Raw genomic sequence first — 576716 nt, forward strand, 5'->3', positions numbered from 1 at the left:
TTAATTTGTTGCTTAATTTGTTGCAAATGCATCACTGAAAACCTAAAAGGAAGCAGGACCCAGCTACAATTTGAGTATCTTTGGCCTTGAGAAGAAAAAGGAACTGCCATGTTTTTGAGTGACTCAATAGTTGGAGAATAGCTCTCTCAAATGTATTCTCTAGAAGAGCTAGTCTTCTTTCAGATTAGCTTACACGCAGAGGGAAAATTCTAGTTCCGGGTTTCAGATTTAGTCATAAGAACCCCACACCTTGCCACCAAACCTGCTCTGAAATGCTATCTGCATGGATAGATAGCTCTTCTGGAACAGTCTAGAAGTCACTAGTTTCCAGCATCCAGACATTATTACCCAGCAGAATTTACTTAGGTAAAGGTACAATATTTCTCATGAGGCTGTAAAAGTGACATCTTTGTGTACCTTAATGATGACAAGAATGAAAAGATAAGTGGGGATCCAGAAAGTAACTACTGGATTTATGTATAAAATCTCTCTGAATTCATTTCTCCTGAATACTCACTTTTGTGCTATTTATGGCTTTTCTACTACCTCTTTCTGGTTAGTATCCAGAAACACTGTGTGCTCAGCAACTGGTCACATCTGTGTAGGAGCTCAGGCTTCCCAGGAATATGCACCCTCTTGAGCACCACAGGAGACATTGTGTTACAAGGCCATGGTCAGTGAGTACCAAATAACAGGGGAATAATTCTGATGGGAGGTCTCCTGACTCTCCTCCTATTTTAACACCTATCCATGTGACAGAGCCTAAGACCCTCCATAACTACAAGCCTCATACCCCTTGTTTCTCAGACTTGTTTTTCCCTGTGAATGCTATTTCACACTAAGGACACACCCAGCTTTTATGTGGCCTCAAGTAAATGAAGAACAAGGTTGATGTTGCTCACAACCACTAAAACAGTTCCAACTCTCATCCAACAAGAGGGACACAGAATGGAGGATACTCATGGGAAAGTCACTCTCCTTGGAGACCAATTCCATCTTCTATCAGGAAAACCCATATGGAGAAGTGACCTATCCTGTCTAATAGGAGGGACTTACTGGAGATCACCTGACTATAAATTAGTGGGTATTCCTAGCATCTGAGTCTCAGGCTCAATGAAAATGCAAATATCCTTCTCTGATATTTTGGCCACAACCTAGACACCAAATATTTATTTCATGATATCATTCTGCTTTGAGGAAGTATTTGTAGTCCTGTTGTTTTTGATCCTTTGCCGCCTCCTCCTTTTTATGGCCACATACTCTTCCCTCCAGTCTCATGTTTGATGTGTCCGTTGAGCACAGTCGTCTGAATTTTTTTCACAACAATTTGCATTTTCCCTTCTGATTAACTGTAATTCCACTTCTCAACGAGTCTGCCTGGTCCAGCCTAGCCCCTGCAATGCCTGGTATTACCTCCTTATGGCAGATATTTTCACTCTGACTTGAAATAGAAACCACATATAAGAAACTAATATATGAGTCCACCATCCACTGTAAGGACAATAGCATCTTAACAATTTTCACCTCTTTTCCCCCTATAAAGTCCTGATCTAGTGACATTCAGGTTAAAGGTCTGTAGAGAGCAGAGTGAGAGAACACCTAAGGATGAACAATTTAGGATAGGGTACAGAAAAAAGACGTGTGCAATGCTGGTAAGTGTAGGAAGTTGTAATAATACATTTGTCATGCTCTGAGTTCTGGTCTCTGCATCTTATTACTTATGATTTCTATCTGTCCCTGACACTAACTTGTCTTCTCTTGGCTGGATTCATGAACCTTCAGGCTATCCTTCTTGGCTTTACCCCCTCCACTTGGCATTTTGATAATAGCCTTTATTGTCTCTCCCCAATTTGCTCCCCACCCTGATTTTCCAATAGGGGACACTAATGTCTTTCTCCATGAACTGGTTCAGTTCTCACTTGACTACTATGCTCCTTAATACCCCAGGTCCTCTTACCAGCAACAGAGTACTTAGAGTAGAGCCAATACCCTCTATGACAAATTTAGAAAGGTGGTTAAGTAATGGGATAAGAGAGTTAAGCAAAGAGAGGAAAAAGTAGGAAAAAGTGAAAATATCAGGGAAGAACCATGGAGGAAGAGGATGAATTATAAAGTTTAGATAATATTTTGGGGATAAGACCATTTGAAAGAATGAGGATGAACAGTCAATGGAGTTCCATGAAGAACAAAAATAGGTGAGAGCTGAAAATTGGGAAAGAGAAGGGCTATTCTGTTCAGAAGGGAGTTGTGTAATAGGTGAAGGTAGGAAAGATGGGATTCAGGGCCATTCTGAGACTAAATTATAAGATGGGCAATCAAAGCAATTAGCAAATGACTGCTATGAAGGGTGCTAAAATAGTTCATGCATCCAAGAATGGTATATTCTAAAAGATGGCTTATATAAGTACAACAAACATAAAGCAAGGTAGATCATGAATTATAACAAGAAAAGTACAAATAAAGGGTGGTGGGGATACACAAAAAGATATCACAACATGTGACACTTAGCACTCTGCTTTATACGGGTAGGTGCTCAAAGCCATCTCAGAAGAGAAGCGGACTTACAAAGCAAAGCACTGTAGTACATATGTGATTTTCAATTCCACTAGCCTTTAATTCTCTAATTTCAACATTGTATGCACCTTAGAATTCTTTGAGGAGCTTTTAAAACTACTGATGGCCTTACTTCCCCTTCAGCAACTCTAATGTAATTGGTTGGGAGTGAGGTGAACAGCCAGGGCTGAGAACCTCTGGTCTTTATGTTTTCCCCCGTTGGAAGGTGAGGAGCTTAGAAATCAAGGGAGGGCAGGAAATGTAAATCTGGAAATAGGAGGTACAAAGTCTAGATCTAACACCAGTGCCCATTAATAAATCTCCAATAATTTCTTCCCATCAATGCAATAAAAATGGCATTTAAACTCAGAGCAATACATTATTTTTACCTCTTATCTCCCTCAAGAATTTCAAGACTGAAATTTAGGGGGGTACTTTAGTAGGTAGTTAGTACATAAATGTGTTTAATTACCAAAAATATTCAGCAATCAAAAGAAAAATCATGTTATTTTAAATAATGGATTATATAATGTAAAGTCTACTTATGGTAATGAATTAATGCATTTTGACATAGTTTATCTCATTTGTTTCTGAATCTCGGCAGTTAAGTATTATCTTTGCAAATGACTGACTTAATAGCACACCTTCCTGTGTGACAAGCCATTTATTCCTCTTCTTTTTTTCAGTCTTTTGTATATTTCTAGATCATCGTTGGCATGCTAAAATCTGATATGATGAGTCAATATTATTATTTTAATGTAAGAAGTAAAAATCTCTGCTTTTATTTCCAAAAATAGCCTGAAGGTTCCTGGATCCTGCCTACTTTTAACCCATTGTTTAACTGACCTGATGATGGAACAGAAATAAAATATATGGAAGAACATAAATAAATATATGAGAAATTGGTCCTGGGCCTTGTTGCTTCTAAGGGGATGAAGAAGACATAGAATAGTAATAATGTAGTAAACTGCAGCTTCTAGCATCATAACTGATAAATAAATATCTATTGAAAGAATGAAAAAATGGATAAATGAATTATAAAACTGGAAAATGACTACAATGATCTATAAAATTATTTAATACTTACCATATACCAGGCACTGTTTTAGCCCTTTACGGATGTCATTTTTAATCAATACACTAATTCTATTACATAGGAACTATTTCTTGTTCTCCATTTTACAGATAAGAAACCGAAATTCAGAAAGATTAAGTAATTAATAGTACCAAGGCCCTGGCCCTTTTGTAGCACTGCAGCATATTCCTAATTTCATAGTCGTGGGGCAGGTTAACCTAATTTCATACCATAATAGCCACTCTTACCGAGCCAGCCAAGTGATCTGTTTGTCTTTTCTGTTTTTACTGCCACCTGCTGGTGATGGTATCTGCTTTTACACTATGATTGTCTCTTCCTACTCCTTTTATTTGTGACTTCTTATTCCAAAGGTTGTTGGCACCAATTGTCAGTGCACCTCCTCAGCCTTAACTTGGGATAAGAATAGATCAGAACAGGCTGTTGATTTCAAACACAACATCAGGACCAGTCCAGTGCTTCGGTTTCAGGCCTGTGAATTTCTGCCTGGATTCTCATCTCAGCTATCTTATCCTTGTAAGCAAAAGCAAAATCCTGCACATGTTCTGTCCAGCCAGTTTGCAGTTTATTAACATTATGGAAGCCTTCAGTTCAGAAATTCTAATATATTTGGTCTAATGTAAAAAGGTGTACCATTTTAAAAATTCACCACTAAGAAGAAAATAAACATACCCAGTTATAGTTCCATATCATCAATTGAAAGAGGTTTTACTGAAGTTAAAATGTAAACAAAACAAAACCCACCTTAAAATAGATGAAATATGGCATAAAAGGTGTCCTTATAGATGTTTCTAACATTTGGGGATGGGCATGGCTAGCTTTTCCCATGGGCATTACTGCTGCCAACTTGAGATGCTTTGTCCTTCCTCTTGGATGCTATGAACAGTAGCAGCTACTTTCACAAACATCACTCTTCTCCCCAAATTGGTGAAGTGTGTGTATTTTGGATCTGCTGGTTAGCACAGGACTATAGAATGGTAAAGATGCTAAAAAGTAGATACAGTACGAGGAATATGGAGTGTATCTGAGGACATAAAAGTTCAGTGTGTCTGGAAGTGTCTTTTCTACCACTTCATGATACAGTAATATTTTAATCTCCTTGTCCCCATCTCAAAAAAAAAAAAAAAAAAAAGAAAGACAGAAAGAAAAGCAACCCTTCATGCCCCTTTATAGTTAGTTCCCAGCCCAGGCCTCAGTTCCTGGTCATCCCTAATCTGCTTTCTATCACTATAGTGTCAATGCTTCTGGACCTTTAAATAAATCGAATCATGTTGTATACAGTATTTCGTGTCTGGAACATTTCACTTAGAATAATGTTTTGAGGCTTTTCCACTCAAATGGATGTCTTAGTTGTTCATTCCCTTTTATTATAGAATAGAATTCCTTTGGATTAATGATAATGCAATTTATTAATCCATTCATTAGTTGATACATATTTGGGTTTCTTTCGCCAGCGCAGTGGGGAACCAGTCTTTCACCATTAAATGTGATGTTATCTGTAGGTTTTTAAAATAATACTTTTTTTCCAATATGCTATGTATGGGCATATTGTTGTTTTTTTTTTAAGTGCGTTTTCTGCACATGTGGTCATGTGGGTTTTTTTTTTTCTTCAGCCTTTTGATATATTGGATTACACTGATTGACTTTTGAATGTTGAACAACCCTTGCATACCTGAAATAAAGCCCACATTTTCATAGTATAGAATTATTTTATACATTAATTCATTTTGCTAACATTTTTGTTGAAGACTTTTGTATCTAACTTCATGAGAATTATTGGCCTATAGTTTTCTTTTTCTAGTTCTGGTATTGTGGGAATGCTTGCCTCATAAAATGAGTTGGGAAGTGTTCTCTCTTCCATTTATTCCTATTTTCTGGAAGAAACTATGCAAAATTGGTGTTAAATGCTTATGTAAATATTTGGTAAGTTTTCTGGTGAAACTGTCAGGACCCGGAGATGTGTTTCCATTCCAGATTTCTATGTATTGTGTTTTTATTTTCATTCCACTTTCTAGTTTCTCTTATGATTTATTGGACTCTGAGGGTTATTTAGAAGTCTGTTGCTTATTTTACAAGTTGTTGGTAATTTTGTAGATATTTTTCTGCTACTAATTTCTAGTTTAACTCCATTGTTGTCAGACCACATTCCTTTAAATTTTGAGATTTGTTGAATATCCCAGAATGTTCTAACTGCATGTTCCAAATGAACTTTTTTAAAAAGAGTTATCTGTTCTGCTGTTTGGAGTTGAGCATTCTCAATTATTATCACATTGGTTGACAGTGTTCAAAGTTCCCATAACCTGACTATCTACTTGTCATATCAGTTACCTAACGATGAGTGGAAATCTATATCTGCAACTGTGAACTTGGTTACATCTCTATTCAGCTCTAACACTTTTTGCTGCATGTACTTTGATATTATGTTATTAAGTAAAGGCATATTGAGGTAGTTATGTCCTCTTGGTACACTGATATCTTTATCATTATGAAATATCCCTCTATAGGCAGGGGTTGTGACTCAGTGGTAGAGTGGATGCCTAGCATGTGTGAGGCACTGGGTTTGATTCTCAGCACCATAAATAAACAAATAGATAAATAAATAAATAAAGGTCCATTGATTCCCCCCCACCAAAAAAAAAAGAAAGAAAAGAAAGAAATATCCCTCTTTTTTCCTTTAGTAATATTCCTTACTTCGAAGTTTGCTTTGTCTTAGCAATAGCCATCCTCTATTTCTGTTATTGATACATGAGTGTATCCTTTCCCATCATTTTACCTTTAACTGGTTTCTTTTTATTTTAAGTGGGATTCTTATAGTTTGCATATAGTTGGTTGTCCATTTTAAAATTCCGTGTGAGAGCGGCCACCATCTTGGAGAGCTGAAGTATCCACCGCCACTCTCCGACAGACTGCAACAATAAAACAGGTCTGTGTCACTCAGCCCATCCCCCACACATCGGGGAATCCGCATAAAACCCCTCCTAGGCTTTCCGGGGGAGGGAGTATCAGAGTGAGCCCGCATAAAGACTAGGGGAAAACTAGAGACACCTGACCTTCAACTCCCCCTACCATCAGCAGCCAAAACGAAACCTGTCTAGCCAACGCTGGGGGAGGGGCAAGCAGAAAAAATCAAAACGATAGAGTGCCAGGGATCCCAATAGCCAATTGTGCGACCCCGGGGATCCAGGCTGACGGATTCGCCCGACCTTCCCCACGGCTACAGAAGGCGGGCGCCGCAGAGAAGTAATTAATTAGCAAGCAGGGAGAAAAGTGGCTGCAATTCTGTGGAATCCTGCTGGATGAGCCCGCACTGACCCCCGGGCTGAGTACGGGATTTCAGAGGGGGAAGGAAGCGGCACAGTTCTATCCCCCACAACGGGAACAAAACAATAGAGTGCCGGGGTCCCCAATAGACACCCTCCACACCCAACAAACGGCAGGTCCAGAGTACAGTTTGAACTGCCGAGAGCCATCACTCAGGGGAAATCTGGTCTAGCAGGAGAAACCAAGACTAGCAAGAGAAACTAGGGGACTAGAGGCCAGGCCCTCGCGACTGGGCGGCTGGAAACTGCAGGCCCGCCGGCGACAGTTCACCCACTGCCCGCGTAACTGGGCGGTAGGAGAACGCCCGCCCGCCGACTACCGACCGCAGGATGGGGTGCCTAGAGATCGCCCGCCCACCGGCGACAGCCGGCCCGCTGCCCGCGCGACTGGGCGGCTGAAGTCCACTCCCCCGCCGGCGACCGATCCCCGCCCGCTGCCTGAGATACTGGGCGGCTGCAGACTGCCCGCCTGAAACCAAACAGAGACAGTCCAGTCACACAGCCCCATTAGGACACCCCAGCAAGGAGCCTGGGGCCCGTCATAGCAGAGTAGTGACGTCACTGGAGCTCGGCCGTCGGAATTCCTTCCCAGCAGAATCCACGTTAGCAGGCACAGTTTAACAACACAAAGAAGAAACAACAGAGTAATACAGAACCAAAACAAATCTATAGAAGAGAGCAGAAACACGGCAATCAAATAGAGCTGGAAAGTAACGTGGACAACATGAGAAAACAAGGGAAAAAAGGAGTACAAACAATACAGGACAACTTAATTCTACAGGAGGACATAGAAACATCAGAAGCAGGGATAGGGAATGAACTCAAGGCCTACCTAACTCGAATGGAAAGGAATATTAGGGAAGACATGAGACAGCAAGTCCAAGCAATAAAAGTATATTTTGAAAACGAATTAAACAAACAAATTCAAATGGCAAAGAACGAGCTCTACCAGGAGATAGAGATCTTAAAAAAAATCAAACAATAATCCTAGAATTGCAGGAAAATATAAACCAAATTAAAAACTCAAACGAGAATATTACAAACAGACTTGATCAAGTAGAAGTCAGAACATCAGATAATGAAGACAAGGTTTATCAACTTGAAAAGAATATAGTCAACACAGAAAAGATGCTTAAATCCCATGAGCAATCTATTCAAGAGATATGGGATGTCATAAAAAAAAAACCAAATTTGAGGGTCATCGGAATAGGAGAAGGCACAGAGACTCAAACCAAAGGAATGGACAGCATATTAAATGAAATAATTCTAGAAAACTTCCCAGAGATGAAAGACGAAATGGATTGCCAAATCCTGGAAGCCTACAGGACCCCAAACATTCAAAACCATAATAGACCAACTCTAAGACATATAATTATGAAGATAGCCAACGTACAGAACATGGAGAGAATATTAAAAGCTACGAGAGAAAAGAGGCAGATTACATTCAGGGGTAAACCAATTAGGTTAATGACTGATTTCTCATCACAGACTTTGAAAGCGAGAAGATCCTGGAATGTATTTCAAACGCTGAAAAATAATGGATTCCAACCAAGAATACTGTATCCAGCAAAATTAAGCTTCAGATTTGACAATGAAATTAAAATTTTCAAGATAAACAAAAGCTAAAAGAATTCGCAGCAAGAAAACTAGCACTGCAAAGCATTTTGAGCAAAATACTACAAGAAGAGGAATTGAAAAATAGTGCCCAAAACTAACAGCAGGAGGTGTCTCAATAAAGGGGGAGGAAAATAACCAAAAAGTAAAACCAGCCAAACTAAAATAAATAAATAAAGAAGCATGACTGGAAGTACAAATCATATCTCAATTGTAACCTTAAATGTTAATGGCCTAAACTCACCAATCAAGAGACATAGGCTAGTAACCTGGATCAAAAAAACAAATCCAACAATATGCTGCCTTCAGGAGACTCATATGATAGGAAAAGATATACACAGGCTGAAGGTAAAAGGTTGGAAAAAATCATACCACTCACATGGCCCTCGGAAGCAAGCAGGAGTGGCCATACTCATATCGAATAAAATCAACTTTAAACCTAAGTTAATCAAGAAGGATAAAGAAGGACACTATATCCTGTTAAAAGGAACCATCCACCAAGAAGACATAACAATTATCAATTTGTATGCACCAAACAATGGAGCTGCAATGTTCATAAAACAAACTCTCCTCAAGTTCAAGAGTCAAATAGACCACAACACAATAATTATGGGTGACTTCAACACACCGCTCTCGCCATTAGACAGATCCTCTAGACAAAAACTGAATAAAGAAACTATAGAACTCAACAGCACAATCAATAACCTAGACTTAACCGACATATATAGAATATATCAACCATCATCAAGTGGATACACGTTCTTCTCAGCAGCACATGGATCCTACTCAAAGATAGACCATATATTATGCCATAAGGCAACGCTTAGTAAATATAAAGGCGTGGAGATAATACCATGCACCATATCTGATCACAATGGAATGAAATTGGAAATCAATGATAAAAGAAGGAAGGGAAAATCCTACATCACATGGAAAATGAACAATATGTTACTGAATGATCAATGGGTTACAGAAGACATAAAGGAGGAGATGAAAAAATTCTTAGAGACAAATGATAATACAGACACAACATACTGGAATCTATGGGACACAATGAAAGCAGTTTTAAGAGGAAAATTCATTTCTTGGAGTTCTTTCCTCAAAAAAAGAAATAACCAACAAATAAATGAACTCACACTACACCTCAAAAACCTAGAAAAGGAAGAGCAAAACAACAGCAAATGTAGTAGAAGACAAGAAATAATTAAAATTAGAGCAGAAATCAACGAAATTGAAACAAAAAAAAACATTGAAAAAATTGATAAAACTAAAAGTTGGTTCTTTGAAAAAATAAATAAGATAGACAGGCCCTTAGCCATGCTAACGAAGAGAAGAAGAGAGAGAACTCAAAATTACCAACATACGGGATGAAAAAGGCAATATCACAACAGACACTACAGAAATACAGAAGATAATTAGAAAGTATTTTGAAACCCTATATTCCAATAAAATAGAAGATAGTGAAGATATCGATAAATTTCTTAAGTCATATGATCTGCCCAGATTGAGACAGGAAGACACACACAATTTAAACACACCAATAACAAAGGAAGAAATAGAAGAAGCCATCAAAAGACTACCAACCAAGAAAAGCCCTGGACCGGATGGGTATACAGAGGAGTTTTACAAAACCTTCAAAGAAGAATTAATAGCAATACTTTTCAAGCTATTTCAAGAAATAGAAAAAGAAGGAGCTCTTCCAAATTCATTCTATGAGGCCAACATCACTCTGATCCCCAAACCAGACAAAGGCACTTCAAAGAAAGAAAACTACAGACCAATATCTCTAATGAACTTGGATGCAAAAATTCTCAATAAAATTCTGGCGAATCGAATACAAAAACATATAAAAAAACTTGTGCACCATGATCAAGTAGGATTCATCCCTGGGATGCAAGGCTGGTTCAATATACGGAAATCAATAAATGCTATTCACCACATCAACAGACTTAAAGACAAGAACCATATGATCATCTCGATAGATGCAGAAAAAGCATTTGACAAAGTACAGCATCCCTTTATTATCAAAACTCTAGAAAAACTAGGGATAACAGGAACTTACCTCAACATTGTAAAAGCTATATATGCTAAACCTCAGGCTAGCATCATCCTAAACAGAGAAAAACTGAAGGCATTCCCTCTAAAATCTGGAACAAGACAGGGATGCCCTCTATCACCACTTCTATTCAATTTACTTCTCGAAGTACTAGCCAGAGCAATTAGACAGACAAAAGAAATTAAAGGCATAAAAATAGGAAAAGAAGAAATTAAATTATCGCTATTTGCAGATGACATGATAATATACCTAACAGACCCAAAAGGGTCTACAAAGAAGCTGCTAGAGTTAATAAATGAATTCAGTAAAGTAGCAGGTTATAAAATCAACACACATAAATCAAAGGCATTCCTGTATATCAGCAACAAAACCTCTGAAATGGAAATAAGGAAAACCACTCCATTCACAATATCCTCAAAGAAAATAAGATACTTGGGAATCAACCTAACAAAAGAGGTGAAAGATTTATACAATGAAAACTACAGAACCCTAAAGAGAGAGATAGAAGAAGATCTCAGAAGATGGAAAAATGTACCCTGTTCATGGATAGGCAGAACTAACATCATCAAAATGGCGATATTACCCAAAGTTCTCTACAGGTTTAATGCGATGCCAATCAAAATCCCAACGGCATTTCTTGTTGAAATAGATAAAGCAATCATGAAATTCATATGGAAAGACAAAAGACCCAGAATAGCAAAAGCAATTCTAAGCAGGAAGAGTGAATCTGGAGGTATAGCGATACTAGAGTTCAAACTGTACTACAAAGCAATAGTAACAAAAACAGCATGGTACTGGTACCAAAACAGGCAGGTGGACCAATGGTACAGAATAGAGGACACAGAGACTAATCCACAATGTTACAACTATCTTATATTTGATAAAGGAGCTAAAAACATGCAATGGAGGAAGGATAGCATCTTCAACAAATGGTGCTGGGAAAATTGGAAATCCATATGCAACAAAATGAAATTGAATCCCTTTCTCTCGCCATCCACAAAAGTTAACTCAAAATGGATCAAGGAGCTAGATATCAAATTAGAGATGGTGCGTCTGATAGAAGAAAAAGTTGGCTCCGATCTACATATAGTGGGGTCAGGCTCCAATTTCCTTAATAGGACGCCCATAGCCCAAGAGTTAATAACAAGAATAAACAAATGGGACTTACTTAAACTAAAAAGTTTTTTCTCAGCAAGAGAAACAATAAAAGAGGTAAATAGAGAGCCTACATCATGGGAACAAATTTTTACCCCTCACACCTCAGATAGAGCCCTAATATCCAGAATGTACAAAGAACTCAAAAAATTAAACAATAAGATAACAAACAACCCAATCAACAAATGGGCCAAGGACCTGAACAGACACTTCTCAGAGGAGGACATACAATCAATCAACAAGTACATGAAAAAATGCTCACCATCTCTAGCAATCAGAGAAATGCAAATCAAAACCACCCTAAGATACCATCTCACTCCAGTAAGATTGGCAGCCATTATGAAGTCAAACAACAATAAGTGTTGGCGGGGATGTGGGGAAAAGGGTACACTTGTACACTGCTGGTGGGACTGCAAAATGGTGAGGCCAATTTGGAAAGCAGTATGGAGATTCCTGGGAAACCTGGGAATGGATCCACCATTCGACCCAGCTATCGCCCTTCTGGGACTATTCCCTGAGGACCTTAAAAGAGCGCACTATAGGGATACGGCCACATCAATGATTATAGCGGCACAATTCACAATAGCTAGACTGTGGAACCAACCTAGATGCCCTTCAATAGATGAATGGATAAAAAAATGTGGCATCTATACACAATGGAGTATTATGCAGCACTAAGAAATGACAAAATCATAGAATTTTCAGGGAAATGGATGGCATTAGAGCAGATTATGCTAAGTGAAGCTAGCCAAGCCCTAAAAAACAAATGCCAAATGTCTTCTTTGATATAAAGAGAGCAACTAAGAACAGAACAGGAAGGAAGAGCATGAGGAAAAGACTAATAGTAAACAAAGACGAATGGGGGGAGAGAAAGGGAGAGAGAAGGGAAAGCATATGGAAATGGTAGGAGACCTTCAATGATACACAAAATTATAAGAGGTTATGAGGGGCAAGGGGGAGGGGGGGGAAAGGGGAGAGAATTGAACAACAGCAGAGGAGGTAGAGAGGGAAGATGGGAGGGGAGGGGAGGGGGGATAGTAGGGGATAGGAAAGGTAGCAGAATACAACAGTCACTAATATGCCATTATGTAATAATGTGAGTATGTAACAGTTGTGATTCTGCAATCTGTACTTGGGGTAAAAATGGGAGTTCAAAACCCAATTGAGTCAAATGTATGAAAGATGATATATCATGAGCTCTGTAATGTTTTGAACAATCAATAAAAAAAATAAAATAAATAAAATAAAATTCCGTGTGATAAATTCTGCCTTCAATTGTATTATTTAGGCCATTTACATTTAATGCAAAGACTGTTCTAAATAGTCAATAATTTTCCAGATTAAAAGTTTAAAAAATTATTTTTATTCCATATGTTCAGCATTTGTGCATTCTTTTTTCCTTCTTCTTCCATTTGAAGAATGCTCATTAACATTTCTTGTAGTGAAGTTTTGTTAGTGATGAATTATCTCAGCCTTTGTCTGGGAAAAATATCTTTAGTTTATTATCCTTTTGATAGATATTTTATTGAGAACAGAATTGGAGGTTGATAGATTTTTACACCCATTTAGTACTTTAAAAATGTCATTCCTTTGATTTTTGACTTACATAGTTTTTGAAATAAAGCGTGTAGTCATTCTTTTTTTAATATGTATGCCTTTATTCTATTTATTTTAATTTATTTTTAAAAAATATTTATTCTTTAGTTGTAGTTGGACACAATACCCTCACTTCACTTATTTATTTTTATGTGTTGCTGAAGATCGAACCCAGGGTCTCACAAGGCAAGCACTCTACTGCTGAGGCACAACCCCAGCCCTCTATTTCTTTTTTAATGTGGTGCTGAGGATCAAACCCAGTGACTCACACATGCTAGGTAAGCACTACCGCTGAGCCCCAGCCCCAGCCCCAGCCCCACTTAGTCATCTTCATTCCTCTATATGTGATGGCCTTTGGGAGGCAGCTTTTTAACACACTTTGCTTCTCAGAAATGTGATTAAGATGTGCCTTAGTATAATTCTTTTTTTGTACTACAGTTGAATCCAGGGGTGCTTTACCACTGAGCTACATCCCCAGCCCTTTTTAGTTTTTATTTTAAGACAGTGTTTCGCTAAGTTTTCAATCTTTTTTTCTTTATTTCCTGTTTGGGATCATTTTTACTGTTATGTCTTCAAGTTAAATGGTATTTTCTTCTGCTATGTCTAATCTGTTGGGTATTTTTCATTTAAGATATTGTAGTTTTCATCTCTGGAAGTTCCAAATGAGTATTATTTCCTTTCCTTTCTTTATTTATTATGATTTTAGATTTTTTTCTTTTAAAATCTTTAATTGACATAAATTTATACATATTTATGAGGTTCTCTCTTCATTATGTTTATGTTTATCTACATTAAACATACAATCTTATGTTTTTGTTTAGCATTCATTATGTAGAGAATGTATCCCCTACATTCTTGAGCATGGGAACATATTTATAATAGCTATTGTAGCAGCTTTCCTATTTCATCTCTGTCATACCTAAGTTTCTTTCTATCGATTGATTAATTTTTTCCTTATTATGGATTCTGTTTCCCTGAATGTCTAGTAATTTTGTTTTGATCTCAGAAAATTGTGGATTTTTATTCTTTTTTTTTTTTTTTGGTAATAATTTAGATTTTTTTTTTTTTTTTTTTTGGTACTAGGGATTGAACCCAAGGGCACTAATCCACTGAGACACATCCCCAGCCCCTTTTTTGAATTTTATTTAGAGACAGGGTCTCGCTGAGTTGCTTAGGGCCTTCTAAGTTAGTGAGGCTAGTTATGAACTCACAATCCTCCTGCCTCAGCCTCCTGAGCTGCTGGGATTACAGGGGTGTGCCCAGCCTAGACTATTATAAAATTTATTTGTTCTTTTTAGTTATGCATGAGTTTTTTTTTTTATTTTTTAATGCTGGATTCTGTTGAATTACTTTAAAAATATTGCCCTTTGGTCTAAAATTGTGTTAAGTTACTTGGAGTCCATTTGATCCTTTAGAAGGTTGCTTTCAAGCTTTCTTAGGGTAAGAGCAGCTTTTAGGTTAAAGGTAATATAGCCCCCGTACTCAGATAATTTTCTTGTGAGGATTCTATCCTGTGCCTGGTGTTTATCTATCTGCATGTGATTTCTTGGATTGTATGGTGGTTCTCTACCCAGTCTTGGGAGTCTCACTGAAACACATGAAGATCAGGATTCAGCCAATGATTCAGCCTCAGTGCAGAACTCCAGAAATCTCACCCCATACACCCCTTTTGTTTAGTATTCTTTCCCATGAATGTTGCCTTCTCAATCTCCCAACCACAGTGTCTTTTGTCCTGAACTCATTGAGACAGCTTAGTTATGTTTAGATTTCCCCTACCTTTACTGTATACTGGAAATTGTTTCCAGGAAGTAATATAGAGTGAAGGCTGACTTTATTTCTCTTCTCTTAGGGATCACAGCCCCTGTTTTTTATATAATATCTAAAATAGTTCTTTCATATGATTATCTTTTTAAAAAATATTTATTTCTTAGGTGTAGATGGACACAACACAATGCCTTTATTTTTATGTGGTGCTGAGAATCCCAGGTCTACGCCGGTGCTAGACAGGCACTCTACCTCTGAGCCACAATCCCAGCCCTCATATGATGATCTGTTGTCATTGTTTTTTCCTCTTCTCCTCCTCCTTCAGCTAGTGTTTATGGCAAGAGAGCTGTTCTTACAGCAGTTAGTCCTCCATGGCAACTTACTAGGCTTTTTTAAAAATTTCAGGACTATTATTGGAAATTTATAATTCCATATAACTTTTAAAGTCTTATTATAAAACCCTATTTCATAAAATTGTAAGTGAAGATGGATTTTATTAATTTTGGAAAATTGATTTTATATTATTTTGCTTCCTTAGTCAAGAACATATTTTGTGCCAGGCACAGTGGTACATGCCTATAATCCCAGCTACTTGAGAGGCTGAGGCAGGAGGATCACAAGTTCAAGGCCTTTCCAGGAAATTAAGTGACACCTTGTCTGAAAATAGAAAATAAAATGGGCCAGGGATGTAGTTCAATTGTAGGGCATCCTTGGATTCAATTCCCAGTACTTCAAAAAAATTATTTATAATATAATATATACATATATTTGTTATTCCCTTTCTGGGGTCTTGCTCTACCTTCTTCAGCAACATGTTATAAATTTTCCCCCATACAATCTGGATTTGAGGATTTCAATTTATTTCTAAGATATTTTAGCTTTTGAATGCAACATTTTCCTGTTTCTATCTCTTATTACTGTATATGTAGAAAAAAAACATTCATTTAAAACTTATCTTGAGTTCTTTATTACCTGGAGATTAGTGCTCTTTCTGATGTGTGTGTGGCAAACATCTGCACCCAAAATGTAGGCTGTCTCTTCACCTCATTGATTATTTCTTTTTCTGAGAAGTTTTTAGTTTGAGTCCATCCCATTTATTAATTTTTGATTTTATTTCTTGTACTTTAGGAGTTTTGTTAAGGAAGTCAGGGCCTAATCTGACATGATGAAGATTTAGGCCTAGTTTTTCCTCTATTAGGCACAGGGTCTTTGGTCTAATACCTAGGTCCTTAATCCACTTTGAGTTTTGTGCATGGTGAGAAATAGGAGTTTATTTCATTTTGCTGCATATAGATTTCTAGTTCTCCCAGCACCATTTTTGAAGAGGTTATTTTCTCTGATATATGTTTTTGGCACCTTTGTCTAGTATGTCTCTGTGTCTTCTATTTTTGTACCATTGGTCAACATGTCTTTTTTGGTGCCAATACCATGCTGTTTTTGTTACTATAGCTTTGGTAGTATATGTAGTATATGTAGGTCTGGTATTTTGTTATCTCCTGCTTTACTCTTCTTGCTAAGGATTGCTTTGGCTGTTCTAGGTCTATTATTTTTCCAAATGAATTTCAAAGAACAAAGAAAACTTAACACCAAAATAACAAACAACCCAATCAATAAATGAGCTAAAGAACTGAACAGACACTCCTCAGAAGAAGATATACATTTGATCAACAAATATATGAAAAAAATGGCCAACACCTCTAGTAATTAGAGAAATGCAAATCAAAACTACTCTGATTTCATCTCACACCAGTCAGAATGGCAGTTATCAAGAATACAGACAACAATAAATGTTGGCACAGATGTGGAGGGAAAGGCACACTCATACATTGCTGGTGGGACTACAAATTGGTGCAACCAATCTGGAAAGCAGTGTGGCGATTCCTCAGAAAACTTGGAATGGAACCACTATTTGACCCAGCTATCGAACTCCTTGGTCTCTACCCAAAGGACTTAAAACCAGCATACCATAATAATGCAGCCACATCAAAGTATATAGCAGCTCAACTCACAATAGCTAAACTGTGGAAGCAACCTAGATGCCCTTCAATAGATGAATGAATAAATAAACTGTGGTGTGTATACACAATGGATATTACTCAGCATTAAAAGAGAATAAAATTATGGCATTTTCTGCTAAATGGAAGGGAGTTGGAGAATATCATGCTAAGTGAAGTAAGCCAATCCCCAGAAAACAAAGGCCAAATGTTCTCTTTGATAAATGGATGCTGATCGGTAAAATGGGGGTGGGCATTGGAAAAATGAAGGAATTTTGGTTGGGCAAAGGGGAGGGAGGAGCAGGAAAGGGGTATTGAGGACAGGAAAGATGGTGGAATGAGGTGGACATCATTATCTTAGGTACATGTATGACTGCACATATGGTACAACACTATATCATGTAAAAACCAGAGAAATTAAAAGTTATGCTGCAATTGTATACAATGAATCAAATGCATTCTGCTCTCATATATACCTAATTAAAATTAATTAATTAATAAAAAATGAAAATAACACTTATCTTGAGCCGGGTGCAGTGGCACATGCCTGTAATCCCAGCAGCAGGGGGAGGCTGAAGCAGGTGGATTGGAAGTTCAAAGTCAGCCTTAGTGAGGCCCTGAGTAACTTAGCAAAACCCTGGATCAAAATTTTTAAAAAGGCTGGGGATGTGGCTCAGTGGATTAGTGCCACTGGGTTCAGTCCCCTGTACAAAAAAAAAAAAAAAAAAAAAAAAAGAACAAAACAAACTTATCTTGAATATAGTTGTATTTCCACATTTTAAAATTAATTCTAGTACTTAGAAAGCCAACAGCTATAAAATTTTGTAGGACAATGATACAGTATCAGCAGAATGCAATAATTTTATCTCCTCTTTTTAAATATAGTATTTATATTTAGTTTTTATTTCTTTCATAGAATATCCAAAACAAGGTTGATTATGATGACAATGATGCTATCCATACCTTATTGTTTTAATATTTTACCATTTACAATGGTATATTTTCTTAAACATTGTTAAATAATCTTTATCATTTTTAAATAATTTACCTTCTATCTATTTTACTCAGAATTTTGTATGAAATGCCTTCTCAGGGTTTTAAAAATGTATAGTCATTTATTATTTGTCTTTTAATTTGTTGAATAATTAATTATTTAGATAGATTTCCTAAAAAATAAACCCTACTCAATGTACTTCTTGGTGCACTGCTAAATTCTATTTGCAAACATTTTAGGCACAACTTTTAAACCTATACTTATAAATACAGTTAGGATATATATATTTTTTGGACCTATATCAGATAAAAGTATTAAGATTATAATGGTCTCATAAAACACATTAAGAGCTTTCTTTTTTTTTTTTATAGTAGTCTGGAAGAGATTTCAGATCAGCAGTTTTCAAGGTGTGGTCCATTTAGGGAATTGGAGAGGTCTAAGCTATTTTTACAATAACAATCAGACCTCATTTGCCCTTTTCTCTATGTTGATGTTTACATTGCAGATTGAAAAGCAATAGTAAGTTTGCTACTTCCTCAGCGAGGGCCAAAGGACTGCCACCCAACTCTGCCAGCAGACTCTTCACTGTCATGTGTACACTTTAAAATATTCTTTAAAAAGCAGTGAAATGTATTAGTTTCATTAAATCTTGACACTCGAGTTGGCATCTTTTTAATATTCAGTGGACAAGACAGGAAGCACACGTGAAGCACTTTTTCAGCTTTAGGAAAAGCCTGGTGTGGTCGATTGACTTGCAAGCTAAATGAGCTCTTTTCATGGAACACTACTCTCTGAAAAGAATAACCTCCATAGCTTCTTGAACTTTGGGATTTGGCAGATGTTTTCTTGCAAACAAACAAAGTGAGCCTGTCACTGAAGGAAAACATCTGACAATATTTTTTACTAGTGCTAAAATGTGAAATTTCAGTAAGAAAAAGCATTTTGGAAAACTGTATCTGCTACCATGAACTTGATGTCTTCCCAATCACTAAAAGATTTTCTGATCAATTGGTGGGGATGATACTAATGAACATGATTTTTAAAATATTGTATAATCAAATGTGTCAACATTTAGAAGATCTGCACAAATCAGTGAACTTTTGTCTGATGTCACAAAATCATACATGAGTAACAGATTCATTCCAAGTGGACATTTAAGAAAAAGAGATGGGGATGGGGATGTGGCTCCATGATACAGCATCTGCCTGGCATGTTTGAGGACCTGGGTTTGATCCCCAGCGCTGCCAAAAAAAAAAAAAAAAAGCACAGGAGTTGTGTCAGCTGGTGTCTCAGCCTGGGTTTCACAAGGCTAATGATATTTGAAGATCCACCCATATGTAAGATCTGCTTCTTGACTTTTAATGACACAATACCTTTATTTTATTTATTTATTTTTATGTGGTGCTGAGGATAGAACCTAGGGCCTCGCACATGCTAGGCGAGTGCTCTGCCGCTGAGCCACAAATGCAGTCCAACATTTAACATTCTTAAATTCAATTCTGTTAATGTTGCCAGACATGGATCATGTTCTGAAATAATTCTCACTAACGATACTTTAAAAATGATCTGAAAACAAAAATGTCAATTTATTAATTTCCTACCAAATGGATCAGAATACCTATATCTATTGTCAGAGCACTTCTTTGCATTGCATGCAAAAAGTTGTAGTTCCTAGGGAGTGCTCTTAGAGATGTGTCTGTGGGGAAAGGAGGAAGGCAGGATTTGGCAGAGGGAAAAGGTTGTAAGATCTCCTATGATCCTGTATTAGTTACCTTTCTATCATTGTGACAAAATACCTGTGAAAAACAAGTTAAAGGAGAGAAGATTTATTTTGGCTCATGGTTAAGAAGTGTCAGTCTGTGGTCAGCTGGCTCTATTGCTTTCAGGCCTGTGGCAAGGCAGAAACATCATGCTAGAAGGGCATGGCAGAGGAAAGTTGCTTACATCGTGGCAGCCAGGAAATGGGAATTCTGGAGAAGGGGTTAGGGACAGGATATAGTCCCCAAGGGCATGTCCCCAAGGTCCCACATCCTTCAAATAGGTTTTACCTCCTACAGTTTGTACCACTTCCCAACAGTCCATTTGTCTATGACTCATAATCAGTTCCTTAATCCAAAGATGAGTATAGGCCTCCAATATCCAATCACCTTCCCAAAAGTCTCACTTCTGAACACTGTTGGGGATCATGCCTTTAACATATGAGCCTTGGGGAACATTCTAGATCCAAACTTTAACATTTTCTGTGGGAGCTTTGAAGCTAAAAGACCACTTAGGTTTGCCTCAAGTTGAGGCAATGAAGGGGGCCTTTGAATTTCTCTATCAGTCCATGGTTGGGGGTGCCCTTGGGAAGGGCTGCAACCTTGGCTGAGGCAGGTCCTGCAGGCTGGGGCTATGCCCAGGTGAGGGATGCAGATTTGTATCTTCAGCAGCCCCTACTCCTATAAGGTGGAGGTTACATAACACACCTGCGTTGTTCTGAAGAGAGTGGGCAGAATACCATAGCACTCGTGGTCGCACTGATTCCTTGCAAGGTGCATCCTGTATTAGGGAACATTAAAATGTAAAAAAGCGGGCTGGGATTATGGCTCAGTGGTAGAGCACTCGCCTAGCACGGGCAGACCTGGGTTTGATTCTCAGCACCACATAAAAATAAAAGCATTATGTTGTGTCCATCTACAAAAAAGATATTCTCTCTCTCTCTCTAAAAAAAATGTAAAAAGGGGGGGGGGGAAATCTTAAAAAAAGAAATGTTTTTTGAAACACCAATGTAAGTAATACTCCAGGAAGAACTAGAGAATTGGGAATCTAGGGGACTCCACGGATTGTTCTTCATTGTCTGTCATTCATGTTTCTTCCTGCAAACCTGTTTTACTCTTCTTTGTTGATACTAAAACTCTCTTTGAGTTACTAGAACAGTTTTCTAGTAACCAACCAATATGGGAAGTGGATAGTGGCCACAGCTAAGCTGATAAATGTTTATAAACTTGCTTTCTGTGAAAAAAGAATATATTACATATATAATTTTGTGGAGGACACAATTTATAAATAATAACTATACGGTACTCTTTATTGTAAATTCCATATATATAATTGATTCTCACAGAATACTTTGATTGATTTTTACAGAACTCTTGTATCCTGAGCTAATCTAAGGTTTCAACTGATAAACAAGCCCAGGTCTGACATGAATGCTAGCTTATATTTATGCTTAAATTAATGAATAAGACAAAAGTGGAACAATGAAGATGCATATCAGAACTTCATTTGTCAATGATGTTAGAGACTATTGAATCAAATAATAGTTTTCAAATACTAAAAGAATATTTCTTCAATGTCTTTCATTACTTACTAAGTAATGGCTACAGACACCACATTTCTTCATCTTATTTTGAGATTTTACTCCTCAGGGAACACTGGCAATATCCAGAGACATTTTGGATTGCCACAACTAGGGAAGTGGTACAATTGATCTATTAAGTGGAGCACCAAGACATCCTTCTCACAGCATAAATTTACCTGGCCCAAGATTGAGAAACCCTGCTCTGTATTATTAATATTTTCTTCACAAAAATTTAAAGCTGAGATCATCAATAAAATGTTAGATTAAGCCTTGATTTGTAGAGTTTGCCAATTTCTGTGATACCCGCACTGTGATGGTTAATTTTATTTGTCAACCTGACTAGCCTAGGGGATTCCCATATAACTGGTTATACATTATTGTTAGGTAGGTTTGTGAGCTTTTCTTGAGTCTCTTGTGTCCTTGGACACTGGAGCTCCTGTTTCTCAGGTCTTTGGACTCTAAGCCTTATACCAGCATCCCCCTTCTCTTTCCCACTCCTTTCTTAGGACTTTGGATTGAATTACACTATCATCTTTTCTAGTTTTCTAGCTTGCAGATGGCAGGCTGTGGGACATCCAAACCTCTATAGTTGTGTGAGCCAATTCTCCATATAAATATTTTATGTAGACAGTTCCCAACTTATGATTAGACTTACCATTTTTTAAAATGATGCAAAAGTAAAAAGCACTCAGTAGAAACCAAACTTGGAGTTTTTAATTTCTGTCTTTTCTGTAGGATAGTGATATGTGTGCTAAGATCCTCTGGGCAGCAGCAGTCAGTTACTTGATTGTGAGGGGAACAAGAATCAATTTTTTGCAGTGCACTGTGCTGCTGAGCTAGCATGTTCCACTGGTTAGGTGTAGTAAATGTATTCTTAACTTACAATATTTTCAACTTATGGTAGGCTTATCAGAACATAACATTGGTGTAAGTTGAGGAGCATCTGTATACCTATATATATCCTCATGGTTCTGTTTCTCTGGAGAAAACTGACTAATAGTCACCATTGCTGATTTCAAGCCACCAATGTGATGTCCTTGAGCATGGAATTGTTAAGAGTTATACAGAAACACACCATTATATAGCATATCCACCATGAAGATACAACTGACATAAAAAAAACCCAAGAACATACACAGTAGAAAAATAATTAATAGGTAGTAGGTTCTGTGTACTTATTACCTTTGCTTTATCACCATTTATTTTAAATAACTTATTTAATGTTTATTAATGGCTTAACAACTGATTCACAAAATATTTGAAAATTTAACATTCATTCCTTGTGGGTCAGTGTGGACCAGCCTGGCTTCAGTATAACACTAAAATGGCTATCTACCACTCTAAAATTCACATTTATATTTCCTGTGTGTTGGAAAGATGAACTCGATTTTTTTCTTTTTTTTAAAATCTGTGAACTTTTAATTTTTTACTTTATTTTTTATCGGTGCATTATTAATAGATATAATACTGAGTCCACTAATGAATATGGAGTCATTGTGCCTTATTCATGCATTCACATAACAATTTGATCAATCTCATTCCCCCTATAACTTCCCTTTTTCTTCCCTCCTCCCTCCCCTAATCTGCTGCCTCTACTAACTTCAGATTTTTTTTAAATATATGTTTTTAATACCTTTATTTAATTTATTTATTTTCATGTGGTGCTGGGGATCGAACCAGCACCTCACACACGCTAGGTGAACACTCTACTGCTGAGCCCACAATCCTAGCCCCTAACTTCAGAGTTTTAAAGAAGGGGTTCTGTCTCAGACTGGCTGAATTATCTGCCTATGATTGAGCTGTACAAAGCAATTGTGGTTGATCCAGAGGGAGTCTGCCTACTTCCCACAAAGAGATCCCCAGAAGCATCCCCACTGTGACTGGAGGGCACCCTAAGAGGTGCCCATGACAGTGCTGCAGACACACCGACACCACTCCCTCCTCTGCTTGGTCTTTCAAGACTACACAGAATGTGTTTCTGACTCACCTGCTCTTTCTCCCCAGAGAAATGACAAAATAAGGGCATCTGGGTTGGTTCCACAGTCTAGCTATTGTGAATTGTGCTGCTATGAACATCGATGTGGCAGTATCCCTGTAGCATGCTCTTTTAAGGTCTTCAGGGAATAGTCCGAGAAGGGCAATAGCAGGGTCAAATGGTGGTTCCATTCCCAGCTTTCCTAGGAATCTCCATACTGCTTTCCAAATTGGCCGCACCAATTTGCAGTCCCACCAGCAGTGTACAAGTGTACCCTTTTCTCCACATCCTCGCCAGCACTTGTTGTTGTTTGACTTCATAGTGGCTGCCAATCTTACTGGAGTGAGATGGTATCTTAGGGTGGTTTTGATTTGCATTTCTCTGACTGCTAGAGATGGTGAGCATTTTTTCATGTACTTGTTGATTGATTGTATGTCCTCCTCTGAGAAGTGTCTGTTCAGGTCCTTGGCCCATTTGTTGATTGGGTTATTTGTTATCTTATTGTCTAATTTTTTGAGTTCTTTGTATACTCTGGATATTAGGGCTCTATCTGAAGTGTGAGGAGTAAAAATTTGTTCCCAGGATGTAGGCTCCCTATTTACCTCTCTTATTGTTTCTCTTGCTGAGAAAAAACTTTTTAGTTTAAGTAAGTCCCATTTATTGATTCTTGTTATTAACTCTTGTGCTATGGGTGTCCTATTAAGGAATTTGGAGCCCGACCCCACAATATGTAGATCGGAGCCAACTTTTTCTTCTATCAGACGCAGATGCCCTTCAATAGATGAATGGATAAAAAAAAAATGTGGCATCTATACACAATGGAGTACTATGCAGCAATAAAAAATGATAAAATCATAGAATTTGCAGGGAAATGGATGGCACTAGAGCAGATTATGCTTAGTGAAGCTAGCCAATCCCTAAAAAACAAATACCAAATGTCTTCTGTGATATAATGAGAGCAACTATGAACAGAGCAGGGAGGAAGAGCAGGAAGAAAAGATTAACATTAAACAGAGACATGAGATGGGAGGGAAAGGGAGAGAAAAGGGAAATTGCATGGAAATGAAGGGAGACCCTCATTGCTATACAAAATTACATATAAGAGGTTGTGAGGGGAATGGGAAAATAAACAAGGAGAGAAATGAATTACAGTAGATGGGGTAGAGAGAGAAGATGGGAGGGGAGGGGAGGGGGGATAGTAGGGGATAGGAAAGGTAGCAGAATACAACAATTACTAATAGGGCATTATGTAAAATTGTGGATGTGTAACCGACGTGATTCTGCAATCTGCATTTGGGGTAAAATTGGGGGTTCATAACCCACTTCAATCTAATGTATGAAATGTGATATGTCAAGAGATTTGTAATGTTGTGAACAACCAATTAAAAACAATGGAAAAAAAAGAAATGACAAAATAATGTGTAAGTGTAGTCCTGGATCAGCAGAATCTGCATCACGTGGGAATTTGTTCAAAAAAGCAAAATTTTGGGCCCCACTCCAACTCCACTGAATGAGACATTCTGGAGATGGAGACCAGCAGTCTATGTTTCAAAAAGTTCTGCAGGTTATTCAGAGGTATGCTAAAGGTTGAGAGCCACTACATTAGGTTATATAGCTTGCCTTTTCTTTTTTTCTTTCTTTCTTTTTTTAGAAGTTATGTTTTATCCTTTAGGATAGCAACAAAACAAATACAGGTCGACCATCCTGATTAACTTTGATATTTTCCTCCAGTCCCCAGAAATGACAAATAATTTCTGAGGATGTATTTCTCCTACAGAGGAATAATCTCATCAATTGTATATTGATTTCTGGTATTTCTTCTTTTAGAAGATGACTGTTTTCTAATTTCTGTGAATATTATAGCCTCAGATACACTATTAAATCATGTATATCTAACATAATTTAACTTTTCAGGATATATTTCTCGATTTCCAAGCTTGCTGATGATCTCCTCATGGTAGAAGCTATATTTTGGCATTTGGTTTAAGTCACAGAATCTAATGTAGTACATAACTCATATAAGACATCCAAAAATTGGATTAGGTAATTATAAAGATTTTAAAAATATTCTAATCCTTTGCTTTCTTTTACAGGCATTATTTAAAATTTACTATGTAATTTCAAAAGTGGATATGCTGGAAAAACCTATAAATAATTTCAAATAATTAAATAACACAGAAAATGACAGATAACTGGATCACCCCCCCACCCCCCGCCAAAATTATGTAATTTGTACTAAATCCAGATGTAAAGAAGACGGTAAGAATCATCAGTCGTTGCTCTACTGCCTGAGTAACGACTCTGGCATGTTTCTTTTAATCATTTTTTCTGTTTGTTATAAAACAGAAACTGTATGCTACATTTATGGTTTCAATTTTCTACCTTTTTTTTTTCAGTGCTGGGGATCAAGCCCTGGATCTTCCATGTGGCAGGCAAGCACTCTCCCACTGAGCTATACCCCCAGCCCTCATTATTCTACTTTTTAAAGTAAGCATTACTTCATAGCATTCCCATATCTTTGAGTATATGTTTTTGTGTGGTTCCATGTTATCCATGTATGTATAACTATAATTTATTTCTCCCTTTCCATATTTAGGACCTTTCACTCTTTAAATTAATTGTCATAATTGACATTATTTCACTGTTTAAATTACAATTATGATGAAATGGGAACCCATATTTTTTAAATAAATACATTCTTTCAGAGGGAGTTTTGATTGTTTTTGCAGTGTTAATCTAAGCTCACCTGGCTCTCTTTCTCCCCTTCTGTTCTATGAGGTTTGCTCCCCAGTTTGCTCCTTCAAGTGTTTCTCTCTGTCACTCTTTGGTCTCAGGGCTTAATCATGGTTTAAGGCTTAACCCTGTTTGCATAAACATCAAAATCAATAAAAGTCTGAAATTCAAAAGGAGCTAGTGCCCTCTCTGTTTACACTGAGAGTCTCTAAACTGGACAGCTAGTCCTTGGGGGTTCTCTGTAAACTTCCTTTACTGCAACAATCATCTGTGTCAACACTTCAGGCGTTTGTGTTTTAAATCTCTAATCTCTAAATCAGGGGAATACTAATAAATATTTGCTTATTAAGTTCTAAATGACCCAAAAGACAGATATCCACGCAAAAATGTTACCATGTTTAAATCAGGGACTTTTTCTTTGTAAAATATCTTAAGCATTCAAAAGCTGTAAAAATCAGCAGATCATCTTGGGTCAAAAAGTGAATTAAATGGGCTGGGGATATAGCTCAGTTGGTAGAGTGATTGCCTTGCCTGCACAAGGCTCTGGATTCAATCCCCAGCACTACACACAAAAAAAGTGAATTAACTTCCTATGTTGGTTTATTTCTGGCAAAAGCCAGCTATCTTTTAGATGAAATAATTCACACACACACACACACACACCTTCCTAAATTGAAATGAACAATTCTCTGTTATTTTTATTTTGATAAACCATCCTTCCTATTATCAATTGACTGAACAGAATAATATTTCCTTTATTTTAGAATGGGGAAAACTAGCATGTCAAATATTGTTCAATTATGACAATTAAAAAAGTTTTATTTTACTGGGGATTGAACCCCAAGGGAATTTAACAACTGAGCTACAAACCCAGCCCTTTTTAATTTTTGCCCCAGCCCTTTTTTATTTTTATTTTGAGACAGGGTCTCACTGAGTTGGTTAGGGCCTCACTGGGTTGCTGAGGGTGGCTTTGAACTTGAGATCCTCCCACCTCAGCCTCCCAAATCACTGGGATTACAGGTGTGTGCCACTGTGCCAGGTCTAAAAATTTAAAGAAACACCTCCATGGCATAAAACTAAAAATAAATGCATTATAAATGGTTTTTAGGTTTTAAAAAAAACTGTCCAACACACTGCAGTCTCAGCCCTCAGAAGGCTGAGGTGGGAGAACTGCTTGAGCTCAGGAGTTCAAAACCAGTCTAGGCAACATAGTGAGACTTTGCCTCAAAATAAAAACGAAAACAATTCTCTGACATGTTATTTTTTTCTCCCCAATTTAATTTTTCTTCTTGAATTGGATTTAACTTTTTTCTGACTACATATCTGATCATGTCATTGAAAATCTTATTTGACATAATTCCTTGTATCTTACAGATAATAATGGAAGGAAATTAGAAATCAACACAATAAAACACTACAGAAACTATATAAACGCAGAGAGATTGAACAATACACATCTGAATGATGAATGGACGAGAAAGTAAATTGAGGGAGAAATTGAAGAATTCCTAGACTCAAATGAGAATAGTGACACAACATACCAGAACCTCTGGAACACCATGAAGGCAGTTCTAAGAGTAATGTCTATAGCTGTAAGTGCCTACATAAAATCTGAATCCTCCATAAACAATCTAATAAGCATGTTGAAGCCCTTTAAAAGAGGAACAAACCATTTGCAAACCAGTAGAAGGAAGGAAGGAAGGAAGATCAGAGCTGAAATCAATGAACTTGAGAGTAAAAACATAATACAAAGGGTCAATGGAACAATGAGCTGTCTCTTTGAAAAGATGAAATATATCCTTTAGCCAAACTAACCGAGAGCAAAAGAAGACTCAAATTAATAAAATTGAGATGAAAAAGGAGAAATCACTACAGACATCACAGAAATATAGTGGATTGTTAGGGACTATTTTGAAAACCTATTCTCTAATAAACTGGAAAACCTAGAAGAAATGCATACATTTCTAGAGACATGATCTGCCTTGATGTGTCCTCATCTGGTTTTGTTCCTCTTTTAAAGGGCTTCGACATGCTTATTAGGTTGTTTATGGAGGATTCAGATTTTATGTAGGCACTTATAGCTATAGACATTACTCTTAGAACTGCCTTCATGGTGTTCCAGAGGTTCTGGTATGTTGTGTCACTATTCTCATTTGAGTCTAGGAATTCTTCAATGATCTGCCAAAATTGAATCAAGAGGACACAGAAAACCTACACAGATCAATAACTTATAATGAGACAGAAGCAGTAATAAAAATCCTTGCAATAAAGAAAAGCCCAGAGCCAGTTGGATTCTTAGCCGAATTCTACCAGACCTTTAAAGAAGAACTATTGCCAGTACTCCTCAAATTATTCCATGAAGTGGAAAGGGATGGGACACTTCCAAATTCATCCTATGAAGCCAGTATCATACTCATAACAAAACCAGATGAGGACACATCAAGGAAAGAGAACTAAAGACCAATATCCCTGATGAACTTAGATGCAAAAATATTTAACAAAATATTAATAAATCATATTCAACAACATATTAATAAGATTGTACATCTTTACCAAGTTGGTTTTATTCCAGAGATGCAAGAATGTTTTAACGTTTGCAAATCAATAAATGTACCTAATCACATAAATAGAATTAAGGACAAAATCACTTAGTCATCTCAATAGATGCAGAGAATACTTTGGCAAAATTCAGCACCCATTCATGATAAAAGCACTGAAGAAACTGGGGATAGAAGGAACCTACTTTAACATCATAAAAGCTATATATGAAAAACCCAAAGCCAACTTCATAGTAAATGGGGGAAAATGAAAGCAATTCCTTTAACAAGACAAGGATGTCCATTCTCACCACTCCTATTTAATATACTGCTAGAAATTCTAGCCAGAGTAAATAAAATAGAAAAGGAAGAAATCAAATTATCACTGTCTGCAGATGATATGATCCTATACTTAGAAGATCAAAAAAAAAAAAAAAAACTCCACCAAAAGACTGCTAGAGCTAATAAACAAATTTGTCAAAGCATCAGGTTACAAAATCAGCATACAAAAATCAGCATCTTTCCTATATACCAATAGTGAATCTGCTGAAAAAGAAATCAGGAAAACAATTGTATTCACAATAAACTAAAAAAATATATCTAGGAGGGGCTGAGGTTGTGGCTCAGCGGTAGAGCCCTTACCTAGCATGTGTGAGGGCCTGGGTTCAATCCTCAGCACCACATAAAAGTAAATATAATAAAGGTACTGTGTCCAACTACAACTAAAAGATTTAAAATATATATCTAGGAATAAATCTAACTAAGGAGGTGAAAGACTTCTCCAATGAAAACTGAAAGCAGTGAAGAAAGAAATTGAAGAAGACACAAGAAGATGGAAATACCTCCTGTGTTAATACATAGGCAGAATTAATATTGTTAAAATGGCAATACTACCACAAGCAATATACAGATTTAATTCAGTCCCTATCAAAACACAAATGTCAAATGTCATTCTTCATAGAACTAGCAAAAAAAAAGTCCTAAAATTTATTTTGAAAAATAAAAGACCCAGAATAGACAAAGCAAATCTAAGTCAAAAAGCAATGCTGGAGGTATCACAATACCTGACTTCAAATTATATTATAGAATTATAGTAACAAAAACTGCATAGTACTGGCATAACAGACCAGCCCAATGGTATAGAGTAGAAGACACTGAGATAAGCCCACACATCTACAGTGTTCTAATCCTTAAGAAAGTTTCCAAAAGGAGAAAAGATAGCCTTTTAAATTTTTTTAAAAAACAGCATTTTAATAAATGGTGCTTGGAACACTAGTTAGCCTTATATCGAAGAATGAAACTAGACCCTAATGTACCCTGCACAAAAATCAACTTAAAATAGATCAAAGACCTAGGAATTAGACCAGACACTATGCCACTTCTAGAAGCAAACGTTAGGTTAACAATCCATCATATAGGCACAGGCAAAAACTTTTTCAGTAAAACTCCTAAAACTCAGGAAATAATGCCAAGAGTTAATGAAAGGGTTAATTTAATCAAAGTAAAAAGCTTCTGCATATCAAAGGAATTAAGAATGTGACAAGAGAATTTATAAGAATCAGAGAAAATCTTTGCTAGCAACTCTTGTGACAGATAATTAATATTCAGAATATATAAAGAACTGAAAACACTTTACACCAAAAAATCAAATAACCTAATGAACAAATAGGGAAATTAATTAAATAGGTACTTCTTAAAGAAGAAATATAAATGTACAACAAATATATGGGAAAAAAAGTTCAACATTATTAACAATTAGAGAAATGCAAATTAAAACTACACTGAGATTTCATCTCACTCCAGTTTGAATGGCAATCATCAAGAATATAAGCAATAATAAATGCTGGAGACAATGTGGAGAGAAAAGAACACTTTTACACTGCTGGTGGCACCATAAATGAGTACAAACAGTATGGAAATCAGCATGAAGATTCCGCAAAAGACTAGGTATGGGGCTGGGGTTGTGGCTCAGTGGTACAGCCCTCATCTAGCTCATGCGTGGCGCTGGGTTCTATCCTCAGCACCATATGAAAAATAAATAAATAAAACAAAATAAAAGCATATATATATATATATATATATATATATATATATATATATATATATATATATAAAGCCTAGGTATGGAACCATCATATGACCCAACTGTACCACTCTTCCATATTTGATGCCTACCCACGTTTATACCAAGTACCACAATTTACAGTATCCAAACTATGGAATCAGCCTAGATGTCCACGAATAGATGAATGAATAAAGAAAATGTGGTATATTTACACAATAGAGTTTAAGTCAATCATAAAGAAAAATAAAATCATGTCATTTGCAGGAAAATGGATGGAACTAGAGACCATTATAGTAAGTGAAATAAGTCTATCTCAGAAGGTCAAGGATTATATGTTTTCTCTCATGTGCAAAAGCTAGAGAGGAAAAAGGAAAAAAAAAAGGTGGGGGCAGATCACATGAAAGTCAAAGGGCGATCAGTAGAGGAAAGAGACCAGGAGTGGATAATAGTATTGAGGAAGGGGGTAAAGGGCTGGGGAGTGATAGTAGCCAAATTATATTGTTATAGTGTGTGCACATACGAATATGTAACAACAAAATCCCATCATTATGTATTATAATGAGCCAATAAAAATGTTGGAAAAAAAGACAAAAAAAAAATCTTGATTGCTGAATGCATGACAGAAAAAGATGATCTGTTAGCTTAAGGTAGATGTTGAATAATATTATCAAGCTATTAATGCAATGTAGAGTTGAGGGAGTAGAGAAATACTCTAGATGAAGATGTTTAACTCCACAGGACATTTAACCACCCTTTAACTCAACACCTATAAGCTAGTATTATTCAGGTTTTTCTCACTCCGTATCTAGTACATTAACCTTGGCAAGCCAGTAACTTGGGGAACACTAATAAGAACTTCTAGTAAAGATGGCATCTTAACATAACTGATGTGTTCTAGTAGGCTTTTGGACCTAACCAGCAGGTACAAATGTACAAGATGCGGCCTACTACCTCCTCACTCTTCAGAAGGCTTGGTTTTCAGTCCATTTTCACAGCGGGGATTGCGAGCGCGCTTCTGGAGGGTGCCGCCAGGCGGCGCTGTTCCAAAGCCGCTTCACTAACAAGCATCTCCGGCGCTTTTACCCTCCTCTCTCTTGTTCCAGCTTCCGCCGGAAGCAGACCCCGTCTGTTGTCCTCCGGTAGTTTGGGTTGTTTGTAGTGAGTGTACGGCGGCGGGCCGTCTAAGGTTAGCTCCCAGGGGGTGGAGAGGGGATCTGGAGCTTAACCCCGTGCAGCGAGATGGACATTTTGAGATCAGAGATTTCCCGGAAGCGGCAGCTGGTGGAAGAGAGAAACCTGTTGGTGGTAAGGGTCCTTGAGGTTGTGGGGGCTGAGGGTCGAAGAATGGTGTATTTGTGTGTCAGGGGATGCCGGGGTACGAGCATTTTGGGCAGACATGGGGCTGGGCGACAGTCCTGCCTCTGTCCCGGAAGGCCCTTTCTAGATCCATCCTTCGGTCCCTTTCTGGGGAATCTTCATGGATGGAAGTGTGAGAGTTGCAGGAAAACTCAAGGTGGTTTTTTTGTTGTTGTTTTTGTTGTTGTTGTTTCGACTTTCCCCTTTTTTCCTGCCTTCTTTTCCCTAGCAGTTTACTTAGGTAAACAACCCGCTCTGACCCACTCCCATCTGTCGATACTCTTTGGATCTACCTCAGTTCCTCAGTTCCGAGAGTTGACTTCTGTCGTTTAAGGGTTTGTGCCCAGCTGAAACAGGAAGGACGGTCTCAGATCCCATCTTCGAACGTTCCTTCCTATTAAACTCAATCTTTTTGTTTCCCCATCTTTCCTCTTCCCCAACACATACAAAGTTTATGGGTCTGCTCTTCATGGAATGGAAAGCTAAGATTTTTTTGGAGAGGTACTAAAAAAAAGGAGAAAGAACACCTAATTTAGGAACCTCCTTAAATTGTTCTCCTTTCCTTTATTGCATAACAGTAATTAGGTCACCAGTTTTCAAAGCTTTTGGTCTCAGGACCTCTTCATACTCTTTAAGTTATTGAGGACGCCAGCTTTTGTTGATGTATCATATCTATTAGTATTTACCAAATTTTAAAAGTAAAATTGAGAAACTTGACACATTTCATTACATAGCATAAAAGTTGTATTATTTAATATCTGCTGATCTAATGTGGTTTCTTTAAGCACTAGGAAACTGTCAAGCTCATGATGGCAGGCCCAAGTCCTCCACACTTTTAATTTTTGCTTGAAAGCTGGAATTTCATCACAGCCAACAAATACTACTAGTTTTTTTTTTTCTTAAAGTGATGGGTTCATGGTGTTCAGTTTTAGGAAGTTGTCTGACAAATATTCAAGTCTGGATAATTATGGCTTGTCAGTATTTGTGTATGACAAAATGGTATTAAGAAGAAGAACACTGATTTAGTCTACAGCTTGATTGTTTGATTGCTTTTCCACCAGATAACCATTATACTTCGGTAAAAAGGAAAAATTATTTTTGTATACTTTGTTTTGTCATACAGGATGTGAAAAAAAAGTCAAGGATTAATGCCTAGTAAAATTAAAAATTTTGCTGTAGGTTGAGCATTCTTAATCCTAAATCTGAAATCCTCCAGAATCCAACACTTTTTGAGCGCAGACATTGTGCCACAAGAGGAAAATTCCACACTTGACCTCAGTGGAATTTTCAAAGCATAGGCACACTAAAAACATCATATAAAATTACCTTCAGGTTTTATGTGTGAAGTGTGTATAAAACATACGTGAATTTTGTGTTTAAATTTGGGTTCCATCCCCAAGATACCTTGTTATGTATGTGCAAATATTCCAGAATTCAAAAAAATCTGAAATACAAAACACTTTCAAGTATTTAAATAAGAGATGTTCAACTTGTACTTCATCAAGGAGATTCAGAAGTAAAACTGGCTCCCTCTAAATACAAAAGTTTTGTGCCACTGCCTTGATTATTTCTAAGGCTGTGGCCAGCTTTACCATGCTTTTTACGTACAGTGCAGATGTCAACAGAGTAAATAGACTATTTTTTGGGGGTGGTGGTGGTGGTGGTACTGGGGATTGAACTGAGGGTCACTCTATCACTGAGCCACATCTTCAGCCCTAATTTTGTATTTTTTAAATTTTAAGACAAGTTCTCACTGAGTTGTTTAGCACCTTGCTTTTTTCTGAGGCTGGCTTTGAACTCTTGATCCTCCTGCCTCAGCCTCCCAAGCCACTGGGATTACAGTTGTGCTCTACTGTGCCTGGCCCTAACTATCTTTTGATCATAAAATCCAATTTGCCAGTTTGTTTGTTGGTTTGTTTGGGTCTTTTTGAAATGTAGTATTATTCTGTTGCCCAGACTGGTCTCAAACCCCTAGGCTTAAATGATCCTTGCACCTCAGCTTCCAGAGTTCTGGAACTATAGATGTATGCCACCACTCCAGGCTCTCCAATATGTTGGCTTATCATTTTTTGTGACTTGTCTGGGAATTTAAAATAATATAACCAGTTGGAAAACCATTTGGCAGTTTTTTGAGAATTAAACTTACACCTAATGATATCCTCCCACCATTCCACCTCCAAATACTCAAAGAGTAAATTGTAGAACTATCCCCTTATATCATCTTCTAAAAGTTTATAGTTTATCTTTTATTAAAAAAACTAGGAGTTTCTAAAAATTCTAGTCGGTTTTTTTTGTATGATGCAGAGTAGGGGTTGTAGTTTGCTGATTTTCTTATGGATATCCAGTTCACTATTTACTGAAAGTATTTTTCCCTTTGTATAGTTGTGGTATCTTTATCAAAAATCAGACAGTTGTGTAAGTGTGGCTTCATTCTGGGTGCTGTGTTCTTTTCCAGTGACATGTTTGCTGATCCTTATGCCTGTGCCACTCTCTGTGATCACTGTAGCATCCTGATAAGTCTTAAAGTCAGATAATGTAAATAATATCACCACTACTACTGGTTGTTATTCTCTCCCTTCTCTCCGTTTTCTTACCCTCCCTCAGCCCCTCTCTCACTGTTGCCCATCATTCTTATAATTCTTCTTATTTGTGGAATTTTATTTATTTTTTAAGCTTTGGCATTCTAAACACTATATGTCCTGGGTTTTGTTTTTGTTTTGGATGGGATGCTGGAGGTCCAACCCAGGTCCTTGTGCATGCTAGGCAAGCCCTATACCACAGAGTTACACCCTCAACCCACACTGTATGTAGAGTGTACAGTTGAGTTTTGACCTGTGTTCAGCGAAACTGTCTGCAGAATGAAGAGAGTGAACATACCAATCTCACCCAAAGGTCTCCTTATGCCTCTTCATAATCCCTCCTCCTTGTCTTTCCCTGCATTCTGTCACAGGCAGCCACTGACCTGCTTTTGGTTACTTCAGGTAGATTACATTTTTCTAGAATTTTATGTAAGCAGAATCATTTGGTTTGTTCTCTGCTTGGTTGTCTTCTTTTCTTGAACTTGTTTTATTTTTTATTTTCTCAAGATTTTTCACTGACATCACTGAAAAAATACATTGCATGGCTTATAGGATTTTCTAACACTTTATGATTCTTTCACTTTGAAAAGCATTGTGTCTCTTTAAATTGTATGCCCTCCTGTTTGATGTATTACTTCAGACTCTTAAGGTTTGTTTCACGCTAACAAGATGTTGACTTGCCTCATGGTTTGTGATCTCACACATACTGTTTTGCATTGGATATTAGGCTCTGTAGTTGTAAATCCTAGTGCCTTTTTCCTTTTTGCAGAGGTTTTTGTTTTTTGTTTTTTGTTTTTTGTTTTTTTTTTGGTACAGGATATTGAACCCAGGGGCACTTAACCACTGAGCCATAGCCTCAGCCCCCCCACCTTTTTTTTTAGTTGTAGTTGGACAAAATACCTCTATTTTTAAATTTTATTTTATTTTTAAAGTTTATTTGTTAGGTGTAGATGGACACAACACAATGCCTTTATTTTTATGTGGTGCTGAGAATCGAACCCAGGACCTCACCCATGCTAGGCGAGCGCTCCACCACTGAGCCACAACCCCAGCCCCCTCAGCCCTTTTTTATATTTTGTTTAGAGACAGGGTCTCACTGAGTTGCTTAGGGCCTTGCTAAGTTGCTGAGGCTCCTGCCTTAGCCTCCCAAGCCTCTGGGATTATAGGTATGCACCACCACACCTGGCTTTTACAGGGCTTTTGTTAATATTTGTATCCATTTATATAAACATGATTTTAACATAATTGGAGGGATGGTAATTCTAAATTCATGTTGTTTGCATATTATTTTTTACATTTGATAATCTTGTTTAGTGAAGACAGACATTTCAGGTGATGTGGTAGGAAGGTGTGTGCACTTTAACCTGTGAATCTTTAGTTTTATAATCCAAAAAGTACAACTCGGACAAAGTGCAAGAATCTTTGAAAAGCAGCAGGTAGGGGTCTATGGATGACTTTTTGAGACGTTCTAGTCTTAAGCTTTTGTTAGGGGTATTCAATGGAATGGAGACATGGTAGTCAGAGGTAACATAATTGGACTTGGGCTCTGGCCTTGGCATTCCTTTTATTTCTTCTATAGATATATCAACTCTTCCTGAAAGGATGCTAATAGGTGTCTGCCAGCTTACCTATTTGGAATGTAATATTTACATACTACATAGTTAAAAGGAACAATCTAAAATACTGAATTTTAAGAGGGACTAATTAGCTAGGAAAACTAGATAAGTACAAAGTATTTAAGGACCAGAGTTCTAGTCCTGGCTCTGTTACTCATCAGATCTATTAAGTTCTTGAAATGTTACAACCTTTCCTAATTCTCAACTTTCTCATCTCTAAAAGGGGATTAATATCATTTGCTCACATTTTTGTCATGGTAGTTTGATAATTAGATGATGTCATCAATTCCTTGCCACAGTAACATCTTCATCTTTGTGTCTGAAGGGGGTGTGCTTGGTGTATGGTAGGTAAGTGTGTTGGTGTTTATTGAGTTAATGAATGAACTTGTAAACTATTTAAACTTTCACAAAAATTGAATTGTATAATGAACTTGTATACCCTTCCCCTAGTACCTGTAACTCTAAAAATTAGACATATTTTTATATCACCAAAATATGATCACATCTAACAAAATTAAAATAGTTTCCTTAAGCTGTATCAAATTCATATTAACATATCCCCAGTCAAATTATATACATATATGTGTTTTTAACCATTGGTTTGTTCAAATGAGATCCACACAAATCTTGACTAATTGAATTCATTTATTGTGACTATTGGTTTCTTTTAATCGAGAATGTTTTTATTCCTCCAGCTGCTCTCCCTCCAACACTATTGACATATTGGAGAAAGGAGGACTAATTTTGTACACATCCTAGATTTGTTTGATTAATTACTGTTGTTACCATTTTGTTTACTTCTCTACTCCTACAGTAAGGGTAAAGAATATTTGATAGATGGTGCTGAGTACTTCTTGTGGTATCACATAGAGGTATATAATCTTTTACAAATGCCAAGCTTGATCAGTGGGTTCAAGTGTTGGCAGCCTGATCTTTCCATTGTCACCATTATAGCCTTCTAATATTTTAGTATCTACTGGTGGTAATTGCCTGAATGAATGAGCTTTTGAAACTAGAGGTGCTAAATACATGTGGAGAGGTATTATTGAGATTCTGTTATAATTACTATTAATAAAATGGGACAGTATCTGTAGTTGAGCAAAGTTATCATTACAGTAAAGATCCGGGAGGCAGAGGTGCAGATAGTAGTAAGATTACAAATTAGGCTGCAGTTTTCACAATGGAATATATGAAGAACTAATATCTTTTTAGCCACAGTAGATTTAGAGCTTATCTATTAGCATCAAAAAATTTAGACATTCTCTTGGAACCTTCTTGTTAGTGAGATTTTAGAAGTTGGGTATATATATGCCATAATTAGTGTTTGTTTCTGTTAAGTGAAAATAATTAAGACATACCATTTTCTGTGATTAATAATGAATCCATTTGTATACATTATCTTTGAATTTATATTTATCTTAGGAAATATTTTGTAATATTTTAGCAAATATTATAAAATATTTTAGAAAATTAAATTTTAAAACGGAACATTTGGAAAGTATTATTGATTTCTATGCTGTTGTACACACTTACTAAAATGACAATGCAAGAAAAATTTAAATATTCATCACATATCAATATCCAGAGAGGTAGCATGTTTCAGGGACTCAATGTGATCATATTGAGAACCAAAAAGTACTTTCAAATTCTTGAGCAACTGAAGAATATTTTTTAAAGTTTTCTAAAAGCACTTGATAACTGTGGAATATGAAATTTTGCTCAAGGATTTATTATTAACTTATTTTTTTCTTTGATAGGAAAATAAAAAATATTTCAGACGTAGTGAACTTGTGAAAAAAGAGGAGGAGGCATATTTTGAAAGATGCGGCTACAAGGTATGAATGTGAGCTTTTATATTAAATTGTAAATTTCTGCGTTTAAATTTATATAGCTATTGTTAAATGACAAAATTATTGATCTCTGTTCAATTTATCAATGTTACACATTAGCCTATAAGTGAGAAGCCATCTGGAGAGGTATGAGTTTTTGTTTTTGTTTTGCCTTTAAAAAAAAAAATTCTTGAATTTAGGAATATATATGCATGACTTTTGGCTCGGAATGGTTTGGCTTTTTGTGGACAGCATGAAGTGGCTTGAGATCAAAGCTTGACCTTTTTTTAAAAATTAAGTCCTGGATCTGATGCTGCCTTATTTTCCTCTCTACCACCACTTCTCTCCCTCACCTCTCCCAATAAAACTGTATCTCAGAAGAGTCCAGTTCATTTTATTCCTTCAGCAACAGTGATATTAGCAATGGCATTTCCCCTGCTTTCTCCTGCATATTTTCAGCCATTGATTATGTTTGCATTGTTAATAATTCCTTTTGGGCCCTTAGTAACTCTGCCTGAAATATAGCACCATGTATATGTATATGCTTTTATTGTAATAAGTTATAACATTTCAGATACTGTTTAGTTTATTGAATAGAAAATGTAACTTTGAAATATTGTTTAGAAACAAATGAGTTGTCTGAAAGACTTTATTTGTATGTTTTGGAAGCATGACTGAAACGATTTTCAGATTACCTATTGATAATGTGCTGGGGGTTTTATTGGGAGGGGTTAATGCTTATGAGGTGGAGAAATCGGGTTTAAGTTATTTTTTTTAACTCTATATCTTGTTTAATAATTTTAACTCAACAATTAAGAGATTCTATCAAAATACTATTTGAATCAACTTTTTGCTCATGAAACATCAATATAAAGTAATACTCTTGTGCATGTAATAGGGAAGGTTCTAGAAATTAGTTTATAAGGCATAGCCTTTCCAGAAGGAAGCATGAGGAATGCAAAATGTTATGTATATGCATTTGGCTTTATTTTGTAAGGTTGGAAAGGCACGTACTAAAGAAAAATATAGTTAATATTTTTAAAGGCTTTTTACATATAAAAGCTTATATTTGCATCTTGATCATTTCCTATAAAGATACTGATTTACTTTTAGTTTAGGAAATTAAGATAAGTTCTGTGTAAATAATTATTGTATCCAATTCAGAGATGATTTCTCAGTTCCCAGATCTCTAAATTTGAACTTTTTTAACTTCTTGATAAGGTAGGAAAAAAATTAAGAAAGTGGCAGTTTTTGCTTTGCATAGATTTTCTCAGTGCTGTGGGAGGGCTTTTTTGCTTACATAGAAGAAAGCAAGCACTGAAGTGAAATAAATACTGTAAAGATATTAGTTGTAACTTTGAGTCTAGTTGACAAAATGTCTTAACTCTTTTCCCCAGAGCTATAAATGGCCATTATATAATTTAAAATGCTTTTAGTCCTGAGGGTTTTGAAAAACACCTATTGATATGCTTAAGAAGAAATCACAGGTTTTTGTTTTTGAAGATATTTTTAATAGCTCCTTATTGGTATTAGTGACAATATAGTATCCATTGCTTTTTTTCCCTTTATAGAAACTAATTACAATTTTTTTAAGGCTTGGTCCTGATTTGTCCTGTGAAAATATGAAAGTTTAGTCTTTTACCTCAGTATCAACTAGGATGAGTCCAGCCTTTAGCCATAAACTACAAGATCATTTATTACATAATTAAAAAAATTTTTTGTGGGGGGTACTGGGGATTGAACTCAGGGGCTTTTGATCACTGAGCCCCAGCACCAGCTCTGTATTGTATTTTATTTAGAGACAGGGTCTCACTGAGTTGCTTAGTGCCTCACCATTGCTGAGGCTCGCTTTGAACTCGCAATCTTCCTGTCTCAGCCTCCCAAGCCACTGGGATTATATGTGTGTGCCACTGTGCCTGGCTATTACATAATTTTTTTACCATTAGAGCTTTTTAAAATTGAGTTTCTTTCTTAATAATTAATAATAATTGATGTTGATTTGCTTTTATGGTCCTTTGAATCTTACTCCCCCTTTCAGTATTTTAGATTTTCCTACAGACAGTGTTTTAGATTTGTCTTCTGGTTAGATAGGAAACCGTGTTTCAACAGACCACACAGTGGGGCTTCTAAATTGCTTAACTCAGTTTTCTCAGTGATTTGGGCAGTATATTTGAAAAAAATGTGAGATTCCTACCCCATTCCCCTTCAGGTTCATATGAACAAGAATGTCACTCTTTCCTTGGATGGCATGTATAAAATAGTGCCATTTTTCATTGTTTTTCTACAAGAATTTAGCTCAGTTTGTGGATCAGTTCTGCATCACCTTGGGAATTTTTCTACATGTCCAATAGTGATTTCTCTGCAGTTGGAATAATACCATTCAAAAGGCAAAATAGGAAAAAGCTAGAGCTTGAAGCTTCATAGTTTCTATTGGAGAGTAGTTCTCTTTAGTCTTCATTTTAAAGCTAAGCAACAATCAGGTAACTCTGTAGGACACTTTTCTCAAAGGTGAAGCAAATTGATTGTTATAAAGAAAAAAGTACTTTTTTTTAGAATTTGGAGAGTGTAAATTTCAGCAACATGAGTTTTGATTTTGCAAATCATTATGGTTATGTTAGTTTTTTATACTAAGAATGCTGTCTCCCGTGTGCATGCTTTCTACTTGTGTTCCTGACATGGATTTGTTTGATAAGCTCTTAAAAGCATGTACATTTATTATGACTTCTTTCCTCAGAGAAACACTTAGAAAACCTTCAGTACTGAAACTTATTTAATGTCCATGAATAGCTAAGATGATGGAATTATAAATATTAGCTGTGTTTTAAAAACTAAATTTCATCTCTTTTGGCTCTTAATATAGATACAGCCAAAAGAGGAGGACCAGAAACCACTAACTTCATCAAATCCAGTATTAGAACTTGAATTGGCAGAGGAAAAATTACCCATGACTCTTTCTAGGCAAGAGGTAAGTTTATATGAGTATTTTATGGGAACATTTTTTTCCACATGTTTACATGAGTTGTGTGTCATTATTTCTCATATAAGATGACTTACTGACCTAAAAGTCCTGTACAAGACAGTTTTCTTCATTAGATTGTAAATTAACCTCTGTTTCTTTTCTTAATAGTATTCTTACTTTTTTTAAAGAGCGTATCATAAACTTTGAATGATAAACACATTAAACATACTTATTAAGTTATAGCTGAATTCATGTTTTCTAAATAATTATACTTAAATTATTTTTTTGTCTAAATTACTTTATTAATTTGCTAACTGCCCTTACTTACTGGTACATCTTTCCAGGTTAAAATACAGTGATTTCTACAATTTTTAACGGCTTTGTAATTTCCCATTGTGTGCTTGCACAAAAATATTTTTAAAACAATTTCTTTCTTAATTGTCATTTTAGATTGCTTCAGCATTTCCCTATTATAAATAATACTGAAATGAACATTCTTGTACAGACATCATTGCAAGCATAATAATGTATGATTATTTCCTTTGGAAAAGTTTCTGGAAGCGTGATTTGTTTCTGAGGCAAAGACTGTATTTTAAGATTTTTTTTTATATACATGTTTATCAAATAGTTTTGTAGATGTTAGATGTGTTATGCCAGTATTTATATTCTACCTGTAGTGTTTGCCCATATCCTGGTCAATAGCAACTATTACTTTACTTACAGAATAGAGATATTTGGGTGATTTAAAGAATTCAACTATAGAGAAGGTATAAAACAAAAATGTCTTTTCTTCTTCCTATCTTCTATCTTTCATACCCCCCCTCCAATCTGTTCTCAGTCCTGCTAGAGTCATTCACTTATACAGTCATCAGTATGCAAGTGTATACTTTTTCTTCCCTTTCACACAAGTGAGATTATTTATATGCTTGTGTGCCTCGCTCTTTTCACTTAAAAATGTATTTTGAAGACTGTTGTATGTGTGCTTTTGTGTGTACACACTATATATGAAAGTTTTTACTTTGGGCAAGTTACTGAGACTTTCTGATTCCTTATTTTTCTTTCTTTTTTTTTGTGTTGGTGGTGGATACTGGAAGTTAAGTCCAGGTGAGCTACATCCCCAGTCCTTTTTTATTTTTTATTTTGAGACGCAGTATCACTAATTTGCTTAGGGGTGTTGCTAATTGGCTTTGAACTTGGGATCCTCCTGTCTTAACTTCTCATGTAGCTGATATCCCTTTTCGTGTCTGTGTCAAAAAATTTTTTTTGTATGTAAGTTTATTTAACAAATTAGAATAATAGAATTCTCACACTATCTTGAATTCAGATAGTTTATTACCTTTCCTTTAGGCAAAATCACTGTCATGTAATCCCACACAGATGAGAATTAGCCATGTAAATTGATATTTAGAAAAATATTGCATAATTCTCATAACTTGGTTCATTAATAGCCCTCAGTTTTACAGTGTTTTAAAGTAATAACTACCTCAAATTCTCTTTTTTTTTTTTTCTATTTAGGTTAATCTTTAATCTTTGTGAGTCCTCAGCAGTCTGTCCATGTTTTATGAGTGTCTGATTGTGGGTAGGGCTCAATATTAGTACAGAGTGTGGCACATAGATCAGAGGGTGGGTATTGTGCCTCTCACTAATACATTTGAGTTGAGGTTGTTAGTTCCTTATTCCATATTTTTATAGTGGGCATTACACAGAAGGAAACCTTCATAGGAATGATGACTAACTGTAGAAGTCACCATGTGAAAATAGGTAAAGGAATTTGGAATAGTTAGCTTAAAGAGAAGAATTAGTGGGCTGGGGATGTGGCTCAAGCGGTAGCGCACTCGCCTGGCATGTATGCGACCCAGGTTCGATCCTCAGCACCACATACAAAAAAGATGTTGTGTCTGCCAAAAACTAAAAAATAAATGTTAAAATTCTCTCTCTCTCTCTCTCTCTCTCTCTCTCTTCTCTCTCTCTCTTTAAAAAAAAGAGAAGAATTAGTAAATATATTTTTTAAATATCCATTGAATTTTGGCGAAATATTGAATATTCTCTGTGGTTTCTTAAAATAGAACTAGGCAATGGGAAGAAGTTTGAGGGATGCAGATTTCAGTTTTGAAAAGCAATGCATATCTGTCCGAAATTGGGGTGGGATATTTCTTTCTTTCTTTTTTTTTAAGATGTTGATGGACCTTCATTTTATCTATCTATCTATCTATCTATCTATCTATCTATCTATCTATTTATGGCACTGAGATCCAAAGCTCACACTTGAAGGCAAACGCTCTACCACTGAGCCACACCCCAGCCCTGGGGTGGGATATTTCATGAAGAGATATGATTATTCTCAGGGATCTGACAAGGACATTTTTGAGGGTTTTTTTTTTTTTTTCCCTGCTTTGATTGGCATTAGATGACCTCTTAAATTTCTGTTTTAATCCCAAACCTCAGTTAATACAAGGAAGTCCTTTTAGTGGTTTCTAGGTGTGTTTTACTGTTTATGTTCCCAGGTTAAGTTCTTGATGGCAGTGTTTTTTTTTTTATCAATTTTTCAATTATAAGTTTTCTTTTATCAGTTATTTTCTTAATTACATTTTTCTTTCTCCTTTTTTAAATGAAACATAATGTACACAAAGAGCATATAAAACATAGATGTAATATAATGGATAATTACATTACCCAAGTCATGAAATCGAGTATGGATCTGTACTTCCAAAGTCCTGTATGTGCCCCTTTTAGTCATCTCTCATTTTCTCTCCTTGAATTTTACTATAGTATTACAGTGCATCCTCTTTGCTATGATTATGGAGTCATTGTTTGACTCCAAGTTTTATTCTCTGTAGAACTGCCATTCTTCCCTCCTATCTTTAGTGTTTTTCTGTGTGTCTTACTGCACAGATTATCCTTCCTGCAACAGGCCAGCAGAGGACTGTTGTTCAAAAAGTGTGATGATAGCACAGCATATCTGTTCATGGAAGATTAAGGAAAGACAAATACAACTTACTTTTTACATCTACATTTCAAAACAGATGTTTGATCACCTAAAATACATGTTGGCAGAGGGTATTAGTATTGTCTTTTGATGTTTTTAAAAAGAGGACTGAGACACAGTTATGTAAATTGAGGACCAAAACTGTATCCCTTCTCTTATGTTCTTATAAGTAAGGAGCGTGTGTGTCTTGCAGAAAAATGAGTGGTCTATATTTGGGGCTTGCTTTAGGTTTGAATTATAGATTTGCATGTCAGACCACTTTCTAGGAGCTATTCAGTAATAAAATATTTTTAGCAATGACAATGAGTCAAAATAGACTTTTAACTAAGGTATTTTCTCTTTCATTCACCGACATCTTTTTTTAGTGTAGACAGATGATTAAAATATTTTATTTTTCACTCAGAAATATGTACTTAGATAATTCAATTCATTTTATTAAACACTGATTTCAATTTTAAGGTAAAATATGTAAATTGTTTTGAGGTATTTGGGTTTTTTTCCCATTTCACAAATTAAATGAATTACTAGGCTTTTGTTTTTTTATAGGTTATCAGAAGGTTAAGAGAAAGAGGAGAACCAATTAGACTATTTGGAGAAACTGATTATGATGCTTTTCAACGTTTAAGAAAAATAGAGATCCTCACACCAGAAGTTAATAAGGTAAGAAGTCAGAATAAAGTTAGAAAAATACAATTGACTAGAATAGTTTGGACTTTGACTAATTGTGTTACTATATGTAAAAAATTGAAAAATACCGTTGCTTCTGATGCTGTTTACTTTCATAAAAATGTATGTAACTTGCATACAGTTTAGTGCATTTTGACAAATACAAGTGTATAACCCTACCCTTATCGTGATATAGAATATTTCTATCACCTCAGAAAGTTCTCCAGTGCCCCTTCATAGCCAGTCCCCATATCTCTCCTCCACTTCCAGGAAGCCACCTTTTGAATTCTGTCACCTTTATTTATTTACTTGGTCTGGTGTCTCATATGGCTAACCTCAGTGTATATCTGGTTTATCTTGCTCAGTGTAACATTTTTTAGCTTCTCCCATGCTATTGCAGAATTCACTGATTTCCTTTCCATTGCCCAGTGATATTCAGTTATATAAATGTACTATAGTTCGTTTTGAGCTTTGGGCTATAATAAATAAAACTTCTGTGAACATTGATATCTGTATCATATTTGAGCCTATTATTTTTTCTCTTGAGTAAATATGTTTTGTTTCTTTGGGAAATACCTAGAAGTGGAATTGCTAAATAATAAAAATAGATACATGCTTAAGTAAGAAATGCCAGACATTTCTAAATATCATCCTATGGTATTGTTAGTCTTTTTAATTTTAACCATTCTCTTGTATGTATAGTAGTATCTCATTGTGATTTTATTCATATTTCCCTATTTACTAAGATGATGAATCTCTACTTTTTCATAGACATCCTTCATAGACTTTCTGTAGTATTAGTCATATTCATTGTTAAATTGGATTATCTTTTGAATTTGGGAGTTATTTGTATACTTATAAATTTTGTGACTATTTTCTCCTAGTCTGTATCTTGTTTTAATCTCTCAATGATGTCTTTGCTGAGCAGTTTAAATTTTGATGAAGTGAAATCTATTAGCTTTTCCTTTTATGGTTGTTGTTGTTTATGTTGTGCTTAGGAAATCTTTGCCTACCCCAAGGTCTCCTTCCTTTGTATTTTCTTTTGGAAGTTTAATAGTTTTAGATTTTGATGAAAGCTCTGATCGTGTTTCATGGCTCAATATGTGGTCCATTCCAGGGACTCTTGAAAAGAGTATGTTTTTTATTTTGTTATATATTTCTACAAGTGTCAATTATGATAGTGTTGTTCATATCTTTGTGGCCTCAATAACGTTTTATCAAATTTGCTCTATCAGTTCCTGAAAGATGGGTATGGTCATCTATGGCTGTGCAACAGACCATACCCAAACTTAGTCATGTAAAAGAATTTATTAATAGAAAATCTTTTGTTTATCTGTGAGTATAACAAATCACTTAGAAACCTGGTAGTTTAGATAATTTATCATCTCACAGTTTTGTAGTTTGATTGGGCTAGTTGTCTTTCGCTTGGGGTCTTCCATGTGATTGCATTTAGATAAGAGTCATCTGAAATCATCTAAAGACTCCTCTGGACTAGTCCTTATGTGCCTGGCATCTCAGATGGAAGGTGAGAATTGCTGGGGCCTAACTGGGCATCTCTTTCTTCATGTAGGTTTCTTTTTGCTAGCTTGGGCTTCATGACTGCTTTCCCTATTTGTTGCCAAACCACCTTCCTGCTTCACTTTTCAACATTGCCATGGCACAAACAGTTGCCTGAACACTTTCAGTCTCTGTCTATAATGATCATTTTTCCTGTGCCTTTTGTTTTTCTCTTGTATGCCTTGGTTGAAACCTTTTGTTTTTTCAGACAAAATTAAAGATTGTTTCTCTTCTTCTAATTAATTAATTAATTAATTAATTGAATTAATTAATTGCTTCCCTCTCTATGCTCCTGTAATAAACTTCTGTTAGTTCACTTACTGTGTTTCACTAATATTGGATTGTTGTACGTATTTATCTTTTCCTGGTTTAATTTTGTTTTCCAAGTCTAGTGTCTTGCTTATGTGGTTTTTAGGAAAGAGCATAGGAACAAAAACTCTGGATTCCATTCCTGATTTATAATTATTAATTATTGGGCCACTGACAAGTATTTAATTTACTTGAACCTTAGAGTCCTTATTTATAAATTGAAGGCAGTGATATCTGTTTCACAAGGATGTTGTGAGAATTCAGCAAGATAATCATTGGGTACTGGCCTTATGCATTTTACATAGGAAGTACTTGATGTTTGGTAAATTAAAGAGTTTTGAGTTGAATATTTCTCTTCTATGTTTATGAAAGAACAGTAGAAAATAATCAAATTGCTTGTGATAAACAAAAACTAATATTTGTTGGATACTTACTGTGCTCCAGTGACTGTTGAAAGTGCAGTGTACATTAATTTGCCTATTTATATAACTTGATATTTGCAAGGCTTTTGGAACAGTTCTAGTACATAGTAAATGTTAAAAAAAACAAAAAATATTTCTCATGACATCTACATAGTAGATGATATTGTTCTCATTTTATAGGTACAACAACTGAGGCATACGTGGGTAAAGTAAGTTGTCTAAGAGTAGTTAGCTACAAAGATTTGAAGCCTGATAGACTTCACAACTGTGGCTTTTACATCTCATGGCTGATTTTCATTCACATTGAGGAAACTGAGGCTTCCATTTTTTATTAAATAGTCACGCAGTGAATATGCGTGTAATGTGGAATTTGCCAGTTTGCTAGAAATGAAGTTGAGAACCTGACATATAGATGAGATACCAGCTTTATTCTAAATATTTGAGGAGTTCAGAGAAGTTGCAGTGAAGTTGGATGTTTTAAATGAATGGTGGGGACCCCAATGAAGATCTGGTCATTTTCACTAAGCCTTGTTAGAAAATTACAGCATTTATGAAGATTCTTATTTGAATTTGTTGCTCATGTCTGTTTTATTTTTCTAACCACCAGTTTGGCCATTGTGCATACATTCCTTTAAATATGTTTGTAAGAATTAACTTTGGAGAATAATGCTAATATTATGCATACTAGTTTTACCAAATTCTTAACTCCTTGTAGGGAGAAAAATGAAATGTACTTCTTATTACTGTAAAATTGAAGGTGAAACATCAGTGAAATTTCATAATGGGTATACTTCCTTTCTCCTCTTTAAAAATTTTTTTTGTCATATATATAATATATATTTTAATAAGAAATATATATTTTAATAAAAAATATATGTATGTATTTAGTTATTGATGGACCTTTATTTATATTTATTTACATGTGGTGCTGAGAATCAAATCCTCAAACATGCTCATCTATTACTGAGGTTATAACCCTAGCCCCCTTTTTCCTCTTTCTTAGGGCTTGAGGAATGATCTGAAAGCAGCTTTGGATAAGATTGATCAACAGTACCTCAATGAAATTGTGGGTGGTCAAGAACCTGGAGAGGAAGATACACAAAATGATTTGAAAGTTCATGAAGAAAACACGACAATTGAAGAGTTAGAGGTAATCTCCACTCCCAGCCCAGCTCATTCCCCATCACTTTTCCTCTGGAGCAGATGGCTAAGTTGATCAGTGTTTACTGAAAAGCCACTACCATCTTGGGTCAGTACAAAGGCCCTTCTTTTATTTCATGCTTTTATTCATTTATTCTTCTTTTGCTCGTTCTTTATTCATATTCCTCTACTTCCTAACCTCAAAAATTAGTCATTATAATATGTTTGACATGATCCTTGCATTTGTTTAGGTTCTTGTAAAATCTGCAGTGTACTATGTATATACATGCACATGCATGCACACGTACATATTTTGGGGGGGTTGACTCCAAGGCCTCATGTATGTAGGGAAGTGCTCTGTCACTAAGCTACATACCCAGGTCGTTTTTTTTTTTGTTTTGTTTTGTTTTTGGTACTGGGAATTGAACCCAGATGGACTTAAGCCACTGAGCTATCCCCAGGTTTTTTTTGTTTGTTTGTTTGTTTGTTTTTAAGAGATAGGGTCTTGCTGAGTTGCAGGGCCTAGATAAGTTGCTGATGCTGGCTGTGCCCAGCCCCTAGGCCTTTTTAAATTTTTATTTTGAGACAATTTCACTAAGTTGCCTAGGCTAGCCTTGAACTTGTGATCCTCCTGCCTTAGCCACCTGAGTGGCTGGGATTACAGGTATCTGACAACATGCCTGGCTATGTCCATATAATTTTTATTTTCATAAATAATATTGTGTAGTGATAGTCTTATTTTATTTTTTTACTTTTCTTTTTTTCACTTCATGTTGTTTTTGAGATCCATTCTTGATGCTTTAGGTACATTTAGACCTTTGCTTTTAATTGCTGCATATTATGGCAATATTTTACCTTATAATTGTGGATAGCTGGATTGTTCCCAGCTCCTTATTAATCACAAACAACTTTATGATAAGTAGTCTTTAGTACACCACTGTGTACTAAAACAGCATATAAAAAACATGGCTTAGCTTACAATTTTTTTAATTTTTAATAAGAAATAAACTGTTATTTTTCTGTTTCCTTTGTTTCTGGTTCTTGTACCTGTAGTGGTCTCTAAGAGTAAGATTGTAGTAAGATTGATTAAAATTGTCATTTTAATCACTTCTTCCCCATCACCTATGATGGTCCCTAAATTTTACTAAACAATTGATATAGGCAACCATTTGTTAGTTGGACTCACTTGTTCCTTCTTTCCTCCCACCCTCCTTCTTTATCTTTCTTTCTGTTTTGAAGAAAGCTTTATTGAGATATTCACATACTATATGATATACTCGTTTAAAGTATATAATTTAGGGGATTTTAATATATCCACTGGGTGGTACAACCATTATCACTATCTATTAGAACATTTTTGTTCCTTCCCAAAGAAATGTCATATCCATTAGGAGTCATTGTACTTACCCGTTGTCTTTTTTTTTGGCACTGGAGATTGAACTCAGGGACACTTAACCACTGAGCCATCATATCCCCAGCTCTTTTTTGTATTTTATTTAGAGATAGGGTCTCATTGAGTTGCTTAGGGCCTTGCTAAGTTGTTGAGACTGGCTTTGAACCTGTGATCCTCCTGCCTCAGCCTCCTGATCCAATGGATTACTGGCGTGCACCACCACATGTGATTCTGATTCTTTTTTCTCTCCCCCTGTCTTTGGAGTTATAAAAGATATTACAATTTCTCTGTAGAAATGGCAAATCAGTTTTGGGCTTCTTTTTTCTTTTTAACTAGAAATTCCAACAGATTTTTAAATAAAAATTACACAGAATATGTGATAAAGAGCATTGAATAATATGGTGTTGGTCACATATACACACACCACATTTGAATACATCCATGCAGTTTGCTCTGTTTATTAACAGAAGTATCATTTCTTTTTCTTTAGACACTGGGGGAGTCTTTAGGGAAAGGCGATGATCATAAGGACATGGACATCATCACCAAGTTCCTGAAGGTATGTATCATAGGTGAGGGAAAGAGGCATTCGGAATACTCAAGAACTGTTCTTCTATTTTTTGAGTATCAAAGGTTAAAGGCTAGATAGGGACATTCTCAAAAAACATGAGTGCTTGTGCTATGTTTATGACATCACTTTACACTTGTATATAGTGGTTAATGAAAGAAAAAGTGTATTTACTTTCTTTGTGATGCTTTTCTCAAAAGTTGACTAATTCATATAAACATACACAAAAGAATCCCAACAGTACAGTGAACAAGAAATTCGGAGGAATTGCTTATTTTTTTCTTAACGCCTAGGAAGGAGTGCAATGGCGGGGTTCCAGAAGCTTTTATGAGATATCTATGAAAGTAAAGAAAGGAAGGAAGTGGAAAGACATTGGCAATTCAAAAAGTAAACATATCTATAACCTTCCAGAGTGTTCATTTCTTCCCTTGTACATATAGTTGCCTATTATTTATTTATTTATTTAAATTTTTTTTTAAAGTTTTTTTTTAAGTTGCAGGTGGACATAATACTTTTATTTATTTATTTATTTTTTATTAGCTACACATGACAGTACAATGATCTTGACAATTCATACATTTGAATCAAATGGGGTATAATTTCTAATTTTTCTGATTGTACAGGTTGCAGAATCACATTGGTCATACAGTCACCTATATACATACAGCAATAATAATGTCTATTTTATTCTGCTGCTTTTCCTATCCCCCCTTCCTCTCCCCTCCCAACACTTCTCTCTACCCAATCTAATGTGACACACTTTTTTTTTTTCTCCTCACAACATCATACATGTATTCTGTATAACGATGAGGGTCTCCTTCCATCTTCCATGCAATTCCCCTTCTCCCTCCTTTTCCCTCCCACCTCTCTTCCCTATTTAGGGTAATATTCTTCTCATGCTCTTCCTCCCTATCCCATTTTGAGTCAACCCTCTTATATCAAAGAAGACATTCGGCATTTGTTTTTTAGGGATTGGCTAACTTCACTTAGCATAATCTACTCTAATGCCATCCATTTCCCTGCAGATGCCATGATCTTGTTATTTTTTTAGTGCTGAGTAATATTCCATTGTGTATAAATGCCACATTTTTTTTTATCCATTCATCTATTGAAGGGCATCTAGGTTGGTTCCACAGTCTAGCTATTGTGAATTGTGCTGCTATAAACATTGATGTGGCTGTGTCCCTGTAGTATGCTCTCTTTAGATCTTTTGAGTATAGTCCGAGAAGGGGAATAGCTGGGTCAAATGATGGTTCCATTCCCATCTTTCCAAGGAATCTCCATACTGCTTTCCAAATTGGCCGCACCAATTTGCAGTCCCACCAGCAATGTATAAGTATGCCTTTTTCCCCCGCATCCTCGCCACCACTTATTTTGTTTGACTTCATAATGGCTGCCATTCTTATTGGAGTGAGATGGTATCTTAGAGTAGTTTTAATTTGCATTTCTCTGATTGCTAGAGATGGTGAGCATTTTTTCATGTATTTGTTGATTGATTGTATATCCTCTTCTGAGAAGTGTCTATTCAGGTCCTTGGCCCATTTGTTGATTGGGTTATTTGGTTTTTTGTTGTTTAACTTTTTGAGTTCTTTTTATACTCTAGAGATTAGAGCTCTATCTGATGTTTTGAGGGGTAAAAATTTGTTCCCAGGATGTAGGCTCCCTATTCACATCACATATTATTTCTCTTGCTGAGAAAAAACTTTTAGTTTGAATTCGTCCCATTTGTTAATTCTTGGTTTTAATTCTTGTGCTATAGGTGTCTTATTAAGGATTTTGGGGCCTGCCCCAACGTGACGAAGATTAGGGCTAACTTTATCTTCTATTAGACGCAGAGTCTCTGGTTTGATTCCTAGTTCCTTGATCCATTTTCAGTTGACTTTTGTGCATGGTGAGAGAAAGGGATTCAATTTCATTTTGTTGCATATGGATTTCCAATTCTCCCAGCACCATTTGTTGAAGATGCTATCCTTTCTCCATTGCATGCTTCTAGCACCTTTGTCTAATATAAGGTGTTTGTTATTTTGTGGATTTGTCTCTGTGTCCTCTATTCTATACCATTGGTCTACCAGCCTGTTTTGGTGCCAGTACCATGCTGTTTTTGTTACTATTGCTCTGTAGTATAGTTTAAAATCTGGTATCGCAATACCACCAGTTTCACTCTTCCTGCTTAGAATTACTTTAGCTATTCTGGGTCTCTTATTTTTCCAGATGAACTTCATAATTGCCTTTTCTATTTCTGCAAGGAATGCCATTGGGATTTTGATGGGAATTGCATTGAATCTGTATAGTGCTTTTGGTAATATGGCTATTTTAATAATATTAATTCTGTCCATCCATGAGCAAGGTATATCCTTCCATCTTCTAAGGTCTTCTTCTATTTCTTTCTTTATGGTTCTGTAGTTTTCATTGTATAGATCTTTCACCTCTTTTGTTAGGTTGATTCCCAGGTATTTTATTTTATTTTTTGACACAATACCTTTATTTTCTTATATGGTGCTGAGTATAGAACCTAGTGCCTCACGCATGCTAGGCGAGCACTCTACCTCTGAGCCACAACCCCAGCCCCCGATTGCCTATTTTTTAATTGATTTGCTAATTATGTCTTTTTTTAATATATATTTTTTTTAGTTGTAGATAGATACAATTTTTATATGGTGCTGGGGATCAAACTCAGTGCCTTATGTGTGCCAGACAAATGCTGTACCACTGAGCTACAGCTCCAATCCCTTAATTCTATCTTTATTATAGGCGTTTCTAACTCTGGTTAAGCCTAGTTGTTTTTAATGTTTATTCACAAGCTGTTCAGTTGGAGATTTAAGTATAAAGAATGATTTTACTTGTATTTAGATTTTAAATATATTATTTTGGTCATAAAGATTCTAAAATATATGGAGGATAGGGCGTGGAACTAGTATGAACAAGTCTTTTATTTTGGAGTGATGGCCTCCCCTTTGTAGGTGTGCATAAAGGAGTATATCCCCCTCAGCCTTCACATTGCCTTGGAAGGAGTACCATGTATACGGTCAAACCCAGAGGGGACTAGGTTTGTTTCTGGGGGTGGAGGCAAGAAGTGGGAGGGATGGGTCACAGTCTGCTTTATTTTCATTTCTTTTTTTTTCTTCCTTCTTTAGTCAGGTGCTTTAGTGGGACTTTTTTTTTTTAATTGATTTATTGTCTGTACTGTATAAGTAGTTCAAATAATACAGCATACTTGGGAGACAGTATCATAGTGCATATGGTCTTATGGATGATTAATCCAACTTGGTCAAATTTTATGTGATAGGTACAATTTTTTGCAAATAAAGTAAAAGTTTATTCAAATAATTAAGAATTTTTTTTTTTTTTTTAATTTCGTACTGGATTGAATTCGGGGGTACTCAACCACTGAGCCACATCCTCAACTCTTTTTTGTATTTTATTTAGAGGTAAGGTCTCACTGAGTTGCTTAGCGCCTCCTTTTGTTGAGACTGGCTTTGAACTCTGGATCCTACTGCCTCAGCCTCAGGAGCCACTGGGATTATAGGCATATGTCACTGCTCCTGTCTAAGAAATTTGATAGTCCTTTTTTTTAAGCAAATGGGTTATCTTGAGCTAGGAATATGATACATAGATTAGGGATGTTTGTGACTCACTAAATATGATACTTTGAAACAAACATGACAAAAATAAGCAGAAATAGTTAAACTTTATTTGATAATATTTTAACTAACCAAGGCATTTACTTTAATGATAATGTATTGTTTTTTGTGTTATAGTGCTTTTAAACTCATTAAACCACTAGATGGCATTGTAGTCTCAATTTACTCCTTCTTTCAACAGTTTCTTCTTGGTGTTTGGGCTAAGGAATTGAATGCCAGAGAAGATTATGTGAAACGCAGTGTTCAGGGTAAACTGAACAGTGCTACTCAGAAGCAGACTGAGTCCTATCTCAGACCACTTTTCAGAAAGCTCCGGAAAAGGGTAAGGTTTCTCGGGAAATGCTTTTATTAACTGACTTTGAAAATTAGAAGATAGAGATTTAGAATAACTATTACTTGTTTTTCGCTAAATAGTAGCTGCTAAAATTAGTTATGCTTTTTTTCTTTTACAGAATCTTCCTGCTGACATTAAAGAATCAATAACAGATATTATTAAATTCATGTTGCAGAGGGAATATGTAAAGGTATATTATGCTGTCCATTGAAATTATTATGTACATAATGTTCATTTGGGATGGGGGGATTTTGCATAGTATGGTTTAGAATAAATGTGAAGTGAGCTAGTAGTAAAAATAGTTTGGTTTTCCATTGTTTTCTCAGCATTATTGTTAGACATCAAATAAACCACAGGCCACAAAATGTATATTCTCAGTCATTGTTAAAGTAGATTGAAAGGTTCTGCAGAGCATGAGTTTTGTATAGGCAGTGTTCATTTTATGAATGAGATTGTATTTCAAGGTTTATAAATGGGTCAATTGTTTGGAAGAATTTTTTTTTCCATAGAAACAATGTTTTATAGATTAGTTTCCCAGATCAGCTATAAAGGCCTATTTAATCTTTAATGTAGCTGAACTATTGTACTGATGATACAATGGAATTTAACTATTCTTTGTAATTATTTCTATGGGGAAATGGTCCGAAAAAAGCTGTCAGGATTCCTCTCTCTCATTTCAATAGTGCAACAATAGCCAACCTCTTGCAGAGGAAGGCAGTCTTCCTTCACAGCAATGTCTTTACTCCTGAATGGACTCTGGGAGGAAGTCATGGCAGGAAAGCACTTTGATGTGAGGGACTCCTGGGAGAGAATTAGAAGGGGAAAGTAGAGGGCAGTCAGTTGCAAGAAGGCAACAAGGAGAGAAAGGCCCTGTGCACTTGTACTGCGTATTGGAGATGTGACAGGTGTAAGGAGGGCTGCTTCTTGTGACTGCCTCCCAGGAGGCTAGGAGTAGAGGAGCAATCCCAGTAGTAATACCAGAGAACCGGAAAAGGAAAGAGGGGACTGCTGGTATTCCTGGGTGATTGGATGATTTTCTTTTTTAGAGCTTTAGACTAATAAGATAGTGTGGTAATTTTATTCCTTAAAAGAGCCAGTTCTCTCAAGAAAACTTTTTTTTGTGAGTTGTGGTTAGAAATTTCATTCTTAGTTTGTATCAGTTGCATGATTCCTACTAAGAATGATTTAATTGGAATGGATGGATAAGGTCAACATCATTGCAGAAAGTATTCATATCACCTGCTTGCTGAAGTGATGCCTTCATGTCTCTTGTTATCTTTTTCTCATGATTATATATCAGAACCAGGTAAAAACTTGTTTATTTAAACTACAGAAAGAATCAAGAAATTTTAATAATGTATTTGGACAGTTTTTTTTGTAACTTTAGGGAAACTGAGTATTGGAATTATCATCAATTAAGGTCCAGTGTTAAAATTTACACATGATTATCAGTGATAAATATGTGCATATGTGCCATTAAAATTAAGTTTTATAAAATCTATTTAGCAAAGCAAATTTGGATTTATCTTTATGGTCTTTAGTTAACCTATCTTATAGTACTTAATTTTTTAAAACTCAACTCTATATATAAATTACATAGATATTTGATTTTTGAAATTAAAATCTCTTTGAGGCCTGCTTAGAAATCCTCAGGGTTTTTTAGAATTTACTTGCTTTTGGCTTGATTTTTAAAAAAGAGCCATTTGCATTGGTTTCTAGCTTCACTTTTTATAGCTTTTATTTTAAGGTTCTTGGTAAGTGGGAGATTTGGGAGGCCAAAGAGATAAACCAATCTTTTCCTTCAGCTCTTTGACTTGAGGGCCAGAATTCAGACTCGGTTTACACAGAGTTATGGATCCTGAGTAGTCATCCCAGCATATGGAACACCCCTCTCCCTTCTGACAGTGTACAATGAATGCTGTGGAGTGATTAGGTATGATTTCAGGTGGGATAAGGAATAAGTTTTATCCATCAGTGGAGAGAACTAGGTCTAAGATCCAACCTAGAGTTTCTGTCAGTGCATCAAATTAGCTACCTGCTAATTCCAGATCTGAAATGTATTAAATTCCACTGCCAAAAGGCTGCAAAGGAGTGTTTGTTATTTTCTTTTTTTAAAAGGTACCAGGGATGGAACTTAGGAATATTCTACCACGGAACTACATCCCCACCCCTTTCTGTTTTTTATTTTGGTAATTTGCTGAGGTCTTGAACTTGGAATTCTCCTGCCTCAGCCTTCTAAGTTGCAGAGATTCTAGGCTGTGCCACCATGCCCCACCATTGGGTTTTTTTTTTTTTTTTTTTTTTTTTACAACCTTATCTTTGACTTCTGTTTTTTCATGAGCATTTGTGGTCCTGGGCAGGGCAGGCACTCACACCATATTTTAATCTCTTACACTTGGACAAGAGGAACATAATATTTTCAACATGTCTCAGGGCTGGCTGAGAATTAGTCATAAAAGGCTGTGAAATACTTGAAATAAGAATTTGGAATAAAAGAGAAAAAAATGATGGCATTTGCAGGAAATGGATGGAGTTAGAGAAGATAATGCTAAGTGAAGTTAGCCAATCCGAAAAAACCAAATGTCGAATGTTTTCTCTGATATAAGAAGGCTGATTCATAGTGGGGTAGTGAGAGGGAGCATGGGAGGAATAGATGAACTCTAGATTGGGCATATCCAAAGTACATGTATGAGACACGGATTGGTGTGAATATACTTTGTATACAACCAGAGATATGAAAAAATGTGCTCTAAAATGTAGTAAGAATTGTAATGCATTCCACTGTTATATATAAATTAAAAAAAAATATTAAAAAAGAATTTGAACCAATGCAACATTTCTGCCTTTCTGATCTCTTAAACTTCCTTTCAGGCAAATGATGCTTACCTTCAGATGGCCATTGGAAATGCTCCCTGGCCTATTGGTGTCACTATGGTTGGTATCCATGCCAGAACTGGCAGGGAAAAGATTTTTTCTAAGCATGTTGCACATGTTTTAAATGACGAAACTCAACGGAAATATATTCAGGTAAGCTGGATTCTGTAACATTCTTTAATTCCTCAAATTTAAAAGTCTTAAGAGCAAGAAAAAATTTGGAGTAGTACGGAGATATTTTCCAAGACCCCCATTGGTTTCCTGAAATCTCATGTAGTGTCGAAACCTGTGTTTACTAAGTTTTTTTGCTATACACACACACACACACACACACACACACACACACACACACACCCCTATAATAAAATTTGATCTATAAATTAGGGAGAGTAGAAATTAACAATAATAATAAAATGGAACAATTGATACCATGCTGTAATGAAAGTTATATGAATGTGGTCCCTGTCTGTCTCTCTCAAAATACTTTATTGGGCTCATTCTTCTTCCTGATGATATGAGAGGTGACATGCCTATGTGGTAAGATGAAGTGAGGTGGATGATGTAAGCATTGTGACTCAGCAGTAGGCTACTGTTGACCTTCTGACAATATTTCAGGATAATCTCAAGCCATAAAGATCCAGGTTGACTGTGGGCAGCTGGAACTGCAGAAAGCAACACTGCACATGAGGGAGGACTGCTGTGTACTAAATAGGACATAGCACAGCAGGATAGAAGTTCACACCTGACAACCACTAGTGGTTAAGGCCTTCACCTTCACTAAATAAATTGAAAACCTGCATATATTATGGAAGACAGGGTAAAGTGTCCGTTTTAATTGCCTTATCACTGAAATCTAATTATTGCAGATAGCTTTTTTTTTAAAGACTACTTTTTATAAGTTTAACTTATAAGCAAGTTAAATGAGCTCATCAGATAAATTTATGAATTTAGTAGAAAGCAGCAAATTTATAGTATTTTATACTAAATCCTGCTTTGTTTCTTTTAAAATGGATATACTATCTACTAGGTTGAAGTGATATGGAGAATATGGACTTGGCTTTAATGCATAGAATCATTTTTAAGTAGCATAGAAAGATGCTTCCATAATTGTGTGACAAGATCTAAAGTGTTCTAGTTATTTTAAAGTTATACATGCTTCATATAAACTTGTTTGCTTTGTAGTTGGGCTAAACTTTTCTCTTTGGGAAAAAAAAATCAATTTAATCTAGCTTTGCCAAATTGTCATAAATCGCAGATTGTGTCTGTATAATGATTTGTGCGGATGGAAATTCTAAAACTTGAAGTTGATACTGTGAAAATTTACTTAAAATTTAAAGTTCACTTAAAATGCATAAAATGCTTTCAGATTTTATGCCAGAGAGGTTATTACCATATTCATGAATTAGCTTATTGTTTGTATTTCAGTTCCAAGTGCTGAAATTTAATTTGTGTGTCATGCTTTATGCCTTATTCACATATATTAGCATTTTAAAAAATGATCTCAACCTAACTCTTGAATGTGAATTGTAGACTTTATAAAGTTCAAATATACTTGTGCAAATTCAAGCACATTTCTGTTTCTTAATAACCACCAGTGACAGGATTAAAGGCAAAATTTTTTAGTTAAAAAAGAAGTTGTTTGGTTTTAACAATAGAATACAGTTTCAAGGATTAAATTTGCTAATTGTGTTCATCTGGACTGTGGTTAGAGCTGTAATGTTATAAATGTTTATGTAATTAGATAAATTGTTTTAAGGACAGCATATTCTTTTTGTATCCAATGGTATAATTTTCACTTTAAAAATATACCTAGCATTTAAGAATATTTCTGTTTTATTTTGGAATCTGTGAAATTACCTGTCCTCCTGCCATTTTTTTCTTTTTAAATTAATGTTCTTAGGTATTTGTATTGAAGACACCTCCATTGAATAAAATAAAACCTTATGATTTTCATGTATGATGGAAGACAAGGTGAAGTGTTTTACTTTAATTACTTTGGCGCTGAAATAAAACTGTTATAGCTTCTTTTTTTTTTAAAGACATATATAAAATATTTTTTAAGAATCTTTTTTCCCTAAGGTGATTGGGGGAAAGTGGGTGAGCACACTGTATCTGAAATTTAGCAAGGCATAATGTAGACCCAGTAATACTCGTGATGACACAGTCAGATGGACTGATAGCTTGTTGAGTGAGGTAAGTCTAGAACACTAAATAGTAGATCCATGTCTCCTTGGGCACCTGCTGGTAACATGTCACAGAGTTCTTGGAAACCTTAATACAGGTAAGCATTGTTATGACTGAGTTGGATTACTATATAGAGGCGTAGATTTATCAGATTTGCTGACAACAGAAAATTAGAAGATATAGGGAGTGTGTTAGGTAGAAAAGAAATTAATATTCCAGAAATTCTTGACAGATTGGAGAGAACGGTGGATTCTAAAATTTGGATTCAATAATCCATTTGCTTAAGTATACAGTTTAAGTAGTGAATATAAGAAAAAAACTGAGAGTTTAGTGGACTAAAGTTTGTACAGTAAATTAGTAGTATGATATGGCCACCAAAAAGGCTAATAGTAGCTTATGCTGTAGGTTCCACAGGTTTACATGGTAACCTGAGTCTAGAACAGTACCTAATTAATAATGGGCACTCAAAAAATATTTGCTGATTGAATGAGAACTGTAGAACAAGAGAGTTGATCGTCTTGTTCATTTTCTAGTACTTGAGGAAGGTGACTTGGTAAAAATCTCTGTACAAGATTCATGGTAACCATCTGGTAGAAGAGGATTAAGCTTCTCCTTACAGCTAAAAACCAATTAAGTTATACAAAGACAGATGTTTACTTAGTATAAACAGCTTTTAAAAAAAATTTGTTTTGAAATAATTGTAGACTCAAAGAAGTTGCAACAGTAGTATGAAGAAGATTTTTAACAGGCAGAATTGCCCCACAGTGGGAGTAGGGCTGTGTAGAAGATAGGGGAGATTTCTGCCACTTGATGTTTGCAAGCATTGAATTAATTGTTGGCTCGTTTGAACCTTCTGGCTCTTACAACTCTCTTGATTTTTCTCTGCCATTTTCCCTGGAGGCTGGCGCTTAAGCCTATGCTTGTAACTCAGTGCGAACAATAGTCAGGCAGCAAGGGAGCTGAGGGTTAAGAAGCCCCTGGACCTCTGCCTAGTTTCTATTTTTCTCTTTTTGTATAGGCACATATAGAAGCAATATTGTATTTCTCATTCAACTCTGCTAGAAGAATATGGACTGTGCAAGTTCAGTGCTAAGTCAGTTGATGCTGAGCTTCTCTGTTCCTGTTTATATGTCACCTTATAAGAATATGATTCTAATATTGTTAGGTATTTGTTTTCTTTCTAATGAGAAGATGAAATTTTGGATTTTTACAAAGTGCAGTCTCCTATTTTTGAAATGTTGGCAGATTTTAAAAAATGCAAATTGTATAAAACTTAACAGAATGCTAACTTGTGATCAGGGTCTTAAACTCATAGTGCAGGTCAAGCAAAAGGGTGCTGCGCCCCTATGGCCTCTGTTAACTAAGCACTTTATTAAGATGTCTCGTTGATCTTCCTCTTGATACTTTGTATTCATGTGAGGTTGATCTTAATTATCCTACAAAAGGGACAATTTAGATACATCAGTTGAATCTTAAATTTGAGTTTGGCAAACTTTTTTATAAAGGATCAGAGAGTAAATATCTTAGTTGTTGTGCTTCCTAAGGTCTCTTGTTGCAACTATTGAATGCTGCAGCTATAATGCAAAAAGAGCCAGTGGCTGTTGTAGTTTAAAAGAGTTGAATGGCAATGTGTGGATAAAAATTGCTGACTCCTAGTAAATGCATAAATTCAAATCTCTTTTGTTAAGATATTTGCTAAAGAGGTCATTGTGAAAATCATTTTAATAGAATAATTATTTCTTTTAAGTTGAGACATATCTGAACAAATACTGTAGTGCTTAAAATGAACTCACCTAAATTTTTTAGCCCAATGAGTCTTGATATATGTGTAAATATGTACCAAATAAAACAAGACAGTTCCAGAACATTTCCAGCAGCATTCAGCAGGTTTCCTTCAGCCTCAGCCTGCTTCTGCTCATCAGAAGGTAGTTGCTATTCTGACTTGTGTCATTATTGGTAAGTTTCATCTATTCTTGGACATCATGTAAATGGAAACTTGGAATGTGTAGAATAATTATTTTTATTTGAAATACTAGTAATATCCATTTTATGGAATACAGTAGGAAACAATTTAGAAACTCTCACTGGAACCTGATTTCATCTATCGTTCTTATGCAGATCTCTACAGTTTAAACTGTGGGTGTTTGAAGTGTTCGCTTCCTCACAAAAATTGATTGCACAACAGAGACGGTTTTCTTATTATGCAGATTGAAGGAAAGTTGTGTAGCTTATTAGCTCACCTGAAGGCTAGGGTTACATTTAAATAGGTGGTAATAATTTCAAGACTTATGGCTCAGATTTGGGGAGAACTTGTTTTTCATAGATTATAAGATGATTTTGATGATTTAGAGATTATAATTCAGTCATTTCTAGACATCTCCTTTGGTCACTGAAGAAGAGAAGGAAGATAAACAGGAAAAGAAATGTAAGGTAGATGCAGACCAAAGGGCTTGTGGCTCTTCAGAACCCCCTGCTCCCATCCTTGCCTTGTTCCCTGCCCTGGAAACCTGACTTTATGAATATTGACATACTCCCTTGCTGTCTGCCTTCTGATTGGAGCAAGCAGTGAAAAGAGACTGGAAGGTTATTTTGTAGTGGGAGAATGAGTTTGAGGTATCTTTTTCCTTGGTTTTTCTCTGTAGAGTTGCCTGTAGAGGTGCCTATATTGCCCTCTGTCCAAGGCCATTACTTCTCTTAGGTCTGTCTCTGTATGATGACCCTGTCTGGGTTTTAGTAATCACTCACTTCCCTTGCCCCTTTAGAATTCAGGCTGGCTACAGCTTCTTAAGATGACCAGCTCTGGAGTTCTATACTATCCCTTGTTGACCCTAAGTCCTATCCACTCCTTTGTAAAGTCCTTGGAACGACATCCATCAAATTAACCAGTTTCAGTGTACCCTTTGTTTCCTGCCAGTGTCTTCTCTGATATATATAAATGTGCACTGTGTTATATACAGATTCGTGTTGGGGATTAGAATATTAAGGAATAATGTTCATTCCAAATAATTTTATTAAATTTTTGCCTATAGGAAAAAAAATACCTCTAATATTTTTCTCTGGCAGGTTGTTTTCAGTTACCTTAAATTTGTACATTCCCTAGTAGAGTCAGTATTCTAACATTTTCTGTCAGTTATTTCAACCCATATCTCTAGTTTTGGCATATTTCATCTCTACTAATATTTGCTGACTTTATTTGTCCATGAAACATTACAAATTTCTAATATGGATTTGCCAAAATTAGTATAAAAGAAACATTTATATACTGCAAAAGTGATCACAGCTTGGTCTATACATTATGTATGTAACATTATGGTTATTAGTAAATGTTCACCAGGCATGGGTATCCAGATTATATATCACACATTTGTAGGTCAAGTGACTGCATGCTATAGCCTGGGATTCTTGGCTGTGGTAAATCATTTTCTAATGGTGAGCCTTTGTTTAATAAGAACCATCTACCCATTTGATGCTTTCTGGAGTATTAAAACAATATTTTTTAGAGAAGAGGATTGCTAGTATTTATCTTCCACATAACACCACCTTTTAAAATCATGGGACATTAGTGTGTTGTATAATTACATTTGAACAATGCTGATCTAAACTGTGCCATAATTTTTCTTAGACTGCCAGCAACCACATGCTTGAAATACCAAAAAGATAGATCACCTCTACTATAAAAAGCCTGGTGGTCAAATAAATGAAATTTTTCTTTAAATTAGAGAAAAGATCCTTATAAAGACTCTGCAATTAAAATGCCATCATACCTCTTATTAGCAGTGCTCAGACTAGAAGATAGTATAGAGATAGTATAATTTCAAATATAACAACAGAAATGATTTCTAAGAACTCTCTTCCTGTCTGAACCATCAATAAGGGTAAATTTGTGACAGGTATAGTCTCAAAATATGACCTCGGGTACACATTTTGGAATCACCATCACTACTAAGAGTTATATAGTGCTTATATACACATCTAAAAGCATACTCTTTTCCACCTCAGAGCTCTCTTTCCATCTGAACCATCAGTTGACACTTTATGGCAGCAAAATGGATACTACTATTTCCTGTTTTACAAGTAGAGAAACTTGAGTCATAGAGTAACAAGTTCTCAAGGTCACATAGATAGTAAGTGTAGAATTGGGCACCAAACTTGGACAGTCTTAACTTCCTTATGGTATGCTGCTTCCCTTAAAGATGTCCTCTACCACAATGAGGGAAATTGATCAAAAGGTCCAGGAATTAAGATCCAGCTCAGAGCAAAGTGAAAGGAATTCCAAGGTCAAAGGTAAATGGATGCTCCAGGATGGTAGCAGTACAAAGAGGTCCAGATTGGAGCAAGCAGATAGAAACTCAAGGGTGGAAATGGAAGATTATGTTACCTGTGATGTTGGCTGATATTGAAAGTAGCCCAACTGGTAGAAAATGGATTTGAAAGGCCAAAAAAATTGTGTGTGAGTGTGTGTGTGTGTGTGTGTGTGTGTGTGTGTGTGTAAAACCTATGCAAGGAGAGGTCCTCAAAATGCACTATTTGAAGGATATTTGTATAGCCTTTGTGAGGTCAATTCTGAATGTTGATTTTATTCAGAATTGTGGTTTGGGGAGAAGAGACCATGCCTTTAGTTGTGTGCATACATATGTAAAGCTAATGGACAATGTGTGAGCCAATTAAATTCTCCCACTTCATAATCAAAAGACAGTGGGTAATTTTTGAACTGGAAAAGTCCAGTGCTATCAGTATAGAATTAGAAAATGGCAGTGAACACCAAAAGAGAGTCTTAAAAAATATGGAAGTGATTGCCTCTGAGGAGCTGGAATTAGGGAATGGAAGGAATCAGACAATTGACTATTATTTGATATAAAAACTGTAGGGTTTTTTTTGTTGTTGTTGTTTTTAAAACGACATACACATGTACCCTGGAATTATCCTTAGTTTTTCTCTGTCAATGCCCACATCCTATCTTTCCTTAAATCTTGATTGCTAGATATTCAGAGTAGATCAGTAACCTAATCCCTTCTCACTGTCTCCATTGCTGCCATCCAGGTCCAGCCTACCAGTGGCTGGATTCTTGCAGTGCCTCCTCTCTGGTCCCTGAACTTCTATCATTGCCTTTCTTCAGTCTTTCATCAGCACAGCACCCAGACTGATCCAGTTAAGATGGTCAGATTATGTTGCTGTCTTATTCAGGTGTTTTATTATTTCATTGTATAACTATAGCCATGCATTCTGTTCCTCCCACTGGGTCACAGAGTTTTGTTTGTTTTGGTAAGGGATTGAACTCAGAGGCACTCCACCAACTGAGCCATATCCCCAGCCCTATTTTGTATTTTATTTAGAGACAGGGTCTCACTGAGTTGCTTAGCACCTCGCTTTTTTGAGTCTGGCTTTGAACTAGATATCCTGCCTCAGCCTCTCAAGCCGCTGGGATTACAGCTGTGCACCTGGGGCTGGCCTGTTTTTGGTTTTTGTTTTAAAAGCAGGTAAAACCTCAATGGACATATTGAGGGAAGAAAGTGAATTTGGGGAAATTGCTAGTTAAGTATCAGGCAATGGGCCACATATATTTTCATATTCAATATTTAATATTATTTTAGGCCTAAGCATAGCATTTGGCCTCAGGGCAGGACTTCATTGTTTTTCTTATTGTAATGGGAACTGGATGGTCATTAATTTTGTGAATAAAAGGCTAGAAACCTTAAAATAATTTGTGCTAAAAATTACTTGGCGGGGGGAGGGGTCATTAAAATTTTTTTTTTTGCGATGGGGAGGTACCAGGGATTGAACTCCGGGGCATTTGGCCACTGAGCCACATCCCCAGCCTGATTTTGTATTTTATTTTGAGACAGGGTTTCACTGAGTTGCTTAGTAGCACCTCACTTTGCCGAGGCTAACTTTGAACTCACAATCCTCCTGCCTCAGCCTCCCAAGCCGCTAGGATTATAGGTGTGCGCCACCACGCCTGGCCTGTTGTTGTTTTTAAAAAACTAATATTACTATAGATACATAGATTTCAATAAGACATTTGAGAGTTTCTCCTTATAAACAGGTAAAATTATAGTTTAATCGGCTTTCCATTGCTGACAAAATGCCTGAGAAAATCAACTTAGAGGGGGAAAGATTTATTTTGGATCATGGCTTTAGAGGTTTCAGACCAAGGTTGGTTGTCTCCATTGCTTTGGTTGTGAGGTAAGGCAGTGAGAGCTTGTGGCAAAGGCTGCTCACCTCATAGCTGCCTTGAAGGGAGTGGGGAGAGCGCATTGCCATGCACTGGGGACAAGGTTAATACCCTTCAAAGGCACACCCTCTTAGCTAGGCCCTACCTTGAAAAGTTTCCATCACTTCCCTATAACACCACCAGCTGGGGACCACTCCTTCAACACATGAGCCTTTGGAGGTCATCCTAGATCCAGCCTATAACAGATAGATTCTTTGCTGATTGCAAATTCCTCTCAATCAAAGGTGTTCTGTAGAGAGCTCTAAAGTAGCATGTTACAGATTTTTGCCCTTGTCCTTGACTTGTTTGTAAAGGATACTAAGAATTTGAGTAATGACTTGGAAGACATTGTTTACTTGGTGCTGGGTAAGAAAGCTGTAAAAACAAAACAAAACCACTTAAAAACTAAATGTCAACTAAGGGGTTTTAAAGATCAGACTGAAGGATGGGTTCAGAGAGACTGAATAACTGTGGTGCTAGGGACCAAACACAGGGAGGGCCTTAGGCATGCTAGGCAAGTGCCTGAGAATGACATTTAATAATGATTGTTCTTGTATCAGTTAAAAAAAAATCATTATAAAGTTGCACACTGGAGAAGAACTGGCCAAATTGTGAAAGAGACACAAAGTACTTGAATTTTTTGAGATTAATGGATATTAGCTGAGTTTATTATAGTTGTCTAAAAAGAGCTCCAGGCCATGGTAACAGATGCCAAAGGGACAGAACAAAGGCCATGCAGTGACTGCTTTTACTAAATTCTGCAGGATTGGTCAGGTCACATTTAAGATATTGTGTTCAGACCTTACTGTTATATTGAAAATATTTTTATCATGTATTATTTTGATGTATAAGAAAGAATACATGTAAAGTATAAATCACAAAGTAAATAATAAAATGACAATTTAAAGATTTTATTCCCAGTTTAAGAATTAGAATATTCTGAGGTCTGGGGATGTGGGTCAAGCGGTAGCACGCTCACCTGGCATGTGTGCGGCCTGGGTTCGATCCTCAGCACCACATACAAACAAAGATGTTGTGTCCGCCGAAAACTAAAAAATAAATATTAAAAAAAATTCTCTCTCTCTCTCACTCTCTCTCACTCTTTCTTTAAAAAAAAAAAAAATTAGAATATTCTGAAGACCATTGAATCTGTATTTTCTTCCTCTGCCCAAGTAGTAGTCTTAAATTTTTTTGTTATTTTCTTGCTTTCAAGATAATTCTTCCATGTTATATGTATATTTCTACCTATACCTTTTTTACTTGTTTTTGAATTGTATTAAAGTGGTATTATGTTGTATGTAGCCTTCTGCCACTTGCTTTTATATTTGTTGTTGTTTTCTGAGATTGATGTACCTTGGTCTTTTCCAGCCAGAGGTCCTCATTCAGACCACAGAACAAGGAAATTATTTGAGTGGCTACATTCTTAATTTTCCAAGGATGTTCTATAAGTAGTACACTAAATGTTAGATGTGTTGGAGAGAAGTTGTCTCATTACCTTCAAGATTACTTTAGACTGGATGATTGATTGCAGCTTTATTTTCTTTTGGAACCTGGTTGAGAAAGTCTGACTTGTTACATGTAGCTAGAGTTAATTCATTTTACTGCTGTAAAATATTCCATTTGTGAGTATATTAAAACTTATTCATATATTCTTATTTGAAAGGAAATTTGGCTTGCTTCTTGTCAAGATGATGTGCTGTGATGAACAATCTTGCACATATCTCTGAGTACACAAGATAAATATTAGTTATACTTCAAAGTGGAGTTGCTGGGGACTGCTGCATTCTATTGGGGACATAACTAAAGTGAGACCAGAGGACGCAATTAGGACTGGTTCTACAATATCATAACCAACATTTATTTCCTTTGTGTTCTTAGGGATTGAAGAGGTTAATGACTATTTGCCAGAAACACTTTCCTACAGATCCATCAAAATGTGTGGAGTACAATGCACTGTGAGACCTACGTTCGATGTGTAAAAAACAGTGAGAAACTTAAGGAAGCAGGGTATGGACTCCTGGCATTACCAGCAAGATTGAAGGAAGAAGAAAATGGGAGTTTCTGGTCTCTGAGTTTACCTGATACAATTTGTGATCAGTTTTAAAAACTGTGTTGGCTTTTATATCATGTCTGACTGTAAACTGATTTTTCTGTCTTATTTTTATTTTAAAAAGTTGAAAAATTAGCTGGGCATGGTGTGCACTTCAGTAATCCCACTGCTGTGGGAGGCTGAGGCAGGAGGATTGCAAGTTCAAAGGTAGCCTCAGCAACTTAATGAGGCCCTAAGCAACTTAGTGAGATCCTGTCTCAAAATAAAAAATAAAAAGGGCTGGGGATGTGGCTCTGTATTTAAGTGCTGCTGGGTTAAATTCCCAGCACCCCCCCCCAAAAAAAAAAAAGTTGAAAAATTTGAATTCTATAAAGTTTTCCCCATCATTTAAATGCATAGGCAGCAGTTACATAAGGGGTTTAAAAATGACCTTTTCCTACTAGACCTGAAAATTGTAGTTAGATAATTTAAAAAAAAAATTGAGGATGGACTTAATTTTTCTGTATAATATGATAATTTGCACATTATCTTTTATGTGTGTTATAGAAAATATTTTATATATTTCATTAAAAATATTAGACCATTCAATGAACTGTTAAAGGTTTCTGAACTTTTGTCATCTTGCAATAGAATATGAATGTAAATGTTCTTACTGTTAACTAAAGTGTTATTTTTCTTGTGTTTCAAAGCTTGCTTTTATTTTCTAAGGAGTATACTTTTGTCATTTTTCAGTGCAGCTAGAATTAATAGGAAGTATGAGTTAAAAAACAGTGATAATATATCTTACTAACATAAATGTAAGAAGACAATGCCCATGAGCCAAGGTTCAGGGTGAGGGAAAACAGATAACGAAGCCAGCCAAGAGTTGGACTGTGTTCCCAGCTGTGCCCAACCAAACAGGAAGAAGGTGCCAAAACTGAACTCACTGCCTTAGCTCTGGTCTTCTACAAAGTGAGGACTTGTTCTAGGTCTTGCACAGTATTATACTTTCATCATTGCAACTGATCATCTGCTTTAGAGTTTAGAGTACCAAATTAATGAAATAATGTGAGTAAATAGAACGTTACGTAACAGGTGAAATGGATAATGGATAGTGTAAGAATGGGAGTCCCCAAAGTCAGAGCTTCCCAGAATCTCAGCTCTGCCTACTAATAATATGACTTTGGTTAAGTGACTTAATCTTTTTTTTTTTTTTTTAAAGAGAGAGAGAAAGAGAATTTTATTTATTTTTTTAGTTTTTTGGCGGACACAACATCTTTCTTCGTATGTGGTGCTGAGGATAGAACCCAGGCTGCACGCACGCCAGGCAAGCGCGCTACTGCTTGAGCCACATCCCCAGCCTTAAGTGACTTAATCTTGCTAAGCCTCAGCTTCCTTATCTTACAGTGATGGTAATAATAGTACATACTTCATTTTCATTATTATTGTCTTAAAGTAAAATAAAATGCTTAGAATACTGCCTGGCAAATAATAAGAGCTCAGTAAATATTAGCTGTTGTGTCATTATTATTGTTATTATGTTGTTATTAGAGGGCAGCTTATGTACCTTCACAAACTCTTTGGTTAGGGGCTGTGTGTACTCATGTCATAGTAATAATGATGGTGTTAACAATAGCAGCAGTAATAATGGAGCCATTGATTAAGTTTTTTCCTGTGTCTGAGCTCCATGGCTGATTTTCAGCCAGTTTCTGAATTTAAAGTCAGAGGATGAAACCTAGAGGCCACCGGGTTGATGTTAGATTCATATCATTTATTCTGGCCTGCTCTTGAGAAAGATCAAAAGTTGGTTTTGGCCCATTGTGGTCCATGGCTGTGCCTAGACAGGATTGTTTCTGCTGGTTACTTGCCTGGTGATGGTTAAGTCTGCTGTCCTAAGTCAGGGCTGTTTACCCCATCCCCCTGCCTCTTACTTTGGAAGCCTTTTCTTATTATTAAATTAGGTAGAGCTTATGGGAACTTAATAGCACAAGTGAGAAACAGACTTCTGAGAAGGTTTCAACTTTTTGTATAAGGACTTAACTTAAAAATATTGTTGATGAATACTGCTTAAATTATTTTTTCTTCATTCACAGTTATGCAATAGCTTGGCAGTCACTTAATTTATTATTGTTGTTCTTTTTCTGATAGTTAATTAAAAAGAAACTAATGTGACACCTATACTTCCTAAAACTGATCAGTGTGGGTAGTTTGGGAAAAAAAGGTAACATATTCTACAGGCTGTGACTTAACCATTTTGAATATGTTGGAGGATGTTTCAGGGTACTGTCACTGTCCAGCAACAAGAGAGAAGATCCTACTGTGCCGGGTTTCTGTTCTCACGACTAAAAGGCTCAGGGGTCACTCTAGTTAAACTGGGCTAACTGGGCTGCATGAAATAACCACATAAGAGATACAAATACCTTTTTCTTTGGGGTTGCTGTGACGGCTCCTCTGACCTTAAGGGTCCGCAGAAAGAGAGCGAGAGCACGTGCTGACCCCTTTTATTGAGGAGAAGCTATTCAAATAAGGCAAGGGGTCAGGTTTCAGGGGCTGAGTCTATCTTCATGATGGCCACTGTCAGCAGGTTGACTGACACCTGGGTAGGCCACACCCAAGGGCACAGTAAGAGGAGGGGACACACACAAGGCACTTCCATGGAAGATTCTATCCTAAAGAGGGCAAGGGGTTATATTACAAAGGAACAGGTGAGCATAGCTTCACCCATGGGGCTGTAGCAAGACACACCCATTTCTGTGACTGAGCGCCTCAGCACCCAGCTGGGGAGTGTAACTCAGTCACCCATAAGGTTGGCCTCCCACACTACTGCAAATGGTTGGCCTGGAAAAAGATCCAAATTCAGATTCAAATTATGGTTTCTACTGAATGCTTATTGCTTTTACACACTGGTAAAATTGAAAAACTGTTAAGTCAAACCATTATAAGTCAGGGACCATCTGTATTGAGTTTCCTTAGGAGTGTCATTGTCATTGAAGACAACAGTATTTTTCAGCACTGGAACAGAGAGACTTCAGCAATCTGGAAGTCATAGATATAATTTCAGTCTTGGGGGGAAATTAGGAAAGTAAAGCTGAGGCCAAAGAATTGACACAGAGGGAGAGACTCAGGATAGTCCGGATCTTGTAGGAAGGAAGGAAAGGCCCTGAGAGACCAGAGTGAAGCAAGCAGTTATCACTAATAACAGAATTTCTTGTTGTGGGCCCTGAATGCTCAGGGAGAACCTGGAGGACTGGGAAATAGGATTGATAGTAGTATGACTCCTTGTTGTTAAGCTCATCCTTCTGTTGATTTCCTGATATACTCCAGTACCTTAAGCACTCTGGGTTTTGATCTCAGTAAGTAACTTAGAAATGCAATTGTCTTTTTTGTTGTTTTGGAGACAAAGGAAACGGCTTGGAAGAGATTAAAAAAAGTGTTTCAGGGTCTTTGGAATTTTTGAATTTGGAGATTCATGTCACTGGCTCTTTTCCGGCCACAGTACCCCCGTTAGTGCTCCTTACCAAGAAGAGTAGTAGTGCTAAGTGGGGCTGTTTGAATGAAGGAGTTGAGTTTTAAGTTTCTTTTGTCTGAATATCTCCAGGAGCACAACTGGAGATATGCCTCCTCCCTGCCCCAGTATACTCCCATGAAGTCCAGAAAGCATAACTTTATCCCATAGAAATTTCTGGTATGGTATCATATTTGGAGTCTTGAGCCGAAAAGCACTTTCTCACAGCATATTGATGTAAGAGTTTCCAGCTGTCCAGTGAGCCAGAGCCAACACTGGTCCCCAGGGAGTCGCTATGGGAACACTGTTATGGCAACTGGTTTTCATCACAGACTGCAGTTCCATTGGCTGAATTATAACCACATGCTAGTACTTTAATGGTTAACAGTAACCTTAAAATCTTTTGAAATTTAAAAATAAGTTCTGGTGATGTGGAATAACTAGGGGATGCACTGTGTCTGGCAGCAGCAGCTGTGGTATGAGCTGGCTCCATTCAAGGTTTTGGAACCATGCCCATTTAAAAAAAAAAAATGTTTTTTACATCAGCCAAAGTTATTTATTATGAAATCATTGACTATTTATTTATTTTTCCCCATTATAAACCAGAGTAGCTTATACAACATGCTTAAATTAATCCTTGCATTGCTGATACTGGTAACTATGTATAACTAGGCCACTTCCTTTTGTTTAGTTTCTTGCCTATCCTTAAGTACTAACTTTGAATTAATTGTCAGACTTGTCAACTTTTTCTTACAGCATTTGACCTTAACATATAACTTCACCATGGACAGTAGCTCAGAAGTTTTTTGAGTCTTCTGCTGAGCTCAGATTCACTCACCAAGCGTCTTGTGTCATTGTCGAGTCATTCCCATAATCTGCCCTCCTGTCCTTTCTGAACTCCAGTTTTGCAGCCTGCCAAAATCAAATCCCCTTTGCCCTCAAACTATGCTTCCTTTAAGACTTAGGAAACATTATGAGCCATGAATGTTGCAGTCTGAGCCTGGATTGAACTTTCTGTTCTCCTGTGACACAGGGGAGTTAGAGTTGTAGCTCTTGAGATTTTTTTGACCATAACTCACAGTAGTCAATAGTGATGGAGGCGTAGTATCCCATATACACGTACATACGTAACTGAAACAAAAGCACTTTCCACCATGTGTGAGGCATTCTTGTACTTTTTTATTCTTGTACTTTTCTATTTGCTGTTTGTAAACCTCTAAATCAGTTTACAACCTTTTAATGCATCATGACCAGCAGTTAAAAAACCACTGATTAGGGCTGGGGATGTGGCTCAAGCGGTAGCACGCTCGCCTGGCATGTGTGGGGCCCGGGTTCGATCCTCAGCACCACATACAAAACAAAGATGTTGTGTCTGCCGAAAACTGAAAAATAAATATTAAAATTCTCTCTCTCGGGGCTGGAGATGTGGCTCAAGCGGTAGCACACTCGTCTGGCGTGCGTGTGGCCCGGGTTCGATCCTCAGCACCACATACAAACAACGATGTTGTGTCCGCCAATAACTAAAAAATAAATATTAAAAAAAAATTCTCTCTCTCTCTCTCTCTCCAAAAAAAAAAAAAAAACACTGATTAAGAGGAAGTATCAGCAAAGTTAAGGAAGGAAATTACTTGTTAGATGAATACAGGTAAAAATAAAAGGGATTCTTTTTTAAAAATAAAAAGGACTCTTTTTTAACTCTTTAGTACAGAAATAACACTTGTCTCTTAAGGCTAGTGTGAAATTTAGCAGATGATAAAACCTTGAGTACTCCAAATACTAAGAACTTCTGAAGCAGTAATTCTTAAGTCTAAATTGAGAAGACTTGTCCATAGAATAACAAAGGCAGCTAATAAGCCATCTGTGGGGGATAGACAGCATAGTTGAGCTGTTGGGTAAAGCAGGATTAAACAAAATATGAATAAAGTGGAGGCCAGTTAAAGTGTAAGAGGACTGAGGTGGAGATAGATACAAAGAATCTAGCATGATGCCTTTTGAGAGGAAAGTGGTTTGTTCATCCCTTTAAAAATTATTTCCCAAGCTGAGCATTGTGGCATTGGAAGCTCAGTGGCTCAGGAGGCTTGAGAATCCCAAGTTCAAAGCCAGCCTCAGCAATTTAGTTAAACTGTTTCAAAATAAAACATAAAAACGGCTGGGGATGTGGCTCAGTGGGTAAGCCTCCCCGGCTCAATCCTTGATCCTAAATAGATAGATAGATAGATAGATAGATAGATAGATAGATAGATAAAAATAATCCCGAGACCTAGTTAGCACTAGATTACATTTCTTTTTTTAAATTAATTTTTTAATTTATATATGACAGTGGAATGCATTACAATTCATATTATACATTTATTTTTTTTTATTTTTTTCATATTATACATTTAGAGTACAAATTTTTCATCTCTATACAAAGCATATTTACATTAATTCGTGTCTTCATACATGTACTTTGGATATGAGGTCCATCACATTCCACCATCATTTCTAACCCCATGCCACCTCCCTTTCTCTCCCACCCCTCTGTCCTATCTAGAGTTTGTCTATTCCTCCTACACTCCCCTTACCTACCCCACTATGAATCAGCCTCCTTATATCAGAGAAAACATTCGGCATTTGTTTTTTGGGGGATTAGCTAACTTCACTTAGCATTATCTTCTCCAACTCCATCCATTTACCTGTCTGCCATGATTTTATTCTCTTTAATTACTGAATAATATTCCATTGTGTATATATGCCACATTTTTTTTAATCTATTCATCTACTGAAGGGCATCTAGGTTGGTTCCACAGTTTAGCTATTATGAATTGTACTGCTATAAACATTGATGTGGCTGTACCCCTGTAGTATGCTGTTTTTAAGTCCTTTTGGGTATAGACTGAGGAGAGGGATAACTAGTCAAATGTGGTTCCATTCCAAGTTTTCCAAGGAATCTCCATACTGCTTTCCATATTGGCTGCACCGATTTGCAGTCCCACCAGCAGAGTATGAGTGTACCTTTTCCCCCACATCCTCACCAACACTTATTGTTGTTTGTATGCATAATAGCTGCCATTCTGACTGGAGTGAGATGAAATCTTAGAGTAATTTTGATTTGCATTTCTCTAATTATTAGTGATGATGAACATTTTTTCATATATTTTTTGATTGTATATTGTCTTCTGAGAAGTGTCTGTTCAGGTCCTAGGCCCATTTATTGATTGGGTTGTTTTTTTTGGTGTCTAGCTTTTTGAGTTCTTTATATACCCTAGAGATTAGTGCTGTGTCTGATGTGTGAGGGGTAAAAATTTGCTCTCAAGATGTAGACTCTCTATTCACCTCACAGATTGTTTCTTTTGCTGAGAAGAAACTTTTTAGTTTGAATCCATTCCATTTATTGATCCTTGATTTTAATTCTTGTGCTATAGGAGTCTTATTAAGGAAGTTGGGGTCTAATCGCACATGATGGAGATTAGGGCCTACTTTTTCTTCTGTTACACGCATGGTCTAATAAATAAATAAATAAGTAAAAATAATCCCAAAACCTAGGTAGCACTAGATTACATTTCTTAATATAAATTTTTAATTCAAGTATAACATGTAAGAGTACCAAAGTAAACTCTCAAAAGTAACCAGTACCCAAATGAGAAAAGATGTTATCAAATCCCCAGAAATCTCTTCTGCCCCTTTCTAATCAATCAGCCATGGACTTGATTTCTAACATCATAATTTAAAAATCTTTATTGCTATGTAATTCACATGCCATAATTTTTACCCACTTAAAGCATTCAGTGGCTTTTTGGTAATATTCACAGAGTTGTAGTACTATGGTCACAGTCTTAAGTTTAGAACATTTTTGTCACAAAGAAATCTAATTCCTATTAGTAGCCACTCACTGGGTAAGTTAGTTTTGCCTGTTTTAAAAATTTGCATGTTGACTAAAATTCAAACAAATTAATAAATGGGCAAAAGAACTATTAACAGACACCTTTAAAAAGAAGAAATACAAACAACCAACAAATACATGAAAAACATTCAACATTTCTAGCAAGCAAAAAAATGCAAAACCAAACTACATTGAGATTTCATCCTGCTTCAGTCAGAATGACAATTATTGTGAATATGAATAATAGTAAATGCCAGTGAGGGTGTGGGGGAAAAGGTACACTCATACATTGTTGGCGGCTCTGCAAATTAATGCAACTACTCTGGAAAGCAGCATGGAGAGTCCTCAAAAAACTAGGACTGGAACCACCATATAATTCAGCTATCTCACTCCTTGGCATTTATCTTGAAGAGCTAAAATCAACATACTATAGTGATAAAGGCACATCATTGCTCATAGCAGTGCAGTTCACAATAGCTAGGTTATGGAATCAGCCAAAATGTCCATCAGTGGATGAATAGATAAAGAAAATATATGTATACACAGTAGAGTTTTACTCAGCCATGAAGGAGATTATGACATTAGCTGGTATGTGAGTGGAACCGGAGAACATAGTGAAATAAACCAGACCCAGAAAGTCAAGAGTCAAATGTTTTCTCTTTTGTGCAGGAATTAGAGCAAAATAAAGAAGAAAAAAAAAGGAGGGAGAATCCCATGAAAACACAAGAGAGATCAGTGGAGTAGAGGAAGAGAATTGAGGGGAGAGAAGGACTAGAAAAGGGAGAAAAGGTGGAATGAAAATGACCAAACTATCTTATGTATAAATGTGAATATATATCACAGGGAACTCCACTTTCATGTATATCTGTAATGCACTACTTAAAAAAAAAAAACAAGCAAACAACAACAAAACAAACAGAAGACCAGTACAGAAGAGGAAAGGGAATAAAGGGAATGAGCAGGAGGAAGGAAAGGGAACAGGGACTGAATTGGAGCAAATTATACTCCATGCTGGTATAATTATGTCAAAATAAACCCCAATATTATGTATAACTATAATGCACTAATGAAAAAATGAAAAAAAAGTTTGTAAATGGAATCAGACTATAAACTTGATTTTTTGTTTGTTTGTTTAATTTCTTTGGTTCAGTTCAGGGTTTCTTGATCTTTATCCTTTTGTATATAGTTGTGGTTTTCATACTCATTGTGATAGCTCACAATTTATCTGTTCTGTTGATGGACATGTGAGTTGTTTCCTTTTTTGCATGAACATTTGTACACTTTTTTTAACAAATATAAGTATTTATAGATTATATACTAAGGTATGAAACTTTTGAGGTATACAGTAGAATATATTCAGCTATAGAAGACATTGTTAAAGAATTTTCTAAAGGTCTTACACCAATTTACACTCCCATCAGCAGGATTTGAGAATTTGTTATTCTCCATCTGGCCACACTTGATACATCTGTTGTTTCCATCTTAGCCCTTCTGGTGGGTTATAATGGTATCACATTGAGGATTTAATTTGCATTTTCTTGATTATTAATAAAGTTGAGTACCTTTTTCATGTTTAATGATTGTATAAAATCTTTTGTGAAGTTCCTATTTTCAAATCAGGTGAATTTTGGCACCGTTTGCTAAATTTTAGTTTTATAAGATGATTATTTCATTGAAGATTGACTGTTTTTGTTTTTCTTTTGGTGTTCAGATTATATGCCATATAGGTATGGTGTAGACATCACTAGTTGCCATATTTTCATTCTCTTTAATAACAGAACCTTAGTTTATTCAAAGAGTAAGAGACTTAGCAGACACACACATTCCATTCTTCCCCTGCAGTTTTGATGCAGTGCTTGGCAGCCATCCTGAGAGAGATGTGGTAAAAATGGCAGAGCTGAAGATAAAGCCTTTTTCTTTGATGGCATCATGGAATCAATGTACAAAACTTGTATTAGGATTCTCCAGAAATCAGAACCAATAGGAGATATATACATAGAATATGCATATGTGTGTATGAAAAAGAGAGAAGGAATTGGCTCATGCAATCATGGAGGCTGAGAAGTCCAGTTATCTGCCATCTGCATTCTAGAGACTGATAATTCCAGCCTGGATCCAGTGATATGAAGACCAAGGGCCAAGAGAGCCAATGGTATAAGTTCCTAAATCCAAAGACTTGAAGACCAAGAGAGCTGATGGCTTAAGTTCTAGCCCAAAGGCAGGAGAGGACTGATATCGTAGCTCAAGCATAACCCCACTTTTTGTGTTATTTAGGCCTCCAGCACACTAGATGATACCCATCCACACTACCAATCCAAATCTAAATCTCACCTTCATGGATACACACAGAATAATGTTTAACCAAATATCTGGATACCCCAAGTCCTAGTCAAATTGACACATAAAATGAACCATCACAATTGCCGCAGTCTGGCTGGGCACAAAATCACGAGCCACTCAAGCAGGAACAAACTTTATTTTTGAAACTGCTGCCAATGCCCCGTACGCTCCCGGGAAAAAGCTGCCGACTGACACACGAGGCCGTGTTCTCCCAGACCCCAACAGGAAGTCCCTCCTCCGGAATTCCCTCCTACTGCACTTCCCCAACCAATGGGAACTCTCCAGGAGTCCCTTAGCAGGCCGAGGTGGACAGCAGGGGTCTAATATCCATAAGAATGCAGATCTTAACATAATCATATCATCTCAATGGCTTGCTGGCTTCACCTATCAACCAAATATGCCATGCATCATAGTACTTGGCTATGGCTCTTAGCACACAATTGCTTTCTGAGCCTCATGAACAATATTGGATAAACTACAGATGAGTTTCCCCATTTTATTTGTTTAATTCAGTCCCTAAAGCTATATACACATATAAATTCAAATGTCTTAGCCTTCAGACTCAATGAGACTTTTGTCAAATGTGTTATGTTCTGAGGTCATATCTATCTAAAATTGGAAAAAATCCAACTGTGCGTCATCCTCCTCAGATATAACTAAGCATTCACTTGAGTTGGTTCTGTGGATATTGGTACAACATGATTTTAGTTACAGAAAAGCCACAAATGAAACATAATAAAGGCAGTTCAAAGACAACCAGGTATGGAGCACATGCCAAAAGGAGTTCTGGCCTGTTATCAAGATTCTTAGTCGCTCATGTTTTTGGACAGAAGCACCTAGCTCTTGTGTACTTTTCAAATCTCCATTAGAGCTCAGTGGTTCTCCCGCTTGCCTATCAAATCTCTTTTTGCCGGGTTTTGTTCGCAACTAAAACACTCAGGGATCACTCCAGGGGAACTGGGCTGTGGGAAATAACCACACAAGAGGCAGAAATACCTTTTTCTTTGGAGTTGCTGTGACAGCTTCTCTGACCTTAAGGGTCCGCAGAAAGAGAGAGAACGCATACACGTGCTGACCCCTTTTATTGAGGAGAAGCCATTCAAATGAGGCAAGGGGTCAGGTTTCAGAGGCCTGAGTCTATCTTCATGATGTCTGCTGTCAACAGGTTGACATCTAGGTAGGCCGCACCCAAGGGTAAGTAAGAGGACACACAGAGGATGTTTTCATGGAACATTCTATCCCAAACAGGGCAAGGGGTAATATTACAAAGGAACAGGTGAGCATAGCTTCACCCAAGGGGCTGGAGGAAGACACACCCATGCACAAAGATACCATCACTTGAACCCAAAAAGGGCGGAGCAGTCTAGCTTACGGCTGCTGCCTAAAGCCTCAATCACCCAGCCTGGGAGTGACTCAGTCACATGTAAGGTTGGTCTCCCACAGAAAATGACTTTCTTAGTCTAAGAGGAATAAACTGTCTTCTGAGTATCTGTTGGGGATGTGAACGGTATTTAAAGAAATGCATGTTTCTGATTTCTCATTTTGGGAAAGTCAATTTGATATGCTTTGACTTGTTCTTACTACAGTTCCTTGGAAGAAACTAAAGTTACACTTAACATGGGCCCAAAAATACATGTATTTTTTTTGTCCTTTATATAATTTATTTAATTGAAAATTAGCGTAGATTTTAGAGGTCTCTATGAAATTCTAGAGCCTTCTTGCTCACCTTTGATTAGGAACTTTATATTCGACCAGTTGTGTCTTATGAGAGGAGGGCCAGATCTGGTCATGTGCTGATTGTGAAGCTGCTGTCTCAGCTCCAAACACACTCTCATACTCTGCTTTGTCAGGAGACTGCAAACCACTTCTCTCCTTTGCTGGCTGCAATAGGAGTGAAAAAGACTGGAACCAGGAGGAGAGGAGAAGGAATCTGCTCCTTCCTGTTTGCTCCCTATTCCTAAGGATGGCACCACAGATAGCAGTGACAGTTCATTCCTGAAAGAACAGTGGCTTCCAATGTGCAGCTTCATTGTGTCACTCAAGAGATCATAGCACCTGCTGGGGTGCCCCTCCTCAGGTTTGCATCTCAGCTATGCAGATGCTTGCAAAGCTTCTGAGGTACCTGCTGAATGGTGTCCACTCCTGAGAGGTTTGACCGCAGTGCCTTGAGGTGCCTTCTTGAAGCTTCTAAATTGGAATAATCTTTTACTTTTGTCTTTATTTCCAGTGCTCACATTTTGTCTTCTCACCTCTTCACTGTCTGGTTAACATTCATATTCGATTATCTCTGTTAAAATAATTGGTTTGGTCTTGGTGTCCTGATATAATCAGATTTTTAGCTCCCGAAAATGGTCCTAAGATCCAGGTTCCCTTCCAACCCATCTCAGGCTTAGATGGATTTTCCACTAGCATTCATCAACACATTGTCTGGCCCTTTTCCCTAAATTATGTGGCCCCACCTCTTTGGGGATAACTGGAAGATTATGGGAAACTTAGGTTCTACCTACTCTCTGGTTATGAAGTCCTACCCTTGCTCCCTCTTATCCCCCCTACTGCTTTTCCTCAGGCTCCTTGAGCCATTTTGTCCATTCATTCCTTTTGCTTCCTTTGTCAGTACCTTCTTAGATTCTCTTTTCTCTCCAGTTGGCCTGCATTCCTTTATTACCATTTTAGTCTTACTAGCACTTTCTACTCATGTCCACTTCTTTCGGACATACCTCACAATACAACCCAAGCAGAGATCATTCCAAAGTCCCTCTCCTCTTGTACCCTGGCTTGTAAGCACCACTAGAGGGACCCCACAACCAAGTGTCCAGTGTCAACTGGCCTCTCTCTGATGGCTCTTCCAGTGCTTCATGACTCTGCTCTATCCTGAACCAACCCAACTACCTCTTTCCCATCTCACTTTGATGTGGCTTCCCCTACTTTTTCTCACTCCAGGTTGAATATGGAGGCAATCTCAAGTGCTAGTTCTACCTCAAACTCACCACCATCTTTTCTTGCCTGACTTGGAGGAAAAGTTGTTCCTCCTTCTGTCATAGGCTAAATATCCCACTGTTCCTGCTTTCTTATCACTTCCTTATATACCTACTTTTTATTTTCTCCCTCCTTTTCCTCCCCGTGTAATATAAGTCTCCCAAGGGCAAGGAACACACGTCTCTTTTGTTTGCTGCAGTGTAAAGTGTGGAGGAAAGAGCACTCATGGTTGATTCCAAGCTCTTTGGCCTGAGCACTGGAAAGTTGGTGTGTGAGTCAGCATTTTGTCAGTGTGACCAAAACACCCAACAAGAAAAACTTAGGGGAGGAAAAGTTTATTTTGGCTCACAGTTTCAGAGGTTTATTCCATGATCAGTCAACTCCCAAAATGAGGTGGCACATCATGGGAAGGGCGTGGCAGAGGGAAGCTTCTCACCTCATGGTGGCCAGGAAGCAGAGAGAGGGTAGAGGGAAGGAGTTATAGGGAAGATGAACCTTCCAGGGCACACCACCAGTGACCCACTTACTCTAGCCACCCCCCACCTGCCTATAGTTACCATCCAGTTAGTTAAGGCAGGGTGGGCTGATTAGGTTATAGCTGTTGCAATCCCATCATTTTACTTCTGAACATTTGTGCATCAACACAGGAGTTATTTGGAGGGATACCTCATATCCAAACCACATCAGTTGGAGTTGCCCATCACTGAGCTGAGGAGGAGTTTGGCAGAAAAGGTCAGGAGTTCAGTGCGGACATGTTGGCATGATAGACATCCATGTGGAAATGCTGAGTAGGGAGAAAGATGTGCAAGACTGAGAGAAGGGAGATCCAGTGGAGGTATCATCACCTTATAGATGGCATAGAAAACCTTGAGACTAGATGGAAGTGAGCTACAAAAGAGTAATTGTCAATAATGAAGAGTCCAAGGACAGAGCCCTGGGACACTCCAAGGTCAGGGAAGTGAAGAAAAACTCAAGGAGGTTGAAAAGGAGACCTGACTGTGCTAGGAGGAGAACCTAGTGTCCTGGAGTCCAAGTTTCAATGAAGCAAGGGACATTAACTTCAACTAATGCTGCTGGTAGTTAACATAAAATGACAACAAATAATTACTTTTGAATTTGGCATTTCAGGAATTGACCTTAACATGAGTGAGTTTGGTGGAGTGGAGGGAATAAAAGCATGGTTGGAGAGAAAATGAGTGGATGAAGAAATAAAAGGAATCTACTAGTTTATGGGGATACAGTCTTAGGAAGAGAAAAATGGGTTTCTGCTAGAAACCAAACTCCGTGCAGTCTTCAACCTCTGGGTCCCATCAGTTGCCCTCTGCATTGTTTATTCTGGCGCATCACAGTTCAGGCCCTTCAGCTCTTGCTTGACTCAGTGACTGCTGCGATTGTGGCTTTGCGCAAGGCAGAGAGGTCATCCTTCTTCAGGCTCTCTACCCGTCCCCACCCTCCCTGACCTGTGAAAGCCCCTGTCTGCGCACTCGAGATCTGTTATCTTGAGAATCATTCTGCCTTCTCCTGTCTGTTTGATAACCGTGGCCTTTCCCTTTACATGATAACTGGGTGCCTGTTTTTCTCATCCAGGAGCAGTAAGCTTGAGGACCAGGACTACACTGAGTGCACACAGCAGGGGCTCTGACAGAGGCACCAGCCTACTTGCTAGCCCTCCACAGTGGCTCCTCATACTCCTCTTAGAATTTTATACAAGAGCTTTCTTGAGCTGATATTCCAAGCCAAAGTCAGGAGCTGGCTATTTTTAACCCTTTCTAGTTATTAGTATTCTCTAATAATCCACATAGTAACTGTTTGAAATTACCTTGTTGGCACTATGTAAGGTGACAAAGGAGAAAGGAGGAGAGAGGGAGTGACAGGGAGAAAAGGAGAGAGGGCAAGGCTTGTGGAAAGGTAGGAAGCAGTGGGAAAATGGCAGCAGTCTTGTCTTTCTGTGTGCTGGCTACTTCCATGTGGCTTGTCAGAGCTGAAGGAGTCCAGATTTACTTGCTGAGCTGTGACACATTTACATCAAAAGACAGCCATAATTCCCTTCTGGGTGTGGACTCTTGCAATATACTGTTTACTTCCTGGGAAGGAGGTATCAGACTCTTCCTTGGGCAGCTAGAAGACCTTGGGAAGAAGAAAACGCTCTTCCACTCACTTCCAGACAGATCCAGAGTCTCAGTAGATTGTTTTCTTTTAGGCAGGGGTCAGCTGCACTAGTGACCGGTAGTCTAGCTTTCCATCCAGGGTGTTCCTAGAGTCCATACTCCCTGTTTTCCTGTTAGTGAAGAGATGCCTGTAGGTTTAGGGCCAGGGATGCCGTTGCAGCAGTCTTTATTGAAGTCAGCCTGTAACCATTCTCCATAGGTTGGGGCTTTTTGTCCCTGGGGGCCAGATGGGCCCATTGCATCCTGCTCCAAACTGGGGCAACATGGAGACAGACTAAAAATGATCCCCCAAAGGCTCCCCATCCAAGTTTGTTGTGCCATGGACTACGCTGGGGGTGGGGGTGGGGGACAGTACACATGGCAGTGTTCATTACACACAGGGAGCTCTTTGTGGTAAACAGTAATACAAATATTGAAATAGTGTCCTGACAGAGTGATCACTAATGTCACATGATTTACTACATTACCTTGTATAATTTATAGGAGGAAATGAGTAAGAGGGAATTCACCTTTTCTAAACCAATAAGCTGGTCTTTATCATTCAGTAAGCCAACAAGAATACCTCACATAAACTGAGGTTTAAAAAGGAGCCCACTGGCACCTGCATTCCACGCTTCTGGATCATGATTAAGCATGTCTCACTTAGAAACAAAATCTCCAAGAGGCAACTGGGGTCTTTTCATTTTGAAAATGCTTTAATAAGTGTTGACAACACTGGTTTGCAAAATGTAAAGGTACTATACAAATTCTTAATACAAAAAGAATAAATTAAAAGCAGATTTCTCTTTAATTCTGCAACTTTGTCTACAACATACATCTTTTTCATTGATTACAGTTGAACAGAATCCAGTAAAATCATTTTACATGCTCTACAGTCAGTTTCAGGAGCAACCTAATCTTTCCCCTCATTATTAAACTAGAGTCCATTTTACACAACTTGTAATAAACTATTGACATTAATGTATATGTAAAACTTTACACCTAGTTAACTAAGCAGTAATTGGTCGTCTGATAGCACCTGGATGAGGTTTGCTATATTTAGAACTAAACTAATACTGAATGAAAACAAATTGGAATTTTAACAGTTTCAACACTCACCTGCATATAACAAAATTAAAACAAAACAAAACAAAAAAACAACCTGGCTCACAACGTAGTCTGGTTTATGTGTCTTCACCAGTCTTCTGGCTGAAACAGGCAATTTCTTACATGTATCCAAAAAATCCAATAGGGGCTTTTATCAGACCAGGGACTTTGATTTCATCATATTTTGTTTTAAAGAAATAGGGATATGTAAAGAGTTTCCAAGTGCTTGCATATAATCACTACAGCGTTTCCCACCACACTGACCATTATCATGTCAGTCTCAAAGGACTAACAGTTATGTACATTTTGTATCAACTGAACACAGCTAAACAGTAAAACCTGTTTTACTTAATCTGTCTTTACTACCAGACTCTCAGGATGTTTGCTAGAACTGTAATTCTGTTCCCACTCCATTCCTCTTTGCCCCCCCCCAAATCTAAATGTAACCCAAGTTTTTTGGAAGAAACCTTGATCCAATTTACTTCAGACCTGATTTCAAACCACGGTCCAAGTTATATCACCTGTAACCTTGCTACCTCGTCCCCTTTTCCATTTCCCTTTTGACTTTTCCTGTTGCACAGAATTCAGTCTGATTATTCATCTATCTTGTGGGAAAAATAAAAAATGACCCAATGAATGCTTTCAAATAGGGAATGTGGGGGGGACTTAAAAAAAAACACGCTGTCTGTAGCTCTAACTGTCAAAACAAAAACAATTGAAATACCTCCTTCCCACCCAGTCAAGCCCCAGATTCATTCAGTAACTTCCTAACTAGTTTCTATTTATCCTGCAGTTTTATCCCTAAGTGTTCTGAAAATAGCAATCCCTTCTGCAAACTGGTATCACCAACCTAGCTATGCACAGTGGGCTCTGGGGCCCTGAATCGTGCACAAAGAAATGGAAGAGGCTGTGGCCTGATGCTCCCACTTGACTTCCAGTTTTCCCCAGTGGCAGAGGGAGCAGTTCATTTTGGTGTCCATTCTTACCCTCCCTGGTCTGGTAGAGTCTATTGTTATTCTTGGATTACATATACATGAAAAACGAAGATTTTTTTTTTCTTTTGACACTACAGCTAATTTTAGTTCTGCTTTCCCAAAAAACCACCCCCACCCTGGCTCCTGTCCCTGGCTGTCAAATGCCTTTCCAATAGGAAATCGTTACAAAGAAGAACACGCCACCCCCACCCCACCCCCACTTGGCGCCAACAAGCACAGCATACCACCTCTGTGATCTTTTTGTGCCATCTTGAGTAACCCAACTAAGATTGTGCACTTGTTAGTTATTATAAAAGTATTTTTTTGAGGCCTTTGAAGATTGATGGCTTTCTGGTTGTGTATTAAGCATAGCTCAAAACACATGTAAACGGGCAGCTCCCATCTGTTATTTTTCTTCCTCTTTTGGTATCTGCAGACAAAGGTGGTGCTTCATGGTAACTGATTCTGCAGTAGGTTACAGGTCCTTTGGGAGCTGATTTTTTTTTTTTTCAACCCTGCTCTGCCTGCTGGCTAGTAGACACTGTGGAAAATCTTTCTACCTAAGGGCATAGTTGGGTTCTTTGAATAAGTGACACATAGGAGAAGTCAAATCTGAGCTGTTTGTCACACAAGTGCTAACATAAAATGAGCCACAACAGTTAAACACTTGAATGGACTGCAATGTGCTTTTCCCTTGGTTTCCCATAAAAAAAAAGAAAAGAAAAAATGAAACACCTTGTGCAAAAAAATAGGTTACACTTTTACTGGTCGTTTTAATGAGAGAGAACCACTTTTGGCAATTATCACCTTATGTTTACTACAAATCCCCAAAGGAAAGCAGCTTTGGGTCTCAGGCTTCGGCTGAGCCCCCTTCACAGACCAGGCTAATTGTACACTCTGCTCCTCCCCGAGGGTCTGTTTTCCTTCATGTCCAGACTGATGGAGATTCTGAGTCAGGGAGGCCAGCCAAGACTCCCTGATCTTCACCCTGCCATTGGGTTAGGGTTCCAGGCTCTCACGGAGGAAGAAGTGGACTGTCAAGGGTGATGGATCAGAGGACACGGTTTACAAATGGTTGACTTACACTGTGGTGTGCAGAAGCAGTTTAGATTCTAAAAGAAATTTCATTGCAGAAAGAATGTCTTCCGCTTGGCCCCTCTTATTTCTGTTTGCATGTAATTATTTTATTTGTTTCTCTTTGGCAGCGTAGAACTGATTGTGATCCTCTGGTGCATCTCGGGGTGTTAACCTTCCTCACTTCTTCTCCCCGCAGACACTCCCTCCCCCAAGCTCTATTAGGAATATTTCAGGTGTCAACTGAATATCCCCACGAGGTACCCTCTCCTTGAAGTGCTTGGTTGGCCTACAGGCGGCAGGCTGGACGCAGCTTCATAGTCCTTCTGTGGGTAAATCTTCCTGTTCTCTGCCAATGCTACTTGTCCGCAGGAATTTCATGCCAGCCGGCTTCCCTGACAGTTCCTGGCCTGGGGGCTGTCAAGGCGGGGGAAGCCACCAAGGTGCCATTGAGGATTGCTGATTAGCTCTCTGTGGGCAAGAGAGCCAGGGGACACACAGTGGGACCGGAACCTTCCAGAATGTCTCCTCAGTCAGGTTTTGAGGGTGAAGGGGTTGCGGAGACAGGAGAAAAAAAGTGCTGAGGACCGAAGCTGGTGCAGGTGACAGTGCGTCTGGGTAAGGCAAATGAGAGGCAGTGAGGTGACTCAGAATGGCATCGAGGCGGTCAGATCAGGCCGGGGCTGTCTCACACGAGGGTCCCGGGCTTGGCTTTTTCCTGCCCATACCACTGGACGTCAGCTAGTTCTGGGTAGGGGGAGGAATCCAGGAAGCAGCTGTCATTGCAGCCCCTGTGGGGTCCAAGAAGGGATATGAGATGGTTAGAGAGGAGTGGCACCCAGGCCTGCATCAGGGTATGTGTCCACTGATGGAGGCCCTCGACTGATTGTCAGTCTTCCCTGTTTAGAAGAAGTGAGGCCTGATACACTCAACAGAGCTGAGTATATAGAAAGCACTTAGACCAAAAGGGTCCAAGTGACCTCCTGACACTTGACATCTGAGAAAGAGGAAAATGCAAGCGAATGAATACTTAACATGGTAGTTTCCAAGCCTGGCTGCACCCTGGAATCACCAGGGACCCCAAAGTACTCCTGCCTGACCCCACCCGGAGCTGCTAGAATTGGTCTGGTTGTGAGTGAGTGATGGGGGCTTTAGAGGCTCCCCCAGGTGATTCTCCGGTGCAGCCAAGGCCCAGAACCCCTTGGGCCATATTCCTCAAGATGACTCTTCCTGCATGATAGTCATGGGGTTATCTTCCATTGGGCTTGGGGTGGAGGTGGGGGTGGGGTAACCAGATTTCACTGGGAGAATTTTATACTGACCTGGAAGGTCAATGGAAATGCCAGGTTTCCCTGTAGTGAGATTAAGGTGGTACTCTAAATTGAGTTTTAAATGTCTCTTTTAAAATCAGTGCTGTTTATTCTGAATATCATCTATTTTTTTGTGATTATTAAAAAAGTACTCACTTATAATATATAGTAGAAGCTGGGCATGTAGCTCAGAGGTAGAGAGCATACTTAGCATCCCTGGGTTTGATTCCCCAGCACCAAAGATAAACAAAATATATAGGAAAGTATATAGAAGAAATAAAAGGTTTCCAAAAAAGTTTGTCAGGTAGGCATTACTATTTAAGTTGGGTAGAAATGATTCTTAACTGTTAAGAAGAGATCACACAGATATGTTTGACACCCATGGTCATTTCTAGGGATCATTATTAGGGAAAAGCCCCTCTCCAGATCTCCTAAACTAGCTTTTCAATTCCTCTCCTTTGGCTCATCTTCCCATGCCCAGTTCTAGGGGTATAGTGTGGATGGGTGACAGGAAGAGACCTCAACCTGATATAGTTCAAAGGAAAGTGAATTTAAAAAGTATCTTTTTTTTTTTTTTTTTTTTTTAGGTGGTGGTGGTAGTGCTGGGAAGTGAACTCAGGCCTTGAACATGCTAGGTAAGTGCTCTGTCACTGAGTTGCATCCCCAACCCCTTTTATGTTTTTAGATAGGATCTTGGCAAGTTGCCAAGGTTGGCTTCAAACTTGAAATCCTCCTGTCTCAGCCTGCCAAGTAGCTGGGATTACAGGCATGTTATTAAGGATATCTTACTAACAAAGTGCCTCATTAACCAGTTTACACTGAGAATAACCAGTCATTCCCATTTTTCTGTTTCATTTCCCAACTTCTCTAGGAACAAATGGAAGAAAGCATTCTATGCATTATAAATTTTTCTCATTTGGTCTTTAAGAAAAGAAAAATGCATCAAAGCTAGAAAAATCCCAAGTCATCCGTGAGCATTCTGGTGCACTTTCACGTGTCTTGTGCTTTGGAGCTCTGGAAATACACCAGGTTAATTCTGTTTAACTGTGGGCCCTGCAGGGGACGTGTGCTGCTCCTTGGGGGACAATCCATCTCTTACACATGACACCACCACCCCCACTCCTACCAGGGGTGGGCATATGACAGGTCTGCCAGTTAGAGCCCTCCAACTAATTACTGGTTCATAGATGGCCAAGCAAGGATGAGCAGCTTTGAAACTATGAGGATGTCAACTTCCTCCTATGAATGAAAGTAACAGGAGCAGGAAGCAGAGTTATAGAGGGAAAAAGAGCTTGTGAGCCCTGGCTCCATCCCACCTTCATCTTCCTGTACATCAGCCAGCATACACTCTTATTTACTTGTTGCATTGTTTTTTTTTTTTTTTCAAATGAACTAATTAATACTGGCACTTACATAGTTTCTTAAACTCTTGACAGAAATTTGTTTCTGATAAAAATGTGATCTTAATCTCTTGAGGACAAAATTTTCCTTAGTGGCTTCATAGGATATAAGGAATCACCTCAGCCAGTTTTTTTCAAAGTAGACTTGTGTCATGCTCTAAGGAAATAAAAGGTTCCCTGGAAAAATAAATTTGGGGACTCAGCCTTTTAGAGAACTGCAATGTACGTGGACACATATTAAAAGCTCTGAGAAGTTCTGCATTACTTTGTTTCACCCAGAATTTCCCAAACAGTATTGCCTATTAACAAAAGTATAAAATGTGTTTGAATCTCTTGTATGTTGGCTCCTACATAGTTTCTGGTTGAAACTGTTACAGTTAAAATTTTTTGAGTAATAACTGTATCACAATACAAAGGACCTTTGTCACAATTTAATCTGCTTCAGAGGAACTAAATGTCCTTTTTATATTGATCGTAAGACTCAAGGAAAGACCACTGAGTTCAAAGCAGGTTGTTAAGGGCTCCTTCAGGGGTTTATTCTGTCTGTGAAGATACAGTCTAACTCTTGGATGGACCACATTACTCTCCTGTGGCTTCCAGGAAGGCTCCTACATCATAGCGTTCCGTTCCACGTGGGAGGTCATCAGATGTTCTAAGTTCTTTTTTTTTTTTATTGGTTGTTCAAAACATTACAGAGCTCATGATATATCATCTTTCATACATTAGACTCAATTGGGTTTTGAACTCCCATTTTTACCCCAAATACAGATTGCAGAATCACAACTGTTACATACTCACATTATTACATAATGGCATATTAGTGACTGTTGTATTCTGCTACCTTTCCTATCCCCTACTATCCCCCCTCCCCTCCCCTCCCCTCCCATCTTCCCTCTCTACCTCCTCTGCTGTTGTTCAATTCTCTCCCCTTTTTCCCCCCTCCCCCTTGCCCCTCATAACCTCTTATAATTTTGTGTATCATTGAAGGTCTCCTACCATTTCCATATGCTTTCCTTTCTCTCTCCCTTTCTCTCCCCCCATTCGTCTTTGTTTACTGTTAGTCTTTTCCTCATGCTCTTCCTTCCTGTTCTGTTCTTATTTGCTCTCTTTATATCAAAGAAGACATTTGGCATTTGTTTTTTAGGGCTTGGCTAGCTTCACTTAGCATAATCTGCTCTAATGCCATCCATTTCCCTGCAAATTCTATGATGTTCTAAGTTCTGTGGGGTTTGTATCTTTTAAAATTGTAGGATCCTTCTGCTTAGCTAATTAGCTCATTAGAAACCCAATGCATAAAACAGACCAAGCAACATTTGAATGATGGGTGGTGGGATGGGAGAAGCTGGGTAGGAGCCCACCATTTGATTGGTGGTTTGGTCCCCACATAGCCCCCAAAGTGCCACAATAAGCAAATGACTGGCCTGTCCTATGCCTGCTCTTGAGAAGGGTGGAACTTAATAATATCCCAGAAAAGGTTGACTGTGACTGGTCTGAAATGAACATTTTCTTTTCAGATTAAAATTTATTTACTAAAAGAATAAAAGAGAGAACAAGATAAAATAAAGCTGGAAGAAAAAAAATACCATCCATCCCTTAGATATTTTACTTAGATTATTTCTTAGTGACTCCCCCATCATTACTGAATTATCTAGTAGGTGGTTTTAAAAGCTACAAATATTGCTTAATGTCTTGGTATCTTTTCCTCATGTAACTGAGAAAAGACTTGGTCCTGGGAGCTCAGACAAGCCCATGCTTCTCATTCAGTACAGATTCAGTTTTAAGCGAATAGTCAAGAAATACCACATGCCAAGAAAGCACAACACAAAACAGACTTTTAGAAAGCAGCTATTTTTCACAAGTAATACAACAGGCAGTCACTAAATAGGTCTCCCTGGTAAATTTAGTGAGTCATTCATGATCCTAGGGGATCTTTCTAATGTCACGCAGGAGAATAGCCTAGACCTGCACACACCCTTGGCCACCAAGGGTCTTGGGAGTGGTGACTCTTGAGTCTGCTGATGGCCACCACTGCCCTCTGCCCAAGGGGGCTTTCCACTGCAAAAATGCCCTTTCCCAGTGGTTAAACTCAAGAGACACACAGGGATGCATGACCCACCAGGGGCTGGCTAAGTCAAGGCTTCCATTACAAGGAAGTTGTTGAATTCACGAGCCTCCATTACCCACATCTCAATGGAGTCTGTGCCTATAACTGCTTGATATAGGGAGGTGTGTGTGGGGAGGTATTGTACAGAATCTTGTGGGGAGGAATTTCACTCAGCAAAATGACTTTTATACATTTTATAGATAGATGTTATAAAAGTACATTTCAACAATGGCTTATCTTCATCTCTTACCAAGTGTTGAGCAATGCTTTATCTCCATAGTTTTCTAACAAATGAGGAATATGATTAACTTATGGAACCAACTGGCAGTACACACTTGGGCTGCTGAACAGTGCTACAGGTGATTACAAAGCCAGGGTGAAGAGGCCTTCTAGAGCCATCCCTGTCTTACTTGGCCTGGGCATGTGCTGAGGCTCAGAATTTTCTTTTCTTTTTTTTTTTTTTTTAATATCATTTCAAGCTGACACATCACACTTCCACAGCAGCCTTCCAGTCCTATTTAATTCTCAAGTTCTCCTGCCATTCCCATCTCTATCACTGTGGCAAATGGTTTTGTCCCTCTAGTATTGAAGGAATGTTGCTCTTATGACATCATTCATTCACTCTTTCAGTTTCTTCTCTGGCACCAGAGGAAAAGGTGCCCACCTTCCTCTGAGGAGCAAAGCGCCTGCTTTCCTAATCCCTCATCTCTCAACTGTAAAAACTGTTCCACATTTCTCTCTTGACTTTGTTCATGATCTTGTCCTAACCTACTTTTCAGGCAGAAGTTCTTGTTTTCTGCAGCAAAATGAGACTCTCTGTTGTTCCCCAAATAGACCCTCTTGTTTCTGCACCTGGGTTTGTGTCCTTGGGATGGCCTCCCTCTGCTTCCAGCTGGCTAAGCCCCCTCTACCTATTGCAATCTGGGCTCATAGAGCATCCCCATTTGCTCAAAACTGATCCCTCTCCTCCATGAATCCTTTTAGCATTTTAACTTTTAGAACACTTACTATGTGAGTGTGGCAGTTTCTTATTCCTTATCTCCTAATAGATTTTCAAACTGTGATTTGTAACTTGAATTTCTGGAACTGTAGGATCCTGGAATATGGTCCACATTCTTTTTTTTTTAATTTAATAAACTTAAATTTTTTTGTTCACTTCTGCATGGAGTTCTTATATTTTTAATTATCACTTGAAATGATATTTAATTTCAAAGATGTGCAATTAATTAGAATTTAAGGTCCCCAGGTCTAGGGATAGGTTCAGGTGTCACTGTCTACCTGATGTCCACAGTGGCAGCGCTTTGCAAATTTCAACAGGCATTTGATTTGGTAGTCCAGTGGTGCTCAGAGACCTTTCTAATGAGCTTCCACATAGTGATAATCATGATGCTAATTTCTGGATTACATTTTGAAAAGCAGGACGCTACAGCATCTGATACAGCACTCAGCTGTCACTCAAGAATGCTGGGATGCAATTATGGGTGATGTTTAGGTGCTTCTGGATCAGCTCACTCTGCCCTTGGTGATTTAAACTTAAATCACAGTGACATTGTTCTCCTACACGCTGACTACTAAGGAAGTACAAACCTCTGCAGATCTTTGTATGTACTTAGAGCCTGGGAAGGTCTAAAACATACTGTGGGGGTCTTTTCTGGGAAGTAGCATTGGGAATGCCCAACATCTGACATAAAAACAAACATATAAACAAATAGTTCCACATGTAATTAGAAATAAGACATAAAAACAATGGCTTCCACACCACTCAGATGTTTCCTTCTGGGAAAATCTGACATGTGTGAAGACAGCACAGAGGCAGTACATCTGGGATCATGAACTCACGGGCAGTAAGAACAAAACGTCCCCTTACGATACCTCTATTCATCAGTACTTTGGTGAGGTGGAGACTCAGACCCATCCATAATGGGCGAGTTTTCTGTTGCTTCTCTGAACAAAGGAAAGCAGAAGGAGGAAGAGAAGAGAGGTCATGTTAAAGGGAGGAATCGACACGCACATGATTAGTAGCTTATTAATACCTTGGAAAGACCCGCTGATTGTACACCCCAGTGTTAGTAAGGAGTCATGCAGAACTTTCAGTCCCCATAATTTTAGTTGTGTTAGGAAGGCAGGCATTGGTACATTTTACCCATGGTCTCATTTTCACATCATTAGTGATATGTTATTGTCCATTATTGATATTGTTCATTAATGATAATTCAGTTCAATCTGGCAAAATGGTTTATTTCAGGACCAAAATATCTTTTTGTTTCCAATTTCCTTGAGTCCTCACTAGCTATATATGGTGAATCAGGCACATTTCAAGACCAACTTACATGAGTAGGTATGTGAGAGTGCTCATGAATTTCAGAGCCTGTTGTCAAAATAATATAATATATTTGGAAGAGGTGAGACTGGGCATGATCCAGAAACTTTGGAGGATCCAGAGAGGCATACTGAGATCTGAAGCTCTCTATCTGAATGAGGTGGTTTAGCCACTGGAGGCATGTATACAGTATGTCATTCTTTCATGAATTAATCTTGGGGACATGCTTGCACTCTCAGCCCTGTGATGGCTGTCTAGATACAGGCTAGAGCTGGGCTGAATATGTCATGGAAGTGAATGTTAGTGATCAGTAATTAAGATGGGGTAGCTACTGCCAAAAGGCTGATAAGTAGGAATGGTCACAAGAACACTGTAATTGGGATTATAGAGTCTCTTAATTCCAAAGGAATAAGAGGCAGCATGGGATAGCAGTGGGTGTCAAACTTGAGTATGCTTCAGAACACCTGGAATGCTTGTTAAAACACAGTCTCTAGAGCCCACCCCAGAGTTTCCAGTTCAGCAAGCTCCCCTTGAGCCCAAGAATGTGCATTTCTGACAAATCAGAGGAGGCTTACGCTGCTGGTCTAGAGGGTCCACATTTTCAGACAATTTTCCATTTTCCACCACTGGCATTGTGGAGAAAAGACAGGATTTGGGGGTCACAGCTGCAGCTGTGTGACTTTGGGCCAAGCACTTCTTTTCTCTGAGCCTAGTCTGTAAAATCAATAGATCCAGATCTTCTCCTTGCCAGGGTGCAGCACATAAACGTTAGAAGAAGCTCCCAGCTTTTGAGTACACAGCAAGCACTCAATAAGTGTTAGCTCCGCCTTTCCACATCAAAACCAAGGCTCCAGGAAGCCTGGCATAAAATCATTACAGATAAACAGGCAGCAACAAAAATGCCAACCACAGGGATCTGAGATTTGGCCACCAGAGCCAATGGCAAGACTGGTTTTCTTGCGATTCAGCTCACAGATGATGGTCAAATTTTTCCAGATATCCTCACCAATGCTCTAGCAAACCAGAAACTGTGGATTAAGCTGGACATGGGATCCCCTTGCTCCTCTAACCAACAAATATTAAGAGACAATGGCTTAGGAGACAGGGGAGACAGCAGGTGAAGGACAAAGCAGGTTACCTGTACCTGTGGGACCTCTGGTAGATAATGACAGCTTTACTGGCTACAGATTGTAGCACTCTAGGCCTATGTTTAAAGCTACAAAAGGAACTGAATTCTGGTTGCATGTATTTTGCCGTGGGCAGTTTCTATTTAAAGGTTTCAAGGTACCCAATCACCTTTGTTGTCCAGTGTTTGGCCTGGACAGAAGCCTGTTTCTTAAGATGCATCCTGTTATTAAGATAGTGAATACACTGAGAAGCATGTGAAACACCTGGCCTGGTATTTACCATAGGGCCTTCTCTAACTCTTCTTCTCCCCCACCCTCTTTTTTTTTTTTTTTTTTGTGGCACTGGAGATTGAAGCCAGGTGTACTCAATCACTGAGCTACATCCTCAACCCTTTTTATTTTTCCTTTTGAGACAGTGTCTTGCTAAATTCCCATCTGATCTCAATCTTGTGATCCTCCTATCTCAGCCTCCTGAGTTGGTAGGAAAACAGACATGTACCACTGCACCTGGCTCTCCTCTGACATTTTTGCCTGGCATTTTGAGTCATCCTGGGTATCAACTAAACCCAAATCAAATCTTGTCTGGAATCCTGACCAAAGAAATACAATCCTACTTGCTTCCACCTCCCCATGTCCTGGGGATCACTACCTACTTTAAAAGAGACCATACTGACTTCACTCCTAAAAGAGGGCCATGAAGTAGGGTAGAAGGTGACAGCAAGTCATGGGGCTTCTTTGGCAAGGAAGCAGTTTCCCAGTAATGCGCTCCCATCATTGGTTGATGATATAGCTTTATGTCACTAAGACTTTACACAGATGACAAATCTTCCTAGCTGACAAGTCAGGAACCTGGAAGAAGAACCAGGTTAAAGGACTGGAGGGAGAACTCACCCAGTCTGCCAGGTTAGGATGTGGTGGGGACTGCTTGGGGGGGTGGCTCCGATTTCACTTGACGGTGTTGAGCTTCTCTGGCTTTGAGGTAAGGCAGCTGTATGTGGGTGACATGGGAAAGACGGAGAAGATGGGTCAGACCTGATAAGGGTGCTTAGGACTCATTGGACTATGCAACCTCAATGGTTAGGGGTCACAATTAGCAGGGATGCAGGACGTGACCCCACAGTGGGGTCTCAGTGACCCAATGGCAGTCACAGTGGGGAAACATCTCTGTCGCCCCCACTCCTGCATCCCCCTGCTGCATTTTCTCCCCTAAACCATGCATTTCCATTCTGACTCAGGCTGACCTGGTATCCTAGGTCCCAACCTCAGACTCCTTCAGTCTTTTGAGGGAGAACTGGGCAAGGCTAGTGCAGAAAGAGCTGATTTCTCTGGAGAGCAGAGAGATACAGCTCAGAGCATTCTCAGATGGGGCCCCAGTGTAAAGATGATGCTCCCCTCTATGACAGAACCTCCAGAAAGTTCTCTGAGCCTGCTCTCTCTGCTGTTTCAGGCTCACCATTTGCTATTTTAGTACCCTTCAAAACAGGCAGAACTTTTACTCATCCATACCTGACTACTGAGAGTTTGTTGATGTGGACAACACAAGTCTAGTTGGGAGAATTCAGCAGGAGTAAATCCTACTTAGATGCATCCTTTGCTTTCCTGGGAATGGAATCCTTTTCTTCAGTCAACCTTAGATACAGCTTGTTATGGTTTAGATATGAGGCGTCCCCTGCCCCCTCCCCCTCCCCCCCAAGGCTCAAGTGTGGAACAATGCAAGAAAGCTTAGAGATGAAATGATTGGGTTATGAGAGTCTTAATCTAATCAGCAGATTAATCCCCTGATAGGGATTAATTGAGTTGTGAGTGTAGGTAGGTAGGTTGTGGCTGGAGGAGGAGGGTCACTGGGGGTGTTCTTGGGGTATATATTGTATAAACTGAGCTTAGACCATCTCTTTACTTCCTGGTGCCATGTCCTGAGCTGCTTTCCTCAACCACACCATTCTGTCATGATGCTTTGCCATGGTTTGGGCCCAGAGCAATGGAATTGGCCATCTATGAACCAAGACTTCTGAAACTCTGAGCCCCCAAATAAACTTTTATTCTTCTAAAATTGTTCCAGTCAAGTCTTTTGGTCTCAGTTTTGAAAAAAGCTAAAACACAGCTTCCTAAAAGTTTTCAGCCTAAAATATGTTCCAAAAGATCTACCTAATCTCTTTAAGTAAAGCAGATCTACTAGATGAGCACTACATTTTTGATATAAAACATAAGCACTCCTACCCATTGACATTTACAAAAGGCCAGAACTAAGGGTCACAGACAATCATGCCCTAAATAGTACATGTAATGTGTCCATTGCCAAAACTTGCCTAGGAAGTCAATGGTAAATTTCACTGGGTCAATTTTACAGACCAAGGAACATGAAGAAAGTTGTAGGATGTTGGAATCCACGGGACGCTCGTGATTACTGCAATCATTTTTATTCTGGTCTCTGAAGTTTGTCATATGACCAATGTACCCTAATAACTGAGCCACTGGGAGGGATGTGGAAGTAGAATGCAGAAGCCTGGCATACCTGAACAGCCAATTCTTCCACTTTGCCCTGGTCTCTTCCAGGCTCCAAGAATCTCCTTCAGTCCCCAAAGATGATCCTCCCCACTATTATCCTACTTAAGCAAGTCAATCCTTGACTTGGAGCTCTCCTCCTGTTTGTGCTCTCATTTTACTCTTGCAGTGTTTATCACTTCTGTCTCAAAATCCTCTTCCACTTTCTTTGCCTACAAGTTAGGGGGAGGCAGAACCTCTTGTCACCCTGTTTATGAGTGGTGCAAGTATGCAAACAAGTACATGACCAACGAGGCACATGGTCACAGATGGACCAGTGGTGGTTATTATCACCATTATTATTTCTTTAATTTTTTTTTTAGTCATAGGTGAACACAATATCTTTATTTTTATGTGGTGCTAGGATTGAACCCAGTGCTTCACATGTGCTAAGCAAGTGCTCTACCAGAGTCACAACCCCAGCCCTCACCATTATTATTTCTTAGAGTAACTTCTGAAACTTGTTAAAGGAAAGAATGGTTTCTTCCATTTTTACTCCATTCAGTACTGCTCAATGCTCTGAGTACAAAAATATAAAGCAAACCTTGGTTTATGGAAATTTTCAGTAGCACTATAAAGGGGACTGAGAGCACTTTATAAAAATTACTTTGCAGCTATATCATAACATAGAAATGGGAAAGCCAGAAGCAGTCGAGAGGTATTCATTTAGATATCTATATCAAATTCAGAGCACAGAGCACTTCTTTCCTAAGCCAATTTATCCCCACCTGGGAGGCACTAGCAGGAATCTCTAGGCTGCAAGACCCAAGTCCATCCCCCACCCAACTTTCCTTTGTAGGGGTATAAAGAGGTGCCTTGGCTGGATAAACTCTGAGAAACCACGTCACATAACTTTCTCAGATGTCTGTCCTTACAAGAAAGTGCCTGGAGGAATGATTTGCCCCTCAGCTAAGGAAGCAGAGAGAAAGTAGATCCAGTTCACTATGGAAGGTCAGATTTCCTTTACTCTGCAAGACCAGGGTTAGAATGGGAGAGTCCCGCAGACTGTAGGTCTCCTACATCTGACAGCAAGGTGACCAGAATTAATGATTCCTTCCCCACTGTGAGGTCTAAGGAGACCTCCTGGTAGTTGGCACCCAGATCCACCCTGCTGTCCCTCTCACCTGACGTGGCCTTGCACATCTGGGGCATCCTGGTGACCCTGCTGTGCGCCACAAAGGTGCTCTGGGAGGAGGTGCTGTACTGCGAGCCGCTGTCGGATGAGGTGGAGCTGGTGTGCGACAGGCGGCTGTGCTCCTTGTGCGAGGCTGTGGAACGCTGGTACCACTGGCGCAGCTCATCCGACACGGCGGACCGGCCCGCGCCCTTGTCGTGGGAGCCCTCGCGGCCCAGTGACGGAGTCCTTAAGATCTGCGAGCGCGACGGCGTCAGGCGGCCCGCGTCGCCCTCATCTCCGCCACCGCGCCAGCTCTCCTTGAACAGGCCACCGGCCGTGTAGGAGTTGGAGGTCTTAAATTGCGCCTTGACGCTGTAGTGGCCCTCCTGGTCGCTCTCCAGGCTGCGCACCACCACGGGCGTGGCGCTGCCCTCGATGTACAGTGGGTACTCCTTGATGCGGTACTGCGAGCTGGGCTGGCTCTGGCTGTGCAGGTACACGCCACCGCCCGCGCCCGCGCCCCCCGGCCCCACAGCGCCACCGCGCGCGGCCAGGTTGGGCATGCTGCCCGAGCTCGCCGAGCCCAGCGCGCCCGCCGCCCGCTGCCGCTGCCGCTGCCGCTGGCGCGCCTTGGACGGCGAGTCCTCTGCCAGCGTCGAGTAGTTGGCATTCATCTGCGCCGGGTAGTAGTGCTCCGAGCTCGAGTGGCTGGTGCACGATGAACAGTCGTCCATGGGGTCTGAGCCATTGCTGCTACGAGTCCGCGGGGTGTAGAAGTCGGGGCTCCCCGTGTCGTTCTCCGAGCCCAGGAGCTTGCCCTGGGACTCCAAGCTGGAGCTCCGGTGCCTAAAGTGCAATGCGAGGCTGTGCAGTCGCGTGGGGCTGATGTCCACGGACCTGCAGGGAGACGCGGGCTTGGTCTGGGGGTCTCTAGAGGAAAGGGTGCCAAGGAGGCCGCTCCACTCATTGTACTTAGGAGGCACAAAGCATACGCAGGCTCAGAGGGCCCAGCAAAGGGAGTCTAGGAAATTGGGATTCTAGGCAGGGTTGCCCTAGAAATCCACATGCTTCTCCAGTTTGCACCTGAATAGGGAACTGCTGATACCGGGAGGTGGGGCTAGGAATCAGCTTTGAATTCCCAGTGGGAGGTGGGACTGGGCTAGGACTCACACAAGGGCTTCCTCCAACGTTCTGAGCTTTAAAACATTTTTATTTTTTAAAGGTCGGAAAGGATTCTGTAGATACAGGCAATACCAAAGAATCACTATTTTAAGTATTATGTTGAACTCTATAAACCCTCTTGTTGGTTAAAAAAAAAAGTCCAACAGAAGCCCTTTCATGTGGTTTAACCAAATGTTACCATGAAACTCACATAAATGGATATTCATTTCCTGTGAAGATGCTAAAGTGGAGGATCCATGGAACACCAAAACCCTTAAAAATGTAAGATGCAAATTATACTATTACTTTGTCTATGATTCATTCTGCTTATTTGAGTTCACACTATAATTATCCATCAGTATCACTGGGCAAATGATGGGATTTACAGGTGAAATTTCACCTTGGCCGTGTACAGGCAGAGGTGAGCTCTTGTTCTGTCACTATGGTAGAACCGGAAGCCTCCACCAAGTGGCTTTTCCACAATTTTTAGAAAATGAATGTGTGATTCATGAAAGCCTAATTTTTGCCTGTTTCTTTTGCTCTTCACAAATTTACATTTTGAGGCCTTAAAGGAAGTACCAAATAAATTTAGGGCTTGGCAAAAAGATACATGAGGATTATCAAATGAAGAACTTCCATCAGTACACAGTTGTTCTGGTCCCTGCTCTTCCTAGGCCACCCTGGCTATCTTGTCCTTCCTCTGCTTCCACTGATAAAGCTCAGTCCTCCTTGACTGTCTCCAGGAGCCTGGGGACTCTCCAGTAGTCTCCACATGTTACTGCGTGTGGACAATGGGCTCTAACTTCAGTTACACTAAAGTAAGCTCACTGCTGCCAGCTGTTTATTCTGCTTCATTTAGAGAGAACCTGCCTAACCGTTTCCGGCCTTATTCTACCTCACCTGGCATTTGGGCTAATTGGGCCAGGGATGCTTTATTGTACGAAGGAAGGGCTGGTCCAGGAAGGTGAGTGGACTGAAAGCCCAATGGACTCACCTTGTGGAATGGACGTAGTGGGGGCTTCGGACGCGCAGGTCTGGTGTGGATGGCATGCTAGACTGGGAGTTCCAGTGCGGGAGGCCGCGGATAGGACTGTTCTGTAAGGAGCTGCTTCCTCCTCCTGCTTCAGCGCAGCTTCCTGTGCTGGGGAAGCGCTTGTGGCTACTGAAAAACAAAGGAAGCCATGCTGATCCTTCCAGACTGCAGCACCTTTCCCCAGCAGTCTTAACTAGCTTGGGACATGGATCTTGGTGTGGGGAGAGTTTGCCAGGACTCCTGGCCTTGCTCCTACAGGTCTCTACTGTGGTCTCCAGCCTTTCCTCAAGCAGTGGGTGGGGGGCCTTGTCCCTGCTCCCCACACCTGCAGGCAATGTGAAATGAACACTCTCCTTCACCTTCTCTGTAATAGGTATAGTGTGACAATTCTGTCAAGCCCCTCTCCTTATGGTTTTGGTTTTCCAAGAGACAATTACCTGTTGGAGCACCCACTTGGAGCTTTATAGGGTGTAATTAAGGGAAATGAGAAAAACAGAGAAGTGGACCAAAAATGCCTTCCAAAAAAGAAAAAAAAAACCCTCTTTACAATATTAGCCAAGTAATGAGCTGATAATATTCAGCTCAGATTACAGCTGTTTGGCTCCAGAATTCTGTTGGAAGATGGTTTAGGGTTCTGAACCACTTTGGGATTCCTATGAGTGGTCTCTCATTTGCCATTTTTTTTTTTTTTTTGGAAGAGTGCTGCCTAAGATTTCCTAATTAATTCCTGTGGAATTTAACAACATTAGAGCCATCTGCCAACACATTGAGCTTGAGCCAAACCCTTTGGATAACATATCTGCACCTCAGGAGGGTCAGCAGCAGAGGGCGCTGTGAGAATAGCAAACCCTGGAAGGAGGAACTAGGTTGTGTTTTGGGATTTGTGGGTGCTATTTGGAATAGCCCTTGGATTCTCTCCAGATGTGGACAGTGACTTTATTTTGGGTTTCACTACCCGACTCACCTGGAATGACTGTGAGAGGAGCGTTTCTTGACCTTCTCATAAGGCTCATCCAAAGAGGACTCACTCCACATTTTGGGCTTTATGGGTGACTTGTCATAGTCGTTGCGGTGATAGTGCATCTGCCTGAGTCCCTCCAGGGACTGGGGAGGAGGAGGCCTGTTGTGCGATGGTGGCCGAGGAGGAAGTCCCTTGTGAGGAGACTGTAAGGGGGATATTGTGCTGGTGACCTGAGAGTCTTCTGCACAGAGAAAAGACAGAGGAACTGAGCATGGATCATCCCTTCCACAAACTCTGAACCAGAGTCGCCACCCCAGTGCCACCCACATCAGCACCTGGGAGGTGCACAAGCAAATAACACCTTTGATTCTCCCAGGCTGGCCTCATCACTCTCCCCCAGTTTCCAAGACAATGAGGCCAAGTCAAGCCAAACCAGAGTCAACCAAGCCTAAACTTCAAACAAAATTAAATGGGAAGAGAGGTGTCATTTTTATTAGACACGAATTTTATTCAAGACCATTAACAGATGTTTGCTTTATACCAAACAGCATAATGCAGTTATCACTTATTATATTGCAACTTTTTCTCTCTCTCTTTTTTTTTTTTTTTGATATTAGGGATCAAACCCAGGGCTTACACAATTGCTAGGCATGTGCTGTACTACTGAGCTAAATCCTGGGACCTGTTACTTTTCTTTCACAAAACATTAAGTGTCTGATAGGCTTTGAAGCAATTGGAGCTCCATGAAAATTTTGTTGGCTCTGTTCACTGCTAAGTCCTTAGGGCCATGAATGACAGCTGACACACAGTAAGTACTCAATAAGCAGTTGTTGGAGATTTAAAAATGTATGTAAATATATCTATCAAGTGTAATTATATACTGTGGATCTGGGTATCTACTATCTGCTTTTTATCCCCCCTGAATTACCTATATTCTCTTTTAATTTGTTCTGAGGAAACTGGTGGGGGGGGGAGTTAAACCCATAGATGTTCTACCATTGAACTACATCCCTAGTGTTTTCTGATTTTTACTTTGAGACAGGATCTTGCTAAGTTGCCCAGGCTGGCCTCGAACATGTGATCTTCTTGCCTCAGCCTCTCAAGTAGCTGGAATCACAGGTGTGCACCACTGTACCTGGTATGTTCTGATTACTTTGAATGTTGGAACTGCTTTGAATTTTCTTGGAAGGGGAGGGGATAAATTTTTCCAAGCCTTCAGGGAGTAATAACACTGTGCTAGAAGAGTTTTGGAGAATGCAGATATGGTTGGGGAGGAACTGCTGGAAGGGAACCGGGCAGTGGACAGGTGGTGGACGGACAGAGGAGGAAGGAAAGAACTTGAGCTAAGGCGTGGGTGCAAGCACAGTGGGTGCGAGCAGCAGGGGCCACCCAGGGGCAGCAGCAACTGGTGAGAAGAGCAAAGGGAGCAAGGGAGGCAATCTGGGAGGTATAGCAGACCCACTGTGTGAATATACCCACTGTGGACACACCACAATGAGCATCGAGCCCGGCTGTGGGGGCCTTGAGTTTCAAAGGTGCTGGGATTTGGTCTGCAAGCCACCAGAAACCTTTTCGACATCTTGAGCACAGATGTGTCAGGGTGAAGATACTACTTTAGAACTATTCACCTGGCAGGTTCGGCCTCAGGAAAGGCAGGATGAGGGACTTGGAAGGACCACTGAAGAGGTCTGGTGATGAGAACCTGGGGCAGGGTGGCATTGAGAGGGGAGGGGAGGAGCTGCTCTGCAGTTGCTGGGAAGGGAGGGGAACTGGAGGGGGAACCCCAGCAACCTTTTGTGCACCCCTTACATCCACTTTGAACTATTCATCTTTTTATAGCTTAATTCTCAACCTCTCAACCTTGAAGCCTGGATGTCTGTGATGTTTCCATTCTTTCTATGTCCCTCCATTCAGAGCAGGAAGAGTCCCTAGAAAGGAAGAGCCTGCAATGGGAGCAGGAGGCAGCAAGGGAGGCAATGACACCCCTCAGGAAGTCCAAAGTTCTGAGACATGGGGAAGAAACTATAATCATAGATGATATCTCCGAATTTTTCTAGCAACATTGTCTATTGCTCTGGCAATATTACAAATTACAATATTACAAAGGGTTTTCACTAACTCACTCTTGCTCCCTCCCCAGGAGTTTCTGGTATATCAGGTATCAACAACAGGATTGGGGTCTCTGATATTCAAAACAAGCCTCCCTGCTCCCTAAGAGCCCTGTGTCCTCCACACCCATATAATGAAGCAGACAATAAAAATATTATAATCTGATTCCTAATAGCAGGGCCAAGACAACTGGGTAAATAACTCACCAGACTCTCCCCACATCAAGAGCCATCATTATTATTATTGCAATTATCATTATTACTACCACTGGGTAGGCCTTTTATGTTTTCCATCTGAATAGCCACTTATCACTGCCCGCCTGAGATTTTCCTAAAGGGCAAGAGAATTAACTGCCACTTAATATATTTCCATATAATTAAGGCCCTTGCCTTCCAACATTTTGGTCTTAAATCCACAAGAACATTCTCAGACATGGTCCTGTGTTTGGATTTCTTATTTCCAATGGAGATGGTGGTGGTGGTGGTGGTGGTGGTGGTGGTGGTGGTGTAGGTTTGGGGATACAGCTCTGTTTTTCTAAGAATTGTCCAAGGAAATGTCCTGGTAACCAGCAGGATTGAAGAGTTCCATGGGAAATAATGAGGCAACTTGCAAGGTTGGCCAGGGGTCTGAAGGAGAATCAGGCCTCTGATTTTTACTACGGTCTCAGGAAGAGACAGAAGTTTGGTTTATTCTTTCCTTTTAGCCCCAGATTTTCCCTGTGGGGTCACCCTCTAATTTGTGCTCCAACTCAATCTCCTCCATATATTATGAACATTCAAAAAGAAACTAGGCACAGGTTGTAGATTCTGTTTAGTTAAAAATGTGGTTTTGGCTGCTACAAAAGTGAAGCATCATTCACTGAATATCACCTCAAATCTCAGATCTGGGCCCCCAGAAATACTAAAATTCCAATAAACGTGTTTATGTAGCACCTTCGAGTCCCGACCAAATAGTGACTATCAAATGAGACAACTTGCAGGGAATCTGGCTGCCACCTCCACCTGGCAAGAGCCTCCATACAAGGCTGTGCCCACATGCATACACATTAATCCCAGCTTAATCTGTGCTCCACCTTTTAAGGCAGGAAACAGAAAACCTACCGTCTTCAAGAACAAGGGCATCAGAGAGGGAGCTATCTTCACTGGCAATGTTTCCATCTGCAAGACAAAATAACAAAAGTCTATGATGTTAGCACATTCCCGAAACAAAGCCCTATCTGTAAGAGCAGAGTGTTTGCCACCCCCATATCCTCTTTCTAATCTGAAAGGACATGTACAATGTAATAAAAATGCTGTCGGGCATTTCTTTTGATAATTCCCATGGTGGGTCAATAGCTTATCCTCCCCACCCCTGACAATGCAATGTACTTCTATCTTTGTGTATTTTCGCTCTTGTTCCCGGGATACTGTGGTGCAGAGCAGCTTAATATCTAATACAAAGGCTGCCCAGCCTGGTTAAGCCACATCATTGTCCCAGCACAAACGCAGGGCATGTACCGACTAAACCAAAGGAAGTCAACTGCTATTTATTCCACAAATGTGAAACTAGGGTAGGAAACTTAACTTTGCTCGCATGGCAATAAATGGCTTCTCAATAAACTCCTGAAGTCATTAGCAAAGAAAACAAGCATGCTAAATACAGACTCCATCTCTCTAGACACCATTCAATTAAGAACACACCCAAGAGGGAGACAGTAAAATAATCCTCCCTCTTTCACCACTGGGGAAACTGAGGTGCACCCAGGAAGGGGGGGGTTTGTCTGAAGTTTCTCTGATCTCCTGGCAAAGTGAGACCTCTCCCAGGTCTTCAGATTTCAAGTTTAGTGTTTTATCTCTTGAAATAAAAAAAAACAAGCTAAGAAGCTATGCAGAACCATATTTATGCCTAACTTAAGTGGGCCTTTGTGATGAGGGCCTAATTTCAACACACAAAAAAGTAGATTCTTGAGCAATTAAAAAAAGAAAAAAAAAAAGCACGGAGTATAGCTTAGTGGTAGAGCCATTTCCTAGCATGTGCCAAGGCTTGGATTCAGTCCTCGGCACTAGGGAAATTATCTTGCTAGGAGCAAGAAATTATCTTGCTAGGTGCCCATGGAATGTACCTATACATCCAGCAACTTGGGAGGCTGAGACAGGAGGATTGCAAATTCTAGGCCAACCTGGACAAGTCAGTGAGACACATTCTCAAAATAATATAAAAAATAGAAAGGACCAGGGTTATAGTCCAGTGGCAGAATATGCCTGAGTTTAATCCTCAGTACTGTGGGGGGGGGGGCGAAAAAAAAACAAAAACAAAACCCAAAGCTGAGGTGTGGACAGAAGGATACAGGAGTTGGCACAGATAATGATTTAAAAAGCAATTCTGTCAGCAGAACCAACAGAATAGCCCTCATTCAGGCAGACCTAAGAGTAGGCTTTCCTGTGGCCACCCAGCAAGATGGTCATTCCTGAACTGCCCTACCCAGTTGGGGCTCTGGATGCTTCTGTTGAGTTGGAACACCCCAAGTGCCTTCAGGGGGGCAGAAGGAAGTCTCAAAGGAAGCCTGAGACAGAGAAGGGCTGGCTAATTGCAGCTCTGTTGGGAGCAGGGAGTTACATGGTCCTGGCCAAGGAAGCAGGGTAAGGTAGGGAAGGATGGGCATTTCGAGATTCCCAGGGCAGAAAGAGTTCTTATAGCCAGCTCCTCCCTCCTCTCCCACTGGGAAGTCATTGTTTTCATATTCTTTGACAGATGTGAACAGCTAGGACTTTGGCCTTCTGTCATCTCAAGTATATCACTGCTTCCCTAGTAAGCCCACAGTTTTAGGTTGAAGATATATATATATTTGTGATAAAATGTAAGTTGCATTGGATTCACCATTTTAATTGTTCAGTAAGTGGCATTAAGTGCATTCACACTGTTGTGTGACATCACTGCCAGTCATCTTCTGATTGGGTAACATTTTAATTCTCCAAACTGAAACCCAGTACCCATTAAGCAGTAACTCCTCCTTCCCCTCAGCTCCTGGGAGCCTCTATTCTTCTTTCTAGAACCAGAAGCACTGCATTATTATTATTATTTTTTTAATTTTTATTTTTTGGTACTGGGGATTGAACTCAGAGGCACTTAACCACCGAGCCACACCCCCCAACCAGTTTTCATATTTTACTTAGAGAAAGGGCCTCACTAAGTTTCATATTCATCTGTCAAAGAATACGAAAACAATGACTTCCTAGTAGGAGAGGAGGGAGGTGCTGGCTATAAGAACTCTTTCTGCCCTAGGAATTTAGAAATGCCCATTCTTCCCTACCTTACCCTGCTTCCTTGGCCAGGACCATGTTAACTTCCCGCTCCCAATAGGGCTGCCGTTAGTCAGCCCTTCTCTGTCTCAGACTTCCTTTGAGACTTCCTTCTGCCCCCTTGAAGGCACTTGGGGGTGTTCCAGCTCAATTAAGTTGCTGAGGCTGGCTGTGAATTCACCATCCTCCTGCCTCAGCCTCCCCAGCCACTGGGATTACAGGTATGAGCCACTGTGCCTGGAAAGCAGAAGTATTTTAAACATACATACACTAAGAAAGAATATTTAACATACATTTTTAAAAATTTGCTGATTTTTTTTTTTTAAAGAACTGTTACAGCTAGGGAGACTTGATGTTTGTTGATGGGTTTTTCTGGGTATGTCGTTTTAGAATTTACCAAACATTGTCACCTAAACTCCCAATCCTGATTGGACTTCAAGGCAATCTGAGGGGACAAGTCCAGTCCTCCCAAATCATAGCTCTTTTGATAGCAACAGAATCAGCTTGATGGGGGCAAAGAATTGGCAGGGGGAGGTGGCCTGCAGGGCCTGGTTGAATACAGGAGACCCTGCTGCTGGGTACAGCCCATCCACCTTGCCTTTCACACTTGGGGAAGGTGATCAGGTCTCTCAGAATGGCAGAGCCTGAGCTAGCTCTAGGCTAGGTTGGACTAGCACAGCTAGCTCTAGGCTAGGTTGGACTCAGCTCCTGCTGAGGGCTGCAGTGTTGCCTTATGGCTGCAGGCTCCCCCAGGGAGCCATCAATAGTTGGGAATGAGGCTGCTTGTATAATGCTGTTCATCTGTGGAGCTAGATGTACTTTTTCACAGTGACTTGGTGTCACATCATTTCACAGGTGGACAATAAGGCACAGGATGGTGAAGCAGCCACTTAGGCCATGCAGGGAGCTGAGCCTAGGACCATGAACAGATCTGCTGTCTGGTTCAGACAGGCCTAGTGCGGGAGTGGGGCAGGGGCAACCTGGATGGCACTGACCGTCTATGACCAGAGAAGCCCTCTGGGTGGGTTTTTTCCCAGACTTGATGCGGTTCTCATTGATTGCATTTTCAATCTCCTGCAGCTTCTTCAGTGCATTCAGATAAGAGGTTTTTCTTTGTTTCTTCAGTTTTTTGCTGACATTGGGGTCACTGGCAAGGCGGCGGGCAGCCTCCGTAATCTGGGACTGAATTGCAAACTCTCGTTCCAGTCGTTCCAACTCGGCTTCCTGTGGGAGGGAAAGCTGTGGTTGACACTTGTTGGAGATGCTGAGCAGAGAGCCACCCATCCTCCCCATCTCTTGCCCAGGACACCCCCCCCCCCCGGCAAGGCTTGCTTGGTTTTATTTCACTGCCTCCAATAAGGTTCATGAACAGCAAGCCTTCGTGCCTATCTGGCTATCATTTCCTTCCCATTGGGGGCATAGGATGCAGCGTTATTTCTAGAATCTTCTATGATTCTTCTCAGGTTTGCTTATATTGGTGCATCTCTTCCACTCACCCACATGTGCCTCTGTCTAACATATTTGTGCCTCACCCAAGTTGGGACATACCCCACTAACCTATGTATTTGTAAACCCCTGTTGTCCCTCTCAGACCTATCTATTCATGGAAGCCCTGCTCAGGCTATGACATGACCCTCCATGAGGCACAGACAGTGAGTGATGGTGGAGCAAGTTTCCCCCCAGCTCCTTGGATGAGTTTCAGGGTCTCCTCCTTCCTTCCCTCTTGGTTGGCTCCCTCCCACCTCTATCTCTTTCCCCCCAGAGTTCTAGTCCTGGGAGAAATGAAGTCCTGCATGTCAGATATAGCTGGAGGACCCAAACATGCTGTTCCCTGGATGGAGTGTTTGCTGCTGGCCTCTCTGGACAAGTCATCTCCTCTGCTGATGTACGTACACCAGCTGCTGAGGGAACAGGGAGGAGGCTGCTCATACATGTATTGTGAGCATTTGGGGGTAATGCACAATCCCTCCCAAAGTGTCAGTTTGTCTGTTTTTCTATTTCCCCTCTTTCCCAGTGAATCCCCTTCAACCAAAGCTAGCTCTAAGCAGCACATGTTCAGGCTCAGATCTGGAACTGTGGGCTGCTTGCTGTCTCACTGGTCCAGGGTCCAGCAGCCTGGGCAGTACTCAGGCCTGCAAGAGAGGTGGGGTGGACTCTCTGACCCCATAGCTTATAAAACCCATGACCAAGGCCTCAGTGGCTCCTCCAAATACCCACAGGTGGCCAGGAGAGACCACTAATCTTGCCATAGGCAATCTGCAAAGTCTGACAAGAACTGATCTAACCAAGTAGGAGGAGATGGCCATGTTTGCTGGAATCAACAGATTTTTCTATTGCTTCTGGGCAAAATGTGCCAGGCTGGAGGCCTCACCAAAGACAACATTCCTCCTCTGATTTCATTTACTTTTGAGCACTGAAGCCTCAAGGGAGCAGGAACCAGGAGTAAGAGGAAAAGGTGAAGGCCAAACGGAACTATTTAGGAGATAATAAACTCCTTCCAAAGCTGGCTGGGAGGATATAGACATGGACTCCTGCCCGGGGCCTTGAAATGGGGACAAAGACCATTCTGTGACATTGGGCTCCACCAAGCAGCTGTTCCCAGGTGGTTACAATAGTCCTGGCCCAAGATACTGACCCTGAGTTTTGTGGGAGTCCAGGACAAATTTCAATACTAAGACAAGTACAAGGCTGCACGCCCACTCTGTGCAAATGGTTATATGAACAGGAAAGCAGAACACATTTCTAGGAGAAACTGAAGCAGTGAGAGCCAAGAGAGGTCTCTTCCTTCCCAGGGTAACTTTCCAGAGTTATCCTTTTATGCACTTAGGAAAGACAGTGAGCAGGGACAGGTAAGGGAGATGTGAGGCACATGGAGTTCTCAGGGCACAGAAGTCAGCTTCCACTGACAAGCAGAAACCACAGTGGAACCACAGGATGCCCAATGGGGTATGGAGCATTCACTAAAAATGGGGGTACTTTTTAAAGTTTAAGTGCCAGGTATCTGCTCTGTACCAAGGGGAGGTGAAGTTCTTGAGGCAAGTCTAAAGACCACTAGAATTTAAAATACACCTGGTCAGATGGCCTCCTAAGTGACACCTTTCCTCTGGCATTTCATCTCCATTTTGATCAACTGATTTTGGATGAGCATCAAGCAGACATTTGAGTACTCAGTGCCATGTTTTTCATATACGATCTCATTTAATCCTAGTAATAACCCAAGGATTTCGGCATCATGAATGTCATTTCACAGAAAAGGGAAGAGGCCTGGGTGAGTTTTCATTCTAGATGAAGCACTCAGGTGTGTGCACCAGGTCTCCAGGGATCTGAAACTGCATGTCTCAGGAGTGTCTTCAACATTGGCACCAGGGCACTTGGTCCCTCTCAGGGTTATATTCAGAATAAACTTGGGAAGACACTTCCTGAACATGATCCTGAGCCTTGAAGGTAAAACCTGGCTTTTCACTTCTCTTGGACTGAACCTAGATACTTACTGGCTACTTTTTTAATTTCGTTATTTGTTTTCTCCCTAATTCTGAATTCTCCACCCCTGCCTCCATCAGTGTTCAGCTCCAAGAGGATAAAAACCTGTACTGAAATGAGGCTTCTCCAAACACAGGCAAGTGAGGCCAGGGCAGGGCAAGCAACTTGTTTATGTTTTTGTGGGGATTTTCGCAACCAAGCGAATTAGGGTCACATGAAGCATGCCCTCATTGCTCTTCCCTGGCTCATGAACTCCTTGCAATAGTAGACACTGCCTGTTTCCCTTCCTCTTTGGTGTTTTCTTCCACAGAGCACATGAGGCATGGCTCTGAGCAACAAAAGGCTGGGAGAACATTGAAAAGACAAGTATACATTCATGTATACTTGTTTGAGCCACTTTCAAAAGGTCTATAGTGTTCAAACTTATTTAAGCCACTTTCAAAAGGTCTATAGTGTTCAGCAAACAACTTTAACAGAAATCCGATGTTTAAAGGCAAGCAAATTCATCCTACCTCAGGAAGCCACATAGCCACTAACCAGCTCACTCAAGGTAAAAGGGAAGATGCTGGCCTTGGATAGCAATGAATTAAACAGTTACTGAGAACCTGGGAGCCCCTGGCTACTGGGAAAAATAAGACCAACACCAGCAAGGAAGAACACACCTCTCCTTTGGGCAGGACTTTCTGTTCATCCAACTTGAAGGCTGTGCCAATCCTTCTTCGAACAATGGGTGGTTCCTCCCCTGGATCCAGGGGATATTCAACTGGCAGCTTGCCGGTGAGCTCCTGCATATGTGAAATGGCATGTGGAGTGATTAGAAGCCAGAGTGGAGCACAGGCTTGTTTCCTTTCCAGGACACGCACACACACGCACACACTGCAACGCACAGATCACAAACATGAGCATTAAGCACTATGCCAAACAAGGGCTCATGAAATGAAATTCCATCTCTTTGAATGTCTTTGCGAGTCCTCCTTCCTTTACAGAATAGATGCACTTTGTGAAGTTTTTTTCCCCCAAATCAATTTCTGTCAAGTAAACAAAAGTTCTATTGACTTTTGAAATGTTCTAATTTCATTAATTTGCTGATCTCATGAGCATCTTCTACGATACTCTTCTACTCTAAGCCCTGTGTTCCTTCCACTGTGTCAAACATTTCCTTTCAGATCTAAGTTTAAAATTTCTTTCAAATGAGTTGTTGTTGTTTCTTTTTAAAAGAGGAACAGTATCTATATGGAAAATTCCAGAAAAGTGAATTATTACATAATTTAAAGGCTAACCTTGAAGAATAATTATTCTACTCAGGCCAGATACTCAAGAAACAGGCTAAGACACTAACCTGTATTCCATTAAGAGTTTTAGTAGAAACTGAAAATCTAAACTATTTTATTAGGCTACTAACTGAATCTATTGTGTATGTATTTTGGGCTCTGGAAATCTAACTATTGTGGGTACAATGACAGTGAATTTAGTTACCAGTCCCTCATAGTGACAGGGATCCTGGGTCAAGGCTGGGGGTCTGAGGCACAGTTCGGGATTAGAATTAGGCTCTGTTTTTTAATTTCTTTCTTTCTTTTTTTTTTTTTTTTTTAGAGAGAGAGTGAGAGAGGGGGGGGGAGAGAGAGAGAGAGAGAATTTTTAATATTTATTTTTTAGTTCTCGGCGGACACAACATCTTTGTTGGTATGTGGTGCTGAGGATCGAACCCGGGCTGCACGCATGCCAGGCGAGCGCGCTACCGCTTGAGCCACATCCCCAGCCCTAGAATTAGGCTCTGTTAGTGTGCTACACCTGGGCTGAATAGAGATCAGCTGGAGTCAGCAATGGACCCATGCAATGGAGGCTAGGCAGAAGCTTTAAGAAGTCACTTCCAGAGATTGGAGAAGGCTGGGAGAACCACTGCATTCCTTCGATGGCAAAATGGGCACATCCAGGCAAAGCCCAGCTCTGGCTTTGCAGCCCCAAATCAATGTAGATGCTGCACAAAGGCTCAGGGTGCTGTTGGATAAAGAGGAGCCCAGAAGTGACTTGGATAAAGAGGAGCCCAGGCCTGATGGTCCAATGGCGGGAAAACCCAAATCCACCCCCAGACTCTTTCTTCCTCATTGTAAGCATTTTGGAGCACAGTGGCGATCATTTGAGTATGAACCACTGTGCAATGTTCTCCCCTGTTCTTTTCTTTCTTTTTACAAAATATGGTTCAAATATCTCCCAAGTAGTTATGTGTTTATTCAGCAACTTTTTTCATCTGTTCCCCTCAAAGTCTGCCTATAAATAATACAACCTTCTGCAGGATTTATATTGTTAGGACTTTCTTCTTAGTACCTTGAAATTTACAAAAGGGAGGGGGAGGTTGTTAACATTGCCATGGATTTATAACTCTAAAGTGTTTGTGGTTTTAAAATATATTTTAAAAATGAGGCTACTGATTTCTCACCATCTGCTTGAAGGTACAGGACTCAAGGTCTTGATTCTCCAGATATTTAATCTCATTTCATCCGTAACCAGAGCCGCATGGCAGAGCAGTAATTTAAGGCACTGCTATGGGGCCTCCGCTTGGTTCCTTTCTTTATATTCTGCCAAAAGCTCCCTGTCTACTTCATTCTGGCTGCCCTGCTCCTGAGGGTCAAACAGTTCCTCCCTAGTCTTGAGCTGAGGGGGAGCCCTGTGTGAGTCCAGGAACCCAGCAGGAAACCCCAAGCCCTTTGTTACAGATGCATCAAGAGACTGGTGTGGTGGCTGAAGGAACAGACACTGACTTCTTGTTGGGTCCTTTCTTCTGCTTGAGTTCTGTTTTTTTTTTTTTTTTTAAAAAAAAAAACAACAAAAACATAAAAAGCGGAAGCTTTGTTTTCCTTATTTTGCTTGTTTTTTTTTAGGAGAAACAGTGAGACCTTAATAGCTCAAGAACCTCGCCCTGATACTTTCTTACATTTTTGAATGTGGACTCCCTGCTGGGCTGAGGGATTTTTCCTTTTTTAAAAAGTTTTTTTTAAAAAACAAAACAAGACTTTACAAATTATTGAAGGCAGACACCAAAGCCCATATTTTTCAATCCTTCAAGCATATTCTTTATAAAAATGTTGCTAATATTAACGGTATCACATAGCACATTCCCCCAAGGAGGCCAAGTGCTTTCCTAAGATTTGCAATGGATTTGTGCTAATGTGGTTCTGCTTTGAGCAGGCTCCGGTTTAAATCAATCCAGACCATAATTAAGCCAAGTTGAAGTGTAATGTGATCTCACTCTGTGGCCCTTGTTTCATTCTTCCTGCTGCAAAGCATTATTATTTGGGGGAGGGGAACACTAAGTCTCTCAGACTTCATTTGGGAGCCTCTTTTCTACTTCCTGTTCTGAACTGTTTACCAACAGAGCTCTTTGTCAAGTTATGTGGAGCACAAGCAGCCCCCACACTGTGTCCACGTACAAGCCTTTGCACACACACGTGCCCAGCAATGTGTATTATCCTCAAAAATGAGCTCTCAAACCCTGCTAGCAGAGAGTCATGACTAACAATCTTTACCATCTCTTAAGGTAGAGATGGACACTTCAACAAACACAGAAGTGGCCTGCAAGAGACTACAGGCTTCTGAAAATTGAGACTAGCATAGATACAGGTTTGAGGGGACATTGCTTTACATAGGATTTAAACATATCACTAGACTAAAATTTGATTATTATTATTATTTTTTAAATAAAAGAGTTAAAGAAACAGCAGATCATGGGGTTTCAAGAGGACTACTGAACATCTGAAGGGACATCCTGGTTTCCCTGTTGACCCCCAATGATGCTTCATGATGTCCAAAGACAAACTGAAATATCCTCAAGGGAAGCATAAGGTGCCTGGATAATAAATCCAAGCACAACCTTTTGGGAAGGCGGTGGCAAGTCATTCTGTTCAATAAGGTAATGTCACGTAAGGAAGCACTTTATAAACTGAGGTGTACCATGCGTGGATAAGGGACTATTAGCATGACTTTCCACTTGGCCCCTGGTGGGGTCAGTCAACACCAACCTGACCTGCTGACAGTGTCCCCTGCACATGCTCCAGCTGTTTCTGACAAAGCTCATCATGGGGGTGTGGATGTTTTTAACTTTTGCAAGAACCCTCCCTGGGAGGCGCTCTGCATGGTCCCCACCCTTGCCTTTTGTCCATACTTAGGAGCAATAATGTCCCAGACAACACAGATTTAACTCTTACAGCTTCCCGGAGACATAGCCTCTTCAGTTCCTCCAGCCTCTGGCGCAGGGTTTCCTCCAGAGCCTCCTGCCTGGATTTCAAGGCGGCCAGCATGTCCTTCTTGGCTGACTGAGAGCTATCTGATTCCTGGGAACCTGTTAATAAACAGCAGGGTTACTGGGGCAGCCAACAGGGGGACACACATCTGGACCACTAATGAATTTAACTGGAGCCCATGCCGTGGATATGGGATTTACCCCAGGAATCAGGGGAGTCGGAAATAAAACAGGTGCTTGGAGTTTTCCACGTCTCAGGAGTAGATACCAGCAATGCATGGAATATAGAACTCGTCAGAGGCCTGCCAGGAAAGTCAACTCCATGAAAAAGAAGTCTGTCTTTCTCAATTATCTTGAGATAGCTCACACACCTGTTTTAATCTTATTAGCAAATTTTAATACACTTTGCACAATGAAGGGGGAAAGTAAAGTTTAAGTCATTACTTTTATGTTTAAAATTTTCTTTTGTTCACTTAAAAACGCTGATTTTAATTTGTTGTTATTTATTTACTTTTGGCTTAGTGTGATGATCATTCCTATTTATCATAAAAATTTTGAAAATGTGGACAGGTATAAAAAAATAGCCAGTAAGCTAATCAGCCAGAGATTAAACACTGTTATGCATTCTCTTTTGACGTTTTTTTAAAGCACATATATCTAAAAAATAAAACTAAAATTTTATCTTTATTTTTTAACTTAATACTGTGTCATGAGCAAATTCCTTCCTAATAGAAGTTATACATGTTTTTATAAGCTTTCCTGGATGGAGTAGCTGTGTGATGATTCAAAGAGCAGGCTGCTAGATACGAAACCTTTATAGAAGGCAAACTGTGAACCAAACAAAAGGAAAATAAGTTAAAATGCCAACCAGAGAATTTAGTTAGACCAAAAGAATAATTTCTGGTCTACAATGTTTGGGTCCTGAAATTGGTTTCCTGCAGTGAAGATATTAGACCTTTTCTACTTTGGAAAAGAATAAACTGATGAATATTCTTCCTCTTCTGCCCAGGGTGAGCAGAACTATTAGAAATGGGCTCGTGTCACTGGGTATGAATTTAACGGTTCAGATCATGCTTTTGACAATAGCATCCAACCACCTCAAATGCTTAGACATTAACCTAATTAAAAATGAGAGCCACCTCTCAAGTGAAAATTATAATACACTACTGGGAAAAAAATGGAGACCTAAATATATATATATATATATATATATATATATATATATATATATTGTGGTCATGGATTGGAAGGTTGACATTTTAAAGATGTCAATTTGTCATGAACTAAAAAATATAATCAATGCAATCCCAGCAGGATTTGGAGTGGGGGAGTAGGAATTATATGTCCATAGGAAACAACAGAATTTTTGGATAGTTCAGTGAACAGATGACAGATTTGAGATGGTCCAATCAGAATTTCCAGAATTAATGACTGCTTTGGTTTGGTTTCTTCCAATGTTAAAATAAGGAGGTGCAGAATCCTAAGGCTAGGAAGGACTTCTATGCTTTTGCATTAAATAGCATTGCTAATCAAACCGTTCCCCTAAAATATACTAACTCTTTTAAATAAAAGTCCCTGTGTAGGAAACTCATCCATATTCCCCCAATTAAACACGCTTCTAGACTCTTGCATTCCTAAGAATGAAGAACACTCAATGTCTAAGTATATTTTGACTCTAACCTGCTATTATTGTCCTTTTCCTTCTCCCAGCCCTTTTGAGCTTGAAATTGAGAAGATCTATCACTATAGCTGTTGCTATATAAAGATATATCCCATCTTTATTGCTCTACAAAAGCAAATAAATATGTTTGACTGAATAAGCATATAAACATTGTCTACCATATACTTGGGTGCTATACTTAAATTGTGACCCATCTTAGTTAAAAAAAGAAAAGAAAGAGTGCCAGTAAGTTGTCCCTTTAGTGAAGCTTCTTTCCAAGCTTTGAATTACCTATGTACCCCACTCCTGGATTTTGACATGCTTCAGTTGCACGTTCCCACAGTCAATAGCAAACTCAAGCAAAAGCTGATCCTCACTGAGTGAGGCTCCATTACCTCATGGTTCCCAGCCACTAAATCCACATGGTGTCATGCTCATGTAACCCCTCACTGGATACTATTGCAGTCTCCCTGTTTGAAATGGGTCTGTTTTTCTACCTTCATAAGTCAACTGGCCTGTGCTTATCAGCACTAAACTCTCTCCAGTCTACGTCCACCTAAAGCAACAGGCCTAAATCATTATAAATCTTAATCTGGTTCTCTCAGTAAGAGTCACCAATCCCATCTGAAGACACAGGAAGATTTAATGAGGTACTCTCTGTTCTATCATCTAAAAAAAATATTAAGAATGTAAAATAATACTGGGAAGGAAGTCAGATTTCAAATTTAAAAAACAGGCCTGGGGAAACTTGGGTCCAAGAAGATTAAAGGATTTCTAGCTCAAGTGAAAAATTCATTGTTTTCCCTTTCACCCCTGCCTCACCTCTCAATAGGAAATGATGATTTATTAAGTCAAATCTAAGAATTAACTGTGTTCAGGAATGGCAAAAATCGTAACAACATTAAACTCTGGGAAGGAAAGCACACAAATTTTGGATGATTGGGTTTCTAGTTATGGGATTAGTTATAAATTGGCCTTGAGTTACAGGGCTCATTAATGCTACCTAGATTGTTATTATTTATAATGATCAACCTCAATACCAAACCCACAGAAGATGGGCAAGAGAGCCTTGGCAGGCTAAGTGGTCCCAGAGTCCTGCTCTGTACATAGCTGGCAGCACTAATGCTGGCTGGCTCTGTTGTACACCTTTAGCCTGGAAATTCCTTCAGGAGGGATACAGAGCCTGAGTACTAAGTGAAATCCCTGTGAAGCAACTGAGCCAGCCTTCCCTGGTCCTGAAGGTTTTGATTTTGGTGGTTACTGGATAGCTGAGTAGAGGGTAAAACAGGTCCGGGCTCGATGAAGTCTAAACTGTTCACTAGATGTGTGACCCTTCAGCAAGTTACCTGCCCTCCTGAATTTGCAGTAAAGAGAAAATAAGATAATAGCTATGTAGCTCTTAGCACTCTGCTTGGGATAGGGAAACCCTCCAACTAGTGTACATTAAGCACACACCTCACACACACACCCTTAGTAGAATGGGAGAAATCATTGAAACTATTTTTCCCTGTTGCTCAAGGAGGGACTGGTCAAAGAAAAGGACTTTACTGCAATTCAGTGGAAGACTTGGGCTCCAGAGCTCAGCTGTAGAAAGATGTAATCTAGGTGTAAGCAGTATTTTTAAATTATGTTTCTGGAGCCCCTGGGTTTGCAGATATGCCTCTGGGGCTGCGGCAGATAAAGGTGGGGATGGAGTCAAGGAGATTTAGGGGTTCTTGGGGACTCTACACTTAAGAAGCTAGAGCAGCTCCACATTAGTGTGTCTCAGGAGTGGGCTGTCAGAATGCATTTGCAAAGATATCTCATTACCTTTTGTCTTGAAAGGAAATCTACTATTCTGGGACAAGGACTCTGAGGGCTCACCAGTACTCTATGTCAGAGTCTGTGTCATCTGAGCCTGTGGGCGGTGGCCTGCCATTAGGCACACATGGCCACCATGAGGAGAAGTGGCCAATTGCCCAGGAAGGATTCCACAGAAAGAGTTCAAAGGGCATCCAGAGAAGCCCACACTGCTCTGTAATGCTGTCCAGGTTTCCTCCTCCTCCACAGAGGCCTCCTAGGCCTCCCTGAATGAGACTGTTGGTCTAACAGGAAGAAGAAAGGAAGCCAGCAAGTTAGGGAGGACCTAGAGGGCAGAATCCCTCTGTGGCTGGTCACCTTAGTCCCCTCGACTGACAGACAGCTCAGGAAGAAACTGAGAGAGAAGCCTCAGGGCTCAAGTCAATGGGAGTCTCACAAGGGAAAAGTTCAAGAGCACACAGCAAATGGTTCTAGATGCCATTTCAAATCAGACCTGGACTCGGGGAACGGAAGGAAGCTCTGCGTCCCTGTGCTCCATCCACTGCCAGTTACTGGAACACGTGCATGCGCCCTCCCCAAGGTGCTATATTAACTCCTTAGAAATGGCACAAGGATTTAAATCTGATCTCTTTGAGAGGGGCAGTGACTTGTAGAGCAGACAGCTGGATTTTTTACCATGTAACTGCTAGTAAACATTGTAAAGTCTTGTGGTTACTGACTTCTCAGGGCCACGATGTTAATTTCCAAGATTCACTCAAACATGAAGAACCTACTACTTAATAAAAAACTTACTCAGGAGTCCCCTCATGACATTAGCCATTTTACTTTGCCACACAAACTTCTAGGAAAGACAAACATTCTGCCAACTCTGTTCTCATTTCAGTTCCTGCTATAGCCTCCAGGGGCATGTGTAATTATCAACCAGTGCCTAAAGGATTTACTTCCTCTTATCAACCGGCCAAAGCAAATATTTGTAAACTTGAATGCTAAACAGAGTTTAATCTGAGTTGTCTTTAATATTAATGAAGGGCTGGGGATGTAGCTAAGTGGTAGAGTGCTTAGCTACTTGGCTACCAGTAGCCAAGAGCTGCTTGGAAAGGTCTGACCAAGTTGGTACAGAAGCCCAAAGAAAAACAGGAGACAGGAATGTTTTTGAAAAACACACCTAATGCATGAGAACTTAGCATCAAGCAATACTCAAATTCATAGGAAAGAGTCCTGAATATTCTTTGGAAAACACGAACTGGCATTGTACCCTCCTAAGGCAGAAGTCTGCAGTCTGTGGCTTAGTTAGGGTTAACAGTTTTGAGTGTGTGTTCAGGTGCTGTGACTCACTAGCTCCAGGATTTGAGAAGGTTGCATGACCTCTCTAAGTCCCAATTTCCTTCCAGGTAAGATGGAGAAGAAAACAGGAATTAAAAAAAAAAAAGTTGGGAGAATTAAAAAATAATGCTTGGAAGATGCTTAAAATAGAGTTCAGAACATAGGGCTGGGGTTGTGGCTCAGTGGTAAAGCGCTCGCTCACCTACCACCTTCAAGGCCCTGGGTTTGATCCTCAGCACCACATAAAAATAAATGAACAAAATAAAGGTATCGTGTAAAATTTAAAAATAAATATTAAAAAAGAACATATTAAGTGCTACATGGATAGTAGCTGTTATTTTTATTAAAAAGTGTTCCTGGCTTTTATGAGCAGTTGGTACTCCAATTCCCAGAGAGCCCCATAATGTAAAAGGGGAAAAAACACTGGGTGGACAAGCAAGAAAATGTGGAAAGCTGACATACAACCACTGTGTCCCTATCAATTTGGGAAGCTCAGGAGGAGCTTTTCAGAACTCCTAAGCAAGAGCTTCCTACATGCAACACTCCATTGAGCATCACAGAAACATTGTTCTCCTGCTCAAAGAAGAGGTCAGGGAGGAAACAGGGAGGCAGAACCAGGATTTCAGTTTGTCTGTGTGGTGTGTTTTGTCCCTCCAATGGAAACTCCATGAGGGTGGCTTTCTGCTTTGGTCACTGCTGGATTGCCATGGTAACTTGAGGTAGGAAGCCAGCACATCTGCTTCCTGAACCTAATTCTTTCCGTAGTACTGCATGGACCAAGATGTAGAAGGAAGGAGAAGGTGGAGCCAAGGTGCTCTTCAGATCTGTTGATAAAGCACAGAAATCTCTGGAGCACCTTCATGTACAGAAGGTATGGGGAGCCAGGAAGAGCAGCCATGCTTCCAACTCTCACAATTGCCCACCAGGAGGGGGCAGAAGACAAGCAAAGCTGCATGCCATTGCCAGGAACCCTGAGCCATCTGCATGATCGGCCTGGATTGCAGATTGCACCCACTCTCTGATATGAGGCCTCTATGGGGATTTGTGGTCAGGGAAACTGATATTGGATTAGAGCAGCAAATTTTTCCTCCGTTAGTCCTCTGTAAAAATCTAATCGAATGATGATAGACTGAAAAATATCATGTTTTGACTTTGACTATTTTATGATCACATTTCAATCCTAATCCAAAGGATTTTATTGAAATAATCTGGCCAATGGGGAAGAGAAAGAGAGCCGACCATAAAGAAGAGAACTGCTATCCACACAGGGTCAGAGAGAGAGAGAGAGACTAAGTGATTTGGTCAAAGTCAGAAAGTCATTTTCAGAGAGAATCTGGAAATCTTTGAGAGAACTAGCCAACACTACAACCTTATTGGACACCTTAGAGTCACTGACTGTGTCACTGTTGGTTTTCATTTTCCAGCTGGGAACCCCAGAGGTCAGGCTACTGGACAGCTGCATATGGAAGGGCCAGATGTGGAGGGACACCAGCAGAAACAGCAGCTTTCTTTTTGGTGGCCAACTCATGTAAGGGTCTCCTCATTTAGCTGAAATGGAGAATCTGATCCAATCATTCTAACTATCCCAGGTGGGCAACTCAGCACCGGATATGAGTGCGCATCCTGCCGAGGAGGCCACAATCAGGAACTGGTTCATATGTTTTTTAGACGGGATGCTGATGACCAGCCTGCTGATTCCAGAGAGCAGAAGGGGTGTTTTCCTCTCTGGAAGGAGGGGAAATTTGAAACAAACAGTGCCTCCCTCCCCCCAAAACCAAGAAATCTGTTATCCTCAAAATAAGAGGATAAATGACAACCTCTTTGTTTAGGCTTTTCGGGTAAAAAAATTTAAAAACAAAATGAAACAAAACAAAAAAACACGACAAAGACAGCAAGAATATTCCCAGCAGATCCCTAAAAGCTGTAAGGGAAAGTTTTGGCGGATACCCAGGAATAAATATGAGGAAAAGGTTTGAACTCTCCTTTATGATAAAGAGATATTTATTTCCCTGACAAATCCTCAAGGATCAATCCCTTACATCAAAGATTCCCAAGAGACCCTGTGAAATAAGGCCACATTGCAGATGGCAGGATCCACGGAGGTATCTCTGGGGACTGTCTCGGTGAATTCAATGTGATTTTTCACATGAAAAAATGCATGCCTGGAAAACTTTCCATCCGACTTAGGCATTTTCGAAATAAAATAGTTCAGAGAGTGCTGCAATTGAAGCTCTTTCAAAGGCAAGCCCATTTTGATGGCAGCTGGCAGTCTCTGGGAGAGCTTTATTCTCCAGGGAGAATCCACGCCTCGGTGGCACTTCACCAAAGGGTAAAGAGTACAAATGTCATTTAAAAGGACAGTTGGGGGAGCAGGGGGAGTGGGAGGCAGAGACAGAGAGACAGGCACCAAGAATTAAATAGTCAATTTAAAAAATTAACAGTATCAAGTCGAATATCTACCTGAAATAACTATTTGCAGCTTACACAGTTTCCATTTCTCACACTGGAAAATGAAGAGCTGACCTTTCTGACTTCAGAATTGTTATTCTATTACATTATACACTGCAAATATCAGCGATACTTATTCTCTCCTCCCAGCAAAGGGGAACTCAAACAGAAAACATGCTTCAATGGGAACAGAGAAATGCCTCTGAGGTGAGAGTGGGATTTCTTCTCCCCTGTTTAAAATCTCTTCATCAGAAAGTTGTTCGTTTAGATTACATACTGTCATTCTGTCCCAGTTCTTCTGAGTAGACAAAAAAATTCCTTTACTAGTAGTACCTCGGGGCATAAATACAGCTGTATAAGTGACCTTATTAGCTTTTAATTTTTTTTTTCTCAAATAGGAGAAGAGACAACTGTTCTGTCTCCTCAGTTTAACTCAGGCCAGTCCTGCTCAAATGAGTCCAGAAACATCCATTCCACAGAAAGAGCTTCCCCAGGCCTCACTGTTACGCAGTCCAGCATAAACACACACTGGCAGCCGAATTCCTTTGGCACTGCCTGGTGGGCTGTGCCTACTGGCAGAGCTGAGGTCATGACCAAAATTAAGGCCCCTGGAATCCTGTTCATTGTTAGATCTTAAAGAAGAGGCAACAGGCCGCTGGTGCTAGGAGCACTTTAAAAGAGCAGAAAAAGACACAGGAAGGAGACAGAGCAGGAGCAAGAAGAAAAACAAAACAAAAGCCATCGTGTGATTTACACCAGTACCGGGCAAGTGCATTTTGAGCTATGAGCACAAAGCTGGCAGACGCCGATCAGATCACCTCCCTGTGTGGAGAGATGTCAGATAGCTGGCATCCTCATTGTTACGCTGGTTATTAATAAACTGTCTGACAATGGAAGGAAGTGCTTATATTCAGAGAACGAGAATGTGTGAATAGTTGAGTAATGAACATGGACTGGTCCCAGGCGAGGCTGGGGCCTGTGCTGAGCACGTTTTCTCCCAGAACGGAAAGTGTTGGAGCAGGACAGACTGCAGTTCTTTTCTTTTCTTTTAAAACCAAAGATTCATCACCACATGGGTCCATCTACCCTTCATAATCCTGCTGGTCACAAGGAAGATGATGATTTAAGGGTCATCTCACTGACCACACAGTCAAACGTCTATTTATAAACACAACATGTTGCTTTGTTTTGTAGGTGGGAACTTTATACCTCTATATTTCTATTCGAGAAGCCAACAGTGGTCTCAGCCTCCCGCTTAAGAGAGGAGGATGCACAGTAACACTTCTGGTTGGGTTGGTTAATGCATCAAGTCTCAGGGCCCTGCAGAACACTGGATAGTTCCTAAGCAGGTTTTCTTTAAATGGCCTGAGAGCAAAAACACAGCTTGGTGGGCCCCTACACAGTTACTGAAGTCCCCTTGTTCTGGGAGGCAAATCCCTGAAACAATACTCAGAGCAAATCCCAGACTCTCCCACTCTCAGATGAGCTCTGCTACCCAGACAAAGGCAGCTTGTTTGGTTCCTCCTTCTCTCCCCTCCTGTCTTTTCTGAGATTTCAAGTAATGGGGGAAGGGAAGGAGCAAGAAGCCCTCTAAAGATCTCATGAAAAGGATCTCAGGTCCTTTAAAAGCAAAATCTCTGAAACCATAGTGTGAATTCATCCTTGTCCTCTCACTCTGTGTTTGAACCTTCTCAAAATTTGTTACCTGGATCATATATGAGGGAAAGCAGGGGACAGAAGCAGCTACAAAGGTGGAAGAATTATCTAGGCTCTGCCCCCTGCTTTCTCCCCTTCCCGGTGTCAACAGGCAGATTTACTGAGCCCTACACAAGTGCATCCATCCCATCACAGGCTCATAGCTGAGACTCAGTTGGATTACCACCCCTGTGGCCCTCTGCTGGGACACAGGCCTGCAGGTATCCATCCCACAGGAGAGCCCTACATCTACAACCACAGGACTCGGAGTGTCCCAGCCCCAAACTTAATTAATCATTCAACTATGTTGACATTTTCTTTTTGAAATCGCTAGCCCATGGTTCAGGGTTCAAGATAGCAATGATGGTATCAAACTAAAAAGCTTCTTCACAGCAAAGGAAATAACCAAAAATGTGAAGGAAAAAGCCAAAGAATCTGAAAAAAATCTTTGCTACCTGCACCTCAGATAAAGCATTGATCTCCAGGATATATAAAGAGCTCAAAAAACTTAACATCAAATCAAACTAAACCAAACCAAAACAAAAAACAACAAATAATCCCATCATTAATGGGCAAAGGAACCAAACAGGCACAGCACAGAAGAAGAAATACAAGGGGTCAACAAACATAGGGAAAACATTTTCAATATATCTAGCAATTATAGAAATGCAAATTAAAGCTATACTGAGATTCTATCTCCGGTCAGAATAGCAATTATCATGAATACAAGTAACAATAAATTTTGGTAAGGATGTGGGGAAAAAACGTACACTCATATATTGCTGCTTATACTGAAAATGGATGCAACTACTCTGGAAAGCAGTGCAGAGATTCCTCAGAAAACCTGGAATGGAACCACCATTTGACTCAGTTATCCCACTCCTCAGTATATACCCAAAGGACTTAAAATCAGCATACTATAGTGACATGGCTACATCAATGTTTAAAGCAGTTCAATTCACAATAGTTAAGATGTGGAACCAACCTAGGTGCACTTCAACAGATGAATGGATAAAGAAAATATGGTGTATATATACACAATAGAATATTACTCAGCCATAAAAAAGAATGGCTTTATGACTTTTGCCAGTAAACGAATGGGCTGAAGACTCTCATGCGTAAGTGAAATAAGCCAGTCGCCAAAACCAAGACCAAATGATCTTTCTGATATGTGGATGCTGACACACAATAAGTGGGGAAAAGAGGAAGAACAGAAGTCCATTGGAGTAGACAATGAGTAATGAAATGAAGGAATAGGGGATAGAAATAGAAAAGACAGTAGAATGAATAAAAATAAGTAAATACATGATAGCAATGATATTTCTTCATTTCTGTAGCATGTGAGGCCTCAGACACCAAGGACTGGACTTCCCAGGAATTTTAAAGGTAATTACATATCTTTAAATAGGAAGATGGCTTTTCACATTTCTAGTAGTATGGAAATACGTTCTCTGTTTTGCATCCATCAGCAGTATGTACCCTCCTTGGCAGGGAGGGCTTGCAACTTTTTAAATGCTGTGTACAATACCTAGCATAGTTGGGAGCTGGAGAAAAATGTTTATATCATAGAAATCTTACAAGGTTGTTCCCTGGCTCTGTTAGTTACTCATAGTCTGGTAAAGGAAAGGGATGCACAGAAGAGGACAAGGGTGGGTGCTACTGCAACAGGAGCCTGATCTGACCAGAGCAAACCTGAGAGGTCTAAGAGCCTCTGGCAAAGGCCCAAGGCAGAGGGGAGAGAGAATGTTGGTGGCAGGTCATAGAACAGCCCTCAGCAAGGCAGACACCATGCCCTCTGGGCACATGGAGACTCTTAGCACACACAGCCGTAGGACTCTCAATGGTCTCCAACATCTCATTTCAAGAACTGTATCTTTTTCTTTTTAATATTTATTTTTTAGCTGGGTACAATATCTTTATTTTATTTATTTTTATGTGGTGCTGAGGATCGAACCCAGGGCCTCACACATGCTAGGCAAGTGCTCTACCGCTGAGCTACAACCCCAGCCCCAAGAACTGTATCTTGAGCACCTCCTGGCAGTTGCTCCCTAGGGTGGGCTAGGAAAGAGGAGTTTCAAATGGTGACTAGGTTCTCAACCTGCTTTTATGGAACAATTATTAGATACCATTTAATTAGGAGGGGAAGGAGAAGGGACAGTTTATCAGTTTGGATACTGGATAGTCTGTGTGTAATTTCCTGAAGGAAGCAATGGGAGGTCAGGCGAGTACTAAAAATCAGGGCCATCCTTCCAGGGAAAGCATGTGAGGCTGTCCTGTCTGTGGGACCACATTGTGGGCAAGAGGACAGACAGGACAGAAAGCCAGGGAGGGGCAGGAGCCCAGCCAGCCTCCTGGATTCTCAGGCCAGGGATTGGATTTCCCCACTGTGGGGGACCTGAAGTTGGTCCCTTCCAGATGAGACTGCCAAAGGCTCTCCACAGGGCAGGCTTCCTCCTCCCAGCAGGGAAAGCAGGAGGGGCTGCAGGACTGGCAGCAGCCACAGCATGAGGGAGGACAGGATGGAGAAATCCCCTTTGTGAGTGGATGGACTGCTTCCTGTTTGTGGTCCCTCCCTCCATTGTCCCAAGTGTTTCTCTTAAGTCATGGAGGTGGTGGTGGGTGTGGGGCATCCCCAATGAGCCTTGGCATTAAAGGAAAGTTTTCAGGCTTGAACTTGCAGTGCTGAGAAGAGGCTGACATGCTCCCTGGCCTAATGGGGCCTTCTCCTCACCTGGTGTTTCTTCTTGCTTTGCTGGGCAGCATCAGAAAGGGGACGGGGGCGAAAGGCAGACCAGAGCTAACCTGCTGTCCACTCTTAAATGACCTCGCGTGGGGCCCCTCCACTATAATATTAAACATTTGAAACTCACTTTAATATCTTGGGAGAAACATGCTTATGTATTAGGTGTAGGAGTGGATTTGGCAGGGAGATGTTTTTGTAACTTCTTTTCAATCCCACAGAATTGATTATAAATGGCAACCTGATGGCAGTAATAGAGATTTATTGCCTGGTGCTTAGATTTCATTCCTGGTGGTTCTGTAATGTCAGCTTCATCTTAGGATGTGGAGCTTTTGGCACAACCTCATGGAGAGCTGCTAGCATGTGTTGCTTGGTGCCTCTGGAGGTTGCCCAATAGATATGAGGGGCTCAGGAAGATGGACCAGGACACACAGGCTGCAAGTGGGGGGACGTGGAACAAGCAGCACACTCACCTCCAGCTTTTTATCTCTTCTTCAGCAAGAAGAGTGGCCCTCAAAGTTTCAACCCTGGACCAACAGCATCGGCATCACCAGGCAATTTGTTGGAGAGACACTCAACTCAGTCTTACCCAGACCTGCAGAGGCTCTGGAGGGAGGCCTGGCAGTCTGTTTCCATACCTCCTCTGATGTGGTTCTGATGTTTGCCTAAGAACCATGGAGCTGGAAGAATCCAGGCTGGATCAGGGCTGGGTTCCCTATGACTAGATAAGGAGGCAGGTGAGCTGACAAACCCAGGTTCTGATCTGAGACTGTGGGTTTTAACAGGGTTAGGAAAACTATTGTACGCTGTGTCTAAAAGACAAAGTGTGGGCTTTGGTTCTACCCTTTGCCTTTCAGCGGGAGCCTGGGTGTGGCTGTAATTCCAGGCAGGGGGCTTAGGTTGAACAGCCTTCTCTCTGATAAAAGAAAACAATGTTCCCTAAGGACCTTCCTTACAAACTTCCAAGTCTCAGAAACAATGACCATTTGACACATCTTTTGCATGAAACCATTCTGAAGGCTCCCAGGGAGGGAAAAGGTTAGTGTGAACCCTGAGATGGTCAGGCAGACACAGATCCAGGTTTCGCAGGGCCTAAAGCTTATGCAATACTGGTAGCTCTGTTTAGGTAGCTCTGTTTAAGACAATACAGTAGATTTTACAAAACATACTAGCATGTGAACATACCGTCAGGGCCCTGCCTGGGCCTCAACCCGTCCACCCAGAAGCCCTGGGTTTATTGCTCCCGCAGCTGCACAGTAAAGCCACCTCTCTGTGCAGGAAGGGGGTGCATCCTCTCCCTGGTTCTTCAGTTTTAAACTTTTTCCCAGCTCTGATTGGACAACACCAGTCCAGAAGCTAACTGGACAGCTTTTAGCTCCCCTTCCTCTCCCATCTTTTCCTTTTCTAATGTGTCGTTGCAGTCACTATCTATAGTTATAGAATGACCCTGGGAGATGAGGTAGGATGAAAACATCTTGCTTTATTTTCCTGACTCCCCAGATCAATCAGGTTTTAACCATGTGGCCTTGGGAGTAACCTTCATTAGTCACTTCTCTCACATTTCCAAGTAACCATTGCCCTCTTCTCTCTCTGCCCTCCTCTAACTCAACTTCTTCCTGTCCTTTCAGCAGAGGGCACCCTGCTCTTGAAGTCAGCCTGATCTGGGAGTTCAGAGCTCTTCTGTCCCCTCAACATTTAATGGCAAAACGATCAGCCCAAGGCTCCCAGAAAAAGGAGAACCAGGTCTCCTGACCTTTGGAGAGGACAGGTGCTTATCTTTCTGTCACGGCCGGTGGTGGTGGCCAGTTTCTCCTTACCTACCTGAGCTAGAGTAACCTACACCTTTTAAAGACTGGAGGAGGCGCCTTGGGAAGAGAGTGTGTGTCTCAGCACCATGACCCTGGCCTCCACCTCTCCTCAGTGTGCAATCCTCCCTTGAAGACGCAGAGCAAACTTCACTTTCTGTCCTGGCAGTTGATATTCCTGAAGGTCGACTTGACCATCAGGACAGTCAGTATTTTGAAAGGCTCTGGAGATTCTTGAAGAGACCTGAGTGTGACCAGAAGTTTGTCCTACATAGATGTGGATACAGTGGTTCTCCCTCCACCACCTTGGATGCTTTGGGGCATTTTCTTCAGATTCCCATTTGGACCCAACCTTGGTGGGACACAAAGCCAGCTTCTGTTGAGCATGCCAGGTGGCCTGCTGTGTCGTGGCTGATCCCGGGCTTCTCAGAGCCTACCCAAGGGTGGAGACCCATGACAGGGAGGCCTTCTCTCACACTCTCCAGAAGGTTCTTTGCAGGCCAGCCTTACCTGAGGATAGTAGGCTCCCGCTGCTGCCGCTGATAATCTTCCCCTTGCTCCCCATGTTGGCCAACTTTGAGGTCTTCAGCGTCCCAGTCTCGGTCAGGTCAATGGCAATCTCGCTCAGACTTCGTGCCGCATGGATCTTGGACTGGAACAGAAGGATAAGTGGGTCATGGAAGGTCATTCCTCTCAAAGAGGGGACAGAAGTCACTCGCCTACTCGGTGTCCTGAAATTAGCAAAGTGACTCATTCCAGGATCTGCAGCCTCTTGAGGTTTGGATCCCTCAGCCCTATCACTAATCACCAACACTGTGTGAAGGAGCAGAGGAGGCTCAGAGGTACACAAATGATGGAATATCGCAGGCCAGGATCCTGTAGGCTGAACTGAAGTCTGGATGTGGGGAAAATTACTTAATCTCATGAGCCTCATTATTCCCAACTATAAACTACCACACCAGGAGGTGAGGCGACCCTCCCCTCTCCTCCCTTCCCCTCCTCCCCCTTTCTCTCTGCCTGACACAGCAATCAATAAAAAGTAGTGACTATGACTATGTTGAACTTAAACATGGAGGAAAAAATAATTTTCAGCTTTCTAAATGACATGAGACAGGTGAAACAAATTCAAGAAATACCCATAAATTATGCAATTATGAAGACCTCTTCAATTCTCATCCATGTGACCTTGGAAAGTTTGCCTGAAGGTCAGTGCCCTATTCCTGCAACCTCAGTGTGTGTGGTGAGAAGCCTCTGGAACAACTGTTCATGGAGACACTTGGGCACTACTCAAAACTTCTGGCACATGCTTGGCTTCTATTTTGATACCTACATATATGTTCCGGAGTCTTCATATTATAGCTCAAATTTCACTCAATCCACCTGTTCATTAGCCCCATTTGGCTAAAGGACTCAGTAATCGAGAGTAATTAGAAAAAGATTCTGTATTCACAGTTGCATCCCTAAAAGTGATTGATTTTAGGAAGGCTGTCTGGGTCCAGGGGCCTGCATTTGTCCTGCAAAAGCAGTCTGGGACTCTGAGGCCATGTCCTTCCTTTGGCCTCAGTGTTTGTCCACACTGGTGAATGACCACAACTTCCGGCCTCGGGCACTTTCCTCCTGTTAGCAAGACAAACGTCTATGAGCCAGAGGAAACTCTTGAGGCTTTTGCTTGTTTTGTTCACCTGGTGTGAACCGGTCTTCCTTTTCTCTCTCCCCACTGGTCCTTCCTCAACCTAGACTTAAGTCTTCTTTCTAACTTAGACTTTTTGCCTTGCATTTAGAACCAGGTCAGCATCCTCAGGTTAGGGTCCCCTTATTCATAAAACAATCCCAGCTGAGAGCCTTCGCAGGGTTTTGGCTTGCAGCAGAAAGCAGGAAAGGCCTTGGCCCGGCCTATCAGCGGCACCCATCTGGTAGTGCTTTATCCTCAAGCGAGCACAACCCATGACTTCCTTTCTTTCTGCACTACTCTATTATCAAGACCCATGTTTTAATAAAAAGGAGCCCACACTTAACCAGTTGTGTAATAATAACTCAGGATGACCTAGACTACTGCCGCATGGTACTAAAGGCTTGGGGCTTGAAGCCACAGAGAGCGGGGTTAGAATCCCAAAGCTTCCCAGTTAATCTCTAGTGGACCTTGACCCTTGAACTCTCTGACCCTCAGATTCTTGTTTGTAACATGGAAATCTGAGAGTCCACATTACAGAGGTGGGATGAGGGCTAAGTTAGATAATATATGTCAAGGCCACTGCAATAGGAAAAGGATATAAATTAAGGCCTGGAAATAATTTCCTAAATGAGGTTAGACTGATGGTTCCACCTGGCATTTTAGGGATCTCAATAATCACATGTAAAACCTGTCTTCTACTCAGGCCCTCCGCTCCTGCCACACATCAGTCTGGAAAACAAAAATATGGAAAGGGAATACCAGCTGTCCTTTATAAGGGAGACCAGATTCTTAGAAGCTTTAGAAACTTTCTGGAATGGAAATATCACAATGACCCAACAGTCTTAGTGAGAGAGAGAACTAAGAGGAAATGAGCACTGTTGGGGACATCTTCTCCTTGCCGAGGCAAGTCCCTGTGCCAACCTGGAAGAGTCTCTATGTGAAAATCTTGCCCTATAAACATTATTCAGTTTAAAGGAGGATTTTCTGTGAGCAAGATTTAATTTTTCCTACCATGTTGTCTCTCTGCTTTTGATTCCAGATGAAATAAAGAAAGCAAACTGGACTTTAAAAAGGAAAAGAAAAAGAGTAAGGAGGAAAGACATTTGCATTGGGGGTCAATTCCAGAAGACCTGGCTCTAAATTCAGAGGAAAAAGTGTCTGATGTTTCATCTAAACAATTTGATGAAATTGTTTCAAATATTTTCAAATATTTTCCTCCCAAGTCCACAAGACATTCCTTGGCTCCAGGCTGCTGAGGTTGTTGGGATCTCACTGACAACATTTCTGATCTTTGGGGTCAGCATATAGAAGTTACCAGTTGTAATTAGTGACTGCCTAGCTTCTCATACTGAATGGGCTACGGAAAACCAACTAGTACAGTCTCCCTCCACCCTAACTTAGAAGGTGCAAGGTTCTCTTTATGCACATGTGTGCAGGGGAGCTGACAGGGCGTGCAGAGGGAAAGAAAGAGGAGAGGAGGGAGAGAGAGAGAGAGAGACAGACAGAAGACACTCATGACGCCCCTTAAAGAAGGAAATACCCGAGTGTGAGGAAAGAACATGAGAATCTTGGCCACCCCCCCTTGCTGACTCAAACCACTAGACCACCCTTGTCTCTCTGGAGTTGATAAACATCACTTGGGAGGCCTGGGCTCTGCTGAAGCACTTCAGAGAAAGGAATGGTTGGCACGGCCCTATACAGTAGAGTGGGAAGCCCTGCCAGCTGCCAGCCCACACAGGCTGGCCAGAAATATTTGAAGCTTTTCATTGGAAGGCCTGTCAGCCATCACTCACTCAGAACTTGTGCTGCCCACCAGAGACGGATCTGTTCTATAAAGAATGACCTTCCAGAAATGAAAGGTGCTGCAATTCCTATGGGGAGTTTCATCACCTCTGATTTAACTTGGGGACCTTTTAGAGAATTTAAACTTGACACACGCATTGGCCAGGAGAATAGTATGTTAGCTTAATAATGATGTTAACAAGAGACAGCACATACTTCCTGAAGCCATTTCACCAACATTGTGTCATTTGACCAATTACTAATTTAGGTCAGGAATTTCCTTTTCTGTTCTCTAATTGGGGAGAGCAAAGCGCATGTGATGAAAGACCAGTCCAAGGTCACGGTTCTGAAAAACAGAGTTCTCCCACTTCCAAATAGGGGAACTTTCCCTCACCTGTTTCTGGGGTTTGAGGAGTTTGTCCCTAAGGGGAAGTGAAAGGGCTTTGGGACATTTGTGAGTATGTGAGGCTTTCTGGGACAAAATTCTATTCCTCCCGGGGAGTGTGGGCTTTTTCTTCTGTTCCTCGGGGTTACTGAGAAGGTCAGCCAAGTTCTTCCTAATGCTGTGGGCATTTGGTTTTGCCTCTTAAAAGATGCCCTTGTTAGTCAGTGATCTGTGACCATTCTTTCCTGAGGCTCACTCTCTGCATCATGGCTGGCCTGAAACCTGCTGAGCAGCCTTCCCATGTGCAGGGTAGGACCACCTTTGAGAACAGTCACACTGAGGCCACCTGCTGAAGCCATCCAGGAGACTCTATGCAAAAAAGAGGACAGAGAGGGGACCTCAAACAGCCACGATGCACAATCCATTGGGTGAAATGTGCTATTTCTTTTTCCATTTCAAAACTCTAGTACCAGTGTGTGGGTGGTCTGCCCTCGAAAGAAACTGGCAGTGAGGTCCAGGAGACTTGCCCAACCCTCTACTCCTCATCATCCCATGACTGAACAGTACCCATGTTTGAAGGTGTTGCAAGGTGTTGACCTCCAACTTTTGCCACGGGAGAGCAAATCATTGGCATCTGCTGGCCATGTCAATGTGCAGCATGAGTCAAAACCTTTTGGCCCTGTTTCTTTTGATCTAAGTGAGCTTCAAATTCCTGTGTTAAGGCCTGTCAACACCTGGAGAGCTCTGGAAGGCTCATGACTCCTCACTACAAAAATGCTCCTCCCTTGACTCAGTCACCCCAGAAAGTGATCCAAAAATAAAGACTAGGAAGAAGATTTAGACAAGGGAACAGTGCTTTACAAAGGAGAAAGTGAACCTGGACATAGTGGCACATGCCTGCAATCCCAGCGACTTGGGAGGCTGAGGCAGGAGGATCTGAACAAGTTCAAGGACAGCCTCAGAAACACAGAGAGACTCTGTCTCAAAAAAAAAGAGAGGCTGGGGTTGTGGTTCATCAGTAGAGTGCTCGCCTAGCATGTGGGAGGCACTGGGTTTGATCCTCAGCACCATGTAAAAATAAATAAAAAATAAAGGTATTGTGTCCAACTACAACTAAAAAAAAAGAAATTAAAAAAAAGAGAAAGGGCTGGGGCTATGGCTCAGTGGTTAAATGCCTCTGGATTCAGACCCCAGGAACATCAACAAAAAAGGTGGTGTGTGTGTGTGTGTGTGTGTGTGTGCACACGCGTGCGCAAGCGCACGCCTGTGCTATAGGCCCTGATTTAAAACTAAATTAGGACTGAAGGGGTAGCTTCATTTCTTCCTGTACTATCTCTTATCTCCCACTCAATCCCAACTTTCTCCCCCAGGAAACAGAAACCCACAATAAGTGAAAATAGACAAAAGAGAAAGAGCCCCAGCAGGTCCCAATCCAGTGATCAGAGTCCTGCCTCCTCCTGAGAAGTCAGTGGAGAGAAGCCCCCTTGGGTAGTGGAGCCCACTTGCCCAGGGGCTGCGGCTGTTCTTGCTCTGTATGTAAAACACCCCAAGCCACTGGATCCTGGGAAAAGTCCAGGACCCATCTTGGCACGGCCTTTGCCTGAGGGTACCAGAGACCTGATGGAGGATGAGGGAGCAGAGTGTTGATAGAAGCTGTGTGTGAACCAAGGACACGTCATTCTCCCACCCACCAGAAAACACAGCGGCAAGTCTGGGTTGGGGGTGGAGAATCTCCCTGGACAGATGACTGTTTACTAAGCCCGAGGCTCTGGGTCCACCTTAGGGAAACAGACTTGTTGCTGAAGCTTTTTTTTTTTTTTTTTTCACTTTTCCAGTTTTGCATTTTTAAAAATGGAGTTGGCAGTTGGAAAAGCCTGCGGGGGTTTTTCACAGCAATTACTCTAAACAGTTAGATGGTGTCTATTAGTTGAGCACTGTTCCTTTTTTTTTTTTTTTTTTAACTCTTCAAAATATAAAACATGTCACTGTTTAAACACCAAAAAGGGCTGGACTACTTGTTCCTGGGAGAGTCTCCTGAGGTCCAAAAGCACGTTCAGAATTCCTCAGAAGGGCCCTATCTGGCTCTAGTGGCTCTTGAGCAGTTGATGGTGGCTGGGCCTCTCTTAACCAAACTGCATAGTCTTAAAGAACTAGTCTCATTCCTCCCACCTGTAGCCCTGAGAGGCAAGTCCACACCTGTGTGAGTCTTGGACCAAGGACACCGGTCCTCCCCCACTCATCCATTCCCATCTCTAAACTGCTGCCTCGAGGCCAGCTCATGGCTTGGTGAAAGGCCTGGTCACTTACCTTACTCTGCTTTCTGTCCAGATAGAACTGGTGTTGGCTAATAGCCATAGCCCAAATGGACTTGATTAATGCTGGACACGCATACCAGGTGTGCACTGCAATGCCACTGTGCCCAAATGTCCTCCTTGTCACCGAAGCCCTGGGAAAGCAAGAATCACAAGTTCAACCTTGTTTATGAGGAGAGAAGCCATTTATCAATCAACGGCTTTTAGTAAGAATACATCGGGACCTAAAAACTCTGGCATGAAGATGACAGATGAGCTCACACACAAACATAGGCGTGTGCAGGAACACACACACACACACACACACACACACACACACACAGGCACCCCTGGTTGTAGGTAGGGAAACTGACTCCTCAGGGCTCAGGATTCAGCTAACCTTCTGTCTTGTCAGGGATAAGATGGGTCATTTTAGGTCACTGGATGGTCCTGTCTGATCTTCCCCTCTTGGCACTGGGCCAAGACAAACCTCAGAGACAGGAAAAACCTTCAGTGGTGCTCTTTACTAACCAGGCAATGCTGCCCATGGTGAAGAGGAACACGTTCCTTCCTCATGGCCACAGGCCACAGCACTGGAGGGAAACAGGACTACAGCACTCCTACAGCACTCCAGCTCAAAGCTCCTTGAAAGATCTGGTTATCAATTTCAAATACATCCAGAGAGCAGGAGGCCATAAAGAATCAGGAGAGGAAAGGCAGGGAAGAATGAGCCAGCTGATCCTCCAACCTCCTTGTAAACGAGACAAACCCACATGGAGTACGTATGGTGCAGAGAGGAGGAATCGACCTTAAAAATCAAAATGGGGTTGGGCTGGAGATGTGGCTCAAGTGGTAGCACGCTTGCCTGGCATGCGCAGGTACTGGATTCCATCCTCAGCACCACATAAAAATAAAATAAAGATGTTGTGTCCACTGAAAACTAAAAAATAAATATTAAAAAATTCTCTCTCTCTCTCTCAAAAAATCAAAATGGGAAAGATTAATCTCAATCAACATGGTCTAGAAGGTAATGGAGTTTGGGGAAGAAAAAAGTCACATGGTCATGTTCTCAATGATATTTGCTTTACAAGACAGGCAGATTAAAACAGAACAAGTGAAATTTGAGAACATGTGTTTGAATATACATCCTTATGAGGGGTTTGGGGGGGTGGAATTTAACCTGTACATCAGAAGAAAACCGTCCAAGACTACGATATCTAATTTAGAAGAAATGTGGGGTCATTAGGATTTGAATAGCACTTCCTCCCATGTGGCCAATTTTGCCTGGAAGAAAACTTAAAGCTGCTCCTATCACGTGACTCTGGAGGCTAAAGATTTAACAGTGGGTCTTCTTCATACCAACTTGTAAGGAGAAATTCAAGTCTGGTGGTTAGAAATCTGATTCTAGGCAGGTTTTTCCTCCTTTTGGTTCAAACCAAAGTTAAGGGGGAAAAAAGTTGCCAGAGCATGAAACAGCACACAGTTGAAAGTAACTGAACAGGAGGCAGTGATGGAGGAGAAGGAGACCCCACGGGTCTCTGCAGATTTGAAAAGAAACTGTGACCTGAGCTCCCCGTTTGGCTTCCATGATAATTGCTGAACGGTTACTCCTGAGAGTAAACAAACAACAACAAAGTCAAAGTAGAGAGGAAAAATAACTTGATGGGTATTTTCATCAAGGTAGTAAGAGCTGCTTTTCAGATAAGGTAAAGGAGGAAGAATCCATGCCTCCGTGGAAGCATCTAAATCAGAGTTTTTATCTGGCTCTAACATTAATTTTATCTCCTCTACTCATCTCTCCTCTCAGGCCCTTCCCACCCCACTGACTTTTCTATTTTCCCCAAACCTTAGAACTGAAATAGTATCTGCAAACCTATAGAATGGCAGAAAGAAAGGCAAGTAGGAGGCTGTATGGGGGTTTGCAGTTCACTGCATGTCCTGTGTCCTGAGGGGAAGGACAAACCATGGGATCCCACCTATCCTGATCAACTCAGAAAGTACACCTTGGCCCTGCGTGATGTCCCTGTCGCCCCAGTTTCCCACAAAGGACATCTTTGTTATATGATTTTATCTGGCACTTCCCATCCTATCAACTTGATTCCCACTCCCTTCCTGGCCTGGGGGAGGAGTTGACCCTGAACACCACGATAAGGTGAGGGCATTTTGATGAACCTTCTCTGCTCCAAATAAGCAAGGCAACAAGCAACAGGAGGACATGTCTAACCTAAACTGCTACTTCAGGCTGTGGGGAGGGGACCACCAGCTGAGGCAGAAGGCCTGGCAGCAGCACTGCCTCTGCCCCTGAGGTAGCCAACCCGAAGCAATTCCCTTTCCTTAGGCATCTGGAGAATGGGTCTTTCCAGCTGAAGACAAAATGAGCTTTTACCTCCCTGGGCCTCTTTCCTTGCCTCCCTTGACCATCCTGCTCACTTTTTTAAAATTTTTTTTTATTAATACCAGAGAGTGAACTCAGGGGCACTTGACCACTGAGCCACATCTCCAGCCCTATTTTGTATTTTATTTAGAGACAGAGTCTCACTGAGTTGCTTAGCACCTTGATTTTGCTGAGGCTGGCTTTGAACTGAAGATCATCCTGTCTCAGGCTCCTGAGCCACTGGGATTACAGGCATGTGCCACCATGCCTGGCCATCCTGCTCACTTCTAGAAAAACATAGTGGACTCCGGGCTACTTTTCCAGAGTTCACACTCCAAGCCCAGGCTGCTACCTGTGGGCTCCTTCACCTCCTTCTTCTGTGTACACCAGGCCCTCCCTCTCTCACATCATTTTCTCAGTTGAGGAACATCCATCTGACCCCTTAGCCTCCTATGGGCCCACCTCAGGGCCTCCACATTAGTTACCCTTCCAGGTTCCACTCAGGTCTCCCTCCTTAGGAAGGCTCTCCTGAGCAACTGGGCCCTCATCATCAGCCTCATTCAGCATTTATGTTCTGTGCCATTTGGCACTTGGCACCCCTACTTTGTGTATAATGTAGCAAAAAGAACATGAGCTTTGGCCCCAGACTTCCTGGTTCAAACCCTGCCTGTACCACATAGTAGCTATTTGTAACCTTAGAACTGAAATAGTATCTTAGAACTGAAATTGTAACCAGAGCAAGTCACTTCATTCCTGTGCCTCTCACACAGAACAAGACCAACAATAGGACCTACTTCCTGGGTTGCAGTGAGAGGATGTAGACATGCCATAACCTCCTCACGTGTCCACTCATTCTTCTGCCTGTCCCCACAACTATGCCAGAAGTTATAAGGAAGAGGACCCCATCTCAATGTACATGGGATTGATCCCTTCTGTTGAATAGGCTCAAGATCACTTAATGGTGATATGTGAGGTTTGGACCCTTTCCGATAGCCTTGGACTTTGGAAAGGGGATTTAGTATTATATCACTGATAGGATGATGGATGTAGAGAGAACACGTGCGCCCCCCCTGCAACACACACATGGTTAATGGATTTGTCCAAGATGACCCTGAGTTAGCAGAATTCCCAATAGAACATTGGCATAGAGAATCTGTCACTCTCCTATGCACAGCCCCTTAGATTATCCAATTTTTATTTAATTTTTACTGTCAAGCATCCTTTTTCTGCATCTGACCCATGGTGGCAGAATTCATTTCGCCCTTTTTAACACTTGTTTCCCCTCCTCTCATCTGCCTAGAAATCTGGTCCAATACAGTTCACCTGAAAAAATAATAGCGCGTTTCTTCTTGGCTGGATTCTATTTTTGGTATCCATCGCTCCCTCCTTGGCCTGCACTGATGCATATGTGTGCTCTGCAGAGGAGCGTTTTAGAACATGAAACCAGTCCCAGGACCCTGCGAAATGCTGAACAAGCTGTCCTTCTGCTGATGATAACATCTGACCTGACTGCAGAGACTTGGAAGCTTTCGAAGGGTTTCCAGCTTCTAGAACTGTAGTAACTGTGGGGCAGGGAGAAGCTCTCACCTATGCATGAGGCTGCTTCAAGCAGATTAAATGGCAAAGTGAGCAGTGCATGAGTCCTGATGGCTTATCATGCAGCAGGAACTCAGGCTACTGCACAAGCCTCAGCTCTCTCACTATGGGCATCATCTCAGCGTCCGGAGGGCAGCTTGTCTCCTATGCCAGAAGCCCTGTGCCATCTCCTCTGGAGTCCAGAGCTAGGTGTCAATAGCACCTCAAATCCGCTGAGTGTCTGATCTCTTTCCTACTTTCCCAGGGCTATCTTCTTGTTGTCCATGTTTTCAGACCTGAGTAAAGTGATTTATTCTTATGTGTCAGGCCTGATTCTAGGAAATTCTACTGCTGCTTATGGGCTGCCTACAACTTTAGGACTGCCAGCAGACAAAGAAAAAGCAGAGGGCAGAAGCGCCTTGACCCCTTGTACGCCAGTTCACTGCAGTCCTTACTGGGCCCTTATTGTCTGGCTTCTACTTGGAGCAAGGATCTTTTATCCTGGTGCTCTCTGGGGTACAGTGTGGGGTGGAGGGAGAAATAATTGTATTTCTTTCATATCCGCCCACAATGCTAACATTCTAAAATTATAGCTCCTGGAATAAAACAGTTGAGCACAACTGCTTTAGTGACAGATTCCTTTTGATTGTCCTGCCTGAACCCACTCACTCTCAACTGCTCTGACAAGGGAGCCTTCGGCCTCTTCTCTGGCAAAAGCTTCCTAAAGGGACTTGGGCCACTGCTGGGGTTTAACTCTGTGTTTGTTACAGAGTGCCACAAAGCTTCCCTCCAGCTCTGTGGTGTGCAACACACACACACACACACACACACACACAGACGAGACAGTCTTGAAATTGCTAATTTCACACATTCTCTCACACACACATACACATACTCTCACACATGCGCTTGAACCTACCACATTTACCAATAAAGCTTTCCATTCTGATTTGTACCCTTTCTCCATGATTCACCATCCTCTCCCCCCACCCCAAAATAAACACAAACAATGACAGCCCCAAAATAATAATATAAATAATATTTCAGGCATTCAGCAGAAAAGGGCTTTTCAAGCTTACCTGCGGGGGTCATGAACTTCCACAGAAAACTTCTTTTCTCTGAAATACAGGTTTTCCAATTGCCTCCATTGGAATATCTGGACAGAAAACAGTGTAGTTTAAACTTAGGAGAGCTGCCTTCCCAGCGTTATTGTCCCGTCTTTGCCCGGTTAACTTTCCACAGCTGGCAGTTTCCTTATCAAAGCAGAGACGGTGCAGTTGTTTGTGTTCCTCCGCTGGTGCCTGAAACCACACACACACACACACACACACACACACACACACACACACAGCAGCTCTCCGTTTAAAACCAAGCACCGTGGGTGTGGATTTTCCTGCAGGTTTCTAAACGGGAACAAAACAAGTTCTTTTCCACTTGCTCCCCTTGGGTTCGCCTTTGTTGGATTCTCAAGACAGTTCCCAGCTCTGCAGACTTTTCCCTCCAAAGACGGGGGGGGGGGGGGGGGGGGGGGGAAGGGAGCGCAGAGAGGAGGGAGGGAGAGGAGGCCGAGAGAGCACCGGGCGCTCAGAGGGGAGCGGGAGCCATCTGTGCCTGCAGAGTGCAGTGCCGAGCCGCGCTTCCTCCCCTCAAGTGCTGAAATGGGAAGGCGTTCAAATTCCCAGCCTCCCATCGGGACTCCACTTCCTGCCGGCTAATATGCAAGAGCCTCCGACGCACTCGCAAAGGGCGGAGGCTGCTGGGACCTTAGTTAGGGGCAGGCGACTCCAGATCACAATATGAGACTGTCATGCCCATTCTTTCTCGGTGGCACAAAGAAAAGCAAGAGTTGTATCCCTAGAGGGACACTGCAGCCAGAGCCCTTCCAGCAACAGAAGGAAGCAGAGAGCTCCCCTTAACTAGAAATCTGATGGTAATGCTGGGAAGCAATTAGGGCTGCATGGAATTGCTCTAGGAACCGGGTTCCTTTCACTGGATGAAAATGAAAGTTGCTTCACCCTCTGGGAAATGTCAGGAGGATAAAGTCAAGCGCCCACATGTTTGCATTTATATTGACGGATGTTGTATCCCCTTCCATAAACTTAGGATGTGACTTTATTTTGCTGAAATAGAGCAGAAATCCTGTTCTCATCCTTCCTCTTGGAGATGGCTGATTCTTCCCTGGGATCCCCCTTTTTCTGCCCACTAAGTTGGGACATATGCTTTGAAAGTCTCATTCCAGACCCAGAGTCCTCTGACTGGAGGCTCCTGGCCCATTCTGACTTGCTCTGTTTCCTCCACCTTAAAAGATGTGAAGGCCATTTCTCTGCATCAGATCACCCTGTCAGATCCTGAGTCAGGCTCAGGATGCTAGTGGTCAGTGCTTGGCCAATCAGTTCACCATCCACATAGAGATGAGCTGGTATAAAACCGTTTTCTAGGATGGGTTCATCTTTTATCTTTACAGTCTCCTCTCTGAAATTTTAAAATTATTTTGTCTCTGTAGGTAATAAGATGGGAGACATCAACTGCCTCTCCCTACAGAGCTCCCTCTTCCATGAGCAGCTCAGAGTGCAATGTACTCTGAAACCCAAGGAAACTATACTTTTCTCTCTCTTTAAGGGTCAATTTCAATTCCAAGTGGATGGAGAGACATTTGAAGGAAAGGAGGAGGCTCTAAAGCCATGCTCTGGCTCAGACAGCTTTGTGTTCACCTGCCTTAGCAGTGTCTTTACTATTCAAATATCACATCAAGGGCTCTCCTTGGATGCTTTGCCACTGTGAATCCCTCAATGGAAACACCCAGAGTTCTCTCTGATCCCTGGTTGCTAGGTTTTTATGGAGTTTTCACCCAAATTTCATCATAGTCAAAAAAATAAAATAAAATAAAGCCCAGAACTAATAGGTTCTATGACATTGGCCTTTTCACCTGCAGGTCACACATAGAGTGACAAGGCCAGGCACCAAGGCTTTGGAATTTAACTAAGACATTTGGAATCTGCTCCCATACTTCCAAGTTGCTAGACCTTGGGCAAGTTGTGGCATTTCCTTTAGCCTCAGTTTCCCCATTCATAAAATGGCAAGAAAGGGCCCCCAAGATGGATCTTAGCTGCAGCAGCTCCTTAGCACCGTATTGGCACAAAGTAAGTACTCTCCACACCTGGATCTTGCTGATTCCTAGTTGTTCTCACTTCCCCCCAATACTGGCAAATAAATAACTGCAGGCTTTTAAAAAAATTTCCTAATGAAGCCCCCTGACTTGGGGTTTAAGGGGAATTGTATTATTTGAAAGCTGGAAAATTTTAAGTATAAAGATTTATTTTCTCACCCTATTATCTGTCCTCTTTCCTCTGAAAAAAAGGAGATGGATCATTGATGGCTGATGGTCACTCAGCCCATGCTCTTGTACCCACCTTGACCAGGCAAAGTGGGATCTTGGATGGGACTGGCTTCATGGGTGTGTGACCTGAAGGACCCCCACTCAGAAAGACCCTGTGCTTGGATGAATCCTATGTTGTTGTCATCTTGAAATTCTTAATAAGTTTTCATCAAGGGGCCCTCATTTCCATCTTGCACTGGCCTTGCCAATTATGCAGCTGATCTGGCTCTGGTGCTGGTGCCGGGGTGCTGACAGGCTCTGTCCAGGACTCAGCAGCACAGTTGGGGCGGGGGTAAGGTAGTAGGAGGACCCAGGGAGGCTGGATTCTCCCATCCCCTACAAGGAGAAAAGGTAGCCACACCTGGAGTGATCATATGTGAGAAAACCCCACTTGTGCCTTTTCATTTGAAGCCCCCAGATAAAGAACCCAGAGCAGAATGCTCAGAGGGTTGGTTCCCTGGCAACCCCTCCTTCCCCCACTCCTTGCAAAATAAAACACAGACCATGCCTTTGCTCTAAGTGGTCCCTCATGCTGTTCAGCGTGGAGATCCTCGCATCTGCCAACGGGACCAAACAAAACCATCTGGGCTTGCTGCAGCCCCTCTGTCTGCGGCCACTGTGGCTGCCCCTGGGACAGCTTCTGCCTCTGGCTGCTGTTCTCAGCAGTGAAACCTGGAGTTCTGACTCCCAGGCATGTCTCTAAGATGATGTACTGTCTGTAGAAACAAATGTAACAGGGTGCAGCACAATGGATTTCCCTGCTTTAAGCACTTTATAGATGTGTTTTTTATCTTACAAATGGAATATTGGGAGGGGTAGGTGGAAGTGAGATGAATGAATGACAGGGTAGTTTTTCAGGATGGCATTGTTGCGCTGGGCATGAGAAGGGTGGATGAGGATCCTTTTCTCCTCACTTAGAGGAGGGGGCAGAGATGGGGAGCTGGGCACACTGGTGAGTTGAAGTATGGAGACAGCAGGGATAGAGGGCAGGGATAGCTGCTATTAGAGGCCAGGGGCAGCTGTCACTGGGCTCTTCCTGGGGCCTGGAGTATTTCTGCTCACGTGCCCTGTGCCCATGGTTCGGAGCCCCTGTCTGCTCAACACTCTGCTCTGTGGCTGGCAGAGCAAAAACAATAAGCAAACAAAAGATGCTTGATCCTGTCTCCCTCTTACCGACAAGGAAAGGCGGCTCTGACTGTGCTGGTTCCAGGGCAGCCCCTCATCGTCTGAGCCACTCCAGGGGAGCCTCCTTTTCTTGGCTATCCAAGCAACCATCATATGCCAGCCACCACTTAAAGATGTCGCTGCGCTTTGCAGCTCCACATAAAGACCTATGGGACACTCATAATGATCATCCTTAGGCCTGGGCTAGTTCCCTTAGGATTATGTGTCACTCCTATGCCAGTTATGCCTGTGGAGCTAATTAAAAGCTCAACTGTGTAGTTCTATCAATAATCAAAGGATTTGTTAATTAAAACCTACGAAATCAAGGCCATTCTAATGCCTTCATCTAGGCATCTTTAAAAAAGCTCTGCAGATGTCATTTTTGTTTGTTTGTTTGTTTTTGATCATTTAGGATCCCTGGAGAAGAGTGGCTGGGAAATTTTCTTGGGGAAAATGAGGCCCAGAGAAATGAGGGGAAATAGCCTAGGGCCACACAGCAAGTTAGTGAAGGAACCAGAAATAGAAGTCAAGGGCACCTGGTCCATTACCCCAACCTCTAACTATGTTGCTTTCCCCTTGAGTCCACCAATTAGTGGGAACAGTTCCTAGTCACTAATGGGTGGTTAACTTTACAAGTGGAATGATTTTCACAAATGAGCAACAATGTGTCTGGCAAGGAAGGAGGATGTATAAAACCAAATCGTTTTAGCCCTACACAATGGCTTTGCCTTCTCTTTATACCATAAATGATAACAAGTATTACTTTCTTTTCTTGGAGACCTGACTTCCTCTAATTTCCCACATTGCAATCACCTCACTATTCAGTAGCTTTCGATCAAGGACTAAGAAACAACAATAATCATGATTAAGAACAGCCTCAATGATTTGGGCTTGCATAGAAAAGAAACTTAGAGGAATCATCAGGGAGTTGCTGGGTGTAGTGGCGCACACCTGCAATCCCAGCAACTGAGGAGGCTGAAGCAGGAGGACCTCAAGTTCAAGGCCAGCCTGGGCAACTCAGTGAGACCCTTTGTAACTTAACAAGACCCTGTCACAAAATAAAAAGGACTGGGGATGCTCAGTGGCTTAAAAAAAAGGAAGTGGTTTCACCAAAATAGGGTTTGTCACCATTGTTGAGACCCTGGGCCTAGATGTGGGTTCTTAGTTTCTGACCTCAACATGCTGTGATTCCCAATGTAGTCACAAACCTTCTACTTGGTTTTAATGTACTCATGTATAAAACAGAAGATGAGGGACATTTATCCACAAAGAGCAAACGAGTAGCTAATAATACTGCTTTTGAGCCCTGAGTGCAACAGGGTGTACTATAAATCCTTAATGAGCCAGGGCCTAGGTACTGGTTCCTATTAGCTAGTCTGCTGGATTCGAATTCCCACATCCTGTGTATGGCTGAAGGCTGGGGCAGAGGAAAGGGCCTCGGCTCCACTGGACTTCCTCTGTAGCCAGGGTTTACCGAGCGCTGGGATAGCATGTGGCATGGTGGGCAAGCATTCAGGATGATGTGGAAATATGGGCTTGGGAGGAAGCTCTGTCTGGTGGCTCTTATTCTTGATCAGGACTTCAGGGAGCCTTGTCTTCCTCCGGTTCTGAGGCTGAGTCACCAAGCCTCTTAATGATGTCCCTATGAGTAACTTCCTGCTTCATCCAGAGGGGCCATTATACAGAATCACAGCAGCAATCTGCTCTAACCCCTCCTTTCACAGATGAATCGTCCCCAGTGAGAGGGGTTAAGGGACGGGCAGAGGTTAAATAAGTCATCGATGTTGAGAGGCACATCTTGTGACTTCCCATCCTGGGCTCTTTCTAATACTCCACAAGGGGCTCTGACGATGAATGAGAACAAAGATGTTTCAAGCTCTGGCTAAATAAATTGTCGCTTCTTCAAATGATCAGGATTTGGCAGTCTAAACGAAGCTGCATACTTTCCAAACTCCAGCAAGGAGTCCTCTAATAAGAAGAATCAGACTCCAAGCTCAGGATGAGACATCCAAACTAAAACTCCACTTCCTTCTTTCACTTCTGCCCTTTCTACTTTCTACATGCAGAAAGCCTCTCACAAGCCTCTGGGTTTATTTACACACTCAGCAAATCAAAATGAGTTGCTGTCCATCTGCAGGACAAAAGGAGGAAGCAGCTGAACCTGAGCTGCCTGGAATTTAAGATGTGAGTTGTCACAGAGGCCCCAAGCCTGGGCTAGGAGATTTTTGTCACATGCACCCTGGTAGGGTTCTGCTATGGCGGCACAATCATTTTTAGGGAGCAAAAAAAAAAGCAGGTGTACAAAAGCAGGATGAAGCCATAGGTTGAAACCGTATGTCAGCTTTATATCAGTCCCACAGGCATTCAAAATATTTTACTTTATTTGTTAAGAAAAGAGAAACAAAGCCCTTGGGTATTAGGCATCATCTAATATCCATCCTTTTCTACTGATTTGGTAGCGGGTATCTTCTGTGCACTGGCCTATGCTAATGGGCAGAAATGTGCCCAGCACATGTTTATCAGCTAGCCCTCCACATCCATGGAGTCTGCACCTGACTCAACCAATGAGGGATCAAAAATACCTGGAAAAAGAAAATCCTGTCTGCAACACAATGCAGAAACACATGCAGACTTTTTTTCTCGTCATCATTCCCTAAACACAGTACAATAACTATTTACATCACATTAGATATTATAAGTATCCTAGAGATGACTTAAAGTATACAGGAGGGTACTCACAGGTTCTATGTAAATACCACACTGTTTTGTACTAGAGGCTTGAGCATCGGTGAATTGTGGTATCCAAGTAGGGTCCTAGAGCCAACCCGCACAGGGATAGAGGGATGACTGTTCTTTTAAGGAATTTAGGATCTAGCTGGGAAGACAAGACTTTTACTAAGAATAGAGTGAAGCACGTTCTGGTGGTTACTTCCATGGTAGAGCTGAAAACCATCTCTGGTTTCTGTACCACACCAGCCTTTTAAAACTCTATGGAGATGCTGTGCACCTCATCAAGTTAGGGCTCACGCTTTTGTCCCAAATAATCAGTACTTATGACTGTCACTCATTCTTGAGTGCTTTGCTTCATCATTTTCAAGAGCAAGAACTCCAGCTGGGAGGCCCATGCCTGATGTCCACCCTTATCTTAGCATCCTCGTTTCTAGGACATCAGGGTGCCCAGGTGTTACTAAATCCAAGGATGCCCCATAGCTGTTCTCTTGAATTAAAAAAAATTGAGTATTTTGTTTTAAACTTTTCCTACGTATAAGACTTCATGCAGACTAGTACTGGCTAAAAGCATAGTTTTCAAAGTCATATTTTCTTCCACATATTGGCTGTATATATTTGGCAACTTAATTGCATCTTTAATTTTTTTTTAATGTGGTGCTAAGGATCGAACCCAGGTCTTGCCCGTGCTAGGCAAGCGCGCTACTGCTGATCCACAATCCCAGCCCAATGACTTTAATTTTTTCATGTTCAAAATACTGCTACTGATAACAACACTACTCGTAGGTTGCTATATTAATGAAAAGTGCTTAAAATAGTATCTAGTACACAGTAAGCACTCAATAAAGTTGCTACATTAATGAAAAGTGCTTGAAATGGTATCTAATACACAGTGAGCACTCAATAAATATTAGAAACCACTATGTCCATTCTCCTTCATTGTTTACATGCCAGTATTAGTCTTAATGTAAAACTTCCGAGTACTCTGAGCACCTATCAGTCCAAAGTACAGGTTTGTGTGATTTTCTTTTCTTTGAAAGACGACCAATATGGTGCCAGGGGTGTCTAAAAATATGTTTTCTGTTGGATTTTTTTTTTTTTTTTTTTGATACAAGCCTAAATCTCACCAAGGGTTCTTGATCAGATCATCCCGTTTGAGCTGCAGATTGCTGTATTCTCTTTGGGCTGGTTCATTCTAGTCTTCTCCAGCCAATTCCCACATCTGCAGAAATTGTGATTATAGTTCATTCTGACCACTTTCTGCCTGTGACTTCTAATATCAAAAATGTTTGCCCTGAGAAGCAAGTATCCTGTTATAATAAGCCTTGATATTAACCACAGCAGAATGGCCTATCACCAAAACCAAATTAGGCCTTCCAAACTTTGCAGACCACGAACATGGGTGATTGTGTGTCTCACATTAACCTGTGTGCAAGAGGGCTCCCTGGCATCTCTTTATCTCTTTTCTACAGAGATGGCTCCACACCCAGTAAACAAAACAATGGTTAATATTTCTCCACAGCCAGACCTAATGGAATCAAGATGTTCCCCCAGCCAGTTGCCTCCTCTGTCAGACAACGCGAGCTCCAAATTGATTTGGTTAATCGGGTGACAGATGCCCAGCACACCAGTCCTTGACCCTTTAATGGATGGCCTCTTTTTAACCCATCAAAAACCCTTTTAGCTTCCTTTGGCTTAAGAATCTTTAGAAAGGGAAAAGAGAAAGAGGTTAACGAGTACTTAACAAGTTGATGGAGAAACAGGCCAGTTTATTTCCCCCCATTGGATTAGATTTTCTTTTATTTTTCTCCCCAGAGGGCTTTTCTCTATATTATTTTCTTGTGTGTACTTTGGCTTTTCTTGCAGAAAGACTCTACCATAAGGCTTTGGAGAATGTAAATACTTTAAAGGCAAGCCGAGTTTTTCCTTCCTTATCCTCTGCCTCCTGATGTAATTTCTTGCCCCCCTCCCTCAGAATATGCCTCTGGGGATCAATGAGGGATAATGTCTGAAGGTCAGATGCCCAAGGATATGGAGCATCTGAGCCTAACTTTGGCTTTTCTTGCAATGAGCACTGTGGCCCAGTGGTGTGTAGCCTAACGTCTCTGTCCCTCAGACCTTCCTTGAAAAGGACCTACCTCAATTTTGAATGCCTCAAAGGGTGGAATTAATCTGTTTGAGAAGCACTGGGTGCATCTGGGGAGAAAATCTGGACGGGCCATTTCACCAGTTTTGGAAAAGAGTAGTTTATGGACTACTATAAAGTGTTATTTTTAAAGCAGGGCTTTACTACTTTGGAGGGCAGACTTTGGAGGTGGGGGGAGCTGTAGTTTTCTATTTGGGGGAATTTATCAGTTCTCCCACACCTGGTAACTCTATACAAAGATGTGGTGCATTAGAAACATCCCAGTGCCCTTTGTGGAGGTCATATGACCCTTAGGGAGACAGAGATGGGATGGCAGAGAGTGGGTTGGCCACCAGCTCTCCAGGGAAATTCAGGTATACCCCTCATAACCAAAAGGTGTCAAGCTTTAAACAGATAAAATGACAATACTCTTCCCTGGTGTCATTTATGCAAGAAAAGGAGGAGGGGAGGAGGAGGAGGAAGAGGAAAAGGAGGAAAGAAAAGGAAAGGAAAGAAAAAAAAAAGGCAAATCAGCAAGCACTGCTCAGGAATCATTTTTCAACAGCAGCTTGTTTGTGTGCTCAAATCTCTGGTGCTTCAAGAACCAGCCCTTCCTTCTGGGGAGGGGTAAGGTCACAGTCCTCAGGTTGGTGGGCATAGGAGGGAGGTGCACTGTGTACTCTGAAATATCAGGTGCAAGTTCCAGGATCCCTTAGTTGAAGAGTGAGCCAGGGAGCTAGGCAGGGGACTTGGCAGCCAGCTAGACATTTGCAGCTTGCTTTTCAAACCAGACTCTGCTGGGTATCTCTCTTGGTCCTGCAGGCTGCTCTGCAATTGCGGCTGCAGCCAGCAGGGGGCGAGGTGGTGGGCCTGCCTCCCTTTACTCCCAGCTTTGTGTCCAAGGTTCTGAGTTTGGCTTTCCCCTAAGGCAGACAGAGGCCATTTCTGCACTCTGACCCTTATTGATGTTAGTGCTCTCCCTCTCTGGATCCTCCTTCTGGAATGCCATCTCAGAGAGAAGAGAGGTGAGGGGATATTTTCTAGGGACAAGAACTTCAAGTCTAAATTCCCTGTCTTTCTAGAAGGGCTGGCTCTATTTAAAGCTCTGATTCTCCCCCCAGAATTCTAAAGTTGGCAGGTCAACTGGAGGAACCGTGAATTTGAGGGAGGGAGAGAAGTGACAGCAGAAGAGGAAATTGAAATTTTTTAGCAATCTGCCCTGAACTACTTTCTTTTCACCAGAAGGGTCCCCAGCCCTCCACACTTCCCAATCCCAGTCTGGGCTGGGCTGGTTCTCCCATATATTCATGTGCAGCCCTCTATGACAATGATTATCATCCTGTGTTATGAATGTCTTTTTTACTCAAATATCTTCTCCATCAGACTTAAGGTCTGGGATGTTATTTTTCTAGCCCTGAGCACAATTCTTGAGACATATTAGATACTCAATAACTGCTTGTTGAATGAATGAATGAATGAATAGAAAACTTTATGAGGTAGGTATTATGGCAACCCAAGTTCAGAGAGGTTAAGTTACTTTCTCAACGTCACACAGATGATACAGCATGGGAGCAGGTATTCAAACTCTCTTCTTTCTGCTTGAATTCAGGCTACTTTCCTGAGGTAAGGAATCTCCAGTGATTGAGCCCAGACATTTTGTTAAAAATGCATTTTTTCAACTGTAAGGGATGTAGCAACAGAGAATTGGTGATTGCAGCCAGCCACAGAGGGATTTCTGCCTCAACCAAGAAGCCACAGTCCTCCTTCTGGTAGCTCTATCCGAACTCAACTCTAGTCCAGAGAGAACTGGGGACATCTACAATCCCAGGAGCTTATGGTCTCCAACTAGAATCCTGGAGAGAATTGTCACAACTCATCTTGCCTGGAAACATCTTTCTCTGCTCCAGGCTCTTTGTTAGGGTGGGGGCAGGTTGGAAGCTGTATGGTGCAGTCTACTGACCCCATCAGCAGGTGCTGACTCTTGAGTCCCAGGATCGTAGGCAGAGTTGGGGACAACAGGTTCTGGCTGTGCTGGGGCTTGGTGCTAAACAGGTTTAACAGTTTCAGGAAGGTCAATTCAGCTTGGGTTTCCCCCTTTGAATCATACACAATATGAGAAGAAAAAAAAAAAAAACCAACCTCACATAACTCAGAACTCCCTAAGTACTGTATGGTTCAGCAGAAACAAGCGGCTACGGTCTAAGACAAAGAGGTTACTAGAATTCAACAAGCAGGCTTCCCAACCTAATGCTTCCTGATTCTAAGAAAGAAAAGGAGCCCAGATTAGCTGGAATTGTTCAAGGGTCTGCAGGGCTCCAGCTACATGCTCTGGGTATCTACTTACTATTAGCTCTCAGCTTCCTTTTGGTTCAATGGGCAAAAAAATGAAATCAAAGGAGAGCCCAGATGGGAGCAATTCTTAATGCTTTTCATTTTTTTCATCTACAAAGCGAAGCTGTAGAAAGCTACAGAACCTCTCTGTTCTCCTCCTCGCCCATACAGATGTCTTACTCTTTACGTGGAGGGAGCTCTCACAAACCCTTCCTTACACGAGTTGTCCTATTTATAATTAAATCTGAGGCCACTGGACAAATACATATGGAGAGTCTTCACAATTAGTGGTGGTTGGCAACAGGCTATTAAATATTTTGCCCCCATACTTTAATCCATTCAGCCATTTGTGGAGTGTACGGTGTGTGAGACGCTGAGGGTCCCCCAGGATACGGCAGTGAATAAAACTGCCCTGGACATCTTATGAGGAGAGGGGTAAAGAGATAAATAAGAAATAAATAAGAAAACCAGAGGGAACAGAGAGTCCAAGGGTAACAGGTGGCAAGAACAAATGTAGAACAGGTAAGGTGACTAGGACAGGGTCATTGTTGTTAAGAAGGTAGTCGGGGCGGGTCTCATGAAGATGACATCTGAGTGAATATCAGAAAGAAATCAAGTGCATAACTGTGCAGCTGTATACCACAGCAGGTACAGGGGTCTGGGACGCCATTTGTGTGTGTGTGTGTGTGTGTGTGTGTGTGTGTGTGCGCGCGCGCGCGCATGTTATGTTGGTGCGGAAAAAATGGTGAAGTAACTATCAAAGGATACTAGTATATTACTGTGCCATAAAAAGGAAATGAAGATCAATCCATGTCACAACATGAAGGAACCCTTGGAAACATTATTCTAAGTGAAACATGCTAGTCACAAAAGACCACAAATTATTTATTTATTTTTTAGAGTCCAGAATAGATGGATCCAGAGAGAAACAAAGTAGATTGGGGGTACCTAGGGCTGGGGATTAGGAAGAAAGGGGAGTGACAAGAAGGTTCTTTGTGGCCTTCTGCTGGTTTGGCCAGTAAATCCTAGACTGGATTCCTCAGGGATCAGTGATAATCTTTGATTAAAACTCAGTCAAAGTCCTCAAAAGTAGCGGTAGTCCAGGATAAAAACACGGCCCCCTAATCCTCAGAGTATCCCTTTCCAAAGGAAGCTTGCTCACCCTTGTCAGACAGTTCCCCAGCCAGCACCCCTTCTCCTCTGCCGTGGGGGCCTCCACTGTGGCGACTCACTCCCCTGCCCGTCAGCACCAGGGCAGTGGGGCAGCGGGGCAGAGGCCCTGACAGCACGCTATTCTCCTCTTGCTGCTCTGCTGCTGGTGAAAATCCGGCCAGTGACCAGATTTTATGAGTCTTCAAACCTCAAACATAAACTCAATTATGTATTTAAAAATACACATGCACACACAGAAATTCACTCAGCTGGGATTTCTAATGCTTACTGAAGGTAGGGCTGGGTTTTGAATGCCAGTTAAACTTGAGTACCCCGAGGTTGGAACCTACAGCCCCTCTGGCTCTTTGCCCTCCTGTTAAAAGCCAGAATAGGAACATTCATTACAAGTAGCTGAGCACATTACAGGGGGCACAGAGACCCCATGGGCTATATTAGATGGCCATATGTGACTTCCCGAGTGTTCTCAGGACCAGTGAAGGGATGCACAAAACCCCACGTAGCCATCAGAAACATCTGTTGGACATGCCAGAGAAAAAGAATTAGTGGTGGGACAGTCTACATCACTGCCCAGGGCTCTCTGGAATCTCCATCCACTGACCCCACACAGGCTTGCTGTGAGTTATGCTGTCTGCAGGTAACTTTGCCTCTGTGTCACTAGAGCCAAGGATGGTAAAATGGAAGACCTGGGTGAGACCTTGAGATGAGCTACACCTTGAAAGAAAATTGGGAGCAGACCTTCCAGAAGGAAGAAAAGAGCAGGAACCAAGAGCCAGTTAGGAAGTCTACCTGGCTGTTAGATGGGTCAACACGTGCCGTTGCTTGCCTGTAGCAGCCCTGGTTTGAATGACATCCTGGCACAATCGATAAGCCTCTTTTCTTTTTATTTATTTATTTATTTATTTATTTTTTAGTTTTCGGCGGACACAACATCTTTGTTTGTATGTGGTGCTGAGGATCGAACCCGGGCTGCACACATGCCAGGCGAGCGCGCTACCGCTTGAGCCAAATCCCCAGCCCCCCCACCCCTAAAAGTGGCCTAGTTTAGATATTAAAACTCGATGGTCTGCGGCTAGGGTGGTGCACACCTACAATCCCAGTGACTTGGGAGGCTGGAGTAGGAAGATCACAAGTTCAAAGCCAGCCTTAGCAACTTAGCGAGTCCCTAAGCAACTTAGTGAGATTCTGTCTCAAAATGAAAAATAAAAAGGAGTGGAGATATGGCTCAATGGTAAAGTGCCCCTGGGTTCAATCCTGGTACCCGCCCCCCCCAAAAAATAGATCAAAAAACAAAACAAAAATCCTTTAGGCTGGGAATGGGGTTCAGGGGTAGAGTGCCCTGGATTCAATCTCCCATACCAAAAAACAAAACAACAACAAATCAACAAATGAAACCCATGGGCACAAAAAGACAAATACTTTGGTTGCATTTATCTGAATATCTAGAATAGTCAAAGAATAGAAACAGAAAGTGGAATTGTGGCTGCCAGAGGCTCAGTGAGGAGGAAATGGGAAATCATTGTTTATTGGTTACAAAGTGTCTGCAAGACGAAAACAGTTCTGGAGGTGCGTCACACAACACCGTGAATACACTTAACACTACCGAACTGTACGCTGAAAAGTGGTTGAGGGGAAATCTTAGGTTGTATGAATTTTATCACAATTAAAAAATAAAATAAAACAAACAACAACAAAAAAAAACAAACCTCAGATGACTCTGAAATCCCTCACCCACAGCTGGAGTATGAAAGGTTTAGGAGGGTGGAAAGCCAGAGAGCTCTATTAGAGGAGGTGTCTTTGGGAGAGGGATGTGCTGTGCACTCACCACTCCCCAGAGAGGAAAGGTGGCATCAAAGATGATGCCTACTGTCCCCCTCCACCTACTGGAACAGGGTGCATTGGGTCATTGAGAGAGCTCGACAGGTGCCCTTGAGGTCACATGAGCTGGAGGAGAGGTAGAGTCCAACTGGGAGATGGGAGAAGATCTAACTTTAAATCAAACTGGGAGCTGCTATAGTTTAGGTCTTAAATGTCTCCCAAAGGCCCCAAAATTAAAGTCTTGGTCCCCAGGGGAGTGCCATTGGGAGGTGATAGAACCTTTCAGTGGGGTCTAGTGGGAGCATCTCAGGTCATAGGGTGTGTTCCTGAAGGGAATTTTATTTTCTTTACTTTTATGTGGTGCTAAGGATTGAACCCAGTGCCTCACATGTGCTAGGCAAGTGCTCTACCCCTGAACCACCACAGCCCCCTGAAGAGGATTTGAAGACTCCAATTCTTGCCTCTTCTGTCTTTTGCTTTGGTGATGAAATGAGTGGTTTTTCTCTACCACTTGCTCCTGCCAGGTTAGCACAGGCCCCAAAGCAAAACAGAACTAGATAAGGAACTAGAAGCACCAAAGCTGCAAGCCAAAATAATGCTTTTGTCCATATAAATTGATTATCTCAGGAAGTTTATTATAGGCAGAAATCTGACACAGGAGCTTTCCTAAAGGACTGGACATTCTGATTTTTAAGAAAAGCTTATTTTGCTATTTAAAGGGACTGCATAACTTGATATTTAATGTAGGAGTGATCAGAAAAGTCACGCACTGCCCTGTGGTTTTATCAAGAGACAAGGGAAGAACACATTTCAAGGAGTAACATGAGATAAAAGAGATTTGCCCTTGAGACCCTGTGGTCAATGTTCTTGCTGTACTCTGCAAAGTCTTTGGTTTACAAGCCAGAAACACCAAAGCTATTCATAAGCTACTACTGGAGTGCATGAGGCTAGTGGATGCTCTTCTGCAGTGAGTTGGGATCCAACAATAGCATTTGGTTTTGATTTGCTTCTTCAAATTACAGCCAAGGTCAATGGGGCCTTCAGGAGTGGGAATCTGCATCTGCAGAGTTATTTAGAAGCTTGTCAGTCTCGAGGGAGCCACTGTGTTGTCCGGCTGTGTGTTTATTTGCATGTTATAAATACCTAGTGTCGTGTTTGACTTCTCTTGTCCACACAATCAACGTGGCTATTTATGTGGCCTTTCTTGGGGCTGGTGCGCGTGCCTATGTAGGGGCAGGGAGGACAAGAAGTCTAGGTGACCAGGCATTGGCGTGGGAATCAGAGGAGTCCTAGGAGACCACATACCACAAAAGGCATATCAGCTGGGGGAGAGAAGCTACTCTTGGTCATTTAATAAGCTCTAGCTTGGGCTCTGGCTCATCTGGAGAACAAAGACACAGAAACTGGCATTTCCCCCTTCTACCACCTTCTCCTGGAAAAATGCTAATTTTCATTCTTTCTTTTATTCATTACTCCCCCCTGGCTTTAAAATGAGCTTGCCTCTTGTTTTATTCCTCTTCCTGAATATTCTCTCAATCTCAAGACTCCTTATCAGCTACATCGACCTTGTTGAGGAGGAACTCAGGCCCAGGGAAGTGATTCATCTAGCAGAAATGGAGGTAGAATGGTCTTGACTACTGGCCCAGGTACGTGGCCAAATGCGTGAGGCGGAAGAAGGTACATACCTCCCCGAAGGTTTGTGAAGCCGAAAGACTGGCCCCAGTGACCATAAGGAGGATCTTCAGAGCTTGAATGTACTTCCTCCAAGAGGTGCCTCTGAGCATGTCACCCTGGGAGAGAAGTGGACCCCCTCTCCTTAAGGGATAATTGCATAACTCTTCCTGTACTTTTTCAGGGAAATTCTCTCATATCTCACATAATAGCTTTGAAGAATTACCCACCTGGATGAGGCAATGCCTTTTTACCTGCACAAAGACAGATTAACCTTCCTCAAATGTCAAAGTCTGACACCAGCATGAGTTTCAACAAGAATACAAGCTGGTGCTCTTGGAAGCTTGGCTTACTCAGGACTGGAGTCAAAATGGTCTCCAGAGGAACCTGTGGGAACTAAGGGACTGTGGATTCCCAGATCCAAGGACCAAGGGGAAAAAAATCAATTATTTTAACAAAGAGATGTTGTTTACTCTGAGGAGACCCTGACTTTCATCAGTATAAAAAATGACTGGAACGATATTTTGCTATGTCAAGGGCAAGAGTGCTTTTATCTTGGGGAATGGGAAACTGTTTGAGAGGCAAACTTATTCAAGATGGAGAAAATTAGACTACATTCATCCTGCATCTTAAGAGTCACCATTTCACAGATTGAAACAAGGAGACACAGAGAAGTTCTGTAATGACTTTTTCTGAATATCCTGAAATTGAGTTAATAGTACCCAAGTTCTTTGGTGGAGATTTACTTTGGATCTTTGAGTGGATGTGGAGATCACTGGCTTACAAAACCTTTTTTTTTTTTTTTAAGGTGCAACTGTTCTAGGAAGGAATTTGATTTTAACAGACTAAAACATCTTTTCAACAAAAAAAGAGATAATTACATAAATTGGATAAAGTAGAATCATAGATAAAGATTCTCCTTAATTGCCTATATGTAGAAGAGTATTCCTCAAACTTTATAGCATGTATTCAAATCACCTTGAGGGCCTGGGGAGGCAGATTATAAGTTCCTCCATGGGTAAGTCCCAGTGGGGAAACCAAGTTTGCATTTCTACCATGTTCTCAGGTGATATGGATGCTGCTGATCCAAGGACCATAGTTTGAGAACCATTGTGGTCAAAACACTGTGCTGTGTTGACTGGTCTCTCTTCTCAGAGTTCCTCTTTTAGAATCCCCCTCAGCTGGAGAGAGTCACTTTCCCAAGGTCAAGCCCCGCTCTATGCAGGTCACCTAGACCTAATGATTGGTTGATGCTGGGGGCCAAGGCTTGGCCCCTAGCCTCATGGCGATGATTCTGAGGACTTCAGCTTCAGAACATCACTCTAGGTTGAGTGATGCCAAGTCAGGATTGTATAGGAGCTTAGCTTCTCTCTCTGCTTTGTCCCGCTGACTTCCCATTTTCCTAATCTGGGAGATCTCCCCATTACACTTACTGCATGCAAGGCCATCTTACCCTGTCCTTCCCAGGGAACCTGAGGTACAGAGTCACTTAAATGCTCCCTGCTCAGAGACTACTCCTGACCACATATGAGTTCTGAGTCTCTTGCTTTATTGCCTTCATAAGGTTTAATATTTGGACCCTCTGTATTATAGATTTATTTACTGCTGTCATTTGACTGCCTTTCCCACTAGACTGTGGGCTCTGGGAGGGCAGGGAGCTTGTCTCCCCCTGCCCTGACTGCAGAGCTGAGAGCGAAGCTCTGGCACATGATAAGCACTTGGACAACATTTAACGAACAAGTGAATGAACTTCCAGAAGGAAGAGCCATATATCCTCACCACATCCAACAACTCCAAGGGTTGTAGTGACCTAGGAAGTCTGGGAAAATGGAAGGTGCTTTCAAAAGTGTTGTATTAGGACTTGAATTTACTTATTATTTCAGTGTTTTTTTTTTTAAGCAGTTCATTCAATGTTTAGAGCAAGCTCATTTTGCTATATGAGCAAGATCAGGTTTCTTTCAAGCACTAGAAGACAAATGGGAATTGGTGAGGCAGGGTGACTTGCTCAGCCAGAGTGGTCTAGTAAAAAGGACCCACCAGAAATGTTGGGTCCTGCTTCTTGACCCCAGGATCTTGCCTCCATATATCATCATCAGAAGCGAGCTCAGGTCAGTTCCCCCGGAGCCTGACTGTTAAGTCTGAATTCCCTTCAGAAACCCTCATATAGGCGCCATTTTAGTGGTGGGTTCTTCATTGTTGCATGCTCTGCAGTGAACTTTTAACACTCTATCTCAACATGCTCAGATGATCATAATACTTGTATTGGAGAAGAGACAGGGGTTTCTTTGCAACACAGGTAACACTGCACGTCTGATAGTGGTTTGAGAAGGGCCATGTTCAGGACTGTTGTCTGCCAAATGAGATCTCATCATGATGTCATATATATATATATATAAATATATATATTAAATCAAAACACTATATTATACCTCATCAATATGTACAAACGGGGGCTGGGGATGTGGCTCAAGCTGTAGAGTGCTTGCCTGGATGTGTGTGGCCTGGGTTCGATCCTCAGCACCACATACAAAGATGTTGTGTCCGCCAAAAACTAAAAAAATAAATATTAAAATCTCTCTCTCCTTTCTCTCTCTCTCTCTAAAAATATGTACAAACGTATCATAGAAAATGTTTCTTCATATCAGAACGAGATCATGATTTTCTCATAACCCTACTGTCTTTTTTTTTTTTTCTTTTCTTTGTTGAAGGTTTATTTTTAAATGGAGTTTTTGGTAACTCCCTATGTCCCCTTCCCCTCCCCCAGGTCTGCTGCTCAGCTTTGAGGATGCCCTTCCTGATGACCCACGGTCAGGGCCTTTCACCCACAGGCACTAAACTCTTCCAGGTCCACTCAGGCCTTCACAGAGATCTGAAGGACTGATAAGAGGCAAATGGAGGAGGCCCTTTGATCCTGCACTGTGAATGAGCAGCGGCTGCAAAATGCTAAGAATGCTAAACGCATTAAGTGTAGCTTTTCTCCCAGGAGTACACAGGGTGTGGTTTCCGAGGGGAACACAGATGCTAGAATGAAGGAGCCACCCGTTCAGGGCCAGCCAAGTCAGAGGGCTTAGCAATCAGCAAATGAGTCAAGCACATCCAAAGAGAAGCTGAAAATGAAGTCAGCAGTTCTTATCATACTGAATAATTTAGCAGGGCCATGCTGCTGGGAGCCAGCTCATAGTTAATGGAATATTTCCTGTAAATATTATCTTCCCTTCCTGTCTCATCATCTTATACAGTTCAAAAGTCTTTACTAATCTGAGGAGGTGACAGTAATTCATCAATTCCCAGAGCCAACTCCCCCACTTCTGAAATACTCTTTGGAATCATAGGAAGCCATACTGGCTGCTCAGGGACAAGGGGCAGGCTAATTACTCTGGTTCCTTCTCCTAATGCCTCAGATGGGACCCCATAATGCTTCTAATTGTGCATCTAAGTGTACATAAAAGCCCCCCTAATTGCACATCAAATAAACAAGTAAATGCTGTCTGCTAAGTATGTAACAAGGACCGATGTCACCATTCTTTCCCAATGGAGAGTTTTCATCGAACGCGGCTGGTGAATTGGCTAAATCTGGGACGGATGATCTACAGATATTGAGTATTCCTTCTTGGATGGGTCTTAGGAATCACATGCTTCACACTATCTGCTGTCTGACGCTTCTAGCCTCAGATACAGCACGAGGGATCTTTAACTCTCTTAGTGTCCCATTCAGATGGAATTTTCTGCTTTAATTTATAACAGCCTCTGATGACCAGACGCTCTGCCTACAGCTGTAAAGAGTACAAAACACAGGGATTCTTCTGAGAAGAGGGATCAGCCTGGCGCTGGTGATGCTGTGAGTCTTTGGTGCAAAACAGCCTGACTTCACACTACTGGGACTAATGCCGCTTTGCCCTCAAAGCGGGTAGATTGTCCCAGAGATTAGAGTTTATCACACTTCTCCAGGCTTTGATCTAAGGACGTGGAGGACCTCCTCCTCCATAGATGAAGCCCCAGGTAAGAATCTGCCCCATGAAATCCAGGTTCTGCAAAAGTTAATAAATAAGGCCTCTTCGATATGTTTCATTTACTTCTCAAAGGTTTTGGGAAAGAAAGGAAATACGCTTACTTGTACCAAAGCAACTGGCAAAACCCACGGGACAGTCAGTGTCACTGTTGATGGTCATTTTTCTGTTTTTGATGGCCTGGGTCTCTATACTTCACCATAAATGTACACTAAGATGAAGCTCAAGATTGATCTCAAGGGCCCAAGGGCCAGTCAGACACTATTTCAGTTGTTCCCTGACAGGACCTTTACTTTGAAATGCTCACTCAGGCAGCATTTATTTTCAAACAGGCATGCACATGTTAAAAATAGGATTCTGTAACAAGGATAAAATAGGGTAAAATAATCTATAGAGCTGAAAGTTTTTGTTTATTTGCTTGCCACTGTAACTCTCTGACCTCTGTTACCCCTGCTAAATGGAGACTGTTGGGCGTGTAGACATGCGGCTCTCATGCTCTGACACTACACCGTGAAGGGAAAGAGTTGCAGTATTCAAAAGGGATGTTTCCAAGAGTCACATGGCATGTGAATATGACAAGAGTTCAGAAGTGGGGAGGCAGATTGAGGGTGAAAGGGAAAATCATTGGCTGAAGGGCAGAAAGCAAGATTTCCTAAGAGCCTATGTGGGGCTATTTAATGGCTTATAAACATTTCTGCAAATGTGGGGAGGATCATGAACTGAATCCAATTCCATGCATGCATGATGAGTTTAGATGATGAACCCAACTACTATGTGTAACTATTTAGCTCTAAAAATAAAAGTAAAATAAAAAAATGTAATGGAAAGATTTAAAAATAAAAAATAAAAAAATAAAAAAATAAAAAAAAACTTAAAAATTACTTGCACCAGCAATTCACTTTTAAAAAAGATATTTTAACATAAAAAATCAGAAATTTAGGAATTATACAATTTTAAAATAAAGGTGATTTCTTAAAAATAATAATAGCAACTCTGCAACCTATCTACAGATATGGTTGGGGTTTTGCCTGAGTTTTTAAAAAACAACTCACCTAAGCAAGGACCATTGCTCTGGGGAATGCGATTATATTGTAGATTTCAAACACTTAGACTTGTTTACCACTTTTTAGGGCATTTGTGGGCTATTCTTCTGCATGTTGTCCCCAAATATGAGGGATGTGGTCTTCAGAAGTTCACATTTCTGAACTCTTCTGAACACATCCAAAAGGCAAAATCCAGTCTGTGAAATGTTCCCACATGTCTAGTATTTCCTGACACAACATGTGCCCCAAAGGCCATTTTTTGTTTGTTGGCTTTTAAACATTTTAAACAAAACTCGGCAGCTTGAAGATCCAGGCAGCAGATAATAGGGCACAATCAGGAGGGAGCAGCATGCTCTCTCTCTCTCCTCTATTCCACCTGTGAGGTTCTTCTGTACCAAAGCCAAAGCCACTAAACTTCATAATGAAGATTCAGTGACATAAGGTAGACTCTGGAGCTAGAATGTCAAACTGCATCTCAGTCAGACAACTAGGACCAGACTACAGCAGCCCTGCCCATTTCTGGACAGCCATCAGCTACCCCTCCTCAGTGGTTTTTGGGGGCATTTCTCAGGGGCTTATTTGGCTATGCAGGAGCAGATTCTCACAGGCAGCTGCTGAACTCCTCTGGCTGTGCTAATGGTTTCCTGTGCACATCAGAGGATGCCTTCAGGACCTTCAAAGGGAAGCAGCAGGCTCAGCTCTGACGCTGCCTCTACTTGAATGTTGGCTCTTAGTATTGTAGTGCCATGTGACAGAGCCGCTATAACTGGGTCAGAGTATCAGCAAAGGTCTATCTGCCCCTGGGCGAGAGCAGCTTCCTGGGCTACAGATGCAGCTGTTACCACAGACTTCTCTCCAGGTGCTCAAAACTGGGTGCTACCAATTCCCGAGGATCCCCGAAGGCTGGAGGTGGCCTGGCCCCTGTGCCAGGAGGGAGTGGTGACACCTGGAGGGCATCCTTCACATGCAGCTCATTAAGCGTCCCTCACAAGCAGCTTACTAAGCCTCAAATCTATGCTTGGGAACTTGCCAGCTCTCAGTGTGCAGGACACTGGAGCCACACCTTCTGAGCTTAGCTGACTTTCCCCAAGTCTGAGTGTGCAAAGGAAGCATGGGTGGCCATGAGTGATGGTCCCCGTCTCCAGCTGCACACCAGAATCACTGGGAGGAGGCTTTCTACCTTCTCTGCTGTAGGGTCAGAGGTGAGTGGACAAGACTGGAGGAGGCAACCAGACACTAGAGCAGTCTCCCATGAACTGCTGACATAACCACAATCTGGAGGCACCAGATAGAGTGTGGTGCTTCCTGGGAGAAAGTGCATCGCTATTCCTCACTATGTGCCTCCTTAAAGTCCAGTTCTGGAACCAGGCTTCATGCCCTATGGGTTCAGAGCCTCTCATGTGTCCTATATAACAGCTATGGTCTTTTAATGATGGTGATGATGTTGGGTGTGAGAAGAGGAAAAAGATATGGTGCCCAGCTCTTCTTGCAGCTGCTATTTCATAACTATGGCTCTGGTTGAGTCTTTGGTTTTAAGTGGCATCCATGTGTTAGCAGAGGTGGGGTACTCCTTGAAACTAATGAAGCTGGGACTTCCTTTTAAGGGCCTTTCAAAGTCCTGATTTAACTTGATTATAGATTTGTTTCTCAAAAAGGGCCCCCTGCTAATGTGCAAGCTTCAGGACCCACACAATCAAGATCTGCCTCTCTGTCTCCCAGGGATCATCATGACAAGGGGATAAAATCTTTAATGCACAGTCAATGGTGAATTTTCAGGGGTGGGAGTGACTGCTCCTACTTTTCCTCTCCCTGTTCAGTCTCTGGTTCAACAATGCTTTGGAAATTCTTGAGTCTCCTGAGCTCCAAGTGAATACCTGACCCTGATGGCCTGCCTGTTAAGCCTCAAACTGTGCATATTCTAGCTGCATCCATCCACCACTCCCAGGTCTCCCTCCCTCAAGGTCCCATGCCTTGGCTGACTAAGAAGCCTAACAGTCCCTGTAGGTTGCCCTCTTCTCTTACTGCCATCTCTCCCTCCAGAGTTAACCATAACATCTGCCTTCTAGAATCTCCTTTGAATCTTTCCTCCTCGATCCCTATTATTGAGAGTCAACCCTAGTCCCCAACTTCAAAGTAGTCCTGCCTTCCAAGTCCTGTGTTCCTCCAAGCCATCCTCCACACAGCAGATGGGCACTTCTATATCAGTGAAAATCTGATATGGTATTCTCCTCGGCTCCACATACTATTCTGTGGCTCCTGCTGCTGAGAGAGGGTGAAGTTGTCTTAGCAAAACCTTTGAGGCCTCCAGAACTGGCCACTGCAGGCTCTCAGCCTCCCCTCCAGCTTCTTCCTCAGCTTGTGTTCCAGCTCTGTGTGTGCTCTGGACTCCCTTGTACCCTGATGCCCCCCACTGAGTGTCCCTACATACTGGCCACTCTCTCACACCCCCTCCCCAGTCCTATTGTCCATCTGCAAAACACTCACAGCCCTTTAAGATCCAGCTCACCTTTGCTTCTTCTGTGAAGGCTATTCTCTCTCCTTACACCCAAGTGGATACTCTCTTAATTTACCACCCACCTCACACAGGCTTCTATATGGCACCAAGACATTGCTATGTTATGAAGAAGGTCCTTCAAGGATTCATATGTTGAAATACCTCACCCCACTGTGAGGTATTAAGAGGGCAGAAACTTATGACTATGGTGTTTAGAGGTCACATTTGGGAAATGGCTAGGATCACATAACATTATCAAGGTGAAGTCCCCATGATTGCATTCTGGTAGCTTTATAAGAAGAGGGAGATACCAGAACACACACACACACACACACACACACACACACACACACACACACCCTCATGCATGCATTTGCATATGCACACACATTCCTTATCTCTTGCCATGTGAGGATGCCCCGTGCTGCCCAGGGACGCTGCTAATAAGAAGGGCTTCACTGCATGTAGCTCTTGACCTTGGACCTCCAGAACTATGAGCCAAAATAAACCTCTTTTCTTTGTAAAGTTATCCAGTTCCTGGTATTGTGTTACTAGTAACAGCAAACAGACTAACAGTCACTGGCTCAATTATCACATGGCTCTCTCCTTGATACACTGGGCAGGACTGGAAGACTGGATTTGTGTCTTCTCTGGTTCCGTGCTTGGCATGCAAGAGGTAGGTATGCAGACCATTCTTGAATGAATGAATGAATGGCTCTGAAAGCTCCATAGCTCAGTTTTCCTTCAACTAGTAATAGGCTTGAAATTTCCAATTTCTTCCTCAAAGGCCACAGAAACATAAGTTATGTCAAATAACAATTCAGTCTGAGTTGGAGCCAACGCCCTGGAAAAATACGTTGACCTTTTAATATTTTTAAATCATTGACCTGAGAAAGCGTCTTAAGTTATTGTAAATTCTCTTATTCAGTGGCTGATTATTTATACCTTTGGTCTCCTATCTCAAAATCTGTTTTCCACTCTTACACTAATAGTTACGATTTATCGAACCTTTGCTATGTGTTCCACCTTGTGTTTGACATGTATCAAGTGCTCTTTCACTACATTTTCAATCTTCATTAGAAACATAATTAGAAAAACAGGTGGTGACGCATGCCTGTAATCCCAGCGGCTTGGGAGGTTGAGGTAGGAAGATGGCAAGTTCAAAGCCAGCCTCAGCAATTTAGTGAGACGCTAAGCAACTCAGTGAGACCTTGTCTCTAAATAAAATACAAACTAGGGCTGGGGATGTGGCTCAGGGGTCAAATGCCCCATTAGTTCAATCCCTCTCCCCATAATTAGAAAAATAAAGAGCATTTAAACATATTCATACATTGAATAGAACAAGTCTGAATACTTGTTAGTATGTCTTTCAAAAGCTTTGAGGGAGAGACTCCAACCGCTAGGTTTTAATGAACTCTGCTGTGGATCCCAATTATCCATGTTGGCTTTGGTCTTCCAATGTGGGCAGAAGAAAGGTGCATACGCTATGCAAGCAGGACTTCGTTAAGGCCCTGAGAGTGTTCTTAGCTTTTGCAAGCAGAAAATCAGTCAGGCAAGTTGGAGAGGGAGGAAGAAGCAAAGAGGAAATTAGACAAGAAAAAGCACATAAAATTATAAAGGCCACGTTGTAACAAGCACAGAGAAACAGAAATACAGACCCTGTGAATGAAAAAAAAAAAAGAGGAAAAACATAGGAACAAAGGGGATAGTCTGTTTTGCACAAATAGACGGAAGCAGAGGCTTTAGAGGTAGCCACAAAACAACATATCCCCCTGAATAATTCCTCCATCCCTTCTCAGGATCTTACTTAGAACTTCAGGGAATTACTGATCAATTGAGTAAAAATCCTCCCCAACCCAGGACCATTTTCCCTATTTAATTTAACAAAGTTGGTAAGGACAGACATCGTTAACCTGGCTTGGGTATGATAAGCTCAGATGTGTAGTGTGGGTTTCAATCCTATTTGTGGATTGTCATTCAAACCACAATGACATAATGGACCAATCCTGCTCTTGTGTTCTCTCTCTTTTTCTGTCTTTCAGAGCAAGTGTGGTTTTGATAGATTTTTAATACTGTATTTCAGGGTTAGAACTAAATACCATCTCTCTATCATTCTCTGCTAGAGATTCTGAATGACAGCACTTGCCTCAAAGATATTTTTCCATTATAATTTTTCAATTTGTTCTGGTCTAAAAAATGTGTGTAAATGAAAACAGACAATTCAAATATGGTGCCCCTCGCAGGGCTCTGCCTTGTGTTTCTAAGGACTTTGCAGACCTTTCTCTGTTTCCCTTTCTTTCTCTTCTGGCAAATAACCTTATTTTCTGACCACTTCCTCTAAGCCCCAGGAGATCCTCTGGATTCTCAGGACCTCCTCTGGCTCATCTCTTTATTCACCTCTTCCTTACCTGAGACCAGCGGGGGTTTTTAGTACATCCACTTTCCTCTACCTTGACTTAAAAATCTTTGAGAGAACTCAGATTGTCCTCAGGATTTAAAATAGACGGACTTTTGTTTATTCAGAGTATACAGCCCCAAGACAGTAAGGAACACAACAGTCTCCCATCTGCTCTGGGAGAACTGAGCCAGGCATCTTACCTTAAATAATTATAACAGCTTAGGTTTCCTTAGAGACAGGGAGAAAAAAATATTTACCCAGGGAACTCAGGATTATTGTGGAGTAATTTGTATACACTTAAATTAGCAAGGGATTGGCAAGCCTGTGGGCCACACGTTGTTAGCATTTTAACTCACTTTTACCCTGGTTTCTCTCTCAAAATGAGAGCCTTTAAGCCAACAAAGAAGACCACCCTTACCTTCCTTGGCTTCACTTTATCATGGTAGTCATACTGGAAGATTCCTTTGTAGCTTAGTCCCAGCCACCATGGTATCCCCTGCTTGTCCTAGGACATCAAAGAGTACAGGTAAATATGGGCTGCAAAAGATACACAGATCAAGAGGAGATTCTCCCAGCTCAGCTGAAAACAAGGGAAAAGGCAATTTCCTTGGAAGTTAACAGATGTGTCCCTCATAGCAAGATGCTCAGTTTTACAAACAGGGTGATGGGAGCCCTGGGCTGGGGAATTGGCTCTGTTTCTAACCTGCAGTACATCTCTACCAGCATCTCTCCCCTTATCTTTAAGGAGCAAATGCTCTGTTCTTTTTTTTTTTTTTCTTCTAAGACTGTAGGTCTTCCATGCTGGGCCCCTCATTCACCAAACAGAAAAAAAAACCTGAGAGATGTGGAACATTCCAGTAAAGTGAACAATCTTCTGAAGCAGAGAAACTGTCATCGACCATCAGCTAGAGACTATGAAAGGGACTCCTCTCTTTTTTAAGGATTAAGAAATCAAAGCAGCTGGGGACAGTGGCGCATGCCTGTAATCCCAGCGGCTCAGGAGGCTGAGGCAGGAGGATCCTGAGTTCGAAGCCAGCCTCAGAAAAAGTGAAGCGCTAAGCAACTTAGTGAGACCTTGTCTCTAAATAAAATACAGAATAGGGCTGGGGATATGGCTCAGGGGTCAAGTGCCCTGAGTTTAATCCCCAGTCCAAAAAAAAAAAAAAAAAAAATCAAATAGGGAGTTGGCTCAGTTTTACTCAGGACCCTCCCCAGCCCCAGCCAGCCAACAGCAGCACAGGCCAGAAAGTGTCACCTCTAATGTCCTGCTCCCCTATGAGGACACCTGGGTGCCAGACAGGGTCTTAGGACTGGCACTGTTGGACAGGGTAGCAAAACTGAAGCTGAAACATTCTCAAGGTAAATAACTAAATCAGAAACATCAAGTCTGTTTATTTCATTTTAAAGAGAGCTCTTGTCACCTCGGTGGCCGTTGCAATTCTATATTCAAATAGGGATGATTCTGAGTTGCTATGGAATGTTCCCAAATGCTAGTGTCTTATGGTGGGCATGCCAGGAGCTCTCCCCCAAGATTTATCCTATTTGTCACATCTCTGGAAAAACCCAGCACACTTCCACTGTGTCTTGAAAACTTAAAATCAGAATGATGGCTTTCTAGTACTTGTGGGGCATGAGGTACTTCAAGTCTAATCATAAAGATAAAAGGAACAAGAAATGTTGAAATTTTATTTAAAGCTTCAGGGGTATGTAGGTTTTTTTTTCTTTTTTACCTTTTTCCGTGCTGGGGATGGGACCCAGGGCCTCATACATGCTAGGCACATGCCCTACCATCGAGCTACACCCCTAGCTGAAAAATTTAAAGGTAGAATAAGATGCTTGACTTAAACCCACCCCTCTGGGAATACTTGTGCACAACCATAGTTTCAAAAAATAGAACAAGAAGAAACTGAATGCCCCCTGCCACCTCACATAAGTGTTATCATTATACCATAATCAGGCATCAGGGAGATCACATGGCCACCAAACAGGGAGCATGCATTACATCTGCTTGGGCAGAGGTGCTGCCCTGATAAACCACAGAGCAATCTGCTTATGCTCTGAGATTTCAGAAGCCAAACACCTGTACTCTTTTAACACTTTGAAAATTGTGTGCCCTGCTTCTAGTCTGAAAAAAGAGCACAAATCTAAAGTTTTATGGAAGGTAGAAAGCTTATATAGGGCTGGGGATGTGGCTCAAGTGGTAGCGCGCTCGCCTGGCATGCGTGCGGCCCGGGTTCGATCCTCAGCACCACATACAAACAAAGATGTTGTGTCCGCTGATAACTAAAAAAAATAAATATTAAAAATTCTCTCTCTCTCTCTCTCTCTCTCTCTCTCTCTCTCTCTCTCTCTCCTATCTTTAAAAAAAGAGAAAGCTTATATATCAGAGGCAGCCTTTTTGTTAGGTTCTAGAACCAACAAAAATGAACTCCGGATGGAAACCAGTCTGAAGACGCAATGAACCTCCCTGAATCTCAGTTTTCCAATATTTGGAAGACTTTTATGGGGGTAGTTGACGTGGTAAGTGTCTTAACTTCTTTTAATGATAGGAGAGAAAACTGAGCTCAAACTTAGAACAGACAGCAAGCCAGGGAACACATGACACAGGAATTCCTAAATTCCTGGTTCCTGTTCTGGAATGCAGATGCCACTGCTGTAAATCAACATGGAATATTCCTACAGCTGAGAAATCCTCATGGATCAACTCCTATGAAATGCGTCTGATCATCATGTGGGGAACTATTGAATTCATGTGTCTCCTCTATGGTAACAAGATGGTAAAATGGAAGTGGACTCCGCAGCGCTCACTAGTGTGGTCAACATCAACACCACTGAAGCCTCTTTTCACAAACCCTTGAATTTCCTTGTGGGGAACTGATCACCCATGACTTGAGAAAGGCAGGGCTGGATGTGCTTGCCGGTCACATGAGCTCTGGAAGGATAATGAAGAGGGGCTAAGCACTCCCATTGGTGGGAAGAATCTTGGTAGGACATCAGGAAGAATTTAACTACTTCAGGCTTTAAGAGATCCTGAGAGAAACTGTTGGGTGGGAATGAGGTCCCCACAGGTACCTCATAGTTCTATGCTCCACAACGGTAGTTCTAACACTTGTTCCCATTATGGAATTGCAGACATCCAACCACCAACTCAATTCTCAATATGTTTCCTCAGTAAATATTTGCTGAGCATCTATCATGGGCCAGGTGCTGTGCTTGGTTCTGGGAATGTTAACAGAATATAATATAGTCTTTACCATCAATTATCTGCAGTTTAGGAGAAGATATGGGCAGTTCTGTGCATAGCAATGACTTACAAAGTGTTATGTGAGTTGCTAAAGGTAACACATAATGAAGGAAATATGGCACATAGTGTAGTCTAAAGAAATTAAAAATATTGTAGGATGGAAACACTAAGAAAGACACTGGTAAAACAGCAAGAGGAGCTCTGATTGGCTGGTGGGACTGTCTGTGGATTAGAAGTGTTTTCTTCTCTTTTTAGCTGAACTTTGGGCAATGATTCAGCTAAACATTTTAGGTAGGAGTAAATGAAAAGAGGAGGAGGAGGGAACTTTTTCTTCTTTGTGGTCTCATGAGGGACATCTTTATTATTTCAAAGAAGAGATCCTACTCTGGCACATTATGGAAATTAAAATTAAAAAGAATTTAGAATGGAGTCAATACCCATTGGACTTGCCATTAGAATATTCAAGAAAACAGATCTTATTTTCTTAAAGGGTCACATACACCATTTGTCAGCCTACAATCCCAGTCTACCTCTTAGAAAGCTAACTATGTAGCACTTGACCACCAAAAAAAAACCACAAGATTCTGCTGAAAGTTTCTGTTCCCTACAGTTCCTTATATTGGATAGAGTTTTCCCACTAAGATACCCCTATCCTGGTCTCTTGGGATTCCTGTGAGACCAAAAGGAACTAGAGACTTATTATACTGCTTCCAAAAGGGAAAATGAGTTTTTGAGAGAAACCATATCAAGTCTTACTATCCTAGGGGTAAAAATTCATGCCAATTTCCTGTGGCATCTGGTCTTTCTGGGCAAGTCTTCCCTTACCAACTCCTAGCCCTCTAAGAGTCTCCAGGAAGATTTTTAAAAAGAAAAAGAATGTTTTGTTGTTGTTTGCTTTTTGTTTTTGGGCAGGATAGGCAATCTTCACCAAATGAGTTCACTTACCTTCACTGCATAATAGTGAACCCCGTAGGTTGGGAGAGACTCCACGATGCTCATGTAGCTGGGAAGACAACACACACAAACACACACACACAAACATGCACACAAGGGTGGTTATTCGGCAGAACTGGTACAATATACATACTTCTTTGGCATGTGTGATAAAGTTCTGAGAGTGATTATTTACTTGACAATTCAATTGAAACATTGTCCCCCCAGAGATAACATCTTTCTGAGCAGAAGTGAACAATCTTGACATGTGATATATTAACACACACAAACACAATCTCCGTGAGTGCTGTAAGGGCCACTTACTTCACGATTGCTTGACCTCTCGTCTGGCCATTCAGCTTCTTGTAGTGCTCAATTACTCTGTCTTCACTAGAATTAGAAGAAAAGTGTTCTGTTATTAGAGGCCGAGTATCCTGCTCACTGAGATACTTCTGAGCTTGACCAACTGCATGAGGCACTTCAAGGAGCCATCAACTCCTGGGAAAATGACTTGTCATTTAGAAGTGACATTTCCAAACTCAGCCCAAATGAAATCTTTGGGCTATAAATTTACCAAAAAAAAAAAAAAAAAAAAAAAAAAAAAAAAAAAAAGTCACAGTCTGGTTTTTCTTTTTTCCCCTCAGAGGACTTCTATTCTCTTTATCTTTATCTTGAACTTCTAATCAGTGAAATGAGATTATCCTACAGGCTTGGGGGTAGGCTTCTTGCAAGAAACAATTGTATGGAAGAAATGAGCAGTGGGCTGAGGCCTCTCATGGATCATGATTAAACTCCTCAGGTCCCACTTCTGACTCTCCTTGTCTTTACAGTCCTGTCTACACAGGGCCTAACGGGGAAGGACAGGCACTGGCCCCATCCAGGGCTCCTGGTCCACCTCTGAGTGAGCAGTCAGGGATTCAGTGCATCTAAGGAGGACAGAAAGGAGGAAAATTGGAGAGACAACAAATGAGCTACTGGAATTAGACTGGCACTGCCTTTATCTTTTGAAACCTTAGTTCTAAAATAACAAAGAGATTAGTTGGCTCCTTGGTGACAATAGCCAGCCAAACTTTTCTTTGACAGAGTAAAGGGCAGGTCCAGGAAGCAGCACAGCTTTTTTTTTTTTTTTTTTTTTTAAGAGAGAGAGAGAGAGAATTTTAATATTTATTATTTTTTTTTTTAGTTTTCAGCGGACACAACATCTTTGTATGTGGCGCTGAGGATTGAACCCGGGCCGCACGCATGCCAGGCGAGCGCGCTGTGGCTTGAGCCACATCCCCAGCCCCTCAGCACAGCCTTCTTAAAGAAGTGACTCTGACACCCAGTGAGGTGGGACCAATGGCTGCTCCCACTGCGGCCTTGGGAAATCACAGAGCCAGCCTAGGGAATCATGGCGGGTGGGAGGCATCTGTGGGGGCAGGATGGTCATAGGCAGAAGGCCTCAAATCCCATCTGATGAGAATTCCCAAAACTCAGACTCCATGATCTGGCCACATGGTTGGAGACCTTGAGTTCTTACTTTCCACCTTGTCCTTCCCCAACCACAGGAAAAGAGACCCCTTCCTGCCTTCCATAATAGCTCCATAATTGGGGGGTGATCCCAGGGATGTGCCCTCAAGTAATTATTGATTGATATTTATTATTCATTATTATTTTATTATCCCAGAATTTATCAAAAGTCTTCTTTTCCTCACCTTTTTCTATTTTAATTTTGGTTAGGTCATCTTTGGGGGTAACACATTCTGTGTGTTTATGACCAAGTCCTTGAGTAATTTACTGATTTTTCAATTACTGTTTTTTGTTTTTTGTTGTTTTTTTTTTTTTTTTTTTTTTGGTGGTGCTACTGGTTATTGAACTCAGGGCACTCTACCACTGAGCTTTTTCCCTATCTCTTTTTTATTTTTGGAGTCTTTCTAACTCAGACAAGCTGGTCTTGAACTTGTAATCCTCCTGCCTCAGCCTCCTGAGAAGCTGGGTCTATCATATCTCACTTCAACTCCTATCTTAATCTTTAATTAATATCATTTGATTTTTGTATTCTGAAATGTGATGAAGGTGATAAAGTCAGAACTCCTCACAAGAAAGCACCTAGAATGAGGATAGGTCAGCTATAAGGGAGAGACCTTAGTTTAGCTGGAGAGTCATTTCTTTGAGATCTAGGCACCTGCTTTTCAGAAGGGAGCAAACTTGACCATATTTCTTCTCCGCTCCCACACTGTGTAAGTTCTGGTTCTTAGGTGACAAAGTCTCCAGTCAGACGGTTCCCATGGGGCATCCTCTCCAGGAATGGACCCCGGCCTCACTAAACCTTCAGAGTTATGTCAGGAGGCTCCAGGGTTATCTTGGCTTCCTTCCTGCCACCCTCTAAAGCAACAGCTGGGTTGGCACGTTTCCTACCACATGACCTGGGATTTGGTGAGGTCAATCCTTGCATCCAGGGTCAAGCAACTCAATGTAGATAGGAGCCCATTGCTTTTGTAGCTCTGCAACAGAGTGTCCCTGGGGAAAGGTGAAGTAATGCAAGTCCATACAGTGCTGTAGCTGAGAACATAAGCATGGCTCAGGAAAACATCAATGAAACAAAGTCCAAAACACTGTCAGGCAGCTGTTCAGCTGTTTACCAACTAAATGGCCTGACATGGGGTCTCACAGTGCCTGCCTGACAGCTGCAGAAACTGTTGCCCTCCCCCACTCGCCCTGTGTCTCCTGCTGGCTGGGGCCATCTGTGAAGCCACCAATAGCTTCCTTCTCCTGTCTCCACTTTTTCCAGATCCTTTCTTCCCATTTAAACCATGAATCTATCACACACTCAACATGGGCTGAGGACCCATCCTGCCCCACCACTGCCCTCCCACTTTTTTCAGGAACCCACAAAGGGGCTGGGTGCTCTGATGTCCAGAGACTGTTTCCCCAATACCCAGATCTGTGGTAGGGACTTGTTAGTCATAGGAAATGACTTTAAGAACCTGTGAACCAGAGGAGACCAAATCCCAAAGTACTATCTGGAGGACACCATGGAAGAAAAAAGCCCTTGACCAAGGCTGACTGTGACCTGCCACAGGCTGGACTGTGTCCTTTAGTTAAATGGCCTCTCTGCAGACTGTGGCATGCAGGAAATGCACGGATGGTGGAAGGAAGAATGGTGACAGTGATGTTCCTTGTCTCTCAGGGGAGGTGTCAGCTAACAGTTTCAGTGTCCCTGGTACACACTGTAGAGATGTAGGTCGGTGGGTTAATTCTATTTTACAGATGGAGAAACTGAAGCAGCAGAGAAGTAATGAAAGTAACCGAGATAATCAGGACCTTGCAGTTCAGAGACTCCACTGTGACTCTCAAAACTGTTCATCTGTATTCATCCTGCCCTGGCCTGTGCAGATGGGCTCCAGGTGAAGGTTGCCCTCTGCATCTGTGAAAGCCGGCAGGAGCAGCACTCAGAAGCACAGTGAATGTACGTCCTTAGTTCAGGAATGATCAGGGCAGCCTGAGACAGTATGGCCGTGGGGAGCAGGAAAAGGTCTCCTCCACCCATGAGGGGTCATGGTCAATCTTACTGATGCTAATGCTGATGCAGAAAAGGGAAAACTTGGATAAGCTTGCTTTACTAGCTCTGTCTCTACTTTTGTTCTGTGTCTATAGGCCTCATGAATGGCATTTTCCTTCTCATTTTTAGATATTTATATTCATATAAATAGGATGATGCTTTCGCCAACCACAACATGCTACTGACACAAGCTGGACTGTGAAGCTGAGGTCACTTAGCTTCCCCCATTCTGCCACCCTCTCAGTGTGTTTGGACAGTAGTCTGAGTGCTTATGGATCTGAACGAAGCCCTTTATGGTCACAGAGATAAGGGATGTACTGGCAAGTCAGTTAAAGGGGTGGATCCAAGGGTAGGTGTTCTTGTTGACAAAAGACAGAAAGCATGTGCATGAAGGAAGGCATTAAATGTAATAATATGTGAGCAAAGAGCAGCTGGTGGAGGCAGAAAAGAAAAATCCCGAAAGAGGATGAAGGAGAAGTTCATAGATCTGAAATGTGCATCAAGATGTAACAGTGTTTGGAAGCAAATGAAGAAAAAGATGATGGAGGGATGGACGAGGTCAAGGGCAATGAGCAATTCTGACTCCAGACAAGCCACTAGCGTTAACAGCTCTCAGTGAGAAATCCATCTCTTTCTGTAAGAACGAGTAGTCTCTAGAATCACCTTCTTGCATCCCTACTTCCTTCATCATGGGTTTTCCAGAAGTGAACAGCTAGATGGATGTAGATGATAAAGCCCAGAGACACAAGGAGTTGGAAATAGGGCAAAATAGTTTTGGGAACCAAGAAATGAGAACACAGGTTTCTGGTGTTCATATACACAGACTGAAAGATCAGTTTAGATACATGCAAAATTCCTGCAGATTAAACAGAATTTGCTTTTGGGGCACAGATTATAATAGAAGTCTTGTTATTTACCTGCATCTATGTTGCTGAAAGAAGAGTGACAGCAGATCAGTTCAGAGAGATGAAATTTGGGACACCAGTACCCTGAAGAGAGTTCTCGGGGCCTTGAATCCTGCTCCCAGATTGCTCAGACATAATGAGCTCTGCATCCTAAGAGAAGATTGCTCAAAGCCACTGAATGGCTGATCAAGTTGACTGCTTAGAAATGTACAGGCAACATGAAATGCAGGAATCTGAGTGTTTCAGGAAGCACATACAGAAGAAGCACATGGTGAGTCACAAGCCCTACCTTATTAGGATCAACTCATTCTGGGTTTTTCTTTTACTGTTTCAATCTATAAGAAATTGCTTTGATTTCTGTGAAGGCGTCAGAAGGAACATCAGAGAAGCAGTGCCGTCCTTAGGGGCAGTGGTCAGGACATAAGCTCCCACTAGGATTTCAACACACTACCCAGGAATGCAAGCCCTGCTTAACTGTGGCCCAAACCGCAATCTGGGAACCTTTCAGATTCCTGAATAACCCAAGCTCAGTCATTTAGGTCCCAACAGATGAACTTGGGCATAATGTTACAAAGCGGCTAAACCAAAAGATGTGAAACATGGAGGAGGCTAAAGGAAAGAATCAGTTTCTCATGGGTTGAAAACCCTGTACTTCTCCCCAAACCTCATCTCCTGTCATGGAATGACATAGTTCCAACAGAAAACTCTACCAGCACACATGAGGCGTCAAGACGACACTTCTAAAGCAAAATTTTAGGTTTCATAGATGCAGATAAATAACAAGGAGAGCTCTCCTATACAACATAACATTTAAATAAATGCAGAAAGTAGTTTCTGAAGACATAAATTACTTAATACAGAGGGAGGCCAGGAGACCCACAAAGGCTCAGTTGTCTGAGCCTTGTGCAACTCCTGGGGGGACCTGCTCCTAAGAAGACTCAGAGGTCTTACCAGTAGGCCAGGGAGGGGTGCTCCTTCAGAGCTTGGGTGGGAAGGGCTGGCAGCTTCTTCAGGTCACTCCTCACGACCTCATTGCTGAAAGAGAGAAGGCCAATAAACACACTCAACCTCCATGAAAATAATTGAACTATTTGATAGGACTGAGCCTGCTGCCATGTCTGGGAGCCCCACGGGTGTTCCCTTTTTAATGGAAGTGGTGGCAGGAAGGGAGCTTTCTTTATATTTATTTTCTTACATAGATGGAAAAGAAAGCAAGACAACTGAGCTGAGTGACCACCTCTTCCAGCACAGGACCAGGACAGAACCAGGACAGAGCATTAATGGGACCCAGTTGCCTTTTCAAACCTTGTCCTCACAGAGGGATTTCTGAGGTTCCTTGACCAGTCCCTGGTATGAATCCATGGAAAGGACCCTGGGGTGCCACCAGGGTGGATCCCAGGATAAACTTTCTGGGTATCATCACAGTTTCCCTGGGAGCACTGATAGCCTAACACAATTCTGGTTTTATTTGTGTTTTGTTTTGCTTAGATTGACCACACACTGGAAACTGCAGAAATACAACAAATAAATAAACTTGGCTTTTGACAATGCCCAGAAACTACTTAGGAAGTGGGAAGTGAATTGCTCTTGCTATTGGGAGGTTTCACACATCTGATTCTCAAACCAGAATGTCTTTTTCCCATAGACTCAATTATGCTGAGGTGTGGAAGACACTTTAAACTCCCCTAATTCAACCAACCTTCTTCAGATGCCTAACTCCTCTACAGACACTCAACAGATTTGCATTCCCTCTGAGTTGGGCTTTCTGGGATGATCACACCCACTCTACCCCTAGACCCATTCACAGCATCCAACTTGTGGATGGTTCTGGTATTGAAAGAGTGTCTACACCGGCCAAGAAGCTGGGGTGCAAGGGCTTATCTCATGAAGTTCTATGGATCCCATGATCCATAATTTTGATCTGTGCTGTTAGCAGTTTTTGTGGCATTCATACAAAGCAAGGCAAAGACTGTCCACCAAGATACCAGGTAGTAGCATCCCAAAAGCAAGGAGATAGGAGATGGATAAGTGAATATGAAAAAGGAAGGAACACCCTAGGCACAGGTGGGGAGATCCTGGGGCATTTAGATAGCAAACAGCCCAACACTCACGCTGCTAACTGGAGGAAACAAGGGAATAATGTTTATAAATCCTAGCTTTGAACAACCAATCAGAACGAAAAGCTACACTTGTGATTGTTTGAATCAATATATCCACATACTTGGATTGTTACAATCTGAGTAGCAAGGCAAGAACTTTCACTTAATAGTCAATAATGTAAACGTATTCACGAAGCCCACACCATTATGTGGAGAGTACTGCAAGGGACCCCAAAGGATGAGCCAGGGTTCTTATCCAAAAAATAAGGACAATTTAGCTTGGGAGGCAAGAGGTACACATAGAAAAATAACTGAACAGGTCTTTTTGGTGGAAATGCTGGCTTTGGGGAAACGAGCATGAAAAAAAGGGCAAGAACATTTTTCCCTTTGGTGGAGCACATCTAAGTCACGAAGGCCATCTAACTTGAACTGAAGAGATCAGCTGGACCGAGTTTAAACAAACATTCACAGCGGCAGAATTCTAGATTTCTCTCCCCATTTTACTGTAAGTTCCCTGAGCACAGGGATTTGATTCATTGGTTCATTACTGTCTAGAGAGGTGCCTCAAACCTGTAGCAGGCAAACTTTTATTGCATGAAATTGTGAGAAAAGTAATTAGTTGCTCCTTTATTGAGCTGGAACTTGAGTTTAGATCTATCTATCACATTTGGGGAAGGAAGGAACTAAGGGAGGAAGGGATCATTTTACCCACCAAACACTCATTTGTTGGCAAACAAGTTTCCGTGATGACAGCCACAGGCTTGACTTCCTTGCTGAAACTTGCAGTGGATCTTCTAGTTCTCCTCCAGGGCAAGGTTACACAAAAAATATAACAAGAAATCACCAGGGCATGAAGCCCATCCATATCCATTACATTCTGGAAGGAATCCATGGCTTCTAATCCTTCCCAAAGGACAATAATGTAGAAATGTTCTGTTTGCCTTTCTGCTGTTTATAAACATTTCTAGTGACTTAGAGGTGTCCAGCCCCGTCCATCCAGCCAGACTCTGCGCTGGGAAATTAGAAAGCCGTCCTGATGGAAAAGGGGTCACTCCACCCTCAGAGACTTGTGCTGTTATAGCCTAACAAATGTGCTAGAAGTTCCTCTCGATGACTTTCACTCTGATGTTTCCCCGGCAGAGTTCCGTGCCCTTGGTAAATGCTAACTTACAACACACCTTAAAAGTTCATTGTGGTCATATTCTATTTTCAGAAGAAACCATAAAAGTCTCTTAGAGTCTGTTGCTAAACTGAAAATAAAATTTCATTCTTTTTATTCTTTATATTAACCAGATTTTTTTTCAAAACTTTTAAGTAGTTATCAATGTTGCCAGCATAAAAATGGTTATGTCAGTGCCATGCTAGTTTTTCATGGGACGGAGAGCCGACATGACCTGCTTGTCTTCTACTGCCTAAAACACGGGAATTTTGAAAGATGTACTAAGGGAAAAAACAAAAACTTCTAGCAATACATCAAATAGAAAATTTCCCAAATCAACAAAACAACAACGACAAATTTAACCTAGACACCATAAAATCAAAGGTGATCAAAATTAAACTTGAGGAAATGATTAGCAAAACCCATCATTTTTTTTCCTTTAAAAAATTAGGAAATAATGTTTCCAGGAAACTTCTTATGGATCAAATGAGATACCTGTAACTTGTAGGAGAAACCCGGGGACCACAGAATATGCTGGGTGTATAAACCAGTTGTTTTGATCTACATTGCTATAAAAACAACAGAGCACTAAATCCACAAAGTTTTTGCTAGTGTAACATAAGAGTAGAGCCTGAAACTCAGAAATGCTGCCATTATGCCAACACCAGATCAACTCTTTCATATTTTGTGAGTGTATCATAAAGGAAAAGTCTTCCAGGGAAAAGTAGTTTCAAAACAAAATAAGAATATGTCAAGACTTCAATCCGTTATCCACAATTCCCAAACCCAAAATACTCCAAGAAATACACTTTTCTTATCCCATTTTGTGGCAAAAGGCAAATCCATTTTTTTACCTAAGGCAAAATTTGACCTATATCTCTCCTCTGTGGTATGAACATCCATCCATGCATTGATGTAGGAGTGATGATGTGTTTTGATCCCAGGTGCCACCCCAATCTCTGCCCCAGGTGTGCAGGAACACAGGGTACCAGCACCAAATCACAGGTCTCAAACCCAAGAAATTCTGGATTCCAAGCATTTATATCCTAAAGTTTCAGATACACTGTGGATTTATATTCCTGTCCATTGCACAAGGGACCTAGAAAACTCTAAGGCAGATTAATAAGTTACAGATTTTTGTTTTCTGCTGATCTTTAAAAGGTATGCAGAAAACAATCTCTTCTTTCACTTCCTCCTTGCCTGCCTTTTATTTGTGAACCAAGGAAAAGTTGGTAACAATGAATAAAGTGGCAAATTGTCTATCATACACTTTCCCCCAGGTGTGCAGGGGAGACTCAGTGCAGCTGATGGCTCCACAGATGTTGCAGGAGTCATGTGGAACTGTACCCACTGTCTGTGAAACTTCAGTCACTGCCTTTGACATCTGCAGATCAAGGGAAGCACCTGGGGACCCGGAAAGATTTTCCCAGCATGAGATTCTGGAGTCTGGGCATGTGTCAAGGATAAATAGGTCACACTAACTTACCAATCTTGTGTAGGGGCGATGTTACAAATACTTTTTATGAATTACATGTCTTTCCTTCTGATGCTAACTGTTCAATTATATATAAGGATTTCTTTTTTAACTAATGAGTCTGGTTTTCCTCGGTTGAAAGAAAAGCTTTGTGAAATTTCTAATTCAGTTGTAAATGTGTAAAATTTAATCCAAGTTAAAAAATGTTTCTAAAGTTCACAATTTCAAATAATTTTACTCGAATTGCTGAGAAGAAAAACTCCCTAATTTTCTACACTGTTACCCTTTAGCTTGAGAATCTCAACTCTGAAAAACTGTCACAGTGCCAGAATCATGAACCTTTTTACTATTCAGAGTTCACTCAAAATATGATAGTGAGATTAAATAAATGCTTAACAAAAGAGATAAGCTGTCATAATACAATATTTCCTTTTTACTTTATATCTTAACAATTCTCATAAGATTTGAAGAATATCATTCTGCAAATAGCCATATCCAAATACTATTTTATGCTTTGAAAATGTGAATTACACACTTAAAAGCAGTCAAATGGACTTTTGTGCACAAAACAAAGCTCTCTGTAACAATTCATAACTTTTCCACTTGAACATTTTGCTTTAAATTTTCATAGATTCTATTTCTTTCAAAAGCTCTTGCTGGCAAGAAAGATTCCAGCTGCTTCTCAATTACTCATGGTCCTCAAGGTCATTTATAAATCATGGGAAAGCTCTACACATCCCTCTTTCTTCTTCTTAAAAATAAATTGATATTTGATAATTATATTAATTTCGATTCTTCCCACAAAAAGTCTTCTTTGGGCTGAAAGGTATGTTTCAAGTTGGAAAGATAATGTTTTTCATTGGAAGTTTCCAATAGGAAAATGGTATGACAGATACTATCAGCTTCTGTAAGTTGTATTCCAAATGTTAACTATTCCCAACAAAACTAAGTATTTTTTCACTATCTAAAAGCCTCACCAAATTTACTTCTATTACCATATGATCAATGACAGCTGTTTTCTCTCTAGTGGCAATTAAACAATTGTAGGAAAATATACCCCAAATGATCAAAAGGTGTAATATTATGTAAAACTGAGCTTGTTTAATTAGATTTGTATTAGTAAAACTACTTATATAAGTGCATAGTAATGACATTAGTAAGCTAGGAGTTGTTGTTTACAGACTGTTGCTTTAATCCACTTTTTTTAATATTTAGTTTTTAGTTTCAAGTGCACACAATATCTTTATTTTACATTTATGTGGTGCTGAGGATCGAACTCAATGCCTCAAGCAGGCTAGGCAAGCACTCTACCCCTGAGCCACAACCCCAGCCCCTTTAACCAACTCTCAATATTGTCAGCTGGACAAGAAAATAACTGTCATCTTTTAAAGATAGCAATCTATACAAAGGTTTTCAAAGTACTAAAAAAAGTTTTAAAGAAGAAAATTAGCTCATTATCTTTTTCTCCTGTTGATCTAAAATTCTTGCTTTGACCTATGATTTGCATCCTCTGGCCTGACCAAAAAGTCTTACGAACCAGGAATTTTCAGAGACTAGTAAGCCAACTTTAGTTTACATTATTCACTTATTCACAAATGCATTTCAAAATAGGGCAGACAAGGGAAGGGAGGGAGTATGGGGGTGGAATGAGATGGTCATCATTATCCTAAGTACATGTATGAAGACACAAATGATGTGAATATACTTTGTGTACAGCCAGAGATATGAAAAATTGTGCTCTGTATGTGTAATATGAATTATAATGCACTCTGCTGTCATATATAACAAATCAGAATAAATTAAAAAAAGCAGTCAAGATTAAAAGAGAAAATCAAGCGGGAACCTTGGCAGGGGGTCACAAAAGTTTCTTTCTCTTCATACTAGTGACCACACAGTCCCACAGTTTATAGAGGACAAAATATTAGAAGATCTTTACACTTTTTGTCTCTAATTGCTCTCCCAGGGACCTATAAACATGTGGTCTCTGGAAATAAATGGGAATTTTTCAGCACAAATAAATACTCCAACTCCTTTTCTAAAATGAGGTGAAAATCAATTTCCTTTGTTAGTGAAGAATTGCTTTTTGTTTTTATTGATCGAGTGAAGCATTGCTCTATTTCTGAAAGTGGGAATTTTTTTTTTTAATAAAAAACTTGCAGATTGATCTCTCAGAGACACAAGATTTCATACTGACCCCTGAACTCTAATAAGCTGATACTCTCAGCAGAGCCATATTTAACTTTGTATGGACATCATATAAACTGAAACCCAAATATCCAATCAAAACCACACTTCCCCTTAGGTCGCTCGCTGTGCTTGGAAGCAGAGCCTGTGACTGCTGGGCTTCTCTCTGAAGCATGTGACGGGCTCAGCCCTAAAGGACTCCACCAGGGATGCTGAAAGTAGTCCAAGGATCTTTATGTGGAATTTCCTTAATGTCAGTCTTTTTCAGGTGTTATTGGCTGATGGGTCCTAGTAAATCTCTTGCTGGGAGATTTCTGTTTTAGTGATTACCATCAATACATCCGGTCCTCTGAAACAAAGATATTTCCAGGTCCCAGTAGACAGCCCAAACCTATGGAGCTCACTGATCTGGTTTCAATAAATCTTGTTAAGAAAAAATTCTGCATAGCAGATGGTTTTTACTAGTCCCTATTTATGTATAGCTGATTCTTTATATCAAGGGGAGTGTGATTTCGGCATTTATGATTTTTGGTGTTCAGCATAAAACTGTTTAAAAATGTTTCAATTTTTAAAAATTGTTTAAAAATTATTTTTTAAATGTATATCACATTTCTAGAAATAGCAGAAGGACTGACAGATGCTGACAAGTGAGGTGATTCTCAAGATTAGGATAAGGAGGGTTTTCCTCTTAGTGGGGGAAAATCAAGTTCTTATATCTAATTCCTTACTGAGCACAGTGCAGCAATGAATCTTCTATTAAGTTAAATTAGAACATAACTAGAAAATTTGAATGTCTTGTCAGTAGATTAAATGGGGCTTTTGGTATTGACCTTTGTATGGAAAAAAATTATTTTTCTAAAATAACTCAAGAGTCTAAAAAGAAGTTTTAGAAATAAATGTCAGTGTGAGGCACATAAACGCTACGGCATTTGTGACAAAGCTGTACAATCACAGGTAATGTCTGTTGGTTTAATAGTGTTCAAGGGTGATTATTAATGAGAGCCTCTGTTTTTAAACTGTGTTGGCTCTTCTCCACCTAATATTGGTTCCTAGAATTGCCTTGATTAACGACTCAGAAGCTATTGACATGTTTTTACATAGAGCTGCCAACTCTACTGATTTCCTGAACACTGACAGATATGAGAATTTAAAAAAAAATTTTTTTTTACATGTACACACACCAGGAAATGAAACAAGACTACCCCCATGCTGTGTTGTGGAAAATAATAGAAGTGAGAAAACATTATTTTTAGATAAGACTATTTCCTAACCCTTTAATGATCGAGTCCAAATCTGTCCACTGTAGGTCAGAATACACATGGATGGCATGGATTTCTTCCTCTCATAGGCGATACCATGAATCTATCCCTCAGTCATTTTCTTTCATCAATGCTAAACCCAACATTTCACTGTCAAGTGTAGTAAGACAAGGAAGTCAATATTTCTGTTAACTGGAAGGACAAGAGTTACGTAAGAGGGATCTGCTGAACAAAACGAGAAGACCAAAAAAAGAAAGACAAGAGCCTGCAAGTTTCCTAGGAAAGCAGTTATGGTTCTGGGTTATCCTTCTTTAGTTCTCTTTCTGCTGAAGTATATCAGCACTTTTGACTTCTCTCATTTCTCTCTTTTATTCTCTGGTACTTCAGGGAATTTGTTCCCATAATTTATAGATTTTTAATAGTCATTTAAGCTGAATGCTATCTGTATACAGTCACTGAAATGGAAGTGTATAAATAATAGCATCCTAGGCAAAATAAGCCTTTTAGGAAGTTTTAGATTCAAGACCCCCTCAGGCTCTGAAAGAGTTAATTTGCCTTTTGTGTGTGACCATTAATCCAAAAGGTTATTTGTTCATCTAGCTAAGCCTATCTTAGAATTAGGACCTGAGCCTTGTGTGTTTTGTAGATACAAAATCCCTCCTCAAGTATTTCTGACAGACATCTTTTACAGGGTACGTTTCCAAGTCAAAAACACTGTTCTATACAACTAAGGTTTAGAGTCACACATTAATGACAGCAAAACTCCCTTTCTACAAAACTAACTTATGAAATGGGACATCTAAAATGCCTAATGTTCAGCCACCAAACCAAACAAACGTGGTCAGCTTCAATGTTCTGGGGATTGTCCCAGAAGTTGATGGGAAGAGGCGCACACAAGGAATTCAAAGTGACTTCTCTTATTTCAGACCACTCAAGCACACTATTTTCTCTGGACTTCTGAAGAGATTCTTATTCACTGTGGACCTGCTCCAGAAAACTGTGTGTATCAGGGACCCCAATGTAACAGATCATCTCCAACTTCTACAGGGTGGGTTTTAGGTGATGAGATAAACTGACCTTTAGATAAGGTGTCCAACCTTCCCCTCCCCTGACAGCTATTTTTCTCCTCAGACAGCTGCAGCTACAAACAAACCTCTAGACAGCACTCTGACAAATGAAGCTCAACCAGGATTCTTTGTTTCTCTGAATTCAGCCAACTAGCTGGCATTCCACAGCTCATTAGGGGGCCATGAAAGACTGCACAGGCCAGGCCTGCACTTCCTCCTCTCTGGCAACCCCTGTGGCCACGTTCCCATAATCCATGGGGCCAGATGAGGCTGTTCCCAGTTCACATTCCATCCTGTCAGGGTACTCTCAAAAATAAATAATATTTATAGCAGAGTGCAGAGCAGGCAAACCAAAAAGTACCTTCAGAGTAAGTAGACTGGGCACTGGAATCCATTGGATTTCTGTTTTTTAAACCATTATTCACAAGACTCCAGAAATCTTTGTAAGTAGATATGGATTTACACTGATCAAAAGCCCAAATTCCAATACCAAATTAAGGTCAGAAGAAAGTAACAAAGAAAAGAAATGTTATAAACTAGTTACCATGACCCAAAATGGTTCATTCAACAAATTCAGTAGATGGTGACTGGCCACCTATCATGTTCAAGGTCCCCAGCTAAGTTTCTTTACAATCATTATTCATTTAAAATATGACTACTTTTTTTTTTTCTACTAAGGACTTGGGAAACCTAAGTAAAGGGGGCCTGAGGTCTTCTTAAGCAAATATTCAAATGGAGTTGAGGGAATCCCTTCATTTTAGCCTGGAGTCAGCAATCTACAGCCCACTGGCCAAACCCAGCCCTCCACTTGTTTCCATTTTTAAAAGAGAAGGAAGAGGAGCAACATTTGTCTTTGAGCAGAGAATTCTGTTAGGGTGGACAGCTACCACCCTCTGCTGTGGGAAGGTTTGGGTAAGGATCAGGAGAGACTGTAGGGCGATTTCAGCCAAGTTGGTCAATGAGTGGAGCTTATGGAATGAATGACAAGGTTCAGGTTTGCAGTACTACAGGGAAGCCGTTCCCAGGTTCCCAGTAGTTATGTCTGTTTATTTTTTCTACAATGCAGTATCTTGACATAGAAGGACAGTTGAAGTGGGATATTTATGCTGTCTATGAAAGACATCTTCCTAAGGGACAGCATTTTGCCCCTGGAGGATTAGGGACTAAATTGAGAGAAAAAAGACACCCACATACTTGTTAGGGCTGTCATGTTACCTGCAACCATATTAACACCTGAGTAGTAATTCCAGGCTTCACAGAGACTCGGGAACAACCCATCAAACCCCAGAATAATGACCACAGGTGACACTGAGCTCTGAACTTGGCATAACCTGAGGACTTCTCACTTAGGATGGACTCAGCCCAGGACTATCTTTCCTCTTTCTGATCTATCTGCTTCAATTGACAAGCTGAGAATTGAGATCTCACCGCTAACATACAATATTAATAAACTGTCCTCCTACAGAGGACAGGCAGGATAGTTTCTTTTAATAGAAAGGCAATCAAATACTTTTTTTTAAATATACTTTTTAGTTGTTGATGGACCTTTATTTTACTTATTTATTTATATGTAGTGCTGAGAATCGAACCCAGTGTCTCACACATGCTAGGAAAGCGCTCTACCACTAAGCCACAACCCCAGCCCTTAAATACATTTAAAAAAATTTTTTAGTTGTAGATGGACACAGTACCTTTTTTTTATTTAATTTTGTAATGTGGTGCTGGAGATCGAACTCAGTGCCTCACACATGCTAGGCAAGTGCTCTACCACTGAGCCACAACCCCAGCCCTTGAATAGATTTTTTTTAAGCCAAAAAATAGTTTGTAAACTCACCTAGAAAAATCCCCCTTTGCCTCCTGTGGAAGAAAAAAAATGCAACATCAGTGAGACATATAAATTCAGCAATAGACTTTAAAATACATTATTATTATCCAATTTGCTATAGGAATACCATGAGGAAGAAGTTCCTTTGCTCCCTGAATAGAGACACCAGGCCAAACTGTAGAAGGTAAAATATAAAGAACATGACTCATAATGACAAAAGGCAAGTTTCCAAAGCTTGGTCCTGGTCTCACTTGTTCAGGTTTAAAGTTTCTGAAACTTCACACCTGTCTGGATAGAACTACTTCCTATGTCACTTTTTGTTCCATTTGGTGTTGAGGACTATTTCTCCATCACACAAAGACTTAGAGGCAGGAGCCATGGAAACTTAACAGTGTTCTAGATATATTTGTTGATGGAATAACTTCATGATATCAATTTCAACTCACCTTGTCATCATTATAGCTAATACTTTCAAAGCCATATCTCTCTTTTTACATAAGCTAAAGATTTTTCCGTCTTTCCAGGGGGATGGGCGAGTCTTTGGCAATTAATTCTAGCTATTCTCTTGGCTTTCTCCATGGATGAAGAGTGTTACCAAACTTCAAAGAAAAAAAAATAGGGTCATTGAATGACCTCAGTTTCTCCCAGGCTCATAAACACGCAGCTTCCTTTACAGTGATAGAGTTGGCTAACGCTTCTGGAATAGTAGAAACTGCTATTTACTGCCATGGGATCAGTATTCCTAATGGCTTCTTCCAGCTTCTAGCTAGAAAAACTTAGGAAACAGTATTGCCTGTGAGTGGTCAGTCTTATTTCCTCTTCCTTTCTTGTAGAGCAACTTACCTGTAAAATATAGGAAGCCAATTCAAACACCACTTCACTGTCGACATCAATAAGCTCCTGAAAAAGAATCCCAACAGGGAAGGTAAGTTTGGTACTTAACAATGACTTCTTTCTGACATCTCTCTAAAAAAGAGACCTGGTCTATTTGAGGATTTTCCAGAATCTCAAATACTCATAGACTATCTTTAGTCCCCAAGATCCCTGGTCTGAATTACTGGTCTCCATCACTCCCTGACTGTGTTTTTTTCAGCTTTGAGCCAGAAGGGACCAGTGTTCCTGGGCCTATATGGTCACCTCAAAGGCTTCATCTTTAAATCTTGATGAGACATTAATGGATGGTCCACCTGTTCATCTGATTAGTCACTGGAATGTGGTGGCATGATGACGAATTGAATTCCCTTTGTAAATTTTACTTCAGAACTAGGAGCAAGGCTTTGTTGAAAGAAATGCTGTACTGGGATAGCATTAACTCTTTATGTTAAGATTAAAGTTAGACAAAATTAAAAATACAGTTCCTTAGTTGCACTAGCCACATTTCTTTCATGGCCTCATGGTTCAGTGTCGCCAGTGGCTATCATGTTTTAGCAGAGATACGGAACATTTCTCTCATAGTTCTATCGGGCAGAGCTATTATAGAGTCTAGTTTAAATATGCTTCTGCCCTATTAATTCTTCTTCCAAATATTTAATTGTGATCAAGGGACATGGTCTTTAAAAACAACATAAACTTCTGGGTTTTTAAAAAAATCCGGTGTGTGTTTATACATATATGTGCATATATATTCAAAATGTGCATAAAGTTAAACACTATATGTTTTGGTCAATAGTGGATCACATATACGATGGTGATTTCATAAAATTTTATGGCCTAATGATGTCACAGCCGTCAGAGTTTGTGTAAGAACAATTTGATGTTTGTACAGTAAAAAAAAAATCACTTAATAGTGTATTTATCAGAATATATCCCTGTCATTAAGTGACACATGAGTATAACTATAGTCCCACCTTTTTTAACAGCTTTATTGAGGTATAATAAACACATATGAAAACTATACATACTTAACATGTGCATACATCTGTGCTACCATCAATGTGATCAAGGCAATGAACATGTCCATTATCTTCAAAGATGTTTTGGTGTGTGTGGTAAAACACTTAACATGACCTACCCTCTTAATTAACTTCTCAGTGCACAATACTGTATTGTTATATAGAGTTCGTATGTTAGATGCAAAGGGAAACCTGGATTCCACTGGCGTGTAACAATAATAAAAACGTTAATCAATGTCAAGATTAAGTAGAAATATCTATCTTGATTTTTTTCTTTCCCAAATATCGCCAGATCCTATAGTGAGTGACAGGATGACAGAGTTAGACATAGGAGAGATTTAGAGACCAAGCTCAGTCCCATGCTTTATTGAGAATGGAAATCCAAAATCATGAAGGAGCTTACCCAAGGTCACAAGCTCCAATTATGGAACTGGAAACAAACTCTTAACTTCTTTCTTTCAGTACTGGGGATTGAACTCAGGGTGCTCTACCACATCCCTTTTTAGTTTTTATTTTGGAACAGGGTCTCCCCAGGTTGCCCCGACTGGCCTCAGATGTGTGATCCTCCTACCTCAGTTAGGATTACAGACATTTGCCACTGCATCTGGAAACAAATGTTTAACTCTCTATACAATACGTGACCTTGCCTGGGATCTGCATTCCCCCACATCAATAAGGACTCAGTCTTAGCCAACATATTCTCAGAACAGTATCTATAATTGAAGTTATCTTTAGATTTACTCTCCACTTGAATTATAAATCAAACTCTGATCCATGGATTTTCCAGTTTGGGGAGGGAGTCTACAATTGGCCCATGGAACCCAAAACAATGTATTCAAGCAATCCTGTATCTTTTGAAGGAAGGATATCCTCAGGCTCTTTCAAGTCTAGGAATTTCAAAGTTGGATAATAATATTTGCTACTGAACCACCCCAGAAATGTGGACTAAGAGACTAATAAGCATGTGGAAGAATGGGGGACAATAATTCTTTAGGTTGAACCAGCTGAAAGAGCTTTATGGCTGCTGTAATTGATATAGACCGTCAGTGCTGGGAAGTGGAGGAATGTTTGGAATTGCAGTTCTGGGATTACCAGGTCCCATCAGAATGTAAATCATTTAACAGCGTACAAATGATTTAGCAGAAACTCTGTCCACGGTTTCCATAATAGATCATTTCTACTCTTACTATGTCCATTTCCTTTCCCACCGATTGGCTTCCTAACTTGTTCTGGGGACTTGTTTGCATTCTGCTGTGTGTGTGTGCTCTTCTGTCAAACATTTACACCTACATTGCGACTAATGATCAGTGAGTTAATGGTTAACATCCACTGGAAGCTCATCAAATGTGCAACTAACTCACAACCAACCATCAGAAAACAACCCTAAAGTTTAAGCACAGCTTTCAGTTCACCATTTGACTCACCTGCTAAATGAAAATGTCTCTAGCTGTGGTGGGAGGGAGGATGGGTGTGAAAGAGGGGGAAGGCCGTCTCTTTAACACAGCCATTAGGCAGTGCCAGGAGGCTCTGTGGGTGAATATTAACTGCAGACTATCCACAGTAAAGCTTCTAACAGTATATCAGTTAATGGTCCAACCTAGTTAATGCAAGTTCTCTCTCACCTTGGCTGTCTCTCTCCCCTTGGCTTTAACTGGGGTAAGTTTTCTTTCACCTTCTCTGACCTTGACCATCTCTCAGCAAAGGCAATACAAAGGGTGAGAGTCAAAATGTACCCAATAAGAGAAAAGTATTGAAGAACTAAGTGTTCTGACTGGAAAACCTGGTGGACAGGAGAGCTGCTGCATTACTATTACCCATTTCTATTTAGTATCAACTGAGTTCAAGACTCATCTCTTTGGATGTCTTCAGGTGCATCCACACAGAGACCTAAAGGGTGTGTCTAAGAACCTATCTAGGAATCGTGGTGAGACATGTTCCTGATTGTTAAAAAAAGACTTTCATATTCTGGCACTTTCTGCCCGGGTCCCTGCTGTAGTTTGTTCACATGCCCCCCACCCCACTCCCATGGTTACTCCCCCTGGTCTTTACACCTCACCCTCCCAGGTGGTTTTAGCTGAAGATTCCCTGATGGAACAAAGCCCTAGACTTTCTGCTCACTCCATAAATTTCCCATTGTATTGCAAAACCTGCAAGCCAACTTCCCCACAGAGGAGTTAACAGGAGTTTCCAGGGGTCTTCCTGTCAGAAATGGGCTGCCATTTAACATTCAAAAGACTGGCTCTACCTTTTTCTCCTCTGACTTCCCTGGCAACCCAGAAATGGCTTCTTTCATGTGTTTCTGCTCAAGCAGAGGAAATAAACTGAATGAGACAATAAAGAGTATGTGCAAAGATCCCTGCTTGCCTGAGGCTCTGAGATTTCCCTTGAGGAAGGATAAAATGCGGAAGTGGGACGGGAGGCAGGAGACTCTTCAAGAAAGATCTATAGGCAGCCTCCACCTGGCCATATTCAGAGGCTGGGCTTGTTCAATCCACATCTTTGTGCTGTGGCCTCCCCGGTGCTCTCAAGCATCCTCTGAAGAGGGCTTTCTGCAGGGTTGTTTTCTGAGCTAGAATCCTGCCTGGAATCCAGTGCAGTGGCAAACGTGACAATTTTATCTTGGTACTAGTAAAGGGACAGGCTGGTAAAGAATGCAATGTCTTTTGGTTACTGGGGCCATTTTGTGTGCACTTTCGGCATCTGTTTTCCTTACTATTGAATAATGTGTGCCACATTCTTTGATCTTTGGAAAATGGTATGGAATGATAAAACCTGACCAGGTGTGTATGCGTATGCCCCGGGTAAGGTGGGCTGATGGTCCACTTCCTGTCACTGAGCATTGTTTCATCTTAGGTGAGGAAGAAGCTAAATGAAGAGGCCTGAGACCATTTATCACACCAGGGTGGCTAGCAATGATCTTAGGAAGATTTCCGTCACAGGGTCTCCAGGTGTTCCAAAGGGTCCCAGGAGAACCCCATGAGGAAGATATGGTGGATGTTTGTCAATCATTCTGGGCAACTGAGTTCTTCCCAATCCTTTGTTTGTGGGAAGTATTTGGTGGTGGTCTTTATACGCCCCCAAGAAGCCTGATGGAAAGCATACCCCCATGGTCAGGTATTATAGAAATTCCAACTTTCATGAAGATTAATGAGATAATTATAATGTGAAATATAATTAACAACCACATGGTAGGTTGAGATGATGTAAGTGAGCATGACTCCTGTAAAGTCTGCTCAGAACCCCTTGCAAGGCTGGTCCAAGGCTTTCCTAATCCATCCTCACCTGCAGATGCCATCTTTACTCTCTCATCCACAAAACACCTAAAAAGTCCTCACAAAGCTCTATGTTCTAGTCCCAACCCAACAGCTCAGGTATATCAAATAAATCACCTCTTTGAGTTTCATTTTCCTTATCAGTCAAATGGGGAGAACAGCTTCTTTTCTGCTTATTTTACTGGTTTTGATGAGACATAAAGCTGATTTAGAAACTAGAGAACACTCTAGAAATGTCATGGCTTTTTACTTATTTCCATTCACTGGCATCTATACATAACCCAAACTCTATAGTTTTGCCACATTAGTGTGCCTAAAGGAATCTTTAGTAAGATTTTTTTTTTTTTTTTTAAAAAGAGATGGGCAGCATGGGGTGTGTGTGTGTGTGTGTGTGTGTGTGTGTGTGTGTGTGTGTATACTGGTTACCATATATATAAGGGTTAATTTAGTGTATCAACTTGACTATCTATGAGGTGCCCAGATTAAACATAATGTGCCTGTGGGGGGATTCTTGGATGAGCTTTGTGTTTGAATCAGTGGACTCAGGAGATGACCCTCTCTAATGTGAGTGGGCATCATCCAATTCCTTAAGGACCTAAATCGAACCAAAGGTGGAGGAAAGGAGAATTTACTCCTTTTTTCTCATCCCTCGCCATTAGAACTGAGACAGCTCATCTCATCTCCTGCTCTTGGGCTGGTATTTACCCTACTGGCAACCCTTGGTTCTTAGCCTTTGAGGTTGGACTGAGTCACACCCCCAGTTTTCCTGGGACTCCAGCTTGCAGATGGCAGATCATGGACTTAGCCTGCAGTCACATGTGCCAACCCCACATGATAAATGTCTTTCACCGTATCCATGTGTATGTTATTGTTCTGTTTCTGTAGAGGACCCTGACAAAACAGTGTAAACGGTTAAAGTGGGTCACCAAGCCCGCATTTAGCTCAGCTTGCTATCTTCTTCTTCCTTCTCATGTTTGTGAAGCTGCCATGCCTCATTGCACAACTCATAATGCTACACAAAGTTGCCCCTGGGCAAACACGGGCTGTGGTGCAGGATAAGACTACTGCGCTCTTGCACAATCCCTCCTTCTCAGCCCTTTGCCAGCTCTTCAGCAGTCAAGTCACTTCATGTTTGTCTCATGATCCATGGGAGGACATGTCATTCCTGCTGAGCCACGACTCTAATTCTGTGCCACTGAGATTTCTCATGCTGGTTTCTGCAGACAGCCCCATGTTATGATCCCAAGGAATCCCTCTTTTAGAAGTCTGGACACAGCCAAGATGACAGGTCTATGGGGGTTTGTTTCTAGAGAACTGAAAAAGAAAAGTCTCTCCCTGTCCATCTTTATTTCTGCTCCCTGTCATACAAATACATGCACCAAATATGCATCAATCAAAGGTAAAGATAAGGACCAGGGTTCTATAAGTCTGAGGCTAATATTTATGTTAGCTTCTCCATCCTGTAGGACTTGATTCTGGGCTTCGTTTCTCTCACCTACAGATGATATGATGTCATCTGTTCATTAGCAAAGCTCTTGTAGGATCTTCAACAAAAGACCATTTATTTCATTATCAACAAGAGTGATAACATAAGCTTAAGTAGCAAATATAGCCCAAGGATAATTATTTAAACTCCAATAATAAGTGAAACTCCCAAACCAATGCAGACTTTTCAGAAAGGAAGGCTGGGCGAGATCCTCAGCACACTCAAAATAGGATTTTAAGCTTTTCCTTCTCTGTCATGATCTGCTCTCAGTGCATGTCTGTAGGCTCAGATCATAATACCCCAAGAAATGTGCAAATCCTTGCTCCCCAGGTTCAGAAAGCAATGAATTAAAACACTTTTCTGATCCTTGTCTGTGTGCTTAGTCCAGGGATAGGTTGTGGAAGCTGACCACAAAAATCCACTCAGAAAATGTTCATGCCAACTTTTCCTCCAGCCCAAGGGAGTGTATTTCAGTCCACCTTCAGATGACAACTATGGGTCTTGTTCTTTGGTTATCCTTGTTGGACAGGATAAGCATTGAGATTGAGCATAATTTAAGTGCAGTGAATATGCTTAAGGAGTGGAATGCTATATGATTAAAATACGAGATTCAATGATAGGGATTAACTGGTGGTAACTGAAGGCAGGTGGGCTATGGCTGGAGGAGGTGGTCATAGGGGTATGCCTTTGGGGTTTCTATTTTGTCCACAGTGAGGGGAGCTGTCTTGTTCTCTCTCTGTTTCCTGGTACCATGTCCTGAGCTGCTTTCTTCTGCCACACCCTTCTGCCATGATGTTCTGCCTCACCTTGGGTCCTGAGGAATGGAGCCAGCTGTCTGTGGACTGAGACCTATGAGCCCCTGAGCCCCAGATAAACCTTTCCTCCTCTAAAATTGTTCTTCTCAGGTCCTTTGGTCACAGCAGTAAAAGAGCTGACTAAAACACCTAGCATTTATCATTTGCAAGAGTTCTGGAGGTTACTGTGACAGCAATTTCACTCTCTCACTGTGGAACTCAGAGCCAGTGGACTTCAATCCAGCAGCCAGGACACAGGGGAAGAGTTTGGAGTTCACATGAATCTAGTCACTCTGTCTAGAGTGACAAGCACTGCCTGCAACAGGGGCTGACTGATGGGCCTCTTTAGTTGGCCTAGGAGAGGGGAGGGTGGGGAAGGTTTGCCAAGATGCTTCTGGGGTCTCCTAAGCCTCTTCCCAGTGAACACGAGCATCCCAGGCCAGGCTGAATTCCCATGTAAGTTTTCCATGGAACTGGACACATATTTCTATCAAATGAGTTTTATCCATTCCTTGGTCATACGTTTTCTTTCCATTGCTCACCTGTCAGCTTGGTGACTTAAAACACATCAGAAATGTTGTAGGGCCACGTGGGTGTCAATAAACCCACCCACACTCCTTCCTTTTCCACTTAAAACAGACCTTTACAGCCCCACTTTCACAGACATATTTTAAATTTCTGTGACTTATAGATTATGATTATCTCGCCCTACTCTTTTGTAGACAATAGGGAGAGGTGAGGGAAGAGAAAATGAGAGAGAGAGAGAGAGAGAGTGAGAGAGAGAGAGAGAGAGAGAGAGAGAGAGAGAGAGAGAGAGAGAGAGAGAGAGATTCTCTTGGTTTTTCTGCCTCCTGTGTAGAGAGGCAGGTGGGGAGATGGTATATATAGTTTGGGAAAAATAATAAAATGAAATGAAGCAAAATGAAACACCTCTTCTTGTCTGGCTGCTGTTGAACAGATCAAAAATTCAGTTCTCTAGAGAGGATGAACAGGAAGCTGTTGTTAAAAGGAAGTCTATATCTGGAGCACAGTCTACTCCCTCCTCTCAAATCCTGGATATAATAGAATATATGCCAGGTGGGAATGGGAAGGGGCATCTCTAGAGGAATTAAGAGCCAAGGAGAAAAGATATCAGATGCTGGTATCCAAGGTTCCCCAAGAAAAAACCAGCTTGCCCCTGGACCACTCCACAGGGACAGCACTAGGACCCCGGCCCCTCACCGCATTCAGGTAGTTTTTAAGCTCCTCACTCTTGAATTTGAGTGGAAACACCAGGATCCTCAGACAACTGAGAAAAACCTCCTACAGGGAAGACAGAGATCAAAACAAACAGCCAAAGAAAGAACTGGATGGAAGCAGCGAGGACACGGAGTGTATGCATTATAAATAGAATAATAAGAGCGATAGGAGAGGTGCTGTTCCTGAGACAATAACAGAACAATATAGAAAACGGAAAGATCAGATACACAAAGGAACTCTTGGAAATTAAGGAAAAAATGACAGCAAAGGTTAAAAAGTCTATAGAAGAGATTGATACTGACAAAAGTCTCCCAGAAAGTAGGGCAAAGAGACAGAGATGATCAGTTGGGGAGGTGAGAAATAAGGGCAGGAGGCTATACTCAGCACTGGAAGCACAGCGGTTCCAAAAAGAGAGGACAACAGGTGGGAGAAGATAGTAAAGAAACAATACAAACATGACCCCCCAGAAATGAAGACTGCAAATCTCCTTGTACAAGGACAGGTATATATAGAATATCCTGACTAAGACTAAAAGTGTCCATGAATTCCCAGCATTATGCCCCACAACAGGCACACTTCTGAAATTTCAGGTCGAGAGAAATAGAGGAGATCCTGAAAGATCTCATTGTGTGTTTGTGTGTGTGTGTGTGTGCACGTGCGCTGGGATGGGAAAACCACTTATAATGGATAGGACGGTTGACTTCTGCAGAACAGCACTTGATAGAGACGTGACCATTCTATATTCCTGCATCCAAACTATTCATTAGATATGAGGGTAAGACATTTTCAGATTCACAAGGACCTGGATATTTTATACAAATGACACTACATAATATACATGCTTTCTCAGGATTTACTGGTGAATGTTCTCCAAAAGAAAAAAAAAAAGGAAAAAAGGATCCAAGAGGCAGAGGAAATGATACAATGTAGGGGTGGGAAAGACAGGGGACTGGGGGCGCTCTTGGGTGAGAGCTGTGAAGGAGGCCAGGTTCAGCTGGAGCAGAAGGGCTGAGGATTCCCAAGGGCAGGTCCCGGGAAAATCAACAGCAGCAGCAGCAGCAGCCAAAATCAAACCAAAGAGAGAACTGGGGAATTACCTTTGTATTGGAAATTAATATTGGAATGCATTTGGGAATCTGTAGGATTTCTGTGTATCCTGTATCTGTTTCTGTGTATCCTCTGGAGGGGGGAGGGGAAATAAAGGATACAGAGAAACTCAACAAGTAAAAGCAAGGCAATTAACCCCTCTAGGTACAACAACTGATTGTCTAAGAATGGATACTATTTGGATTAGTCATCACAATGGCATGCTGATGACTGTAGCTTTATCCCAGAATTATATTATTGCCCTATTGAGAAATGGGAAGAGGGGAAAGTGTGGGTGGTTGTATGGGACACCCTAATCCTCGTCTATCTTAAAAAGAATTCACCACCTAAAATGGACAAATCAGGAACAAAAGGGCCATTTATTTAGAAATAGAAGTAAGCTCTAGAAGAAACAATTACCATCTTGACAGTCCTAGGACCTGGGTCAGAAAGGAGGTGGGCACATTTGCATCAGAAGCCTCTTAGAAACATCTAACTTCAAAACTATGCCGCATATTATTTTGATAAAACTAAACCTTCTGGGCTGGGGATGTGGCTCAAGCAGTAGCGCACTCGCCTGGCATGCGTGGGGCGCTGGGTTCGATCATCAGCACCACATAAAAATAAAATAAAGATGTTGTGTCCACTGAAAACTGAAAAATAAATATTAAAAATTCTCTCTCTCTCTCTCTCTCTCTCTCTCTCTTAAAAACAACAACAACAACAAAAAACAAAAACAAAAACAAAAAAACCCCTAAAACTTCTTTTCTTTAGTGTTAGGGAATCAAAGCCAGGACCTCACATAGGCTAGGTGAGAGTTCTACCACTGAGCTGCACCCCAGCCCCTAGAAAAAAATAAATCTTTATATTTTAAAATGTGAGTGAAGTAGGTCTTTGAGGAAGCAGGGATAGCAGTTAATTTCACCTGAACAACTTTGATTCTAATATGCTGTGGGAATCGGTCCCCAAGAGACAGGGTGGGAGCTGATGATGTTAAGCTGCTGGGTAAACAGAAGCCTGGGGTAGCTGTGACAGGCCAGGAGGCTGACCCTGTCTCCTGGGCTCTCCAAAGCCTCAGAAGGCCGGGTGGCCATGTGGATGGACAGCCAACAGAAACTCCTCAGGGCTGAATCCAAGTGGCTAACCGTGCTAAGTACTTCCAAGAAGGTGTGCATATAGGGCCTTGCAATATCTCTGTTCAAAGAGAAAAACCAAACTTGGAGACATTGCAGAAGGTGTTCACATTTAGTGCATTCCCTAAGTGACAGAGCTGGGAAGGGAAACCGAGTCTGTCCCAGCAAAAGCTAAACTCCTAATCACTCTGCTTCTCGGCTTCCTATTTCTTTACATGTTCACAACTGCTGGAATCAGGGCACCGCCTGTCAAATGGCTTCCAGGTTCTTTCTCTTGGAGTCCATCACTTGAGCTCTCACCAGCTTCCATCTCTGAGAAGTTAATCATTCCTGCTCTACCCCCTCACAGGTTAGGAGGAAACAACTGTATGCAAAAAACATTTTGTAAGCCAGGTACAGTGGCGTATGTCTGTAATTCCAGCAGTTCCAGAGAATGAGGCAGGAGGATTGTGAGTTTGAAACCCATCTCAGCAACCTAGTAAGATCCTAAGCACGGTCTATACCCAAAGGACTTAAAAACAGCATACTACAGGGACACAGCCACATCAATGTTTATAGCAGTACAATTCACAATAGCTAAACTGTGGAACCAACCTAGATGCCTTTCAGTAGATGAATGGATTTAAAAAAAGTGGCATATATACACAATGGAATATTACTCAGCAATAAAAGAGAATAAAATCATGGCATTTGCAGATAAATAGATGGTGTTGGAGAAGATAATGCTAAGTAAAGCTAGTCAATCCAAAACAACAACAACAACAACAAAAACAAATGCTGAATGTTTTCTCTGGTATAAGGTGACTGACTCATAGTGGGGTAGGGAAGGGGAGCATGAGAGAAGTAGACGAAATAGAAAAACTCTAGATAGGGCAGAGGCATGGGAGGGGAAGGGAGAGGGCAGGGGGTTAGCAAGGATGGTGGAATGTGATGGACATCATTATCCAAATTACGTGTATGAAGACATGAATTGGTGTGAACACACTTTATATACAACCAGAGATACGAAATATTGTGCTCTATATGTGTAACAAGAATTGTAATGCATTCTGCTGTCATTTATTTAAAATAATAATAATACCCTAAGCAACTTAGTGAGACCCTGTCTCAAAATAAACCATAAAATAAGGTGAGGGGGCTGGGTATGTAGATCAGTAAGTAGGTAAACGCCCCTGGGTTCAATCCCCGGTACAAACAACATCAACCATAAAACAAACAAAACATTTTGTAAACCTTTTTATGCAAATGGAACTATTACTTTGACCAGGGGAGGGAGATGGGGGGGGGGTCTTGGGATGCTGTTTGGTCTCTGGGATAAACTTTAGAGAAGCCAATCCTGGGTCATTTGTGGTCTCTTACTTGACGGACCAAACTCAAATGAGGATTTTTGAGAAGAGAGTTCTGGGATTCCCGAATGGTGTTCACCCCCCACTCAGCAACAGGGATGATGCTGTGGCACTGTGACTTTAAATGTGGCTGGCTCAGCAGGCATTACCACCTCCACTTGGGAAACCTGAGGATTTCTTCTTTTTAAAAATTGTCAAGAATTCCAGAGTTGGTTCCAGCTCAGGATCTGTGACCTGACAGAACAGAACAGCTCCAAACCCGAAAATGTTTCCTCTCACTTTGACCCAGGTGTCTACCACCTACCATTGGGGCAATTTTCTACTTGCGCAACTTGGGAGTGATTTCCTGACTTCAGCGGCTCCCCAGTCATTTCTTTAGCTCAAGTCTGCCACCTGGTGGACAGTGCTCACTTTTTTATTTCTCAACTTTTAAAAAATGTTTTCACATTTAAAAAACCATCAGGTGCTTTTACAATCTGTGAGGTATCTACATGGTATTATTATTTCCACTTTATAATGAGAAAATGAGAAGAGAGGAAGGAATTTGCAAGTACCCAGAGCTGCAATTAGTGTCTTTTTCCTTCATTTAGAAAAACCCAAAAATACTATCCTCTGAGTGTGCTGGGTTGGAGCCCAGTGTTAAGTCCCGGCTCAGCAACTGCCACCAAGTGAGGTGTTTGCACAGAATTGAATCTGATCACTGCCAGGCCCTCTGTCACACTGAACATTTGCACTTGCTGGAACTACTCTGTGCAATGAATGTGCTGATTTATTTCCAGAAGGGGAAGCCAAAGCTGGTACCTTTAAAACTCTTGGGTTTTAAAGTTTGGTGGGTGTTGCAACTCCCCAAACCTGAGTAAGTTACATACAAAAATACAGGCTGCAGGATCTCCTTGGAATCCTTCGAATAACTCCTGTGACCACCTCGCCAACAGCCACACTTGGATTTGAAGTTCTTTGTGCTGCTTGGGTGCTCTCTACTGCAAGGACAGGGTGTCCTGAAGGGCACAGCATGGTCCTGGCTGAGCTGTGACCTGGCCAGTTCAACAGACTGACTGGTGTTGAGGTAGTGAAACTTTTAAGAGGTGGGGCCTACTGGATAGGAATTAGGTCACAGGGATATGTGAAGGATGAATGAATTGACATTGGTCTTGCAGAATGGGTTGGATCTCATAAGGGTGAAGCAGACCTTATGAGTGCTGGTTCTTATAAAGTGAGGCCATCCTACATGCTTGAACTCTTCTGTATGTATCACTCACCACTCTATCATACATTTCCACCACTGTGATGCCATCTGCCATGAGGTCCTCATCAGAGCTGAGCAGAAGTCAGCACCATGCTCTTGAATACCCAGAACTGTGAGCTAAATAAACCTCTCTACTTTATAAGTTACACAGTCTCAGGTATTTTATGATAGCAAGGGAAAATGAATGAAGACAATGTGCACGTTGGGGGCAACCAGCGGAATGGGTGTTTACTCTAAACACGTTCTCTCAGTAGTTCTTAACCCAGGTGGGGTCTGTAAGAGAGGGCGTGTGCCAGAAAGGTGGTGGGCCTTTGGGGTTATCCAATGAAAAGAAACATTACCAGTGTAGGGGGGAACTGGATGCAGTGCAAGGATTGTCCCACTTAATTACAAGTGTCTCTTGAGTAGACATTTCTCTAAAGATGTACAAATGGGCAATAAGCATGTGAAAAGATGCTCATTATCACGTTTTTAGGGAGATGCAAATCAAAATCACAAAATATCACTGCTTTCCATAAGGATGGCTATTATTTAAGACACCCCACTCCCACACATACACACCAGAAAACAACAAGTATTGGTGGGATATGGAGAAACTTGAACACTTGTGCAATGTAGGTGGGAATGTAAACTGGTATACCTTCTATGGAAACTAGTATGACTGCTCCTCAAAAGATGGTAAATATAGTTAAGAAATTTTATTTCTGGTGTTTACCTGCTCCCCAAATTTTAAACAGGGTCTAGGGGAGATATTTGTATACCTGTGTTCATAGCAACATTGTTTGTGATAGCCAAAGGGTGGAAGCAACCCATACATCTATGGACAAAGGATGATGAATTAAGTGTGGTCTCTACGTGCAATGGGACATTATTTACCCTTAATGGATGAATCTTAAGGACCTATGCAAAGTGAAAAAAAAGTCAGTCACAAAAGGATAAATACTGTATGATTCTACATATATGAAGTCCCTAGAGTGGTCAAATCCATAGAAATGGAAAGCAGAGTGGGGGCTATCAGGGGCAAATGAGAGGGGTAATGGGTCTAGAATAAAGGTATTTTAATACCCTGAAATGGTTACCATGGGCTGAGGGTGGAGCTCTGTAGTTGAGCACTGCCTAGCATCTGTGAGGCCCTGGGTTCCATCACCAGTATACCACACAGGCGCGCGCGCGCGCACACACACACACACACACACACACACCCCACACTCCAAGGTTGTGTTGGTGTATATGGCTTCAAGAAAAGAGAAGAATTGTCTCATGTAAAGTGCTGTAGCATCCTTTTGGGAGATAAGCTAATCATCAAAAAATAGTCAAACATACATGTATTTGGTTGTAAGTTTGTTCATACTTCTGAGAGCCAAGTTCAATACCACATTTGTCCTACTCATCTAGGTTCTCCTTTGTCTCCATCAATAAGAAGACCTTCAACATCTGGTCGAGGTTAAGGGACACCTTCACGGAGGAGCCAGGGATGGCAATGGGATGAGAAGGGGTCACGTTATTTAGCCAACGGCATTCATTCCATGAAGCTCTCACTTATTTATAGTCACTGACATATAAGCTACATCTCTGAATCCATAAAGTCACCTGAGGGGCAGCAGCTTGGTATCTCTAGCTTTGAATGAGGCTTTCAGGTTTTGGGAGGAAAGCTGCGGGAAGAGTGTTCCTACCTTGTAGATGCAGGACTTGGCATTCAGGAAGAAGAGCTCAATGGTGGCATTGTCCTTCAGGTAGGAGATGCTTTCTATGTAGAACCTGAAAGAGGAGAATGGCACATGAGCCACAGGGGGACCACAAACCCTCGGTTCTCTTGAGCTACTGGAGTTGAGGTGAGGACTGGAGATCCCAATGTTAAATGAAGGCGCAGAAATGGTATTGAGTGTTTTTCTCTGATTCTTTTTTGCGGGCAGTATTTTTCATGTCTGTTCCTAGCAGGTCAGATGGGTCAGGCCTGAGGGCCTCCCCAGAGACTAACAATGGGCTCCCTTGCCATCCCTCCCTAGGAGCAGACTGAGTCTCCTTCCACTTTGCCTTCCTTACCCGCTTTCCAATTCTTCATGCTATTTGATTTCATTATATTTTTTTGACCTAATCACCATCGCGATGGATTTTTAAAAAGACAGTGTCTTCTGCTTAATCAAACAAGGTGTGTGTTTCTCTTTGAAATGCTCCTTATGTGCTTTCCCAAGGGTGGTGAAGTGTGACTTGATTTCTGCACACGCAGAGCACCGTGGTAAGTGTCCTTAGCACTGACATATTAATGCATATTAAGCCAAATGAGAATTGAATTCCTATCAGGATGGAGCCTATGGATTTGGTCAAGATTGAAACATGCTGACATTATTTAAGTTTACATTAAATGTGCCTTTGCACATCGACTTTGGAGTTTATTAAATTCTTTAATTAGATAATGTGCTTGTACTATCTAAAGATCGCGTGCTGAGCATACAGGAGCTGGGATGGCGAATGATTTAAATGCAGTGTTATCAGAGGGAAAAAGAGTCTCAGTGGGTGCGACAACCCTCAGACTAGACTGGGAAGGCAAGACTGGGACCAAAAGAGGTAGGGGGTGAAGGAACTAGAACGAGAAGAACAACCTCTCTGGTCTTCTAGAACAGTGTTACAATTTGATGACAAGAATTCTAGGGAGGGGACCAAAGACCAGGAATCTAGTCCCTGCTTTGTATACTTAGGACAAGTCACACAATCTCTCTGAGCTTTTCTTCTCCAGGCTAAAAGAAGAGAGTGGGACTCAGTGGATGCTTCTCCATCTGAGTTGTCTCCTGGTTTTAAAATATTGGACACTAATACAAAGTAAGACCACAATAAAACGGCAGCAGCAAAACCAACAAGCCAACATCGTAAAAGGCAAACAAAACATATCCATAGGTTAGGTCAAGACACGCCCACCAGACGAAACCTCTTGTGTATACCCTAAGTGAACGCTGTCTTCTCTCAGTTTTCAAATGTGTGCGGGGGTTGCTGTGATGAATACAGTATAGATTCACTTAAATGTGTGAGTGGATCTAGAGTAACTTCAGGTATTAGTAGATCCTCTCAGTCAGTAGACATGAGTAGCATGATTACCATCATGTCAGGGACTGCAGAATTTCAGAGGATTACAAAATGATCCTCATGCTTGCAAAGCCCGGGAAGGAGAAGACTGACTGATCTTTGGCCACATCCCCTCTGGCCCCCAAAGCAGCTGTCTACGGGGCCCTGAATATTAGAGTCTGCAATCGTCTCAGAGGAATCCTCAAGTTGTACAACTTTCAGTTCTCGAATAATGCAGAACTGAAATGCAGTGGCAAATTTTACATCTCAAAGCAAAATACGTTCAATTGGATTTAATTATCAAAAATAAACCTATATCCTTTACAAAGGGCTCTTGACAAGGGGTAGTTAAAATAATAAATTAAGTGGAAAGAAAAAGGAAGGAAAGAGGAAGAACTCAGGGGAGGGATTAAAAACATAGGGCACTGCTTTGAAAATTAAGTTATCACAGATCCTTGAAATTTAGAGTCAAGATTATTATGGTCTACTCCCATGCTCCCAGGACATCAGGATGGTCTGCCTCACACTCTGCCCATGGTCTGGTCATCTTCTGATGACTAGGGTGCCTTCTCACTGGGCTGCCAACTCCTTCAGGGCTGGAGCCAAGTCTTGTTCATTTTTTTATCTCAAGCCCAAATACAGAGCCTGGCACAAATATGGACTTAGTAAGTGGCCGTCAACAAAGACTTTTTCCCCTCTCCATTCTCCCTTTGTTTGGAGTTCCTATTGGACAGTGAAAAGGGTGATGAAGATAATAAGGAGGGAGAAGAAATAACAAGTGTCTTCCAAGTGGTGAGGAGCTTTACACCCCAGACAGACAGTCATGACCCCACTGTCCTGGCTCTCACTGGTGACAGAGAAAGTGGTTACAACAGCTACTGAGTTAACGTGTCCTAATACCAGAACAGCAGCAGTAGCCTCCCGAGGCTGACAGCAACCTTACTATGATAATAGCATTGAGTTTAAATCTGTATGGTCTGAAACAACTTAATTTCCAAAGCAATTCCATTTATCCCATTTGTTTGATTTTGAGAATTCAGTCCTGATGACATTCTGTGCACACACTCCCAGCCTCAATTTTCTCTTGAATAGTAGTTTATGAAAACATAACACTTGTCTTCTCCTTTCAACTCTTAAACAATGGAAAACTCAAACAAGGAGGCCCCGTTGATGTCTCTGGAGACAGCACTCACTTCCACCGACCTCCTGCCATCTGGTTTTGAGAGGCAGAGAAGGAAGAGGAAATAGCAAGCATATTCTGAGATATAGGGAAAAAAACCCTCCTCTTGACAGGAAGTGGAAAGAGCTTTCCTGTTAACTTTATCACCAAGACAACCGCTGAGAAAACCCTGGTAGCAACGGACCTGTCATACTCTTATTCAGTAACCTTGGACATTTAACTCATCCTGAACTTTCCATCTGCTCCAGGAAACTGTGGAGGGAAAAAAATAAAAACTTTGAGAAAAAAAGAAGAAAAGGTCAGAGATGTCTCCATTCACACACAAGCAGGCACCAGGGAGAGGAGACTTCTGGGCAAATGGGGAGCGTTCACGGTTTGGATGCAACGGTTTTTGTAAAAATGTGGTTCTTTTGCACACTTTCAGGAGAGCTTTGTCCTTGATCCCTGTCTTCGACAGTAGGTGGCGATGTTGCACTTCCTTTTCTTGGGCGGGGACAGGCCAGAGGCTTCCTCAAGAAGCAGGCTCACAAAGAAAAATCTGGGTCTTTGGGTAAACCCAGGGAATTGAAGGCTGGGTCTTAGATGCAGAGGGTCTGCATGCACGGTTTCAAGTCCACTGTGGATTAGCCACATCTTTATGATGCTTTGACATCTGGGACCTTGCTGACTCTGGAGGGGCCGCCCCTCAAAGGGTCTGCCACTTCTTATAGACAATAAGAACTGCGACTCTCATGCAACCCACCAAACCACAGTCCACACCTCCCACCAGCCCCATCGGCTTCACAGCCGGGGCCATTATTCGCCTGCCCTGACTACTCCAGGGACATGCCACATATAACTAGGGACAATCCCAGAGCCCACTGAACTTGTTCATACTAGCCAAACCTAAACCTAAACCTGCTTACCCCCCTCACCTGTTCCTTCCCACAGAAGCCTCAATAAAGCCTCTTACCCACATTTTCCTTTCTTTCCCTACCCCCAACTACAGGCCCTGGTACTTCCCCATGGGGCCCTGCGTGTCGTGATGGAGCATGCCCCCCTCCTCTTGGGAGCTGTGACAAACTACTTTTTCAACATCAGTTACCTCCTGATCTGTTGTCCTCATTGTACCTGATAAACAACAAAACCTTCATCGTAATGTTGGTTCTTTGATGCATGTAGCAGCACCGAGCCTTGGGGCTTCCTTTTGAGTTGAAGGGAGCAACCCCCTCAACACCAGGGCAAACCCAGCACCATATGATCCCTGAGCCCCATGAGGCATGTCACACCCTTGCTAGCTCAGATGATCCCCGCCAGAGAACATTTGATCATAGTCTGATGCAGAGAGAAGTCCGTGTTCTTTGTCCACGGGTTCAAGCGTATTAAACACCCCACAGGCTCTGCAGCCTTGGGGAGTCTCAGCACCTTGTTCAACTCCTGGAAGCTTCTGATTGTGATGGCTGATCTCTGTCTAGCTAGCTGACATCAGCCAGGTCTCCCCTGCTGTCCCTGCTCCTCCCCTCCCCTCTCACAGCCACCCCTTGGCATTTGGGAATCATTGAATATTTACAGCAAGTGTTAATTAAATGGCCCAGTGATTTCATTGCATAATGAACACAAATGTCATATTTGGAATGCTAACTTGGGGTAGCAGAAAAGAGCAAATGAAAAGCTGTGAACTTCTACAGCTGAGGACTCTTGGTGTTTAGACTTGCAATGGCCTTTAATATTAACTGGGACACTCAGCAAGTTCTAGTTAACAGCCTCTTCATTTTAGATCTATGCCATCACTATTTTTGTGAGGGACAGGAAGTAGCTACTGCTGTAGCTAGGAGGACATCAGCAAGGGGGACACTGACAAGTCAAATCCACAGTGCCTATAAAATCCTCTCTTTCAGATAAAAGCTTCCTGGACTCTCCTCTCAGTCTTTCTTTGCTGTTGCTCACTTTGGTTTATTCCTTGTGAAATCAAAGTTGAGGAGGCAAATCTAATCTGTTAATTTTTCTACAAACATTGTAGATGACCAGGACTTCAGGGATACTTGCTAAAGAGCACATGATTAAAGGAACAGCCCTGACATGTGGGAATCATTCTGAGCACAAAATTTGTGCCTACCGAAAGTCATACACAGATTTCCTTGTGTGGGTACCTCTATTTTACTTATTTTTTTCTTTGTCTATTACTTAAGCTTGCCTGGTCAATATGAGAGTCATTTTCTCCCATTTTGAGAATTGTCTTATAGCACTAAACAATGGCTATGGGTGAAGGTGTTCTTGGTCATGTATGGGCTGAGGTGACACAAGGGAGCAATGAGGCTGGACAGCTGAGAAGAAGTCAGACTGGACAGGGCTTGCTAAGGCCATGCCCCCCCCCCCAAGGATAATGGGAAGCCAGAAAAAAATTGTGAGCAAGGATCAGATGAGCATTCTAGAAAGATGTGCTGGGGAGACTAGGCAGGACCCAAGAGCAGAAGCAAAGCTGAGCAAGGAAAGTTGAAATCCAGGAGAAATTTATGAGGCCCCAATTGCAGCTGAGAGGGTGTGCACGGGGCACAATGGAGGGATATAAGAGCTCTCTGAGATGCAGAATAACAGGAAATTGTGAGCAGAGCAAAGGGCAAAGGTGAGACAGGATGGGGAAAGTTGAGGAAAAGTACCCGATGGGGGCAGAAGCTCTTTTATGGACTCAAATCTACTCCAAGGTCTGGGACTTTGATGAAGATAGTTTACCTTATCACTCCTTTGGAAGAAACACGTGTGGGCAGCCCTAGACAGGAACCAAGTTACAAACAGAGAATTTTTCTCAGGCTGAAAATCAAGGTCAAACTGGAGAATATATACACCCAGATGGAGAATCTGGCTCCTCTGGCAGAAAACAGACAATTGGTGTTTGGTTGTACTGCTGCTCAGAGAGGTGAAGAATGGGAACTCAGGACAGTGAGGGGGCCAGGATCCTCTGGCCAGTACCAAGGGGCCAGCTGTCCGGGGGCAGCAGATGAAAGCCTCAGAACAGGCAGTGAGGAGGGATGGACAGAGGACAGGGCAGAGGAAGATTCTGGAAGCAGAACAGAGAGTTCGAGTATGTAAGAATTGACAGAAGAGGAGCAAGGGAAGGAGCACCTACAGTCTACTCGAGGCAGTGAACAATGACGCCACAGATCTCCGGGGACCACAGAAGATTTGGGGAAAAGAGAGGAGGAGTGGGCTGGTAATGACATTGGCTTTGGACGGCTAAATCGGAAGAACTCAGGTGAAGTGGTCTAGGAGGGAACCAGACGTAGAAACCTGAGACCTTCTAGAAAGATCAATTGTTAGACAAAGAGGAGCAGTAATCTGCCAGGAGGTGGTAGAAAGAAATAGCAGAGAACAACCATCCTCAAAGGGGATTTGGAGATGTTTTTCTGATGAGTGTTCTGTGAGGTTCCTACTGGCCAATTAAAAACATGAGTGGCCCATGGCAAGAGTGTCATTTCTGGCCGGGGATCAGATAAAATATTTGAGTCTTGTGGTCGCCCTGCTTCCTAGTTCTGTCTTTTGCAAGCAACTGTGTCCCACTGTGTCCTCTGGTTTGACTTGAAACAATCTGTACTACCTGGGGGACCAACACCTCTGTCACCAATCTCAGTGTCCCAGGCTGTCCTGCAAGGATCTGGTTCCCCAAACCCACCAAGGACTCACCTCTTTTCAGACACTTGGGAATAAATATACCTAACATGCAACAAAGCCCAGTATTTTCTTGACTAACACTGAAGAAAAGTACCAGAAAGAGAAACTTTTTTTTTTTTCTAAGAAGGAGGGAACCCCACTTCATTCCATTGTTTAGTATAAATGACTTTTTTTTTTAAGAGGTGAAATCATTTGCTGGTTGTTTATTTTCTGGTACAAGGCAGAAAACAGTGGGACTTTACAGAAGGCTTCAGTTGCCCTGGCTTATCATGGCATTGGTTAAGACTAGTTTTACATCCTGTAATAGAAAGCAAACCAAAGGGCAATTTGGAGTCACAGCTGTACATTCAACCCATTTTAAACATTTTAAATTTGAATCCCATGTTATTTTTTTTGTTTTGTTTTTTGTTGTTGTTTTGTAGAATTGTTTCTAAGGAGAAACTTTCCATGATCCTTGACCAGTCAGGACTATGTGCCCTCTGTAAAAGTTTACAGTGATACCAGTTTTAAAAAACAACAACAACAATAAATAAACATAAGGAATATTAATAAAGTAAAGAAAGAAGAATAAAAGAGGGAAGAGAGGATGGAAAGAGTAAGGACTGGGGACTGAAATGGGGCAAATTAAACCCCATACATGTATGATTATGTTAAAAAAACCCCACTAGTATGTATAATCAAAATGCACTAATAAAAACATTAAAAAATTTTTTTTAATTGTATTTGAACATAATACCTTTGTTTTTATGTGGTGCTGAGGATGGAACCCAGTGCCTTGCATGTGCTAGGTGAGTGTTCTACCACGGAGCCACAACCCCAGCCCTAATAAAAGCATATTTTACAAGTTTATGGTAGCCTGGTTCTCCTAATGATTTTGTTAACGTGATGTGAAAGGTTAAAAACTTGAATATTTTCTGTACATGGTATTAAGTCGTGAGCTGGTGGGACTTATGTGACAGCTTATCAGCATCTGAACATACTGGTACTTGCTATCCTGCTAATGAAAATTTGCCTCTGGATTTGAAGCTAAAAAATTCCTGGAATAACTATTGAAAAAAAAAAGAATCAAAATATGTGGCTTTTTAGATTTGCACTTCCTATGTTAAGAATCATGTGCAAATTGAAATGTCTGTGTTCACCGTCTGATGTTCAATACAACCTTTATGGAAATTATGGAAAAAACAGTACCAGGAGGATGGGGGAGGCTGATGCACAGTTAGAGTTATTTATCCCCCTTGCATTACAGGTTAATGAACTGCTTCAATTCAACTCCAGTCTTGCCCACCACCACCTGCCCCCTCCCGGCGGAACTGTTAAAGTCTTTGCTTTCTATGGTTACTTTTCCGTTAATCTGAGAAACTGTAGACACCACTAAAGAGAATATGGCATTGAAATCATTCCCGTCAGCAATGGAAATGGCTAAGATTAGCTCTGATATGTCCACAGCTGTTAAACAAATCAAAAAGGCATTAAATGCAAGTTTGAATTGACTCTGCCAGCTGAGGTAAAGTCATCCACTTCAGTCTGTTAAATGGACCCTTTAACTCTTGGGCTCTTGAAATGCCCGTTTGTGGATTCAGGGTGGTTATATGGAAAACTGCAATCCTGACCCAGTTCTTTAGGAGGAAACGAACTGCAAATCGTTTGTATCCTCCTTGTGAATGTCTGTTAGCATAGAACAGAACACAGATTCAGTGTCCTGGGTGGAAGAGATGGTATCTGAAAACCGGGGGTGTGGCTTATTTGTACAAAACTTGTCTGGCATGTGGGAGGCCCTGGGCTGGAGCCCCAGCACAAGAAAACCAAACCAAACCAAAAAAACCTCTCAGTGCTTCTGCAATACTGTTGCCACGTTCTAGACAGAAAGGACTTGGTGGCTCCACAGACTGGGTAGCTCAGAGCTGCTGGTCTGGGAGCTTGGAGTCAGACTTTGCCCCCTGGTAGCTTCCCACAGCCTACTGCAAACAGAAGCATCAGTCCTGACTGCTGCAAATGTTAACTCTGAAAGCACTGTACCACAAAAAACCCGTTTCCTCTGCAGTCATTTGCAGTCATTAAATGAAATGTCTTAGATTAGTGAATGGAAAATGCAAACCATTTCTGACACACCATTGTGCTTTCTCCTCCCTTGCCACAACATACACTGACCTGTGTTTTGCTGCTGGATTTTAATTAGTCCTCTTTGGGATAGAGAAAAAAAAAATTCAAGAGGCCTTTTGTGATAGAAGGGAAGAAAACCAAGGCTTTTATTATGGAGCTCCTAACTGCCACCAAAAGAGTTCCAGGCAGGTGCTGTGAGGGACTCGGTTTAGTATGAGATATCCGACCCACTTCCCACGCCCCTGAAAAACGACAAAAGAAAACTTTGATCTTTATTCCACAAATGCATCCTAGTGCAAGAATGCCAATACCTGTGTCCACGCGCAGTGACACACGCCTTGCACACTCACGCCTGTGTTTCCATCCGCTGAGAACGGAGCTGCACTACAACCTTTATCCCTAGCAACGCACAAGGCAAACTTACAATCGCCCTCCTTTGAGCCACTTCATCCTTCCAGACTTTTCTGACAAAGACAGAGAAGCCAAAGTGTGAATACCAGGTGTACATACCTGACACAAAAGTACAAAACCACGGGTCCTGACTTTTTAGGGAAGTCGTGCTCCAGTACTCTTCGATCTAGTTGAAGCCAGTTTAAGTGTCCCCTGAGGAAAACAGAGACAAGTTGGTTAGGGCTCCGAATTTGGCAGCAGTGGTCTGGGTGAGGGTGCAAGTGGCGCACATAGGGTGGGCAGTCCCCTCGCTGCTAGCACCTAAGTAATGGAAGCACCAAAGGAGTTACCCGGGTGGTAGTGCATCTGGGACCTGACAGGGCGACCAGATCCGGGCGGGGCGAGGCAGTGGGAGGCGGGGCCACAGGTAAGGGGCGGGGCGAAGTAGTGAGAGGCGGGGCCACAGGTAAGGGGCGGGACTTGCTGCCTGCAGCCTCTTTCTGGTCCTGATTTCCTCTTCCCCACTGCCTTTGTTCCTGGAGAACTCAAAGCTCACTTGAGAGCTTTGAGCGATCCTCACATATCCTGGGATTAAAAGTGCTCTGTAGATTGTTTATTAAAAAATGAAACTTACATCTACCATTGGAGCTCTTGCCATGCCACACCTTGATATTCATCCCAAATGAAAGCATTTGCCCATCAAAATAAGTGCCTTATGCAAATGTTCAGAGACTTAACAGTCACTTCAAAGACATCACATTTGAAGGGATACTAAAACAGTCCCAAACTCAAAACAACCGCATGTTTGTCAAAAAGGGAGTGTGTAGATGAATCATGATACACTCACATGATGGAATACTATGCAACAATGAAGAGCGAGTTATTGCTACATGCAGCTACATGGGTGAAACTCAAAATAATTATGCTGAGTGAAAGAAGCCTGATTTTTAAAAAGTGTAGACTCTATGATTCCATGTATGTAAAACTCTAGAAAACACAAACTAATTGGCGGTGATCATAGTGGTTGCCTGGGGGTGGTACTGAAGGGTACATTTTGGGAGTGAATGACATGTTCACTACCTTCCTGGTGGGGACAGTTCCATGGATGTGGACATACGTCTAAACTTATTTAATTGTATACTTTAATATATGTAGTTTATTGTATGTCAGTTGTAATTCATTAAAGCTATTTAAAAAGTGAACCACAGAGATACATGGTGATACATAGATCCTTTTGAGACAGACATTCAATGACTCATTCCATAATTAATTATGTAATTACTATTAGCAGTAAGACCATGCATTATGAGAACATATATATAGTCCGGGGATTGGAGGAACACTTCCTGATTTTTGAGCTAACATTGGAAGAAAGAGCATAAGTGGCCTGGTGAAGGGGAAGGGAAATCACTTTCTAGGCTGAGGGACTAACATGTGCAAAGGCCCTGAGGTGGGAAGGAACCAGTATCTGTCATGTGAGTTGTAAGGGGTGAGATTGAGAGGTCCTTGGAAGCATGATGTGAAGGTTGGTCTTTGGACTCCCTCTTTTAATTAAGCCAACACCTGTGGTATTGGGGATGCCATTTGGATCTGCCACAAAGTAGAGTCCACCTGTGGGACTCTGTCTCTTCCTAGGAATGTCTATTTGGGGAAGAAAACAAAACAAAACAAAAACTTCCCATTAATTAGGACTAGAAGAAGGGTCAGGCTGACCTCTGGCCTCCATGACTGTGCTTTCCAGTCTACATTCCTTTTCCCTAACAGAACTCTTACATCTGAAAAAATTCAGGAAACCTATCACAGAAGGTCAAGAGCATGTCTGATCAACTGGAAGATGTCAGGAAAATTATCTGAGGAGGATAAGCTACAGCCACTCACTTCCTGCCTCTGAAAATGTCCCCCAGACTCTCAGGGTCTTCTTCTCTCAGGGTCGTGCTGAGCCTCTGGTGAGTGGCCATGGGTGTATTTGAGGCCAGCTTCTTCTCCTGACTGGAGCTGGAGACTCTCCCTTCATCCTCTTAAATCCACATGTTAACCACAATTCAAGCCTGAGTTCAGTCTTCCTTTTAGTGAAGACTTCATTGATAGTCTGTTATGGTTTGGATCTTAAATGCCGCCCAAAGTCTCATGCTCTACAGGTGTGGTCACCTGGAGAGGTCATTTGGGAGGAAGCGGAAGCTTTAAGAGGTGGGGCTTAGGGGAAGGAAGTTAGGTTCTGAGGGGGTGTTGTGGAAGGGGATCCTCTGATCCCTGTTCTTTCCTCTCTTTCTTAGCTTCCTTCCTGGCTCCCATGAGGTGAGCAGCTGTGCTGTATCATATGCTCCCTGTACCATGATGTTCTGCCTCACCACAGGCCCAAGGCAGCAAGGTCCAACAACCATGGACCAAAACCTCTGAAACTGTGAGCCAAAATAAACCTTTCCTCCTTTTATGTTGTCTTTGTCACAGTGACAGAAAGCTGATTAACATGTTGCCTAAGCCCAGGGTTCTTTTTAAACTTCTCCAGAGCTTTTGGTTTGTGTCATCTACAAGGCATTTAGCTTACTCTTGAATAATTAGATATGCTAAAAAATACAACTTGACTCTCCAACTAGGTTCTAAGTTTTCCCCATTTAAAAAAAAAAAAAACTCACCCAAAACCTAGCATACTGCCTGGTGAATATTTGGGTCTCTAAAGATGTATTTGCTCATTAACTGAAGGACTCCTTACAAGAACAATTCCTTCAATGTCTGTGTCATCTCACAGATTTCTTTTTTGTTGTTATTGTTGTTGTATGATATCACTTGTATTATCACAGATTTCTTGATGGAGGGTCTAGTGGGAATAGCCTTTGCATGAGCCTCACAAGAGAAATCTTGGCCTCACCCTTGGACTAGAATGATACAGAAGCACAGTGACTTTTCTCTAGCACACAACTCAAGGCAGAAGGAAGACCTGGGGACAGAAAATTCCACACACGCCTTTGAGACCAGCCAATGGTCCAGACTTGGGAAATCCTCACCACACCCACAGCACATTACTGACCACATAGGTTGCCAGGGACTAGACAGGGATGTCTGGGGACTGCCGTTCACAAGGCAAAGAACCTCAAGGTGGGGATGTGTGGCCTGAGGAACCAGAGACCCAGGTGTCATTGGATACCACCCTGTTGGTTTTGCTCACTGCTCATCCTTCATTTGTGTTAACAGAGGACAAAGACACAGATTCCCCTGCTAAGATTTTATTCCTCACATTAAACTCTTTAAAAGATTGACTTTTTTAGCAATGAATTTATTTACTGAAAATTCCTTTGTTCCTGACTGTGGATTGGTTTAGAATTTATGAAGCAATTAAATGACCAAAAAGTAACACACACACACACACACACACACACACACACACACAAAAAAAAAGGATACAAAAAAAAAAAAAAGAGAACAAAGGGGTGGGAATCACCCTAAAGTGAACAGTTAATATCTGAGGAAAAAAATTGAGCAAATTGTGTTGTGTGCATGTTTGATATTTAACAAACAATGAATTCCCATTCATCATTGATTGTGATGCACCAATAAAAAAAAATGACCTTCCTTTCTCCACTTCCAGTATTTCAACTCTCCAACCTCAATTCTGGGAGGGATAGTAGGTCACACATACCTTCCAGCTCAGGTAGCGGATGGAGAGGCCACTTCCTCACACCCATCTTTGGAGCCTCGGGAGGAAGTAAGTCGGCCCCCTCTGTGAAAGTCTGTAAAAGTCTCTCTGATGATACCCTTGATAAAGGGAAAGACTGAGGGACAAGTGGACTCACTAAGGTCCTTTAGGGTGATTGTCCACTATTTGGAAAAAGCTAAAAGATGTGTTAGAAAGTAATGCAGAGACCATAATTCTGGGGCCACTGGTTTTGATGGCTGTAAGACTTGTTAAAATACTGTTTTTCTGCTCATTCTATTGTGTATGAAGTCTCAATTCCTACACCGTGGAGGGCTGCTGTTTCCTCCCTGGAGAGGGCTTTTTCTGTCCTATTGAACAGCTTCCAGTCCGATATCTAGGGCTTCCTTCAAATCCCCGTTTTGTTTCCCTTTGAGTTAGGGTGGGGGATGAAGAACAAAGAGGCAAAGAGGGTACTTCCTCTGCACAGTTTAACTAAGAGACTCTGGATGGCTTGGTTTTCATGATTCCCATTGATTTTTTCATCTGAGAATGCCCATTAGTGTCTTTGCCAATAACAAAACAAAAAAATAAAATAAAAATAAAATATAAAAGGTGCCCCCAGCAGACGCTCAAAGCATTTTTGCTATCACCTCATTGATAACGATCTTCAAAGTGATCAAGTTATTGTTCATTTAGTTTATGGCTATCGTAAGTCAAACTATTGGGTCAGTAATAAATATGCAATTGCTTCCGGGCAATAGAAATTGGACGCATTTATTTAACAGATTGCTTTTAGCTACTACCTATAATACAAATAGATTTTTAGGTCAAGTGCTGACACCTTCAATAAAGATGGCCTCGGGGAGTTGTGTTTATAGAGTTTCTGGAGGGTGGAGGTGCGTGATAAGTCTGTCTGCACCAATCCCTTCTCGGGACCTGGGGGGAGAATGCTTCTGTGCACTTTTTAGTAGTTTTCATTGTAGAAAGGTTATTTCATGTAGAATGAGCTTCTACAGAAAGACAAAGCAAGGATGTGAAATTCTTAACAATGACACTGGATGGAGGTGGGGTGGGGTGCCCCTCAAATGCAAGAATGTTTAGCTGTTTATGTCATTAAGGACAGCCCAGGGATACCAATTTAGCTAGAAATCCTCAAATAACAGAGGAATATCAAAGTAGAATGTGTTCTGGGGAGACCAGATTACTAAATCACGGACTCCTGGTTTAATTGGAATTTCTGGCATAATTTTTTATTTATTGAGGAATTGTTGGCTTCATTATGTTGTCTTAAGGCTGTTTTAAACGTTCTCTATAACATTTCTTACACTGTGTGTTATTGATTTACCTCTTAAACTACAAACAGGCTCAACAAAGGCCAGTTATGTCTGTCTCTCCAGGGGTTAATAGTGAAAGTTAAAGTTAAATTTAAGAACTCAAATGCAGGGTTGGGGTTGTGCGCTCACCTAGCACGGCGGAGGCCCTGGGTTCGATCCTCAGCACCACATAAAAATAAATTAATTAGTTAAAGATCTTGTGTTCAGCTACAACTAAAAAAATAAATATTTTTTAAAAAAGAAGACGAATGCAGCTTTACATTATGCCCCACAGATCCATATTCTTATAGGTTCAGCGACTGCCACCAGGTATAGACACTGCTTCTGCCCTGAAGAAATGGTTGCATATGAAGAACTCTGGGCTCACCGGGCCTAGGCCCCAGGCTACTCAATATCATCTTTACTGAGAAAAAAACATGAGGAGAAAGCTGGGGTCCTTGAGCCCTTCTCGGATTGACCATTGTTCTTTATTTTTCTTGGGTATAAACAGAAAGAATCACGCTCAAGTATTTCTCTGATTACAAAATACATTTTGCTGCTGTTTGCTGTAGTATCTGACAGCTCAGCGCTGTTCTCGGAGGTAGTCATGAATGCTGAATGTCAAGTTCCCAGAGTAGCTATTGCAACCCAGGTATGGAGGCTGCAGCCATTGACTGTCTCCTGTCCCACCACACAGGAGTTAATGAATGGAAACCTCAAACCCATTTCTAAATAAATTACATTCCCAGAGACGCTGCTGCTCATTCTTTCTTCCACAATTGGAAAATTGCTTTTGTACTTTATTTTTAAATTGTAGATAAGCTTGTGGCCAGGGATGCTCATCAACTAGAACCTTTGTGGATACCCTGGCCAATGCCAATCATGGTTCCATTTAAGCAGAGACAAAGACGTAAGGGCAATGCACAATAGGCACGCTCCCAGGAACCGGCATTCCCGGCATTGAGTCTACAGATGCATTTCCAACAAGTTAGTTCATTTTAGATCTCGATATCTGGGTAAATTTCACCCCCCCCCACCCCCGAACAGTACCAATCAGGTGATTCCATTAACTGAGATATAAGATGCAAAAAAAAAAAAAAAAAGAAAAAGAAAAAGAAAAAGAAATCCTGAATTGATTACCTTAGAGGTTCTTAAACTAGGCTCCTGGCTTCAGGGTGTCTGTGACCCTTCTTAAAATTTAAGCCAAAATTTCTTGCATAAACTTTTGTGGAGAGAAAGAATGTGACTTCTTAACAAATTTCAAAGGGATCTGTGATGAAATAGTAGGTTAGGAACTATTCATTTTCTTAATTGGCATGTGAAAATGTATTCTAACTGTACTTGGCTTTTAGGATATACAATAATAGCTAACCAAGTTTTTCTCTTTCCCCCTCAAATTTCTAAATACCCCTTAAAGTGTTTTGGGTTTTATTTTATTTTTTTTTTTGCATAGATACTTATCACATTAAGTGAGCAATTCATGCATTTATGACTGGAGATTAAATTAAAACATATTATGTCAATCAGTACTTCAACTTGGGGTGTGTTTGAGTATTTCTGCTAACTATTCTAAAAGTCATTTTAGTTATAAAGTCTGTCCTCCTCCACAAGGCAATTTCAAAATAAATAAATAAATAAATCAAACAAACATGAGTGTTAAAGCAGCAATGGATATACTTCAAAAATAAAATGTAAAAATGACTTTCTCTAAATGATGCACAGCTATGTTTGATCAATGAGAATCTCAGTTTTGCCATTTGTATGCATGGGAACGCTGAATCTGAACGTTAGAGCTGGTTCTCAAACGTTTAGGAATGGAGCCTTAGAAGGAAGATGGTCTACAACTTTGCAGGCCCCTAGGATATTGGCCCCCAGGACTCAAAGTTGAAGTAGAATCATCTTCTCTTCTTGGATCTGGATGAAGGCAGAGGAGGAGGAAATAGACTCTCTCTTTAGAACAGGGGTTTTAAATTTGGCGGCACATTAGAAACAACACTCAGGCCAGGCCCAGACCCATTAAATCAGAATGGCTGGGGCTAGTTTCAGGAATTGGTATTTTGTCAAAAGTCCTAGGTACTCCCCATGTGTTGCCAGCCAAGGTTGAGAACCATGACTCAAGCAATATATAAATAAGTATTTTAAGACTGATTTTACACAAAGCTCTTTGTTTTTGTTTTGTTTTGTTTTTCCCACATTTTTTATTGGTGCATTACAGTTGTATATACTGATGGGATTTGCTGTTCTGTATTGGTCCATACACACAATTCACAATATCACAATAGAATTTGGCCAATATCACTCCCCAGCACTTTCCCCTTCCCCCACCATCTCCTATCTCCTTGTTTCTTTCTTCTACTCATCTCCCTTTGACTTGCATGAGATCCATCTCCATCTTTCTTTACCTGTTTCCTGTCTAGTTTCTGCATATATGAGAAAACATATGACCCTTAACCTTAGGAATCTGACTCACTTAACATAATGGTCCCCAGTTCCATCTATTTTTCCTGCAAATAACATAATTTCATTTTTCTTTGTGGCCGAATAAAACTCCATTGTGTGTGTGTGTGTGTGTATCACATTTTCCTTATCCATTCATCCACTGATGGACACCTAGGCTGGTTCCATAGTTTGGCTATTATGAATTGTGCTGCTATAAACATGGGTATGCATATATCACAGTAGTAAGATGACTTACTTTTTTTTTCCCCAGGGTAATTATTGAGAAGTGGTATACCTGGATCATATGGTGTTCCCATGTGTAGTGTTTTGAGAAAAATCCACACTGATTTCCACAGTGTTAATACTAATTTACAATCCCATCAACAGTTGTACCAGGCTCTTTGTTTCAGAATGCTTTAAAGGCTGCCCAATGTACTGTGTGTACATCATCACAGCTCAGAACATTAACAGATGACCACCAGAACCTCTGTTTATTGAGACAGAGTTAATAAAAATAAAAGGAGGCTAAATGCAATTGAATCCTAGAACAATAAAAGAAATTCATGGAAAAACTGGTAAATCTGAATATCTGTGTTTTATTAACAATATTTAATTCCTTAGCTTTGATAGGTTAAACAAGTAACATGATTGAAAAGATGCCAACACACGGGAAAAGTGGGTGAAGGGTATACAGGAATGTCCTGTACTACATTTTGCAACTCTTCTATAAGACTAATTATTACAAAGTAAAAAATACAAAATCATAGTAAAAAAGAGAAGGTAGAGCTAGTATTAATTAATGCTGCAAAATTGCTGATTCCTAACATCACTAAACATTTATGGGTATAAAGTCTTTCACCATGTACTCAGACACTTCGTTAATGAATATAACTTGTGGGGTGAGAGAAGCTTAAAGGAACTTCCAATTTCCTGTCTGTGTTCTGTTTTATGCATCTTTCCTCAGGTCCCATCCCTTCTATAAAACGTCATCAAGAGCAGTTAATATTGAAAGAATCACTGACAATATTTGGTCAGAGTCACATATTCCACTAGAAATCCTACTCTGAGGAATGAAAATGCTGCAGCTAATGCTATCTTGCATTTGTTCAGTATTTTACAGTTTGCAAGCCCTTTCCAAGTGTTAACCTTGCTTGATTTGCATGGGAACATGGCAAATACATGAGGCACACCACAGCTGTCACAAAGGACCACACTTCTGTTGCATTTTATTATGAAAACAGAGTGTAGTCTGCTCATAAATCACACATGCACACACACGCACACACACCTCATGGTCCACATGCACAGTCTGAAAACAGCATTAAAAGATCTCATGTTAGCCTTGCGTGGCACGTGGAGGGCGGGCTGGGGACATACTCTCAGACTAGCCCTTCCTGACATAGGCATCACCAGCCCAGACCAGGTCACACACACAGGCACAATTTTGTGGGGGCAGCTTTTGTTTTTCTCTTTCCTACCAGGAAAAGGGGAAAAGTTCACATCAACAAAGAGGCCCGAGAGGGGTGTGTGGGCCGAGGCATTGTCAGGCATGATGGACTGTGCCTGAGTCAGGGCTGTCCCCCGGACCCATGAGTTCCGTCTCCCTGTGCCAGCCCCTCAGAGGTGCTGCTTCTCCATTTCCTCTGGGTTTCTTGACACTTGCCCTTTCTCCTCTAGTGCATCAGGCGACCCTGCTAGTTCCTGTTTAGGAACCATCTGCCAGCTCGGCCTCTTTCCAGCTGATCCTCTGTGGGCTGCCTGCGGCCACTCTTGCCATTGCTGGAGTGGCCCACTCAGATTTGGTGGGATGGGATATAGGTGGCTGCATCTTCTCTAGACTCTGCCGGAAGGATGGCTTCCACCCTCTGCCAGCTATGCACTAGAGGGAGTGCAAGTCTTTTCTCAAGCCTGGCCTACACACATGCGTGCGCCACACACACACACTCAGGGCTAACATAGACAACTAGGAGAGCTCAGCTTCAGAGCCCACAGGGTCAGCTAGATGGTCAAGGGGACTTGGCAACATGCATCTCCTGTCTGTGATATGTGGCTTTTGTGCTCTTGTCTCTGCTGGGAGAAAGAAGAGTGACATTCCACTTTCCAGCTGATGCTATTGGGGCAGTGGTCTGAAACATTCAGCTGACCACTTCTAACTCTTTGGCCAAGAGCACATGCTCATTCTTTGATTCTTATTGACTCAAAAGGTTAGTCTGATTGGGACTTATCTAGAGTTCATGGAATCTTTGAGTAAACTTACTTGGGAAATGGGAACAATGGGGATATGATTAATTGAAATTTAGGATTTCCTTCTAATCAGTGAACAGTATGAAAAGCAATTTAAGGGGCTTAATGTGATTCTCAAGAGAAACGGGGAGAAAACATTTGCATTTGTGAAAGTAATTGTTTTAGAGGTGTAGTTGCTTAAAAGCATATATTCTAGTTTTTTTTTCTTTTTTAAATTACCTGTTGGCTGCTCTTTTGCACAGGCCTTGCTTTCTCACAGCTGCGCTTACTTGGCTAGGGCATTTCCTCTAGACCAGGGCTACCTTCCTTCCTGACTCATTCCCTATAGGCTCCAGGATTAGGGGTGGTCTTTGTTCCTTTTGTGAGGAAGATGTGGCTTTGCTCCTGTTCCAAGCACACTATTGCCCCAAATATCACTAATTTATAGGGATATGCATTCTAGTTTGCCCAATATGGTCCCAATTTGCATTCCTTTTTATTCCCAGTGTCTGAACTTGGATAATAAATCATATGGTTATCTTGTCCACCTGTGGATCCCTGAGGCTCCATGCATCCCCATGCAGAGGAGTATGGTCACCTCTTGATTAGCCAATGTAGACTCACCAGTTCTTGTTTCAGAACCAGTCCTGGGGCCTGGGCCCTCTGTAAAGTCTTGTCCAGCCACTATCCTTACCCTGATGTGGGCATCGTGGGGAATCATCCTCATAATTTAAAGATGCAGAGGAGTGTGCATGTATGTATACTTGGATACACACAGAGGAAAGAGAACTATGAAACACCTGCTTAGAATAAAAATAACATTTTTTTGTGTGTGTGGGAATTCAGGCAAGTATCCACTGCACTCTTTAAACAGTACACTGAGAAGAAGATTGTAAAGTTATTCCTTCCTTAGATTGCAAAACACCACTTCACGGAGCTAAACTGAAAGACTGTTGAAAGCAAATGTTCTTTTCATCCGATGAGTGATCTGAATTTTTAATTTTTATATTCTGTTTCAGCTCAGTGAAACTGCTCAGATATTCTTCCTTTTGAATTTATCATCATATTTACTTCCTGTTATTTTTATTCCAATACAAGAGAGAAATGTTTAATTTACAAAAGTTTTCACTTAACTTTCATGAAAACCATACAGATATACTTTTTTAAAAGTAAGCTTTTTTTTTTTTAAAGTAAACATTTTGGTCTGAACACAAACCTGCTTAATTATAAGATCGAGTTTACCTAATAACTTGGTAATATTGGCACCACCCTAATTATATTCCTTGACTGTTCCTGGCACGATCACAAGGCTTTTGAAATTCAGATGATGAACTTGGATTGACCCCAGACCACGGGACCCAAGCATCTTGCCTCTGATTTCACTGCTCACCGCTGGGGCTGGCAATGTCAGGTTCTGACCCTTTCCTCTGGGTTGTGGGGACTCAGGGCGGCACTTACGTCTCATCCGTGAATGCTATCCCAAAGTATTCCTTCTCCTTCAGGTTGAAGTGAGATGCCACGAGATCAAGAAGCTCCTTGGCCAAAAGCTTGGGCTGGGGGGAAGAATACAAAAGGAAAAGGGTTAAGTGACCCAGGACGAGACGACTTTTCCTAAAGCATACAACCTCAGATTTCTAACATTCATTTTCAACAGCATGTCTCAAAGCTCAAGCCCTGTAAATAAATGCGAATGGTCTTTACAAAACCCAAAGGAAGAGACAATGAGGATTCTGTTGAGCAGACAGCTAAATGAAGGGTCCTCATGAGATGGAGATTCTGTCCTGTTTCCTAGTAGTTTTGTGCTATTGACGAATAGCAATTGTGCTTTGGCTGGATTGTCAAACCTAGTGACTTGCCTTTCCCACATTTTATGCTGAACTGGTAGGAAGATGCTTTATTAGAAAAGAGCATTATATTTAACAAACATTTATCTACAGATGCCTCTTTACTTATGGTGAGGTTACTTTCTAATAAACCCATCATAAGTGGAAAATATTAAGTCAGAAATACATTTACAACACCTACCCTATTAAGCATCAGAGCTCAGCAACACAGCGCACTGTGAGCGCTGGAGATTGTTCCCCCCATGATCATGTGGCTGACTGGGAGCTGCCACTGCCCAGTGACCTGAGAGGGGACCTCATCTCACCAGCCTGGGGAAAAAGATCCAAATTCAAAATTCAAAGTGCAGTTTCTGCTGAATGCATATTGCTTTCGTACCATTGTGAAGTCCCTGAATCACAAATTGAGTCATCCTAAGTCAGACTGTCTGCACTTGCTAGGTGGCAGGCACTATTCTAAGCACTGTAGAATTACCAGTGGCTTCAATCCTCATCACAGCCTGTGACATCATCCATCGCACACAGAGAAAATGGCCCCCAGAGATTAAGTCAGGATGTTTGTCTCTTTGCTGCCTTCCTCCACCACCCTCAATGGCCATCAGTTCGCCAGTGAAAACCATTGAACTGATCAGTGTGGGTTTGAAGCTCTGGTGGTGCTTCCTTCCCAGAAGACAGAAATCAGCAGGAGAATCCATCCTGATAAATCAACACCCGATAGTATTTAATACTTCTGTTCCCTCTCCATTTTGGAAAAGTGAAAGAGCAATCTCTGAACCAATAGGGAATTAAAGGTTTTACGTCAGGCCCTCCTTTATTTATAGAAAAAATCCTCTCCTGGGGGAATACAGAGGGACATGCATGGCACATCTCAGAATATCACTGATGAATTACAAAGTAAATGCAAGATGGGAACTCTTGAAGCTTCCAACAAACGCTGTGTGCTGTGGGCTGCTGCTGACTCTGCTGCCAACATTGTTCGCTCCCAGAAGGTGTTTGGTTGCCCAGTTTCAAAGCATTTAATATTTCAGTTGTGAGCCAGGCTTGGTGGCACACGTCTGTAATCCCAGCTGCTCAGGGGACTGAGGCAGGAAGATAGCAAGTTCAAAGCCAGCTTCAGCAATTTAGCAAGACCCTAAGCAATTTAGCAAGTTCCTGTCTCAAAATAAAAATTAAAAAGGGCTAGGAATGTGGCTCAGTGGTTGAGCCCCCCTGGGCTCAATGCCCAGTAACTGAGGCAGTGTGGCTGCTTTTAAAATGGTGGAACCAGATGGACATCATTACCCTAGGTACATGTGTGACTGTACACGCGGTGCAACGCTACATGGTAGACAACCAGAGAAATGAAAGGTCGTGCTGCAATTGTGTGCAATGAATCAAAATGCATTCTGCTGTCATATATACCTAATATTAATTAAATAATTAATTAATTAAAAATTGCAATGTACTACGATTTACATGTCCAAGTCATTGTCATCCCTTTCAAGGGAGTCACAGCATGTGCATGACGGCTGCTCTTTCTTAAAACACTTTTTATAATCTTTTGGGTTTGTCCTTCAAGCATGCATCACACCGTATCCTCATCTGTGATAGATTTTCTTGCACTTAAATGGATTTGCTGTTTTGCAAATGTCAAAAATCACCTGGAGTCAAGTTTAGTGAATGGGACTAGAGGAGGAGTGGGTGAACATGCTGGGGTGACCTCATATTATAAAATGAGGTGTGACTACAGAGTAAATTTTTGTGGGTTCTTGCAGATTGTGGTGAGAGATCCAGCCCAATCTTGGAAATGACAGAAGTAAGATTTCTTTCTCTTTGGGATAGGAGGGGCAGTTTGGGAAGCAGAGGAGATGAACCCAGAAACCGGACCTTAGGCAACAGGCATTGAGTACTTGGGTCCTTTATTCAGTCAAAGTCTCTTAATGGCAAAAATGGAGACCCAGGTCTACTTCAGCAGATCCTGTTACACTTAGCTATCCTGTTGCTAATTTTGTGCCTTCCAAGGGACTCGCTAAGGCATTACTACATCCTGGATGTGATGCTGAGAACCCCTTATCTGAGCTCATCACTATCTAACATACAGGTTATCATCCTTTGCCCATCAAAACTCTGAGAATGGGAGACATCGGCAGGCTATCCTCAGTCTTGCAGCAAAGCCAAAATTTAAAACAAGGTCTGAGTATACACAATGGAATATTATTTAGCCTCAAAAAGGAATAAAATCCTGACCCATGTGACAACATGGATGAGCCCAGAAAATATTATGCTAAGGGACAGAGCCAAACACAAAAAGACAAAGATTGTATATTGTCTCATTCCACTTATAGGAAGTAACTAAAATAGGCAATTTCACAGAGGTTACCTGGGGCTGGTGGAGGAGAGGATGAGGAGTTATTGCTTAATGGTTGCAGAATTTCTGTTTGACATGACAACAAATTTTAGAAATACTGGTTATTATTACATAAAATTATGAATGTATTCAATGCCCCTGAATTGCATACCTGAAAAGTGGTTAAAATGATAAATTTTATTATATATATTTTACCTTCTTCTGCCCAATCCCCCAGAAAAAGATAGAAAATAATCAGAAATCAAGCTCTGGCTGGCCTCAAAACCCACATGGGTAAGTTCCCTCTGCTATTCTGCTGACCTCACTACTTCCTGGGTGAGAGGTCAAGAATCATGTTCCCTGAGGGTCTTGTCTGAATGCAGGTGATACTTCTCAGTTGAAACCAATACACTGATATCATGAATTTATACATTTGGTTAATGGGAGTCTTGCCCTGGGAGTGTGAAAGTCAGATTTCTGAGCCTACAAAGTTAAAGAGATGACTCAAGAGACTGAAGAAGTCACTAGAGGGATGAATGCCACCTTGGGAGCCTTGTGAAGAGTGACTTGTGGCCTCTGCATGGTGACATGTCCTTCTGATTTTGCTTGTTGCCACAATCCTTTTTATACTGAAACTTCTAAAAGAAAAAAAAAGCTTTTCTGGTGACATATAAATGGAAGGCAACTATAAGACTCTGAGCTGTAGTGGCATCATGGATAAACTTCATGCTTTCAAATGAACTCTTTTTCAAGGGTCTTACCTATGTGGTTGGGTGTTTGGATGGGTATCTTTTATTTAAAAAATTTAAAAAGGCCAGTCTCCTTACTGTGTTCAACAGTTATTATAGATCAGATGTACCACTCTTAAGGAAGAAAGATTTACCTTTGTCACCCATAATTTATAGATGGAGAAATTAAGGCAGGGAAGTGGAGGTTACAACTCCCAGGTTTTTACTCCTGATAAAAGCCACGTGCTATTTTCCATCGTGACTGGCAGCAACCCAGATGGTGGATGCTCCCACGAGTGAGAGTAAGGGCTGCCCCTGACACCGGAAGGGCGAGTAGTGTGGGAAGCAAATTCACTGTTAAAGCCATGGAGACTTCAGGGGTCATTTGTCATTGCAGCATGACTTTGCCCATCCTGATTGACTCAGGAACTGAATCTCTCAGTCTCTGTAAGGCTGGTCAAACCTCTCGAACATCAGCATCTTGATTTCCTGATCTTGCAAGAGACGATGTACCACCTTGACATGATGGTGATTAATGAACTACATCTTTCTGAAAGTTCCTTGAACTCATTTAGAGCAAGTTGCTGGGTAGGCAGAAAGCTCTCTGCTATTATGTACTTTGAAGGGATGTTTACAGAATCCTGCTGATTATAATTGCTAATTACTCGTCCTATAAACATTTGTGGGGCTTTGCAGGATTCAGGCTGGGAGTGAGGCCAGAAAAAGGCAGCCTGTAGCCCCATTGAGTTGTGCAGGACACACTGGGCAGAGGCCTAACCACCCCCGCGAGCAAGGCAAGCCCTGCATGTCCTGGGTACATCAGAAACAGCCTCTCTGGGTCCTCATTGTCCTGGGCCTGTGAGGTCCATGTGTTTAAGACTGACTTGCTCTCAGCCCTTAATTAATGTCATTCAAACTCAATTGATTCTCTCTTTTCCTTTTTCTATCTCAAATTCTCTTGCCTTTGTCCTTCTAAGCTAGTGTTTCTTCTGGCAAATGAAATCTTACAAATGTCCCCTTCAATATGCTAACTGGATGGCCTAACCAATGCTCCATGAGCTTGGTGACCTGCGTTCCCGCCACGGGATGTAGGGAGGAAAGCAGAGCAGCTGATTGTCTTTGCTGTTTTGACTCCACCACCAGATCTGAGTTCCAAGGCCTCTCTGCCTGGCTCCATCTGGAAACTGTGCATTTACCTAGCATATTCCAGTATTTTGGATTAGGCCCCGCCTACTTCTTCTAGGTGAGACACAGACAACTGTTATGCTCAAAACCACACCGCACATGTGTGTGACAGGTACTGTCTACATGACCGTGATCCTTCCAGGTGACGGATAAGAGGTGGCACCCCAACACCTCCCAATTCTTCGCTGAATATATTTGCTACCTTATATTACTCCACCACTTCAAACTCGACAGGTGTACATCTAGGTAGATGATCTCAAACAAACTATATAATCTCTCTGGGCCTCGGTTTTCTCATCTGTAAAATGATCAACTAGAATCAAGGGGATAGATATTCTAAAATATTATTCTTCTTTATGTTCTTATTAAGTTTATAACTTCTTTTCCTAAAAACTCCCTAGCCTATTCAAAGATTTTATTCACTCATCCTAAAAACCTTAAAACCACCTGATTCCTCCCTGATTTCTTAATTCCAGTCTGTTGACATGGCTGGCCTTTCTTAGTTATCTAGGGTAAGTAACTGAACCTCCCAAGCTTCAGTTTCCCTTGTTGCAAAATGGTGATAATGACTACGCCCATGTCTACGGGTGGCCGTGAGGATGAGTGAACCCCCATAAATGAGGGAGTAAGGATTTATACTAAGTGCTGAGAACAGCTGGGCCCTAAGTGCCATTACATGTCTTTTTATAAAAGAGTGACGGAGGGACTTTTGACACAGCCACACCAAGAAGACCCAGGCAGACAGAGGTGGAGACTGGGGAGATGGAGACACAGATGGAGGAACATGCCAGCAGCCGCCGCTAGAAGCTGAAAGAGGCCTGAGATGAGGGCCTTCTCCAGCAAGCCTACAGGACTGCCAGAGAATACCTTCCTGACACTTTCAGCCACCGAGTTTGGGGGGTTATTTGTTCTGGAAGCCACGGAAAATCATACGCATCCTCAGATTAAGACCCCAAAGATTTTATAGTCTCTATTCCCAGACAGTTACTAGGAGTGGGAAACTCAGTACTGGCTGGGCGTTTGCCACACGAGTGATTTCCAAGCACCCTCCTGGCACAAGTGCTCTTCCTTGCCAGTGCCCAGGCCACCCTGGGCAGGAGGCAGGGCAGGCAGCCTTGGTCTCAGAGCCAAGCCTGAGCCAGGGGTTAAAGGGGTTCCACTCAGTGAGAGCCATCCCCCTTCGAGCCTCTTCTTGTTAGTCACTATTTCCTTGTGACATGGCACATATTCCAAATCAAAGCAATTGCCACTTCTGAGTTAACTGCACTAAAACACACACACACACACACACACACACACACACACAAAATAAAACATCAAACAGTAACTATCAAACAGCTCCCATATGTGCTTTGGGAGGAATCAGGGCTGTCGGAAGCCTGACCCTCTCAACTCCCTCCAGCCTGAGGATGGTCTTGACAATTCCCTTGTCACTGCAAAATGCACTGTGACTGCTAGGGTGACAGAGGGCAGGCCACGTTCATCTTGGTGGCACAGCTACAGGTGCCCTGTGCCCTGCACTTCCTACCCATCTGCTGTACATGGGACTCTGTGACCAGATGGATGGGTCACTCCTGCCTTTTAGGAGTGGCCACAGATGTGAGATGGGCAGTTCAGGAGTGGGTAGAAAGCACAGGCATTCTGCCCTAGACTGGACGGGAGGGGCTGGCCTGAATGCTCCTGGAAACCGGGTCGGGGGTGGTGTTGAATAAATGATGGCTGAATGGCTGCCTGTCATTTTGTCCCCTCACCCTCACCCTGGGGGCTTTGCAGTGAGCCCAGCATGGGCGCATTAGCTATGCACATGGCTGCTCTTTATTCCTGGGGAGGGAGGCCATGCTGGAGGGGAGGCATGAGGCCATTCTGTGTATTTCTACCGGAAGGATGTGCTGCAGGCCCTAGCAGCTCCTCCTCCCCTTGTCTCCTAAGGATGCTCAGCTGATCAGCAGAAGAGGCTGATTTCCTTCCATGTCTCTCAGCACAGCCTGATTCTGTGGCAGAGAGCAAAGGGAGACCAGTTTCTATGTGAAGATTGGTATGAAGAACATGGGGTCTGCACCCTTCTCAGCTCCTGAGCACTCAGAACAGGTAGGGAAATTCCAAAGAACTTCTACCAGGCAGCAAGCGGGTCCCACTGGAGGCAGTATTTCTCCATCACAGATATCCCTTGCCATCCCGAACCTGACTCCTTAGTGCACATGGGACAAATCCTTTAGCTCCAGTTTAGGGGCCCACAGCAGTATATCATCACAGCAAAGCTGGCTGGGAGCAGAGCAGCTAAGTTAACAGTGCCATTCCTGAAGCACAGCACCTGCCGTCCAGCCTGCGCTGGGACTCCCCTGAATCTGCTCCGACAGGGCTAGAGATCGGAAGCCTCTGGAGGAGATGCCAGGAGTATCCCTTCAACAGAGGAGAGAACCAAAACCAAGAGAGAGAGGTCCCTTGCCAAATGTTCACAGCTAATACGTGGCAGGTCTCAACCACTACAGCAAGGTGGGCGTAGGTCACCTGGGGACAAGAGCTGATAAAAAGAGCCAGAGACCTTCTACTAAGCACTCTAGTTACAGGGGAGGAAGTCAAGGCCCAGAGATATCCATGAGGACGTCCAAGGACAAGGAGGCCTCCTTAGTTGTCAGCAATGGCCACCTGTTCTGTGCCAAGTGCCTGACCCCAGCTCTGGCTCCTCTAATCGTCCTCTATATTGCCCCATGTTTTCTTCTATATTTTTCTAAGGTCACAAAGTGCTGAAATGGGAAGGAAAGGAAACCAAAGTGCACTTTGCTGGGGATGTGGCTCCAAGGCAGAGTGGTAGGTTCCACCCCCCCAGCTCTGCAAAACAAACAACAAAAGCAAACAAGAGTACATGAATGAAAAAAGGGGCTCAAGGCAGGAAACAGGCAGCTCCTAGCAAAAGCGAATGACCTCAAGTCTAGACTTCCTGGGGTCTCAGGTGGAGCCGCTTGGTGGACTGCCCTGGCTACCCAGCACTGGCATCTCCCCCTGGCTCTGGCCCTCAAGCTTACTTACATCATCTCAATCTTCAGAGCCACTCTGCAATGGCTTATGGGTGAGGACACTGGGGGCACAGAAATGCTGAACAGTGTGCCCAAGATCTCAACCCCCAACAGACTCAAGGGCTTACAAAAGCTAAGGCTCACTTCAAAGCCAAGCATTGAATTTCATGTAATTTTTACCTATTCATGTTTTTAGAAAAAGTGACAAATATTGCATGTGCTGTATTTGTGGTGTACAACATAATGTTTCGATTGGACTAAATCAATCTGATTAATATATCCATCTCCTCACATGCTTTTTTTTCCCATGGGAAGAAAATTTAAAAATCAACTGTTAGCAATTTTCAAGTCTGCAGGACGTTGTTATGAACTGCGGTCACTCCGGTGAACAATGGAGCTCCTGAACGGGGCTTTGTTTTGAACACTGGTGTAGAGATCCAGCCAGCCTCGGGCTCCTCTGACATCCAAGCCCTTCTGAGCTGCTTTTGCAAAAGGCAATAGAATTTTGTCAATTTTGTGAGTTAAATCCCACGATGATGAGCTGTATTTTATTAATATTTGTAGCTCTACTGCTAATGCAGTACCTGCCACACAGTAGGTGCATAATAAAGGCTTCTTATTGGTAGCCAGGACAGACTAAAGAGTGGAGTGTTTACTGTTAGACCAGCCCAGCAGGGAAGCAGACCTCAGGAGGGGATGCCACCTGGACATTCTCTGGGCACTGGTGTGAAGCAGAGAATTATGAGGCAGACGGTGGTGACGCACACCAATAGAAGGGACCAGATGTCACATGCTCAGTGTTTCAAGAGAGTCGCCAGGTCTCATATCATGAGCCTGCAGGCACCATTACTTGCGTACCCCCAAAAGGATGTCTGCGCCCCATTCTTAACTGTGCTTCCTTCTTCAGTACTGACTTCTTGGGCAGTCCAACAGCCACAGTTGACTGCTTTAATTGCCTCCTTCGTCTCCGTCCATCCCTCTCCCCTTCCAAGGGACTCTGCCATTCAACCCTGGGGTGGGGACTCCTTGGGAACAATCTTTTAAAGTTTCCCAGCTGTTTCACCTTTCCCTTCCCTTTTTACATTATTTCCTTGATCCTTTCCTCTTATTTCCACATGGTTTCTTCCATATTTTTCTAAAGTACAGCCTGGTCTCAGCTTTCTTGGAAGAGCTGGGGCCATGACAGTCTGGGAGAAAGTCTTTCTCATCTGTGCATTTGAATGATGCCCAACGGGAAGACTTTGACAGGCGTACATAATTATTGCTTCTCTAGAAAGGCAAGTGCTCCCCAGACGGCTGGGGAGTCTGCTTTATTCAGTCCCCCTCTGGGGACTCTGGGAGGCGGGCAGGTGTTCATTAGGTTGTGCCTCCTGATTAACAGAGCAACCCCCAGACTCCATCCTGCTCAGGGCAAGTCGCTAGGACTGTTAATGCAGCCCCCGTCACATTAATGAAACAATAGCTTCTGCTTTGGGGAGAGGAAACACAAAAAGGCCCACGTAGTACTCAACTTGCCCAACCACACAGGGCTGCCAGGTCCACAGCCCAAATTCTGAGCTATTTCTAGTGATCCTGGGGATGCTAGACTAGGCTTCAACTTGAGATTTCCAAGCTTAATTTCCCATGCCATCTTGTCTATCACTGCCATTTCTTTTCTTTAAAAAAAGATGCCTGCTTTGCATATTTGACTTCAACCCCATCTTGTCCTGCAGGGAGTAACAACCTACTCTTTTGGATGTAAACTGCCTATTCATTCACTGGGAGATGAAGGACATTTTCCAAGATCAAACAACAGATTGGCAGATTGGTCACCATCCCAGTGGGCCAAACAGCAACAGGACCAATTCAAGTTGGAAGTCCTTGTGACACTGCACACTGAATTATTCCATTTGCTTGATTAAGATTAGGGAAGAGCAAAGAAGGACACTGTTCAACCATGCAAGGAACAGCCACAGAAATTGGAGTTTTGGAAAGGGCTCTCTGTGGGACACACAGAGGTCAGGAAGCCTTACATGGGGCTCAGTCATTTGAATTGTCAATTTCGTCATCATCACAGCTAGAAACTTGTGAGAGTTCATTATTAAAGGTCTTGTACAGCCGGGAAGAAGAGTAGGGGTCGGGTGATTTTCAGGTGTTTGCTATCTCTCCAATGGGATGGACAGCAAGGGTGGCCCCATGACACATGCTGTCCTTTGTCTAGGACATGGTCAGTGTTCAAAGAATGTGGCTTGAAGGTATGGAACCAACCCAGCTACCCATCAACAGGTGAGTGGATGAAGAAAATGTGGGATCTACGCAATGGCGTTTTACTCAGGCATAAAGAAGAATGAAATAATGGCATTTGCTGGTAGTTTATCATGCTATGCAACATAAGGCAGACTCAGAAAGCCAAAGGTTGAGTGTTTTCTCCCATATGTGGGAGCTAGAATAAAATGAGAAAAAAATAGAGAGCAGGCAGATCCCACAAAAATAGAGGGGAGATAAGAGGAGCAGAAGTAAGGGACTGAGGGGTGGGAGGAGCGGTGGGGGAAAGCAGAGAACTGAGGAATGAAATTGATGAAATTATATATATATATGAACATACCCCAGAGGATCCCAACTTTAGGTATATTCATAAAGTGCCAATTAAAAAAATGAACAAATCAAAGGAACATCAGTAGAGGAAGGGGAACAGAGGGAGAAAGGAGGGGAGGGAAAGGAGAAGTACTTGAGACTGAAATGGAGCAAATTCTACTTCATGCATGTACCATTATGTCAAAACAAACTATTGGCCTTAGCTAGAATACACTAGTAAAAAACACTAAAGAAAAAAAAAATGTTTGTGGCTTCATTGCTGCCATGTTGGAAAGAGAAACTGGCCTTGGGGTATCATGGTAGAGCTGGAGGTTCTGAGGGAGTTAAAAATAACACAGGACTGGGATGTCTCATAAAATGGAAGCCTCCTGTCATAACCCATCATACAACCTGGGCAGTGAGTTTGTAATCAGCCCCCAGAGCTTTGAAATTCTTCACCTAGAAGTGATGGGACAGTAATGTCTACTTCCCAGTGTTGTAAGGATTCAATAAATGATCATTTATAAAGTATACGGTAAGTGCTCAATAAATGTGGGTCCCCTTTCTCCTTCTACCAGTAACCAAATCCCCATAAAATTATTCAACCCACCCCCTACTTTGATAAGGACCTTCTCTGATCAGAATTGGAATTCTCTTCTGAATGAAATGTCATCCTTTATCTTAGGAGCCATGAATAAATCATGCTGCAGAGTAAGGAGAACAGAAAGCAGACGACTTCCTTTGGATTTAACTTCCCTGGGTAGTCTCAGTCCTAAATAGCACACCTCATGTCCCAGTGTCTGCTCAGTAACACCTGCTCCATTCACAAGAAGAATGCACCTCTTGCCTTTCTGACTTATTGCTTCTTTAGGGCTAAAATGATATTTATTGGCTGGAAGAAAAAGAAATCCCCCTCTGGCTCCAGCTATATGCCTGGAGACATGGCACTGGCTTTTCAATGCTTATCAGCATTTTAATTTGGAAGTTCCCCAAGTGCCCGCCCCTAGGATCCTCCCTGTGGGTAGCTCTGGCAGACATGCAAGAGAGATACATTTTGATCTACTGATGATGTGCTTTTTAATACAATTAAAATACAGTCTTATGGGGGTAAGGGTGTAATAAAAAAAAAAAGCACAGGTACTGGAGTCCCAGTTGGCTGAAGAGGGAAGACCAGATTTTGGCTGAAACATATCTATTCCTAGAGAGCAGTTTCATGAAAGTCAGACAAGCAGCAAAGGGAAGGCCATAGGGACTCCCTCTCTTCCAATATGCTAATTACATGGATGCAAACAGCTGCCGGTCCAAGGAAAAACTACATCCCACCTACTTCCAAAAGGTTGCGAGGAGGCCTGCAGAATTTTAAGTAGTATAAACTAGGGAGATTAAGCGCATCAATAAGACTGAATCCATTGAAGAGGATCGGCATCTAAGACATACTGCCGTCATCTCTCTGCCCCCACGGTTGGTTCTACTTTTTGTGGTTTCAGTTATGCACAGTCAACCATGGTCTGAGAATATTAATATGAATTCTATTAATAAAATATTAATGCCAATAATATGAATAAAATATTAATATTTGTCTCAACTCAAAAGATCCACGTAACTTTTATTACAGTATGTCATTATAACAGTTCTATTTTATTATTAATTAATCTTTTACTGTATCTAATTTATAAACTTCATCATAGGTGTGCGTATATAGAAAATTATGAGCATATGTGGAGTTTGGCACTATCAGTAGGTTCAGGCACCTCGTGAGGAGCTTGGAACATTTCCCCCACAGATAAAGGAGACTACTGTAATTCCCACTGCTGGGTCCAGAGTTTGAGTTGGTGAATAGAAACCTACTAGTTACATGAGCTTTATTAGCAGACAGAAGAAGGAGGTGAAGTTCATGAATAGAGGCAGGACTTTCCCCACAATAACCCTCAAGAAGAGCACAGAGGGGCATCGGACAGCATGTCTTCAACACAGTTTCTGGGGGAAAACAGAAATGTAGCCGACAAGAACAGCCCAGCACACAGGCCCTCCACACCATTCCCATAGCTCAGAGCACATTTTAAAACAATCTCCTGAAACTTGACAGGATATTCTGGGTGAGACCTGACGTTAGATATTTACATAAGTGAATTTGGCCAGAAAATTTGGAGGCAATATTTTATTAGGTTTTAAACAAATGCTCATGTCAGTCATTATTAGGCAGCTTGGCATTGACATTTCGTTTTGATTCTGAAGCCAAACCACATAAGAATTACGAAGTCAGCCCCAATCCAGGCAAAGCGAAACAGCCTCCTGCAAACTGATAAGGCAAGAAGAAGGAATGTTCAAAAAATCACGTTTGAAAAAGCCAACGCAGATGAACTGAACCCTGTGCCCTTGGATCTGAGAGATGGATCGGAGGTGCTGGTGCAGTCTGCCAGGAAGCAGGGAATGGCTTTGAGCCATGTTTCCACTTTGGCAGGTCTGCGAGCACACTCGAGGAGAGGGGAGGTGAGGCCTGGACATCAGGGGCTCCCTCTGCTCCCACATGCTTCTGAGGTCCTTGCCCTTCCATGCTGCACTCTGTCACTGCACAACTGCTCCCTTAATCTTGATACCCTTCCTTTCTCTATGGCCCAAACTACTCTTGATTCAAGACCCTGTACCATTGCCTCTGGGGAGAGAGTTGCCTTGATGGTGCTCCCTGTATTTGGTGACAATTTGAACCCACCCAACAGCTCTAAGGCTTTCAGAGAAGTGCAGAAGTCACGCCCATGGCATGCAACCCAAGGCCCTGCCATCTTGGTTCATAACTCCATTTTCTTTACAAGATGAGTTCTGGAGAGCAGAACAGTATCTTATACATCTTCATTTCCGCAGAGCCTGGCCCAAATCGTCAATATTTAAATGACAGCATGGATGGGTCAGTGAATGAACAAATAAATGAGGAGGTGGGGACAGGAGTTTTGCAAGAGGCACCTTCATATGGATAATGATGTTCCCCCAAGTTCTGTCCCTACATCAAAGCCCATCTCAGTGAGCCTTCACTGGACTCATGTGACCTCCTGGTTCTAACCTCCAAGTCAAGTTCCTCCCAAATCTTTTAGGGCCTCTTTCTTAGAAGACTTTCCAGAAGGATCTTCAACTGCTAGAAATCTCTACTTGTTAATTAGGACTCTTCTAGCTATGAGTCCAGTTTAGATCCAACACCTACTCTTCTGTGCATGATCTTGTTGGCCCCCATGACCCTTCAAAGTGAAACTGAGGCTGCATGGCAAGAGGAACATGGGTAGAAATGAAGGAGAAGCAGGATAAGGCGCATTCCGGTCTTTTCTCGTGTCACCTGCCTGTTTCTTCTTGTCCAAAGTGTTTCATCAAAATACATCAGGAGCCTGCAAGGCCCTCTGAAACATTTAACTTGGAGAATCTTAATAAGTCAATTCACATGCAATGCATCAGCCCCTCTGACCCCTTTCTGTGCTGGCACTGGAGCCTGGCAATGACCTCATCTGGGGTTTGATCATGTGCTTCTTCAGCTGGTCCTTGCTCTCGCTCACTTGAGGCCTTATATTCTCCTTCTGGAGTAGAGTTAATAGGCTTTACAATCAAAATAGCATGCCATTTTGTTTAAGAGAATTCATCGCAGGCTGTGACCCTGTGGTAGCAAGTGTCATTGGCTGCCCAGAGGAGTGTCTCTCAGGCAGGGAGCTGTCACTCCTCACCCCTTTCCTTTCATTTGCAGGAGGAAGGGTCAAACCCTGACCCAGGTCATAAGCACAGGGGGAGATTTTGCTGTCTGTGTGGCTGCCTTTCATAGACTCTGGATCAGCCTCTTTAGCATGGAATGATGATAACAACAGAATGAGAAGGTAAATAGGATAAGGAAAATATGTCTTCCTCTAGAGTCTCTCCAAAGCCATAGTGAGATTTTAAAATAGTCCTGGTCCAAGGGCAGAGATCAAGGCTCTTGTCTTGACCCTGGTGGCCACAGAATTCTATGGATTGATGTGCAGAAAATCTGGGAGCTGTAGTCCACTTCCAACCCCTTCATTTAACCTTGTATGACCCTTGTGGAGCTGGCAAGGGTCATTTTTGACCCTTGACCCTGAGGTGCTCACAGTAACGCAACCACACAAGCAATCTGTAGTCTTCAGATCAATGTGATCCCAGCACTGCTGTCTGACACTTTGAGAGCCTGCTCTTCTTACCAGGGAAAGCAAAACATAACCCTGAAAGAAACAGGAAGTCAGACCTTGTGCATTCATGTTCAAGGTCACACAGTACGAGTGTGCATTTGTAGGTGTGTGTGCATGTGATCACGCATGTATATATTTAGAATCCTATGTTTTGATTTAAAAACTTTGCACACAGGCCTTTGTACCAGTGTCAATCTTTCCATCTGATGCATAGCTGGACAGAGAGGCACAGAGAAAGGTGAGAAGGGTGACATCATTTCCATAGTCCCTCCTGAGCTTTTAGACCAAACACTCTTCTCCAGGTTGCTCTGGATGCCATCAACTGTCCTGGTTGCCATGTGGGGACCTGGGCATCACATCAGAGCCCTGGGAACCCAGGATCACTGTTAGAAAACAGGACACTTTCAAAATCCGAGACCTGGCCTGGAGTCATTGCTTCAGAAGGATTTGTGGGATTAAGGCCAAATCCATGTCTCAGCAACATTGCAAGAGATTAACTGAGACAAGATATGCAAAATATCCTTCAGCTCTTGCCACGATTGTTTCTTCACGTTTGTTACTTTTCCCATACTTTCCCTCTGCCTCTGCATTTTCCCTTCATATTCCAACCTCCTATCAACTTCCTTATTCTATGTTTCCCGTCTTTGTGTGGAAGGACACCCTGGCATTCACTAGGGACAGATGTTTATCACACTGGGTAGACTCCTACCTTTATTTAAATTCATCAAGTACAAGAGTTTGGGACTTTTTTAGCCAAATTGGTAAGCAAAAATCTCTTGGCACATGATCTTCCAGATCCTTCCTAGACACTGGAGAGAAAATCTCAAACAACAAAAGAAGAACAAAAACTCTGCCCTGGGATTACAATCCAATGGGAATGAGGTGGGCTCTGGTTTTGAATTAGACTGGAAAAAGGAGGACCCAGCTGCCTGGCTCCTGTGAATGTGGGTGAGGTCGGGAGTGGGGCTTGGGACACATTTTCAGTGCACATTCAGTACTTTCTTTCAGCATCTTTTCCAAGACACATTTCACACTGTCCTCTATGCAGTTGGCTGAAGTGCCCTCCTGGTGAACCAACAGCTAGCACAATGTCAAGGACTGTCCACTGCACTTGACACTGACCCTTGAGCTTTGTTCAGAGTTTGAGGTTCCAGAACAGGAAGTAGGGGTTCTGTGCAAAAATAACACTCAGATATTGTCCTCAGTTAGTGATCAGGTTCTGCTTGGCTGTGCATTCAGATCAGCTGGTAAATTTAAAAAGCTAGAGATGGCCAGGCATGGTACTGCACAATCCAGCAAGATGGGAGGCTGAGGCAAGAGGATGAGTTCAAGATCAGCCTCAGCAACTGAGTAAAATCCCATCTCAAAATAAAAAAATAAAAAATAAAAAGGACTGGGATATAGTTCAATGGTGGACTACCCCTGCGTTCAATCCCCTGTACCTGCCCCATAGACACACATATAAACAGGCCAGAGACACCTAAGTCCCTTAGGGTTTCTAACTTAATCAGTCTTGGGTGGGCCCAGGAATCATTGATTCTAACAAGTAACTCAGGCTAGAATCTATTTTAAAAGAAGCTGGAAACTTCCTCAGAGAAAGCCAAATGCTTCACTGTGGGGGAAAACATTTACTTGTGATATTTTTAGAATTTTGATGTCTACAGACTGTCATCAAGCCGAGTCTTTCTGGATGCAATACAGTATTTACAGAGCACCTACTGTGTGCCAGGTGGTATTCAGGGTGCCAGGGATACACCACAGGGAATTTTGACCCTTCACATTGAGGTCCTCACTATAATGCAACCTCACAAACATCCACATGTATGGAGACACTTGCCCAACTTATGCCAGGGGGTGAACAGCCCCCATTAGAAAGCTACTTTCTGGCTGTGTGGGCTCAGGCAAGTTGGATGAAACCTGTCAACCAAGTAAGATGACCTATCTCACCAGAGTGCCATGAGGACTGAACTTCCTATAATAGTTCCTTGCAGCCAGTGAGGTCTTTACATGCACCCAATGACACAAAAGATATTGTAGTTGAACTTCTCAACAACCTCAGGAGGTGAGCACTAGGTTTATTATTACTCCCACTTGAAGTGTCACGAAGTGCTGAGAAACCCAGGCAGCTCAACCCTACTTTTTTTTTTTTTTTTTTTTTTTTTTTTTTTTTTTTGGTGGTGCTGGAGACTGAACCCAGGGCCTTGTGCATGCAAGGCAAGCACTCTACCAACTGAGCTATATCCCAGCCCTCACCCTACATTTTGTGCATTTAACCACAAGGATATAACTCCTCATTTCTGATACTGCTCTGGTGAAAGAAAGAATATCAAAACAGAAAAACCACACCAGATTTCAGGCACTATCTGAGGGCTATAACAGAAGCAGGGTGGGCACGGCTCATTAAAATTTGGGTGGGTGAATGGTGTCACATCTGAAGGGGTGTGGGGACCCCAGGGATGGTGCTGGGAAGGAGGATAACAGACCCTTGCATCCTGTTACAAAGATGAAATTGATCCTACAGGATTTGGTTGGGGGAAGAGGGATATGACCACACATGACCACTACAATTACAAGGAACTCAAGAAACATATTATTATTGCCCCAATTCTATACCTGGAGAGATTGAGGCTTTAAGACTTCAGAGATTACTTGGGGTCACAGAGCTAGCAAGAGGAACAGTTTAAAACCAAACCCAGCTCTAGTCACATTCTGACTAGGTGGTCAGTAGGCTGGGTGTTAGCTCAAGGCCAAAGTCCTAGCTTTCTATCAGGAGTAGAATGTTCCAGAAAACCAGAGGGCATCACCCTTCCTGGAACCTGCCAGGTTCTCATCTTCCATACTTTGTGGAGGGAGAGCAAAAGTGGGTGGGAGGAGGTGGGCAAGGGGGCAGCCTCTAACACACAGCCTTATTGCCCTGTCTCTGCTGGAAGATCCACCTGGCTATTCTCCTATACTGGCAATCAGTTTGCCTGCAAGAGTGAGGGTTCATCACATCTGGATTTCATATCTGGATTTCTTTCTTTCTCCAGGGAGCACCTTCAGAGCAGGGGCATGTCAAGAAGAAAGACAGTCTGAGCAAGAATGGAGGAGAGAGGATGTCTCAGAACCTGTAGGATTCTCTGTTTGAGAACGAAGTGGTTCAGAGAATGCTCAGCAAGGTTCCTCATTAAGTTCTCCCTCCCCATTTTTTTTACATTTTTTTTTACAAAAAAGCACATTTTACAGGCAATGTTAAGCACTTCTTTACTTCTTTCTGCTAAACAGGCTCCAGTGTGAGAAATTCTGTGGGTGAAGCTTGTGGGAGAGCACTTGTTTAGCATATGCACCAGGCCTGGGTTGCACCCCCAGCACTGCATGAAACAAACAAACAAATAAAAACAAAATAAAACTGAAAACATCAATTCCCTCACTAAAGAAGGATTTGGCTGCCCAAAAAATGCTTTCCAGGAAGACAACCAAATACCAGGCCAGGTACATTTTAAAAATTTGTATGTAAAATATATACTTTAACATATACCATCTTACCCATTTTTAAGTGTATAATTAAGAAGGGTTGAGTATAAGCACATTGTTGGGCCACAGATTTCCAGAACTCTTTTTATTTGGCAAAAGAGACACTCTATACCTATTAAAGAGACACTTCATACCTATTAAACAAGATACAAAATATATTTTGAGGAAAAATTAAATTTGCATGTCTTCAAAACTGAGCATGTATGGTCTAAAAGGAGGAAAGGGGACTAAAATATCATATTCCTGGGCCTTTTTTAATACCTTGAGCCCAGAATTCCATCATTTATTACCATTTCCATTTCCTGAACCTCCACGCCAATGTTTCATGACTATAGCATGTTAAAAATGCAAGAAATAAAGACTCTGAATGTATATACATGTGCAGTGAGACAGAAAACACAGGAATTCACCAAGAATCTGACCCAAGAGTACCTACTCCATTCACAGACCACCAGCATCTGGAAAAAGAGACCTACACATTTTATGCAAAGTAAAGCTTTAGATTTCTTTTAAATCAAAATTCCCTCTCTCTCTCTCTCTCTCTCTCTCTCTCTCTCTCTCTCTCTCTCTCCCCCCCAGGAATTGAACCAGGGGTGCTCTACCACTAAAGCCACATCCCTAGCCCATTTTTATATTTTATTTAGAGACAGGATCTCACTGTGTTGTATAGGACCTTGCTAAGTTGCTGAGGCTGGCTTTGAACTCACAGTTTCCTGCCACAGCCTCTTGAGCGGCTGGGATTACAGATGTGTGCCACCATGCCCGTCTAAATCTCTTTGAAAAGAACAGTCCTGGAAGGAATATTTTAGTGACCTGAGATACGGCTCATTTCCGCCTGGTCTGGATTGAGGTCAATGTCATGTGTTCTACTTTTCGTGCATGCCGACACCATTTGTTTTCCCATTTTAATGACAGAGGACTATGGAAAGGGTCTATTTCCCTTTAACCATTCCCCTCTGAATATATCACCAGCAGGCTACAGAACAGGTAGCCTTACAAGGGTCACAGGGAGTGGAGTGGCCTGAGGTATCACCAACAGGGCACCTGGTCCCATGGGAATTATGACAGGAAGACACGTAAGGTGGAGTTGCATATTTACAAAGTTGTCGACACTCAGCAAAGCCACAGGACTATTCATCACTACAGTCAAACCATGGAAAAAGACATCTGGTGTCTTCTGCTTGTGGTACTTTGTACTTGGATTTCAAATAACTGCCTTTGTATGGGAGCCAGAGACATCAATGAGGTGGATGTGTTTGAAATGAAACTTTTAAAACTCAACCTCTGAAAAAGAACCAAACCTGGGTAACTTTTGCTTGCTTTGGTTCACTTGTTTGCACACCTGGGGTGATCACAAGGCACTTTCTTCAGAGTTCAAAGGGCAATATGAAGTGTTTCCCAAACACCAAGAGAAAGAGAGGAAAGGGGGACGATCCCAGAGCTACCCTAGGGGTCATGGCAGGTCAAACTCCTGTGTGGACACTTGTTGTGGTGTCCACCCTGCTAATCTCCAGCCTGCCCCTCCCCATCAGTGCCTGTTCTCAGCGTTATTTGCAGGTTCAGTTCCTGTAGAAAAGCCCCGTTCCTAGCATTCTTCCTGCCCAGTCTTCCTGTCTTGTTGCCCAAGAAGAAGTGAAACTTTCCATCCATGCTGAGTGTGCCTAAGGGCCTGGCTCACCAGAGAACAACAATTCATGGCTCCCCCTCACAGTTCCTGTGGGGCTTTCAGGGCCAGGACAATGTGCTGTGTTATTATGTTCATGACCCAGAGCAGATCAGCTCAGAGTCTGCAGGGAAAGGTGTGGAGAAGAAAAATATGAACAACCAAAAAATGCTTGACTTTCCTTCTAAGTGCCCCCGAAAGATTCCTACTGTGTTAAAAGCCCATGGACACCGTGTGACAAACTGTTGGCCCAGCCATCTGTGGGCCACACTGTAGCCTCTTGTGACCAGCAACTTGAACCAAAAGGGGCACTGAGCAGCTGGGAGTCCCAGATGGGCTCAGAAAAGGCAGACCTGTTAGCTCTGTCTGTAGAACTAGCTAGAGACAATCTGATGGCTTCACAGGTATCTGTATGTCAGAATGACCAAACTGCAGTTTTAAATACATGTAATTTAATGCAGGTTAATTATATTTCAACATGGTGGTTACTCATAAATGGTTTTTCAACAGAAAGGAGGTAAAAGATTGTGCTAATAATTTAAACATTAAAAGGTATCTGCAGTGATGAGTCCCACTCTTGGCCCTGGCCATCACAGCCTCAGTTCTTTAGACAGATGCTCTGTGACACACAGTGGGTGAGCCCAACAGGACACACAGAAGAAGGAAAGTTCTCTTCCGTGAGGATGCATCAGCTGGCTTGAAAAAGACCAAGTGTCCGGGTACAGCCAGTTCTCTTCAGACACCAGTCTCTGGACACAAATTGGTTCAGACTTCCCTAAAATATAGCCCTGCCTGCAAACATGAGTTCTATCCTTGCCCTCGTCTGGAAGAGGAAGAAAAATGGGAAAAAATCAGGTTCCCTACCTCTGAAGCTCCTTTTAGGTCCTCCAAGTATTATTATTATTATTTTGTGTGTGTGTGTGTGTGTGTGTGTGTGTGTGTGTGGTGGGTGGAAGGGGGCAGGTGCTAGAGATTGAACTCAGGGACACTCGACCATTGAGCCACATCCTCAACGCTATTTTATATTTTATTTAGGGGCAGAGTCTCACTTAGTTGTTTAGCACCTTGCTTTTGCTGAGGCTGGCTTTGAACTTGTGATCTTCCTGACTCAGCTTCCTGAGCTGCTGGGATTACAGTCAGGTGCCATAGGGCCCGTCCAAGTATCAATTTCTGAATAGTCAAAAGGTACCAGAATTTGAAAACCTAATATTAGAACAAACACTTCTGAAGAGACTTGTCTTCATCCCCCTGGGCATAGGAAATGCTAAATTGATGTCCCCAAAATGACTGGCCCAGGACAGTTTTCAGGATGACAAAGCACATCTACAGAAAAAGGGATGGAGTGCAGGCCCGTGTGGACACAGGACTTGTTCCTAGGAAGGCTGCTCAGAGTGGTGATTTAAATGAGCTGGAGACAGAGCCAAAAGGCCTCCCTCCCTCTTTATTTATTTATTTTTATTTGGTGCTGAGGATCAAACCCAGTTCCTCACACGTGCGAGGCAGGTGCTCTACCACTGAGCCATAGCCGCAGCCCTCCAAAAGGCTTTTTAACCTGATAGGGTTAACATGTCCCCCTGCCCCCCAACTGACTACACGGAATCTCATTCTTACCTCTGAAATTCTTTTCTGCTCAATGTTTTCCTCAGTCCCACTCTGGCAAACAGACACCCAGAAATCATATGATTCCCCGTGTTGGAAATGTGCCTGGAACATGTCACTACTGTGTCATCTATCTGAGGCCACAGAGTCAGGCTGCCAAAGGGCACCTGTGAGGAGGCCATTAGGATGTACTGCAAAGAACATACATCTTTTGCCTTTTCAAAAGGCATTCGTTCAGCACACAGCAAACACAATGTCAAGAGCAGGCTCTGACATCAGACAGACCTGGGTGTGAGCCTCCACCAAGAAGGTGTGTGGCTCAGCAACTCAACTCCTTATGCCTGTTTCTTCCACAATAGAATGGATGTAACAACTGCTTCTCCTGGACTGTTAGAAAAAACCACTAAAACCATACAAAAGTATGTACAGCATGCCTTGTAAATATTTGGAATTTTATATTCTTTTTATACACAGTTGCAGACTTTTGTATTATTATTTTTACTTAAAAAAAATTTTTTGAGGTGTTGGGGATCAAACCTAGGGACTTGCACATGCTAGGCAAGCACTCTACCATTGAGCTACATCCCAGCCCACAGATTCTTATTCGTATTCACTAATTCACTAAACATCTGGAGTGCCTACTAGGGGTACAACATTACATGGCTCAGCACAACATTGACAGTTTTAGTTTCCCTATAAGAAACTGGCAGCAGCGTGTCAAGGAAGGAACTCATGACATCCACCTCACATTCTGGTAGCACCACAACTGCCCAATGCAGCACCCTAGCTCAAAGCAATCTTATGTCATTTCTTCCATCTTGGTGGCTTTCCTGGGAAGGAAGGAGGGGTGGTTTAGATGGGAAACCTGAGTCCCAGAGAGGCACAAATCTAAGATATCTACCCCACAAGTGAAGCTGATCTAGGACATCTGTAGAGTCAGAAGTGGCATTTCCCAGAATGCACTGCACAGCCCCCTGGTTCCTGTGAACTGTAAGGAGCAGTACCCCCCCAAATAAGTTCATGGTCTAGGAGGGAGGGTTTTTCATGATGAGGGAGGCCTCAGGAGCCTGGCTGACCAGGGATCTTCACTGCCAAGTTCTTTTATAGACAAATGTATCACCTGTATCTTGGGTGGAAAGTATGAGAAAGCATTTCTCCAACTTCCTTGACATAGACCCTCTCCAGCCACTCTTGGAAATACGGGTTCCGGGAACGGTGTCCTCAGGGGGTAGTCCAAAATTACAGGCACAAGTTTAAAACAACCTAACTGCCACCTTCCTCTCTCCCCTAATGTGGTCACTGAGCTGGGGAAAAAAAAAACAAAAACCTTTTCTCAAGAGCTCTGACACTAGGGGTCTGGAGTCCCGACAGGCCTCTGAGTCATGGTTTCTCCTGTGACCAAGAAGCCAAGAATTCCAGCCAAGATTCCTGACCTGGTTTAATGAACCAGCTTAGAACAGCCCATAGATCATAAATTGGTGTGGGAATGTACGACGGTTACAAGGGACCACAGAGGCCATGTTTCCAGCCAGTGTACTTTTGTAACAGTTGGACAGAATGGGCAGCTCCTGATTTCTTATCAGCTTGAGCAGCTTTAAGACTCAAGGCCCATCTCATCTCCAGGTTGGCACCAGGATGTTGCCCAGGGGCCTGACTCTGACAGTAAGAAACAACGTGGTCTGCTCCTCTTCAGCAAGGTGTCTTCTTTCTCCAGCTACAGAGAACCCCCGAGGAGCCCCCATATCTTCCCTTCACTTCCTCACACTCTTCTCTCTGCTTCATGTTCCTACAATACTTGAACAGTCCCAAATCTGAAGTTCTCTACAGCATCCTTCCTTCCCAGTGAGTAATTTGAAGAAGACAGAAGACTAGACTTGGCTTCTCTAGAAACCACCCTTTCCATGAAAGATAATAGGGCCTCCCTTTTCTTCTCTAACCACTCTTCTGTTTCACACATCCCGAGAAAGATCTCTAAATCAGGACCCACAGACAAAGGTGACCCTTGTTGCTGCTGTCCTTGGTTGGCTGGGTTGCTTCCTCTCTGGGTGGTTCACATACCTGGCTCTAATGAGCTCCCGTCTTTAGACTGCCCACTCCAGGGAGATGGAGACATTGCTGTTTTCCTTTACTCTGGAGTCTAAAATACCAAGCGTAACCATGACATTGAATAAAAGCCTTCCGATGATGATTGAGATAAACCATGATTAAGTGCCATCAGGGCTGGGCTAGAAGAATCACCATTTCTAGAGGCATTTGGGGGAGGTCACCACTTATTTGGTCCTTCATCTGGACAGAATACTAAGGAAATTGTGGATGAGGAAATAATTTTTGAATGACCCTTTTCAGTGGTAACCTCAGTCAATAGGATTCCAGCCACAGAATGCCCACCAAAATACCCCAGAGGGACTCTAGGTGAAGCTGTAAAGTTCTAGAGCTTTTGGTGAGGCTCCAGTGAATTTGGCATCCATGTTGGTCCTTCTTCCTGTAAGCTCATGGAGCGCTGACAGCTTTCACAGATTTCTATGTGGCTATGTCAGACACCTGTCTTGGCTCAAGTTTTTTTCCAGCCCCAGGTCCACAGCATCACTTGGTGCATTCAGAAGAGGAGGGGAAAGTCACAGTGGCTGTGATTAGGGAGTGGCAGAAACTCAATGCCAGAGAGATGACTCAGACCTGGGCCAGCAAGCATTGACCCCACTAGAGGCCTGGCTTCCTCTGAGGCACTGAGTCTGAAGGCTACTGCTGTCTGCAGAGCCACAGTGAAGCAGACCAGCCCTGGGAAACAGTGACTTCCCTGGGTGGAGAAACTGGTGTCTCATCCCAGGCAGACAACTAGTACATTCCTGTAAAGTGGATGGTGTAAGGCCTGCTATGTTATCTGGGGACAGCTTCCCATGCCTACCAAACACTATCGCTGTGGATCATTATCCATTTTTTTCTTTCTCCTTTCTTACTTTCTTTAAAAAAAGATAGATTCTAAGGCTTTAAAAGGCCATTTTTGAGTCACCATTATCGACTGAATTGTGTTCTTTCAAATTCATCGCTGAAATCCTAATCCTAGAGACAGCCTGACATGGTAGCTGATAAAAACTGATGTAGTAGTAGATAAAAAGTGGTTTAAGGTCAAAGTTCATGCTTCGAGCTGTAGAGACTTCATGCTTTAACTTTGGTCTTGTTCTAAAAATCCTAGGCGAAGGCTTAAGATCTAGATGCCTATATTTTTATGTTTTTTTTTTAAAGAGAGAGAGAGAGAGAGGATTTTTTAATATTTATTTTTCAGTTTTCGGTGGACACAACATCTTTATTTTATTTTTATGTGGTGCTGAGGATCGAACCCAGCGCCCCGTGCATGCCAGGCGAGCCCGTTACCGCTTGAGCCACATTCCCAGCCCATGTTGTTTTATAATAAAAAATTAGTTGGCTTTTATCCCTGGCTTCTGGGAGGTTGATACTAAATCCTTGGGACATTCCAAGTAATAGGAATGTTTTGTTATTTATGAGCCTGAGTTTATGCTAAGGAAATAGAAGCTTCTTTCTGGAAGCTTCTAACCAGAAAGAACCACCATGTGATTAGAGGGCTAGGCTTTTGAGCCACGTGTTACCCACCTGTCTACCTGACCCCCAAGAGGGGAAGAGGCTAAAGACTGGATTCAATTACATGTCAGAAAGTCAATCACTCACTGCTACCTAAGAAACTCCAATAAAAACTCTTAGACACAAAGGCTCAGTGGAGCTCCCTGCCTGGTGAACACATTGATGTGAAGGGAGGGTAACGTGCCCTGTTTCCCTAAGGAGACAGTGCTGAAGCTCTGCACCAGGGACCTTCCCAGAATTCACCCTCTGTGGCTCTTCATTTGGTCCTGAGTTGCATCCTTTGTATCAAAATTATCCTAAGTATCGCACTTCCTGAGTTCTGTGAGTCATTCTAGTGAATAATCAAGGAAACCCAGGGTGTCATGGAGCTTCCAAATTTGCATCCAGGTGATGAGAAGCAGGTGGTCTGAGTTCCCTGAGCTCACAGCTGGCATCTGGAATGAGGGCCACCTTCCTGGGGACTGTGCTCTTAAACCCATGCTAACTCCAGGTGACCAGTGCCAGAACTATACTACTGTACCGTAGCCATACTTCCTTCTTACCCATTCAGTGAGTGACAGTGTGTTGCCTGTGCCTTTCACAACCAGAGGCTTTGTGAGTCAGAGCGACTATTCTGCAGCTGAGTGCTTGAAGGCAGAGGTACTCTGGAGCCTAAGAACTCCAATGTTGATGGAATTTTAGGAATTCAAATGACTACCCCCAGGGTGGGCTTGTGGCCCATTCCTAGGTTCCTCTTCCAGATTCTTGCATACCATCTGGTCTATGTGCTTGGAGTCAATGAAAACTAGTTCACTTGTCTGTTTTGTTCCAAATGAAGACAAAGGTTATAAGCTGAAGAAATACATTTTTTTTTACTTTACTAGCTATTCATTGATTTGCTTATTCATTCAATAACACTGATGTTATTTTTGATGGTATCAGCCACCATGTCAGGAACATCTTGTTCCAGGGACTAGGTATTCAATTCCATTATCTCTAATTCTCATCCAAATCCTTCAGGGTAATCATTCCCATTTTTATCCCAGCAATGAAAAAGCTGAGCTTCATAAAGGTCAACACTTCCTAAGGCCACACACCATTCACGGGAAAAGGCAGCCAGGGTTCCAACTTGGATCTGACTTTATCCAGAGCATGAGCTTCCCCCACATGGCCGGCTGCTCAGCTTGAGCCCACTTTCCATGGGGTAGCGGTGAGAGGAGAAATGTAAGACAGACGCATATCAACTTTAAACATATGCTATTCCAAAGACTGTCCTTCATTCTGACTTCATATCTTTTATGGTGTGTTTTTTATCTTTTTATTATACATATGAAGATTAAAGTAGATTGCATGTTTGGAATTTTCTCATACCTTTACTTGGGGGAAAAAAAAAAAGCTATTCCAGGGGTAGGGGTGGAGCTCACTGGCCAGGCACTTGTCTTGCATTAGCAAGGCCCTGGGTTCCAACCCCAGCACCAAAGAGAGGAGAGAGAGAAAAACAAGAGAGAGGAAAAACTATTCCAGTCCCACTTTCTTTTCATCTTTAACTTTCTGGACCTTTAAATCTGCTGCATTTCACTGCCTCTGTGCACACTGTCTGCAGACAGTCCACGCTCTCCTGTGGCCATCTTGCAGCCTCAACACACCACGGGGTGGGTAAGCACACCAGCCTCTGTGGCAGTTTGCACTGGGTCAGATTCTGGTTGCCACTGAGCCCTGCTCCCAGGCTCCAATTCAGTAACAGATAGCTACTGAGAAGATGCAATTCTAAATTGTCCCCAAGTAAGGCTGATGCTGTTCCTCCAGGACCATACTTTGAGAACTACTGATTTCAACCAGTCACAATGATTCTGTTCCCTTTACCACTGACCAGTTGAGATTGGGAATGTGAACCACTATGGTTTGGGATGGAGGAAGGAATTGAAGAGTTTTGTGTTTTACAACTATAATAGTGCTCCACAGCACCTCAGTACTGGGAGGGACATCTGGGAGGCTTTTTCCTCCGTAACAAATAATGTTAGGTGGAGAAACTCCCTTTCCTGCTTCAGGATGTTGTCCTGTGAGGGTGTGGTGCTTGGGGCTACTGGAGTCATCCTGTGCCCTGTGTAACCATTGCTGGTGGGAAGAACATAGGCCAAGGGCCTGCAGAACATACCTGAATTAGCTGCACCCAGCTTCATGACACTCAAAGTGAAACTGTATGCAAATTTTTGTCTTGTTCCTGAGTGCAATTTAGTGATAATACTATTGTTGAACTAAGAATTGAATGGCAATGAGGAATTCAAATGAATTCTCGGCTCTCTCAGATATATACAGTGCATGTGTCTATGTGTATGCATATGTGTGTGTTATGTGAATGTATGTGTACATGTATGAGTGTGCATGTGTACACACATGCATGTTAAGATCGTGTGTGTGCACTCATGTGAGTATAGGCAAATGAGTGTGTATATACGTGAGTTTGTATATGTTAGTGTGTTTGAGCATTTGTGCAAGTGTATGCATGGGAGTGCATGAATGTATGTGTATGTGTGCTTGATGGACCCAACTTAACACTGAAGGCATTTCCATATCACAGTATTCATTAGTGTGCATGTCATTTTATTAATGTCCAAAAGGGAGTGAAAGGTAGTGATTTACCCATGGGTCTCAGTGCTACTCACAAGTGATAACGTGAAATGGAAATACTGAGGTGCTGTGGAGCACTATTACAGTTGTAAAACACATTCGTATGAAATATAAAGATATTAGTCTACTGATACTCTTTTTGCTATTTTATAAATCACTGACACTACTATAAGTAAGGAAGGCCAAAGTAGAGGAATGCTCATAAAGGATTTTATAATACCAACATCTGGCACACTTTATCATAGCAATATATCTTTTTAGGTGTAGATGGACAGAACACAATGCCTTTATTTTTATGTGGTGCTGAGGATCGAACCCGGGTCCCGCCCGTGCTAGATGAGCGCTTTAACGCTGAGCCACAATCTCAGCCCGTAGCAATATATCTTAAGATCTAGCAACAATTTAAAACTTAAGAATTATTGTATCACCCTTAAAGGGTTTCACGTGAAATTTTAAAACCTCCTTTCCTAAAAGGGGGAAAAAATAGCCTCTTGATCATTTTGGACGAGCAGTTAGGCATTCCTCAGAGAATATATTCACCCAGGAATCAGACACATTGATGGGATTCCATCAGCCTTAGTCACGGGAGGTTCTGAACCTGCCAATAGAGAAGAAAACCTCTGAATGCTCCAAAAGGACCCACTGTGCACTACCAAGTGGGGCTAGCACACTGCAACTGCTGGGAAAGATATAGGCCCTATTGAGAAAACTTGATTAAACTTGTTAATACATGAACTTGTGGTAACCTGAGTTTGTGGGTAATGGGCTGAGAAATCCAATCACTACTCTGCTTACAAGAGATAGTACTTGCTTTCCAGTTTTACAACCCATTTGCATATCATTGTGCTTCAGTATAATTTTAACGTAAAGCATTAAGGATGAGGTCACTTATAAAATGCTGTGATGCAACCATCCAAATAATGTTTTGTCTATTTTACGCAAGAATGATGAGTGATTGACATGCTTTGACATAATTGGAGCGCAAAACGTAATCCACTTCTCTAGATGGTTACCTGGACTCTGCACAAATACTGTACATAAATACCCTGCCTGACACCCCATGACCTTGTCATATGAGTTACAGATGTCATTGGAAGGATGAGCAGTGATAACCAGTGTTCATGAAAAGACCAGGAGATGATGGTTGGCAGTTGAGACATATTTTTGATGGACTGTCAACTCGTCACTTGTCAAGTGAACTCAGGCTGAACTCTATAAATACACTAACCAGCCCTGTGCACAATCATTTGGAAGCCCAAAGTATCGAAATTAATAGCACTACAAATTAAGTAGCATTTCAGGGTCTCCTAAACGTTTGCCCCACAGCCAAGGTAGTTAATATTCCTGTTGTACAGATAAAGGCATCAAGGGCAAATGGCTTCCCAGGTTAGCAGAGCTACTAAGTGGTCCAGCCTGAGCCTCAGATTCTTTTCTTTCTTTTACTAAAGAACCCCGTGAGGTGTCAGGGAGTCTCATGTTCTATATCATTTCATCCTAATGACATGGGTATCACAGGTACTAGCATCAATTTACAGGCAGAAATAGAACAAGTAAGGATGATGGCAGTATTGTTCCCTGTGTGTAGAGGAAGCCACTGTAGGCTATGCAATTGGCCAAGGTCATGGAGCAGCTAAATGTCAGAGTCACGTTTTGAAGCCAAGCCATCTGGCCCCAGAGCCTGGACTCTCCACATACTTCAGCATGCTCTTCTTACACTGGAACCAGGTGGCCTGGTTTTTAATCGGGCCTCTACCCTTTACTAGCTGTGCAACTCTGGATAAAGTACTTAACCTTTCTGTGCTCCCATTTCCTTAATGAAAAAAAGCAAAACGTTACCTACTTCATATAGTTATGGGGCTGATTACATGACTCGGCACATATTAAGCTCTTAGAACAGAGTTTGGTACAAAACAAAGTGTTCAATTAGTTATGTGATGATTAATCACTTAAGCTGTAAGATTTCCAAAAGCATTTAAAATATGATTCATATGAGTAAAGCTCAATTTACATTGCACTACTCAGGAATGTACGTAGATGCATAAAAGACAGTTGTATTTTCTATCATCTGGTGTCTATCTAGAATAGCGATATACAAACCTACAGGGGTCTGCTAAGGTCCTAGGCTGCTTGCCTCCCTGTTAAAAAGTGGTAGGGCCCAGACCACCTCTGTTTCACATGATACCAGACAAAGGATTTTTCAGCTAGAAGAAATTTGAGAACCGTTGGTCTGGAAGACTATAGCAGGGTCATATGGTTGCTTTTCTCTGTTTCTATAAATGCTACTCCCTGAATGGAGTTGCTCTGCTGAGTCCACTGTGGCAACTCACTGCCACAGGACCCTCTCAGGGAGTGGCCATGTTGGGCAAAACTACATTTTCTTCACCTCTTTGATATTCTCCCTCTCTCTCTCTCTCTCTTTTTTTAAAGATATTATAACAGTTATATTTCAATAACTCTCTCTAAAATGTTTGCTTTTTTAAGTTTTAAATTTTATTTTATTTTTATTTATTTATTTGTTTTAATTAGTTACACATGACAGTACAATGATCTTGACAATTCATACATTTGAATCAAATGGGGTATAATTTCTCATTTTTCTGAGTGTATAGCTTGCAGAATCACATTGGTCATACAGACACCTATATACATACAGCAATACTAGTGTCTATTTTATTCTGCTGCCCTTCCTACCCGCCCCTTCCCCTCCCCTCCCCTCCCCTCCCATCACTTCTCTCTACCCAATCTAATGTGACACACTTCTTTTTTCCCCCCTCACATCATCATACATGTATTCTGTATAACAATGAGGGTCTCCTTCCTTCTTCTGTGCAATTCCTCTCCTCTCTCTCTTTCCCTCCCACCTCTCTTCCCTATTTAGTGGTAATCTTCTTCTCATGCTCTTCCTCCCTATCCCATTTTGAGTTACCCCCCTTATATCAGAGAAGACATTCAGCCTTTGTTTTTCAGGGATTAGCTAACTTCACTTAGCATAATCTGCTCTAATGCTATCCATTTCCCTGCAGATGCCATGATCTTGTTATTTTTTTTAGTGCTGAGTAATATTTCATTGTGTATAAATGCCACATTTTTTTATAATATGCAAATTGTAGAGGAACATGAGAGTCAAATCGGAATTCAACTGGGATAAGCTATTGGTGGCTTTTGAGCAGAGATGCTGTAAAGCAGCCCTTCCTGAAGAATAATCTGGTTGCACTGTGTAGGATCCAGTGGAATGGCCTAGGGAAACATGGACCTAGGGAAGTCCATAAGAAGCTGCTTCAGGACTCCAAACAAACAGCAGGGACGAGACACCTGCAGGGGCTGTCGAGTCCAGGTGGTAAACATCTACACTGGGGCAGCCTTTGAGTGGTGTATGTGGGGGAAAAATAACTGGTAAGATGTAAAGGTGAGATGGCATTGAAGAATAGTAAAAAGGAGCATGGGTTCTAAAGCCTGGCTGGTTTGGAGACTCGGGGCTCAATTTCAAAGTGGGTGCAAGAGGAAAATGGCCTGGATTTGATGAGAAGCAGGGATAAGGTGCGTGGGTGAATGTGTGGAGTGGGGAGGTAGCGGGAGGGGTGGGACGGGAACTTGAGCAAGATTTGGAAATCTTCCACGCTTCTCTGACAGTTACATTGTTAGCTCTGTGCTGAGTGAGGAAACGGAAAAGAGCAACTCAAGGGCTATGGGGATGGTTCATGGCGGGGGGGGGGGGGGGGGGGGAGATTCTGGGGAAGCCACAGAGCAGTTTGATTCCCTCCAACTTTCCTTGCCTGCCTCCAACACCTGTGCGACACGACAACACTATTTCTCTCCTGGGAACAAGACTTCCTTCCCTTTTTTCTGGCTAGCCGGGACAAGTCACAGCAGAAGCTGCAGAATGAATATATCTGCCTCCCCACATCCCTCCAGTTTCCTCCGGATGAGACAGGATAGGATCCATGGGTAGAAATGCATGAAGAAATGCTCTATAATGTCCCTGCCACTATAAAGCAGGCAGCACTGATACTCTTCCCATTTTAGGAAGAGGAAGAACCCGTCACCGGACCTGCAAAGAGTGTGCAGCCCAAAAACACTCAGTTATCACTTCCAGACACAGACCCAGCTCAAAGGGAGGGGCATTGGATCTGCACAACGTGGTGGTAGAGACTCAGATACTTTTTCCAAATAAGCTAGTATGTGAATTGGGCAATGTGCCAAAATCAATAATAATTAAAACAGCAACAAACCAGTGTCCATCCCTAAATGTGTTAGCTCCCTGGTTGCTATCACCCTGGGCCAGGGCCAGTTTTCTTTTCATTTCCAAACCCTCCTCTGGGGGAAGGTGTGTGTTTGTGTGCCTTCCCCTGTTGATACCATGACCCACGCACGTTTTGCTCAACTGCACTGTGTGTTCATTCAAATTTCCCCCTTCCCTTTCTTGCCCCTTTAGCAGAAAGACAGAAACAAGGAGCAAATAGTTCCACGGTCACCTCCTGAGGTTCTTTATCTGCACAAATCTAGAGGACCACTGGGAAATGGTTTTGCAAAGATATCATAAAAATGGACCTATCAATAAAACAAAAGCAAAATCAAAACCAGAGAAAGCAACTTTCTGTAACACTACCCATTCCAAGAAGGGTGGGTGCCACGCTACACCTTCTCTTCCCTTTCTTCCATCTCCCTTCACGTTTGATTTGAGCCACATGAGATTGTCCTTTTTGGAGGAGAAAGTTGGCCAAATATTGGCAGTTTCAAATGGTTACGATGATTGCATTTAAAAACAGGTTAAGGGGCTGCGGATGTAGCTCAGTGCTAGAGCGCTCGCCTAGCATGCATAAGGTACTGGGTTTGATCCTCGGCCCCACATAAAAATAAATAAATAAAACAAAGGTATTGTATCCATCTACATCTGGTTAAAATTAGCATCAAGAGGGAAATGGGGTGCAAAAAAAAAAAAAAAAAGAGGAGGAGGTGGGGGAGGGGACAAAAGAAGGAGGGTTGCTAGGCAACCAGCAGCCTGGACCCGGTCAGTCTGGGAGCAGGAGATTCGGAGATGGCTTCTCTCCTCCCTCGCCCTGCACCTGGCTGGGCTGTCTGGCTCTGGAGCTGGGTGTGTGTGTGTGTTGGGGTAGGGGCAGAGAGGCCCAAACAGTGGCATCAATCTGCAGCATTCTGACACTTGGCCTTCTTTAATGTCCCCCCAGGGAGATGGAGATTTGCCTTTGTTCTCAACTATCTCAGAAAGAGAGCTCACCAACTTTTCTATAAAGGTTCTGGCTGGAGAAGGGAGATGTACAGAGCTCCCTTCCTCTTCCTCAAGGGGAAACTATTTCTCTGTTTGTCCCTGCCCCAACTGGTATACATTATGAATTTTTTTTTTATTCCTCCATACCACTAAATGAAGCTTTGGTTATATGTGGAGTTATCATTACATAATCCATCTATGCTTCGTATCTTAACATTTATTTGCTTTGCATAGTATTTAAAATGTTAAATATTATCAACCACCCCCAGAGGCTAGAAAGACATCTGTTTTGCTCATTTGGTGATGTGCCCAGCTTTGCAGAGAGGAGCCTAATAAATGATGATGGCAATCATGCTGAAGTTTGAGGTCAGCCCATCGCAGTGCTGCTTGACTCCCCTTCGGCTCTTGTTTGATGAGGTGGTCTGGTGGCCTGGGAGGTCCCGGACAGAAGGTCCATAACACTGAGCCCCTCTGTCTGCTCCCAGCCTCTGAGCACAGCGCCTTAGTCCTTGGCTGAGACAGTAACTTGGTGAATTCAGCACAGACAGGAGCAGATGGTAGACATGGATCACGCTTCAATAGATGACCCAGCCAACAAATCAGGCCGAGCCCACCTGCCCACCCTGCTCAGTTGAGAAGATAGGGAATCAACTCATTTTTTTTTTTTTTTTTTGCAACATGTGCTTTGGGGAAATTCTTGGTTTACTTAGTAGAAAATAATTCTTTTGTAGCTTTACAGAAGAAGATTATTCAGCTCGGAAGTGGCTCAGGAGGCAGGGTGAAAGTGCGTGTGTATGAAGGTGTGTGCCCACATGGACAGAGCCCAAGTCTTTTAATTTATTCTATGCAGCACTATTAGAGTTCTATATTTTTTCAAAAGTCATATATGCTTTTTTTTCCCTAGCCCTGGTAGGCCAGAATATTTACTTTGTCCTCAGTGCTACTTTGTTAAGAGCCCACGGGATATGATCTCAGCCTACGGGATAACCACAGTATCACTCTCAGAGAAGAGTGAAGGGAAGGATACAGTTATATCATCTACTGCCCTAGAAGGTTCTTCACACCTGCCAGTCTGAGGCTCACACATGATGCGAAAATCCTTTGTCCTGTGCATCGTGTGTCTAAATCTTCCCTGGATATGAGGAACTGAGTTCAAAGGAATGAGATGAGCCTGTGTACATTCATCTTCAGTTATAGACCTGAGATGATAAGTTCAAAGTCTTTTAATTCCTATCACTAGGCGGTAGGAGCCAGCCAAGCACCCACAGGTGAATTGCATTGTGAATTATGAATTACAGGTGAATTGCAGGTGCTCAGTGTATAAACCTGTTGTGGTGCTGGGACAAGAAAACTAGAAGCCACAAGCTCAAGATGCACATTTTAGTTACTATGTGATCTTGAGCAAGTTATTTAACCTCTGTGATTTTGTTTGCTTATCTGAGATAGCACCTACTTCACCCAGTTATTGTAAGGATTTAATCAGATATACTCCAAATAAACTCTAAAAACAATTATAAAATGTAGTTAGTACTGTGCTGGACATCCAATATAAAATCTGGGCAACCTTAATGATTCTATTATGTTCATAATTTTTTCTCTTGTTTAGATTATTTTCTCTATCCTTCAGTGATCATCATTCGACAGAAACATAATGTGAGCCACAAAGTGAGCCCAATATACAATTTTAATTTTTTGATGGCAATATTGAAGAAGGAAAAGAAAACAGGTGAGATTAATTTAAGCATATATTTTCTTTAAGTATAGATCTTCTAATGTATCCAAAATACTAGCATTTCAACATGGAATCAACAATAAAAAATTACTAATAAGGCATTTTACTTTTTGATATGAAGTCTTTAAAATCTGGGGTGTTTTTTGTACTTACAACACATCTTGATCTGTGCTCGTCAAATCTGGAGCATTTGGTGGACACCTGTGGCTGGTGGCTAGTGTCCCACACAACCCAGCTTTAGACCTTTCCTAATGCTTCTGTCCCGGAGGCTTTTTAAGGACTAGAAAGAACATGTGATATTTTGCAGCTATCTAGATGTTATCATTAATTCTCTTAAAAACAATGCCAGTTAAGAGTTTGCTCCATTTCTCAGAATCCCGGGGACACTTTGTTCCTCTATAATACTAGATGTGGCAGTTATAAACGTCCTGCCAGTGGCCACTGAGAGACTGGGTCAGAGGGGAGAGACACAGTTATCTTCAGGCAACTTGGAACTAGAACACAATCTCACATTATAGAGAAGCTTCTTACACAGACTGGCAGACTGTGGGATGGGGAGGATTCTGGTGTGTGAAGTTTTATCATGAAAATAAAGAAATTTGGCCAATGGAGCATAATATCTACTCACTTAAAGTGACAGACAAAGCAATAAAACAAGAGAGTCTAAAGGGAAGAAGGCAAGTGCTTCTTTTCTTGTACTGGCCTGTTTTCCTAAAAGACAGGATGTCATACAGTATCCTAAGCCTCCAGGGAACCTAATAAGGAAGGGCCATACCTCAGCCATCCCATTCTAGTGAAAAATCCATCTTATTTTTTAGAAACTCAGGAGAAAGAGTCCAGAACCCTCCCTAGGGACAGCTTCCGGTGGTCCACCTATTGACTCTGTCTGCAAGTTCTTCTCAAAGTCTTCCTTAAATCATTTTTAGTACAGCTAAAGCACATCACCCTTTGTTTATTTTCAAAATGCTCCTCCAAATACACATTCATATAAAAAATTAAGAAAAACATTTTAAAGGAGCAACGATAGGAAGACAAGATTTGAGAATTTGAGTTTAACACTAAACCCACCCGGCACCTCTTTTTCTGGCTACGTAAGACTCAGGAAGAGGTAAACTCAGAGACATGGATGACACTGGCCTCTCGCATTTTGGTCAAGGCTTTTTGAGATAAATTTTGAACTGGGGAAATAATTTCAGATGACACAGCAAAAGACTGCAAACTGAACTTAAGGGCGACCTGGCTGTGTGATCTGCCACCCACCCACGGCCTGCTCCTGAACAGTCACCCCATCCTTACAGCTGCTCTCAGTGGAATTTAAGGACATAAGGAGTTACATGGCAAAGACACAGGTGTCAGAAAATTGCCTGTGGATTAAGGATTAATTCCTAGTATGTGCACTGTTGACCTTCTGCCCTCCCCCATTATAGGCAATGTACAATTTGCTGGGGACAATCAGGGCTTTGGGAGCACAGATTACACATAGTAACCTCAAAGTGCTGTCGAGAATAAACATTAAATACTAGAATTACTGCTTTTTTTTCTGTAACCTAGAGAAAGGAAATTGTTATGCTCAGAGTGGTCAGGATTACACCACGGCATGACATTATCTTCGAGGCTGGCTGGTTCCCAGAATCCTCCGGAAGGCAAGCAACTCTTGACAGTGGCCAGCTAGGGAGTGAGCTGCTGATGCCATGGTATTTGCCCTGGAGGCAGGCTCCTGCTTCTGAAGAGCTGCGTGCAGGCGTGAATGAGTCTCCTTGCCTGCTAGCTAGGAGCTACAAACTATACCTGGCACCTCTGCCACTTCCTACAAATGTCTTTCGATCATTCACCTTGTATAAATGCAGTCACCTTGTTGGAAACTCTGCTTCTCTGTGGGAGACAAATACTTCCTCCAAACCTGCCCCTCTACCTTACAAAGCTTGGTAGGAAAATTAAGGTCCCTTTTCCAACTCTCCCCACCCCTACCAGGCCAAAAGGTCTCAAAAGGCACCGCTTAGTCCAAGGCTCACAACAAAAATCCTGAAATCATTCTTAACAACACTTTCTTTTTTTAATTTTTTAAATTTTTTTATTTTTCAGCAGACACAACATCTTTGTTTGTATGTGGTGCTGAGGATCGAACCCAGGCCGCACGCATGCCAGGGGATCACTTTACCACTTGAGCCACATCCCCAGCCCCAACAACACTTTCAATATTTAATACATTTTGGCGACCAAAGTAGAACTGACTCTGAAAGTTATCACCCTACAAACATAAAATACCAAAATGTTCTGTGCTATTAAAAACCCAAAAAAGGGGCTGGGATTGTGGCTCAGTGGTAGAGCGCTTGCCTCGCACGTGTGAGACCCTGGATTCGATCCTCATCACCACATAAAAATAAATTAAAAAAAATAAAGACATTGTGCCCATATATAACTAAAAGAACAAACAAACAAAACAAAACAAACAAAAAACAAAACTCAAAAAATGGTCCAAGTAAATTTCAGAATAGGGACTGGCCTGAGAAAAGATTCTGCCTTTTATTGCTGGACAACAGAACTTTATAGAGGAGAAATAAAATTCATGTATTTTAGTTTTTGTCCATCAGTTTTAATCTTATGTCTCCAAGTTTTGCTAAAGCCCACTCTACAATGGACCTTAGAATCTTTCCATAAACACACACACACACACACACACACACACACACACACACACAATTAAAAAAAAAAAAAGAACAACAACTATTTCTTCCTCCCTCCTGCCCTCTCTCTCTCTTTCTTTTAGAGACAGGTCTTGCCGAGTTGGTGAGGGATTCACTAAGTTGCTGAGGCAGGCTTTGAACTTTCGATCCTCCTGCCTCAGCCTCCCAAACCACCGGGACTACAGGTGTGTGCCACTGCACTTACCTAGCTACAGATAATGTTTCATCTGTGCTAAACAAGTCCCCTGCCAAGCAGTTGGTACTATGGCAAGAAGTCCTTAAAGGAGGTAATAGGGAGGTACCTGAAGGTTCATACATTCTTTCATTCAATCAGAGTTTATTTAGTGACATCAGGTGACAGGCATTGGCCTGGGTACTGGGGACTCTAGATGCAGACCCAAGCCTCAAATTGCTGGGGGCTCTGGGAAATAGGGAAAAGTTAACAAGCAATGGTGACAAGGCTTGATCCCATTGGGGTAAAAAAAAAAAAGAAAAAAACCCACAGGGCAGCAGTAGCTAAAACCCAGATGTGAGGAGGGTGGTGGGAGGCTCAGGGAAAGCCTTTGGGGTGGGGTGGGGGAGTGTCCAGAATGGAAACTAGCCAGGCTGAGGGGAGGGGTGTGAAGGAAAGCATTCTGGGAAGAGGGAATTCCATGCAGAAAGTATTCCATCCAAGGGCAGCAAAAGCCCAGTTCCTCTTGCTTAACCTAGTTCAACATCTTCTTGATTTTGCAGGGTTGAGGACAACTCTTCCCAAATGTGCACATCAGTAACTAAACATGTTTTCTGTGACTCAAGTCCACCCTGGCTGCCCCCATTCAGATTTTCCCAGGGCCAAGGCACAGTAACTGGACTGCTCGAGGTCTCATTTCCTGCCCCAGAATATGGCCCCCTTCTAAGGCCCTAAGCAGGGATTTAGGAAAAGCCTATAAAACACACCAGAGAGAGCACTCACACACCTATAAACTCTTCATCTAATTCCTGACAATACAAAGCATCTGATGTGGGTCATAGAGAGATTCTACTAATTGAAAATGTCTTGCTCAACTTAATAGGTTTCCTTTATTGCTGCATTCACCCCAATCCAAACACAAGTCTGACTTTTAACAAGACTAGAGGCCATAGAATCTAACCTGATAAGGACATAATCTAAGATAGGGGATAACTCTATGCACAGGCATAAATTCATCACAGCATTTATCTGCAATAGTGGAAAAATAATTTTTTAAAAATACTTAAAAGTGCTCAAATGGATGAATGGTTAGATAATAACATTATATCCTTTCTGGAATTTTTGCAACTTTTAACAAAGATGACAACTTATAATGTGCTGGGAAATGTTAGCAAAGGACAATATTAAGTGGAAAGAGAAAATATATAGAATCATACAACTATTATGCTTACAACCATGCAAAAAATATAAATATGAAAAATGCTGGAAAGACATGCACCAAAATGAGAACAGTATTTGAATTAGTGTGATGTGATTATGAATCTTTCTCTAGTTTGTCTAGTTCCTTTACTGCATTTATAATACTTTTCAAATCAACTTTTTAAAAAAATCATTTATTTTTTTTAGTTGTAGTTGGACACAATACCTTTATTTTATTTACTTATTTTTATGTGGTGCTGAGGACCAGACCCAGGGCCTTGCATATGCTAAGTGAGTGCTCTACCGCTGAGCCACAACCCCAGCCCTAGAATCAACTCTTAAAAGTTTTCAAGCTCAAAGCACCAACTCTTAAAGTTTGCAGTCTGAACATTTTTAAATCCAAGCAGCATGAACAAGACACCAGAGACTGCATGTGGATCTCCCCTCTGCAATGCACTATTTCTCTGAGAACGAGCCAGTGGGCATCATTCCAGCCCTCTGATGAACTGTAGCATCTTTATGACAAAATGTCCTGGGGGACAAGACGCAACCCCCTCAGAACCTGAGACAGACATTTGAGAACATCAGCCAAGGGGGGGGGGGTTATAAAAGTTGAAGATGAACAATGGATTTTAAAGCTCTTTAAATCAGGTTCAGAAACATCACCATTCTTTCGACTCTGGGAAAAAACAACAACAATGCTCTTTTCAAAGACAAGGTGAACAAGACCAGGGTCTGTGATGGCTAATGACTTCTCTGACCCCAATGTGTTCTCAGTTTGGGGAGAAATTGGCTGATTTCCTGTGTCTCAGCTTCTCCAGATGTTCACCAGTGATGGTGACGTCCACCCAGGGGATGGGGGAAGGAAGGGGGCCACTTAGCCCTTAGAGGGAAGACAGAGCACAGAGACTGTTTCTCTTTCTTCACAACTACAAGAGCTCAACTTAAAAAGAATGAACTGTTTTCTATCCCCTCTGAGCAAGGGAGTCTAAATCAGTTTTAGTTACAGCAAGAGTTATTACTTAGGTTCCATTACAGTTAACTCTTTCTGAGAAGAGAGAATAGCTAATGGCAGTTGTGGAATTTCCTCTTCTAGAGATTGGAACAATAGGTTAGATATACATCTGGCCTTGAATGCCCAAGGCACAGCATCCACAGAAACAGACTGAACAAAAATAGCACACATACAAAACTTGAGGTGTGTCCCTGCCATTCTCCTACCGATTTTAATAGAGATTTAAAACCAGTTGACATAGTCCCCCTCTATCCCCTGCTGAAGCAACCTCTGGATCTCATTAAATTCAGAAGAAACATTGAAGGTTGACCAGAAAAGATTTACCTGAACTAGGAGTTCCAGCTTCCTGTCATCAAGAAGATGGACTTGACATCGACGGCCCTCCGTCATCTACAAGGAAAAAGAAATGGTGGTCACTGAGAGTCTAGAGAATCACACAAAGGGTCAGAGGGTCCCAAGCTGGAGGGATTGCTTCATTCATTGGTTCATGCATTTGAAAATCTTTATTGAGCACTTCCTATATACATACAGGGTGCTGTTCTGGGAGCTGGGTGTACAGTGGCATACAAGGAAAGGTCTCTGACCTTGTGGAACTTACATTCTCACAGAGAAAACATGAAATAAATCGGCAAATACAAATAGGACATACACCAAGTGGTGGTGTTAGTCATTCTTCCTTTCTTCTTCTATTCAATAACCATATTGCCATAAGTGAGGTCATCTCCAGGGAGCAGATGGCCACCCAATGGCAACTGAGTTTGATTTCTGTGTTAGCTAAGCATCTCCTCTCCTCATGTATGACCTGAGTCCCTGCAGTGCTGTCATCAATTACAGGACAGCCCTGGAGATAATGTCCATAGATAACCCTGACTCCTGTCCCTTATGCCTTCCAGGACTGCTATCTCTTAGCAATACACCAGAAAGGCAGGGCACTGAGACCAGCACCAGGAGACCCAAGGGTAGGCATGGCTCTGATGGTTCCCAGCTGCAGGATTTTATTCATCTCTGCACCCCAGGCTCATATACAGAAACAAATGGGCTGGGCCTGATGACACACTGGTGAAGGTTTCAACTATATTTCTAGAAGGATGGAGCCCTGATCTGTAGCATTTTCTGGAGCCCTGGCAGCATCCTCAAAAATAAAAACAAGGGGCTGAGGGTGTGGCTCAAGCGGTAGCGCGCTCGCCTGGCATGCGTGCGGCCCGGGTTCGATCCTCAGCACCACGTACCAACAAAGATGTTGTGTCCGCCGAGAACTAAAAATAAATATTAAAAATTTAAAAATAAAAATAAAAATAAAAAATAAAAACAAAAAAACAATCCTCTGAAGAGCAAGGCCCCTCACATGTCAGGTGGCCATGGCTCTAACCCATAAACTGACATGCTGCACAACAAATACCTTCACTACATCTGATGTCAGCTTACTGTTATGACAAAGAATTGACAGTTATCCAACATCAGATAAATAATCTCGAGAGTGCTGATAATGGCAAAGTGTAGTAAAATAATCCAGACATCATGCCCTTTGAATATGACCTGGGCTTTTAAAATAATGCATTTAATTATGAATTTATACAATTTAATTTTAATAATGGCTATGCTTGACAACTGGCACCCCGTTGTCATTCTGAAAATGTAGCAATTAGCTCCCACAAAGTGGTGTGAGTTGTTCCAACACCACAGTGTAGGTCAGATGACCCATAAGGTTCCTTCCTGCCCCTCCTCCCCAGTATTTTACATGACTCAACAGTGCTCTTGAAGGACACCTTTCCCCCAGTGACCAGTCACCTTAAGCAAATCAAAAGAAAGGATGCACATAAGCAGATCCTGACACTGTTCCATTACATGGCCATAAGTTCTCATGAGCACTCTCTCCAGGGAAGGTGGAAAAAGCATTGTATTCAACAGGAATAGTTCTCTGACCATGAGCATGTCCGAAGTTCTCCTAGAGCCCTAGGAGAAAATCCCCTTATTCCCTCCTCAAAGCAGTCAGTCCACCATGCTCCCATCAATTCTAAGTTCCCCAGTTAAAGGGTCTTGATCAAAATAGACGGAACTGGACACTATCATGCTAAGTGAAATAAGCCAATCCCCCCAAACCAAAGCCCCAAATGTTCTCTATGATATGCGGATGCTAACACACAATAAAGGAAAAGGAAAATAAAAGTTCATTGGATTAGACTAAGGGGAATGAAGGGAAGGGGAGGGGGTTGGGAATAGGAAAGACAGTAGAATGGATTTGCTATAATTTTCCAAATGTTCATATGTGAATACACGACCAGTGAAACTCCACATCATGTACAACACAAGAATGGGAAGTTATACTCCATGGATGTACAACTTGTCAAAATACATTCTACTGTCACATACTTCTAAAAAGAAACATAAAAATTAAAAAAAAAAAGAAAAAGAACAAAACAGCATGGTCTGCTTGGATAAGTCTAATCTCAAATGCTTCTTGATTTTAGGCTATAACAACTCAGCAGTAAAACTTCACAGGCACTCTAACAAAAAGACTTAACTGGGCTAAAAATGAGGTAAAATTTCAGCCCAAAGGCTCACCAGTTTGCACAAACAAGCCAGAACACTCAGCTATGGACATGAGATGGGTTCTATGCAAAGTTCTTTGTACACAAGGTTGGGTGTTAATTGCTTCAGTTGAAAAACAGGTTCAAAATTCTATTAGAATTCATCAACCTTGCACATAGTAGGCGTCCTAATTGAGTGACTTAATTTGAAAAAAAAAATTACTTCTTTTCAATCAATCCACTACCAAGTCCAATGAAAGTCGTTACAATTTTAAATTAAACCAAAATCTGTGCTGCAATGCCAATATGTACAAACAATTCATTAAAAAAAAAAGACAACAAAGTGAAAAATGCTGATTTCAAATTTCAGTTGGGTAATTAATAGCAACTGCGTAGCTACTCTGGATAAAATTCTGGAGTCACAGAAATTCAGCTCTCACTGGAAAATTTAATAGAGTGGAAGTTCTAGGAAGGAAAGTGGTTCCACTGTTCTATGTATTATTTTGAAATTTAAAAAAGATATATTTATCACAGGTTTGAGATAATTCCCCAAAGCTCAAGGATTAGAAGAGTTTTATGCAAGAAAGGCTGCTTGTCTTTCACATCTTCCAAACACAAAGTTTTGAGCTTCATTAGGTTGTAAAAGTTTGAGTGTATACACATGCTTTCAAATGATTTGTTCAGGTTCTACCAAATTTTATGAAAACAATTTGGTATCTGAAAGACATTACTCCATTAAATAAAGTTTTAATCACAGTGATTAAAAAAATGGGTAGTACAATCACTTTCTCAAAATATTTCCAAGCACGTAAAGTTTACACTTAAAACTTTTACCCCAAGGGTCTTATTTTCATCTAAAAAAATAAAATTTTCATTAAGTTAAATAATGTCACTTTATGTGCTGTGTGTATGGAGATGTTAGTATCTAGTCTTTGGGATTTCGCAAGCATGCTCCAGATTTTAATGCCTCCCTTGTCGAAAGCAAAATCTACCTGCAAGAAACTGGTACAGAGGAATAAGCTGAAACAGAAACTTGGGTTTGAATCATGATGTTTTTCAAGGTACGACCTTCTTTTGACAGAATGGCTGGGGTTTGTTTCTCAAAGTGCACTGTTTGCTCTTCCATTCTCCAGTAAGACTGGAATTCCCTGTTTTCATCAGAGGTTCAGAAAAGGTTCATCCTCGTGGGTGTGGACAGAGAAAGAGGAGACATCTGTAGCTTTGTTTGCCTTGCCAGGCACAGTGAAAATTTCTTCTGAATACTAACAATTGTAAAATAATATTGCTTTTTTTTTTTCTTCCCCTTTCATTTTCAGCTGCTCAGGCACAATCGGAGTCCTGGCATCACCCTCAAAGGAAATCCTTTGGAGAACAAGGCTTCGCAGAGACGTCAGCTGGCTACCATCCCAACCATAAATCATATTCTGCAAAAAAGTTCTATACCAAGCACAGGCCTGCCAAGTGCTCTGTGCCTCTAAGGGATATATGGAAAAGAGTAATTTTGAAAGTGAGGTGTCCACCTCGATTTATCCAACTTTGCTGTTAACTCACACTCCTAATCATCAAGACTGCATCAGTAAGGGAAGACACATATGATTCTAACCTAAGTGGGCATAGCAGAACATGAAACAATATGTGTGCTATGAAGCAGCCAATAAAATTGTCATGAAAATGGATGGGGATTAGAAGGCAAAATCAAAATAGTTGATGTACTAGGGTAGAGACTCCTGGGTGGCTCCTCTTCACCCCCCACCCCCACCCAAATATTATTTCTCAACTTGTTCCTTTTCTCCACCGCCCACCCCCCACCCCCAGTTAAAAGAGTCCTGAAAAAGAAACTTTATCTAGAAAGATGAATGAGATTGTTTGAAGTCAGGCATAGGAAATGGGGCCTGACAAGATTCTTACTCAGCCAATTCACTTAGATGGCTTCTATTTTTAACATGTAAAATCAAGTTTATGAATTTAAAAATGAGAATTAAAGTTGTCACACAATCCAAATACTCAAGACTGAATGTCTGACACATTCTCTGTCTGTAGAGAATTAATAGGTAGCCAACTGTGACTGGAAGTGATTCCTGGAGTACAAAAGCTGGGAAGAGGGGGTTCATAAATACCCATGTCTGAGGGTGTCTGTCTATGACAGCCTGATACAATCCCAATGGTGAAGGGACTATTGCTCAGATGTGATAGGGAAGTCTCCTCTTTGGGGCATGACTTAAAGAAAAAAATCAACAAATAACTAGTGAAAATAGCAAATAAATAAACAGGAATGACTAAATGGTGACTTCAGAATACTCTGTAGGGAGAGGTGCAGGGTGCCCAGTTCAGGGATTTGCTTTTTCTTGTTGAGGTTCAGATTTGCAACAGCCATAGCACAGCAACTTTGAAAGCACTCTGCCCACATCACGCAGGGATATGGAAGGCAATGGAAATCAATATTTGGCCAACTTTTTCTTGAAGACACTATAAACATTCTGAGAAAACCTCAGATATGTTTTATTAAGAATATTTTCTCGGGCTGGGGATATGGCTCAAGCCGTAGCGCACTCGCCTGGCATGCGTGCGGCCCGGGTTCGATCCTCAGCACCACATACCAACAAAGATGTTGTGTCCGCCGATAACTAAAAAATAAATATTAAAAAAAAATTATCTCTCTCTCTCTCTCTTCCTCTATCACTCTCTCTTTAAAAAAAAAAGAATATTTTCTCTTCTAATATAAAGCCAAGTCCATCCCATTTTCATGTGCTTCTTATTATCACTTTTTTCTCCATACCACATACTTTTTCTCTGTCTTAAGGTTTAGTGACTGCTTAGATGTCCTCTCTTCCTCCTTTCTTGCTCCCCACCAAACATTTTACATATCATGGTATACATATATGCAGGAAGAGCTTCAAAGAAACAATCCTAGTTTTGCTATTAATTGTATTTTTGTAGAAACGTAATGCAAGTATACAAATGGTAACACATCCATTTGAAGGTATCAGATTCTTAACTCAAAAAAAAAGCATCGTTTAAAATCAAAACTAAGCCAGGCACAATGCAGCATGCCTGCAATCTCAGCTACTTGGGGGTCTGAGGCAGGAGGATCTCAAGTTCAAGGCTAACCTGGGCTAAGGATGTAGCTCAGTGGTAAAGTGCTAGCCTAGCATGTGTGAGGACCTGGGTTCCATCCCCAGTACTGCAAATAAATAAATAAATAAAAACTGAAACAAATAGTCAATTGACTATTGCTATTCTATTTTCTCAGTGAGGCTAATTTACACTGCAACTGTTATGGTGAAGATGCTGGAGGCAAGGGATGGGGAAGGGGTTGGGCAATTTGGATAGCTCTGTAAGGTAATGCCCACAGGCCTGCAAAAAAAGTTTTAACTTAGTTACCACATGCCTACTTGTATGTTTCTGTGCAAAAGAAGTTTCTGAGTTGTAACTCACATTTATTTTTCTGACAATAAATTTATGAGATGATAAAATAAAAAAATATTAATGACTCAGGATGATACAAAATGAAGAATGAACATTTTCAAGACATGTTTTGTTTAGGAAAATTACCAATAGTCTCTAAATAACCCCAAATGCCATCTTTGAAACTTTATTATCAAAGCAAAAATTCAGAGCTCAAAAGCATCCAAGCCAAGCCCAAACATGGAGAACTGCTTCTTGTGGCAATCCTTCCCGCATAGGGTTCCTTACACTGCAGGCTATCCTAAGGACGCCGGATGCATTACAACAGCACCTCACAATCTGCCCTTTGACCCAGGCTGTTTTGTGGCTCTGAAGGAAATTCCAAGGCTATGACTACAACTTCCAAGTACAAGTCATTGTTGGAGCCCAGCTTTCTGGGTCACCTCAAAAGTGTCACAGTCCTCTCTCCGCTCTGAAAAATGAAGGCCTGAGGACCATCTAGGTACCCAAAAGCTGCAAGATCACGGAATCTCAATAATCATGGGCATTTCCTACCTAGGAGGAAATGAATGAGGAGTTTCTCATTTACTGCAACTCCAGGAATTCCAGCTGATGGAAAATATGCAGATAAGGAGGACTTTGGGCCATTTACAATTTGTTAGAAATATTCAACTCATTCCCTTTTCACTCTGAATTTGCACCCTGTCCATAAGAGGTTAACTGTAGTGGGTACAAAGACCTCTGTTCAGAACCATTAACGTTTAAATGGATAGGGCCATTTTTATGATACATTTTATCTTGGCCTGATTTATCTCAAACATTTTTTTTAAATGCTATCATTTAAAAATCAGATAATAGTGGAAGGAAAGGAAGAACACATGCTGCACATCAGAAGTCTCATTCAGAGAAACTGACCTTGTCCCTATCTTGTTCCATGACCTTTGCCAAATTTTTCTACCTCTGTCATTATGCTGACTCCTCCGCACTCAGAACACACACAGGAGTGCCTCTGAGGCTGGCTGAAAATAGCTGTAAGTTTATAAAACCCAGATGAAAATTCTTGAGTGGCCCTGTTAGAAACAAATTCACATGAAAATGCAAAGTAACATAAAGGTTGAATGGGCAACGCTCTCTCCCAAGCTCAACCTGCTGTGTGCGCCTTGGATGAGGTTGGAACTGGCTGGGGACAGTGCTGTAATGGAGGATCTTTGGTAAAGGTACTCTAGTGATTCAGCTGCTGCTTGGGCTTCTCTTTGCCTTCAGCCAAAGAAAATTTGATCTAGCAAAAAAGAGAAGCTATGCTGTCATGGGCTGTGCTCAGGGCACCAGGACAGTGGAGGGCTACTGCATTTAAGGGGCCCTGATGCCACTAATAGGAGGACCTCATAGCTTGCATGCTTTCAAGCCACAATTCCTGTAAGACAATCAATTTCATCCTCCCACATGACACTGCTTGGCCAAGTGTCAGAAAACATTAATAATCAGTCTCTGGCGTAAAGTTTAGAAGACAAGACATGGACCCAGGCAGGTAAGAGGGGAGGACAACCAGGAGGCCTCACTGATGGTCTCTGGGTGATCCCTCAGGTGGGAAACCCTGACCTAAAGCTCAGCTGTGGGAGATGGGGGAGGAAGGGATGCTTCCCATCTCCCAATCAAACATCCTATTGAGGACAAGCTATTGGCACCCTGGGCAGGTACATCTCAGGTATGGAAGGCCAAGGCCTGGATGATGTGTACTGATCCAGAGGCCAGAGTGGACAACTGCCCTCTCTGTGTCTGGCAACCAACACTCTGACTAAATGGTCAGGAGGAAATGGACACTGGGAGATCCAAATACATAGGTCAGAGAGTGGTGCCATGCACCTGAATGCCACCTCGGGGAGCACAGAGCAGTAAAGCCACCGGTGGGTGCTGACTGTCTCCAGGTTCCTGATGGGCTGCAGAGGAGGCCTAAAGAACAGCCACTTGATTGTACCACCTGGGTTCTGCCTCTGCCTGCCCCAAATGGACACACTCATTAAAATACATTCACCTTGATACAACACAACAGCAGGCTTTCATTTCAACCCTGGCCTGGGTTCTGCAATTATGGAAACCAGAGTCTCTGATGATAGACTTAATCCTACTCAACACAGTACTGCATTATTATTATTACTATTATTATTTGAAGAGGGATGGGGGAAAGGAATAGAGACCGGGGTTTGAATCAGAGAGGGTGTGCTGTGCAATCTGAACAGAGGCTGGCAGGACAGCAAAGGTAGGAAGAGTAGCTGGAGACTCCTGAGTGGAATGGACAGGAGCCTGGGTGAACAGAGGCCCTCAGAGGGACCCTTGATGGGGCTGTAAAAACCATTCCTTCTTTCTTTGTGTCTTGTCACTAGCGTCTGTGAAAGATGACTGTCTCAACAGGGGTGAGAAGCCCTCTGAGACCTGGCCTCACCTCACCAGATCCAGTGTTCTCAACTGTTCTTCCCCCGACCCCCACAATCCTAAGACTAAATTCTGTTTCTCTGAAGGCCACCTTCTCCCAGGCTCATGGCCTTTCCCGTGCTTTTTGCTGTGTCTGGAAATACCTTACTTCATCCCTGCAGTGAGAGGACCAATCTTTACGCTGGGGACACAGGTGACCTGAAGATCACGGCCCCAGCTTCATGGCAGTCACTGGCTTGAAGGAACAAAGCACATGAACTTTTGTGCACCTTCAGCCTTGATCCAACACTTTCTTCTTACCACAGGGGAACAGTCCCAGCCCCGTGTGGCAGCCATTCTAGGACATGATGTCCTCTTTCTCCCTGCCCCTCCTGCTGGGACTCAAACAGAGCCCTATCAGTGGGTGCAGTCTTTTACAAAAGATTGGAGAAACCAGACTCTGCTAGGTGTTTTGTGGCTTGCAGGGGGCACAGGGTGCAGGACGAAGCTAAGGGCAAACAGCCCATCCCAGTCTCCAAATACTGGGCCTAGTTTAAGGTCCTTCCCAGGCTGTGCTGCTGGGTCCACTTAGCCTGGCTTCATCTCTTGCTAATGAGTGTGACATCTATAAGTTCCATCAGCAACTTAGGCTTTGCTCTGTAATCTATAAAACAGAGATGGCAGAACCCACCTGATGGGGACTGCTGTGAGAACAAAAGTACTAATTTAAATAAAGAGCATGGATCTCTGAATCTTGTGCCCCAGCCAGCTTGGCAGGATGGAGGCAGGTTCTCATCAATGCTGTATCGCCTACCACCACCACCCATGGTGCGGACCAGGTAAGGCTGCCCCTTTCTGGCCACTCACACTGAGTTTTCCACTACTGTGGTAGGCTGGGTGAGGAGACTGCTTCTGGGCAGGTGGCATCTGGGCAGCTGTCCCCAGTGACTAAGCAAGTTCCAGGTCTTCACAGAGCTTTGGGTGCATATACATGGGGAGTTGGGGGCCTGTCCTTATTCCCCAGCAACAGTGGCTCCAAGGGTCTCCTTGGGCTGACATCAACAGAGAGCTGATGCTGGAGTTGGCCTAAGAAAGGAGGCTTAGGAATTACAATGTGTGGTGTGTGGGGAAACGCCCGGGTGCTATTGTTACATACATGCACCTGTGTGCACCCGCACACCCATGTGATTCTTATTACCAGCACATGTCTCCATCCAGGACATCCTGGATGACCGAGTGATGTATGAACTCCAGTGAAAAAGAACATACAAAGAAGTAGCAAGAGTCTAACATCCCACTGTTTTCTCAAAGCAAGAAAAGATGAAAGAAAACAGCACCTGTCCTTTGCCATAAGAGTTCTGGCTTCAGAATCTAAGTGACAAAGGGTTTTCTGATTTTGTTTGGTTTTTGTTTTTAGTGAATAAAAGAGACTTCTTGCAAAGAAAGAGGAAGCTATGTACCCTTTCTTTTGTTTTGGTGACTGTACTTGGAATTTTTAGAGTAGAAAAGGAGAGTTAGACAGGGACACTGATCAAGAAGAGTTGTGTTTTATTTTTTAAAGTCCAAAAAAAAAAAATAAGATTGAAAAAAAAGAAGATGAGGTTGATTCTATGGATCTAAAAAAAAATAATAATGTTTATAGGAAATGGAAACTTTGTATAAATTAAAATATAGGCTGGGGTGCAGTTTGCTTGCTTAACATGTATGAAGCAGATTCGTTATAAAACAAACAAACAAGCAAGAGTTAAAATTTTATAACAGGGAAATAAAATTAAATGAGAAAGCAAATGTTGAGACATCCAAAGAATACAAAGAATCTTCATGGAGAACTCCCAAAGGATTCAGCTGTGACATTTACAACGTATCAAACGCACATCATTTATGAGGAATATTTTTCAGCACACCACAAACTTACACAGACAGAGCTGGAAACCTGAGGCTGATACATAATATGAAGAAAGTCTGATCACAATAAAAGATCCTTTAATGAGGGCTGGGCTTGTGGCTCAGTGGTAGACTACTTGCCTAGCATGTGTGAGGCACTGGGTTCGATTTTCAGCACTGCATATAAGTAAATAAAATAAAATTCATTTACAACTAAAAAATATTTTTAAAAAATAGAGCGATTGAAAAAAATCCTTTAATGATATATTCAAAGCAAGGAAAGGAATGGATTCACTGTGTACAGCAAGTGAATTTTTGGGCGAGAATGAACTACTGACCTACTCTATTCCTGTTTTGTTTCAAACTTCTCAATCAAGAAAGGGTTTGGGAGGGTTGATAATGAAAATATAAACCAACTGCAGTATTTTCGCCAAGATAAATCCCAGATGGTCATAAAGTTAAGAGCAGGTAGGTGATTATTTATTAGGCTTTTCTAAGCATGAAAGCTACAGGCAAAATTACCACTTGATTACATTAAAGATAAATTTAAAAATAGTGATTCTGTTTCACAGAAAGAGCAAATGCAAAGTTGGGGCATGATAACGATAATGAGGGGTTTAATATTCTAACGATAAAATTATTGAATTAGCAGACAGTTACAACTTAATTAGAAGACCACTAACACCCTACAGGAAACAATACTAGAATGCAAATAGCTAAAAGGTTCACTTCTTTCAGTTTGTCATTTCTCTTCTAGAAATTTCATCTAATAAAATAAGAGAAAAAGAGTTAAGGTATATGTTCACTGTGTTCTTATGGCACACTTATTATGTGCCAAGTATTTTATTAGACACACAGTGATGAACCTGATCATGTTCTAATACTTAGGAAGATTCTATATCTTCTATAGGTAAAGGAAATACCTGGATTAACTGGCAATTACAGGGCAATCAGTATGACAGAGTGGTGGGTGTAAGGTGCATGGGGTGGAGGTAATGGGACCCTAACTCACCTCTAGAGGATGGATTGATACTCTGGTGAAGAAGTGTTATCTGAACAACTGCTGTCTGGCAGAGACCACGTGATTGATATAAGAAGCCCTAGAATGAAAGGGAATGGGGGTTGGGGTTTGGCTTAGTGGTAGAACGCTTGCCTAGCATGTGGGAGGCACTGGGTTCAATTCTCAGCACCACATTAAATAAATAAACAAATAAAATATACTTTTTTAAAAAAAGAAAGGGAATGTGGCATGTTCTGGAAAGATCTACATGTAGGAGTGTGGTGGATGAGGAGCAGTGAGAACTAGGGCAGAGTACCCTGTAAAGAAGGAGGGTTCAACATCTGAGGATGGCTAAATCGCTATGAATTTGTACATTGTTTCCAAATCAATTTTGTTGTTAAGTGAGCAGAAATGAGGGGAGTCTGAAAAGAGGACTCCAACTGCAAATGCTGAGGCTCTGTGCCTAACGAGACACACAAGCACTTGGAAAACTGTAAAGTGATACTAAAATATAAGCTGTCTTTCTCAATATATGTTATTTCCTCCAGTGAAATGTAAACAGACACAGAAGGCACGCTTATCAAATTTACAGATGACGAAGAGGTTTGGATGGTAGCTTCAAAATTTAAAAATTGGGATCACATTGCTTATGTTTTGGTGTCTTGCTCATTGCTCACATGCCAAAAGCACAACGCTGGAATAAGGAAATTAAGAGGCACTCTGTACTATGATTAAATCATTTCTGGGAATCTGTGTTCAATTCTGGGTACCACATTTTACATAAGAAATGAAAGAAACTGGAGAAACTAGGGAAAGTTCCAGAAATCACAACCTCCTAGGACAGTTAGGAAACATGGCACAAGTAGCCTAAATATCAAAGAGTTCCAGTACCATACCAAGATAGTTCTGTGACTGCAAAGGAAGGGTCTTAAGAAGTGCTTGCTTGGAGAGAACAGGTATGAAATTGGCCTGCCCTGGGCAGAGCTTGATGTGAGAACTTGGTCTGGTGTGCACAATGAGAAAGGAAAATGAGTGAGTTCCAGAAGGCATATTCAAATTCAATAGAAGAAAAAAATTTTAAACAGACATCAGGGTTCAAAATAGAACCTTGTTATCACCGCAAGTGATCAGAAGAGACCAGGAGATCATTAGCCAGGGAAGTCACAGAAGGGATTACTGAACTCAGGAGGAAAGTGGAACAGATACACTCCAAAATCCCTTACCCGAATTCCAGCAAGCTGTGACGTCCAAGACAAGATATGTGCACACCAATATGCAGGAATTTCAAGACAGTGCATGCATTTTAATAGTGACTTATTTATTTGTAATGTTTCCTGTTACAAAGTTACCTGGCTTGATGAAACAAATATTCACCACATTCATTTACTGCTTTGGAAGGCTTTTTTTAAAACTTCACTGAACACTGATAGGTATGAGCACCTTTTTTCTAGTTTCTTATGCTGTCAATTTCCCTTGGATAAATGTTCGATCAAATATCCTTTATTTAAAATGTCAAGTTGGGCCCAGGGATGTAGCTTAGTGGTAGAGCACCTGGTTAGCATGACTTAGGGTCTGGGTTCAATTTCCAGCAACAACAACAAAAAAATAATAATAAAATAAAATCTAATATAATTTGCAACAGTTATATGTGCATACTGCTATTTTGGTGGACTATTCGTATGTTTGATAATAAAAAATTTCATTGACATTTAGTAACATGAAATTACCCACCTTGCTCCAATGTCTAATTCAATCTGTCATTTTAAGTCTAAATTTATTTTTCTTATGTTGTGATCAATGGGAAGTGACATAACACTGTGTAAACTCAGAGTTGTAAAACTCTGTTATTATACAATAAGTTATCACAGTTGGGTTATAAATACTTTATTGACATTAAAATGACAATACATGCATGACTGAACTAGAATTACATGACTGCCATAATAGAATTTGTATGAGATGTCTTTTCATCACTGTGACCAAAATACCTGACAAGAACACTGGAGGAGGAAAAGTTTATTTTGGGCTCATGGTTTTAGTCCATGGTTGGCCAGCTCCATTACTCTGAGCCTGAGATGAGGTAGAACATCATGGCAGAGGAGTGTGGTGAAGCAAAGCCAATAAGTTAATGTCAGCTGGGAAGCAGAGAGGAAAGAAAGTGTCCAGGGATAAATATCCACCTGCCTGGAGTTACTACCCCCACAGTAATCCATTCAAATTATTAACCTATCAAATGGATTAATCCACTGATGAGGTTACAGCTCATAATTAATTTCATAATTTCATAATTTCATAATTAATTTCACCTCTGAGCATTCCTGCATTGCCTGATACACAAGCTTTTCAGAGGCTATTAAAGATCCAAACCAAACGCCTTCAATAAATATTTTTACATGAATTAGTAAATATATATTTAAATAGCATATACCTTTGTCTACCGACTCAAGTACAATTATATGATACAGGTACTATACAAATTAACTTGCATTCAATGCGATAGGTTTTAATTTGCTTATACTATAAAAATATACTCCAAACTCAGACTCAGAAACACATGCACTCTTTGTAGTCCATATACCCACATGACCACACATCAAGCAGAATCAACATCAATCTACCATGTGGGGCAGGCAGTGAATCTTGCCACACAGGTAAGAGAGTTTGGAAATGAGCCCTCCTTCCCTAAATGATCCTTTGTGTGTTACTGAAGTAACAACTCCATTGTACCCAGGGGATGTTTGGGACGGAAAATAATATTCTAGGCCATCTGCAAGCTTTTCAGATTCCATTCTTGGGTCCTTGGTGACTCTTGAAGCAGAGTGTCAGAAGAGCCACTTAAGGAATTGGCATGGCCACCAGGCCACCTGCTTTGGCAGAACCTGCACTGGATAAATAAAGTAGCCACTCCTGTCCCAGGAGCTTGAATGCTCAGGTGCCAAGTCTGCCATGTCTGGCAAGAAGCACTCCGTCGTAACAGCTTAGCCCAGTGACACCTCAGACCAAATTTCCAGAGCTCCAGGAGTGGAAAACCACCAGTTCTGCAGGGTGGTCACTGGTTCCCAACTCTGGGAGGTGGAAAGCTAGCCCCACTCTCTGCAATAAAAAGCACAGGGCGAGCTTAGGCATCCAGAGTGCTTCCATTAAGGGAAATTTTGACAGCAACTTTGACATCTGTATGGGGCAGTCCATCTGGGCTGGAGGCTGCCACCTCGATGTTTACATAACTGAGTTCTTTGGAAAGGATTCTGCTAGAATGTCGTTGGCAGGAACTTCTCACTTTTGCACAAGCTGCCCTGGCAGATCCTCTCTCCATTCATCTCATGGGAGATTTCAACACTGTCTGGCTGCCCCCACAAACCACCCCAGACCTGCTTCTGGGGTGCCTGAGTGTCCTGCAGCAGCTCCAGAGAGACAGCAAGTTCCAGAGCTGTTCCCCTTTGTCACCTAATGCCATTTGACAATTTGGGAAACAGGCTAGGAAAAGGAGAAAAACTGGGAGGGGTGGAAAGGAGCAGGGAGAGGACTCCAAAAATGAAAGGTCCCCCATCCCACCTTCTGGCTCCACGGTCTACCAAAGCCTCTGGGTACAAACACTGTCAAAGAGATAATACAAGTGCCTTAAAATGCAGTGCCCATGGCAAACGGGACTTCTAAAAATATCCGGGGTGCACAGCATTAGGAAGCAGTTACAGAAATAAAGATGTTCTGTTGTATCTGTTATTCAAATCAAAAATTCTAATTGGATACAGAACAATTTCTGAAAGCTTTCGGCAGGAGGTAATTATTGTGTTGACTACACGTAGAAAAAAAGACTGCCAGTGAGCCTACTGTTTGGGCTGTTTCCACATTAGAATGAAGAGGGGTGTGTTTTTGCCTGGATGGGAGCTGATTAAAAGATGGCAGGGTTTCTGCCCGCTGCTCCTTCCTGATTTAAAACAGTGATGCTGATGGCAAACAAGTTCACCATGTCACTCCAAGCCCCCTGGAAACCAAGCTTTAGCATGTTTTCAGGAGAGCTTTCAGAAAAGTTCTGGAAATGAGGGTGTGATTAGATAGTGGTACCAGGAAAGCCAGAATTTTAAATCAGGACAAACGCAGGAGGCAGGGGCAGTGGCTCAGGAAGGATGACTGATTAAAAGTCCAGAGGTGTAATTCTGGATTGTGGTGGTGTTTCACGGGTGTAGACATATGTCAAAATTCATCTAGCAGTATACTTTAAATATGTGCAGTATACTGTATGTCAATGATGCATCAATAAATCCACCAAAACATGACAGTTATTTCTTTTGTATATCAAAAAGAGACCATCAGAAGGAAGATGTGGAGGCTCAATGTATGCAACAACACATCTCAACAGTTTTTTATCCCTTGGGGAATTATATCATTTTTTTTTTAAATGTAGCATATCCTTTTCATGGGCAGTTTGGTGCTGAGAACTTTTCTCAGTCATACTCAGAACTGAGCAAATGAAGTTAGCTGTCTTTTGTGTTTTAAATATGTTTTATCGATACACGGATGAGTCCTACTTTGCTTCTCTAGCCTGGTGTCCCTTACCCAGGCTTGCACAGAATCACATAGAACACTGACCTCTCAAGAAATGCCACTTGGGTGTGCGTTAAGCATCTCAAACTAAGTGAGTCCCTATGGAATTCTGAATCTATGTCTGCCCCACACCATGGCTTTCCTCTCCCTTGAAAGGGCAACTCCATCTTATCTTTATTTTCTGTTCTTTAGCTCCCACGTGTTGGAACCCTCTTTATCTCATATCCCAAATACAGTATGCCAGAAAATCCTGTTAGTTCGGTCTTTAAAATATCCATAACTGACATGCTTTTCACCACCATCACTTCATCACTTACTGCAAAGTCACCCAGCTGCACCCTGCTTGTACCTCTGCCCCCCTGCAGTCTTGCCCCACACAACACCCAAACCACCCCTACACAGCCTCAGCTGGCTGGGGACTCCCCAGCTCCATACTGTCTCCAGTGCAGCAGCTTTCAAAGCCCACATGACTTCCACTGCTCCTCAGCCTTCACTGCCCTTCCATCACAATTAGCCCCTTTCTGTGCCCTACCTGTCACACTTCAGTCTCAGGGTCTTTGCTGAGCTCCTCCAATGTCCTGGAATGCTCTCCCCTTGACACCCACGTGGCTTCCCTCTTCACAGCCTCTAAATCTTTGCTGAGTATAACCTTTTGTAAAGTCTACTCTGACATATGTGTATGTGAGCATACACACACACACACACACACACACACACACACACACTGCAGTGCTGGGGATCAAATCCAGGGCCTTGTGCACGCTAGGCAAGCACTCTACCACTGAGCTAAATCCTTAGCCCCTACTCTTTTATTTAAAGTAGTAGCCCCAGCCCATTTCCTTTCCTCTGCTTTATTTTTCTTCATAACAATCACCACCTTCTGGCATCCTATGTAATTTGCTCATTGATTGTATTTCTTGTCTGCCCCTTTCTTTTCCAACACAAGCCCTCCAAGAGCAAGAATTTCTGTCAGTTTTCTGACTGACACATTCTGGAAAGTAGGCAGTATACCCGCAGGTTTGCACTGGGTGGCTGGCTGAAGGCGTGGAAGAAGGCACTGTGGGGCTTGCATGCTTTCTTCACGTCACCAGGCTCTCAAGTTGATCCACTCATTCAAAGACAAGGGTTACATTCCACCATCCTGATGCTCTATCCTTTGACAAAGAATCACACAGAGAAGGATGGGCTGTGTGGCAGAGAAAAGAGTCACCTGCCCCACGAGAGTCCTATGCGTAAGCAGGAAAAAAAGATAATTGTAGATATAGCAAAGGAGTGAGGAAATGTGAGACTGTACAGTGACAATTAAAAATTTATTTATGCTTTTGAGCACCTACCAAGTGCCAGGCATGCTGGAGGTGAAACAGAATCAACAATAAATAAGGCATGGTCCTGCCCTTAGAAAGCAGGTAGGTGACGGGTATAGACTGGTCATCACAGTTATGAGATCACTCTGGAGCAGCATTCTGGGAAAGATGGTTGGAGAAAATAAAGGAGGGAGACACACTCTGGAGGAACAAGCAGAAGCAACACTGGAGGTTCTAAAGAGTGAAGAGCTGTGTCCCAGTTAGAGAAGTGATGTGGGGGCATCTCGATGTGAAGGAGGAGCAATGGCAGAAATAGCAGCCTGGAGAAGGTCAGAGACCAAGCCAGGTGTGTGTGTGTGTGTGTGTGTGTGTGTGTGTGTGTGTGAGAGAGAGAGAGAGAGAGAGAGAGAGAGAGAGAGAGAATGGAAGAAAGAAGTTTAAGACAAGCAGCTGCTAGGTTGCAATGGGCCATTTATCCCACACTGAGTGTGGTCTCCAGGGAACACAGAGGGGAAGGGGGCTGAGGAGGGGTGGAGTGGGGGGTGCATGCAGGAGGTGGGGGCAGGAAGGTGGTAGAGGGATGGGTTGTGATAATTTTATGACCACTCAGGAAAGAGAAGGGGCCCTGATATGACATGGCAATCGGCCCCTCACCCTAAAAGACTCTGAAGTAAATGTATGCTCAAGGCATAAGAGAAAATGAACATAAAAGGCCCACTGCAGAAAGGCTGGGTCCTAGTAACCCAACCAGAGGAAGTGGGAGGCAGAGGCGGTGAGTCAGCCATCACAGGACCATGATGATTCTCAAGTTGTAGGAGGAAGAGGAAGAGGAGTAATCAGAAAACCCCAGGTGGGACTCCCAGTAACAATGGGACAGCAGCAAAGCCTGGTGAACTCTGAACACTCTGGGAGGGAGGTGGGGGAGGGAATTCAGGGAAAACTGGTGAGTGGCCAAACCAAGCATCAGCAATTTCAAAGCCAGTCTGGCAGGCCCAAAACCTCAGGCAACAGGACCCGATGAGGGACGCAAGGCAAATGCTGTGGCTGTCTGTGTGCTGGCCTTGAAGCTAACCAGGCAGGACCCTGAGCTCCTCCATCCCTATTTTCCTACAAATCAGAAGCACGATGCTCACAATCTGATTTTTTTCTGTGTCCCATATAAAAACCTAAAGTTGCAATAAAACTTATGGCTTACGGAATTTTTCGGTTGAGCTTTATTGGTTCTCTAGCAGTGTGGTCAGTTCTACTGGCAAGAAGAAAAGAAGAATCGAGCTCCATGAGAAACAAAGGACTGTGTTTTGGGATATTATTCTCTGAATATTTGGATATCTTTCCAAGTTGGAAGTTGTAGATCTCTGTATCAAAAATAGCACAAAAATCTCTACCGACTAAGTTACAACCTTAGGAATAGGAAGGGAGACAAAACTAAATTGTTGTGGACTACAAAAACCATATTTTCCACAATAAAAAAAGGAAGGAACCACAAACAAATACCAGCTTATAATTTTTCCATGAAATGACAGACACACTCCACCCTGTCTAGGCAAAAGATGGCCATAAGCTGTCCCTAGGGGTTCACCTAAAATATATCCTAGTCTTGGATGCACATATAATGTTCTATAAATACTTCCCCTGTTTGTACATTTGTTTAATGTTTTCATTCTGCTGTCCATGTGTGTCTGTTTAATCAGTCACCAGAAGACAGATCACCTCTCATTCTGATTTAGTTTACTTAACACCTACAAGGTTAAGTACTTCAATAATTTTATGGAATATTATGCAAATTGTATGTTGATTTCTTATATTACAAGAAAACTACCCCTGTATTTTCAGTGTGATTGAGTGATTGGTGCAATGGGAAAAAAAAAGAAAAAGGAAAATAAAAAATTTTCAAGCATCCAACCATCTGAGTCAAAGCTGATTTCTCCCATTAACTCACTGCATTAATTACTTGTGAAAAACATAATACACAGGAGTTGAACATCTTCCCAATTTAAGGCAATAAATGGGAAGTAACCAAAGATTATTACGCAGTGATTGGATTTTTGCCTTTGGTGCTAAGAAAAGGATGGCACTGCCACTAACTGGGGCATAATCTTATTTGTACTCTGCAAATTTAGTAATTCTCATTTATACTCTGGATTTTTTTTTAAAGGTAAAAGCCCTAAGAGCTTTCTGATCCTTTTTGAGAAATTTTAGAAAGGTAGGTTAATATAATCCATTAGTACAAAGGCAAAATCATCTTTCTTCTCTTCCTCGGCCCGGCCCCCCCATCTTCATGCTCCTGGACTCACAGGAGAGCTGGATGCAGCAGAAGCGCCCTTGGGCTCCCTCTTTACTGCTTTGTTATCCGCCCTCATCCTTTCCTCACCTCAGAGGTGCTGTTCCATAGGACCCCTAGTGATCTTCATGAACTTTCTCTGTTCCTAGTAATGATTGCCAAGGTCATGTCTTCACCTGCAGAGCCCTTTCTAAAGGCTGGGTTTATGAAATATCAGAGCTAACGTCTATTCCGCTTATATACGTTTTCTCTATAAAATCTCAGTATTGAAGTGACAATGGGCACTAGCAGTGTGGTCAGTGGCAAGAAGAAAAGGAGAATTGATCTACAAGAGAAGCAAAGGACTGCATTTTGGAATACCATCCTCTGAGTGTTGGGTATCTTTCCAAGTTGGAAGTTGTAGATCTACGTATCAAAAATCGCACAATGTGCACTTAGAATACTGAAATTTTATAGAGAAAAGGTCCATAATTCAGTAATATCTCCACTTCCACAATCAGCTGTCTTTTTAATACCCACTGTGCTCTAAATCCCCTCAAAGTTAGCACTGTTGAGTCTTTCAAATAGAGGACAGCGGAAAAGACAAAATTTCCTATGCTAAGAGCCTTCCATATTTTTTGAGTGTTAGGATTTTATCTCATTTGATCCTTTGAATGTAACTTTTTTTTTTTTTTTATAAATAAGACAACCTAGGCTCAGGGAGTATCAGTAACTCATTCAATCCCTCAGAGCTAGAGAGTAGCAGAGCTGGCTAGAGGATCAGACCCAGGGCAGATGACGACACTGTCTGCTCTGAGTTTGCCATACCACAATGTGTGGTGTAAATCCATGTCCTGAAGTGGGAACTTAAGTCCTGGCATAGTAGCTAAGACCCTGGCAAGGGCCCTCACTGCCTATAAGCTCTTATTGATTTGCAAAAATGACCTATTCATCCCTTTCATTCCTAAAATGCTCTATCTAAAATATTTGATTGTCAATCTCCAAATCACACATGCACATGCTTTGCAGGCTGCAGTGAGCATTCAATGCACCATGCAGCCCTCTCAATCCGTGCTGCAGCCCTTGCAACTATTGCCTTCTGCACATGTCTCTTCCCTCCTGCCAAGACCTGCAGGCGACATCTGTGCTACTGGTCACTCTATAGTTCTTCTGTTACAAAACACTCAACCAGCCCAATAAAAGGGGATTGAAAAGCAGAACACTGCACTCCATTGTGCTAGCTCCATGTCTGCTTCATGTCCTCACCACCCTCCTCTCTTTTCTGCTCTCTCTCTGAGCAACACAGAAATAAATATTGGATATTTATTGGGGGTAGCCAGAAGAAGCCAGGAAATGGGGAAGCCAGCGCTGTCCTCCAAAGCTATTTGTAGGCGTGTCACCCAGCTCCAGATGGCTCCACACTATTTGGGTTGCTAGTTTGGGTTTGTCACATCTATATACTTCTTCTCAGGCATTTGGTGAGAGCGTAATTGTGAATTTTATGGTTATGAATGGCACAGCTTGGCAACTCTCTGAATATTATTTCCATTCGCTGTCATGCATTATCAATCTAATTCCCCATTACACGCCATTTTTTCATGCATTCCTCATACAGCAAGGACAAAGAAAGGCAAAAGCCCCACAAAAAAGATAGCAACACCAGGACAGGCTAATTCTGATGGAAATTGTGGAGTTATATAGTCTTAAGTTTGGAGTCACAGATTCTAGTTCATCTAAAGTGAAAATAATATTAGAAGTTTAGTTATATTTTCATCAGGACCTGGCCCCGATGTTGGCAATAGATTGCTTACAACCACCACAGTGCAAATTGAGAACAGATTGGACACAGGAGGACCTGACGAACTATATTTTCCTTAAGACTCTGGAGTTTCCCAGGTTTCTAATGAAGCCTACACAGATCAGTGTTGGAGGGTGTGATGAATTTGCATGGTGATATGCTATAGAGTGTGCTCATCCTGAGTGGTGGGTTAAAAATAGTGAGCATTATGTGAACAAAATGTTTGCAATATTGCCATGGACAATAGAAAAAAAAAGTATGCTGCTGCTCTAGATTGGCAAAGAATCACTAATGAGAAGAACAAGAAGAAGCACACAAATGTGGTTGGAGTGGAGGTCAAGGGTATGTATGTGTTAATGCTCTTGAGCATGGATAATAAGTTTCTCCTCATACTGCATCATGGAATGGTTGAAGCTCCACTTTTAAAACCTTCCAACCAACCAACCAACCAACAAACAAACAGAAAATGCTGCACATGATAGAGACCGTTGCCTAAGCAAGCTAGGTCCTTCAACCAACGTCTCTGAATTAGTCAGGCTCATGTTGCTGGAGGGAGGTTACTCATTCAGTCCAGAGGGAGGCCACCAGCTCATCTCTTGGTTCTTTGTATTAAGAACTCTGAACTTCTGTAGTAATTAGAGAAATGCAAATCAAAACTGCTCTAAGACTTCATCTCACTCCAGTCAGAATGGCAATTATCAAGAATATAAACAATAATAAGTGTTGGCAAGGATGTGGGGGAAAAGGCATGCTCATACATTGCTGGTGGCGCTGCAAATTGGTGCCACCACTACGGAAAGCAGTATGGAGAATCCTTAGAAAACTTGGAATGGAACCACCATTTGACCCAGCTATCTCACTCATTATTCTATACCCCAAAGACTTAAAATCAGCATACTATAGCGACACAGCCCGTCAATGTTCATAGCAGTTCAATCCACAATAGCTAAACTGTGGAACCAACCTACATACCCTTCAACAGATGAATAGATAAAGAAACTGTGGTACATATGCACAGTGAAATATTGCACAACATTAAAAGGAATAAAATTATGGCATTTGCAGATAAATGGATGGAGTTGCTAAGCGAAGTAAGCCAATCCTCCCCAAAACAAAGGCTGAATGTTCTCTCTGATAAGTGGATGCTGACCCATAATGGGGAGGAGACATTGGGATAGGAAACATGGTGGAATGAGATGAACACCATTACCCTAGGTACATGAATGACTGCACCTGTGGTGCGAATCTACATCACGTACAACCAGAAAAATATAAAGTTGTGCTTCATTTGTGTACAATGAAGCAAGATGAATTCTGCTATCATGTATAACTAATTAGAATTTTAAAAAAACAACAACACGGAACTGAAACAGATCCCTACTGTTCTCTATTACTTTCCAACAACCATAGTTTTCATGCTTAGCAGTGATTTCCATCAGCGAAGAGAAGGGTATTTCTCTTTGGAGTGGGGGGATACTCAGTTTTCACTAACACAATTAAGAATTGCAAACACACACACTCATGAGCACTCAAAATAAGCCTCAGTGCAATTTACTAAACAATAATAATAGCTCTAATCACCATCTCTAGGAGATGGTAGGCACCTGGGATCCATATGGTCTGGGACAATGCCACTAGTGGTGGAACTACTCACCCTCCCTGTCAGGGTGTGTCTACATTACTCCTTGTAAAAGAAAGTCATGCTGATCCTAAGGGACAGAGGACTGGGTAGCAGCTGATGGTTTAGGGAACTCAAAGGAAATTGCTGTGGAGAGAGTTGGATTTATGCTGATTCAGAAAACTTGTCTCAGAAAAGAGCAGTGGGGCCATCTGGACTTTGTGTGCAATAGTGACTGTGAAGTATACAGTTCTAAGAGCCACTAGACCTGCTCTTGAGATGAACCATGCTGGGGAAAGCAAAAACAAAAACAGGAAAATACTCCCAGTGTTCTTTAGTGTGACTGCAGTTAGAATGAACACTGAGGTCAAGACCCAAATCTTTGCCCTTCCCCAGCAGGTCAGATTTTCAGTAGTCACTTTCCCCAAATTTCCGAAGACATTTTGATTTTGCTTACAGTAGGAAAAGTTTGTGTAACTGTAGGTCCTACACATAGGATGGAATGATTCCTTCTCTTGCTTTTCTCAATGCAATGCCTCCCTTTCTAGAGACATCCAGTATCTTCTTTGTTTTTTTTTTTTCATGACATTTGCAGAGAGCAATGGACAGCACAGAATCAGATCAGGGCAAAGTGGAGAAATAAAAGGATGAACACAGGAGGCAGACCCTGGGAATGTCACAAGGGAGTGCAGGTTTGAGTTGCCTGAGGGGCCTAGAAAGGTCAGAGAGCTCCTCTCTTGCTCCTTTAGGTCAAGAGGAATATAACTTTTAGGATTTAGATTGGATAATCCTGAGAAGGCTCCAGAAGTCACTTCTAGTTGAGGTGCTAAATTATTTCACAACCAATAAACCTAAAAAGAGAATTTCTCCCACAAATTTTAATGACACATCTGATAACACTCAAAAAGAAAAAAAAAAGAAGAATTAAAGTCAGTCGTGAAGTCAGACTTAAACATTCTGACACTGTATATAATGTTGTTTAAAATAATTTTCAAAAGCTAGTTAGCTGTTAGCATGTCTATTTCTCACTTAGACTTATTTAACTACAATTTCTCCAGAAATTATATTTCTCCTTTATTTTTGGAGGACATATTTACTCATGCAAAAATATCATAGAACAAAGGTTTAAAGTGTAAATTACACCATCCCATTTTCAGTCATCAGGTTAAATGCAATAAGGGATAAGTAGATATTTTTAAGGGATAAGAATATGGCTTGTAGGATACATGTGAACAGAGCTATACCATTCTGCATAACACACACACATACAGGCATAAACAACGTGAGCACAGATGGTATTTTTTTGTAGCAAAGTCAATAATGATCTTTGAAGGTGAGTTCACCACTCACTTAAAGACTAAAGTAGCCTAACACATTTCCTCAATAGTTTTCCTGAACTTTCCACTCTTTATCACAAAGTAACCTCACTTTTTCATCCATTCAGCAAGGTTGATCCAAGAATCTTTTCTTTGATAACTATTGCATATCTATTCCACAAAGCTTTTGCCCAAGTTCTAGCATCCAAGCAAGAACTTATTTTTTGTCTTTTTCTCTGACCTCAGGCTGTAACTTTGCCGTGACAATTAAAGTGACACTGTATACATCTGGGATGTCTTTCTCCTGGATTAGGAAATCAGCAACTCACTGAACCTCAAGGGGTCTCAGTTTCCCCAATGACAAGATCATACTAATGGCACTAGCCACCTGCCAGGCTAGCAAGGGACTTGGCAACCATGTCTACAAATTACAAAGAGGCTCTGGGCTATAAATAACAAGTCTTATTAATAAAATTAGTTCAGGACAAATGCCAAAAAAGAATATAGCAATAGCAGCACAAATCACACTTGATCAGAACAAAAGAGGGTGGAGAGATTTTCTGATTCTCATTCCTACTAAAACTATCCCATTTTAATGCAAGGAGAGGTTTGGGGTTTTGTTGTTTGTATGTTTGTTGTAAAAGACAACACACAACTTTGCACATTAGGCATTACTTCTTTTCAAGTTATGTGGACACAACTTTCTATTCATTGCTGGACAATGTAATGTAGGTTTCAAAGCATGTCCAAATATTGCCCCCAATTAAGTTAATTGTATCTATGTAACCTCTGAGGATTAAATGGATTCTAATCTAATTGCCTCAGGACCCTCATTCTTCTTGTGCTATAGACAAACCCAAACTTCACTGGCAGAAGAATGGATCCCTCTGCCAACAGAAGACAATGTCCAAGTTGGCTCATCTCCTGATACTTGAGGTTGCAAAAGACAAGTAACACTTCAGAATCAAAACCAGATTTCTGCTGATCTGAGGCTCTGTCTGGCTTATGGGGGTCAAACACTATGAATGGGCTTGATGCAATTTAAAGACTAGAAACAAAACAATGAAATGTGTTCCCTTCTCACATCCCCTCCCCCCAAAAAGCATTTTGCTACACATTTTGGGGATGACATACATAGCAAAATTCCATGAAGTCTAAGAGACAGATTATTGCATCGAACTCCTGAAGTACTTTCTCCATTCCGTAGTGGCTGCCCTGAATGAAATCAGCAGTTTCAATAGAGCTCTCTGACTGGTGCTTTCCCACATATCAATCACAGGTTTGGAAAAGGAGGAGACTTAGGGATGCAGAGGTGGAAGCGGGTAAGGAGCAGTTGAACTCTCAAGCAGGTAAATGCAGATGTCAATCCAAAATTGAATATGGACCTGCTCAAATTTAGAAATGTGCCTATCTGGATTTTCTGAGAATCCCTCTCATCAGAATCTGTGAGGATTCAAACTGAAATTAGCCTGAAACGACAGCCTCAGCCTCTGTTGGGATGTTCCATTCATAGGGGAGGCAGAGCCTCATCCATTCATGGTGGGGTCAGGGAGTCCTTTACCAGCATTGGATCTAGTCTCTGCAAGCTGCGCTTCCCAGGGGGCTGGCATGGCTGCATCATTCAGAACCAGGGTGTCTATTAAGGAGCCACCACCAGAGTTATTATTAGAACAGCCATTCCTTAGAAATTTTGCAGAATTTGTCTGAATTCACTGAGCAGTTACTCTGCTACAAGGGATTGGAGAAAGGCACCGAGTTGCTGGGTTACACACAGGCAGCCCCCACAGCTTTCAAAGTGCAGGACTGGGTAATCTTTTCTGAATTCAACATGCACCAACATCTGGGCGGCTGCCTACAATACTGAAGCACTGCCACAAGCCATTTCTGAATGAACAGGTACTAAAGGGGATTCCCGCCTGTTCTCCTCCCCTTCCCAGTTCCCGGTTCTCTCTGCATCAAACTTGCTGCAGCCATCTGGAATGGAAAAGAACAGTCCATCTTAGCAGACTCCAGCAGTCCATGCTCAGATGCCGGCCTCTGAGCCACCTTGTCTAAAGCGTTCTCCCTGGCACCGAAAGGACAAGAGTCCCCAGTCATGTCCTGAAAATGCGGCGCTTTTAAATACATACATACATACATACATACATACATAAATGGAATCCCACCTATATCTGCTTACTGCTGTGTCTTGTCTTTTCTCCCTTGGCAAAATCAGATAGTGTGGGACTGCGGTGCCAAAGGAAAGTGTGAGTGTAGGGGGGGAGGGTAGCAGAAGGGAGTATAGTATGTGCCCCACGTGGGGCTTGCATTTTAAAAATATAACATACGCGAATAAAAGACGCTAAACCTCCAGTAAAGAAGTGGCACGTTCCTGTGGCCCAGCTCAGCATGAAAAAAAAAAAAATGGAAAGAGAAGTGCTGCATAATCAATCGCCCCCCTGCCATCGCGACTGGGAAACAAAGACACATTACCTTTTATTTTTTGCGCTTCCAAGAGAGCCGAGGAACTTCGGGTCGGAAGCGGCTGTTCCACAGAAACCGGCGTCCCATTCGCCCCGGGGCGCAGGCCCGTGGCCTACCAGGCGGCCTCCGCGCCCGGCGCCGCCTCCTCCTCCTCCTCCACGGCGCCCGCAGCCGCCCCGCCGGTGCTGGCGCGCCCGGTCCCCGCCCCCGCCGCCACCCCAGCCCCCGCCGCCGCCCGCCGCGGGCCCTTGGTCAGCCCATAGCCCGCTCGCTCCTCTCACGCCGAGCCTGGCCGCGCGCCAGGGCGCACCGCCGCCGGCCCGCCCCTCTCCGGGCCCGCTGCATGCTGCCCCGCGCTCCGGGCCGAGGCCGGCGGGCCGCCAGGTCGTGCGCTAGGCAGGGACCGCGCCCGCCGCAGGGCCTCGGAGCGCAGCCGGATCTCGGGACAACAATGAGCGCCCCGGCGCCCGCGCCCTGCCAAGACGGGGACGCCCAACTCGCCCCCCGAGCTGGCTCAGCCTCCCAGCTCCTCTCCGCTACACCCGCAAGGCAAGACAAAGTTAGCTCCCGACCTAAGAGGCTGCGCGCATCGAAAGCGCGCGGAGATGCTGAGGACGCCGATCCCCAACCCGAGGCCCCCTCCCCCACGCCCCACGAAAATTCACCGTGCGGGGGCCCTCGCCTACCCTGCAGCCCGGAGAAGGCGGCTCCCTTGGCCGAAGGCGCAGCTCTTACCCCTCGATCTAGTCCAATTGTCTTGGATTTTAATCTCCCCTCAACTCTTTGGTAATGGAAGTTGCTGCAAGAGAACCTAGTCATGGGGCTATTGTCAAGGATTTGCGACATGCCCGGGAAAGGGAGACTTCCATTTCAAGAGACCTGGGGGAGGGAAAGGGACTGGCATGTCCTCTTAACAGAAAAAGAGAAAAGGAACTGTGATGAAGTCCCCACCAAGAACAATAACTCAATTCACACTGTATGTCTAAATGTTTATTGCTTAAGGATCTCAATTTGCTTTAGACGACTTTTTTTTTTTCATGAATTGTCAAAAGACAGTTGATAAAGGGGGAAGGAGGCACCCAAGCACCCACTTAGCAAAAGCCAACCTTTTTTGGGGGTGGGGATCTCTCCTGAGAACCCCTGGTCTCTAAAATTCCCAGCATGTGTCCAATCCACACTTCAGGCTGGTGGTAGATTTTTGAACCCATCATGTGGAAGGAGAGTCTGGTAGGTCTGGTACCTTTCTTCTCTGGACATAGGCAGTCAGTGAAGACTTAGAAACTATCATGAAAAGAAATCTCACACATCCTCTCTTTTGGATGGCTGGATATTAACCTTTACAAATGCTGGTCTTGTATTCTATTCTATTCTAGAGATGACTGGGAGAATTCCTGACAATTCAAGAGATCTCAAAACCAATAAAAGAGAAACTGCACAGTTCTCACTGTTGGGGAGAAAAAAAAAGTGAATACCAGCATTAAGGGCTGATCATATTTCAGGCTGTTCTGATCACACACTCAAGACTGGGGACTTGACTCAACCATCTAAAGCTAATTAATGGAAGCTGAGTTTAAATCGGATTTTTCTGTACTTTTGGAGTCCTTGAGGATGGTTCTAATGCAAAGACTGATTTGTTCACAAGGTGATTGAAGCCCATCTCCTTGTGTTCTGGGATCTTCAGAGGGATTTTTTATTATTATTATTATTATTATTATTCTTTTTCTTTTTGCTTTTGGTGCTGGAGATTGATCCCAAGGCCTCACACATGCTAAAAGGGAATATTATTTCACCGGATGCAGACTATTTCCAGTTCTGATTTGTTTTGATTACAACACTGAGGAAATGTCCAGGCCTATTATATTTCTCTTTGAATATTTAGTTCCCATCATTAGGAGAGTCAGACTCCATCTACCTCTACCAGGGGCTTGACTGTTGTAGTTTTCAATATGTCATAAACTGTCCCCTGCTGCAGCAAACATCCCTCACCCCAAAGCCAGAATCAGGGACAGAAGTCTCTCATCTATTTCCTTTCTCTCATTCATTATGATCATTGATCAACAAACCTGAACTCACAGATCCCTCTTAGTAGTTTCTGGAGAGCAGTCCCTTGTCTGACTTAATCCAACAGTGCCTGGTCTTGAATGAGTAATGGCTGTACCCTGCCTTCTGCACTCCATATCACCTGTCACCCACATCACAAGCAGCCTCATGAACAGCTCCCACCCATCTGGTCTCCCACATGCATGCTCCATACCAATTTGCAATAACTCTTCTAAAACTTAGATCAGGTCCTTGTAACTTCTATGCTTAAATTCCCTCTCAGGGCTTTCCTGTCTCTTAGGAAAAAAGACTACACTCCTTTCCCTGGGCTCGAGGATCAGGCACCCTTTGACCCATCAGCCTTATCTTTTGCTACCTGACCCCACCAGAGTCCCTACTTTCCTCTTCCAGATCCTGCAGGTCCCCATATATGCTTGGTGCTCATTCATCCCCTTGCCACCCAGCAGCCAGGACTTTAGAAATCATCCTGGGTCATGTCACAACTCTGCTTAAGGACTGTGATGGCTTCCTACTGCTCTCAACCATGGTCTCCATTTTCCCATATTATTGCTCCTCCACCCCCACTGCTTTGTCACACAAGTTGCCTTGCCCTTGGACCACTCTTGCCCTCTCTTGACTTTCTCATTTCCTGGTCCTCCTGCTGAGAAGGTCCATCCACTCTGCCCATGCCATGCATGCATGGCTGCATCTTTGTCATCCTCCAGGTCTCGGCTCCACACTGCCTCCGGGATGACCTTTCCTGGGCAGTGGCCTCCTTGAGGTGCTCTTGGCAGAAGCATCCTGTTCATTCCCCTCTTAGCACTTGCCACACTCCAGAATGTGCCACCTGGAAATATAATTCTCTCATTTCTTTGACATATTTTGAAATAGCAATTCAGGGAAGCTGCAGAGGGCTGCAAAACTGCCCATTTATAAGAGAAATTCACATCTGTCTGCATTAGTGGGGTGGACAGCAGATGCCAAGGGAGGCTTTGTTGCTAAAACTGTTTCCTGGCAAGAAATCACAGGAAGAAAGAGGTCAGAGATCTCTCCAGGCAGATAGTCTACCCCAGGCTACCAGCTATTCTGTGGACTGCTACTTGAGACCTAACGTGCATGACCAGACAGCCCTGACTTGCCTCCGCCTTCCCTCCCTTAACCTGTGGCCACCTTCCTCCAAGAACCCCACATTTCTTTCCATGCAGTATGTAAACTTCAGCAATCCAGCCCTCCTTTGAATTTCACACTGTATGATTATATCTCCTGTGTATGGATACATAATAAAATTTGTATGTCTTTTTCCTGTTAATCTGTTTATTGCCAGTTTATTAGACTTAAATTGATCTAAACTTGTAGGGAACAGAGAAAAATTAAAATTTCCCTACACATCAAATGATGGGTTTTGTTCATGGCCTTGTGTTAAAGACAGATCATTGCCAGATTGCTTGTGTTTGAATTTTGCCTCTTTGTCACCTACTAGCTGTTCAACTTCAGACAAGTTTCTTAACCTCTCTGTGTCTGTTTTTCCTCTAGGAAATGGGGGTAATAGTACTGCCTACCTCTGAGTGTTGTTAGGAGGAGTAAATAAATTTGTGTATGTAAAGCACTTAGAACAGGGCCTGGCAATGTAAGCATAAGCTCTGTGATGGTCTTTATTTGGCCTGGTCTCACTGTTTCTCTATGGGCTGGACTAACACCTGACATGAGATCTCTTTACCACTAGTCTTTTGTGCTTGAAGGATGGATGGGGAATGGATAAGAATGTGGGAAGAAACACTGTATTTGAAAATGTTGAAGTCCTAAGAGAAATTTTATTTAAATGAAATGAAATTCAAACTAGGGTTACCTGAAAGGTAGTAAAAACATGAAAAAAAAATTTTCTGTTTTGCTTGTGTTTATCCTTGGAATTGACAGATAAAAAGCTTTGCCAGTTAAAACTCTGTAATGGTCTGTTCCCCAAAGAGTAGCCAATTCCACCAGCAAGACCCAGGGCCTTCCTTGCAAAGTCACATTTAAAATGGGCTTACTAATAGCATTTATCTTCAGCCTTAGGAGCACTTTGGGTCCAACACATATTCTTATTTCTTTCCAAAGCCGTGCACCGGATATAACAGTGGGGGTCTAGGAGTGTAGCTCAGAGTTAGGGCATGTGGCTAGAACACGTGACAACCTGGGATTAATCCCCAGCACCAAAAATAAAATAAAAATAAATAGCTAACGGTACTATTTAGTACTGTACCAGGCACAGTGCCAAGAACTTTCCAAACATGAGTTAATTCAATCATCACAGGATTCATGGGAGACGAAAACTGCTCTATCCCTCTTCTACAGATAAGGAACCAGGGGCTTAAAGAGATGCAGCAATGTGCCTGGGGTGCCTCTGCTACTCGTATCTGAATCCAGGCCAACTTTTTGAGACAAGCTCTTATCATCCACACGGGACTGTTACCTATCCTCATAATGAAATATATCAGAATCACAGATCTACTTTATAGACACTATTAATTACAGCTTGAACCATGGATGGTGTTAAATGGCACCCGGCAGTTGATTGGCACATCTGGCCTCATCGGTTCCTAACAGTACATGTGGATACAACATTACCTTCCAGTTTCTGCATTTCTAGAGAATAATGAGGGCCCCTTTTCCTTTCATATTTCAACCAGGTTTCAAGGATAGAGAAAGACCCCTCTGGGGCAGGTTAAAGTGCTTGGTGGGTTTCAAGTGAAGCCTATTATATTTTTTAATACCCAATCCTTTTTCTTCTCACTTCCAGGTCAATTAAAGGCCAATTCTGAACCACTTCAATCTAAAAGAAAGAATTCCATCTCCTCTCATGATCTGTGATCAAGTGCTTAAAACTGTGGTCCCTGGGGTATATGAAGAATTATCTAATAGCTGTGTTTTATTTCATTATTTTTAAAAATAGTGATGTCATTTTTAATAGCTATGTTTTATAATCCTGTGTTCTCATGACATGAGATAGATGCTTATTATTTTTTTCCTGGTTGGGAATCAGAGTTTAGAGGTCCTCAACTCATGGCAACAAAAATCCAGGGCAGGTCTTTCTGAAACACAGATGAGAATCAATCAAAACATCACGAGCTAATTAATGTAACTTGGAGCCCCAGGGAGCAGCTGTATTACAGTGAGTACCACAGTATAAAATTGTTTAACACTAGAAGGACTCTCAAGTACCTGAGGTTAGCTTTCTAACCAGATGCTTTCTGCTTTCTGTTTAACTACTAAGAAATATATATATATATATATATATATATATATATATATATATATATACACACACACACACACACACACACACACAAATATATATTAATAACAATAGTTAATGCTTACCAAGTGCCAGGTACTGATTATGTGACTTATATATACCAATTCAAACTTATTAACAGTCTAATGAGATGAGCACAATTGTTAGTTCTATTTATAGATGGGAGAATTTAGGCTCAGAGAAGTTTGGTGAGCTACCTCAGGTCCTACAGAGAGCAAGTAGACCACAGTGATTACCAAACTTGGGCGGTCTGCTGCAGAGTTGATTTTTTTTTTTTTTTTTTTGGTACTGGGAATTAAACCCAGGGACACTTAACCACTGAGCCACATCCCCAGCCCTTTTTGGTATTTTATTTAGAGACAGGGTCTGGCTGAGTTCTTTAGGGCCTCGCTAAATTGCTGAGGCTGGCTTTGAACTCGAGATCCTCCTGCCTCAGCTTCCAGAGTCTCTGGGATTACAGGCAGGCGCCACCACGCCCAGCTCACCTCAGTCACCTCTCAGTGGCCAAGTATTTGGAAGCTCTGCGTCCCTGAGAGTGCTCTTCCTGGTGCCCATCAGTGGGAATTCAGTAGTTCTGGGTTGTTTCCAATGTCTCACTACAACAGGCAGTTAAGGCAGAAATACTTGTGGAATTGAATGGGAAAGATTCTCAGCAAATATTCCTTTTTCAGTTGTAACTTCTAATATTGCACAGGTGACATCAGCCAATCAATCTCTCAGGCAGCTGTAAGAAAGTACTGAAAGGATGGGCAGAGCCAGAAGCAGAGCCCCAGGGCTTCAGAGAAAGCATACCTTGGCCTCAGGGGGAAAAGGGCGAGTCAATCTCTCAGAGTTCAGGTAGGGCTGAAAACTGCCATCAAGTGTCACTTGGAAGGTGATGGTTTCCCCCTGCCACCCAGTAAAAAATCAGACCGTATTTATAATGGCAGATCATTTGTTGATAAAAAATGATGCAAGTTCAGGTTAGCAATATCCCTGGATTCTGACCACCAGATGGGGAGACAGTGAAGGGGCTTTGTTGAGATGGGTTTGGGCATAGAGTGTTAGAACAGAAAAGGGACAACTGGAGGGCAAAGAACAAAGGCTGGAGATGCCTATATATGAGAAGCTTTAAAAATCTATGAAATCATTTAGGCAAAAGGAGAGAGAGGGGGAGGGGAGGGAGGGAGGAAAGAGGAGGAGGAAGGAGGAAGAGGAGGAGGAGGAGGAAGAGGAGGAGGAGGAGGAGGGGAGGAGGAAGAGGGGGAGGAGGAGGAGGAAGGAAGAGAGAAGGAAAGAAATGCTCAGACCATAGCTCTAAGGCAGTGGTTCTCAGAAACAAGACAAAAGAATAATCACCTGGAAAACTAGATTCCTGTTTGTGCTCACCCCTTATGCAGAAACCTCAGTGTTTCAGATTCCCAGATCAAGGTCAGAGTATAATGATTTGCTTTTCTAACAATTCCCAATGATGCTGGTACTGCTGGCTGGTTTGGGTCTTCACTCAGCACCACTCATCTGCCACTGTCCAGTGTGTTCCAGACACCCTAGCATCTTTAGGCTAGCCCCAGGGCCTTTGCACTTCCTTCTGCTTGGAATTCACTTCCCTGGATACCCATAGGAATCAAGTTCTCACCATTTTCAGGTCCCTACTTATGTGTCATTTTATTAATTAAATCTTTTCTAACCAACTTTTTCTTCCCCCACCCACCCATCCTGGAGATTGGACCTAGGGTTTTTGCATATGCTCAGCTTTTGCACATGCTACCCCTAACCACTTTTCTTAAAAATAGCAACTCCCCATCCACTCTCCCGCAGCTACCCTTCTCCCTAACCACTTCTCTGTTTTATTTTTCTCCATTGTTTATATCACTTTCTAACAAACTATACAATTTATTACTTAGGCGTTCCGGTTGTTATCTGTCCCTCTACACGAGCAGGAATTTATGCCTATTTTGTGTCTTGCTCAGTCTTCTGAGCCTAGGACAGTCCCTGGCACATATTAAATGTTCAATAAATATTTGGGTTTGGTTTTGTTTGTTTGGGTACAAAAAATTGAACCCCCTTAGCCTCTGAGTCACATCCCAGGGTCTTGCTAAGTTGCTTAGAGTCTCACTAAATTGCTGCCCAATGCTTCGTTTATATTTGAAGAATGTTATTGAATCTGCAATCCTCCTGCCTCAGCCTCCTGAGCCTCTAGGATTACCATACGTGCCACTGCGTCCAGCCTCTCAAGTATTTGTTGAACAGGTGGATAAAATGAAAGGATGAACATTCTTGGACAGAGCATTGTGGTTTTAAGAATTTCTCACTGTTTGCCTCCACATCTAAAATGAAATGTGGCCCTGTTGCTCTGCTTCTGAAACATGGCCCTCTTGCACCCTGGTGAAGCCAAAGCTTCTTGGCATCTATTCACAATAGGCACTGGCTGGGGCTGGGATGCCGCGGAGGCTGGACTCCAAGGAAGACATGCAGCACTGCCAGCGGTCCCCATTGGTTTCTGAGAGACACCTTGCAGTTTCACATGGACTGAGACCCTCTCTGGTTTACAGCCTGGTTGCAAACAGGGCTCACCTACCCATCCTTGGCATTTCCTGTCCCAGCCCACTTGCAACTCCTGGAAGTCCCCCATCGTGTCTCGCCCTCTTGCACTGTTCACCCTTTGTTTTCCTAACACTGAACGGACTCCCACTCATTCCTCAAAGTCAGAGCAGATGCCCACTCTCCAGGAAAGCCTCCCTGAGCTCCCGGCTCCTGGGTTCTGAGTGGCCTGGACACATCTCTTACCTTCTCTCCTCGCTCCCTTTGCATGTGCCTATGTTCCAAGCCCAGTGCTTCGTTTATATTTTAAGAATGGTACTGTTAGTCCACGTCCTCAAAATTCGTTGCTCTGTACACTGTGTGTTTAATTTGGCTTTTTCACTTTCTTTTGGCCTAGTGTTGGGATCGCTTTTATAATTAGACCCAATTGATTTTTATAATTAAATTTATCCAAGCTAATAAAAACCAAGAGAAGACACTGAGGTAGTAGAAAACAGCCTTTGACCAATGTTTCTATGCAATATTTTTTTTAATTGTTGCTTTAATAAAGTGGGCAGGGAGCCTCTGTCTCTCATTAGTGAACTGGGACCAGGTGCACCATCACAATACCCAAGCCAAAATTGCACTTTTCCAAGAAAACTTGAAATATCCCAGAGATTCTTAGCAGTGTTTGTGGGGGTCTAATATAAAAACTTTATAACTGAGTAGGTGTGATTTCTTTTTCTTTTTTTGGCAGTACTAGGGAGGGACCCAGGGCCTCACACATACTTAGGAAGTGCTCTACCACTGAGCTATATCCCCAGCCCATAATTTCTATCATAAAACGGACATCCTTACCTTTCTCCTTAGTAAACCCTAAGTTATTTTGTTGTATGTTTTCAGAGGTCTAAGTTTCTTCCTTTGTTTATATTTTCTAATTCTCAGTGTGGTTTTGGGAAGGCCTTCACAGGTCTTTTCTCAAAAAAAGAAACTGGGTTCTCCATGGAAGAGGAAATACACAGTGGAGAAAAAGGAAAGTAATTTACAAATCTTCAGAAAAGGCCTCTTGCACTCATTCCAAAGAAAATTCCCTTGGGCTGGGTGTGGTGGCGGGTGCCTGTAATCCCAGTAGTTTAGGAGGCTGAGGCAGGAGGTTCATGAGTTCAAAGCCAGCCTCAGCAATTTAGCAAGGCCTTAAGCAACTTAGTGAAACCCTGTTTCCAAATAACAAATGAAAAGGGCTGGGGATGTTAAGTGCCCCAGGTTCAATCCCTGGTACAAAAAAAAAAAATTCCCCTTGGAAATGGTTATAACCTAAACTGGGATTTGCCATCAATAATAATTATGATAATATCTATTATTTATTGAGAGGTATGAGGCACACAGTGTGCATTATTTACAACCTTTGCAGCAATACCACATAGTAGGTAGTATTAATTCTCATCATATAGGTCCAGAAATCGAAGTTCAGAATTACAAAGAAATGTGCCAGACATCTACAGCCAGAAGGAGGCATGTTTGAATCCAAGTCTGACCCCAGGACCTCCAAAGCACACAGTGAGAAGAGTCTCCATCCCCAGGAAGCCTGGGGAAGGGATGGGCATTGGGAAGTGCTAGAGATAATATTCAGCTGTGTAATGTTTGTGCCAATAGTGGCCCCAACTGGCTTGGGAACCAGAACTTTGCAGACTCCTGGAGGTGTTCTGCAGCAACAGGGCTGAGTTCAATGGCAAAATTCAATGGCAGGGGTAGGCTGAGCCACTGCTGGCACCAATTGGGACTCAGACCTATCTCTTGAGTTGCGTATGGATTCTGATTGCCTGAAAAATCCTAGTTGTTATCACAGTCAAATCTTCTCTCCTTCCTGTAGGGCTTTAGGTAGGTTCATTCAAATCTTCCAGCATGACCTTTCTTACCTGTCTACGCAGTAGGTTGGAATTGGTGGTATAACCCACTTTACTTCCCGAAAGATGCAGAGAGCAATTCTGCAGTGGTTAGGAATGCAGGCTAAGGTAAAAGACTACCTGGGTCAAATCACAGACCAATAACTTACTAGTTGTATAATCTTAGACTACCAAGTTCTAAATTTAGTCTCTGTTTCCTGGGTAGGATCGCTACAAGGATTACACTGTAAAGTACATACAGGGATTTGTTTTTGGCACAGGGGATGTGTTTAATAAAAGATATGCTATTAGTATTCTTATTTGCATATCTATGTCAACAAAGGGCACAGAATCTGGCAAGCTTTGTCTTTGTACAGTATTCTGTTATCCACCGTGGTAGATGTCGATTCTTGGCGTGAGTCCTATATGTATGTGTTGTGAGCTCTAATGAGACCCCAGGTGAGTTAAGTCCTGTAAATAAATCATAGAAAATATCTTTGGCCTAAATCAACGTGCCCTAAATTCCATCCCTTTCTTCTCAATGGGTTGTGTGCTCTCTTTTTTGTAGAGAACATTCTGCCAACTCATCTGTGACTGACTTAGAAAAGAAACCCATTGAAGTGGTCCTGGATTTTGTTCAGCAATTGGGGGTCCACTGTGTGCTTTCAGTGGATGCCCTCTGGTAATGACAATCAGTCACAGAAAGGTGCTGGCTCTGAACTTCAGCGTTTAGTTCTAAAGTGTAGCCATATCCTGCCCTCAGCTGTATTGTGCACCATATCTACACCCACACGTGAACTTCTGGTTCCTTCTACCTGCCCAGATGCTTGCAGCCATAGGTCACTTGGCAAGCCAGCAACAATGGTATCACCAGGAGCTCGCTCCAACAGGAAGTAACCTAGGAGCTTGCAAACATCTGATCCAGCAAGGATCTTGCGCCCAGACTGGCAGGTGACAGCTATTGTTGAGGAGTGCTCATCGCTGCTGTCTATTTGCATTTGGAACATCCCACAAATGCAAAACAAAAGGGATGCAGCACCCCAATGTTTTATTGGAGTTGGAACTAAATTCTATTTCACATGAGAATGAGCCTGACTGAAGTTCGGGTGGTTCCAGATCAGAGGCAATGGAATCCCATCACTCCCATCACCATTCATTCTCACGATGCTGGTGGTGCCTGCGCCATTTTTGTCTGATTCATTATTCCCAGTACTGCTCTGAGGGCCAAGGGCTCCTGTCATCGCCTCCACCTGACAGATGAGAAAATGACCCTCCCAGGGAATTTGTGGGACATTCAGAGTGAGAATAGACAGCTTCCCCTTCTAAGCCAGGAGCACCTTCTGTTTCTTTAAGTTTGATGTCATTCTTTCAAAAGTATTTCAAATAATGAGATTGTCAAGCATTCAGAAAAGCACAGAGCATGTATTAGGCTGTTGTGTAACGACTAGAACTTCTACCATTAGGGGTAGACACTGCCTGACAAGTTCTAAGCTCTCACTGGTACCGTCATCCGGGGCCTTCATTCCATTTGCCTCCTCTGTCCATCACTCTTGCCTCCCACTCGCCCATCCACCCAGCAACCTTCTTACCACCTCCCTGATTGGCTTCCTTATTCCTTTAGGTTTTTACTTAGTCGTTATTTAGACTGCCAAATAAAAATACAGGACATCCAGTTAAACTTGATTTGCAGATAAACAACGAATAAGCATATTAAGTATAAATATGTCCTACATATAGTATGGGATAGAGGTACCTGAACAAAAAAATTCACCAATTCTCTAGAATTTAAGTAGGTGGCTTATTTTTTATTTGCTAATTCTAATTCTAATGATCACATTTGCAGTGAGGCTGTCCCTGTACATCTTATTTAAGTTTTTAACTTCCTCCCTCATTCTTTTGTTCTCTTTTATTTTTTTTTTCATGGCACTTATCATCAGTTTACCTGAAAAAAAAATATATATATATAGTTGTTGATGGACTTTTATTTTTATTTATTTGTATGTGGTTCTGAGAATCGAACCCAGTGCTTCACACATGCTAGGCACGTGCACTACCACTGAGCCACAGCCCCAGCCCCATGAAATATATTTTTAGTAACATATTTTGCTTATTTTCTGCCTGCCTTCTTTAGAATGCAAACTCTTTGAAGGCAAGGTTTTTGTTTCCTTTGTCCTCTGTTCTACCCATAATCCCTGGAATAGGGTGTGAGATTTAGTAGAGGCTCAATAAATATTGGCTGAGTGACTGAATAAATGAATAAAAGAATGCAATGACCACCTTCTTCTCTGTCTTTTGAGCTGTATCAGAATTTCTCTCTAAGATAAAAAAAAATTGGAAATGGAATTCCGTTTTGTTGTGTATATGTCTTGCCAATTCATTTTTCAAACTGATTGAAGTAATTTCCATGTCCCTCAACAACATTTAAAGGTCCCTATTTCTTCCACATCCATATCTTTATTTATTTACCTTAGAAAATGGAATACTTTTAATTTTTAAAGCAACAGTTAAAACCAGCAGGAAAACACAAAACCGCTTGTAAACCACAGTTTGTGAATTCCCTAATAGATAGTAATTGTTCATCCAAGCAGTTGTTCATCCAAGGGGTGTAGGAAATTCTTAGGCATTTATTTAAAAGATGGGTTGATTATTACAGATGTGCAAATAGTTCTAAGCCATGATGTTTCATGTGTAAGAAAACAAACAAAAATTGTACAAACTCATCACAGTTGCATTGTCACTTAAAAGTCTGTGGTACAAAGTTACAACTATCTTATATTTGATAAAGGGGCTAAAAGCATGCAATGGAGGAAGGATAGCATCTTCAACAAATGGTGTTGGGAAAACTGGAAATCCATATGCAACAAAATGAAACTGAATCCCTTTCTCTCGCCATGCACAAAAGTTAACTCAAAATGGATCAAGGAGCTTGATATCAAATCAGAGACTCTGCGTCTGATAGAAGAAAAAGTTGGCTCCGATCTACATATTGTGGGGTCGGGCTCCAAATTCCTTAATAGGACACCCATAGCACAAGAGTTAATAACAAGAATCAACAAATGGGACTTCCTTAAACTGAAAAGTTTTTTCTCAGCAAGAGAAACAATAAGAGAGGTAAATAGGGAGCCTACATCCTGGGAACAAATTTTTACTCCTCACACTTCAGATAGAGCCCTAATATCCAGAGTATACAAAGAACTCAAAAAATTAGACAATAAGATAACAAATAACCCAATCAACAAATGGGCCAAGGACCTGAACAGACACTTCTCAGAGGAGGATATACAATCAATCAACAAGTACATGAAAAAATGCTCACCATCTCTAGCAGTCAGAGAAATGCAAATCAAAACCACCTTAAGATACCATCTCACTCCAGTAAGATTGGCAGCCACTATGAAGTCAAACAACAACAAGTGCTGGCGAGGATGTGGAGAAAAGGGTACACTTGTACATTGCTGGTGGGACTGCAAATTGGTGCGGCCAATTTGGAAAGCAGTTTGGAGATTCCTGGGAAAGCTGGCAATGGAACCACCATTTGACCCTGCTATTGCCCTTCTCGGACTATTCCCTGAAGACCTTAAAAGAGCATGCTACAGGGATACTGCCACATCGATGTTCATAGCAGCACAATTCACAATAGCTAGACTGTGGAACCAACCCAGATGCCCTTCAATAGATGAATTGATAAAAAAAATGTGGCATCTATACACAATGGAGTACTATGCAGCAATAAAAAATGACAAATCATAGAATTTGCAGGGAAATGGATGGCACTAGAGCAGATTATGCTTAGTGAAGCTAGCCAATCCCTAAAAAACAAATACCAAATATCTTCTTTGATATAATGAGAGCAACTATGAACAGAGCAGGGAGGAAGAGCAGGAAGAAAAGAGTAACATTAAACAGAGATATGAGATGGGAGGGAAAGGGAGAGAAAAGGGAAATTGCATGGAAATGAAGGGAGACCCTCATTGCTATACAAAATTACATATGAGGTTGTGAGGGGAATGGGAAAATAAACAAGGAGAGAAATGAATTACAGTAGATGGGGTAGAGAGAGAAGATGGGAGGGGAGGGGAGGGGGGATAGTAGGGGATAGGAAAGGTAGCAGAATACAACAATTACTAATAGGGCATTATGTAAAATTGTGGATGTGTAACCGACGTGATTCTGCAATCTGCATTTGGGGTAAAATTGGGGGTTCATAACCCACTTCAATCTAATGTATGAAATATGATATGTCAAGAGCTTTGTAATGTTATGAACAACCAATAAAAATAAATAAAATTAAAAAAGTCTGTGGTAAAAATCGTGAGGAAATCCCATCTATTCATTTATTTAGTTTTTCAACTAAAAAAGGAGTAAATCTTGACTAAGAGCAATAAAATGAACACACATGTATTGTACGACATGATATAGGGTCAGCTTCAGGGCTGAGTGTGTGGCTCAATAGTAGAGGAACCTTCATGAGGCCCTGGGTTCCATCCTCAGCACCACAGAAAGAAAAAATAAAGAAGGGAAAGAAAAAGGTCAACTTCAGAATTGCCAAAAACATGGAATTTTGGTCAAAAGAGAAAATTTCATAAAGTCCTTTGTTATAGATATGATCCAAAGGTTCAAAAGAGAAACATAAGCTACACAGCATATATAACAACAACAACAAACCCTGTAATCAAAGGCTACAACAAAATGACATATTTTGATGGTTTTCAATATATTCTTGGATAGTCACAAAACAGACTGTGGGACATTGCAAGAGTGTCCATAATCCCCATTCCTCCCTGCATGTCTGCTTTTGTAATGTGGCTGCAAAAATGATATGTAGAAATAAAGTCTATTTTTCCCTTGTCTTAAAGATGGACCTACCTTGGCCAATATAATGCAGAAGTCACAAAATGCCAGTTCAAAACTTGGGCCTCTAGAGGTCTTCTATGTTTCTGTCTGCTCTCTTGGAACACCACCTAGCTGCCACATGAGGATGTCTGGACTAGCTGGCTGGAAGGTGAAGACACCAAATGGACCAGAAGGGAATCAGACTGTTTGTCCCAGCCGAGGCAAGAGAGCCCAGCCAAGATCAGCAAAGCTGCCGATTTGACTCACAGCTGAACACAGATGCACCAAGGCGGCCAGAAGAACTATCTTGCTGAGCCCAGGCTAAATTACCTACTTGCACAATCATATGCTAAATAAAAGCTGGTTATTTTGAGTCACTACCTTTTGCAATCATTTGCTATATGGTAATGGTTAACTGGGACACAGACTAACTTTGTCCTTCATCCTACAGAGGACAGAGCTGTTGATTTTTTTCTTTCTTTCTTTTGCTATATTTATACTGATGAAACTCGTGGTTATATTTTGATCTGCAAAGAACTCGATGGAAAAATAACAGATGAATTTATTCTCAATAAAATGTATTAGTGTTTTATGGAGCACAGTGTCATCTGGAACCAATAAAGAATCATGTGCACAGCTGGGCACCCATCTCTGACAGATGCACAGCTGCATCAAGCCGTTTCACCCTCTGCATGCACCAGCAACAACTGCATCATTTGCCAAGAACATTGGACTTGTAAGCCTCTGGGAGGGTCATGAAAAAAAAATCTAATGGTTGAAAAGCTTGTCTTTTTAAGGAAATAACTAAAAATGAAAACTTCCTCTGAAATTTGACTTTAAAAAAACAGCATTCTGAATATGTTTTTCCCTCACCCAGGGGCAAGTGCCAGTTGGACATTTTAAACTCAGGGATGAATTGTGAGTTAGTTTCCCTCATGGAAAACAAATACAGACAAGCTAAAAATACAACAACAGTTTTGAAAAACCCAAATAAAAAGCATTAAGTACGAGGAGTGGTTCAAGAAGACTTTTTTTTCCCCCAAAGTTGAACTTTCACAGTTAACTAGTACAAAGCAAAGCTATGAATACTTCTTCCTGCACATGGCAAGATCTCTTCCTAAAAAGTAAAGCTCTACAGATGAATGTAAATGGTTGGTAGGGAACAATTAGCCTGGTAACTTTCAGTTTGGTTCATGTTACACAAACCACAGTGCTAGGATTCAGAACAAAGAAAAGTACATTCATTCATATAGTTTCACCTAAATAAGTCCCCGAGAATTTAAAATTAGAGATTGACTAATGGACCAGAATTCAGCTCATCATATGCAAGAAGATGAACTTTCAGACATTTTTATCTACAGAAGCCTAAAGATACCACTGTTGCGTAGCATCCCCCCAAATCTCTTGCTGAAACTGGCTTTGAACTTGCAATTCTCCTGCCTCAGTCTCTGGAGCTACTAGTATTATAGGCATGCACCACTGCACCTGACAAGAAATTTCTTTAATGATACTACTGGCCCAGCGTATAAAGCAAGGAGGGAGCCACTGCACTTAGTATCCACATATTCATGGGAATCCAGGTCCTCAAAGATGCTGAGGCAACAAAACAAAGAAAAGAAACTCTAGACACTTAATATGGAAAGCTTATTTTTCTTTAATGCAGCTCAGTTTCCCAAAAGGAATAAGCACAATTTAAATGTTTCCCAGTTTTATTTTTCCTGATGATAAATAATTGAATGCAATGAAAGAATCCTTTAAGTTCTGGAAAAGAATGCAAAATTTATAAGGAAAGTAAGATAAACAGTGAGATTTTTAGAGAAGCACTTTACAGCAGCAGGTTGGGGAGAATGAGGAGAAATGAGGACTCTCAGATATTGCCAGTGAGATATGATAATGGTAAGATGGTGAAGTTCCTCAAAATGCATAGAATGACCATATGGCCCACATTTAAGTATATAAACCAATGGAAATGAAAACACCCACACAAAAACTAGAACATGAATGCTCACAGTAATTATTCACGATAGGCAAAAGTAGAACAATCTCATATCAGTTGATAAATGGATCCACAACATGTGATCTGGTATAATTGAATATTATTCAGCTACAAGAAAAAAAAATTAAGTACTGATACATGCTCCAACATGGATGAGCCTTGAATACATTGTGCTAAATGAAAGAAAGCAGTTACAAAGGACCCCATAGGATTTTCTTTATAAGAAGAATGCAGAATGAAACCAAGCTCTATATGGAGAAGGTAAATTAATGTTTTCCTGAAGGGATAGGGCCAGAGTGTGTGTGTGTGTGTGTGTGTGTGTGTGTGTGTGTGTGTGTGTGTAGTAGTAGTAGTAGTAGTAATAGTAGTAGTAGTAGTAGTAGTAGTAGTAGTAGTTGTAGTAGTAGTAGTGATGATAGTGGAAATGGCTAATGATATGAGGATTTGGGAGGAAGTAATAAAAATGGTCCAAAATTGATTGTGGTGGTAATTGCATGACTATGAATATATCAACAATCCCATACTTGCATACTTCAATGGTATGTGAATAATATCTCAAGAATGGTTAACAAACACCTGCTTTCAGAAGGCCACTGCCCTCAGGCTCTGGTGCGCCTGCTCTTCTCTGCCATCAAGGTCTTTGATGCTTGGAGGAATTCGATAGTAGGAACGAAGTCCTGGAATGGAAGTCTAGCCAAATAACCTTAAGCACGTCATCCCTGTTCATTGATTTTACAAGTTCAGTCTCATGGGCTACATTTATTGAGACCCTACAGCACAACAGGCACTGGTCTCAGCATTGAGGATGCAATTAGAGAACCAAATGCACCCCACGAGTCCCTGTCTCCTAAAGGGGACACCCTCAGGGAGGTCCAGATAATGAACAAATGTCAATACCATATTAGCCAGGAATGAACTGGGGAGGAGGGAGTGAAAAGCAGAGGCCCCTGCAGGACAGCCATTGTACATGGGTGAAGAGAGGAGGAGGGCGCTTGTTTGGGAGATGAGGCTTGACCAGATATCTGAAGTCCCAGCACCCTCCCACCGGCCTGGGCAACCTTTGCATCCTGCAAAGGGAATAACAGAGGTCAAGAAAAAGGGCCCGACAGGTATCTCAGTGGCAGCTTCTCTCTGCTCAGAAAGAGTCTAGAAGACACTCTCTATTGTCTGAAGCTGGGGATGGGCACTGGCTTTGCTGTCTTTCTAGGACTGTTGGTTTCAGTGAAAGAGTTTGCAACGTTTTTTTTTTTTTATTATATATAAAATCCTTAGGAATAAGGTAAAAAAAATATTCCCTGAACATATACAGATTTTATCACTGGCAAAATCATTATATACAAAGAATATCCATTAATAAAATAATTTAGTAGCTAATGACTAATGTATTCAATATGCACATGCAAGTACCGATAATCATGATATTACCAACAGTATAGCAAAATAATATTGTTTTTTAAAATACTTTTTTAGTTGTAAGTGGACACAATATCTTTTTATGTATTTATTTTTATGTGGTGCTGAGGATTGAATCCAGTGCGTCACACGTGTGAGGTAAGTGCTTTACCACTGAGCTCCAGCTCCAGCCCTAAACTAATATTGTTGATGAATAATGCCAACAATTGGCATTTGATAAAATTAATAATGATAATAGATATCATATGATAAGGACCTCTCTGGTCTCTGGGTGTAGGCCACAAGGCCTATACCTGTTTATGTTCTGGTAAATAATTTTATTAATCCCTTGGCCAAATTTAGGAAATCAACCTTTCAAAATGACAAAAAAAAAATTAAAGAAAGAGCTAAAAAAGCAGGATTGCAAAAGGTAGAGGAGAGAGAATCATGGACTTGATAACATGAAACGGAAGTTTAACTAAACTAACCTATATATTAAGGATAAGCAAAGCAGTCAATATTAAACAACAAAAAACTCACGACCTGAATTTCATTGACAACAAACTAAATAGAATTCTGATGTGTGATGTGATAGACCCCAAAGCCGACGCAATACGAGTGTATAAAACAAACCTGTTTTCTTCATAGTGTGCTAAAAGGCCTGATATATTCGGATCATGTATAGAGTGCTGTGTTCAGTCTCATAGGCTACATTTAAAGAGGGAGCTGTGTAAATTCAGCTATGTCAAGGTGACAGTAACTTCCCAAGGATGGGAAGTTACCCAGAGCCAACTTCAATGATGGAAAGAAATGGCGATATTTGGTCCCCAAAAGAATAGCTTAAATAGAGGGAAGGCCAACCCTAGCTACCTGTCAGTTGTTCTCTGAGAGATGCCAGGTGTGACCCATGACAGTAGGTTCCCTACAGAGTGGGCTGGTGAGCAGGGCTCTTGGAGATCAGATTTGACAGTAACTGTGAGGAGGGCTTTGTGGGACTCAAAGCTACTCCCTGATGGAATGGCTTCCTGTGAGGCGATAGAGGACCTCCAGTGCCTGGGAGTGCCCCTGCAGAGGCCAAGTGTCACCTGTGATCCCGCTGTGGTGGGAACCCCTGGTTCCCCGTGGGCGGTTGGACTCCGGACCTCGGAGGTCCCTGCTGGCTTGTGGAGTCAGGGAGCAGGCATCCAAAACAAAGAGCTCCAGTTGGGTGGTTGGCTCCGGCACTGTGGTTTCCCAACACTGGTAATTTGTATTCAGAGAACAAACACAACATTGTCCGAATTTAGGCACTGCTAAAGGCATGGACTTGGAGAAGTAGCCGTTTTCTAGAATGACGCTGACTGCAGGTCAATTAGAAACGCAACATCGTTCCAAGATGGAAGCCAGATTTTCCTTTATGGAGCCCCCCACAATCTATGGCTGCCTGACTGGGCTTGGCCCTAGCCATGGCTTTGGCAAAGTCTTTTAGAAGATTTCATCTCATGTCCCCTCCCCAGTGGGCCCTGTCTCAGGGATTCCCCACTCAACTCTGTCATCTGGATCTCCCACTCTCATTTGCCTGGACTTCACTGCAGACTGTATACCTTGGATTCGCTCTTTGCCTTCCTCCTTGGGTCCTCTGGACAGTCCTTGCTCCCAGAGTCTTCTCAGTCTGCATTTGCCTCCAGGTTTGCTCTTATGACCCAACCCTGCCCACCCCTCTGGATTTAGCCTTTGTTGCCCAGCAGGCTCACAGTTGCCTCTCCCTGGCCTGACAATAGTGCTGTTTAGGGATGAGCTCATATGTGACAATATTTAGTCTACATTTCATGCCATCCCTATAATGGCATTCTGGAGCAGTTTTTATATCCATTTTACAGAAGAGAAACCTAAGGTTCAGTAGCTTGCTGAGGTTGTTCAATTGGTTGTAGAGCTAGAATTCCAACCTCTTATCTGTTTCCAAAATCACCACTTTCTCTAGTGTACAATGCTTATTCCACTGTTTGGATCAGCACCTCACTGAACCTATGCCAGATTTTCAGGAAGTGGTTGTTGTTTATTTATTTATTTTTGTTTGCTTGATTGTGTTTAGTAGATGAAGACAAATATTCCACTCATTTTCAATAAGCAGGCAATGATCTTCCATGGCTTTCAACACACATCATGATGGATTGCATTTCAAATGAAAATTCTGACTCTGACACATCCGCTTGGAGCTTTTATTCTTGGATCATTCCAAGTGGGAAAAGAATCGTCTCCTTGGGCCCAAGGAAGTCATGGTTCTCAAAGTAGTTAAAAAAAAATCAGTACAGCAGGATGATTTGATCTTCTCATCACCAAGATCTGTGTCTTTTGCCTGGTGAGTACCAAGTTGGGAGATGGAATGACCCAAAGGACAGGTGTGTGCAGCACCCTGTAATAGAAAGACCTGCTCCTCAACTAGTGCACCATTCAACATTGGAGACTGGGGATGGGTGGGCACACTGAGGCTGTCATGGTGGGGAGATTTTCCAGTTTCACCCAGTTCTTCTCTCCTGTTGTATTAGAATGCTAGTCACAGTTCTTATTTAATAATAAACATACACTGTACTTTTATTTCCCCCTAGGGAGAAAACAAAAACTAACCAGGAACTGTAAATACCAAACTTCACAAAGCAGCGACTCCAAGCAGGAGACAAACACAATGACACAGGCTTCATCACCCACCTGCTGGGAGGGTTGACACTGCCAGGCAGAGGGGACAGGAAATCAGAACCATGACCAGGCACCAGTGCTCACCGGGCTTATGGCTTTGGCCAAGCAGTTAAATCAATTTCAGTCCTTCAGTTTGATCTCTGATCAAGTGGGGACCACAGGTACCTCACCGTGACCAGAGAACCTGCAGTGTGAATTGGAAAGCACTCTACAGTGACTGCCGCTACATCGGATGGCAGACCTTCCCCAGTGGGAGAGTTGGACTGCTCTGCTGTTACAAAGGAGATGCCCTGGCTACAGTTGGCCCCCACTTTCTCTTCTGCACTCCTGGCTTTTTTTTTCTTTTTTTTTTTTATCACTTCCTACTATGCCATATGTTTTCTTTATTGGTCTGCTCTATGCTTCTCTGGATGGGACTGTGTTTCCCATGAAGGCATGGCTTTTGTCTGTGTTGATCTCTGTTGTTCCCCAGAGCCTTGAACAGTATGAGGCACATACTGGGCTCAATCAATCCTCGTTGCACGAGTGAATGCCGCATGGTATCTCTCATCTAAATAATCCCCCTTCTAGCCCCTCAGCCCACTATTGTCAATAAGCAGTCACAGCATCAGAGGATTTCAGAAACTTGAGCTTTGAGAACAGCATTCGAGAGTGGTTTATTCCTCTACTCATTCATTCCCTTAGCTGATTGCAACTGCGTATCTACTATCTGTGCAAAGCTCTGGGTTCTGCTAAGTGTCTGTCATGAATATCAGATGAGAATATTGTAAAAAGAAACAAACAAACAAAAAAAAAAAGAAAAATGGGCTTTGTAAAAATATATTTTAAATACATAAACATTTATTAAATATTTATTTGTTTATTTTGGTACTGAAGACTGAACTCAAGGGTGCTTTACCACTCACTGAGTCATATCTCCAGTCCTTTTTATTTTTTATTTTGAGTTTGGGGGGGGTCCCACTAAGTTGCCAAGGCTGGCCTTGAACTTGCTATCTTCAGTCTCTGGGATTACGGACGTGCAACATTATGCATGGCTCAAATAAATATTTAGATGTGTTGTCCTAATCCTCTATTTATTCCTGAATCATCCAATGTGGTGTCTTTGTTTGTGATGCTGGTGACTGAACCCAGGGCCTCATGCTTGTTAAGCAAATGATCTGCTGTTGAACCACCTCCCCAGGCAACCGGACATTTGCTTTTGGAAGTTTCTTTTTAAAAGAGGGTTGTCCTAATTTTCAAAGTGACATCTAGTTAGATACTGAGGGCAAGGTGCTGTGTTGTCCATCTTCTGACATACTTGTTTCTAAACTCGCTGCAAAGATGGCAGGAGTGGAGAGGACAGTGGAGAGAGGAGTCTCTTAGCAAAAAAGGTTAAACAAAAAAATCCCTGTTCTAACATGATGAGCTTTAAATGAGCCAGTTGCCTGTGACTTTTTTTATACTGCAGTTGGGTATCGTTTTACTTAGAGAGCTATTCATTCATCATCCCGCTAATGAGTTAATAAGTAACTAGACGCCTGTATTTTCCAATTATGTGCCCTCCTTTATTTGTGTCCTCAAGTACAAACAACTTGAATGGAAAGGTCCAAGAGAGAAAAAATTCAGAAATACCTTACAAACTTTAGAAAAATGTTTGTAGTATTTCTGCCTTAAAGAGTCATATCTTATCACTGGACTTAAATGTAGAAGATTCTTTAAAAGATATAGGTATATAGAGAGATATAATATTTTACCTAAATAAGAAAATATAACAATTATTTGAAGAATATCTATCCTATTTCAAAATCTTAATTTTTAAAAACTTTGGATTGAAACTATACCCCTTCATATACATCTGATCTATTTAAAAAAAACATAATAGGGATCATCAAAGAAGCTAATGAAAATTCTGAGAGTCATTTCACTTCTATGGTCCCAAATCTCTCCTTTCTCTCAGCAAGGGAGCAGGCCTTTTAAAGTAATAAAATGTTTACAGCAACTGAGTGGTGGGGGGGCATCAAATGTAATCATGGAGCCACACAAAATCTTTATGAAGCCAGTTAGATGGGGGGAAAAAAGATGGGGTATTTTAACCTAAGTATTTCTCTTGAAAAATAAATTTTCCCCACATTTTTTATTGGTGCATTTTAGTTACACATACAGATGGGATTTATTGTTACATATTCATACATGCATATAGTACACAATATAACAATATAATTTGGCCTATATCCTCCAACACTTTCCCCACATTTTTCTTTTTTTATGCGGTCTTGCTACACTTTCTAGGCTGGCCCTGAACTCCTGGAATCAGGAGATTCTTCTGCCTCAGCCTCCTTAGTAGCAGGGACTATAGGCAGGTACCACTGTGCCCAGCTAATGTAGAGTCCATATATGTTGAAAGCAAATCTTTGGAGCTACGGGATCAATGCTGTCTTTCTTATCCCAATGTTTTGGTCTGTGAGGAAAAATTTTGCAATACTGATGGATGATCATATAGGTCAAGTGCAGGGCACTTTTATGAAAAAGAATGCTCTCGCAGGAGAAACCAGCATTTAATTTCTGACATCCTAGTAATGACTGGGAAATACTCTTTAGAGACGTACACTTTTGTTTAGGCCTGGAAGTCAAGTAACTTGTGCTTAATAAATGCTCATTGTGTTTCAGGCACTGTGCCAAGCATGTAACCCTTATATCACCCCCATTCTACAGATGCCTGCTCCTTTTATTAGATAGAAGCTTGGGGACTGCAAGATAGCAGAGACAGGGAATTAGAAAGAAGCCACCGGAGGACCAGAGAAGGATATGAGCCCCGTCTCTGTTTACAATAAATCTATCATCATGATAACTCCTGTCACTGAGGACTTATCACCATAAAAACTTCAGCCACAGGTTCAAATTTTAAAATGACCCATGGGGATAAAGTGGGCAGTATTCTAATTAGGTTTTCTAAAATAACCAATGGGGGGAAAATATTCTAATCAGGTATCATAAGATAATTGATTGGAGAAAGTGAGGTAAAGTATCGGGAAGAGAAAGCCCCACAGTTCAGGATGTAAGACCCTAACTTCCAGACATTGGGGCTTTGAGCCTCCCTCTCTCACTTGGCCCACTCCATTCTACCTAACAGAGTGCTACTTCACCGTCAATAAATCTGTACTTTATCTGTTACTTCTGTGAGTCTCACTCAGTTCTTGGTTTGTGGCACCAAGGACCTGGACTTCAACTGGACAGCTCATCAGCAACACACTTAGGCTGCCACAATAAAATACCACAGACTGGGTGGCTTGTGAAGAACAATTTATTTCTCACAGTTCTGGAGGCTGGAATTCTGAGATCAGGGTACAACATGGTTGGGTTCTGGTAAGGGCTCTCCTCTGGTTTGCAGATGGCTACCTTCTCAACATATGCTCACATGGTGGAAGGGGCTCTTGCTTGGGCCTCTTTTTTAAGAGCTTGATCTCATTCATAAAGGGCTAGGGTCTCAACATATAAATTTGAAAGGGACACAGTTCGGTCCCTATGGGTTACCAGGGAAAATTTCTAAATTCTTAACATGTAAGAAGGCAGAGGTTGCTGTAAGAAACTGTACAGAACAATGTAAGGGCACTGGAGCCCCACTGTAGGATTGAATTCCAGATCCACCACTCAGTAGATGTACAATTCTATTTCTTATCTGCTGTTGTGGTCTGAATGTTTGTGTTGCCTCAAAATTCCTACATTGAAATCTAACTCTCCTTACTGTGAGGAGGTAGGCCCTTTGGAGAGATAATTAGGTTTACATGAGGGTAGATCGCCCCAGGCCCTCCCCCATAGAATTAGTGTCCTTTTGAGAAGACAAAGAGAAACCACAGCTTGGCTTCTCCACTAGGAGAGGATAGAGCCAAAAGCCACCTGAATGCAAGCCAGGAAAAGAGCCTTCACTAGAAGCCTAACCTGCTGGCACCTTGATCTTGGTCTCCCAGCCTCTAGAGCAGTGAAAAATAAGTGTCTGTTGGTAAAACCACTCAACCTGTTTGTTTTAGCAGCTGAAGCTGACTAACAAGATGATATATTGATGATATGCAGTCAAAAAAAAACAAACAATAAACAAATTAAGGTACTATGAAAATCAACAGTCAGGCGATGGTCTTAAAGCTCAATGCCAATAAACGTTTCATAGTAGATTACCAATCTCCCAGAGCTAGGGAGAAAACAGGTGGTTCAATCCTGTAATTTTAAAAGGAAGGTTAATGACATGATCAGGGTCACACAGAAACACAAACAGTAAGCAGGTAGTTATTTACTTTGTGGACTAGAGAAGATTGTTTTCTATCTCTAAGGTAAATGGACTCTGTTCTAAAAATAAAAAAAAACTCTCATCCTCCTCAAGCCTTGAGCAGAAGTAGAAGTTATTTTTCTAATGACAAGATCACCCTGCTTCTGACTAAGAAAAACAAAACAAAACAAAACAAATGATGAGATGAAGTTGGCATCTTATGAACCCAGTTAAGAGTTACACTTAGAAACCAACAAGCTGGGTGCTTGGTTATCCCCGCAACCATGCAGTTAGTAGACCTGAATCACTACGACGAGGTAGGTGACAGAAATGTTGACTCTCCTGTCATGTCTGCCTATTTATGACTTCTTCATACTTCAGTAATTGACAGCAATAAATAGACTGTATTCAAACAGCAGGATTGATTGGCCACTCAGTATTAGAGCCAACTGTGAGTAGCTCATTCTTCGGTTAAATTATGCTCATAGGAAGTGAGACAAAAAATACACTCAATCTGTCAGGATAACCTAGGGTGATCACGTATTTTCCTGAAAGAAACAGCAAGTAAACTCGCACATAGTAAATAGCAGGGTGGGAGACCCTAAAGTCGGATGGAAGTTCTGTGTCAAGTGAGGTTTCCCAGAGGGGGATTTCATTTCAAAAATCTCTGTCTCTTTGATGGAATTTTAGATGCATCCATACAGATTTCTTTGAAAATGATATTTTTTTAATTCTTTTTTTATTATTAGTTGTTCAAAACATTACAAAGCTCTTGACATATCATATTTCATACATTTGATTCAAGCAGATTATGAACTCCCATTTTTACCCCGTATACATATTGCAGATTCACATGGGTTCCACATCCACTTTTTTACATTCAGGCTTTCCTTTCATCTTAGGATAATCTACATGTACATAGAAGTAAATGGCTTTCTTCTGCAGATGTTGACAAAACCTTAGGCTAAGTTTTAATGTCAAGGAACACAGAGCACCTAGCCTCCACCTGGGTGTTCCTGGATGTTCCTGGATGTGACATTTTCTGCTTCCAAACTATTGGCACCATGGCTTCCTATTTAGGCCACACTAGCTGGGATTTAATTCTGATGAAATGGAAGATGATGTCTCTGCTCACACTTGTGCACACACAAATATATGCACCCATCCTAACCAGGAATGTTTTTGTTTTGTTTTTGTTTTAACATTTATTGTTTTAGTTGTAATTGAAACAATACCTTTATTTTATTTATTTATTTATTTTTATGTGGTGCTGAGGATTGAACCCAGGGCCTCGCACGTGCTAGACGAGCGCTCTACCGCTGAGCCACAACTGCAGCCTCAAACCAGGCATGTTAATAAAATACCACACGATCCTTTTGTTCCCATCAGCAAGGTGCCCAAACTTGTAGACCGTAAGACTTTATTAATTTTTCTTTTCCTTTTGCAGTATTGAGTATTGAACTCAGGGGCACTTTACCACTGAACTAAATCCTAGCCTTTTTTATTTTTATATTTTGAGATTTTTTTTTATATTTTGAGAACTTACAATCCTCCTACCTCAGTTGTTAGGTTACTGGGATTACAGGCATTGAAGGGAATTCTTCATATAATGTCTGTATTTCTCTATTTCTCTGTTTTCCCTCTGTATTCTACTGTGCCCAGCTATTCACTTTTTTTTAAAAAAGCAATTATATCACACTTAGGCCTTACCCTGAGTCTAAGGTCTGATCAAAATCAGATTATTTTATAAAATTTAACCTGAACTGTTGTAAAGGTAGGCTTTGTCTATCTTATACCTATGTGGTGGATTTTTAGTATATTTATCTAATAGTGCTGATCTGTCCTAATAGATTGCCAGTGTGCCAGCCCTGGGCAACAGAGAGGCAATATAAGCTACTACCCTGTTTTAAAGATTGGTGCCGGGTTGAAGAGGAGGCAGACAACTGTATCTGCAAGTCACAGGGTCATGGGAAAACAGAGGGGGCCTATGGCAAACATTAATGAAAAACCCTATGGGATGAACCATTAGTTGGGTAGGAGATATAGGAGATTGCTATTTAACTAGCTGTTGAAAATTAGTAAGAGCTCTTTGAGATCTTAGATTGCTATTTCCTCAGTATTATATTATTTGCAGATCTCATGAACAAGCTACCAACATTGTCCAGTTGGGGAATGGCTGAAAAGGGCTTGAGCTACAGGGCCTGGCCTCCTATAGCTGCCCATCCATGCATCCTTTAAAGTCATAGGCCGGATCACACAAGCCTCAGTTCAAATCCCTCTAACAATTTTCCTTCTACTTAAAAGTAAAATCCAGAGTGCACGCAGCAGCCTGAGAAACACCAACACGTGTGGCCCCCTCCTCCTTACCCCATCTCCTCCCACTTCTCCCCTCTCTCCTTTCCTTTATTCTACTCATTGAACAAGCCATGGTTCCCTCTTCAGGCCACTCACTGGCTGTCCCCTCTGCATGGAGCTCTCTTTCCTGAGCTAGGGTCTCTTGGTGTATTAGGTCATTTCTTAAAGAGATGCCCTCCCTGGCCACCCTGTCTAAACAAACTCCTCTCTGCCCAGTTCTCTTTATCCTCTCGACTGTTCTATTTTTTCTTTATGGTATCACCCATCAACTGACATGGTACAGATTTGTATTTGTTTCTTTTCTGTCTGTCCTGGGTCCTTTCAAAATGAAACTTTTTAAAATGTAAAATGTAAGAGTGCCTTATCCCCTGTGACACAGAGTGGGGGCTCCATAGACATTGGTTGAAAGAATGACCTAATAGAGAATGCTCCTGAACCATCACCTCACTAGCATAGGCTGTGAGCCTGATTGGCTCAGGTGGCAAAGACTGCACAAATACTTCTCTCAAGACAGAGAAATTGCTGGGCTAGCTGACTCATCCCATCGCTGGTGAGGATTCAGCTTTAATCACTGCACACCAATGATGGGACTTGAACTTCCCTGGAGCAAAATAGAGGAACACAGACATCATATGAAGAATTCCCTCCAATCACAATTTTTATTGTCAACCAAAAGTGCCTGTGTGTTTATTTTCTGAGTACAAAAACTCTGCCTCACGAATCTGATCACTTCCCAAGTTCTGCTCTTGGTTATCCAGATCATTTTCCCAGGAAAGTTAATTTGGGCAAGAAGCAGAATGCCAATGCTCTTTAATTTCAGTCTTTCTCCTTTCCTTATAACCCATTTTTGGTATAACACTATAATGTTCAGTACTACCCTGTTTTAACTTTAACTGAAGCAACACTATAATGTTCAATGAAATGTTTCATTGTAGTAAAAGTTCTTGTGTTTTCTTTTAAAGGTTCCCTTTCCCCTTTGCAATTTCATGCTCCCAATCAGCACCTTTATTTGATTGATTGAATAGGATATGTGGTAAAGTGTGCCACTCAAAGAAATCAACTTTTCATTTTTCCTTTTAGGTGTCTGTTCATTGTGTGTGGTTCCAAGAAGAAATTCTTGGCTGTGGAGACTTAGAAACCACAATGCAGGGGAATATTTTCAACCCAATTTGGACCCTTTTCTGCTCTTGTGTATTGAGCATTAACTACAAGTGATGTGAAGAAATGGAACAGAGGAGTAAGTGAGGCTTTTGATCGGGAACAATTGTCAACAAGTCCTAGAAGACCCTGCATACCGCTCCCCACGGAGCCAGAGAAAACATGACTGTTGAGGTCATTTACTGTCACACTGGTTCAGATACAGTTGTCCCTTGGTATCTGTGAGAGACTGGTTCCATGAATCCCCTCAGATATCAAAATCTATGGATGGCACAATATTTGCATACAACCTACATATATCCTCCCATATAGTTTAAATCATCTCTAGACTACATGAAATATCTATGCAAATGGTTGTTTATACTGTGTTTTTTTTTTAGGGTTTAATGGCAAGAAAACAGTCTATGTGTTTAGAACAAATGCAGTTTTCAAATAATTTTAATACACCTCACCTTATTGATGCAAATCAATCCTAACAGATTGCTAAAGAATTCACTGAATCAAAGAAGTGTGGTTGGTTGAGTCACAATGCAGAACCCAAGAATAAGGAGTTCGGATGGTACTTGAGATTTGACTGTAGAAAGTCATCCTGTCTGGGTCCCTGCAGACATGTGAAAGGAGAGGTAATGATGATCTCAGAGACTGCTCCCTCTTGCAGGGGTATTGATTAATGCCAAGGCAACACCTAGAGCAGCTCCAGTTCTTAAAACAAGGTAACACAACAATCAGCCAGCAATTTAGAAGTCAAAGGTAAAGCTCAGAAGCCTGGATATTTATTTGCAGGTTTCCTAATGCCATCTCCTTAAAACACTAGCATGCAGCACAGTGTTTCCTTTGTGACTCATCAATTGCTGATGAAATTGAATTTTGACCGTAGCAGTCAGAAGGGAAGCTTCTCTGGCTCAGAGCTCATTGAGCATGCCTATCTTCATGTATCCCCCTTCAACTTAGACAGTTTCCTTCCAGGAGCAAGTAAAAATGTGCTCTAGGTGAGAATGTTACCCACTGAATGGAATAAGGATGCCCAGAGGTACCATCCGGCCCCAGATACCTTTAGAGTAGAGAAATAAAGAGCCGCTGCAGGTCATTTCTGCAATTTTCATCTTTGTTCCCACTTACAGAATCTCCATCTTTCTCAAGAAGGTTACATGGCTATGTTCTTCCCAGGAGTCCAACATATGTGTCCATTTAAGATTTCTATTTAGAATGAAACTCAGTGCCATTGTCCCCTCTCCTAACATAGAAAACCATCCATTCAGAAAGACTTGACTCTTCTATGATGGAAATATTTGGCTTACCCTAAATTCATGTCTGCACATGAATTTCTGCCTGAAGACTTTTTTTTTCTGATATTGGGGATTGAACTCAGGGATGCTTTAACAACTGAATCACATCCCCAATCCTGTTTATTTTTTATTTTGAAACAAGGTCTCGCTAAGTTGCTTAAGTTACTGAGGCTGGCCTTGAATTTGTAATCCTCCTGCCTCAGCCTCCTGAGCAGCTAAAGACTAATTTTTTAGACGTTACTGAGTCACATGTTGGTATCTAATTTTTCTCGTAACATTCAAGAAGTAAGAATTTTGTATTTCCACTAGGTTCAGGTAGAGTCTTCCTTTTCTTTGCATATAGGTTCTATGCGGAACTGGGAGATAATTTTTAAAAGCCAAAAACTATCCTCTGCCTGAGGAAAACATCAGAGATCTAGTTATTGTCATCAGGATGTCCTTTTGGAAAAGTGAAGAAGCTGATTTTAAATCCTCTCTAAATTCCATACATGTCACGTGTGGTGGGTGTGAGCTAATTTCATAGCAACATATGGAAAGAGAACACAGTTTGGTCTTTAGATTCTATGAAATTGGCAGTGATGAAAGTTCAAGAGATTTAAATTCTTTCAGAACATGTCAATTAAGCTGGAGATATTAAGAGATATAGCTGATTCTCTCCCCCACCCATCCTTATAACATTTTTAGAGTCCATTTTCAGAATTGTACTGAATTGAATGCACAATTTAAAATTACAGCTCAATGATCTATTTTAAAAAGCAGACGTTCAGCTGGAAAAGGATGATTATATTTAATATATCTTTAGCTGATGTCACGAGTTTGTTTTTCTCTTCTACCAAAAAAAAGGTCTGAATTTTATTCAATGAAAATAAAAATTATTTGCAAAATAGTTAAAAAATTAAATTATTTGGATTGACATTCATCTCCAGGCAAATGTCTAAATGCACATTAAAAAAAATTGTGGGATTAAAAACTAAAAATCCTTCCCTGGGAGACAAGCTGTTGCTTTTTTATTTTAGTGGCTCTGTTTCATTTCCCTTTACATTCGGTGATAAATGATGATTATATATTCTCCTTAATGGCCTGTTCTGTGATTTCACACAGTGCTGAGGCTGGCTGGGGAGACTCTGGGGAGTGTGGAGGTGTCCATGGGCAGCAGAGGGGACACTGCAGAGGATTATGTGCTATCCCGCCATTCCATCAGCTCCAGTGCTAAGGGCAGACAGGACCACTCGCTGAGCCAGCACCGGTGGCCTGGTGGGGACAAGTCAGGGGGCACTTTCTCCAGAGTGAAGGAAACTCTTCTTCCTGCCTGTTCAGAGACATGCAAGAGAATAATGAGAACTAGGAGGCCTACTGGGAATAACATCACGTGGAGTTTTAATTGAACAGTGGCTCCGATTTGCTCGAAACATGATTGAGCACTTGGTGGCTTATTAGAAATTGGTCCAAAAGTACTGGGACATGCTTGGCTTTTCTTCCTGTGCCAAGCCATTTTGTTATCCTCACATTTTATTTTATTATTATTTGTAGGAGTGTTTGGCTGCCCAGCAGGCTACAAATTATTTGTGAGATTTCAGCCTGCAAAAATTTTTAAAATTTTTGAATTAAGTTACCCCTTGACATACAAAAATGTAAATTTTTATGTAATCATAAAATCAGTGATTCAGCCCCCATGGTTCACAATTAGTCCAGTTCGTTCTCTTTCCATATGGAAGCATTGGCAGGCAGTCTGGAGGGCCTCTTCAGTAGGCTCCAGGCTGAGCGCTAGCTGGACAGCACCCTGAGCCACAGGTGCAGCCTGCCACCAGAAGCACTGACATGCAAGATAGGAACTGCGCAGAAGCAGCCCCTTCCTCCCAGGTTGGATCACCGGTCATAGGAGTGAGGTACCTTGAAGATTTTCAGTGGTGAAGTCTGGTGGAAGACTAGAGTCTTCATTTCCAGAGTAAACACCAGTTCACAAAGCTGACAACTGGCCTCTCTAGGAGAACCCTGAACACCTGTGTGACCCTTCTCCGTGAAGTGTTGATAATGCTGGTCTATGCCTGGGTAACCACAGGCTTGACTTGCTCTGGGTGAGCCTTCCAAGGAAGCAGAAAGACTCTGTCAGTTGCACAGCCCTGTGATACCCAGGGAGGTTTGGCAACATGGCACCAGGATTGTGTTCCAGAAAGGTAAGAAAACATTCTTGGATGGAAAGAACGCGTAAATAGAAACATAACAGTGCAGAATTAAAACTGAGAAGAGAAATGAGACTTCAGGTGATGCAGAATACCAGAGCATCAGTTCTTATTGAAATCGTACTTTTCTCTGGAACACTTTCTAAAATTTTAACCTTAGGCCCAAGGTGTGATGGAGTTATATGAAGGTCGGGGTGGGGAGAGAGGAGCTTAGAGACAAACCAGTCTTCCAATACATTGCTAGGAAAGGATGCTGACTCTGGAGAGATGTGGTGAGGTGCTCAAAGACCCTGAGCTAAATGGAGGCCATGGTAGGACTAGAATCCAGATCAGTTGGCCTTTGGTTCCAGGCCTTTCATATGCCTGTCTACCTACTCCTTCTGGACTGGATGCTCTAGCCAAGGAACAAGGATATATTACTGCTGTCCTAATACTGATGAAATCCACTCTCTCTTTCTGGCCTTGCCACATTATCGTGCTCAGAGGACCCTCGTAGCAATGACCCTGGTCACTGGTGTGTTCCTCTGCCTCCTCACATATCAGCAGGGGACTTCACCACATCAACTCCCCAAGAAAATTTTCTCTGGCCCCCAGTGGGTGGGATGCTCATTCCCTGTACTCCTGAGGCCCCCTCAAGTCTCAGATTACTGCACATCTCACAATGGGATACAAGGCTTCTTCTTCGTGAGGGAGTTTTCAAGAAAAAACAAAACCAAACCCAGTGAAATAGGAACATAGAGGTGCAGAATTAAAAAACAAGAAGGCAAATGGCCTCTTTTTATTTCCACAGAATTGTGGAGAAGTAATCTATTACACTGTAGCCTAGGAAAACCTTTCTGTCTGGATCTACTAACTAACTAGGTTTAGCAAAAGTGGTAGCCAGATATGCTCCTTTGCTCTTGGTTTCCAGGGCACTAATACAGCAAGTGGCACACAGAAATGTCTGTTCTATGAAAGATCAATGAATGCCCTGATTTTAACTAAGAATTGATCATGATCTCCCAATGTTTGTTGATGTTGTTGTTGTTATTGTTGCTTTTCCTTCAAGCTAAATATTCCGCCTCTCATAAGACATAGTTCCTAGATTATTCATCCCTTGATGGTGTCCTCTGGGTGAGCCACAGGTCCTCATTGTTCTGTTTAGCTGGTGACACTGCAAATGCTATTGTGGGACCTTTATGAAGAAGTTTGGGCAGCCTGATTGCAAATAGTGCTTAAGATTGTGTTGTCTATCTTAACTCAGTTCATTTCAAATCTGTACCTATCCAAGATCACGATATATTACATTTTATTATTATTATTGTTTTATTTTATGCAATACTGAGGATCCAATCCAAGGCTTCATGCTAGGCAGGAGCTGGGGAGGTAGCTCCTCTACTGAGCTACCTCCCCATCTCCTACCAGTTATTTTCAAAAGGAAGTTATAGTTCTTCTGATAGGCTGAAAGTCTATCTGCAGAAATCAAGAACAATACCCCTTAAATAAAATGGATAACAGCTAATATGTTCTGCTATATTGGTATATGAGGCTCAAACAAGTAACTGACTTCATTCATTGTAATTTTTTATTTCTGATGATGTTTAAAGAATGAAGGTTTTTGTTTGTTTGTTTGATTGGTTTTCATCCTTGCCTTTCTTTCTCTCTCTCTTTCTTTTCTTTTCTTTTCTTTTCTTTTCTTTTCTTTTTTTCTTTCTTTCTTTCTTTCCCAGGGATTGAATCCAGGGGTGGTTAACTACTGACCCACATCCTTAGAACTTTTTGTATTTTATTTAGAGACAGGGTCTCAGTTGCTTAGGGCCTCATCAAGTTGCTGAGTCTGGCTTTGAACTTTCGATCCTCCTGCCTCAGCCTCCTGAGTCACTGGGATTATAGGCATGCATCCCAGCACCTGGCCAGAATGAAGAGTTTTTAAAATGATGCATATAATGGGAGTCACTCAATTACACAGACATGTTACTAGTACAGAGCTTGTCCATAGAGGAACTGGATGTGTTTTAAAGTCGTATTTGTCTACATTTAAAATTTTCTCTTCCAAGTTTTCAATATAATAAGAAGTTTTGGTGTTTGGGTTTATATTTTGGTCAATCATGGCCACTGTAGGTTGCCTCCCTCCTGTATCTCTTCCCCTGGTGGCCCCAAAGAACAGATGGAAAGGACTTGGTATCCCCTAAGGACTTGGGCAAGACAAACAGGCCAGGGAGTGGGAGGCAGGTTGTGGGACACACACAGGGGAGAAGCTTGTTTCTAGGGATCAGTATACCTGTGTGGGAATAAACAGCATTCCTTCTAGCTCTATAACTACATGGCAAAAATTAGAAGCAGCCAGAATCAACTAAGGTGGTAAAGAAACATTAAAACTATTATATCTGAAGACTTGAGAGACATGATCGAAAAAGAGTGCTACAGGATTTGGCAAGCATCCTTATTTGCGATTAAGAAGTTTTTATACTCTGGAAAAAAATGTAAGAGTTCTATGCTGAGATGCATTGACCAGGATAACATTAAGTGTGGTGAGCAACATTCAAGGCCTGAAAAGAGTTCCAAAGAGCTTAGTTTTAGGGACATGTTGATCTCCTTTCTTATACCTAAGTTTCACAACTGCTAGAACAAGAAACAGATTCTAGGCGGACATAGACAATTTAGTGTCTATTTGCGCTAGCCAGCAGAACAGAAAGAACTATTTTTCCCAAGATGCAGATGCCAGAATTTGGAGAAAAGTCTGAACTCTTTCCTTCAACAAATACCTAGGGATACACTTTATTTATTAAGTTTCTGGGTAGATGGATCTAATTTTATAGGTAGGAAAACAAAGTTTAAAAGTATCCTTGATGTTTATTTAAAGATACTATTTAAAAATTGAAGATGTTGGGCTGGGGATGTGGCTCAGTGGTAGAGTGCTTGCCTAGTATGCATGAGACCGTGGGTTTTATCCCTAGGACTGCAAGAACAAAAATGAAAGAGAGAGGGGAGAGAGAGAAAGAAAGAGAGAGTTTCCAATTCATTGACTAAAAGGGTGGAGCGAAGCAAGCTGCAGTGTGGTCCTACTGAAATCTGTGTTGACTAAGATGAAAGTCCTGAACTTTTGTGCTCCTTGTCTGTTGCAATAAAATGGCCAGCCATTAGCTGTCAATCTCTTGCAGGACATTTTGATATATATAATATTAGGTTAGAATGCTAACTCATATTTTAGTTTTGTTCCAGACCAACTAGAAAGATAATTACCCTAAAAAATTTTTGATATCAGGTTATGAAGAGAAGAGTGTGGTCTTCGTCCTTTTAGGCTATATAACTAAATACCTTAGTCTGGGAGGGTTAATAACCACAGTAATTTATTGCTCACAGTTCTGGAGGCTGGGAAGCTCAAGGCCAAGGTGTGGGCAGATTCAGTATCTGGTGAGGGTTTTGTCTGTCTTACTATCTTGCTCTGTGCTTGCATGGTCGGAGGGCAAGGCAGCTTTCTGGAGTCTCCTGTAAGAGACCTTATGATTTAATTACTACCTAAAGTCCCTACCTTCTAATACTCTCCACTTGGTGATTAGGTTTTAGCATATAAATTCTAGGGGGACACAAACATTCAGACCACAGCACCAAGTACATTCAAGACTAGTGTAACAGCCCTCATTTTAGAAGTCATACCAAATGATCAATGATCTTCCAAAACATCCCAGGACAATCCCAGTAAGCACTGTATTAGAGAATATTGTTGTCTCAAGTACACCATATTTTCCAGAAGATGGATAAAGACAAATTTATCATCTCTTGACATTTATTTTTCAGCAATAAAATGAAGCAAGGTCCTGGAAGCAGAGAATGGCCACTTTGCTGAGCACCTGCTGGGTCACGGCTATGTCCTGTTCTTATCACCACATTGCATTCCAGCCCAGCCTGGCAGCTGCAGCTCAGGCATTGCTATCCTTCCCACTGATGAGAATCCGAAGCACAGGAAGTCCTACCATTCCTGAAAGGCGTGCACCCTGTATATTGGGAAACTAGACTCAAAACCAAGTCTGCCTAATCCTTGAGTCCACATGCTCTTCATCACCCCAGGTTGTCCTGGAGAGAAGGTTTCTCCCTCCTTGCCCTCTTGTGGTTACCATGGACGATTTGCATAAATAAAGAGAAATATGTTTAAATGGGAAATATTTCTTTAGATTCCTCTTTACCTATGCCATGGAGTAACACATGGACTCCATTATATTGAACAACATATAAGATCTTATATTGAACAAGATAGAAGCAAGCAGATCTAATTCCTACCCAGAAGATGCAGGCACTATAAGACAGATGTGAGTAACCTAGGAAGGCTGCAAGGAGGGGACAGCACATTAGCTTAGGAGAATAAAGAGCTTCTGCTGTCCCTCTTGTTCCATGTGGGACAGTGGTCATCATTTTAAGTCACCAACAGGTGGTGGAGTGGCCAAATGTCCCAGAGTCATTGTGATTGCAGTTCTGCCACCAAACTGGGTTACGCGGCCTGTCTCTTTCCCATTTGGGATACAACTGAGAAAGAAGAACAACTCTTTGTGCTAGACTCAATATTTGCACACACCCCAGACCCTCAGATTCAGATGTTGGAATCCTAACTTCCAAGGTGATGGTATCAGGAGGTGCACACTTTGGGAGTTTGCCAGGTCAGGAGGGGGGAGCCCTCATAAAAGAATTACTGCCCCCCTAAAGAGACTTCAGAGAGAGTCCTCACCCCTTCTGTCGCATGAGGGCACAGTGAGAAGATGGCTGCCCATGGACCAGGAAGCAGGCCCTAGCAGACACTGAGGCGTCTTGACCTTGGACTTCCAGTCTCCAGAATGTGAGCAACAATTTTTTGTTTGGCAATCATGCAGTATATGATGTTCTTTCTGTTACAGCAGCCTGAGCCAACTAGGACATCTTTTGCTGTGAGTGAGGGGCTGACCTAAGGTTGCTTTGTGTCCCCAAAACCTGAGATTCCAGGCACTGTGTGGACAAAGGAAACCTTTCTCATTTTGTAATGCTTTCACCACGTGCATCGTGTTAACCAGGCTTTCCCCCCAAAATGACTTGTTCTGGCATTTTTTTTTTTTTTACTCCATCTGGCCCACTTCATAGATGCTGTGCACATCTTCACTGCCAACCACCAGACGGGCACTGGTGGCACTTCTGGGGCACTGACCAAGGGAACTTTAGTCCTCATGGAGGTGGGAAGACTGGGGATGGTGAAGGGGTGGCATTCTCTGGGGGTGGCATCTCTACAAACCTTTCTGCAGGTAACCGGCTTTATTCCTGGAAAGCATCAAGCCCTTCCCATCCCGGAGGCTCTGTGTCTTTGGCAAGAGGAAAGAACATGCATTTGATAACAACAAACCTCCAGTGGGAGGCAAAGGAGCTTATCCTCTGATTACACAGGCGCTTCCCAAAGGATCAGAAATAATTGCCCCAGGGAGCACAGGCCCAGTGAAGCAGAAAGGGAGAGGGAAAACAGCATGATCTAAAAAACAACAAGGGTTTGTTAGAGAGAGTTAAGAACTACTGATGCTTCGAAGGTCAAAGCTACAGCTCCTCTCACCAACCATGTGCCGGGCACCTTTGAACAGTCTATTTGTATTTATAGTGTTGCTCCCAAATGTGGTCACAGATAAAGAGGGGTGTCTTTTAGGTGTAGACTCACCTCCAATCAAGTAGCACATCTTTAGTGTTCTGGTTAGTAATAAGTGAGCACCCTGAGGCTCCTCGGGCATCGGCACTCATGAATAATGATTTATGGTGAAGATTAATAAAACTGAAATTTATAAAAGGACTTAAAATTAAAATTTTAAAAAGCTCTTCAATCTGTAAATCCCTTTCCAGAGGAAGGGATGGAAGAGCAGTTAGTACCACGTGTGTTCAAAACCCATTTATCAGTTAGGCAAATCTCTTAATTGTAATCATTATATTATGAATGATCCACTAATCTCTCGATTTCATTCTCCACTGTTTCTCATTTCAGCGCATTCTTGTATTTTTTTCCCTCTATGCCCAGCTCTTCAGTTAAAGAAGGGGGAAAAAAAAAACGTCTCTTGTGAAATAATGAAACAATTTGCTTTTCCTTTGTATTTTTGTCCATCCACATGTCTTCCTGTTTGTCTTTTTTGTTAAATTGGAAAGAAATCAAACACCAAGTCTGAAAAAAGGACTTTAAGAGAATTCTGTTCTATTTATTTGCCCCCTAAACCACCCCCTACAGATAATCTTCTAATCTAATTTTTACAGAATTTCAAAGAACAGCACCAAATATATTTCATTATTAACTATCCTCTCTACTAGAAAAGCTTTTCTTGTATCCAGAAATCACTTTGTTGTGATTTGAATTTGCTACTCTTCGCTCTGTTCTTATATTGCCTTAATAGACCATAATATCATATATTCATCCAGCATTAAGCTTGGGTTGAGCCTTGGCAGAGCTTTGTACTGGCTATAGAGAGGCTGACAGTGATTCTCATCTGGGGCAGATTTTGCTCTTCCTTAAGGGACCTTTGGTGATGCCTGGAGATATGTTTGGTTGCCCAAAACACATCTGGGGGAAATTCCTGGTGTCTGATGGGTACAGATCAGGAATGGGGTTAAATATCCTACAATGTACAGGACAGCCCTCCTGCCCCCACTCCAAAGAATTATCTGGCCCCAAACCACCAATAGTACCAGGGTTGAGAAACCCTGGGTTAGGAGAAGGCCAACCACATGGGAAGGCAAAAACCAATGGAACAGCTGTGGAGAATACAATTTGGTACAAATCATGTGGTTCAACTTGCTCCGTCCCATGGGATTAATCAATGTAGGGCGAGATTAAGGAGAGAAACTAACCTGGAGATCATTTGAGGTTTTGAAAAATTGTTAACAACATGATTTTAGTTATATTTTGGATGTACTTCTTATTTTATCCTGAGATTACCGACCCAATTTGTCTCCAGTTTTCAGAAGGTAACAGCTGTAATGTGTTATTTGGGAATTCTAATTTTTCAGGAAACATTTTAGCTTGGCCAGCTTAACTGTCAACCCTTGACATGCTTCCCTGGCATCCTGAGTGGGATTTATTTGTAATATAAACTTCTGGCTGGTTAGTTCCTGGCTCCAACTTTAGAAACTGCCACATTTTTGAGGACTGTACTTTCCCAACATTAATGTGAAAGTTTGAATTTTTTCCCCCTCCAGAAAAATGTCCATATGTCAAAGGTCACTGATATAAAAGTATTCCTAATTTAACAACAGGCATGACTAAATATAGAATGGAACAAAACCCTGGAATTACTTTGTGGGGCCAAGAACAACAAGAATAATCAACGGCCATGCACAGTGACTTTCCTTTCTGGTCAAACGTGTCACATTTCTTTTCAACACGGTGCTCACAAGGGAAGTGGACACAGAGCCCACGTTAAGTCATACTTCCCATTCTGGCAGCAAAAAAATTTTCCCATCTCATCACCTTGGTTGGAAAACAAAATTCAATATCCTGATAGTTGAAGAACTTTGTAAACTGCAAAGGGATACATACTTGTAAGGCTTATCAAGGTATGAGTTCCCGATTATCTGGCTAAGCAAACAGTGCAGCTCCTCGATTGAACTAAATACAAGAAAACAATACTTGCTTAAGTCCTGTCCACCAAGAGCCATTTGGCTCTACAAATTAGAAGGTGAGAAATATGAGGACACTCCAGTGCACTTAGTGAAATGCAAAGGATTTGTGCTGTGTCCTGGGGGTCTGATGTTGCTTCACGCATAGTAATATCCATCAAGGCCAAGTTCATGACTTGACTTCTGCCATGGGCAGCCCAGCATCTTCAGGTCTGATGGCCCAAGCCAGCCCACCTGGCCCTTTCTCACTGTCTTTAGGAGTATGTGAAGTGCTGTAGCAGGAAGGAGCACAAATGTGGGGTCTTCCTTCACTCCCAAGAGTGGACATCTCTCAATAGAGCATTTATTTCATGATCAAAAGATGAGAGATATTAAGTTTAATTTGATACTACATGTCATCATTTTTGCTTTTAAAAGCATGTGTGTTAAAAAAGTATGTGTCCTCAAGTTAAAATTAGATTTCTGGCTAGGCATGGTGGAACATGCCTATAATCCCAGTGGTTCAGGAGGCTGAGGCAGGAAGATCACAAGTTAAAGCCAGCCTCAGCATCTTAGCAAGGCCCTAAGCAACTCAGCCAGACCCTGTCTCTAAATTAAAAAAAAAAAAGGTGGGAGTGGGGTGGGGGTGGGGTGGGGGTGTGGATGGCTCACTGGTCATGCATCCTTGGGTTTAATCCCCAGCACACAAGTAAGTAAGTAAGTAAGTAAGTAAGTAAATAAATATTTTTGCACTGTCCATCTACTGGCCTGGGGATATTTCTTTCTCAGCCTGCAGGCTGTGAGTATGGAACAGGAATGGCTCCATTTCTGCTTCTTCACATCATGTTAACTTTTGCACTTGGTGAATTCTGAAACGACTGAGGAGTGGAGGGGGACCTGGGTAAGGATGGGGCAAGGATGCCAAGAGGGAGAGGGCTGGTTGCAACCTTAAGAAGACAACGATAGCTAATGCATTTGGCCCTTCAAGCAACCTGATCCTGGGCCTTATCCACTGCCTGTGGAAGTGGCTTAGAAATGTCTTTATGGTTTTCTAATCCAATCCTTTAGTCAACTGTGGCCAGAGTGGCTAAGCATGCCCAGGATCACACAGAGGCCAGGCTGGGATCATTTCACTACTGTGCAGACACAGACTGTAAAGCAAGGAAACAGAAAGGGCGGATCCTAATGGAACTCACCAGGAGGATGGAGGAGACCAAGGCCTTGAAATTCCAGAATTCAAGAACCACAGGTTTCAAGAGTCCAAATTAGTTCAACAGAAAGTTGGTGTTGTACAGTAAACACAAGGAAAAAAAAAAAATGCATCCTAAGGAAATATGAAGGCAAAGGGAACAAAGGCAGGAGAAGAATCTTAGGTGGTAGATGCCTGGCAGGCTGACTAGGGGAGCTTCCTTGGTACCTGGAGACTCAAGCTGGTAGAATTATAGCCAGGATTTTTGCTTGTTCTTGGAGGGAGGTGACCGCAACCTTATAACTTTCCCTGGATTGGAGTGAGACTTCTCTTTCCTACTTTACTAGTGGGATCAATTTTTCCTTAACCCTGTGTCCAGGAGGTATCCACATAAGAAGTGCACACAGTGGACAAAGAATCATAACAGAAAAGCCTACGGTCCTCCATAGTAGGAACTCCAGCCCCTCAGGGGTGTCCCTTGCAGACACCATTCCCAGTCCGAGGTCCATCTGTGGGTTGATGATACTTGAGACAGAGCAGAACAGAGAGATCACAGGCAGGGGCAAGACAGGAGCCCTGCCCACACGCACCCTGGGCTTCTTGTCCAGGTGAGCTCTGAAAGGTGCTGCTGGGAGCCCACAAAGCTACGGGCAGATGCCCAGGGGTCTGGCCAGCACTCTGACTGCTGCCCCAGGTGGTGTTAAGTTTTCATGGCAGTCTCTTTGTGACAAAACGGCCCCATCTTTTCTGGTACCAGTTACTTGCTCTGAGAGCTACTCTATGACAGGGTAAATGAGTCAGAAAGTTTCTGATTCAGCCACAAATGAAACTGGAGAAGGCTCATTAAAGGCACTAACGGAGCTTTCCCTTTCACCTCATGCTGTCTGGACTTTCTCCTGCACTTCAGCTGCCATAGTGGGCCCTGTGCTCCTCATGTGAGAGCTGTAAGGTGGACCCACTGAGGCTGAGCACATGAAGAAAGGAAGCCTTCTTTAAAGAATCCACCCTGAAGGCCCTGGAGATGACCCAGCCATGGACTACCACAGTTTCAGCAGTGTAGGAGCCAGAGGGCCGAGAGCCTACCAGGGCGAGAAGAGCAAACCAGACATGTGGCTTGGGTATTATTGACAAAGACACCCAGAAAAGGTGAAGGACTGATACTAATTTTACAAAGATTCTCAATTTTGTGCAAAACCAGAAAGACTTCTCTAAGATGGCAAAGAAATCAGAGAGAGAGAGAGAGAGAGAGAGAGAGAGAGAGAGAGAGGACATTGAAAGACATGCCTACTGTTTTTGTTTTCCTTGAGAGAAACAAGATGTGTTGTGGTTTATACCCTAAAAATCTCTGATCATGCAAAAGTGGGGGGCATTTCACGAATTATAAAATGCTGTTTGAGTCATTCTAAAACCATGTGCTGTACTTTTGCATTGCAGAATTCTATTACCTTTGTGTTTTCTTACACTGTCAAATATCCAGGACAAAGACACAAAATCTGGCTGCAACTTTTGATCTAAATAAATAACTTAATAAAAACAAACACAAATCAAAGATATCCTATGTGTAACTATAAAGCAAATAATTTCCATCTTTTTAGACAGTATGTCTTCAAAAATTCCTGCTGTGGAATAGCCTGGTGTGTTGGGTGAAGTTCTGTCAAAAGTCCCACTCAAAGTGGACTGGCTCTGCTCATGTGGGAAGAAAGGTACCATCAAGGTGACAGTGTAAGGGAGAACATGAATGACATGAGTTATCTCTAAGAGTACTTACTTACAATGTCTCTTCCACCTTGAGAAAACAGAAAGAGAGCTGGACAAATCAAGAGAAATTCTTTCTAGGACCTCTCTTCAGACAGGTGAATATGAACGCCAGCAGAGCTGTCCATGTATATCAGAGGGATCTTTTATGATACAGGACCACAGAATTTTTAGCACAGTGTTACAGGTCTGTATAAGATTCAAAGTGACCCTGGCATTAGATGGAAAAATCCTCCTGTCCACATAATTGTAGGTATTTCTGCAGATTCAGCTGCCTCAGTTGCTAGTTGCTGAATAATTGTTCTGGAAGCCCCTTTTGTAAAACCAGGCAGCTTAAGAAAAGCATTCTGATGAAGTGCCTTCTCTGCCCATGTACACAGCAACAAATGGAAAGTGATCTCTTGTCCTGCCAATAAGGAGTAGGGAGTATCTGAATCAGTATCTGAGTCTTTGCCAGAGCCAGTCTGATGAGAACCCTGTGGTGTGGCCCTCAACATGGAGAGGTCAGCATTATCAGATTGAGCCATGTGTATGTGATATCACTTGGCCAGAGATTAGCACTGGCTTGGCTTGGGCATCTCAGTCTTCTCAGAGGCCATCCCTTGACTCTCTACCAGCAACAGTTCCATGGGAGCAACAGGGAAATAGACCTGAGCCTGGAGGGAGGGTGGAAAGTCACCAAGCCAACCAAGCCAGGCCAAACCTAGAATCAAGAGGGAAGGAGGAGCTCAGTGACCAGCAGGGAGAAAAGAAAGGAATTTCTTTAGTTGGTATGATGAAACCAGCCCAAGCCAGTGTCTTAAATATTTTCTCTCCAAGTAAAATTTTAATCTGTTACCTTAGAAAAAGTTCTGTATGGTTAGCCTCCTTCTAAACACGGGTCCAGATGCTTGGTTTGGTCATGTGATCTTTTAAAAAGTAATAGTGAATTTTTTTAATAGGTTCCTTTCTTTTCTTTCTCCTCAACAGACTTGGGAAAGGAACTTAAAACCAGAATGCTATCAAATCCTTTATGAAACATTTGGGGCTAATTACCCTTGCTGGAAGTCTCCGGATTTTTTTCCCTTGCCTCCCCCCACCTCATTTTAATAGAACACAGTTCAAGTCTCATAAATGCTTAAATATGTTATCGTAAAGTTTGAGATGTCTCATGGGCACCGCTGTCTGCAAATCTGCCAGGCAGAGCTCTGTAGGGATTCGAATTCGAACTGGTTTCCTGCCTTTCAAACAGTGTGTTCTAGCAGTCGGGCTGGGAGACTTTACATGCTCCATGTAACAAATCATTTCATAAAGCTTGCTCGATTATGTAGCCAGGGTCACCCCAGGAAATCTTGCCACCTTCCCATTTAAGTAGGGAAAGGAAACTATGCATGTTACTTCCTCCTTATCCAGCTAACCCCAGCAACTGATCCTTCATTTCCTTTCTCATTACTCCAGACTTCGAGGAAGAAGCCAGACCAGGCCAGGGTCAGAGGCCCCAGCTTCACCTTCATTTGTCTGAAAACAAAGCCATAAATCAGAGCCCAAGCATTATTTACTCATCCCCCAGGATCTGTCTTTTCTCTCAGAGTAACTGACACTCTACCAAATGGTTAGGGAGGTAGAAAAGAGGATTGCCCCCATGTGGAATAATTTTGGGTCCACAACAATGAGTTGAGATTAAAATGAACAAAGACACAAAATTTGCTTATAATCTTTCCCTGACCCAGCAGGCCTGGGTTTGGCCAGTGAATTCAAAGGCACATGCAAATGCTTCTGGGACCTAAGAGCAAGAATGAATTCAGCTGGACTTCCTAGGCAGACCCTTCCCTAAACGCAGTGAAGCTTTCTGATGGATGGAGGGCTGAGGTGTGGTGTTTACCCCAAATCCCTGTGACTACCTCCCGCCATCTTGTCAACAAGTCAGTGAATGCCAGAGACCTCGGGAGGAGGTTCACATACCCTAAAAAAGATCTTGGGTGTTTCTGTGTAATCGACACATATTTATTTACTTAATTCAATTTCCCTGAGTCACATGATGTGACTTTTATTTACTGAACACATTTCATTTCCCTCAGGCCTACAAATTCTGGTGGCCACTGATTCACTTTTTAGTGGTACTTTACCATGGAATTAGAATCCAGTCTTTCTTTTATCTCATCTTCTCTTTCACACACTTCAACTTCTGTTCTTTTCCTAGGCTTTTCTTTACTAAACAATGAAATGATTAATTGTTCAAAAATCATCTTGGGCCACTACTGTGTTCATGTGAAAAGAACAGAAAGAGTAGGGTACATGCCAAATGAGCGACCTGTTCAATAGACCAGTGTCTGTCTGTGTATCTATCTATCTACTTATCTATCTACTTATCTATCTATCATCTATCTATCATCTATCTATCTATCTATCTTTCTATCTATCCATCCATCCACCCATCCATCTATTCATCCATCATCTATGGATGTCTGTCCTGTACCTGACCTTGTGCTCTGTGCTAGAGAGAGAGCAATAAACAGTAGAAACATGGCCTTACTTTATGGAAAGGAGGAAGGCTGATGTTAGATAAATGATTACAAACAAGAGGAGTGCTTGTATGGGGAAACTTAAGGGATTTCAGGAATGTATATGAGCTGTAGAACTGGAGGAGGGAAGATTATTATGGGTTCTGCCATGCCATCACAGAAGCCTTCAATGAAGGTACGCCTTAAACAGTGGGTAGAAGGACTGCAGCCATTGCAAAGGAAAGGAGGGATTATGTCATCCCTAAGCATGCCAGGCTATGGAAACTTCGGGATGAAAAGCAGAGATCACAGTGTGCCGGCAGCTCAGGGAACTATGAATAGAGGATTTGACTGAAGTGGAGATTGTGTTTTCATAGAAGGAGATGAAATAGTAGCATTGTCTATGTGCATTGTTCGGTATGCTTGACCTTCACCATTCTGTCTTTATCTCCAATGAAACAGTTGAGGAAACTGAGACACAGAGGTCTCACGATTGCCCAAGGTCTCACATGCAGGAAATTATCAAGTTGGACCTTAACTCTGGAAGGCTAATTTCAGAGTTGACTTCCTTAAAACCACTGTGTTACCATCTTCACACTAAGAATGGAGTGGAGTTGGGAAGGTCTTGAATGATCAAATCAAACCAGATCCATGGATATATGAGATGCCAGAGGGAGTGCATAAAGCTGGATTTATTTTTTGTTAAACACACTCACACACACACACTATTTAAAAACTACAGCAGATACCATATTTAACATTTCACTTAAACAAGTGCTCCAGCACAGCAGACCAATGGTGTTGATCTCTGCTATTGGTCTAGCATGGCTTGATGCAGAACTTGGACCAGAGCTCCTTCTGCTATCACTCAGTCCATTTGAAATTTTTGCAAGTGCCTCTTTGGTTATTTTCCATGTCATTAAGGGTCAACAAAAGAAACTGTACTGGCCTTTCCAAATACTCAGGTTTTTGCATGTTCATGCACATATAGCAATAACTTATGAGAGTGTTTTGGGATTTTCCTGTTATTGTCCAACACAATATGGTTCCCATTGAATGTCTTTGCAGTGAATAAATGCTGTACATTTATGCTGTTAAAATATCATTTTCTAATCCATGTTATATTTTGTATCTTTAGCATATGATTCCACATAAAAAAGAGTTTTGCTGCTAAAGATTTGGCCCGAAAATAGATAATTGGGACCCATTAACAGTATCGATATCTTAGTGGACAAATGATTTGTCCAGTGTGGCTAAAAATGACTGACGAATCAGACAGTGGGGTGAAGTGTGTGTGTGGGGGGTGGTTAGGAGCAATGAGGAGGCAGCTCAAAGTGTCAGGATGGGCAAAAAGGGTCTGAAGAAAGCAGGTGGTGGAGATGAAGAAAAAGTAGCAACCGGATAGCTAAACCCACGGTTAGCTAAGTGCAGATGCAAATCATTTATTTGATCATTCAAAAGCCATTGTGACATTTGCAATGAATGTTCAAGCTTCCCTGAAGTATGACTATTTTCTAGAGCTTAGTAACCAGAATGTGTTCATTTTTAGTACTAATCAAATCTTATGCAATTGAAAACAAGCCATCCGATGGTTTTGGATTACTATGCAACCATTTGTAAAGGCCTTTCGCTTTCAAAATTCATGAACTCAGTAAAGCCAGGTCTCCTGTTGATGCCCAGATAAAAGAAGCAGTTGACCCTGGCACAGGGGAATTTGTGAAAGAAGCTAATGTCAGGTTCTAGTGATAAAATGCCACAGGGTAAGCGAGAAGACTTCTGCCTGCATTCTTTAAAACTATGCTTTTTAAGTACAGCTTTGCTTACTTGCACAGCAATTTGGTTCACATGGGAATTAGTACATGACTTCAAGTTGAGTTTCCTTTGTGCAATCATTCCCTCCGGGGTTGGGAAATACAGCTTACGTCCTAGGAGCTCCTGTCTGGGGCCAGCCTTAATCAAAAGGAACTCTGAGAATATGTTGTTCTTGCAGCTCTGTATAATTAAGATAAGAATTGAAATTGCCAAAGTTTTCCAAAAGCCTCAAACTTAAGTTTCATAAGATGCTTTATGACTTACAAAACAATTTCAAATCAAGCCTATTAGATATATTTTATAAATCCTTATTTTGTAGATAAGAACTCTGCTACAGTTTGGATTTGGAACGTTCTCTAAAGGACCCATGTGTTCAAGGCTTGGTCTCCAGGTTGGTGCTGTTGGGAGGTGATGGAACTGGAGGTGGAGCCTACTGGGAGGTCTTTAGGTCTTTGGGAACTGTCCTTGAAGGGAACTGTGAGACACCATTTCCTTCTTTTTTTTTTCTTCCTTGCCATGAGGTGAGAGCTTTTACTCCCCAAAATGGTTCCACCATGATGTGATGCTTTGTCATTAGCCCAAAGCAACAAGGCCAACCAATCATGGGCTGAAATCTCTAAAACCATCATCCAAAATAAACCTTTTATTTTTGTAAATTGATGATTTCAGGCATTTGTTCTAGTAATGGAAAGCTGCCCAACATAAAGCCTGAAGCTTGGAGTGGGCAAGTGACATCCCATGCCACACAGTCAAGCAATGCCACCACATGGATACTTGAGCCCAGGTTTTCTGACTCCCAGCTGCACCCTTAAATGCAAAGATCCCTCAGGCTCTGGTTTCAGAAGCCATGGGTATGAAAAGCAGACACTCACATCTGTGTGTTTCCCCTCTGTGGAATGCACGAAATAAGATGCTAGTCATTTCCTGTGTCATCAGGAGTCAACGCTTCTTGTGACAGATCACAGCACCTCTGAAAATATTTCTTTAATTAGCAGCAGGACTGGCTTTGCAGCGTGTGGTATGTTTCCCCAGGAAAGTCTTCTGGGTTCAGTCCGACCTTAGTCTGTGTCAGGAATTCTCCAGCCACAGCTGGCCTGGTGGAGATGCAAAACATGCACCCGCCCTGCAATCCTGTCCCAGATGAGAGGCTTCAGGGGAGCTAAACTCCCAGGCAGGCGGAGGCAGAAAAGAGTGAGACACTTGTTTTAGTTGTTGTGACCAAAGTTTACTGATGTTTCTGCATGATGTTATTTCTGGCAGCATCTATCTTGGTGAGTGACTCAAAGATGGTTTTAACTTGAGAATGTCTGAGTCTTCACAGATAGCGCTTGTCTTCTGTTGCCTCCTTCACACATGTAATAGTGTATTGGTCTAGCACTTTAGGGGATAGAAGGTGAGGTGTACCCCATCTTTTCACTTGAGGTGTCTGCAGGATGGGAGGAGGTAGAAGACATGATGTAAGAATGCCATTGTAAGGCGGAAGGGGCCCTGTGTGATAACAGAGATACTACATGAGGAGGGGATTAAAGCTCATGGCTTCATACCTTTCTGGCCTCTACCCTCCCCTTGTTCAATAGGCTATAACCATCCTCTCTTCTCTCTTTCTGCATCAGGCCACATTTGTTTCTGCCTCAGGACCCTTTCATATGCTCTTCCCTTTGCCTTCTGTTTTGTTTTTCCTAAAACTTGGTTTGGTTCATTTTTTTTTTTTATTGTTTGAATTTTAGCTTGGACATCATCCTTCCAAAAGACCTATTTGTTTGTTTATTTGTTTACTTATAATTTCTCTTGCCCAGTAGAATGTAAGCTTTCCTTATATTTGGAAGCCACAGACAAACGATGCCAAGAACAGAATGGTAGGCAACACATACTGAGACTCAAAAGGAGTAAGGTGACAAAACATACTGAGACTCAAAAGGAAAAAGAGTAAGATGAAGACTTGATCTTTAGGTTTATCTGGGTTTAGGTGGAATGAGGAGCAAAAGAGACCCAAAATAGAACTGAGAAGGGTCAGAGAAGGAGGAGCTGGTGCAGGGAGATGGAGCTCCAGGTGCTGAGTACTATAAGCCATACAAGGTGGGGAGATGGGAAAATGGCCCTGGGTGTGACCACTGCATGTCCATGGTGGTCTTTGAGGGAAGCAGGGCAGAGGCCTTACCTGTGAGCACTGAAGGAGTATGTGCTAGGATGTGGGGGCTCCAGGAATGGCGTATTCCAGAGATGACTCATAGGGAGGGAAGGCGGGAGAGTGCACTTTTGAGAGTGTAGCAGGCTTGACAGAATGTATCTTTTCGGGAGCTGTGGGAAGATCTGAGTTCGAAGGCAGACTGAGAGGAAAACCCCAGCAGGGAGGCGTCAAAGATGTAAGGTGTCGGGAGAGTTCACGAGAAAGCTCTGAATGAGTAGAGAAGGGCTGCAGAGGACAGGGGAGGGATTCCTCCAGCCCAGAGCATGGAAGGGGTCATCATGGTGATTAGAAGAGCATTACGGATGCTCAGGTTTTAGGATCTCAAATTTTATGGGGAAGTGGCAGATGTGAGTATCTGTTCTTTGCTTTCCTCTGTTTTAGAGTTCTTAACCTGTTCTTTAAGAAATCCATCTGAAGAAGTGGCTTGTTTCAGAGCTAGGCAAATCTGGTTTAATTTAATATCTCCAAGATAAAGCAAGTGTGATTTTTTTGGGGGGTGGGGGGTACTGGGGATTGAACTCAGGGGCACTCGACCACTGAGCCACATCTCCAGCCCTGTTTTGTATTTTATTTAGAGACAGGGTCTCACTGAGTTATTTAGTGCCTCACTGTTGCTGAGGCTGGCTTTGAACTTTCCATCCTCCTGCCTCAGCCTCCTGGGCCACTGAGATTACAGGTATGTGCCACCGTACCCGGCAAGTGTGATGTTTTTACACTGTGAATTTCCCTCCCTTTTCTGTTTCCTGATTTTTCAAGTAAAATAGGCTTGTTGTAAAAGAACAATGGATGGCACAGAAAAGTGAAAAGAAGTTTAAAAACACTTGTAGCTCCACTACCCAGAAATAACTGCTGTTTCAGTGTAGCAACAAAGAGCATGAATTCTAGAAGCAGCTGCAGTGGTTTTAACCTGGCTCTGTCGCTTCTTATGAGATGGTTGCAGGTTATGTCACACAGTGCAAGGGATGAATCATAAGGCTTCGCACGTTAGGTAAGTGTTGCCACTGAGCGAAATCCCCAGCCCCAATCCTATGAACTTTAAGGTGTGGATGTCCTCAGCTGTAAGATGAAAAGGTGACAAGGCTGTGGTGAGATTAGATTACACTTACAGCTTCACCCTTGGGACATGGGAAGTGCTACAAGGTCCTTGCTTGCATGATGCCATTTGCCTTGCAGGCTCTTCCATAGAGACTGTAATACTTCCTATGAGTGGTTTCGTGTCCCACTTTTGGTTCCCATCTACTGTTAACTTGTGGAAATTTTCTTGTATGTTCCCTACATCTCTCTTCATTCTAAAAGGAGTGATGGTATGGTTCACCCACGGAATGGATAAAAATGCATCTTGGCATCACCCATGCCCTATCCAATATGTCTACCCTTTTGAAAGTTCAAGAACTCAGCACAATTCTAATCACACCAGAAGTTCATTTTAGAAAGACTACAGGGCAGCGGCCAGTCCTTATTTGTCCTTTACAAAACACTGCAAAAGCAATGTGAGTGGTCCAGTCCGGTGCAAGGACATCAGAGAAGAAACCATTGAAACTATGTGTAGTTTTCAATTCTCTGCTCAGGCTTTGTTGCTTGTCTTCGATTTGGGAGGTTGTGCTTGCACTGAAATAAAAGGGGAATCCATTTCTACTCAGCCTTTCCCATTGTGTTCAGTGGCATCAGCTAACCAAGTACTGGGGCGGGGAGTCAAGAGGAGAAGCTGGGCCACAGCGCCATCAGGTCCCCCAGACTCAGGTTCCTCAGTACATGGTGATGGCATTTCCCCCGTGCTGCTGTTGGCTGCCTTTGTGAGTTGTTGGGGGTCATTGGCAGAACTCTGCCAAGGGGGCACCTGGGCCTTATCAAAGATGCACAGCTCTGGGTCCAAAAGCCGGCCCCCGACACTTTCACAGTGTCCATGCACAGGCTGGGGCTTGACACCTACCTGACATCTTTGTTTCACCTGTGATGCGTTAGGTTGTAGGAGGCTAGAAATAGTCAGCACATTGTCATTAAAAGCAATTTGAACTTTCTTGTAATAGAGCACATTGAATTCAATTCTTTTAGCCACAACACAATTTTCTTTCTTAGACAGGACCCATTTTTCAAATGTCACAAGATCTTAACAATGCATACATCATATTCAATTGTGTAAAGTCATTATCCAACCTGTTTTTAATAATCCTGCCCTTAAATGCCCAGGTGATGAGTGATCCATTCTATTTCTTACCCAAGATACTGAAATATAAATGCCAAGAGAGGATCTGGAGGCTGCTGAGGTTCCAGATGCAGCAGGGTGAAGAAGGCTCCTCTGGCTCAAGACAACTCTGTTCTGCAGAGGAGCTGATATATTGGCCCACAGGCCTTTTGCTTAGGAAAGGCTGCAGCTCCTTCCCTAATTCAAAGCACACTGTAATACCCGAGGTGGCGCCTGATGGCAGGCTTATTTGCCAACGCGGAGCCAGTGCCCTGCCGGGGTCTACTTTGTTTTGGAATTTCAAGCATACAGACCTTACAGAGAAACTTTGTTCCATATGCGGAGATACCCAGCCTTCCAGACAAACTAGGCGAGGGAGGAGGAGGCTGGTTATCAGTCAGTGCTGGGAGCAGGACATTAGTGTCACATTTAAAGCAGTGTGCATGAACACTCCTGTGTTTTCTGGGCTCTCTCATTCTTGGTTCACAGTATTCACGTGGTTTTTATTTTAACCACTTTCAAATTCATCTCTTACGTTGTTGCAAAGGGCCTCCTGGGGGGAATCCTAGATTCCCAGGAGAGCTTAAATGATGCATAAAGGATTAATAAGGAAACAATGGCCAGTTACTAAACATCTTGTGTTGAGTGCTTTACATAGGCTGCCTCAACCTCAAACAATCCCATATGATATTAATTTTGACCCCATTTTACAGAAGGCATGTTGAGGCTCAGGACAACTTGCTTGCTAAATTCATGCAGCAGGTAAATCGTGGATTTGGGATTAAGACACTTGGCTCGATTCCAGTGTCACCCAAGTCCATCTCCAGTAGGCCATGATGGAAAAAGAGAATAAGTGTGGATGTATGGTTGTGTATTTTTTCTCAGTGGCAAAGAAACTCATTAACTGACTAGGAGATTTAGCAGTAAGTTTTAAGATTCAAAATGAATTGACTTGAATTTTTCGGCAGTATTACACTTTTGTATTGCAATTTTGTAGAACAGCAGGAGTTTGGATGTACAAACAAAACACACACGCTATTCCCAACCGTTGGCTTTTAGCGAATGTCTGGGAGGGGCAGACAGCAGAGATTTTGGGCATTTTTGAAAACAAATTCACAATGAGTTCCAGGTTCAGTTCTGATCCTCCGTCCAGCCCCCGCCCGGGGCACTTCCTCAAGGCCTGAGAACGGAGCCTCTGCTTGTCCAGAACATTCTTGTTAAATCACTGGCTTAGAAAGTTGTGAAAGGAGTCAGAAGTCCCTGCAATGACTGGGTAGCCCAAAGAGTTGATTGAGAACAAGGCCAACACTCTCTCCGGTGGATGGCTCTGACTTGGTACAGATGTGTGTGGGAAGGCGGTGTCTGTCTGAAAGCCCAAAGAAGAACCAAATACGCAGATACCTTTGATAAGCCATGCTGCCTCTCTGTGTTTATGAATTCTACCCCTCTTTTTTGGTTAATATTTTGGCATAAGCAAAGTCCAAGGAAAAAGCTCAAAGTGTAAATTGTGCCTCACCAGGGAAAGCTCAGGATCTCTAAGATTTAGAACCAGGAATCCTTGGTGTTATTTCTGCCTGCAGTATTAATTCATAGGGTCGAGCAAATTGCTAGCCTCTTTCTGCCTTCAATTCCCTGTTGCATTCATTCCTTCTTGTGTCCTGGTATCTTTCTGGCCCCCAAGATTCTCCCTGTCTGTTTCTGCAAGCCACTTAGAAAGATGGTTGTGTATGGAAACTCTGAGCCCAGCATTTTTTGCTTCCCTCTGCTTGCACAGTTTTGCCTATTTGGATCCCCTCCTTGCCCTTATAGCCTATATCAATGTAAAACAGTGATATAAACAGTAATGTAAAACAGTAATATAAACCACAGCAGTGGCTAACTTCTATGGAATGCTTAATGTCTAGCAGAAAGATGCTAAGAGCTTTCCATGCATTTGTTACTATAAAATATTGAGGTCTTATTATCCCCATTTTGCAATGGAGGAAACTGATGTGAAATTGCAAGATAATTATCACATTATTTAAAGATGCTAAACCTGAGATTCAGCCCAGAGGCATGACTACCACCCCACCTTGCCCTAATCAAGAAATCCTTGACGATTGATTAAAACAACAATGAAATGAGGCAGGGATATTCAAAGTTACGATGAACATGCTGTAGAAATGGTGAGCAAGTTATGCTGAAGGAAAGAGAGATGTGAGAAAGAGATGTGCTATTTCTATGGAAATAACAATACAGTGGCAGATTGTACCAGATTGTACCTACTCATCCTCCAGAATGGGCCATTGACTTACAATTTTGAACACTGGCTCTCAAGTGAAAAAGATTGGCTTTAAATCCTGGCTCTATCACTCATTAGCTGTGTGGTCATGAGCCAGTGACTGAAAGCTCCTTGTGATAAATGGATAAAGAAATGTGGTATGTATACACAATGGAATATTACTCAGCTATAAAGAAGAATAAGTTTATGACATTTATTGATAAGTGAATTGATCTGGAGACTATCATGCTAAGTGAAATAAGCCAATCCAAAATAACCAAAGATTGAATGTTCTCTCTGATATGTGAATGCTAACACACAACAAGGTGTGGGGAGGGAAGGGAAAGAATTGAAGCTCAGTGGATTAGACAAAAGGGAAATGAAGGGAAGGGAAGAGGAATAGAAATAGGAAAGACAGTGGAATTAACTTTATGGATAAAATTATGGATATAACTTTCCCATAGTTACTGAACACAGTGATTCAGAGCTGGCTCCATATGGCCTCTGATGGCCACTTACTAGCTGTGTGCCTTAGGGTCTTATGACCAAACCTTTATTTTATGACCTGTGGAATGGGGCAATTAGTCAAAGTAGCTCCCTCATAAGATCAGTGGGAAAATTATTGTGTATCTATAAAGCACCCTAACATAACTAAATAAATACTATTATTTTTTGTTTTGTTTGAACTTTTTGCAGTTTTAACCAGTCTGGACAAGTTGTTTCATTGGATGGATGCGCTCTATCCTCAGTAGAAGAGATCACACTGGACCAAGTTCACTGGACTCCACAGCACTCTGTTATTCTATGAAGTGGCTTAAGTACAGGAATCTTACTGGACTGCATTGGCGGGATTCTCAGCAATGAGCACTCTCTGGTGAGAATCACTTCTCATAAGGATTCTCTCTTCTCCCAACAATGAGAACCAGAAAATGTCTATCCACATTTGAACACATATTTTTTTTTTTGATTTGATATCATCAGGTGATATGCTGAATATTCTTCAGACTTGCTTGAAACAGACATTTCAGACAATGGCTTGTATTACAAGAGATGAGTTAATTGTTCCAAGGGTTTATCCTGCGCTTCATGATCATGGAGGCCAACTAAATATAACATAGACATAGACTGAGGCCATGCCAACTTCCACCATGCCCTTGATTCCCATCCCCGAGCACACAGCCAGAACTGGCAATTCATGCCCTTCCATTGCCATTGCTGGAGCAGAGCCCTGAAACATGGCGTCAACTGCAATTTGCCTCCCAGGGCTGAGTTTCAACAAGCACTTCCCCTTTTTCAGAAAATGCTCAGGGTGTCCTGCACTCTTTATTTGGCCGAGAGAGAGTGCAGACTGTAGGTTACTTGGCCCAGCCTGTAAATAACAGTACATTCATGGAAAAGTCACAGCAGCTGCCCTAGAACAGGCAAATCGAAAACAAAACTCTGGCCTGGGGAAGCACAAACAAAGCTGCGTGGTGTGGGAGAGGCAGCCCCCACACTTGGATTCAGGCAGAAGTGGGGAGAGAACAGAGGGCTCTTTGGACTTCTAGGAACGTTGGTGACCTTCATTTCACTGAGTCCCCAGCAGGCCTCTTCTACTGTAGGTACCAAAATTGCCTGCCTAGTCTCTTTGGTTGAGCCTATTTTCTGGCATAATTGTGGGTCAAAAAACATTTTTGAATGTCCCCTGTAAACTTCAAAGTGGCTCACTATAGCTATGATAATGATAGCAATCAGCCTATACTTATTTTGGAGATTGAAGTTTGTTTGGTTTTGGTACTTAAGAATTATTTATATCCCCACTCATCATTTCTCAGATGAGATGATAAGAATGGATCAGGTTCTTTTAATTTGCTTTTATTTTGTAGCAAATGAGTAAATTGATAATTATAACTTACAATCAATAAGTGTGTGTTGCTTATCAGTCTTGGTCTGAGCACTTGACACACAACATCACATTCAATTCTAAGGGTACCACCCTGTAGTAAATAGTGTTGCTGTTTCCATTTTACAGATGAGAGGATCTGAGCTTTAAAGGGTGAGTGATGTGTCCTTAGACCCACCTTCTGGAACTGGGACTTATTTTAGTCAGCCCTGATCCCTAGTTTTGCTTTTCCTGACTTAGTTACCTGTAGTCAACCATGATCCCAAACTATGAAGTGGAAAATTCCAGAAATAAGAAATTCATAAGTTTTAAAATGTGCACAGTTCTGAGTAGTGTTATGAAATCTTTCACCATCTCCCTCCCTCCCTCTTGGACCTTAATCACCTTTTTTCCAACGTATCTATGCTGTATACACTACCTGCCCATTAGTCACTGTCCTGGTATTACAGTGCTTGTGTTTAAGTAACCTTTATTTTATTTAATAATGAACTTAAAGTGCAAGAGGAGTGGTGCTAGCAATTTGGATATGCTAAGGAGAAGTCATAAAATGGTTCCTTTAAGTGAGAAGGTGAAAGTACTACCTTTTGAGAGAGACATCACCTTCACATAACTTTTATTACAGTATATTGTCATAATTGCTCTATTTTATTGTTATTGTTTTAAATCTTGTACTGTGTCTAATTTGTAAATTAAAATCCATCAGAGGTTTGCATAGGCATGAAAAATCATAAAGTTTTCAGAACTCTCGGATGTTCCAGGCATCCACTAGGGGTCTTAGAATATATCTCCTGTGGATAAAAAGGAATTACTGTATGTCTAATTCACTGACTCTGGGGCACATGCCCTTAACCTCAGGCAAAGTTGACTCCCTGGGATAAGTTAACCAGCTGACTACCCACTTGTATCTGGAGGTTGGATGTAGTCATGTGACTTGAGTTCTGGCCAATGAGAAGTGCATAGAAGAGATGAGCCCCACTTCTAGGACTGACTCATAGAAGTCTCTCACTGACACTCTTCCATTCTCTGCTTTCCTTTGCCAGCTAAATGAAGTGACACTGAGACCCTGGAGGAGGACAGAGTCACAATATGACACTGAACAAACCCGTGGAAGTTTCAACCAGAGTATGTTTATGTTTGTTAGTATGAGAAATAAATTTCTATCTCACCAAGTCACTGAGAGTTCCTAGTTATCTGCTGCAGAGTCTAAAGTTACTTTAGCGGATGTATCATATGATAAAAATGGATTGATTGTGCACAGTAAAATGTTACTGTCAGTGGACTCTTATACCAGAATTGCCACTTAGTTTTAACTTGATTTTTTTTTTTCTCAATCTTCAGGGGATGTGGCCATAACTGGGATATTTTCCTCTAACTTACAAAGATAATAAAGAGAGCCCATATCCTGTTTCCATCTTTCAAAGGGAATTAGCATGACATGAAAATAATCAGATTGCACCATAATCATTCATTGGAAACCCATCTGGTGTGGTGATGAGCTCATACCCCTGAGAACGAAGAAAATTTCCATCTGAGGCTGGATGGGGTGGCTTCCAAAACAGGACAGCTGGCTTTCAAAAGGTCCAGGGGTGGGGGAGGGGAACATTGCTTAGTAGAGTGTCCGGTGGTCAAGTAGCATGGTCAAAGTTACTGTACAAATAATTTAAAACTATTATTACACGTGTTAAATAAGGATGCGTGACTGTTAGGCCTAAGAAGTTCAGTGCTCTCTTCCCACATGTGCAGCAACTCTGGGTTGGTACATAGTGTTATTCTCACCCATCTTTGTCTCACCTGCTCCTCCTGGTGAATGGCCACTTGTCTTTAAGATCTCTGCTCAAACATGACGCCCTCAGGAAGTCTTCTCTGACATATCAGAGAAGGGAAGCTTTCCCTGTTATTTCCTCTTAGGCCATCAGGCACCTTGTCCTCTAAGCGTTGACATCCCATTTTGTCATTATTTGAGTTTAAAAATTCTTGTATGAACACTGTTGAGTGATTAGCGATTGTCAGATCTGTACTGAATGCAACCTTTATAAAAATATGCACTTTTGTTTTGTTCACTATCCCATCTCCAGACACCTAGCATGCCAACTGGCACATTGCAGGTGTTCATTAATGATTTGTCAGATGAATAAACAAAAACACATGAACAAATGAATGAATGAATGAATGAACAAATCTTCATTTAATTAATAGAGAACTTGAGGCAGAAGAAATGGAATATTTTGCCATACCTGGATTCAATGTAAAAGCTTTAGAATTTAGGATGCTTGACTTGGCTGCTAGCCATCTTCTCCCAAATGGCTTTAGTGAAACCGACTACTCCAAATAAACCATCACTTCCATAGCTGATGAAGGCCCAGAACCAATGACTACATTGTAGCTGCTGAGATGCTTTCCCAACCTCTAAAACCTCTGAGCCTTGAAAATACTCCATAAATTACCAAAGACATGCATGTATAGTTTTCTTGAAGTTAGAACACGTGAACACTAGTCTCTCAAATGATGACATTTTGAAAAGACACTCACTTGTGAAGAATGGAACATTTTGAGGCTGTAAATAAACTCTCCATCCAATTAAATAATCATTTTTTCAAGGCCATGGTAGAACAATTAGATTCCCTGCCATCTTCATTAGCTCCACTCAAGAGATCCCAACCAAACATACAATTTAAATAAAAAACTGGCTATGCCTCTTCCTATGGGATTACTCTCCCTGAGTTCCACCAAAGCAGAACTTGAGAAGCCTTGACTGTTTAAAGGCGACTGGATGTTAATCAAGAGCTAAAAGTTGATTTCTGCATTGCTTTGGCAATGGATTAGCCAACACTGGGTGGGACAAACCCAAACTGTGCAGTGGCCAATGTAGTAACTAGAGGCTAATACTAAATCTCCAAATGAAGTATTATTTTCTCATTGGAGCAGACAAAGTGCCTTCCAGGAGGAGGAAAACATCCCCTTATCAGATTAAAAAAATACTTAATGAACAAAGTAAAAACTGAGCTAGTTCCTATATCAAGGAAGAATTAAAAAATCCAAGAATAAGAGTTTTGCCTTTGTTCCTACTGCAAAGATGATTCCATGTCAATATAAAAAAAAAACACTGCTGCAAAAGACAGGGTACATGAAAGTCAAGCACACTGGTGCAGATACAACACATCATCCTTTACTGCCAGGCACTTAATGAGTGGCTGAAAACATTAAAACAAACAAATGCTGGCTTGGCAAAGAAATCCAACACATGAGCTAATTGTTCCCTTCTAAACAAGTGTTTTTGTCCTTTAAGCACAGCACGTGCTGCAGATCATCAGAGAAGACCCCAGGCCCAAGCCATGTGCAGGCATTATATATTACAAAGGATATCGCCCTTTGAAAACATACATAGCCATAACACAATGATGAAAGGGGAACAGCAAAAATAGCAAATTGAGAATCAAAGCTCCACTTTCCACATGTGGAAACATTTTCTTGAATCATAGCCTACTCCATCAGTCCTGATCGGTTGCTTTCGTTATTTTGGGAGATACGTAGGAAGCATTGAAAACCCAGGCTCATTTTAGAGGACTCGCTGGTCCTTGGGAGGGCTGACCACTGACAGCAACAGAACTAATCATGGAGGCAGTTGATAAGGTCACATTTGCAAACCGACTCTTTTTTCTAGAAGTCTCAGTTTTGGAAGTGCGCCTTCTACTTGGGAGGAAACACATTCTGTGACTACAAACCCCAATCCAGGTTGATAAGGTGATCTCACATGTTTGTTTTTCTTGCTGTTGTAGGAATGTGGTGTCTGTAGGTCACTGCAGGCCTAGTGTTGTGAGGGCCGGTGTAGGAGCACTGGCTAAAAACTCTATATAGATTAAAAGGGAGAAAAAACATGGGGGGGCTCTCTCAAATTCCTAAGGCTTGAGTGGTCACTGTAGCCACTGGTCCATATTTCCTTCTAGAAGAAGCAGTGCTTACAACTTTTGAACACCCAAGTGTACCCAAATAATATTTCTTAGAAGAAGATGGGGTGTGCCCTGTGACCTCCAATGCAGCCTACCTCCTAAAGCCAGGAGGAGAAGAGGACCAGGCATGTTGACTGGTGTGTTTGACAGGCAATAGAAAACAAAAACCAGAAACGTAGTTTACAACTCTTATGAAGAGAGTGGGGGAGAGAGAGAGAGAGAGAGAGAGAGAGAGAGAGAGAGAGAGAGAGAGAACACCAAACTAATGGCATCCAACTTTAAGAAAGAATAATCTAAAACAGGCTTGCATATGCCATACATATGTGTCCTACATCTCTGAGGCCAGAAGAAAATTACAGTGTGCCAAAATTTAGACTGTTCATCTTATTTTTATTATACTTTTGCACTGTACAGCCAGGAGCAAGGTGGGTTTGGGAGAGTGGCAGAGGGTACAGAGGAAGATTCATCTGGAAGCTTAAACTTCAAGGATTCTCATTTGAGGTATCTCTGTTATCTCTGGGCTGATTCCTAGCAATGGGTTCATATAGCCATTTTTGCGAAAGTGTCATTAGTTATGACTAATTTCCTTTTCCACTTTGACTTCCCCTGTGTTAAACATCCCTGCTTGATCTAGGAGCATTGAAATGTCCGTGCGCATTTTGAGCGAGGACACATTTCATTTGTGATAAGAGGGAAATATGTATGAGGTTAACAGTCATTCCATCAAGTTCAAATTCCTATGAACCGCATCAGTCTAGGCACAGCTTCTAGCAGCAGCCCTTGGCCCCAGGTGCTGACTCACCCTGTGCTGCCCGTGGACGGCTGGAGACCTTAGCCGCCAGAGAACTGCATCTTATAGCACTTGGATGTGGTCAGAGCAGAAGGGAAAGAAGTGTGAAGCACTGAGATCCAAAAGCCAGTCCATGGGGAATTCTTCAATCATTAGACTGGTAAAGTTATAAAGACAGCTTAGTTCTCATAAGCCCTTGCCAAAGGTAACAGTTTTTTTCCTGCCAGGAGTATATATAACAGACTGCACACCCATTTGTAAAAGTGACATATAATTTTTTCTTTGTTGAAGAAAATAGAGAATAATTGGATTTTCCCATAGTTTCTGTGTCTAGAGGGCATATGCCTCTAGTTTGACACTAAACAGAAAGTATGGCTGGCAGTAGATCATAGATAAAAGAAATTTAAGAAGATTCTTCCCAAATTCTTCAACAGTTTTTGAAATCAGCACATTCCCAGTGAAAAATTGTGAATCTGAAGTCACCCTTCTAAACTCTTGGTAGCAAAAGGAGAAATTTCGATCCTTCTTGGTAGAAGAAGACTGACATACCTTTCTATTCCTTCTAAGGAATATAATACAAATTCACAGTCTCATGAAGAAGAGATCAAAGGGTAGGCAGCAAAAAGACACAGGGATAAGAAGACAATAGGCATGATTAGCGGCTTAATTAAGAAATTTGCATTTTTCTTCTGGATTTTGTGATGCTTCTAACATTTGCAGCTTTCTTCCATTTGAAACTTGTGATTTTCCTTTTTCCTTTCACGTCTGTTTGTACAATTTTAAATGATTTTTTTCTTTTAAAGCTCCCTGATTATGGATGCTTGGGGACCTACAATTAACCCTTGCTTGGGAGAGTAATGAGATAAAGAAGGAGTATGGAAAAGACACTTTGAGACACTCTGTTGAGATGCTGCCCATCTGAGCTGCTGCACGTCCCAGCCACTGTTTGGGAAGCAAAATGGACACTGGGATGTGAAGGAAGGACCCCTGGAGCTGAAGCCAAGTGTGCTGTAAAAAAGGGCACGGCTCTGCCCAAGAATAAACCTGACCCTCTTCTTCTTTCTGCGGTGGCCACAGGTGACCACATTCCTTCTTGTGGTAATAAAGGTAGCTCATGTTTACTGAATACTTTGCCTCCTGTCAACCTTGGGCATAAACTAAGTGATTGGAGTTAGTCCTCAGGATCATCCTCTTCAGGCATTGCTTATGACCCTCATTTTTAGGTGCTATATAATACTCTATCCTCTAACAGATACTTCACAGCTGATGATGGGTTTACATCCTGATCAACCCCTCATTGGTTGAGAATAGTAAGGCAAACTTGTGTTAGTTCACCTAACCTATGGAACATCATAGTTTAGCAACACAGCACACTGTAGAGTGCTGGTGGTTTACCCAGGTGATCTCATGACTGATGGATCTGCAGCTCAATGCCCAAGGCAGACAAGGCAAGAAAGACTCCTATTGCATATTGCCAGTGTGGGGAAATATCAAAATTTAAAGTATAGTTTCTACTGGAAGTGTACTGATCCACTGTAAGCCAAACAATTGTTAAGTGGAGCTGTCGTAAGTTGGGGACCATCTATATTAGTGATTCCCACAAAAGATACTAGGAATTGCTTGTTAGGAAAACTGATTGCCAACCTCTACCTCCAGATGTGATAATTCTTTAAGTCTAAGATGGGGCTCATGACATTATGTATATATTTTTAAAGTGTACCCACCTCCAGTGATCTGATGCTGTTTGTTTGTTTGGTACCAGGGATTCAACTCAGGGGCACTGGACTACTGAGCCACATCCCCAGCCTTATTTTGTATTTTATTTAGAGAGAGGGTCTCACCGAGTTGTTCAGTACCTGGTTTTTGCTGGGGCTGGCTTTGAACTCTTAATCCTCCTGCCTCAGCCTCCTCAGCTGCTGGGCTTACCGGCGTGCAGCACAGTGCCTAGCCCTCTGTTGGGCTTTTGTAAGCATTTACTTATTCGCTAATGTGAGATGAGGCTCCTTCAGCCCTGGCTATTCAGCTGGAGTGTGTACATGAAAACCACTGAAAAGCTTTTAAAACATCCCAGCGCTCAGGCCCCAGATCAATTAAATCAGAATCTCTGGAAGTCAGGTCTGGCTGGAGCAGGGTGTTTGTTAGAGCTCCCCAGATGAATCTAAAATTCATCCAGGAATTGGCAACCATCACTTTAGCCAATGAACAGGCTGTGAACCACAAAAACATTGCTTAAGCAAAATACATCAAAAAAGGCCATCAATCACTGTATTTCTAATAAATAAATGCACTGTTGCTGAATTTTTCCCAAGATAAATTACAGTAAGAATACAGTCTATTAAACAACAATAGCATTTCACATCTGTAGATTCTTCAGTCTTTGCTACATATTTTTACATATATCCCCTTATTTAAATATTAAAACACTATGAAGCTATATCCTCATTCAGTAATGGAGAAAGTGAAGACCAGGAGACTTAGACTTTTTGTCTAAGTTTTCCTTGAACAAATTATTCTCTGCTTTTCTCTCAAAGCCTCTATATGTTGAAATGCAATTATTTGTGTTCTTGACTCTTCCCCATAAAGCTATGAGCAATTGAAGATGGGTCAGAATATTATTTTGAATATCCCTTTAATCCAGCCATGCTGGCCAGTAGACAGCAGGGCTGGGAGCAGGTAGACGCTTCCCGGGACTCGGGAAGTCCTGTCTGGATTGCATTCAGACCACCCCTGGTCAGTACAGCTGCATTCTGCTTTTGGCTTCCCAACCGTTTCCCGGCCCCCTCAACTTGGCTCTGAAGACTGGTAACCCAGCAGCCCTGTAGTTAACCTGGCCTCTGGGGCTGGGGAACTAGTTTAGACCTGCTACCTTGGCTTTCCTCTTAGCAACTGCTTTCCAGATCCCCTGTGGAATTACCTCCCAGCTGCAAAGGGCTGTGTGGGTGAGAGGCACTTGTTACCTTTGGGCCAAGCAGCCCAGGTTGGCCAGAGTCTGATCATGGACAAGTCTGAGGACTCATCAGCCTATGAGTCTCAATTGCCCCTGACAGACGCAGGCACAACACTGGCTCAATGGAATTGTGGTTGGGTGGGAATAAAAAAATTTTTCCAGGCCTGGTTGCTAATAATTCGATGCTCTTTTCGGTATACTTAAGATGTAAATAAAAATCGTAAGGAAGCCCCCTGAGGGGGGCTGGCCCACCCTGCTTACTTGATTTTGAAGCTCAGTTTTTATGTAACTTGATGAGACAAGAGGGAAGACAAATCTGGAGATGAAAAGAAAGTGGGAGGTGGAGGCAAGGAGCCAGGCCCTCAAACACTCCTATAACCACAGAAATGACTGAAAAAGATGGAATGATCTTGATTAAGTAATTACCCCAAATACCAAACTGGGGGACATTTGACTCTGAACTAAGGTTTTAGAAAAGCTTCAAATGAACACACCAATCTTCTTCTTTCTTGAATCTCCCAGCTAGTAGGTTGTTTTCCAAAATTCTTTCCTATTCACAACTTGTCATTGGAATAATTTTATGTAAAATTTTCAAATGGTTGTCAAACTTGGGAAGATTTTCCTTAAGCTTCTTTTATATATGATCTATTGGAAACACAGTTGCTGTGGTATATACCTTTCAAGCATAGGAATTCTGGAGAAATGTCATCTCCAGAAACCCTGTCTGCCCGTGGGAAAATGAAGCCCAAGACAGGAATCTGCAAGTGTCTGGTCCCCTTGGGTAAGGCTTCCAAGAAGCTGTCCCTTCAAAGCAAGGCCAGAAATTTCATGAGTTGGGGAGGGGAATAGAGGGCGGGACAGCTACAGGGTCCAGAGTTGTTTAGACATTACACACAATTTCTTAAGGGATTATGCACCACCAAGCAAACCTAAAAATACAAAGGCCAGCTGTGCCCGCCTGGTGGCAAACAGTGAGGTGAGCCAGCAAGCAAAAAGAGACTGCCAAAGCCACTCAAGTTGATTTAATGAAACAAACCTTATTACCAAAAAACCCATCTGCCAAGCCAGAGTGACACTGAGTGACACCTTCTTCCAGAGCCAGGTGAGGGGAAGTGCTCCCACTGTCTACTTTGCCTCCTTCCCTTCTTCCTGCCCAACCAGGCTGAGTCCTCTCACAATGGGCTGGGGCTGTCAGGACTGACATCTCCATGGCAAGCAGGGATATAGCCTAATGCCACCAATCTAGACTGATGGTAGGAGAAGGCAGATACTGTTGTCTCCCCTTTTTGAAGTATTCTGTATCCCTAGCCAGCTGACTCAGAAGTGCTACCTTCTTTCAGAAAATGCCCTCCCCAGGCTGAGGTATAACTTAAGAAGAACATTTGCTTTGTATGCATGAAGCCTTGGGTTTGATCCACAGCATTGCAAAAAATAAATAATAAAATAAAAAAATATATAAAATGTTCTTTTTCTCAGATTTGGATGTAGGCTCTGTACAAGTGCCAGAGGTCCCTGTGTAAACCACCAAATGGAGAGGGAGGTGAAGAAAAGAGATCATATTGCTGCTTGGTGCTCTTGCTCCTGTCCCCCATAACCACACTTCCTTTACCAGCTGGTCACCCCTGCCCCTCCAAATGGCCCACAGACACTGAGTAAGCATCATCTATTGTGAGGGAAATACGAATTAGTGCAAAGAGCAGCCTTTGTCTTTGCAGCCAGAAGAACCGAGGTTTTAATCACACGGCTCTGTCATTTACTTGCTGGGTGACTTTGCACAACCCACATCCTTCTCCAAGTTTCAACAGCATCATCTGTTAAATGGAGACATGTGCACCCCCTTCAAAGGGCGGCCTTGAAAATGCTCATGGCACACCTCACAGGGCGCCTGGCACCTCAAGAAAGATGCTAGATTAATGTTAACCGGTTCCCTGTTGATTGTAACATGCTCCAGAGTCCTAAGCACAAGTGACAATAGCTCACTCCTCTCCCCCTTATTCCCCATCACTGCCTCACACTGCAAAGAAAAGTAAGAGGAGGTTGGTCCCACCTGGTAGACGGCCCTGGAGATGCACCATGGCTTCAACATCAGCAGCAGGACCCGAAAGTGTCCCCCTCGGCAAGTCCTCAGTGCCTGGCAAGTGAGGTCCCAGCTGCATGGCATGTCCTCAGAGCCCGGCAGCCCCGCCGCCATGCCAGCTCCTGGGCCTCCTGCCTTTGCCCTTCCGCTCTCGGGCCCCACATACAGGGCTGTGTTCTTTCAGAAACACAGATTCCAATGCCACTAAGATTTAATCAGGCAAGGAAAAAATTCAGTCAAAATAACCCTGCTTCCTCTTGCTCTCCTCTCCCCCTACCTACCCTCACCACGCCCCTCACTAATCTTCAGAGACTGTTTTCCCTCAAGGATTAGCAGAAGGCTCCTAAATCAAAATGTTTTCTCCTTGTCTCTGGGGACTCACCAGGCACCAGGGAAAAATAAACCCCAGTGTGCAGATAATCACACATCCCTGCCTCTTGGTGGACTGTCCTGTAGACTGAAGCTGGCTCTTTAGTGAACAGTGCAAATCCAGAGACATTCCAGGGTGAGAAAGTGAAGCGAAGACTTGCAGCCTCCCCTGCCAACATTCCCAAGACATTCCATCTATTTTCTTAACTCTTTAAAACTTGGAAAACCCAAGAGTTCCTGCAGGGTGAAACAAAAAAGTCCAATTTTATATCCACACTGGAGAGATTGCTATTTCTGTGGGCAACTTGTAAAAAAACTGGACGTTTTCTTTGGAAGTATCCCAGATTTAAGTTAGGATCAACAGAACTGCCAGGAAGCTTATCTGATACAGATAATATCCACATTCATGATTTTGGAGGAAAATGGATAAAGGAGGTCAAGGCAACCTATTCTGTTTTTCTCTCCAGAGTTTATAGAAAATCTCTGGCTATTTTATGGATAAATGACATGTGGAACTTAACCCCAAGCACAGATATGCAGTTAGATGTGTCACAACTGCTTGTCATTTCACTCAAGACCCTTTGATTGTTGATTATTTTTTTAACCATGTTTCAAAAGGACATATGCATATTAATTTAACATATTTTTATATTAAGAGGTGAGATCCCAAAGCTGGAAGGGGAGGTAAAGGATAAAGGAGGATACAGTCACAATACACAGCAGGATTCCTACAATTAAGAGAAGGGGTAAGTTTAATCTGTTTTTTTTCTTTTCTTTCTTTCTTTCTTTCTTTCTTTCTTTCTTTCTTTCTTTCTTTCTTTCTTTCTTTCTTTCTTTCTTTCCTTCCTTCCTTCCTCCCTCCCTCCCTCCCTCCCTTCCTTCCTTCCTTCCTTCCTTCCTTCAAGATAGGGTCTTGCTACGTTGCTTAGAGCTCCCTGAAGGTTCTGGGACTGGCCTCAAACTTGTGATCTCCTCCTTCAGCCTCCTGATCATTGGGATTAAAGGCATGTGCCACCATGTTTGGCTAAATTTGATCTTAATATCATTTTGGTTGCATAGTTCAGAAAACCATGGCTACTATCAGCACATATTTCTCTTCTGCACATTTATTTATTTATTAACTTATTTATTTATCTCTGCTTCAACTCTATCCTTTATCTCATCAGAGCAAAACCTACTAGCCTACTGGAGTATCCTGGAGTCAGACACACCTGAGCTTGAACTTGGCCCTACTAATTCTTGCATGACCTTACACAAATTGATTAATTTCTTTGATAATCTTTGGAATGGAAAATAATAATGGAAATGGAAATAATATCCACCTCATTGGGTTGTAGTAAAGATAGTAATATATTTAAAATGAATAATCTGGTGTGTGATATTTTTAAAGCACTCATTATAATCTGCTAATTCAAGGATTCACCTATCACTGATAAAGCTCTTGAGATAATTTCAAAATTTGTTTTTCTCTAAATCATCTTCTCTTAGTTCCCTTTCTTCTTTTGCAAGGATCTATTGCATTCATTTAGTTTAAACATTTTTTTTTTTGCTGTTGAGTTTTATCATTTTCCATGAATGATTCTCAGTAAACCACTATACATGATTTTATTCCTGTATATAATTGCTTTATCTCTATATTCCTTTAATAAAAGTGCAGGTGTTGGGAGGGGGACAGGACAAAAAAAAATCTTGGCTTTCTACAAATACCTCATCAACAGGATCAGTTTTATTTAAAAGGGGGAGGAAAGAAGGAGAAAGAAAACTAAAAACAGTATGCAGAAAATAATGGTTCCATCATCATTAGCTAACTGACTTGGCATTTTCGAGAAAAAACCTAATGCAAGATATATGCTAGTCACTTCTGCATAGGCTCCCTAAAGCTCTCCATGCTTGGGGAATTTGGCTGTGAACCAGACTCTTATCCAAAGCATGCAATTATGGAACAGATAGGGAACTTCTAAAGGCATTGTTTTATTCTATAATTAAATAATATGACTTTAAATAATTTTTAAAAAGTTAAATATATATTTAGCTTATGGTCTGGGAATTTAAGTATAAAGGGGCCATAATAAATTTTCTAAAACCCATGACTGAATATAAACATATGAATTCCTGAGAACAGCTAGACCTACTCACATTGTCCTGAAATTTTACCATTGGTGGGGACCAGTGGATATCCTCCAAGGAGGCTTGCTCTGGGGTATAGAATCTGAGCCTGGTGATACTGGCCTGAGTCTGAGTCCATCTAAGTGTGGGGTGACAGACTGCTTGTGCCCAAGCACAGGTCGGGCATCCTGCTGGATTTCACTGCCAGACTCTTCATCTGTCTCCCTGACTCTGACCTAGACTTTAGGTAATTGACTCAAACAATCACAAGGATATTCAAAGAATTGCAAATGTGATGCTACTACTGTATTATATCCTGAGCTTTTAAAAAGAATTTAGAATCTGCAAAGCAATTAGATACACACATTTGTGTGTCCGTCTCTGTGTGCATGTATGAGAGTGCTTGTTTGTGTACATGGGCATCTGTGTGAGCATGTGTGTATGCATATGTGTTTGTTTGTGTGAGTGTGTGTATGTACACACTTTGATCTTGCAGAGGAGAAAATCATAGTGCAGAGGTCCAGAGTGACCTGCCTGCCACAGTAATGTTGTGATGGAGCCAGATCGTGATACCAGGGCTAATGACCTGAATTTATCTTCCTAACCCCCAACTTTTTTCATCGTTTTATTTTTTTTCTTTGAAAATAACAGAAAATAAGGGTTTTTCTGGGCAGTTTTCCATTTACATAGAAGATAAAAATAATTATGAAGTAAAAGAGCAGGACAGAGTGATCTCTGAAGGGCGAGGAGCACTTTAGACTAGAAAGAAAGAATTAGAAGCTAGAAACTAGAAAGAAAGGAACATCACAGTATCACCTCCCCTCCTGTGAGACTTTTTGGCTAATGTTTGGGATGAAAAGAGTCAAAGCATGGAGTGAGTTGGCCCCATTTGGTTCATCACTGAGTGGCTGCCTATTATATTCCTTGGGGAACATTACCAGGAGCAGCTGAAGTCTTGGGCCCAGGGTTTCACATTTGGGAAGGGATCCAAGGCTGAGAACCCAACAATCATGGCTAATTGGGGAGGGAGGCAGGCATTGCTAAAGCCACTGGTTACTACCTGGGGACAGAGCAGGAGACACAGAGGGGAATGGCACAGAGGACCACGGCCAGCACTCACTGACCCTCATCCCAGGTGCCTTGCTCACAGGTCCCACCTGGATCCAGTTCATTTTTATCTTTCCTGTCTCAGCTCCTCTGTGTTTTCTGCTCCAGCTCTCAGATCCTTCTTCCCTGTTTTTGTTAAGACAGAGGAATGAATGAATGCTTTGCCTGATTCTGGGGATGTTTTTAAGACATAATTACTGCCTTGAAAAAATACTTGGGAAAACTAAGTTGGAAGTCATGTGTAGCATAATTATGAACAAAATTCGCAAATACTCAGGAAATAGCACATGCACAGAAAAGGATATTTATAGCAACCAGAGAAATATTTTAGGAAATGCTATCCAATGTAACACATCATCATTCAGTGTTTATGACTGGCATTTATTTGATAAAACATCAGCTCCAAGATTGGCTGGGGTATTTCTTTATGCCAGGTCAAAATCAACCGCTGGGAGGTGAAAACAGCATTTTTGTTTTTAAAATTAATTAATTAATTTAAAAAAAAATTTTGGCACTGGGAACCCAAGGGTGCATAACCACTGAGAAACATCCCCCAGCAAATGGCATTTTTAAAAAAAGACACTCTTGGATGTGATTTATTATCTTTTCCTGATACGATCTGGAGGTAAAGGCTGGTAACTCCCACTTCAAAGCCCAGTTCATGGGTGGTCCCGCATCAAGAAACCTCAGTCGGGAATGAAGACACAAGCCAGATCCATTCTCTTGGAAGAACTCAAGAAGATCCACAGGTGACTTATTCTAAACCAAAGCTAAGAAAGGTAATAGGAAAACATCAGAAGAAAGACAGGGTTTTCCACAGAAATGTCCATTGACCAATTTCAAGTTTTGAAGAAAGCCCATTTTGAGGGGAGGTGGGTGTTGTGTGCTGTTGACTGACAATTCATGAATTTCTTCAGCTCCGAGCTACTAATGCTCATTTGAATCTGGCATTCTTATGCCTCCTAACATAGGACCCAAACCAAGACTTCATCTTAGTGTACATTTCTTTCTTTCTTTCCTGCCAAGTTATGTTTTTGTCATGAATTCTCCATGTATAATCACAATTCCCAGTGGAGACAGAGCTGAAGCTTTGTTCTTTAAATGAAGGTGGCCCATAACTCTTTGTTAATGTTCTTAAATACACACACACACACACACACACACACACACAAACAAAACTCATTGAGATACAATTTATATGCCATGCACTTTACTCATTCAGAGTATACCATTCAATGATTTTGCGTATCTACAGGACTGTACCACCATCACCTCTACCTAATTTTAAAATATTTTCATCACTCCAAACAGAAACCCTGTACCTGTGAGTTGTGATGGTTACTTCCCATTTCTCCTTGCTCCCTCCCCCAGCTTCTGACTATCTTCTTCCTATCTCTACAGTTTTGTCTATCCTGAGCATTTTATATCCATGGGGTCCTTGTTGTCTGGTTCCTTTCACTTAGCATAATGCTTTCTAGGGTCACGCATTACAGCATGCATCAGTATTTTATTTCTTTTTCTTTTTTTTTGTTTTCTAGGATGTCTTTCTTTTTTTAAATATTTTTTATTGGTTGTTCAAAACATTACAGAGCTCATGATATATCATCTTTCATACATCTCACTCAATTGGGTTATGAACTCCCATTTTTACCCCAAATACAAATTGCAGAATCACATCGGTTACACACTCACATTTTTACATAATGGCATATTAGTGACTGTTGTATTATGCTACCTTTCCTATCCCCTACTATCCCTCCTCCCCTCCCCTCCCGTCATCCCTCTCTACCTCATCTGCTGTTGTTCAATTCTCTCCCTTGTTTTCCCCCCCTTTCCCCTCACATCCTCTTCTATGTAATTTTGTGTAACATTGAGGGTCTCCTACCATTTCCATATGCTTTCCCTTCTCTCTCCATTTCTCTCCCCCCACTCATCTTTGTTTAATGTTAATCTTTTCCTCATGCTCTTCCTCCCTGTTCTGTTCTTAGTTGCTCTCTTTATATCAAAGAAGACATTTGGCATTTGTTTATTAAGGATTGGCTAGCTTCGCTTAGCATAATCTGCTCTAATGCCATCCATTTCCCTGCAAATTCTATGATTTTGTCATTTTTAATTGCTGCGTAGTACTCCATTGTGTATAGATGCCACATTTTTTTAATCCATTCATCTATTGAAGGGCATCTAGGTTGGTTCCACAGTCTAGCTATTGTGAATTGTGCTGCTATGATCATTGATGTGGCAGTATCCCTATAGTACGCTCTTTTAAGATCCTCAGGGAATAGTCCGAGGAGGGCGATAGCTGGGTCAAATGGTGGATCCATTCCCAGCTTTCCCAGGTATCTCCATACTGCTTTCCAAATTGGCCTTACCAATTTGCAGTCCCACCAGCAGTGTACAAGTGTACCCTTTTCCCCACATCCTCGCCAACACTTATTGTTGTTTGACTTCATAATGGCTGCCAATCTTACTGGAGTGAGATGGTATCTTAGGGTGGTTTTGATTTGCATTTCTCTGACTGCTAGAGATGGTGAGCATTTTTTCATGTACTTGTTGATTGATTGTATGTCCTCCTCTGTGAAGTGTCTGTTCAGGTCCTTGGCCCATTTGTTGATAACCACTCCATTCACAATATCCTCAAAGAAAATAAAATACTTGGGAATCAACCTAGCAAAAGAGGTGAAAGATTTATACAATGAAAACTACAGAACCCTAAAGAGAGAGATAGAAGAAGATCTTAGAAGATGGAAAAATGTACCCTGTTCATGGATAGGCAGAACTAACATCATCAAAATGGCGATATTACCAAAAGTTCTCTACAGGTTTAATGTGATGCCAATTAAAATCCCAATGGCATTTCTTGTAGAAATAGATAAAGCAATCATGAAATTCATATGGAAAAACAAAAGACCCAGAATAGCAAAAGCAATTCTAAGCAGGAAGTGTGAATCTGGAGGTATAGCGATACCAGAGTTCAAACTGTACTACAAAGCAATAGTAACAAAAACAGCGTGGTACTGGTACCAAAACAGGCAGGTGGACCAATGGTACAGAATAGAGGACACAGAAACCAATCCACAAAGTTACAACTTTCTTATATTTGATAAAGGGGCTAAAAGCATGCAATGGAGGAAGGATAGCATCTTCAACAAATGGTGCTGGGAAAATTGGAAATCCATATGCAACAAAATGAAACTGAATCCCTTTCTCTCTCCATGCACAAAAGTTAACTCAAAATGGATCAAGGAGCTAGATATCAAATCAGAGACACTGCGTCTGATAGAAGAAAAAGTTGGCTACGATCTACATACTGTGGGGTCGGGCTCCAAATTCTTTAATAGGACGCCCATAGCCCAAGAGTTAATAACAAGAATAAATAAATGGGACTTACTTAAACTAAAAAGTTTTTTTCTCAGCAAGAGAAACAATAAGAGAGGTAAATAGAGAGCCTACATCCTGGGAACAAATTTTTACCCCTCACACTTCAGATAGAGCCCTAATATCCAGAATATACAAAGAACTCAAAAAATTAAGCAATAAGATAACAAATAACCCAATTATTTCTTTTTCTTGCTGAATAAATATTCCTTATATGAATAGATCACATTTTTTTTTTTTTTGCTTTTCTATTTATCAGTTGATGAGCGTTTGGGTTGTTCAAGTTTGGGGCTATTCTGAATAATGCTATGAGTGTCTGCATATGGGTTTTGGTGTAGATGTATGTTTTCCATTTCTCCTGGGTATATATACCGAGGGAGTGGAATTGCTAGGTCTATGGTAACTCTAACCTTTCCAGGAACTTCCAGCCATATCATTTCACATCCCCAGCAGCTATCTAGGAGGGCTCTGATTTCCTCCAGATCCTAATTGCACTTGTTATTGCCCAACTTTTTGATTCTAGCCATATATTGGGTGGAAAATGGTGGCATTCTTGCTTTCCTTACTAAATCCCATGTCTTGGTCTTTGGGTAGGTGGCTGTAGGCAACCAGCAGAAAGGACTGCTTTTAAGGGGCTAGGCCACTGTTCCTCCTGCCTTATCCCTTGGGCATGTGCAGCTCATAGACTCTGGGGAAATAGAGACTGACAGCCGAAAGGTCCAGAATTTCCTCTCCCTTCTGCATCAGCTCCTCCCCCAGCCCATTCTGCTCCTGACACTCTCACACCCACCATCTGGGGCAAAAGTCCAAATACTGCTGGAAGTTACCATTTGTCACTTTATAATCCCTGTTCCAACTCTTTGGAAAAAGGATATTTAGAAATAGCTCTTGCCTGTTTAAGTGAGTGGGCGATGTGCAAAACCCAAACAGTCTTTTGAAATCCGGAGGCATTTCAGGACTGCTCACTCACACATTTAATCCCATATTTGGATCTGGAAAGTATCCCAGCTCTGACAAAGAGTCATCATTGCATCACCATGTCTCAACCTAAGAACCCCAAAGACCCATTTATATAAATGCTTGGGAACTCACTATGTTCATTTGAGGGGGTTGGGAGAATAATTTTTTTAAAAATGCTTGGCTGTGTATATAAAAATATTTTGGGTCCCTGGGAAAGTACAAGAGAGACAGGAGCTGCCCTCTGGTTTAAGCACTCTGGGGCAGCCAAGAGCTAAGTTTAGAAATATTCCCCCATGCTCTACAAACCACCATGCTAGTCATCCTATAGCCACAAGAGTTATGTCATCTATCAGTTACCCGGTCAGAAAAGTAAGCTCTCATATACACCCCAGACCCCCACAGAAGTTAAATCAGTGCAAGCTCTGAATAAATAATTAAATGCCCTCAGCTCCCATAATTTCATCCTACTTGGTTTCCATGGAACTCAATGGCCAAGGATGATACTTAAGTGTATATTTTGCAACATATGTTTACACAATCACAGCCTTAAGTGGAAAAAAAAAGAGGGTTTTTGTTTTGCTTAGGGGTTAGAAACATTCAAAAGAGCAATGGCTGGAATCTGCCAATATTTGAGTTTTTTTTTTTTTTTTGTACCAAGTATTATACTCAGGGGTGCTTATCCAGTGAGCCACATCTCCAGCCCTTTTTTGGATTTTGTTTAGAGACAAGGTCTCACTGAGTTGCTTATGGCCTCACTAATTTGCTGAGGCTGGCTTTGAACTGGTGGTCTTCCTGCCTTAGCCTCCTGAGCCAGTGGGATTACAAGCATGTGCCACCATGGTTGAGTTGTAAAGTGAAACTTCTAGTCACACAAAAAAAGGAGGGTCTGGTTGCTTGAGAACCATCTCTACAGCCCAGAGCCTCTTTCTTTCCACAGGGGAAGATGGAGCTGAGTTAATGTGCATGGGAGAGTTACCTGGGGGGATAATTAACACTTTCCCTCCAAGAGGAGCTGAGACAGATTAGTAGACTGGTGACTAGAAGCTGTGAGGAGGTTTGAGGACAGCTCAAAGAGGAGAAAGTTCATGTCTCATGGTGTAGAAGAGGACAAGTGGAATTTATAAGCCTCTTCCTCCTCCTGGTGCTGAAGGTTGAGCCTCATGCATGTCAGGCAAGTGCTCTATCAATGAGCTACCTGCACAGCCCCTCTATATCTTCTAATTGGCAATCTTACTTTCCTTTTATCCTGAGTGTCTTAGACTTAATGGGAATGCAGAGACCATTGAATGAATGAAAATGTGTATTTTCTTGTGGTGCTGGGGATGGAACCCAGGACCTCCCATATGCTAGGCAAAGGGTTTAGCACTGAGAGGCATCCCCAGCTCTGAAGTGCGTCTTGTCTTGGAAAGCACAGGAAGTGCCTTTTCCTGCTGCTTTTGGGCGACCACACCTACACATGCTCTGCCCTGGTGTGGCCTAAACACCCCAACCTGCAGAATGGCTGTTTCTCTCATTTCAGCTTCTGAAAAAAGCAGGATCATGATGGTCAGTCTTACATCTCCTTTCTCATTCAAAAGTGAAAATGTCACACACATGGTAAAGACAAGGTTGGAAGCTTGATGAGTGGGACTGGAAAGGCCCTCTAATGTAGTCGCTGTAGGTTGGATGCACCTTTGCTGAGCTAATGACTCTGGGAAGCCATTTTCTAGATTACATTTTTCCCCCTCACATTCTTAGAATGCTTTTCTCAAGGGGAAAAGGAAAGCAGAGCTGGCCATATCCAGCTGGGAAATTGTCTATGAGTGTGACATGGCCCCACCCCAGAGCTCTGTGTCACAGCATCACTGAGTCCAGAAGTTGGGACTCCTCCAAGCTCTTAACTGTGCCTGGTGTATAGAGGACTACATTCCCACATGGCTGCACTGAAACCTCTTTTATTGTATTTCATCACATATGCTATAGAATTAGCCCTCCATATTTGTGGACCACACAACTGTAGATTCAACCAACTACAGATTGAAAATGGATTTTTATAAAATTGCATCCAGGCATGATGGTGCATGTCTGTCATGCCAGCTATATGGAAAGTTGGAGCAGGAGGATTGCAAATGTGAGGCCAGCCTTGGCAACTTAGCAAGACCCTCTGTCAAAATAAAACATAAAAGGGGCTGGGGATATGGCTCAGTGGTAGGGTACTCCTGGGTGCAATCCCTATACCCACCCTTAAACACATCTGTACTAAACATATCTGTACAAGACATTTTTTCTTATCATTATTCCTAAACAATAAAGTAAAACAGCTATTTACAGAACATTTGTGTTGTATTGGATATTATAAGTCATCTAGAGATGATTTATAGTATACAGGAGGATATGCAAGGATTCTAAGAAAATATCACATCATTTTATATAAATGACTTGAGCATCCAGGGATTTTGGTAGCTGCATGGTGTCCAAGGGATGACAGTTCATGCTAGGGAAATCTGGAACCTTCTGTGAAGGGATTTATAGGTGATAGGTTAAATTAAAAAAATATATTTTTTTATTATTTTAACAAAATTCCCTTTTTGAAATAACACTCAAAACATAAATGACAGAAAAAGCCAAATAATACAACTGAAATGGACTTTTGTATTATATATTCAAAGTAAGCCAAAAAATGAATCCTTTGCTGTGCACAAAATCAGTCCGGTTTTAGGATAAGCTTATTAATTTAGTGAGCTGCTTAGACGTCTGTTGAATAACTCAAGCTGTAATTTCTCATTAAGATCATTTACAGATAAAAATATTTATTTGGAGAGCTGTCTTTTGGAACCATTTAAATTAGCCCAACCATAGGTGGTGTTGTCTGCTTTGTATCTTTGGTTGACTGAGAATAGTAGATATGGGTTAGGATTTGATGACAGACACTGAAAACATCAAGAACTAACAATTATCTTGGGGTAGGAGGTCTAGGTAAATTGGAAATCAGGAGAGTGGCATAGGCATCCAGAGTCATCCAGAATTTAAAGGTTAAGATGAATCTTTGAGTTCAAGAAAATTATTAAAAAGTATCTGTGAATGATGAATCCCGAGTTCAGGTCAACTCGGGGGAGGTGAATCAAAAGCAAAACAGGCTGAAAATATACAGGAAGAGGCAACCCCAGTGACAGAGACTTAAAGCGGAGCCAGATAGGTCAGGCCCTCATCCATCTGCCTGAGCCAGGGGATTTTGACATCCTACTGTCGGGGCAGAGGACTAGCTGCCTATAGGGCACCAAGGACCTGCAGGTGGAAGTAGATGGAGAGGAAGTCAGGCCAGGTTACCTGCCCTGCTACCTGTATCAGTCTTCAAAGAATTCCTTCTATTTGCATCCTATGTCCTGCCAATTTCTGCTGGACCCTAGAAGTGAAATATTTACTTAATCCTTCATGCAGTGTGTCCCTCAATTTGCAAGAGGTCCTTTTCCTTATTTGGAATAAAGAGAAACTTCATCCTTCCTAAGCTGAGGTAACTCTGAAATGGAAGAGCCAGGAGGGCCTGATAAATACCCAATGGAAAGAAATGGAATGCCCTTTAATGATTTGAGAAAGAAAATGTAATTACACCTGCCAGGGGATGAAAATATCTGAAAATTTATAAGGGAAAGTAGTTTAGACTTTATTTTTTTTGATGAACTGTAAAAGAAAAAAAGTAGAATGAATCCCCTCCCCCACTTTTTTGTGGCACTGGAGATGGAACCCAAGGGTGCTTTACCTCTGAGCTACATCCCCAGACTTTTTAATTTATTTTGAGACAGGGTCTCATTAAGTTGCCAAATCTAGCCTTAAATTGTTATTCTCCTGCCTCAGCCTCCCAGGTTGCTAGGATTACAGGCAGACAGCACTGTGCCTGGCTGGTATTGATATTTTTCAGTATTCAGAGTCTCTAATGTCCAGCCAAGTTCCCACCCTCGTGGGTCTTGGCTAGTGGCTCCCTCACATTAGCCTGCTTCAGAATTTTCTGGAAGGGATGCTAAAACATATCTCTGGGCCTAATGTGTGTTTGTGACTCAGTAGATCTACCAGAGGGTTCAAGGATTTGCATTAACAAGTTTCCAAGTGAGACAAGTGTCCTGGCCTTGGGGCCATGTTGAGAGCCCTGGGTCTAGGCCCACTATTCTCCTTTATTCTTGGACTTAGGATGATTGAAAGAAATAGAAGCCATCTGTGTCCTTTGCTGTTTTGACTGTCCACAGCTTCATTTCTTGACACAGCTTCAAAAGACCACCTCCTACCTTTGAAGTATCACAGGATGGATGCTGTAGCAGAGTAGACAGCCTACCGAAGGAGTTAATAAATAATCCTTTGTCCATACTCAAAATGGAAAATCTACATGTAATAACTTGTCACCCAACTTTTTCCTGCCTCTTCCATATGAAAATTAAACAGTTAAAATATTTTGTTAAAAGCAATAGAATTTTGAGGGCTATGTCATAAGAGCCCATGTATTGCCTAGGTATTAGGAAGATGCATTTATTCCTAAACTAAACTTTCCTCTTAATGATATGATACTTTGGTACACGAGATCCCCACTATCAGGAATAAGCCTTGAAACCAAGATTCTGAATCATTCACTTCTTTGTCTCTGGGGACCAGAGTCCAGAACATTCAGAGGTTACACTCTGCATCCAACAAAGAGCATTTAGACTCTTGTTTTAGAAATGAGTGACTCATCCCTGGGTCATTTATTAGTCTCTCTCTCCCCTCCCTGACCACCAGGAAACTGCAGGCGACACACTCAGTTTGCATCATCTGGAAGCATAAAGGATATAAACGTTGCTGATCTGGGAACCTGACTTCCTGTTATTAAGGAGGACATCCTACAATTTAACTGAGCAAGATTTCTAACCTAAGTCGAAAACCTAATGATTTCAGAGTTTGCTTCCCACCTAAAATGAACTAGGTCCCAGCTGTAAGGGAGGAGAAGACAAAATGAAATCACTCCAAAGCAGGAGTGAGTGCCACATTTGACGTGGAATGCCACGTCAAACATGCTTTCTTTTTTAAAAGAAGGAACTCTCAATTGAAGAGAAAGGAACACATTTGAGATAGTATAGAAAATAATAACAAAAAAAATCTGATCAGACAGTAGGCTACGGAGGTGTCTCAGATCTACTTATTGATATTTATACAAACAGAGAAGGAAATGAAAATGACTTCCTTCATGTCCAAAGACCACAATATGCCTCTAATCTGTGCAGGGGACTTTAGAATTACATACAATCCATTTAATCATGAAAAGGTTACAGATTTCTTAAGGCCCTGGACTGTTCAGGTCGGCAGGGCTTCCAAATCTGGAGAATGTGAAATTCTCATAATAGATTCTTTGACCTTGGTGGGGCATCAGGGAGAGACAGCCCCTTGCAGAATGGGTCTTACTTTTAATGTTTTCAGTGTAGAAGAAAGGAATGCATTTCAGGAAGGAATCCAGATGTGCTGTCTAGTGCTTTCTGTCTTATTACCCCCTGAGCCACGGGAATTTCATTTCTCACTGAGTGGGTTGGACAGTCACTACTGATCTTGCCTGAATGTCCCTGTAAACTATTTATGGTAAAGATGACAGGTAGAGATTTAACAGGGCAATGTGCATCTGTCTGTCTCTGAATCAAATGAGAAAGGACAATCATCCATTCTTAGAGATCTCCCAAGGACACTTGAGAACCTTGACCATGAAGCATCCTCCCTGGAACCTAGCACCAGTAACCAATCCAGAGCTTGTCAGACATGTGGGTTGAATCTGTATTATTATTATTATTATTATTTTCTTGTGTACCAGGGATTAAACTCAGGGCCACTCAACCACTGAGCCACATCCCCAGCCCTATTTTGGGGTTTTATCTAGAGACAGGGTCTCATTGAGTTGCTTAGTGCCTCACTTTTGCTGAGGCTGGCTTTGACCTCTCGATCCTCCTGCCTCACCCTCCCAAGCTGCTGGGATTTCAGGTGTGCGCCACCTCGCCTGGCTTGAATCTGCATTTGACAAGATCTGCAAGTGATTCCTTAATACATTGAAGTTTGAGAAGCACTGCTTAACACAGCAACCTAGAAGAGTGATCTTTAGTTCTTTCTTTTTATTTTTTTCAGTCATGAAAACCTTTTCCCAAATGAAATCTTCATTGGAAACATGAGAAATATTTTAGAAACACAACTCCTCTGGTTGAGATACGGGTGAAGACTTGAAGTCTTTCCAGGCCCCTAGTGGTAAGGGCTCCACACATACCCCCCCACCCCACCCCACTCCACTTCTTTGCAATAGCTGTCTCTGCTTCTATGGGAGTGACAGAGATCATTAGTGCCTGAAAGTGGTGACCCTAACACCTGGGAAACAAAGGCCCCCACTGTGAACCTTCTGAATAAACAAGCCCTGGCACAGTACGGGTTCTCCAGCAATATTCAGTGATTAACAGCTTAACTTTCTTTTGGTGCTGGGAATCGAACTCAGGGCCATGAGTATGCTAGGCAAGTGCTCTATCATTGAGCTACATCCTCCGCAGCAACTGATCTTAAAGCAATAAAATATGGGGCTGGGGGTGTGACTCAGTGGTAAGGGGCTTGCCAGGCATGCGTGAGGCTCTGGGTTTGATCCCTAGCACCCAAACAAAACAAAACAAAAACAACAAACAAAACCCCAAATAAACAAAAACCCAAACCAAACCAAACTTTTGGTTACAAGAAAATGTGGGGAAGTAGAGCTTAGAAATTCCAGGGATGATGGATGTAGGAGGAGAAGGGAGATGGTACACTTCAGTTTCAACCCCAACCAGCTTTCCTCTGGAGAGTTCTCTGAATTCAGACTGTCTGGATTCAAACCCAAGTTCTGCCATTGCTGGCTGCCTAATCCTGGGTGAATGATTCCATCTCTGTCTTCTGCTTTTCTCTTCTGTGAAGTGGGGACACAAAGACAGGCCAGTCTCAAAGAACTGGTCAGGCGATCAAGGGAGAACAGATCCGCGGAAGGGAGCAGTGAACATAGTAAGAGCTCATTAAACAAACTTTCCATTCTTGTCTGTCCAGGTGAGGTCAGTAACTTTCTTTGTGTGTGAATCTACTCCTGGTCATTTTCTTGAAGACATGAGACCCATCCAAAGGGGAACAGGGAACATTGGAGGTGTGGGAAGAAGAGGAAATGGTAAGCATTGAGACAGGTGCTTTCCTCTCCTTTCCAAAGGCCCAGCCTGGCCTAGCTGTCTGCAGAGTGCACTCCCCTCCTCACCTTCCCAGTGGCCATGTCTGGGCTGGGGAAGGAGGAGGGAAAATGTGTATCTTGATAGGCGCTCCTTGACCCTGGCGGTCCCAGTTAACTCAATCCAGGGATGAAGTGCGGCCAGCTCAGGAGACCTCCCTTGGCCAGAGCATCTTGGCCTGCAGGGAGACAAATCTTGCTTCCTGGCACTTAACTGAGCAACTGTATCCCCACTATGCAGGCAAGGTGGATAAGCCCTAGAAGGTGACAGCTCACATCTCCAGGTCAGAGGTTTTCGGAAACCGCTAAGATCCAGAATGAGCATTTGGGAATGTATCAGTTTGAACTCTTGGGTAAACCTGACTCACCACAGAAGCCTTGTAGTCCCTCACCTTTTGTTCTCTCTCTCCATGAACAAACAAAATCATGGTACTAGGTTCCTGTAATAGGTGGTTCTTAAAATTAAACAAAAATGAAAGCCAAGGTATCTGGGGTGCGTGGGACTCAAAAGTTCTCTTGGAAGAGATATTGAGGCCGGGTTCAGGGAGGGATTCTGAGCCAGCGTCCCTAATGGAATTGAACCATTGTCCCGAAACTGCTGTCTGAATGCTGCAGTTTTCCTAAGTGTTCTCAGCTTTCCTACTCTCCTTGGCTCTGGCCCAGGGCCGGCAGCAGCAAATCTTTCCCCCTGGAAGCTATTGTTGTTTGTGCATCTGATAGTGGACGCTCGAGAACACGGACAGTAACATTTCAAAAGGAAAAAAAAATAGAAGTATAGAACGAAAAGGAGAGAAAGAGGCTTCCAGAATCCTAATGGGAATCAAAAAGTTGAAAACACCTCCTTTCCAACCCTCCGGACTCTGTGTTTGGATTCTGCACAACAGTCATCCTCAGACATTGGTGCTAAAGGTGGGAGATGCAGGAAGATGCAGAATTAGAACATGCCCCTCTTGCCTCCTGCTAGGGATCCCCTCGTGGTGTATTCTCTGTGCCTCTTCAACTAAGGGATATGCCAAGTTCCCAGGGACCTCAGCACACAATGGGGTGAAATGGAGTGTCCCTGTCAGGGACTACCATTTCAAATGAATTCACCGTTTCAAATGAACTGCCCTGTCCAGAGCATCGTGTTCCCATGTCTCAGCTTACCTGAAAGCGTCTTTGATGCACCCCCCTGACAATTAGTCCTGCCAAAAAGAAGGGAAGTTGCATACTTTGTTCTATTTTTAACTCTCGATTGACTATATTTCCACTGTTCTGGTTTCCCTCACAGAAACTAACACAAATGAAACAGAAAGTTATAGGATTGTACACTGCTTGGCAAAATATAAGCACATGATGTAGTGGAAATACATGGGACCTAAGGATTCAGTGGGAAATTAGGGATAATATCCAATATTTTTAAAAAGGAGAAAGTGAGTTAAAAGTAAATGTGAAAAGACGTCATTTTTCACTTGCTCATAGAATGGGTGAGTTACTGGGGTTGGGGGCTCACATAAACTTTTGAGTTTCCTGGCAGCAAAAGTAAAACAGGTAAGCACATGAAATCACATACGTTTGATCATCTCTTAAAAGGAATTAACAGGGTGGGATTGTTGAAAGGGAACTGAGTATCAGAAGGAACAGTGATCATTTGGAGAAAGCTTCAGAAGCATTTTTAGTGACTTTCTGAGCAAGATGGCAATTTACCTGCGCCACCCTTCCACACCTCAGAATGTGCCCAGACTTTCCTGTAGCTAGGCTAGTAGTTCATGTGGCTCCTCCAGACTCTCTCTCCTATCGCTGCTTTGAATCAGCTGCTTCCCGGACATCTCTGGTCTCCATCTGTTTCATTCTCAGCTTCTCCAGTCACATCTAACACTATGAGACTCGTAACTCGTTAGCCTGTCTATGAGCCCTGCTTTAGGGATCTGTGTTTCCATCAAACTCTTGTGGATTACCTTGGTTTCATGTTCTGTCAGTGCTGCCCATGTCCTGCCTAAGTCCCCAGTCACTTAGTTGACTCCAGTTCAGGGCTGGAATGAATTGCTCCATGCTGTGATTTGAGTCTAGAATGTCCCCCAAAAGCTCATGTGCTGAATATTCTTGATCCCCTATTCTGCAGTGTTCAGAGGTGGGGCTTTTAAAAAGTGATTGGATCAGGAGGGCTCTAATGTCACCAATGGATGGACTGATCCACTGACAGAGTAATAGCTGAATGGACTCTTGGGAATAGGAAGTGGTTGAAGGGAGAGGACCTTTGGGGGGTGTGCCCTTGGGGACTATATCTTGTCCCTGGCCCCTTCCTCCATCTCACTCTGCTTCCAGGGACATCATGAAATGCGCATCTCTTCTCCACCATTCCCGCTCCACCATGATGTTCCGCCTCACCACAGAACAATTAATACATAGGAGTCAGTGGACCATGGACTGAGACCATGAGCCCAAATAAACCTTTTTTCCTTTAAATTGATTTTTTTCAGGTATTTCGTTGAAGTGATAAAAAGCTGATTAATACTCTTCCCATCTTAAAAAAAAGTACACTAAACAACAGCCCTCAAAAAAAAAAATGAATTAAATCTTAACTCCATAAAATAATTTCACTGGGGGATTGAGAAAACACAGCCCAGGTATATTGATATTTACTGTTGAATTTACTGAGGCTATAGTGTCGAGGCATTAAAGTAATGAATGGCCAACTTTGTCATTGATCTGCTTCTCCTGGGTGTCAGATGTTCCCAGGAAGCTTTTGGTCAAGGGTTAGAAGGTAGTCATTTCACAGTTGCCTCATCCGGCAGAAAGCACACCAGTGAGGACATTGTGAGATTAAAATTAAAGAGATAAATCACTGCTGTGGATGTGACAAGTGCTGTGGATATTTAGAAGGGCCATTTGAGAGGTCTGACTTGCAGTCTCACCCAGCTGAAGCATCATTTCACTTTGACATCACGGTGAGATGAAGCGTTCCTGTGGGTTCAGCCCATGTTTTAATCAGGAAAAGGAGCTGTGAATATTTTCATGTTCTTGCTCAAGGACTTGGCTAAAACCCCAGAATTCTACTCCATCTACATGAAAGAAATGATTCAGAACAAGAAGGTTTTAGTTGAGCCGTTACCAGTCAAGCACCTTGATCAAAAAGAACACCAGTTGAGTTCTTGTGGTGTCAAGTAGGACCACACACTGGTGGTCTACAAATTTGACTGAGCAGCAAAATACACCTCTAGGTGGTGGTGCGATTGCTTCATTGGATCTAATTGTTTGATATGGTTCATGGTCACAATGGGGAAGACATGCCCCAAACAAAAGGATGTGGCTGATGAGAAGAAGCCCTATCTGGCAATAATTAGACAGAGGTTCAGCTGCCTCTGAAGTTCTAGTCCTGTTGCTGGGGAAGAGAGCCTTGGGTACACTCTTCCCATAGCTGGAGGACATGTATTCAATTTATTCAAATGTATTTTAAATTTTGCATTTGACCTGTCAAAAGAGTTTTTAAAAAAATAATAATGTTCTGATTTAGCATAGGATTATGATGCTAGCGGGAGGGCCTGAAGATCTATTCCAAGGTTAGGTTTTTGATATAAAAGTGTCTTCTTTTTTGTGAAATCCAAAACTGGGGGAGAGAGAATACATAAATATTTGGGGAAACAGTGCAATTTTCTTGTGGAAGTTAGAAACCAGCATCTTATAGGCCAAATGTGGCTTGCAAACATGCTTTGTTTAGCATGTAATTTTTTTCTTTAAAGTGGAATTCAATGCCAACATATAAAAATTCAGATATTTTATGTCTTTCTCAGTCTCATACATATACATTTTTCCTAAATATAAGAAATATGCATAAAGATTTTTCTTTTGGAAGATCAGAATGTCAGCCCTAGCATCCCTGTGGAAAGCTGAATTCAAGTCCTGGCCTCATTTGCTAAGGGTCCTGTTTGTAAGTCATCCCTTATTTATTGTTCTACATTTATTTTCCCTGCCTGTTTTCAGTAGGCATTTGAGTTTATAATGCCTGTATGGGGTCCTATTTCATGGAATGACGAGGGCAAATAGAGGCACAGCCCCAGGAGCTAAGATGAAGGATTAGGCCCTAATGGCATCATAGAGGTGGAAATAAACTCTCAAAAATGGCCCATTTCTGATCAGTGGGTCTCAAAGGATAGAGCTTTTCTTGCTTTGCACAGGCCCTATTCTAAGACACATTATTTTTGTTTCTCTCATGCCACCTTAAGGCCATATGGCAGAAGGGAAAAGGAGGTCACAGAATCCCAAAGATATTTTTGTTTAATTTCGGGCATGTTTGGTCCAGTACTGCTACAGGATGAAACACATGTACGGGGATTCTGCTAGAAATAAAGGGCGGTGAAGATGATCTGCAAATGAACCCTGGGTCTGAGAACCAATGCCACATGCCCGAGAGGTCATGTTAAACTGGATTGACATGTGGCTTGGGGAGCCTGGCTCCTGCTGGTGGGGCATGAGACCAGTGGAGTCTGACTACCCAGCAGGCTGGTGTGAGCATATCATTCTGTGTTGCTGATTTCAAATCAACAAATGCCCTTGTGTGTTTCCAGAGGATTCTTTTTGAAAGTAGCTTCATTCTTTTTTTTTTTTTTGAGAGAGAGAGAGAGAGAATATTTTTAATATTTAATTTTAGTTTTCAGTGGACACAACATCTTTATTTTATTTTATGTGGTGCTGAGGATTGAACCCAGCACCCCATGCATGCCAGGCAAGCGTGCTACTGCTTGAGCCACATCCCCCACCCCTTAGCTTCATTCTTTAAATGTTTTGCTACTTGAAAACCAGAACTGGAGCCTGACAGACGAAGACAGTGGCCTCTCCTTTCCTTCCCTTTGAGTATTATGTCTTAGCTTATTCTGGCTGTTAGGACAAAATACCATATATTGGATTATTTGTAACCAAGAAAAACTTATTTCTCATAGTTCTGGAGGTTGAAATGTCTAATATCAGCAGGCAGATTTGGTATCTGGTCATAGATGGCACCTTTATGGTGTGGCCTCACATGATGGAAGGTACAACATAGTTCTCTGGGGTGTTTTAAGTCTTTTGTTTTTTGGCATTAATCCAATCATGAAGGTAAAGGCCCCACCTCCTAATGCTATTTTCTAGAATAGGACAAAATCCTTAAGACCAAGGTTGGAATCTTTATTTATTTTTTTAAAAATCTCTTGACCTTTTTTATTTTAATTTTTTTTAGATATTGATGGACCTTTATTTTATTCATTTATGTATATGTGGTGCTGAGACTCAGTGCCTCACACATGCCAGGCAAGTGCTCTACCACTGATCCACAACCCCAGCCTCAAGGTTGGCATATTAATGAGAGTGATTCCAGAAGTTACCACCTGTAGCACTCTCTGCAGGGATGGACCTAGCCATGGCCCATAGCAGTGCAAAGTAAGACTTTTCCACATCTGCAAAAGGGGAGCACTCTGGAAGCCCTAGGACCTGTTCATCCACACTCAGACCTGGAGACTCCACGTGGGTACAAAGTGCACTAATTCACAAACATCAGCACTGAAGGAGGGAGTCACACCAAGTGTCCAAAATTTTTTTTTTTTTTTTTTTTTTTTTTTTTTTTTTTTAGTGAGAGAGGGGAGAGAGAGAGAGAGAGAGAGAGAGAGAGAGAGAGAGAGAGAGAGAGAGAGAGAATTTTTAATATTTATTTTTAGTTCTCCACGGACACAACATCTTTGTTGGTATGTGGTGATGAGGATTGAACCCGGGCCACATGTATGCCAGGCGAGCACGCTACCGCTTGAGCCACATCCCCAGCTCCCAAGTGTCCAATTTTAAACTTCTCTTTCACAGATTTGAATTTCATGTGCCTCAGGAACCCTCTTACCTAAGAGGAAAATGAAAAGGGGTAAGGAAGGAAAACTATTCAAATTATTACCTGGGGGACGCCAAGGGAAAAAAAAAGCCTCCATGGGGATATCTACACAGGGGACGATGTGGGCTGACTTTCTTTGAATCCAATTGGCAGAATCAAAAAAATTTTTTTTTTGTAAGAACTCTAGGAAGAACCAGTAAAAACAGACCCTCATATCAAAAACCTGATTTCTTTCAGTTCAGTTCAAATCCATTTTCTTTTACAGAATAGTTCTAAATCCTCAAACACAGGGTTCAAATTAGGACTTGCTCATTTTGGACATTTGATGGCTGACTTGACCCTAAATTATACTTTCTAAATATATTCTGGGACTCAGCTGGATTATGAAGCCCTGACACGTTATTACATCAAGATATTGAATTTTTTTTTTACAGGCAAAAAAAAAAAAAAACACCCTCCCCCCAAAACAAAACAAAACAAAACAAAAACAGGTTTTCCTTTGGCTAGATCTCAGGAATGCTAAGCTCCAGGGTGGGTTGCTGGCTTTTGACATAGGTGACCAACATAAAAGAATGAAATCGGTCTTCCAGCCTCTTTCTTGACAAGGAAGACAAGCTAAGATCAAGTTTGTCGTTAAGACAAGCTGCCTGTGCACTTTTCTGAGATGGTGGTTTAAGGAGTGTTTAAAATAAGAGCCCTGGTTTCCATGGTTCTGGGGGGAGGAAGGTTCACTGCTGCCTTTGTTGTCACAGTCTTCCCCACCAGTCCTGTCATGGTCTCCCATGGCACTGCCCAGAACTGACTTCAGGATAGGTAAAACTTGTCCTGAGAGCATGTCACTTCTTCTGTCAGCATTATTTCCCCTTTCTGTTCTGTGCTCTTTTCTGTACCCCACTGGTTCCTATTTCCAGAAAACTATCTATTAAGGTACAGCTTCTCAAACTTTGGTCTACCTTATATGCTCCTGAGAATGAGACTCAGGACATCTGCGGTGGAAGCCATGATCCGCGTGTTTACAAACACCCAGGTGGTGCTGATGTACGCCAGCTGTGCAGTTTTTTTTTTTTGGTGATCCCTGTAATCAGGTGACTTCTTAGTCCTTGTCTTACTTGACTGTCAGCATCATTCCAAGATCCATCATCCCACCATCCCCTTCTGGAACTTTGTCTTCAATCCCTCCCGCCCTTCCTCACTGGCCACTCCTTGTTAGTCTTGTTTGCTGGTTCCTCCTCATAGGACTGGTCTCTATACTTTAGAGTGTACTAGGGTCCAAGTCCTCTGATGTGTCCTTGTGTCCATCCACATATAACCCCCAGGCCCCAATCACTTAGTCCTGTGGCTGTGAACCATCCTCCAGGGACGCACTGGTCCCTGTTTAACCATTGGTTGTTGAGGGGGGAAAGAGCCCTGATTTATACTTGGTGAATTTCTGTGATGTATCTTCTCCCTCCACAGCCCATTTCAGGTCCTCATGTGTCGTCAGTGTTGTGGAGCTGGGAAGAAATGCACATCATCCTTACAGACCAGCTCTGGCCACCCTGATAATGTTCACACGCTCTCCCGGCCAGACCTTGCACATAATGGCAGAACTTGTGTTTTTAACATCCTATTAAATATCTCCATTCTGATTTTTACTCATCATCTCAAGTTTAATGCATCTGAAAAAGAACTCTAAGACTCCCCCATCCCAGATGGTTCTTCTCACAGCAGCTCTCCTCCTAGTAAGTGTCAGCTTTGTTCTGTAGCGGCTCCAGACCACTCCTGACTCCTGTCTCCCCTCTTTCCACACCCCATCCATCAGCAAATCCTGTCTGCTCTCCCTTCTAGACAAATCCAGAATCCATTCACCTCTCACCACCTCCAGGGTATCCTCTAGTCTAAACCATTATCGTTGCTCACTGCGATCACTGCACTAATGGCCTGATGGGTCAAACTGCTTCCACCCTTGTTTCAATAAAATGACCAAGTGTCAGCTACGGTCACCCTTCATCCCCAAACCCTCACTGATCTTTTCATCTCTCTCTCACAGTAAAACCCAACGTTTATTATCATGGCTCACATAACACTGTGTCATCTGGGCTGCAAATGCCTCTCTGCCCCTTCTTCTCATCAGTAGCCCCCACCCCTTCCTTCTCCTCCAGCTCCAGTCCCCCTTGCCAGCCCTCAAGTTCATCAAGGGCACTCTGGCCTCACACCGGCTTCCTCTGCCTGGGAGGTTCTTTTCGGCCGTGACTGCATGGCTTGCTCCCTACATGTCTCTTCTTGAAAACCATCTCAACAGAGAACCAACTCGGATAGAAAGTGCTTCATCTCCACTCACTCCTTGCTAGGCTTTACTTTCCATTAGAGACCTTATACCCACCTAACACACTGCCATCTGTTCATGAAAGCAAAGACTTTGTTATATAGCTCGTGGGCCCAGAACACTGTCCAGCATGTAGTAGATATTAAATAAGATAATATGTAGTAGATATTAAGTAACAATAACATATTGTTTTATGTTTATAAATAAGACAGTGTTGGGTCCTAGCTATTGTATTCCTATGGCCATCTGTATTCTGAGGCTGTTGTTGTTTGGTTGGATTGGGACAACATTTCTGGGGTCAATAAACTTCTAAGGCTTTCTGGCTTCCCTCATTAAGCTCCAATACAAACATTGGGGGGACCATTTGGAAGCAATCTGTGCATGTGAAAATGTAACCTTGGCATTATTGAGAAAAGTCAGAAAGCAACATAGGAAAATGATTAGAGGCTTATTTACAATGTATCTCAAAATATCCCATACCCAGGTTCTGATTGAGAAAGAAACAGAATATCCACACACTCAAAGGTATTAAATTGTGTAGTCAGGTTTGAAGAGCCTTTATATACATAACCAAAGTCTCTACTACAATGAACTACCATTCTAAAATAAGTCGCTTTGTTAGGATTGATGATGAAATGGATACTTATGTGCTTAGGAAAAGAAGGCACATTGCAATCCTATTTCTTGGAGGACACTTTTGTTTTATGAAAGCATTGACTTTATAATCAGGAAGGTATTCTTTTTATTCACCTATTCAATATTCATTCAGTGAATATTCATTTTTCCTATCTATATGCCAGGCACTGCCCAGGACTCTGGGGCCTTGGGAAAAAACTGATCAGTCCTTTGAAGCAGTTAGTTAATTGAGTAAACAGTAAGGGAATAAATAAATAAATACACAAATGAACAAATTAATAAATAATAATCAACCCACAGATGTGGTTCCTTCACTCCCAGATCAAAGAGCAAACATCCATGTCATATGTTATTCCATATTGTTTTATGTATACAAGATAATATTATTGTCAAAGGTTTATTAATGAATCCATACAAAATAAAGTGGATTTTTTTCAACCATTTGGTTAAAGAAACTTTTTTTAAAAAATATTTATTTTAGTTGTAGACAGAATATCTTTATTTTATTTATTTATTTTTATGTGGTGCTGAGGATTGAACCCAGTGACTCCCATGTGCCAGGCAAGTGCTCTACCATTGAACCACAACCTCAGCCCACTGGTCAAAGAAACTTTTCTATTACATAGGTGGAGAGTATTCCTTTTGTTAGAGTGATTTGTAGGAGATCTCTTTTTAAAACACTGATAAGAAGTTCCCTAAGAACACATAATTGATTTTTCGAACATGTCTGCAATATGGAGGATTGAAATACACCAGAAGGGTCTGATTCCAGGCTTCAGTGGAGAAAAGCAGCCTGCAGGAGTAGCTGGATTGGGAAAGAAGTCCTGTGTACGAGGTTCTGTACTTCAGAAGGCTGCATTCTCCTATCCTGAGAGTGGTCTCAGTGTGCAGGGCACCACATAGGATGTCCCAGGAACATAAACCCAGCTCCCAGGGAGCTTAAATATTTGTTTTCTAGTATTGAGAATGACACTGTAAACCAAAAAAAAAAAAAAAAAAAAAAAAAAAAAAAAAAAAAAAAAAAATCTAACACCATCCTCCCATTTCTCCCTCTTTCATGTGAAGACATCAGAAAATACAAGAAGTAGCTAATTTCCTTAAGCCAGCAGCTTGCCTGGACAATTTATCTTGGCAGTCACATTACCTTGGGGGCAGTTGTTCTCAATGCTGCCTGCTCAGGAGGATCATGAGGAGATTTCAATACCCATGGAGCCTATTCCCAGAGATTTTGATATACAACTGGTCTGGGGCACAGGCTGAGCCATGGGAGTTTTCAAAGCTTCTCAAATCTTTCTACCAAAGCAAAGCCAAGGTGGAAAAGGGACACTCTGGGTAAGTCATGGCATTTGACTCAGGACACTATGGGAGTCATGAGAAAAGAGAAAAGACAAGTGGTCTGCAGAGGGAACCACTGTCCCAGTTTCCTGCTTAGCTCAACACCCATCTCTTGGAGCAGGATGCTGAAGCTCCTGGGAATCCTGACCATCTGAACAAAGATTTTCAATCCTGCTTCCTATACCAGTTTGAGGAATGAAAACTCCTGAATGGAATCGGTAAGGATTGCTTGTCATTCCCAACCCTGAGCCAACAAGCAATCACATTCTGCCCAAGAGGAGGAGTCCTGCATTTAACGTGACAATATGCTGCTGTGAGAAATAAAATTAATTTTGATTGACCAAGTAAGTTTAGGTCACTTAAAATTGCTTGGGAATAACCAACATGGGGAAAATGACCTTCAGTGTATTCTGTGAACCAGAGAATTAGAGCCCCTAAGAGTCCATGTTCTTGTTCTCTAGAGAGGCATATATTTATAGAAGGAACAAAACTGTATGCAGGATGAGGGGGGTGGATAATAATATGTGTGAATGCACTGATGTGTCTGAACAGTTCTTGGCTGTCTGCTTTCAATGGTAATAAATATCCACTAAAAGCTGTCTGCTGTATGTGTTTTTGGTAACGTCTCACACTTCCCTGCATGAATACATTCAGAATGTAAGCACCATACACACACACACACACCCGACTATAGAGAGGCTCTTGTATTCTGAATTCTTAAGTTACGCAGCTTAGCAGCTGTGATAATGTAATGGTTTGCAAAATAATAGACTGGCAATACATCAACCTGGAATAACACACCCATTAATGAATGATGTGGGTGCAGAGAGGTTTAATTTATGCTGTGTTAAAAATACTGCTCCGGAAATATCGCGCCATTTCAGTCTTTCCAAGACAAAAAAAAAAAAAAAAAAAAGAGAGAGAGAGAGAGAGAGAGAGAGCGAGAGAGAGAGCGCGCGAGAGAGACCCTTTTCACCTAAAATATTTGAATAATTATGGTAAAAGAGAACACTTTCTTGTTTCATTTTTTTTCCCTCAATAAAACTGTCAAATTTACGCTACTTTGTAAAGAGACATATAATTTGAGTCTGGTTGATTGGTCACACTTTGTTCCACTTAGAGATGTATGCTCGGCTCTTAGAGTTTAGAATAAATAAAACAGGAGCATTCTTTTTCTCAGTTTGTGTTAACATGGAAGAGTGAATACACTGTCCACCAGAGACGCTAGGACTTGTGGTCAGCTAGCTTGGAAATCGAGGCTATTCCTGTTTATGCCTTAATTCTGATCTTCTTCCCAAGTTCTCTCACTGAGGGAAGTTCATGATACAAGAACTTCCAGATCTCGTTCCTTCTCATATTTGCTGCACTCCTGTTATGAACCAGGGGCCAAGAGCTACTCCTAGTCCTCGAGAGCCTCATCATCATGTGGAGTGTGAACAGAGTGGAAACTTCCAGTTACAATGAAGGGGTCTATTGTGAGAGAAGCTCAGGAAGAGCGCTTGTTTAGACTTGGGGAGGGCAGGGGTGCTTGGAAAGCCTTCCCACTGGATACCTTTACTATAAAGGATGCAAATAGGAAATTAAGGGGGTGGAGAGTGACGCCACAAGGGTTGGGCAGAAGAAAGCATGTGCAAAGGCCCCAAGGCAAGAGAGAGCATGGTAGTTTGGAAGCATGCTCAGGTGGTGAGTACAGCACACCCAGGGTAAAGCTTGGGAAGAGGTGAGCTGGGGCGGTTCACAGGGTCCAGATTACTCAGGGCCTTGCGGTTTCATTCAGGCATTCATCCTTATCCCAGGGCAGGGGATCTCTGAAGGGCTTTAGGTAGACAAGAGGTATGCACTCCTCATTTTTAGAAAGGCTGAAGTGACTGTAGCACAGAGGGTGGACAAAGGGTACAAGTTGGGCCACTGTGAGAAAGTAATGGGCAGGCAAAAGATGATGGCGGTCTGACTATGGGAATGGGGAGGAGCAGCAAGAGTGAGAGATGGCTAGAAATGACAGCATGTGGTGATAGTTCAGGAGACAGTGGAAGCGGGGCAGAAGATGCCTGGGTTCTAGTTTGGGTACAGTCACAGGCCTCATAATGATGTTTCTGTCAACAACAGACCATGTATACTAAGTCTTATAAGATTACAGTGGAGATGCTAGAAATGCAGCCATCACAATGTTACAGTGTAATGTGTCGCTCTTGGTCTGCTCCATGCTGGTACACACAAACATCATTGCCAGTCATACAACAGTATAGCACGTTCAGTTACATACAGTACATCATACTTGATAGTGGTCATAAATGACTGTTCCTGGTTTGTATATTCACTATACTTTTTAATGTCATTTTAGAGTACGTTCTTACTTGCTAAAAAAAAAAAATAGTAAACTGTGAAAGAGTATGTCATGTTACACTAGCAGCAGCCTGCCATCTCACATTAACTACTTCTCTTGGTTGCTTAATTTTTTCTTGTGGTTGATTGAATCTGGCACTATTTTGTTCATCACAGTTCCAGAAGCAATAGACTGTGCTGTATATATGGTGCATAGGAGGCTTAGGTGTGTAGTAGGCTGTCCTATCTAGGTCTGTGTAAGTACACTGTGTGATGGTCACATGACAATGTATTTACAGACTGTATTTCTCAGAATGGCTCCTGGTTGCTGAGTGATGCATGATTACACGTGGGCAGCTGGTGTTGGAGGAGGGGCAGGATGGGGTGCAGAGATGATGAAATCCATTCTGGACATGTTGGAATTGGAGGTATGGAGATCATCAAGAGAGTGAAGATGCCCCATCCACCCTAGGATCTAGGTGGATCTGGGTGTCAGGATAAATCAATGGGAGATGAAAGTCCTTAATAAATGCAGGAAATCGTGTGCCTATTTAAAGAGATCTTACAGCTAGGAAACCAATGGGCGAAAACAGAAATGTTGCTGGTGCTCAGTCCTTGCACAAACAGTTCAGAGACTACACAGGGCAGCATCTCAGGGTGTGGAGAAATATACATTTCTCAGCTTCCTGAGCACAAACCGGAGCAGAGGATACTGACAACAGCCCAGCAGATTCTACATTGATTTAAAATCACAAACTAAAACCTCAAGAGGTGCAGAAAAGATTTGCTCACTAGTTCTTATGTGTTGTAGTCTATGCAGATAATCTGCAACACCCAAACTTCCAGAAAAAAAAGTACACATTTTCTCTTTCCTTAGCTCATTTACATCACCTACTCTTACATTTTTTTTTTTTAGAAATTTCCATGAAGTTCATTTTGTCTTGACCTCTGGAATAAAGACACCTGCTTTGGAAGGAAGAAACAAAAAGGAGTCTTGGGCTCCAGTAAGTTGCCGGCATGGTTATGCAATGAGCACCTTTTATAAACTTGGGAGTCCAAGGGAAGTTGTCATCACAGAGTACTCCTTGTCTGGCTGTATCAGAGCCTCTTCAGGTGACAGTGAGGTGTGACTAAGTGCCACAAGCCATCAGTTATTAAAAACACACCTCTCATGGGGGTTGGGAAGACAGTGGAATGAGATGGACATCATTACCCTAAGTACATGTATGAAGACACGAATGGTGTGAATATACTTTGTATACAACCAAAGATATGAAACATTTTTCTCTGTATGTGTAATATGAATTGCAGTGCATTCTGCTGTCATATAACAAATCAAAATAAAAAAATTCAAAAAAGAAATACCAAGAGCTCACAGATTCTTTAGCAAATTATGCTGCATTTCCTTACCTTCAGATATTCTTTTGCAACTGTAATAATTGTCGCTATCTATGTACTAACTATGTAACTATTTGATTTATTCACAATTGTGTAATAAGTATATCAATTTCAAAGGAAACATTGTAGCACTACAATCAGTGAAAACCCACATCATTTATATTAGAGCTAGAAAATAAATACATATTTTTAAAGTAAAAAAAAAAAAACCTGAAACCAAAAATTCACACCTCTCCCACACAAAGATGGGCACCTTAAAAACATGCTTGTCATTACTGGTTGCATTTTGATTCCTAGTATTGTGTTAGGTCCTTCATATGTTACTGCTAATCCTTAACAACTACCCTCGTGGGATAACAGGCAGAATAGGCAGATGAACAAACTAAAGTGGAGAAAGTCTGATACTTGGTCAAGGTCGTGTAACCAGTACACAGTGAGGCTGCTGGTTCTTGGGACAGTGTGGCTCCAAACTCTGCCAGCACCTTTGCTGTTTTCTGTTGTACCTGGATTGTCTGGATTACTTTATTCTAACCTATACTATATTGACTTAAAATTGTTTCATTTCAACCTTGCATGCCTAGTCTTTCCTATCAGACCAAACTCAGTATGTTCTATTTCTCCTCTTTTTCTCCACCCTATCCAGCTAGCACAGGGATGAGCTCATGGTAATCTGCAAAAAAAAAAAAAAAAAAAAAAACAAAAACAAAAACAAAACAAAAAAAAAACTTTGAACAAGAACTAAGTCTTTGAGAGACTGAGTTTCTGGAATCAGGATTTGAGGAGTCTTAAGTGGCACTGTTAAAAAATGGCAATTTCTTTCTTTGAACTCAACTTCTGGGCAGTTGGAAATCAGGCAGCAATTGTTGAGTCTTGGACATCCTTAGGTGTCAGTGGCACATGGATTCCACTGTTCTCCTGGTACTAGGTTCTCTGACTTTGGTATGTCTTCTACAGTCTCTTTCATGTGGCGAGAAGTTGGTGATAACCCTTATCTCACAGTCAGACCACCTGTCAGACAGACTCCAGAGAGCAAAGGTAATGAAGTACACATAGCCGTCTGGCATGGATGGGCAATGCCAGGTCCCTGGATTTAGGTTCTGCCCTATTGTTGACTGAATGTCCCTGGAAAGGATGAACATTCTCCATGATTTGGTTTTCTTCTTCATACAGACAAAGGGAAGAGCCCTTGCTCTCTGGCTCATTAGCCATTCATAATGGTTAAAGTGAGGTACATGATGTGAAGTCCCCCGGAGCACAGGCATTCTGGAAATACCAGGAGTTCATATCCAGAGACAACTGGAACCAACTCGAACATCTGTCATGCAAGGCTGCTGATGTAACCAAGAAAGCTGTTGTTGGTTTTAACTCAGGGAGTCCCCTGGAGAGAGTACGGTCCTTAGGGTCCGTCCTGACAGCAGAGGCCATTTCTCACCCTCCTTGCCCTTCCTTTATATAAATATATGACTCTGATTCTGGAAAGTGTCACAGACTCACCCACGTATAAGATGTCCAATTGAACTTGACAGGCCACCATGTATTCTAATCAGAGTCACCTGTGTCGTGGTGCTGATGGGGTGAGGTGCAGGCCCTGGGGGATGTCCAAGCTCTATGGATGCTCTGAGGGGCCCAGAGCTCTCAGACCTGGCTTCTAAGACCTGAATAACTATGGCCTGTGCTCAAGGGCAGGAAACAGGTCTGTGTGTTTTGAATGTAATGCTGTGTGTCACACACGACCGGCGACAGATTGTGACACCCGGCGACAGATTGTGACACCACATTCCTGTGTTGTCGGTGACTTAATTGGTAAACAATGCCATGAGAATACCCATTCCCATAGAGTATTGGTGAACAAACATCTTAATCACATATATTTAGTTACCATATAGGCCAAAGCGACCTCATCATAACCTAAAATCACATCCAGTAAATAATTTGTAAATGTTGCTAATCACCCGTGTTCCTATGCTTCAAAGCTATAAAAAGGAGCACACAACTAAGCATTTAATACACAGTCATTGATGATCCTGATATTGAGCACAGAAATATATTTCAAGATCTCAAGATAAATAGCTACATATAACCAGAATAGGAAAGTTTTTTGTTTTTTTTTTTTTAAATTTTAATTCAAATGGCAGAAAAAAAAATGTGACTCATCAGAGTTTGGAAATCAACCTTGCCTTGTAGAATACTCTACACAGCTCCTCATATGCTTAAACCTTTAATTAGGTTTCCTTAAAATTGAAAAAAATCCCTGAGAAGGAAGTGTACCGGCCAGAAAAAGTCACTTAAAGTCTGTCCCCTTTATGGGCCTCAGCAGGTTCCTGACCTCCCTCACTTTTTTGCTGTTTGCTTTATTATTACGCTTTTGCAGCACCTTAGCTTAAGATGTCTGTGTAGACACCAGTAGTTGCCACCATTCCCGCGGGGCTTCTGAGATGCAGCAACCCATCAGTCTCTCTGTGAGTGCAGCACTGTCCCCGCACGGCCAGCTCTGTATCAACTGCGTTCCTGACCCAGAGAAGGACTAACTCTCACTACTGCTTTATAGGATCTTCTCTGCCAGGGTTACCATGAAGTAAGTATGCTTTTAGGAAATGAACAGGGCAATGGAGCCAAAGTCCATAATATTAACAACAAACAAAGCCATAGAGATACATTTGAAAGAAAAACAACAACAACCAGAACAACAATGACCAGGTGTGTTTGCTCAACGGACTGTGTAAGTCAAACCTCCAGAGCTCCCGTGCTACCATCACCTCCTTTTGAGACACTGTCACCAGAGAGAGGAAATGTGCAGCCCTGCTGCTCTCCTGAGTATGTTTCAGTAAGCAGAAGAAATCAGGTTGGTAGCCCGGGTTTCTCACGAGCTCTCCTGGCTTCACACCCGATCCAGGGGGCAGTCCCCATCCCAAACTTCCCCCTCATGTTTTATCTCTAAGTGCTCTCACACTCACAGCTGACAAAAGTTCCTATTTCAGACTTTTCATCAGTATCTGTTCATAAAAATACATTACACACCACATAGCATTCTATTCACAGTCCCAAGGACTTGAATTTGCTCAAGAAAATATTTGCACAGAAGCAACATGATGCACAATGAAAACGAATAGCTCGCTTTCTTTGGAGCAATCGCTCAGTGAGAAACAAACGACCCGCCACGTAGCTTACCCTCTCCACGCTGCGCCTTCTCAGAGATCCATAAGGTATTTTCAGTAAAAGTCTTTGAGATCTATTCGGAGCTACTGCAGCCTGAACCACCATGGTGTACAGCTGTGGTGTGTGTGTGTGTGTGTGTGTGTGTGTGTGTGTGTGTGTGTTCCTTCCCAGCAAGGCAGAGATGGAAGCTTGCTCAAAACTCAGTTATGATCTCCTGGAAGTTTCCCAAATATCAAATAACTGAAAGAGTTTTTTTTCTTTCAACCATATGAGTCAAGATGTGGTTTGTCGGGAGGTGGGGGGATGGGAAAAGGAAAACAGCTCAAGTCCTGTAACTTCAGTTTGCATGAAGCAGCACCTCCAGCTTCCTTTGGGCGGTCCCTGTGTGCTGGCTCACTGAGACCGCTGTCCCAGGAGTGGGCAAGTGTGCTTCCGGGGAGAGTGATCCAGAAATGTCAACTTTGCTTCTTGGGGCTGCGGATGGTAACCAGGTCAGCTGTCTAATCAAAGCTCTATCAGACGTATTATTCATTCCACCACGTGACTCCCAAGCCCCTGGGCTGTACAGTAGGTCACATGCTCATCTTAAAAGGACTATTTAGAATATCCCCATCTGGAGCAGAGATTAATGTGAAATCCTACATGCTGATTTCACTCTCTTCTAAATGCAGGAAAAATATTTGAAGACCAGTGACATCACATTGGAGACAGGAGGGAGTCTTTTTTCAATCATAAATGATCTTTAGGAAACTGAGCGTCAGACATGTGTATCTGCTTTTTTTCCTTTCTGCTTTCTGATACATAGAAAATAATGTGTGCATATGATTAATTAGGTGAATGCAATCCACAAAGTGTGGGGGGAGGAAGGAAAAAATGTTTGCATTTTTTAATCCAACCAGATAGAACAGGCTTACATTTGCCCCTCCTGGTGTGAATGTTTGTGTTTTAGAATGTGTATTTTTATGTGTGCCAGTAAAAGGAAAAAGTCATTTTACAGGGCTATGGAAGCTCAGATTCATCCATCACACTTGCTGATTTTTTTCTGATCATGGTGTAATCACAAATCAGATGTTGTTCTCAGACGAATGGTATAAATAGACCCAATTTTTAAATTTTCTGTAATATTTGTAGCTGAGACATTGCTCCCTGGCCTCTCCTGTCACTATGGCTCCCTGCATCTGCTTATTCCTACAGCAGAGAAAATTACTGTAAAGAAAAACAAGCCAAGAGCTTCCAGGATTGGAGGTATTTGGGCTTTCTTCTTTCTAGCGTATCCTCTGCACTCGGCAATTCCATGTCCTGGTTTTTTTTGGAAGGGAATGGACACTTCCTCTGTAGTAATCCCATGCCTTTTGGTCAGTCTCATATTACTCATCTGCTTTGGGAACCAGCCTTTATTTACTCTCCACAGACCCTCACTTAGTTTATTGAAAATGATGGAAAAGAAAGTTCTGTTTATTCAAACAAATCTAATAGGAAATGAGGGGAGGGGTGCGAAGGGAAGAAGTGGAGTTCTGCGCTACTAGAAAATGAATCAGGAAAATGATGCTCAGAGGAGCGGGGCGCTGGGGCTGGGTGCTGGGCGGCTGGAGTCGTGGGCACGGCCATCCCATGCAGACACACATTAAGAGGCAGTTAAAGAAACCATCAAGTTGATGTGGGAAATTCCAAATATACAACAATCGGGCTTTGTTCATAATTGGTTCCAGATGTGCAGTTGGAGAGTCAGTGAGGGGCTGGGAGCAGGGCAGGAGGGGAGGTTGGAGCTCCCCTCACCGCCGCTCTCCGAGTGTCTTTGGCGAGGTGGTGTAGGTTACATCTCTTTATCCCCATTTTCTTGCTTCCTGCCTGCACCTCAAAGTGTTGAGGGTGGGGTGGGGCTCGGGAATAAGTCTGGGACAATGCCCAATTATGTAGCTAAATCAATAGGACCTCTTTCCTTTCTAAAAGTGCATGTTAAGTGTCGCAGTTCTGAACAAAGGATGGACACATTTTCGAAACACTTATCTGTCTAGAGCCATGGGATTGTACCCTTCCAGCTCAGTTTGTAGATCAGATCCACAGCGAAGCCACTGCCTCCTCTCTGACCTGGGCCAGGGCAAAGCCCCTGAGAGCTGAGTTTATTTATATTTAACTAAATGCAACTTCCTGTTTCCCAGGGGTATTAATGAGTGTTTCACAAAGAGCTTATGGCTTCATGGCATAGTTCAGATCATGAGGGACACTTTGATGAACTAAGTGCAAATAAAACAAAAACACATGCATTTGATTAAGGCTAAAATACATATAGAAGAGAATGTTAATGGAAACAAAAATAACCCTGGGCCAGACTCCCACACATTTGAGTCCCACACATTCCACCCCTTCCCCAGGGGGGCTGGAGCAGGATCACTTTTCATATCGGTGCTAGAGCCTCCTCCCGCTAACAGCCCCGAAGAGATTCTGTAGAGTAGGTGTCTGCCTTCTCAGAATGAATTGGAAGCTCTCAAAAGTCCTTCAACTTGTTCAAAAATATCTTTTTGATTATCTTACTGTGAAGTTTCAAGGTTCACACATTTAAAATTAATCATTGAATCTAAAGTATTTATGTCTGGTATTTATTTTCATTGTTACATCAACAACTGTTCTCAGGAGGGGACAGGCACACATGCTTTAGATGGTGTGACCACTTTTGGGGAAGTGAGGGAATGGATGTTTATTGACCCAGTGATTGCCAGACAACAGAATGAGAGGTTGCCAAAGACAATCTCCATGAAAAAAAAACCCAACCAACCAACCAAAAAAAAAAAAAAAAAAACTCCAAAAAAATGAGTTTCAATTTCCATATTTTACAGATAAAGAAACTGGGGCTAATCCTAGCACCACAACTAAACGTGTCAGAGCTAAGAGTCAACTTGTATGATTTCAGGGCCCAATGTCATCTGCTCAGCTCTCACCTATCACAGAACCCTTTGCGGTTTACAGCAGTTTCAAAATCTAGAAAGGCCATCAACACACTGGACTCAACAGGGAAATGAAAAACTCTGTCTTAGAAGAGAAGAGAATGTCAGTATAGGAGTTCATGTTAGAGCAAGCAACTCTGGGGTCTCTGGTCTTTTATGTCCATGGAAGCTGCTGCTTTCATGTCCTTTGGTGCTGGGCTGAGCACTGGTGCAAGAAGAGCCTAACAGCCCACAGGAGCCAGGAAGGCCAGCAGGACCCAGGCCTGAGGGGTCCATCTAGGAGCTGAGTTACCAGAGCCCAGGGCCAGGGTCCCGTGATGGGACTGGACCCTCCAAGATATCTACCCTGCAGGATGCAGCCAGGGCTGGGGCCATCATCCTAGCCCACAGGGTGGAGAACAGGGGCTTCTCTCTTGCCACTGCCTCCTATTCTCACCAGCTGCGGAAATAGCTATATAGGCAGGACAAAGGGCAGGTAAGGGATGGACAAGAGCATAAATGGGATCAGAGGAGGGAGAGGATGGATCGAAGGGCTGGAAATGGTGAATTCAGGGGTCACTAAGATAGTGGAGGGCAAGGAAAAATCATTTGTAACAGAGTTATTCTCAGAGAACAGGTCTCTACCGGGATGGTGGATGACGGGGTTCCCTGAGCATCAGGGAACAGCCTAGTGGTCACTGGGGAAATGAGAAGATGCCCAGGGGCTGGGAGGCAATGAGCTGTGTAGAGATGGAGAAGGAAAAACACACTTTAGGTCTACAGTCCTGCAAGCTGCAGCTTTTGATTGCCTTGCGGAGCAGAGCACTTAAGGCAGAAGGAGTTTTTGTTTGTTTATTTCGAACATTTCCTTCCAGTCTCAATGAAAACACTTACATTAAAACTCAGGAATGAAAATGCACAGGAAACAAAAGAGCCCTATTTTCAGAAAATCAATAGGTTCAACACGCCAACGCGTGATGCATCAAATCAAATGCGTATTCTAGGTCATGAACAGCAGAGCTTGAAAGGGGTTACTAGGGATGATGGCCTGTCAGAGAGAAAGTATTTTGCAACACTTTGTTAGTAGCAGGATGCAAGCAGGAGAAAGAGCCACCTGGCCAAAGTGTGTGTGTGTGTGTGTGTGTGTGTGTGTGTGTACATGTGTGTGCACAGGCCAGTGTGCATGTACACTTGCAAGAGGGGACTCCAAATGATGAGCATGTTACAAGCTGTGCCGAGGGAGAGGCATCCTGATGGGGCCCTGGGCCTGGCACTGAAGTGCAACCCTCCAACCAGGTGAGCCTGAGTCTATCCAATGGTTCGCCCAGTGCAGGAAATGACCACGGATGGGGCTAATCTTCCAGTTCCCCTGGGAGTCCACAGCCATGATTATCTTACCTCTGAGTTGGCACATGCTGACTCTAAGAAAGCTTATTTGCACTGCTTTACTCAGTTTATTGGACAGAAGACTAAAAGAGGGGGTCCTAGGACAGTGAGATTTCGTGGGAGGGAGGTGCCAAAAGGAAGTTCCTTGGGCAGAGGCCCAGCTGAGGCAGAGGACAGTGAGTTGAGGGAAGGTGGAAAAAATGTGAACTTTCAGGTGTCTATTATTCTTTCTGTTGTAAAATGTGAAATACTGCTCACATGAAGGAAACAACTCAAAGCTGACCTGCAGATAAGCCTCTCTGACGCCCATCCTGAGCCATTATTGCTTGTAACATCTTCCAGGATGTTTAAAGCCTTCTTCTCAGTGTTGGGAGGTCTCAAGAAAAGAGCTGCAACTGTCCCCACCTATTTGCACATTCCATTGAGGGCTAGCAGGATTTGCAAAGGGGATGTCCCAGGACCAGGTGAGGCATCCTAAGTTGGCCTCACCCTCCGGCTTTTAGAAGAGGAGGAGGAGGGGGAGAGAGGAAGGGTGGGAGACACTGATCCTTGCCTCTTGCCTATGAGAGGGGCTTCAAGGGCCCACTGTGGGGCACACAGTGAGCTGTTTAAAGGGAAGTGAGTGACAGTAGAGGGATGATAGGAAAAGTGTCTGAGGAGGCACTTGCATCTTATGTCTTGCTTCAGGTCTGGGTAGCCTAAGAGAGTCATCTTGGGAGCTCATCATAGGTGCTTATGACAGCTCAGGCAAGCAAGGCCCCACTTAGAACTTTCATTCCACCCACATCAATCCTGGAAGTGCATGGGGCAGCTCAGTGAGTGGAGACAGAGGGAGACACGCAGGGGAGGGACACAGGGAAGGAGCCCACACACCCGCCTTCCCCTAAACCATCCATTGATGGCACCCAGCCATCGCCCCAAATCACCCATAGGCTGGGGATCCGGGACACTGGAGCTCTCTGTGAAGTTTGGGTTTTAAGTATTGTCAAGGCAAATAGGGAAGAGTATAAATGTAGGATGAAATCAAGCCAGACGCGCATGAGGAAAACATATTCCTAACAAATCTGGAAAATTCCTAGAGTCTAAGGAGGGATTCTGGTGGATCCTATGTTTCTTCAACATTCCAGCACCATCCCTTTTGTTCCTAACCTAGCCAACCTGGGCAGTTCCTGTCTCATGTTGTTAGTGGATGCCATGACTGGAGTTGTACCAGCAGAATCACCGTAATTTTCTCTTTGAAAAGTGGTCAAAAATTAAGGTCAAACATGGAACCTCAAAACATCAAGCAACACTCTGATGTCTAAACCCCCTTCAATTCCCTTCCATTTTCTTCCCTTTCACCTTTCTTTTCAAATTTTTATTTATTTATTGTTTTGAGACAGCGTCTCACTGATTTTCAGGCTAGCCTCCAACTCCTAGGCTCAAGTGATCCTCCTGCTTCAGCTTCCCAAGTAGCTGGGACTACAGGTGTGTGCCACCTCACCCCGCTGAATAAGTTTTGTTTTGTTCCTTCAACTCAGATCCTCTCCATGATAACATGAAAAACCACTAGCCTCTGACCCAAGTCTGCCTTTGGAAAGGCATAGGACCCCCGACCAACAGGAAGAAACGAAAGACTCTTTGTGGAAGTTGTTTGTAACCGATGCACACAGGCACACATATATTACTTGCTTCCACTCTCAATTCTGGATGCTGCTATCCTGTGGCCTCAGTTACCACAACAGCCTTCCTGGCCCCACATCTAGCTCTCTCTTTCTCCAGGTATGTTCTGTGCTGAGGGATTACTTTCATTCATCTGGATTCCTTAAGGGTCAGCTAGCTTAGAGACTTCTTCCTGGACTCCCTGTTTGTAGGTTTCATTTGAGTGGGTGGGAGTAGACAATGAAATCACCTAGAAAAAGACCCGGGGCCACCCATCCTCTGAGGGGAAGGGGCAAAGGACAAAAATAAGCATCCCATCACCCATGAAGCTAGACTGCACACAATTCCAGGGATGGGAAGAGATGCAGCTTGCACTGCATGGAAACTGCATGTGCTAATCAGTTCTCCCGATGTCTCCTTCTATCTTTCTGGCAATGGTCAAGCCATAAAGAATGTCAAGTGGTGGGCTGGGGTTGTGGCTCAGCGGTGGAGCACTCGCCTAGCATGTGCAAGGCCCTGGGATCGATCCTCAGCACCACATAAAAGTAAATAAAATGAAGATATTGTGTCCCACTGCAACTAAAAAATAAATATTAAAAAAATTAAGAATGTCAATTGGGACATACTAATGATCCATTTGAAGGAGTAGTCAATATTCCATTTTAGCATGCCTCGCTTCATGGGGAGTTCAAACACATGGCTCACCCGCAAGCTGGCAGAATTGTTCAACTCTTCACCCACAGAAAGCAAACAGGCAGAGGTCTCACTTGCAAGCAGCAGACGGAGTTTTTCCCTTCACTCCAATGTCCTTCATGTCTGGCCTTGAATATGATGTGCTACCATCAGAGCTCCACTTGCCCTTCCTACGTGAGGCCAACTCAGACAATCAATGGCGGCAGCCTGGGTTAATGGCCATTCTGCATGCTGGTAATGCTTTATCACATGTGCTATTAGGAGTGATGTCATGTCCAGGGTCTGAGGAATCAATAAGATTGCCAGGATGCCTGAGTGATTAAGCAAGTAATAAGCTGACCTCGGTGGGGCTGGCCGTGTAGACGGACTTTCGAGATCATTTTGCAAAGCCCTTTTTCATGTGCTGTCGGTTGAAGATGGATTTTGATAACGAGCATTGATTTGCCATGTTTATGAAGTGCACTTTGCACAGGGTAAACTGTGTAATTGCACCTGGAATGGCAAAATAAATAACGTCCTTATCTATGGTATTGACTACCCAGAATTAGCTGAATATATATAGTATACTTCCAAGCAGAGCCAGAGCATGCTGATTTTTTATTTTCACTGGCTTAGCTCTCAAATTCCAGGTGTCTTAGATAAGCACAGGGTGACGAATGATCAATTTTAAATCTGTTTTGAATTTCTGTGCTTTCTTCCTCTAGGAGGAGATCTTGCACATGTAATTTTCTTCCATGGGAGAAGAGTTCATCGTGGTTTACACAATCCCTCCACTGCAACAGAGGATGGTGGCTTTCTTTTGGGCAACCAGATTGCTTTCTCTCCTGTGCCCAGGAACATGTTACTTCCAAGGGCAAATTACCATTTCCAAGAGGCCTCTTGGATAAGCCACATGGTCTTTACGCTTCCAAAAAGGAAAGAAAGCATCTTGAATCTGTTAGACTGGTGCCTCAAAGTCTCATCTTGTGGGAGGATGGTTTGTCTCAAGTGCGCCCTGGAGGTCATCCTCAGTCCTGCAAATCCAAATGCCAAAGGGTTTCTCCAGTACAAGTTTATGCTGGAATGGGTAAAATACCTTCAGTGGGCCAACTCTTAAGAAGTGGATGAGGATGGGTAAGGGATTCTAATATTGCCTGTCTCAGGTACTCTATTTAAATTTCAAACTCTATAGCATAAGGGAGTTAATGCTGTTGTGAAAATTACACGAGATACTGGAGTCACATGAGTGAGAACAAGGGTGGTAAGAAATGACATTGAGATCAGACTCTGACTTGCATACTTGGGAATAATACCTTTTTAGATTGCATTCTATGAGCAAAGGGGGGGCCATTAAAAGTTACTTTTAGGAAGGAAGTGATACTCTCTGGCTTGAATTCTGGGGAATTGCTTGATAAAGAATGAATGGTAGAATGGAGAGTCAAAGGATTAGCAGCCAGGAGAGCAATTAGAAGGTTACTGTAGTTGTCCAAGTGAGAAATGATTAAGTCCAGAACTAGGACATTGGTCCTCCATAATTTATATTCTGAGTGACCAGAGAAAGAATGGTCCTATTAGTCAAGATAAAGTTACTGAAGGAAGGGAAAATTTGGGGGAAATGAAAATGAGTAGTTCTGGACATCAGAGCTTTTGATACTTGGACATTTTGACCTGTAACTTAAGAGGACAGTTGATCATGAAAATGTAGCTCTGAATTTCAATAGTACATAAGCAACCACTAGACAAGACACTAGTTAACTGTGAGGACTGACATTCAATATCACACAATTTACTTCTCACACATCTTTTCTAAGGAGTTTATTAGAAGATATTCTTAGCAAAAGAATGCTAAACCTAGAAAGTGGGGAGCATGAGTCTAAGAAAAGGAGGACCTATTTGTTACTGAAGCCCAGTTTCCTGAATATGTTCCTGTCTGGTGAACTACAGTTTCTGGGCTTTTTATATCTTAGTCCACAAAGGTATTGTTGTTGTTGTTGCTGTTGGTTTTATCATTTTGTTTTTGCACTCATAAAAAAGGGCAAACTTATTTACTCATAGAAGATTGTGAAGTAAACAAAAAGAAAAGAAAAGAAAAAAGAAAAACAATGGAGGACCAATCACAGAAGAGATGCAAAGGGAATTTGTGGAATAATGGAAAAGAGGAGCCCCTACAAGCAAGAGACCAAGAAAGGAGCCAATCTAACTGATGAAGGCAGGTGGAGTGCTCCCAAAGGGATGTTGAAATTACCAAATCAAGAGGAGTTATTTAGCTCTATTGATGACTTTAGAGAAAAATCATTGATGAGTTTATGAATATAAAGCAAAGAATAACCCAAGGCAATTATAACTCCAGGAAAAACATAAAGTTGTAAAAATCCAGGATATACAATCATAATGTACAACATTTCTCAGCTGTAAACAATATTTTGGTAGCCATATTAAAACCAAACTTTTATCTAAACTGTAATATCAATATATCAAGATGATAGAGAGGAAGAAAGGGGTGTGTGTGTGTGTGTGTGTGTGTGTGTGTGTGTGTATCTGTATGTAGTAAGAGTTAAAGCCTGATCTTTCAGGGTGGCAGCATAAAATAAAAAAATTGAATTATTAAGAAGTCACAATATAAACATATTATCAAGCAACCTGGAGTTAATCACCAGATGCAAAAGTCCAAAGAGGTGCCCCGAGGGAAGGGATTCAGAAATTGTCAGGAAATGATTGGAGCTGGGAGATTTCTTTGTCAGCCTTCTCATAATCTTGAACTTTCATTTATTATGAACAATTGTAATGCACATGGTATTTTGATAAAAATAAATTTCAAATTGTAAGCCTAAGAAGCAATGTTATAGGCAGTTTGAGCCACAGAAGAACTGAGAGCCTTGGGGTAACAATTAGAAGGCCCCTGGTGGCCTTGAGAATACACCTGGAATGCCGATGGTAGAAGGAGGACAGAAGAGGGGAAAGCTGAAGTCACCCACCCCTTTCTAAGTACATATTTGAGTCTAAATATCAGGTTATTTGATTCAACAAGGATTGTTTCAAGAGGCCTGCTTGATTTCCTCTTTTCTTTTTCTTTGGTGTATGTTGCATACCCCTTAGCTGTGGATCTGCTCTTGGAATTGTGCAGAATGCTAAGCTTCTGGGCTACACCTTGGAGAGAGAGGCTTAAATCTTCTCAAAGAACATAAGGATGGACAGAAAAAAGGAAGCAGGACAAATCCATCAATGAGGGCAATGCCAACAATTCTGGCAATGATTTAAAAAGAACCCCCATGTACTTCAGTTGATCTCCCCTCTTGAGCTCCTGACTTTGTGTGTATTTGTGTGTATACCTGTACATGTGTGCTACCTCGTCTCATGAGCACAGAGTGCAGCCACAGCTAGAGGAGCCCCAGGGTGATGACAAGTAATTATGAAACACCAGGTCTGATCTGTTCCTTTTATCTCATCTTGCAGAAGCCTTGCATTCCCCACAAAGCCCCCAGTGGCCCTTTGTAATCCTGGAAAGGAAGTGTCAATATGGAAACAGCTGTTCTTGAGATAGGAGGATGACATCCTAATGAGAATGCTATAGAGGAAAGCCATTGCTAATGGGACTCTGATGCAAATATTTTTTTCTAGACAATTAGACTCATGCATGTGAGAAAGCTTGTACGTAGTCTGAGTGAAGAAGACCCTGGCCACAGATTTCACGTTCCCTTTCCTTCTTATTTAGAGTTTTTATCCTCCCAAGTCCTATAGAATGTCACTCTCCCTTGAACTTTCTTTTTCTTTTTTTTTTTTTTTGGATCTGGAAGTACAGCCCAAGGTCACCTGGCTTAGAGACCCCACCTGCAAAGCCAGCTGAAATCCCAGGGTTCATCTCCCTATCAGAGCTCTGGAGCAGGTGACTTCTGCCATTTTGGTGGCAGACAGAGCAGTCACAGATTAACATAGTTCAGGTGGGGAATGAGTCCCACTGTGCTTGGAAGGAATCAAAATTCCCAATAATTGAAGTGGGTTAGGTGGTAATAGTGAGAGAGAGAACCAGTTCACCTGGTACTTCTTTCTGCATCAGCCCAACCATGGACCCTGGCTCTGTGTCACCTACTTTATCTTCACTACAACACTGTCAACTAGCTTTAGTGATGAAGAAACAGGAAATGAAAACTTAGGAAGGTGAAATTTTGCTGATGGTCTCATGACTAGGTCATGGTACCAAGCTGGGATTGAGGCTTGCTCTCCATTTTCTTTAGTGATATGTGCTTAACAAAAACTATGCCCCCCCCAAAAAAAAAAAAAACTCAAAAGGAAATGTTAGCATAAAAGCCCTGGGGGGTTCCTCTCAGGGAAGGAGAGAATTTTAATCTGGAAGAGACACATAGCTCTCCTAGTGGATTTATGATATTCTGTTTTTCACGTGGGTGGTGGTTACACAGGTGTGTATTTGTAAATACTTCTTTAAATTGTATATACATGTCTTGTGAGTTCTTCTGCATCTCACAAATATCTTACAACAACAAACTGCAGTGACTCTTTGCATTGCACACGATAATTTCTTCAGTATTTGTCACCATTGTGGCTTTTGTCATGACTGTGTCAGAGACCAGATTATAACTTGGTGAGAAACACATGGAAACTTGAAAGTTCTTTGTTCTGCATCTTAATGCATCTACCAAAAATTAAATATTTCAATGAAAATGAATAATATTAATAAAAATTCAGTGCTTGGTATGTATCCATTGGGGTCAATTTACACAATATTCTTAGTGCTAGAGAAGCTATCAAGGCCTCTTTGACCTTGATTAATTCAGGTAAATGAATAATGTACAGAGAGGGAGTGCTACAGGAATCCAAAGCCTGAGGAATTACTATGAGCTGTCAGTAGCTCCTTCACAGAGGAGGGGGGAGTTTCATGGAAGCTTGAAGGATGTGTAGACTTTGGACAGGTCCAGAGGAAGCAGAATCACAGGCACCAGCCACCTTAATGAGACAGGGCACATTGTGTAGGTTAGAGACTGTTGGTGGCCAGTGCAGCTTGACTAGGGAGTTCACAGTGGGAAATGGCAGGAGATAATACTTAGAGAGAAGTCGCCTTTTGAAGCCTTGTATGACCTGATCCCAGCCTTGTCTGTCTGCTTGGACTGTTTTGAGTCATGCTGAAGGGGATTTAAGACATTTCTTAAGGGGGAAGTATGGACACAAAACCTTGTTACAGAGGGTGGCAAATGCTCTGGAAATAAGGATTTAAAAATAGATGGTGGGGGGACTGAGGAGAGACGATAATGGGCAGGTGAACTGGAGCAGAAATCCTGGGTGCAGGAGAATAATTAGAAGGTTAGTTCAGTGAGAGGTAAAAAGTCTCAGCCAGGGCTGTGAATTCAAATCAAGGACAAGGCGGTGGAAGTTGTGGGGAAATATCAAGAAGGTGGCGATGGTGAAGGAGGAAGGGGTGTACATTACTGACTTTAGGGGATTTCAACAAAACAATTACCTGATTAAAATTTTTCCTCTAAAACAACCAAAGGCATATTTAACCTTTGACATGGCACAGACCACCCTCAAAACTGAATCCTAAGGCCACCATCTGCCACCCTCCAAGTAGGGATGGCTGGGCAAAGGACATCAGCTCTGATCTCTGTCCTGCTGTCCGATTTCTCTTCATAACTAATGGCCACAAATCCCCCTGCTTGGCAACCCAGAGGGACCCTCTCCATCCTCAACAGTCTCCTCCTTCAGGCCTAAATCCAAATGCCACGCTCGGAATGAACATGAGTCACTCAGCTCCTGCACCCAGCTCTGGAAAAGGCGAGTCCCTCTGGGAATCCCGCCAGCACAATGTTGCTTCAATTTGAAGACAAATTATAAATTAATAAAGAAAGGAAGGCGGGGGGAAGCCCCAGACTCTCACTTCTGCCAAAACACACCATGCTTTGAAAGGTTCCCGAAAGGGACCCAGTGATGTATGGCAATGAAAGCAGCCACCCTCCAGGGCCTTTCCAGATTCAAGACGCAGACTGGCTTGTCCTCGGAATGTAACACAGCCGCCTTCCTGTGGGCAGCGCCAGTGTTGTTCTTGGAAGGGGACACCTCCCGGCTGCCTCACCACCTGCGTGGCTCACGGTCTGTGTCCCATCAGCCTTTGCCAATAACTCGGAGCAAATAGACCCGTCCCCAACAGAAAACCCTTAGCAAAGGGCAAGAGCCATTGCGGTTGGCCTGGGGTAGAAATGAAGTTTGGGTTACGTGTGCCAGGGGGAGTGAGGCTCCAATCATGGCCAGAGTCAATGTGTCCCTGTCAGCTACTTTTTTTCTTTTTTTGGAAGTGAGTCACTCAAACAGCCTCATCACATCAAATCAAACTTTGAGAGGCTCTTAGTAGCTGAATACCTATGAAAGTGGTAAGAATCCAGCACTGGGCTTCTGATGACAGTGAAGTTTGTCATTCTATCCTGCATTCAGCATTCTCTTCCCTACGTGAAAAGTTCAGGATTTTAAGCATAGTTCTCATCTCCCACCTTCCCCACCCCTCCAGAATGATCCCTTCACAAACAAACTCAGTTCTCCCAGGGAATGCCCATGAAGCTGCTTTGACCTCTTCTGGCAAGCCTTGTGTATTTCTTCACCCCATTCATTCAGACTTCTGTAAGTTACTTGATTTACAAAGTGGTACTTCTGCTATTTAATCTGTATGGACTATTCTGTGCCTCTCAGACATTTAGAACTGTGCTGGTTCTCTTTCCCGCCTTCCCCTCACTGTACATGAGTAAGAAATAATGACACTGTAGAAACCGGACAATTAGAAGGTTCCGTAATGGGGACAGAGTCCCGAGGACTTTCAAAGTGAGAGGGGAGGATCCTCGCACATGGAATATGAAAAATCCTTACTTACAAAGACGTCCATAAGTAGGTGTTCCAGCGTCACCTCAAAGTCATCCAGTCTGGCAGCTAAAGTCATGATGAATGTCCCACTTCTCTCTCAGGCCCCCCCCTGGAGCTCAAATCTGCAAACTCTTCTTCGGCTCACAAAACACTGTCGGGGAACAAATTTAGCCACAAGGCAGGCTTGCCACTAATGGGAAGTGGAAATGCTCAGAGCAAAACAGAACATTGCAGACTGGACTGCCAGGGCTTCCTAGCCAGAAATTACAAAGGATAAAGAACAAAACAAAACAAGCCTCTATTAATGGTCCTGCAGGACCAGACTAGGCACAGAGCAAGGTCAGCAGGTGAGCAAGCCAGAGGCTGCCTTTTCTGTACTAGTCCCCGGAATGAGGTGCTGGCCAAATGCAGGGAACCTCGACAGAGAGGGTGACCAAAAAGACCGTGCGATGGGGGAAGAACAAGACTGAGAAAAATGGAGTAAAGCGTCTGTCTCTGATATTTATAGGGCCACATGTTTTTTACTCCAGCCCATTTCTCAGTTCATTTCTGACCTTTTGTAAATGGCTAAACACACTGGAGTGTATTGTCGGACAGGGGCAGTGGGTCCCACAGAAGTTGGCTGTGACCAATGCTAGGGCAATTCACACAGACACGCCATCAATGGTTCTTTGTGAAAAACGTATCAGACCTTGTTCTGTACACCATGACAGAAAAGCACATAGTCTTGTGAAAAACAAGGAAACGAAAGTTGTGTGGGTACTAAATTTTTCCTCAGAATATTATTAGATCCATACACTCTCCTCCACCCCCAGTCCTCCACAGCCCCTCCTTGCAAGGGTAGATAAACATCAAGGAAAGAAATTAATCTCTCATGTCTACTCCTCAAGCTTCTGCCAGGTAGAATGTCCATGGAATCTTGCGAATGCATTTCTGTTTCCAAAGTTAGCTTTCTTTTTCATTTAAAATTTTAAAACAGTGGCAAAATACACATAACAGAATTTTCCACCTTAACCCTTTCAGTGTGTAGTTTGGTGGTGTTGAGCGTATTCACTGTTGTGAAATTGTGTGTTGTGCACCACCATTCAACTCCAGAATGTCTTGTTTTGTACAACTGAAACTCTATACCCATTAAACTCTGTACCAACTCCCCATTTCTCCCTGTCCTTACTGTCTCTGTGAATTTGACCACTCAAGGGACCTCACAAAAGTGGACTCCGACTGTATTTGTCCTTTGGTGACTGACTTATTTCACTTAGTATAATGTCCTCAGGACTCATCTGCATTGTAGACATGTCAGAATTTCATTTTAAAGGAAAGAAATTTCGAGCTGAAAAGTAAATCCTAAGAAAGACTATTGCCTTGGACAAATTTTCAGGCCTGAGAAAAATCTCTCAGGGACACACATGTTTGCCAAGATTCAAGAAGTGACTATCAGTGTTGTGACCACACAAACAGAAGTGGCCTTGGTGTGGAAAGTAAGTCCTGAGCTTTGTCCTGGAGTTATCTAAACAAGTGCTGAGCTGTAACACCAGTCTTTTGATTCCAGTTGACAGTGATGCCAAAGAAGGAAGTCTGTGTTAAATCAAGGACATAGAAATAGAAAAAGTTTCTGCTCTTCAATAAAACTACCCTCCTCCCTATCAAAGCCCTCTAAAATGTGAACAGTGGAAACGCTCAAATTTAGTATCAACCATGAATCTTCATTTTTCCCAAAAAAGATACAGATGATCATCATTCAGCGTTTAACGTTTAAACAAAGTTGACATAAAGTAAAGCACTACCCCCCAAAATCCAAATCAAAACAAAACACCTCGTAAAAAACATCATATTATTTTAAAAGCAAATTTGGCAACTGTCAAACCCGTTTATATTGACAGTCAGTCATAAATTGTATGTGAATGTTCCTGGCATTCTAGTTTCCGTCGTTTTTAGGCCTCTCCTAGAGGACTCAGACTGGGCTGCTGCAGGTGCGTCTTGTTAGGCAGTGGCACCGGGGAGAGGAGGCAGTGCTGTGATGAACGGCTTCCACAGTAGGGAATGGAGAGAAAATACATTTCCCTGATGGGGAGACTCATTCGCAGAGGTTCCTGTCAGCTAATGTGTTTGCCATATCTGAAATTAATTCAGTTATCTAGAGCAACAGCATCGGCAACTAAGATTCAACACAAGACCACTTCCTGCCACATGGTTGCCATCTTTGTGAAAACCATAGCAATACTTCTTCCTGCATAGCTGCTTCTTTTCTAAACACTGAGGTGCTCAACTGCCTTCTCTCACCAAGCAAGAGGAAACTCTGGGAGGATATGTATATACATAAGAACAATATCATTTTGGTCAGTGTTCAAAAAATCAAGTTTTCTTTAGCCCCTTTATGAATTAAATTTGGACAAAATATTTATTTATTTTTGGTACCAGAGATTGAACCCAGGTGTCTTTAAGCACTGAGCCACATCTCTAGCCCTTTTTACTTTTTATCTTGAGAGAGGGTCTCACTGATTTGCTTAGGGCCTTGCTAATTTGCTGAGGCTGACTTTGAATTTGTGATCCTCCTGCCTCAGCCTCCTGAGTCTCTGGGATTATAGGTGTCTGCCACTGTGTCTGGCTTGGACAAAACATTTTTTAATATCTGGAATTTCATAAAAGACCCATTAATGCATTTCATCAACTTTCTTCCAGGGATAAGTCAGAGGTCAGCCAAGGAGAATTGTTATTATTTCTGGTTTAAGGAGTTAGTGTCCCAGCCTCAAGAGTGAGTTTGTAGGGCTATTTTCTAATAATTTGAGGGTCTTTAAGGACAGTTCAAGGCAGTGGCTTCTCTTTGAATATGGACAGAAAACTCCAGGGGAAAAAAGCATAAACAATTTGTAAGTGGTTAATACTCTGGAGCTAGGGCTCTGAGGAGGATGTGTCAACAGCAGGCCACATTTAAAAACAAAGTCACTTCAACAGTTTGCAAAAGGCAGTTAGACTGAAGGAGAAGGGGAGATTTCTCCTGGGTTGTGGATATCATCCAAAAGAGACATTTGTGGTGAATTCTGGTGTTAAGAGAACAATAGGAGCCACATGAAGTATTTGGTACTAAGGAGGCAGGAGGACTACACCAGTATTAAGATGGGGAAATGAGGAGGAAACATCCTTACAAGCAAGTTCGCTGGTATCAGTGTTTACCAATATGAGAATGTAGAAAAGAAAGCCTTGGGCAGATCAGTTGTGGATGTTTTCTTAGTAACTCCATTTTTATCTAATCTGAATGTATATTAATTATGGATATCCATGGCATGTACACACATGCATATAATTATTAAGGTATTTTATTGATGCTTATATCAATTCGAAACATTCATTTGTTTATTCATTCATTTATGCTTTAAACAAATATTGATTTAGTATCTGGGCCAGATTCTGGGATAGATGTTAGTGCTCACTAAGATTCCAACATGGTTCCTTGTTCAAGACCCTGTCGCCTAGAAAAGATGACATAGGATATGTTGATGTGATTTTATATTATCTTTTCTTGGGGATATGAATATGCAACTATTACTTTCTTATCAGGGACACTCTTGTGGGCCTTGGGAGATAAGGGAGTGTTCACTAACAAAAAGGGAAAGGTAAACATTATATTCCCAAGCTATGGAGGAGGAAATGAGTGAGAATGAGTGAGGTACAGAGTGTAGCTTCCAAGGATGGAATTTGTAGACTAAGTGTGCCTGAGCCCAGAGACCACTGGGTTTGAGAAGACAGCAGTTGAGGTTTCAAAACAGGCATCACAGAATGCCAACACCATATACAGGTCCCACCGTGATGGTATATATCTCAATTGGAAAGAACTGATCGTAGCTTGGTGGCCAACAAGAAGGATCTGACATGAACAATTGGGCTGGGGCTTGCCAGTGGAGAATCATGAATCAGCAGTGCCTGTGATATGGTAGATGAACACTAGAATTTGTTTCTGCATGGGTAAATAACAACATCTGTGGCTACGTTTTCAGATTTGGAGAAAGTTTAGATTTCTTCTTTGAATCTCAGCTGGCCGTCTCCTCCCATGTCTAAGAAAAATCTTTAGGATTAACATTTTGGTATAGGACTCAAAACAAAAGTCTCTGGATGGTAGGATTAGCTGAATTTCCTATACAGGAAACCAATCATCCATCTGTCCATCTCCCTAGAATTGAAGGAAAACCACTCTTGTAGAAAGTGCTATATGGTTCTGCAGCCTTGAAAATAATCAACTTCAAATGCAAGTGCATTCCAGAAAAGCAAGGTCTTCCAATTCAGAAAGATCATAGCTCAATTTATGTCAACCAAGTTCTATTAAGTACAATTGAATATACAAACATGTTTTTCTGGAAACATCTTTTAGTCCACAAAAGAGAAGTTTTTTTGATATTCATCAAGATCATTTATTCGAAGCTGAAGTAAAAAGAAGTGGATCAGACCACCACACAGTTGATTAGACTGTGTCAACAAGTCCATGTGTTTAACCATTTTATGACTGGATTGGTAAATCTAAGTAGCGATTTGAGCCAATTATTAAATAATTACTGGGATGTTTAAAAGTAAGATCATTGACTTATGTTGATCACTCAATTATATCACAGAGAGTTTATAGTCCAATAAACCCTCAACAAGTTTAAGCCATTAATCCATTGTAAGTTGATTTCTGTATATGGAACAAGATAAGGGTTCAGTTTCATTCTTTTGCACATGGATGCCCAGTTTTTCCAAAACCACTTATTGAAGAGAATGTCCCTCCCAACCATGAGGACATTATGCTGACTGAAATAAGGCAGACACAGACAAATGCTGCATGACCTCACTTACTTGAGGAATCTAAAGTAGCCAGACTCACACAGGCAGAGAGGAGCATGGTGTTGTCAGAAGCTGGGGGGATGAGGAGGGGGGAGTGAGGGCCAAAGGGTACAAGTTTCACTTATGCAGGGTGAATAGGTTCTGGAGACCACACACGGCATTGGGAATGAAGTTGACAATGTTGGTTGTGTACTTGGAATTTGCCAAGAGAGTAGATCTCAAGTGTTCTCATCCCCCTACCTGACCCCCCACCCTCCTCAACCCCCACACATGAAAGAAAAGCAACAAAAAAGCAACAAAAAAGAAAATGGCAACAATGTGAAGTGACGGGAATGTTAATTCGCTTGATGGTGGTGATCATTTCACTCAGTGTCAAAGCATTCATTCCCATAGCTTAAAGGCATACAATTTTATTTGTCAATTATTCCTTGATAACCGCTCAGTAGGTGCACAAAATCACTGATATTAATGGCTCCCTGTCAAGCTTCTGCCTTACCTCATACTAGAAAGACAGTGGATTTTAGAGAGATTGTGCTTAAGTAAAACAGGCCCTCCCGATGGCCTTACAGACAGCTGCCTGTCTGGGTATAGTTATAAAGGCTGGCCTGTTGACTCCGGCCATTGCTTGGAGAACAAATGTGCTAATTTAAAGGTCTGTGTCTATAGGGCCCCCACAGGCTGGCACTGGCCTGGGATCAGGCCCTGGTTCTCTGTTGGTGCCTGCCCTCATTCTCCCCTCGTTTGTGTCTGCTGGATTACACAGCCAACCTTGTCTTCCCCACTCACGTGCACTTTCCATTTTGACAGCTTCTCTGACAAGCACAAAGACTCCATTCCTCTCCTTCTCCCCCCACCAGCCTACTGCAGCCCCTGCCTCCAGCATCCACAGCGCACGCCCTCTACAAGGGTGAATTTTATGAGGTTCAAAACCAACAGGCAGTGAAATTAGTGTCTGGCACATGCAGTGGTGTCCTTGGCTTCTGGTGGAGAGAGACACATGATAACTTCTCTGATCTTCTCTCAGTCTTGCCATGTGCCACATGCTCTACCGTGGGGATTCTGAGGTCACCACCTGAATGGTGCATTTGGATCCACCATGTGGACTTTCCAGGGCAATTTGCTTCCTAGAGTTCAAATGTACCTTGTGGAACACAGACCCTGACTGCAGGCTGCTTTCCTGTCTGTAAAAGATTTTCAAGCCTTCCAGCATTGTTTTGGAAGAAACACAACAGCTCTAGATAAGGTATTAATCTCAGTTGAGAAACTATGGGCATGTGACAGATGTGACAGCTACTGCTATTACATATTCTCCACTTGGACATCTTCCAGGGAAGCAGTTTGCTCCCTAGGATCGTTGTCAAAAGGAGGAAGTCATCAGGTGATGAGACACCCCAGGAGACCCACCACCCACTCTGACTTCTGTTGGGATTGCTCTCCAAAGCCTTTCCCATGGTCCTGTAGAATGATCAATGACTCAACCCTTTTGGAGTCAATGGCTCATTGTCTAACAAATATTTTGAAATGGCCCTTACTGTCCTCGAATAAGCTTCATAGACAAAGGAAACTACTTACACACATAATTTTAAACTTATCAACACTACTTTCTATTATGTCAACAAGAAATAAAAGGAACATAAACTACCATCAAATAACACTTATAACCATATGTACATTTTTTTTTCATATAATTCAACTACTTTGGAACATCATGAGGTAGCAGTGGACTGGTTAATCACTGTGAAGGCCTGAGTTACAAAGACTGACTGCCTTCTGCCTGTTCTGTCTAGAACTCACATACCACTGAGGACCTGCCATTGGTGAAGTGCTTTTGCTGAAACGTAAATAATTATTGGTGATGTTTCAATTAATGAAATTATTGGTGATGTTTCAATTTACAGTATTATCCCTTGATTTGCATCGGAGTTGCATTCCTGGGGAAGTCAGTAAATGGTGAACAACTGGAAGATACCACAATCCACACCCACCATCCTCCACTGTCCTTATGGCTACCTGGGAACCAGTCACCATGGTGCACCTGTGTGGGGCAGCTGCTGGGAATATACCACTCAGGGAGGTCCCATTTCAGTGTGGTATACCCTGTATACCCTGTGCTGCCTGCTGTGACCTCTACCTCATTTGTTACTAGGAGGGAGCATCCTTGAGCTGTGCTAGTGATAAAAGGTGATGGGAGATTCTGGATCGAAGAAAATATGTGTGTGTGTGTGTGTGTGTGTGTGTGTGTGTGTGTGTGTGTGCTTGAGCAGGAGAGAGGGTAGCTGCAACTCATGCATGTTCTTTCCAGTCTCAGTAACTTCCCAGACAAACCTGGGGACAGGAGCCTATGATAATCAGCAGATACACAAATAGGCCTGGAATAGAACTGAATATCTACCAGTCTGTGCTGTATTCCTGAGATAACCCTGTCCTTTGACAGCAGGGATTATCTATTATAACTTGGACATTTTCCCATTTGGTGCTAAGAGTCCCCTACTAAGGGCAGGCTGAGAAGCCAAGACACTGTATACCCTAAATTTTCCCAGGTACTCATCAAAGTGGACTTGTATTGTGCATGCCCTGCTTTGCCTCCCAAGCTACAGAGAAGGTGGCTGGTCACAGTAAGTCAGCTGGGACAGGCTTACAGCCTGTGAGTATAGCTTTCAGAGTCCAGAAGTGATCAGAGTTCAGAGAGATAGGTTCTGAATCTGACTACTTCTAGATTTTTGAGCTGGCAGGGGCTTTGCTTTCTATACCTGATGTTCAGAACTTGGAAGAATATTCTACGTACAGCTGGCTACAGAATATCAAAAGGAAATGTCTCTTAGTTTTAACCATCCACAAGATGAATACAATCCCATCCCTGAGAAAAATGAAGGCTCCACATGACAAAATGAAGATTTTCCTAAGGATTTCTCTGAACAAGAAAGGGAATCCGATACTGGGCTTCAGGTGGGTGGATTTCACCAATACCACATAGCCTTAATTAATAAATAACCCAGCTCCTTATTCAATTTACAAATCCCAGGTCAAGTTTACCTCGAGTGTTGACCCCAAAGAGGGAAGAACAGGGAACAACGTGGAGTTAGCTCACAAGGTACACACATCATCTCCCAAATCATCCCTGGAGGAGAAGAGGGTGCATTCCCGCACAGGTTGCCTGACGTTTCTGCAATAGCTACAATTCTGGGGATGATTTCATAATACAAGGAAGCTCCTGCCAACGCAGGTACATGGAGGAACACTAGTGTCACCCAGCTTTGATTCAAGGATCTTAATTCTGTTTCCTCATGTGTCAAATTCTACGCTTCAAATAGATAAGGGTTGGGGCTGGGGTTATAGTTTGGTGGTAGAGCACTTGCCTAGCATGTGTGAGGCACTGGGTTCGATTCTCAGCACCACATGTAAACAAATAAAGTAAAGGTCCATTAACAACTAAAAAAATATTTTAAAAAAGTAGATAAGGGTTTCTAGGCTTTGGGTGTCATGGAAAAATAACATTTGGAAAAGAATTAAATACTGGAAGGACCTACCAGTAGGGTTCCTGCTATGCTTCACACTAATATTCCCCAAAGACTCAAATGTGTAAGGTTTGGTCTCCAGCCCACAGCACTATTGGGAGGTGGGAGAACCTCTATAAGGTGGGGGCAAATGGGAGGAAGTTAGGTTATTGGGGGGTGTGCCTTGAAGGGAATTGGGGTCCATCCCATTCCTGTATCTCTCCCTCTCTTCTTCCTGGACACCAGGAGGTGAGCAGATTTGCTCTACCATAGGTTCCCTGACGTGATGTTCTGCCTCACCATAGACCTGAAGCAACAACAAGGTCAACTGATCTTCATCTGAAACCTCTGAAACTATAAAACAAAATAAACCTTTCTTTCTTATCAATTGATTAGCTCAGATATTTTGTCACAGTGACAGAAAGCTGACTAATACAGTCGCCAATATTTAATATGCTAAGTTGTGGCATTAAAAACAAGCAAATCACCAAAAAATTATTATTTGCCATCCCCATGAGTTTACTTAAAAAAAAGAAACCCAAGAGACATTTTAACACATGCCTAAGACAGGAGAGATATAATCTCAGGATTTAAAATGGAATAAATTTAGCTTGATAGACAACTCCCTTTGTGGTCTGTATTTTTTCTCCCAGGCAACAGACTGGTGAGGACTTTATCACAATGAAGATCAGGGACAGGAGTTTAGGACCAGAGAACAAGAGGATGCTCAGCTTTAATCCAACTGGAATCGTGTGATTGCATCTCTGGTTTCTAATACATCCTCACACTGTTCCTAATGATATGCAGAAACTAACTAGTGAGAAAGATGCTGGACACAGAATCCCCCCCACTTCCTCTCCATGTGCTTTACTTCTCCCCCCATCTCATGCCACCCCACACAGACCACCAGAAAGTCAGAAAGGAAAAGCTGAAATAAACATCCTGTTCTTTTCAGGGACTGCAAAGAAAGGACAGAGCTATGTGAGGGGTGATGCTTGTTGCTTCTGGAACAATCCAAATAGCTTACAGAATAATACCATGGGTGCCTTGTGGGTGCTGCTGCCCATGAATTCACTGGGATTTTTCTTTCTCCTAAGCATGCACTTGCAAGGGAGCAACCCAATTCCTATACACGAAACGTGAAATTCTTTTCATTAGTATTTTCAAAGCAAGCAATACACACAGATGATATATAATTCAAAATTTACAAGAGAGCATAGATGAGAAGTTATTCTTATATCACTGCCTTGTGGTCACCCAGTTCTCACTAGACACAATCACCTTTATGTTTTTTATAATATTATAAGGGGATCCAGGCATAAAATATTACCTTTTGTGATCACACACATACACACACATGGTAACATACTCTCCAATTGTAAATTGTACTTCACTGCCTGGAATAATTCATTTAACTGGTTCCTCATTCATGAATATTTGTGTGTGTCACTAAAACAATATGAAAATGTATTTTGCATATGTGTCAATGCATTTCTATAGTAGACTACTTGAAGTGGAATTTTTGACTCAAGGGTCATGTGTATTTCAAAAATTCAATATTGTCAACTTTGTTTTGCATTGGAGATTGTGCCAATTGACATTCCGTATAGCATGATAGCAAACTTTTGAATTCCAGGCAATAAGAGGGTAAAAAATAGCATCTCATTTTCATTTCAATTTATAATCTCCTTTCATAAGCCAAAATGTTGATTCTTAAAAATTTTCTGAAGACAAATTCCTAAGACAAATTTTAAACCATGCTTTCAATGATCCAAGTGGTTCCAGCTGTGTCCCCCAAACATTCCAGTAATGGACATAAGCAAGTGATTAACACAAAGATGTTAGAGCCATCAACACACTGAAGTCCACATTTAGAGGCAATTTAAGAGAATCTGTATTAATGGTTCCCTTATGCATGTCCACATTGTGTACCCAAAGCACACCTGTTAGGGTGAATGAAAAATTAAAACCACACTAAGCAAGAACAAAGGGTAATTCATTCACATATCCTCCTTAGTCAAATTTCCCTTTGGCCTTGAAAAGAGATGCCCAAGTCATAATAGGGTTGAACCCTGAAAGACTCTGGACCATAATGCCTGATCCGATGTGGACTATATAAAATTGATAACAGAGCCAGCCACTCAGGCTCAAATCTTCCAGCTCAGAAGCTATAAATGATCAGCAGTGCAGGCAATAAAGGCCCTCAGAATTCCACTGTGCTCCAAGATAAACGAGCGCATCAAAAACTCGAGGTAAGTCTGAGGATCCCCCGTGATTTGGTGGCTCAGAGACTTGATACCAGTGACTTTTGTCATTCAGGCTGACCCCTGTGCTGCACTGAATTTATGATTAGAGTCTGTTTTTTTTTTCCTATTATAAATCTGTGTAGGGTTCCTCTTATTCCCAAGGTCACAGCTGTATTTGGACAAACAATAACAACATCAACATTCAATATGACGTTATTTGAGCAGTTTTGAAAGGGACCAGGTAGACACCATTAATTTCCTGGACACGTAAAAAAAATCATTACAGAGCAGAAGCCAACAAACTAAATAATTAATTTAATTAATTTAACATAATTAAGCCTATTAAATATTTACTCAACTTGTTGTTTTCCATTGAATTTGCATTGAGATTCTAGTGATTTTTGTCATGTACTGTGAACACCAAGCTATTAATCCTGTAACTGGAAATGCTTAGACTCACAAATTGTTAGAAGACTATTTTAAAGAATGTGACCTGCGTGTAGACTATTTACCTGTACCATTACTTAATAATATTGTTTTGCTCACAATGGGATAGATGTTATACATACTACAGGGAGGTAGGTCTTTCATGTCTATGAATTTGTATTTCTAGTTCCTAAGGAAAATCTCATTGTTTGTTCTGTCATCTAATCTTTAGCTTATTGTAGGCACTTTCCTGAATGCCTTAGAAATATTAATTTATTGAATCCTCACAATATACCCATAAGTGGTCGTTTTTACAGATGAAAAAACTCAGGGTCAGAGAGGTTAGGTCACTTGCTCATAGTCACATAGCCAGTCAAATTGCACAGTCCAATAGGAACCCAAGCATTCTGGCTCTAGAGCCAGTGAGAGAACCACTACAGTGGATTTGTGTGTGCACAATATTCTAGTTTCCACAAACAATCACTTGCTCCCAGCCACAGAGGGAAGATCATCCCGTTGAACGAAACAGAGAGTCGTTGTGGGGAAGTGAAGCTGGGTAAAAAGTGTGCGTGGCAGGGCGGTGGGGGAGGGCTGCTGGGAAATGCTTGGTATTCACTTACAAGACCATCTTCATAGCGTGTCTACTGTGTCATGCGGAGATTCAACAGTGGTACAAAAGGAATTTAGTTGAAGTTAATGTTAGAGCAAAAAACACAGAATGAGGCAATTCAGTTGGAAGGAGGGTGACATCCATCTGAGTATGACTGTATTTTGGAGATGAGGGAACAGGCCCTGGAGACTTTGGCCTCATTTGACCTGTTTGCTAATGGCCACACAGGGTCCAGTGACCAGAAACCAGACTTGTCCGCTCAGGTGGAGCACTCCTTCTTACTCACTCCTAGATGCCTTGGACTAGCTCAGGTTTCTCTTCCCTGCTGTGCCAAGGCCTTCTGCTGAGGTGCAAGGGGCCAGTGAAGACACAGCTCGCCACGCTTCTTACCCACCAGCATAAGAAATGCATTTCACTAGGCTGCGAAGGAGCATGGGATGGACCTTTGGGGTGAGATAACAGTTCTACTTCTTAATTAAAGGAATTGCATGAGTCCCTTGTGAGAAAGCAGAACGACTTATTTTATCATAATGAAGCTTTTGAAACAGCAATTCATAGGGCTTTGAAAAACTTGTGGGGTGTGTGGAGTTACTCTAGCTGCTCCTTTTTTTTTTGTTTTGTTTTTTGTTTTTGTTTTTTCTTTTTATCCCCCTCATTTTCCTGCTGAAACTGGGTGATCAGGACAAATGTAGAACACTTCTGTTTTCTCCAAATAAAACAGAGCTCTTTCTGTCCTTTGAATTCTTCAGAGCAGCTTGGAGGGCAGCCTAACTTGGATCCTTCTAACTTTTCTTTCAAAAAGCCTTTCTTGGGACATTCTCTGAAAAGCCTCGCTTTGTTGGCCTGTTCTATCGTTTCGATGATTCATTTCACAGGTTCACTTTCCATCATGAAAATCCTGGTCAATTTCCTTCTGTCTGTTTATAAATTGATTGTTTTCTGCAACAAAAGGGAAACCCATTGTGATTTTCATACATGTAAGCTACTTTTTAAAATGAGAGTCAAAAATTAGGAAACATTCATAAATAATTGGAAGTCCAGGCTAAGAAGGGAGTCCACGTGAACACCATAGGAGGCCAGCAGGCATGGTCACGGCAGCATGATTCCCAAGAGCTCCAAAGTGAGAACGGTGACATCAGAGGAAGAACAGATGAATATGTGTATAGTCACATAATGGGACACAATACAATAAAATGAATGAACCACTGTTGAGCTCAACAGCATGATTCTATCTTATAAATACATTTTTGAGTGACAGAGGCTAGACATGAAAATGTATGTGTAAGTATGGTTATATTTACATAAAGTTCAGAACCAGTGCTGATAAACATCAGAACAGGGCCTAGTTCGCATGGGGGAAGGGAGATGGTGACAGGACTGAGGTCAAGGGGCCTTTCTGGGTGTTGGAACTGCTCAGTTTCTTGGCTTCGGAGGTGGCATACATCATCCACTCTGTGTGGATTTATATGTGTGTACTCTTGTGATTTGTGCTGTTTCCTAAGCACAGACTATACTTCAATAAGTACTTTATTTGAAAACCAAGAAGACATTGACTTCTCCTTGGTGCTGAACAACAACAACAACAAAAATCAACCTGTACGTTCCCCATAACAAAAATCTACATCAGTGGTCCCTCCGTGTCTTTTATCACACATTAAAAAATGTACTTAGGCTGGGCATGGTGGCACACATCTGTAATCTCGGTGACTCCGGAAGCAAAGGCAGGTCAATTAAAAATTCAAGGCCAGCCTCAGCAACTTAGCAAAGGCATAAGCAATTTGGCAAGACCTTATCTCAAAATAAAAAATAAGAAAGATGGGGGATGTGGCTCGGTGGTTAAGTGCCCCTGAGTTCAATCCCAGTTCCAAAAAAAAAAAAAAAAAAAAAATTTTTACTTAGGCCTTTGATAGTGTCCACACAGAACATATAGACTATTTTCCTTGTCATTATCCTCTAAATAATACTGTAGGACACCTACTCATAAAATATTCACATTGTGTTAGGTGTTATCAGTTAACTAGAGGTTAAGATTTAAAGAATGTGGGAGGAAGTCCAGAATTTACATGGAAATACAACAGCATTCTATATGAGGGAACTTGAGCATCCAGAGATTGGGTATCTGATGCCTGTCCCAAATACTGAGGGATAACTGTATTGTTGCTAGATGCTTGAAAAATGTTAAATTCTTCCATTTGAGGGAAATAGAATAGCCTAGAAAGCTTTTTTGAAAACATGTTTTTATTTGTGACATGTTACCATGTCACCTGTCTATGTATATTGACCAAAATGCTTTCTTCGTTGAAAAAGGAACTGAATACAAATATATTCCTGAAGGCTTTTGTTTTTACAAGAAGCATTAGCATTATGCTCCATGGTATTTCTGAAGAAATTCTAAATTTAATTTGTGCTATGTGGATATGAAGGTGATAGTCAAAGGAAATGTGTGGGAATACATGTTTTTATCTTATAGCAGGATGAAATAGCATGATTCGACCACAGAACTGTTTTTTTCCTTCCCACTGCTTTCTTGAATTCTCCCTTTGCTATTTCATCTCTCTTTCTCTCTGATGTACAATTGAGTTGTTCTCCAAAATTCTAACTTCTACCCTCTCAAATCCTCTGATGGCCTAGGATTTTTAGCAACTATGATATTAATTTCTGTTTCATTTTTCTGGATTCTATCCATCACCTGCTTTAACCTCTGTCCAGTACTCCAGCCTCACATGTCCAGCTGCTGGGCGGCTACATCTCTTGGCAGCAGTGAAACAAATTCAAACTCATCCCTCACTAAACTGGCTAGAGCTTTCTAGTTCCTAATCTGGGTGGGTACAACCATTCATCCAAGTATCCACTCCCAGATCTTTGGATCATCTTTAAGTTCTTTGTTATCAATTTCAAATCAGCCACTCAAACACCTTACTCTGCCTTCCACACTGCCCTCTTCTCGGTTCTGTGTCGTTACTCCATCTTGGACCTCATTGTTTGGTCTATGAGTGCCATGCATGTCTGTCTTAAGAGCTTTGCAGTGAGTTAACTTTGAGTTCCTAACAGCCTCTACGATGTTCTTCCTATTTTAACCCTGGTTTTGCAGATGGCGGAGCTGAGGCTTCAAGTGGTTTAAGTGATGCTCTGGTTACTATAAAGACTAACAGAGGGGCTGGGATTGAGGCTCAGCAGTAGAGCGCTCACCTAGCTCGTGCGAGGCACTGGGTTCAATCCTCAGCACCACATAAAATAAGTAAACAAAAATAAAGGTATTGTGTCCAACTACAACAAAAGAAAAAAAAAGACTAACAGAGATGACAATGTTCTTCTTGCTCCCATCTTCCTCATTCTCATTCTCCCTTCATGTGGCTACTAAGTTGAACAGTGCCATCCCTAACTCCACCCACCAAATTGTGTCCCCCTAGAATCTGTGAATATGACCTTATTTGGAAACATCGTGACACGACTTTCCGTACCCCTGGGGAGAAGCTGATTAGTGAAATAGGAGGTGCTCCTTTTCCTCTTTTTCACTGGAAGAATGTTTTGTGATACTATAAGGAAGACACAGGGCAATATTTAGAGCTATTCCATAATTCTTATTTTTTAAAAAGTAATTTTCAGATCAACGGAGCTCAAAAGACCTAGTGTTGACAACACTTTAAGAAAATGAAAGGCAGAATTATTTTGATATTTGCTAATGACAAGGTGGTGATGACTTTCAACTCTACCTTTTCTCTGGTTTTCTGATTCTGTTTCCAGACATTGTTAACAGGACAGCCTTTCTGTTAGTTGATTATCATCCAAGGTGATAATCAAACTTTGACCTTCACCAGGGTGCTTTCAGCTATAATGTTTTGATGGACAGGGATTATATATCCTGCCTGGCTTTGCCCTGGAGAAGCCTGAAGACTGGTTAAAGAAATCAATCTGTAGTTGCTTTATGAGGAAAATGCAAACTGATCTACTCATGGGGTCCTTCCATTCCCAGGTGAAATTCAGGTCTTGGGAAGTGTGCTCATCAGGGTTGGTAGCTGGAGATTATCTGGAGAGGAGAGAGTAAGATCTGTATAGACTGTGTAGCTATATGCTTGGGCCACAGCATTGATGTTCCTCTGATCTGACAGCAAGGGGCTGGTTGGGCTTCCATCCTCAACCCTGTTCTTAGAATACGGTGGGATAACTCTCTATGAAGCATAATAATGTCCTGCCCTGAATCCAATTTTGAAGACTCTTGGGTCCAAATTGCAATTCTGTGAAACAGATTCATTGAGTGAAGAACAGATTCTTTGTGATGGAAATACACCAATGTAAATTGCTTTAACTCCTCCAAGCTTTGGAATTTTGCTTTGACTGATGTCCTTGTGTAGTGGGAAAAAAAGTGAAGAACAAGTCCTTAGTTAGTCTGGTGTGAAGGTCCCCTGAAGATCCTCCTGTGCTCTGGTTATAGTAGAACAACATTTTTCAGGGGGGGGCCCCAAAACAATAACATGGTCATTGGGGACTGGGCTCCAGGGAATAGCGGGAAAGTTCTTCCTTCATCTGTCTGCCTACCAGAATGGAGTCCATTCACATTCTGTCCTCTGATTCTGAAGATAGGAATGTTCGGCTTCAAGTTGCTTCAGAGGATCCACCTTTGTGGACATCACTGGGCTGATGGTTAATTGTGTCTGTGGGAGGTGAACACTGCTGTCCACACTGGAAATTGGCCCCAGGCCTGATGTCCCATCTGCCCAAGACAAAGTGGTCTTTGCTGCTATTTTCTGGAGCCCAGGTTTGAGATGACTACCCTGGTGCTACTTTTGCAAATGCCTGGGAGGGACAGAGGAGGGCTTTAAAACTAGGCTCATACCACATTCACTGTCTGGGTCTGTGCCAGGCCATCTGATTACTTTGGGAGCATCTTCTAAGACCATTGATGGTGTTTATAGGGATTTTGACCTTTAGCTTCAAAGGGATTGGGAAGGTTTGATGACCATTAACAGAATGTGTCTAAATAAATGTCTGTGCATGGTTCTAGATAGTGGGGCCAGAGTTCTATCAGCTTGTCAGTAGGGCTCATTACCCCCAAAAGAAGAACATTGTCAACATTAGCAACAACAACAAACCAAAAAAAAAAAAAAAAAAAAAAAAAAAAAAGCAGGGTAGGGGGAAGAAAGAAAACACAGGTAGTAAGGAAGAAATAGAATCCAGTATAGAATTTCACAGTCTTTCAAAATGGAGCACAGTCAATTTTCATCCATTTAAGAGTTCAGAAGCCCCTGGGGGATTAATATAATTTGATATGTCTGATATCTATATAATCCTTAATGCTTACCAGTTGCCTGTCAGTTGATAGAGAAGATAATTTAAATATTTCTGAAAATTTCTTTCCCTGATGCACCTTGAAAACCTAAAGAAGAATCCTATTGTACTGGTCCTGAATAATCCAGAAAGCAAAACTGTGATGTGAAAGTTTTAAGGCCAAAAAAAGTACTTTCCAACGAGGAGATGTTTCTTTGTGAGGGATTCCCAAGTCTAGGAAGTATGGTGGAATGTGGCTCTTTGGGGTTTTACCACCCACAGGTGGCAAGGTGGTGATGAAAACAAGAAAGAACCTTTGGAGTTGTCCAGACTAGGGTTAGTATTGTGGCACTGCTGAATCCCACCTGTGGAGCTTGGGACAGACTTCTGAATTTAGGCCCCAGCTTCCTTCCCCACCAGTGGGGACCATAGTAGTCACCTCACAGAGTTGTTTTGACCATTTGATAAAAAATGTATCAGGCATTTAGTACATAGCCTAGCACAGAGTCACTCAATAAATAATAGGCATTATTTCTGCTTTGTTTTCAGTAAGACCCCAAGATAAGTTGGGAGGAAGTAGTCTTTCTCATACCTTTTTCAAATTAAAGAAGTTTAAAGGTAGTAAACAGTAAGTAAATCAATTAAAATGATAAATGTGTAACGGGGAATTTGAGGGTCAGTAGATTCCTGTCAGCAGAGGTGAGGATCGCCGTGAGGTATAGAGTTTCACAGGAGATGGGGTCTTCAAAACAGGCTGGGAACAGAAAGTTGGAGCACACTTGGCCAGCATTCAAGAATTCTAGGGACAAAAGGTGGATTCTGACATTCAGATACTGGAATTCCCCTCAGGATGGTTGTTGGGGTAGTAATAGAAAACACACCAAGCTAACAGATTTCAAAGAGATGTCAAGTAAATTTTTTTCCTTCCAAATTTTCTTTGGGATAGTTGGATCTTTCTTTGTTTGATTTAAGTTAGGACTTATTGTGTACAGTTTTGATTAAAAATAAGGGAAATTTTTGCTTTTACAAATTGACCTACCCAGCATGCTTGGCACCTTTTTATCTAGAAAACCTTCTCATGTTGACACCTACAATGTGGAGGCAAAAAAAAGTTACAGTTTTGAGCCAGGTTTTGGTTGCATTCTTAGAACTAAATGTAGGATGTTAGGCAGTTCTTTAATTTCTCTATGCCTCAGTTTTTCCATCTGTAAAGTGAGGCTAAAGCACTGGTCTGGCAGAGATGTTGTGAAGATTAATGAGTTCATACATGCAAAGCCCTGAAAACACACAAAGCAAAGGCACACAAAGCAATAACTGCTGTCAACCACGGAACTGTTCCTGAGTGCCATGCATGTCTGTCTTGAGAGCTTTGCAGTGAGTTAACTCTGAGTTCCTAACAGCCTCTACAAGGTTCTTCCTGTTATGACCCTGGTTTTGCAGATGGCGGAGCTGAGGCTTCGAGTGGTTTAAGTAATGCTCTGGTTACTATAAAAACTAACACAGGGGCTGGGATTGAGGCTCAGCAGTAGAGCGCTCACCTAGCTCTTGTGAGGCACTGGGTTCAATCCTCAGCACCACATAAAAATAAGTAAAAAAAAAAAAAAAAAGGTATTTTGTCCAACTACAACAAAAAAAATCTTAAAAAAAAGACTAACAGAGATGACATAAGGGTTCTTAATAACACAAATCAGTGTTGTGATATAATGAAAAGAATACCACCATGAATCCTTCATGTCAGATGAAGACACACTCTGAGAAATGTGTTGTTAGGCTCTTTCATTGTTGTGTGACCATCAGAGAGTATACTTACAAAAAAGTAGATCTTAGCCTACCTCAGATATGGTACAGCTATTGCTCCTGGCTACAAACCTGTACTACATGTTGCTGTGCCAAATACTGTGGGCAATTGAACACTGCCTATTTGTGTATCTAGATGTACCTAAATATAGAAAAGGCACAATAAAAATATGCTTTATAAGATTTTTAAAAGATCCACCTGCAGAGGGCCTTTAACCAGGAGAGGGGCTTTGAGGACTGGCAGGGTTGGAAGTTGCCTTGGGGGAGTTGGTGAGTGAGCGTGAGTGGATGTGAGGACCCAGGACAGTACCGTGTCCTGCTGTAAAGTTGGCGAACCCTGTACACTTAGGCTACAGTAAATTTACAAAAAAATTTTCTTCCTTTAATAATAAATGGAACTTAGTTCACTGTCGCTTTCTATTCATAAAGTTAAAATTTCTTTTTACAACTTTTTGACTCTTTTATAATAGTGCCTAACTTAAAACACATTGTAGGTGACAGGAAGTTTTCAGCACACTTATAATCTCATGGGACCACTGTTGTGTATGTGGTCCACTGTGGAAGGAAACATGGTCATGGGCATGTGGCTGTATTTGGTGTAGCAGTTTCCAGGTACAGAGCTCCTAAAAACCTGTTGAATTCACTGTCCTTCATGTGCTAATGAGATTGGTTTCTGAGAGAAAGAGGAGGGACTAGGTAGCTTCAAGCTGGAGGCCACCAGAAAGGCCACACTGAGAGGAGGGAAAGGGCCAGTGGCCAATGATTTAATCAATTGTGTCTACGGAATGAAGCCTTGATAAGACCTCTCAAGAATAGGGTTCCTTGAGTTTCCAGGTTATCAGTGGAACATAGGGATGCTGGAAAGGTGGCTCAACTAGAAAGGGAGGCACGGAGGCTCAGGGCCTGTCTCCACACTGGCCTCTGCGTCTTTTCCATTTGGGTATCCCTTTAATAATCTGGTAAACAGAACAAAGTGTTTTCTCCGTGAGTTGTTCTAAGCAGTTATTGAAACTGAGGAGGGGTGGTGGGAACTCCTGATTTATAGTCAGTTGATCAAAAGTGTGGAGGCCCAGACTTGCCTCTGCCATCTGAAGTGGGGCTGACTTCTGAACTGAGCCCTTAACTCATGGGGTCTGATGCTAAATCCAGGTAAATAAATTGATCATTGGACACCTAGTTAATGTCTGAGAATTGGAGGGTCGAGAAGTATCTAAGGGTTTGACCAACATATCTTGCCTGGAGGTATCTCCTCTTGCTCTCTTTTTTTAGCCGAATCTTTCTCTCTCCCAGCTGAGATCAGCTTCATCGCCCATCTCTGAAGTTAACATTATCAGGTGGGGTGCTCATGCTCAGGGGCAGTATTATTCCATCTTGGGTGCTGGTCCTAGGAATTTGACCTTTCTGGGCGTGTTTGGAAGAAGCTCTGGCATAGCCTTGTAAGGAGTCTTGGGAATCATTCTAAGGCAGAGAGAATCAAGCTCTTCCAGAGAAAACCAAGGCTGGAGGGCTGCTGTGAGCACATGGAGTCTGCCACTCTGCTTGTTTCCTGGCTTCTGTCCCTCAGGTTTCCACTTGGAGCCCTGGGGAGGAGAGCTGGGAACTCAATAGTCAACACGCAAGCAAGAAGCCATTTCCCTCAAACCCCACAGTTGACATCAGCAGGTTCAGCAGCCTGGGAGCGGCAGGGGCAGGCTATTTGTAGGGAGCCTGACACTGTGGAGGGAGGTGTCACTGCAGCATCCAGTGCCCTGTGGGCAGCTCAGGTTTGAACTGCACACTGACAGTTTTAGTGGAGCCCCAGTGGCTTAAGCAGATAGCATCTCTCCAGGAGAGAGTCCTGAACAGGACAGAAGGGAATATCAGAGGCCAGGTAGGTGCCAAGAGAACCATTTAATTTGTACAGTGTACTGAGTTGAATAGGGTCCCCTGGCCACCACCAATTCATGTAGTTCCCAAAGCCTCAGAATGTGAGCTTATTTGGAAATAAGGTCATTGAAGATATGATTACATTTAGATGGGGTCATATTGGAATTGAGTAAGCTCTAATGCAATATGACTGATGTCCCTCTAGGAAGAGACCCAGAGACAGAGAGACAGAGTAGAATATCAAGAGACATTAAAGACAGAGGTTGAAGTGATGTGTTATCTTAATTCATCTTGTGTTGCTATAACAGAACACCACAGATTGGGTAATTTATATATAAAAAAAGAAGTTTATTTGGTCATGGTTCTGGAGGCTGAGAAAGAGCATGGTGTTGTCCTCTGCTTGGCAACCAGAGAAAGCCGTCTTGCTGAATCTTAACATGGTGGAGGGTATCTCATGGTGAGACAGAGCAACAGTGCTAGCTCAGGGCTCTCTTCCTGTTTTCAAAAAACCATTAATGCCATCATGGTGGTCCTAATTTCATGACCTCATCTAATCCTAGTTACCATCAGAGGGTCTACCTTGAAATATGAACTTTGGGATTAAATTTCCAACACATGTGCTTTGGGGGACACATTGAAACCATAGTATGCATCTGCAAGACAAGAACAGTTGACAATCAATAGAACTGGGTGAGAAGGGTCTCCAGAAGGAACCAACCATATTGACACCTTGGACTTTGGACTTCTGGCCTCCAGAAAAGTGAGAGAATCCATTTTTGTCATTCTCCTGGTTATGATAGTCATAGAAAATGAATGCAAATACCTTCACCCATCTTCCTAAACACTCCCAAGCTTCATGGAACAATGTTTTGAAGCGTTCCTGCAGAGAATGGGGGCCAGGACCATAAAACATAAATGCTTTTCTGTGATCTGTTGTTGTTTGCTTTCTCAGACTAATAATAGCCATGAGGAGAGGAGGTCACAGAATGGATGTGTCTACACAGCAGCATGTTAACAGAGACCCACAGCCACTGATCCATGATGGCAGAGCACGGCCCATTAGCTGCAGCCAAGGAGGCTCAGATCCCCATGAGTAGTTCTGCTTCTGCACAATCCAGCACCTTTCAAAACATGAGGATCGTGGGGAAGGATGTGCAGGAAGTCCTGGAACAGTCAGAAAACTGTGTCCCTCATAACTGGAACTTAGAATGCCCTTTGTCATGTCCCTATTCCCCTAGAACAGGGCTTCAATTTTACCTTTCCCATAATCCCTTGCCTTTCTATCCTCTCCCAATGCAGGAAACACCTTTATTCTACTCCTTGAATACCTGCTTCTAATTATTTTCTTGTCACCACTACAGCCAGGAGTCACCCTCTCTGGCTCATAAGAGGGTTACATTTACTTTTCATACCCAGGTAGTTAAGGCTTCCACCCTCCTCCATTGGTAGGAGCCCCACTATTTCCTGCCCTTCCCAAGGACCAGTCTGGTCCTTGGGCTCTGGTCTTTTTATTTCACTGTTGTGGCCTCCCCACTTCCCATGTCGCTGGTGACCATGTAATGATTGCCTCTCCTGAGCCAGCCACTGCTACCCTATTCCTGGATTCAGGAGAGGGAACACTGCTTTACTTCCCTGCATTTCTCTGTGCTAAGAATGGGCACAGCTTTACCCCTATTTCTTAAGCCACAATTAAGACCAGGCTGGAACATTTCATAAGACCTTATTGGATGGACATAGTGGCACACTCAATCCCAGCTACTCTGGAGTCTGTGGCAGGAGGAATACAAGTTCAAGATCAGCCTGGGTGACTTGGCAAGTAAAAAAAAAAAAAAAAAAAAACAAAACTTCACATTGCTCTGTGAATGTAGATTCATCCTGGAATCTTCTACATGCTGAGTGTCTCACTTGTTACCATTACACAAGGGTAGGCCACCCTGAAGCCCTGTAGGTCAGGCCTCTCCATGTCTCAGTTTCATTCAGGAGAAGCAACCTCCTAAGGGTAAAGAGAGGGGTTTCTCACAACCCTGTTTCAAGTCCTCTTTGTTGGAGCTCCTGTTTTTCCTTCTTCCCTGCAAGTGGGGAAGTGAAAGTATGGATTTCCTCCAGAGAAAATCCTACCTCCAGACACCTAAGTATTATCCAGACTTTTGTCTCAGTAACTCAACTATGATCATTTTGTTAATAAATTAACTAATACATTAATGCTTCATCTTCTTCCAAAGAAGATCCAAGGACCTGGTTACCAGGTTACCCTGCATGAATATGCATCAGTGGATCCAGTCCTTCTGGGTGTCACGTTCATCTTTCTGTCCTGTGATCTGTGTTCCCATCAAGGAAATAAGATCCTCACTGATAGGGTAAAGCTAGTCTTCCCTTTCTTCTGACATCCTGCACTCTCTACCTTATGCTATACCAGGTACATGTGTGCATGCATACACATATGCCTGTACTCTCTCTCTCTCTCACTCTTGCTCTCTCTCAAGACCTAAAACCAGAAAGCTGCATCTGCACAGCAGGCACCAAATGATCAACTGATTTGCTTGTTTTCTCACAAAGCCTTGGAAATAACAATGGAAGAATTCAAAAGACTATAAATACCTGCCTTTGTTTTAAAGGTATTTGTTCTTTTTAGTTTTAAAATACCAACTTCATTTCCTCTTTTAAATTAAAACTTAAAAAAAGAAAAGAAAAGATCCCCCCCCCCCACTATATCTCCCGTATCCTATCGGCCTCTTTCCCACATACACTTCCTTGGACTCCTGGCTTCCTAAGTTGTTGCTCAGGCATTTTCCACCTTATCCAAACCCACAGTCCTTTGGGAGACCTCCCAGCCATCTGCTTTGGTTCTTTCACGTGCAAATTTCAGGCATTTCAAATGCATTGTTAAGCTCTCTTCTGCTGCTTTGTTTCTTTTGGTGAAAGAAAAGACTCATATATTTTTGCTTTAAAAATTAACAGCATTGCTGCTGGGGTCTTTTGAAAAGCCATTGTCCTGGCCTCTCCTCAAATAGCAAGTGTATTTCATATGGTTAACTTTGGTGTTGCTAGAGGTTTTGCATACTATGATTTTTCACAAAACTGTGAAGCCTTAGTGGCTTGGTGTGTTCTGTGTCCCTTTGGCTTGTCATAGCTAAGCAGCTGCAGCTATGAAATGTGTCTTCTTCAGTCGGGTTCAGGGAAGAGGCTTTAAAGAACTTTGCAATTAAGGCATTTTGCTTTTGGGTCAGGGAAAGTGATGGGATGTAATTCAATATAATTTGTAATGCAAAGTAATTTCTTAGACTCAAAATTATTTACCTCTGGGTTGTGGCAATATATACAGAAAACAGACAGCTACTTGACTTTTCAAATTCCAATGAACACAGAGGCATTCTTAATTAAAGTAAAAAATAAGAGGATTTCTCCCCCACTCCTCAGCATAATCTGAATATAGAATCTTTACACATTGTCTTCACCCTGGAGCTGGGTTTATGAGAGTATGTCATCTTGATAAATACAAGCATGGGGTTCTATGGCTGTTTTGCATTATTGCATCAGCTCAGGAACTTTTGAGAAAAAGGGAATAGGAGTCAGGTAAGCTAAAAGTCATGGAGTGCTGAAACCAAAGGACCCCCTTCTCCTTGACTATGTTTATCTATACTCCTGAATCTCAGGTGATGTATCAATTCCTCTTGGAACTAAACACATTTGTTTGTTCTAGTGGACATGATTTCAAAAATAGTAAACTCAGGGCTAGGGATGTGGCTCAAGCGGGAACACGCTTGCCTGGCATGCACGGGGCGCTGGGTTCGAGCCTCAGAACCACATAAAATAAAATAAAGATGTTGTGTCCACCAAAAACTAAAAAATACATATTAAAAAATTCTCTCTCTCTCTCTCTCTCTCCTCTCTCTCTTTCTTTAAATAAAATAAAATAAAATAGTAAACTCACCCAGAAATAAAAGGCTAGCTTTGGTCAGATCAGTAATGTCATCAGATCAGCTGTCCTTTAGCCCACACAGGATAGAAATCAAAGATGGCTAACAAAGAGAGAGTTAGAATCATTTATTGCATTGATTATTAGTGTAGCAAGACGGTACTCCATTGGCAGAATGGCAAAGAAGTCAAGGATTGAACAGCATATGTAAATTTGGGGCTAGAAATTGACAAATTTATAAGCTATGGACCAATCTCTTATTGTGCCTATGTCAATTTGTACACAGTCAAAAATGTTTACATATGGTTCCAAATATGTCTAAAATTGTGTTAGGACTCCCTCCTTCTCCCTGCACCTTTTAACATGGGAATGTATTTAAATAAGGGTCACAGTTACTTTCAGTCCATGGGTATGGTGGGATATGCTTGCACCAGTTTGATGTTTTCTTGTTTGTCTAAACACTGGACATAGTGGCAGGGCACTTCTTAAATATAGATCTTAAGCATGAAATGTGCAACACTTTCCTTTAACTGTCTTCAATTTAAAGTTTTACCCTGTCCTCCTGTCCCTGCCACTGATATTAGGTGTAGTTACATAGCAATACATTTCTGCTAACCATCACCAACATTTACCCCTATACTCCTGCCACAGTAAAATCTAGTTACCTACAAATCAAACCATTCACCCTCACCGGGGCCTTGCATGGAGCCTGCCGTAGACATGAATATTCTCTGGATCCTCCAATGGGTAGAACTGGAGAGAAATGTTTAGAGAAATCCACACTTGGTTGAAGGAGGTGATGGAGGGTGGGGGAAGTTCCTCTATTAACTCCCTAAATGCTAGCTTCCTCTGTTTTTTTCTCCCAAGTCCAGAGGGGTAAGAAATTAGAGGGAATTCTGCATAGTTTCATACCAAATTCATCATCAAGCAAAACTCATTGCTTTAGGGTTCACCTGAAGTTGGAGCTTATACACCTCTTGCTTTTTCCAAGGACAAACTGTTCTTTGTTATATATAATTCAAAATGCATATTTTAGTCTCGAAATCTTGATTTTTTATCACATAATCTTTTTTTCCATTTATATTTTAGGTGCATAGCCTAGATAAGTAAACTACTGGCAGAGGATGAAAGAGTCTGAGAAAGAAGAAATGTAAAAGTTATTTCTAAAAATCTCTATGTACTTTCTTATTAAATGTGTGTCCAGAACAAATATATAGAGACAGGAAGTAGATGAGGGGCTTCCTGGGGCCTGGGGTGGGGAGAAATGATCAGTATAGGGAGGAGAAATGGAGAAATGACTGCTGATGGCTACGAAATTTCTTTTTTAATGTAATGAAAATGTTCAAAAATTGATTGTGGCAATGGTCCCACAGCAGTGTGAGCAGACAAACAGCATATGAATTGCACATCTTAAGGGAGCAAATTATATGATATGTGAATTATATCTCAATAAAGTTATTTTAAAGGGTATTTTTTGGAACAACTATGTTACTCTTCATATCTGGGATTTTCCATTGTCTTTTGTTTATTTATTTTGCCTGCATTTTTTAAATTGGTGTATTGTAATTGTACATAATGATGGGATTTGTTATTAGATATTCATCTAGGCACACACTGTAACAATATAGTTCGGCCAGTGTCACCCCCTGCACTTCCTCCATTTTCTGTATTGTGGTGAAACTAGAAAAGAAACTTTGACTACTTTTCACAGAAAGGGTATATACAGAAAATCACTATAAATGGCGAAACCTAACTTAGGGAGCGTAGATTGGATTCTCACAGTCCTTTCTCTATTCCTTATAGAAGCAGAAGGGCTGGGCAGAACGTTATGGAAATCCCAGTGTGGCAGGCTCCTAAGTTACTACAAAACCCTTCAGGGAAGGACCACATGCTACAACATCCCCTATGGTTGCAGTGTCTGCTGAGAGAGGGAGGCTGGGCAAAATTACACCCACCCACCAATCAAAGCACAGACATAAATGCAATGTCCTGCTCTCAGAGGCCACATAAAGATTTTGGGTTGCATATTCATGCATAATGTTTACCCTTGGTTTAGAGGGTAGGTAGGGTTGGAGGGAAAATGTCCTGGCCAAACAAAGAATGATTTTGGTAGCCAATGCAATAAGGATAAATTTGGATACAATTAAGGTGAAAACCAAATAAAACAAAATGCAGAACATCCTTAATGGAATTCAAAAATTCTGATTAAAATACAACTAAAAAGTGAAGAACTTATTCTGAATCATAAGATTGAAAGAGCATGCTTGGATTAAATGAAATTTTGCTGTGTGATCATCATTGTGGAATCTAATACTTGTGTGTCTATGAAATCCTGAGGCCACCATAGCTCCTGACTCCTCTGGAGTTCCAAAGCTGTTATCAAGTGAACAAAGCATAATGTAGAGAGAGAGTGCCTTGGAAACCATCTGCTATGGACTGAATTGTCCTCCTAAAATTCATATTTTAAAACCTTAACCTCCAGTGTAACAGTATTTGGAGATGGGACCAAAATTAAATGAGATCATAAGGGTGGGACCCTGCTCTAACGGGCTCAGTGGAATTATAAGAAGAGAAACCACAGAGCTCTTTCTCTTTCTTTCCTTTTATGCACTGGGAAAGGCCAGGTAAGTAAAGAGCAAGCCAGGACTATGTGAAAACCAGGAAAAGAGTCCTCACCAGGAACCAGATAACTAACTGGTACCTTGATCTTGGATTTTCCAGTTTCCCGAACGGTGAGAAGTAACTTTAGTTGTTTAAGCCACCTAGTATATGGTATTTTATGATGGAGCCTGAGCTGACTAAAACACCAGTCCTCAACATATTCAATTGGGTGGTTCAATAATGGAGAGTTCCCACGAGCACCTCAGCTTTGTTCTCCCACCTCTTCCAGTCTATGGGTGGGATATGTCAATTGTCTAATGATAATAAAAATAGCTACTGCTGGTCCTGGTGGCTGCATACCTTTAATCCCAGCAGCTAAGGAGGCTGACGCAGGAGAACCACAATTTCAAAACCTTAACAACTAAGCAAAGCCCTAAGCAGCTTAGAGAGACCCTGTCTCAAAAAGTAATAATGAAATGAGTTGAGGATGTAGCTTAGTGGTTAAGTCCTCCTGGGTTCAATTCCTGGTATCTAAAAAATAGTTATAGTGAAGAAAGTAAAAGTAGAGAAGGAAACATAGTTAAGTAGCTAACTCAAGATAACTAGTAAATGTAGGGGAGAAGGAGTCAAGTCTGGTTCCACAGTCTGTGCCTTTGGCCACTAAGTTCATGCGATAAACTAAGTCCTACCTCTAAGTTTATGCAGTAGCTGGCATTGATTACACCCTATCTTTGAGTTAGACTCCAAGCATTTTCCATGAATTTGTCTATTTAATTATCAAACAAAATTCTATGAAATAGGTATTATACTATCACTGTGGACTTATTTTGTTTAATGGGAAACTGAAGCACAGAAAGAAGTGTGTTTAAGGTCATAAAAGGTCACAGCTCTTAGGAGTGGACTACTTGGAGATCAAACTGTGGGTCAGAGCCCCCCTCCTTACTCCTAGGCCCAGGCTATACACAATCCCTGGGGCTAAGGCCTCGGTTACTTTCACTCTCAAGCCAGGCGTGTCCAGCAGTAGAGGAAATCAATAGATATTTCATTTTTTAAATTGAGGTGTATGAATGTTTCCTGTGTGAACATTTGTGGGGGAAGATGGTTACTGGATTCATATTTTCTGGGACAAATGGCTATCCAGTTAAAGCAGGAAATACAGGAAAAAAAAAACATTGAACTTCTTTTTTGGTCTTTCAGTTTCTATGCCCTTGTAAGCATAAGGAAGGCAAAAATCATGTGAGGAATATTAATAAACATGAATACATAAAAACTGAAAGTTCAGTATGGCAAAACCCACCATAAATAATGTTCATAGACTGACAGATTAGTGAGAAAATTAGCAACATTTATGATCCTACTACTCAAGATTTACTTTTCCAAACATATACAGAGCACTTACAAACTAATGAGGAGACAGAAGTTTGAATGAAGAGCACAAGACACAATCAGGCAGTTTTACAAAAACAAGAGGCAAAACAGCCCATGAATAATTGAAACGGTTGTCAAAAAACAAACTGATATAAGAACAAGGTGTCTTTTGTGTATTATTAGATTGACCAGGTGGGAAAATATCCCTATGGTGAAACAAAACTGGGCACGATATTTCTGGAGACTAGTTTAAATTTCTTCCCTTCCCTAAGACTTTTCTTAACAATCAGAGCACCAATTTCTGATTATTTTTAGTGCTCATCCTATTCTGGCTAAGGGATGCAAGGGGGGAATCTGCAGGAAGCTTCTGGAAACTATTGTTGTTATGGTAAAAAGAGATGCATGTGAAGAAGTACACGTGCACTTCATGTTGGTGTTGTCATGTGAAGCCTGGAAGTATGAAGTCATTGTGTGGTCAGGAGGCCCAAGCCAACACATTGAAGGAACCAGATGAGCAAGATGGCAACAGACCTCATATTTGGTGACACTACTGAGTTATTGACTCAACTGTTGAATGTTCCAACTTCCAAACTACTTGTGATAGGACAGAATCAATTCCTTGTTTTAAAAACTTTCTTTAATTGGCTCTCCTGTTCTCTATAGCTGAAGGAATCCTGACGAAATGAATCAACTCAAAATGTGTATACACTTTGAACCCCAAATATAATTTTCAGAGCTTTATTTCCAGGGGATAATCAGATAAGCATGCAGAGATGTATACAACACATTATAGTAGTGAAAAATTAGAAAACCACTTAAAACACTCTTTGGAAGATTGATTCAATAATGTTTAAATAGTTCAATTACTTATATAAGCCCATAAGACAATGATGAAGATAGATATGTACAGACAAAAAAAATGTTATTTTCAGACCCTGATCAGGGAGAAAGTAGAATATAAAACAGAAAACTCAGATAAAATTTCAACCAGATAAAATTATGTGAATCTGATTAAAGAGCTGTGTAGAAGAATATTCACCAAGTTGGGTATGGGGATGGAGTTGCTCAGCCATACATGCATGGAAAGAAAAGGAGACTCAGATGAGCATTATTAGGGCCTATATAGCCAATCCTTATGGGAAAGGGACTCTTAGCCATTGGACTTCAATTTTTTTTTTTTATTCCAATGGCTAGGCTGTTTCCAGACTTTATCAGCCAATGAGCTTCAAGTATTTCTGCAATTTGTCTCTATGTAGATGCCTTTGCAGCTGCAAGTTACGGAATTCCCCAACTTTAGAGAGTGAGGAAATTATCTCACTTGACTGAAAACCTAAGTTGGAGTGGACTTCAGGTATGACTGGCTCGGGTGCCACTGATTCATCAAAGCCTCAGTCCTCTCCAGTCTCCACAATGGCATTGTCAGTGTGGGCTTTGTGCTCAGGTTAGTGACACAAAGCTCTGCAGAGGTTCTAGGTACCACATACAGCCCAGACACTGAGCAGGGAGAGAAGAAAGGGTATTCTTCTTGCAGGTCCCTCCCACCATCTTCCCAACTGATTTCCTGCTGGTTCGATTGGCCACATTCCTGCCGCTGAACGTGAATTAATTGCCTGCAAAAGAAAGGGGTTTCTCTAGCTAGGTTTAGCGTCATAACTGGGGTGGGTTAGCCTTACCTGAATGGTGACTTCCTGAACAAAGACAGGATAATATCAAGAAGGAAAAGGGGTGGGGGGTATATGGTGCTGGGTGGGCAATATACAGTGTCCACTAATCCACTATGCTGGTCCTCCTTTTATTCCTCCAGCTCCCTCCTTTTAATCCCTAGTAGTTGTGTCTCTAGGGACATAATGTGCTGATCATATAGACTTTGCATGCTTTGCAGTGCTTCCCATGACAATACTAATTATATGACTTTTATCGTAGGATTTATGAAGCACTTAGTACAGGCCAGACATGATTTTAAGAGCTTTACATTTAAGAAGGAAAGATGTATTTTTCAGACATGAATATTTCCATTGCAAAGAATAAATCTGTTCTTTTCATTTAAAAATTAATAGCATGTTGGTGCCCTGTTTGGTCTGCTGGGTGCTCTGGTTAGTGTGTGTCCGGCTCCAGCTTGAATGACTCTCAGACATTGATGAGAATTAATCTGATTCTTCAATACACAGGCAAGATCCAGACTCTTTTTCCCAGGTCAGCTCTGATTTGCTTCATCAGAAGGAGGCAGACATTGGCTATGCCATTTACATTTATTATCATTCTCTTGACAATATTGTGAGGTTACTATGTTGTCTCTGGATATTTTCCAGATATGGAAATTGAAGCTCAGAGAGTTCAAGGAACATACCCCAAATTAAAGAGATCTCAAGGGTGACAAAAAACAAACTTCTTTCCACTATGCTGCCTTTCCTCATTAAAAAAAAAAATTATATCATATACTTTAGTTATGTAGCCTTCATCTAAAGACACACTCCTTGCAATTCTTTGAAAGCCACCAGGGTTCAGCTGAATGTGGGATACAGAGTTATCTCTTAATAACTATCTATTATCCAATCAAACAAGGATAGACTGGGGATCATCATTTTAAACCACACAATCTTGTAGGTGGATTTAGTTAACTCCCATCTGGTATGCATTCTCCTTCCAGAGTATTCTAAACTCCTTAGCATTTGCTATCTGCCTCAGTAAAAAGGACATTGCAGTCAAACCAGGAGAATGAAGTCTGCTTGTTATATATGTGCCATTAAAAAGCTGCCCCAGGAGTTTTAAGCATACTAAAAATTAAGAATCTGAAAATAGAAATTTTACAGCTTCCCTGAGACTTGTGAGCCCAACTGCATGGTTCAAAAGCTTAAGAGCAGCGTTCTTTCAACCAGGGATTTGAAAAATCAAGTCATGTTCTTCCTGCTACTTAAGTCAGCACCAAGGGTAAAGATTTTGCAATCAGAAGCTCAGGACCAATTTGGCTGGGAAGTGCGCACCCTCCGGAATTCCATTTAATTCCCCCCAAGCTGGGCTGTTGGCAGCCCAACAGTAGCCAAGTGTGTCACCCTTGAAAATATGACTCAGAAGCATTTACAGAGATGAGATACTGAGCTCCTAAAAATAGGCTATTTTTATATTGGTGTTTTCCCTAACTACAGCCCGACTGAAGGAATGCATGCACCCCCTCCCACTTTTCCTCTATATTGCTTTTAAATTTCACATCATTATGGTCACTTCTAGGAGTCTCTGAAATAGTTCTCATTGTAAAGCAGCGCTATGTAAAACTACCATCAAATTCTTCTATCCTACATTGCCATGGCCACTTGGGTGGAAGGATTTGGAAAAAATTAAAAGCTTATTCTCACACAATTATGATCTCTTTTTGCACGAATTTTAAAGGCGTTTTGCTGTTTCCTATCACTGCTTTCCTGGCAAACCTCAGCAGGCAGAGGACGGACTTTATTTTTAACAGTGAAGAGAATGTATCATTCATTGAAACAGCAGCAGACGCAAGATTAATATGCAAGAGCACACTGGTAAGAAGATATTAAAATAATGCCCCCACACATTTGTGGATTACCATAGTGTTTTTAAACACTTTCATGTGTAGGGCTTAATTTGAGTGGTAGGGAATGCTAACTCCATATTTTTAATTTATAGACTCTATCCTCACACCCATTACCAAGGTTTTATTCTACCAATAACAGGAGGAAACAGATGCAAAATGGTAGCCTTGCCAATTCATTCAAATTTCGAGTTAGCATCTGAGTGGTGGCCTTGCAGCCTCTTCCAATTCCCCACTGAGATATATAAGAGACCCAGAAAATGGCAAGAACTGCCTCAAGTCCCCAAAACTAAATTGTTGAGAAATAAAATCTGGGGGGAAATATCCACCATCAAAAATGGATGGAACTCAAGTTCAAGAAACAGTAACCCAATCATGCTTGATTTTATGAAACAATGAGGCCGTGTGCCCTCAGAGAAGACAGGGATACATTTTGTCCCTCCTCTGGGTGCCTCCTGGTCACAGATTCGTGTTTGACTAAATGAGGAGAAAAGGAGTCATAACCCTCTCTTCTTCATGTGACAGTGCATAGGTGACCAGAGACCAAGCCCCGGTTCTTCTAGCTTATGTCCTTATACTACCATTAGCATCCTGCAAACTTTCATAACACAACAGAAGAGGAAGTATGAAGTGTGTGGGGTCGGGGGTGGGATTGGGATGAAGATAGAGAACAGTGGTAGCTCAGAACCTTCTGGCAAGTATATCTTTTTTGCATATTAAGAGTAAGAGACAAAGACACCTGAGAGCAGCACAGGAAGGAGAATGAACGCCAATCTGAGCAACAGAGGACAGGAGATCCATCTTGGTATGGGAAAGCTGCACTTGGAACTGGCAGAAAGTGATGGGCTTTAACCTCCTCTGACAATTGTGAGTAGGATGGGAGGCTGCTGTGTGCACCTGGTTTGGATGTACATCTGTTTTCTTGGCTCAGTGCCTTAACATTAGGGATCTGGTAATGGTAGCTCAGGCAGGTACTCAAAATTTTTTTGAAGATGCAAGTTAATGCACTGATTCTGGATAGAAAGAATAAGTAAGGAAGAATAAAAGTGTGTGTGTGTGGGTGTGGGTGTGTGTGTGTGTGTGTGTGTTGCAAATAGGAAAAGAATTATTTAAAAAATCACATAGAAGAAATGAGGAACCAAGAACATCTAGCATCTGAAGGACTCAGAGCTGATATCTGCATGCTGCACACTGAGCTTATTGCTCACAAAGGACTAAGAAAATCAAAGCATATTGGAAAAGGACACAGAATCAACAATGGCAGTAAAAGACATAAAACTTTGCGTAGCAAATAACCTTGCCTAAGTATATGCAAAGCAAAAAGTTATCAAAATACAAAAAGAAACTGGGAGAAACATGATGGTTATTGTTGCAACAATTCAGTGTGCATCTTTCATCTTCTGATTAATGGACTAGACAAAATCCAGGGGACGGTGTTATCCCTATCATAGAGAAGTATCAGTAGGTATACATTTATACTATCTTTTAGGGAATAAACCTTCTCAAGAACCAACACAAAACTTGTAATGCAGTAACAAATAACAAACTCTTAGTAAGTCTCTCATGGCAATTAATAACAAATGTTGAAATAACCATTATAGAGGAGAAAAAGGAATAAATAATAAAATTTGGAAGGAAAAATGAAACTAGAAATAAGTAGCTTTGTTTATGAGAGTAGAATTAGAAAATCCTATAAACGTATCAGTTTCCCTACCTGCTGCCTTATTATTAATGCTGGCATGAATACATGTAGATTTATATAAACAAGCAGGGTCATTTCATTAGTAGTAATAGCAGTGACAGGCTTAATTCTGGGAATCAAAAATAATAATAAGCACAATAAGAATTTAAGCTGGGAATGTTTTCATCTACTCCAAATTGTTTCTCCATGTGATTGTTATTCCACCTGAAATTTCACCATTTGAAGCTCATTTTAATAAACTATATGATATGCTTTTTAAAGATCTTCTTTTGAAGTATGACTATGTCTGAGAAGAGTAATGCCTACAGTCACTAACAGCTTAGCAGGAATTAAGAATTGTGTTATAAAGTCAGCCATTTACAGATCTGGGGCTCAGGAACAGGCTCAGCCAGAGTTAAAAGCAGGGACTATGTGTCATTCCCCTGATGGCTTTTACAAGCTGTGATTATGCCACATATCTAAGGGGAATGTTTGGGAGAATGAACAGGTCATGAAGTGATAAGATATAGAAGTGATAATATATAGATCTCTAACACGTATATGCTTTCCTGTGATTTAGCAGTATATTATGCATGTGGTATGCAGAAAGATTCTGATTCAAGAAAACTGTAATTCTTTAGAAACTAGTAAATTTTCTGGTACTGTATTTTACTCATGTCTGCATTTAATCCAGCTTTGGATTGTGCTAAGTAACTATACACAGAGTTCATAGTCTTGGGCTCTGAAAAACTTATGGGGGTTGGGAGAAAACTTTTTCTCTGTCATTGCAATTAATTAAATTGTACAAAAACAATACCTTACATTTTCTCTCACATATATGTGAGTTCAAAGTTCTCACATATATATTATCACAGACTGCTATGTAGTAGCTAAACTCAAAGTATTCACATATCAGGACATTAATTTTATTAGGGTTAATTGGAGTAGTTTCCTGGACTTGTGCCCCCAGGCTAAGTGAGATGAAGGAAGGAAGCTGTCTCTTTAGTCAGTGTCTTTCTTTCTCTCTCCTTCTCTTAAAAAATGTCCTGAATGATTTGTGAGTATATTATTTTCTCATGTCAAAGTGCATTGATTTTGTTTTCTCTCCCTAGTAGCACTCTGTTTCCAATACTTCTACTCCACTCTGAGCCTCACCTGGTCTCCAGGATGGAAAGAAAGTGGTTTTAGCACCGATTTACTTTTCTATAGTATTGGGTAAATATCACTTGCCTTTTGTGCCTTGTTCTGCCACTAATTCATGCAGCCCATTAAACTGCCATGCCTCAGTGTATACAGCTATGAAGAACCCCTGCCTGGCCATGGTATGTCCAATGCAGATGACTAATTCTTAGCAACGCTGTGGTGCTCCGTGCTGAGGTGCTTACCTTAGAGATGAACTCCCTACAACTCTCCATAGAGCCTTGGGTGCTTATTCATATTTTCTTGGGAGAGGGTTTGTAAATTTCATCAGAGTTCATAGGGGACCATGGGAGCTGTGAGGGAAGTTCTTTCTAAACACTGGTCTGGGGAGCCATGGGGAATTTGTCGTTGGCCCATGTCAGCATGTGAAAAATAGGGACAGTTGTAAAGGCATCTCCACAAAGTCAAATTAATTCAACTTGAAAGATTGCATTTTTATTTTCTGACTTTTTTATTTTTAAATTTACTATTGTATAATAGTGTTAATGTAGGTCATCACCCCCTGCCCCCATCCCACTGGCTTCCCTTGAGAAAAGTTAAGTTCAAAAACTTTTTTCGTATTTTCATGGCCTAAGAAACCCAATATTTGGGAATTACAGCTTTTATAGCAATTCTCCTGGCCCTTTATTTTTCCCTTCTAACTCTTGCTGGCTGTCTTGAGCTATTTTAAATGTGATATTATTGAGATGTCACTGGGCTGCCACTGGGGCCAACCTAACACAGAACATCAGCTGTGGCTTTAAAGAGCAAGTAGATTGTCGCCACAGGTGTCATGGAACCCCTTACAGCCCTTCCACAGTCGGTGGCAGCACATTTATGCTTTGCCTTTCCTCAAATCTCACTTTGACCAGAGTTACTCAGCTCCTCTCTCTGTCTTGATTCTGCTAATGCACCCGACATTCTGTACTTCCTTTTAAGCGCACTTCGCCTGCCCTGTGCTCCTCACCCAGGTCCCTCTGCCTTACACAGAGGACATGAGGGGCAACCCGCACACCCCCTCTGCCTATACCCTCTCCCCTCAGGAGTCTCCTGGAATCTTGCAAGGTAAAGTCCTGTGTCTTGTGGTAGACGTTATAGCTCAGGAAACTACCTCTTTATCTTATTCATTCATATTATTTGTTTCCCCTTCGGTATCTTTCTTCTACAAACATTTCATTAGCAATATGAAATGGTAGACCCTGGGAGAAATGGATCAAAGTAAAATGACAAAGGAAAGGGGAGTGCTGAAGATAGGTGTAGATGGAAGAGGTGACCCTGGGTCTGAGTAAAAAGGGGCGTAACAAGGGAGTATTGTCTGTTGGATGTCAGAAGCACTGGGTCACTCCTCCACCTTAAGGTTTTGAACCTCCTTTGGACTGTTACCCATGATGTAGCACTTCCTTTTGTCACATCATGGTTCATTTGTTTATTCAACAACTGTTAATTGAATGTTAACTGAACACTAGACACTGTGCTAGGTACCAGAAATGCCACAGTGAAGACAGGCAGACATGGTCTCACAGACATGGGATGGTTCACCCTGACATTGAATGATTGGGATTCAGAAGAAGGATGTCTTTCAAGATCACTGAGTTGACAGATTCATTGCCAGAGGAAGTTTTCTTCGCTTCTTAAAAGAAGATTCAAATGTTTCAGGACAAGATTAATGTATCTAATCAAAGGGAACAGGAAAAAAAAATTGCCAGACAAGATCCATGTGAGTGAATATCCAGCAGCTGTTCTCTGGGAAAAGGCTTAAACTGAAGTCAATGGTGAAGTCAAGGCAAACACCGCTTATCAGGGAAAGAACCCAAATCCCTGAACACCTGCATCTTCACTTTCTTGACTTGATTTTCTGCTGTCCTATGTAGTTTTTAGCAAAAAAGTAAACTGCCCCGCATAGCTCAGAACACATGAGAGAACTTTGGTTTAGGATGAATTACATTTAAAAATGGACAAGTGGAAATATCTTTGTAAATGATCTAATAATATTCTATCATTTGCAAAGATTTCATGTAAAGAGCCAATTTTAGAAGAAAGAAAAGACTTTCTTTGGATGAGAGAACATTTTTTTTTAATTAGGAGGGAAGAGATGGAGATAAGATGGGAAGGAAAGTTAGCATTCAAATTATTATCGCCCCTAAACCCAGTTCCTAGGAATTGAGTGTTCTTGGTGGCTAAGTATACATGTGGTGATGGAGCAAAAAAGAACAGACACGTGTGCAGAAAGATATGCACTTAGGCAGCATCTTCTGCAAGTTAAGTGCTGAATGTAGGAAAGTAAGATTTGATGAGAACAGTGGGTGAGGTTGGCCGCTTGCGTGGACACTGCGTTAGCTGGGAGCTGGTGCCTAGGATGAGAAGGACTGTGAAAGAAACGTGTTGGGAACAATTTCTTCTCTCTCTGTAAAGCTGCTTCTCTTAATTTTGTGACTTGGTCACAAAGCCCAAAGGACTGTGACCAACATTTCCAACATTTAATAAACCTTCAACAAATGTTGATGTAGGTATCTGAAATTCCACCCATTAGACATTGATTTATGTGAACAACTTCCTCCTTAAAATAAAAATTCCCTTGGGAAGGTTCTAGTCAATTGGCCATTCATTTTTTATGCTTCGTCTTTCATAAGAGTTCTTTCTTCTACAGATCTAGTTGAGATCAGCTGAACAATGAGAGGTTGATGGCCAAGTTGATGAGAAGACGCAGGCCATTTAGGGTCATGGAGCTGAGTTCAGGCACAAGTGGGGTCCTGGGAAGTCAGAGGTTTTCACTCCTCTGGGACAATGTCCTCAAAGTGCCAACTGAAGGGAACAGGAAGAATTAGCCAAATAACAACAACAACAACAACAACAAAACACATTCACACAACCCCCCCCCCAAAAAAAAAACGGTGGTTATGCAATTTTGGGGATAGTATAGGAGTCACATACCCCCTTACCCTTCTAATTACTAAGCAATTTAACTTGGTAAATTAAAAATCTAAAATATTGTGAGACTAAAATCTAGTGAGTCGAAGTCAACTCGCCTTCTGCAGCCTACTGATTTCAGAGCCTCAGTGGCATTACCACAGCCAGCGAGCATTCAGATTCATCGTCTGGAACGGCAGTGCACAACCTAATTTTCAGCAAGATGTAAAATAGGCATCTGACAGCAGTTGAAGCAGCATCCCCACCACCACCACAAAGGACCATTTATCAGTTATTTTGGGAAAGAGGAAGATTTTTTTTTTTTTAAAGAGAGGAAACCAAATTAATAAGCTTTTTGTCTGTACTCATTCCCCACTGAGATTCCATATCGGTATGTCTTGGTTGGCTGCATATTTAGTTGAAAAGGAAAATGAGGTGAGATGGAGATATTTGAGTCACAAAAGTAATAAAATACGCTTCTGGAAAGTAGCTTGTCTACCATTTCCCAATCCTGCACCTCTAAGTTATGAAGTTTGTTTCCTCAACAAAAGCCTTGGTAAGGTATAGCTAGGGATGCGGATTACTAGAAAAATACATACATATGTTTATAATTTATATAAAGGAAAAGACAGAAAGAGGCAAAGAAAGGGGACAAAAGAAATTAGGATAGCATAGCATTAGAGAGAGAAAAAGATTTGCTCTTTGAAGACACTCTGCATATGCAAACAGCTGGTAAACTGCCCCAGCAGAAGTTGGTGCCAAGCAATTACTTTTATCCATATGACCTCCCTGGAGCTCTCCATGATTGGTATGCTTCCTGCAGTCCATTTAGCAGGCTGGGAGAGAGGCAGGAGTGAGGGTGAGCTGAGTGCTGAGGGGAAGGCTGCCCGGAGATTGGTGGGTAGAAGCTCCTTAAGTGTGAAAGGAGAGGTTCCAGGCTATGAAGGAGTAGAGCCCTTGTGTTGTCTGCAAGCAATGGAATATTCCCCCAAGATGCCAGGTAATTAACTTAATTTGCCCACCAATTTTTGTGTGATTAGTTTTGTGGTTCTGTGGTTGAAACCAGACACAAGAACCTTGGGTATACCCTCCCAAACCAAAATATAGCTGAGGGATAAGGTCATCACATGGCTGGTATGCACGATGGGAAAGAACTCAAGATGATGGCTCATGTGTTTGGTGGTGTCTGGGCTGCCCAAAAGCTGCTGTAGGGGGCAAAGATTGAGTGACAGCCATTCAGGAGAAAGAATAGGGTGGACTCATGGATTTGCCTCCAAAGTCAGAATCCTATCAACCATCCAATGGTCAATGTGAAATCTTTAATAACTTAGGTATTCAAAAGTTTGGAAATGGCTCTGTTTAAGAAGAGTCACCAAAAGTTTCTTTTAAATTTTGTGTAGGTCGTACCAGGGCACCAGAAAAGTACTTAGTTTGTGAGATCAAAGGTGGTCCAGGTGAGTTGTAAGGGTAAAGGTTATAGAATCCACAGATGGAGTAAATTAGAAAAATAAATCCACAGATGGAGAGGGGAGTGGGCCCTCCTCTACCTGATACCAATCCAGGTTCTGAGCTCTGGTCTTCTACTTGTCCCGAAGCTGATGATAAGACTCAGGGAGTGCAAATCTTTAGGACCTGGATCTTCAACAGGATGAATTCTCAGCTATGTCATGGCCAAGTGTTGGATACACACAGATGATAAAACAACAGAAGTCAAAATCAGTGGCTAAAAGACATCAGGCTCTTGTGAATGCTATGAACTGCTATGCAGAGTGGCAGGATTCCTATGTCCTGCCAGAGCACCCAGGGGGATTAATGCTGCCTGAGTTCATGCACAGTGGACATGCAGAAGAAGAACTGTCCCATCCAGCAGGGCAATGACTTGATCTGCATGCACATTTGGTTGAAGAACTAGATCCTACCCCATATTTTTTTGAGCCCTTATAGATTCTGTAAAGTATACAGGGATTAGTTGATTAGTTAAGCACAACCAGGATGGAGGCTGACTCCTCTGAGGAGACTTACAAGAATGGTGGTTGTTAGAAAATTAATATCAGCTGGCCATGATGGGCCATGTGGCACTGAGTGATAGGAAACAGCTATGGCACTGGTTATGGAAGGTGGCCATGCTGGGCTGCATGGCACAGGGTGACCAGAGGCAGCCAAATGGGCAGTGGGAGGTGGTCATGGTGGGTGATGGGAGGCTGTGTAAGAAAAACCTTCAGATCCGGGCTTCAAGGGACTTCCTCTTAGATGCTTTAATGCATATACCATAAACACTTGTGATACAGCAAGCAAGGGAGAGGAGGTTATCAAGAATTAGTTGACTGTCCACATATTCTACAGAACAGTCAAAAAAAGATACCCTTCATAATTTAAAAAACTACAATAACTCAAACCATTTTCTAGTGCTAAAACAGCATGGCCAAGACAAGGCTCTGTGCGGTCATCACCAGCAACTATTTATGGTTATTGCAAATTAAAATCACATTTGCATACAAACAATAAATTGCTTGTATTTCTAAAAGCATGTTTTTTGCCCTCTTCAGTAAAAACCTTGTGTTCTGGTGAAATCCTGCTTATGTGATTTTTTCCTCTGCTGGGAAGAGGTGGGAAGGAGGAGAGGAACTATGCTCTCAGTACCTTATCAGTCCTGGTGCGTTAGATGCTTTACTTCCTTTTGTATATTTAATAATCAGAAAAACACTGTGTTACTACTCCTTATTGCTTTTGTTTTTATTATTGTTATTTCTTTTTATAGTTTAAATTAATTTATTTTTCTTGTGATGCTACCAGCGAGTGCTGTACCACTGAACAGTACTCTCAGCTCTGTAGTTTTATTTTCAATTGCCGCCTAATAATTATACAAATGTATGGGGCAGTACTGTGATATTTCAATACTTATGTACATTGTATAATGATCAAATCAGATAATTAACATGTCTATCACTGCAAAATATTTATTACCTCTTTGTGGGAAAATTGCATTCAAGATCCTCTCTTTTAGCTATTTTGAAATACACACTATTGCTAACTACAGACACCCTAATAGGCAAGAAACACCAGAACCTATTTCTCCTATCTAATTTAACTCTGTACCTGTTGACCAACCTGTCTCCATTTCACCTCTCTCTACCTCCCCTAGCCCCAGGTAATCATCATTCACCTCTACTTTTATAAGATGCATGAATGGATAAGAAAATGTCTTGCTCACACACAGACACACAGACACACATGCACATACTCTGGAATACGATTCATCCATAAAAAGATCAAATCCTTCCATGTGCTATAACACGGATGAGTCAGGAGGAAATTCTGTTAAGTGAAAAAAGCCAGGCACAGAAAGACAAATACCACATGTTCTCACTTCTGTAGGGAACCTAAAAATGTTAAATTTGATTTCATAGAAATAGAGACTATTATTATTTCTATTTTCTAAATAAGGAAACCAGGGTCTAAAGAGAGAATGTGACTTTCCCAGTCACTAAGAAGATATATAGAACTGGAGTTCACACCTATGTGGTTCTAACATCATCACTCCTTTGAATACCTAGTGCCATTTTGCTTAAAACCAGCCATTACCCCAATCTGAGCTGCAATATTATAGGTATGACTGAGTGAAGATTTGCTGTATATGTATGAGGCAAAATTCTTAAGTCTAGGCTACAAACGTACACACATGCATGTGTATGTAGTATATATTTATATATGTGCATATGCATATTTTAGTGTTTGTGTATATATAGTGTGTTCATATATATGTATATGTATATTGTAATATGCCACCTACCTCTAACCACAGGAGGGTGCTAAAATTTAGCAGAAGAACCTGACCTTGGCTGAATGGCTGACTTGTCTGGGGCCCCTTTGTCCACCTGAACCTTTGAAACACCAGGCAGCCAGCCCACCATGGACTCACTACACAGTCCTTTATCTATTCATTTACCCAGCAGGGGGATAACCTTGTAGCTCACAGCTGTGTCACAGAGGCCTGTGTGTGAACCACTGCCAGTCTCTCCCAGGTTCTCTGCACACTTACCAAAGACCAGCTTCTTTGAGCATTGAAAGAGAATAAAAAGTGTTTGGGTTTAGTATGTCATTTCCAAGATGTATCAGAGTCACCATTTTAAGATGCTAAAATTTCAATGTGGATGGTCATTAAACACATTGCTATTAGTATTCTGGGGGAAAAAGGTGTCAACATAAATAAAATTCACTAGTTTTCCTTTTCCTACACTTGTCCTAATAGTTAATTGTTTAATGAATTCCTCCTTTCATTCTTTCCACAGACTCCCTGGACATTGATGTTGAATACTTGCCTCAGGATAAAAAGCTGAATGAAATGAGGTCCTTGTCCTCAATGAACTCACAAGCAAGGGGGCATAGAGCAGAAAAGAAGAGACACAGGGGCAGGAAGATACACATGGACTGGAGAGAAGTTATCCAAAATGCAGTGAGCCCAAAGGAGAGGAAGAGCGTTAGACATTATGGAGATGGCAGGCCTGGGAGTTTTGTACTTTGTTCCTTGTAGCAGAAGGCCTGGGACTAGGGGAACTTATAGTTTCCATCAGAGCCAGGTTGGTGTCACTCAAACACAAAGGATGAGGAGGCACCAGAAATCACAGGTTCTGAGTAAACATCTCAAGATGCCACTTGGAACTCGGATGATCCGTGAGATAAGTAAAATATTAAAATATATGGTATAAGAACTTCTAGTTCCATCAAAATCCACTCTCACTTGGCTGGAGGTAAGATTTGGAGGGTCTGAGTCCTAATTCCAAATGCCATAATCCCAAAAACTGAAATCTCCAAAAATAAAGTCTAAAATCCTGAAAGATTAAAAAAAAAATCCCCAAAATACAATTCTGAAGAACCAATTAAAAATTCTTTAAAAGACATTTACTTATATTTGAAAGAGGTTTACTTGAGAAACACATAAAAATCTGACAGAACACTTCACAGAATAAAATAGACAATTCTAACATATGCATTTTTATAAGTCCAGTATAGCAGGACAGTTTGATGCTGCATCTTGTGAGAAGCGATCCATTCATAGCAGCCTCCCCTCACGATTTGATGAATGCATTAATTTTTAGAAGCAAACACAAGGAGAAGCAAATCTGTTTGAATTGAAGTTTTATGTCTAACACCCAGAGAATTATAGAATTGAATCACTGATACTAAATTCTGCCTTCTGAAACACTCAGGAATAGCCTCTTTCTCATATAGCACTACATCCTTCTGGAGGCAAGTTCAAACTCAAGTGTCTTTGCTTCTTACCATGAGATATATTTGTTGCACAGCCTGTGTCTGCTCCTGTGCACACACCCGCATGTGAGCAGGGAATAGTGGGGAAAGAGGAGAAGATGAGGAAAGGTTTTATAAAATGAACACAATTATGAAAAATAGTACAGAGTGGTGAATGATTTCAGCTTCAATCCCCCTGATGATCATCTTGGCTTTAAGAATGAGTGACTTTGCTCTTAGGTTTCTGAGGCAGACAACAGCTCATTGCAAGGGACCCTTTCTATGGACGAATAATCATAATAAATACAGCCACCAACCTTAGATTCAGCTTCTACTGTCTGCTTAGGTGGAACATGAGTGCAGAGCCGACTGTGACTTTCTTAGAGCTGTTCTTTTGGAATTCCAAGAGTAAGAAGGACCTGCAGAGTCATTTTGTTTTGTCCCTTGTCTCCAGGCAAGATGATACTTAAACCACCAAATGGAGGTAGGAACCACCTTGGTGTTGCCCTAGGAATGTGCTCAAGGATATCCTGAGGGTTTCTAACATTGTTCCAAATCTAATATTTATCTAACATTTTGTTACGTTTATCCAGGGTGAAAGAGAAAATCATGTTCCCCTCATCGTTGAGACACGCGGGTAGTGGCTTAGGTGACCTAGTGCCAGAGTGAAAGCTGCCTCTTTCGATAGTCCTTTTTTAATCATCTGTTATGAGTGAGGTGCTTTCCTGCATATGCGGCATTATATAGAATTTGACACCTATTTTTTGATGTAAGCCCCACAACTTTACATGTTAAGGGGTCATGATCCTTACATGGCAGAAGAAGAAAATGATGCTCAAAGAAGTTACGTGAGTTTCCCAAAGTCCAAGGATAGTCAAGTTCAAACTCAAGTCTTCTGGCTCCAAATCTCCATATTTCCTATTGCACCATATCAACCTCTCCATACCCTGGGCATCATTGTGGTGCCCCTCTTCTCCCTGGCTCATCTGCTTCCAGACTCTTCGGGCTGGCTCTTTTCTGTGCAGAGATTCCATATTCCGGATGTGTCTCAAGAATTCCCCAATGGGAAGGGAAATAAAACCAACACTAAATCTTGAAGGATTTCCTTTAGAGACAGTCAGAGCAGGGGCTAAGGTGCCCTATTGTGGGGCCTAGGACACTGAGAGGTCTGGGCTTTCCCATTTCTTAGACCAAGTTCAGTAGCACTGAAAGAGAGTCTGGGGGTTAGCCCAGTGTGGTAGAGAAACTGGAAGGTAGTTTAAACCTCAACTCTGTCCCTTGCCACCTACACAGATAAACAACCTGCTCTTCCCTTTTCCTGTGCACATCTTGGGGATAATAATAACAAACACTTTATGAGTCAATGTGAATACTAGACACCCAGGGCCACAGAAGGCACTCAGAACAGGGGCCAGCACTAAGTACACACCCAACAGATGGGAGGTACATTTCTGTCTCAGAACAATATGAAAGTCAACGGGACAAAAATGACAGAAGTGTTTTCTAATATCTTCACTAATGAAAATTCTGATTCTTTATTCCATCTTTTGACCCAATACTAACTTTCAGATAACCAAGCTGACATAGTAATCATATTTAACAAAAGGCGTGAAATCTACAGTCCTTTTAGGCAACAGATTTACTGTGACCAAAGGGTAACTGGCTGTGCTGACTTGATTCTGTGTGGCCACTGGGATCTCAAACACCTGTAGCACCACATGACAACAGCATTGAATGGCTGAGGTGCTTGTAACCACTGCCCAGGACAATGCTGAGGGGCCCTAGGCCAGGTGCTCTCACTTTTCTGTGTTCACCACCAGGTGAATTCAGCAATTAGAGGTGAAGGATCAATGGGAACAGGGCAGAATGGCCTACTGAAAATAGAAGTTGAGATAAAATCATAGGCCTTTTGTCCAGTTGGCAAAGTGTGTGTGTGGGGGGGGGGGGGTCAGGTGAACTGATATAATGAAGTCATCCCCTGGGTACAGCTGGTATGGCACCAAAGTAAAACATGGTCAACCCCAGGCAGGAGGAAACTGCCATACTTCCCTTAGCTCTCTTGCTCTGAGGCAGGAGGTGAGCCAAGAGTGCACTCTGGGCCAGCCCTGCCTGAGCAAGGAGAGGCACCTGTAGCAAGTGTCTGGTGGGTCAGCCCTTGGCAGTGCATGAAGCAACAACGTGCTGGCCCCGAGCGCACCCAGAGCGCACCCAGCCCCCCACTTTGCACCTGAAGCATCTCTGAAAAGGTATTTCCAAAGAATCTGTTTCCAGCTACTTCCCCATGTTTTGTTAATTATGTGCCAACTAAAGGCTTTTATGGTGGAACCATGGCAGACCCAGCAAGGAACTTAATATCTAAACTAATATCAGACCTTAATCTCTCATTTTCAGCACATCATCCCTCATTCATCCAATTCCCTAGGGAGCAGAAATTTGACAAGCAGGGAGTGACCTTTTATTGGTATCTTGCTCTTTCCTCAGGCCACATTGGTGTCCTGGACAAAATGATCAAGCCCCTCGGGTTGGGGATTATTTACAACAGTTTGATGAACCAGACAAACTTCCAGATCCTAAGCAAAAGAGAGTTCCACCAGGGACACTGGGAGCTACTCATTGAGCTCCTTTATTTACCTCTCAGCCTGGGTTCGGAGTCTGCTGGAGGATAGACTGGGAAAAGAACCCAGGTTGGTCAGGAACTTCTTTTATTTCAAGTGACACCTTCCTGCCATTTGCCAGGCCTATATCACAATGATCTCAATGAGATAAGTACTTCAGGTCAAAGAGAGGCTTTGAGAAGAGAAAGCCCTGGGGGTTATAGTGGGAGGCACTGTCTGGGGATCTAAACTATCTCACACATGGATGGGTAGTCATCATCTCTGTAAGTGGAAACAGTGAGCAGCATCCTAACTAAATCACAGCTCTTTGATGCTTTTATATAAAGATTACTCATTTAGGAATAATAGCCCATAAATTAATAAGTGCCATTAAGTTTATGGGCTTCTCCTAGTCAGAGTCCTTTTTAGCTATCAATTTACTTTTTAATAAACTCTCCATGACTTATAAAACCATGGTAGTCAATTTGGGGTCTGGGCTGAAGTTGCTTTCTGATGATGACTTCTTTCTGTCCACATGTGCAGTGAAGGCGAAAGAGACAACAGCAAAAGGAAAATGAGACCATGAGATATTTGTCAGCTTGTTACATTAGGCAGCTAGTTTAGGACTCAGGGGCTTCTCCTGGAGCCCGGGTGCCTGCAAGCACTGGGAGTCCTGCAAGCACCTGTGTGGGTAGATGGACAGCTCAGAGGGAGGGGCAGTGACTAAGATCCTTTGAAAGAGGAGCCACTGCACAGTGGCACAATTGGGTAGGAACCATGGCTAGGATCCAGCAAGGGACTTAACACTCATTGAATAATACCAATTGGGCATCCTGTAGGAGTGACCGGGGCTAAAATAGGCAAAGGCCCAGCCCCAGGCCCCATCATGTGGGAAATGTAAAAAGTGCAGTAATAGCAATAATGATAAAAGAGTCATGATTTACTGAAGGTCTCCTCTTGTGCGAGGCTACACATTCATGATCTGAATCCCCGTGGTACTTTTAGAAGGCAAGCTCAGAGAGTGGGTAACTAGCATGAGTCCACTCAGCAAGATTTCTGTGGCAAATTCAGTTTTCCAATGCAGGTCACCTGGCTCCAAAGCCCACAGTCTCCCACTGCTCTAGGCTGTTCAACATGTAATTTTCATTAAGTTCTATCTGCCTTAATTCAAACCATACTTCCAAAGGGTTTCTACCTAATTGTAAAAAACACAGATTAGGATATTTTATCAATGTTCCAAGGCTGGATTCTGCAAAAGATGTACAATTGCTATTGATAAACAATCCAAGTGGCTTCTTATGAGTCTCAACCTGCCTTTCCTGTGAATAGTTAGATGCCCTGCAGCTTGGGAGGGTTGGAGGGGCAAGGAGGGGACGCTGGGGAGCATGCTCAGTACTCTTTCCTCCTTGCCCTGTTATGGCTCAGCCTGGGTTGTACAACCAATATCCTATAGCTCTGGTATTTCACTTCAATCCAAGCTGCAGCAAGGTAGGTCTGAGGCCTCAGTGTTAAAGCTGGGCGAGGAGGAGGCTCATGGAACTTAAGTGCATTAGACTTAGTGACAGTGGGCGTCATTGAAATGTAGAGTAGCTCTGTGGCCCATAAACTGAATCTAAAAGTCAAACAATGGGTGAGTGTGATTGTGAATAATCTCTGTGACCTACAATGGTCTGACATAGATCTCAACAGATTCTTCACGAATACTCATGATTACGTCCCCAGTACCTAGCAGAACATCTGATACTTAGCACACACTGATCAACACTTGCTGATCAAGACATTAATATATGACTGATGGAAATCCAGTCATCCTAGGTGCTAAATCCAGCCAACTGTTGCCCATCACACAGATCTAGCTAAGAGGCAAGGTGAGATTTGAAGTTAGATCTAGATCCATCTTCATGCAAAGCAACTGATCCAACCCTAAATCTGATGGTGGGGCTCTCATATATCAGTGGCCTGAGGATGTGTAAGAAGAAATTGGGCACAGAATTCTGGAACCTTCCCTAGTGTTGTAGTTTAGATGTGAAGTATCCCCCCAAAGCTAATGTGTGAGACAATGCAAGAGAGTTTAGAGGTGAAACGATCGGGTTATGAGAGCCTTAACCGGATCAGTTAAGGGATTAACTGGGCAGGCAGGTGGTGACTGGCTGAAAGAGGTGGTCAGAGGGGGTGTGCCTTTGGAGTTTATATTTTGTCCCTGGTGAGTGGAGTGCGTTCTCTCTCTCTCTCTCTCTCTCTCTCTCTCTCTCTCTCTCTCTCTCTCTCTCTCCTTTCTTATTGGCATGTCCAGAGCTGCTTTTCTTTGCCCCACCCTTCTGCCATGACTTTCTGTCTTACTTCAGGCCCAGAGCTGTGGAGTCAGCCATCTGTGGATTGAAACCCCTGAAACTGTGAGCCCCAAATAAGCTTTTCCTGTTCTACATTGCTGTTGTCAGTTCTATTGGTCACCGCGACAAAAAGCTGACTAAAATACGTAGGGACCCTGATTCTGTAGGACTCTTGTCACAAGCATCTCAAGTAATTTTGTGGTAGGTGGATTGCAGGCCACACTTAGAAAAATGCTGTTCTAGAGATCACCTTAATGACCGTTGACATTTTTGACCTTTTACTCTGTCCTGGGCATAGTTATAGAATCCTCTCACTAACCCTATAATGTGGGTTCTATTTCCGTCATTGCATTCTAGAGACTGAAAGACCAAAACCAAAGCTGAAGCATCGAGAGTTTAGGTAACTAGTCTGAGTTAAGTGATGTACAAAGTTGGAAGAGGAACCTGACAGTCATGATGCCCCCTGCAAGGAGGAGAGGGAGGGAGGGTAGAGTGTAATGGATTCCTATCGTCTCCACAATCTTAGCACAAAGGGAAATGGGTCCTCAAGCCCCTCCCAGGTAGGGGACAAAGCTGACAAAGGCAGGCACTCCAACCATAGCCTCAGTCTGGAGCAAAGCTAAGTAGTGAAATTGAGGGAGTAGTTGGCAGTGTCTCCAGGTGCCTGTTACTGCTGCTTTTTAGTATCCATTGATGGATGGGAGAAACTCTGAGCAGATTGCTCTCTAAGCCACCATTCCCTTTCTCATGGTAGCAAAGCAGGCAGACAGTCACAAAAGACAGAAATGAAGCAGAAGAGCTTGGAAAGAGCATCATGCCATGAAAAGCTCTAAGGGCACCAGTAGCTTTGCTAAATAGCTCCTCTTCCCCACCTTTTCAAGTTCAGGTCCTGAAAACGTAGGTTATCACAGAAGCACAAGATCACATTTTAAGTGAAAAATGTTCTGATGCAATCCCCTGCATGAGCAGAGCCTCAATTATGACAGGTTACACTCAAGGAAAGTGGGCACAGGTGTTAGACCTTGGACTTGTACACAGCCCATATGCAGTGAGCTTCAAAAATGGCAAAATCATCCCATAAAAATATATACAGTCATGAGTGTCACTTACATCATCACAGGGAAAAGGAAAAAGGCACATGCACAAAGGGGTTCTTGTGTTCCCCTTGTGAAGATCATATTTTTATTTTCTGTATTTCATGATGCTTGCATTCTCAGTGTCTGGAGGAATCCAACCTCCTCAGCGTTAGCTAATCCCCTGGAGAAAGGGACAACTTGTCTGTGAGAAAACCAATCAACCCTGAATCCTACCTCTACCTGCCTCGTCTATCAGCTCCTGCAGTCTGAGACACATTTCCCTGCCCCAAGTCACCCCAGATCCAGGTACCAAATAACCAGGCCCTCCCCTATAGGTCAGAGCTCACCTAAATTATCAAACCATCCAATTGTGTGCCAACCCAGCAGCTGACTCTGCCTTGACATTACTTTCTGTGAAAACCACAAGTGTTTTCTCCTTACTCCTTCTGCCTCCTAAAGACACCCTGATGCTTCCTGTGTAGTTTGCCTGATGGGGCCCCCAGCACTCTGACACACATCCTCTTGGTAATTATCAGTTACAAACCATGAATGGCAGTCACCTCCTATCTGTTGTCCTTGCCATATCTGAGCAAAAACCAAAAATCTCAGGGATATTTTGAAATAATTTTTTACTAAGGTGATCATTCCTTCATTTGTTTGTAAAGCAAGAGTGTTTTCACTGGCTCTAAAAACTTTATTACAAGGTAGGCTGCCTCATGCCATTATAAAACAGTGATGAGATGTGTGGATGTTGGAGACAGAGAAGTGACTGAGTCCCGGCTCCTCCCAACTAGCTGTGTGGCTTGGTGAGGTTACTCCAAGTCTTAGTCTTGCCATCTAAGCAGCGATGGGAATGCACAGCTAGTGTGGTGAGGGTGACATTGTTTGGCTTTCAGTGAAGACTACACAAATGGTAACTTTTGCTAGTCGTTTTATTCATCCAACCAACAGTTTCAGTTCTGTCACTCGACAACTCCAAGTGAGGGTCTGAAACTGTGTGGGGAGTGAGTTCCCTTATCAGAAAGCCTCAGACAGGCAGAGAGATTGCACAGATCTCAGGAGCTCACATCAGAGCGCTTGCCTTGAGACTCAATGCTCCTGGGGATGCTGGGAAAACAGCGGCTCATGCGTTGGGTATGGCAACACACCACCAAGCACTCAGCCTGTGGAACCAAGAGAACTGTGGGTAGCTATCTCTCCATCTATTCATTTGCGCTGTCCTGTGAAAATCTCTTCCCTGTGAAATTGGTGGAGTCATGATTTTGGGATGGACCATCTGCTTGGTCCCAAATGTGATTCATGAACTTGTAGGGATTTGCCTTAACTGTTTGTTGCAGCAGGAGAAATGATCAATTAATTTTACAGCTTTGAGATTCCGTACCTATTTTGAGCTGTGGTAGGCATTCATGGATGCTGGCATTTTGATTAGCATTGCAATCAGTTTGTCCCCTCTTTTACAAATCCTCTGCCTTTGACTTTAAAGCATGATTGGCAGTGGGTGTTTTTGTGCCTAGGTCTTGCCAGCGCCCTTCATCATGTTTAAAAGCTTGTACTTCCACACTCAATATATGATTTTGTAGTAAGTGTACATGGTTAATAGAAGGGTAATGAAAGTAGTATGCTTTTCAATTTATCTTCAAAGAAAAAAGAAACCTAATTAGGTAAGCCAGGGAATTGGAAATGCTGATTAATTTAATTATCTGTTTAACTAAAGGCTAAACAGAGAGCTCATTGTGGTCTCTAGTCCAGTAACAAAATAATCTTTCCAATGTGCCATCCCACTTTTCTTCCTTAGTAGACCCAACATGTAATCAATTTTGGTCAATTTCAACTTCTGATAATTCCTCAAATTCACTAATAGGAACATCAAGTCTGTTGATATAAATGATTTCATTGAATTTTCTTGTATTCTCAACAAATATTGGGAAAAAAATTCGTTTAAAAATTCCTCATTGTGTTTTCTTAAAATAATTTGCATATTAACTCCTTGTAAGTAAAAGAATAATTTCCAACTAATAAAATTTGGAATAATCAAATTTGATTGAGAAGAAAGTTATCACAAAATCTCTAGTTCACAAGGAAATGGGTGCTTCTAATATTGATTTGATTCTTTCAGAGCCATTTAGGGCACAGTTTTTAGCCCCTCTTAAACAGAGTATGGTGTAGCATTGCAAAGAAAGCCTATCTTGAAAATCTTTTATGCATCAATCTTCTAAATGCAGTTTACTTATATAATGTGTGTCTTCTTAGAATCATGGGAGGTCACCATTGCATAGAGAAGTACCATTCATTGGTGGACTCATTCTAGGTCTTCTGAGTTGGGGAGACCTATAGACTGCCTCTGCCACTAACTGGTGGGGAGCTAAATGAATGATTTCTCTGCTTTGAGCTCAGCTTCCTGACCTTTTGGCTGGGTCTCTGAGGTCCTCCCCAGCTCTGGGATCTATGGTTCCCTAATGCTAGTGGTGGGTGCATGGTGAGTTCTGGGGACCAGGCATTCCAGTTTGCCTGGAATTGAGGGAAACCAAACCTTCTGAGTTGAAGGGCAGGAACAAACATGAGCTCTTGCACACTTACCTCAGTTTACCTCTATGGGAAATAGGCATTCAGTGTGAAAATTTATTCAGAGGGCACCTAACCCAGAAATGACTATGATGTCCATTGCCTATATACCACACAGATTTGAAGGTAACTCCCAATCAATAACTAATCTAAGCAACACTGCAGCATATAGCACATTATTAAACTGTAAGAGGAAACAGGGGACCAAGTGAATTACCTTCGAAGGCTTTGTCACAGTGGCTCCTGCTAGATACTAAAAGGCACCTGATACTTGGGGTTTGTTTTGTCATTCACACAAGGGGAAATAGGACTCCTTTATGTTTATAGAGTCACCTTGGAATCACAAGCAGAAGCTATCAGAGTCTTCTTCCATAGCAGCTTAGGATGCTAATTCATTTGACCTCCTCTTTACATGCACATCCTTATCTAAGGAAAATAGGGCTCTTGTGAGGAGATCTAGCTGAGAAGATTGAAAAGGTGAAATCAAAAAGACTATGCAAAACCAAACACAGCCCTGTGCTGGGAAAGAAGCCTCCCCCTGGCTTAGGAATCTCTCTAGCTCAGAGTTCAAGCCTGCCTATTCCACCTCTAGGAAGGATGCTGTGGTTGGCTCTAACCCCTATACAACACAAGGCTAAGTCCAAGCTCACTTGTCTGCCTTGAGTAAGATTAGTTATGATAGACATTTTTATTTATTCCTATTGGATTCCATGTACTACACACCCATCTCTCTGTCTGTCCATCTGTCTATCTATTTATCCATCTATGGTTTGAAGATGGTTTGTCTCCTCTAAAATTTCTGTTGAAATTTGATTGTTAATGGGGCAACCTAATGGGAGGGTTTTGGGTTGGATGGAGAGATTCATAAATAGGCCAATGCCTTTCTCTTGGGAATGGGGTAATTCTCACTGGGAGCGGGTCAGTTATCAACAGAATGTGTTGTTATAAATACAAGTCCAGCTTCCTTAGCTTTCTCTTGCTTTCTCTCATCATGTGGCCTGTCTATAGCATATGTCTGCTTCCTTTCCACTTTCTGCCATGAGTTGGAGCCCTCACTAGAAGCTGAGCAGATTCAAGCCTCATACTCTTGGACTTCCCAACCTCCAGAACTGTGAGCAAAAATAAAATAAATCTTTTCTTTAATTTTTAAATAGGTACCACATCTCAATTATTTTATCATAACAACAAAAATAGACAAAGCTACCATCTATCTATCATCTGCCTACCTGTCTGATTGCCTGTCATCCATTTACTATTCCTTGTTGACCCTTGATAATAACCACATCGATAGGCAGCTGCAGGAAGGCTGGGCTCTCTATGAATGTTTGAATCCCCTTCACTGTTGGTCAGTTCCTTTGCCAGCAATCCAGGTAATGGGGAAGGCTCTGTCCTGCCAGGCCTCCAGGAATATATGTTGTCTTTGGAACATTCTGATGGTAGGAAAGTTCAAGTAGAACTTCCACGTGATGCCTTCCCACTGGACTTTCCTAACTTCATACCTTTTTTTTTCTCATATGAAAATTCCAATATCTGAAACATCTAGGGCACATATCTAATGGTCCTGACCATCTGGACTTTTGTCTGGCTAAATCCCTCTAGTCTCTTCCATCTTTCCTGTTCAAATTTTTCTTCTTTAATATAGTATTCCAGATTGCCCATGCTTCTCAGGAGGCAGACACTGCTCAGCCAAGTGCAGAGGAGGTTGGGTAAGCCTAGAGTTGGACAGAACTGCTATTTGTAGTGCTCAAAAAAGTATGCTCCATGAATGGAGCTGGAGCCCACATCAACATTTGTGATGGTTTTAACTGTGTGGACCCACAAGGAGCTTATTGTCAGCTAATTCCTCTGAGCTTTCCCCACATGGATGAATGCATACATGGGGTTGGCCATCTTTCCTCACCCATGCCCACCCCAATCTCCAGTCCTGTTATAGGCTCATTCTGCATAAACAGTGTTCCCCTTCTTCTACCTTTGTGTCACCTGCACAATTGCATCAGCAAACTAAGGAGTGATCCTGGGAAATGGTCACTGTGAAAACTGAAATCAGCATGTTTGAAAACATGCCCAAAACAGACCAGGGCAGGCCTGGGGGACAGGTCAGGAGCAGTGAACATGAGGTTTACTGAGCAAAACTGGAAATAGCTACTGAAGATGTACTATGCAGTCTGCTCTACGTAGGCCCTGTGCAGGTATCCACTCAATTCTAGCATGGATGCTATGAAATAGGTACTATTATGGTCCTGGTATCCCAGACATCTTGGCAAGTTCTCTACCCATATCCTTTCTACCTGCCTGCTCCTCCCCCAACTTCTGTGGGCTATGCTGCTGACAGTTCCCATCTGCTCCCTGTTTTCAGAGGACTGTCTTGGGCTACAGGAGCTGTGTGGAAGTTTGCATCTACCCCCCCCACACACACACACACACATTCACCATCATTTCACTTTTCAGAGGGTACAGAGCCTGATCCCTTTCCCAAGGCTGGAGCAATGCTGGGATTCAATGAACCCCTGGGAACTTCCTTGGGGTCAGCAGAGGCTCTGACTTCACCTGAACTTGTACCCTTACCCCATCTGTCCCACTTACTCTCCTCCTTCAGGGTGTTTCTGGAAGCACATCCTGTCTTTGGTTCATGATCTGCTTCTGGGCAGTTTGACTAAGACACCCAGTTTTCCACACACAAAAAAGAAGGGAGGCTCCCCATCCAGGGGAAGTTCCTGCCAAAACTCACAGGGCTGGTACAGGAGGAGCAAGACAAGGAGCAAGGGGTATGGCCAGGACCTGGGCTCTTGACACAACTCTATCCTGGCTGCAGAGTAGGCTGAGGCTCCTGACCCAGGAAGGACAACAGCAAAGGCAAGGCAGGCTGGGCAGAGCTGGGAAAGGTGGCAGGTGTGTCCTCACCGAAGAGGCCAGCAGGGCTGGCTCAGCCATGTTCTGTTCACCACCACTTCAATCCTCATTCTTTCCCTAGCACTTGAGTTCCACTCACTTCCCTAGTTGATCTTATTGTTGCAAAGTTTTCTTCTGACTTCACAGATTCCCCCCAGGCCTGTGGCCATGGCTTTCTTTGATTGCTGCCATGGGCAGGACAGAGTGTACTGTGTGCCTGTCATTGGCTAGCCTCTCACCCCTGGCTTACTCTTCCCCCATCAGGCTGGCTAACCAGCCCTGTGTACCGTGCGAAGTCAGTTATCAGCACGTTTCCCAGACAGGACGGGCTGTCACCTGCTCCCAAGAACAAAGCTCGTCTCTCTCGTCCTCTCTCTCTGCATGCTGGGAACCAGGCCAGCCCTGTTCTATGTTTTCAAACATGCTAGTTTCGATGGCAGCTTTCACGGTGATTATCTCATTAGGGTCTTGGCCTCAATACACCTTATTTATTGTGGATCAAAAAAAGTTCACCCTTTCAAGAATTAAAAAAAAAAAAAAAGCCAAGAGTATCGTTTTACTGGAAAATTTTCACTTGTGGGAAAATCTCTCCCTGGCCCCTTGAGAGATGCCATCACCAACAGTGTGGATTTCTGGGATGGGACCGGCAGCTCCATGGAGCAGGAGCTCAAGGTCCAGATATCCAGGTAGTTTCCAGACTTCGTTTTATTTCCTATGTTCTCTTTATGAGTCCAGGAATTAAACCTTAGGAGCCCACAAGTTCCTGATTTCTCTGAGTGTTGCACAGATTCTTCATGAAAATAAACATAAATCTTGTTCCATCCTGAGAGCAGAGATGATATTCTCAGGGAGAAAAAGCAACAGTTGAGATGGCTCTAGAGTGGATAGCGGTGCTATGATTGTGTAACTCTAACAGTAACATGAAATGGTAGCACTCCACCCCATCAGACGGCTGATGGGAGAATATTTATAGCAGAGACCTAGAAATAACTGTAAAGGAAAAGCCTGTGAGTAGCAATGGGGAAGAATCCTCAAGGCAGCACAGTGTCTGAAAGATAGTCTTTCTTTTGCTTAAGGTCACCAAGGGCTGCAGGCCCACTGCCACTCAGGACAGAATATTTGTGGTATTCATGAAGCACACAAAAGCCCTACCTCCTATAGCTCTGTGCCACACTGATCTGAGAAGAAGGAATCAGAAGCAGGAATAGAAGTAGTGAGATTATTAGGAGGCTAACTGGTAAATTTTGCACAGTCAAGGCAAAGGAACAATGTGCATGGCAGAGCAGCCGAGCAAAGGCCTGAGAACACACTAATAGGATGCATCCCCTGCCACAGCTCCCTGGGAACAGACGTTCTTAGTTAGCACGGGACTCAGGCCACAGTTAGGCCCACTACTACTTGGAATTTTCTCTGTGTCTCTATGAACTGCATCTTGTATACTTTATAGCCTGGGTTCCAGATTCTGCGATACATCTTCTGTCACTGGTACCCATTCCTGAGCTTCAGATGTCATTGAAGAGGATTACTCAAATAATGAACCCAATTAATATCCAAGGGACTGCCCTAGAACTCTGTCTGCATAAACCAGCAAAACACCCAGTCACATCAAACCCATTCTAATTGTGAGGTGTGGACAGGATTTTAAGAAAAGAGAGTAGAGGTTAAGATTCCTCGTCTCCTTAACTTCTTTGGACACTTTATCTTTTAAAAGTACATTTGAAAGATGGTGTGTATATGCACATGAGCATGTGTGCAGTAGAAAAAACTATCTCCCACATGGCATCAAAATACCACCATGGCAACTTTGGAGAAAATAGCTACATGAAAACAAAAATTGCACCATCTACATAGACATTTTTCCCCCTAAAAGAACACTTTTCCTGAGCTGATTTTTCAAATCTTAGTTTTTCTAGAAAATTAGGATAGTTTGCCTGTCTCATTTTAGTGGGAGAACTAAAGAAAAGCCTGGCACTTACTGATTGCTTTCTGGCCAATATAGCCTTAAGATTTATTATGTGTGGAATTACCAGAGTTCTTAGCAACCCAGGCTAATCACTTTCCAGATCATTTACACAGGAGCAGAAGCACAGCTCTTGGTGGACGATACAACTGTCCACTATATATATATAGAAGCTTGGCCTTGGTTAGTTTGTCTTAGTGAGGGATAGCTTCTGGTCCTCTCAACTCCTCCTCAAGATCTCTTTACTTCCTACATCACAGAGGCCAAGTGGAGGCCATTACATATGAATGTTGTTTGTTCCTCACAAATGAACAAGCTCTCTTACAGCAAGTTAACCAGGCAAAGAGTGAGTGACCCAGTGTTTCATGAGCTAAGGCAGGGCAGGTTCCTGGTGTCTGTGTTCCTGTGTGGTGCTTTTGTTGATGGCACTTAACCAGGTAAGTGATAAGGTAAATATCTGGCACTTGGATTCCATTTCACTGTTGGATAAAGGTCACACCCTTTCTGTTGACAGCTATTGCAAGTTTTTCTTGAAACCAAGCTGGACACTTTGACATCCTCTGGAATAGCCAGGTACGCACTGTCCAGTTTGTCCCAGTAGTACTGTGCCAACTGCGAGCTTTCAGCCAAGGTGAGGCAGGGCTGGTCTTGGGAAGGTGCCAGGCAGAGCATGCACCTGGATGTAGGCAGGAAGCTCTCGGATGACAGGGACTGTTTTCAAGTTTCGTCTCCAGTTCCTAGACCAGGGTAACCCTCAATCAATGTCCGTCAACTACTAATGTCACACTTGACTGGAGGCTTCTGTGGGGATCCTCATTGGAGGTGTTCATCATGGAATCATGATATATCCACACAGTGGAGGACAATATCAAGGACCTAGAAGTTAGCAATATCCAGCAATTCAGAGGCATGTGGTTGGACTGTGTATGTGTGGAGGGGAGTCTGTCACCAGATAGTAAGGTCCCCAGGCCAGGCTGGGAAACAAAGGTGGATTTTAGACCTTGGAGGATATCTGGCAAGAGGTATAGATGGGGTGACAACTTACTAAGGCAGGCCTCAGGCATTGGGAATTGCAGAGACCTGGGTCTGAGAAGGAGCCCATAATAGGGACATGTCCTACAGGAGAACTAGAGTGTAAAGTCAGGGTCGGGGCAGAAATATGACAGACACAGGAATGCCACATATCCTAAATATTTGGCTAGAAATAACACTCCTACATCACCCTTGTTGAAGTCACAGGCCAAAAACTGGGTCAGTGAGAGAGAAGAGAAGAGTAGCCCAGGCTAGAAATGATGTCATTGTCATTTCCTGTCCTGGTCAGGTTACTCAAAAGCTGTAGACAGGGCCCAGCAGTTTCTGAAAACAGCTTTTTCAGTTGATTTACAATTGTTTTCTCCTCCTTGGAACAAAGTGCATCTAGGTTTAAAAAAAAAAAAAACAGGCAGCCTATAAATAGACTAATTGGCAGTGTAGGTGCTAAGATTTTAGTGTCCCTTAATAAATTCAGAGAGTTAGAGTCTTCTCCGTGAATGGGGCAATATAAAATTCCAGGCTTTCTCTGCTGGGGAAACCGACAGGGAATTGAATAGGTTGAAAGGAGGGTTCTTGGTCAAGAAAGGGAGAGGATGGTTATGTGGGGAAATGAATCAGAGAACAATAAAACCCAAATCCTAAATGTAATCAGGATATTCTCATGCCTGCTAAAGAAAGCACATTACCCCCACCCCTGGCTCTCATACACATTCACACCTGCTCACATACAATAGAAGTCTTGATGCAACTTGGGCCTACTTGTGTTCGCTCTATTCTGTAAAGAAAACCTGTTTACAAGCAATGAATGTCTTTGACATTTAACCACATTATGAATACACCCAGAATTAAAATTATCAGCAGTGTGTTAAGAGGAGATTTGGCAACGAACCTTGGCATTTCATCATCTAATAAAGACTAGATGGTCTACTCCAAGCTGCAGTTTATCTTGCATTAGTAACGTATGTCAGAGCCTATGACTTCTAGCAGGATTTTCAAAATCCATGATTAGATATCCTAGAATGCTTAACTCCACTTGCCTTTGAATTTCCTTTCAAAAGCAGCCTTCTTTCCTCACTGTTCACTGCCACCTAGCGAATTTATGTGGGAAAGAAAAGAGAGCTGGAAAGGAAGTGCTTTTTAAAAGGCAACAGATTTACCCAGTGACTGTCAAATAATAATGGGACAGGAGGAAAGGGCCACGCTGACATAATGGAATTCAACCCGTCAGGGCGGAACAGGTAAACAAAGTCACAGTTCAGTGGAGGCTTCTGGAAGGAGCAGTTAAGGTCAGCAATTGGTGACAACACAGGGCTTCTGATCTGACAGCTTGGCTCTGCAGAATCAAAGTGTGTTCCCTTCCATTACCCTCATGGCTGAACCCAAATGCAGGGCACCCTGTGCAGATGTCAGGGGACTGGTGCAGAGAAAGGGAGACTGGAATGTGGAGGCCTGTGTTGAAGCTCCAGGGTACAAGTGAGGCATCAAAGCCATGTTAATGAGGCCCCCTGGGGTGAGAACCACATGAAGAGAAGGAAGCGGTAATTAGCATGAAAATGTAATAATGTGCAGCCACCCAAAGTCCCCAGCTCAGTCCTGGGACAATCTCCCCTCAGGGTGAGCACAAAGGCTGCACTCTCATCCCAGATGTAGAGCAGCCCTATATCCTGCATCACCCAGTGTAGAAAGGATGCTTGATTTGCTATTGCTCACACACAAACCTGCATAAAAGAAGTGGGCATGATTACTGATGAATAAGTGAGCTTTGAGTGGCTCAATTTGGACATAACTGAAGAGTTCTGTATGCTTCAGCATCCAGCTGGTGTCTCTGTTGGGCACGGGGTTTGCCAGAGCCATCTTTGGTGACTGGGCTCTGCTCAGGTTCTGCTCATATGCTGGAGAAGAGGAATGCTCAGGTTGGAGGAATAATATCTATGCTGGTTTTCTGGAAAGAAACACTGAAGATCTGCAGTGGCTACTGCCATTAGAGTGCGCATGTGTGTGTGTGTGTATACACGTGTACATAGTTGTAGCATATGTGTGTGTGCACAAGTATATGCAAACATGTGAGGATGTGAGTGCATGTTACTACGTATGCATGTGAATGCTTGTGTGTGCATGGCTGTATATCTGTGAGTGTGCACACATGTGTGCACATGTGAGTGCAGGTTAACGTATGCATGTGTGTATTTGTGTGTGCACAGATGTGTATCTGTGAAAGTGTACATGCATGTGTGCTTATGTATGCATGTCTGCATATATGTGTTTGTGAAGAGTTAGGGGCTGATGTCATCTAGTCTCTTATTGATGTGCATTGTTTTTCACAGATGAGTTTTTTAAGACTGTGGTAGTTAGGAGGCTTGGTAAGGCGGCTTGGTTCAGAAATCAAGACAGTCAAAGAATCCCATAATTTTAATAATTAAATGAGACCACAGTGAAACAGATTTATTTTTTCACTCAGAAGACCACTGATCATTCAGCTCATGACATCCTCCCCACTCTACTGGCTTCCTCCAGAGTAAATGCTTCTTTCCCCAGGAACTAGTTCAATTTTTAAAAGATTCCGAGTGGAACTGACTGAGTGCTTCCTGCTAGCAATCATTTTCACCCTTGGAACAGATTTGTCCCATTGTAAAAATGGTGTTATAATTTGGCACCTGGCCATTCACTGATTTGATGTCGTTTGTATTGTAATTTATAGTTATCAATTGAATCGTAATACTTGAACTATCTGTGGGGACACAGTTATTAATAGAATCACGCACAAGGAACCTAAGCATATCGCAGGGGATCGTTTGGTTTGAATTATTCTATCTATGCAGCACTTCTACATGTAGTCTCAACCTTAGCACTTCAGAGCCTGTGGGACAGTGTTGCCTCCTAGGACCATTTTCTCCAAAGTTGTTGTTCCTATTCTGCACTGTGGACCAAATCTCTATTCAATATGAAGTCATGAAACAAAGACCACATATGCAGGTTGCAGCCCATAGACGATTTTGTGGCATATAATTAAGAACAGCTCACAGACTTTCCCTGCCATGACCAACTCCTCCAGAGGTTAATTACACTGGGGCCTCTTCCAGATGTTAGTGGTCTGCCCCCGGAGTGTGCCAGGCTGAAGTATACCAGCAGAATAGCCAGAACACTCACTCTTCATGAGTCAATAGAACTGGAAGAACAAAAAGACATAAATAGCATTCAGAGCATGCAGTCATGCTTTGATTCTAGGTTGAGAAAGGCAGTAAAAATAACCTCACAATCCTGTTCTTGGGGTCAAAAGAACCAAGCCTTCTGCTGCATCCTTCCCAAGTCACAGTTGAATCCCCAGTGTGTTGGTATCAGGATCTGGGGCCTTTGGTGATTACATCAATAAGGTGGAGGCCTCATAATGAGAATACTGTCCTTACAAAGGAGGCTAGAGAGAGCATTTGCCCCTTCTGCCCTTCTCCTCAACCAAGTGAGGACACACAGAAGAACCAGGCCTTCACCAGACATCAACTCTGCTGTTCCCTTGATCTGGAACTTCCCAGCCTCTAGAACTGTGAGAAATAAATTTCTGATGTTTGTAACTGTCTATGGTATTTTGTTAGAGTAGACTGATAATGCCTTCATCAAGTTCTTTCCTAGGCAGCATCAAGAGCTTCTCTGATGTCTAAATCCCACTAGATGTAGGTTGTTGACTAGGACCTTCATTCCTAATGAAAATATGATAGGCAACGTTGGGCAAACTATTGTTTAACCCAACAGTACAAATAAAAATTTCAACATTATCTATTTCTCTCCAAAGTCACAAAAGTGAGGTTGCTTAAGGAAAGTAAGTTTGAAGCAACTAATTTTGCATGGGGATCAGTCAGTCCTCATGGCTATGAAGAGAGTCAGGCAGTCCTGGATTTTTCTATGCAGTTGTTGAGTCCTAGTGGATCCACCTAAGTATGGGCTGAAAAAGACAGTGAACAGGCCCAGGGAATGCTGTGGCATTTCCCACATGCCCTGTGGATGCCATTAGCAACACAATTTGCTTAGCTGCTTTGCATTTTTTTAATTCACTAAAGAACAAAGATGTGTCATTTATGGAAGACACCATGCTGTGCACCATGGATTGTCTACTCTAATGGTCTGTAAGAAAACTTAGAATGGAATTTTTGAAAATTCCTAATTGTTTACACGAGTTATAATGAAATTTCAAAGCATTTATTTATTCTGGTTCTGGGCAGGCTTTTGTTCTCTGATTGACAGGAAGGACTGGGGCAATGAGGAGTTATCATTACAGTGACAACAAAGTACCTTATATTTATTGAGCCCTAAATGCTTGCTAGGCACTTCTCCAAAACTCTGTTAAGTGAACCATTTTAAAATCTCGACTTTTACAGCACTCTTTAAGATAATATTATAACCAGTTTATAAAGAAGGAAGGTGAATGCCCAAGGTTAAAGAGCTAATATACAACAGAACTGAGACTCAAACTTTGAATTGCTGAATTACAAATGTAGGGACCTAACCTTTAAGTCCCATTGTGCAGATGTGAGAACTCCTATAAAAACTTAAATTGAGCAATGAACATGCAACTTACGGTAACTTTTGAAGTAAACATATTCTTTTGAGAAAAGTGACAGGTGAATAATCAGAATACTTGAATATATATCTATTTGAAATATATCTGTTATTTCAAAATATATCTATTCTACAAATATTCTATATATTCTCTACGTGAAAATACATTTCAAAGATATATAAGCTCCAAATTATGATTTCTGAATTATGATTTTTTTGGGGGAGAAACACTTAGTAAAACTCCCTGTCATAAATATTTTCAACTTATTCTTTCATTATTTCTAAGGACAGGGTGGACTTGTGTTCTGACCCACTAGCAAGAAAAATTTTAGAAAGAGTTGTTGTAAGGTGGCTTTTCCTTCATATACTTCTCCTAAAAATATGAATAAATGAAAGAGGACAACGTTGCTGAATGCAGTTATAGTCTAGCATTGGGAATTTTCATTTTATATACTTTCTGGTCTCAGGATCAGCCTCACACTTACATAAATATGAGAAAAGCCAAATCTGTTTTAAGATTGTTGAAGTTGGGGTCACCAAAGATGATTTAATGCTGCAAATAGAAGAGATAGACATTTTTTTCTGATTGATGGGATTTTAGGTGTGTTTTAACTTCCTCCCACTATCTATTCTTCCAACACTTTGTAGGTTTTCTGATAATCAGAAAACATAAATATCTATGGTAAGAATAATCATTTGCTTACTTCAGTGGGAAAACTCTAAGCTAGGATTTGGAGTGTCAAGTCCAGCTTCCCTGAGTCCCTCCTGGCTAAGTTCGGGCAAGTATTTTAGCCTCTCAGACCCAAGCTTCTGAATGGTCATGATATGCCTGGTGGGTGGTACATGCTCAGCCCCATGTCCCAGGGGTTCCTGCAGGAATTCCTGCATTGCTCTGCCCAAATCCCCTTCCCCAGTTTCTGCCAACATGGAAGTTTGTCTATTATAGGCTTCCCATTTTAAGAATCTCCATCCTATTCCTACTTTAAAGTATCCCACTCATAACAGAAAGAGTTGGAAAACCTCTCGGTTAGGTGATAGCCAGCTATCTCTTGCCTGTTATTTGTAATCCTTTTGTCAATACAGCCGCATGCTGCATAATGACATTCTGGTTAATGACAGGCTGCACATACTCTGGTGGTCCCTTAAAATTACAATCGAGATGAAAAATTCCTACTATCTAGTGATGTGGTCTCCATCATAGGATGGCGAGCAACACATTAGTCGAGTGTTCAGGCAGGGGTGGTGTAAACAAACCTACTGCACTGCCAGTTTTATAAAAGTATAGCACAGTCATGTACAGTACCTAATATTTGATAATGATAAAAAATGATCATGTTAGTCATACTCTTATTGTTACTGCACTCTTCTTGTCATTTTAGCATATACTCTTACTTGTGGGTTTCTTTTTTTTTTTTAACTGTGAACAATCTGCTGTCTGCCAGCAGCAGTCTCAAACATCTCCTGTTTACTATATCTCTTGATTGTGTCAGGAGGCCACTTGGAGTGGCTGGCCACCCTGTGCACTTTGATAGCTGCACAGTGACAAAATCACCTAACCACACATTTCTCAGAAGAAACCCAACATTAAGCAACACAGGGTTGATCCAACATGGCCGCCGGCGAGGAAGCAGCGATTCCAATGTCTCCACATTAACGGGATCAGAAAGACCCATTGGAACAGCGGCACTCTACCTACTGAGGAACTTCTAGCAAAATTCCGTTAAGAGGGGACCTGCCGGGAATTGGTAAGTTTATTAGAAGTGTCAGTTTGTCCCAGACAAGTGGATCTTGGCCGGCCACGCGGGCGCGGAGGTCCAGTCGCGCAGCCACCAGCAGCTTCTGCAAGCGGCCGGCGGCCCAGAGCGGCGCGGCCCGCCTGAATCCACAGATGGCACCCGCCATCCCACCGTCCCGGGGAGGCCCTGCTCTTGCTCTGCGAACGGCCACCACGCCTGCCAGGCTCGTAGCCACGCGGCCGCAGCTGCCCGGCTCTACAGGCGGCCCCCCGGCGGGTGCAGAGGTACAATCCCGCGGCCACCAGCCGCTTCAGAAAACGGCCGGCGGCCCCCAGTGGAGCGGCCCACCCGAACCCGCAGATGGCACCCGCCATCTCGACGTCCCGGATCTTAGCCACGTGGCCGCAGCTGCCCGGCTCTATAGGCAGCCCCCCGCGGCCTGGCGCAGCGAGAAGTGTCCCCACCTGGCCCAGCAGACAGCCCATGCCCTCCCAGCTCTACTAACAGCCCCGCCCACACGGCGAACGGCTCCCCCGCCCCAGACAGCGTGAAGGGAATCTAACCAACCCTTTACGAAATAGCGAACTGGGAACTAAAACCAGAGATTGTGTCAGACCAGAGATAAGCCAGTTCCACCCTCCCTTCGGACACTCCGGCAAGGAGCCAGGGGCCCGCCATAGCAGAGAGGGGAAGTCACCAAAGTTCGGCCAAAGAGATTCCTTCCCAGCGGAATCTACTTTAGCAGGTGTGTGACTCCCACCCACACCAGATACAAACAACCGGGAAACTTCAAAATCTCTCCGTGGGTGTGACCGTAAGGGCCAAAGGACTCTTGACCCCCAACTCCCCCTACTGCCAGTGACGAGGGCGTGACTGTAGGGGCAGAGGGAAGCAGAGAAGACTCCCCACCCCCAAATCCCCCAACCGCGAACTGAGAGGGTGTGACGGTAGGGGCGGAGGGAAACAGAGGACACTCAAGACCCCCAACTCCTCCTACCACCAGCAGTGTGGTTGTGACTGTAGGGGCTGAGGGAAGTAGAGGGGATCCTCGACCCGACCCCCAACTCCTATTACCACCAGCAGCAACACCAATGGTCTTAGCTGCCAGATTCCGAAGGTGTGCCCACCAAAGGGGTCCGGAAAAATTAAACAATTGACTCCCAGACCACAGCTCCACAGCACTGGGGCTTAGATGAATGACAGAGAGAGTGCTCAGTAGTTAGGGAAATAGAGTACTTGGTGGGGCTGAAAGTGTAACCAAATCCTTGGGGAACTGCCTCCGGTGAGCAGGACCTGGATGGCTGGCAGGAGGAAGGGGAGGAGGGGCCGTAGAAGTGAAACGGCTCTGGACCAACAGGATTGAGAGACTCCCAGGAACCGCCTTACAGGGATTGCTGTTGACACATTGAGGGCAAAACTCAGCCCGGAGGGCACAGCTTTGCCTATGGGAAGAGAAGAAAATGGATCTTTAAGACCTAATTTTATTTCCTATTTCATTTTAATTTTTTCTCTCCCTTTTCCCTCTCTCTCTCCCCTTCCAAGTTTTACTGCTCTTTCCATTCTCCTCTATGCTATCTATCTCCCTCTCCTTCTTTCTTTTCAAGAGCACCTACCTTCCCCTTCCCCCCAACTTTCATCCCAAGCATTATGTCCTCCATTTCGCGTAACTGTCTAAATACAAATAGGTGTGCGCCCTTCCCCCGCGCCTGCAAGGTAGCCGGACCTGCAACCCACCAGCAGGTCAGGCCCAGCAACCTGGGAGTGGCAGAGCCGCCCCACGCGCCTGCAAGGTAGGCGCACCTGCTACCAACCAGCAGAACAGGCCCAGCGGCGTGCCGATGTGGTAGGCACAGTGCCCCAATTGGAGGAGGAGCAGAGCCCCTGCCCGTGCCTGCACGGGAGACTTTGCAACTATACAAGAGTAATACAAATATATAGGGGGAAAATTCAACAACACAACAGTCTCAGTAAGCAGAAAGAAACGCGAACAGTATGAAGAGACAAGGAAAGAAAGGACCACAAGCAATGCAGTTCAACTCAACATTATAAGAGGTAATATCTGCAGCAGATGGAATGTCAGATAAAGAATTCAGGAGATACATGCTTCAGATGATCTGGAGTCTCAAGGAAGACATTAGACAGCAAAATCAGACAATGAAAGATCTCTTCAACAATGAAATACATAAACAAATCCAGGAAGCAAAAGATCAACTATACAGGGAGATAGAGGTTATAAAAAACAAACAAACAGAAATCCTAGAAAGGCAGGAAGCAATAAACCAACTTAAAAACTCAATTGAGAATACTACTAGCAGAGTAGAACACTTAGAAGATAGAACATCAGACAATGAAGACAAAGTATTTCAACTTGAAAAGAACATAGACAGCTCAGCAAGACTGTTAAGAAACCATGAGCAGAACATCCAAGAAATATGGGATAACATTAAAAGACCAAACTTAAGAGTCATTGGGATACAGGAAGGCACAGAGCTCCAAACCAAAGGAATGAGCAATCTATTCAATGAAATAATTCGAGAAAACTTCCTAGACTTGAAGAACGAGACAGAATCCCAAATCCTAGAAGCCTACAGGACGCCAAATGTGCATAATCATAAGAGATCCACACCTAGACACATTATAATGAAGATGCCCAACATACAGAATAAGGAGAGAATTTTAAAAGCTTCAAGAGAAAGGAAGCAGATTACATTTAGGGGTAAACCAATCAGGATAACAGCTGATCTCTCAACAGAGACTTTGAAAGCTAGAAGATCCTGGAATAACATATTTCAAACACTGAAAGAAAATGGGTTCCAACCAAAAATTGTGTATCCAGCAAAATTAAGCTTCAAGATGGAAGATGAAATTAAAACCTTCCACGATAAACAAAAGTTAAAAGAATTTGCAGCTAGAAAACCATCTCTCCAAAAAATCCTCAGCAAAACATTACAGGAAGAGGAAATGGAAAATAACAATGAAAACCAACAGTGGGAGGTAGGACAGTAAAGGGGGGAAAATAATCAAAGAGGAAAACAAACCATATTCAGTAACATAAATAAACAAATATGGCTGGAAGGATAACCCATATCTCAATAATAACCCTTAATGTTAATGGCTTAAACTCACCAATTAAGAGACACAGGCTAGTAGAATGGATCACAAAACATGACCCAACAATATGCTGCCTACAGGAGACGCATTTGATAGGAAAAGACATACATAGACTGAAGGTGAAAGGTTGGGAAAAATCATATCACTCATATGGACTTCGGAAACACGCAGGAGTGTCCATACTCATATCAAATAAAATAGATTTCAAGCCAAAGTTAATCAAAAGGGATAAAGAGGGACACTACATACTGCTCAAGGGAACCATACACCAACAAGACATAACAATCATAAATATATATGCCCCAAACAATGGTGCAGCTATGTTCATCAAACAAACTCTTCTCAAGTTCAAGAGTCTAATAGACCACCATACAATAATCATGGGAGACTTCAACACACCTCTCTCACCACTGGACAGATCTTCCAAACAAAAGTTGAATAAGGAAACTATAGAACTCAATAACACAATTAACAACCTAGACTTAATTGACATATATAGAATATACCACCCAACATCAAGCAGTTACACTTTTTTTCTCAGCAGCACATGGATCCTTCTCAAAAATAGATCATATATTATGTCACAGGGCAACTCTTAGACAATATAAAGGAGTAGAGATAATACCATGCATCTTATCTGACCATAATGGAATGAAACTGAAAATCAACGATAAAAGAAGGAAGGAAAAATCATGCATCACTTGGAGAATGAACAACAGGTTACTGAATGATCAATGGGTTATAGAAGACATCAAGGAGGAAATTAAAAAATTCTTAGAGATAAATGAAAACACAGACACAACATATTGGAATCTATGGGACATATTGAAAGCAGTTCTAAGAGGAAAATTCATTGCATGGAGTTCATTCCTTAAAAAAAGAAAAAACCAACAAATAAATGATCTCATACTTCATCTCAAAATCCTAGAAAACGAAGAGCAAAATAACAGCAAAAGAAGTAGAAGGCAAGAAATAATTAAAATCAGAGCTGAAATTAATGAAATCGAAACAAAAGAAACAATTGAAAAATTGATAGAACTAAAAGTTGGTTCTTTGAAAAAATAAATAAGATCGACAGACCCTTAGCCATGCTAACGAAGAGAAGAAGAGAGAGAACTCAAATTACTAGCATACAGGATGAAAAAGGCAATATCACAACAGACACTTCAGAAATACAGAAGATAATCAGAAATTATTTTGAATCCTTATACTCCAATAAAATAGAAGATAGTGAAGGCATCGATAAATTTCTTAAGTCATATGATCTGCCCAGATTGAGACAGGAGGATATAGACAACCTAAACAGACCAATATCAATTGAGGAAATAGAAGAAACCATCAAAAGATTACCAACTAAGAAAAGCCCAGGACCGGATGGGTATACAGCAGAGTTTTACAAAACCTTTAAAGAGGAACTAATACCAATACTTTTCAAGCTATTTCAGGAAATAGAAAAAGAGGGAGAACTTCCAAATTCATTCTACGAGGCCAACATCACCCTGATTCCTAAACCAGACAAAGACACTTCAAAGAAAGAAAACTACAGACCTATATCTCTAATGAACCTAGACGCAAAAATCCTCAATAAAATTCTGGCAAATCAGATACAAAATCATATCAAAAAAATTGTACACCATGATCAAGTAGGATTCATCCCTGGGATGCAAGGCTGGTTCAATATACGGAAATCAATAAATGTTATCCTACATCAATAGACTTAAAAATAAGAACCATATGATCATCTCGATAGATGCGGAAAAAGCATTCAACAAAGTACAGCATCCCTTTTTGTTCAAAACTCTCGAAAAAATAGGGATAACAGGAATATACCTCAACATTGTAAAAGCAATCTACACTAAGCCCCAGGCTAGCATCATTCTGAATGGAGAAAAATTGAAGGCATTCCCTCTAAAATCTGGAACAAGACAGGGATGCCCTCTCTCACCACTTCTGTTCAACATAGTTCTCGAAACACTGTCCAGAGCAATTAGACAGACGAAAGAAATTAAAGGCATAAAAATAGGAAAAGAAGAACTTAAATTATCACTATTTGCAGATGACATGATTCTATACCTAGCAGACCCAAAAGGGTCTACAAAGAAACTATCAGAGCTAATAAATGAATTCAGCAAAGTGGCAGGATATAAAATCAACACGCATAAATCAAAGGCATTCCTGTATATCAGCGACAAACCCTGTGAAATGGAAATGAGGACAACCACTCCATTCACAATATCCTCAAAAATAATAAAATACTTGGGAAGCAACCTAACAAAAGAGGTAAAAGACTTATACAATGAAAACTACAGAACCCTAAAGAGAGAAATAGAAGAAGATCTTAGAAGATGGAAAAATATACCCTGTTCATGGATAGGCAGAACTAACATCATCAAAATGGCGATATTACCAAAAATTCTCTATAGGTTTAATGCAATGCCAATCAAAATCCCAACGACATTTCTTGTAGAAATAGAGAAAGCAATCATGAAATTCATATGGAAAAATAAAAGACCCAGAATAGCAAAAACAATGCTAAGCAGGAAGTGTGAATCAGGTGGTATAGCGATACCAGACTTCAAACTATACTACAGAGCAATAGTAACAAAAACAGCATGGTATTGGTACCAAAACAGGCGGGTGGACCAATGGTACAGAATAGAGGACACAGAAACCAACCCACAAAACTACAACTTTCTTATATTTGATAAAGGGGCTAAAAGCATGCAATGGAGGAAGGATAGCATCTTCAACAAATGGTGCTGGGAAAACTGGAAATCCATATGCATCAAAATGAAACTGAATCCCTTTCTCTCGCCATGCACAAAAGTTAACTCAAAATGGATCAAGGAGCTTGATATCAAACCAGAGACAAGGCATCTGATAGAAGAAAAAGTTGGCTACGACCTATATACTGTGGGGTCGGGCTCCAAATTCCTCAATAGGACACCCATAGCACAAGAATTAATATCTAGAATCAACAAATGGGACTTGCTCAAACTAAAAAGTTTTTTCTCAGCAGAAGAAACAATAAGAGAGGTAAATAGGGAGCCTACATCATGGGAACAAATCTTTACTCCTCACACTTCAGATAGAGCCCTAATATCCAGAGTATATAAAGAACTCAAAAAATTAGAGAATAAGATAATAAATAACCCAATCAACAAATGGGCCAAGGACCTAAACAGACACTTCTCAGAGGAGGACATACAATCAATCAACAAGTACATGAAAAAATGCTCACTATCGTTAGCAGTCAGAGAAATGCAAATCAAAACCACCCTAAGATACCATCTCACGCCAGTAAGATTGGCAGCCATTATGAAGTCAAACAACAACAAGTGCTGGCGAGGATGTGGGGAAAAGTGTACACTTGTACATTGTTGGTGGGACTGCAAATTGGTGCAACCAATTTGGAAAGCAGTATGGAGATTTCTTGGAAATCTGGGAATGGAACCACCATTTGATCCAGCTATTCCCCTTCTGGGTCTATTCCCTAAAGACCTAAAAACAGCATGCTACAGGGACACTGCTACATCGATATTCATAGCAGTACAATTCTCAATAGCAAGACTGTGGAAGCAACCCAGATGCCCTTCAATAGACAAATGGATAAAAAAATGTGGCATTTATACACAATGGAGTATTACTCTGCATTAAAAAATGACAAAATTATAGAATTTTGAAGGAAATGGATGGCATTAGAGCAGATTATGCTAAGTGAAGCTAGCCAATCTCTAAAAAACGATTGCCAAATGTCTTCTTTGATATAAGGAGAGTAACTAAGAAGAGAGTAGGGAAGAAGAGCATGAGAAGATGACTAACATTAAACAGGGATGAGAGGTGGGAGGGACAGGGAGAGAGAAGGGAAATTGCTTGGAAATGGAAGGAGACCCTTAGGGTTATACAAAATTACATAAAAGAGGAAGTGAGGGGAAAGGGAAAAATAATACAAGGGGGAGAAATGAATTACAATAGAGGGGGTAGAGAGAGAAGAGGGGAGGGGAGGCGAGGGGAGGGGGGATAGTAGAGGATAGGAAAGGCAGCAGAATACAACAGACATGAGTATGTCAATATGTAAATCAGTGGAAGTGTAACTGATGTGACTCTGCAATCTGTATACGGGTAAAAATGGGAGTTCATAACCCACTTGAATCAAAGTGTGAAATATGATATATCAAGAACTATGTAATGTTTTGAACAACCAATAAAAAAAACAATATAATCAAAAAAAAAAAAGAAAAAAAAAGCAACACAGGACCTATACTATATCTCACGAAGGGTGCAGCATCTCCTAGGACTTCCTACAGTTGTCCTTTGTGGGGACAATAAAAGTAGTAGAACTGACCCACAGTGGAAAACGTTGCTAACACACTTCCCAGACCTTTTATTTCAAAGACGGATTTGCTGCAGGGCTGGTATGCCAAGGCAAAATTGGCTGACATGGTCTTTCTCCTGAAAGACCCTACCTCGGACACTCAACCTTGACTCAAAATCCAGTGAATCTAATGTGCTCTTTATTACAGTTAGGCGTGAGTGAGTTTCAACAGATCTTTCTGAGATAGGAGGAGAGAGGGAAGAAATGGTTCTGAGAATTTAAAGGCAAAGGACATCTGAGGAGGCACAAGGAGAGGAAGAGGAAGCTTTCATGTCCTGTTTCTATGGACCTGTCCCTTTGGTCACCATTCCCAAGCCTGTGAATATCTGTCTTCAAAGATGCCTGGTCTTGAACACAGCACACAGAGTACGTCTCTCCTTAAGAACGATGCCACAAACTCTTCACAGGGCAAATCACAGGAGTTCATTCTTCTCCCCCTTGCTTCCTCCTCATCCCGGAATTTCCAGAGGTGTCATCTCATAGGGTTTGAAGCAAATCTCCCATCAGATATTTGATGAGCATCATATCTCAGCAGCTTGTAGAACCTAAGAGGGAAAATTGAACTGCTCTTGCTGGGGTTATGTCCAATCCATAGACCAGCATGCCCTTAGGGGGACAGGAGATATAGATTGCCTCCCAGTTAAACACCTTTTGAGAAACACACAAGATGCAAAAGAGGTCAGAAAAAGCAACTGGAAAAGAACCTATGTGGAGTGGCGCACAGGTCCTTGCAGGAGCAGTAAGTCTTCCGGAATTTATGTTTACAGCACATAGCTTCATCTCGAGAGAGAGACACACTGGATAATGCCTTACACATTTCTTATTAAACACGGTTTTGATTACACACATGTGTCAGGACACCGGATCACGGATGATCAAGATGCAATTGAACCTCCCAATGCCTAAGATGTTGGCCTGGTTATAATCCACAACTTAAAAACACTTTGAAAATTAAAGGACTTTTAAAGGGAAAGGATACCTCAGAGGAGCTTTCCCTTGGTAATCTTATCTCCTGTAAATTTTCTAAATTTTATAAATAGCAAATATCTGAACTTCAAAACTTACTCAATTAGATGCATTTGGCATCTAGTGCAACATTATTAAGCCCTGAAGACAGAGAAAACAAGTCCTGCGGAAATATATTGAAAAGAGCAGGGCGCGGGTGTTCTCATTTTGGCATGTAGCCCTTAAATAAATCTGACAGCTCAATTTTCCAATATGATATGCAGGAAATATGAAATTAGCTCCCAATTATATCCGGTGCACTGATTATGTGCATGGGAGGTTTCACGCAGGGCAACTTGTCACAGCCACTTCCTGAAGCTTTATTTTCTAGAATTTGAAACCGAGCCTATAGAAAGTCAAGAGCACTTAAAAAATTAGAGGGAGGAACACAAAATATTTACTTATTGTACTGTTTGGGTATTATTTGTTTCTGGTTCCATATTATTAGTCTCTGCTATGCACAGGTGCTTTGGTCAACAGTAGGAGCTCTTAAAGCTAATGTGAGAGACAGCCAAAGTCAATTCCAACATTCTTCATCTTCTTTGTGTACCAAATACATGCACCTTAATCATGTCAGCAATATGCCCATATCAATGCCAATGCATCTTAATTCAGATGCTTTGTAACTAAGCTTTGTCCAATGTGGGGTTAACACAAATCTCCTACAACATGAGGATGCATAACTTTTTCTTCTTTTTTCCTCACTGCAATATATCCCCTGGAATATAGTGTGATGTTTGGATCTCAAGTAGCCATTTGAAAGGATAGGGTAAGGATGTCAGAACAGCAAAATACTGAAAGCCTGGGGATGGTATAACTAGAGAGCTTCCTAAATTGCCTACCTGCAGGCTGTTTTCTCAGGAAAGAGAAATAAATACTTATCACTTTAAAGCCACAATTAATGACTGTAATAAGCCTATTATTATTATTATTATTATTATTATTATTATTATTATTATTATTTGCAGCTGAATGTAGACCTAATTGATAGAAGTAGTGTCTTTCAAATATCGGGTTCTTATTCAAAACTTCTTCCTAAATTAGGGCACCTGACTTTCCCCACTCTATGGGAAAAATATAGTCATCATCTGAATGATTAGCTGGAGGATTATTTTTTCTTCCTTTCCCTATCCTTTTCCTTCCCTTTCTTCCCTCCCTCCCTCCCCTTTTCCTTTCTGTCTTCTATCTTTTTTCTCTGGTAATATCTAGAAGATTTTTGCACTCCAAATCATAAACCACATTGAAATGATTAATGTAAAATAACTGAACCCATTCAAAGTTACGAGAATTGCAAATAACCAACAATTCCTGTTAGACTGATGACAACCAACTGAATCAGAGCAAACAACAGCTCACAGAAAGGTCTTTTCTTATTTTGTTTGTGCCTCCATGTGCTTGCTCCATGTGCCTCTTCCCATTCTCAAGCCTGAGCCATGTGATGCTTATTTTGCTGTCCTAGAAGTCCCACTGCCTGCAGCACAGTCCTCCGTATCTGCCAGTGGAAGTCCAGAGCCCTAATCTGCTTACATGTCCTCCATATGCTAAAGGTTTGGTCACTAGTATGTGGTATTTCTAGGAGGTGGTGCAAACCTTGGGAGGCGGGGTCTAGTGGGAGGAAGTTAGGTTACTGGGAAAATGCCCTTGAGGGGATATTGGGACCCCAGTCTCTTCCTCTGTCTCCCTCTCTTTTCCACTTCCTGGCTGCCATGACAAGCAGCCACCTCTACCATGTGTTCTTTCATGATGTGTTGTTCTGTCACAGACCAAAGTCACAGGGTCAAACAACCATAGACTGAAACTGTGAGCCAAAATAAATCTCTAAGTTGATTATCTCAGATATTTGCCAAAGTGATGGAAAACTAACAGTGAATCCACAAATAGCTCATCTATTGCTTCCTCTCCCTGAGGTGTCACAGTGGCCCTCTCTAGTCCCCCTGACTCCAACTGCTAGAACCCCAGCCTGACTGTGCCGAGAGTCTGTGCACAAAGCCAAAAGACTTTCTCTGACCACTCTTGTTCCCAGGGGCCAGGCCCAGGACTCATGAGAAATTGCCAGCAGTTAGCCATTGTTGACCTCAGAAGCTGGTGATTTCACGAGGTTCAATTTAGTACTACAGCTCTTACTGTCTGTGCCTCTCCTGTGAGGGGAAAACTCTCACAAGCCCTTCAGTCCAGCTGTCATTAAATGATTCCACATGGAGTGTGGGGCTGAGAACTGTGTCCTGAGATGGCTTCAAGGGCCCTGGGCAGCATGGATCTGACCTCGGTTTCACCAAGCTCTCCCTTCTTCTTGGCATCAGATTCACTGCCTGTGGGGACCCCTCCCACCATTCCAGGTCTTCCTGTGGCATACTCTATCCCATTCTTGCAATTGCAGCTGAAATGCCCCACCTGTGGCCCTGACACGGCCCAGCCCCTAAGGAATGGGTCATGTTAAGAGCTGAATGTGTTTTCATGCTAACTTATTTTTTCTGGGTCTCGTGATACCCAAGAAATATATTTAATCTTATAAGCTTGAGAATATTACATTCAAGAAATACAATTATGTTGCCCATGCATTTCTATAGTCTCTAACAAAATATATGTCTTGTTAGAAATACATAATTTAATAAAATATTATATACATTGTTGTTGGCATTTATAAGATTATAGTTGCTAAAGGGTAGGGGTTTAAAGAAAACAACAATGCCTTTCTTGCAATTAAATAATATTTTATTAATGTTCTCAAACTTCTTCAATTATGTGTATGTGTGTGTGTTTTAAAAATTATTTATTTGGAATAGGATCCAAATAAGGTCCGTAAAAAATAATGAGCTAGTATGTCTCAATTCTCTTTTATTCTATAGATTTCGCTTGTGTCTTCCTTTTTATTGCAAATCCTGCTGACCACACTGGGTCTTTGCCTTTACAATTTCCTACAATTTGTTTTTTCCTGATGGATTCCTGTGGTGGTGTTTAATGTGTTCCTCTATCCCCTGTATTTCCTGTAAGACTACGTTAATATTGGTGGTGTCTCCTTCAACCCAGTTACATGACGTCTGGTTTTCTGTCTTGTGATGTCATCATCTGTTGGTGATCTTTGCCTCATTCTATTAATTATTGAGGGTTGCAAATGATGTCCTTGTCATTCTATCATTCCCTCATCATTTATTAGTTGCAATGCATCCATAACAAGAAGATTCCCCTTTATTCAATATTTTTCAAGATAGTTTCTTGGCATCTTCCAAAGGTGACAGATGAGCTTATTTGAAGTATTATTATTAATTCATGGATCTAAGCAAATTTGAGGTGTTTTGACCCATCTGTTATTTTTCTAAATGGTAATCAAATTGTTTGACCATGGATATGGGAGTCATTGAGTTGGTTCCTGAGTCTGTTGGACACAACCTCAGTAGTTACTCATTGATTGCTTGTTTCTGGTGTGACCATTTCTCTAAAGAGGTTGGTTCCTTTTAGTGGGAAATGGTATCTAGACAACATGATCTGGGAACTAAGAATAATGATTTCTACTGCATTCGGTTGCTTCTAAGAGTTTCTAAGGGTCAAAATTGGAATTGGGGGTTTTGCTTTTTAGTCTAAGTTATGTCATAGATTTATGCTAGCTACAGGACCAGAGAGTATCACTTAGTACCACCAATGTCTTTTTCTTTCCCATGACAAAAGTCTGGATCTCAGTGACACCAACATTCTTATTCATTTGCTTTACCCACACTCTTCATCACACAAAGAGCTTCAGAAGAACCAAGTCAGCACTACTAACAGCAACGTGACTGGCAGTGATTTAACATTTTTAAAAGTTCTTCTTTTCCTTGGGATGTCTAATGAAATTGCTGATTGAGTTTATTCCACCAACTAGATACATATTTAGGTATATGCTATCTTCTTAAAAAGTCTCCAGAAGGTATTTATTGAAAGTTATTTTTTTAATATTATGTAACATGTACATAATTCTAAATCTATAAAACTGCATAGTTAAATGTCATAGCCTCTATCATTGTCTCATTTACCTTATCCTTCATTTTCTCTGTAGGTAATAAGTCTGTGTGTGTGAGAGAGAATGTGTGTGCTTGGGTTTTTTTTTTTTTTTTTTGTACCAGGGATTGAACCCAGGGGTATTTAATCACTGAGCCACATCCCCAGCCCTTTTTATTTTTTATTTTGAGATAATGTCTTGCTTAGGTCCCAGCGTTGCTAAGGACCTCACTAAGTTGTTGAGGCTGGCCTTGAACCTGCTATCCTCCTGCCTCAGCTTCCCAAGCTGCTGGGATTATAGGCACCACGCCTGGCATGCTTGGTCATTTTGCTTTATTTTAAATAAACTGTACATACTTCCCCATTAAAAAAATAGTACACATGTCCCCATTTTCTTTCTTTCTTTTTTTTTGTATAGCAATATATCCTAGAAATGACTCTGCAGGGTATATAGCGAAGTCATTCCTTCCTTTTAAGAGATACAAGATGCTTCTCCATGTGGTTGGACCACAGTTTATTTACCCAGACACCTATCAATAGATATCTGGATTATTTCAATTTTTTTCTCTTTTTGGCTGTAATAAGGAATATCCTTATGGATATGTGTTTACATATTTTTGCCAATCTATCTTGGGGATAGATCTCTAGAAAGTGCCAAGAGTAAATACAGTTGCTGTTTTCCTATATGTGTTGACCCATCCCCCTCCATCCAGGATGTACCATTTTTGCATTCCTACCAACAATTTTTGAAATGGCCTAATTCTTCAGTTTTACCAGTAGAGTTCATTGCTGGACTATTGAATTTTTGCTCCTCTGATAGTGAGAGATGGAGTTTCAGTGTAGCTTGGATTTGCATTTCTCTTAATATGAGTGAGATCTGCATCTATTTTCAGCTAAGTACATTCTAAAACATGTCTTCAGTTATGCATTACAATCTAGTGTTAATTTATAGGTTGTACTTTATGGTATTAAGTGCATCTTAGATGGCTATTCAGAAGTTTTGGCAGCCCTGAGATCACAGAATCTGCCTGAGGGCTCTGTGAGTCCCCTGAACATTAGGACAGTACATTTGAGAGGCACTGTGTGGTCTGAGATTTGAACCCTTTGGCAAATCTGGGTTGTGTGATTACAAGTTTGTCTAAATTGGAATGTCTCCATAATGAACACCCAGGGAGACCTTCACTATTTATTCTAATGAGAATCTGTCCCAACATAAACTATATACCTCTTCACAAGACCTTAATCAAGTTAGACAGCCCTGCTTAACAAAAAGAAGGACTGAAGGAACACTTTGTTTAAAATAGCCTTGAGAAGGACATGCTGGGCCTCCCATAGAAAACAGTGAGATAGAGAATCGAAGCATCAGAACTATGTCAAGTTTACTAAGGAGAGTAAATGCAACGGATTCCTGAAGGGAAGGAATAAAATGGAAAAGGATCACAAAGTGGAAAATGGCTCTAAAGGAACAAAAACAAATTCAAAAGAGAAAGTAGGAAGCGATGAGGAAAAGTTCCTAGACCCCTGTGGGCCCAGAGTCTCTTGTTTTCCAAATCTAGGCAGGCCATGTAATTTTTCACACCTTTCTGATTTATTGGTGAGGTTGACTATGTTGGCACTTGTTTGGATTATATCCTATTTAGCACTCCATCGCTCATATCCAATCTCCCATTGCTCTCTGTTTCATGAGGACCAGATTACTGCATTCATCCTAATGAAAGGTTCTCCAAGATGCATTTCAAACTCCTCAGCCTTCAGATGAATAAACATCCATTCACTTTCTGAATGGAGTAATAGATATGGACCATAGAGATGCTGGTTGAGTAAACACATCTCAGAACAAGCCTCAGAAAAGGTTTCTCAGAAGCAATGGTGAGATATTGCATTCTGCAAAGGCTGAGAAGAATCATTCATTTATTCTCTTCCACTGTCAGCTCCTTAGTATAACATGATTTACCGTTTACTTCACCAGTGATGAAAGTTGCAAGAAAGTGAAAGTTTCTCAAAAGAAGGAAAAGAAAGCAGCAAAAGAATGAAAAATTAATTTCATAAGAAAAAGTAAACAGAAATGCACTTTTTAAAAAAGAAAGCAAAAGTAGCACATGCTCCAATTCCTATTCTCAGATACACTTAAACTTGAATCTATTTAATTCCTGGAAAACAAAACATATTATCCAATGTGTTTTTGTGTCTAAGCTGCTAGAAGAATTCATCAATGACTCATGTAAACCACTCAATCTAAATGCCTAAAAGTTTTCACTCTTTTTGCTTCTTACCAATGATCTTATTCTATTTGTGTTTTATTGATGAACAACTGAAGATATTATTAAAAGATTGAGTTTTAAAAGAAAGAAATAATTAAAATTTAAAAATAAAATAAATAGTTAAAATAAAAAAGAAAACTATGCCCACACAAACACTGCTTTCAAATACATAAGAAGAATTTTATAAAAAGACCTCCAAGAACTTTTGTTGAATTTAAAAGGAAGGAGAAACTGATTCATAAAAAGAAAGGAAAGAATTCATTAGAAATGAAAACCCTTATTGCTCAAGGTTAAAACATAGAAATGGAGTACTGAAGATATTGATGTCTTTGAAAAAACCAAACATGAGACATTTATAAATTGTAAAGTGACTTGTGATGTTATTCTCCTTTTTTCTTAAGACAAGAATGAAGAAAAAAATATTTTGGACAACTGAAAGCGTGTGTCTATTTTTAAAAAGGGCAAGATCAGAAGATATTCCAAAGAAGAGCCATCTGGCCACCTGAACTATATATTCCACATTCCTTATTTATTTTGAAAAGTAACTATGAATACCATGGTTATACAGAAAACTTATTTTTTTGCCATTATTGAAATGATTTTTATCTGCCAAACATATTTCTCAGAATTATCTCATAAGCAGCTGATTTTTTTCTTTCCAATGGTTACTTGTAAAAGCTTTAAACTTGTAGTAGAATACACATAACAAAATTTACCATGTAACTATTTTTCAGAGCACCGATCAGCAGTGTTAAGTACATTCACCTTGTGGTGTAACCAATCTCCAGCCTTTTCCATCCTGCAAAATGGAACTTATGTACCCATTAAAAAATAACCCCCACACTTACCCAGCTCCAGACAACTGCCATTTCTACTTTGTGCTTCTATGAATTTGAGTGTTCTAGTAACTCTTGTAAGTGGGATCAAACAGTATCTGTCTTTTTTTTTTAAAAAATGATTTATTTATTTTTAAATTTTCTTTAGTTGTAGATGGACACACTATATTTATTTTTTATGAGGTGCTGAGGATCGAACCCAGTGCTTCACATGTGAGAGGTGGGTGCTCTACCATTGACCTTTAGCCCCAGCCCTAGTATCTGTCTTTTGATGACTGGCTGATTTCACTTACCACATTGTCCTTCAGGTATGCTGGCAATATTAACTCCTATTTACTCTGCTTTTAAAAAATCATAAGCCTCTGTGCCAGGGGTTTCCTGGAGGCATGGATTCACTAAGTATGATGGGATGGTATTCCAACTTGTTTTATTGCTGCCATTGGATGGTTACAAAATGTCCAGGTATCTAGCTTGGGGGTTCCTTTCCCTTACAGGGTCATCTACTCTGGACAGATATCCATGCTTGAAACATTATGGTTGGGTCTCCTGGGGAAAAGATCAGCCTACAGAAGTCTTTAACATTGAATTTTATTAAAATCAATCCATTAATTAATTAGAGGTTAATTAATTAATTCATAAAAGAAATGATTATTGAGCTGATCTACCACAGGCAAAACATGTCAAGTGAAAAAAAGAATGAGCCATGATCCTGCTGCTGAGAAACTTAAAACTCTTTCCCAGTTAAATCTTTCAATTTTGTTCATTTTTAAAAAAATGAATGCATAAGAGGCTGTTACAGGATTCTATGACTGATTGACAAATTAATGATAAAATATTGAGTTGTTGGTGCTCTGGAGAAGGAAGACATTCTGAGGGATAGGTAGAGGAGGGAGATGGAATTGCCCAAAGCTCCTAATGCACAGCAGGTACTCCATGATTACTGAAGGAGGGTCTAAAGAGGCAAAGAACAAGGAAAGAGACTTATGGCTCAGAGGGTAGTGTGAGCAAACACTCCATATTGGGAAAGCTCGTGACTTACTTGAGAAATAATATGCAAATTGGTTTGTTAGAAGGAAGGGGTCAGGAATGGAGGATCCTCAATAGAAAGGGCCACCCCATGAATACAACCCAGTTGGAGAGAGCTGTCAAATCTGCTTCTCAATTTAATTCTCCCAGTGATTAGGAGCTATGAAGATCAGTGAGCTGTAGTAACATGATTAATGTGGTATTTCAGGAGAATTAATCTGGCAGGTATGTGTGATGATCAGCGCGAAGAAGAGGGTGGAAGATGGAGAGAGCCGTTTGCAGTGGTCTAGATGTGGCCCTGTCAGCATTTCTCTCAATGGATTTCAAAAGAGTGCAATAGCCTTTAAGAGATAACAATAGCTCTGCTGGGACCTTCCCATCTCCACACTAGGCTTGGCTTGTAGAAAGACAATGATTAAATTCAATTTCTTTCTAAACTCCAAAGGACATCTTTTTTTTTTATGCTTCCATTTCCCTTTTTGCTCAATGTGAATAGTTATTATAATTATGGAGACAAAGAGTTTATTAATTAGAGGCTCTTGATATATGCTAATTGAAATACTCACAAAGAGGACAGCCCTGAGTGACCTGGCCTGGTGGGCAGCAGGGACAGAGGGGGCAACTTGTATATATCTAGTACAGACTTGTGCTCAAATACCTTTTAATGGCAGACTTATATTCTGCATCCTTGAGGGGGAGCCCAACTCTAAGAATTCTCTGTAGTGTATCAATTTTCACGCCATTACTGTTAATATATAAAAAATTTCTTTAAAAATACAATTATAAAATGATGATTAAGAAATAAATTTTCAGAAATTATTTGATGCCTGTTTCTTCAGGTTATCCTAAGCAAAGATTATTAGAAAAGTTTTAATGCCACCAGAGTAGGGGAGCCCCCACCCTATTTTCCAGGACCACTACCCAACCCTGACTGGTTCATCCTGTCACCAAAGATGCTAAGAGAGCTACCACACATGGCAGATTCCAGTGTACGGGTTGGGCTACAGTCTCAGTGGTAGTGTTTTCAAAGACTCAAGCAAATAACCTTCAAGTATATCTTCTTTTGGAAATTTTTCCATCTTCCCAAGTCTTCTTGAAAGATCACATATGCCCATTACCTGTTAAGTACTTCAGCAAAGATTGAGGGAAGGTATTGGGCAAGGTCCCCCCACACCAGCTTAAATCAGTTCCCAATTTCTTTATGTCGTTTTCTCTTTTCTCTGTGGGTGAGCTGTGTCCTTTTCACTAATGAGGTCTTAATTCTGAGATGTGGGAAGGGCTTTAAGAGCATTGTTTGAGCCTGGGTCAGTTCTCTACCACTCATAGCAGCTCTGCGAAGATAACAGAGGCCTCTGAAGGCATCTGACCTCATTTACTAGAGTTCTGCAGTGGAGCATTCAGCCACTGCCAGCCAGCAGTGAAATATTCTTTTATTTTATTTTTAGTTCACTGAGCATAGGCATTTTCCTGGAAACACTCATTTGAAGACCTGGTTGGGTCTGAGTGGCCTGGTAGAAGACTATCTTAATCTCACTTTAGTTGCTACTAACTTTCCAAAATCAACATTATCCCAGATTCAATTTAATCTCATTTTCCAGAATTCACTTCTACTTACCTCAAATGCAGCCTAAAACCGGTAATGAGCAATAGATCCAGAAAGAGGCCAACAGAAATGGCCCACGTCTACATTCCAAAGCCTATGGCCTTCATTGATAGGATGATCCCTCCAGCTCAAGTCCTTGCCTAGAATGGCTTTTTTTTCTTATTTTTAGACACAATTTTAATACCCTCTCCCTTTTTTTTTGTTTCCTCATTTCTCATCCATTCATTGTTTGAATTCAGGAGAGATAGACTCATAGATGGCAGAAAGAAATGCTCAGAAATGGCAGCCCTGTAATTACTTTCTAATGCTCCAGCTGTTAGACAAAAGACAAATGCTTCTTTTGGGTCACCTGAAATCTTTTGAGAAATTTAAGAGGCAAAAAAACAAAAAAACAAAAAAAACAAAAAACAGAAGAAATGTGATTATCTAGGGTTAAGCCCCTTTCAAAGGGTTTCAGAATCATGCAGATCTGCTGGTAGGTGTTTCAGCCTGCAAAAATCCCCATTTAAGCTGCTGGGATTAACGCGTGCGGGTGTTCATGTAGGGATCCATGGCAGCCATGCATATCTGATGCTGAAGAGCAAGTTCTGGGTGGACTTGTCAGAAGGTACTAAAGAACTGTAGAAGGAGAGTGAATGGAATGGAAAGAGTGGGAGGAATGGGATAATAAATGATCACCTATCCTATAGCTGATAGCTATGATGTGAACATAATCTACCCATCCACCCAGCAAACATCTTAGGCTATCCAGTACATTCTAGGAATCCTTCTGAGTTCTAAAGATATGGTGAGAACTTATTCTCTGGACGTTTGCAGTCTAGAGTTTCCCTATCTCTGAAATAAAGTGCATATTTTATACTAACAGCATCCTATTCAATTGAGAGATGGATGACGCACTGCAAGTGAACTATAGACAAGTGTCCTGGTGGCTACTGCATGGGCAGTGCAGGAGAGGGATATCTTGCTATTCCTTAATCATTATGAAATCAGAGGTCCCAATCCATCTGAGGTTGGGCTATTTATAGCCTACTTACATCTCTCATGAAATCACAAACTAGAAAAAGCCATAACTCTTCTTTTATCTAGTTGGCGGTACTATGACTAGTATTGCTTACATGATTGTTCTCTCTTTCCCTACTCGTGCATATCAAGGGAAAGCTCCATCTCTGTCCTCTCTACCCTACTCCCTGTCTATAGCATCTCTGCGGTATTGTATTCTCTGACAAAAGGGCTGTCCACAATAGGCACTCAATAAATAGCTTTGATTGAATGGCTGAAGCAATGGTTTGTAAATGTCATCCCCACATTTCAATTTCAAAGCATCAGGAAAACAGCAGCAATATCCAGGAACACTTCAGATCCTGTGTGCCTTGGTTGTTTTTCTCCTCAGGCTATTCTCAGCTTCCCTGCATGTAAATGGAGGTGTTGGTTATGAAAATCTCATGTCCTGCCTCATTGCACTGTCCTATTACGAACCAGAGCTAACAGAAACACAGGGGCATGTTTCACTCCAGAAATGTGTGCATCATCTGTGAAGAAAACCTGAAAGCTGCCACCATGGCTTGTTTTGCACGCTGAATGGAAGCAAAGAATGCACACTGGTGGGTGGGTTTTGCGTGTTTATTCCTCGATTAAGATCAGCTGGGCCGGTCAGAACAGGTGGGATTAATAGAATTGATCAAGAGTCATACTTCTTATGTTTTCTTCATCAGCAGAAAGCAGATACTGAGAATTACCCCAACACTTGCTGTACTGGCTTCCACCAATCTCTGATACTACACATGGAGAAGTCCCAATGTCTGAAATGGCAGAAAGGGAGAGGGAGGGCTTCTGACCGCAGGATCATGGGGTAGAGAGGACCTTTGAGGGGGAGGGGTCAGAGAACTCAGTTTTCTCACCACAGAGAGATTTCCATTTACAACAGCTTTGAAAACAGCCAATAAGCAAGTGTCGCCTCATAAAAATACTTGCCCGGATTACTGGCCCTCTATAAATAAAATGGTGAACTCTCCCCAGCACCTGGCATAATTTATCATCACCTGGCATAAATCGTTCCTTGCCTACAGAAGAGAGGAAATGGCCATTGGCCAAGCAAGCCTACGCCATCCCAGAAAGATGGATGGAACATCCTTTTATGATGGAACTGGCTTCATGCCTGAATTTACTTGGATTCCCTTTCTAGGTCTGGGTTTGGATAAAAGCATGGCTCTGTGGCCACCAGGAGAACGCCCCTGGCTGGCCTGCATGGCAGGGATCACAGATGGTTCAGGGACTATGCTATGTGTTGAATCCATCACTGTATTTACACTGAGACCTCCCTTCTCTGGACTGATCCCTACCAGTGACAAAGGACAGCAAAGAGATCTAAAATAGCCACTGGCTTCATCTTGTTGGGTGAGTTAGGTCCAAGGACTCCCTAGTGGCCACTACATACCTGTGTCTTCTCATCACTCTAGGGTGCTCTTGGCTCCCCTCTTTCACTCAGGTCAGATTTGCACAGTCTTCTGAGGACTCGCCTAGCATTTCCCAACTCCACCCCATCTCCTTTCCTATTGGCATTTTTCTAAGAGAATCCTTGCACAAGGAACCTTTCTTGGAAAACTCTGACTCACCAGGACTCCTTTCCATTGACCCAGGAGAAAGCAAGAATCCATCATAAGGCAGGACCTGAATAGGGTCTGGCATGGAGCAGGCACTCAAATAATATTTGTCAAATAATAAAGGAATGAATGGGAGGCCCTTAAACAGCTGGCAAGGTGGTCCTAGCTATGGGGATGAATCTCTTTATAAAACTGTGTACGTGACAGATGGCTGGCCTCCTTATCATCAGGTCCACTGCCTTCCATTCCTGAGCAAGAAGGGGCCCCATTTCCTAGAAGTTAACTAGGAGTTCTCATGCCAGGGGCTGCTATGCCCCATGTTCCTCCGAGTGTCTGTGACTTTAATTTAGAATTTAGCGACTTGGTTTATTGAGTGCAAGGTTCCTAAGATATCAGGCCATGGGCACTTCCTTTTTAATGAGTAGGGCCAGAGAAAGAATGACCAATTCAGACTCCAATGATCCTAGAAGTTAACTAGAAGCAAGACAGCTTGGTTAACCTGGGGGCATGAGAAGGTAGAAGGAGAGAGTAGGAGTAGAGATCAAAGAGCTGGTTCTTAATCTCAATGTGAATATTATGGACATCAACCCATGCAGAGCAGGGCTTGTGATTGACCCCCAGAAAGCACCCCCGTGACTTAGTGTAGCACATTCAGGGTACATTTGAAGTCAAAGACAGCTAGAATGTCTTTCCTTAGCTCTGAATGTATGTGTCTGTATAAAGCTGAGGTGAGGCATAAATGCCCCAAGTATCTAAGCAGTTAACAGTGTGGAACCTGCCAAATGTAGATATTTGGAAAGATTGTGAAATTATTTAATAATTTTAATTTGAAAGTTCTAGACCAATTTTATCAAATACCCCTATACCATAATCTCTGAATTTAAAGTCTAGGAATCTGAATTTTGATGAACATCCCAGAGATTCTTGGCTCTAATTATGGTCTCCATGGCCAGAGTTAAAGACTAAAATTGGCAATCTTATGAAAGATGGGGCCATTCTTGGCAGCAAAATGAAAAGGCAACTGGAAGAAACTCAGTCACTGAATTCACAGGAGCAAGAACTCCCAGATTCTTCTCCCCTGGAATTCTTGGAGCAGCAGAACCTGGTTAGCAGGGAGGTAGGAAAACACACAGCAGATGTGTATAAGCTCAGGCTTAGTTAGGCAAAGTGGCAGGAAGAATGGCTGGCCACTGTTAGGGTCTGGAAGTGTCGTCTGCCTATCATGAGTGAAGCTCCAAACCACCCAGGGTTGATGTCTTTTACCTTATTCCATCCCACAGAGGTCGCAAGCAAAAGTGTCCCAGCAACTCACCCCCTCTCTGAGATGCACACTCAGTTAGAAACCAAGTCCTCCTCCAATTAAAGTCTCCTCTTGCATTTGCAATTCTTAGCTTCTCACTATAGAAACACATCTGACTGGTCAGGGAGAAAGCAAACATGGTACAAGGGAGGTCATTTATGAGGTCAAATAATTTTCAAAAGGGCCAACAATGTTGGGATTCTGGTTTATATGGGCAGGAAATGTGATACTACAAATCTCATCACTGAGTGGGTCCTATGAGGACCCATCCTGGCTCACACATTTTCACCCCTGCTGACACCTGGGCTCCAGGTTTCTGTAAACAAAGGGGAGGATAGCATTTGTAAGAAAAGAGGACAGGGTTCAAAGAGGGGGAATTATTCTCTCAAACAAAACTCCAGTCCCCATTGGCAGTAACCAGTGGGCATCAAAAGGAGACAGTGCCAAAGCTCAATAGGAGAGCAGAGTTCTGGGTTCCTCAGGTGGGTAAAAGCCCAGGGAGACACCTGGCCTGTTCACTTGCTGGGGCTTAGCTGTCAGAACTCCGAGCAGGAGAAGATGGAATGGAGCAAGATTCCTTGATGTACAGGTTTTACTTTCCCCTCCCTAAGATGTTCATCTGGGAGTAAAGCCTGGGATGGTGACAGTGACATGTGCTGTAATGCATTGGTGGTGTTTTTGAAGCAGATCAGGGAGTAGTGGTTAAGTTACCACAATGTTAAACTTCAAATCAGCCAGTTTCTTCTGCAATCAGAATGTCCTGTGATTAATGGGGGCTAGCAGCCCAACAAATGAGAGGAGATGACATTGCCTGGGCTGCTCTTTGTTCTGATTAAATAATTAATTACTCCTTAATTATGAAGACAGAACATTGTGTCTTGTCCCACAGACCTTCCCAGAGGACACATGGCTGGGGCAGGGGAGGGTGACAGGCTGGTGAAGGCATGGTCTTCACTTTTCAGAAAGCCCAGGGCCAACCAAAGCTGAGGGAATGTGTGGAATGTGCATGTCCCTCTGCTAAGTAATGAGATCCCCAGGGGACAGCAGGTGACAACTGTTCTAGAATTATAAAATATGGGTGAATTTAAAGCAGCTTGAACCTTCCCTCTTGGAGATTACAAAGGGCATTTAAGTGAGGAAGCTCAGTGTTGTTGTTGTTGTTGTTGTTTTTCTGATGAATGAGGATTACATGCAAGTGTGTGTGTGGAAGAACTATTTGCATTTTTCCTAGCAGGATGAGCCAAACCTCGGGTCCACTTTTCCCATCTCCTGCAATACAGGCAAACCAGCCAGCTTTGAATTTTATCCTTTATATCCCCATCACTACTTGACATGGCTGCTCACCAACATCTGTTTCCCAAGCTGAGTTCCTCTGTGACTTTTTCTCAAGTCTTGAGTCTTCAAACTGTACTCTCAGGCTAGTTTATTCCTTTCATATGCCTAAACTCAGTTTATTGTCACTTTTCTCTTGGAGCCTTGCAGATATCCCTGCCTAATGCCAAACTCTCCTGTGTTCATAAAGTACTTGTGTACATTGATTCCCACTCTGCATTTCTCTCTAGAAGCTCAGGCTCACCATTCATAAATGTTTGTTGAATGAATAAATGAATGCGTGAGTGAATAAATGAATCTTATATTCACTATTCAGTAAATTATTAATTCATTGCATGGATAAATGAACAATGAGACCTAAAATGTCCAGCAAATTGTGCAGACATTGCAGGCTGTTTAAAAAAATCTTCTCCCTGAACATACATGTGCTACTTTCCCTTGAGGTTAGAGATAGCTGAGGGGTGCAGGGGGAAATACTGAGGACTACATCTAGTTTGGTGGGGAGCAGAGCCCTCCCTGGTGATCTGATTAACAGGAGGGAGAGATAAACATCTATGGCATGAACTCACTGAGACCTGGGGGTTGGTCTGTTATAGCAGCTGCTCTTGGCTTAGCTAGCACAATCCTTTTCTCTGAGACCTGTGGTTCCAGGCTGATGCCCCTCGCTCATTGTGCCCACTGAGGTGTGAGAACATTGCCTGTGGGAGGGAAGCTTTCTCCCCTCCCCGACTGGGAAGTTGTGGGATCTAAGGGAAGTTTGCTAGCCCAGATCAGTGGTCTCTGTCTTTAATGTGCATATGCATGCTCTCTGAGGAATCTTATGAAAACACAGGTTCTGATCAGTGGCTCTGGGGAGGGGCAGAGAGCTTGAGTTCATGAAACAAGAGTTCAAGAAACAGGGTATCAGCTACTCTCACCTGTTAATTGAAGGAATAGCAGCTTCGGGTGTGAGAGGGCAGGGAAGGTCACTGTAGCAGGGCTCAGAAACGTGGAGAGCTGTTTCAAACACATGGCTTCCTTGTCCTCCATATTTCTAATTTCACTGGTCTTGGGTGGGACCTGAGTATGTGCCTCCCCAACAAGTCTAAGGTGAGGTTGATGCTTTGGGTTCAGGGACCATACACTGAGACCCACTTGTGTCACCATGGAAGCATACACTCAGGAGTCATGCCAGCTGGCTTTGCACCTTGTCCCTGCCAATCTCAACTACATCAACTTGAACACATTACTTAACCTCTGGATGCCTCCGTTTCCTCATCAGTTAAATGGAGACGGTACTAGGAATGGTTTTCCACTTTGGAAGGTTGTTGTGAGGATTATGTTAGTGTACGAATGTAGGTGCCCAGCATGGCATGGCTCTCTGTTGAGATTAGCTATTTATATGACACTGATAGATGTGTGCATATGACAGTATTGGGAGGAAGACTTAGCTCATGCTCTAATAACTCTGCCCCTGGGTAAGTTATTTAGCCTCTCTTGACTCCACTGTCTCTGTGAAATGGAAATCAAAGTACCTGCCTCATAAGAATATTGAACAAATTAAATGAGAAAATGCTTATAAAAAAACATCAGATGACTGCAAAGGTAGCTGCCGCTAACATTAATAACAACAAGCCTGACTTCAGGCACATTGCATAATTTCTTGACCTGCCAGAAAAAGTCACGAAGACTGCAAGACCCTCAGCAGCCACCAAGGCGAGAGGCAGGCAGGAGGCTGGAGGAGCCCTAATGCTGTGTTTTTCAGTCTTCTGGGAGGCGGCGGGTTCACGGGGCACCTGGCAAGCACAGGCTTGCCCCATCCTCTGGCTTTGCCCCACGAGCTTTCTTTTGTGTGATGTCTTTGGATTTCTGGCTGAACATTCCAGCAGCTGCATCCTATTCCACATCTCTCACCTGCTAGGAGGGACAGCTTTATGAAAAGGAACAAAGCCAAAGCCAAGAACTCCCAGGTGTCTCCCTACACAGCAAAACTGGACTTCTGCACCAGGGGCAGCTCCTTGCAGCTCTCTGGACCCCTCCATTGGGCTCTCTTCACCTTTGTTTCTGGTTGTGAAAGACCTGGGCTGGGTCTGCTAAGTCACACCACACTCTGAGCTTTTCCTCAGTGAAGTTTCGCCTACACCAGAAATCTCACCCGCCTTTCAGAGACTTTGACACTCTGGATGGACGTATCTCCCATCCCAGGGAAAGAAGTCACTGAGCATTTTTGGAGTTGAAGTGTCATGATCCATCATTGTTCTGAAGCCATGACACTTTTCCCAGGGCACACAGTGGTCACCTAGGTTTGCTTATACCTATATGAGATGGTCTTCGTGTTTATTTAAAACACCCTGAGTCCTCCACACTGACATTGGCCTTTTTCATTATTTGGTGGTGCTAGGGATAGAACCCAGGGCCTCCTGCTTGCTAAGCATGTACTTCGATTGGCCATTTTATTTGTAACTTACTGTATGAGCCATTTACTTCTCCAATCCTCCTTGGGAGGATGCAGATGGTTTGGGGCAAGCCCCTGAACTAAGGTTCCTACTGGTATCGTTCTGCAACCTGTACAGTGCTGGTCTCCAGACACAAAACTAAATAAAACCATTTCCTGATCAGATATTACAAATATCCTCACCTGTGAGAGTCCCCAGCCTGTTTCCTGAAACAGAGCAGAGTGAGAAGTCAGGAGACATGAGTCTGAATTCTAGCTTTCCTGCAAAGTCCTTTTGTGACTTTAGATGTCATGATTTCTATCCGGGGTACTGGACATGTACTCAGAGTTATAATCATTGCCTCAGCTATCATTACAATAGACCTGCAAGGAAGCTGTTATTATTCCCATTTCATAGAGGAGTAAATTGAGGCACAGATGGAGTTACATGGCTTACTGGGTAGTAAGTGGCAGAGATAGGATTTGAACCAGGCTACTTGATCTAATACAAGTCACCTGTCTTGTCTGGATTCACACATCTCACCTGTTAATAAGCATAATATCCTTTCATCTCTGGTAGAGCCCCACCTTAGTGGCCCGTGGTGGGACCTGTGTGTCTCTGAATGTGACTGTAGATTGCATCTTGAGAAGGACAGAGATAAGAGACAGAGCTTCCTCCAATAACGTCAGTTTTTCAGAGCAGGGAGCATAAAACCTTTGCTGTTTCTCAGCCTCTCCTTCACAAATGAGGTTGAAGAAAGTAAAGCTAATGAGACAACTCAGCTATGACCAGGAACGCTAGCAGAAATAATCAAGTCAGAGGCTGGGGACGGTTGCCATGACATTCCAAAGCATGCACCATGATTGCTGTCTATGAATGTTCCCTCCCTTGATAGATGGCGGGTGGCCTCTCTTTTCTTGTAAGCAAATGTGATAACAATATTAAACAATTACAAGTAATGTCCCCCAGCTGCTTCTTCATTGCCTTCAAAATATTACTTCAGATCTGCCAAAATAATTGCTGGTCTATTAACAAGGAAGTGGGGAGCATATACCCCTGCCTTCCTGAGTAGTATATGCATCCTCCTCCAGGACATCCAGAGGCACAGTCACCCTGACAGACTGAGGCTTGCACAGCTCTAATCCCATATCCAGAAGGCTTGCTGGCTGAACTCTTCATGCAAGCAACCACTAAAGGAAGTCACAATAGAGGTGAGGGAACTGAGAGGTAGGAGTTTGCTGCAAGGTTAGAACATGACTTTTTCACCGAATTGTGACTATCTGAACTTCACATTGCTTTAGCTCTGTTCAATCAAGCAAATATTTATCCACCACTGACTATGGACAAAACAATCCTCTGCTGTGGGGAGTGCAGTCACACACATGTGGCCACAAAGGCACGCACACGGCTCCTGCTATCTCTGTGTTTTCAGACCAGGAAAAAGGATGTGCCAATATTAGTAAATAAGTCGGCTACAAGAAAGTCTGTGAGAAGCAGGACAAACAGAGGGTCCAAGGCAGCATGAGGGAGGCAAACAAACAGCAGAGATAAATTCGCATTAGCTCTAATTTATGAAAGCAAGCTTGGAATATTGCCTGGAAGAATTTCATTTTTCCAGTGTTTTCTGTCCCAGTGATTGGAACGTCCATCCATCTGCACAGTTATCCAAGCTAGAAAGTTAGGAGATTTCCTAAACACCATCTCCTTCCTTATTCTTCATATCACATCAAACACCACCAAGGCCTATTTGCTTATACCTACTAACTTTCTCTCCAGACCCTCCACTGTCTTCAGCAGCCCCGTTTACCACCCAGAAGCTTCTCCATCTCCATAGAATATGTCCTCTCCTCAGTCTGCTTGGGCCTGATCACATCACGCCTCAAGGTTGTAGAATATGAGAATCTGCTGGCTATGGCTACAACATGTGGGTTTTATAGGGAGGTGGAAAAGGAGACTACTACAGAGTAAATGTCAGAGAGTTAAGTCTTGGGTAGGAAGTTGCTGCATGGTATGTATATTGTGGTTTTTGGGCCCCTAGGTCCGCTATAGAACTACTCTTACTTATCTGAAGATATTTGAGTGGCAGGTGCTAGGGATAAAATAGTGAGCAAAAACACACAAAGCTCCTTCCCTTGTAGAGGTTGGTGTCTAAAGGGGAGGCATGGCATTAATCACAAGATCACATCATGAGGGAGAGTGCAGCTGTGCTGAGAGGGCTGAGACCCCTGTGTTCCACAAACCCTTGGGCAGTGAACTTGGCTGGTCAGGGAGGCAAGGAAGGCTGTCCTTAGGCGCTTCAGCATTTGAGCTGAAATTGGGGAGGTGACTAGGCAAACAGCATTCAGGCTATGGTGAAGCTGCCCTGGGGACAGTGGAGCAGAGAGGTGGGAACCCCTCCCTGAGATTTGGTGGTGCTGCTGGATTCATCAGCCCTGACGTTACAACTACTTTTTTTTTTTTTTTTTTGTATCAGGGATTGAACCTAGGGGCACTTCACCACTGAGCCACGTCCCCAACCCTTTCTATATTTTAAATGCAGACAGGGTCTCACTATGTTTCTCAGGATTTTGCTAAGCTGCTGAGGCTGGTTTTGAACTCGTGATCCTCCTGCCTCAGCCTCCCAAGCTGCTGTGATTACAGGCGCTCACCCAGCAAAACTACTTCTGTGAGGTCATACATTTCTTTTTTTTTTTGGTTTAAACCAGCTTAAAGCTGGCTTGAGTTGTTATTGCAAAAGCATAATAACAGCCTCTGAGGCCCTGTCCTGTGAGGAAAGAGTTGTAGAGCCCTAGCAAGAGAGCCTATGGAGGTTAAGAGGAGGACCGTAGATCCAGACTGCTTAGATTCACTTCCTGGCTTGGTGACCTTGGTGTCTCTGTGCCTCCATCTCCCATTGGAAAAATGGAATGGTGTGAGTATCTGCTCTGCCTCTGAGACCCTCAGCTGTCAGACCCCTTGCCTTTCCAGCTATCCCACTGGAACTTCCCTCTTCCTCTTGTGCACTCCACCATATTCCAACTGGGCTTCTCATTATTCCTTCAGACTGACCATGATTCCCTCCCCATACCTTTGCTCAGGACATTGCTCTCCCTAGAATAACTTTGGTCCATTTTCTCCTATTGAAATCCAAGCCATCTTCTAAAAAGCAGTTCAAATTCTGTCTTCATAAAGCTTTCCTCCATTACCCCCTAGCCATCTTTATATTTGGGGCAAGTTTTTTTTTTTTCCTGTCACTTCTTCTATTTTGCTTTCTTGTTATGTATCATTACAGGTACATATAATTTTTCCCTTTCAGTCTAAGATGAAATTGAAGGCAAGCTCCATTTTCATAATCCCAAGAGTCCAAGGGACTCAAACCTGATGCAAATTCTGATACGTCTCCCCTGGGATAATAAAATAAATTTGCTTCCATAACGTAGCTAAGCAAATCTACAATCTAAGGTTTCCTGCCTTCCAACCCAGTGGCCACACATAACTGCAAATAAGTCTTCTAGTTTGATGATGAGGAAATGCATGTGGCACTTCTTTGTGAATTGCTAAGCACTGTGCACCTTAAGTACTTTTGTCATTATCACCTTCACCATCATTGTCATCACTGTTGTTAGATCTGACGGCTGTCTCCAGAGTGACCTCAGCCCTCCTTTAACCTCTGGTCCCCTTGCCTGCCCTGTATTCCTCATAGGTGGGTGGAGGGATCAAGAACATGAAGAAATGCTGGATGTGTGGAGGCAGACTCAATGATGTGCAATATTGTATTTTGTTTTCTAGCTTAGAAAATAAGCTTCCTTGACAAGACTACATAGCAACTGTGAAAGTGCTGCCCCCAAGTACTGTACTTCTCCTCCCCAAGGCTTCTCCAAAGCACGACTTACTTGCCTGACAAATACTGACCTAGCCATCAATAGCAGTCTCCATCTCTCCATCTCACTTTCTCCACTGTTGTGAATGGTAGTGAAGCATCTTATTATAGTACATCTAATTAATAATTCAAGGAATCAAAGCATAGAGACATTCTTTCTTTGTTCATTGGATTTAAATCAGGAAAACAACAGTTCCTTGGAGAGCCTTAGGGGATGCTTGCTGATTAAAAATCACTACTTGTTTATAACAACAGCATTACTATTCCTAGTTATATATGATCCGTAGAACACATTTTAGTTTGCTAAACTAGCTTAAGGCCACCAAGAGGGTCAATAATAGTAGAATTAATACCCTGACTTTAGCCTGACTTTAGCAATTCCCTGCCAAGAAGGAAAATCCCCAAGCAGCCCATCCACTGGGCAGGAGGCAGCCCCTGGAGACAGCGCTAGGCCAACCGTCCACTGGGAAGAGGACCATTCTGGCACTTCTGCCAGTGGAGTCATGCGTGGATTGCCTGGGGTGAGCAGCTCTGTGTCCTATTGCTAAATTGACATATTCCTGTTCCTTCATCTTCTCCGCACTCCTGGGAAGAAAACTCTGATCTTTGGATCATATTAATAGCTCTCATTAAGACTCAATGTCAAGGAGTCCATGGCCGATACTTGAAGGTAGCAAGCTGCCTTGCTCACATGCTGCCTAACTTCTCATCTCAAAGGCACTGCTGTCCATGGCAGGGGCTCTGGGGAGATGTTCCTTGTACCTCCTTCCACACTGCAGCCCGCTCTCTGGGTTCTCTTAATGTGGTCCCAGGACTGGCTGTACCCCCAGTCTCCTCTCAGGCTTCGGACCTCCCACTGGATTCTGGCTTCCTTGGGGCCTGTGGAGCTGCTTCACTTGCTCCTCAGGCCAAAGATTCCTCTTCCCCAAGCCACCAGCGATGTCACAGGTGGAGAGAACAGACTTGCTCTGCAGTCACCTATGCTTCTTTTTCTCTATTTCTCCATGTCCTTCCCTAGATGCCTCCATTCCTCACTCTAGCCAGAGAGCTTTTGTTCTCCACCAACCTAGGGGCTCCTTCCTCTGTGCTGGGGGAAATATTCTTAATTTTCTTCTTTAGGGTTCATAGCGATGTTTCAGGTGTCAATAGTAGTTTCAAGTGATTTTGTTAACTGCAAACTAACATGTGACTTGTAGTTTCTCATTTCAATTTGAAAAACAGTGTGGTGATTATAGTAACCAAATACTACACATAAGCTGAGCAACTGAGGGCCAGGCATTTCTACCTATCTTCATGCATAAATTTGTAAAATATATATATTATTTGACATAGAAAATAAGGAGATATATATATATATATCTCCTTATTTTCCTATGTCTATATATATATTCAAACTCCTTAACTCCTGGATCCTATTATGCCCCTGAAAGTTGGTCAGCTTGTAATCAGCTTCCACAATTTTAAAGTTTTCCATTTGTCACACCACCTATAATCCCAGCTGGAGCTTAAGCTTCAGTCAGAGTTACATGAGCCAAGGTGAGACTCAGCATCCATGGCCTGGCCCCAGAAAGGCCAGGTGAAGTCTCTTCTTTCAGGAAAGGTTAGCAGCACCAGGGAGTGTTCAATCTCATGTCACATTGTCCACATTGTCACATTCTCCTGTAATTGGTCCTGTTACACCATAAGCTCCTAACTGCGGCATGCGTAATATGGAATTTAACCACACAAATCCCCAAATTATACTTCTGCAAGAACAAAGGAAACAATGAATTACAGAGTTCACAAATATCCCTCTAATTACAACACACCCAAAACTCTAGGATGAGCAAAACCACAGAGAGAACAGAGGCAGAGGTGACGTGGAAGTGCCCTTTGTTGGGGGACGGTTTCCAGAAGAGATGGAAGGTGGACGATGGCAGAAGGAAGGTGGCCCTTTGGCTGCCTTATGCTAGTTAGTCCAGGCTGCCACCCCAATCTGCCGACTCCTCTCTTGGAGTCTCTCTGGGTCACCCTGGTTCAATACTCAGCCCTGATGATGAAATCCAGCTAAGTGAGACTATTCTAGAGACTACTGGAAAAAGACCCAGACCCCAAACATCCACAAGCAACCTCACTTAGGCCAGCACCCACGCCTTCACCTCCCTCAACAAACATCTGAGTTTCCCAGCTGATGCTTCTGCCCCACTTGTCACTCCACTGCAAGAGATTTGGGCAAAGACAAAAACCACACTTCATAAGCTCCACTCAGGAGACAGAAGCAAACAAGTTACTGTGCTACCAGATGAACAGGGCCATTTTTTACACTTGACTGGCTCAAGACGTCTTATCCTTCTTTTCCTGCAGGATCTGCAGGAAGCCATCCTGGCTGGGAGCTGGGCTGTAGAAATCATGCACCTCTGGCCTTTCCTTTTAACCACCACAATAACCTCTTCACCCCTGATCCAAACACCGGCCTCTATGGTCCAGACTCAAGACCCCACTTGGTTGGCGGTTACCCTTTTGGTCTCCAGTCACACAAGCAATTTCCCCTGATCAGTGGAGCATGAAACTCAAGCACACAATCAGATGGAGGCTCCCAGAGAGCCACATTTTTCCTTTCAAGTTTAGCTAGCCAACCAGACTGGGAAATATTGTGGGAAAAGGAGGGCAGAGTAATTGCATTGTGGGTAGGAGACAGGAATGGATGAGAGACTGTGCTCACCTCTTAACTTGTGGACAAGCTGGAACCTCCCTATGGGCAGCTGGGGGATTTGTGAGGCTCCCACATCAGGGGAATGGGAAAAGGAAGAAAGCAGAGACGGCAAGGTTAGAGTATTTCCCACTGTCCCCCATTCCTCTCCTCTGAACCCTTCCATTTGATGTTGGGAGGTTTATTTGTATACACACGTGGGCAGGCCAGGGTGCTCGGTCTAGGGAGCTGGGGAGAAAGGGCACAGCATGCAGGCCCAGTTGTGGGAGAGCCTGCTTGTGGGAAGCCATAAGAGTGACACATCACCACCCCACCCCAGTCCTGCCCTCTGAGTCACAGGATGGAAGGACAGAAACTCTTTCTCTGCTGCCTCAGGCCTATCCTGGCCCCATTGAGACCTACTCAAAGAGTTGAGGGCTATCATGGTTCTAAGAAGATTCAGCAACAATATTTTTTTTTCATAAATTAGAATTCCAAAGACAAGGCAGCCATCCTGATTCTCCTTTATGAAGAATCTGCCCTATTTTATCCATTTGCTCTCACCAGTAAGACTGGGATAAGAAGGGAAAATATCAGTAACTTGAGTAAGCAAATTCTTATCAAACTTCAGATTTGGTTATGATTTGGAGGTGGAAGGAAATGTATTGTTGGGAAAAAAAAGTGATTTCAATTTAATAGATAATAGGGGTGGACTGAAGGAGAATTAGCAGGAAAGGATGGTGTCTTGCCAAGGTCTCCTTATGATTCATATTGGGGCCTGGGACTTTCAAACAAATAATGCTTTTATTAAAGCCCACAGACTTTCATTATAATATTGGCATCTCCAAATTGGGTGAAGAATGAAGTAGTTTGATTTTAGGCACCTAACTGATGTTTGAGAATACAGTAGTGAGACTGGCATTTGGCCCTAGTTTTCAAAGTATTTATGGGTTCCTCGTGCCCGGGCAGCAAGTCTCTAGATGCTTGGGCATCTCAACAGGAAATAGGAGATACCCAGTTGGCCCCCACAGGGAACCCTGATGGCCATGGCTGAAGATCCTGAGCCAGCAGAACCCTAATGAGTCCACCAGTGCTGCCAAGGCCCGCCTAGCTTACACACAGGTCTCGCTGGAGGAAGGAGGATCCAGCTCCTGAAGAACTACCACTAATTCTCTACTTTTTCCCATGTGCCAAGTCTTGCATGAAGAAAGGCACCTCTCTTTGTCTAGGAGCTGCCCCTTTTGTCCCTACTAAGCCCATCACTCAATGGACAAAGGGCATAACTCTAGCTTTCCCTCTAGAATTAAAAATTAGTCCCTTTATAACAAATATAGAGAGGAAGTAGTTTGGGGGGGAGCAAGTGCCATTGGACAGAGAGAGGGGGAAATGAGGTACAGTTGGAAGAACTCGTTTCCACTTAGCATCTGGTATGAGTCTATGCTGTGAAGCCTGAGAGTCTTGTGCCAGGCTCATCTCTCCCATTTGCTCTGACTGCTAGAAAATTTAGTGCCATATCTGTGATTGACCTTTTAATAACTTCTGCAAGTCTTCTGGTAAGTATTCCTGAGGATAAATCTTATTTGAGGTGTTCTTTTACCATTTCCCCTTGTCTTTATTCTTATTCTGTTACATAGCAAATGTGTTGAAAAATGTTTTAAAATCTTTTGGGAATGAAACTTGGAAAGAATTAATAAATGAAAGGGTGGATGGATGGATAATCATAGAAACAGAATGGTGGGATATGTGTGGAGACTTGGGGAGGGAGGGCCAAAGTAGAAAATACCATCAACTGGCTATTGACCAGAGACGTAAAAGAAAAAGAATTAACTAAGATTAAGGACTCAACTCTGGATGTACATATATGAATACATCACATGGAATCTACACATCATGTACAACAACAAGAATGGGACCCTAATTAGAATAAGTTTATACTCCATGTATGTATAATATGTCAAAATGTACTGTCATGTATATCTAAAAAAAATAAAGAATATAAAAAAAGAAAAAGAAAACCCCACATGGTCACAAACTCTACCATAGCAGGGTTCAGAATAAAGTGTCCTCAATTATGTTTAAGGGGAATTGGAGAGATTTTTGAGATACTCATTAAAAAGTGTTTTTTAATTTTTAAGATTAGAGACTTCACGGGTCATCTACCATCTTTTTCCATAATATTTTCACAGGAATTTTTTTTAATTAAGAAAATACACAGGGCTGGGGATGTGGCTCAAGTGGTGGCGCGCTCGCCTGGCATGCGTGCGGCCCGGGTTCGATCCTCAGCACCACATACCAACAAAGATGTTGTGTCCGCCGAGAACTAAAAAATAAATATTAAAAAAAATTCTCTCTCTCTCTCCTCTCTCACTCTCTCTTTAAAAAAAAAAATTAAAAAAAAAAGAAAATACACATTCTGTAATCATGAGAAATGAACTGAAAACTGAGCTTTTTGACTCATGTTTTCAGGTTCTTTGCCACATGGGGTCAAGAGATGTGTTCTAAATGCTCGACTTTGAACATACCCTTGTTCCTCCTTATCTGCCTGCTTCTCATCAAACGCAGCCCTGACCCCTGGACCTCTCACTACTCTGTCTAGCCAGGTTATTCAAGGATTTCCTCTCATCTTGTTTTAATGAATCCCTAGGAACCAGTAGGTTCCAAGTGCTCATAATTAGCATTATGCATTTTGCAGGAGTGAGACAGTGAGGGAAACTCAGTTACTGCCAGTGAGGTGATGCCAAATCCCAGTGAAAACATCCTGTGGAGGCACATATTCTGTCCACCTCCCTGCAGGGTAACTTCCTCATAATTAATATCATCCATTCCCCTTCAATAATCAGCACTTGCTGATTATTCCAAGCCGACAAGAGCCATGCAATTAGGTAAAGCAACCAAGGGTCTTGCTGTTCTGACTGCCAATAAGCCAACTCACAAGGACCAGTGTTCATAGGTCACTTTTTCAAGCAAGGGCTCCCTACTCCAGCTTTGGAATGGAATGAGTATAACTGGGATCTTTATTCATTAAAAGTCATCTTCCTGTGCAGGAATAACTCCCTCATCCCCTGCAGAAGGATGCGCTCTGACTCAGACAAGATGCGTAGTCTACATGCCAGCACAGGGAGCTTTTGGAGCCAGGCTTTTAATTCTGCATGGGAAGTGTGTGTTTTGAAGTCATAAAGGGTGACAAAAAGGTGTTGCATTTGACTGAACACAAACTTTGAGTTGGTTTGGCATCTTCTTCTCTTTCTTCCTTTCCCATGGAGACTCCTGCCTTTTGAATTTTGCCTTGTGACTCGAGAGCTATCAGCACATACTGATTTCAACATCAAGAAATTGTTTGCCTAATATGAGTGAAGTGATTGAAGTTGAGTAGAGATGAGTAGAGAGTCCTGATAAAAATTAACGCTGCATAGCTCAGGAAAACTTGTTCTCACTGAATATAAAAACGCCCAAGGTAGGGCCCCAGCCCCCAGCTTTCTTGCATGTGGTGCTTGCTTTCTCTCTCTCTCTCTCTCTCTCATTCCTATCCTTGATCACCTCTCTTTTCATTAGTCACCAATTTTATATATACCTCTGAGTACTCAAGGATGTGCTTCCCTTTTCAATTCTATCTAACACATTTTCATTCCTGCCTCTTTCACTTCTTTCTCTCTTTCACTCTATGACATGGGATTATTTAAGACCCAAGTGCTTTTCCTTTAGGAAGCATTTTGGGGCTGAGCATGCCAAAATACTTTGAACAGAGATGCTGTGCAGTTACTCTGCCAGAGAACAAGCATTGCATGCTCTTCACAGTAGAAGCCAATTGTGAGAAAAAAAAAATCCTCAAAGTATCCCAGCATGTAAACGGAGGGGCCAAAAGATTGAAGGGTGTGGAAAGCACAATTTGTGTTTTCAACTAGTTCCACATCCTGAAAGAATAAGTAATAAACTTTCTAATTCACCCATACACATTTATCGACCACCTGCAATGTGCCTAGCCCAGGGCCAGGTGTTGGAATCCAGAGCTGGCCTTTGCATTCAAGGATTTCCCAATATGGCGGTCAGAAGGAAGCAGCGGATACAACTGTGTTCAGTGGGAAAGACCCTACAGCCTCAGCTCTTCTTCCTCCTGAGACAAAGATGTATTTCTACTTATGTAGTAAAGGTTTGATGACAATGAGAGCAAAAGAAACACATTCAACCTGCTTTATTGTCTTCCTAATGCTGCTGAAAATTGAAGGCTAAGTAACTTTAACCCACACCACTGGTATCAAAGATATTCAGCTAATGAGAACACTATAGAGAAGTTGTTAAAATACTGTAACACTTTCCTATTGGTTTGTAGATTACCATTATCTCTGAGCCCCACGAGTGCCCTGATCCCTGTAACTTGGATAGGTCACTCCTGTCCCTTCCCTGGGATCTCTGAACCTCCATGACTAAGACTCTCCAAGGCCTTTCTCCAGTGCTATGCACAGCCTCCACTCTGAGTGGACAGTACCTGTCTTATTATTTATTAACATTTTTTACAATCACTCATTATTGTTACTACACACCAATAGCAGAAGCTGGAAGAAATATGCAAGTAAAGCCAATGATTGTTTCAGCCAAAGAATGGCTTAACTGTGTTGGGAAATATAATGGCCATGAAATAAATAGCATCTTAAAATAGCATTTCATTTCACAAATGGTCCATACTAAAGTTTGCAGAAGTCATCAACCAAGCAATGCTCTTATCTCTATTGAATGTGGAAGCTAGTAAAAACTATCAAAAATATGTTTCTTACAAGAGGTATTCCTCTTCTTGGCTTCCTGGTCAGGATAGTTAGCTCAATTCTCCTTATGAAAATTCTTGGAATATAATTTCTATAATTTTTCTACATATACTATAATTTGTTTTCTTCACTTCTTGTGTATGTTCACATTCTACTAAGCAACTTAGAAACACTGAGAGAGTGCTTTTTAAAAAAAATATTTATTTATTTTTTTTAGTTCTCCACGGACACAACATCTTTGTTGGTATGTGGTGCTGAGGATCGAACTCGGGCCGCACGCATGCCAGGCGAGCGCACTACCGCTTGAGCCACATCCCCAGCCCGAGAGAGTGCTTTTAACAAAGGCATTGTTTATTTTCTTTATTATTCATGTTAAATCAAAGGTCTTATATATTTTGAAGGATACCTAAGTCTAAGATTCCAGAATAGCTGAGGACAAGACATTTTTTATTAGAGCATGATATATACAACTGCATTATGATAAAATCATGTATTCATGAAATTTGATTTACTCTACGGAGGACAATATAGTTTTAAACAAAGATTTAGGACCAGGCTTGGGGCATGTGCCTGTAAAGCCAGTGACTCAAAGGCTGAGGCAGGAGGATCACAAGTTGAAAGCCAGTCTCAGAAACTTAGCAAGACTCTGTCTCAAATTAAAAAAAATAGATAGATAAAAAATAAATAAATAAATAAGAAAGACAAACAGACAAACTGGGGACATAGCTCAGTGGTAAAACACCCCTGGGTTCAATCCCCATTGCTAACAAACAAAAAAAGGATAGCTATCTGCATATGTCCAGGACTGTCCTGAACACTTTATACTGATTACTTGACACTCACTACAAGCTGTTGAATGAGTGTTCTCATCCTCCACATCCTTTGCACCCCTCATCTGTTCAACTTCTGAAGCTTTACATTGATCCCTTCTTTTTAAGACTCTTTCTCCCCTTCTTTTCCTCTATAATACCACTGTTTCTCCAAATGTTGGTTTCCCTGAAGTTTTCTTCTAACTGCCCTCTCAGGGGCTGGGGATATAGCTCAGTTGGTAGAGTGCTTGCTTCACATGCACAAGGCCCTGGGTTCAATCCCCACTCCCTATATATATGCTCATACCTAAAAAACACACCAGAATGGGGAGAGATCGCCATTTCTTCATTTTCCCTCAACCCTTCCAGAACTGTCTTTAAAAGAAAAAATCTACAGTGATAGCATGGCTCCCCTCAACATTCTTTAATCATCCCCCTCATTTGCCATGGAATAAGGTCTATCTGAAATTCTCAGGGAAATGAGTTTGCTATTATCCCTCCAAGATAAAAGAGGGGCCCCTGGGTGCTGAGGTCTTCCTGAGGATGTGCTTCCTTGGAAGACTGGACCAGGCAAAATGGCAGGTGAATTGCCAATACCTGCCCAAAGATGGCAGAACCAGCCACCAAGGTCAATGGGAGGGCAATGGTGGTCTGCCCATACTAGACCAGGAGGCAGAGTATAAGCATGGGTCAGAAGACACATGCTAAGGAGAGGGCAGGAAATGGAGACAGGATGAGTTTTCTGAGCCTGATGGTGGCAGTCTGGCATTTTGTTAGAAGCCATCACCCTGAACACAGGTAGAGAAAGTACCTTGAAAGGTCTCCACTAAGAAGACACAAAGGAAGATATGAAATGTATTGAGCACCCCTTCTGTTCTAACACTGTGTGAATTACTACAGGTATGGCCTCTAAATGTCACAGCGACTGTGAAACAGGCAGGGGGCAAGCATGCAACCCCTTCACCATCTGACTCTGTGCTCTCTCTTCAGCGCATCTGCCACTGCTCCTTGATCATAATGTGACATTCTCACTCCAGGGGACACATCCTGAAATACACTGAGCATTGGCACAGGGCTCTGCCTGCTGGCCCACAACACTGTCCTTTACACCTCCACCTCATCCCTCTACCTGGGAGATCCTACCCCCTGCAAGCTCTCCCCCAAGGCTATCTTTCCTGTGAAGCTGCCCAAGATCATCAGGCCAGCTCTACCCTCTGCACCCCCACACAGCGCCATTAATGCTTCCTTCCTCCAACAGTCTAAAAGCCTTGCTTCTACATTCTTCTCTCCAATGCTTCTCAGCTTCTCACCCATGTGGTCTTTCCAGTTTAGAGTTGTATAAGTGTGTGTTTCACCCACAATGTTACAAGCTTCCTATATCTCTGGATCCTGGCATAGTGACCAAGTTCACTAAAGGTTGGTTGGCTGAAAAAAAATCTAATTTTGCTTTACACATCACAAAATGTACATTTGCTCTAATGCACTATGTTGTCATAAAGGAGGGTTCATGAAAAAGGCAGGCTTTAGATGACTGGTTTTATTAGAATCAATGATATATGATAGGGGCTGGGGTTATGGCTCAGCAGTAGAGCGCTCGCCTTGCACATGCAAGGCCCTGGGTTCAATCCTCAGCACCACATAAAAATAAATAAATAAAATAAAGTTATAAAAAATTACAGTTATAAATAAAGTTATAAAAATAATATAAATAAAAATAAATATAAATAAATAAATAAAGTTATAAAAAATAACAGATGGAGACATTATGAAGAATGAAAACAAAACTTTTTAAAGCAAAGGTGCCACAAAACAGGAAAGATTTCTTTTTTTTTTCTGGAAAGTTCCAGTTTTCTCAACTTTAACCCCTTGAGTATACATATGTTTTCTTTCTGTCATGCAATAATGGTTATTCAAGATGTGCGTATCATTTATAAACACGGGCTGGTGAAATTCTCTAAATTGTTGAGCATGGGATTTCTAAGCAAACTACACTGTTCTGCTATTAAGGGAAACTGTCAAGCAATTTAAGCAGAAAATCTGATCTAGTAAAATGCTGACCCTTCAGAAGGTGTAATCTCCTGGTGACTGCTTCTTGAGTGTAAATACTGTCAAAAGTCTATCAAATACCTAACAGAATTAAGAAAAACAGAAGCACTGAGCTATGCATCTTAACTGAAAATTCAGCTGCAGAACATGGATTTGAAGAGTTTGCATACACACCCCAGAATCAACGACTGACTTCCTAGATCCAGAACTTTGCACCTGGAAGAGACCTTGAGAATATTAAGCTAACATCCTCATTTACCAAGAGGGAAACTGAGCCCAGATGGATAAAGTCAAGTACTTAAAGCCAGATGGTATTTTAATGAGCAGAACTAAAACCCAAGCCTCCCAAAATACCTGAGCTTGCATCTTCTCCCTACATCTGGCTGCCTAGGTAATAAAAATGGAGTCCAATTAAAAAATGAACAAAGAACTCGGATATAGACATTTTTCCAATGGAGATACAAATGGAGAATAAGTATACAAAAAGATGTCTAACATCACAAATCAATCAGGAAATGTAATCCAAACCCACAATGAGATACTACCTCCACTCATTAGGGTAGCTATGATTTAAAAAGCAAAAAATAATGTGTCAGCAAGGATGTGGGTGAATTGGAATACTTGCGCATGGCTGGTGGGAATGTAAAATGGTGTGGCTGCTATGGAAAATAAATGCTGGTTCCTCAAAAAACTAAAAATAGAATTTCCATGTGATCCAGCAATTCGACTTCTAGGTATATATCCCCAAAGAATTGAAAGCAAGGGCTTTTGAAGATACATGTACAACCGTGTTTGTAGCAGCATCATTTCTATAGTTAGAAGTTAGAAGCAATTCATGTCTGCCACGATAGAGAAATGGATAAACAAAATGAAATGTGATAACCACATGCATACACATATGATTGGCATAGCATTCAGCCCTGACAAGGAAGGAGATTCTGATACATGCTACCACATGGATGAAGAACATGATGAACAGTGCAGTAACCTAATTACAAAAGGACTAATACTGTATGATTTCACTTAAATGTAGTGCATAGTTAAATCCATAGAGATGGGAAGCAGAATGGTGGTTTAGGGGGGATGTGGGCAGGGACACTTGAAAATTAAGGAGTGCTGTTCAGTAAGTATAGGACTTCTATCTCTGCTAAATGACGGATGGTGATAATGATAACACAACAATGTGAATGTACTTAATGCCACAGAATCATGCACCTAAAATGGCTAAGGTGTTAATTTTAGGTTAAGCATATTTTGTCATAATTAAAAATTTTAAAAAATTGAATGGAGCAAAAGTCTAGAATATATCTATCTTTTTCACTAAATGAGGACAAAGAGGGTGGAAGTTTAGAAGAGCCAGGAATAAAATGCTAAATTAAAGAAATGCCAAAATGCAGGACAATATACTATAAGAAAAGGGACAAGGATGTCACCTATATGTTCTTGGGTGAGCTTACTGTCCCCCAATTCCCTCCTCACATTCTGGCTGATATTCAAAATTCCTTCTTTAGCATTTTTTTTGATAAGTGGTTGTGTTAAAATGCAAATCAGGGTTCCCCTTGGGAGCTACAGCAAAATCACCTCCATCAATGGGTTTTTAGGGACTCCTCTGAGAACTGGTTCTGAGGGAGAAGGGAGGGGAGAGAAGACAGAGGGAAGGACGGGAAAGCAAGAGTGCACTAATCCAGAGAATTCTTTTCTTTTCCTTGCTCCTATTTGTCGTCGTTTAATTCCACAGTGTGGCCAGGCAAATCTTTTGAACAGTGCAGATAATTATCTTTGCTCTGCATCAGGTACAATTTTCATTCCACAAATTAAAAATTATAATAGGTTTCCGCTCTAACCCATCCCGTTGGCAATAAGTGTTTCTAAACAGTCTTTTTTCTGTCTTCCGCCTGTGGCCTTATGAGACATCTGATCATTATCTCACTGATCCAATTTGCATCACTCAGAAGGGGACTCTCCTGCCAGGGGCTCAATGGGAGTTTTTCTGACCCACAAGATGCCATCCATGAACTGGCCAGAGACAGGGCACCTCCTGAGCCTTGGGCTGAACAGGGATCAGCTTTGAAATTAGAAAAATCTTGATCATTTCATAGTTAGCCGGTTCTGGACAGGTAATGAGGGTTAGTGCAATAGATGATGGAAATACAAGAAGGATTCAGCGTCAAGAGGAAGTTGAGGGATGGAAGGGGCTGACTTTAGGCAAAGAAACGGAAGCAAACTCTTAGAACTGAGAAGTCCTTCGAAATCATCACCTGCTGCTCCTTCATTTGACTGAGACCTGGAGAAACTGCTGGTGGTTGATTAGATTCCAGTGGCAGAAAAAAGAAAGGCAGCAAGGTCATTTCAAGGTTCCTTTCTGGATGAGTGGGAGAATGGTGTTGTCATGAACAAATGCAAGTTTATGGAGAACCAGAAGGAACAAGCAAGCAAACACAGAAGGACAAGCAGAGGAAGCACCAATAACATGCCCGCGAGGAAGGGGATCACCATGGAGCAGCACTGCTGGGTGGGAACACAGCACTCCAGTCCTGGCCCTGCCACTGATTGGTGGAGTAACTTTGAAAGAGACACTTAATTAACCTCCCTCAAGCAAATGCACCTTTCTCTTCTCTGTAGCAAGATACTGTACACGACTGCTCACAGATTCAGACAGGAGTTCTACTTTATAGTCCTTGGTTCATTCAGTGTCTCAGATCTGTTTCTGAGTACTGCTCTTTAAAAGAGTCCTGGACATGCATGCTTGCAATCCCAGCCACTCAGGAGGCTGAGGCAGGAGGATACAAAGTTTGAGGCCAGTCATAGTAATTTCACAAGACCCTATCGCAAAATAAAAATAAAAGTTGCTGCAGATGTAGCTCAGTGGCAGAGTGCCCAAGGGTTCAATTCCTAGCAACTGCAAAAAAAAAAAAAAAAAAAAAAAAAAAAAGTCCAGAGGATGGCCCCAGGCTGGGAAGAAGGGTCAGCAATGACAATACCACAAACAATATAAACATTAAGACAAAGCTATTTTACAACTATTACTACTAGTTTATTAATTATATCACAAAATTATATTTTCCACTACTAGATGAAGTAACTGAGGAGCAGAGAGTTTAACATCTCCAGGGTCACAATGCTGATGGTTGGCTGAACGGGGATTTGAACTTGAGTTCCCTAGCCCCAGAAAAAATACTTTTAATATCTTATTATGCTGAGAGATAGAGACTGACAGAAAAAAATGAGAGGCGTATTCATCTTCTTTAGATAAGAAGATTTGAAGTGTCTAACAGAATGAGAACATTTTCATTCAGAAAAGTGAGCTTATTTAATACTAATAGGGTAATACATTAGGATCAGTGGATCACAGCACTTGAAGATAGATTTTAGATGAAACTTGGAACATTTTCCTAAAACTACAGCCCACACGGAATCATCTCGAAGGCTTAATGGTTAAGAGTTCTGGTATCTCTTATACTTTGAGACACTCACTTAACATCTCTATGCCTTAATTTCCTCATCTCTGTAGGGGATAATAACAGAACCAACTTCCAAGAGTTATTAACAGGACTAAGTAAGTTGAGGCATGGGAACTGCTTAAAAGATGGCTCATAGTAAGTGCTCAATAAACACTAGCTTGACCATTTCTTATCTTTTCTCTCTTATGTTGAAAGTAGCAGCCAGATGCTATGACAGGGTGTCACCCAGAAGGAATGATTCCTCCACAGTGCAGAAAGAATCATTCAAGATGGCCATTTCTAACATCTGTGAATCCAGAAAGTTTACAATAGGACACAATTGGTTGTGATACAATAACACACACAAAGTGATAGAACACAGCAAAGCAGTATCTAGCAGTTTGATGAACTTCTGTTCTTTTAGCTGTTGACCTCTAGCTTGACCTTTACCAATAGCTAATGAGGCAACTGATAATGACCAGAATCCTAGAAGTCTGGGATATAGGGTTTCCAGAGCTGCTTTGTTTGCCCCTCTCAGAATCCTCACCTGTGACACTAATGACCGAGTACGGCACTGAGTTCTCTGCAGACTATCATAGTTCTCAGTTATCGGCTCACATGTGTCGGACTATCCCCAGGATGGGTGTCAGCTCGTAGGTGACTAGGAAAGATGGCCATGTCTCAGACACCTTTATCCCACCAAGGGCATACAGGGCTTGCCAGGCACACAAGTCAATCGGTGGGTTTAAAATAAAATGCGCATCTGTACATAATCAGTTGAGGCAAGTGACAGAGTAATAGCTAAATGTAATGCCTAATTACAGTAAATATATAATCATCTGTTTGCTTCAATTTCCTCGACACATTTGCAATTTTCTATTTTTGCTTTAATAAGCATAGGTATACATATCTGTATCATAAATTGCTTCTACTCCTTTTGGGGCACAAAGTATAAATGAGTAATAAACAAACAAATGCCAGACAGGAGGGTCATTGACGATAACCTGATTTTGCAAATTTTGGAGACCTAGGACATAGTATCTTTTGGAAAAGACACATTTTCAGTTCCTGTTGCCAATGTGAAGCTGAAGAATAGTTTGTAAGCCAAATCAGATGACAGACTAAACTTCAGGTAGGGTGGACAGTCCAGAGCCAAGCCCAACAGGTGTTCATTATGTTCCTAAGTGTGGGTCAAGGGCTCTAGATGCTGGGGCCAAAATACAGCTCAAGGCCAGAGGGTGTGTGGCTTCTCATTAAGCCTCAGGACTCTGTGCCCTACTGTCTGGGTTCCAATCCTGGCTCTTCCCACTCACAATGTGATTGTAGGAGAGTTACTTCATGTTTCTGTTCCTCAGCGTCCTTGTCTATAAGGGACTGGAACGATCTGAATAATTCCTCGCCCAGCATGTTTGAGGATAATGTAATTCCAATAATATTGTAAGTCTCTGCTACATACTTCATAAAGCTAGCTGCTTTGCTTTCCCTGAGAGGGGTGCTCTACACAATGTGTTTTGTGCCATTGGTACCATGTTACCCAGGACATGTCAGAGAGAACTCGGCTTCACCAAGCATCTGGTGCACACCTGTTCCCTGTTTCCATGCTGGAGTCCACAAGACAGGACAGATGTGGGAAGGAAATAAAATGTTTTAATTGCCCAGGCTCATGAGCTTTGTAAGGCAGAAACATTTTATTTTTTTCATCTCTTTAATAGAAACTACCATTTATTTCAGCTTTCAACAGGGTGGACTAAACAGGAACTGAAATAGTTCCACCAGAAACTATTCTCCTTTGCAAACAGTGAATGAATAGAGAAGACCTTCTCCAAGGGATTACGAATAAGAGAAAACCGGTTTCTTTTCTTAAAGAAACGATGAAAATATCTGCCCTCCCCCATTTCTATGAGGACTTACAGATCCAGGCACACTTAACTTTTAAAGTCTGGGGTAAGACCTTATGACATTAATGCGCTATGTAAGTTATTAGGGGTTTACACTAAGGGTTTACTTCCTACATACATACCTAGACATATGGAAACGCTCACACACTTATAATTACAAATGAGCTATAATTATATACACTTCACTGAAAATAAACCTAGTACACACACCAGAGCACAGCAGTGACAAGTATTGATAAAGATGCTTCTAGGAACTCGCACACACGAGCAAACCAAAAGCCAAGTTCTTAAAACTTACTGGGCTTGCTGGGTGAGCTTGCCAGGTGAGCTTGGTGAGGTGAGCTTGCCTGGTGTGGTAGCACACACCTATAATCCCAGTGGCTTGAGAGACTGAGGCAGGAGGATCACAAGTTCAAATCCAGCCTCAGCAACCAGGTGAGGCCCTAAGCAATTTAGCAAGACTTTGTCTCTAAATAAAATATAAAAATGTTCTGTGCCTGTGGCTCAGTGGTTACGTGCCTCTGAGTTCAATCCCTGATACCAAAACAACACAAAATGTTCCTGAGAACTACCTGTTCACAGTTCAAGTGTACCCTTTCGGGGGACCTTAGCTTGCATTGAACATTTATGTCATAGAAATACATGCATTTCAATTGAAAAATAAATTACAAATCCATCAGGCATTGGTATACCTTCTGTAACAGGCTTAATACAGTATTTAAGTATTAGTTATATTAAAGGCGTGAAAATAAACATCTTTTAAGTAATTTCCCCATCACCTTAAACTTATGGTTGACTCCGGATGGCCCATCAACACCCTATTGCTCTCTTTCAGCAGAGGTACTCAGGTATACACAGGCAGTTACATGAACTTCGTGTCCCCAAGTGGCACCCCCATCCTAGCCAGCTCTTTTTCCTTTATGTCCTAAGTTTGGATTGTTCATCATAGAAGGAAGGAGATGAAAGAGCTTTGGAAGAGTGTGCACCACGCGTAAAGCAAACCGAAGCCTGCGATGTACTGATAGAGGACAACTTCATCATTATCCTCATTTCTACTGCAAGGCTGAAATGGAGATGATGTTATTATTTCACCTTGTACATTGCTTGATTTTTGCATATTAAAGAGGCTGAACTGTCTGGATTTGTTTCCTGTCCGGCTAATGTACTTTGTATTTCTCTCACCATCCCCTGCCTCTACCTCATCAGCAGTTCCAAATGATTTCAGTCCGAGTGGGCATTTTCTCCATTAATTAAAGACCTAGGGGCCAGCCGGTGATTTATTTTTCCCTTTTCCCGCACACATTCACTTTCATACTTCTCCCTCCTCCATGTTTCAGAGCCTGGTGCACTCAATCACAGGTGGTTTCCTAGGAAACCCACTGGCAGCCAAGACCCCCAAACTACACATTTCTACTCCCCTCCCTTTCTCCCGTCCCAATAAGCGTTAGCTAATGAAACAAGGTGAAAATATATCAGCACTTTTAGAATTGACTCCACAAAGGCAGGTTACCAATTTCATACTCATTCATGGAAAGACCATATCATTTTCAGACTATGTTTTTTTTTTTTTTAAGAAATCTCAGTTTAGAATCCCACCTCCTACCCTAAGTATCATATTTGCCTCATGCCTAGGATTCCTCCATACTGCTCAGAAGCTAAGACTGAGGGTAATTCCTTAACATCCCCCATTTTAAGCTCCATGGATGAACCTGTAGAAACTCCCATTTACTGGCACCTCCTGAGCCTGGGGAGTCCTCCAGAGTCTGCTCTTTGCAGGGAAATAAAGGTCTGATGGAAAGATTTGAGCCCTGGGCAATGGGAGCTGTGCACCCTCCTCCCATCCCAGGATACGGTGCCTGGAGATGCTGTAAGGTTAGGTTTTGGAGATGTTTAATTCATTTCTTTTTTCCTCTTTCTTCCCTCTGTTTTAGAATAACAGCAAGCCCCCACACTCCTCACTTGAGGGCCATTTCCACCGCTGTGTGAAGGCAGGATTTGCTGGTGAGACACTTTCCATCCTCAGCTCTTATTTTCCAAAATCCAAGCTCACTGCAAAAATGTTGCCAGCTTTCCCTGGGAAGAGCTCCAGGTGGGGATGGGACATCCAGCCACATGAAGGGAGGGCCATGGAGTGCCTTTACCCTGTCTCTCCCAATATGCTAGAATTTGCAGGAAAATAAATATACAACTAAACCAGGATGCTGTTGCATTCTTCCTTTGGAAGAGTCTAAAAATAACACAGTCATAATTAAATCAAGAATGAAATATTTAACTTGCCAACACCTCTTTCTCCAAACATGACCCACCCCCAGACTCTGGTAACCATGATTCTACTCTCTACGTCTATGGGGTCAATGCTTTTAGATTCCACATATACGATTATGCAGTATTTGTCTTTGAAAAATAAAATTTAAAAACAAATGAATAAATAAAAATATCTGACTGGCATCTTGATTATGTTGATCAAGGGCACACCAGGGAACAGTGTCTATTTCTAGATTCCTTTGTGGATCCTCTGTATTCAAAAATGGAGAGAAGAGAGATTCCCTCAGCCTGGGAAGAAGTATGAGCATCAGAGATCCATCCTTACCCTACTCTCTGGTAGAGTGCTAGGAAGGAGGTGAGATTCAGAGAAGATGATAGCACAGGGCTCCTGTAATGGTAGACCCTGAGTATTGGGGTTCTGGGTCTTAGCAAAAAATCATGGGTCCAACTGAGGTAGGGGGGCAGAGAGATCCCCAACTTCTACCATGCAAGCTTCACAATGAGCACACAATGGTGACCATGATGGACTTTAGTGTAGAATATTGCTAGGATCCACAAGCAAATAATATGATGCATGGCACTTTCGGTTGTAAGGTGATGCCAGCTAGCCATTGAGATAATATGATTATGTTAAGATCTACATTCATATGGAAATTGGACTCCTGCTGTTCACCTTGGCCTGCTATGGGACTCATGTTACGGGACTCCTGGAGAGTTCCCATTGGTTGGGGAAGGATAGTAGGAGGGAATTCCGGGGGAGGTGGGGGGGGCCTGAGGGGGGGGCCGTTCCGGTAGACACGTGGGTGGACGGGTTTTGGCTTGCTGGCGCTGCGTTTGGAGTATTGGCGGCTTTTTCAAAAATAAAGTTTTGTTCCTGCTTGAGTGGCTCGTGATTCTGTGCCCAGCCAGACTGAGGCAGAATATATATATATATTTTTTTGCATTTTCCATGTACCATGTGAGAAAGAGACAAGAGGAAACCCTTACTCATATAGAGAAATGAAGATGCAAATGAATTCACTTTATTTTTTTTTATTTTTATTTTTTTAAAGAGAGAGTGAGAGAGGAGAGAGAGTGAGAGAGAGAGAGAATTTTTAATATTTATTTTTTAGTTCTCGGCGGACACAACATCTTTGTTGGTATGTGGTGCTGAGGATCGAACCCGGGCCGCACGCATGCCAGGCGAGCGTGCTACCACTTGAGCCACATCCCCAGCCCCTGAATTCACTTTAAAATGATAAAGAAATGGACATTATTGCATACCTGGGTTTACAAGTAAAATTCACCCCTGTTCCATATAGATGCTAACTTCTGTATGTTGCTTCCTGAATGATTTTTCTGATGATGCCGAAGAAAGGAATAGTATAACAAGTGTGAGTGCTGATCTTCCCATTCTGCACTCATAGAGGTGTTACCAACCAATCAGCTACTCTTTCCTAACTACATGCTCACAGAGTCCCACCAGCTTCAGCCCAAGGCTCCAGAAAAGACACAGCAGCCAATCAGAGCTGGTACAAAATAGAAATCCTATTGCCTTTCCTGGCATTGAGTGAGGTGATACCAATGTACAGAATAAGGAGTTATTCTTCAATGGCCGTTTCCAGTGTGAGTTATCTGAGAGAAGGGGAGGCTCTTCAGACAAGAAAACAGAATCTGGGAGGATTTGTCCTGTTCCCATCCTTCCCTAGCTCTGCTCTGTACACTCGTGAGTGCATTGCTGGGCTCTCTGGCTAACTGGCTTTGCTTGGGGGAGGTGCTGACAGAAGATTGGAGGGCAGGAGGAGGGTGAGTCTTTTTCTTTGCTTCTGACAGTGCTCTGTCCCCTTTGGCCATCTTCCTCCCTGAGAAGGGATGTGCTGTGATTCTGACTCCTGACCCATGGCTCTGGCTTCAGCCTTGAGTAGTTTCATTTCCTGCCTGTTTTCCTCCAGTATTAAAGAGGTCTGAGCTTTCTGCTAGTCTTCAGCATCCTCTGCTTGGCCTCTTAGCTCTTCCGGTTCCTGGGTAACCAATTCCCTATCTTAAAGGATCTGTCTTTGAAGGCTTGATTGGGAAGTACCTGGAAATGACCCCAGGGAGTTTCTTTCTCTTGACTTAAAATTTCCAGGGCATGAATATTGAGAGCCTTTATCAGTTGTAAGGGAGCAGTAGGGTAATGAAGACAGAGGTTTGATTGCACTTCAGGAATATAGGGGACCCTTTCAAGGACAACCAATTACCAGAATCCCAGTGCTCCTTAACTTATTGTTACCTTAATTTTAGTAACTTAAAAATATCACCTTTTTATGCTTTGAGTTTTTAATACAAGAATAAGGTCAAAATTTTAAATAAAAAATATATAAAATTAACAAAATTTAAATTTATAGCATCGATTAATCTGGAGATACTATGAAAGTGCTGCTCTTAGCATGAGTTAATTTCTGATTCCCATTCTGTAAATCCTTTAAAGTACAGAATGCCTTTGTAAACATGTGCTGGGAGAGCAGTCAATTCTCCTATCTTTTTTTTTTTTTCCTATTTAAACTTCTGTAAGACCTTAAATAACATAGGAAAATATTCTTGGCCTATGTATGGCTGAGTCATGTCATTTGTTATTAAATAAAGTGGCCTTTTTCACTAGGCTGAAAAAAATATGGTGGACAAGATAATCATTGATAGACTCAAGTGTGAAATACTCATTAGCTTGTTCACAATCTTCTCATACCCAGTATTGAGATTATTGTATTAAAAACATAAAATATGAATTCTCATAAAAGTTCCCTAAAAAAAAAAACACAAAAAACAAAAAACAAAAACTAGTGCCAGAACTCCCAAGCCCAGCCTAGCAAGGGTGGCAATAAATAATGAGTGATCACTTTGCAAGCTGGGCCTCAACAACGAAGAATGGAAATTCCTAGAATTGGCTGCTGTCTCTTACCAAATGTAGAGTCACCTTCTTTGTAACCCCAAGAATGTGGGGGGCTTGGATTGTGGCTCAGTGGTAGAGCACTAGCCTAGCACATGGGAGGCCCTGGGTTCCATCCTCAGCACCACATAAAAATAAATAAATAAATAAATAAAATAAAGATATTGTTGCCAATGTCTTGGCTGGGCACAAGATCACGAGCCACCACCACACCTTGTAGATTCAAACAGCAATTCTTTATTCCCGAACTCACACTGGCCTCTACACACATTCTGGGGAAATCCAAGTTCTCCTGCTGCTCAATTCACCTACTCCATGAGGCTTTTTTCTCCAATACTTTCTGAATCTCACGAGAACTCAACGGGAACTCAGGCAGCAGGAACGCCCTATTCCCACCAGCAATAATCTTCAACATCCAACTTCCCTAAAACCCATATTGTCTTAAACTGGGAACACCTTAAACTTGTCTTAAACCGGGAACGCCTTAACCCAAGGAGCGGGATACTTCCTCAAACCTGCAGGATACACCCTAATCCTGGATCCACCCTGGTCCTTGAGCAGGGTCACCTTTCTCAAACACACAAGCAATGTCACAGCAAATTTCCAAGGCAAGTCCATTTAACATGGGGTACGCTGGCAAGGAAATTTTGATGCGTCATTCCTACTTGGCAATGGCCCTCAGCATATTGTGTCCAGTTACAACCATAAAAATAAATATAAAAAAAGAATGTGGGCTTGGTTTTTGCCACAGATTCTAGCAGGTTCCTTACATTTTTTAAACCAGTTTTATGTTCAGAAAATAGAAACAATCAGGTCAAACAAACAGTCAGGTCATACAGACTAAAGCCCCATATAATGCAATGCACCCTGGGGCACTCTGAGATGCTGGAGTGAAGACACTGAAAGTCAATGTTAGAGAAGAATGATAGCAGATGGAAGTTCTGGGGGGAAGTGATCAAATTTCTGCCTTTACTTTTATTTTCAGGACACCATAAAACAAGTATAATGAATGTGCTGCATGTAGACAAGAATATTTATTCTTTTCCTTTTTGACACCATCCATAATTCTTCATAGATACACATGCCACAGGATATAGTGGTGACAAGGTGTAATGAGGGAAAATTAAGTGTGTTTTAATGGTTACCGTTTCTGGAGAACAGTTTAATAAGTGTTAGTCTGTCTTACCTCACAGACCAGCAATTCCTTTCCCAGAAGACTTGCCTATGAGCTCAAGGGGTTGTATCTAAGAACACTCATGGCAGTATTGCTTATAAAAAACACTTTCGAAATGGAAATGTCCACCCACAAAAGAACAGACATATGATTTGTAGTATAGTCAGGCAATGTTGTACTCAAGCAATTGGCTCATCAGGGAAAATGAATGAACTAAAACCACACACACACATACACACACACACACACACACACACACATCTTAGTGGCTTCTATGCCCAAATAATTGAGTGAGATGAACAAATTGCAGAAGATTCATAAACTAAGGAGACACACATTTAGGTATCATTTCTTGAAAGCACCAAAACAAATGTATGATAGTGTTCATTTTTATTAGAAGAACTTGTAATAAAAATATCAATAAAGATAAGGGATGATAAATACCAAATTCAGGCTAGCTGTTACCTCTGGGAGGGCAGAGGGAGGGAGGGATGTAATGGGGAAGGTACATAGATTCCCTTGTTCTATCAACAATACTTTATTTCTAAAGCTGGGTGATACTTACATAGGTTCATAGCCTTTATATGTTTTTATATAGCTGATACATCACAATAAATCAAACATTTTAACAACCTGGTCATTTTACATAGAACTCAACTTATCTTGGCAAACACTTTAATGAAACTTTGATGTTTCCATAGACTCCTGCACATTCCTGGAACACAGCTTGTAAATCAGAGCAGGGTTTTGCTCAGGGACCTCGTGAGTCTTTTCATCAAAGAGGCTTTTTTACCCTTGTTATCCTAACGAGATTGTCTTCATGAAATGCATTACTCAGTAAGGCAAAATATACTTTATGGCCACCTAGATGGATGTTTTCTTAAAGCAGTTGTACCCTTGTAAAAGCAGCTGCTTCTATTGTTTTGGGGGTTCATTAGTTTGATGGAGGACATGCTCCCAGGGCTAGAGCAGAGGAATATCTTCCCTGAAAAAATTCAACACTCTTGGAGCCTGGGGTTCAGGTCTGAAAGCTACAGCCAATGTCTAGACTGAAATCAAAGTCAAGTTGCAAAAGCTCCTCCTGTGCTGCCTAAAGGAGGTCCCAAATGTCAGACTTGTCTATCAGAGGTTATGCTGCAGATATCCCAAGGCTGTGGAACCTGGCCCTTACCCCAAGAGGCTTCATGCTTTCTCTGTGGCTTTTTGTCTATCTCTGGGGCCCAAGACCTGCTGTTCCCTGGCTCCCTCTGCATTCTTCTTTCTGAGGAATTTGGTCCTTGCCACTGCATGGCATGTTCATAATACCACTGACTGCAGATTTAGGAAGCATTTGATATGGCTGAAGGAGTGCAGGATTTATAGCTAACCAAGGGTTGGATCTTTTATTGGGTTTGGGGCATTGGGTAAGTGACTTCACTTTTTCAAGTCTCAGTGTCCTCAGCTTTAAAATGAGGATGATAACACCTAATGCATGTATTAAAAGCAGTAACTATAACTCAGCACATGGCATCATTGTCCCCGTCACCTAGGAGCCCAGCCAGCATCTAAACAACTGCAGCCCATGTGGCAGGTGAGTCCTGCCTTTATGGCTAAGATGAAAACCCTCTGGGTTAGGCATCGGACACTCACATAATTGCAGAATATTAGCTTTCTCTTGTCTAGCATGTACAGGACACAGGACAGACATTGAACGAGTGAATCTGGTCAAACTTAGCATCCTTGTGAAAACAAGCCTGAGAACGTAACCTTTAGACTTTGCCTTTCTAACAACTGCCTATTGAACACCTGTGCAGCAGGAATCATGCAACTTCAGAGGGAAATGGACACAATAGTGGGGGCCTGGGCAGGAGGCCCTAAGTCTGCCCTTCATGTCAGGGAAGGAACCAAAGCAGAAGCTTAGTTACCTTTATGGCATTTTCAGGCAAACAAGGAGAAGAATCTAAACCTAAGACTCAGCAAAGACACAGGGCAGGGAGAGCAGAACACAGGCAGTGTTACAGCAGAACATCCCAAAGGCAGTGGTGGCCCCTGAGACTGAACAGAGGGGAAGAGACAGAGCTTAAAGGGCTTTGAACGACATACTAGGGAGAATTTTGGTTTTTTTCTTTTCCTTTAGGCAATGGGAGCAGTTAGAGAGGAATTTCGAGAAGAAAAGTGGTGTGATCAGATTTGTGCTGAAGAAGGGAGCTCTGCTGGTAATAATTTTGAGGGATTAGAGGAAGTGAGCCTTGGAGGCAAGAAGCAGAGCTAGGAGCTGTGGCAAGACCTCAGATAAAAACAGCCACTTGTTCCATGTGGATGAAGAGGAAGGGAGAGATACAAGATATACAGAAGGGATGAAAGAGAAGAATGTGGAAACTGGATGTGAAGAGTAAGGGAGAAAGAAGGGCATGGAGGACCTAGGTCTTTGGCTTGGCACCTAGATGCAGTGGGCCATGTTCACTATGACAGGGTCACAGCAAGCTGGGGGGCTTGATGAGGTCACAGTACGATAAACAAAACAAAACAAAACAAAACAAAAAAATTCTGGAAAATTGTGAGGGTGATGAAAAATTAAAACCAACTTGGGTGTGTAGCTGTGAAACTTGAGACAGTTTTAAACCTTTAGCTCAGGGCTTCGCAGTGGAAATGTGAGTCAAGCTGCCCTCAAAGCCACATTTATCCTTTTAAATATTCTAAGAGCCACATTACAAAGCAAAAGGGAAACTGCTCCCTGTTCCTCCTGCATTCTTCTTCCTGAGGAATTAGACCATTGTCACCTTAAGGCACATTCAGAACACTGCCGCTAGCCACCATACATCTTTAGGAGGAATAAGTCATTTGAGTAATAGATTTTTGTCCCATCAGATATACCCAATATATTATGATTTTACCGTGAAATTAATATAACTATTAATGAGGTATTTTATATTTTTTATACTAAGACTTCATAATCTAGCATGCATTTTATGCTTGCGGCACATCGCAATTCAGACTGGCCACATTTCAAGTGCGCAGTAGTCACGTGTGGTCAGTGGCCATCGTACCAGAAAGGGTAGCTCTCATTTACTGGCCTGACTATAGAAGTCATAAAGTTAGGATTTGTCTGACACCGGTAAATGGCGATTGCTACTTTAATCACTTACTTTGTCAATGTAGTTGCTCCCCTGTGCTATTTTGTAAATAGGATTTTGGTGCAGCCTGGAACCTCAGGAATAAGCATATTTGGTGGGATGAATGCCCAGAGTGCTTTGACCTCTACAGTGAAAGTTGTTATACATGAAGAATGAATTAGCTCAGCCCTCGCATTGTGTAGGAGGGAAACAGGGTTAGGTCAAAAGGGATGTGAGCAGCACAGGAGAACAGAGCAGGACTAACCGGTTAACTTGGTTATTCACCACCTTTCCTCCTGGATAATGTAACATTCTGGAGTTTCTCTCTTTTCCATTAGAAATGTGGACTCATATTTTCTCCTTTTACCTAACTGCATTCCTGTTGGGATCTTAATAGTTGCTGCAGGAATAAGGGAAGGAAGTAGAAGTGTCCTCAGCTTAGAGTCAATGTTATTATCTTTCAGATCTACTCTTGATAGATATGCCCAAGGGACTTACTAAGAGTTATCCATTATGTATGTACTCAGCCTATATAGTATAGTAGTTCCCTCTTCTCTGCAGGAGATATGTTCCAAGTCCCCCACTGGATCCCTGAAATCTCAGATAGTACCTAACCCTATATACATGCACTGCAATACTGTGACAGTCGATCTGAAACCTGGGCTGGCTATTAAGTGACTAACAGGTGGGTAGCATATACAATGTGGATGCTCTGGACAAAGGGATAATTCATGTCCAGGGATGAGGGCAGAGTTGGACTGTGCATGATTTCATCATGCTACTCAGAATGGCATATGCAACTTAAAACTTGCATTTTGTTTATTATTTATTTCTAGAATTTTCCATTTAATATTAGATCATGGTTGATCATGAGTAACTGAAACCTTAGAAAGCAAAATTGTGAATAAGAGGGGAACCACTGCAAACTGAAAAGTACTTAAGAGTCTGTAGGGTAATATTTAAATCCTGCCTCATTCCTACCACATTCTCTGGCATATCTATTAGAATAACTTTCATAAGCATTACTTTTAAAATGACTGACAGACACATACACCCACACATAGGGACTAAATATGAATTTCCAGCCAAAACTCTACAGAGACCAAAGAATAACAGAAAATTCTTGGGGGTTTTCCTAATTCTAAAAGATAATTTTTTAAAGGAAGAACTCTAATCTTTGTCAAGTTTCATAGTATCTAATACTGTGTTTTCTAAATGATTTTATTAGTATGTGTATGGTATTTTACTTTGAAATTTTTAGAGAAATGACTCAACTTTAGTTTTCCCATTTATAAAATATGTCCAAGTTCATGCTCTTTGTGTAAGATAAAGGAGACCTTCTGAGACTTAATAGGATCCTCCTGAAGGCATTTTTATTCCTTTGAAGACACTAAGTTATTACCATTAACATAATTCCCCTCGAATATCAATGTGAAGTTAATTTGCCCAGTTGCTATCATCCACTTTTATTAAAAGCATCACACATAGAAGTAATGTGCCCTTTGAAAAAAACCATCACCTTCCGCTCCCAGCTTTCTGAACTTGTGTCCCCAATTTGCTTTCCGGAGAGTGACTGGTTTGCTTTGTCTTGTTTGTGGTCTCTTTGTTAATGCTTTCCCTTTTGTTTGTTCAGTATTGACAGAAGGAAACGTGTTTATTGCCTGACACTCAACAGGAGCACTTAATAAGTCCTTGTTGGATGGATAAATAAGGGAGCTAGAACTGCCAGGTTCCTTTTATTCCTTCTCAGCAGTTTTGCTACTTATTCCCCTGCCTGGGATGTAGCAAACAGGTCTGACTGGAAAATGAACAGAATTCCTACAAATAAATCAGCTTCTCAATTTTTGATACACTAGAAATCCTCATTTCACCGACTCTCTCCCCCTGATGGGGTCCCTCTCACTTGCCCCACTCATGTTCTAGCTTAATTATACAGTGTCAGGTTAGTGGCTTGGGGCCTCTCTTCTGCCTTTTTTCTTCCATTTGAATATCTCCCTCTGCCAGTGCAGCTGGGTCTACCAGCCTGGGACCCTGCTGGCCACTTGATGAAGCCAATGGCCTGCATGTTCTCATTCTAGGGCCATCCAGAGGCTTCCACAGAGACTTCATGAAATCTCCCAAGCCAAAAGAGTTTCATTGGCACTGAATGCAAGAGGCTTTCTACCAACCACAGTTCTGAAAGCCTAATAACTACCCGGCTGGCACTGTCCATCTGTTCCTGACTCTGTCATCTCCCCTCTGAGGTGCAGAACAAGCCTTGCATTCTGTATTTGCCCAAGCCTGGTCTTCTAGCACTAAAGGCTGCCCTGTCAGGATCACACAAGCTGCTCCGACTGGATGTCTGAGACTGAACAGGGATGTCCCTGGGCCTGGCCTGGCTCCTATGTTCCCATCTCCGGCAATGGAGGATGTTTTCTAGTGTCCTGTAACCCAGGTCATGCTGAGGCCCGTTTCTGCAGGAATTGAACTGACTCAGGATTCACATGGTTAAAAACACAAGAACTGGTGAATTAAAGAATGAGCCAATACTGCACACCTCACCCTCTCATTAATTCCAGGTCCTAGTAAGGAGGAGAACTCAAACTCTTCCTCCTTCTTCTTCATTTCTAAATTGGGCCTGGGGAGAAAATGGTATTGGAAAGAAGATGGAGGCAGTGAACTCTGACTTCAAATTCCTGTTTCTTCTATTCATGTATGTAGACACAAAATTTGTTATTTATAATTATTAATTAATCATAATTGTAAATTAATAATTAATTAATTATAATTAATAACATCAAAATACGTATTATTTTGGAATCTCATGTATTAGTATTTTATAACAAATATACATTTTATTACTATACTATATTATGTGTCACCAATACCAGTGTTGTACAAAATGTTAACATGTTATATCAATATATTAATAAATATATAGCTAAAACATATATTACATCTTATATTAAAATATATTAGTTATTTTATAGTAATCATTTACATATTATTATATTGTACTAATAGTATTGTTGTTACTTTCAACAATAATATTAGTACAATATTATTGTTGTAAATATGGAGTTCTGGTAAGTGTTGATTAATATTGTTTTATAATTGGATGATAGAAATTAACTTGTTTTACCTTTTGTAACTAGTTTACTTTCTCTTCTGAGATACATTGAAAGTAAAGAAAAATAAAATCAATACTTCTCCTACTTGCCTACAGTAAGCACAGGTTTGTTTTAGATGGAAAATAGTCTTTTGCTTTTGCAACAATAGTGAATTCCTTTAAATACCTTGAAATGACGAGTTCTGCATTTCAGTCAGACACAATGACTCCCAAACTGAGGTCCATGTTGATCTTTAGTTATCATTTCTCTACTATGAAGTCTCTTAGTGCTGGCAGCTATTAAACACTCAGTAAATGTTAGTTATTATTACTAACCCAAAAGGACAGGATAGGAACACAAAAATGACCTTCCCATGAAAACTCAGCCTTAGTGGTCTCACACTGTGGGATTTGCCCAACAGATCTTGTGGAGATAGTTCTAACTGGCTCTAACCAGCTCCTCTGGTGCACATCTGCTCAATGCTCATTCACATTTATTGAACCCTCATGAGCCCTTAGAGGGTCCACAGGTGTCCTGTGTTCATGCTTTTATCAATAAATGTGCACCAAGGGCCTATGATTCTGCTGCACCATGCTGAGTATTCAGCATACAAGGGTGAACAAAACACAGTGAAATCTGTTTTCAAGAGACTCACAGACCATTGCAGAGGGCAGCAAATGAATACAAGCTTGCTCAGAGTGTGCAGAAGCCATGAAACAAGCAAACAGCACATGCACCAGGCCCTCAGAGGAAGTGGCATCCAACCTGCAACCCGGAAGGTGCCTTAGAGTCAGCAGAGTAGACAGGCGGGGCAGGTGGGGAGGACAAGGCCTCAACCAGAGTGAACAGCGCCTCTGAGGTCTGTAGGGTGAGCGGATGCAGCATGTGCAGAGAGTTTTGTGGCTAGGCCCAATGCAGATGCTGTGTTTCTGCAACATGTGGTGAAAGGCCCACCGACTTCAGAGTCCTCCCATCCTTTAATGAAAATGAAGATTCCTGGCCCCCACCTCAGAATCCCTGACCCAGGATCTCTGGAAGAAAAGGCCCAAGAATCAACACTTTTAAACATTCTCAAAGCTAAAAGGTTAACTGAAGCCTGAACTGCTAATTTTGTATGTCAGGGGTGGAAAGTGGAAATGAATATGTTGGTGAGCCTCAGGTCAGGAAGAGCCTACAAATCCAAGTGAGACACTTAAATCTTTTCCTGAGTGTCACAGGATGTGCCATGCTGGTAAAAGACTGGCTCTGTGGTGGAGCTGGAGACCAATTCAGAGCTTGCTCACTTTTGGGTTGTATCTACTGCAGGAAAGCTCACATGGGAGAATGAGTTCCAACTTTGCAAGACCTAAGCATGAAGGGAGAAAAAAGCCACCATCCTTTGAGATTCTTGGATTATGATGAATCTAGTCTCTTCTGAACAATCCACCCATAGTAATCGTATGTTGCAAAAGGACTTACTGTAATAAGAGCTGACTTAGGCTATCAAGGCATCTGATTTTCTCCAAGCTCTTTGAGCTGCATCTTGACAGGTGAGAGGTGAAGACACTACCTGGCAGGGATTGTGCAGGCAAGGAGGAGCTTTCCCTCTGCTAGAGCATCCTCCAGAATGTTGATGTTGTGCTCTTCCTACCTGCATTCATGATAACAATTAATTTTAAATGTTTGTCATGGGATTTGCATTTCTGCTAATATTCATCTGTATGTTTTTTATACTTTATACTAGTAATAGCTAACAGTGTGAATTGTTTACTCTCACACTGACTTGGGATGTAGGCCCCATTATGAAATGCATTTTATACAGGAGGCTCTGAAGAGTTACCCCTAGTAAGTGACAGAGCTATAATCTGAATACAGTGGTCTGATTGGAATAGGCCATGATGCCTTGCCCATCCCCTTCATACTAACTGCTATAGTTTGGATCTAGAATGTTCCTGAAGGCCATGTGTTTAAAGGCTTGGTCTTCAGCTTAGTACTACAAAGAGGTAATAGAAGGTTTAAGAGATAGGTCTCCAGTGAAAGGGTTTAGGTCACTGGGTATGTTCTCTTGAAGGAAACTGTGGGACTCTACCCTCTTTCTCTTCTGTTTCCTGGTGTCCCAGATGTGAGGTGAACAGCTTGCTCCTCTACACACTCCCCACCATGAGGTGCTTCCTCACCACAGGCTCCAAAGCAACAGGTTTGAGAGATCATAGATTGAAACCTCTAAAACTGTGAACCAAAACACACCCTTTCCCTTAATGTTTTTATTACCATAACGGAAAGCTGACTAACAGAGAAAATCTAACCAAATGAATAGTCTTATAAACTCCAACTTCCTTTTCGCAATTCACAGATGCCTTGAAGGGAACTGAGTTCAGCAGTTCAACCAATGTTTTACAGCAGCTTTTGGTAAAGAAATCTGATGAATGCTTCATACACAAACCTACTTGGGGTTTTATTGGCTTTATGGTAAAAAGTACATAGCATCATAAAAATGTGGAGTGTCTAGGTCAGCTGCTCCTGGCTGGTGGGGTAGGATCATACTACCCTCTTGGGTAGGATTATCCCTTACCTGTTTCAGAGATTAGAGACAGTCTAAACCTTTCTTAAGAAAACATTTTGATATAAAGAAACATTCCCTTGAATTTAATCTAAACCTGTCATTCTTTGGCCTCAACAGGTCTTTCATTCAAGTCTCCATTATGACAGAGCACAGGCTGTATTGGGTTGTACATGATCTTATGGGTAGTGATGTTTAGTATATTTGAAAGTAATTGTTAAGCACTCCTTGTCTCACCCTCTGCAGGCTAAATATGTCTTAGCTCTTAAGGATTTCTGATCCACAGAGTTCTTCAAATGAGAGATTCCAATATTTTATCTGAATCCATGTATCAAGTAGGTGAAACATAAAAGATTATTTCAGGCACTATTCTCCATGGAGTTCTGGCAAAGTTTCAAGCAGCTTTCGCACAATCCTAAGTGACTTAAGGATTTCATATAGAGTAAGATAATTGGTCTAAAAAGCCATAAAGACTTGACTGTACTGTTTTGATTCTTTCTTTTGTTGTCTATATCATCTGTAGTTTTGGAATGTTGACTCTTACAGTGTGGGCTGAAAAGGACAATTCATGAACCGGTGTAAGCAATGTGTGGCAGTGTCCCCAAGCACCTAAGAGCTGGTCTCCCAGGACACAATCCTCATGCTCGCCACGAATGCCCACTCTTCACAAGCTCAGATTCCATTTCCATTCAGCCATCCCTTTCATCACAGGGACTGATCTTCGAAGATTTCCTTTAGAAAGTTACTTTATGCCACAAATCAGAAGCCATACCTTTAAAAAAGGGACTGAAGTACAGTAAATGACGCAGTGTCTTTCAGGCAGAAATAAGACAGGTTCAGACAGATACAGAAGCTCCATCCCTGAGGAGTTAGGCAATTGTAAGCTGAGAGAAGATACTGAAGGCAGTAGTATTGGAGTATTCTTATAACCCTGATTAGCACATGCAATAAGTTCTTTGATAGCTAATACTGTATCTTTTCTGGAGAGGTTGTAGTCAATCCACTTTCCACTTATTGCACAAACATTCGGTAAAACACAGCTGTCATCTTGTTTGCATATAAAGAAATGAACCTCCAACCATTCCATCTTTGCTCCCCTTCCTTTCCCTTTCCTTCCTCTCCTCTTCACTTTCCCCCTTTCTCCTTCATTTTTCTATTGAAGCTGCAGTTTCTTCAGAATACACTCCTTACATCCATAAAAAGTAAAGACTTGGCCTGATTTTACGTGCCCTGACCAGGTGTTTACTGCAAATTTTTGCAGCAGGAATTGGCAAGCAGGAACCACCAGAGGCTGAAATTGAGGGGAAGTTTTTTGTTTTGTTTTGTTTTGTTTTTGTTTTTTTTTTGCCAGCCTCATATGGTGGAGGTAGCGCTCAGAGGATTAAAGAGAATTATGGAGGTAGGAAGATTAAAAAATGGAATTAAAAATGGGCATATTTAAAAAGGGCACAAAGATGATTTATTATAAAATTATTTCCTTTACCCTCATAGTAGAAATAACTCAACCAGCTTCTTTTCGTTTTCGTTCTCCCTGGCCCCCACCCATTGCCTCTGCAAACATCATTTATTATGGCTAGAACTCCAAAGCCTATGTCATGGTCTGCCAGCAAGCCTGACTATATATCCATCAGCCCAGAGACTCTTCTAGATTGCATTATATATAAAAAGAAGAATAAATGATATGTCCCAGTCATAGTCAAAGCCATGCTAAGGACATGTATCAACAACAATGTACTAACTGTTATTAGAGGAGGCCACCTGCCACCTTGTCTGTTACTAGGTACATCAAGTGTGGTCGCCCACCCAGGAGGCAGAGGGTGCTCAGGTGCCCTCTTCCCAAGTCCGAAATTTCAACTCTCATGAACATTTTGTCCACCCTGTTTTGCCACTTCCAGTTAATCTCATGCATATTTATGTGCCAATTATGCAAATCCCAAGATAAAAATGCATTAAGCACCCATGATTTAGACTGGTTAAGTCTATTACATGGCATAATGAAATTACGGCATGATGTCCAATTTACCTCAACACTTGCTTTAAACTGTCAGTAAGTTATTAAGTAACCATAACACCAAAATTTAGCTCAAAGAGGCTTCCTTTGTCTGCCCCATCATGATACCAGGAAATCAGAAACTTCAAACTAAGTCCTCATCAATAGACAAAAATAATCCAGAATAGATTTAACAAGGCATAATGTGATCAAAGTTTAAGAAAGGCAATACATTGTCATTGATATTAGTCTTTGGATAAATTTTTAAAATCACTGGGTAATTTCAACAACACAGGACACAGTGACTGAAGAATTAAAGCTGAGTTTAATCAATGGGATTCTCCTCTTACAGTCTTACACAGTTGAGTGTTGCTCTCTGAGACATGATGATATTGTAGGTCACCAAATTCAAATACTTCGAATTTTCAATATGGAAATATCAGTTTCCAGTATCAGAAATGAAGAGATTAGAAAAGAACTCACAGAAGCAATTTAAAACACATATACACACAAATCTCTTAGGAACCCTAAAAAATTAAAAGGTTTGAATGAAACTCAATTTGCTACGCAGAGATTTTTATGTCTGAACTTTGATAGGACCCAAAGCTCCACAGTTTCAATGTTCATTAGATGAGCTGATGGTTCAGAAACAAGCCATGATGTGAATTCAACTGATAAACATAATGTAGGAGCAGGCTGACCCACTGACATCCATTTCCCCCTCTCCTATAGCATGCCATTTGAATGGGCTCCAGTGTGATTTACACAGTGCCTGAGTCCTGGCTCATTTGCATAGGGAACTCCCCTGGAGTGTAAGAGAGTTATACTTGCCTAGGGTTATGCACTCAGATCCACAGATTTGTTTGGCGCCAGCAAGTGCACAATACCAGGATAGTTTGTCTGAGGCAGTCATTTCAAAAGCTGGCCAAAGGAGCAGATTATAAAGCCGTTGCCTAAAGCCTTCAAACCTCATCCTGTCAATAAAGGGAAATAAGCCAGCTGCATTTGCCATTTTCTTTGCTGTGCTAAGGGCTGTATGGTGGGCATGTGCTATGGTCACAGCCTTGGATTGAAGTGTAGCTTGCTGCCTGCAAGCAACCCGACTTCACCTGTGTGCTCCAGGAAAACAACGGGTCACCACAGGGGTCTCGAGGGGGATCAGCCAACCAGCAGAGGGGCCAGAATTAAAACCTTTGCAATTGTCACTGGAGGCTGTCCTCCTAATGAACCACCATCAAAGGATTGGTGAGCCTGACAGAGACAGAGAAGCCTCCCAGAGGATGGGGTGCTTTCATGCACAAGACCCCAGTTCTAACACACGCTTGGAATGTCCTGGTTATGCTCATTAACTAACAGGAAAAAAAAAAGATGTTCACCGACAAAAGGGTCTATTTGTGTCCAAATCACTAAACAGAGCATCAAAGGGATGAGGTAAATCAAGCCTTATCTATTGGCTTTAACTCTGCTGTGTGTAGAGAGCTATTTGCCCTGATTTAAAAAAAAAAAAATTCGATAAAGAAAAACAATATTTCTAGTATTATTTAAAACTTTTGACCCACCCATTTAGAGCTAGATGTGGATTTGGCAGATATTAAACCACCCCCTCATCATGTGTGCTTTTAATGGATACCCCATTTTCAAGGAATCCCTTTCTTGTGTAAAAAAGCAAACTCCAGCCAAGGAGAACAAGTGCTCCCAATCTTCAGGAAATTGGAACTTGTTCCTGTGAACATTTCTAAATATTACAGGACCAAGTTCAAGATGTTAGGTTAGGGCAGTACTCTGATATCTTTTCTGCAGGTCGCCTAGTTTTCTGAAAGCACACTGGCTTCCAGAATGCATTAACCTACTTTTGGTGGAGAGGATTCCCCGATTCTCCTGCTCCGAACAAGAGGAGGAGGAGGAGAGAGGATATTTCAAGTGCGAGCTGGGCATGCTCTTTGCCTTAAAGTGTTACCCTTCCTGTTAAACAGCGATGCAGCCTGAGAAACTGGTACTTCCTGCAAAGGAACAGCTCTCAGGGTAGCGCGGCCCCAAAGCAAGAGTGATTGGAAATGCTGCTAAAATATGGCTGTCTAATCAACCGAGAGGGGAACTCATTTACTAAGATTCCCATTGTCCATGCTGACAGATGGCTCTCTCCCCCCTGCTCTCCCCTTCGCACTGATCGCCCTGCCTTGGAGGCAAACCTATTCTTTGAGAGATCCAGTTGCATTCGCCAGCCTAGTTCTGAAATAAGACAAAAGCTCGCTGAGCTTTCCCTGCACTAAGCCTTTTTCTGTTACCCCCAAGCAGCATCAAAAGAAATCGAGATTCACTCCCCTTACCTTCGTCCTCATTGGAGACAGGAGCCCTTCCATTTTGGCGGAATCCTCATGCCAGTTTCTCTCTTCTGCAAGTTACTCCGTGTCAGTGCCGCCTTTAAGCATCCCACATGAAAAGAACCATGTCGGGAGCCGCCAGTGGCTCCCCTCTCCCGGGTGGCGCCGCTGCACGCTGCACCGCCACCCGGTCTAACTTGAATCCCCAGTGCCTGCAAATCGCCGTTTCCCAAGTCTGCTCCTCTCCTCACCCTCTTCCCCCTCGCTTTCTTCTCTCTGCGCTCTCTCCTCCCTCTCTCTCCTCCCTCTCTCTTTCCATAATCTGCCTACAGCTCTCTGTGTACCATGCTTACTTGACAAATGATCCCTGTCCTAGGTATCACATTTGAGCCAAGAAAAGTGGTCTGAACCAAGCCACAGGGCAGCTCACCCAGGACAGGAGGCAGGGAGTTGAGCTGGAGTGTCCCAGGGCTTCCCAGCTTTGGGTCTGCAGCTTGCAATCTCTAGAGTTGAAGGCACTGCTGTAGTCCTTCCTTCCTTCATTCATCCAGCCAGCCATTGCTTTTTTTAAGAAATAGGACCCCCCACAGAATTGGAACCAGTACACACCATTACTCAGCGGGTTTTCTGGTGTGTGCACAAAGCAGAAAAGAAGTCCCAACACTTGTGTAGTTCTAAATATCCATTTGTTTAGCGCAGTGTGGATATAACATCTGGATAGATAGCTGGAAATTTTTGAGTTTTGACCAGATGTTTAGAAGCACACAGGCACAGCTTCTTCTCCGAGAAAGTTTCCAAAACAGATTTATGGACCCCATTCTTCAACAGCTGGGCATTAAATAGTGTGTATTTGCGTGTATGCGTGCGCTTGCTGTTCAGGACTCCAAATAAATCAGGACTGACTGCTTAATTCAGCACTACTGATCACTCAGAAAAAAAAAAAAGACAATGAAAGAAAAATGGCAAAGATCTGGATCAGAGCATGGGGAAGTTGAAAAGATGAGATTTTACTGGACTTCCTTGAAGGATCCACTATGTGGAAATAATTCAACATTACCATATATATACTGGTGATTCCTTAATTGTAGTTGAGAACATTTATGCCATTGCAAAGGCTTGAGGACATATTCACATCCTATATTTGATAGACACACCATTTGTGAATTTGTCAATGATATTTAAGGCTAATGTCCCCTGTCCCTTGTCCCTGGGATGGAACTGTCCCTCTTTCCAACTGCTGCTCTCGTATAGGACTCCTGATTCATATATCCAAGATGGGGTGACACACATGCTGCCCTCCACATGGAACCAGAGGCTAATCCATTTATCCTGCCTCTTCCCTATTGACATTTTTAACCTTTGATTAATCTACTTTTTCTGCTCCAGTTCATAAAGCCTTCTAGAATCTACACCAACTCTAGTACCTCCCCACCCCCCACTCATGCACTCTTCAGCTCCTCTCTGGCTCTGTTTTTAATCTTTCCCTACTTCACTTAGGAGTGAGGCTGCTACCTCGGTCTCATACAAGTACTCACTGTCTCAACAAGCCGCCAGTAGCCCCAATAGGTTAGGTGCAGCATTCTGTACCCCCTAGAAGATTCTCGCCATTTCTGGTGACCTCTAGACCTTATTTCCTTTGTTATGGTCTTAGACATTGCTTTATCTTATTCAGTATTCTTGTATCTGGGGCCCACTAACTTACCTTTTTTTTTCTTTCAATCATTCAACAAATAGTTGCAATGTACCTCCTGTGTGCTCAGACCTTTCCTAGTTCCTGATGAATGGTGAGTAGACAAAGCCTAGGTCCCCTGGGTCCTGCAGGGCTTGATAAAAACTCAACCCTTTCACCTGTCATCTCATTGTCATCAGCCTCTGCCTGTGCTGTCAGGTAGGAGTGTAAGCCCATCATGAGGCTTCTACTCCATTCTAGTACCTCCATGATTGTGACTCTTCTCCTTCCTGGATATTCACTGACTTTCTCTGAAGAAGCTAAAAACTAATTTACTCCATAAGAATTTCATCCTCCACTTCCATCTTGGCTTCCATCTTGTTTGATTCTCAACAACTAGAATAAGTTGCATCCATTATTGGTTCTTTGACTTGCAGCAAGTCTATTCTAAAGCCTTTGATTCTGTCCCTTTAACTTCCTGATCCCAGAAACCCTCTCACCAGGATTCCCAATCATGCCTACTCCTCAAGAGCTTTCTTGACCTTTTTGGCCACATGATTGGTCATGCCCTGCCTCCTAAGGGTTCTTTAAAGGGGCTAGAAGAGTGGGGGAACTGTTGTCAAGGTTTAAAAAAAAAAGAGCTAGACTTATTACATGTTTCAGGCTTGTTGGTGTCTGATAAACTCCAAGCATATTTTTTGGAGCCAGAACAACCTTCTGGAAGGGACTTTAGGAAGGAATTTTGAAAAAATCCTATATTTAGCATCACTTAAGGAGAGTGTGACTTTTCTGGTTGTCTACACTCTAGTTTGTTCACCATGTTTTTACAGTGGACTGAGAGATTACTGACTGCACCAACCCACCCACCCCTGTACCCCCACCAGGAATCAATGGGACCCAGAACCTTTTGCTTAGTTCTTGAGCCAATGCTGATGTTGGTGATGAAGATGATGCTAATAGCTGCTAGCCCTTATCTGTTCCAGGCACTATACTGAGTGATTTTCATGACTTACCTTGTCCAATCCCTTTACCTCCTCCCGGCATGAGGTAGGTGCCCTTCATAGTACTGTTTTTGCAGAAACATCTGCAAAGTAATTTGTCTCCACAATGGACCTACATTTAGCTCAATGAGATCACTTCTAGTGCACTGTTCCCAACTTACTTAATTTAAAACAATTTTCCTCAGTCAACCTGAGACATATAAAGAGTTAAAACCATATACAAGTTTCTGTTCTCTATCAGTTGGAAGCTGCAAAGTAAGCATGCAAAACTATTATTTTAGGCCATTACATTAACATTCAGTATCTCATTCACTTATTTATTCATGAAACCAATATTCATTGACAATCTACTTCAATCCAGGGCACTTATCAAGAAAAAAAATCTTGTCTTTATCAAAGATAAAACAGTTATTTATAAAATGGAACACACAAATTTATTACCTATCATTTCCAAGTCCTTTAAATATCAATGGCCATCTTTTATGTATATGTATGAAGAAATTTGTTTTTTTTTAAGAAGGGGAGGGGGCAGTTAGAGAGGTGGTAGTGGTGATGGGATTTAGGAAATTTTCTATCCTGAGCAATAGTTATGCAACATCAATGGACAGTAATCATCAGACCTTTAGATATCCTGTCTTGACAATAATCAGTGTTACTAGAATTTTCAGAAGTGGGAATTACATTTGCATTTTCCCATCCCAGATTTCTTTGAATTGTGGGTGCTCTGTGCTTGCAACATCATATTCAAAAAGAGATCTGTAAGGGCAGAATTTACAATCTGGGATTAACCCAGCCTTAGAAGAAAAAGTCAATGAATATCAAATATGTAGAAACTGGTAAAATGTCATTTAAGTTTGTGCTGCAGGGAAAGGAAATCTTAGTTGAAATCTGGCTATGGGAATTTCCCCTGTGAGGTGGGGGCTTCTTGACCTACAGAGGGAAGGTCCCTGTACCAAGGACCCTTTCTTGGCAGATGTTCTGCCTTTGATTCATTCTTCTTTTCCACTTGAGGGGGGCAGAGAGCGAAATGATAACATCATAATAAACTTCCCTAGACTAGGAGCACTTGTAAATGTCACAAAGGCCATTAGATATATCATGATCAGAGGGTCAGGTTTCCCATCTCTCTTGCACTAAAATGCTGACCCTTTATTCCTTGTATCTGCTATCCCTGAGGTTAATTTCTTTATGTCTCTTGGAGTCTCTGGGGATCACAGTTAGCTGCACAATTAAGATTCATTATCTGAGGATTGCATTGCTCTGCTTCAAAAAAAAGTTTTCGTTATTAAGGTAAGAGGATTTTGACCTGACAGGTCTTATCCTCTATGACCTGCCTATCAATTTTTACTACTGATTTGGAAACATCCTCATTAAGACTTTGGCTTTAGAGGGATAAAAGATTGAGAAGAACTTCTTCCTGGATCAGTTCCAGATATCTTGGGCACTCTGGGGGAGTTACTTAACTAACACTCCTGTCTCCTTCCTCTCTTGCCTTTCTCTCTTTCCTAAGCCACACAGGTTTGCTTTCATTTATAATATAATACCAGAACCTATCACAGAGTAAATTTCCACTTCCTCCTACTAAACTAAAGTGCTCCAAGAGAATTGTGATTTAATACCCAAGTGCTTGAATTTATTTGGGTCTGTGTAAGGGTAAACATTCTACAAGTTATTGCAATACAAAAATTATATAGCAACTGAGATTCTTTCAAAGTGTTTGCACATGTGTTACCTTTTATAAAACCTCAAAATAACCCCATTTGGCATGGCAGGTATTAATTTCCATTTTACAAGGTTGGGGAAGTGAATAGAAAGAAAGCAACATTTACTGCATGTGAACTTTGTTCCATGGCTTTTACATGGCATCTCATTTAATGTTCAAAGGGGTATCAGTATTCCCATTCATCAGATGATGGAATGAGATGGAGAGCATGAAGTGTAGTGGTAAATGACATTATTTGGTCCCATGTATTTTGTTCTCCATGATATTTGCCATGTGACTTTGTCACATTCTCTCTCACCATTTCTGGGGATGATCATGGGACTTGTTTCTGCCAATGGAATGTTCACCAATATGATACAAACAGAAGTTTGAGAATGGCCCTGGCAAGAAAAAAATATGGCAATCTGGTGATCTGAGGAGGAAGATGAGAGAAGATTCAACCCATAGATTTGTGAGGAAGCCAGCTAGCTAATCACAAGCCAGCAAGATCAGCCAAGATCAGTCGATCCCAGCCTTGTACCATGAAACTGCAAACTTCTGGAAAAACCAACATTTGCTGTCGTGTGGCACCTGGTATTGTTTTTGTGACGCCGCTCACGGACACAGTGACTAGCCTTAGATCACAGAGTTTCTAAGAGTAGATGCAGAACCAGAACCCAAACACAGGTCTTAGAGCTGCAGATACAGAACCAGAACCCAAACACAGGTCTTAGAGCTACAGATTTCAGGTTCTGGAATGCTCTCCATTCTGAGGGATGGGCTATATGATTATTAACATATTTTTCAAATCTCCATATCAAAGTGTAAGCTCCCGGACATATAAACCAGCACTTTCATGTAATTGAATATCAAGTACAGAGCCTACTGTATTTGACTCCTAACTCTCTAGTTGACTGGGGAGAACAGTGGAGTTCGATGGAATCTGTGTCTTGGTTGATCAGTCATCTTGTTTTATGATCTTTTAGATTCTCTGTTCCATTTTCTAAAGAACAATAATTGCCTAAAGTTATCAGCAATTGGTACAGAAGTTAATTGGAATCTAGCCCTGGGAGACTTCTTCCTTCAGCAGTTTCTGTCTTTCAGAAGAAGTGCCACACAGTGGGAAAAATCAAACTGCTTGTTTTCATTATTGTGAAAACTTTCGCTCGAAATGGGTCTTTACTTGGCCCATATTTTACAGGAATATATAAAGGATAGGGTGACATTATTCTGCAGTGTTTGAAAAGATTTCTTTCTCTCTTTCTTTTAGATTTTTCTGTTTAAGTGTCTTTGTCAAGAGGGAAAAAACTGCCAGCTGCTGAGGCTCCAGCTCATTGCTCCTGTGTTTGCTCAGAAGAACTCGGGGAGCACAAATAAGGAGGAAGTGGGGAGATGGCCCCAGTGGAAGAACGCCTCCTTCTTCTTCATTCCCACAGAGGGGGAGCCACAAGATGCTCCTTCAGCTCTCCCCACCTCCCCCAAAGACATGTCAGGGAGTATTTTTAAGGCCACCTGCTTCTGTTGGGGTGGATAACTCAGAGCTCCAAAGCATGGAATTTTGCTAAAGTAAATTAGGTAGGGAAGCTTTATTTATAGAAAAAAATTGTGTATTTGGGAGGCATAAAATATAATGTCATGATACACACACACACACACACACACATACACACTGTGAAATGATTACTGTAGAAAAAGATTTTTCTTGATGGATTTGTCAGACCTTACATAAATTACTTTCAAACAGTCTGTTCTCTTTTTTTTTTCCTAAGAGGCAACCCCAACACTACCACCAGATTGCCCCATGATTGTTTATCGAAACCTGGACTGAGAGGAGATAAAAAAGATGGTGATCAGTGGAGATGAGAAGCTATACACTTTCTGCTTCTGAGTCTTCTTTGAACCCTCAGGCTGTATTAACAGAATGAGAACTTTTTCTTCAGTGGACCTCTCCTGGACTCTGGAGATATGGAAGACATCCCTGTTTTCTCCCACAAAGTGCCTCACTAACCACTGAGCCCACCTGAGTTTGGTACTGGAATATGGCTGAGTTCCTTTAAGCCATACATGTGTTGAGAACTTACTGTGTCCAACTCTGCCAGAGGCTCTACACTGAGGTTACTCTGATGAAGAATATTGGTCACAATTCCTGAAGTGCTCCAAGGATTGGAGTTGACAGTCATACCAGGAGAAAACTAGTATAGGGAGTGTGCAATTAAAGTGAAACCAAAGGTTGGGAAGAGCTGATTTTACCTAAGATGGCAGATTAAGAGTTCATTGAGGGGACAGTTCTTTTTATTATGTTTTGGATGGACCCCAGGGCCTGACATAAACAAAGCACATGCTCTACCACTGAGATATACCCAGGGGACCATCCTTGAAGGTGGCTTGGTGGCCACAGAGGTTATTATGTTGGGTATAAGGCTGTCAAGTTGAAGGAACGGGGTAGAAAAGTGTAGGGTTGAGAGAGAATTTTAGAAGAACAAACACATGCAAAGAAAGCATGGAGGCAAAAAATATGATATTTGAGAACTAATATAACTACCAAGGTTTGTGAGTGCTAATAGATGATCTATTCCAGTTCATTTCATTTCAGACTCTATTTTTTTTTTAATTTAAAGTTTGATACCTCACTCTATTTAAAAATATTTATATGCCATGTATGGATGAAATAGTATGGAGGCACAGTCCCCTTTACAATATTAGCAATTATTTGAAAAATTGTATAATTATTTATTTAGAAATCTTCAGGAAATTTTCCTATGTTATGAAAGATCATTCTTACAAGTTATTTTATCTTGTAAATTTAAATGGGTCATCGTGTGGGGGAATCTTATGAAGATGGAAGGGAGATTAGCAGAAAAGAAGAAAGGGGAGGGAAAGGGGGAAGTACTGGGGAATTATATTGGCCAAATTATATTTCTGTATCATATTCATAAACTAATATCACCATTATGTATAATTATAATGCACCAATAAAAATGTGGGAAAAAGGAAAAAACAAATGGACCACACCTGTGTAGTACATGACAGTCCTTTTTAATTAATAGTAGTGGGATCACCTAATGGAATTTGGCATAAATTGTGACTTTTTATACAATAAATGTACCTCAATGTGATTTATATTCAGAGCTCTGAGGAGTTTTTCAAATCAATCATGTATCTTAAATTTCCTTGGTCAGTTTCATCCTGAGGCACAAAGGAAAATAATTGCTTGATTCAATTTCTTACTGTGTCAAAACAATGAAATTAATGATAGATGTTGATGGGCATATTTATCCAAAAACCTGCAAAGTAGCCTGTTTTGCAGATTTTGTAGTGTCTTAACTTTGATATATAAATGTGTTCCTTAAAAGCAAAATTACGGCACACCCCGCCTTTTTCCCCCATGAACAGAAAAAGATTCCAGTGCCTGAGGTCACAAAGTCAGTTGGTGTTTTGATCAGACATGAGAAATATTTCTGCCTCAATTATAATAAATCATGATTTTCCTAACAGAATCTTAGCCTTAGTCTGAGAATCCAAACTTTCAGTATTAATAGCATTGACTTGAAATGTAATGGTAATTAATCATAAGAACTAAGAGAAATTATGAACATAGAGCATAGCTGCAGGAAAAAAAAGTTCTAATTTAAAACTCTACTATAGTTTCCAAGCATGATTGACCTGTTCAGGATCTGGAGGAAGGGGTTGGAACTCTAAAGCTCTTACACCTGAACCCTGTTTTTCTATCTAGCTTGTTAAGTGGTCTTGGTTATTGCCTAGCTTTACTTAACCATCTTTCTTCTCTGTTAAATTTGAAAGTGTAAAAATTGCTACTTCTCTAATATTCAGAAATGGTAATGCCCTTCCCCTAATTTAAGGGAATTTGTTTGCTCCACAAAGATTGGGGTGCTTTATACAAGGTGCTATGCCCATCTCCTGAGGGGTGCTCTGAACATTGGCAGGAGCCCAGGCCCAGGCTGAGCCAGGCATGGTGTCTGTTTCACCACCCAGGGAAAGAAATCTCTTTAGGCTTTTTTTTTTCAAAGAGGCCCAGGTGTGTGGAACATGGGCTATGTGTCAGAAATGAAAGAAGAGAAGTTTGGGGAATAAAGGTGCATTTTCTTTTTCTTTTATTTTCATTTTTTTGTGGAAATGCTGGATTCCCTTACATTATCTTCACGTAACGGCTGGCAGGGAGAAGCTGTGCAGGTAAGTGAAGCACAGATGAACATGACCACTAGAGCACTTCAGGGTGTTTCCCTTTCATGTCTGAATATGTTTAGACAATTACACCACCAGAGAGCTTGGAATGGAAGAAAACAATGCCAGTACAAAGGAATGCTTTGAATCTGGGTCCCTGGGCCTTGGTTTTACTTACTTTTTCTTTGTTAAACCAACCCAAGGCCATCCCATAGGTTGTTCACTCTTTGTCTGAACAGGTTTTCCCCAGGCATATAGCTCAGAAATAATCTTCCATTCTACTTTTCCTATTATGTGTGTAATATGTTGTAGCCCAATGTCGCTGAGGGGTCTAATTTGCAAGTCTATTTCAAAAAGCTCGGGAGACCTGTTTGTAGAAGGCTCTTGCTTTCTGGGAGACCCTAGAAGGATATAGAGATGGATTTCTTTCATTCTTTATATTTAGTCCTAGATATGCTCAGGGGAGATATATCTAAACTCAACATCTATAAGATGTTCTTGGAAACGAAGTCACCTTCCTAAGTAAATGGAGGGTCAGGAAGATCAAAATGTTGTACAGGCAGGCCCCAAGGGTCCTGACAACACTAGAGTTTTCCTGGTCTAAGGTAACCTCTGGAGTTTGGTCTAAGACCATGGAAGCATAGAACTAAATCACTAAAAACTCAAAGACATCTTCTGCTAGAAAAATAATAGGGCAATGTTTAGGGAGGTAAGGAACTTTAGGGACAATTGTTAGCTTTACAGATGGAGCTGATGGTAGCAATGTCGATCAGTAGGGCTGTATGCAAAAGAGATGACAGGGTGGACTTGGTGTTAGAACAGGAACCAAAGCTGAGGTCTGGTATGAATGGTGGTGGCATCAGTTGTTGCTGGGCATGGTGGAGAAGCTCCAACAGCAGTAGCAGCACCAGGGGGTGGCATCAACAGTCCAGAGGAAAATGATGACAGAAACAGCAGAGAAGGCTGGCGCCTGCCAACCAGTGGAGAAGTGAATCCAGAGACCAACCTTGGAAGGACTGAGGTTGAGCAGAAAAGAAACAAGCAGAGGGGCCTTTACAGAGCAGGACAGAGTAGTAAGGACGACAGGTAGAGACAGGCTTAACAACAGCCCCAACAAAGCAAGAATGCAGCAAGAGCAGAGCCACTTGGGTCAAGGGTAAGGAAAAAAACAAGTCCAGATGGCCAGCTGTCCAGGGTCCTGGGTCAGTGGAGGATCAGTGGAGCACCGGAATAGGCAGGGTTGCATGCTGGGACCAATGTGGTAGAGTAAAGGAGACATCACGATGGGGGGACCTTGCTGCCTTTGTATTCCCTCTCACCTACACATGACCTACAAGAAGAGCCTGCATCTCCTTCCCTCTTAACTGCATTCATATGCTCATGACATGGGTGAGGGTTGATCAGCCTCCGAAGATGCAGTAGTTGGTTTGAGCTCCAAGTTTATTCAGCAAAGGGGACTGTGGTCTCTGACTACTTAAGATGGCTTATGATACAAGCTGACACTTGAAGAATACACTTATTCATAAGAAACAGCTTACCTTCTAGAAATGCAATGATGCTACTTCTAAAAAGGCAATATAACCCTAATGACATGACAAAATCATGGAACACGAGAGCTGAATTATGTTTCAACTAGTCTATCCACTCACTTTACAGATAAGCAAATGGAATCACAGAGAACTTGATGACTCTCCTAATGTTACAGAAGTCCTTGGCCCTCTCAGTCTGACATCCTTTCTCTTTCAACACACTGTCTACTAGATATGTCCTTTGTAAATAAAGGAAGAGAGCCATTATGGTGGAATGATTTAGGAAACTCTCTAGGGACATTTGCTTTGGCCTGTATCCAGGCCAAAAGTATTTCTCCACTCGCCCTCAAATGCACATAGGAAAACAGCAGTCAGATGTGGTGGCTGGGAGTGACACAGAGGTCAAGGACCTGTCACAGAGAAGGAACTCAATGAATACTTGCTGAGTGATGTATTTTGGGCGTCAGATGTAGATTTAGAGAATTTTTTTTTATTTGATTCTGTAATTCACTAGGGGGAAAGAAAGACATAAAAAGAAAGGTCAAACATACTGTTAGCTTTATAGGCCTTGGGGCTGTAGGTTTCCCAGTTCCCCCAAGAACAAGATGTGAACATGCATTCCAGCAGTCCCTGCACTGTGATTTCCTCATTGCTGGCATTCTAGATCTCTCCTCCGGCCTGTAGTCCCTTCAGATTTAATAAAGCCATAACTCAACTCTAACCTTCTTTTCCCAAGTCAGATCCTGTCCTGGGCTTTCTGAACACTGTCCTCCATGGTAATTGTTCCTCCAGTCAACTTCATGCTCATCCTTGATTTCTACTTCTCCTCCTGTGAGAGCATCCAGGTCCTAATACCTGGGCTATTTCAGTGCTGTGGCCACTTTCCCCAGCCTTGAATGTTTCTCTCTTCAGTCATCATTGGGTACACAGCATTCCCTAAAAAAATACACACACACACACACACTCTCTCTCTCTCTCTCTCTCTCTCTCTCTCTCTCTCTCTCTCTCTCTCTCTGCATTACCTAATTCCTTACTTGGGCTTTTAGAATCATCTACTATCTTCTTCCCTAATTACCTCTGTTCTGCCAAATGCATCATTCAAGCATTCCTACTTCTAGCCTGCCCATCCCACCTTCCATTTATATTTCCTAATCAAGAATCTATCCTTCAATCAATGAGACAAAGCAGGCAAAGGGCCCAATGCCCATCATTTAATAAGCGCTCAATAAATGCTAGACTCTTACAAGAACACATCAACGCTTATTCCTTCCAAGAAGCTTCGAGCATCCCAGCTCACCTTTGCTTATTGATACTGCCTATCTGACATTTAGCTTAGTTACTTTGTGTTGCTTTAATATTTTAATCTTCAACTGCATTTTAGTCCCTAGGAACAAGGTCTCATAACCCTTTTTACTTCTATCACTAAATATAATGTCCTGTACAGAGAGCTGAATACCTGCTATAGCATGGTTAGAAAGGTGTCCTTTACTTCATACATGCTTACGTCATTGGTTCACCTTTTAAACCCACAGTAGCATGTAGAATTGCAAGAATTTTAGGTGACCATGGGGCTAAGGGGAGAAAGAGAACAAATATCTGATGACTGCCTCCTATAAACAAGGCTACACCATTCTTTGTTCTTTTGTAAGTGTCTTCTCATACGTAGAAAAAAAATTAAGGAGGGAATTGATTCAGACAGGGTAACAAATGTTGGTGTCATCATTTAAGACTAGAGTCCATGAACTTCTACCTCCCACTGAAAAATAGCCACTGTCAAGGTGAGTCTAGACAGATCTTAACTCAGCCCGACACTCATTAATGAGAATGATGGTAAAAGCCCTGGGAGCTTGATTTTGCCTGAGTAAGAAAACCCTGGTGACTTTAATGAGAGCTCAGGAGAGATCCCTGTCTGTTGTCTTACTCATGTGTGCAAGCTTCTGGGCACTCCCCCTGACTCCAGGTTGAGACATGTAGCATCTTGGTAACTCTCATACACAATCTTTTTTTTTTTTTTTTTTTTTTTGAGAGAGAGAGAGAGAGAGAGAGAGAGAGAGAGAGAGAGAGAGAGAGAGAGAGAAGTTTTTTAATATTTATTTTTTAGTATCGGCAGACACAACATCTTTGTATGTGGTGCTGAGGATCGAACCCGGGCCGCACGCATGCCAGGCGAGCGCGCTACCGCTTGAGCCACATCTCCAGCCCACATACACAATCTTAAGGCAGTGGGTTCTTCCCAGCATGAATATCACATCCCCAAATATATTTGACAGAAGTTTCCTAAATGTTTTATGGACCTTACCCTTTGGTAGTGACTCCCATTTCATAGATGGGAAACCAGAAAACAAACCTTGATCACAATGACTTTCGGATATTTCATGACACGGCAGTTTGCCTCTGCCCCGAGTGGACAAGTCTGTCACTCATCCTGGTGAAAATGGGAGAGTCTTCGTGGCTGATGACCGCAACTCCTATATTGGTGGCAACTTCTAAGATGATTGGGCGTCACAAGGAGAAGCTTGAGGTAATTTTTATCTAAAGGTCCATACAATTCATAAAACCTCAAAACCATTTCTTTAGAGCAATAGCTAATGAAGGCAGAGGTTAACACCCAGTGTAAGGGCCAGATTCCAGAAAGAAGGCCATCAAGGGAGGATTCCAGTTTCTAAAGCCCAGGCCCAACCCTTGTAAAAAAAAAAAAAAAAAAAAAAAAAAAAAAAGCCCCTGGTCTCTGTGTCACTAATTAGGAAGTACAATCAACCGCTCCTCCTCTGTGCTTCCTACGTGGCGCATCAGGCTTCATGTGACCACACAGAACAAAAAGTAGTATCGGGCTGTTGCTATGGAGACTCCAGAACCATCTGAATTGCCATGGCATCAAAAAAGCAGAATTCCAACCATCAGTCTTTAACTCTAGGGCTGTTGAAATATATCTCATATTTTTAGAATGTGTGACATTTAACACATTGACGATTATTTCCAGCTTCAGAACACATTCCTGCTTTCATATTTAGATAGGATTTTTCAGCTCAACTGGATGGATTTTTTATTCCCCTTCCTGTTTAATGCTCCATCCATCTCTTTATGAGTGAGCAAGACTCTCTCTGCACTTTTTAATTTCCTAGATGTTGCTTCCTTCTTGTTTCCTGTTTTCTCTTTAGTCTACAATTGAAGTCATTTTCTCTTTAGCTGCCTATCTCCACTCCCACCACCCTGTCCTTTCACAATGGTGTGTATCACCACTGGTTTTAAGGACCACAGTTAAGGCTTGGTTACTAAGAATCCACATCTCTGAGTGTGAGACAAAGGTGCACAACTACTTTCCTGGTGTTTTTTTTTCTATCTCTGAAGTTACCCTCCCTTTACCATCCGAGGTGGTTCCAATTTATCACTGTTTTGGATCTGGAATAATAGTACGTCATTCTCCATTTTTCCTTCATGAGAACCACTAACAGGATTTTGCTCAGCTTCGTACACACCACCAACTTGAACGTGAGTGTATGTATACACACACTCTCTCTTATGTTGTTTATTAAACTTTTAAAATGTTCAAAGAGATGGGCTAATTAAAAATAATAATCCGTATAAACTAGCTGGCATAGTAGAAAAAGAGGAAACTGTTAATATACAGTCAGGAAATAGAAATTCAGATAACAAAGCTCTGCTAAAGGAAGCCTGATAACTTTGCCCACTGGTGTGTAATAGGCTTCCTCTATATTCTTTTTATTCATCCAGCCTCAGCCTCTTCAAGCCTTCTGGTGTGCGTACGAGTCTTCTTTGAACCTCTCTCCTTAAGAGAGTTGTGGGATCTCTTGGACTTATTTATTTTCCTCTCCTTTTAAACCTCTCCATAGAAGAGCTTTCCTTTCCGCTGCACAGTGTCAGAGGATAAGCTTAAGTACGTCAGTGATCAGGGAATTACCTACATGTCACTTTTATTCTCTGAGTTTCCAGGAACTAACATCCCTCCTCTAGGTTACTGAATTTTAAAACATAATAAATTCCTTGAAAGAGATCTGAAGCTTTTTTATGTCAATTTTTTTCTTCTAGGGGTCACCAAAGGATGATTTATTTATTCACTATTACACTTATAATCACCCCAATAGGCTGTGGTTGTCAGTGCTGTGTACATAGCAATGTGAACTAAATATATTTGTACAGACAGTCATGCCACGGAAAGAAATAAAGAATAACAGCCTGTATTTGCTGACTCCAACATCAAGGGCTACACTGTTATTCTTGTCAATATCTAAGTCAAGTTAAATACTGTTTTCAGAAATTCCACTCTAGGCTGACCATGGCTAATTTTTTTTTAAATAAGATTTCTGGCCATCGTGATCTGGGGAACAACACACTCCTACTACAGATGATTTTTAAACACATTTTACTTGTCTGTAAGCCAATACACACAGTACTTTAACTTGCTTTTCCCCCTGATAGGTTTCCTCTAAATCCATCCATCCATTAATCAATCAATCAACCAAAAATAATATACCATGTAATGTGCCTTACATTGTAAACTTTGGCGTGGAGGCATGGGAGATTCTTTGCTTACATTTTTACTTTATGTTTCCAGGTCTGGGGACCTTGTCCTATCAGCCAGACAAGAAACTCCCGGAGGACAGAAATGTATTGCCTTGTCTTTTGATCCTTACAGTGCCTTATCACACACCAAGTTTGTAATAAAAACTTGTGGAGTGAATGAAAAACCATGGAAGTGAATGCAGAACATGACCTAGACCAGTGTTCAAGGAGCTTACAATTTAGTTGGGTAGAGAAAGACCAGAAACCGCTTATATGTGCCTATGGAGACACACAAAATGCTGTACTAGAGAACAGTGGTGCTGTAGGGATGCAGACAATGGAGAGGCCAGATAAAGGGCAAATCACTGAGGAAGACTTCAGGAATCCTGACTGATGTGTTCTGGATCACCTAAAGCAGGCAGAATCTGTACAGGTAGGGCAGAGACAGAATAGTGAAAGACAAAGTAGCTGATGTCAAAAGGTAGTTCCATGCAGGCAAGAGTAATGGCAGACAAAACCAGACCTAAGTGGTCCCCAGATACCAGGGCATAGGGATACTATGTGACTGAAAATGCCCCTTTGATTGTTACGCTTCCAGTTTGCTTCTTCAACCACAATTAAAGGGATTGTTCATACCTGAGGCTTTATAAAGGCAAAAGAATTCATAGAATGAGCTGAATACCATGGAATCAAATGTCAATCTTCTTAATCAGTGATGTTACACCTAATCCCATTAGCAAGAAACCTAAAATAACATATATGCCTATATATACATGCATGTGTACATGTGTGTTCTGCGATAGTAACAGCTAGATCGCTATTTTATTGGTAAGTTTTTGAACAAATGTGTACTTAGAGATGTCACTATGAAGTTCTATGTCAAATCCAGGCTCCTCTTATTAAGACTTCTTAGTTTGGTGAAATTGAGTGATATGTGTAGCTCCTTTCCTAGGCACCTCAGATCTTTTAATCAACTGGTTCTGTTGTAAGCAGTGATCTGCAGCCCGTGTCCCAGGCCTACCTGGAAATCTTCCCTATCTCAAGGCTGATAGACACTAACTAAGGAAATACCCTTTCTTCTTATAATTCCATGAAGATTGGCCCTTCATAAATGGAAGTAGAGGGGTATGGTATTTAAAACGACCATATGTTGGCAAAGGTAAAAACCTGAAAGAGAAAAACCCAGGGAGGTTGTGCCCCTCCTTTGCCACTCTGTAAAATCACCTACTGTGGGTACTGCCTACTGATACCCAGAGCTGGCTTTTGCTGCTGTCATAGAGAGAGAGGTGTGCAAGTTCAGGGGTGTGAGAGTGTGGAGGAAGTCCTTGGAAACCTCTGGAACTTTCACAGGCAGAGATTAGGCATTTTAAAGTGAACGACTCAGTGGCATTTAATACCTTAACAATATTGTGCTACCAACACCTCTTATCAGTTTCAAAACATCTTCATCATCCAAAAGAAAGCCCTACATACATTAAGTGGTAACTTCCTATTTCACCTTTTTCCAAGCCCCTGGCATCCACCAATTTGTGTTCTCTCTCAAATTTACCCATTCTAGCATTTCATATAAATGTGACCTTTGATGTCAGCTTCTTTCACTTAGCATGATGTTTTCAGGTTCGTCCAAGCATTCATTTACTTTTATGGTTGAAGTATGTCCATGGTATGTGTTTACCATAATTTGTTGATCCATTCATTTGTTCTTGGATATTTGGGTTGTTTTCATGTTTTGACTCCTGTGAATAGTGCTGCTGGAACATGATGTACGTGCATTTATGTGAGGAGTTCTCAATTTGGGGAGGTATAAACCTAGGTGTGGAATTTCTGGCTCATATGATATTTCTGTTTAACGTGTTGAGGACCCACTCAACTGTTTTCTATAGAAGCTGCACCAATATCTGGATTTAAACTGAAACACATTGAAGGCCCAGAAAATATTGCATAGATTTTTTCAAAACTTAACACATAGTACTTGTACATATTTGTGGATTACAGGGTGACACTGTATTTATACAATGTGTAATGATCATATCAGTGTAATCGACATAACCATCACCTCAGACATTTATGCTTTCTTCATCTTGGGAACATTCAAACTTTTCTAGCTATTTTGATATATCCAATTAATTGTTTTCCACCATTTTATCCTATAGTGGTATAGAAAATTAGAAGTTATTCCTCCTGTCCAATTGTACCCATTAAACCACCCTCTCTCCATCCCTCTGCCCCTACATCCTTCTCAGACTCTGGTAACCACTATTTCTCTATTCACTTTCTAGTTTCCACATACAAGTGAGAACATGCAGTATTTTCCTTTCAGTGTTTGACAGTTAACTGAACGTAATGCCCTCTAGTTCCATCCATGTTTCTGTAAATGACAGAACTTCATTCTTTTTATGGCAAATATTCCAATGGGTAGATGTTCCAAATTTTATATACCATTCATCCACTGATGGATACCTGGGTTGATTCCATAGCTTAGCTATTTTGACTAGTGCCACAATAAACACTGGAGTGCAGATATTTCTTTGACATACTGATCTTATTTTCTTTGGATATACAACCAGTAGTGGGACTGCTCAATCATATGGCTGTTCTATTTCTAGTTTTTTGAGGAAACTCTATACTATTTTCCATCATGGCTGTAATAATTTACATCGATGCCTAGAGTGTATGAAATTTCCTCTTTTTCTACAACCTCAGCTGTATTTGTTATTTTTTGTCTTTTTGATTATATGCCTGATGATCACTGGTGTTGAGCACTTTTTCATATATGTATTGACCTTTCCTATGTCTTTTGAGGATGTCTGTTCAGGTCAGCTTTTTTAGTTTCTCTTGTCAGATGAATAGTGTGCAAATATTCCCGCCCATTCTGTAGGCTCTCTCTTCACTCTGTGGATTGTTTCCTTTGCTGTGCAGAAGATTTTTAGTATGGTGTAATCTCATTGGTTAATTTTTGGTTTTTTTGACTGCTTTACAATAAAAAAAACTTTGCCAGATCAATATCCTGAATGATTTCCTCTGTAGTTACTTCTAGAAAAAATAGTGAGAAGTAGCGGTAGTTTCATTCTTCTGCATTTGCATATCCAGTTTTCCCAACACCATTTATTGAAGAAAGTTTTCTCTTTCCAATATATGTTCTTGATGTATTTATCAAATCATTTGGCTGTAAATACATGAATTTATTTCTGGATTATCTATTCTATTCCATTTGTCTATGCATTTGTTTTTATCACTTTAAAGTATATATTGAAATCTTATAATGCCTCTGACTTTGTTCTTTTTGCTTAGAATTTCTTTAGCTATTCAGAGTTTTTTAGTGGTTCTATATAAACTTTAGGAGTATTTTTTTTTCTAAATCTGTGAAGAATGTCATTGGTGTTTTAATAGAAATTGCATTGAATCTGTAGATCACATTGAATAATATGGACATTTTAATAATGTTGATTCTTCCTATAAGCATGGAATGTATTTAACATTTTTGTGTGTCCTCTTTATTTTCTTTAATCAGCATTTTGTAATTTTCAGTGTGGAGATCATTTACTTCTTGGTTAAATTTATTCATATGATGTTTTCTTTTTTGGTAGCTATTGTGAATGGAATTGCTTTCTTGATTTCTTTCTGAGAAATTTTATTATTGGTACATTAAACATTACTGATTTTTATATTAATTATGTATGTTGCAAGCTTGCTATAGTTTTTTCTCAGTTTCAACAGTTTTTTGCATCTCTAGGCAAAAATAGGACATAGGAATATATGTGTGTGTGTGTGTGTGTGTGTGTGTGTGTGTGTGTGTGTGTGTAATTGATGAACACATGGCAACTCGAATTAAGAATTTGAAGAATGGCCTTCCTTTCTATGTCTGGGAAGTTATTCTAAATAAATCATCTAAGACAGTTTAAAGCATTATATAGAAGGAAACTGAAATCATTAGTAAGTCATTTTCAATAGTGAAAACTTGAAATGTCCACACTCTGAGAGAAAATTTAATTATATCAAGGTACATCCAAATCATACTTTTAACTATTTTACCTAAGAAAATATTCACAGTAAAATATCAGTTGAAGAAGCAGTTAACAATAACTATTTTATATTATAATGTCAGGTTATGAAAATTTTGTTATATAGACTTATGTCTATAACAAACACCCCTATATGTATGTGCATGCATGTGTGTCTATAAATAGAAATATGCCAAAAATACCTATGATAGAACATAATCAATTTTAATTTTTATATTTATTTTTATTTTACAAATTTCCTACAATGAACTTCCATGACAACAAGAAGTAAAACACAAAAACATGCCAGAATATTCTCACATTGATTCATCATTCACTCATCAACCAAATATCAAGCACTTTTCTTTCTCAAAGCCCTATGCTAAGAAGAAAGTGGTAAAAAACAAGGAGAGTTTACACCTTTAGGTATTTTAACTTCTGGCATGACAAGAGAATGGAGTTTCTGCCATCTCAAATTGTATGATTCTCTTTTTTCTCTTTAATAAAATTTGTCTCTTTTTGCTAAAAAAAAATTGTTCTGTTTATACTTCAAATGCCTTTTGAAAAATAACTCCTTTGATTTTTTTTTCAGATATTGTTAACTGACAACTATGAGCCACATTCTGGTTTTGGACAAGTGCCCCTATTTCAATTCAGATGGTCGAAGGATTAAATAATCATTTCTTTAATCACTTGTTTTTTCCTTAAAAGTTAGGTAGTAATTCTCATTCTCAGGGTAGATTTAACTAGAATACTAAAAATGATTATTAGTAGCATATGCTATTTCCTTGTTCCATAACATCAAAAACCATCTACTACATTCCCCTGGCCTTCCTTTTATGTAGGCCGGATGTCCTAATTCTTATTTTTGCTTACGTGGAAACAGGCCCAGAGGGAGTTAAAAATATTACCTATTATAATCCAGTAAATTAGAAATGGAGCAAGAACCAATATGAAACCATATCTTGTATTTCCAGAATCTGGCCCAGGATTTCAGTGAAATTTAACAAGAAAAACATACCCGGGAGAGAATCCGATCCACGGGAGGTAGTAAACCTTTCTGACAAAACGTCTCCCCTGTGTTTCCTTGCATAAAAATATCAGTCACCATCAGGAAACAACAGAGAGACTCTGGCTGTAGTTTTAGACTGAAAACTCCCCATAAGAATTATTTCCCCAAGGTTCCCCATTTATCCTGTTCTCTCCTCAGACGATAAATAAACTTGCTCAGTTTTGAACATCCCATCTGACTCTTCATGCAGCGAGATCTCCAGGTGTTCTCTGTAGCCTGAGGAGTCAAGCTGGGTCCAATCAATTCTGTACATGATTGTCAGCATGAAGGTGGTAATATTCATAACTGAAAAGCCCAGAGTGAAACCAGCTCCTTTTTGGAGGATGTGTTCCATTGTAAAGTGAAGAGTAGCAAACTCCATGCATCGGGTACAACTGAGCCTCCTGCTTATAGCCAGCTCAGGGAGGGTCACACAAAAGGTGGCTGTTGCGTGTTCTGCCATGGTTTCTCAGGCCTGCATTGAATATAATACAAACTAAGGATCTCAACCACGTTGTTCTTTATCATATTTTTATTTTATTTTTTTTAAATTCAGAATACCAGATGATCCCCAACTTACAACTGTTTGACTAACAATTTTTTTAGAATATCATGATGGTTCAAAATCACCTATACAATCATTTTGCTTTTCGCTTTCAATACAGCATTCAATAAAGTACACAAGATAGTCCACACTGTTTTAAAATAGGCTTTATGTTAGATGATTTTGACCAATTGTAGGCTAATATAGGTGTTCTAAGCACAGTGAAGGCAGGTGGGGGAAATTATGATGTTTAGAAGGTAAGGTGTCCATTTCTGACTTGTGATATTTTCAACTTATGAAGAGTTTATACAGAACATAACTTCTCCATAAATTGAAGAGTATCTGTATTTATGGGAGCAGCTGCTATGTCTCTTAATTATGTTTTTTTTTTTGAAAGATCAGTGGAAAAACTGCATCAACAAAGACTTTCCCAGTGAAGGCAAATCAGTTAAAATCCTGATTCTTATGTCCTAACCTTTTCAGCATAAACAACCATTAGCACACATGTATGCATACACACACATATAAAGTCACACATAAAAAGTCACACATATACATTCTTGCACATGCACACTCATGAAATTACAGCAGGAATCTCATTAATGGAAACTTGGGATGCTTGAAGTTAAGTAAGATCACTTATTAAGACCAACTCAACTCTGTTTTTCAATTTGATCTACCCTTCAATGATAGGTTCCAGAACCTCTGCCCAGGCTGATCATCATCCATGTTTTGAGTTACCACACTTCAGGAGTTCCAGATGGGTTGTAAAATATTAAAATATATTTGTTATTAAATAGTTTTGAAGTACCTGAAGAACATAAATGATTTGAATCAAAGGCTAAAATTCAACTTAAATCAAAATCCAAAGGCTTTATTTTTAGAAAATAAAATCAAGCCCAAACCAAAATAATATTTTCTATGTAACTTAGATATGGACAGACATCAACTTCAATATGGTTTATGCATCACAATAAAGTCTACAGTGTATAGCGAAGTACACTGTTCATTTATTTGATTAAATTACTGTTCTTAATGGAAACTGCTGGCTCACTGAAATTTCTCAATAAATGTTAACTGCTATTAAGATTACTCATAGTAACTGCAAAAACTTGAATTCAAATACAAAGCACCAATCACTTTTATCCAAGTCGACCAGTCCTGATTCTTTACGTGGTTTAGGAAAATGTTATTACAATGGGGAAGGAACAATGTGAAGGGAAACCACCATCAGGTAAGGATAAGGTAGGCAATCCTCTCTAGGATGGGCCCGTGCAATTCCAAGAGTCTACCATGCCAATCTCCATGAATTGGAAAACGACTAATTGGGAGAATCCTAAAATTGCTACCATTGTCCTCAAAGTCTGCTTAGCCTGGAGACCCAGAATTGACCCTATGGATATTTAAGCCAGTTCAGAAAGCTGACACCAGGTGGCACTTCCACAAGGCTGATGTTAGCAGCCCAATCCAGAAACTTCCTGCTATGTGCTTGCTTACTTCTTCAGTTCCTTCACCTAACAATAAAGAACCCTACATCTTATACAATTGACAAATTGGGACCCCAGTTATGTTGTGGCTAGAGTGACACATGATAACTTTTAAAGGAAAAGGCCGATACAATGCACAATAATGTTGGAGTACAAAGATATAAACCGGCCAAACAGGATATGTGATCACTCTAGTTATGACCTGGTTTATTGTATTATTACTATTATTTTATACCATTAAGTTGCCTAGAAGTCATACTACATGCAAATACACATGTGAACTTGGTGCACATAATGGCAAATTAACACTAGCTAATGCCTAAAAGTTTGTCCACCATTTATTAAACCTTAGAAAATGAGTTTATCATGTATGCATTTCTCAAGAAACAAACACCCCTTAATTGGTTTGGAAATGCAGTATCCCCCCAAAAAAGCTTCTGTGTCAATGAAAACAATATTCAGAGGTAAATCTTTCATAACTGAAAACTGGATCATGAAAACCATAATCTAATCAATCCATCCTAGTTTGAATGGACTAACTGGGGGTACCTTTAGGCAGGCAGGCCATGGCTGGAGGAGTTAGGTCACTGGGAGGCATGTGCAGGAAGGGTACCTCTTCTCTGTGGTACCGTATCTACCCTCTCTGCTTTCTGGCCACTATGACAAACCACTCCCTTTGCCATGAGGTGCAGCCTCATCTTAGACCCAGAGTAATGGAGTCAACCGACCATGGACTGAACCTCTGAAACTCTGCCAAAATTAACTTTTCCTCCTCTAAGTTATTATTGTTGGGTAATTTGGTTTTTACCACAAAAAAACTGACTAATGAATCCCCAAACCATTCCCAAGGGATAGTGTGAACATTTCCTGATGTATCTTCTCTGGCTCTTTGGTGAGCTGGGAGTAGGTAGGAACCACACCACTCCAGCGGCTTCCCAGTGCACACCCTCCATCCAGCAAAGCAATCCTGTTAGCAAACATGCCTGCAGTTTCCTGGGATGCTTAGATGTTCACACTACTCTTGTAAAACATAAGACTTGAGACAGTGATGTTATTTAAGGCACTAGATACCAGTGGAGAGTGGCTGCTTGGACACATAGAAGACCCCTTTTTTTGGGATTCCCAGGTATAACAGAAGCAGATGGGATATAAAGTTTTGGAGTACAGGAGATTTTGGCATTAACGTTAACATAAACTCATTTGGACCTACAGGCTGGAGGGAACTGGGATGTGAGGCATCTGCCATGTAGTAACTATTAGGCAGTGAGGTCTGCCTCTTGGTTCAACAAGTTGGAAGCAAGGCCCAAGGAAGGACCATAGGTCATTTCACTAAGATTGAGGCAGATAGGAGCCCAGAGCTCTTTAAGTCCAGGGGAGTTGTGACAGGGAAAGTAAGCACTCTGGGGATCAAGCTAATCCACAGGGGACTTTACTAATTCCCTAGATCTTTGAGTTGTGGGAGGTAATCCTCGCACGTGATTTGAGTTACCTCCCTGGCTGGGTGAGAGGCGCTTAGATGCAACTGTGTCAGAGCCATCCCCACCCTGTCCCAGGTAGGAGGGCTTGTCTGTGTGGAGGCGTGCCTGGCCACTGACCTGAAGACCCAATAGCTGGCCCTGACCTTGGGATGCCGCCCCCTCAACCTTCATTGGATGAGATTTTCCCTTGCATTTTTTGTTCCTCAATAAAAGCTCACTCCCTGGCGTGCTCTCGCTCTCTCACTAGCCTCTTCTGTAAATCTCGCCACCGCATTAGGTGGCTGGAGGCAGGAGCTAGGAGAAGCCATTCCCAGCTCTGGGAATTAAAGGTAATGAGAGTATGTCTCTCTTTAATTTTAAAACTCACTAGTAAAATTCTATGCTTCAAACCTTCTTTTATGAAGCTCGCACGCTGGTCGCGCGGCAGATTGAGTTGTGTAGTTTTATTTCTTCTCATTTTCCCCTTATCCTCTTCTGATTTTATCCTCCTTTTTTTCTTTTCTAATTACAATATATTTTGTAAATCAAAATTGAGTAAATGGGTATTTCAGCACTACTTTGGGAGCTCACTGAATAAGATGCTCTGGTTACCTTTGTTTTCCCTGTTTCTATGTGCATTGTTGCATAGTTTTTCTATAAGACTTGCACTCTGCATCTAGACAGATTTAGCTTAATTTAAATTCCAACACCGTAATTTCACAAGCTGTGAGAATGCTCCAAGTCTCAGTTTTTTCACCTATGAAATATGGAGATAACTGTAGTATCTGCTTTATGAGGCTGTGGTGAGGTTTAAATGGGACACTACACTGATAGCACTGTTCTCAGTCATTTTTTAAATGTTTAATGAATGACAGTTATGACTACTTGCCATTATGTTTAAGCTCTTTGTTTCTTTCTATGTTTTATTTAATATTAAAATTAAATTTCTTTTCCTAAAAGTAATTTAATAACATTTTACTATTTTTATTTTTAAGTATTATATTTTGATTTTAATTTTTCTTACATTGTTAATGTCTCATTTTAATCTCATTGATTTTTCTAGCTATTACTAAAATGCTCACTTATTTTATTCATTCTTTTTTATTTTCCTATGGGTTCTAATATATTTTTAAATTTTCTTCTTTTAAACATTTATCTGTTCTTGTTCTTTTAAATTTCCTCTTATTTCATTACAATGTCTAATTTTAACTTAACCTTTCATTACTTTTGATTCTGATGTGAAAAAATGTTTTGTCATTAAAATATATTTTATGACTTTCCTCTACTTTCTAGGAAAGACACTAATAATTATTAATAAGATAACTTGTGCATGGTTACAAGCATAGAGCACATAGCTTCATTTTATTTTAAAAGGGATGTAGTGCAGAAACACTAAGGAAGACATGTTTAATGAGGATTTATTTCAGAGAAAGAAATCATAAAATGCTGAGCCGTATGCAATATGAATAAACTCCTCCTACTCCTCTACAGCATCTTCAATAAAACCTCCATGATTCACTGTGCCAGTAAATCAACTACTGTTTCTCAGTTCCTAACCTCCCTTCTAGATGTATCTTCCTGATGCTGGGCTGGTTTACTTGGAAACTGGGCCCCGTTTTTTTTTTCAGCTCTGCCAATAGGGGGCGCGGGTGTTGGGGGAGACTGCAGGGCTGAAGCTTCCTAATTTGCCTTTCAAAGTTTTGTCTCCATCAATGCGACCTGGCTGCAACACCACAGAGCATTTAGTTCTGGCAGCAGCAGGAATGGTGGAATCCAGTTTAGTTTTTCCAACACTGGTAGAACCGGCTTCATCACACCCCCTCCAACACCAGACTTCTAGCCCCATAGACACCAGCCCCAGATCAGCAGCTCAGCAGGAATCTTCCTCTCAGCTTCTCAGTTTTAATAGTTCAGCCCTTGGTTCCTGCAGCCCTAGGAGCCATAGCTGCTTCCTGTGGTGCCTGCTTCCTTCATTCCCTTACTTAGTTACTTACTTAGTTACTTAGTTACTTGGTTAACTCTTTTCACATTGAATTCTCCCGGTGCAGTAACTGGTGTAGGTTCCTTCTCCTAACTGAACCATGACTGATAAACTTCCTAATGCCTGAAAGTGGATTTTCTTCTGGAAGGAATGCCAAGATCTTCTGAGTAATGCTTCAGGGTTAGCTTAGGTTAGGCTTTTCTTGAGAAGACAGCCATGTCTGAGTTGTACTAGTAATTTCTTTCCTCTTCCATTTCTTTTAGTTTCTGCTTCTTATCATTTTCTTTCCATAATGTCCAGCTAAAAGCATAGTCATCAAACGAGGAAGCTGCTGCTGTCTCTTAAGCTGTTACAGAACTCACCCTTCAAAACTTCTCATTCTGAGAAATGTGGGGACCAGTGGGTTACTGCTTCCCCAGAGCTGTAATTCTCTCCTGACACTCTGCTTTATTGCAGTGAGTTGCTTGCTAACATCTCACGCTAATCTTCCATATACAAGGAGCCCCATGCTTTTAAAATCCAGGGATTGCCATTAAATCTTGTTATACTAAATCAATGGTGTACTGCAAACCAGTGGCAGGTAGGAGTGCCTATTTGGGGAGAAGACTTCCCATCTGGTTCAGGCCCAGTGATGGTGAGAAGGCAGAAAGTAGTGATGTCCCAGATAGAGAAAACACAGTAGAATTTCTTGGAAGTGTCAGAATGGGAAGAGCTATCCTTATCTCAAGTATCTAGTTAGTTCTAACATGTTGGCCACCATGTGTCTCATAACTGGATGTTCTCTCCTTGCAGAGTTCTATATTTCTGAGTCAAGTTTATGCTCGACATTTCCATAGCGTGGAGACAGGTGGTGACCACAGACATCAAGTGGCTGCCTTCTTACTCTCCTTTTGCCTCAGTATCTTCACTTAAATTTTTATTGCAGCATGTATACATTGAGTTCTTTGAATTTGGACATAATATAGAAGAAGCTAAAGCTGACATCGTTATTTTCCCTATTTTTATCTCAAAATTTGGTAGATTGGCTCTCCTAAAGTGGACCTAATTACTACACAGGCCATCTTCTCTAGTTAGTGTTAAATGTCTCTGCAGTATTGTGAATATGGGGGAGGGGTGCATCCAAGAACCATTAGACTTAGTACTAGACTTAAGAAAGTATCTGTCAGTGGTGATGTTACTTCATTAGCATTAACAATGTCAAGTGTCTTTTTCCCCTCTCTAAAAAACATAAGGGCAGATATTAGCAGATATTAACTTAGCTAGATTTACTTTGCTATCCTTCTCATCATTCAGTTTTCAAATAAGTGTTTCCCAGGGATAGTACCTTCCTTGTCATCTTATCATTTGGTTCTGTTCCATCCTTGTTAGAAATCCTTGCGATTTTCCCTTTCTCCCACGTCTGCATTTTGGGGGAACAGACTTACACTGTTAGGAAGGTCCTACCCTACTCACCATCTGATTGGAATTTCCAATTTTTTGGTTTGTAAAATGCCCCTCCTTGCAAAGCATTCGTTCCTGTTATGCCTAAAATGATTGCAGCTGCCCTGAAATAGGATCTTATGGAATCTTTCTTCCTCTGTAGCAAGAGCTATTTGCCTCTCTTAGCTCACCTGCATTCCCACACATCGGTCAGCAATGAGGTGCCTAGCAACAATTGAAGGGCCTGTACTGCAACCACAGAAGTGGACAGAAGACTTCTTTAGTCTTTAGTGGACCTTAAGAAAAATAGTTTTTCTTCCTTCTTTAATCAAGTGCCTGTTTCTTTGAAAAATTACAGAAAATAAGAGACTCAAAGGTATCACTCTATCCATTCACAAATACTTATTAATTAGGATAAACAGTTTGCATAAGATTAGAAACTCATAACAGATGTACTTATCTGACATCAAGGTGAATTGCCATAGTCCGGGTTAATTCCTTTTCTCACAACTATAAAATAAATGTATGAGGAGCCACTTTATCAAGAAATAAGAAAAATTGTGCTTGGGACCATTAGGTGCCTTTTGCAAGGTGCCCTTTTTTCCTCCATGAAGTTGCAATTTTTTTGTTTCTATATGTGAGCATATCGTGGAAACTGTCATATTTCATCAGCATCCAGAGAGAAAGGGAGAGAGAGAGAGAAGGGTGTCACGCACACATCTGCGCAGCTGGAAGGAGCCGAGAAATCAGGAAGATTAAGCAAAGAGCTTTCATACTCAAGATAACCCAGCTGTGTGAAAAATTAAGCCTATTGAACACAAAAGCATTGAGTCACCAAAATAACTGCTTCAACCAGGAAGAAGAGGAATCAATGTCCCAACAGAGCACAAAACTCCTGGTTGCATTTCAAACAAATTCATTGCTGTCATCCCACCCTGAGTTAACTGCCTCTCCTTACCCCTTCCTTACCAAAGTTCTGCTTGCTCATCCTTCTTTTTTGAATAAAGTGCAAAGTTGACTTCTTTGAGACTATACAGATTAAAAAAAAAAAGCTTTCCATTTTTTATCATAGCCATCCTATCCAATGAAGTAGCCAATAGCCCCCAGTGACCGTGAAAATTAAAATTAACTAAAATAAAATAAAATTTAAAACTCAGTTGGCCAGTTGCACTTGCCACATGTAAACTACTCAATGACCATGTGTCACTAGTGGCTACTGTATTGCCCAGCACTGACATTTCCATCATCACAGAATGTTCTCTAGGCTATGAAAGGGTTACAAAACTCAGCTTCCAGTACACAAATTTATTTATACCCCTAGGAGCTTTCTGACACTCTGATAATGTGCCTAATCTGCTTTCTGAGCAGCCTGATACTACTATAAATGTGAACTAAGAGAAAAGAGATTCCCCAGGGCCTGAGTGACTGATTATTTGGAAATGGAGTTCAGTCTTGCAGGCTGGTAGCCCTTTGCTTTCTTTAGGATGCAAAAGAAGACATTGTAATTTTTAAAGTAGCTCCTCAAGGCCCTCTTCTCATCACTTATACTTCACTATAGCATGGGAAAGGCTAACTCATAATCCGACTCAATCCTGCTTGAAAGTCATGGGCATGAGCCATATCCAGGCTTCTGTCACCCTGGCAAGGGCTGACCCTCCTGACAGCACTGGCTGATGCCTTGCAGTCTTTTAAATGCAACAAAGATAATGCCCAGTATAAGTGGAATAGGGGAAATAGAGGATGTTGGGGGCGGCCAGCTCCTACTTGGTTGCCACGGGGATAGGAAGGTGCCTCCTCTGCTTTGGACTGTTTGGCTCTGCTGGGTGTTTATTAAACAAGAACAATGACTAGCCCCAGAACTTGTTACTTCTTGAGACTTATTTCTTCTTGTGATTTACAATATGTTCTGGGATGAGTGGATTCGGACAGAAAAGCTGGTTCTCTGCTGGTTTTCCCAGGGACCAGCCCTCTTGTGCATTTGATGTACAGCATGCCCAGCTCCCACTAATGGAGACCCAGCAACGGACTGGTTGTTAGGTTGCTTTCAAAGCTCAACTCGGAGTAATCTAACAGCTGTCCACATAGCCACAAGGACACTGAGTGAGGCTCTCATCACCTTCTCAACATGAAATTTCTTCTTTTCATCCTGGTAACAAACTGACAAGCAGTCAGCATTTAATGTGGGGGAAAATTTAATTTAGAAAATAGTCTACCACCTATAGGTCAGAGCAAAACAAAACAATAACAACAGAAAAACAATTGCAGGAGGCCTGTTTTGAATTCTAAAACATCCATCTACTTTCTGCCCTGTTGGTCCTTAAGTCCTCATGGGGACAAGTTCACTCAGATCAATCAAGGGGTTCACAAACATTCATAACTTTAGACTTCACACTTCCATTTCTAGTAAATAAGCCTACAAAGATTTATGTTCTTCACAGTATTATTCATCATGCCAAAAAGCTAGAAAGGAGACCTGAAATGTTCCAAGGAGGAAAATGGTTACACGTAAAAACAATGTATTTATACCCTGGTAAGTAATACAATTATTAGAGATTGTGCTTTCAAAGAACCACTGATAGTATGAAAGCTGCTCATGTTAAGTGTCAAAAACACAACATAAACTCACATATAAAATGTGACCTCAGCTCAGACCCCACACTTCTCATCTGTAAAATGCTGTTAATTATGTAACCCTTCACCCCTTTAGGTTTTCTGTGGGGGTTAAATGAAATAAGCCTTGTAAATTGCTTAGCACAATGCAGAACACTAGTAGGAAAGCCATAAATGTTGACTATTATCATGTGTGACAGAACACACACACACAGACACACACACACACACACACACACACACACACACACAGCGGGGTCAGGGTATAAATGAGGAAGGAACACACAATGTATCAGTACACAATGAGATTACCAGTGATTTTTATTTCCTTCCTTTTAAATTGTCTTCTTTATACTGTTTTAGCTTTCATGTCATACACGTTGGTTGTCCTAAATCCAAAATATCCAAAATCTGAAATGCTTCAAAGTCTGAAACCTTCTGAGTGCAACATGATTCCACGAGTGAAAAGTTCCAGACCTAATCTCATGCAGTGGGTCACAGTCAAAATATAGGCATGCTAAAAATATGGTATAAAATGAACTTCAGACTACATTTATAAGGTACATAGGAAGCAAATGAATTTTGTGTTTAGGTTTATGACCTACACCCAAATGTCTCATTGTATATGTATACAAATATTAGAAAATAAAAATAAATAACCCCAAATCCAAACACTTGAAACTTGCAAAGTGAGAATATGTTACCTTAGTAATCAGTAGAAGGGAGTATAAACCTCACCTTAAGAGTAAAACAAAGTTATGGCTTAAATACCGTTTGCTGTTTTGGAGAGGTCAGAGGTCAGGGTTTAGGTCTTTTGTTGCTAGTCCAAAGAGCCCGACCAGCCAACAGCCAAAGCTCATTGCAATAACTGTCTCTGGCAAGGTGGATGGGGTGCCTCTGTGAACATCCTAATAGGACAAAGAGAGTCACTTCCTCCCCAGTGATCCCCACCCTGGCCTTCTATGTTCCCAGTGGACCAGTCACCCTCTGCCTATGACTTGGTCAGAAAGTCCTCTGGTCATCCCTGAACCCAGAACTTTCCTTTTCCAAGCAAGTAAACAGTTGGAGAAGAGCTGCCATTCGGCCAGCCCACGAGGGAACTGGTGTGAAAATAGCCAACCCTTCCAGGGTGGGTGGAAAGAGCTGCATTCCTGAGTGTCCCCACCCCTCCTGCAACTCCTCTCTGGGACCCTGGGTCAGTCTCTGGTCAGCTGGTTGTGCGGGTGGCTGACACCTGCCCCATCAGAGAGGATAGGGTAATTCAGAACCAGCTAGAGGGGTGATGTGGTGGCTGTGACCACTGCAATCACTACTGTGTGCACCAGTCTTTGTCTCTGGAAATAGGGACACCAGCCTGTGACCATCTGGCCTTCAATGGTAAAAATTTAAAATTATAGACAAAGGGTTTAAAAATAAATGGCTTACTAAATGAGGCTGCATACGTATCTCTTTAGTGAAAAAAAACTCATAAAATGTGGAGATACTGGTTCTGCTTCTTCATTTCCACAGAGTGGGTAATTTGGGACAGTCTCCTACATCTCCCAGCAAGGACATAGAACACTTGTCAGTTAATTAATTCCATGCAATCCTCCACCATTATACCAGTAGGAATAGGCATACCTCATCTTTGTACTTTCGGTGTGGACATTCCCACAGTGGGACTTCACTAAACTCAGGATGTAGAACTGAATGAAAGAATAGGTGAGCAAATGCGGGTGTTCAGAGCTGGGTGTTACAAAATAAAAATAAATAACCCTAAATCCCCAAATGGTGGTGGGTGGAGGAGGGGCTGCCTGCCTGCTCTGGAGTCATAATGTATTATTTTGGGGCTGGAACACCGGTCTGAATGCAGGCTGCCTTGACTCCTATCCTGGCTTTACTAGTTATGACTGTGTGACTTCAGTTACTTTAATGTCTCTTTGTCTGTTTCTTCATTTAGAAAAGGCCTGTGGTGAGGATTAAATACTCAAAAAAAAACCCAGTGCATATTAATACACATCAATAAATTGTGCATAATATCATTAGTTTATGTTTTCCTGGAGTGATGTTCATCTTGGGCCCAGTGGTATCTCCTACCCAGGGAAGGGCACAGATTGGGAATTTGGCTTCTTTTCATCTACATGTATCTTTCCTATACCTGATTCCCATTTCCAGATGGGAATGATGCATTTTGTGATGCAGTATTGGGTGACTGGACACCAAAAGACCAGTACGTTGCTTCCCTGACATCTCCCCCACCCCACCAGCTCTCTTGCAGTCTTCAATAATTTACTGGAATCTCCCCACATTCTGGAAGGAAGGGTGATCTTCTTCTGGTGGGTCAGTGAAGGGGTGGCTGTGGGGATATCAGGCACTGTGTGCTTCCCCGGCTCCTGCAGATGGTTCCCTTTCAAAGCCCACTAGCAGATTCAATGTCTGATGCGGGTTCACTCGGTTTATAGATGGCATCTTCTCCCTGTGTTCTGACATGGTGCAGGGGACAGAAATACTCCCTTGGATCTATATTATGTTTAGACAAATTGTAATCATCAGCTACTAAATTAAGGCAAATCATTTGATATAATAATTTGATTTTTTTCATGCATCAGTCCACATTGGCATTCTTAACAGCCCTGCAGTAGTTTGGATGGTGGTTCCTCAAAAGATATGTCTACCAGGAACTTTTGAATGTGCCCTTATTTTCAAAACATTCTGTACATGTAATTAAGTCCTGCATCCCAAAGTGAAATTATTCTGGATTAGGGTGGGCTTTAAATCCAATGACACATATCCTTAAAGGAAAAGAGGAAGAAGACATAGAAAAGAGGAGGCCATGTAAAGATGGAGGCAGAGGCTTGCCAAGCTGAGGTCACAAGCTAAGGAAAGCCTGCAGCCACCAGCGGCTGGGAGAGGCAAGGAAATTTTCCCTGGACTCTTCAGGAAGACCAGTTAATTAGTTCCATGCAGTCATCCACCATTATACCAGTAGAAATAGGCATACATCATCTTTGTACCTTCTGTGTGGACTTCTTCATTTCAGACCTCTGGCCTCCATGACTGTGAGAGGAACAATTTCTATTGTTTTATGCCACCAAGTTCATGGTAATTTGTTGCAGCCTGCTACAATCTACATGTTGGTGCCTCCCTGAAATGCATATGTTGGAATCCCAACAGTCAAAATGATAGAGGAGCAAGTGGGTGGGGTGGCTTTTGGAAGGTGGTTAAGTCATGATGGTGGAGGCTTCATGAACGAGATTCATCCAATCATAAACTAGGCCTAAGGGAGCTCTTTTGCCTGTTCTACTATGTGAGGATGCAGGAGGAAGAGACCAGCTATAAACTTGGAAGTGAACCCTCATCAGTCTGTCAATCTCCCGTTACCTTTATCTTAGATTTTCCAGCTTACAGAACTATAAGAAATAAATTGCTATTGTTTATAAGCTATACAGTCAAATGTACAGACACCACCCTACAAACTAATACAATCCTTAAATTTCAGGCACACTAGAATTAGGTCCCTGAACATGCCCTGGGATGTCCTGTCTCTATTTACTCATACTTCAAAAGCATTATCCTTAACTCCCATTTACTGAACGCCTTCTATGTGCCAGACTCTGGGGTAGGTTTTAACTACACACAGATGGCTAAGTCAGGGTCCCAACTCCTCAGGAGCCCAGACATGTCCAGTAGCACTTCAGCAATCATATTGGCCTTTGGTTGTTTGTATTTTAGGGAAGAATTAGAGCATACAGAAAAGAAAATGGGATTTTTATCTTAGCGGAACTCAGTTCCTCTCCCTACCATATTTTCTTGGTGCAATAGTACTAGTCAAATGAATTAGTCAATTCTGAGAATATTAAGAGGTAATTTTTAAAATATTTTGCTTTGTAGTTGGACACAATACCTTTATTTTATTTTTATGTGGAGCTGAGGATTGAACCCAGGGCCTCGCACATGCTAGGCGAGTAGTCTACCACTGAGCCACAACTCCAGCTCCAAGAGCTAATTTTTATTAAGAGCTTGCATTGTACTAAATCTAGCCTTCCAACAACTTGGCAAGGCAAGTACTATTACCAACTCCAATGGACAGGTGAGAAAAACAGTGCTTGGAGAAGTTAGGCAACTTGCTCAGGGTTCCAGAGCCAGAAGAAGTGGATTGGGGATTTGAACTCAAGTCATGGTTTGGGGACCTATGCTGCATTATTTACTGTATTTTACAGTAGCCCCTAAGGGATCACTCTCTATTGCATGAACAAGGAAACAGACTCTCAGACACCCCTACAAAGCTGTGATGGAACCCAACCCCAACTGTGCATGCTCTTTGTGAGGAGCCAGTTACTGTTTCTCTGAACTCACCTCTTTCTTTCCCCTGACTTTAGATTGTAGGGGACAAAGGTTGTATTTTACTTACCTTGGGTTCCCCTGCAGCCTTATGGGCTAGCCCCAACAGAGCAAATGACAATCAGGTCTACCACAGGCCTGGATCAATAGGAATTTCAAAGTTCCAAAGACCATGAAGTGTTTTTTAGGTCTGGGATCTAAGAGTTAATGTAAAAATCACAAGAATGATTCCAATTAAGCGACATGAAAAACTGTCACATGTTATAACACATTATAAAGCAATTTCCTAATGGAGGTTGTAGAGGGGCTGCCTTGAGACAGATTTACATTTGAAGGGCTTAAAAGCCCTGACTCTAGCTCAAAGCTGCCTTAGCACAGGAACATAAGCTGATTTTTCTCATCTGTTTTTATGGGAAACTGTGTGGCATAATGAAGTAGCATCAAGCTCCAAAATGGTGCCTGGGGTATGAACAGACATCCCCTTTGACGCTTGGAAACAATAAGTCTTTGTTTGGGCTGAAGAAAAAGTGCCCCAGGATAGCTCCAAATTGGCCCTCTTCTCCTAGGGGGGAGGGAGAAGGCGGAGCCCTCTTTAGTGCCACCCCCCTTCCCTATGGGATTCTGGCTAATGAGGAGCTACTCAGTCCACAACAAGATCCAGAGGCACCCAGGACTTTGCATTAGCTGCGCCAGGAGAAAAGCCTTGGGAGAATATTAATGATAAGAGAGGGCAAATCATTACCCTTTTGCCTCTCTAGACCCTTTGCTTCCAGTGAGAGGTAGGGAGGCTCCAGCTGTGCCCCAGCTTCATATAAATGACGTCCACCCCCACCCTTCTGATTGAGAGGAAGGGGGATGCATCAGACATTAGCTCTGAGCTCTTGGCATCCAGTGATCTTATTCCCCCTTAATGGAAAGACAGATCTACACGCCTGGTACTGAAAATCATTTAGGCCCCACGACTGGGCCAGTCACAAGTTCAGCTCTTACTCCAGACACCAGATACCATGGGGAAATTTACATGTATACTTATGTTCCTCAACTTATGATGGGGGTAGGTTCCAATAACCCAGTGCAAGTTGAAAATAACATACACTGGAAATGCATTTAACACACCTAAACCATGGTTTAGCCTCATAACACACCGTAGAGAGCTAGCAGTGCACCCTCTTGACTGCAGAGGAGTAAAGGGGCTCACTGCCACTGCCCAGTATCAGGAGAGAATACTGTGCCTATATCGCACATTACCAACCTGGGAAACGACCAAAATTCACAATTTGGAGTACAGTTTCTACTGAATGCATATGGCTTTCGCACCATGGTAAAGCTGAGAATCACAAGTTGAACCATCCTACGTCCCTGTCTCTATATCCTTAAAGTACATGAAGATATCCTGAGACCTAAGCAGGAGACTGGGACAATGAGTGACTCTTCGTGATTTTGACTGATGCTTGTTGTGGGCAACATGGTGAGCTGTTTACAGAGAAGGCGTTTCAAAGTCCGAAAGCTGTGACTGCCTTAATGCTGTTGGAATGAGTTGCTTGGTGCTTATGGCCACCGAGGCAGAACTGCTGCTAGAGGACTTTATTCATGAATGTGTTATTCAGGATGGCTCAGGTCCATGTTTATGGGATTTTTCTTTCCCTGCCTTTGAGTTCACTATCATGAAGTTGAAAATGGAGTGGATCTTTCTGAAGATCACAAAGTCTTCAGAGGAACTGCTCAGGGCAAATCAAGGGCTGGGTTCAGAAATCTAAGGTAGATCAGAACCTTCCTGGTTACAGTGGTGAATATTTATTGTTCATGTACAATAACCAAATACTCAGGGAATTAATTTATGATCTATTTATTTTCACAATCTTGTGCAGAGGTAGTATTATTTTTTTGATCTCAGAGCACACAGGTGATAAGCAATGGAGCCAGTTTTCAAGCTCTGGTCAAACTTTTAGTAACACCAAAGATTGTTGAAGTGACCAATCCTAACATGACTGAATAACTCCTTTGGCTTGCCCTGGGCTAAGGTAGTCTGTACAAACAAAAGCATCTCTAAGTTAATGCATTCGCACACTAGTATTTCATGCTGTCTAAATAAATCTCACCCTCAGTTAGGGTGTCCTCCTACCTAAGCAATGATTATCAGAGTCCCTGGGAAGTAGTACCTACTAGAGATGAATAGTGTCCAACCTGCACAACTCTAACTGGAGGCTCTGAATGTGACTCCTCAAAGCTCAACTCAAATCCCACAGCTGGGCAGTAATGGTACATGAAGCACTAACCTCAGAGTTAGCTGACATTTGATCTAGCTTTGACTCTTCTACCTACAATCTGGATGACCTTAAACCAATTACTTAAACTTTTGAACCTCAGTTTTCTTTCTGGAAAATAAGAACAGGACTCAAATGGGAGGGTAGAGAAGGGTTATGAGTAGGAAAGATAGTGGAATGAGATGGATATCATTACCCAAGGTACATATGTGATTGCACAAATGGTGTATCTCTACACCATGTACAACCAAAGAATTGAAGTGTTGCACTCCATTTGCGTACGATGAATTGAAATGTATTCTGCTGTCATGTACAACTAAGTAGAACAAATAAACAAAATTTAAAAATTAAGTACCTGTAAACTCTAAAATTCTGTAACCTAACTAATTCAACTCAAAATATGTATAGCTGAGTACTTATTATATGTTACTCTGTATGGTGTTATCACAGTTATGTGTCCCTTTCTCTATCCTGTTTTTCTAAGATACGAGTCTTTTTCAAGAGGGAACTCTAGATTCTCAATCAATACTTACTGACTTTTTGGATGTTCAGTCTTCACTGATAGCCTTGTTAGTCCATTTTCTGTGGCTGTAATAAAACACCTGAGCTGAGTTCGTTCTTTCTTTCTCTCTCCTTCCTTCCTTCCCTCCCTCCCTCCCTCCCTCCCTCCCTCCCTCCCTCCCTCCCTCCCTCCCTTCTTTCTTTCTTTCTTTCTTTCTTTCTTTCTTTCTTTCTTTCTTTCTTTCTTTCTTTCTTTCTTTCTTTCTTTCTTTCTTCTTTCTGTGTGTATGTGGTGCTAGGGATTGAACCCAGGGCTTGTTCATGTAAGGCAAGCTGAGGCTGAGTACTTTCAAAGAAAATAAATTTATTGAGCCCATAGTTTTGGAATATGGAAGCCCAAACAGTATGGCCTGACTCTGGCAAGTACAACCCTACCCCCAGCTGCATCCATCATAGCAGATGACATCAAACCAGGAGCATATACAAGAACAATCCCATGACAAAACAGGGAGCAAGAGTGATGAGGGACCAGTATTGCTCTTTCGTAACAGTCCCTCTCATGGGAACTAACTGGGGTATCATGAGAATCATGTTAATCTTTCCCAAGGGCAACCCCATGACCTAAAGACCTCCCATTAGGTGCTGCCTCTTAGAGGTCTTGCCACTTCTTAACATCACTCCCTAGTGACCCAGCTTCTGACCCATGAACTCTTGGAAGCTATACTTAGATAATATCTAAATCATAGTGCCAAGTATTTGACCCATTTCCCATGTGCCTAGAATCTATCATCAAGGTGTCGCAAAGACAGAAGAAAAATTGTAGCATTCGGAAAAAAGTAGAAAGAAAACCAATGGTTATTTCAAAAGCCTGCTTTGTATTGTACCTAAATGTAAACAAAGAACTATGTAAGTAATAGCTCCCTTGCTAATTTACACTTTAATACCCCAATCTGTAAGAATAAATTGCACCAATAAAGCTAACAGGCATATACCAAAAAAAAAAAGCACATTATCCTCAATTCTTTCTTTTTTTAAAAAAAAATTATTATTTAGGCTGAATTAGAACAAGTATGAAAAACTGGGCCACTTAATCAGATTAAATTTAAGATAAAACCTGTGAAAATTTTTAAAACCTGCATTTGCCCTATTGAAGTGTCGTGACAACAGATAGTTAAGTCAGAAAAAAAGGTAGATGCCATCTACTCCAGAAGCTATTATCTTGACGTTAATGGAAAAGTCGTGGAAATTAAATATATTCCAAGGACTCAAAAGTTATTTTAAATTCCATGTGTACACTTAAGTGAAAAACAAGCCAGGCCCTAAAATAATTAAAGCCATCAATATGTACCACTCAGGTTTGAAAGGACCCAATATTTCTTACTCATAAAAAAATGAAATAATGTGTGCAATTTGGTTTCTGTGCCGTCTGCTACTTGAATCACAGAGTATTGTTAAAAAGTTAATTTAACACCAGAATATAATTATTAGGAGTACAGACCGCCCAACCTTTGCCAAAGCGTTAAAGAATGATTTTCTTTTTCACTGTAATTTTTTTAACTTTATAAACTAAAAAAAGCAAAGTAATTTTTGTAGTTTTGGGGCTTTCCCTCTTTGACAGAAAAAGAACATTAAGCTAGTGCGGGGGGGGGGCGGTCAGAAGCAAATGTAATGAAACTGAGTATAATAACACAATTCCCTACAGAATACTAAGGCAAGGTGTTCAGCTGTTTCTCCCACTCATGTGGAAAGCTTTTATTAGGGTTCTATTTGCAGATCTTGGAGAAAGCTTGAAAGAACAGTACCAACATGTGACTGAAGGTTGATATTAACTAATCAGTCAGTAAATTCACCACGTTCTCCCAAAGAACAAGGAAAGCCTACCATGAAATTAACCATTTCACACTTTTTAAGAACCTCTTCGTGGGAGTCTCAGTTATCATCTTCCTTGCTTCTTAGCTCCCTAGCATCCCCAAGTGGAGAGGGGCTTTACTATCCCACACAGGTCATTCCGTTTTCTTCTTGGAGGGAGGGGGACACACACACACACACACACACACACACACACACACACACACACACACACAAAATGTTTTTGTCTGTTTTCCTCTTGAAAATCTTGTGTGCTGGGATTGCAATCCCACTGTGGAGAGTTCATACAAGTTGAGGCCACATGCTTGGTGGTGTCCTGGAATAGAATCCAGCCATATTGGCCACAGTGAGGAGAGGGGAGATGGAGCGAAGACCACCCTCATAAACATGGGGATCATGCCCCCAAGACATGGGGGAAGTGAGGTGCACACTCAGGTTCCTTGGAGGTGCAGAGCAGCAGTGAGGATGACCTGATGCCATTGGTGCCGATATTGCTGGTGTGAGGTACCCTGACTCCTCTGGACCAGGTCAGGGCTCAGGGCTTGCCCTGTAGGTCAGGGATGACTGCTCCATCCATGTGTGTTGGAGACTCTTTGAGAGTGGAACCAAGCAAGGGGCTTTGGTGGAAATGGGGGCCTTGGTATCATCTGGAGAACTGTACAGAAGGAAGCATGAGAGTTGTCTGCCCTGTGGGACAGATACCAAGGATGCCACCTCTTTCCCAGAATGTTAGAACTGACCCTGCAGGGCATGATCTGAAGAGGAATCTCAATCCCTTCCTTCCTTAAAACCTGGATGCGTTGCTACAGCCCTAATATGAGGAAAGCTCTGAATAGATGAGTGTTTGTTAATTCATGGAATTTTCATATCAATGGTGTTGTTTCTGAACCCATCTGTGTTACTGGAGGGGGTATAGTCAGGTATTGATTGAGTAGTGTGTCCCAGGTTACTTTTCCAGATAATCATCTTTAAAATGATCATTGCTTCTTTGGAAGGTAGTTAATTACTTCTTATGGGTTTGCTGTCCCTTGCCTTCCTGACAGAGACAATGATTGTCCCCTTGCCCACTACCCTATACATGCCATATTTGTCCAATGTCTCAATTTTAGTTCATCAGCGAAGTATGAAATTATTTTTTAAAATGACATATCTTTCAAACGAGACTCAATCTGGCAAGGAAAATTACATGATGCTAATTATTCTTCGTGCATACCAATCAGCTGTGAAATCATTTGAAACTCCTGTGTGTTTGGGTTCTTTATTGGTAGAGCAGAGTAATTATCAACAAACCTCATGTAAACCTCTCTTAGCACAAGCTCTCATTATTCAATGTGAGTGCCCCTTTGAACTTGGAAGCAGAAGTATACCCCAGCATGCAAAATATTTTAGTTTTGCACATCTAAAAAAAAAGGTAATTATGGCTGTCCGGTGGCCAAATAGAATCATCTTTGGAGGGTATTGTAGTTTGGCTGTGAGTTGTCCCCCCAAAGCTGCTGTGTCAATGCAAGAATGTTCAGAGGTTAAATGATTGAATTATGACAGCTGTGTGGCCTAATAAACCAATCCGAGTTTGAATGGATTGGGTGGTAACAGTAGGCAGAGGGGGCAGGCTGGAGGAGGCGGGTCACTGGAGGCAAGCCCTGGAAGGTTCATTTGTAGCTGGATCCACTCTCTCTGCTTCTTGCCTGCCCTGAGGGAAGCAGAGCTCCTCTATTCTGCCTTTCCACCATGAGGTTCTACTTCACCTTGGGTCCAGAGCAATGAACTCTGCTGACCACCAACTAAACATCTGAGACCATGAGCCAAAATCAACTTTTCGTCCTCTGAGTTGTTGTCGTTAGGGATTTTGGTTACAGTGATGAAAAACTGACGAGTACGGAGAGTAAGAGATAGGCAACCTGAGTTGAATGGGGGAGGAAGAGAGGGAGGGAGAGGAACGAAGAGAGAGAGAGAGAGTGAAAGCCATCTGGGACAGCGGATATTCTAAATTGAGAGTAAGAACAGATACTTACAAGTCAGAAGCTACTTCTTATAATGGCATTCAAAGTGTGATTCTCATTACATATGACCCTTCCCATTCAATCTGTGCTACTTTCTCCTTCCCACTCCAGAATTAGGCCATCGAATTGAGTAGATAAGTGAAGGAGATAAGTGGAGCAAAAGCCTATTATTATTTTCACATGGTTCTTCCAGCTACTGGTGACTGAAATGGGCTCTGAATTTAATATGCTAGTGAGAACCAGTGGTCTTGTGATTCTCACTTCCCCTGAGATGAAGCCCTCTGCTGTCCCCACCTCTGGAAGAATAGGCACAAATGCTTAGCATGGTCAGCACGCTGTCCCCTCCCCAGCACCACTTTTTCTTTATTGGGACAAGGGACACCTGCTTCTCCACTGAGATGACCAAGAAACTTCTCCTTTCTTCTCCACACTGACTCAGCCCAGCTTTATCTCTAGGAAGAGTTGATTTCTGAAGGCAACAGACTCTGCTGCCATTCGCTCCCATGTATTTTCTTTAGGGCTTTTGGCTTTAAAGAACCAAATACAATATATGGGCAGAGGCACTTGTGAATAGGAAGGGACTGACTGGCAGCCCTCCACCTCCCTATTATTGAACTCTCCTCTCAAACACACAGGCACTTGAAGCATGGACTCTCCACCCACGACACCCATGTTAATTCTTTCCTGCTAAAAGTCTAGGTGAAATGTTTTCACAGATTCCTCTCTAAATCTGATCATCCATAGCAGGGATCTGTACCCTGTGTTCCCTCAAATCCCTCCCTATGACAAGCAGGCTTGGTGCCAGGGACACTCATTGTCCATTGTTCTGCCCAGAGTAGAAGTCTACCTATTTCACAAAAAGGACAGGGTTGCTTTGCTCCATCTGAGAAAAAGAGCTAGTTCCTGTCTTCCAAATCGATGCCCTCCTCCCCAAGAGTATGCAGAAAGCCGGTGCTACAAAAATAGCCCAGTCTTTAGGAATGGTTCAAGAATCCAGGTCCATATGTCTAAAGGTGCTGTGGACACCTGTGGATCGGCCTCCATCCTCCAAGTGGACCTCTCTGTATGCACTTGTTCTTCTACATCATTTTATAGCTGAATACTGTGCTGCAGCATAGCTGTTTCTTCCATGTGTGCCTGCTCCTCATCAGATGTATTTTATTTCACTTTGCTTTCTTCTCTCCCATCCCTACCCAGACCAGAAAGAAAGATGACAGTTCTAGCCAATTAAAAGGCCAGTTAATATATTTACTTGGGAAGCAGAATAGACTGTTGAAATTGTTTGCACCTTCATTAAATTTTAAAATAATTTTTCGGTGAAGAACCTCAAAATATTAACATCATGTATACCAGCTTGCCTGGATAAAATTTCAACTTAAACTTCAATCACTGAGGGTCCCGATCCTAAAGTTGTAAAGATAAGAGTGGAAACTTAAAAGAGACTTGTATTTATCTCCTTAGAACATATACATTTTGGTGACAGATTGCCTTAAGAGGAGAGATGTAATTAATTTCTCTGGCCTGAAGTTATGGGGACAGAAGCTTCGTGTGTTGTCAACCTTATTTGTAAAACCAACTTGCAAATAATGAAGAGCAGCCCCAGAGGAAACTAGTATTCACCTATTTAAGGTAAAAGGAAAATATTCAAGAGTTCTTAAAAAAAAGTGACCTTTAAATGTATGCGTTCTGCCTCTCCCAGCACACCACGTCACCTGAATTTTAAAAAATTTCTAAAAGCAAAATTGTCCCCATAGTAAGAGTCAATTGATTGTAAAGACACGTTGCACTCTTGCTGGAACTAGCAGGAAGTCTAAGAGGGTAAATATAATCCAAACAGGAATGAGTTAATACTCTACAAATCAATATAATAAAATCACTGAAAAATATTCAGTTTAAAATAATCTTTCCCCAAATCATTGCTTTGAAAATATTAAATTTATATCTAAAATTTTCAAAAAGACTCCCACCTTCAGCCCTATTGTCAAGGCCAAGAATATGGAAATGGCTGGGGCACAGTGTCATATGCCTGTAATCCCAGCAGCTTGGGAGGCTGAGGCAGGGGGATTGGAAGTTCAAGCCAGTCTTAGCAAATGTGAGGCTCTGAGCAACTCAGTGAGACCCTGTCTCCAAATAAAATATAAAATAGGGCAGGGTTGAATGCCCCTGAGTTCAATCCCCAGTAACCACTCTCCCCCACCTCCCCCCCCCAAAAAAAAGAATAAGAAAATGAGGAGAAAAAACATTAAAATCAACATATAATGGATAAAAGATACAGAATTTTTTCAAAGAAGGTGAATGGGACCCTGGACAGCAAGAAAAGTCTCAAACTGATGGAGTTATTAAGATTCCAAAGACAAGCTATGCCTTCATTTAAATGGAGCACATCATCTGTGGAGGGGAGTGGAAGTCAGAGAGATGAGACTTGGCAGTGCCTCCCACACACTGTCCAGGGCAGGCAGCATCCAACTGATAACTGATGGGATGATGGACACAGCGCACTTGGCAACTGCCTCCCCGTGGAGGGGAGCCCTACTTGGTGATTGGCATCTGATCTCATTATAAACTCAGATCTTTAAACAAACTCCCTTGTTCTGATTCCATGTGCACCAAACAGCCTCCTGGTAATTATAATTTGTTTCTCTATAGCTCTTCTGTAAGCAATAGAAGAAGCTGGTAAGACAGACACATGTATCCGTTCCACCTGCCAGTTCTATTTCTCATCATAAATTAATAATTTGGTGTTTGGGTTCCAGATATTGTCTCTCATAAGCTCTGTGTGAGTCAGAATCTCTGAGTGTTTCTGGGGCCATCGTAAAGGGGTGATTTCCTAAAACAAGAAGTAGCTGAGCCTGACTTCTGAGGGGTTGGCCATTTTATTGATACCCTGGTCTTGCTCCACAGTCCATTCTTGCTAATTCCCACAAGAAAATATTTAAAATCAATAACATATAACAAAGTTTTTTCTATCTCTTTGATATGTTAAAAAAGCATCAATATTACAGAGGGGTCCCCAAGATCCCCTACTTTGATGTCAGTTATTATCTACATGCCAGGAACTTCCAAATCAGTGACTCCACAACCAGCTGTGTCTATCCTGATCCTTGACCATCCAACAGGCTACTAGAAGTCTGTACCCAGAGGTTACACAGGTACCTCAAAGCCAGTGTGTTCAAAACAATTATCTCTGCCCATCTCAGTTTGGGTTCCTTTGCCCCCATTCCACAGACTTGAATCACAGAAATTCAAAGCTTCACAGTCCTGGAGGTTAGATACCCAAATTCAAGGTGGCAGCAGGGTTGGTTTCATTTGAAAGCCATATGGATGAATCTGCTCTAGGTGTATAGCTGATCATCACCTTCTTGTTTCTTTACATCTTCCTTCTTTTTACATTTGTGTCCCAATTTCCCCTTGTTCTAGGACACTGGGGGTTAGGATCTCAAAGGTGGATTTCATGGGGGACATAATTCTACCCGCACCCCTAGTCCCAAAGCCATTGTCAAACAGGTTGACCCCACCTCCCAAGTATCTCTCCATCACTGCTTACCACCCTTGTGTAAGCTTCCCCATTTCCTTCTTCTTTGTCCCCTGGTTTGCTTTCTGGCCCTCCTGGTCCCTATCCACACCCCAAGACCCTAACCTACTCTTCATATCTAGACTGAGAGGTCTTCCTCTAAAGCAACTGCCACTGTTGTTGAAGCACTTCAATGATGCCCCACACCCCTCAGTATAAGCCCAAACACTTTATTACAGTTTTTAAGCCTTTTGAGATCTGGGGCCACATTCCTAGCCTATTGCTTGACCACTTCCCACCAAGAGCTGCATGTTCCAGCAAGACTGACCCATTTCCTAAAAGTGCCAAGTTCTCTGTGGCACTTGGGCCTCTGAATAGCCTCCTCCTTCAGCTTGGAACCCCCTAGCTCATGTCTTCACCCTCTTACTCCCACCCATCCTTAAGCTCTCAGTTGGTGTCACACCACAGCTGTATGAAGCGTCTCTTCTGGTTTCTCCTGACATTGCCTCATTACTGATCATAAAATACTGAAGTGATCCATCATTCATCTTTATCCTTCTCTGGAAACTTTGTGATGGTGAAACTATGTTTATTTACCCCACAACTGCACCCCTAGTCTCTAGTGCAGGTTTCTGGCTTGGAAGAGGAATTAAACAGTATTGCTAGGTATTTGTTGAAAATGAAAACTCCACAACTATTTTTTTCTAATAGATGGGAACTTTCATTCCATCCCTACCTCCAGAAGCAGAGCTGATCTAAGTCACATTTTTATCAAACCAGTTTATACTCAAAGTTGTAGATAATGTTGGAAAACTCCTATCATTGTTTTCGTTACAAACCTGATGGCCTAGGAATTCAAATTCTATTTATATACTCCTGGCCAGTCTGCAACGACAATACTTTCACAGTTGCATGGTGACCATATGTTCCCACTGGATTGGGACCATCCTGTTTATGCCTATTGTCTGAGCATAATTATTAATAATGTTCCCATTGACTCTCACAAATGTTTTGCATTGGATAATTAATTATGTAGTCACCTACTCATAGGTAGTTCACAAATGTTTAATTTTATGGATGCAAATAGTGTTTTGCTAGTCTTAAGAGAAAGTAGTAAAGAGCTGTGGTCCAAAAGGCAGAGAGAAGTTTATTTGAGAAAATGGGGTTTAGAAGTAAGACAGTAATAGTAGCTAAACTTTGTAAGATTCAGACTTTGTCATAAAACAAATAATAAAATAAATGAGTCTGAGTCAACCTGTAATCAACCCAACAAGGAATTCACATAGCTGGAGTAATTTAGTTAAAGCAGATTGGGTTTTGGATTAATACAAATCACCAATTTCCATTTGTTTATTTTTTTAAGTAATTGAAAAATATATCTAATTAATTTTTATATTAAGAAAAATTACGACTAAGCTCTCATAACTCAGAAGCAGAGTGGGGGGGGGGTTGCAAGCTGATTTAGATTTAAGACTTCTGCATCAGCCTTTACAAGGTTGCATCACGATTTACTCTCAAGTGCTAAGTCCCCACAGTATCCCCATATTATAAGATCAGAATGAAACCACACCCTACAGTCTGATATAAGCATTTCTGGATTATCTGTTAATATGGATTTTCCATGCCTTTGTGCCCCATTTTTAAAACTAAAGTCAGACAATGTTAATAAGACAATCACAGGAACATCTGTACTCTTATAAAATGAATTTGAATAGTCTCTCTTTTTAGGGCCAGTTGTACACGGCTATCTGAATAGTCACAAACACATATACATACATTTTTTTTATTTATAAAACCAAGCAATTTAATATATCAACAAGTTATACATGAAACAAAAAACAGAGACTCTGACTCCCCAGATCTACCACACTGAAACAAAACTAACTGAAAGCTCAAATAATCTAGCCAGCAGGTCCTCTCTGCACGGGGTCATTTTGCCCCAAATCAAAACTTGAATTGTCCTATGAACTATAAAAGTTGAGTTCATGCCCTCTAAGAATTGGTGGAAAATCCAATTTGCTTCATTCCATCCCTGCTTCCAGAGGCAGGCTGATCTAATTGTGGGAGAGGTTTTCCTCTTGACAACTCAGAGAGATTCTTGTAAATACAGTCTCCATCTGTCCTTCTAAGGAACTTTGCACACAGTTGGGAATAAAGCACACTCCACAGTATACACCTCTTCCTTCCATTCCATAAAGGTTTGTTTCCCTAGTCAGAAATGTGGGACTGTCTTCCCCCAGGCATTATGGGTCAAAACCACTGAATCTGGGGACACTTTTGCCAGTTATCATCAGTGAGGAATGGTTAAAATTTAGAACCTGTATACTATAAACCTGGGTCTAAAACTCAACTCCGTCAACTACTAATTAGGTGTCCTGAGCAAATCTTTAGCTATTTTAGGGCTCAGTCTCCTTGTTTGTAAAACAGGAATAAAGATCATCTATAAATCTTGAAATTATTAGGAGAATTTTGCAGGTAATACAAAGTTTCTGGGCTTTAAAGGGTGCTTGATGATTAATTGTTTATATCATTTGTTTTTATTGTGGCTGCTACTATCACTACTCACAAGAGACATCATTGGTAAGTCTAAGCACAGACAATAATTTTAGTGGTTCAGACAACCATGTATGAACAACTAAAATTATTTTTATTTGCATAGTAAAAAAAATGCGTACTTTGTGATCAAACAGTTCTGAATCCCAATTCAATCCTGACACATAATAGTTGCATGACTCTGGCCTTTCACTAAACCCTTCTGAGACTCAATTCCCTGGTCTGTGTACTAGGAATAATATCTACCCTATAGGACTACTGCAAACCAAAAGCAATGCCTACAGAGTCACCCAGGGCAGAGTAAACAGTTGTTACATGGTTGCTACTGATGTTATCTGTTCTTTTATCTCCATTGAGTAGCAAATACACATATATCCTCAGAACCATATGATTTCATGGAATTCCTTCACCAAAAACAAAACAAAACAAACAAACAAACAAACAACAACAACAACAAAAAAAAACCCTCAGTCATCCTGGGCAATTTTGTGGTCCTAATCAGTATGAGATGTAAGAGTTTTGCAAATTCACAAGAATTGACCAGAAAAGAAGGAAAAAAGTTGTCGCACAAAACAAACTGACTTTGCTTCTCTACCAAATTAAAGAAGAAAGAAAGAAAGTAAAGATAAGAAAAATAAACAAGAAAAATGCAGTGAAAAAAAGAGCAGCAGGGAGGCAGGGAAAAACCAGATAGCTGCAGTTGGGCTGTGCAGCCCTGTATCAATTGACTTTTGCAACGTGAAGAGCTGAAGTCAGAATCAGAATCTGCTTCAGGTTTTAATTCAGCATTTAAAAAGCCAGAGAGAGGTTTTCAAAAGTGAGTCTGCACTAACAAATCAATGTGACCCAGGGAAGAGATTCTAAGTAGGCAATATTTTTCCATTCTGGAAACTCAAATGCCCCTTCTCTGCTGTTGTAGGAAGATCAAGGGCTCAGAAAGAACTCCCAGGCTGATGGCACAGAAAATATACTATTCCCTCCTGACTAGCAGGACACGACCCACTCTCGATGTGCTCAGCTGCAGACAAGCAGATAAATGAAATGCATCTTTCTTGTCTGAACTCTTGACATTGCATCTCTGAAGATAAGCATCAGTATATTGATTCCCTATTCGCTAGGACTTCAGGGAAGGGGGGAAAAAAGTCCAGCACTGGATGAGTCAACTGCTGTGACCCTGTGTTTCTGGCAGGTTTAAGAGTTCTGAGGCAGCCTGTCACATGGATCCAACCATCAGAGATGGACCAAACCACCCTCAAGCTCACTTCTGGTTCTTATTTGCAACTTCCTCTCCTCTGCCTGTACTCTGGATCCCCAGAGGGTTTCTGAGGTTGACATGAAATTAGGCACGAGGGACTTTCTCCCAGGAAGCACCTAGCCTGCCTTACCCAGAGATGCTCCCACTTGTTTACCCATGGAGCTCCAGGGGGCTGGTTCAGTGGGCATTCTAAAGACAGATCTGATGCCAAACAGGACTTGTGTTTTTGTAAAGCAGGTCACAATCAGAAGGGCTCTGGCCTTCTTTGGGAGTCTGAACTTGATAATGACACTCTGAACTGTGTCCAATTCTTCCTTACAAGATGGCTGAAACTAAGAGCCACGGGCAGCTGGGGAACTGGCTCTATGCTGGGCATTCAGATCTTGCCCTTTCATGATCAGATGCCTCTGCATCTCATTCAGAATCCACAGATTACAGAAAATTGTAAGCATCACACTAAAATTGCTTGAAGCCCAGACTTCAAATCTTTCATCTTTAGCAACTTTGTCTCTTGTAATTCTCTTCTTTCTTACTTGCCATTACATTGATAATGTGCAGAAGTGGAAGGAGTTAGTTCTCCTCCAGTTCTGCCATTAGTCTACCTGTAGTTGTTTGTTCTCAAACAGTATGATATTTTCTGGGTCAGTGCTACATCAGTGGTGGTGGTAGGGCCTTTATGGGTAAACTAACCTGTTTGGGGGCAGCACCTCACCACTACCCAGTGATCTCTCCATACACACCCACCTCTGTATTGCTAGGAGATGCATTATGGTTATTGTTTTATCATACTGTATTTTCCAGACCAATGTTAACAGCCATCTATTTATTGGTTCAGTGGAGTGTTGTTTCTGAATATTTGTTTTGCCTGTTAATATGGATATTTTGCAAGAACAGCCACTGCCGTGTGCCCCTGTGGGTAGGTGAGCTTCTACCGAGTTTCTTCAGGTGGCCAAGGTATTGCAGTGATCCGCGAAATCCTTAAGAGAATCTCGCAATACAGCAGGGTAACGTATGTCCTTGGGAGTATTTGCCATCTGGCAGAGAAAAAAAATCATGAGGAGTATCCTTCTATGACTTTGTAAGCCCTGCATGGAACAAGCACAGATCATAGACCTATTCCAAAATATTTTCAGCTATGATCCTTCGAAGAATATGACAGCAAGCCTAACATTTGACATTCGAAAATGCAACAACCCAGGACAAAAGAGAACCTGGGCTTAACCAAATCCCATAGCAGGAAATTTAACAGGACTAGGAAGAAGGTAAAACAGAAAGAACTCCACCCAAGCTCCTGCATGGCAGCGCTCTATGGAGTCTCTGAGCCTTTCATTCATATGCTTGAGGACTTTCTGAAAGAAATGGGTTTCTTGATGCCTTTACCTTTAATATGATGGAAAACATGAGCAAAAGAAATCCTTCTCCTCAGTCCTATTTCTCTTTGGGCTTGTACATAGATCTTTAGAGGGACATGTTTCCTTGTGGAGACCATCCCATCAGTTGACTGTTCTCAGCACTGCCAATAAAAATCTCTTCATTGTTATTCAAGAAAGCAGTTTGGTAACTAAAAAAAGAGGCGTTATTGGGAAGATTTGGGAACCCACTGAACTGAGAAGGAAATTAGAGAAACAGCCAGAGGATGAGGGAAAGCCAAGAGTCTAGGTGGCAGTTGGGACAGCTGAGGCTTCTATCATAAGAGGTAGAACACTGCTGCTGGCCCCAAAGAACTGGCCACTTGATGCTGCCTCTGAACAGTGGGCCATCCCTACTATTTTCTAATTGTCTGAGGTGGCATGTTGTCTTGCTGATGCTGAGGACCAGGCAGGAGCATCCAGTTGGCTAGTTCTGGGTCGAGGCTGTACTCAGTTGCCAAAAAGCAAGAGAGGGAATATCTGGCTTGCCTTGATTCCAGACTGGACAGTAGGACTCTGCCTTACAGGCAGGGAGTCCTGGGAGGGGGATATTCCCCTACCTAAGTCAACAGGGGCTTCAGAGGATGGTCAGTCATCAAATAAATGAATAGACCATCCAACAGGCAAATTTCCAGAATAGATGAGATTTGAGCACAAAAACAATTAATCCTTTGGGGCAAGTCCACCTTCATCCTGTGTGACCTCAGCCAAGTGACCTTGGGTTTTGAATCTTTAGTCTATTCACCAGTAAAGCACTGATAATAAAATCTGTATTTCAGGAGCTGCTGTGAGAATTAAAGAAAATACATGTAAGTGCCCAGAGAAGGGACTCAAAGAGGTCAGAGGTGATTAATATTTGTTATTCACACATGAAAAATTCCCTGACCAAGTTGGTGGTGGTGAAGGAAGGGTTAGCACCTGTGTGTCTGGTTTGCTTTTTCTGTATGCCTTAGGAGCAAAATCACATAATCTAAAGCTACCAATAGATGCCAAATGCTACAGAAGGGAGGAAGTGGGAAGAGAAGGAGAGAGAGGGACTAGGGGCTGCAGTGAGCTTCTGACACCAACTTATAGTGGGGAGATCTTGCTGAGCTGGGAGAAGACAAAGCAGGAGAGAGGAGGGCAGGGATGTTTATGGAACGTGGGGAGGGGAGCAGGCTTTTTCGGTAGACTTCTAAACCATGGGCTAGTTCAGCATAGAAGAGAAAGCAAGAGCTTCCAACCCATGGGGGTCCATGGCTCAGGTCCTACCAGGGATACACACACTCAAGAATAGCTTACAGGATGCTTTCTGGGTTTCCTCTTAGTTAATGTGACCAACAGTCCCAGTTTGGGATTGAGGGGATTCTCCAGAATATTCTCTGCAGTGCTTCAAAAGACCTCCATTTCTAGGAGCAGATACAGGGAAGACAAGGGACCATCCTCTCTGCTGGTGGGGACTTGGGAATGGAGGCTCCCATGGTAGCTATGTTAACTAGTGCATCTGGCTTGTGGTTGGCAACCACCCTCCCTGGACCAGATGGAGGTCCCTTGCCACACGGAAGAGGAATCCCATGTCCCCTTGAGGGCCTCTCTTATGGGGCAGACCTGTCACAGTGGAATGCACCAGAAGTACCTGGTTTTGTGCTGAGTTTGTCAGTGCCCCTCTGAGACCCCTCCCTTCTCTAGCTATGCTTCCAAGATCACAGCATCCAGCCTGTAGATCTGAAGGTCATGGGCATGCTGACATTGCTTAGATTCATTATCCATCACCGACCTCTCTCCTGAATGCTGGACCCATGCATCCAGTGTATGCTTAACCATTGCTTAGATCTTTAATGGGCATCTTACACCAACACAAGGGGTTTTATTGAACTCCCTGAATTATTATTCTAAACAACCTCCTCTGCTTTGTTAAAGAAAATAAAAAATGACCATAGGAAACAACAAATCCCTAGTATTGCCAAAACATCTTCTTTGGAACCCATTATAAAGTGGTTTATTTTTAAAGAAATTGTGCTTAGTGCACTGTGCTCCGTATAGGACTTGGAGCTCTCACCAGCTTTTGTGATACACATTGGTCATAATCTGATATCAACAGCATCAAAGAATCACCTCATCCCTTTCATATCCTTTGTAATACATAATACGGCAGAGAGATCAATAGCTATCACTGAGCTGTTAGCAGTAGTTCTCTTTACACTTATTACAGTAAAGACGAGCTACAAACGCAAAAGTACCAGAGGACCCACACGTGTTAAATCACTAGCCACTGGCCATTGGACTGTAACTTCACTGATCCTGGCTTGTTCTAAAAGGGTGGTTTAGACACTAAGTACACGGTAGCAACATTTCTGACATTTACATGGTAAGGTGTTTTTTGGTTTGGTTTGGTACTGGGGACTGAATTCAGGGGCATTTTTACCTCTGAGTTACACCCCCAGCTCTTTTTTATTTTGAGACAGGGCCTCACTAAGTTGCTGAGGCTTGCTCTGAACTTGTAATACTCCTGCCTCAGCCTCTCAAGCTGCTGGGATTACAGGTATGTGCCACTGTGCCTGGCTACATATTATTATTTTTTTAAATGTGTCTTATGCGAATGCCAAAAATTTCCAAGATTCTGTCTTTCATTTTGATAATGCTTCTGTGACTTCAGTACTAAATAAAGACAAGTATTTCTTTCACTAAGTGAAACTATGGAATGAGAACTTATTTTCTTAAGTTTACTATGTAGCACATTTCTATGAGAAGTCATCAATGAAAATTCTTTTGGATACTGACATGTTTTCAATAGCAGAGTTTGTTCTACAGATCAAATCTCCAGGAGCATAGTAGTCTGGGCTCTTTTAGCCTCCAGGAAAAGCTAGTTCTCATTCTGAGCTTTAATAAAGCCACCCTCAAATGCCCATACACAGTGCTTCTCTGGCAAAGAAATATTCTACCCAGCAGTTTGTGCCTTATGGTATTTTGGTAACTATAACATTCAGATACTAATGAGGCTAGGATGACTTAGCTCAACTATATTAAGTCTTAAAATTCTCAACTATTTGCGTAATGTCATTTGTCAACTATGCCAAGCATCCTGTCAGGCACTGAGACGCTGCCAGGATCAGGGCCCAATCTTCACAGTGCTGTGGAGAATGCAGATAAACTCCAGGTGATTATAGCTCATCATGGGACTAAAGACTCTAACAGGTCAAGTTCAAGTGGAATGAGGCCACAGAGGTGCCTAGTTCCTCATTAGTGGAGGAGTGGTCCCAGCAGGCTTCCTGGAGGAGGTGATCTCTAAGCTGAGATATGAAGAAGAGAGGAACAAATCAGAAAAAAAGGGGGAACTGGAGGTACCGGGGAGGCACCAGAAGCCAGGCAGGGTAGCAGCATGCTGATGGGGTGGGATTCACCAGACAGGGTCCTTATTATCTTTCCTCTTATCCTTTATTCTTCTATGTCCCCTCCCCACCTCCTAAAATTAATAACCAACAATGTCCTCTTTGGTTTACTGAGCACTTCTCTCTATAACCCCACCTTTGGTGCTGACAACTATCCTACAGATATACATTTTTCAAATCACAACTCCTTTTATAAAGTGAAGATGTGGGACCCAGAGAGCTGAAGTGACTGTTCCAGGTCCACCCAACAGCCAAGGAAAAAAGTCTGATTTCAAACCTAGGAGTTCTCAGTGACTTCCTGTGCACAGCCCAGTGAGTAAAGATGAGGAGCTGTGACAGATTCTGAGAGCTCGGCCCTCCCTAACCCAGCCAATGGACCTTACTGAGCTACCCTACTAGCTTTATGGAGGGATTTCTAAGTGGGGAAGAGGGAGCACGGCTACCCTGTACACTCCTGTGCGAATCCAGCAAAAACTTTTACTCTGCAGAAGACAAGTGGGGCTCAAAGCTGTGCCCAGCGCATCCTGTGTGTGTGTGTGTGGGGGGGAGGCACTGTGATGGACAGCACATCCAGAAGGACACAGGCCACCTGGCTGCTCCAAAGGCAAGTCCCTTTAACAACCCACAGCAAAACCAAATCTTCCTTTTGCCTTCTCGGATTTTGAGTCCCAATGAGACCATTTCCCCTGATTTATGAAATCCACAGAATAAGCCGCTTTGAATCTGAAACCGACACTTTCCTAAGGACTTGTCTTTGTCCTTCCTGATTGAGCATCTTTATGTTGTTTTGCAAGTTTCTTTGTTAAAGTTTGAGTTTCCCTGTGTTCAGGGTGTGAGTAGTTCATCTCAAGGAAATCTCAAAACTTGACAGGAGAGGGCAGGAAGAGAAATGGGAAAGGGAAAAAAAAAAGACAAAAAGGTTCATGACTGAGCTGATCATGGAGCTGTGAGCAGGTGAGGTTTATGCTCAATGGGGACACCTAAGGAACCATGTAGAATGTATCCCAAAATTGCCCCCTGTAGGTCGGGAGCTGTCACATTTATCCCCTAATTCCCATCCCCTTTGGCTGAGGGCTGCCTGCAAGAATCAACTTTCCTAGTTCAATCAGAAAGCTTCTGAGAAATCCTGGACTCAAAAATCAGAGAGCAGCCAAGGCACAGTTCTGGAGGAGAGCTCCCGGCCACACGTGGGACACTGACCTCACAGCTACACTGAAGCCCAGTGGGACAAGGGGAATGGCTCGGGGCACAACTAGCATCATCATCACGGTAAGTCACTATTCTAGAATAGTCAGAAGACATGTGCTGGGTCCTGTTTCTTATGCTTCCCAGGCTGATCCATTTCACCAGGGGCAAGTCACATATTTTGAGCATTAATTTCTCTTCTCTTAGAAAGAGAATCTCAGCCCTATTTGTGTTGTATGGCTGTTGCCAGGATCTAATAGGATAATGAGAGGAACTACCAAGTGTTAGGCAAATACTATTCATTATGTTGACCACTTAACGTCCCTTCTGGGAATCCAGGATTTACCCTGGGTCTGCAAGCATTGGATGCTCTGAGGCTGCTTAAGGCTGCTGACTAAGGTCCTCTTCTGACAGGGTCTCCTAGCAGCAGGGCCCACACACATAAGCTTGCTATCTCATCTGCTTTCAGTAGCCTTTG

The 576716-nt window shown here is 41.6% G+C and overlaps 2 protein-coding genes and 1 long non-coding RNA gene across 9 annotated transcripts; 1 reads left to right on the forward strand and 2 right to left on the reverse strand.

Annotated features, from left to right (window-relative positions):
- The first annotated feature begins 31904 nt into the window (after positions 1-31904).
- On the forward strand, positions 31905-68144 carry PRPF18 (pre-mRNA processing factor 18). Of its 3 annotated transcripts, none has more exons than XM_081297604.1 (11): positions 31905-32094; positions 38098-38175; positions 38290-38316; positions 41030-41134; positions 44661-44774; positions 48072-48218; positions 50092-50160; positions 53992-54132; positions 54263-54334; positions 57016-57171; positions 67292-68144. In XM_081297604.1, exons 1-11 carry the CDS (start codon positions 32029-32031, stop codon positions 67370-67372), a joined length of 1056 nt encoding a protein of 351 aa, XP_081153730.1. In that variant the 5' UTR covers positions 31905-32028; the 3' UTR covers positions 67373-68144. The 3 variants fall into 3 exon arrangements, with proteins under 3 accessions (XP_081153730.1, XP_081153731.1, XP_081153732.1); XM_081297605.1 differs by lacking the exon at positions 67292-68144 and adding an exon at positions 58919-62901; XM_081297606.1 differs by lacking the exon at positions 38290-38316.
- Positions 67693-78274, reverse strand: LOC308650989. The gene is made up of 2 exons (XR_014022458.1): positions 78218-78274; positions 67693-69940 (listed from the first exon to the last, which is right to left on the reverse strand). It is a non-coding gene; the product is annotated as an uncharacterized lncRNA (long non-coding RNA).
- Positions 78275-82975: 4701 nt separating this feature from the next.
- On the reverse strand, positions 82976-394497 carry FRMD4A (FERM domain containing 4A). 5 transcript variants are annotated; one of them, XM_081297994.1, is made up of 23 exons: positions 394481-394497; positions 257794-257859; positions 218100-218194; positions 207156-207248; positions 198337-198421; positions 184013-184069; positions 183179-183201; positions 173054-173137; positions 167981-168046; positions 167669-167726; positions 163898-163984; positions 138235-138311; positions 133223-133361; positions 127587-127728; positions 113571-113704; positions 110031-110153; positions 106884-107112; positions 103711-103767; positions 100505-100742; positions 99502-99669; positions 97354-98243; positions 94580-94676; positions 82976-86218 (listed from the first exon to the last, which is right to left on the reverse strand). In XM_081297994.1, exons 1-23 carry the CDS (start codon positions 394490-394492, stop codon positions 86116-86118), a joined length of 3123 nt encoding a protein of 1040 aa, XP_081154120.1. In that variant the 5' UTR covers positions 394493-394497; the 3' UTR covers positions 82976-86115. The 5 variants fall into 5 exon arrangements, with proteins under 5 accessions (XP_081154120.1, XP_081154119.1, XP_081154118.1 ...); XM_081297993.1 differs by lacking the exon at positions 394481-394497 and adding an exon at positions 381005-381112; XM_081297992.1 differs by lacking the exon at positions 394481-394497 and adding an exon at positions 348863-349083.
- Positions 394498-576716: the final 182219 nt, after the last annotated feature.

The sequence above is a fragment of the Spermophilus citellus genome, assembly GCF_964194105.1.
Source record: "Spermophilus citellus genome assembly, chromosome: 6".
NCBI classification, from domain to species: domain Eukaryota; kingdom Metazoa; phylum Chordata; class Mammalia; order Rodentia; family Sciuridae; genus Spermophilus; species Spermophilus citellus.

Coding starts and splice junctions, on each gene's coding strand:
- FRMD4A (XM_081297992.1), bottom strand. CDS start 349,006: ATGGCGGCGGGGCTGCCGGGCTCTGAGGACATGCCATGCAGCTGGGAC. Junction 257,860..348,862: donor TCTCCAGGGCCGTCTACCAG/GTGGGACCAACC, acceptor TTTTCCTTGTAG/ATGACGGAGGGCCGTCGATG. Junction 168,047..173,053: donor CACCCCTCCCTGGCCTACTG/GTAAGACCTCTG, acceptor TTCTAATTCTAG/TGAAGACAGAGTAATTGAGC.
- PRPF18 (XM_081297604.1), top strand. CDS start 32,029: ATGGACATTTTGAGATCAGAGATTTCCCGGAAGCGGCAGCTGGTGGAA. Junction 38,176..38,289: donor TTGAAAGATGCGGCTACAAG/GTATGAATGTGA, acceptor GTTACACATTAG/CCTATAAGTGAGAAGCCATC. Junction 38,317..41,029: donor GTGAGAAGCCATCTGGAGAG/GTATGAGTTTTT, acceptor CTCTTAATATAG/ATACAGCCAAAAGAGGAGGA.